This window comes from Schistocerca nitens, chromosome 4 (genome assembly GCF_023898315.1).
Source record: "Schistocerca nitens isolate TAMUIC-IGC-003100 chromosome 4, iqSchNite1.1, whole genome shotgun sequence".
NCBI lineage: Eukaryota > Metazoa > Arthropoda > Insecta > Orthoptera > Acrididae > Schistocerca > Schistocerca nitens.
Window position 1 is genome coordinate 506,828,893 of NC_064617.1, and position 576,716 is coordinate 507,405,608.

At 42.4% G+C, this 576,716-nt stretch overlaps 3 protein-coding genes across 3 annotated transcripts; all 3 read right to left on the reverse strand.

Annotated features, from left to right (window-relative positions):
- Positions 1-2,873: 2,873 nt before the first annotated feature.
- Positions 2,874-6,673, reverse strand: LOC126253439 (cuticle protein 16.5-like). The gene is made up of 2 exons (XM_049954785.1): positions 6,636-6,673; positions 2,874-3,240 (listed from the first exon to the last, which is right to left on the reverse strand). Exons 1-2 carry the CDS (start codon positions 6,645-6,647, stop codon positions 2,971-2,973), a joined length of 282 nt encoding a protein of 93 aa, XP_049810742.1. The 5' UTR covers positions 6,648-6,673; the 3' UTR covers positions 2,874-2,970.
- A 63,315-nt stretch (positions 6,674-69,988) lies between these two features.
- LOC126253443 (cuticle protein 16.5-like) lies at positions 69,989-76,392 on the reverse strand. Its single transcript, XM_049954789.1, has 2 exons — positions 76,336-76,392; positions 69,989-70,336 (listed from the first exon to the last, which is right to left on the reverse strand). Exons 1-2 carry the CDS (start codon positions 76,345-76,347, stop codon positions 70,085-70,087), a joined length of 264 nt encoding a protein of 87 aa, XP_049810746.1. The 5' UTR covers positions 76,348-76,392; the 3' UTR covers positions 69,989-70,084.
- Positions 76,393-118,570: 42,178 nt separating this feature from the next.
- Positions 118,571-129,266, reverse strand: LOC126252397 (cuticle protein 16.5-like). The gene is made up of 2 exons (XM_049953288.1): positions 129,255-129,266; positions 118,571-118,936 (listed from the first exon to the last, which is right to left on the reverse strand). Exons 1-2 carry the CDS (start codon positions 129,264-129,266, stop codon positions 118,571-118,573), a joined length of 378 nt encoding a protein of 125 aa, XP_049809245.1.
- Positions 129,267-576,716: the final 447,450 nt, after the last annotated feature.

The following is a 576,716-nucleotide window of genomic DNA, read 5'->3' on the forward strand; positions in this document are numbered from 1 at the left end:
ATCCCAGGCATGTTCGATACGGTCCATGTCTGTAGAGAACATGCTGGCCACTCCAGTTGAGATATGTCGTTATCCTGAAGGACGTCATTCAATATGTGCACGATGAGGGCGCGAATTGTCGTCCATGAAGACGAATGCCTCGCCAATATGCTGCAGTTATGGCTGCACTATCGGTCGGAGGATGGCATTCACGTATCGTACAGCCGTTACGGCGCCTTCCATGACCACCAGCGGCGTACGTCGGCCCCACATAATGCCACCCCAAAACAGCAGGGAACCTCCACCTTCTGCACTCGTTGGACAGTGTGTCTAACGCCTTCAGTCTGACCGGGTTGCCTCCAAACACGTCTCCGACGATTGTTTGGTTGAAGGCATATACGACACTCATTGGTGAAGGTAACGTGATGACAATCCTAAGTCGTCCATTCGGCATGTTGTTGGGCCCATCTGTACCGCGCTGCATGGTGTTGTGGTTGCAAAGATGTACCTCGCCATGGACGTCTGGAGTGAAGTTGCGCATCATGCAGCATACTGCGCTCGGTTTGAGTCGTAAGACGACGTCCTGTGGTTGCACGAAAAGCATTATTCAACACGGGTGTGCTGCTGCCAGGGTTCCTCCGAGAGATAATCCATAGGCAGTGGGCGTCCACTGCAGCAGTAGCCGTTGGACAGCCTGAGCGAGGCATGTCATCGACAGTTCCTGTCTCTCTGTACCTCCTCTATGTCCGAACAACATCGCTTTGATTCACTCCAAGATGCCTGGACACTTCCCGTGTTGGGAGCCCTTCCTGGCACAAAGTAACAATGCGGACGCGATCGAACCGCGGTATTGACCGTCTAGGCATAATTGAACTACAGAGAATACGAGCCGTGTACCTCCTTCCTGTTGGAATAAGTGGAACTTATCGGCTGTCGGACCCCCTACTTGTCATAGGCGCTACTCATGCATGGTTGTTTACATCTTTGGGAGGCTTTAGTGACATCTCTAAAGAGTCAGAAGGACTGTGTCTGTGATACAATATGCACAGTCAACATCTATCTTCAGGAGTTCTTGGAATCGGGGTGATGCAAAACTATTTTTATGTGCTTTTTGATGTGTCTGTTTATGGTGGTTATTGGAGAGAGTCAAATGACTATGTATAAGTCATAACAATAGGTGTAGGTAAATCTGACGTCTGTGATTGAAAATTAACAAGAATTGCTTTCGGCAGCTTGAGTGACTGTTGTTTTATTAAACGTTAAACTACCACCAACCGGAATGTTTCTTTCAAGACTAAATGCTTCACTAGGGATGATTCTACTGGAGGTTGTTTGCCAGTTCCTTTCCCCAACTTTTGAACTGAGTCACGCAGCCAGTAAGAGGGCTAATTGCAGTTTAAGGTGGACTCCAAACGACGGTGTACTCGGCATTTTCTTACAGTAAGGAACATTGTCAAAAGCGAAAGAAGTAATAACCAACAAATAAAAATCCTAGAAATAACGAGGGGCCAAACCGAAGAACATTGAATTAGTAACGTTATTGTCAAGTTTGAAGCTTGTGGATGCTTTGGTACGTTAGGTAGTAGGGAGGAGCTCGGTGCGCACTAAATGTGTTTGTAGCCGCACATATTTGCCAACTTTTGTAAACAACGTTAGGTGCATGTTAGGTCCAGCGGTGGCTTGATTGATTATCGTATTATACACGTTTATTTCACCATGAAGGAACAAAAAAGCTCTGTTAATACGAGAGCTGCCCAGAAAGTAATGCACACATTTCTTTTTTCTCAGCCGAAAACAATTCTACGAATGCGAAAGGTTACTTATGTATTATTTGAGGTCTCCTGAGTGCGCGCGCCAAGTTTCCGTCACTTTCGACAGATAGCGTAGGCCGTAGATGCAAGACAGTTTTAAAATTGATTCTGTAGGTGATGTACGTTACAAGCAATGTGACGTCATTGAATTTTTCACTGCAGAGAAAGAAACTTTGGGGAATGTTCACAAACGCTTGTGCAAAGGCTTTGCAGCATCTCCTGACGACAGAAATACAGTTAGTCGGTGGGGTCATCAGAAGGCGCTTCAGTGGAGCTCCACGAGTTGCAGCGGTCGGGGAAGCCATCCACGGCTGTCGCAGCTGACATGTTGCTGCGACCTGATGTTGTTATACGCCATTAAGGGATGCCACTCGTGGAAGACATTTTGATGACGATGAGGAGGTGATTCCCGCGGTGAAGCACTGGCTCCACCACCAGGACAAGGATTGATACCGACAGGGCATACAAGACCTTGTTTCGAGCTGGAGGAAGACCATAGAACGGGATGGAGATTACGTGGGAAAATAGGGTGTGTAAATAAAACACCATTCTTTCGTGTGCGTAATTCTCACTATGTTCAATAAAGAATTCTTGAAGGAAAAAAAATCCGGTGCGTTACTTTCCAGGCAACCCCCGAACTGTATAGTTACAGCTTCCTTTCCTGTTTACCATTCTAAATGCAGTAGTTTACACATTACAAAATTCTGAAATCACTTACCTGTCATTGGAACTGGCAAAATTTCATTTCCATCTGCCCTTAAAAAACTAATTTATTACAAATTATTATTATTATTTATTATTTATCCGATACATAAAAAACTTCTTACAGAGTTTTTTACTCTCAGAATGAAGTGCTAAACGAACAAAACATATTCCAATCATCAGATCTTACATTGCACTACATAACATATGGTCTTGAAACTGAGATTAAGGAAGTTATGGTCGGAATGGTACACTGATTTTGTTTATTGAGAAACTGCTATGACTACCTTAACTCGTTCTGGAGGTGAGTTTAGTTTAGAGTAACATAATACTGGAATAATGGGAACATTTTAGAGGGAGCGGTAAATAAAGAAGACAGTATTTTCTCATGATATATCATTTTATTTGTCTCATTTTTGTGCATATAGCACCGAGATGCCGCTTAAATAAATAGTTGGCTTTTTATGAAGTGCGTATTCTAGAAGTAGTGCGTCTTGACGACAGCGGGAGCTGCAGCGTAGGCTACTGGTGCGTGGTAGGCGGGGGCGGCGTAGGCTACGGCAGGGGCGGCGTAGGCCACAGCGGGGGCGGCGACGGCGGCCTTGACGACAGCGGGGGCGGCGTAGGCCACGGGGGCAGCGTAGGCCACGGGGGCGGCGGCCACCGCGGGGGCGGTGTAGGCGACAGCAGGCGCTCCCAGGAAGCCGGGGGCGGCGGCGGCGACGGCCAGCACGGCGGCGAGGACGATCTGCAGTGTCGAAGAGGAAGTGTTTACAGAAGTATGTCTTCACTTTCAGTCGGCTATTGGTTCTTATAGTAATATAGAAGGAACAGCGCTTACTGCAAAGTGAAAGCGGTTTTTTGACTGTAAAGGCGGTGACGGGCTATGTGAACACAATGTTTGCTTGTAGCCTTCTGATATCTACCTATCTGGATCCGAAGTGCGAATAAAGGGTGCACAAAGTAAGAAACAAAGTACTTCTTGCCTTCTTCTTGGCAAGTACTTGCTCAGTACTATGCGAAACCTGAAGGGCTTTCTAACCTTCCCTCCTACTATATTTTGCTGATACATTTTATTTGTTGCTACTGGATAAGGATAAATCATGGTTAATGGAGAGAATATCCTTCCTATGACACCTAACCATTTTGTCTAGAACGAAAACAAGCCTTTTTTACGAATATTAATGTTCTTCAAATTTAAGTTAAAATGTTTCTTTGAAAACATAATAGTTCATACCCTTTATTTCGCTTATTGGGTCTTTAATTAACAGACATCCTATAAATCGCTAGTGTCAAGCAGTTAAATTTAGCTCCAGTCCCACACTGAGTGAGTCATTACTGTTTTGGTTTCCAAATGAAACTGTCGCACCATAACAATACACAGTAACCTCCATAATTGTTAAATAATTATATGACCCATCAACGTATGCTGCTGAGTGAGAGTGACGATACTAATCCAGCTATTAATTGTGTGTAATTAAGCGTACCCACCGCGGATGAATCGATTACTCACTCACCGTTGCGCTACCATTCGAAGGCATACTTCCACATCCATGTTTTGTCACTACCTACAAAGTGTTCACTAAAGAGCATACAACTGTTCCATGTGAACCTGCACTGTTGCCCTCGCCTCACATTAAGGCGCATAAATGGGGTCGTTCTATGTCTGAATTTTTCAGAGAGTCACTAGTGTGTGACGGGTATGATTCACTACGTCATGCCACAGTCAATAACAGCGATAACAGTACCAGTTTCACTCTGTGTAATTAACGCTTGTAGCATGTTTCCTGTAAATATTACTGCAGGGCCATCTGTAGTTAAAATTCTTGTGTAGCTTCTCTCTCTGTCTCTCTCTCTCTCTCTCTCTCTTCCCCTCTCCCGTTATTTTTTTAAATTTTATTTACTTTTTTTTATATACACACTGTTATCGACTGAACTCCTCGCGGCCTAGAGCTGGATGCTGCTGTTCCCAAGTTTCAACAGAATGTCCTATCAGAACTAAGGAAACATTCTCAACACTGGTTTTCTCACCCAAAGGAGATTCGCACTCAGAATTTAAATTGAAGCTGTTGAGGAATCCTTAGAGGCCTCTTTAAATCCGACTCGGATAAAACTCATCCAGTGAAAGGCAGGTTTAAACAATCTGTTCTCCTCTTCAGAGTAAAGTATTAATTCAAGAAACAGTTTCACAGATGTGACTAAGTACTTACGATATCCTTTCTTTCGAAAGTTGTAACTCCCGAAGTTATGCTGGAGAATTAGGAAGGGAACAGACAGGTACTGGCAGAACTGAACCATTGTAGGTGGGTCCTGTGTCATACCTGATTAGCTTAGTCGGTGTGAATGTGGCTCGTAAGAGAAACAAGTTTGATTTTAATCTGTCGGAAGATTCAAAAGAGGAAACACTTGAGCTGCCCAGCGAAATATCCATTCTAGAATCAACGTTAATATAACCTTACTGCAATGATGTTTGGACTAGAGGCTTTACTAAGGTCTGTGTGCTCATTTATATCTGACACTCTTATCTGAAGGTCAAGAGCAATCATTCGAAATTGCAATTGTAAAAAATAAAATAATTTATAGCTATAAGGGGAAATGATAGCGTTTAATGACCTCAATCAGTAGCCCATGGTTTTTTGAGCTAGCTGTGACGGAATCGTGACGCGTATGGTTAGTACAGCGCTGCCTCTGCCGTTAAAATGAAATTTTACAAAGAGGAGACAACACTTCTTGTTCAAGTAGTCCTCAGTAATCCTTCAATGTTGTGAGTATATCCAATTTCAGCCGTTCCATCGAGGAATAACTCTTGCAAGCACGTGAAGTCGAACCCATTAGCTCCACTTTGCAGTCTGACAAGATGAATGCTCGGCGTAAATTTACGAGAAAACTTTTACCTCGGATAGTTATTTCTACTTAAGACGTGAATAAATTGCACCGTTTCGAGGATTCGAAAATGAGACACTGGACTTCTTTCATCACCTCAAACATACGAACATACTGTTCTTGGTTAATTCAAAAAAAGTGAAAATATCTCGACCATTTACTGGCGGAAAAATATACTGCTATCCTTTAATGTAACAAATTATCTCTGGCAGAAAAGCCAAAGGCAAATTGCTGTTCACTGAGATCGGTAAGGTACTTTTATCAACATGGAAATAGTTGAAACTTCGTGGCAGATTAAAACTGTGTGCCGGACCGAGACTCGAACTCGGAACCTTTGCCTTTCGCGGGCAAGTGCTCTACCAACTTTTTTTTTTTTTTATCGTTGTGTTTTGGTCGTTGCGGACTGATCCTTCCACTCAGTTTTTTATTACAGAGGCCAACCAGCTCTCTCACCGAACACGCTGAGCTACCGTGCCGGCTATCTGAGCTACCCAGGCACGACGCGGGCCGCGTCCTCACAGCTTTACTTCTGCCAGTATCTCGTCTCCTACCTTCCAAACTTTACAGAAGCTCTCCTGCGAACCCGAGTTCGAGTCTCGGTCCAGCACACAGTTTTAATCTGCCAGAAGTTTCATATCAGCGCACACTCCGCTGCAGAGTGAAAATCTCATTCTGGAAACGTCCCCCAGGCTGTGGCTAAGCCATGTCTACGCAGTATCCTTTCTTTCAGGAGTGCTAGTTCTGCAGGGTTCGCAGGAGAGCTTCTGTAAAGTTTGAAAGGTAGGAGACGAGATACTGGCAGAAGTAAAGCTGTGAGGACGGGGCATGAGTCGTCCTTGTAGCTAGCCGGCACAGTAGCTCAGCGTGTTCGGTCAGAGGGTTAGCTGCCCTCTATAATAAAAAAACTGAGTTAATCGATCCACAACGAACTTAAACGGATGTATTACGGCGTCCGACCCGAACACATACAACTAACGAAAGCGAACAAAATGAGATAAAAAAAAGGTAGCTCAGTTGGTAGAGCACTTGCTCGCGAAAGGCAAAGGTCCCGAGTTCGAGTCTCGGTCCGGCACACAGTTTTAATCTGCCAGGAAGCTTCATATCAGCACACACTCCGCTGCAGTGTGAAAATCTCGTTATGGAAATAGTTCTTCATCAGCTCTACAGTCAGAGTCGCAAATATGGTAAGTGCTCTACTTCAGGTCCCCTTAACATTTTTGAGTACCTGCATTTGTTAATCGCATTGGAATGTTCACTCACCAGCTTGTACATGTTTGAGGTGTGGAGTGGTCTGCGGCTGCTGGCTACTGTGCTCTGACCAGCCTGTGAGCGCCTTTTATACTTGCCAGCGCCTCCCACAGCGGCCCCGCCTCAATGCCAACAGCTGACCGCAGCGCGTAATGCATTACCTGTTACACCCATCAGGGGAGGGAGGAAGGGAGGTGACACAGCACGGCCGAATTCGGACTGCTCTGCCACTGCGCTGTTGCGTACAGGCGTACGGTTTCGGTAACTCGTTCCTTCGAGAATGTCCCTTTGTAGTATTTATCAAGTGAAACGTAACTTGACCTCTTCAGCTACCACTAGTAGCGTTTATTAGACACTCCAGAACTTATCTCTCTTTATTAAACATATTTATGCAAAATTACCCATCATCTCCATCGATGTAGCCTACAGTCGATAAAAAGGATACTAGCACGTCATGTGAGTAGATAAATTTGTGATATAGTTTTCTGGTACGAATTGGGCAAATTCATTTTCTCTAATTACTTATAAATGTGTTGTATTCATTCATGTGGCATTAATTTACCTCTTTTATACTTCTTAGATGTGGATCGTGAAAATATCACCTTTGAACCCAACGCTCAGTCATTTAGTAGACGACCTTTTCTTATATGGGGAAGATAGCAGGCATTTAATATTCAAGGAAACATTACCAGCAGTCACTGTGAAATTGACGGCAGAGAGCACTTCACATTGTATAACTATTAACCGTAGAACACTAACTGGGGTAAATTTTACATTGTTACCAAACCATCGTAAATTTTACTACATATATTATTCAAACTGAGTCTCAATTTACAGTTTATCCACTTGGTAATTATGTTTATAAACTTCGTAATGATAATTATAAAGTCTCCAACGGTATGTCACACACAAAATAATAATGTCCTGTTTTACACCCTATACTGACAATACCCGATAACAGCGAATTGTTACCAACTGCTGCCGTAAATTTTATGAGGATTTATCAATCTAGAGACGAGGTTTCTTCCAGTTCCATTCGTGTCTGGAGCGCAAGAAGAGTATTCAAATGCCCCTGATCAAGCAGGAAATAGGTACAAGCTTGTCTGCCCTTTCCTCCCTTTTCGTATATATTGATATATCAATAACGGAATCGTAAAAGTAATTTTTCACGTTTGTGAGTTGGTACTGATACGCTCCTGCACGCTCACGAATGCGCGAAATCTAACGTAAGAAACAGTGTATTCATTTAGCAGTTAAAGCGGTTTTCGTTTCTGTGTGACAGGAATCAACTAAATATGCATGGTGATTCAGCTGCCCCTACCGATGTTATTTTATACAAACCGCATACTTACGCCTGGCCTTGAAAAACCACTCTGTGATATTCATATTCTCTCGCTCGCTACACGCATACTATTATTTCCACAGAAAAATGAACGGGATCTTTTGTATGAAATTTAACTTGGTTAAATTTTGTACTGGACTATGTTTTAGCTGGAGGCCACGGTTTTCAAGTTATTCCAGAAAAACGTACAAAAAAGTGACCTTCAAACACACCTCCTCCGCCTCATTCATTTCTCACCAGCTAGGACTTCTGGTATGTTTCTCGTGACACTCCATCCTATAACTGTACAGAATTTACTAAGAACACAAACTGTTCTCGGTTTCGTCTGAACTGACTATATGCAACAATTATAGTCGGCTGTTTCGTGAACATTATTAATTTAAACTTGCCCGTCATAGTAATGAAAAAAAACGACTTTTGTACACTTTCCGCTATAATTCATTACTCTGACAACTCGATCCAAACTTAACCCTTCCAAGAGTAGTACTTCCGCAAGTCAGAAGGCCTGACGAATACAACATTTCCATTGTTTATTTCATGCCCTTAAAATCCACAAATCTGTTAGGTAAAATTTATATAATTATACAATTTGTACATGCTCGACTAAGCCGGTGACGTAATAAAGCCAGTCCATGAAGACCACAAAAGTTAGTACATGGCAAATAATTCGCAAGTTTTTGACGGTGGCAGGAGGAGAGTGTTACGCGCAACATAGAAATCGTGGCTGGTGAGGGACGAGTGCAGGGATGACGGTGCGTTTGAAGGTCATTTTTGTACGTTTTTCTTGAATAACCCAAAAACCGTAGCCCCCAGTGAAAATTTACCCCAGAACAAAATTTAATGTGGCCTAGTTTTTTACAAAAAGCTCCTGTTCATTTTTTCTGTAGGAATAATAGAGTGTAGCGAGAGAGCGAATATGGAAACGGCGTGTGTGGTTTCTGAAGGCCAGACATAACATTGCAGGTTGCACGAAACGACATCGTTAGGGCAACTGAATCACGCTGTAAATTTCTGTGTGTGTGTGTTTCTATATATATGAGAATGCACACGTGTGCGGTTAACGACGAGACAATGCAGATGTGAACTCGAGTAAACAACAGAAACACACTGATTGTCATGAGTCGGTTCCTAGAAGTAGTATCGTCGTTGCTACGTTTTCATCGCCAGTAGCACTAGTTACGCAACTCTGTCCTGCTGTGACGACTCCTGTTATTACTAGTACTACTACTACTACTACTACTACCGACAAATTGCTTATGTAATTTTGTTGTTACATGTAATTTTAGGAGAACAGGAACTGTACGAGTACTGCAATGACTGCAGAGGTTGTGAAATTCATCCAGAGCCTGACCACGCTGCAGTAAGAAAACAAATTTCAAATCGTACCATTTAGTCTAAATACGTTAAACATTTGGCCTTTCAAGTCGTTAACGAGAACATTTGCAATTTCTTTTAGATAAAATGTCTCTCGAGCTTAACATACGCTAATGACTACAGCGTCTATAGAAAACCTACGCCTACAAAGACGTACTTGTACACCACCAGCCCTCATCACAGAAGCACTCTATATTTACAATCATTGGTGCCCCATGAGCTGAACCTCCTACTCAAGATTTCAGCAACAATGGCTACAACATTCATCAAATAAATGATTTCGAACAAGAATCAAAGTAAGACCATCAAAAAGGAGCGAGAAAACAAACTCGCTTTCTCACCTTTCCGCGGATATGTGTCATTAAAGATCAGCAGTCTGCTGGAAAGACACAAGATCAAATCGATCTTCAGGTCGTCGACAAACATCTGGCAATTCCTGAGACAAGTTGAAGATGCAGTAGGCTTCAGAACACCTGGGGCCTTCAAGATACCTTGTGCGTGTGACCAGTCTTACGTTCGACAAACAGCATGTGTTGTATAAGGAAGGAGCGTCACAGGTTTTGTCTGCTATGTCACACCGAGAAATCCTCTCTAGCTGAGTATACGTTAAAAATTATCACCGGATCAAATCTGACGAAACATCTGTCTTGATTCGCCCCAACGGCTTCTGGGATTGTGATTTAAAGAACCCATAGAAACACAGGGTGGACAATTGATCGTGACCGGGCCAAATATCTCACGAAATAAGCATCAAACTAAAAAACTACAAAGAACGAAACTTGTCTAGCTTGAAGGGGGAAACCAGATGGCGTTATGGTTCGTCCTCTAGATGGCGCTGCCGTAGGTCAGACGGATATCAGCTGCGTTTTTTTAAATAGGAACCCCCATTTTTATTACATATTCGTGTAGTACGTAAATAAATATGAATGTTTTACTTGGACCACTTTTTTCGCTTTGTGATAGATGGCGCTGTAATAGTCACAAACATATGGCTCACAATTTTAGACGGATAGTTGGTAACGGGTAGGTTTTTTTAATTAAAATACAGAACGTAGGTACTTTTGAACATTGTTATCGGTTGTTCCAGTGTGATACATGTACCTATGTGAACTTGTCATTTCTGAGAACGCATGCTGTTACAGCGTGATTACCTGTGAATATCACAATAATGCAAAAACTGCTCAAAATTATGTCCGTCAACCTCAATGCATTTGGCAATACGTGTAACGACATTCCTCTCAACAGCGAGTAGTTCGCCTTCCGTAATGTTTGCACATGCACTGACAATGCGCTGACGCATGTTGTCAGGCGTTGTCGGTGGATCACGATAGCAAATATCCTTCAACTTTCCCCACAGAAAGAAATCCGGGGACGTCAGATCCGGTGAACGTGCGGGCCATGGTATGGTGCTTCGACGACCAATACACCTGTCATGAAATATGCTATTCAATACCTATTCAACCGCACGCGAGCTATGTGCCGGACATCCATCATGTTGGAAGTACATCGTCGTTCTGTCATGCAGTGAAACATCTTGTAGTATCATCGGTAGAACATTACGTAGGAAATTAGCATACATTGCACCATTTAGATTGCTATCGATAAAATGGGCGCTAATTATCCTTCCTCCCATAATGCCAATTTTCCATTGCCCAATATGGCATATTATGCCGGTTTACGTTACCGCTGTTGGTGAATGACGCTTCGTCGCTAAATAGAATTCGTGCAAAAAATCTGTCATCGTGCAGTAATTTCTCTTGTGCCCAATGGCAAAACTGTACACGACGTTCAAAGTCGTCGCCATGCAATTCATGCATAGAAATATAGTACGGGTGCAATCGATGTTGATGTAGCATTGTCAATACCGACGTTTTTGAGATTCCCGATTATCGCGCCATTTCTCTGCTACTGATGTGCGGATAAGCCGCGACAGCAGCTAAAACACCTACTTGGGAATCATCGTTTGTTGCAGGTCGTGGTTGACGTTTCACATGTGGCTGAACACTTCCTGTTTCTGTTGTGTCGATTCCCTAAGGTCTCGACACAATGAGTGGCTAGGTGCACGCGAAACTAACGCAGACGGGCGTAAATTCTGAAACAGGAGACTGGATGAAAAACTATAAAGAAAAGAAGAGAGATTGTCATCTACTTAACTTTTAATGATGTTCTTCTTGTTGAAATACATCTCTTGCATAGTAGTAAGCGATTAGCACAGATACACATGGCGCCTTGCTAGGTAGTAGCGATGGACTAGCTGAAGGCTATTTAATCTGTCTCTCGGCAAATGAGAGGAAGACGTGATACGTCTTGTCGCAAGCTATGTCGTCCGTACAACTGGGGCGAGGTCATGTCCGTGTCTTGTGACCTGCCCTGTGGTGGCGCTACGTTTGCGAATACACAGTGGCGACACGCGGGTCCGACATGTACTACAGGACCGCGGCCGATTTAAGTTACCACCTAGCAAGTGTGGTGTCTAGCGGTGACACCACATTCCTCCCCCGCAAATCGGCGAACGGTCGTGAGATAAGGCTTCCGCCCGCCGTGGGGAGGACCCCATGTTGACGTATGCGATGAGGTGGGGAGCCTAACAACAGGCGAGGCTGTGCCACCCGCACCCGGCCATTCGGTCCGAGGGGAGCTAGGAAACGCCTGCAAACCTAGTCCAGGGTGCATGTCAACATGAGGTGTTTGCGCACGTAATGATATAAGAGGAGCCGCGGGGTCGACCTCCATGTGGTCGGAGCACCCGACGGGCGAAGACGACATCTGGTCCGGAGCGGGCAAGAGGTCCATGGCGGAGGACGGCTGGTCACGGGAAGCAAGCGGCGGCGCGTGACCCAGGGAGGCGCGAGGCGGCTGCAGCGAAGCGTCCGCTGCTGGCGGCGCCGGCGGCGGCTGCGGCGGCGCGACGCCATGAGGCAAAATGGAAGGCATCGTCGGTAACACCTGGGGATGAGGCGAGCCAGTAGATGGGTCCCCAAGGCGCTGACCGGACGGCTCCGTCGCTGAAAGCAGACGGGGAGCGGCAGAACCCAGGCGACGACAGAGGCGCAGCTGATTGAGATGCCGACGCACCTCACCAGAGGCCCCCAAAACCAAATACATCGCGCGGCCGAGGCAGCGAAGAATGCGCCCTGCGAGCCAACGCTGTGAACCGCGATAGTTGCGATAATAGACAACGTCGCCAGGAGCAAAAGCAGGAGTCTGCCGCTGCACAGGAACCTGATGTGGCGGATGCAGCAAAGACATCAGAGTTCGATGAGGACGACCATGGAGCAATTCAGCCGGCGAGCGACCATCGCGGGGCTGAGAGCGATATGAGGACAAAAAGAGCAACAAAGCGTCCTCCCGAGAATGCGACTGTTTCAACTTCAACATCTGTGACTTGAAAGTCCGGACCAATCGTTCAGCGGCACCGTTTGACTGAGGCGAAAACGGCGCGGACGTCAGATGTTGAATACCATTGGCCTGGCAGAATGACTGAAATTCTGCGGACATGAATTGTGGGCCATTGTCGGAAACAATAGTCTGCGGAAGACCTTCAATGCAAAAGATAGCAGACAAGGCTTGGATTGTGGCAGAAGACGTCGTGGAAGACATCCGGACAACAAAAGGAAAATTACTGAAAGCATCGACCACAACCAACCATCGAGCATTCCAGAATGGACCAGCAAAATCGATGTGCAAGCGTTGCCAAGGGGAAGTGGCTTTCGGCCCCGCAAAGAATTTCCGCGGCGGTGCGGATTGTTGTTCGGCACACGCCACGCAAGAGGAGCACATATTCGCAATCGCAGCATCGATTCCGAACCAAGTACAGTGCTGTCGAGCAAGTTGTTTCGTTCGCACTATACCCCAATGTCCTTGGTGAAGAAGCCGTAAGACAGAGGACTGTAACGAACGTGGGACTACGACTCGGGATTGATCATTATCGGAACGCAACAACAAAACACCACGTCGTACAAAAAGTCTCTCCTTGTGGGCAAAAAAACGGCGAACCAAAGGATCCTCGATCCGTGACTTTGACAAGGGCCATTGCGTAGCAACAAAACGCAAAACGGAAGCAAGGACAGGGTCAGCAGCTGTGGCAGTAGCTACTCGACGAAAATCAATCGGAAACGACGCGACCACGTCATCGGCTTCCGAATCAAGGAACATGCAAGCAAGTTCGGAAGAATCGAATGCTTTATCCTCAGCAACAGGCAAACGGGACAACGCATCAGCGTTGCCGTGCTTAGCAGTGGACCGATACAAGATATCGTAGCGGTACTGCGAGAGAAAAAGTGACCAGCGAATGAATTTCTGCGCTGTACGTGGAGGTACAGGCTTGTTCGGATGAAAAAGCGATGTCAACGGTTTGTGGTCCGTGATGATGGTAAAGTGACGACCATACAAGAAGTCATGAAACTTTGTTACACCAAACACAAGAGCCAAAGCTTCCTTCTCTATTTGTGAATAATTTCTTTGCGCAGATGAGAGCAATTTGGACGCAAAGGCAATAGGGCGATCATGCGAGCTATCTTTGTGCGCAAGCACAGCACCGATCCCGAAATCCGATGCATCTACCATCAACAAAAGGGGTTTTCGGGGATCGAATGGCGTAAGGCAAGTATTTGATAGTAACGCCGATTTCAACTGGCGAAAGGCGCGTTCGCATTCCGTCGTCCAGACGAACGGAACACCTTTACGGCGTAATCGATGAAGCGGAGCGGAAATGGAAGAAGCATTGCGCACAAACCTCTGATAATAATTTACCTTACCCAGCACACTCTGTAGCTGTTTTAAGTTCTGCGGTGACGGCAAGTCCTGAATGGCACGAAGGTGCTCTGGACTCGGATGTATACCTTGGGCGTTAAGGACATGGCCCAGGTACGGTAAGTCACGAGCAAAAAACACACATTTGTCCTTCCTCAAGCGAAGACCATTCTGACGCAAGACCTGAAAGAAGGTCCGGAGATTCTGCAAATGTTCGGCTTCTGTCTTTCCTGAGATCACAATATCGTCCAGATAGTTCGCAGCAGTAGGGACCGACGCACAAATAGTTTGTAAATATTGCTGAAATAAAGCAGGGGCGGATGCACACCCGAATGGCAGTCTTTTGAAGCGATACAAGCCAAGATGCGTGTTAACCACTAAGACGCGCTGGGATTCTTCGTCCACAGGTAGTTGCAAGTACGCATCTGCTAGGTCCAATTTTGAAAAATATTTTCCCGGGCACAGTTTGTCAAAAAGATCTTCCGGGCGGGGCAAAGGAAAAGTAGCAGTCACAAGTTGTGGATTCACAGTGGCCTTGAAGTCCACGCAAAGTCTCAGTTTTCCGGAAGGTTTTGGCAAAATGACTAAGGGTGAGGCCCAGAGAGAAGCCTGCACACGTTCAATTACACCTTGAGATTCTAAATCGTGCAATGTTCGTGCGACCTCATCACGCAATGCGTGGGGAACATTGCGCGCTCTGAAAAATTTCGGGTGCGCGTTGTCTTTCAGTTCCAAATGCGCTTCATAGTTCTTAGCGCAACCAAGGCCCGGTGCAAAAATGTCTGCAAATTCTTCACAAAGACTAGAAACACTGGCGGAAGGCACAGTCTGATTCACTGATAGGACCTGATTTACAATAGACATATTAAACAATTGAAACAAATCTAAACCAAACAAGTTCACGGCACTAGAGGAACGAAGAACATAAAATGACACAAGTTTTGTCTGTCCCTTGTATGTTGCAATAAGGCTGCACTGTCCTAACACAGGTATATGCTGTCCTGAGTAACTAGTTAACGTAACATTTGCGGCACGCAATGGCGGGGCGCCCAGTTGTTTGTACGTGTCGTGATTAATCAATGAAACTGCAGCTCCGGTATCGAGCTGGAATGGGATCACTTTTCCTGCAAAGTCTAAGTCCACAAAAAGTTTATTGTCTTGTTGACGACAAGAGCGACTGTCTCGTGCAATTTGAACTGATACAGGTCCAGAAGCACTTGCAACTTTACGGGATTTCCGGCGACGTCGACGCACACTTTGGGTGGGACGAACACAGTCACTGTTAGCTAAAGTGTCACTGGACGGGTGGGAATGTACTACATGGATGTCCATGGGTGAAGGTCCACGAGCCTGATTGTCCTGGGTTCGATTCCGGCGCGAAGCAAAAGGCCTGGAATTTGTGTGATTGTCTGATCTAAGCTTTTTCTGGCAAACACTTTGTACATGTCCTTTCTTGTGACAGTAAAAGCAAATAGCTTGGCGTGACGGGCAATTGTCACGCGAATGTCTAGTTGCACACCGCGGGCAAGATTTCACTGCATTTGCTTGCTGACGCGGCGCACGTGGTTGCAAGCTAGGCGGCCGCTGCGAAGTCGGGCGCGAGGGCCGCTCAGCGTCCCGTGCAGCGGGCCGGGCGGGCCGATTAACGTGACACACTGCTGGCGAAGTTTCAAATGATTCCTGAGCAAAGTCAAGTGTGTCTTGCCTGTCCAATATGTCTATCACTTGTTGCAGGGAGGGATTAACTAGCTTCAAAATCTGTTCCCTTATGCGAACATCAGAAACGTTCTGTGCAATTGCATCACGCACCATAGTATCTGAATATGGGAGGCCACATTCACAGGCAAACGCACAGTCTCTAGTAAGTCCTTGCAAAGTTGCAACCCACTCCCTATTAGTCTGACCGGCCGTACGTTTTGTACGAAAAAACGTATACCGTTTTGCAACAACATTAACTGTTTCTTTGAAATAGGCATCTAAAGCCGACAAAATTTCCTCGTAGGTCAGAGTTGCTACGTCGCGTCGGGGAAACAATTTCACTATCACCCGGTAGGTAGACACACCGACACAAGAAAGCAAAAACGGCTGCCGCTCTTTACCTTGAATTCCATAAGCAGTGAGGTGGAAGTTGAACTGATCGGCCCACTCAGTCCAGCTCTCGTTATGGGCCTCAAAGGGCCTAAATGGCGGTGCGACAGCGGTGTGTGGCTGCGGTAGCGATGAAACGGCTGCCGCCGCATCGGTTTGCAGCGCACGTTGACCCTGGACGAGCTGTCCAAGGGCTTCCAATAACGCCTGCGTCTGCTGATTCTGCAAGCGAAAAAATTCGGACAGTACATCTGGAGAATGCGGCGAAGCCATGACACAAGCAAATTAGAGCAAGTATAACACAAAGACTGCAACGTGGGCGCGGCACCACACCTCGTCGCCAAAATATTGTTGTGTCGATTCCCTAAGGTCTCGACACAATGAGTGGCTAGGTGCACGCGAAACTAACGCAGACGGGCGTAAATTCTGAAACAGGAGACTGGATGAAAAACTATAAAGAAAAGAAGAGAGATTGTCATCTACTTAACTTTTAATGATGTTCTTCTTGTTGAAATACATCTCTTGCATAGTAGTAAGCGATTAGCACAGATACACATGGCGCCTTGCTAGGTAGTAGCGATGGACTAGCTGAAGGCTATTTAATCTGTCTCTCGGCAAATGAGAGGAAGACGTGATACGTCTTGTCGCAAGCTATGTCGTCCGTACAACTGGGGCGAGGTCATGTCCGTGTCTTGTGACCTGCCCTGTGGTGGCGCTACGTTTGCGAATACACAGTGGCGACACGCGGGTCCGACATGTACTACAGGACCGCGGCCGATTTAAGTTACCACCTAGCAAGTGTGGTGTCTAGCGGTGACACCACAGTTTCCTTAAAGAACGTAACTATCCGGCGAACGGCCCGGAGACTTGGATGATGTCGTCCAGGATACCGGGCGGCATACATAGCTCACGCCCGTTGTGCATTTTGAACAAAATAGCCATACATCAACACGATATCGACCTTTTCCGCAATTGGTAAATGGTCCATTTTAACACGGGTAATGTATCACGAAGCAAATAGCGTCCACACTGGCGGAATGTTACGTGTTATCACGTACTTATACGTTTGTGACTATTACAGAGCCATCTGTCACAAAGCGAAAAAAGTGATCCAACTAAAACATTCATATTTCTTTACGTACTACACGAATATTAATAAAAAAAATGGGGGTTCCTATTTAAAAAAACGCAGTTGATATCCGTTTGACGAATGGCAGCGCCATCTAGAGGGCCAACCATAGCGCCATCTCTGGTTTCCCCCTTCAAGCTAGACATGTTTCGTTCTCTGTAGTTTTTTCGTTTGACGCTTATTTCGTGAGGTATTTGGCCCGGTCACTATCAATGGACCACCCTGTATAAACCACTGATAATATTCATAGAGACGGCGGCATGCAGCTTACCGCAGCGTGGGATGCAGCGATCGCGCGGGTGAAGCGGGTGCATCGAAGGCCCGTCAACGTATGCCCTTATATGGCGATGTTGCGAGCACATCACAGCCGGCAGCTAGTTGAATAAAGGGGACGTACCAGCAGCTCATCAGCAGTCATATCACTAGACCCTGGCCAAGGAGCGCTTGGGGGAAACGTTGCGTAATTTTAATCGCTTAGCGCGGGTGGGAACTCAAGAACTTTGTGTTCAAGTGCTTATATTGCTGTTCTACTTCAGTGTACCAGTGCCATTCCTTTCATTCTACAGAAAAATAAGCAACACATTAGCTTCATAAGCAACGATCACTAAGAAAACCATACTTTAGCACTATTAAGAGCATCTGATAAACAAATCCTTATTACGTCCCGGTTTCGATCATCTGATTGCCTTAACGCATCATAAAATTATGTACAACGACCGGTATAGCTACGTTCTTACTGCGACGTCACAACCATTAAAAACCATCCTGCGTCATGCCGTTAATAGTAAAATATCTTGTGTGGTCACGAATAAAATACACTGATACAATGCATTATGGTGGTCGATTACTGGTATTTACCAATTGTAATATTTCAGTAAACTGGCGTTCTACATAGTGGAGCGTGGAATGTCAGATCCCGTAATCGAGGAGGTAGGTTAGAAAATTTAACAAAAGAAAACGTCCAGATGAAAGTTAAATACGGTGGAAATTAGTGAAGTTCGGTGGCAGGATGAACAAGACTTCTGGTCATCTGTATACAGGGTTATAAAAACGAAATCAAATAAGGGTAATGCAGGAGTTGGATTAATAATGAATTTAAAAAAAAGTAGGAACGTGGGTAAGCTAGTACGAACAGCATAGTGAATGCGCTATTGTGGCCAAGATAGACACGAAGCTCACGCCTACCACAGCAGTACAAGTTTATATGCCAACTGGCTCCGCAGATGATGAAGAGATTGAAGAAATGTATAATGCTGTAAAAGAAATTATTAAGATAGTTAAGGGAGACGAAAATTTAATAGTCGTGGGGGACTGGAATTCGATAGTAGAAAAGGGAAGAAAAGGAAAAGTAGTAGGTCAATATGGACTGGCGATTAGGAAGGAAAGAGGAAGCCGCCTGGTAGAATTTTGCACAGAGCATAACCTAATCTTAGCTAACTTTTGGTTTAAGAATTATGAAAGAAGGTTGTGTACGTAGAAGAGGCCTGGAGACACTCGAAGGTTTCAGAATGATTATATAATGGTAAAATGTAATCGTCGTGTGACTAGGACCTCGCGTCAGGTAGACCGTTCGCCGGGTGCAAGTCTTTCGATTTGACGCCACTTCGGCGGCTTGTGCGTCGATGGAGATGAAATGATAATGATTAGGACAACACAGCACCCAGCCCCTGAACGGAGAAAAACTCCGACCCAGCCGGGAATCGAACCCGGGCCCGTAGGATTGACATTCTCTCGAGCTGACTATTTTTTTGTTGTTGATCTCATTTTCTTCTATATTGTTGGTGGAATTTGTTCAGGGTGGAAGTCCGCTGGCACCCGTTTAGGTTCTTCGTTTATCCGTTCACTCAGTTTTTTATTACAGAGAGCAGCTAACCCTCTGACTGAACACGCTGAGCTACCGTGCCGGCATGACTCAGCTACCGGGGGCGGACTATATAATGGTAAGACAGAGATCTAGGACCCAGGTTTTAAACTAACACTTTTCCAGGGGCAGATGTGGCCTCTGACCACAATTTATTGGTTATGAACTCTAAAACTGAATAAATTGCAAAAAGGTAGGAATTTAAGGAGATGGGACCTGGATGAACTGAAAGGCACTATAGAGTTTCAGAGAGAGCATTACGGAACGATTGGCAAGAAACAGGGAAAAGAGATTCAGTAGTGAAGCGAGCAGAGTATTAAGAAGATAAAAAAGACGAGGGCTGGTAGAAACCCATAGGCAACAGAAGAAATATTGAATTAAACAGATGAAAGGGAAAAATATAAAAATGTAGTTAAAGAAGCGGGAGAAAAGTAATACAAACGTCTCAAAAATGAGATCGATGGGAAGTGCAAAATGGTCAACCAGGAATGGATAGAGAAGAAATGTAAGAATGTAGAGGCATAAATCACTAGGGGTAACATAGATACTGCCTACAGGAAAGTTAAAGAGACCTTTGGAGAAAAGAGAACAACCTGTATAGGGCTATATGCGGCTATATAAGCGTCGAAATATAAGCAAGAGATTAGTGGGACATTCGTGTCATTATGACATGGGTGCAGTAAATGGACGAACATTGACTATGGGGAGGCTATTACGAAAGGCATCCAACAGGACCAGAGTGGTGTTATTCTTTTGGCTGCTGAAGGACAAACAGCGGTAGTCATCCATCAATGAATGAAATATGTGTGTGAGGCAGCATGTCTGTCGAACACCACCGTTATGGAATGGTGCGCCAAGTTCTGTGCCAATCCAACCCCGCATCAAAATAGAAATTTTTGTGGAAAAAACGTCGGCCGCTGTGGACGAGTGGTTCTGAGCGCTTCTGTCCGGAATCGCGCTGCTGCTACGGTCGCATCCAGCCTTGGGCATGGATGTGTGTGATGTCCTTAGGTTTACGTAGTTCTAAGTCTAGGGGACTGATGACCTCAGATGTTAAGTCCCATAGTGCTCAGAGCCATTTGAACCATTTTGTGAAACAAACGAAGGGGCAGCAGCGGTGGGCGAGATTACGCCTACGCTTGCGCGCATGAAATTGGGTGAGTCGATGATAAAACACCGACAATTCCCAACCTTTAATGAAGACTTTCGTCGTTATAAAAAACTTCAGAAACGTAATGCCGAGCTACTGATCTGAAAAACAAACGATACAATTAGTAGTATCGTACATTACAGGAGATGCGGCTCTCTAGGCTATGGCCGGCCGCTGTGGCCGAGCGGTTCTAGGCTCTTCAGTCTGGAACCGTGCGACCGCTACGGTCGCAGGTTCGAATCCTGCCTCGGGCATGGATGTGTGTGCTATCCTTAGGTTAGTTTGGTTTAAGTAGTTCTAAGTTCTAGGGTATTTATGACCTCAGATATTAAGTACCACAGTGCTCAGAGCCATTGAACCATTTTTTTTCTCTGGGCTATGGAGGAATCCGAGAAGCAATTTATTAATAAATTCTGGTCCCTGGATACTCAACAAAGACTAAGAAAACAGGTCTATAATCGAGAGCTGTATACCGTTAACAAAAGTTCATTACGCAAATATTTCGAAAGGTGCCTGAGTATGACAAGGTACTGGACTGAACCGATCTCTACACTTGACGTCTTGCGAATCTCAAAGGCAAAGTTGTCTATTGCTATCCGGGAAAAATTAATCAATGTACCGGATTCTGACCTTGAAAAATTCATGTCAGTAATTGATTCCCTGGATTTAATTCAGGAAGACGCTAGCCAAGCAGTAGGAGAAACGAACAGTGTCACCAACAACAATGATTACAAGAGTAATAAAGGCTTTGGAAGCCGACAGAAGAATGGGCAACCGAATGATGGAAATAATTATAAAAATGGGAACTTCAACAAGGGTAGTAATTTGCATAGTCCAAAGAATAGTGGCAATCAGGCTCAAAGTGTAAAGGGTAATAAACCGTATTTAAAGGGGACAAACATAATTATACTAGGAACCACCATAATGATGGTAGCTTCGGAAATAACCACCAGGCAAAAAATATGAAAATAGCATGATCAATGGCATCACCGCACGCAAGGAAGTGTGCCGGTCAACATTTTGAATGTACCGAGTACTTCATCAGGAACAGCTCGGGCGGTGATAGGACATCTGCTAAGACATGAGGGAATGACTTCCATGGTACTAGAGGGAGCTGTAGAGGGCAAAAACTGTAGAGGAAGTAAGAGATTGGAACACGTCAAGCAAATAATTGAGGACGTAGGTTGCAAGTGCTACTCTGAGATGAAGAGGTTAGCACAGGAAAGGAAGTCGTGGCGGGCCGCATAAAACCAGTCAGTAGACTGATGACCAAAAAAAAAAAAAAATGTAATTATCTATACTGGTGCATCGATGTCGGTCATGAATGAAGAACTGTATGGGTATATTGCTGCGGTGAAAACATTGCCACGTCTTCCGGCGCAGAATTGTCGAATCCACGGGGCGATAAAAGGGAAAAATGAAAGTATAAATTTTCAGGTACAAGTGGAGGTAACTGTGGGAAATGAAGTTATAAAATTCACAATAAAGGATGACAGCCAGAAACAGTTGCAGGATAGAATTTTTTTATTAGAATTCTTGACCACGGTTTCGGTACATATAAACATACCTTCATCAGAAGTAAAACTTCCTGAACAGAAAGACACATTCATTAGAAAAGCCATATCAACGAAAGTGAGAAACAGAAGCTTAAGTAACAGTAAAATTACTAAAGTAATACAGGCACAAAATCTTTAGTACTTACTAAAATTACATCATGCCATGGAGAATAATAAAATAATTATGCCAAAGGCGTCGTCAGTAATTTAAAACATCTCCATTTATACGACATGTGTAATGGGCACAAGATCATAGCGAAGAGTTTAACATCGTTGCTTCGCCTATGAACTATTGAGGCACGAGTGTGAAAGCACTAAGGCAGACTGTTTCGCCGCGAGAGGGCACTTGCATATGCAAGACTCGCGTATATTAAAATCCATAAATACATACATAAGCGCATCAAAAAATATTAAAGGTTGTATTAATTCAAACTCTGTCTTAATAATAAAACGTATCAGGCCAATTAAAGACACTTATGTGAAATAAAAATATAGAACCAAATTTGCCTGTGTCCTAGTGTCAGACGGATAAAGCTTGAGCTTGGGAGATCTAACGAGAGAGGGCACAAGTGTAATGCGCGAGAGTCTCGCGTAACGTAGGCATGAAATACATACTAGCGAAACAACCAAAATGTTATAATAAAATGAAACCATCTGTCATTATGAATAAAACATAGTGGTCATTTAACCACACATACACATTAAAATACATAACTAACAAACATCACAATACTTAGAATCCCAACAAGACAGGAAAAGCGCATTTCACCGGCATCAACAAGCAAGAAAATAACTACTAGTCAGCCAGACTAAATTACATTAAGGCAATGAGGGGTTTGAAACTGTCTAAAAAATTTTTGTTTCGAAGCTGCACCTGTTCATTAAGAACAAAACCATCTTTTAGAGACAGATGTTTAAAAATCTCTAATTCTTCGAGCAAGTCTAGTTTGTAACCTTTATTAGCTTCATGAAGCAACTCTACGTCGTCCAGTTCACATGGCGTGTGCCGTAAGAGCCATAGATGTTCTGCAAAGGTGGAATTATATACGTTTTCCCCATTTTTACCTAACATGTGTTCTTTATACCTAACTTTAATGGGTCTACCTGTCTGCCCTATGTAATAGTTTGGGCAGTCGTTACAAGTAATTTTGTATACACCGGACTTAGTGCTGAGTTCTTCTCGTGCTCCAATATTATGAATAACTCTACATTTCAGGCTATTATTTACGGAAAAAGCAACTCTATAACCGTATTGTTTCTGTAAAAGTCGTCTTATCTTATATGAAACGTTACCTAAAAATGGAATAGACATAAAGTTACTCTCATACTTATTTGTCCTGTTATCTCCTAAAGTAGAAAATTTTACAGCTGTTTTTTTCTTAGCAATTTGGTCAATTAATTTAGGGTTGTATCCATTGTTGGTAGCTATTGATTTTAATAAAGATATTTCATTTTCAAAACAATTCTGTGCTAAAGGTGTGCTCACAGCGCGATGGACTGCAGAATGAAAAAAGGCGATCTTGTGCGTTTGAGGATGACAGGAATCTGCTGGAATAATATTATCAGAAAAAGTTTCTTTACGGAAAATGTCAAAACTAATAGTGTTACCTGATAACTTAAGTTTCAAATCAAGAAAATGGAGTTCTCTCTCGTTATTTTGTATCTCTTTAGTGAATTTCATTTTCTCGTGGAAACTGTTGAAAACATGAAACAGTTGTTGTAGATCTTGGTCACACCCTTGGAATAGTATGAGTATATCATCAACATAACGAGCGTAAAAAGAAATCTTATTGCCTAAAGTAGGATTGTTTTTGAAGAAATTTTCTTCTAGTGCATTCACAAAGATGTCAGCTAAGATGCCAGCTAGCGGGCAACCCATGGCTAAGCCGAATGGTTGTTCATACATCTTACCATTAAACTGAAAGTAATTGTAATCTAGTAGAACCTGCAGTAGTGACATAAGTTCCGACAACTGTGGCTCACTTAGAGTTCTATGTTGTCGAATGTTACCTTCAATAATCTTAAGAGTGATATCCACTGGAACATTAGTGTATAAACTTACGACGTCAAAAGAAACCAAACGAGTGGAAGAAGTGATCTCTATCGATTTTAGCTTGTTTATTACCTCAGCACTATTTTTAACAGAGTAATTGTTTCCAAAAACAAAGGCTTCTTTAATTTTAGTGTGTAAAAATCTCGCTAATTTATGATGTGGGCTCTTTATTCCGTTAACGATGGGACGAACTGGGTGTTGACTTTTGTGTACCTTAAACTGACTTCTAAGCGTAGGTGCTCTAGGGTTCATATTAATTAAGGTTTTCTTTTGAAACTCTTTCATAAGATGTTTACTTCTTCTTAACGTATCCCTAATTTGCTTTTGTAACGTAGGGGTGTGATCATGCTCAATTTCAAGTATACCATTTTCTTCGAAAAAAGCCAAAGTTTTAGCGATATATTCGCTTTTATAGGCTACAACAAGTGAATAATTTTAACAGTTGCTGCTGCAGCCATGTTTAAAATCTTGAAGTTATAAAATTCTCGTTCCTGGTTGTAAAGAACCTCTCAGTCCCATGTATCCTGGGTTTAGATATTTTACGAGAAAGGTACGCGATTATAGACTTGGCTCGAGCTTCCCTAACTTTCGTCAATAATGGAAAGCAAATAACTCTGAATCTTGCTAGGAACACGGTCTGTGATATGATGGAATATGGGAGTCTCACCATAACTTATGAGGAGCCACAAATTATGTTTTAAAGGGAGAAGAACCGTTTGTTGGTCACCCTTCATGCATTAGGGACACTCATGAAGAATTGAAAGAAATCATAGGAGAAACTGAAAGTAAAGTTGACGAGTCAGAATATTTGAACTCTAATCAATAGCAGCAGTTGAAACACACTCTAACACAATATGCACCTGTATTTTTGGCGAAGCCCGGCATCATAAAAGGTTCCGTCTACGATATGCAGGTCAAGGAGCACGAACCTTTTTGTCGCGCCACATATTCCGTTACTCACTCAAAGAAGGAAGATATCTGGAAACAATTACAAAAGATGTTAGAATGGGGGGATGATAGAAACCTCACTATCACTTTATAACAGCCCCTTGCTTCCGGTTCAGAAGACTGATGGTAGCTTAAGATTAGTACTGGACGCCAATGAGTGGACGCGGCCTTTGCCTAAAATTAATGACCAAATATCTCGGGAAGATACCACACTGCAAAGAAAGGGAGAGTTTAGAAACAATGGTTATAGGAAGAAACTTGGCGTTGTGCAAAAATACAATGTCGGTGATCTAGTACTAGTACGACATCAACCGAAGTCGTCAATTTTGAGAAAAGTGCACAAAAAGTGGCAATTTTTGTAGACAAAGCCCTTTAAGATTGTTGATATACCACACCATGAAAGTTACCTGTTGGGAACAATAGACAACAAAACAATAAAACAATAAGAAATGCAGAGAACCAACTTGATATGCTGGGGGGCTACATGGCCAGAGTAATTCAAAATTTCATTGGTGTTTATAGGATTATAATGTATTTCGTTAGTGTTTTTTACAATTACTGTGTACCTCATTTGTGTTTTTACAATTACTGTGTATATGTGAAAATGTATGCAAGCGATAGCACAAGACGTACGTAGTAGTATATGTCATTGATTACAAAGACAAAGCATTGTTTCTGGAAGAAATAATTTCATGGAGTTAGAGTTAACTGATAATGAAAGAAGAAAGTCGTCAGGATAGTTAATTTTTAAAAAATCCTAAGATCATTTGAAGGTCAAAGTTATTTCTTTAAATTTTGTAATTTCGGTTAAAGAGATTTTTTTGCAATTACTATTTTATGTTCTTTGTAAATATATCTCAAATGTAAGTGTGAATAGGTGCACCTTGAGTGAATAAATACAGCATGCACCACAGGGGGAACTTGTTACCAATCAGGATTACGTGATACTATTCCAAGGTTACATAGAATCCCATCTTGGGAACTTGTAAGAATTTGAAATAATGTTTCGCGACGGCGACCGTTCGGTTAGGGACTGGTAGCTGGTTGTACTTGGACTAATGTCCTACACACCATGAATAAATGACAAAACAAAAAATATACAAGGGCTAAATCAGTAAATAATCTAGGAAACAACATTGAAACCTGAACCGTTGGCTCGTCCAGGTGGCTATTTAGCTGCTGCTTTTCCGAGACACTACGAAGGATGTTTATTATGTGCAACAATGGGTTGTCAACAAACAAACTTCACTTGATTATTGTCATTATTAAATGATTACAGTTTCATTTTATGGAAGACTCTTGTCTGCCGACTAGTATATTTTGTAAAACGACTGTTGCTGTTACAAACGACGCAATAGCGATCTGTAAAACGAACAATGTTATATAACTGTATTAAATATTGTGCTCACCGTATACGACAATTTTCGGAAAAAGAAGTGCATCATGTGATGTGGTGGATCTGGATCAGTGATACAAATCAGTGCACGTTGTCGTAGACGACAGTGACGCTGAAGCCAACCACATCCATTGTGTTTCAACACGGACTGGTGAAAAACGTACAGGAAACAACATGGACACCCACCACAGTGCTTGTGTGAGGAATGTACCTCCTTTCTTAAATCGTGCTGTGTCCAATGTGGAGAAAGACTGCTACAGTTCTAAATAATTAAGTTACGTGTAGACGAAAAGAACTGGACGAACTAAATAAGTTCACAAACATACACGAACATTAACTACACAGAAGGGGACACAATAAAAAAAAGTGCTAATAAAACTTCTTTCCAGATGTACGGTGTAAAAGTGTGAATTGTAATGCGTTTGTATTTCATGTAGCGACTGTAGTGCTGCGGACTAGACACGCGAGCGTGCTAGCGTCTCAACGCCACAGCAGCACGCCGTCCTCATCTCGCCGCGGACCGACGCAACAAATCATCACCAACAAAAGAGACAAATTTTTCTTCATGAAAAATGACTCTATTGTTTCTATAATTTACATTTCTATGATGGCAAAATAAGAATTTTCTACCTATATTGTAAGTGTAAAACTTTTCTATAATGGGTGTTCCTCATATATGTTACTTGTTATAACAACTAAATTCATGGGAAATTACAATATTTGTCTTTGTATTAAAGCAAATTAGACGCTTGTTTTGTGCGTAGTCTGAGACCCTGGGGTGGTTTTTTCCCGGGTTTTCCCACTCCCAGCTAAACCTGAAAAGGGGGGGAGGTCTGTTTATTTTATTTTATTTTTTTTTACGTGTAGACTTTGTAGACTTTGTTATCTTCGTAACATACTACACGCAAGTCAAGTCGGGGAGTAGGAAAGATAATCGAAGTAACTAGAGGGATAATACTTGTTACTCTGTACAACTTATCCCTGTAAGATACTAATGACTAATTAAGACAGAAGTGTAATAATACAAATTTTAAAATGGACTCTAGATCTAAAAATGTGGGTAGTGTTTGTAGTTTGCTAAGGGACAACTGACTACCATATTACAGGGGGGGGGGGGGGGGGGGGCATGTGCCATCTCCGTGACGTTATTGCGAAACCTTACGAAACTAGTGCGACGATATAAAAACAATAGCAATAACGAAAACATTGATAAAAGCCATAAAGACGATGTGTTGTGATTATTGCAGTGAAATATTGTAAAATGAGATAGAAAAAGAACAATGAAAATTACTGTTAATACGAAAACTATGTATTTCAAGGATAATGTGTGAACAAAGATAAAAATGAATAGACAGTCCTCTAACGAGGAAGAAAGAGAAAAAACTAACTACTCTTCGTTTTGTTCTCGATTGTAGAAGGACGTCATTAGAGATGAGAATGGTATGTGTTTGTTACTAATACTGTAAGAAAAAGCGTTCTTATAATAATAATAATTAATTCTATAAATGTGTAAACTTATGTTTTCCTTTCAATAGTGTAGGGAAAGGCATCCCATGAATACTATGGAACAATTTGCAGTTTTCATATACTGAGCTGATTTTGTTTCAAAGACGCCATTACGAGCGAGAACATAATTTCAACTTTTTTCATTACGCCACACGGATTAAAAATAGGAACTCACTCGCTGAGAATTATCTGCTTAACTGTTTCACTTGAAAGCGAATTAATATTTCATTGCAGAAACAGTTTTTGTGTTAGCCTGGACCAGTCAGCACGGATCAGGTCTCACAAGATTCACTACATAAAAAAAATTGTAATTCAGAAGTAAATAGAAAATAGCTTTCAAAGAATTTTAATCAGTTCTGTAGCAAGATTTCAATGCGAACCTCACCGAAAGCTCTTCTCATTATCAGAACAACGAAGCTGTTCGGGTTTTAATGTGCGTGACATTTAGCTTTGCTACATTTCATGTCTAATACGTTAAACACAAATATGCTAGATTGCTTAAACTCGCAGTTGAAAAGAGATTAACATATCTCGCACTACAATCAAAGCTTTTCACGTAACAGTCAAGATTTTGGTGCACTTCAACACAGCATTTCAGCTTCGTGTCGCAGAACGGCACTTCGCGTCTGCAAACTACGAAAGATACGTGAGACATAATACTCTAATAACGACAGGCCCTCAGAAATCTAAAGTGTCTAGAGCCAAGGCGCCCAAGGAAAAATACATTTCTTTTTATTGAAAATACCAAAGCTCCATTAAGGTGGCTTTAAAGGTGTTGCACTTTCTAATTTGGAACCTTTCATATCAGAGAACATCATTACGTGTTAGTAGAATTGAGTATTCTGCATTTACAGCTGCATTTACCATTGATACTGAGAATAAGTCATCTTAATTATTTCTTGTGCTACACGAACATTGACAATAACATCATACAATTCGGATATTAGTACACGAACTAGCTTCTCTCACATCGCTAACTAGAGATTATAAAATTCCAAGAACCGGCTTTTAGGACGTTGTACATGAATTATTCTGTAGATATTGTGAACACAAAATCAATTAATAACATGTGACACAGAGAGGGCTATCTCCAGAGTCATATCTTTCCGCAGGCGGTGCCGAAGTCTAAACAAGAACTCTCATGTAAGCAACTGAGAACTGGAAGACCGACATCAAAATCGAGAGTATAGTGCAACACGTGAAAATCAGTTCTTTATCACTTTTAAATATCTTACGTGAAATTTTGACCATGACAGACTGGTCCACCACAATAGTGAAATCGCGTTAAATCCAGCATCCATAAAAAAGAGTTGTCTAACCAGACGTACGTTGCGTTATGAACTGTTACAACACAGTGATAGTTGACAATCTACACAGGTAACGAACTTCGCAGAATGAGTACAATATTCCATTCGCTTCAATGGCTACTAATTCCAATTTCGTGAGAAGCCGGTTCGGAATGAATCTATCGTACTAGTTAGCCAAATTTTTAAGAAACAATGTGTAGATGTTAATTTTGCTTCGGCCAACAGCCTACAGAACCGTTATATCCGCAACGAACAGCCATATAGAGATAAACTTGCGGGCTCAGGCTTGTATAAGATCAATTGCAGTAAATGTGATGCATCATATATACACACATCAAAAAAGTTTTCCATCATCCCGATTCCCAGAACTCCTGATGATAGACGTTGACTGTGGATATTGTATGGTAGACACAGTCCCTTTGACTGTTCCGGGATGTCACTAAACCCACCCAAAGATGTACACAAACAATGTATGAGCAGAGCCTATTACACGGAAAGCCGATCAGTTTCAGTCGTTCCACCAGAAAGGAGGTACACGGCTCGTGTTGTCTGTAGTTCAACCATGCCTAGACGGTCAATGTCGCAATTCGATCACGTCCATGTTGTTACTTTGTGCCAGGAAGTGCTCTCAAAAAGGTAAGTGTCCAGGCGTCTCCGAGTGAACCAAAGCGATGTTGTTCGGAAATGGAGGAACAGAGAGACAGGAACTGTTGATGACATGCCTCGCTCGGCGGCGCAAGGGCTTCTACTGCAGTGCATGAGCGTTACCTAAGGATTATGGCCCGCAGGAACCCTGACAGCAACGCCACCATGTTGAATAACACTTCTTTTAATAATTAGGCTTTTACCAGAAATATTGACCGTTAGACGATGTGTCTAATAGTGTATTTTAAATACGACAGTATGCCATCTTAAGTACTGTATAACATTAAAACACTTGATAATGGCACTTTAAAGCCGAAATTATTGTAGTGTAAATGTAACACTGCAAATAAAAAACAGTCCAATGATGGTACTGACTTTAAAAAAATTTTAATAATGCTTTTCGTGCAGCCACAGGACGTCGTGTTACGACAAAAACAGTGCGCAATAGGCTGCATGATGCGCAACTTCACTTCCGACGCCCATGGCGAGGTCCATCTTTGCAACCACAACACCATACATCATGGTACAGATGGGCCCAACAAGATGCCGAATTGACCGCTCAGGCTTGGCATCACGTTCTCTGCACCGATGTGTGTCGCATATGCCTTCAACCATACAATCGTCGGAGACGTGTTTCGAGGCAACCCGGTCAGGCTTATGCACACTGTCCAAAGAGAGCAGGAAGGTGGAGGTTCCCCGCTGTTTTGGGGTGGTATTATGAGGGACCGAAGTACGCCGCTGGTGGTCATGGAAGGCGCCGTAACGGCTGTACGATACGTAAATACCATCCTCCGACCGATAGTGCAATCATATCGGCAGCATATTGGCGAGGCATTCGAATTTTTGGACGACAATTCTCGCCCCCATCGTGCACAGCTTGTGAATGATTTTCTTCAGGATAATAACATCGGTCGGCTAGAGTTGCCAGCATGTTCTCCAGACATGAATCCTATCTAACATGCCTGGGATAGATTGAAAAGGGCTGTTTATGGACGACGGGACCCACAAACCACTCTGAGGGATCTACGCCGAATCGCCGTTGAGGAGTGGGACAATCTGGGCCAACAGTACTTTGATGAACTTGTGGATAGTATGCCACACCACGACGAATACAGGTATGCAGCAGTGCCTGGGTATTAGAGGTACCGGTGTGTACAGCAATCCGGACCACCACCTCTGAAGGTCTCGCCATATTGTGGTACACCATGCAATGTGTGGTTTTCATAAGCAGTAAAAAGGGCGGAAATGATGTATATGTTGATGGCTATTCCAATTTTCTGTACAGGCTCCGGAACTCTTGGAACCGAGGTGTTTGCAAAACATTTTTGATGTGTGTAGAACAAAGGGGTAGGTTGGTGAAGGCTAGACCTTGTTAGCTTTTACCGAATATAAAATGTCAGGTTAAACATAACTCAGCGTTTTGAAGAGCACCTAAAATTTTGTGACCATCAGCCGCCGACTCTAAGCAATTTAAAAGTACTAGAGTCGTCCAAAAGCTGAACTCGTAAATATTGAAATACACATATGTGAATACAGTGATACTCTTCTTAATGATTAGATGAGTAGCAGGAACCGGACATTTTGTGAATTCATTATACCTGTCATAAGGTCCCTCCATTGACATAGCACTATTATTCCAATAATATGTTTTATCGTTGTACTCTCATATTCTAACCTAAGACCTGTTCAGTGTGTACCAATTGCTTCTAGACCTTCTATTTACCGTTTTTTTGTATGATGTAAGTTGTGATTCAATCTCATGACAACAGTGTAGGCACACAATTATTAAGGTTTTTGTTGACCTGTATGGATATTCAACATAGATGTGTAGGTTTTAAGCATGCAATTTATAGTGCAGTGTCATAGAACTGTGTCCCTCACACACACACATATGTGTGACAACAGTGTAGGCACACAATTATTAAGGTTTTTATTGACCTGTATGGATATTCAATATAGATGTGTAGGTTTTAAGCATGCATTTTATAGTGCAGTGTCATAGAACTGTGTCCCTCACACACACACATATGTAATTTTTAAGGGTTCTAAGATTTGTAAAAGTTTTATTGCTATTTTATAGTTGGTTTATTTATTTAATTGTTCATGTGCGCTGCTTTCTTATGCTTTACTGCTTTTGTATGCTATATCCCTATCGTACTTACTGGTTAACTTTAATACTACCGATGTTCACCACAGTATTTTTTACCTAGTGTGTACAGTAAGCATGACAGTGGTACACGTGGTTTGGATAGTCGATATTACCTGTCCAATAACTTTAATTTTAGTATATTTTAATTTTATTGTTAATCTGATGTAACTCTTCTTATCAAGTATACGTTAATACGTTTCATACTAGCATTTTGTTAAGATATTAGCGCCATCTATTGTGCTTACGTTTCATTACCCCAGCTATAAGCGGCCATCCGCCATTTGGTAATTCTAGTGCCGCTACCGGTTAGGCAGCCAGGCTGTTTGGCATCCAGGCCAATACGACGTACGCATGGCTCTACGCTGCGCTCTAGCTGTTGCTATAACAGTTCAAAGGTATTTGTAATTCTTTGTTGGTTTCCTTTATCAGTTTGTCAGACCTCGTTTCTGACGTAGCTGTGGTTTGATTCCCGAGATTTTCCGTGTACGTTACCATAGACGACCGTATTTTCATCCAGACGGTTTTATACACATGTGGCTGGCATAGAGCTTTGGTAGTCGACGCAGTACTGTCACGATTTTATTAAATTAATGCTGCAGCTTAGAACCATTTCTCATACTGTTTGTATGATATTTAATTAACCTCCTTTTCCCTTTTAGGTAATCTGATGATGACTAAACATGGCGAAATCAAATAACTTTGTAACAATGACTATTTTGTCTTCAATATGACGACTGTGGTCACCAGCTGTGACACCAGCTGTTAACACCCATCAAAGAGACCACCGAATCGACGCAACAGGGGAAAGTGTTGCAGCTGTGTAAGTCCAATGTAGATGACTGCTTTATCCCCCTAATCATTATGGACAAGTGACAGATCTAACACCACGAGAGAAAGGAGCAAAGCAAGCTATGGAACACGGCGAAGATCCAATCACCAGGCAAGCTGGTGCTGAGAGCTTTGTGTGACTGTCTTTGCTTATAGATTATGCTCATAATGTGCATATCGTCACCAATATCTCACGGTAAAGTTTCAGGAGACTGTCAAGACGAAGCGTCGCAGGAGTTCTCAAAGGGGGAGCTTTCACTCCATGTCAACGCCCCATACCATTTTCCACATTCTGCTTCTTTGTGCTACCAAATTCGCCTCCACTCCAAGCCTCCAGCCGTATTGTCCGGACATGGACCCAGTGAATTCCTCCTCTTTCGTCGGATAATGAAGCTGCTGGATGGCAAGCATTTCCAGAATGACGTCGCGATGGTTTTTGGAGTTAAATGCTTCTTGAACAGCGAAATACTCTAACAAGGATATTTAACTTTCGTCGTTGGCTCTTTCCTTAGGCAAAATTTACCACTGCAACTCTGGGTCAGTTACGCCACCCGCTACATACGATACTTGAGCAGCGGTTGCTGATTAACTGCTAGCTGTCCTCGCACGGTTTATGCCGCCCGCTGGAGCTCCACTTTCGCTGTCAGGGCCACCTGACACCTAGCTGCCGACAGAGTACGTAATAAAAACACTGCATGGTCGTCAGCCAAAATAACGTCGAATATGACCGAATGTGGACATTAAAACATAGCCGAAATATTGGGCGACTGCTGACAAAAGCCGGCACCACCTTGTCTTCGACTACACTCCATCAGTCATGGAAAAATTGCATGAAGAAATTAAGATGTCCGAGTACCTATTTATAAAGCGTAACAGTGTAAAAGTGGAGGAAAAAGTAGGAACATTCACTGATGTTTATGTCATAAAGAGCGAAGTGGAATAAGGAGGTGGAGTACATAGGAATAATTGATTTACGTCTTCTGTCTGGTTTGCTTTGGCTTCCTCTCCAGAGCCAACGCCTTGGCTCTGAGCACGATGGGACTTAGCTTGTAAGGTCATCAGTCCCCTAGAACTTTGAACTACTTAAACCTAACTAACCTAAGGACATCACACACATCTATGCCCGAGGCAGGATTCGAAGCTGCGACCGTAGCGGTCGCGCGGTTCCAGACTGTAGCGCCTAGAACCACTCGGCCACCCCGGCCGGCCCAACGTCTTCTTTCCAGCATACTCCAATGTCCTCTAAGATTTGTTGGAAAAATTCCCATCTCTGTCTTCTCCCTCACATTTTACATCCTGTGGTTGCCTCCAATTACAAGGCAGCTAATGCCTGATATCTTAACCCATGTCCTAACATCTTCTCCCTTCCCGTTATCAGATATCCCCATATACTAAGTCCTCGACAACTCTGCGGAGAGCCTCCTCATTCCTTGTCGTAACAGGCCACCTAAATTACAAGATCCTTGTATATAACTGCAACTCAAACACATAGCTTTCCTTCTCTCCCAGTTTTTCCACAGTCCATGTTTCCTTTCACGCATGGCTGTGCTCCTAACGTTCATTCTCAGAAATTTCTTACTGAGATTAAGGCCACCGTTTGATAATAGTAGATTCCTATCCGCCAGGAATGCCGACTCTGGCTTTGCTACTCCCCTTTTTACGTCCTCCATGCGACGTCGACCATATGTTATTTTGCTTCAAAAATAAATGAATTCCTTAATTTCGTCTACTTCGTATTCACCGCTTCTGACGTTATGTCCGTCGATAATCTCATTTCTGCTACTACTCATTACTTTTTTTTTTACGTTACTCTCAGTCTGCATTCTGTCAGCATTAGACTGTTCAGTCAGTCCAATATATCCTGGAATTCCTAAACACTTTCACTGAGGACAGCAACGTTATCAGTGAAACTGATCACAGATACACTTTCACCTTGACTTTTAATCGCACTCGTGACCCTTGCTTTTATCTCCATCATTGCTTCTTTGATGTGTATAATGAATAATGGGGGAAAAGACAGAATCCCTTTCTTACACCCTAATCCGAGCACGTTATTGGTCATCCATTCTTGTTCTCTCTTTGCTCTTGTACATATTGCATATGACCCATCTCTCCCTACAGCCTCCTATTCCACTGAAAATTTCAAAAGTCTCGCACCATTTTAGAATGTCCAGCGCTTTTTCTAAGTCAAGTATCACTATGAAAGTGCCTTGCTTTTTCTGAAGCCGTGTCTTCATTATCAAATATACCGTTAAAACTGCCTATCTGGTACTTTTACCTATTGTAAAACAGAAACGATCATCTAACAGATCCTCAGTTTTCTTTTCCGTTCCGCTGTACATCATTGTTGTCAAAACCTTGCTTTCATGAGATAATAAGCTGATTTTGCGGTAGTTTTGGATTTATCTGGCTTTCTATCTTCAGGTTTACAGGAATGATATTCTTCCAAAAGTCCAACGGCATGCTTCCAGTCTAACAGATTCTACAGGTAACTTGAGTAATTGTTTGATTGCCGTTTCCCTCAGTGATTTTCGAAATTCCGAAGGAATTTCATCTGTAAGTATCGAATCATAGATATATTCATTTTGTTGTTATCGACGTGCATTCATAGACTCACTTCTTTCTTGTCAATCGCAATGGTCTTCTCCACTTAAAAAAGTCTTAATAACCTCACACTTTACATTGTTAGTCAAAGACAACACTGTGAATTCATTTGAAACTACAAGGTATCATTGGTAAACTCTGAACAGAGATACACGCTAACACACTTTTATGTAATCAGTTCTGTTTTGTACTCATAATTGTATCTATGTAAAATATTTACGTAAATTTCTTATAATTACCACGTAACATACGACGAATACAACATAATTTCGTTCGGCCCTGAAAATACATTTCTGCTAATAACTAGGAGTCAGCTGGGTTGAAATCGTTGAACACCGGCCAGAGCACACTGTTGCGACAACGGTACTAAAGGCACCTGTTGTGCCCATGGAATACAGAACAGGCAGCAACGTGGAAGGTGACCAACATGTATGCTGCCAGCTGGTTGAGGCAGCGTCCTTGAGATGCTTTACAGTCTCCACTGGATATTGCTCAGGCGTAAATAAGCCTGACTGGAGCGATCCACCAGCTCCGGTATTATACTATTAAGATCACTGACGCTGCTATGTGACTTTGAGACATGGTGCTGTTGGAGATTTCCCACAGTTAAAAAATTCATTCATATGTTAGATGGCTTGTTAAACTATACTAGTAGGGACGATATGCCAGTATGATCTCCTTTTTTGTGGGGAGGGGATTGGTCTTCTGAACTAACAAACAGGCCAGTTAAACTAGTTCCCATTACATAAAGAAACAGATGAACTGTGTGTAACTGTTATTCTGGTACCCCCGTGGTGGTTTCGAACCTCCTACTCAAGGTAGAAGATGGAGAGAGAGAGAAAGTATATGAGGATATTGAAAGGGTAATACAGTAGAAAATTAACAGTCATGGGGGATTGCAATCCAGTTTTAGGGGAAGGAGAAGAAGAAAAGGTTACAGGAGAATAAGGCTTGGAGCTGGGAATGAGAGAGCGGAATACTAATTGAGCTCTGTAATAAATTTCAATTAGTAATAGTGAATACTCTGTTAACAGGATCACAAGAGGAGGAGGTATACTTGCAAAAGGCCGGGAGATAGGGAAAGATTTCAGTTGGGTTACATTATGGTCAGACAGATTCCTAAATCAGATACTGGATTGTAATACATACCCAGGAGAAGATATAAACTCAGATCACAATCTGTAGTGATGAAGAGTAGGCTGAAGTTTAAGACCTTTCGAATACATTGTGGGAGTGAACAGTGATCGAAGTGTTACAAATATTTACTATCAAAAACAGTCTTGATCACAATTTATTTATTACGGTGACCGGTTTCGACCACTACTGTGGTCATCTTTAGACCTACAAGTCGTATACAAAGCTTTAATTAGAGGGCTACATACATTAAAGAAAGTACATAAAGTTATAAAGCTATAAAACGATGAATTACCAATGAGTAAGAACCTCCTTCTGCTGCAGAATCACTACTGGAGAAATCAGTGCATGTCTTACTATATATAATAGAATTTCCGCCCACTTCTGACGGAATGATGTCATTATTAACCAATGCGTTATAGTCGAATAACAACGTAAAATTTCTTAGTTAAAAGAACATTGTCATGAAAGGAAAATAAACACACAGTAAACTTAGCTTATTTAACAGCTATTGTTGATTAAAAGCGTTAAAAATATTTAAACATGTAGGATAAATGAACTTCGTTTTGACAGTACATGGGTTGCCCTCTCAAGGCCTGTTAGTGAACCGTTTGGAACCACTGGTTGCCATGATGAAGTTGGACGCTGTTCCAAAGATGTGGCAGCAGGCTTCTTTCCACTGAAGTTGTTGTACAGTCGATAGGCAAACTAGTGGTTGCCACGGTGAGGATAAACGCCAGTGCAAAGATGTGGCAGCAGGCTTCTTTCTAACGAAGTTGTTGCGAAAGTGGAATGGCAAAGACTGTTTTTGATAGTAAATATATGAAGTTGGAGAGATTAGCCAGGAAGAAGCAACATGTAAAAAAGGGGGATGCGAGAGTACTCAAGAATTTTAGATACAGCAATAAGAAACAGCATAGTAGGCAGTACAGTTGAAGAGGAATTGGCGTCTCTACAAAGGGCAGTCACAGAACCTGGAAAGAAAAACATACGTACAAAGAAGGTATCTGCGAAGAAACTACGGGTAGCAGAAGAAATACTTCATCTGATCGATAAAAGAAGGAAGTCAAAAACGTTCCGGGAAATTCAGGAATACGGAAATACAAGTCCCTGAGGAATGAAATAAATAAGAAGTGTTGATAAGGTAAGATGAAATGTCTACATGAAAAAATGTGAAGAAATCGAAAAAGGCACTAGGGAGAACTGACTCTGCATACAGGAAAGTCAAAACAACCTTCGGTGAAATGAAAATAAAGGGCGCTAGCCTTAAGAATTCAACGATAATTCCATTGTTAAATGCAGAGGAGAGGTAGATATGTGGAAAGAGTACTTTAAAGGCCTCTCTGAGGGGAAAGAATCGCCTTATGTTGTAGAAGATGAAACGAGAGTCGATTTAGAAGAGACAGGGGATCCAGCATTAGAAACAGAATTTAAGAGAGCTTTGGAGGACTTACAATCAAATAAGGCAAGAGGAATTGTTAACATTCCACCATAATTTCTAAAATCATTGGGGGAAGTGGCAAGAAAACGACTATTCATGTTGGTTTGTAGAATCTATGAGTATGGCGATATACCATTTGACTTTCGAGGAAACATCATCTACACAATTCCGTGGAATGCAAGAACCGGCAAATGCGAGAATCATCTTATAATGAGCTCAACATCTCGTACATTCAAGTTGCTGACAAGAATAAAATACAACATAATGAAATGGAAAAATGCGAATGAGTTGGGTGACCATCAGTTTGGATTTAGGAAAGGTAAACGCACCAGAGAGGCAATACTGACGTTACGATTGATAATGGGTGCAAACTAAACAAAAATTAAAACACCTCTTAGGACCTGCCGACCCAGAAAAAGTGTTCGACACTGGCAAATGGTACAAGCTGTTCTTAAGTCTGAGAAGATTAGGGGTAATCTATGGGGAAAAACGGGTAATAGACAATGTGTAAAAGAGCCAAGAGGAAACAATAAGAGCAGAAGACAAAAAAAAGTGCTTGGATTAAAAAGGGAGTAAGGCAATTATGTATTTTTTTCGCCCCTACTGTTCAATCTATACATCGAAGAAGCTATTACAGAAAAAAAGGTACAAGTGTGGAATTAAGATTCAAGGTGAAAGGATAAATGGTAAGATTCGCTGATGATAATTCCAGACTGAGAGAAAATGAAGAAGAATTACATGATCTGCTGAATGGAATGAACAGTGTAACGAGTACAGAATATGGACTCAGGGTAAATCGAAGAAAGGCGAAAGTAATGAGCAGTAGCAGGAATGAGAGCCCTGATGATCACGAAGTAGATGAAGTAAAGGAATTCTAGTACCTCAGCAGCAAAACAACAAGTGGCGAACGGAGCAAGAAGGACATCAAAAGCAGATTATCGTTAGCAAAAAGGGCATTCTTGGCCAAGAGAAGTCTACTAGTATCAACCATAGACCTCAATTTGAGGAAGAAATTTCTGTGGATGTACGTTTGGAGCACAGCATTTTAAGGTAGCGAAACATGCACTGTAAAAGGAGAAAATCGAGGCATTTGAGGATTGGTGCTACAGAGAATGTTGAGAATTAGGTGGACTAATAAGATAAGGAATGAGTAGGTTTTGTGCAGAATCTGAGAGGAAAAGAATATGTGAAAAACACTGACAAGGGAAGGGGCAAAAAGATAGGGCGTCTGTTAAGACATCAGTGAATGACTTCCATAGTACTAGAGGGAGCTGAAGTGGGCAAAAACTGTAGAGGAAGGCAGAGATTGGAGAATACCCAGCATATAATTGAAAGGTTGCAAGTGCTACTCCGAGATGAAAAGGTTGGCACAGGCGAGGAATACGTGGCGGACCGCGTCAAATCGCTCAGAATATTGGTATCTCAAAGTATTGAAAATTGTTTTATCATCTCCCGTAATGTTAGCTGCCTCGAAATTGAACGCTAACATCCTCACAGCCCATCTGACAATGAGTTCAGTACTAGTTCAATCCTCGTCAGTTTCTAAACGGAAATAAGTGTGCTCAAAATAAAATCTGATCTTTGCTAAGCTAAAAAGAACTCCTAACGCTTTGACTTAATATAATGAATATTTCTTTTAAAACTCATTGAGGGTTCTCGACAAGTGAGAGCTATAGGTTGCCTTCGTTCCTTTCCTTCATGTAACAGTGCTGGCCTCACCCCCAAACATCATGTGTCACCACCAAAAATTGCTCGGAGAAATCAGGCACTGCTAACGTGAAAGCCATGCTTGGCGCATGTTTTAACGTGCCTCAAAGGCTTCTTGTTGCACCCCCCCCCCCACTCAAACTTTTTGTTCTTTTCTCTCAATTCATTGGAGGAGGAAGTTCAACAATTGATTGCAGCCTTCCCAGATTACTGGTCACCCCTTCCGGTGGTGCCATATGTCCTAAAACAGTATTGTAGTTCAGGTTATGCCCATTTTATCTGGATTAACATTTAATTCTATCTTTCCAAGATGTGTGAACGCGCTGAGTAGGTGGCAACAACGTTAGCCCATATTCTTACTGTAAATTATTAGGTCATCAAGATAATTTTGATCTACGATATCACAGAAAGTCTACAAAATGGAGAAAATATGAAGGTATATTCCTTGAAACAGGGAGTGTTGGTGTTGTACTGCACAGTATGACAAGAAGCCGAAAATAGTTGTCCTACAAAAGTTAGTACCAAACATATTCGAATATTATCATAAATGACAAACTGTATGTTGGTTTCTGTTTAGGGTTCTTCGCTCGACATTTGTTTGATGATTTTTCTGACGTTTCGCTAGCACGAGTGTCTGGCATTTTGAAAGCGTCACCCTGCATTACTGGTGTTGGAAGGTGAAGCTTTGAAAATGCCAGACACTCGTGCTAGAGAAACGTCAGAAAAATCATGAAGCAAATGTCAGCCAAAGGAGCAAAGACAGAAGCCAACAGGAAGTTTGTCAACAAGTGGCCACAATATCGTTAACAATTTTGTTGAGAGGGCACTTAGGAATATTTTACACTAGAAGTAAAATATGGGAGAAAATATGGGGCAATAAGAACGCCGACTTTAAGAATTTTAGTACGTAGGATATGTGTAGAAAGCAAGCTGGCACAGAAAAGCAAAGTAGGACTGCTAGCATCTAAACCGGATGAAACCGCCGTTGAAAAGATTTAATTAGATTTTTAGGAACTTTAGCTAAATCTAACGATGGCAATTATTATAACATGATCTGCATGGACGCATATTCACGTTTAACGTGGCTCTGTCCTTCAGCTATTACCATATCAGCTCTGTTCATGCTGAAAATCCATGTATGATTCTACCAGAACGCTAGTTACGGCCAACGCCGTATGTTTCATTTCGAAAGCATTTAGGAATTTTAATGCAGACCTAGGCCTCAGGCCGAGTGCAACACTATACTACCCAGACCTGTTATATGAGGAATGGTTTAATAGAAATTTGCATTTGGAGTTAATAACCTACCACAACAAAGATGAACATAGTTGGGACCAATCTCTACAGCGGCTTATGCTAGCCTTGACCACTGTGAAACAGGAGAGTCACCAGGCTGTCCCCATGGAGTTGTTCCTCTAATTTAGGGTCACGAACCCACTGAGTAACTTGTGGTCTATCGACAGCCTGTTGTCGGAGAAGACAACAGTCTACCAATTTGATACTCAATGGAGAAAGGCAGGTAGTGATTCAAAAATTTGGGGGTGGGGGTCCTCCTCTAAGACGATGGACAAAATTACTAAGAAGCTATTACCTTGTCATCAAGGACCCTGGGAGATAGTATGGATCTTAACCCTGGTGCCTGGTGACCATATTGCTATTTGATCATGAGAAAAGTAGAACATTCAGATCTCATTCCTCCCAAGTTAAACCAGTGACTTAAGTAACAGGTAGTATCGTGTACTACTGGGTCCAGTTTTGTGAGGAGTGTGTGCCATGAGTCGGCACATCTTTGGCATGAAGTAATCTGTGCTGGACCATAACGCCACCCTGAGGCAATGGGATAAGCAAGCTCGGCTGTGGCTGGGGCACGCAGAATCGCCAAGCAGTGCTAGATGGACAGAGGGGATTTCTAGCAAAGGAGTTGTCAGCTGGTTGTCGGACGGACCTTGGTATACCAGCCGGGTGGAAATGGCGTGTGTTCTGCTGTGTAACAGTCGTTGCTGGGACTTAGAAGGGAAGCTGCCCAGCTTGTGCTCAGTGGTAACATTACCAATGGCATATGCTTCTGGGACTGCATGAAGGACTGAATCAGCTCAGCTGAATGATGCAGACGGACATTCTGTGGAAACATTACATGAACTCTGTTAAATAGACTTTATGGCAGGAGAGTATACTTTCCATTAGTTTTCTGTATAATGCAGAGCAGAATCCACCCTGTGTTCACGTATGCTATGTGCAGGGCTAATTCACTAACATATGTTCAGTTAATAATCTGTGCTGTGCTGGTTTTGCGATAAGAGAGTGTTACCAGTCGTTCGGCCACCCATTCGGCAGCAAACGCAACTTTGTACGCTGATAGGACCATGGGATCTCTAATGTTTATTTTGTTAAACAGTGATCGGGACTGAATATCACGATGGCCAGTGGAGATGGAGCTCGCTGCTGCATAGACAGGCCTTGTCTCCCATTAACGAAGTGTTCTATTGCCTTGGTGGATGGTGCTTTGGCACAATCTTCTAAAACCACAGTTTTTTCCTCTTGCATACCTAATTTTAGAAGGTTGTAGGAGAAAAATAAACTATTGGTGGAAAACCGTGTCCGAAATCGTCATCCACGGAGGCAAAAGACCGCTGTATACATTGGAGTCATGGCCTTCGTACGCAGCAGCTACCTCAATCTTCTCCACTACAGACCGTGGCAATCAGTCGCACTCAATGAATAACAAACAAAATTGAGAGACGTTCTGACCACGGTTCGTCTTCGTAAAATATCACGTTTACTGCCGAAGTTGTGACCGAGTGGCAGTCGCGAACATCTTTAGATGACATTTCCAGGATCGAGTTCCTATCCTCAAATTGTTCCTCCAGATACCCTCTAAAACCCCTTAAATTTTGTCCTTTAATAGTTTTTACGTAAAAAATTCGATACGTTGTACGTTTTTCCACTTAATTATCATTGAAGTTAGCCAATAAGGCGTTATGTAAGCAGATTCAAGCGACCTGCCAGATACAAGTAGGGTCAACTGCTCTCATAACGTGTATGATAGCACACGAGACTGCTCAGCCTTTGGCTCGGGTTCGATCCTTCCTACTGTTCTATGTCCAATTTTTGTATCTGTCTCCTGTTTGGTTTCAAGAAACTAAACGAAGAACACGTTTGGCAGCACTTTCTCTGGGGATCGGGTAAATTTGCGTGCACAACTGCCCGATTGGATAAATTCAGAGTTGATTAGCTCGGAAGTGGCACAACATATTGAACTTTTTCTTAACAATTAAATTCAGCACAACCTACCCTGCAACACCCTGTGGCGGAACCGGGTTATAGTATTTCGTGACTTTAATTTCTTATAAATGATATTTCAGGTAGATCGAAAAAATATAAAACTAGCTACCTATTGTCAGCGTAACAATTCGTTTGATCTCAAAAATGATTATCCCGGCTAATATTTGTCACGCTGCTAGAAATCTCCACTTGAAATGTGTAGAAATGTTGTCTGTAAAGTCGTGTGAGTGGTACTAAACTGCATATCATTTATCAGATTGTACACAACTGTTACTTAAGATGGAAGCACTTTCCTCTAGCAAAGGGAACATTTAGTCACAAAATACTACCCGCGCACAACACTGACGTATGTCTCCTATTAAAATATTTGGAAATAATTAGGCTTCATACATCAGCAAATAAGAAATTGATATCATGTAACGTGCCGTGAGCATTGTTTTTAAAGATACAATCTGAGTTAAATTCTGTCTTTTACAGTACATTCGGGACCACCATTCATTTATATCTAACAACATTCATGTTTGTTAAAATTCTCGATTCAAAACTGCAGCGGAGATATTTTTGCTAAGATGGCGGCAGACAGACGACGGTCAATTTGTTTATTGTTATTCTCGATTCCTTTTATAACAAGTTAATATATTTAGATAAAACTCTTTAAGCCTTTTATCTCTATTCTTTAGCATTTAAAATTATTTTCGATGAAAATTACGACATATTTTTATACCAGTTACTAGTGAACTCCGCTGCAAGTTACTAGCGCTAATGGCTGCGCTCCTAAGTGTGGAGCTGAAAATAAACACTTAAAAACATTAATTAGATTGGATTAAAATTGAAATAAATACAAATCCACGTCTAGGCAATAGTGACTCTATTTTTCAAATAATAATTAACAATATCGTTACAAGTTTTCTCTTTACAGACCTCACACGTCTCACGTCCGAACAGTTCATCGGTTAGCACAGGAAGAACAACTGAACCACATTTATCACAGATAACAAAAAAAGATTATAATTGTCGTTCTCCATGAATGCAGTTCTCTGATAATACACTCCTGGAAATTGAAATAACAACACCGTGAATTCATTGTCCCAGGAAGGGGAAACTTTATTGACACATTCCTGGAGTCAGATACATCACATGATCACACTGACAGAACCACAGGCACATAGACACAGGCAACAGAGCATGCACAATGTCGGCACTAGTACAGTGTATATCCACCTTTCGCAGCAATGCAGGCTGCTATTCTCCCATGGAGACGATCGTAGAGATGCTGGATGTAGTCCTGTGGAACGGCTTGCCATGCCATTTCCACCTGGCACCTCAGTTGGACCAGCGTTCGTGCTGGACGTGCAGACCGTGTGAGACGACGCTTCATCCAGTCCCAAACATGCTCAATGGGGGACAGATCCGGAGATCTTGCTGGCCAGGGTAGTTGACTTACACCTTCTAGAGCACGTTGGGTGGCACGGGATACATGCGGACGTGCATTGTCCTGTTGGAACAGCAAGTTCCCTTGCCGGTCTAGGAATGGTAGAACGATGGGTTCGATGACGGTTTGGATGTACCGTGCACTATTCAGTGTCCCCTCGACGATCACCAGTGGTGTACGGCCAGTGTAGGAGATCGCTCCCCACACCATGATGCCGGGTGTTGGCCCTGTGTGCCTCGGTCGTATGCAGTCCTGATTGTGGCGCTCACCTGCACGGCGCCAAACACGCATACGACCATCATTGGCACCAAGGCAGAAGCGACTCTCATCGCTGAAGACGACACGTCTCCATTCGTCCCTCCATTCACGCCTGTCGCGACACCACTGGAGGCGGGCTGCACGATGTTGGGGCGTGAGCGGAAGACGGCCTAACGGTGTGCGGGACCGTAGCCCAGCTTCATGGAGACGGTTGCGAATGGTCCTCACCGATACCCCAGGAGCAACAGTGTCCCTAATTTACTGGGAAGTGGCGCTGCGGTCCCCTACGGCACTGCGTAGGATCCTACGGTCTTGGCGTGCATCCGTGCGTCGCTGCGGTCCGGTGCCAGGTCGACGGGCACGTGCACCTTCCGCCGACCACTGGCGACAACATCGATGTACTGTGGAGACCTCACGCCCCACGTGTTGAGCAATTCGGCGGTACGTCCACCCGGCCTCCCGCATGCCCACTATACGCCCTCGCTCAAAGTCCGTCAACTGCACATACGGTTCACGTCCACGCTGTCGCGGCATGCTACCAGTGTTAAAGACTGCGATGGAGCTCCGTATGCCACGGCAAACTGGCTGACACTGACGGCGGCGGTGCACAAATGCTGCGCAGCTAGCGCCATTCGACGGCCAACACCGCGGTTCCTGGTGTGTCCGCTGTGCCGTGCGTGTGATCATTGCTTGCACAGCCCTCTCGCAGTGTCCGGAGCAAGTATGGTGGGTCTGACACACCGGTGTCAATGTGTTCTTTTTTCCATTTCCAGGAGTGTAGTTTTAATTCACCCAGAAATTAAATTGCTAAAGAAATACTTATCGTCATTTTTACACGATACAGTCCATTTTATACGTAGTACCAGTAATATTTATTGAAGTTTGTACACTTAGTTCATTTTAACATCCTGTGGCTAGAATATAGTGTCGTGGATATTACAACCCTTACAAGCTTTTTGTTAGTAATTCATGTTGGTAACTGGCTGCAGTCGTGAGATATTTACAGAAAAGCATTTTTATTTGGCAATCAGCTGTTCAAGTCATATTTATACGACAGATTTCGGCAGTTACAGTAGTCAGCTGTAAGAACTAAACAAACTGAAGAAACCACATGTAGTATACATAAAGTAGAACGCTCTTATCTGTGTGTACTACGTACGGTTACTTCTGTTTCTTTAGTCCTTCCAGCTGATAATGGTTGAAACAAGTGAAATCGGTCGAATAAATATAGTTTGCACAGCTGATTGTCAAATAAAAGTGTGTATCCGTAAACGATCTTTTTAGAGTGTTTTAGAATAGTTTAACATTAAGAGTGTGTGCTATTTGCTTGCTTACAAGGCTCTGTGGCCAGAGCTGGGACTCATGGCTATGATGGCAGTAGTTACTAACGTTTTTTGGCCATAATTTAAAGTGCTTTGAAACTGTGGCCATTTTGGTACAAGTGTATGTTATGCCAATGCTAACACAGTAGTCAATGGGTGTTGGTGGTCACTGATTGTATACCAAGACGTTGAAACGGTTTTATTTGCAGATGACCATATTGTCAGCACCTAAATTTTGATGCATTGTCTGGCTGTGGCGACACCGTGGCCTGGACCATATTGTATACTGACCAAGGAACCAAGTGGAACAGATTGTGCTACTACATAAAAGGTCAGGCCCTATTTGTTGAACATAGCATAAACCATTGGTTTTATTTAAAATGTATATTTTATTCTCCAGGAACGTTAAATTGCGTATGTGGAATTTAATCTGGTAGATGTTTTTAAATAATAAATTGTTCAAACTGTCATTCTGGACTCATTTTACTCAAAGCCTGCTCCACGATACATAATGATATACAAAGACTATTTCATTATTGATTTCTCCACCTTCATCCAGCAGCCATTTCTCCTTGACTTTCCTGCAGTACCTATTTATTTTATTCCCGCACATTTCTACCACATACTATGGACTGAACACTGATTAGCGAGAACATTATGCAATGACACCTTGGTTGTTTGCTCGATGGTGTTGGCACCACATCGGCATACATATGTCACCTAATTGCCTTAAATTCAGGGAAAAAAAAGGGGGGGGGGATGGATGAGCTCTGACGTCAATTTCAATCGTATCCCAGATGAGTTCTAACAGATTCAGTTATGGCGAGCTGGGGGACGCCACAGCAATTGAAACTCGCCAATATGTTCCTCGAACCACTCAGTCTCACTCTTGGTCTTGGAACATGGCGTATTATCTTGTTGAAAAATGGCACTGGCATAGGGAAACGTGACTTTCATGAAGGGGTGCACATGGTCTGCACGATACTCGTCGGCCGTCATGGTGCCTTGCACGAGGTCCACTGGACCCATGGCTGCCCACATGAATGTTCCCCAGAGCGTAACAGAGCCGCCTACAGCTTGTCTCAAAAAATGGCTCTGGGCACTATGGGACTTAACTTCTGAGGTCATCAGTCCCCTAGAACTTAGAACTACCTAAACGTAACTAACTTAAGGACATCACACACATCCATGCCCGACGCAGGATTCGAACCTGCGACGTTAGTGGTCGCGCGGTTCCAGACTGTAGCTCCTAGAACCGCTCGGCCACTCCGACCGGCGCCTACAGCTTGTCTCCATCCCGCAGTACAGGTGTTAACCAACTGTTTGCCCGGAAGACGACGGATTCGTGCCCTTCAATCGACACGATGAAGAAGGTATCGGCACTCATCGAACCATGGAACGCTCTGTCACAGCGCCAACGGCCAGTGCCGATGGTCATGTGCCCATTTTAGTCGTAGTTGCCTATATCGGGCGTTAACACTGGCACATGCATGGATCGTCGGCTGCGGAGGCCCATCGTTAGGAGGGTTCACAGACACTCTTGTATTCTGCTCAGCATTAAGGTCTGATGTTAGATGCGCCACAGTTCGCCACCTGTCCTGTTTTACCAGTCTGACGAGCTTACGACGTCCAGTATTTGTAATGAAGGGTGGCCGCCGAATCCCACGACGTCTGGCCGTGGTTTCACCTTGGTTTCGCCGCATGTTGAAAACATTAATCACAGCAGTCTTTGAACACCCGACAAGTCGTGCATTTGCCGGAATGCCAGCGCCGAGCCGGCCGCGGTGACCGAGCGGTTCTAGACGCTTCGGTCCGGAACAACGCGACTGCTACGGTCGCAGGTTCGAATCCTGCCTCTGGCATGGATGTGTGTGATGTCCTTAGGTTAGTTAGGTTTCAGTAGTTCCAAGTTCTAGGGGGCTGTTGACTTCAGCTGTTAAGTCCCATAGTGCTCAGAACCATTCGAACCATTTGCTAGCGCCAAGCCTCCGGTCCATCACAATTTGCCCTTGGTCAAAAGCAGATAAACAGCGCGCTTTCCCCATTCTACACACTCGACAGCATGCTCAATGATACGACATGCACCGTGCGCGTGTCTGACTAGTAGTCATTGCTCGCCAGGTGACGCTGTTGTCACCTTATATCGATAGTAGATCTATGCTCCTAATGTTTCATCTGATCAGCATTTCTCCGAAAATTTTTATAATTCTTTCCTCGATCAATTGAAGTATTGATTCTGTTACCCAAGGTTCCAATGTTCTTACAGCTTCTGTGGTTACCCATTTTAGTGATCTCTATTCCTGTTCAACTGTACCACCTACTGTGGCAGTCACCATCCTAGCAAATACATCCTTCGAGAACTTCAAACGGATCTAATCATTCAACACTACTTTAGTATTCAACTTCATTCGAAATTGATTCTCTTAACCTTCAGTCTCCACTATGTCATTACTAATTTGTGAACCGAGTATAAAACTGTTCCTGGGTATGCTTTGCAATCCAGTATCAGATTTCAGATTCTCTCTCTGAACATTATGTAATCCACCTGGAATCTTCCTTGCCGCCGAGTCTTTCCTAAGTATGTGTCCTCATCCTGTGATTTAGAATAGTGTTGAAATGCCTGGGCTAGCAGTACAGAGCGGATTAGGTTGAAGAAAGGGGCCAAAATAAGTTGCTGTCAGTTGCACTCAACATACAAACTTTATTTGTGAACACAAAATATTACAACAAGGATGCAAAACACTCAAAACTGTAATCAACCTCCTTTGATTAACTTTAGATCGGCTGAAGGCCACACAAAATCCAAGACACAACGCCTAAGCAAGAAATTGAAATACAAGGTTCTTCTGGAAGTTTCACGCAAAATATTTTCTAAATCTTCAATCTAAACAGGCTGAAGACCTTAGAAATTTAATTTTAATGGAACTTGGCTGGAGGCCTCATATTAAGCCATAAGAAGAGTTTCAATCAAAAGGCAGAAGGCCGTATCTTAAAACATTTCACGCAAAATTCGGTTTAAGACCCCATACAAAATCATAACAATCTTATGCCTTAAGGGCAAGACTAGAACGTTAACTTATATTAAAACTCGGCTGAAGGCCGCACATCAGCAAATAATTTAATGGCTTAAGCCATAAAAAGAAGAGTTTCAATTTTAAAAGGTAGAAGGCCGTATTTTAAAACATTTCATATAAAATTCGTCTGGTGGCCCCTATAAAGAATAAAAATCTCATGCCTTAAGGGCAAGACAAGAATATTAATTTAAGAGATATTAATACTCGGCTGAAGGCCAAAAATCAACCAAATAACCAAAACCCAAACAGGGAAATTGCTATGTAACACACAAGGAACGGCGCTCAGAAGTTTCCAAGGGTCGGCCTGAGATTGTAGCACTGACGCCCGTTTAGGTGAGGCAGGCAACCTGTCCAATGACTTATTAATCTGAAGGCAACCCAACCGACAGACAGCCGAACGACCAATCAACGAAATCAGTTCCGCTCCATGCAACCAGTAAAACGACCACAAGATTTCAGTTCAACGACACACAGACCAACAACACTTCAACTGTCGAACTACACGCTGCAGTGGACAGCAACAACACGACGGGGAAAATACACTGCCGAAAATTACGTCAACGACCAGGACAGGTAACCGGAACGTCAACGGCCACAAGGCAGAAGACACTGATGGTCAACTTCAATAATGGGGAATAAATTAAGTTAAACTCCACAGGAAGACGGCTGGAATCTTAGACGACTTGAATACACATACATTGTTGCTCGCAGGAATATCCCAAAAGCGACAACCAGGATCAAACCAAGAAATGTAAACAGTAGAGGCTCGATAGTAGCTTAAGTGAGGACTCAACTTTCATGTCCAAGATCGGTGGACGACGAACTTCGTAGCACCCTCAAGCAGCACCTCACACTCCAAACTGCACGTGCACACCGCCAGCGCTCCTGGTCAGAGAAAGTGCAACAGAGACTTCCTTGCTGCTCTACGCCAACCGATCGACTGGTCACACACCGCCCAGCTGGAAATTATATCCGCCACATCAAAGATAGTACAGCAGTACTAGTATCGATACACGCTGCTGCTGCTGCTCACGGAGAGGACAGCAACATTAAAGCGATAACCACAGGAGAAATAAAACCACAGGACTGCAACCAAGATTTAACCCATGACAAGCATCACTCGAGCCAGCCACGGCTCTATTCCCTTTTACTAGATGAAATTTTTTTACAGAAGCCAATTAGTCTTTCTCTGTACTCGTTCCTTCTTCCAAACACATATTCTCCCGTAATTATTTCTTCTATTCTTTCCCCAACTACGATTTCCCAACCCCTCATGATTATTATATTTTATTTCCTTTACTGTACTTTTTCGTGTGAAGAATATTTCATCTACAGTTTTTCAGCCCAATATCGGTCAACGTCCAATGCTTTTTCTTCTGAAGGTATAGGTCGTCAAGGTTACATCTCGTTGGCAGTTGGGATATTCTAGAATATGTTCCATGTCCTAGGAGTCACCACTGTCTCATTTGTTGTCTGCTTCATCTTTAAGGCCCGTTTTAATTAGACTTCTTTTTACTAGCGTTACACCAGTCCTGATGCGATTCAGTGCTCTACAAATGTTCCAGCTCGACGTATGGCCTCTGGATGACTTTTTTGAGGCAGGGTAGTCCTTCGACGGCTCATTTAGCTTGGTACTAACAAGGGAACCTCCCCATCGCACCCCCCTCAGATTTAGTTACAAGTTGGCACAGTGGATAGGCCTTGAAAAACTGAACACTGATCGATCGAGAACACAGGAAGAAGTTCTGTGGAACTATGAAAAAATAAGCAAAATATACAAACTGAGTAGTTCATGCGCAAGATAAGCAATATCGAGGACTGTGCGAGCTCAAGAGCGTCGTGGTCCCGTGGTTAGCGTGACGAGCTGCGGAATGAGAGGTCCTTGGTTCGAGTCTTCCCTCGAGTGAGAAGTTTAACTTTTTGTTTTCAGTTTATGTGACAAACTCTTATGTTTTCATCACTTTTTTTGGAGTGATTATCACTTCCACAAGAAAACCTAAATCGGGCAAGGTAGAAGAATCTTTTTACCCATTCGCCAAGTGTACTAGTTAGGTTGGTCGACAACATATTGCTGTCATGTAACGCACATGCTGTCACCAGTGTCGTATAGAATATATCAGACGTGTTTTCCTGTCGAGGAATCGGTTGACCTATGACCTTGCGATCAAATGTTTTCGGTTCCCATTGGAGAGGCACGTCCTTTCGTCAACTAATCGCACGGTTTTGCAGTGCGGTCGCAAAATACAGAGACTAAACTTATTACAGTGAACAGCGACGTCAATGAACGAACGGACAGATCATAACTTTGCGAAAATAAAGAAAGTAAAATTTTCAGTCGAGGGAAGATTTGAACCAAAGACCGCTCGTTCCGCAGCTGCTCACGCTAACCACGGGACCACGGCGCTCCTGAGTTCAAACTGTCCTTAATATTGCTTATCTTGAGCATGAATTACTCAGTTTGTATATTTTGTCTATTTTTTCGTAGTTCCACAGAACTTCTTCCTGTTTTCTCGATTGATCTGTGTTCAGTATTTCAAGGCCTATCCACTGTGCCAACTTATAACTAAATCTGAGGGGGGTGCGATGGGGATGTTCCCTTGTAAGGAACCTCAGGAGAATTATATGTGACAGGTCCACATGAAACTTCGTGTGGGTAATGGCGTTCATCGAAAGTCTGTTAAATTTTTTATATATACTCGTGAGCAATTCTTCAGGATTTAGTATGTGGGAATTTCCAAGCGATATGGATTTCATGAATTCTGTTGTTAGCTTGTATGTGTCATTTATGTTGTACAGCCTTTGTAGCATGCTCAGATTTGGACCATATAGATTATTCATATTCCATCGTGGAAAAGCAAAGTGCTTGGGCAGTCATTCTTAATACAGTTCCTCTGGCTCCCTATTTACTGTTTGCTTTTGTCCTCAAGAAGATGTTCCTGACGGAAATTTATTCTTAGTTGTTATCACAATGATATTTGTATGACAATCAACGGTCCAGCGCAACATCCAGGTATGTTGGTTTGTCTGTGTGTTCCAGGTGATGTTCAGCTTTCCCTTTATCATTTCTCTTTACTTACTCAATTAACTGAATAAAAATCTCTCGGTGTACATGCCGCGTCAATTCTGGATAAAACTCCAAGCTTTCGACCACTACCTCCATGGTCGTCGTCAGGGCTAAAACTGACTGTCGTGAGCTAGCGAGGTTCCCACTTTTATATGCCACGGACTGCTTCTGATTGGCTGGAATACGTCATAGCAACAGCGATATGGCGCGTAGTGAAGTGGTGCCCTCTACTTCCATAGATGTAGTTTCTATCCTGCGTTGCTTGCAGCGCCATCCCTGGAATCAGGAGGTAAAGTGCGGGAAGTTTTTTTTTTTTCTTTATTGTGATTTCATTCCCCTGCCCCATGCGGGCAGGGGAGGGCTGTCAGCAGCACAATCCGCCGCTCTTCAGCCGAGTGATATGACAATTAAAACAAGAATAAAATAATACATACATAAGGAGGTAAAAAGGGGGAACATAAAACAGAGTAAGGGGAGAAAATGGAGGTAAAAATGCACTGATATGTAGACGTTCATTGGGGACAGTTAAAAAAGTCACCAGAAAGTTAAAAAACACAATTGGTGATTCTTAAAACACATGGAAGTCACTAGATGCACAGGCACAGGTTAAAAGTCGGCCACAGTATTAAAAACACTCCGAAACAACACACTTAAAACCCACTCGGAGCACACACGACGAAGAATAAAACTACCAGGTGGGACCTGCCGAGGGAAAGGGCAGAGAGGATGGAAAAGGAGGGGAGAGCATGGGGCAGCTGGGGAAGCGGCGGGAGGAAGGGAGGAGGGGTAACTGTGGGTTCACGAAGAGGCAGGAGACACATGGGGCGGGAGAGGAAAGGGGAAGACAGGGCAGGAGGGAGCGCAGAGACACTGAAAGAAGGCACAAGAGATGGAGGGGGAGGGGAAATCCGCTCAGAAGGAGGGAGGGGGAGGAGAGGGAGCCCTGAGGAGGAGGCAGGAAGAGGGGGGTTAGAGTTGGTAGGAAGGGTAGATGTCAGGGCGAAGCTCATCATCCGGGAGCGGTAGACGGTGGAAGTTGTGTTGGGAAAGGAGATGGAGGGTGTGGAGATGGAGAGAGGGAGGGACACAACGGTAAAGGCGTGGCAACTGGTCGGGAGTGGAGAGGAAGGGAGACACCAGGGGGTGAGGGGGATCAAGGCGACGGACAACATAGAGTGTGCGGATGTGTTCAAGGAAAAGGAGAAGGTGGGGGAAGGGGATGAGGTCATAGAGGATGCGCGTGGGGGACGGAAGGCGGATGCGGAAGGCGAGGCGGAGCGCATGGCGTTCGAGGATTCGGAGGGCGTTATAGAACCGGGGAGGGGCGGAAATCCAAGCGATGCTGGCATAACAAAGGATGGGGCGGATCATGGATTTGTAGGTGTGGAGGATGGTAGAAGGATGCAGACCCCATGTCCGGCCGGACAGGAGTTTCAGGAGGCGGAGGCGGTTGTGAGCTTTGTTTTGGATGGTAAGGAGATGGGGAGTCCAGGTGAGGTGGCGGTCGAGGGTGAGGCCAAGGTACGGGAAGTTTTTCTCTGCGATTTTTCTTTATGCAGTGCACTCTTCCAAGTGTTGCTAAGTGCATAGCCGTTGTCTCTGTTAAAGTTATTATCGCTGAGTCTAATTTCGACTGCTTCCCGGATTACAGAGTCCCAGTAATTCGATGCGTGGGCTATTACTCTGGTTTCTTCAAATAAAATCTTATGCTTGTTAAGCAGGCTATGTTCAGCCACCGCTGATTTTTCCAAATACCTGTATTTTAGGTGGCGCTGGTGCTCGATGCAGCGGTCGGCAACGGTTCTTACAGACTGGCCCACGTAATTCTTGCCGCATTCGCAAGGAATAGTATAAATTCCCGGCACTCTTAAGCCGAGGCTATCCTTGATTGATCTCAACATTTCCTTAATTTTCCTAGGTGGTCGGAAAACTGGTTTTATTCCTTGCCTCTTCAGGACTCTGGCTATCTTGCTCATTGTAGCACCGCAAAAAGGAAGCCGCGCTATGTGTTGGTCCTCTTCTTGTATATGGCTGGCATCGTGTCTTACTTTCTTGGACAAAACTGATTTAATTTCACCGGCAGAATAACCATTCCTCTTGAAAACAGTCGTCAAATGGTTAATCTCGGGAACGAGGTGGTCCTTGTCGGAAATAGTCCTGGCTCTGTGTATTAAAGTATTCAGCATAGCTCTCTTCTGAGACGGATGATGGAAGCTATGCAGATATAAGTCTGTATGGGTTGGCTTCCTGTACACAGAATGGCCCAGTCGTCCATCCGGCTTTCGCTCTACCAACACATCTAAAAAAGGTAACTTCCCTTCCTTCTCTACCTCCAATTTAAATTTTATGTTTGGATGTACACCATTTAAATGTTCGACGAACTGCTGCAGCGTGTCGCTGCCGTGTGGCCAGATTAAAAAAGTATCGTCGACGTATCTGTAGAAGCATGATGGGCGGAGGTGAGCACTGTTCAACGCTTGTTCTTCAAAGTATACAAGAAGAGGACCAACACATAGCGCGGCTTCCTTTTTGCGGTGCTACAACGAGCAAGATAGCCAGAGTCCTGAAGAGGCAAGGAATAAAACCAGTTTTCCGACCACCTAGGAAAATTAAGGAAATGTTGAGATCAATCAAGGATAGCCTCGGCTTAAGAGTGCCGGGAATTTATACTATTCCTTGCGAATGCGGCAAGAATTACGTGGGCCAGTCTGTAAGAACCGTTGCCGACCGCTGCATCGAGCACCAGCGCCACCTAAAATACAGGTATTTGGAAAAATCAGCGGTGGCTGAACATAGCCTGCTTAACAAGCATAAGATTTTATTTGAAGAAACCAGAGTAATAGCCCACGCATCGAATTACTGGGACTCTGTAATCCGGGAAGCAGTCGAAATTAGACTCAGCGATAATAACTTTAACAGAGACAACGGCTATGCACTTAGCAACACTTGGAAGAGTGCACTGCATAAAGAAAAATCGCAGAGAAAAACTTCCCGCACTTTACCTCCTGATTACAGGGATGGCGCTGCAAGCAACGCAGGATAGAAACTACATCTATGGAAGTAGAGGGCACCACTTCACTACGCACCATATCGCTGTTGCTATGACGTATTCCAGCCAATCAGAAGCAGTCCGTGGCATATAAAAGTGGGAACCTCGCTAGCTCACGACCATTCGAGGGTTGGATTCCCTCACTTCCTCATCGAGGACTCGCACTGCCTGGGCTACTCTCAGGGTGTACCTTCGACGTGGAAGAGCCCCACTCGTGCTTGTCGCGTTGTTGCCCGTCTGCACGCCGTCACTGCTGCCCGCCGCCGCCGCCGCCCGGTGCTTGCCGCCGCCGCCGCCGCCGCCGCCGCTTGGTCGCCGTCTGTCGGTGCTCGCCGCCGCCGCCGCCGCCGCCGTCGTCTGTTCGCCGCCACCCGGTGCTTGCCGCCGCCGCCGCCGCCGCCGCCGCTTGGTCGCCGTCTGTCGGTGCTCGCCGCTTCCTCTTCTGCCGCCGCCACCTGGTCGCCGCTTCTTCAGCCGCCGCCGCCGCTGTCGCCGTCTCTTGGTGCTCGCCGCTTCTTCTGCCGCCGTCTCTTGGTGCTCGCCGCTTCTTCTGCCGCCGTCTCTCGGTGTTCGCTGCCGCCTGCGATCATGGACGCCCCAACTACCACCATCATCTACACCTCTCCTTCATCTGCCCCCACTGTAACGTCATGGAGTGCTTCCTCTGGGATTCACCCGTCTCATGCACCTCCCCTACTCACAGTCTCCTCCCCATCTATCTCCTCTCCATCGATGTATCCCCACCTGTACGTCACTCCTGCTCCTACCCCTGTTACTGCCCCTGCTACTTCTCCCGCTACTGCCTCTGCCCCTGCTCCCAACCCCCCTCCCACTCCTGTCGCCCGCCGAGACGACTTCCCCCCTCTACCCCCTGCGACTACCGCTGCTTCCCCTACCGGAGTCTCCGCCCGCCGCGCCACAGTCGCCGCCACAGAGCGCCCTACCCTCTCATCCGGTGCTCCTGCCTCACAGGAGGGCCCTGCCTCCCACCACCTTCCCAATCCATCCAGTCCCTCATCCCTCCTCCCAGGTAACACCCGCCAAAAAATCTTCCAAACGGCCCAGTGGCGACCTCTCCTCTACTCCTTCCTCCAAAAGGCCACTGCCCGCCCCGCCTCACCCACCTCCCACTGACCCCACTATGGATACCACCCCACCTCCCTCCTCTCCAGCCCCCTCCCTGTATACCTTTGTCCTAGCAAACCCTGATCCGAAATTCCTGGATGCCCGCACCCTCACCCTTGAAATCCGGAAGTACATACCCAGTGCACCCATCACCCAACTTATCCCTCGCAGAGACTGTTCTCATCAAGTCTCCCTCTCCATCCTTCCATACTGATCTCCTCCGGCGCCTTCCCCGCATCACCTTTGGGCCCCACGCATCCCTCACCCCATTCCTTACATCCTCCTCTCCTCGCCAACCCCAACCGCCTCGTCGTCCGCCGACCCTCACTGCCGTCATCACAAAACTCAGCCCTGTGGTCACGGAGGCTGAGGTGTTGGCGGAACTGAATGCCCACCCCTCCCTGGAAATCCGCTCTGCCCGCCATATTTACAACTCCTCTGGCCCTACTTTCCTCATGCGTATCTTTACAGAGTCCGCCTCCTCCATCGACCACCTCCTCACGCAGGGAGCCCTGATTTTCAACCGCCGCCACCCTGTTGACCCGTCCCGTTCCCCTCCTCAATCTTACCGCTGCCAGCGTTGTCTTCTGTACAATGACCACCTCACCCAGAACTGCAAGAACCCACCCACCTGCCCCCATTGTAAAGCCTCCCACTTCCTCAAACAGTGTCCCAACCTCGCCTCCCCCCCATCCTGCAACACCTGCAATGAACCTCACCCCACCTATTCCTCCAAATGCAAAGCCAAGCCCCCTCCCACCAACCCTGAACTCACTGTCCCCCTTCGCCCCATTGACCCACCTATCCACCCTAACAATTCCCTCCGCCCTCCCCCTACGGCAGAAGACATCATCCGGTTCCTCACCGTCGTCCTGCAGAACATCCACCCCTTCCAGCGCCCCCACACACTCCAGCAGATTTCCCTCGCTGCCCGCTCTGTTTTCCACTTAAACACCTACGCCACATACTCCCACAACCAGGCCCACTTTACCTTCACCCGTCTAGACACCCTCGTTTAAGCCCCTCTCCCCTTCCCGCACCCTTCCCGCACCCACTCTCATGGCTCGTCAACAGTATCGTCTCCTCTACCTCAACATTCGCTCCCTCCTTGCAAACAAATACCTCTTCATGCATACCCTCTCCCAGCACCAGGTTGACTCCTTCATCCTTAATGAAACCTTCCTCCGACCCCACCATGTGGTCCGCATCTCCCCTTATCTCCTTCACCGCACTGACAATCCCCTTCCCCTAGCTCGAGGCGGGGTCGCTATCGGCCACCTCCGGCATCTCCCTGCCCGGCCACAACCCCTCCTCAATGACCCAACCGAACACCTTCTCCTCAGCCTCTTTTTTCCCTCCCTCACCGTCACCTGTGCCACTATCTATATTCGCCCCGCAGCTCCTCTCCCCTTTGACTTCATTTCCCATGTTGACCGTACCTTCTCCACCTATGTGATCGCCACTGACCTCAACATCCACAGCCGTGACCTTGCCACCCTTCGGCGGTGGCATCAGTTCCTTGCCACCCTCCATGGTGACCTTGTTCCTCTCCCACAGCACACCCGTCCTGAAAGTAACTCCACCCCCGATGTTATCCTCGCTTCCCCCAACCTCCTTGGTCGCATTGCCGTTGATGTCCTCGATCCCGTCGGTAGTGACCATCTCCCTGTCCTTCTCACCATCTCCTCTACCCGTCCTGCCACTGCAGCCACCCGCCCCCCCTGCCCCTCCAAAGTCTGTCCATGACTACCACCGTGCCAATTGGGATGCCTACCGGGAATCCATTGCCTTACAGGTCGACAGCCACCCCCTCACTTTCCACCACCCTGATGACATCACCCATGCCTCTTCCTTCCTCCAGAAGACCATCACTGACGCTGTGGAGGCTCATGTCCCTACCAAACTCATCCACCCTCACCGCCCTACGCTTCCTCCACAGGCCGTCCTTCTTCTGCGTGAATCCCGCAGGCTCTACCACTCCTTCCTCCGCACTCGTGACCGGGATACTCTCACCCGCCACCGGCAATTACAGCGACATATCCGGAACCTCCTTACAGCAAAGAAACGCCGGGACTGGCGTCAGACATGCACACGCCTCAACTCCACCCTCCCTGTCAACTCCTCCAAGTACTGGTCAGCCTTCCACCGCCTTACTGGTAGCCATCCCACCCCGCATTACCCCATCCTCCATGACGATCGCCCTTTTCCTGACAACCTCAGTAAGGCTAACCATTTTGCTTCCCACCTATCCGAGGTCTTCTCCATTCCTGACGATCCCCATTTTGATTACTCCCTCTTCCCCACTGTCCTTGACCGCACTGACACCTCGGTCCCCCCGCTCGCCCCTAGCTTCCAGTACTTGGATCGGCTACCCCCCTCCGACATCAACACTCCCATCACCATGCAAGACATCACACTCGTCCTCCGCTCCAAACGCAACACCGCCCCTGGTCATGATGGCGTCACCTACCGTCACCTCAAGGAATCCCCTCCATCCTTCCTGTCTGTCCTTGCTACCCTGTACAATGCCCTCCTCTCCACTGGATTTTACCCTGACCTGTGGAAGACTTCCCGTGTCCTGCTGTTCCCTAAGCCTAACAAACCCCCCTCTGCTACCTCTTCCTATCGTCCCATCTGCCTCACCTCCGTGTTCAGTAAGGTCTTTGAGGCCATCCTCTCTCGCCGTATCCACTGCCACCTTAACCAGCACCGCCTCCTTCCTCTTACCCAATGTGGCTTCCGGCCTTCCTTCTCTGCTGACGACCAGCTCCTTAACCTTACCCATCTTCTTTCCCTCCAACTTAACTCCCGTCGCTCTGCTATCTTTGTTTCCCTTGACCTCCAGAACGCCTATGACCGTGTCTGGCATCCCGGGCTCCTTTTCAAACTCCAGACCTATGCTCTCCCCATCAACTTCGTCCGTCTCGTTGCTTCCTTCCTCTCCCATCGTCCCTCCTATGTGACTATCCACAATTCCAACTCCCGTACTTTCTACCCCTCTGCCGGCGTGCCCCAAGGTTCTGTCCTTTCCCCTCTCCTCTATCTCCTGTACACTGCTGATATGCCCAAACCTCCCCCTCCTGTTCATCTTCTCCAGTTCGCTGATGACACCGCCTTCCTAGCCCTTTATCCTACCCTTCAACGGTCCCAACGTACTCTCCAAACCCACCTTGACCAATTCACCGCTTGGTGCAACCAGTGGTTCCTCCGTGTTAATCCCTCCAAGACCCAGGTGATCATCATAGGCCGCACCACCCGTTCCTTCCGCCTCCATGATTTTTACCTCACCATTTATGGCCGTCCTATCCACCTCACTCCTACCCTCAAATACCTTGGCCTCACCCTCGACCGCCACCTCACCTGGACTCCCCATCTCCTTACCATCCAAAACAAAGCTCACAACCGCCTCCGCCTCCTGAAACTCCTGTCCGGCCGGACATGGGGTCTGCATCCTTCTACCATCCTCCACACCTACAAATCCATGATCCGCCCCATCCTTTGTTATGCCAGCATCGCTTGGATTTCCGCCCCTCCCCGGTTCTATAACGCCCTCCAAATCCTCGAACGCCATGCGCTCCGCCTCGCCTTCCGCATCCGCCTTCCGTCCCCCACGCGCATCCTCTATGACCTCATCCCCTTCCCCCACCTTCTCCTTTTCCTTGAACACATCCGCACACTCTATGTTGTCCGTCGCCTTGATCCCCCTCACCCCCTGGTGTCTCCCTTCCTCTCCACTCCCGACCAGTTGCCGCGCCTTTACCGTTGTGTCCCTCCCTCTCTCCATCTCCACACCCTCCATCTCCTTTCCCACCACAACTTCCACCGTCTACCGCTCCCGGATGATGAGCTTCGCCCTGACATCTACCCTTCCTACCAACTCTAACCCCCTCTTCCTGCCTCCTCCTCAGGGCTCCCTCTCCTCCCCCTCCCTCCTTCTGAGCGGATTTCCCCTCCCCCTCCATCTCTTGTGCCTTCTTTCAGTGTCTCTGCGCTCCCTCCTGCCCTGTCTTCCCTTTTCCTCTCCCGCCCCATGTGTCTCCTGCCTCTTCGTGAACCCACGGTTCCCCTCCTCCCTTCCTCCCGCCGCTTCCCCAGCTGCCACATGCTCTCCCCTCCTTTTCCATCCTCTCTGCCCTTTCCCTCGGCAGGTCCCACCTGGTAGTTTTATTCTTCGTCGTGTGTGCTCCGAGTGGGTTTTAAGTGTGTTGTTTCGGAGTGTTTTTAATACTGTGGCCGACTTTTAACCTGTGCCTGTGCATCTAGTGACTTCCATGTGTTTTAAGAATCACCAATTGTGTTTTTTAACTTTCTGGTGACTTTTTTAACTGTCCCCAATGAACGTCTACATATCAGTGTATTTTTACCTCCATTTTCTCCCCTTACTCTGTTTTATGTTCCCCCTTTTTACCTCCTTATGTATGTATTATTTTATTCTTGTTTTAATTGTCATATCACTCGGCTGAAGAGCGGCGGATTGTGCTGCTGACAGCCCTCCCCTGCCCGCATGGGGCAGGGGAATGAAATCACAATAAAGAAAAAAAAAAATAGCTCACGACAGTCAGTTTTAGCCCTGACGACGACCATGGAGGTAGTGGTCGAAAGCTTGGAGTTTTATCCAGAATTGACGCGGCATGTACACCGAGAGATTTTTATTCAAGAAATTCGTCGCGAAAGACTTCGTAGCCATACTCAATTAACTGTTCAACATCCTCAAATTCGTTCTCTGTCTATTCCTATTCTGCTTGTGTTATTGACATATATTCCTAAACTAACGTTGTCGGTGTCAGCTTGCTATCGAATCTGTTGAGTACAACTCTATCATTGAACCGCTCACAGTAACCCACTCTCTGCCCTAAAACTCTACTCGTAGCAAATTCTACTTCTATATTCGGCTGCTGCTCCTCTTACTCTGTATTTGTCTGACCAGTAATACGAGGGCTGTCCAGAAAGTAAGTTCCGATTGATCGCGAAACGGGAACCACAGTGGAAATCAAAACTGTTTTATTTACAACAGTTAGCTACACCTTCCAGCTACTTATTTCCATAGTCGCCGTTCTGACTTAGACATTTGTCGTAACGTTGTACCAACTTTCCAATGCCCTCATCATAGAAGACAGCCGCCAGTGCTTTCCGCCAATTCTCTACGCTGGCCTACATCTCCTTTTCTGTGCCAAAATGTCTTCATAGCCTGCGGTTCGTGTGAGCAGAGATGAAACTCAGAGGGAGTCAATTTCAGGCTGTATTGTGGGTAATCAAACATTTCCAATTGAAAACGATGCAGGAGCATCTTCATTGCCCCTGCAGAATGCGGCTGAGAATTGTCTTGAAGAAGAAACCGCACGACAGTTATGTAATGTTGGCTGCATAGCTTCAGGCGAAATTTCTCACCAGGTCCTTGTCCTTGGCGGGAGAGACTATTTTCTAGACATCTTTAAGCGCCCACAGTGAGCTCAGAAATGAGAAGAGCGACGTGATGCTATCTAGGGTCATACTAGAGACACTGCCTAACACATCTGTGCAAAGCTTTATCGGATTATCATAGTCGTTTCCATTTCGCGACCGATCGCAACTTACTTTCTGGACACCCCTCGTACTTTCCACTACATTTCATTGCCTCGCCACTGTATCTTGATTGAGCCGTTGCATTTCCCTTTTCACATTTATTTAGCTTCCCTACCTTGTACAAACTTCTGACATTCAACGTATCCATTGATTATTCAATCTTTTTATGATGGCCAGCTTGGGATTTCCCTACCAGAGTTCTAAATGGGTGACTAATCCAGGATCTTGTATTATTGGAGAAACCATCATTATACTTTTTCACTCTCTGGCCACATGTTCTATGGATACACCTCACTTGTCTTTAATGTACTGGTTTCCATTGCCTTCTACAGTCGTCTTGCTAACAATAATTCCTCATTCTTCCATCTGTTAGATGCAGCTGCTCAACCTAAAGATTAACTTTTCTTTTGTGTTACAATTTAAAAGTTTGTAAAATGCATGTCAAAAATTTAATTCGTATCTTAATAAATGGTGGAAGGCTCAGCCATCTCATGATGTTCCTCCTCACGATGTTTTAGGAGGCAACTAGACAAATGCTTGGAGTCCTTCTTCCTCTTCTGCATCTGATCAGCCATTTGTAAAAATCTCTTTCTTGCATTGCTGCGAGTTCGCGATTAATAATGATATTTGAAGACAATTATTACTGTACTTATTACGTTACCGATCCAGTCATTCTCTCCTAAATTTTGATATATTAACTTGTCAGTTTCAGAATATTTTCCTCATCAACTGTGGAGAATAGGCCAAGGACTGAAGTGGGTTCCAATCTGCCACTGGCGATATTTGTTAAATTGTTTAAAATTCTGTTTTTATTGTACAGCTGAATCTGCATCTTTAGTGACGAAGTTCGAACACGTATCACGCTTCTGACAGCAGTGAACGGCTATGAAGTCGGTATATCTTATTTTCTTTAGCCGCTTTCTAAATTACGACTGACTACATCAGGAGCCTGTGTGTTTTCGGACAGCTACCTGGAACAACCACTAGCGAAAGGGTAAAACTTTCATGTGCAGTTCGATCAGAAAAGGACAATTATTATACTTTATTTGCCGGCCGGAGTGGCCGAGCGGTTCTAGGCGCTACAGTCTGGAACCACGCGACCGCTACGGTCGCAGGTTCGAATCCTGCCTCGGGCATGGATGTGTGTGATGTCCTTAGGTTAGTTAGGCTTAAGTAGTTCTAAGTTCTAGGGGACTGATGACCAAAGCAGTTAAGTCCCATAGTGCTCAGAGCCATTTGAATCATACTTTATTTGAAAGATAACTGCCCATCAGCGGAGTTGACAGTTGATGGTTAGAGTGTTCACATCTAAGTTTTCAGATTATCTGCGTATCCAGTTATGCAGATAATCTGATGCGTCATATATAGGGATCTTGTCAACCCCTTCCGCATCAGCTACAGCATGAAGATGGCGCAGTGAAGCGCCGAAACTGGTTGCAAAAAATTAAATAAAATCATAAGGACGGCTGTAGGCGTTTTATTTTGTCACAAATAAACGTTGGCTTCCGCTGCCGTTGTCACAGTCAATAAATTTTTTCTGGGTTTGTGACCGCATTGTCAATATGTAAAAATTCCGATGTTTCGGTCACTGTTGCAAGTGACCTTCTTCAGGGTGTTTTTGTTTACTGCTGACTGAGAAAACTTTATTTCTTATATACCTTGTAAACTGTTCGCGTGCCGTCGTGGTTAAAGTATACCGTGAATGGCAAAATGACAGTATCCAAAACCAGCGCTGAGACAACTGTGGTATACCACAGGTCACACATGACAGATAGAGGTGTACAACGTCTGTGGAGATGTGAAGGGGCAAATAGACGTGCAACTGTTGAGCAGCTGACCAACCAGACGAACCAAGGAGCTACCAACCATATGTGAAGGGCTTATTTCAATAGTGTTACAAGTCCATTGCCTCCACTTTTCTGCCTATAATGCTTTTGAAATTAATGATCCAAGCAAACAGAAAGGAAGGTTCACCTCTAGCAAGAAGCCATATGCTTGAATATTTCTGGTATCTCAACTGCAGATTTTTCAGCGCTCATTTAACTTTAGGACTCTGTATCTCAAAATGAACAAAAATGGACTCGTACCACTATTGAAATAAGTCCTTAATATATTCAACGACCGTTAGGCGAATGTTGGTGCTTATGGCCTGATATGGCGCGCGCCGCTAACCTGTGATCTTGTTCAGAGCGCGCACTGTAATCGATTATAGTTCGCTGTCCTGGTGCGGGTGGCGCTCCGGTGGCGATTTGCTATGACGTGGCTGGCGTGTGTTTGCGGTGGCCGGCGGAAAGCGAGAGGGTAGTTGGTTTTCCGGAGACTGCACGGAACGTGAAGTTCGCTCTGCCTGACCTGCTAGTGACTAGCGCTAAGGTTGTTGTGCCTCGCGATATGAGCAGAGTGGTCTGGGGCGGAGGCGGCTCGCAGCTGCGCTGGCCTTGCGATGGTGATTAATTGGAGTCGGCGTACTTGTTCTTCGTCCCTGTCTGATGTGGAGGTCCGGTGGGGTCCTCTGATACTCTGGCCCGGAGACAACTAGTTGCTGAATTTTGGAGTCGTCTGCCAGGTTAGGGTGTGGACTCAGTTGGCTCTTCAGATTTTCCCATGGAAACTCCAGCAGCGGTTTCTCAACCTTTCTGATGTGGGACGGTGTTGTTGGAACTTTTGCTGTGTGTCTGGCTCGTTGCGATATTTGTTGGTACTAATTTATTTGCTCAACTGGAGTCCTGCCCGGAGTTGCGTTCATATATGGTACATTTGGCAGTCGATGTGTTAGGTAAAGTCTGCCTAAGAAGGGCGGTTTTGTACAGTATATACATAGTGAATTACTGCTGCTTGGTATATGTGGTCTTCTGGGATCTAAACAACACGATCTAGTCAATTTGGTTGTGTGACAGCATTTAGTGGTATGTCCTGTATTTTTTTTATTGTGTTATTATTAACTTGGTGGAATAGTCGCGTTTGGTGTCGTTAAGGCACTTATAAGACTGTGGTTTGACTATTCATGTGCGCTTGGCTTTTATTGTTTCGTTTTAGGAAGCGAGGAATGTTTGAGATTTGTGTGTGTTGGCTTCTGGCACTTAAGAGCGCCCGAGTTAGCGGCGCTGTGGTTATCATGTGCTGTCGAGATGTTATACTGTATTTTTGAATTTTATTTTGTGTTGATATTATCTGTCGCGTGTTACAGAACATAACCAAGGTGCGTACGTGATGGGCATGTTGTGGGAGGCATGTCGGGGAGCTCTCAGCGGTTTATTTCGGGGACCGTTTCTAGTGGGAAGGCTCCGAAGTGTTGAGAGCTCGCTCTTCTGTGATTGCGTTGGGAGTTGCCCTCCCCCTTTGGTTGCATCCAATTATTTTGTTCTTATATTTATTGGTTGTATGTTGCGCTTCTTTCATTTTATGGCGCCAGGCGCCATTATCTTAAAGTTTTTTTATATAAATCATTTTAAATGGTAATGGCAAGTTAACTTATTATTGGATCTTGTCTTTTGGATAAACTCTAAAAGCACTATTGTAAAAGGTTCCTGATTTTATGGTGGCAAGCCACCGTTATTGTTTTTTAAAGCTCACTCTTTAACCATTTGTTAACTTTTGTAAGTTATATGAATTTGTTGTTATTTAAAAGAGTTTAGTATTGGCAATTTAATAAATTGTGGTACAGAGTCTGCTGTTTGGACATTATTGGGTGGAACTCTTTGGATAGTTGTCCTATAATAATGCACATTTCATGGCCCTCTGCAGCAGGCCTCTGGTTCATGCACCGATACCAAGTGCTGTTCGTTGGGAACGAGTGCACACTATTATCGTAACCTGACATCCATTGAATGGCGACAGGTAGCCTCTTCACTTGAATTCCTTGCCTACATGCAGTTTTTTTCCTCGGTACGATGGCATCAACCAAGAAGACAAGGTAACGTGTCACACAGCTCCCATCGTACGTGCATTGTTCTAAGAGCACCAGGATGAGTTTAACGCACTTCCCTGGTCACCAAATACTGGTAAACATCGCCTGTTTAACACTTAAGCATCTTACTGCATCTCGTGTAGCCCTCTACATCACTACATCACTACCCCATCAAAATTTCTGGGACTGTGTGGAGTAGCAGGTGAAAAGTAGCAGTCGAACCCCGAAATCTGCTGGCTGTAGAGGGTCTAATCATCACTCGAATGTAATGTGAGCAAACACGGCGCGGATAATCATACTGAAAGCGAATCAGCAATTTCATCCGAACAGTGCCGGCCCACGCATCGTCTCAATCCCAGCGCTAGTCTGGCAAACTCCGACTGTACCCTGCTATACTACCACGTCTGGGGAAAGTTTTTGTGACATCCTCTGGTTGATCTCATCATTGTGGATCAACACAAGTATTCATCTGTCTTTGGAAACCATGTCCTTGCCTACATGCAGTTTTTTTCCTCGGGACGATGGCATCAACCAAGAAGACAAGGTAACGTGTCACACAGCTCCCATCGTACGTGCATTGTTCTAAGAGCACCAGGATGAGTTTAACGCACTTCCCTGGTCACCAAACTCCCCAGCCGAGAATCTGTGGGACCACCTCTATCGGGCCCTTCGCGCCATGAAACCTAGCGCAGCTGGCGAAGACCCTAGAGTCGCTACCTTCCAGAGCCTCAATGAGTCACTTCCCCCTCGTCTCGCAGTGGTCCGCGCTGAAAAAGGCGGTCATTAAGACATTTGACGGATTGTCACGTTAATGAAACTGGACAGTGTAGACAGCAAATGTAAACGTAACGGTGCTGGTTTTCCATTGACTTAGCCAACATAGCAATTAAATAACGATGATACGAGAGCAAGAAATAGAGATTACAATCGCACAAATACTGGTAAACATCGCCTGTTTAACACTTAAGCATCTTACTGCATCTCGTGTAGCCCTCTACATCACTACATCACTACCCCATCAAAATTTCTGGGACTGTGTGGAACAGCAGGTGAAAAGTAGCAGTCGAACCCCGAAATCTGCTGGCTGTAGAGGGTCTAATCATCACTCGAATGTAATGTGAGCAAACACGGCGCGGATAATCATACTGAAAGCGAATCAGCAATTTCATCCGAACAGTGCCGGCCCACGCATCGTCTCAATCCCAGCGCTAGTCTGGCAAACTCCGACTGTACCCTGCTATACTACCACGTCTGGGGAAAGTTTTTGTGGCATCCTCTGGTTGATCTCATCATTGTGGATCGACACAAGTATTCATCTGTCTTTGGAAACCATGTCCTTGCCTACATGCAGTTTTTTTCCTCGGGACGATGGCATCAACCAAGAAGACAAGGTAACGTGTCACACAGCTCCCATCGTACGTGCATTGTTCTAAGAGCACCAGGATGAGTTTAACGCACTTCCCTGGTCACCAAACTCCCCAGCCGAGAATCTGTGGGACCACCTCTATCGGGCCCTTCGCGCCATGAAACCTAGCGCAGCTGGCGAAGACCCTAGAGTCGCTACCTTCCAGAGCCTCAATGAGTCACTTCCCCCTCGTCTCGCAGTGGTCCGCGCTGAAAAAGGCGGTCATTAAGACATTTGACGGATTGTCACGTTAATGAAACTGGACAGTGTAGACAGCAAATGTAAACGTAACGGTGCTGGTTTTCCATTGACTTAGCCAACATAGCAATTAAATAACGATGATACGAGAGCAAGAAATAGAGATTACAATCGCACAAATACTGGTAAACATCGCCTGTTTAACACTTAAGCATCTTACTGCATCTCGTGTAGCCCTCTACATCACTACATCACTACCCCATCAAAATTTCTGGGACTGTGTGGAATAGCAGGTGAAAAGTAGCAGTCGAACCCCGAAATCTGCTGGCTGTAGAGGGTCTAATCATCACTGAGCGGCCTTAAAAAAATGGCTGTGAGCACTATGGGACTTAACATCTGTGGTCATCAGTCCCCTAGAACTTAGAACTACTTAAACCTAACTAACCTAAGAACATCACACACATCCATGCCCGAAGCAGGATTCGAACCTGCGACCGTAGCGGTCGCGCGGTTCCGGACTGATCGCCTAGAACCGCTAGACCACCGCGGCCGGCTGAGCGGCTTCACCTTTTAACTCGACAGCTGGTTGCGTCCCGCTTTACGACGATATTGCCGGCTCTCTCAACTCCATGACTTCCAATGATTTACAATTTACAGAAGCGGATAGTGGATGGTTGGATTAAGAACAGTGATTGTAAGCATGTCATTAGTTTACACTTTATTGATGAATGAGAAGCAGCTAAACAAGCACAGTGTGGCAACATTCCGTGTGCCACCATACAACATTTTCCTCTCCACACTCGAATGTAACGTGAGCAAACACGGCGCGGATAATCATACTGAAAGTGAATCAGCAATTTCATCCGAACAGTGCCGGCCCACGCATCGTCTCAATCCCAGCGCTAGTCTGGCAAACTCTGACTGTACCCTGCTATACTACCACGTTAAGAGCTCGCGCTCAACAACAACAATCAGACATTATTCTAAACATTATCAATGGGCAGCGATTACTTTGGAATTCTACCCAGGCAGAACCAGAGGTAGCTGCAACATAGACACTTCGATGAAACCGATCGATGAATTTACTCTGGAATATTACACAAAATGACCATATTTTGGCATGTGACGATACAGGGTCCTCACAAGCTGGATACAGTGCATCTTAAAGAACTTTTGGGCTCTCGCCCTCATCGAATTTAGGCTATTATCAGTACGTACTGAGTCGGAAGATTCGAAACAGTGCATGCATGCTGTGGTATAACTGTTCTGTGAAAAATGAGAGACTAAGAATTTTTTTGCGATATGATAAATTATAACGTATATTGTTACTAATACTGTTGTATAGGAAAAGCAAACATTTTGGTTTCAAATGGTCTCAGAATGGTTGATAAGAATAGTTAACAGGAATACGAGATAATTGTTCAATTGATGTGATTCGACGTCATTTTTTTAGGGGGGGGGGGAGAGGGGTTAAAGTGAAAGTTGCATATGAGGCATTGAAACTTTTTACAGATAATGCCATATAAGATTAATTTTATGTGCAAGATGTAGCTACATTTGAGACATTTTGTTACTGAGAAAAGCAAATTATGGAACCAATGACAATACTAAGAAATAAACAAAAGCAAATGAAGGTGAGAAATACATACTAACAAATCTCATGTGGGAAAACCTCCCAAAAAAGGACTCACATCAGACATCCGAAATTTTATGATACGGTTTATAGTCCATTGCATATGTTTATGTGAACGACACTTGACTGACAGATTTTGGATAAGGGGAAGCTTGAAATCAAAATTACTACGCTAGGAAAATGGAATAACAAAGATGCTGACAAGCAAGTTTAATGACTTTATGAGCCATAAATCCATTTCTAATAGCGTTCTTCGGCAGTCTCCTGTACTGATTCTAGAAAAGACCAAAAGGATACGTCAGTTATGTGGTACAGAGCTCGTAAATATTTGGAAAAGAGCCACTAATGTGAGCTACAGAAAGAATGCACTACCAAGATGCATCAGTAGGTGAAAAATTGTCTGGAGCAGCAGAGACTAGTATAATGTATGGTAACGCAGGGCCAAAAATTTCAACAATAAGTAATTGTTATGCTTCCATTTTCTTTATAAGTGTGATACATACACGAAAGAAGAGTAAGTAGGAAAGTGAAAGCTTATATTTGAGATTCTCTCTATCAGTTGTCTCTCTCCAGTTCGAAATTATAGAGAGGAGGGATCAGCTATCTAATTTCTTATTGTAAAATATGTGGATTGAGCTCCTCTTCATCTGTCTTGTGATGCCCATGATTTCTTTGCACTGCTGGCACATCGGTACTTACAATGATCAACGCACATTACATTTTACATTAATCTAAGTTAAGCCACTGTAGGTCGGTTATTCGATTTACTTGCTTCGCTCATCAGATTCAAGAGTGCTCAGACATACTTTGCCTTAGTGGCAACTCATTAGAGGTTAAAAGTAGCTTTATGCAAAGCAAAGTGTTGCCTGTAAAATTAATTATAGTTACAAAACCTTAAAAAAAGAGTCATTAATACTATCACAAAACCTTTGTGTGCATTTTCTGTACAGAGATTATGAGTAAGAGTAGTGTCATTTACTTAGAAGGAGGAAGTATTTTTAAGGTATTATACGGTAAGTAGTGAAATAAATGTCTATAAACTAAGATGGGTTTTAGATAGGACAATAAATAAACAATACAATAATTTATCAAGAAAAGTCACTTTATTTACACCACTGCTACGCGCACGTCAGCAAGTAGGTGGGTAAATAAACAGTCATCTTGACAGCAAATGCATTCCTTAGAAGTAGTGCGTCTTGACGACAGCAGGTGCTGCGGCGTAGGCTATGGGGGCGTGGTAGGCGGGGGCGGCGTAGGCTACAGCGGGGGCGGCGTAGGCCACAGCGGGGGCGGCGACGGCGGCCTTGACGACAGCAGGGGTGGCGTAGGCCACGGGAGCGGCGGCCACCGCGGGGGCGGTGTAGGCGACAGCAGGCGCGCCCAGGAAGCCGGGGGCGGCGGCGGCGACGGCCAACACGGCGGCGAGGACGATCTGCGATGACAAAGAGTATGTGTGTAAGAGCAACTCCTTATCGCCACTTATCAGCGATTAAGTAGGGCAGAATAACGCCATTATTCGCAGGAGAAGGCAGTGATCTTGTTGTATTATGCAATGAGCAAACGGGTTATTTCCTGAAACTGTCTGGCTGACTAATACTGTGCGTCAGACTTTGACCTGAACATGGCCTTTGCTTTTCACAGGCAAGTTCTCTCCAAACACGACTGACGACCCTCCCTTATAGTCTCACTGCCGCCACTATCTCTTCTCCTACTTTCCACACTTCAAAGAAGTTCTCCAGCTTGCCTTGTGGGCACTTCCTCTTGCAGGAAAGGACGTAGCAGAGAAGGTGGCTTAGCTACAGCCGGGAGGTTGTTTCCAGGATGAGTTTCCACTCTGCACCACACCGTTTTCATCTGCTAGCACCATTCATATAAGGGCACACTCCAGAGTAAAGAAAAGAAAAATTTCGTGTTAGGGCGTAGCTCATGCTTTACATAACTCTTACAACCACTTAACAACTTTTCTCTACATCTACATCTACATCTACATTTATACTCCGCAAGCCACCCAACGGTGTGTGGCGGAGGGCACTTTACGTGCCACTGTCATTACCTCCCTCTCCTGTTCCAGTCGCGTATGGTTCGCGGGAAGAACGACTGTCTGAAAGCCTCCGTGCGCGCTCTAATCTCTCTAATTTTACATTCGTCATCTCCTCTGGAGGTATAAGTAGGGGGAAGCAATATATTCGATACCTCATCCAGAAACGCACCCTCTCGAAACCTGGCGAGCAAGCTACACCGCGATGCAGAGCGCCTCTCTTGCAGAGTCTGCCACTTGAGTTTGTTAAACATCTCCGTAACGCTATCACTGTTACCAAATAACCCTGTGACGAAACGCGCCGCTCTTCTTTGGATCTTCTCTATCTCCTCCGTCAACCCGATCTGGTACGGATCCCACACTGATGAGCAATACTCAAGTATAGGTCGAACGAGTGTTTTGTAAGCCACCTCCTTTGTTGATGGACTACATTTTCTAAGGACTCTCCCAATGAATCTCAACCTGGTACCCGCCTAACCAACAATTAATTTTATATGATCGTTCCACTTCAAATCGTTCCGCACGCATACTCCCAGATATTTTACAGAAGTAACTGCTACCAGTGTTTGTTCCGCTATCATATAATCATACAATAAAGGATCCTTCTTTCTATGTATTCGCAATACATTACATTTGTCTATGTTAAGGGTCAGTTGCCACTCCCTGCACCAAGGGCCTATCCGCTGCAGATCTTCCTGCATTTCGCTACAATTTTCTAATGCAGCAACTTCTCTGTATACTACAGCATCATCCGCGAAAAGCCGCATGGGACTTCCGATACTATCTACTAGGTCATTTATATATATTGTGAAAAGCAATGGTCCCATAACACTCCCCTGTGGCACGCCAGAGGTTACTTTAACGTCTGTAGACGTCTCTCCATTGATAACAACATGCTGTGTTCTGTTTGCTAAAAACTCTTCAATCCAGCCACACAGCTGGTCTGATATTCCGTAGGCTCTTACTTTGTTTATCAGGCGACAGTGCGGAACTGTATCGAACGCCTTCCGGAAGTCAAGAAAAATAGCATCTACCTGGGAGCCTGTCTCTAATATTTTCTGGGTCTCATGAACAAATAAAGCGAGTTGGGTCTCACACGATCGCTGTTTCCGGAATCCATGTTGATTCCTACATAGTAGATTCTGGGTTTCCAAAAACGACATGATACTCGAGCAAAAAACATGTTCTAAAATTCTACAACAGATCGACGTCAGAGATATAGGTCTATAGTTTTGCGCATCTGCTCGACGATGGGGTCTACAGCAGGCATCAGCTCAAAATTTGACATTTTCTGTCAGTAGGTACAAGGTTAAATGCATTTTTTTTATTTCTATTGATTAAATTGATTCACAATGAGCTCGTTTCAGCGGAAATGCCGTTTTCAAGTGTTCCTATTAAGATGCTATCTTATTGTATACTTAGATTTATGTATTTCATATTTAATATTACATTGTACTTACATAGAAAATACACAGATGTAAGTATACCATATTATAATATCTCAACAGGAACAGTTGAAAACAGTAATTCCTCAGAAACGAGCTTGTTGTGAATTAATGTAACCAACATGACTCAAATAAAACCATTTGCAGCTAACCTTGTACCAGCTGGACGAAAAATGTCATATGACCAGTTCAGACTTAATAGTTCAGATTTAACACCTCAGATTTAACACTAGAATACAATACTGTTGCTGCAACCGGTATCAGCTAGTGTCTCAGGAATTGTAACAACGCACAGTAGATGAAGTCGTTGTCAGCGTCAGAACTGTATTCTTGTGTTACATCTAATACTGGCCCGTTGCTACAACAGTTACATAATGTGTGATTTAGAATAGATTAAATGCGATATGTCGGGACGAATTAACCGTTTCCAAAATTCTATAAGGAACAGCACCAAGCTTATAATAATACTAGTTTTGATCCTCATAAGGAGTTATCACAACGGAAATGTTACGTCCTTTTTTTGTCACATTAATGCGTGCCTATACTCGTCTGAACATCTTGACAGTACACAACACTTTAACGCTGAGTGCGACCCACACTGTGGAAACACTGTTGTCGATGTCATGTGGTGAAGTGGTCCAAAGTATACTATGTGGGTGCTCCACAGATGACATTAGACTCACACATAGTAGCAGCCCCTTATTAATGTAACCACATTCAGTATGGAAAGTAATCATAAAAGATTAATTACTTGACAACAGTATCCATAATATTCTTTGTGGTCACTGATTGTATAAACATTTCAAACTTTTTGACCAGTGCTGCAATGATCGCATCATATGTAACGAGATGGCGTGGTCGGGTATATACATAAATTTCACTCAAAGTGACTGTGGATGCAGAAACCCACTTACATCAAGGCTGGATATGCATGTTAGTACTCGCGTAAGTAGAATGATCCTGAGTTGCAAGGTACAGTTGATGAGCTACGGTGCATAAATACATAGACCAGTCGCTTCATGGGGTGGTAAGCCAATATACAAGTAACACCTAATGCACTCATAGACAGTATCAAACATTCGGATGAGGAAAGTAGTATTAAAGACGTAAATGATTTTTGACATTCCAACAATTCCAAATATTCTTGACATTCTATGCCCTTAAACACTTGAAGTCTATTTATAAAGTAGTTATAAATAAAAAAAATTGGTATGTGACAAAATGTTAGCTATTCAGTGTGAACAGTATTCTCAGGTCATTGGTCTGATAAGTGGTCTGATCGTACATGAAACATCTCGTAGTTTCAGTGGTATGATTCAGTGCTTAGAAAAGCCACAACAAACTTAGGTGAAATTAAAGCAAAGACGTTAAGATAAAGAGTGCTAAAGGTATCCGACATTAAATGCCCAGGGTTGAGCAAATAGGTGAAAATACTACATTGACGGCATCTACGAGAGGAAAGAACTGTCTGATACGTGCCGGGAGGAGAAATAGAAGTCGAAACGGAAGACATGTGCGGTCCAGTATTAAAATCAGAGTTCAAGAGACTTTTGGAAGATTTACGATAAAAAAGGTGAAGATATAGGTAACATTCCATCAGGATTTCTAAAAATTCTAGGGTAAGTTGCAGTCAAACGGCTATGCAAGTTGGTTTGTCTAATCTTGAGACTTACCGTCAGACTTTCAGACAGATGTCATGCATCCAACCACCAATATAGCAAGGCAGATGTGATAACTAATTAGCGTAGACTATAGAGTGAGAGTAATCCAAAGAAAGACGGCGATAATGAGGAGTAGCAGAAATGAGTTAAACGCTAAATTTAACGTAAAAAAACTGATGACCACGAAGTAGACGACGTGAAAGAACTCTATATTGAAACAAAATAACTAGCACCGAAAAAGAGAGCATTCCTGGCAAAAAGAAGTCTTCTAGAATCAAACATCGGTCTTCATTTGAGGAAGAAATTTCTGTGAATGTACGTTTGTAGCACAGCAGTGTATAGATGTAAATCATGAAGTGAAAAAAACTGAAAAAAAGAATCCGAGCTTTTGAAATTTGCTGTTATAGAAGGGTATTAAACATTATATGGACTGATAAGATAGATGGAGGTTCATTGGAGAATCAGGAAAGAGAGAAGGATGTGGAAAACACTGACAAGAAGAAAGGCAAGAAGATAGGACGTACGAGGGGGTACCTAAGAGAAACCGAACTAGTTTTCTGGTGGGCAGTGTTTTTATAATACCGCGTTTTGCCACTAGGAGCACATATGGCGAAGATTTCAGAGTCGGTAAACCGAGTGTCGTCGCTGAAGAAGGTCAGGACTAGTTTCGACAGAGTTTATAGTGATAACTGTATTGTATGATTGTCGGTTTTGGAATAGCTTATTTTCGTGAAAAGAGTGCAGAAGCAAAATTCTAACCGGCCGCTGTGGCCGAGAGGTTCTAGGCTCTTCAGTCGGGAACCGAGCGACCGCTACGGTCGCAGGTTCGAACCCTGCCTCGGGCATGGATGTGTGTGATGTCCTTAGGTTAGTTAGGATTAAGTGGTTCCAAAGTCTAGGGGACTGATGACCTCAGATGTTAAGTCCCATAGTGCTCAGAGCCATTTGAACTATTTTTTGAGAAAAATTCTACTTTTAGCTTGGGAAAAGAGGAACAGAAGTTCTTGAAATGTTAGAAACACCGTACAAGGATGATGCTGTGGGAAAACTTAAGTGCTTCAGTGGTTCTTGCGTTTCAAAAATTGCGAAATGTCAGTTGATGACTACTCGTTCTGGTCGTCCTTTCAATTTCCGAACACATGAAAATGTTGAAAACATTCGTTCAGTTGTCAACGAAGATTGACGATGGACCATTGAAGAAATTTTGGAGCTGCCGGGAATTCCGTGGAGCAAACTGCGACAGAAGAGTTTGGAATGAAAAAGGCGTTTGCCAAATTCGTCGCCACGACTGCTGACTGCTGAATAAAAGCTAGATCGCATTGAAGCATGCTGAGTTTTGAAAGAGGAGTACCGAAATGAGCCAAACTTTTTTTTCAAAAATTATAACAGGTGACGAAACTTATGCTCCTATGCTTACGATCCTGAATCAAAGCAACAATCAAGCCAGTGGAAGACTTCAAATTCACCTCGCCGCAAGAGAGCTCGTCAGGTGAAATCACACATTAAAACAATGCTGATTTGTTTTTTCAATGTGTGAGGAGTTGTCCATTCATAGTTTATTCCGCAGGATCACACATTTAACCAGGGTCTCTACTTGGAAGTTTTGAAAAGATTGCAGAACAATGTGAATCGGTAGCGGCTTGATTTTTGGCAGTGAGGTGGGTGATTTTTCCATCATGACAATGCCCCTACTCACACAGCCGCCTCTGTACGACAGTTCTCGACCAAAAATGTTATGTTCTCTGTTCCTTACCCCTCCCCCCATCCCCCACCATATTCAGCTGAACGTGCCCCGTAAGACGTTTTCTGTTTCCTAGGATGAAAAGAGACTAGACAGTAAAGCGTTTCTATGATGTTTCTGAGGCGAAGAGAAAACGAGAGACGCGCTGTCAAGCATCACAAAAGATGGATTTAAACAATGTTTTGAAAATTGGACTGAAAGATTAGACATGTGTATAAGTGCAAGTGGAGAGTACGTTGAAGAAGATTGAAGGTTTGTGCACAAATGTGAATAAGTAAATTAAAAACATAAGTTCGGTTTCTTTTGGGTACCCCTTTGTGGGTTAACACATCAAGGAGTAATATCTGTTACTTAAAGAAACTGCAGAGGATAAAAATTGCAGGGAAAGAGTTGGAAAATAACTAGCAAAGAGACCAGGGACTTTGATGGTAGTGTTACTCTTAGATGAAGAGACTTGCATAGGAGACGAATTCGTGGCTGACCATGTCATCCAGTCAGAGGACTGATGAAAAAACGTGCATAGCAGCTATCTCTGGCGGCACTCACCAGCTTGTACATGTTGTGAGGTGTGGTGATGTCAGCGGCTGGCGACTACTGTGCCGGGACCAGTCTCTCGCCGGTTTTTATACTTGCCCACGGCCCCACCACGGACCTGCCTCATTGCCAACAGCCGAGCACTCTGCGTAACACCTTGCCGGATACGCCCATCAGGTGGGCCATACACGGTCGAACCCGGACAGCCACATCACTGCTCCTTAGCATACATGTGTGTACTTTTCGGTAGTGACACAGCTTCGGATGACTTGCACGCTGTTCTATAACAGGCGGCAAACAAAGCATAAAACGATGCCTTCGGAGGTTTTTGTTTGTTCGTACATCAGTTGTACTGAGTCTGTCATTTGATAGTAGTATGCTGTTCGATACGTTTCTCGATGCGAGAGGAGTCGTCCATTCAGAGTTTATTCCGCAGACTCGGGCAGTTAACTGAGGTTTCTACTTGGAAGTTTTGATAAGACTGACAGAGTTGATAGTAATATGTTGTTTTATACGTGTGTAATACTTTATCTGTGTTTCTCAAATTCACATTAAATCCTTAGTTCATTAATTTCTCACGATTTGCTCGTAGCGTTGTAAATTACGGAACCAGTTATCAAAACATTTTTTCACAGGTGCTAAAGTGAAGTTAGTTTCAAAGTGATTCCGTGATGGTGTTACGAACTTTCGGGGATAATGCAGAAGGATACATGTATCAATTTGAGATAAGGGACCTAGGTCGGGAAACGACGGAGTCGATTGTTATAAGCGAAAATCGTTCTGACACCTCTGGTAGTGGAATACTTGTACCCGTACTGTTGTTGCTAAGACTGTAGGGTGGGCAACTTTCAGAGATAGTAGTATGGACCAAAACAAAAATATGGTCTCTGTAAGGTAAGCTTTTGGTACTTGTTGGTAATAGAGCTGTGTTTCACACTAGGGAATATGAACAAGTGCTCACCCCTCTTAAGATATGCCTCTTAAGAGCCCTTATTTATTGGACGTTTTTTTTCGTTTTGGCCTATACTATCTCCACCAGAAATATGGGAACCAAAGACCTTACAGTGAAAGAGATGTGTTTCACAGTACCGAAGATGAACAAGTCCTCGTAGTTCTTAAATTACCAACTTTAGAGCCCAAGTTTACTACACCTCTGAAAATTGCCTGCCTTACAGTCTTAGCAACAACGGTACCGGTACATGTACTCCACTGTCAGAGGTATCAGAAGGATTCTCGCTTATAACTTTCGACTCAGTCGTTTTCGGACCAGAGTCCCTTTCCTCAGATTGATACATTTGCCTTCGTCAATCATCTCTGAACGTTTGTAACATCACCGTGGAATCATTTGTACAAAACGAACGGACACCGTCTAGCTATTTATCATTATTTACGTTACCTGTTTCGAACATTGCAGACGCCATCCTAGCGTCACTGGTGTCCTATTTCTAATTCACTACATAATCATACAAACTGTCAACAGATGTCCGAACGATCATGTTCTGCACGGAAGATGGCACTTGGGTCACCGGAAAACCATGCCAACGATGACGTCAGGACAACTATCAAACGGAGTAGTGCTCGCCGGGTATTCGTACATCCACAAGCCCTGTGTACACAGTCACAGAAGGTGCAGTATGGCACAGAGAAGACGCCTACCAGGCTCTCTGCGGTGAAGGATTATAGAAAGAATGGAAGCAGGTCAGTCGCAAACTCATGTGGCCCTATGGCTTAACGTGCATCGTTCTGTTGTTTCTCGGATGTGGCGACGGTTTGTAGAGGTCGAACCTGTATCTCGAAGACCAGGGCACGACCGATGAAGTGTGACATCAGAAAGAGTGGACCGTTATTTTGCTATAAAAGCACCACGATGCAACCTGAGTACTACGCAGCAGCTGGCATCTGACCTCGCAGCGTCCACCGAACGAGTTGTGTCGAGGCAAACGGTGTAGAGAAGTCTTCGACAGAGTGGGCTTTATTGTCGGAGGTCTGCTGCATGTGTGCCTCTGACCCGTCTTCACAGAAGGGAACCTCTAGAGTGGAATCGTCAATACGCCACCTGGACAGTCGAGCAGTGGGCAAATTTTCTTTTTACATATGAGTCCCGATTTGGTCTGCAGAATGATTCTCGAGATTTCGCTGCTCAAGGGAATGTGGGATACGATTTTGAGACCTGTATATTTTGGGAAGAGACCGATATCGAGGAGGATCGCTAATAGTGTGGGCAGGGATTATGTTGACCATCTGCTTGGGAGATGTATAAATGTTCAACTTGCAGGTGAAGCATATGCAATGAGCGTCTGTGACTCTGTAACCTATCAAGCGTGCAAGTAATAGGAAAAGGATCCTGCTGACTAAGATTCTGAAAACGTTTACACAAGTTGAAATTATGCATCGTGTTGACTAACATTCCCGATGAAGGAAGAAGAAGGATGTTCGTTCATACTCTAAGTCCAGAGAGCTAAATGCGCAAAGTGCCACTTATCTTTAAACTTGAAGGCCGGCCGAAGTGGCCGTGCGGTTAAAGGCGCTGCAGTCTGGAACCGCAAGACCGCTACGGTCGCAGGTTCGAATCCTGCCTCGGGCATGGATGTTTGTGATGTCCTTAGGTTAGTTAGGTTTAACTAGTTCTAAGTTCTAGGGGACTAATGACCTCAGCAGTTGAGTCCCATAGTGCTCAGAGCCATTTTTTTTTAAACTTGAATTTGTCAGTGACTCGGTGATACAAGTAATCATTGGAGCTGCAGTTCAATTTGTAATTATTTCGACACAAACAATAAACACTGATACAAGAAAGAATAAAATTGTCCATATGTGCTCCACGTGGCATACAAGGCCGCCAAATAAGAATGAATTGAACAAAGAGGAACCCTAGACCGTTAGAAACTCCTGGAGACATTTAGTAAACGAGCGTGTGATGTACTTAAGATGTCTACTGTCCGGATGCGTTAATGAGAAACCGATTCACTAACATCGTGGGCTGACTATCTGGCTGAATAACGAACTTTAAGTTTGCACACACATTCTTTTTTCTATTTCATCTGAGTGGTCTGATGCGGCCCGCCACGAACTCTTCCCCTGCGTTAACCTCTACATTTCAGAGTAGCACTTTCACCCATACGTCCTCAATTATTTGTTGGATATATTCCAGTATCTGCCTCCTGTACAGTTTTTAGCTTCTACAGCTCACTTTAGTACCACGGATGCAGTTCCCTCATGTCTGAAGAAATGTTTTTTCATCCTGGCCCCTCTTCTTGTCCCTCTTCGCTCATTCTGCGGAGAACTTCCTCATTCGTTACCTTATCAGTCCACTTAATTTTCAACATTCTTCTTTATCACGGTCTCACAAATAATTCGGTTCTGTTCTTTCGGCTTTCTCAGTGTCGACTCAATCCTGTACTCCAAACCTATATTCTCAGAAATTTCTTCCTCACATTAATGCCTATAATTGATGTCAGTAGACTTCTCTTGGTCAGGAATGCCCTCCTTGCCTGTGACAGTATTTTTTTATGTCGTCCTTGCTTCGTCCGTCATAGGTTATTTTTCTTCGTCTAGTTCGTGATCATCATTTTTTATGTAATTTTCTCGCTATTCTCATTTCTGCTGCTTCTCATCATTACTTTCATCTTTATTCGGCTTACTCTCGGTCCATATTCTGTACTCATTACACTGTTCATTCCATTCGACATTTTCTGTAATTCTTCTTCAGTTTCACTGACGATAACAAGGTCATCAGCGAAACTTATCATTGATATCCCTTCACCGTGCGTTTTACTTCAACTCTCGAACCTTTTTGTTTTCATTTCCGTCATTACTTCTTCGCTGTACAGATTGCACAGTAGGGATGAAAGACTGCATCCCTACCTCACACCTGTTCCTATGCGAGCACTTCGTTCTAGCTCTTCCAATCTTACTGTTCCTTCTTGGCTACTGTCATTGCTCCTTCTTGTTATTGAAGGTCTGATAGTTTCTACGTCATCACTCTCATTGATTCTACTCATGAACTTTAATAGTCGTTTGGGTGCCACAAGTCGTAGCATATGAAAGACCTGAAAATGCTGCACGCAGATATAGTTCCAAGCAGCCAAAATGCTAGCCGCATTCTGGCCGTACTTTTGTCAATCTTAGTATGAGGATGACCATCAGAAAGCGAGTTCGCAGAGTGAATCAGTCGTTCACAGCGAAAACGTGGAAGCAAAAGTTTGAGCCACTCTCAGACCACCACCCAATTACACAGAAACAGACTAGAAACAAGTTTCTGGGGAGGGCAACTACCGCTCAGAGACACTGTGAAAATAGAAAACACTCAACACTAAATAACAGCTCAAATTATCATAAATATTATAACAATAAAAAAAGTTGAGAATGATGAGGCGATTCCAAAAACCCGCATAGCTGTTTGAAAGTGCTTTATTCGCAACTGCCGGTTTCACATCAGTATAGATGCACATTCAGTTTTATCTGCTAAGAATACGAATCACTCTGTGAAATACAGAACCATAGGTAGTGTTGGGATTCAGCAAAAAACAGTGACAAGTACTAACTACGGTTATATTTTCATGAAGTAGAGGGACAATTACGGAGTCCCAGCACTCGGGAAGTTACCCACGTTAAGAGACAAACCACAATGGTGGGCAGTCTTGATAAGATTGAGTACACCCGTGACGAAGCAAGCTGCGATATTTTTACTTCCGCTCTTGTTTTGCCATCTGCCTCCTTAAAATTCATTTTTTCTCTACTAATTACCATTAACATACGTGAGTATAATCTTCATTTTCATAAAAGAGAAAGGTTGGCCCTCATTTTTAGAAAATGTAGCACCAGATGTAATTTTCTGCTTAGTTTTATGTATGTAATTGATTTTCTAATTTATTTTGACTATGCCTAGTTAGCATCTTTTGTTATATGGTGAAATCAGTAATTGTGTCGTAACTTAAGTTCTGCTGTTGACTTATAAACAAATATAAATTCTGTAATAATTATAAACATGTGGAGGAACCAATAATAGTGTTCTTAAAGGATCTCTTTGGCTTTATTCGGAAACGTTAGCAAAGCGAGCCCTTGATTAGTTCCAAAGTAATTAACAGTTTTGTCAAGAGTTCTGTTTGCACAACTATATATATTAATTTCATGATTTAAACAAATAATTCGGCTTAAAACTTGTAGTAGAAGAAACTATTAAAGGAACCAATTTCTCGATGTATTCATTTAATTTAATGAGTTAAATTTTAATTGTATTTTTTTAAAATTTAACTACAAACAATGTGTATTTTCAGCACCTGTTATTGTGAGTATATATAAGGGCCTGATTTTTGGTACAGAGAGAGTCAGTCCATGGCCGAGTTTCAGACAAGAAACCTGTGTTGGTTAGAACAGCAACAATGCATCAACTCAACTGTGAAATAAGTGTAACACAATTAAGCCGTGTGTGAAAACAATGACAGTGTCTGTTCCATATGTACCTTTTTATTCTTCAAGAACTGAGAATTATGTGGTTAGGCTGCCCATGTGTTTTCAAAAGGATTTAGTTCAGGTGCAAACGGAGGCCAGTCAAGAAGAGAAACCTTATTCTGCTCGGTTAAGCATTCTTGCACCATTGCTGACATGTTTATAGGAGACTATCTCTGCTGCAAACAGATTGCTCCCTCAGGAAATAGTTGTCGCACTGATGGGACCAAAAAAATGGTTCAAATGGCTCTGAGCACTATGGGACTCAACTGCTGTGGTCATAAGTCCCCTAGACCTTAGAACTACTTAAACCTAACTAACCTAAGGACATCACACACATCCATGCCCGAGGCAGGATTCGAACCTGCGACCGTAGCAGTCGCACGGTTCCGGACTGCGCGCCTAGAACCGCGAGACCACCGCGGCCGGCTGATAGGACCACAATATTACTCATAGTATTGGTATACTGGGCAGCATCAAGTCGACCGTCCAGTCTGTGAAGCATTCCAAGTCCTAAAACGAATGATGCACTTGCAGATTTAATTTGCGATGACAGACTATCAGTCTGTTAACGGGTAACATGAATGAAACTGTATGAAGTCTTCTTGTAGAAGTAGCAAACAGCAATCAGTTGCCAATTCGAAGGTTTATTAAAACTCCTTTACCATGGTTTCAATGTTTATAAAAACGTCTTTTTCAGAAGGAAATATAGACACCAGGATTACATGTTGTGGCAGAGGTATATTAAAAATATAGACGACAGGCGTCAGTCAAATATAAAATTTCACCTTCATAATAAATTAAAACCAGCACAACACTGTTGGTTTTGTATATTTATTCCTTTTGTACTAGCTGCTCATTGATGAGGAAGTACTATATGACAACAACCAGCCGCGCGGTGTAGCCGAGCGGTCTGGGCGCCTCGCCACGGTCGGCGTGGCTCCCCAGTCGGAGGTTCGAGTCCTCCCTCGGGCATAGGTGTATGTGCTGTCCTTAGCATAAGTTAGTTTAAGTCATATTAAGTAGTGTGTAACCTTAGGGACCGATGACCTCAGCATTTTGGTCCCGTAAGACCTTACCACAAATTTCCACTTTTCAACAACCGCGCTGAGTGTTTTAATTTATTATAGACTTGAAATTTTGTATCTGACTGACGCAACATATAATCCAATTGTCTGTACTTTCTTTTGAAGAAAACGTTTCTATAAACGTTGAAACCATGGTAAACATGTTTTAACAGATATTACAATTTGCAACTGATTGGTTGTCTACTGTTTCTACAAGAAGACGCCATTCCATGGTTATTGCTCCAGGCATTGAAAAAACCTTGAAACTGTATTAGGAAATTAGCTGCGCGTCATCGAAACGTGTTTCAATTGAGGGCTTCAAAGACAACAAATTGTTGAACCAGAAAAATGGCCGGCCGGAGTGGCCGTGCGGTTCTAGGCGCTACAGTTTGGTGACGAGCGACCGCTACGGTCGCAGGTTCGAATCCTACCTCGGGCATGGATGTGTGTGATGTCCTTAGGCTAGTTATGTTTAATTAGTTCTAAGTTATAGGCGACTGATGACCTCAGAAGTTAAGTCGCATAGTGCTTAGAGCCATTTTTTAGCCAGAAAAATGTGTCCCTCATAGTGCAGCAAAAATTGAAATGGATTCGAACATTATTCACTTTTCATACCTCACCCCAGTTCCCAGAACTCCTGAAGACAGACGTTGACTGTGGATGTTGTATCACAGACACAGTCCCTTTGACTGTTCACAGATGTCACTACATCCGCCCAAAAATGTAGACAACCATGCATGAGAAGCGCCTATTACACGGAGGGGGTCCGACAGCGATCAGTTCCAGTCATTCCACCAGGATGGAGGTACATAGCTCGTGTTTCTCTAGTTCAGCCATGCCTAACAGTCAATACCGCGGTTACATTGCGTCCGCATTGTTACTTTATGCTAGGAAAGGCTCTCGAACAAGGGAAGTGTCCAGGCGTCTCGGAGTGAACCAAACCGATGTTGTTCGGACATGGAGGAGATACAGAAACACAGCAACTCCCGATCACATGCCTCGCTCAGGTCGCGCAAGGGCTACTACTGCAGTGAACGCTACCTACGGATTATGGCTCGGAGGAACCCTGATAGCAACGCCACTATGTTGAATAATGCTTTACATGCAGCCACAGGACGTCGTGTTACGATTCAAATTGTGCGCAATAGACTGTATGATGCGCAACTTCACTTCCTACGTCCATGGCGAGGTCCATCTTTGCAACCACGACTCCATGCAGCGAGGTACAGATGGGCCCAACAACATGCCGCAAAAGAGCTTGCTCCGCTTCTAGCAGTGGTTTATCAAAGGTTGTTGGAACAAGGAAGGGCACAAAGCGATGGGAAAAAAAACACAGATCATTCCAGTTTTCAAGAACATTTGCCGAACTGATATACTTAATTATATGCCTGTATCGTTGACATCAATCCGTTGTAGAATTATGTAACTTATTCTTTGTTGACGCATTGTAACAATATTGGTGAATGAACATTTCCTCTTTTAGAACCAGTATGGATCAGCAATGTTGCCAAACACGCTCGCTCCGTTCCTCCATGAAATTCAGAGCGCCGTTGACGGAGGCGACCATTTTGATGCCGTGGTCGTTGACTTTCGGATGGCCCCTCGGTACAGGTCCGCACCTGAAGTTTAGTGAACAAATTAACTTACAGGGTATGGGATCAGATTTGTGACTACGTTCAGTACTTTCTAGGAGACAGAATTTAGAAATTTCTTCTTAACGGTGAAGGTCCGACAAAAAAAAATGTGGAAAAAGACCAATAACACATGGCCTGTGTTTTCGTCTTAAAGACTTGATCAACATATCTTGCAGCATGGTTTTCCTAGGGATACTATGATGATGACACATTTGTGCTGAAACTCTTTCAATAATAATAAGCGTGACTACAGAATTAGCATGCTGACTTTGCATATCTCTTGCTTCTGTACTTTGGCAGTCCGAAACAGAACCTCTGCAAGGTGAATGAGCACCTGTCTCTACATATTCGTGTTCTTTCCTTTCACGTTCCTACTTCCTTCCGTCCGCCCTGTTCGAGTGAGACAAGAAGCCAAAGGGAGCATAATTTGCTCCAGTGCAATCAGAGTCGTAGAAGCTGGTGTGGTCTGGTGTATTATTGCCAACATCTTGGTAGGCAATGCAGGTACGTCGCTGAAACGCTGCTTTTGCGTGCATAGTAGAGTGCAGTTGGTACCTGTCCCCGTACCCTAAGCCTGGTCCGAACGTTACGACAGTGGGAGCAGCGCGGCTGTTTTTCCAGTTGGGCAGCTATGGTGTGGATGCTTCTAGTGAGCGATCGCTTCATTTTCGGACAAAGATCCGCGGCCGTCATGTAGCCAACTCGAAGTTCAAGTTCCAAATTGTATATTTGGTAGAGATCATGTTAGTTACGGCACGATCGAGTAAGTTATCATATGACTCGAATGAAAATTCGTGTGAAGTTTCATATTTTTGAATAGTTTTCTTTGTGAATTATTTCCTGCTATTGTGACTGTCAGCGAACCACGTGGGTCTTTACCGTTCTCTCACCACGTTATGGGCATAATAAGAAAGTTCAGTAATATCCAAGTATGATGTGAAATTCTATTGTTCTTAGATAGTTTTCTTTATGGGCCATACTTTAACCTCGATGCACAACTCGAACGCATTGCTGTTACTTAGCAGTCCATGGTTCTTCGAGGTTGAATAAATCATTACCAGAATTATGTGACTGAAGTACATCAGTGGAAAGTTCGTGTTAGAAGCCAGTTTGCGCACATTTTCTTCTCTTCGGTCGCCGTCGAAATCAGGTTTACAAATGTGGTATACTGGAGTATAAGCACTCTCAGATCCCGCCGTCGGGTTCCATATCGTAGTATCTGGTGCAGGCTAATGTTGAGTAATTTTGTGGACATCTACAGGTGGGTGTCCGAGGAAACGAACGTTTGATTTTGGAGTCCATGCGTAATTATCGCTCCCCCAACCGAGACCAGCACTGCGCAAGGTTATGCGAATCGAAGTTTTCCAGTTTTAATTCGCCTTAAGGGATCACTATTGTTGTTAATATTCTTTGTGAGTTACATAATTGACTGAGGGAACGTGACCCCGTAGTATAACAGGTGTTATCTGTTGGACCAATAAATCAGCTCAAGATTAAGAGCAGCAAGTTTATATGATAATTCTAATCATTTTCTATCTCCACCACATCCTCTTCGTAAACAAGCCCAAATCGCTATTTTTAGTGACAAAAGTATGAACAATCCTGTCGGAGGAACATCCCCATCTGGGTATTACAGCAGAGGTTGAGCGTACCCTTCAGTTGCTAAGTTATTTTTATTTAAAACATGACAGGTTTCGGGCTCCTATACTCCCATCAACAGGTATTACAACTTTGTGCTGTTACCCCGAGCGGCGCAGTGGGCGAATACAAGACGCGGTGTATCAGCAGCGAGCGCAGGGAACGGAGTGGCTACTGCACTTTTATGACGACACTTTCTCAAGCCTTTACAAGCCTGGCAGATGAACATCCGCGTTATCCGTTGCGTTACTAAGTTATTATTAATCATCGTTTCACATCTTTTATCGGGCCAAGCCTTTTCTTCTAGGCTAAGATCCCTGCTACGCATTTCTGGACTGTGGATGTGGCGTATGTAAATATAAAACCTCTGACGGTCTTGGCAGCAGAAATATAGTAAAGCCAAAGAAAAACAGCGGACATATCACACATCTACAGAACAACATTGTTTTTCTGACACACTCTATGTACCGAATCACTTTTCGTAATGTTGCATAGACTCCTTTTGCTGCACATGTTAGCGTAGATAGGAATATGTCTTTCTTCCCAAAATGGCAGATCGAATATCCAACAAAATATTTGAGGAATTTGAGACGCCATAGAGTGCATACACGATGCAGTTCCTGCATATACATGTACGGACTCTGCAAACCTTCGTGAAGTACATGGAAGAGGGTATGTTCCATTGTACCCGTCATTAAGCCCTTTCCGTTCAATTTACGTATAGAGTGCAGGAATAGTGACTGTTTGAATGCCTAAAGTGGAGTAATTAATCTAATCTTCTACTCACGATCACTATGGTGGCGATATGTAGGGGGTTGTACGACATTCCTAGAGTCATCATTCTAAGTGGATTCCTGAAATTTTGTCAGTAGGCTTTCTCACGATAGTTTACGTCCAGCTTCAAGAGTTTGCCTGTTCAGTTTCTTCAGTATCTCTGTGACACTCTCCCTCAGATCAAACAAACCTGTGATCATTCGTGCTGCCCTTCTGTGTATATGTTGAATACTCCTGTGAATCCTATCTGGTATGGTCCACTCACTTGTGCAATATTCTAGGATTGGTCACGCGAGTTCTTTGTAAGCAAACTCTTTTGGAGACTGATTGCATTTCCGAAGCTTTCTACTAAGAAAAGGAAGTCTGCTACCTGCCTTACCCTCGACTGAGCCTATATGATCGTATTTTTTCGTTTTGTGAAGTACACAGTTTTACGTTTCTGAACATTTAAAGCAAGTTGCCAATCCTTGCACGAGTTTGAAATCTTATGAAAGATTTCATTGAATATTTGTGCAGTTTTCCAGACTGTACTTCATTACAGGCAACTACATCATCTGTGAAAAGCCTGAGGTCACTGTTTATACCGTCCGACAGGTTATTAGTACATAACATGAGTAACAATGGATCCATCATGCTTCCCTGGGGTACAAACGAAGTTATCTCTTCATAGCTTTTTTTTCGTGTCATTTCGGCTCTCTACACAGTGTCATTGTAACGTAATTCATTAAAACGGATTAGACAATATGAATAAGTGCAATACAAAACGTAAAAAAAATTATTGCTAGCTGTCGCTTCTTTTATTGCTTCAAAATTCGAGGTTTGATATTGTATTTTTCATTTTCTTGGTGCACAGTGTATGGTTTTACGTTTCTGATGAGTTGAAGAAAATTGTTTTGGACATTTTACTTCTCTGTAAAAATCAGAAGAGTGAATAAACAAAAATTAAAATAAATGGTGTAAATAGTGATGTAAATAGTGATGTAAATCGCTTATTTACTTTAGCAATTGCGTAATTCCAAATGCGTCGTTTTTTCTTGACACTCTATACAGTGTCATTAATTAGAACATAGATATGACAGAATGAATCAGTGGACAAGAAACGTAAAAAAATATTGTTGGATGTCAAATCTTCCAGTAACCGAAAAAAGCGTAAATAAAGTGGAATCTGAACTGTGTCACAGTGGCGAAAAAGTACGATACTCTTGCTCCTTACATATTTATGCTAATTTCAGTTTCAGGTATCAGATTGTTAATATGTCTATAAATCACGTAAGCGAGGTTTCACGATACTTATGAAGGTGATCTTTCTCTACCAGCGAAGTAATATCACTCAAACTGCACTAAGCTCTGTGCAGGCTAAAATGCTTCGTTCCGAGATCATGTGACTTGAGCTGTATGAGATCCGGACTGAATTCGTGTTCTCCGCATAGGAGAAGATATCTATACTCCATGATTAGGTTGCGAGTCACCAAAGATTGACCATGCCAGTTCTGTAGTGCATATACACATTTAGTACTACAGAGGGGTCCAAAAAAATGTATTCATTGTTTAAAAGTCCATAACTTGCAAACTAATTGACGGAAATGTCTCATTTGTGGTGAAAGTGTAGCTTAAAGTCCAACTTAAAGATATCATTGTAGGTGTTCGAAATGGTCACTGTTAACATCTACACACAAACGATGCCACCGAACTGCAGCACAAACTACTGACTCCGACGTGTTCAGTTGGATATTTGCACATGAATGTACGATGGATTCTCGAAGTTCATCCAATGTGCGTGGCTTTTGTCGATAAACGACGTCCTTTAGTGTTCCCCACAGGTAAAAGTCCAGAGGAGTTAGGGCTGGGGAACGTGTTGGATATTCCACAGCTCCTCTACGGCCTATCCATCTTCCTGGTAGATTTTGTCAAGATACGCCCTAACACGATTTTGGTAGTGGGCTGGGCATCTTGTTGAAAGTAAACTCTTCCGCCTCCATACAAGTCTTGGATGGCAGGTAAAATGGATGTCTGAAGCTTCTGAAGGTACACCTCGCCGGTAACTGTGCCGTCAAAGAAGAATGGCCCAATTAAGCCCCCGTAAGACAACCCACACGACACATTTACTCCTGGGAAATTCACGGCTTTGTCTACATGGACGTTCGGATTTTCGGCGGCCCAGTAGATGCAATTGTAGCGATTTACTGTACCATTGAGTTTGCACTGTGCCTCATCAGACCACACAGTCATCTCTGCGAACTCTTCATCGTTGCGCACCATGTTAGTAAACCACTCGCAGTACTCCATTCAACGATCTGGGTCGTGTAGCAATCGTGGCATGTAGCACTTCCACTTCGCTGTCTTCAAAATTCGCCGAACACTTGGGCGACTCACTCCAATTTCACGGGCACACTGTCGCACAGACTTCTGTGGTGAGCAAGTGAATTGTTGTAACACACGATGGGAGTTAGCTGGACTTGTTACTGTTACAGGTCGTCCAGATCGTTGTTTGCGTACACCTTTAACACAGCCTTCGGCTTCGAGTTTGTCTCGAATGCGACGAATTGTTAAACGTGTCGGTGGCTCTGTTTGATATTCATTTCGCCATTACCTTTGAACCTCATTAATGTTTTCGTACTTAAAATACCACTTCAAAACTGACTTCGTTTCATCGAATGTAAGCCTTGCGCCAGCCATGTTTACTCGAGTATCTAGGTGCAACTACGAACAAAACACTGACTATCTGGCGACTGTCATCTGAAAAAACAAAATAGCGCAATACAACGCTCGTGTGGCGATTGACGGAACTACAAACTATTACACTACCAAAGCATGAGACAACTCCGTCAATTAGTTTGCCAGATATGGACTTTTAAACAATGGTTACGTTTTTTTTGGACGCCTCTGTGTTTCGTTATTTGCTATCCGTCCCGGTGTTGTAATTCTAACGTGCCAGCAGTGTAATTTCTATCGTTTACACTATTTGCGGACCCTTACCCGGAGCTAAACGCACAGATAAAGTGTCCCAGGACAGGGCACGGGTGGCCTTTGTCTCTGCCGCAGGTCCGCGCGCGTGCGCAGTCGCGTGTTCCGTGCGTGCCACGAGCGAGGTGACGGGCGGCTGCTGCTGCCGGCAGCAACAGGTGTGGCCGGCCAGGTGCGCGTGGGCGGTGGAGCAGCGGCCTGCCGGCACCGCCGCCGCGCCGCCCACACGCCGATCACGAAACACAGCGCGAGCGCACCCGTGCCCGGGTAATCCGGCAGCCAGGCGGCGCGCTTGTAATTCCCTTCCATACATTTATGTACATCCATTCCAGAGGTCCGAGCATCGATGCAACGGGCTGTCCAATGCAGACGACGTCAAAGCTCACCTATGCCATTATTACCAGATGCAGACCAGTGGAATACTTGGATCATCCCACTACCCTAAAATCCCGATATTACTCAACTGCTATTCAGCAGCTAAAAAATGTCAAGATATAACGGCATATTTCGAGCACAAATCACCAAAAGGATTACACAACGAAGTACGGCTGAATCTAGAAATTACATCAAAAGTGACGCTCTCTCGCAAAACAGAGTGCAGAGCGACATGTGCATACGAGAGGTAGTCTGAAAGACTTAATCACCTTCTTGAAATAAAAAGTTACTCCTATAACTGCCCAGGTAATGATCATATTCCTAGACTTTTCTGCAACGCTAGATTACTGCCTTCGGTTAAGATCACCCTCGTTCAACGTTGTTGACACGATCGTGGTGTATATCGACAATGTCCATTTTGTGGCTGTGTTGGTGGTGGTCAATCTGAGAACTGGTTTCGTGTAAATTGCCTGAGAAAAGAACCGGAGGACGAAACGAAATGAAATACGTCTGACCTAGAGAAGAGGTGGTGTGATTTCAGTGGTTACATTTTCGCGACCACTTTACAGAGAACTTGGAAGTTTGAGCCTACTTATCAGCATGACGTTACACCCCTCTATGCCCCATATGCACTCAGCAGTCGGCTGGAGTGCGTGTCATAAAGACGCTGTTTTCTTTCTTGAGGCAAGATGACCGACAACTGTTGTAACTTGTCCTTGTCAAGGACACTGGCACTGGGGCAGACTTGTCCTTCTGAGCTGTTTCCACACATTTTCTATCGAGGACGTATCTTACTATCTTACTGACCACGGACGTACCTCAGAATCACACAGACAGTTCGTAGAGACACATGCCATGTGTAGACGAACGTTGTCCTGTTGGAAAGTGGCACCACAATAACGTCACATGAGAGGTGGCATATGAGGAAGCAGGGTGTGTGACGTACTCTTTTCCCGTCAGAGTTTCCTCAATCACTATCAGCTATGACCTGAAGTCATACCCGGTGGCTTCCCATACTGTGCTGCTAGGGGTAGGACAGCTGTGCCTCGAAAAATTTCTATCATGAAAAAGCTACTATTAATTTATATTGTTATACATTATAACTGGGTGTACTCATCCTCAATGTCTTGTTCCGCCGCTGCAAGTCGTCCCGTGCTACAAGTTGTCTACTGTACTTGACTGTTAAGTCAAAATAAGCAATATTTACAACTTTTTGTTTCAGATAACTTTATTTTAACTCAAAAAAGACGTACATGTTACGTGCACAAACTCATCTCATACAGTGATCTCCTCTGCTAACATGGCTGCCCCTATACATATGATTCCAAACAATCCTCATCCTCGGTATTGTTAAAAAAGGGTTCTTTAACAAAATTACAATTAAAGCTCTCAATTTAAAACCAATGACGCATTTCAACAACTACAATAGCTCTTGTAGAGTAAATACAAAATTGAATTTTCAAGTTTACAATAACTTAACCGTGTATAAATGGCCGGATATGCTGTGTTAACAATCCTCGTACTATTTTTATTAATTAAAAAAGGTTCATGGTTCGGGGAATGTTCCTATCAATTACAGGACCTACACCCTTCAATAAAATTATAATAGAGTAACTGGTTTCTTTGTATCCATTCCACAAGTACATGTTTACCTACACCCATACGTAAGAAATTACTGTTTATGGTCGAAAAATACGTATTTTTTAAATCGGTTGCAATGGACTGTTACGTTTCAGCCTCTGCAGAATACTGGAAGAATGTCACTCACTGACATCTACTGTTATGTGGTAGTTACCTAAAATTGTCACGCAAGATATATCGTGATTTGAAGTACTCATCAACTTGGCCAGAGTAGTCGATCTCTTCATCATAACCACAGACACGATTCAGGTCTATCAGTGACCCACCAGCTTATTCTTTCTTCTCTTTCCTCCTTTCATTACGGTGAGACCTTTGTTATTTTCTACAGACATGAAACATATAAGCTGGAAGGGGCGACGTAGAAGTACACTTTAAAGGGCAAGGCGAGGCAGTAAAAGTATTCAGCGCTGAAGGCTGACATTCAGCGCAGATAGTCCAAAGCAGGATTCGCTTCACCCACCCCCACACTCTGGGCAGCCCAGGGGACCAGCTATCTGCAAAAACACATTAATGTACGTGACAGTGGGATAATCCTTTTAGGAATGATAAAAATCTAAGCCAGGTCCAGCCTCCCAGAGGCGTAACAGCCTGAGAACAATATTTTGCCTTGTCAGCCACACCACAGAAGAACGTTCGTTTGTAATTTTTATAACAGGCCTCCCAATTAATTCACAGTATTTGTTTCTGTAAAGCACGCACTTCTTCGCTTATGTCTACATGCAAGTCTTTCTCCTTGTCAGCTTCATAATTTTGACATAGAGTGGGAGAGGTTTTCTGGCTTCCTCCTCATGCCGTGGCACCATTGCTACTAAAAGCGAAATAAGAAGGAGCAAAATTTTGTTTAACTTATTTACAAAGTCATTACTGGACAGAACTCGCAATTTCTGCTGCTATTGCTCGGCTAATTTCCTACTCTGGCAGAAAGAGTTAAGTTTCTGAAAATTAACACCGAGTACATTTGCCGCTGGGGGATCGAAGAATAAACGTACTTGAAGGCCAATGGTCGAAGAGTAAAGACTTGTAAACATATTCGATTTTCTGTCGTAAATTCAATTTAGTACTGAACACAAAGGTTGAGCTGGGATATGCAATGTTTGTTAACTTTCGTCAGCGTCTTACTGCACTTTAATGCATGAACCATTCTGGCAGTCATTGGGCATATCCAGGAATTATTTTCATAATTATGCTTTTATCCTGTTCACCCACCTGCGCCAAGGTTGTATGCCACAGTTATGATCCCTTATCCATTATTAAATGTTCATTTGCTTATCTCAGTGGCTAATTTGTATGTCGGTGTTTTTTGGTAATAAACTTGATTGTTACAGTGACTACTTGTTTCTTTTGTATAGATGATTCTTCCTCTGTTTAAAGTATCCATGTGTGGTATGTAGCCGTATTTAAAAGCTTGTCTGGGCCACCCTAAAGAATTATCATTCAGTAAGACTTTTTCATTTGCACAGCATTGCCTCTTCAACAAAATCTGCATGATCTTATGGAGAGCTTCCCTTCTCTGTGGCTCAGAGCGAGGACTTAGTGCGTCGCAGGGGTACACTAAACAGCTCAACCATTACCCCACACTATCTCCAGGTCACCGTCACACTTGCCGACAGTGTTAACCTGGGGTAGTGCAGAACCGTGATTCATCACTGAACAAAATGCGAGGCCATTCACCATCAGTTCACACTTCCCAGACGTGGACCTTCCCGAAACACAGCCAAAAGGTCGCAGGATGACGCAGTATGTTTGTTCTCCGATGACAGACACAGTTGTGAAGGAATTACGATGTGGGTGGTATAGAATACGACGATTGCCCTTGTGGTGATCAGATGTGTATGCCTGCCTGTACGTTCCCATGTCGTTCAACGTCATGTCAGGCTACTATCACAATGAGGCCCTTTTCAAACAGTTTCGGTGCTGATAACAAGTATATGGTATGTCCGTGTCCTTTATGATGATCACTCAACTTTGACATCTGACAATGTCTTCTGGGTGCAAATTATTGAAAACAGGACATCCTTCTCTGAATTTAACTGAAATTATAATCGACTGATGTACACTTGTAACAGCCATACAGTGATTGTCAATATTTGCTATGCCTTCCATTTCGAGTCCAGTTTCTTCTTCAACCACAAGAAACAGTTCCTCCCCTTTCTAGAGGCCTCCAATCTACTTTTTCTATGTATCTTTTCTCTGTGCTGCCTTTACCAGTGGTATTTCTCTTGCACTCTCAGTGATGACGCCTTTCCTTTTAATTTCATCGAATGCTGTTTTATCCCTTTCTGTATGTTGAATCAGTTCTTCCGACGACAGTTTCTCTTCTTTTCTATTTCATGGTATTTTTCGTGGAGCCATTTAGCCTTGACTTCCTGTTTATATCATTGCTAAGTGTCTTATAGTGCTGTAATCCTGATTTTTCCTGAACATTTTTGTACATCCTTCTTTCGACGATTGATTCAGGTAAAGTGCCTCACGAAAAATGTGGAGCACTCAGAAAAGAGAGTAGAGTGCAAGGAAACAAAATGAAACTTCACTGGTGTAAGAGTACGTGATTGTGTTTTCAGTGATTATAAAACAGAATCAAATTTAGAAATAACTTGGCGGTACGAGCTCACTTATCAGTATGACGTTGTAACCCCTTTGGTCTGGATCCATGCACATAATATACAACCAAACGGCCGTTTCTGAAGCATATTAACACAATTATTTTCGCCGCTTGTGTCTCTAATACTTCAGTTGTATACTTGTGGACTCAGAATTGCTGTGTGAGTACTTATAACGGACGCTGAGACTAGTAGAACTCACCTTGAGTAATTCCACTTGGAAATCTGTCGTTTCATAAATCGGTTTCCAGTCGCAAAAGAACAACTATTTACTATATTTGATTTGGAAGTAGATTTTCTGGATCTGTGTATACAAAATGTTTCAAGGGAAATAAAAGTATTTTAAGAGATTGTAGTACGCATGTGTAGTATTCCTTGGTTACAGAGATGCAGCTGGTTGCAGAGATGTGCTTGCAATTCGCGTGTTAGTGCTCCAGTTACTGTAGGTTGGAGCATGCCCTTGTGGTTGGGTGGTTGTGGTGTAGTACACTCCATGTACGGTCTGTCACCCTGATGCACGTGTGTCTGCTTTACCTCTTGAATAATTTCCGGACCTCTTGAACAAATTCCGGACGGTGAGGTGAAGGTTATTTAAAATTGTTGAAAGATTGTTTTCATAAAAGGTAATAAAGATTGCTGTTACACGTTGCATGTTATAAACTTTGCTTGATGGCAGTGTATGCTATCTGCTTGCTTACGTAAATTTTCAGCAGAGGAATTCGTAAACTTTAAACACAAGAATTCGACTGCCAGAATGTGTTGCAAAATCCGAGCGCGAGGAAGCAGTTTGAAAGTACCTATCTGGTTCCTTGTCTGTTTGAACATCAGTAATGACAGCAATGCTGACTAAATTCAACAGTATGAATCATTAATCTTTTAAACTGATAAATTAGCCCTGGAAGAACCCGATGTTCCCCTTTTGTATTATTTAATTTTGGCTTACATGTTGCACAATGGGAACACCGTGACAGTACTCTTGGCTAATGAAAGCGTGTCGCGTTTGCTGAGATATAACTAACTACTGAGACGCCCCTCATGCAATGTGTCCTCTTTTCAAAAAAGGGAAAACATACTTGGTTCATAACAAATCTGAATAAGTAAAAAATATGAATCATATTTTGGCATAGACTTTGGATGCGGACAATGACTTGGGATAAATTATAACATCAAATTTAATTAGTTTTCTGATTATGAAAGTTCTGAATTGAAAAATTATCTCTTTATTCGTTTCACAAACATTAATACACAAAAATTTATAGTTCTTGAATGGACGAACGTAAGTAGTCTTTAACATCAAATGAGATCTTTTCAAAGATGTTGTTGTTGTTGTGGTCTTCAGTCCTGAGACTGGTTTGATGCAGCTCTCCATGCCACTCTATCCTGTGTAAGCTTCTTCATCTCCCAGTACCTACTGCAACCTACATCCTTCTGAATCTGCTTAGTGTACTCATCTCTTGGTCGCCCTCTACGATTTTTACCCTCCACGCTGCCCTCCAATGCTAAATTTGTGATCCTTGATGCCTCAGAACATGTCCTACCAACCGGTCCCTTCTTCTAGTCAAATTGTGCCAACTCCTCTTCTCCCCAATTCTATTCAATACCTCCTCATTAGTTATGTGATCTACCCATCAAATCTTCAATTCAAAGATGCAACTCGTAAAAATGACATTAAATACTCAACAGTTATTCCTACCCCCAAATTCAAATTGAAACTTATGTCTGGCTGTTAATCTTTCCCTGTACTCCAGTCTCCGGATGTATGAATCACGCAAGCGTAACTACAAACTGCTGCAATAAAGTACAAAATCTGAAATCAGTTACCTCATATTAAATCCTCTTCTATTACTCATCAAACCATAATAAAATATTGTTCTCAAACAGTTTCAATCTCTTTCCTCATCTCGAATAATTAATCGGTAAGTCTACATGTTCAACTTCCTCAGAATATAACTACAACCGCAGCACTTGGCTTATGCTGGACTACTACTCAGGACAGACCACTGTGTCTCCTCATCTCACCATTAACAGCGCCCATCATCTCCCGCGCATCTTGCAAAGCAGAAATGGTCCAAGCAAGCCTACAGGCGACGCAGCAGCCTGATGACAGTGCGCGCATATAATTTCAATCAGAACAGAGGCGCTTACACCTTCTTGACATCCAAATACTAGAGAAATGGAATCATCTACAGCCCCCTATCACAACCGGTCGGCCTCTCCGGCCAGAATTTTGCAGAGTGAGATTTGTAATTGAAAATGGTTAATCTGCAAAATTCGTTAACGAAATTAAAATTTTATAACTAAGTACTACAATCATTAACGAAATTAAAATTTTATAACTGTTGTTGTTGTTGTGGTCTTCAGTCCTGAGACTGGTTTGATGCAGCTCTCCATGCATTACAGTAAAGCTGCATGCCCTCGGGGAAAACTAACTACTAACTAAGTACTACAATCATGATGAAAATGTACATAAGTCCAAGTAATACAATAACAACAATGATTACAAAAGGAAAAAACGTTGTGCACAGACATAGTCGTAAATATCAGTGTCAATGAGGTACAAATTAACAAATGTGAAAGTCTTTATGAAAGAGGAAACACAGAGTAAGTCTTCTATCTTTGGTTATAAATTTTTGCTAGTTTGTTTTCATAATATTAGTTGCTGCAAGATAAACACACTGCACAGAGTTTGTGAAATTTCTTGCTAAAAATTAGTTTCGTCACAAACATTAGATTTACGCTGCACTAGTTTTTGCAGAGTCCGTAATAAATAGTATTCTCGTCGGTAAAATATATGCAATATAGTTCAGCAACAATATGAATGTACGCAGTACAGCACCAACATCTTGTAGAATCGTATCTGGAAGTGATCATTGTCAAAGAGATCTCAAAATCATGTCGCTGAGCGTAAAGTTATATAACTGACACAAAAGTATCTTTTCAGTGCAAGTGAAGAGAGCTATGCTGTGTCTCTTGCGAAATAGTATATTTTTTGCTTACTCCTACCACAGCGTAGGTATCCAAGTATATTAATCATATCTGCAATCAAGGAATTACATAGAGGTAAATGTTGTAACATATTCTATAAGTGGGCAAACATAAAAGTTACAGGATCACCAACAGTGCTCAGTTTGACTTTGCTTAGTGTGAGTTTTACAAATCCTGATCCTAAACAAATGACATAATCACGTATGGGATTCACAGTAAAAAATGTAAGTTTATTCCTTACCAGTAAAAACTGAATCTCTGTAAATAAGCATTGACATAAAATGACATCATCAGCCGGCCATAGTGGCCGAGCGGTTCTAGACGCTTCAGTCTGGAACCACGAGAACGCTACGGTCGTAGGTTCGAATCCTGCCTCGGGGTGGATGTGTGTGATGTCCTTAGGTTAGTTAGGTTTAAGTAGTTCTAAGTTCTAGGGGACTGATGACCTCAGATGTTAAGTCCCATAGTGCTCAGAGCCATTCCAACCATTTTTTTTTTCACATCATCAGTGAAAAAACCTTGTGACAAATCTCAGTACAAATGAACACAAGTACTACAATTGTATGTAAGAAATACTACTGTCAGCAGAATTTTACGAGCTCGTGTAACTACTGCGAGGAAAAGTGGGTGAAAAACCAGAAAAAGGGTTTATTTTGTTGCACACAGAATGTTATTCGTTCCTTTTGAAAGTAATATGTTGTTATGATGGCAGTTCTCATCTGTCAAACATCACATAAGTAACATTTGTGACAACAAGTGTATCTAATCCACATACGTAATGACTAAGAAATCTTATCTAAGAAGTATCTGCTTAATATACTCTAAATATATGACAGGTATGGAGTAAACAATAAAGAGCTGGTGTACTAAATTTGCTGCTAAATATCATGGAGGAAACAGAGATCATGTTAAACAGAGTCGTGTTGACCTGAGAAAAACAACTGTAAAATTAGGAACATGAACAAACATATGCACATCTTCCTATACATCAGAAATATGGCACTTGAAAGTATATCATATAAAGCCACTAAACTGTATCAAAGTAAAATCTCTTTAACATCATGTCATATCCACTGCTAAAATTCCTCAAATACGACATCATTCACCTCCAAATTAATGTAAATCTACCTAAAACGTTTCGCGACTATGCTCAGAAAAGTTGCCTTTGCCATAATTCCATGCAGTAGTACTTACTGCAAATAGTGAGTTCTTCCTACATTTTAACATCTCATTCAGAAAATTGTTACCTGATCTGCACAAGCGTCCAACCTCTTTTATTTCACCTGTAAATTCCACTTTACAACACTGCCCTAAAAAAAGTTAGGTTAAAATTGTTTGTTTATATATTCCTCATTTATTTCATTCCCGTTTCATTTTATTTTGTTCTTCTGGTTATATCTCCAAAAAACTCGTATGACGCCTAATGTGTGAAATATAATCTGCAACAGTGAAGTAAATTGTATCAAGCGTGCATGTGAGGCAGAAATACAAGAAATTGTTCACTTTTCATCTTCAAAAAAATCGAAATCTACTCTCTATGGCTTCCACTTACATCTAACAAGATATACGATAAGATGCATATATACAGTTTGAAAAAAATTGTCTTAATTCTAAATATGTTATTGTTCAAAAATGCCATAGCAAAATACTGTTGTGAAGCAGTATTCCCTCTCCATCAATGTGCGTGGGCAGTATAAAACCTGTAAAGGCAGGCATTATTCGTGGACCTTTTTGACACTGTAAATGTGATGTATGCCAAGGTTGCGTTTAGTCCGTAATGATTTCACCTCTAAAGCGTTCGGATCAAAAATTCGACGAGCGATAGGGACCATTGTATGTTAAAAAGAATTTTCTGAAGGTGTGTTTGCCATTGTGTGATATTCGATGTGAACACACTAAGACTTTTTTACCTACCTGGAAATTGCTGTCTCTGTGTTTCGCTTTTGAAGACGTTTCCACTTCTCTGTTGCTTGCTTGTTTTTGCTAGTGCAATATCTGCTATTTGTTGATGTTGTAAGCACTGTATCTTCGGATTTGCTGTAATTTCTCTGATTCCGTCTGGTGATAGTTTGTTTTTTAGCAATAAATAAGGAGAAAGTAACGTAGAATCGTTTGGTAGAGAATTTATGCTACCCTGAAAAATGTTGATGTATTTGTCGCATTCTCTGTGTTTCTTGTGACAACGAAATCTGCAAAACTTCCCAATTTCCTTCATGATTCTTTCAACAGGATTGGGTGGTAATCTCTGTTGGTCCATCACGGCCAGGGGGCATCGGCTCGTTAAGTAACTGTCATGTCTATAAAATTCACCAGTAGCCGTGTACATTAAGATATTATTTTATTTTATTTTATTTTATAGCATGGTATTCGGCTCTGAAAATTGGCTTAATCTTCCTACTGTTCAATGTGCGAATCCAAAAGCTTTATATAAACTGAGGTCGACTGTCAGAGATAACTTTGTCAAGATGTCCCACTTCTCCTAAGAAGTTCTTAACAAACGTCGCTGCAACAGTTTTCGCAGCTGCTGTCCTCAATGGTGTGAGCGAAACGAATTTTGAAGTAAGCTCTACAGCTACAAAAATGTACGAATAACCTTGTCTACTAGTCCTAAAAGGTCCATACAGGTCAACGGCTGCTAAAGATGTAGTTTAACAGGAATGACAGGATATAACTGAGCAAATTATGAAGTTGTTGATGTTTTAGCCTTTCGACATAGTTTATATTCCGCTAGAATTTGCCGAATCCGTTTTTCCATGCTGAAAATGTGAGAGGTGTGTCGAAGTATGTAAAAAAATTTCGTGTTCCATAGTGTGCGTAGCTTAGATGAATTTACCATATAAGTCTGTTAACTAAATCTTCAGGAATACAAACAAACCGTGTTGTACTGTCAGGCTTTAGACATTTCAAAAGAACGTTGTTTCTTACAGGGTAAAAGATTAACTGGCACGGATTTGGCACGCAACTGTTGCTTAATGATTTTACATATCGGATCTTTGTCTTATTCCTTTATAAAGTCACTTAAAACTGATTAATCGTAATTTTTGAATGCTATTAGTTGTATGTATAGTACGCTGAAGTTGGGTTGACAAAAATCTGTGGATAGCCAGTTTGTTGTTCTTCCAAGAGATCATGATAAAGCATCTGCTACAACATTTTATACATCAAGAATGTAAACAAAGGTAAAGCTAAATTCTTATAGATACATTGCCCATCTTATTAATCGATCATGAGAAAATTTGATTGTCATGAGAAATTGTTAGGCTCAAATAAGAAATGTAGAAATTTAGCGAAAGCCCAAATTAATGCCAATCCCTCGAGCTCAGTGATGAAATAATCACATTCAGAAGATGATAATACTCGACTTGCAAATGCGATACGTTTTTGAATAATAAACCCTTTTTCTTCAGTCTCTTGGAATAGATACACACCAGTTGTTGTCTTTTGGACTGTCAGTAGCCAAACAAAAACGCGAGAAAGGTCGGGATGTGAAAGTGATGGTGCATGTAGAAAAACCTGTTTTAAAGTGTCAAATTCTTTCTGAGCCTGTTAGTGCCAGCACCAGTTTGCGTTTGTATCACTAAGCTGACATATCCATGGAGTGTGAAGAGTCTTGTAATGAATGAAACGACGACAGAAATTTTCACTTGGCTTTTAGTTGTGGAGTACCAATATCTCGAAGGGCCTGAAGTTTATCTAGATCAGTCTTAATCGCAGAAGCTGAAATCATATGTCCTAAAAATTTAATTGAAGTCTTTATAAAATTGCTTTTTATTTAGATTTACAGTAAACCCACGTTTTGAAAAAAATTAAACAGTGAGTTTAAAGTGCTGTGGTGTTGGTGCCACGTTTCCTCTACAATGAGTATATCGTCGACATATGTAGTGAATTTGTTCTTTAATTCTTCGTATAGAATGGAGTTTAATCATCTGATAAATGCTGCTAAAGCAATATTCAAGTCAAAAGGAAATTTGCAAAATTGATAGCAGATTCCAAAGCGAAGGAACTCTGTGAATTTGCGACAGTTTGGAAGCAGTTGAATTTGCCAGAAACTGGACTTCAAATCCAGAGTGGAAAATACGGTAACACCATGAAATTACTATAACAACTCGTCTAAGGTTTGTGGTCTGTGAGTTCTGGAACAAGTCTGAGAGATCCTTCTTGCTTCGGTACGATGTGTAACGGACTGTTGTATGGGCCAGCTGCTGATTCAATGATTTCTTACTGAAGCATAGATTCAGTCTCCTGTTTTACTTTATCTTTATAAATGAATGGAATAGTGTAATGTCTTTCTTGAAAAGTATTGTACAGTGTCACTTGAATTTCATAAAGAAATACCCTAATGGTTCCCGGAATGACGTCAAAAATATGAGCATGCGTTTGAAGAATCTGCTGTAATTGCTGTTTGTCACGGTCAAATGTCACTTTGCTTTTACTTTTGTCTGTATTACCTCTAAAATGCTTTTGGCGATTCGTCATCTTTATTTGCTCTAGAGAAGTATATGTTATTTAACTGTACCCGTCAATCTTTTTGTTTGAAGTCTAGTATGTTGATTAATCTTTCTTGAAATGAGTAACAGTTTCAACGTATGTAGTCGGCACCACCTCCGAAGAGGTATCACGAGAAACTATAAAGTTAAAACTTTTCTTCTCGAAGATTTCCGAGAGACGTTAGGGAACCTGTGGAACATACGGGGTGGCAGTTTTTGAACTGAATGACATAAAATCGTCATACCTTCTGAAATTGCACTGTTGGGCGCGAGGCATGATGAGAGTTAGTATGGTTTGGTTTAACGACCAAGCCCACTTTCATTTTGGTGGATTCGTCAGTAAGCAAATTAGCGCGTTTTGGGGACTGACTATACGTGATCGAGAAATCTCTTCACCGTCATCGGGTGACTGTGTGGTGTGCACTGTCCAGTCACAGAATAATCTGTGAGATATTCCTTGACGGCACGATGACTACCGAACGGTATGTGAAGGTTTTGGAAGATGATTTCCTTATCATTATCCAAAGTGACCCTGATTTCGGCAAGATGTGGTGCATGCAAGACGGAGCTGGACCCCATAGAAACAGGAGAGTGTTTGATATCCAGGAGGAGCACTTTCGGGACCGCATTCTGGCTCTCGGGTACCCAGAGGCCATCGGCATGGGCCACATTCTCAGGATCTGAAGACACGCGACTTCTGGCTCTCGGGTACCCAGAGGCCATCGGCATGGGCCACATTCTCAGGATCTGAAGACACGCGACTGCTTGTTGTGGAGCTATATTAAAGACAAGGTGTACAGCAATAACTCAAAAACCATTGCTGAGCCGAAAACAGCCAATCAGGACGTCATCCGCAGCATCGATATTATGACACCAGCGGGTTATGCAGAATTTTGCTGTTCGTCTACACTACCTCATCCTCAATTATGGCAGGCATATCGAACATGTCGTAACCTGAATTTGATAATCTATAGTGAGTTTTACACTTTGAATGAAGTATGTGCACTCCCAACTTTGTAATTAATTTACTTTTTTTCGTATACCAAAATGATTGTCACAATGTATATTCCATGTAGCAGGTATTATCAAACCACCACTGAGGAAAATGAAAAGGTAGCGACAGTTTTCGAGAACCTGACCAATTTAACACTATGTTACATGATGTGAGTTAGTGTAACTGGGGGTGATCACGTGTGAGATTGGGAGAGAGTGATTGCAATTTTGTCTCAGAGAGCTTTTTACTTCTTTCATCCCATTTTCTGCACGCTCGTTACGACTAATTTTCGTATGGGTACTGATAGTAGCGTCGTTGAACACCTCTAAGCCACAAACCACCGGCCCCCACCCCCATCCCTCACCCCTCCCCTACAGATACACAAAGACCGTTTGTACCAAATGGGTTTTCAAACAAAACTATACAAGGCTGAGTACACGCTGCCTACCATAATAAAATTCACAAGTTCCATTGCACTGTAAGCATATGGGCATCTCTAGTATAACACTCACATTGAAAAACAGAAATGAATTAATCAAAGTGTATGATGTAGGCATACGCCTATCTCCATAACTCACTGTTGGAAGTTCACTAGCAACAACCAAATTTCGGAATATATCTAAATCATAGCGTTTGCCTATACAGGGTGCATACGATAACTCTCTAAAACGTACCGTGATAACGTAGACGACGTCGAGACGTAAAAACTGACACGGGTAACTTGTTATCTACTGCGCCGGGAAACAACCTCAAACTGTCGTACAAAAGCTATAGTTCAAATGGTTCTGAGCACTATGGGACTCAACTGCTGTGGTCATTAGTCCCCTAGAACTTAGAACTACTTAAACCTAACTAACCTAAGGACATCACACACATCCATGCCCGAGGCAGGATTCGAACCTGCGACCGTAGCAGTCGCACGGTTCCGGACTGCGCGCCTAGAACCGCGAGACCACCGCAGCCGGCTACAAAAGCTACCTAATCTATACCGTACTTAAGCCGTCCGAGGTGTAAGCTAAAATCGTCCTTGAGTATTTAAAGCCCTTTGTTCTCACACGTACAAAATTTAGCTTTTATGTAATGATGATGATGAGGTCCCTTACTCCGAGGAGCGTAGGGAATGATTCGGGAGACCCGCACCGCTGACTAGGCAAGGGCGTAGCGGAGGTGGTTTGCCATTGCCTTCCTCCGACCGTAATGGGGATGAATGATGATGATGAAGAGAACCCAATACGCAGTCGTCTCGAGACAGGGAAAATCCCTAACCCGCAGGAAATCGAACCCGGGACCCCGTGCGCAGGAAGCGAGAACGCTACCTCAAGACCACGAGCTCCGGACCTTTTATGTAAATTTCACCTAAAAATATTGCGAATTTTAGTAGTATGTAGTTAACAACTAAGTAACTGCGAATTTTAGTAGTATGTAGTTAACAACTAAGTCAATTTGTTTATGTGGCCTTCTTACTACGAAACTGCTGTGACTGTATGAATGGTTCACGTAGTTTGTTTCCGCATATGAACACTCTTTTTTCTTTTCTTATGCTCACGGAAAGTTTAAATTACTACTGTTAACGAAATAGCCTGCTAAGACAGTGCAGTAACAGAGAGAGAGAGGATATTGAAAATCACGCAAGACGCGCATGAGATGTAGTAAGATGGCAATTTCAGGTTGTTTTCGGGCTTGACACACCACTAGTGCCGTTTATCAAATTGTTCATCTCGACTTCCCCTCCACCTACGCCGTACGTTGCAAATACAGAAGTTATCGTTTCCATCCTGCGTTTGCCATTTACAGCTACTGGCTGTCCGCCGCCGGTAGCTGAGTGGTCAGCGTGACAGAATGTCAATCCCAAGGGCCCGGGTTCGATCCCCGGCTGGGTAAGAGATTTTCTCCGGTCAGGGACTGGGTGTCGTGTTGTCCGTGGCGGAACACGGGCAACGGTGTGAGTGGGGACGGGAGCCGGTGTGGTGTTACTTTCAGTCACTCCGGACCCCGGACCCAGTCACAGCGGCTAAGTGGCAACATACGACCCACCATAAGAAATTAGACGGTGGGTCATAAAATATAAGCAGCTAGTGAAAAAAAAAAAAGTGTCCTGATAATCATCATTTCATCCCCTTCGACGCGCAAGTCGCCGAAGTGGCGTCAAATCGAAAGATTTGCACCCGGCGAGCGGTCTAGGCGACGGGAGGCCCTCGTCACACGACATTGACATATTACCTACTGGCAAGCACGCTGGCTGCCGGTGGCTGCCGCGCCGCGCGGCCTGCAGCGCCCTGCTCTCTCTTCGCCGTCCGCCAGCCGAGTCGGATCCCCAGTGGCCAGCACAAGCGACGAAAGTTACGTCTGGGCTACCCAAAGGAACCTTTATTGGCACTCTATTGTTCTTAATTTACAGGGTGATTCAGCTCACCTGTTCAACTTTCATATCTCCTGAAACGTTTTCGATATCGTAATTCTGTTTTCTCATAAATTAGTTCTGAAAAAGTCTTCACTACATGTATACTGTCTTTCCGTACCTATATTAATTACAGAGTCATTGGTATAAATTTCGCTTTTAAAAATGCGATTAGCTGTTTTAGAGAAACTACAGTACTTAAAACTTAGGACTTATCTGGTATGAATGTAAAATCTATTGCATTCTTATGTGCAGTTTCGTAAGGTTATACGGAACAATCCGCATTAGGCACGCGGGTGGTCTAGCTTGACGCAAGTACGAAAATCCACTTAGAGAAGCAGAGCACAAGAGAAAAGTTTAATATAAAACATGTGCTAAATCACACTTGGCTACATGTGGCTGAACCGGAGCGTCAACGGGAAGGCGAATGATGTAGCATCTAAACATCATTCACCAGTTAAGTACGGTAACATTTCTACTATTGCTTCTGCCAGAAACTGAAAGATTTGTGACAAACTGAATCGATTAGTAAAACAAAAGATTCATGTACGAAGACTGGTAAAAAGTAACTTCATCCCTTTGACATCAATATATAAACTAAGGCAGTCTGTTCTTAGCCAGCAAAGTCGCCGGATGGACCATTGTGGGCAGGGCCGTCGAACCAGCTCGAGATCTTGACATTCTAATGCGCCAGTTAGAAAGAACATGGCACGATATCACTCAGAGGGCATCCAAGAGCACTGTCAATCAATGTCAAGCTGATTAAGTCTCTGCCGGCCGGAGTGGCCGTGCGGTTCTAGGCGCTACAATCTGGAACTGCGCGACTGCTACGGTCGCAGGTTCGAATCCTGCCTCGGGCATGGATGAGTGTGGTGTCCTTAGGTTAGTTAGGTTTAAGTAGTTCTAAGCTCTAGGGGACTGATGACCTCAGAAGTTAAGTCCCATAGTGCTCAGAGCCATTTTGAATAAGTGTCTGCATAAAGGCCAAAGTTGGCTCAGTTTGTATGTCTGTGTATATGTGTAAATCACGCATTTTTTCTGAAACTGTAATAACTTGTTTCTGTGTACACGTAAAATTATATCTGAAACAGCAATAAAATGGAAATCACAAAAGAGTGCGGCCACAAACACTTCTAAAAATTCCATTTATGTCATCAAGTACTGGAAATGGCCCATCATCTATTAAAATTCACGTTGGCAGTCACTGATGCAAGGACTTCACGAGAGAGCGAAAAGATTCCTTTGATCTCGTGCTGTAATGCTGCTGTGCTTCAAATCTTATTTCGTCGTCGGAAATTGTGTATAGGCTTCCTCTGTAAGTTTACCTCAGAGTTTAAAAATCCATTGGCGTCAAACCAGGCGAACATGTAGGCCAAATAATAACGCCTTCTGTCACATCCAACGACCAGGAGTGCTTTACTAGCCACAGGAGAGTAGTGATGTGCGCACAGATGGTGCTGGTACCACACACGTCTATGTGTTTCCATTGATACTTCATCCAAATGCGTCGGTAGCGCTTCGGTAAGAATCTGGGCATACCTTTTACCCGTTAAGTGTTGTACTGCGGGCATCAAAAGCTTTACAATTGCTTCATAATGAAAACGACCGCTTCAGCTGCAAGATAAATATTTATTTATAAACCACTTTACGAACCGGCCAGTTCCATGGCATTAGAGTCACATCTTCACTGATCCATCTGTATACAAAGAAGAGTAAAACGTATAAAGATAATGTTTCGGTTAAAATGAACTCTACACGGAACTATATAGGAAAATTATGCACTCATATTTATATCTGTGCTTCATAAGACCCAACATTTTCTGTCTTATTGTAATTGAAATGATTAACCGTTAAGAGATCGGTAGTCAAGTCGAAATACGGCGGAATGCAGGGAAAATCATACCGATAAAGGAAGCCTAGAATAACGAAGAAACTGTAAATCAGATGGATGTAAAAGCATAAAACAAATGATATGTAAAGGTGATGAAAACCTACGTTGCCCTGGTAGAGTGAAACGCTTCTCAAAAATAGCGCCCGCATCATTGTACAATAGGTAACGAAGGTCCAATCTAGGTAAAATGCAGTTTACAAAATAGACCATCATCGAGATAAAAGAAACTGGAGAAAGAGAGAGTTGAAAATATTATATAGATATTCCAAAGACCTAAAACCATAGTGATAACATGAAGAACACTTCTTTGATATAATTGTATAATATTTTTAATTGTTCTTTTCCCCAGTGCGTCTTTGATCTCGACGATGGTCTATTTCGAAAGTAGTATCTTATCTATTCGTATTTTGTCTAGACTTGGCCTTCGTTACCTATTCTACAACTGTGCGGGCTCACTTTTTTATATTTATTTTACGCTACCAGGTTACCGGAGGATTCCATCCACCACACATATCTTTGTTTTATACTTTTACGGCCATCTTGTTTCCCGCTTCATCCTTATTCTACGTTTCCTTTATCGGAATGGCATTCCTGCCTTCTGACGGATTTTAACTTGACCGTTGAACATTTTTATTACAGTTTGACACAAGAATGTTTAGTGGTCTAGCCGTTAGCACTTGAACTCAGTTATGAAATAAATGTGAGTACATAATTTTCGTATATACTTGTAGTCTCGTGTGTAGTTCAGCTACATTTTAACAGCAACTGTAACCTTATACATTTGCTTTTGTTTATACAGGGTGGTCCATTGATAGTGACCGGGCCAAATATCTCACGAAATAAGCGTCAAACGAAAAAACTACAATGAACGAAACTCGTCTAGCTTGAAGGGGGAAACCAGATGGCGCTATGGTTGGCCCGCTAGATGGCGCTACCATAGGTCAAACGGATATCAACTGCGTTTTTTAAATAGGAACTCAAATTTTTATAACATATTCGTGTAGTACGTAAATAAATATGACTGTTTCAGTTGGGCACTTTCTTCGCTCTGTGATAGATGCCGTTGTAATAGTCACAAACGTAGTAGTACGTGGTATCACGTAACATTCCGCCAGTGCGGGCGGTATTCGCTTCGTGATACATTACCCGTGTTAAAATGAACTGTATACCAATTGCGGAAAAGGTCGATATCGTGTGCATGTATGGCTATTGTCACCAAAATACCCAACGGGTGTGTGCTATGTATACTGACCGGTATCTTGGACGACATCATCCAAGTGTCCGGACCGTTCGCCGGATAATTACGTTATTTAAGGAAACAGGAAGTGTTCAGCCACATGTGAAACGTCAACCACGACCTGCAACAAATGATGATACCCAAGTAGGTGTTTTAGCTGCTGCCACGGCTAATCCGCACATCAGTAGCAGACAAATTGCGCGAGAATCTGGAATCTCAAAAACGTCGGTGTTGAGAATGCTACATCAACATCGATTGGACCCGTACCATGTTTCTATACACCAGGAATTGCATGGCCACGACTTTGAACGTCGTGTACAGTTCTCTCACTGGGCACAAGAGAAATTACGGGACGATGACAGATTTTTGCACGCGTTCTACTTACCGACGAAGCGCCATTCACCAATAGCGGTAACGTAAACCGGCATAATATGCACTATCGGGCAACGTAAAATCCACGATGGCTGCGACAAGTGGAACATTAGCGACCTTGGTGGGTTAAAGTATGGTGCGGCATTATGGGAGGAAGGATAATTGGCCCCCGTTTTATCGATGGCAATCTGAATGGTGCAATGTATACTGATTTCCTACGTAATGTTCTACCGATGTTACTACAAGATGTTTCACTGCATGACAGAATGGCGATGTACTTCCAACATGATGGATGTCCGGCACATACCTCGCGTGCGGTTGAAGCGGTATTGAATAGCATATTTCATGACGGGTGGATTGGTCTTCGAAGCACCATATCATGGCCCGCAAGTTCACCGGATCTGATGTCCCCGGATTTCTTTCTGTGGGGAAAGTTGAAGGATATTTGCTATCGTGATCCACCGACAACGCCTGACAACATACGTCAGCGCATTGTCAATGCATGTGCGAACATTACGGAAGGCGAACTACTCGCTGTTGAGAGGAATGTCGTTACACGTATTGCCAACATTGAGGTTGACAGACATCATTTTGAGCATTTATTGCATTTATGTGGTATTTACAGGTAATCACGCTGTAACAGCATGCGTTCTCAGAAATGACAAGTTCACATAGGTACATGTATTACACTGCAACAACCGAAAACAACGTTCAAACGTACCTACGTTTTGTATTTTAATTTAAAAAACCTACCTGTTACAAACTGTTTGTCTAAAATTGTGAGCCATATGTTTGTGACAATTACAGCGCTAAATATCACACAGAGAAAAAAGTGGTCCAACTAAAACATTCATATTTCTTTATGTACTACATGAATATGTAATAAAAAATCGGGATTCCTATTTAAAAAAAACGCAGTTGATATCCGTTTGACCTATGGCAGCGCCATGTAGCGGGCCAACCATAGCGCCATCTGGTTTTCCCCATCAAGCTAGACAAGTTTTGTTCTTTGCAGTTTTTTCGTTTGACGCTTGTTTCGTGAGATATTTGGCCCGGTCACGATCAATGGATCACCCTGTATAAGATGGATTTTTCAAGACTAGGCTCTTCCGCCGTGAAACTGGTTGGTTCAAAAATAAATACCTGTCATACTACTGAAGTCCCTTTTTTGTCATGATACGTTAAGTAAGGACCAATCAAGTAGTCCACAACAATGCCGCACCAGACGTTCATACTTCCCAGTTTCTGATGTTCATCCTGCCTCGGCCAGTGCGGATTCTCAGTGGTCTAATAACACATGTCTCTTTCGTCTAGTTTTCCATGATTTGTGAAGGAAGAACCTACTGCAGCCTGATCTCGCACCTGAACAAAGTGACAGGATCCCCTGCTTCCGCAGCCCACCTGTTGTATGAGTCATTTTCAATATATTTTCTATCATTATAAACAGGATAAATGAAAAAATATTTTCTAACGAAGTGGTGACGAGTTGAAATAGATGCGATTTACTTCGCCCACAAAGTCGAGACAAAAACGAGCACAAAAAATAGACTTCTGAAGACTTCGCATAACGGCTACATGCGCTGAAACAGAATTCAATTTCGAATGCCGCCATCAAATTCTGATTAAAATCGAATATATCGTTCTCGCGTTACCTTTTCCACTAGATTGGGAAGTACGGTTTCGAGTTAAAGTTTTGGGTTGTTAGGGTTCCCCTTTTTCACTTGAGTCAAATACTGTAGCTTTAGTTAGAGATCCCCTGAATATTCAGATAAAAAAGAACGTCCTCATCCATCTTCTCGGTGGCCTTGGTGGTCCTGTGAACCTGTTTGGCAGCTTCTGTCGTCCGCTGTCTGCTCGCTAGATACGCTTTTTGTCCCCTTTCGTGCGAAACTCGTAACAGGTTGGTCCGATCTCAAGTTCGAGGACATTCACACTAGTAATTTCAATAATCCCTGTTAGGCCGTCGTTGAAATTACATGTGAATGGTTTTCGGAAACACTTTTTCACAAATCTTGAAACTCGATAACAGAGTTTCTGGAAAACTTGAAATGACCTCTACAATACGGTAGGCACTCCAGAGAACATTGTAAGCAAAAAGAAAGAAAGAAGATTTTTTTTTTAATTTTCAGAGGGAAGTATCCCCATGAATTGGAGCCATCACATAGAAAATGTTTGGGGAGATAAATCAAAGACTGCATTTTCTGGTAGAATATTTATAAAGTGCTAAAAATCTACTAATGAGGCTACTCTACACTACAATAGTCTAGAGTTTTCGGACATCGAATATGCCGCGGAATTCGAAGTACGTTTTCCATACTGTCTGAAACGTATCGTTACTAGCGTGTTTCCTTCCCCGCGCGCAGTACACGCCTGCCTCGGATACTCACGATATTTTTCGTGTCCCTTCAATTCGTTACCCTTAGTGAACTCCTTAGAATTGATCGGCAGTGATACTGAGAGCCGAATACATTTTCTCATCCACTATATTTTCTTTCCCGCATGGAGTTCGTGTCCGCCTCGAGAGCATGGATGAAGGGCAACAGATTGATCCAACATTCCTAGATTTCCGGAAAGCGTTTGACACGCTGCCCCACTGCAGACTATTAAAGAAGATACGACCTTGCGGAGTATTTTCACATATTTGTGAGTGGCTCGAAGATTTCCTAGTACCCAGCACGTTGTCCTCGACGGCGAGTGTTCGTCAGAGACAATAATATAATCATGAGTTCGCCTAGGAAATGAGACAGGACAGCTCTTATTCTTTCTATACATAAATCATCTGACGGACAGGGTGAGCAGCAATCTGCGACTTTTCGCTGACGACACTGTGATGTACGGAAGGTGGAGTCGTTTAGTGATTTTAGGAGGCTGCAAGATGATTTAAATAAGATTTATAGTAGATGTGATTACTGGCAGCTTGCTCGAAATGTGGAAAAAGGTAAGTTAATGCAGGTAAGTAGAAAGAACTGGTAATGTCCGTGTACAATATTAGCAGAGTACTGCTTGACAGAGTCATGTAAATTAAATATCTAGTCTTAACGCTGCAAAGCGATGTGAAATGGAACGAGCACGTACGGATGGGTAGTAGAGAAGGCGAATGGACGACTTCGGCTTATTGTGAGAATTTTAAGAGAGTGTGTTTTTTCTGTAAAACAGATCGCGTATAGAACACTAGTACAATCCATTCTTCATCCACCGGGTCGAATTAAAGGAAGACATCGAAGTGGACTGCTAGATTTATTACCGGTCGGTTCGAGCAACACGCAAGTATTACCGAAATGCTTCATGAACTCAAGTGGGAGTCCCTGGAGGGAAGACGACGTTCTTGTTGTGGAACACTATTGAGAAAATTTAGAGAATCGACATTTGAAGCTGGCTGAATAACGATTCTACCGCTGCGAACGTACGTTCTGCGTAAGGACCACGAATATAAGAAAAATATTAGGGCGCGGACCGTGAGCGGACCGTGAAAAGAAATGACCAGTAGCGGGTAAAGGTATCCTCCGTCATGAACCACACAGTGGCTTCCAGCGTTTGTATATAGACGTAGACACGAATCAGCAGTATTTGTCAGCGTCAAATTCCTTACTCCGAGATACACTATACGATCAAAAGTATCTGGACCCTATTAGTGAACATTGTTTTGGTGTCTCACCATTCTTTGCTTTTGAGGTAGCTTGAACTATGCTGAAGACTCTTTCAATGCAGTGTTTGAATGTCTGTGGAGGCATGGCAGCCCATTCTTCAAGACCCGAAAGCTGAGAAAGTAGTTGTGTTGAACGCTGGGGTTTGGAACAAATTCGACATTCTAACTCATCACAAAGGTGTTCTAGTGGTTCAGGTTGGGACTCTGGACACGCCCTCTCATTTCAGGAACGCTACTGTCCAAAGACCATTGCCTCACCGATGCTGCATTGTCATGCGGACACAAACATTCGTGGTTCCCTAATTGTTCCTTTACTGAAAACAATACAAAACGTTGTAAAATGTGTAGCCGGCCGCTGTGGTCTAGCGGTTCTAGGCGCTCAGTCCGGAACCGCGCGACTGCTACGGTCGCAGGTTCGAATCCTGCCTCGGGCATGGATGTGTGTGATGTCCGTAGGTTAGTTAGGTTTAAGTAGTTCTAAGTTCTAGGGGACTGATGACCACATATGTTAAGTCCCATAGTGCTCAGAGGCATTTTTTGTAAAATGTGTCATATCCTCCCACATTTAGGGTTTTCTTAAGTGCAATGCGGAGACCACACCCTAAACACGAAATACACCCGCGTAACGTAACGCCAGCTCCTCCTTACTCCATTCTCGGCACTACACACTGTGGCAGGTAATGTTTTCGAGGCATGCTCCTGTAAGGCAGCAATTGGCCAGTCGTACAAAACGTAATAAAGTAAATACGATACATGTTAACTAAGCAACAGTCGATGTGGAACCATTACAGTGTCCATCATACTAGGTTACGTTAATTAAAGGAGTTATGAAACTCGATGTCATAATGGCAAGGAAATCGTTTCTGAAGAAGAGAAATTTGTTAACATCGAGTATAGATTTAAGTGTCAGGAAGTCGTTTCTGAAAGTATTTGTGTGGAGTGTAGCCATGTATGGAAGTGAAACATGGACGATAACTAGTTTGGACAAGAAGAGAATAGAAGCTTTCGAAATGTGGTGCTACGGAAGAATGCTGATAAGGTGGGTAGATCACGTAACTAATGAGGAGGTATTGAATAGGATTGGGGAGAAGAGAAGTTTGCGGCACAACTTGACTAGAAGAAGGGATCGGTTGGTAGGACATGTTTTGAGCCATCAAGGGATCACAAATTTAGCATTGGAGGGCAGCGTGGAGGGTAAAAATCGTAGAGGGAGACCAAGAGATCAATACACTAAGCAGATTCAGAAGGATGTAGGTTGCAGTAGGTACTGGGAGATGAAGAAGCTTGCACAGGATAGAGTAGCATGGAGAGCTGCATCAAACCAGTCTCAGGACTGAAGACGACAACAGCAACAACAACAAGAATATATGTTCGTAGATTTTGTAATGTTTTATCCACCCTTTGTATTTGGCTGGTTTAAATTTTTGGATGGTTGTATCGAACATGAAATTGTAATGCGAAGAGTAATAATTTTCGTTACAAATAAGCTTTAATAGATCATAAATGGTTATAAACTGTGAACTTATTCCTTGCTGAATGAAACCTATTGCTCGGTACAAACTCTTAGATACAGCTGTCTTCAGCTTTAAGTCTTAATAGCCTTTCTTAAAGGCATAGTAAAAGCCTATAGTCGCATTCACGTTTATCTTGTTGACATAGTTTTCTTGCCCTTAATATATGTACATCAGATCTAAGAATTAATGTTTAATCAAAAGCATATCCTGCTTACCTTAAATTTTTAATATGATCATGCAGTACTGTTTTCTTTTCATCGCGGAATGAACCCGAGGTAAAAACGTATTCATTCCTAAAACAAGTTTCACGGCCACTTCTTTGTTTCCCGAAAAAATTTAAGTCTGTTAACACTATGCCGAATTTTAAAACTTCTGGGACGATGTTTTGTAACTCTAAGGTAAAAATAAGTATTTTTCATTCTCATTTAAAATCTGATTTCGGTTTTTCTGCATCACGCCAAGCTTTTGTACAAATCACGTCTAAGGTTGTAGTTGAAATCACTCTTTTTTCGAACAGGGACTATTTTAATTACGTCAAAAATGAATTATTTATTATGTAATCTTGTATAGAATCACTACACACTGCATTAGAGTACAAAATGGTATACATACACTTAAGGCTTGGGTAGTTTCGGGGAGGAGACCAGATAGCGAGGTCATCGGTCTCATCGGATTAGGGAAGGACAGGGAGGGAAGTCGGCCGTGCCCCTTCAAAGGAACCATCGCGGCATTTGCCTGGAGCGATTTAGGGAAATCACGGAAAACCTCAATGGGGATGACCGAACGCGGGATTGAACCGTCGTCCTCCCGAATGCGAGTCCAGTGTGCTAGCCACTGCGCCACCTCGCTCGGTTCCATACACTTAAACATGATACGGTAATAACTATTATAAAAACACAACACATCTATAACAATTTAATTTCCCTTCCTCTGTCATGGGTCGAAACTTATCTTTTTTTCTTCCTTCGCCCGTGTCACCTCCCTATAATATAAGACAGTAGACAGCCATCATATTTGTATTCCACCTTCACTGGTGTGTGCTTCTCAAAAATGGCTCTGACCACTATGGGACTTAACATCTGAGGTCATCAGTCCCCTAGAACTTAGAACTACTTAAACCTAACCTAAGGACATCACACACATCCATGCCCGAGGGAGGATTCGAACCTGCGGCCGTAGCGGTCGCGCGGTTCAAGACTGAAGCGCTTAGAACCGCTCGGCCACAATGGCCGGCTGACTGTTTTTCATCTCTTTGATGTCTTAGTGGAACCGTTCTCTCTGTAATTCACTGACGTCGCCGTGGTTCACTATGAAACAATCAATATGTGATCGTAGAAAATGAAGCTCCACACTAATTTTAAATTCTAATTTAAAAAAAAATCTGCAGCATTGTTTTAAACATGGTTTTACGATTTGAATGTTTGTTGTTGCTCTAAAAGTTGGCTACTACTACTTTAAAAGAAACACAGGCCCATTTTCCCACTGGATTCATTGTACTTTCAAACAGATTGTCTTATTACGTGAATTGATGGTAAGGAGGGAGGGTGGGCAGGAGGATTGAAAGGAAATGAAAGGAAAGGTACTGATAATATCAACTGCATCGTGACTTTATACGGAATCAGATGCAACGAGTGAAAATGTGTGCCACACTGGGACCTCCTGCTTACTAGCCAGTTCCATAAGCCGCAGCGCCATCCGGACACAGTGGCAATAGCAAATGTGCCGACAATCTCGGCACGCTCCTCAGCCGATCCACATTCCCAACCAGCGTCACCAGTTACCTCAGTGTCCGTCCATGTCCTCCGTGCTCGCTAATTTATATTCCCGCATGTGGTCGAACGTAAATTTGCATCTGGACTGATGTTTGTAGATTCATAGCTCATCGAGGCGTATCATTTATACGAATGTATGGTAACTGTTCGTTCGGACATGTCCGAAAGAATAGACACCATGCAATCATTCAAACTGTTTTACATCTACAGCTCCACAAAGAGCCTTTCCGTAAGTTTCTCATAGGATACATTTGGGAATATTCTCACCAAGTGAAGTGATTTATAGAACTACTTCATTAACCCAATTTTGATGTGAAGAGGAGGTAAATCTGGATTCTTTGAATAATTAGTTAATTTGTTATAATCCGTGAACCTGGTTGGAGAGTGTTTCTCTGGAGCCATCTAGGTACCTTCCAACCCTTGTCTTTGGCTACGCTGTCACACTCACAAATGAAACTCGGCATTCTTGTGTAGGTCGGGTTGACAGAGGAGATATAGAAGATCCAAAGAAGAGCGGCGCGTTTCGTCACAGGGTTATTTGGTAAGCGTGATAGCGTTACGGAGATGTTTAGCAAACTCAAGGGGCAGACTCTGCAAGAGAGGCGCTCTGTATCGTGGTGTAGCTTGCTGTCCAGGTTTCGAGAGGGTGCGTTTCTGGATGAGGTATCAAATATATTCGTTCCCCTTACTTATACCTCCCGAGGAGATCACGAATGTAAAATTAGAGAGATTCAAGCGCGCACGGAGGCTTTCCGGCAGTCGTTCTTCCCGCGAACCATACGCGACTGGAACAGGAAAGGGAGGTAATAACAGTGGCACGTAAAGTTCCCTCCACCACACACCGTTGGGTGGTTTGCGGAGTATAAATGTAGATGTAGATGAACATCCCAGGAACTTTCAAATCCCTACATACTGTCCAAGAATGCTTCTCATAGTTCACGTATTTCAATACAGCTTTGAGTTTTCATTTGTCTCCTTTTGTGCTACGGGCAACACTTCCTGAGCCAGAAAAAAATCCTTTACTTAAAAATACACCTTTCTGTCTACACTTCGAAGAGTTTGTAAACGACCTCCACTGACTTGAATCATAAATGACGTTACAGAAACGTGATAAACTGTCACTACCACAACAAAGAAACTACATGTGGCCTTCTTCTTTTAGAGAACGGTACTCCGGGTAGCAGAATATGTTTTGCTTTCAAACCCAAGCAAATCGGAGGCATCTTTGTCAGATTCGAAGAACGAGTTAATTCATTTCGTTCGTGTTAACTAAATAATTGTGGTGCAGAATCTCCTTCTGTTTTATAATTAACATCATCGTCCCATTCATTTTATGAGCTGCTCTTCTGTTACAAAGGGAGAGATTCACTATGCTTAAACGATCATAAGGCCGAAGAAATATTAGGTTATTTTATATCCTCCTGATTTTTTGTGTTATGACTTTCAACGTAAACTTCGCAAAAATAACATTGTACCTTTCTGCCAAGGCTTTCTGCAGTATCGCAGAAGGAACGTCGAGCTTCTCGTGGGCCTATTACACGACCTCGTTCAAAATCAGTGAGGTGTTGATACTGAAGTCTTTGTCGCCTTGGAGTTATACACGTGTAACAACTTACCAAGTCCATCTCAAAGGTAACTAACGCTCACCACAGTTACAGCTTGTATTTAAAGCAAACCTGATTTGCATCCTCATAGTAGCGCTATTAGCGCCAGTCTCATGCGACTGGCTCGAAATTTGAATAGACATCATCTTTCAGTTGCAGAAACAAGGCTCCAACTTTCGTTTATGTCGCACAACCCTTTCTTGGTGTTGCTATGAATTTACATCAGCGTACGTTTAGCAGCACAAGTGTAACCTCACAACACAATAGCATGACAACAATGAAATAGCGTTTCCCACCCTACAACCAGATGGGTGTGACAAGTGTGGCCAACTATACCATCTTACTAAAATAATATTTCCCTCAGTTGACATAAAATTTCTCTCTGTAGGACTTTGGTTTAAATGAAAATAAGTTTACTTGATGTGTGGAAAAAAATGTATGTGATACGAAAAAACTAATAGGAAATCTGAAATCAGCACAAAATTGTTCTTCAGGAACAATGAAAATTACGCTGACATCAAAAACCATGTTGCATAGTGTTACATAATCTACTTATTGGAACTGAATACTTCATAATCGCTTCATCGATTTTCATTTCAAGAAGTATGACTTCCTCTATGGCTTCCTTCATGTTATTTTCATTGAATTTTTATTCTGTCTTCTCCATTTTAAAGATTTAAGTTTTTATGCTATCTATTTTGTCACGTACAGCCCGAAATTGCTTCTCCGATAAAACCCGAAAGTACCTCTGTGGCAGTTTAAGACGCCCACTGTTATTATGTGTTAGGCAATACCACAGCCTGCAATATTCAGAATAACGTCAGTTATATCTAAATGTAAAATGTAATTCACTTGATTATAAGGACACACATAGTCTGTTAACACTACGAAGTGCTCTGTTGTTTTGATTCAGAATCGTGTGAGTGGTCTTGTTCTTCCATAGTTTTCACTGGAGTGGCGCTAAAGTTTAGAAACAGCTCTTGTCCGATATCATCCGCTATAGTACATTATCCCATTGCCCGGTCTCTCCCGGGCAATCAAAAGTCAACACAAATAATATGAGGCATTTAGTTTAGGAATAATCTTCTTAGCACTCACCGATTTCAAAGATGAAGCTCGAAATTCAAAATAAAATAAATTTTATTTTTTGCAAAAAAAAGTGAAATAACATCTCACATATTACAAAAACATCAGAACGCCTGGCTGGTTTCATACATGTGCCTTAAGGAAGGCTGGCGCTGCAGCATATCCCAGGTGAGCAGGAGCGGCAGGAGCGGCGTAGGCAAAGTGCGCTGGGACGCCAGGGGCGGCGTAGGCATAGTGTGCCGCCAGCGCGGGTGCGGCGTAGGCCGCAGGGGCGGCGTAGGCCACGGGGGTGGCGACTGGACCCGCGTAGGCCAGGGGGCCGGGCGCGGCGGCGATGGGACCCGCGTAGAGGGCAGGGGCCTTCACGACGGGCGCGGCCAGGGCCACGGGGGCGGCGGGGGCGGCGTAGGCCAGTGGGGCGGCGCCCAGCAGCCCAGGGGCGGCTTTGGGGGCGGCGGAGGCGACGGCCAGGGCGGCGGCGAACAGGCACTGCAACAGAACATAGAGCAATTTATCAGTCTCTGCCACAATAATTCACCGACTGCGGCACATAACATAAGACTGACTGAAGTTCGGTGGCACCATTCCGAATTTATCATGTACCGTGCTATATAATTAAAAAGTGTTTGGGGCGTAACGGAATGCACTGGGTTATTCAAATCCTTGTAGAAACTCATTTCTAAGAAACTGCAAAACTATATTTAACAGCTCAAATATAACTTCACAACACTATAGCATGTCAACAATGAACTACAGTTTCCTGCCTGTCAGCCAGGTGAGTGTGACAAGCTTCTAATTCGTGACATCCTGAAAACCAAGCATCAAGGCAGTCTGGTAGACACTGTATTTGACTCATTACCCAGCGCTTATTAATGAAGATATGACCATGTGGGGTGTTGAACGGGATTTGTGACTAGATTCTGAATGTCCTGGTAGGAAACAAAGTATATTATCTTGAGTGGAGAGTCACTGAAAGATGTAGAACTAACGGCAGTTATGCCCCAGGGATGTGTATTGAGATTCTTGCAATTTATCCTCTGTATTAATCAGGTAACTGACATTACTTCCAGTAACCTAAGAGTAGTGAGCGAAGACGTTTTGTAGCTGATGTACCTATCTACAATGAAATACTGTCTGTAAAAATCTGCACCGATTCAGATCTTGACGACATTTTAAGTGATTCAGACACTTTTGAACTGTGTTAAACGTTCAGAAATGTAAAATTTAAAATTTTGCACTTCGCAAAACGGAAAACACAAGGTATTGTAAGACTACAATATCAATGAATCACAGTCGGCCTATTAATACAAATACTTAGGGTAAGTCGTAGGTAAAGCAAATAGCAGAGTTCAGACCATTGTTAGACATATGGGACAATGCAATGAGTGTATAATGAAGACTACTTACAAAACCTAGAATGCTGCTAAGTAATTGGGATCGATACCAAGCAGAACTGAAAGGGGAAACTGAACGAATACAAATAAAGATGTAACTTCTTTTTCTTTGTTACTAGGTGCAGGTAGGCGGACTTGGTATACGCTCTCTGACCCCCCCCCCTCCCCCCCCCCCCGTGTGCCTGCTCGGAGACTGCTGAAGGAGCGACCATGTGTCCACTCACGGGGTGAATAGGTGAGACCAGGCACCCAGTCTCCTCCGCGTCGAGTTACGCGATCGTCTTACCACCCGCCACTCACCCTGCTGTGAGGGTGGATTCAATGCGTCAGGTGCACTAGGAGGTGTGGACAAAATAAGCGTCCGGTGCGACGCGCAAGATTCTTCCCCACCGCTACACCCCGAGGCAGGAGCCAGAAGGTGACTGACCATAGCCAAAAGAGCCAAAAGCACATTCAGCTGTTCGCGAAATGCAGCCAATTCCTCCTGCGTCGGCACACAGCATGCACACACCCTAGTCATCCTACTAACTTAAGAAGTGAACTATAAAAGCAGTCAATTCCAGATATATAAATTGTTACCCTACTGATGCGTCACCAATGGATGCTGATGCGTTAACGAGCTACGTAGCTGGCTGTCCCGTGGGCAACTATTGCGTTACAGATAGAATGAATTTACACGTACAAAAACGTGAGATTAACCTTTTAAACCGAGAAACACGCACGAAATTTAATAAATATACTACAGGAAAACACAGAAAAAGATAAACACTTAACTTGCCGCTCTATTGTAGTACTCCTGTAACTAACCCTGTAAGTCCTATTTCGTATCGACGCAATTACTTGAGCAATATTCTAGGTTTTGTAAGAAGTCTCTGTATATAAAAGCCACCCCAATCCAGTAAGGATAGAAACTTGTAATCTGGAGAGTGTTAATATCATACTGTAGACATCGTTTAAAACTGGATTTGGAAGAAGGGATGAAAGGTTCTTAAAATTGTGTCGCTTACAAGGCCATTAGGAACATGAAATTTGGAGACGATGTTGATATTATACTGTAGGCATCGTTGAAGAAGGGATTTTCCGAAATTTGACCCCTAAGGGGGTGAAATAGGGGACAAAGGGGTGTTTTGAAAAATGTCCCTATGAAGTCAATTATGAAACTTGAACTACGAAAATTAGTAGCTGGTTTCTCGATCATAAATAAAAAATGCGTGTTTCAGCTTCTTGGAAACTCCATCCCTAAGGGGGTGAAATTGAAGATGAAATGCTTTAGGAAAATATTTTATTATAAAAGAATTTTCAAAGCTAAATTTAAGAAAATTTGTTTTTAGCTTCCTGGTTACAAATAAAACATATGTGTTTCAGTGTTTTTCGAAACTCAATGTCTAAGGGGGTGAAACAGGGCCTGACTGATTCACTGACTCGTCATAGCCTATGCCAAACCGCAGAGGAGAGAAAATTGAAATTTGTTGTTTATCTTATACTTCAGGCAACGTTATGAAGGAATTTTTTGTAGTTCCACGCCTAAGGGTTTGAAGTAGGGGATGAAAGTTTTCTTGAAATTATCTCATTGTTAAGGCAGTTAGAAACTTGCAGAGGGTGTTGATCTTATATTGCAGCATCGTTGCTATGAAGACAATTTTGCAGCTTGAAATACGAAAATTAATATTTTGTTTTACTCTGCTTGACAATGTGCTGCTTTACACACGATCAATGGGCGTAACAACATAAAAATTCGATTACATAAAAAGAAGAAACAAAGTTGTGCAATCAACGCGAGCGAAGCGGCAGATGCTGTGCTTTACCTGCTGCTAAGTGTTTGTATGAGTCGGCTGATTCTGATTCGTTGATATTGATATGGTCTTTGAACCACTTTTCTTCTACATCTGTTAGTGACTATCCATCAAAGATAACATACTGTGCTTCGTACAGAGTAATTCAATCACAAACTTCGTTTGATACCCCGCATGGTCGTACTTTCGTTGCACAAGAGTGGCTTTCAGAATATCACGGATGAAACTCGAGAGTTGGGTTTCGCATGACCGATGTTTCCTGAATCCGTGCTGGATGGCATTATATTTGAGATACCTCACTATGCTTGAGTTCGTAATACGCTCTTAGATTCTACAACAGATCGACGTCAGGGACAGTGTATGTCAGATGAGTTGTACAAAGCTCAAAAGGTTACCGTGCGCCAGTAAATAAACGATTCGCCTGTCAGTGAATCTCATATTCGTAGCTGCACTTGCAAACAACTAACCACGTGTAAGGACGTTGTTCTTCGCAGTACATTAACTGACGCGTGTTGCTACTGTGGCATAGGTCCCTCAGAGACAATAGGCCAATACCTCTATGTGCGGCTGAGGGCCAACAGCGGTCTCGTACTGGACGTGTACGCCAGAGATCGCCAGCAAGTTTAATTGACACTTCTAACGGAACTGGCTACGAAGGACATGGTAGGTTACGAACGACGGTGCACTGCTTTAAGACATTACCGAGCCGTACATCAGCCACCGTTGGCGCACTGGTCTCATGTTCTGGTAATACTAAGGCATGGACGCATTCAGAGTCCAACTACTCAAGGCCGAGCAGCATGGTAACCTGCTCATACAATTCATGGTGGAACGACTTTACTGTGCTTGTGGGGCGGCATTTTATAGACAACAACGCCAACGCAAACCCACGACCTGCCAAATTTGCATTCTCGCGACGTGGGCGCTTCTGCAGTGCGTTGCGCACAGTATTTCTAAACAGTGGAATTGAAAGCTTGTGCCGCCACGCTGATATCAGGCAGGCTTATAGCTTCGAAATTATTTTCGTCTGCAACACATGAAAAGGAAAAGAAATCCTGTAATCTCACACTTCATACATCGCAAAGCTATCGCTTTGTACGGCAGCAATATCGGCCAAAGAAAGCATATTCACGCACATCATCGTACACTTATTCGCATATCATATGATTCTACGAGAAAAATTGTAGTAATAGCCAACCTGAACTTTACAAAATATTAAAGTAAAGCAAGGACGGCCAACTTGCTTTTAGCGTACATAAATGTAAACTTTTGCTCTTCATGAATCTAGATAATCTAATAAACGTTGGCTACATGTTACAAACGTCTTCGAATCAGTTATTTCGTCGAAATGCAGAGCATCGAACATCTCTGACAGATGCTGATTACGAAACATGCGTCCTGTACTCAAATACTGAGTAACTGTCTGGGATTCTTCCCGATTAACCAGTAATAGTGGAGGGTAAAAGCTCACCAGTCGGCCTAAAGGCCACAGATTATGTAGTATACTGTTGGAAAAGTGTAGTTAATAGCTCCAGGATATCTACATGGAAAACACAACAAGCACTTTTTAGGCTAAGACTACAAACAATGTTCGCCACTAGTAGAATTTTCCTATCTTACTTTCTCTCACAACGTGTCTCTTGGCAGTATCATGCTTCAGTTCATCCACAAACCTGTACCTCAGTGGAGTACCTATTGGATGATATTGAATGCTGCTATCTACTTTAGGGGCGTAGGGTTACCGATTATGAAACAACTTCCTGTTAAAATAGTTTCATAGGATGACGTGTGAGTTGAGCTATTTAGCAAATCCTAAGACGCTATAAGTTCGATTCCCAGCCATCTGCAGGAAACGGAAGTTTCCCATATGAACACGAAACTGTAAGACAAAACCATGTGTCCCAACGGAAATTTTTATTGAAGGAAAACTACTGATATATTAATGAAGTGGTCATCTCTACACTAAATGAGAATTTAATGGTCACTATAATGCAAACATTTAATAAGTGGACAAACGATCGTAATTATGGAATCTAGATTTGACACAGATGGGTGGACACATGAAACATAATCATGAATCTACAGTGTGTTATGAAACGATACCGACAAACCTCGAGAGGTTGTAGGAGGTGTCTTGAGAAACAAATAGAGGATAGGAACACATGTCCGGTAACGTCAGACAATAACTCAACAAAGCGTCGACATTATAAACACCAGCGCCTCCCACTAGATAACCCCCACAGTAGAAAACGTGATTTTGTACGCTGACGGACCGTAGGCGGCACGCCTCGCAATCTTTTTTGTTGTTCAGTGATCGCGACTGACTGCCACGAGCGCCAATGGAGAAGACGGGAGTTAGATGCTGTGTAAAAGGCTGTGTCTTCTATGAATGTGATGCCCCGGAGCCTCGGTGAATGACAGTTTCGGACACAGGTCTCCATTCGCAGTTTATTTTTCTCCTGGAACCCCTACAGTCTCCAATGCTTTTCGTTATACAGGAAAAAATATAAACTACAGATGGAAACCCGAGTGCAAAACCGTCACACATCAAGACAACACAGCATCGTTTACGTAGGAGAAAAAGCCATTTTACAGAGCAATTACCTCCATCTTCAGCGCTTGCGACTGTGGCAATCAGTCACGATTACTGTATGACAAACAACAATGCGAGATGTTCCGTTTACGGTCCATCAGCGCACAAAGTTACGTTTGTTGCTGAAAGGGTAGCCTAACGGCCGGCGCCGGCGTCTATGACATCGGCGCTGTGTAGCGTCGTTGGACGATTTTTCCCAACAAGAGTTCCTGTCCTCAGTATATTACTCAAGGCACCCTCTACAACCCCTCGAAGTCCCCCGGTATCGTTTTGTAACAGTCTGTATATCACGGATACCAGCCAATGACTACGGGAATGGTTAGTGGCTTAAGAAATAACTCGGAAAAGTAACTACAAACACCAGTAGAATCGCCAAAGTGCATAATGGAAGCAACTTCTTGCTGCGAAGCGACGGAAGAGAGCGGACTTCCTGCCGGGAGACATGCTTTCTGCCCAGGCATCTTACAGGAGGACGTCTCCATATTAGAACCGAGTACAGAGGGAGAGATGGACTAACAGTAAGAATTTGCAGCCGTTACTTGGGCCGCATAGGAGTGCTAAGAATGAGCCGGCGATGCAGTCATCGAATCGAGGGGGTTGCGAGCCGAGTTAACTTTCATTAGGGTCTAACTGCAGAGTTTTAACGTTCGCAGCCAGCTAGTTGCTTCCATCATGCACTTCTAATGATCTTCACACTTATTTTTCCGGATTCTTTCTTTAAATTACTAAACATTCCCGGAATCACTACCCGTATTCGTATAGTTTCATGACTATGCTTTCATACGTCTACCGACCATCCCAAGCCTAGATTTTATAATTACAATACTAAACGTTCGCACACTTATCTAAGTGGATAATTAATTTTTTCTTTTATTTATGGTAATAAACAGATCGTTATGATGACCGCTAGTTTCTTTTGTAGTTTAGATGAGCCTCTTCATTACATACCCACGTGTGGTACCTGTACTTTCGTGCTCGATTGGGCTAGCCCTAGTAGCTTTCCTTCAATAAGACGTTTCCGTTGCGTGACAGCTTCCTTTTAAATTTTAGTGATCTCATGGGGAGTTTCCCTTCCCTGCAAGTCACGAGGAATCGGACTTAAAACGTCTTATGCGTATACTAAACAGCTCAACCGACACCTCACAATAGTATGCACTATCTTCGAATATAGTTTTCTGCAGACTGTTTGTAACCATCCGAAACACATGAGGATTTCTCCAAAAAAATAACTTTACTTTGCATTACAGCGGTTCAGCTACAACTACGAATTTTATGCATTTAAATAGCAATAGTTCTTACGCTGAATCACCTAGATCTAAAAATATTAGTTACGTGTAGCCCTACATTTTTACGTACTGTCTGTCTTCAGTACATTGCAACGTTGTTCAGTAGTGTTAACTGAAAATGTTGTATGTCTTTTCGCTGTTAGAATTGCCATTATTCTTAAAGTAGATTCTCTCCAATCGGCACAAATTTGACATCCAGTCTGCACTACTTTAGGAAAGCATGAATTACTTGAAATGTGGCTCCCGTGACTCAAAATGTGTAACTGCATGAAAAACGACATTACCCTAAGGTAAATGACTGTTTTCTTTTCTATATGTAGATACATCTCTGCTCCCTCATCCGCAACTCCACTCCCGCACGTATTTTTAGAGAGTTTAATTAGAATAAGACTAGGACACAGGCACCTATACAAAATATGAGAAGTTAAAGGAAATTATCACTTGCCGGAAGTTGACTGTTACAATATTGGAAATGTAGACTCCAGTGGAGGAAATTACACGAGGTGTACCCATATTTGTTTGATTATCATCTCGAAAAGAAAACTTACATTGTTAATATTTATTTATTTGCAAATACCTATCTGTAGTCCTGGTACACCATTAAATCCGCGCCGCAGGCCTTAACACGACGCCAGGCAAAACAAATAGTCGCAGCTTACCCATACCGTGGAGTAGCGAGCGCTAATTCGGATTCCTCGCAACGGAAGCGTTGCAGCTTCATTTGACTAATCCAGACGGCTAATCAAGTCACGTGAATTGGTCGGACACGGCTGAATAATTTTCACTGCTGTTGAAAAATAACTAGCGCACGATACTCTTCTTCATTCACCGTTTTGGCCCCACTAGCGACGTGCTACTACACTCCTGGAAATGGAAAAAAGAACACATTGACACCGGTGTGTCAGACCCACCATACTTGCTCCGGACACTGCGAGAGGGCTGTACAAGCAATGATCACACGCACGGCACAGCGGACACACCAGGAACCGCGGTGTTGGCCGTCGAATGGCGCTAGCTGCGCAGCATTTGTGCACCGCCGCCGTCAGTGTCAGCCAGTTTGCCGTGGCATACGGAGCTCCATCGCAGTCTTTAACACTGGTAGCATGCCGCGACAGCGTGGACGTGAACCGTATGTGCAGTTGACGGACTTTGAGCGAGGGCGTATAGTGGGCATGCGGGAGGCCGGGTGGACGTACCGCCGAATTGCTCAACACGTGGGGCGTGAGGTCTCCACAGTACATCGATGTTGTCGCCAGTGGTCGGCGGAAGGTGCACGTGCCCGTCGACCTGGGACCGGACCGCAGCGACGCACGGATGCACGCCAAGACCGTAGGATCCTACGCAGTGCCGTAGGGGACCGCACCGCCACTTCCCAGCAAATTAGGGACACTGTTGCTCCTGGGGTATCGGCGAGGACCATTCGCAACCGTCTCCATGAAGCTGGGCTACGGTCCCGCACACCGTTAGGCCGTCTTCCGCTCACGCCCCAACATCGTGCAGCCCGCCTCCAGTGGTGTCGCGACAGGCGTGAATGGAGGGACGAATGGAGACGTGTCGTCTTCAGCGATGAGAGTCGCTTCTGCCTTGGTGCCAATGATGGTCGTATGCGTGTTTGGCGCCGTGCAGGTGAGCGCCACAATCAGGACTGCATACGACCGAGGCACACATGGCCAACACCCGGCATCATGGTGTGGGGAGCGATCTCCTACACTGGCCGTACACCACTGGTGATCGTCGAGGGGACACTGAATAGTGCACGGTACATCCAAACCGTCATCGAACCCATCGTTCTACCATTCCTAGACCGGCAAGGGAACTTGCTGTTCCAACAGGACAATGCACGTCCGCATGTATCCCGTGCCACCCAACGTGCTCTAGAAGGTGTAAGTCAACTACCCTGGCCAGCAAGATCTCCGGATCTGTCCCCCATTGAGCATGTTTGGGACTGGATGAAGCGTCGTCTCACGCGGTCTGCACGTCCGGCACGAACGCTGGTCCAACTGAGGCGCCAGGTGGAAATGGCATGGCAAGCCGTTCCACAGGACTACATCCAGCATCTCTACGATCGTCTCCATGGGAGAATAGCAGCCTGCATTGCTGCGAAAGGTGGATATACACTGTACTAGTGCCGACATTGTGCATGCTCTGTTGCCTGTGTCTATGTGCCTGTGGTTCTGTCAGTGTGATCATGTGATGTATCTGACCCCAGGAATGTGTCAATAAAGTTTCCCCTTCCTGGGACAATGAATTCACGGTGTTCTTATTTCAATTTCCAGGAGTGTATACTATGGCGCGGGTATTTCCCTGTGTACCAGGTCCGCAGAGATTTATCTACATATAGAAAAGAAAACATTTATCTTCATTTTTTTCTAGGCAATGATTATAGCTATACGACTTGAATGGTGCATATTTAACACGCAGTTAAAAATAAGAGCGACAGTACTTCTACGTCCTTATTGCGATGCTGTAAATGTCCAATTATAACACCAGAATATTACTTGTACTTATGTAAAACTGAATTATGTGATCAGAATTATTCCTAACTGCTAAAAATACAGGGTGTACGAAAAGTCTTTCCCTGATTACATAAATTGATAACTCAGGCTAGAAGTAAGATACAAATGTGAAACTGGTGTCTAATTGTTTACAAACTATCAAAGTTTTTTTCACACATCAGTAAACATCCACATGAGCACACTTGGTAGCGCGTAGCACACCTAGGCGATATTCAATTTCCGTCCACACATTAGCCAACATCACTGGAGGGATCGATTCAACGACTGTGGTTATCCGTTGCCGCAGGGTTTCAAGATCTGGTACACGTGTTCGGTAGACCTCGTCCTTGATATAACCCCGTAAAAATAAGTCTAATGGGGTTATGTCAGGAGAGCGTCGAGGCCAAACCGTTGGCCCATCGCAACCAATCCATCGCCCAGGAAAGGACATATCGAGATAGGCACGGACGTCCAAACCCCAATGAGGCGGTGCACCGTCTTGCTGAAACAAGACATCGGAGTGATACTGAAGCAGCTGAGGAACAACATACAGTTCCAACATGTCGAGATACAATGCAGATGTGATGGTAGCCTCAGCGAAGAAGAATGGCCCGATAATTCGATCGTGCAATAGCGCGCACCAAACATTCACCTTTGGACTGCCTCTAGTGCACTCCATGACCTCGCCAGGGGGTTGTGAACCCCAAATGCGCACATTATGGCGATTCACAAGTCCACTGACGAAAAAGGTCGCTTCGTCGGAAAAATCAATTCGTCTGAGATAACCATCATCGTCCTCAATACGTGATAGCATTTCGACCGCAAAGTCATATCGATGTGTACTGTCATTGGACAACAAGACCTGAACGATTTGCACTTTGTATGCACGAAACAATAAACTTTGATAGTTTGTAAACAATTAGACACCAGTTTCATATTTGTATCTTACTTCTATCCTGAGTTATGACTTTATGTAATCAGGGAAAGAATTTTCAGACACCCTGTACTTTCTGTGATCTATGTAAACTAGGCTTGCAATTCTGTGGATAAATTTTTCTGTGGATAAATTTTAAATTTCGATGGTTAATTAAGTTTGAAGCAGTTTCGTCTGTGTCAGATTACACGCAGAAAAAAACTTTTTTTTTAGATACTCGTGTAATGAACACCGTTCCACGTGACGCTAGAGAGCCTCTCCGCGTGTTCGTTCCACGGCAGGTAGTGTGCCGATGGGAAGCGAGGTACTCACCAGCTTGAACATGTTGGATGCGTGGGAGTGTGTGTGTGGCCTGTGTTGGTCGCGCTGAGTGCTGCCCCGACGAGGCGCGGCGAGCTTTTATAGCGCTGTCGCACGCTGACAGCTCTTCCTGATCGGCCGAATCCACGGAGAAAGCCCTAAGCGGCCATCTGCATGCGCGGGGCGCCGCGAGTGCGAACGTGCAGCTATTCGCGGTGGACCGCGAGCCCATCTCGCCAGAGAGGACGCCCCTGGCACGTGTCACTGCGCTGTCGCGGCGGCGAAAGACGGCCCGCACGCCGACTAAATGCTCGCTACAGAACGGATATTAAAAGGAGCGCCTCAAGAGGAGGGCGACAGCGTTGTCACGCAAGCACCGTCCTATTGGTATGGTACACAATACGAAAGGCTGCCGCAGGTGTTCAGTGAGAAAAGAAATCCACTGACATCTAAAACGGGACACTTCTCTAGCACCAGACATTTGTAGAGAAATGGACTGCCGCGAATAGGAGGCAAGAGTATTTGCAGCAGGGTCTGGCAGCTGATCATCGTAGTGCTATTTGGGAAGCTGTGCATGCACTGGACGTGTTGGATGCTTGGCGCCCCGAACCTTTCATATTCTTCATTGTTGTTGTTACGGTCCTCAGTCCGAAGACTGATTTAATACAGCTCCCCCTGCTACTCTTTCCTGTGCAAGAACCTTCATCCCCGTGTAACTAACGCAAGCTGCATCCTTCTGAATCTGCTTACTATATTCATCTCTTGGTCTCCCTCTACTGCCCCCCCCCCCCCCCCCCAGCTTCCCTCCTGATATAATAGAGAGCGTCATGACCGATACAGGGATTAGTGAACACAAAGTCATTGTAGCGAGGCTCAAAACCATATCAACCAAAACCACTAAAAATAAACGCAAAATATATCTATTTAAATCAGCAGATAAAAATTCGCTTGATGCCTTCCTAAGAGAGAGTCTCCATTCCTTCCAAGCTAGTTATGTAAGTGTAGACCAGATATGGCTCAAAGTCAAAGATACAGCATCGACAGCAGTAGATAGATTCATACCGCATAAGTTAATAAGAGACGGGACTGATCCACCATGGTGCATAAAACACGTCAGAACACTGTTGCAGAAGCAACGAAAAAAGCATTCTAAATTCAGAAGAACGCAAAATCCCCAAGACTGGCTAAGTTCCACGGAAACTAGAAATTTAGTGCGGACGTCAATGCTTTTAATAGTTTCCACAATGGAACATTGTCTCAAAATATGTTAGAAAACCCAAAGAGATTCTGGTCGTATGTAAAGTACACCAGTGGCAACAAACAGTCAATACCGTCACTGCGCGATAGCGATGGAAATGTTACCGATGATGGTGCCATTAAAGCGGAGTTAGTAAATACAGTTTCTCGAAATTCCTTCACGAAAGAAGACGAAGTAAATATTCCAGAATTCGAAACCAGAACAGCTGTTAGCGTGAGTCACATAAAATTTGATATCTTAGGTATTGCGAAACAACTCAAATCACTTAAGAAAGGCAAGTCTTCCGGTCCAGATGGTATACCAATCAGGTTCCTTCCAGAATATGCAGACACAATAGCGCCTTTCTTAGCAATCATATACAACCACTCACTTGACGAAAGTTCTGTTCCTAAAGACTGGAAAGTAACACAGGTCACACCAATATTCAAGTAAGGAAATAGGAGTAACCCATTGAATTAAAGACCCATATCACTGACCTCAATGTGCAGTAGGGTTTTGGAGCATATACTGTACTCGAACATTATGAATCACCTTGAAGAAAATGACTTATTGATACATAACCAACACGGATTTAGTAAATATCGTTCTTGCGCCACAACACGCACTTTATTCCCATGAAGTAATGAGTGCTGTCGACAAGGGATCTCAGATCGATTCCATATTCTTAGATTTCCAGAAGGCTTTTGATACCGTTCCTCACAAGCACCTATTAATCAAATTGTGTGCATATGGAGCATCGTCTCAGTTGTGTGACTGGATTCGTGATTTCCTCTCAGAGAGGTCACAGTTCGTAGTGATAGACGGACCGCCAAATATTCTTAAATACAACCCGACGCCAACTAAGTGTCCAGGCGCCTCGTTCGCACTGGGTTAGTAATTTAGTCGAGTACTGAGTAATTTAGTAACTAAACGTGTCGGAAAAACTAAAATTTAGTCGAGTAGATAAGCAAATCATTTAGCCGAGTCGATCCATTTCGTTCGATTTTTCTCGGCGAGTAGCGCCTCCCACCACGCGTCTCTGCTCACTCGTTCATTTATTAAGGGGCTCCGGAAAGGCTCAAAATCATGAAAAGTTCAATTTTTACTTTTTTGCGTTTTCTGAATCTGCAGACTATTACCTTTTAATAGATATATAATTTACTCAATTCCGAAGACTACAACTATTTTTAAATTTTTTTTTTTTTTTTGAAATGTGTTCTACATGGGCGTGACCCACTGTGGCGCTGTTAAACTGCTGTCAAATGGTGTTATTATTAACGTCCGTGTTCATCAGGTACATTTTAGTGATGTGAGATAAAGTATAAAACCTATTTTCAGAGACTTAGCAGCACCTGAACTGTTGAAAAAGTGTATTCACGGAAAAACTCAAAACCCCAATGAAAGTGTAAATAGTGTTACATGGTCGAGAATCCGCAAGACTGTATTTGTTGGAATAGAAACACTTCACTTTGGTGTGTATGATGCTGTTGCGACTTTCAATGATGGCAACATTGTAAGGTGCAAGGTATTTAGAAATATGGGAATAAAGATAGGTTCTAATGGGTACGAGCGATGCTTGCTTTAGACAAGGAACGCCTTCGGGCTGCAGACAGGGCTGTAAAGAGTCTAGAAATACAAGCAAGAGTAAACAGGAGGAGGAACAAGAGGAAGCTGGAGGAGGAGTTTGCAGAGGATGAAGATAATCCATCCTATGGACCTGGAATGCACTAAAAAGTTAATCCAATCTTTGTCGCTCGATTCCCAAAACTTTTATTTTCTCATACTAATTACATGTTTTCTAAGGATCTTCCAAACATATTTGTTTCAAACTTTCAGTAAATGTTACACAGTACCTTCTGCATAATTTAACACAGACTTTTTCCAAAAAACTGTATATTTTTGAATATATAAATAAAAAATTGCAAAAAAATGTTGTGAATTTTCATTACAATTGAAAAAAAATCATCTTTAATAACTGAACTAAAATTTTTGTAAAATCCCTGTGTTAAGTTGTAGCCCATATTCCAGTAAATAATCTGTAAAAATTTCAACTTCCTACCTCAAATACTTTGTGAGAAAAGATGTAATTTATAAGCGTTATTTTAACATTGCAAGTATAGGGCGTTCCGGAGCCCCTTAAACAAGTCCGAACCTGTCGATTTAGTCAAAGAGAGCACAGTGGGCGGTCGGTCTTTACTTCGTTTCGTCAATCGCACGCAGGCCGCAGAGCAATTATTCATTTGTTTTACAATTTGTAGTGTGAAAAACCTTTTCGTATATACATACCTACATTAACAATGGGTACTAAGACGCGAAAAGTGGACACTGAAAATAGGAGATTTTTGACTGAATGGACTGAACAATATTGTTTTCGCTGCCTGATAGGCCTCAAGCGGTTCCAGTTTGCTTAATATGTAATAAAACTATCGGTGTTATTAAAAGTGGCAATTTAAAGTGACACTATGAAACAACTCATCAGCATTTCCACAAAAACGTTCCTCTTGGCAGTGAGGCTCGTAAAGAAAAAGCTACAGGTAATATAATTCTATTAGATAATGTATAAATGTGTTACGTATAACTGCTTTGTAAACTTATCACGACAAAATTTAAATTTAAATTACAGGAATATCTCACTTCTTACGAAAAAAGCACGAAACTGCTGGTTCGCTTCATAAGTGAGCAAGAAAAATCGGCAGAAGAAGCGTTACATGTGTTCTGGACACATAGTAAAAACCAAAAACCATTTTCAGATTCTGAAATAATGAAAGAATGTATGTTGGAAGTAGCCTCGGCACTTTTTGAAGAAAAAAAGGATGTTGTCGCTGCAATTCAAAGTATTCCAATGTCGGCAAGAAGTAATACAAGAAGAACGGAAATTTTATCGACTGATATAAAAGCACTCTCCTTGAACATTTGGAAAAGGCACCATGCTACGCCATTGCACTTGAAGAATCATGTGACATTGTTTATGATGAACAAATATCTATTTTCGTGAGATTTTTCGACATTGAAAGTAAGATATTCAGGGAAGAATGGCTCGCAATATTGCCTTTGAAAGGTAACACTCGAGGAGAAGATTTATTCAAAGCTATTGACGAATTTATTAATAAATCCAACATTCGTTATGATAAAATAGTGTCGCTTTCAATTGACGGCGCCCCAGCGATGATTGGCAAAGAAAAACGTGTAGTAAAGAAAATCAGGGATCAGAATCTATGCCTAATATCGTACCAGTGTATAATTCATCAGACTGCCCTTTGTGGAAAACTCATTGCTACACTGGAAGAAGTAATGGACAGCTTGGTGCAGTTGATTAATTTTATGATAACTCATTCTTCTCTTCAACACCGAAAGTTCAAGAAGTTTCTTTCAGAATGTGATGCAGCGCATTCTGGCTTATTGCAATACACCAATGTTCGTTGGTTAAGTAAAGGTCAAGTTGTTGAACGTTTCTGGCTAATAAAGGAAGAAGTAACCTCCTTCTTTGAAATCTTGGATACGCAGGGAGCAAAGAAGCACTTAGAGTTCATAACAAACGAGCACAATATGCTAGCTCTGGCTTTTCTGAAGGATATTCTGAAGTATTTAAATGCGGTCAACATAGAGTAACAAGGGAATGGGAAATTAATAAGTGATCTGATACAAAGCGTGTCTGCTTTTCGTCGTAAGCTGATATTTTTGAAAAAGATATTGCAAAGCACGAATTTATTCATTTCCCAACAATTCTTGAGTATGAAAAAGAGAACTCTGAGGAAGACATTACAGTGTTTGTAAGATTTCTGTCCGATCTAAGGACGAATTTGCTACAAAATTTCAAGACTCTGCAGAAATTGGAAAGCTGTCTCAATTCCTAAAATTTCCTTATGAAGTTGAAGCATCGGCAGAATGGACTGATGTGGCTGCTAAGTTGTTCAGAGTTTCGAAGTCTTAACTTCAAGTGGAGATAATCGACTTGCAAGAAGATATTTCTTTGCAAATGTATAAAACTGTATCCACTGAATAATTTTGGGGTAAACATGTTTCAGAAAAATATGAACATTGTAAGAAAGTAGCTATCAATCTGCCACTATGTTTGGTTCGAAATATATATGCGAATGGTCGTTCTCGAAAATGAATTTTTCGAAGAACACATATCGTTCAAGGTTGACGGACGCCCATCTCGAAGTCATACTTCCCATTTGCTGTACTCCTCGTACACTGACCTTTACAAAACTGGCTCAAGACAGTCGAAGTAATTTCTCACATTGAATATATTACAATATTAACTGAGAACTTCTTGTTTTACTTGGTTTACCCTTTTTTGGAAACTAACTCTACTTGAAAACAAAGAACAGTACCTTTTAATTATAAGTTTTTTTCTGGACCTCCATAAAAAAATTTTACACCGAACCCGGACCCCACTGAAAACTACTTGCCGACCCCTGATCTATGTGATAATATGAGCAGCCCCCTTAGATTGTTTTCAGATGACACTGTAATTTACCGTCTAGTAAAATCATCAGACGATCAATTCCAATTACAAAATGATCTAGAGAGAATTTCTGTATGGTGCGAAAAGTGTCAATTGGCACTAAACAAAGAAAAGTGAGAGGTCATCCACATGGGTACTAAAAGAAATCCGATAAATTTTGGGTATACGAAAAATCGCACAAATCTAAGGGCTGTCATTTCGACTAAATACCTAGGAATTACATTAGTAGCAACTTAATTTGGAAAGACAACATAGATAATGGGAAGGCGAAACAAGGACTGCGCTTTGTTGGCAGAACACTTACAAGATGCGACAAACCCACAAAAGAGACAGCCTACTTTACACTTGTGCATCCTCTGCTGGAATATTGCTGCGAGGTGTGGGATCCTTACCAGGTCGGATTGACGGAGGACATAGAAGAATTGTAAAGAATGGCAGCTCGTTCTGTGTTTTCGCACAATAGGAGCGAAAGTGTCAGTGATATGATAAGCGAGTTTGGGTGGCAAAGGCGGTTTTCTTTTTGGCGTGATCTAATTACGAAATTTCAATCATCAACTTTTTCTTCCGAATGCGAAAATATTTTGTTGACATCCAACTACGTAGAGAGAAATGATCATCATAATAAAATAAGAGAAATCAGAGTACGAACGGATAGATTTACGTGTTCCTTTTTCCCAAGCGCCATTCGAGAGTGGAATGGTAGAGAAGTAGTATGAAAATGGTTCGATGAACCCTCTGCCACGCACTTAAGTGTGAATTGCGGAGTAACTATGTACAGTCGTGGACAAAACGAGCGAGACCCCTCGCCTTTTCGATAGGCTGATCCGCACGGCTTTAAAGTCTGCTACACAGCATAACAGGCAAGGCGACGAAGTGCTACCAACATACTATGCACAGGCGTGAAATTGACAAACTATCTGCACTTTTTTAGGCTGTTTTCAATAATTTGTAAGACTATATTAATGCTGATTAGTGTGTTAAATACAACATGTAAATATAAGACAGAACTGAAAGAAGAAACGCTAATTGGTATGAACTGTACCAATAAAAATGAATTTCAACTTATCGAGATATCATAGTTGTTTTAGTAAGACAAAGAACATCGGATCGTTACGAATTAGCAAAATATTATCCGCTTTCGGCCGCGAAACGGTCTGTGTCAACGTTCAGACCAGTCATACTGGATTACCGTTGCTGACCTACCATGAAAGTGTGCAAATTTAACAATGCATGAAGATTCATAACGAAATTCAGTTAAAAATCATTCAGTGCCACACGTAAGTCAGTTCCATTATTGACAGAAGCGGAAAAAGTAGGCAGTAACATGTATGAAATTCTACAAGAGTGTCATATTGACATGCACAGAGCGACAGTACAGAATAAAGGTAGCGATAAAACGTATTGGGGGCGCGAGAATTTCTTACAATTGCTTTACTGATATTCTACCTGCCTCCATCGAGATTAGAACCGAAAACAAACCAGACCTTCCTTTCACTACGCTAGCAGAAAATCCAGGCAGCCCTCTATTATTACCCCAGACATGAATAAGCCGGCAATTTCGCAATGAAAATGGCAAAATGATCTGCAGTTTCTGTTGCATAGAGCTTTCCGGACTCAAAAACATGAATTTTCTTCCTTTATGTCACCGCTTATGTGCAACCATTCGAGATGTTTATCGAAATAGCAAAATACTGTTATTAGAGAGTAAATTTAGTAGGATATTTCTGCACCACCCCAGGAAACAAAAGGCTACACAGCTGCCAAACGTATTCTACACTGTTTCGAATTCTCCACTAGACTCGCCACAGCCGGAAAACGTTCATTAGCCTAAGTGTTTCTTAAGCTAGCTAGCAATGGGAATGTTCGCACTTCTAAAACGCGGTAGCATTAATACTGGGATGTGAATAGGCAAATGGATTCTATTTGCATTCCTGTAAACGTTATTTGGATTTTAAGCGTAGCTACGATTAATATGCTGATGTATCGACTACAACTAGCACATTTCGAATAAAGAGTAGGGGGTGTTATTTATGCGGCCCTCATCTTCAGTAGCTGTCGTAGCTGTTTTCGTTGTTAGGATTTCGTCACCTAAACCGGTAAAAACGGAACCCTACTAGTCTCACTATCTTGACCGTCTATCGGTCTACCCAACCTTTAAAACCCGTTTACCGCCAGAACGGGTAGACATAATAAGCGGAAATGTATCGCACTTCTTGCGGTAACCGGTCCCTTGGTGGTGTAAAAAAGTGAGCTTCTATGTCAACGCAATCTAAAGATACGGCCGTTTATGAAAAGAAAATTTATGTGAAAGGTCAAAAAATGGCTCCAAGAGCTATGCGACCAAACTGCTTACGTCATCAGCCCCTAGACCTAGAACTACTTAAACCAACCTAACTTAACACACATCCATGCCCGGGGAAGGATTCGAACTGACGGCGCAAGCAGCCGTGCGATCCGCGATATGACGCCGTTGAAAGCACGGCTAACCCGCGCCGGAAAACTGTTAATATCATCTCATGTTGCTAACAAGTTATTTACTTCTGGTGAATGATTTTCTGCGCAGTTCATTTAAGATAGAATAACTAAAATCTATTTGATGTTACGGAAGACGAAGGACGCCTAATTCATTTCCCTCTCTTTACTTATGATGTTACATTCGCAATCTGAGCATACGTATTATCCATGACCGCACTTTAGCGCCACACAGATATGTGAATGAAACACATTGGCGTACAGTTGTAGACATAAAAACTGACCGCCGGCCGCCTGCCACAGAGACTAAGTCCGAGTCTATTCACTTAACATAGCCAATAAAACTGACCCGCCATCTGGACAATCTGGCAACACTGTAAGATGCGGAAGCGTTAGGAGGAAGTGTTGTCTACTTCCGAGATGTTCTCGGATTGTGTGAGCCCGTGGTCTAGTGCTCGCCGGCACGGTAGCTCAGCGTGTTCGGTCAGAGAGCCGGTTGGCCTCTGTAATAAAAAAACTGAGTGGAAGGATCAACCACCGAACTTGAACAGGATGTCCTGCGACGTCCGCAACGAACAAACACAACGATCAATAATGAACAATAAGAAAAAAAAGAAAGAAAAAAATGGTAATCGTCATGCATTCTAAGCTTATGGTCGCCTGTTCGTGTCCAACTATTTTTTTTTAACCACATTTAGGTCTAAAGTAATGATTCTGATTGAGCATCGAAGATAATTCGCTTAACATTCTACCCACCAGCAACGACAAGTATTCCAGAAAGAACTCCGCAGGACAGCTCGTGGCTGGGCCGCGATCATAACAGCTTACGCTCGAGCGTTTCCTCGCGCTGCAGCGGCTACCGGCCACCGGCCAGACGCCACCCGCCGCCTGAAATCCGGCGCCGCCCATGTGAACGAGCGCGGCGTTGTCAGTGTATGTATCAACTGTCATTTTCGAATTTGAAGTTCTAGTTATCATCTTGCAGTTAAGCATTGGATTTTGCATACTTGAAAATCATGAACTACAGTTAAGCATTGTAAAATTGAGTCGCAAGTGGAAAAAGGTGTAACACCTGAAATACAACGTTTACTTTTGGTATAACAGAGGGGTGTATGCAGAGGAGGCAGCTAGAAAGATTTGAACTGTGTTTGGAGCGAGTGCTTTTGGTAAAAATACGCCAGAAAAAGATATTCGTGTTTCAACAAAGATCGTTCTGGCATGAATGATTTTCCACATTAAGGAAGTCTCGACTACTGATATATGTGATAGATTACCATTTAACCATCATGCGACATTTGCATTCAACAGGCAAAGTTCAGAAGTATAGTGTAGGAGTACTGCATGCTCTAATCCGAAACAACAAAAATCAACGGAGTGACTATTATTGAACGTCATCAGGTCACTCATCGAGCATTCTTTTCGGTCGGAGTGTAAGAAAATCGAGCAACAAAACTACATCACCTGTGCTACTGCACGATAACGCACTCTGTTGATTTGAGAAACAAAACAATCCAGGAGATTGATAGAAAAGTCGTCTGTCAGGCACTTGTATTGATAGGGAAGTCCTCTCTGAAGCACTTGTCCCTCTCGTCATATATTTGTAAAATCTTACCTTTCCCGCTCTTGATCGATCAACCGTCAAGGCAATTCATTTCTAGATGGAAATACTCTTAAAACTACTCTGGTTTAATGACATCGTTAGAACCAGTAGGTTTCTACAGGCGTAGAATTTGTAAACAACTTTAGCATTGTCAAATCGTTTTAGATATCGTGAAAGAAAATTCTGCTGCTGATTAATTTCTCTTTGATAATTACTGTTGCGTTTAGTAAACTAATGGAAAATGCAATTAAAATATTCACTGTACTAATACAAATTAAATTCAGCTTACTACAGAAACATCACGACGGCAGTCTATCTTAATAAAGCATTAAGTGTCTGTGAGACGATTGAACCTATTTTAACGCTAATTAGTAGGATATTATCAACTTTTGACTTCGAAAAGATCTGTATTTATTTCATTTCCTGTACCATTCGTAAGTATTATGAAAATGTGACATTTCATAGATAAAATTATGTATTCACAACAACAAAAAATATGTCGGCAGAAAACAAAAGTGGCATTATGAATTTGGCAGTACTGTAAGGTTTTCGCTCTGACACTAATAGTTACTGAAAGTAGCAAGACGAATTTTGCTCGAGCGTTGTCTTACGATTCCCTCATTGAGTTTTTATCAGCCTGCTTGTAGCTGTGCTACAAAAGAATTAAAAATCTGGCTTTCAGCGAGTCGCGAAAGGCGAACGAAAGCAGCTTGCACCTGTTAGCTAAGCATGTTACCTGGGAACTGGTTTTTTCCTAAAGTGGGAAGACATCCTTTTGTGGTTGAATTGTTGGCAAATGTCAGTCAGACGTGTGCCGTTGGTCTAAGCGTTTCGGTGTGTTGAATTTGTGCCAAAGATTTTTCTACAGGTTTTTTCTGTCCCAAATAGAGAGTTGAAGTCTCCCACTAGTATTTTCACATCATCCTGGTGAATTTTGCTCATAGTATTTTCGAGTGTGTTCCAGAATTTTTCGACATTTTCGGAGTTTTTCTTATTTTCGTTGTTGGTGGGGACACGTGCATTGATGAGCGTATATTTTTTACTGTGGCTCTGAATGAGCATAGTCATAAGTCGCTTGTTGATGGGCCGGCCCGTGTGGCCGAGCGGTTCTCGGCGCTTCAGTTCGGAACCGCGCGACTGCTACGATCGATGGTTCGAATCCAGCCTCGGGCATGGATGTGTGTGATGTCCTTAGGTTAGTTAGGTTTAAGTAGTTCTAAGTTCTAGGGGACTGATGACCTCCGGTGTTAAGTGCCATAGTGCTCAGAGTCATTTGAACCTTTTCATTGTTGATGGGTGTGATTTCTTTGACAGAGTTGTTGATAGATCTGTGTTCGAGAAATGCAATGCCGAAGATTGGTACGCCTTTCCCTACCTTCTGTTGTATTTTGCTTTTGAAGACGCAATGGTTTCCCTAATGCAAGGTTTCATTGTCAGTTAGTCGTGGTTCTTGAAGAGCAAGGATGAGAATTTTTTGTCGGTGGATTTCTTTTGTGAGATTATTTAGTTTTCGTGTTTGGATAAATGTATCGATGTTTACTTTTAAATGCATGTTTCTTCCTTGTAGGGAAATATACCAGAGATCTTCGATATTCTCTGCCGTGCTAACCTGGACTCCCCAGAAATCGAAAATCCAACTGCCGCCTGTCGACAGCCGGGTTGTGTACCACCTGGGGTAAAGTTGACTTTGCTTGCATAGTTCATGTTTGCTTGTGTTTCATTGGTTTGGCTTGGGTGATACCAGGACCGGACAGGACCAGAGGGTGTTGAAGCCTTTGAAAGCAAATATTTTCAGCCAAGCTCATTGACGGTGACCAGAGTAGCGGTGATTTTCACTTAGACGTGTCTGGATTTTGGGTTCAACGGATTTGGTAGCCGTTCAGGATTGTGTTAGTATTTGGTTCACCCCTAGTATTTGATTTCCTCGGTACCACCCATATGGGTGAGGGTTTCCCCTATCCGCCACACGCGATTATTATTATTATTATTATTATTATTATTGTCATTATGTCATCAGCAAATCCGATATGGTGTATCTTCCCACCACTGAAATTGATGTGTATTGTTCGATTCAGTATTTCCATCACATAAATGTGGGTTATAATTACGTTACATTGCTGCTAGAAGACATATTTCTCACTTTTTCTTAGACAGTTGCTACCTGTTACTCCATATAGGAATTTATGTGCGCAGCATTGTTGCAATACAGACGTTCAAATTATCCGATTTCTGTAATTTCGTTTCGATACCAGATAGTTCTAATCGGATTCAGCTAGGCAGTCTTAATGTGGATATCTGACTACGACTCTCATCATGTGATAGACTGGGCAAATCACATTCTTAATCGGACTGTTGAATATAGATCACTTATCTAAGACAGGGCCTGAATTCTTAAACACTGTGGAAAATAATAATCCAATGTGCTTATTACAAATACGTCATTGAAATATAAATACATGGACTAACGAGATAATAGTTTATTTACAGGAGCAGAGCCCCATCCATCATAGCAGAGCAGTGCGATATTGGTTTCAGGCCCAAGAGAGGATAAAGCTGTTGCCGTTTGTTCCACGATCACCAAACATCAACCAGATAGAGAATATGTGGGCAGATGTAACAAGGCCATTGCCACGTGGATCTACAAAAGCAATCGACCTTTGGACAAATATAGAAAACATATGTTGGGAAGTAAACCATCACGCTACACTGTCGACGACTTAATGAAATCAATTCCCTAAGCCTTCGAGAAATCTTACGTAATGATCGTGGGTGGGTTGGTTACTAAAAGTATAAAAAAATGTTAAAATGTGTGTGAAGTCTTATGGGACTCAACTGCTAAGGTCATCAGTACCTAAGCTTACACACTACTTAACCTAAATTATCCCAAGGACAATCACACACACTCATGCTCGAGGGAGGACTCGAACCTCCGCCGGGATTAGCCACGCAGCCCATGACTGCAGCGCCCCAGACCGCTTTTTTTTTTTTTTTTTTTTTTTTCAATGTAATTTTGTTCGCTTTTGTTCGTTGTGTCTGCTCGGGGCGGACGTCGTAAGTCATCCGTTTTAAGTTCGTTGATGATCAATTAACTCAGTTTTTTTATTACAGAGGGCACGTAACCCTCTGACCGAACACGCTGAGCTACCGTGCCGGCAACCGGTCGGCTAATCCCGCGCGGCTACTTAAAGTATACTCGTCTACAAAACCCATGTGGACAATTATCTGATAATCGGTCAAGATTTGCTTTGTCGCAGCTCTTTAGCATACAAGTCCATTTACTTTCAGGCTCCTCCTTACAATTCTTGCAATGCAAGGTAATTGAGAAATACCATCCACTCGACGCCAACTGAGGAACTGACTGGTGCATGTGTTGTTCAACACACAGTAGTTGTCAGCCTCACTAGAATCAATGACTGTGTGTCTGTGTGTGTGTGTTTTCGTGTTCATGCACAATCTGAAATAATACTATTGACATTAGAGAGACAACCAACAATAAATAATTCATCAAATATGACTGTAAAGTATTTTAATGCGATGGGAAGATACTAACTCAATTTTCACCCAACCCACGTCCTGCATATTACGTTAAGTAAGATGTATTAACTCCATAGTATCGTTAGCAAAGACAGTGCGCTCTTGTTGTCGAGGCTCGCGACAAGCGCAGCGATCAGCAGTGCCCAATGCCACCGCGATTTGTTTATGTTGGCTGAGCGTGGACACTGCAGCAGACGCTTCGCCATAAACAGAACGAAATCACCTTGGCTCTGACCGCAGTGAGCGGATATCACTGCCTGCGTGCTCTTATAGTAACCAACGTGAGACTCTACTCACATGTGCCATGAAGCAATTGCAACAGGTATCATGTCATTACTCATCAGAATATTAACCAGTGATGAAATGTCCACTCTATTTGAATCCCAAGAAAATAGGAACCTTCTCACAAAGGAATGTGAGGTGATATCAAAATTTATCCAACATACAAAAATTAACTGCAAAGCTTTCATGTATGCAGTAGTAGCACACAAGGAAATATTATGTCTTGGAAGCGTATATTTCATTTCCTCTTCTCATATTAACGCCTTTGTTTTAGTATGAAGTGGGAAAATAAACACGAAAAACTTAAGTTCCTGAGAAGCATATAAGTCATTTCCTCTTCTCATATCATAACATTTCTTTTGGTATGAGGTAAAAAAAATAAACAGTTTAGGGTTCTGAAACATAATATGACACCAGATTCTTATCGTAGGCGCTATCGGAAACGCAAAAAGCAGGGAGCTGTCCATTGTTTTGTCCAAAAGTCTGTTTCTTTTCATGCATTACTCACGTTAGGAGATTCTTATTTAAGGACATGTGGGCATCAAGTTCTTCAGCAGAACAAGCCTTATGTTATTGTGCTAATTACGGTATGGAAAAAATGCAACAAAGACGAGTTCCCCTGGAGCAGTGAGGATATTTGCACATGTCTGTATTCAGCAATGACCGCCAGCTGCCACAACACATCACAGAATCCTTGCGGCAGGCAACACAACTGTGCGTGCACTTCAGACTTCATTCAGTAAGACGTCAGGAGTTGGATGGAAACGTCAAAGTCGTATTCAATCCAGAATGAGGTGTTATTAAGGTAGTTGAACGTTCTAGCAATTACACTTCTATAATTCCCATATGCGTATTCCGATAGCCAAAAAACCCGTTAGTGCGAAACCATCTGGAACTACATTAACATCAAACTGCAAGATCTTGAGACAATACGTGGACTCTTCTCTTCGCTAAGTGACCTGTTACTGATATTTAGGATTCTCTCCGTCCTAGGCGTAGTGGAAATGGAACTTCAGAGGCGCTGGCCCGGGTGGCCGAGCGGTTCTAGGCGCTACAGTCTGGAACAGCGCGACCGCTACGATTGCAGGTTCGAATCCTGCCTTGGGCATGGATGTGTGTGATGTCCGTAGGTTAGTTAGGTTTAAGTAGTTCTAAGTTATAGGGGACTGATGACCTCAGCAGTTAAGTCCCATAGTGCTCAGAGCGATTTGAAGCATTTTTTTTAACTTCAGAGGAGCTTTCGCTATTCTTGACAAACATGAGAAACTTGTAATCACTGCGTGTTACAACTGCGTGATGATAATGATTTAGGTTGTCAGTAGTTTTGGTGGTGTTATGCTGTCAAACTGCTTACAGCAACGTTAATGGTGGCGCACATAATTTAGCGCTGACTACCTACTTAAGTAAAGATAGTGTTGTGGCGTCGTCGCTTGTCTTTATTTGGCCTCAGCTTGAGTAATCCGATTTAACGAACATAGTACTACATTCGCGGGCTGCTAATGATACAGTATCACTACAGAGATCATCGTGCGGGTATTACATTAATTCTGCAATGAATTGCTTAAAAAATATTACCCTCTGCTATGCAGCTGGAATGACTCATTACACAGGTACTCTATGTTGCACTTGGTTAAGTGATCAGTTCGCTGCAATCCTGCTTCTTCTGTTTGTAAATACTTGAATACTTCAAAAATGGTTCAAATTGTTCTGAGCGCTATTGGACTTAACGTCTGAGGTGGTCAGTCCGCTAGAACTTAGAACTACTTGAACCTAACTACCCTAAGGACATCAGACACATCCATGTCGGAGACTAAAGTCGAACCTGAGACCGTAGCTCTCGCGCGGTTCCAGACTGTAGCGCCTAGAACCGCTCGGCCACACTGGCCGGCGTACTTGTATACTGACCATTCTTTATTTGACTAAATATGAACTACAATCTAATTCGCATGTATATGGCATGGGTTAGCTCCGGCACGAAGATATGACTAACGATTGGATGCCGTCGGAGTCCCGTTATTTTGATGGCAAGACAAATGTTCGCAAATCACCTCTATTGCCTCAAAAAACAATTGCATCTTAAATATCGAAGGACCGACGTCCACACTGTCACAACTTTCTGCAGTCAGTCTAACGGTCGCATGTCATGGTCCTTCAACACGGTTCCGATGACACTAAGTTTCCGCTCCCAGTTGTTCGTGTCCATGCGCTTGGGGGTCGCCCTTAACCACAATCCAAGATGTAGACTCACTTCAGTTACATCTAACCAGTGCGCACTTATTTCATTATTGTAGGAACCGAGATGCAGTATTTTGGATTTAAAATTTTGTAAATTTGTGGTGAGAACGTATGGGACCAAGTAAGCTTACACACTACTTAATCTAACTTATGAGACCAAGCCCCCCGACAATTATTCCACTCGCTCGCGGCCACACTGTATTCCCGCGTGGGTTTGGACGATGTCGTGCGCCTAGCACTGAAAACTTTAGATGAGCCGCCGAGACCCAAATAATTATACAGGATGTTTCAGGAGGAATAGTAAATATTGTAGGAGGTGGTAGTATAGACAAGAAGCAGAAGGAATGCCATATCACATGTGTCCAATTTTTATTTCGTACATACAGCTGGGTTCAATGCATTTCCGTTTCATATGTTGGTCCTTACAGGACCCAGTTGTCTACATTTCCTTGAAAATGACTTCCAGCGTAATTGGAAGAGGTTTATTTGGCTACATGAATGCCTATGTTCCTCCAGCATGACGGGGCTCCTGCAAATTCTAGTCGTCAGGTGACACATTATCCAAAGCTAGCATTTTCTGGAAGATCGATCATTAGATATGGGCACTTTTCTTGGCCTTCAAGGTCCCTGGACGTTCACTCTTTGGATTTTTGCCTGTGGGGATGGTTAAAGGCGAAGTCTACAAAGAAAAAGTAAACCCAAGAGCCGATTTGATCGTTCGGATTATGAATAGTGCAGCCCTCATAAAAGAACGCAAAGACGACCTCAGAAGAGCTACACGTGGTGTTATCAAGAGAAGTCAAATGTGCATTGAAGTTGGTGGGGAAATTTTTGAAAATCAACTTTGAACGTCCTCATTTGCCTTTGATTTGAGTTTGTTAGGGTTACGTACTAACAGCTGTATCTCTGTCCTCAATAAAAAGTGGACGCATTTATATGGAATTTTTTTATGCATTTCGTCTGTACTACCACGTGCTAAAATATCTACTATTCCTCCTGAAACACCCTGTATATGGATATATGTGTGGTGTCTGTTCTTTCGGACATGTGCGAAAGAAAATGTTTCATGGCATTCTGCAACGACCTTCGATCTAGTTGTACAGGCTGATAGAGATTTCAGAGCTGCTTGGCTGCCTGAATAAAAGTAGATGCTACGATTTTTGTAGGGTCTACTCTAATTCTCCTCCGTGCACTTGCTGATAGAAGATGTCATGTAATACTGTGGCCGTCTTCCCTAAAGAGATTCTAGGCAGTACACCAGACCCGGTACATTCATCTGTTTTCGACCTGTCAGCAAACCACTATATTATGTCTCCTGCACGGTTTAGTGGTTCGTTCTTCCACTGCTCCCTGCCTCCAACTGTTACATGGCAAGGTTTATTGAAACAGATACAAGTTATTGTATAGTTAGTCGGCATTTCCCGAGCCAGCGCCATACTGATTTGGGATTCCGTATATTCTAACTATATCCAGATATTTACAATTTATAGCCTTTATGTCCCTGCCGCTGCCTCCATTTTAAGCCACAGGTATAAGGCTGGCATGTCTAGCGTAATATCAATCCCAAGAGCGGATGTCCTCCTAATTCCATCTGTTTGAGAAAGCAGATTAGTCTCTGCAGTTTGCCAGACTCCCTAGCAGCCACCTTCTGTTCGACTTTCTTCATATTATAGGCCTATAAATTACCAATGGTCTTTTTACAGAGGTGTATATCCAGTAAGTACTGGGTTTAGACCACATTTTACCCTACAGCAGCTTCTAGTGCTAATTGTCTTTCGCAGTGGAACACATTATTTATGTGAGGTGTTCATAATATTTTTCCATCCAGGGCTACCTCTAGATTCATTACAACCCAGCTATATGTATGTTCAATAAAAATTGGACACATGTTATATGTCATTGTTTCTGCAATTTGTCTATACTACCATCTCCTACAATATTTACTATTTCTCCTGAAACATCCTGTAAAATTATTTGGCTTTCGACGGGTCATCTAAAGTTTTCAGTGCTAGGCGCACGACATCGTCCGAACCCTGACGCACGACATCGTCCGAACCCTCGCGGGAATACAGTGTGGCCGCGAGCGAGTGGAATAATGACCGGAGAGGAGAGGGGGGGGGAGGGGGTTACCGCGCATGTGGTATACGGCAAAGATGGGAATTCGCGTCTGATGAGGAGCGTGTGTAGATATGTGCGCTGCAGACAGGTTGGTTGCTGTGTCCCGACAGTGCCCACCGTCGGAGCTTCGAGTCCTCCCTCCGGCATTGTCCATATTTTAAGTTAGATTAAGTAGTGTGTAAGCTTACTTCGTCCCATACGTTCTCACCACAAATTTACAAAATTTTAAATCAAAATACTGCATCTCGGTTCCTACAATAGTGCAATAAGTGCGCACTGGTTGGATGTAACTGAAGTGAGTCTCCTTCTCGGATTGTGGTTAAGGGCGAACCCCAAGCGCATGGCCACGAACAACTGGGAGCGGAAGCTTAATGTCATCGGAACCGTGTTGAAGGACAATGACATGCGATCGTTAGACTGCAGAAAGTTCAGTTTATAAATACATACATACTTAGCAAAATTTATCATGTCACAGCAGTCTTACCGATATTGCAGGTCACTGCACATAAAATATTAGCTGTAGCCTCTTGGTATGTGTGGAAACAAAATATCTTCAAAGTACCCTTCCACACGGCGACTTTGCAGAGGCAAAACAGAGGACTTGGAATTAAAGACGTGCCTTTAAACTAATACATGCCACTAAGATAAGCATCACGAAACTTTTGTTCCTCTCGTTAGATCCTGGAGATAGGAACGCTCCTGTTAATGTAGCACGCCAGCCTAGATTACGTCCGAAAGTACTATGGCGATTGGAGCTGTATAAGACTTCTACCAGCACAAACCAACACTAGAACCGTCTATGATTATATTACCAGACATCGTCTACACAAACTAATTCCGGTGAATTAACCTACAAAAAACTGGAGGAACGTCTGGAAAAATATCAACAATAAAATTATACCAACTAGAGTCAGTGCCGTATGGTGCGACGTTGTAAACGAAACCATACCCACAGCGGAACGATTATGAAAAATCAAATTGAGACCATCTTCATACTGCGACAAATGTGGGCTTATAGAAACTGTAGCGCACACCTTCTTATGTGAAAATAGAATCAGAATTTGGAACTGGACTAGGAAGAAATTAGCACTATCCACAGAACCGCAGAAAGTCATATACCGATAACTCAAGCTTTAAACCTGACTGGAAATGTTACCCATCCGCAAAGAATAACAGTTATTCGTGGCTTCTGGGACAGTTTTTGTTTTAGGTCGTAATAAACAAAACTTAGAACTTAGAAGAGTGCATGTTTTACATTGCAGAAGAACATTTTAAGCTGAAGAAGAATAGCAAATATAAGGAATGGTTTAAAATTTTTTTATCTATTGCTTTATGTGGGCTACAAAGAGGTGGACAGTTTTATTGATTAGAAGCAGAATACTATTCTTTAACTTTTTTTTATTCCTGGCATATTCCTTTACGTCGGTTCTTAAATCAGAACTGTTCTAATTTGGCAAATCCCCTCCGGCTCTGAAACTTCTTCCATTTATTGAAAAATATATGGCTTCCTTACAGACTTCATATGCATCCAGTGCATAATAACATAATTGTGAATATATTTCTGAATGAATGTTTGTTATTTATTTTTCCGTCACCCTGTTCACTGTTATAAGTTATGTTCCACAACGAACGCACGCCATTGGAGGCGACAATCTGTAATTTATTTTACCTTAAGTACTACTTCAATTTTGTTCAACAATTTAAAGGAATGTATGGGTGCAAACATGGAATACATGTGAATAATGCAGCTGCTCAGTGACAGGTATGGGGGAGGCATTGTGGCTAGGCCTCGGATTTTCGACCCCTGCCCTCTTTGCCTCCGCCTACCTGGTGCTGAAAGACTTCTCAAACTTTAAAAAAAAAAATAATAGTGCAGTGGTCAGCACGTCTGTCTAGTAAGCAGCAGGTCTAGGTTCGAAGCTCAGTCGGTCACAAATTTTCATCTGCTGTCGTTGCTGTATTTCAACGCGCTGTGACAGTGTGGACGTCGGTCCTTCGATATTTAAGATGCAATTGTTTTTTGAGGCAATAGAGGTGATTTGCGAACATTAGTCTTGCCATCAAAATAACGGGACTCCAACGGAATCCAATCCTTAGTCATACCTTCGTGCCGGAGCTAACCAATGCCATATACGTGCGAATTAGATAGTAGTTCATATTTAGTCAAATAACGAATGGTCAGTATACAAGTATGCCGGCCAATGAGGCCCAGCGGTTCTAGGCGCTACAGTCTGGAACCGCTCGAGAGCTACGGTCTCAGGTTCGACTCCAGTCTCCGACATGGATGTGTCTGATGCCCTTAGGTTAGTTAGGTTTAAGTAGTTCTAAGTTATAGCGGACTGACCACCTCAGACGTTAAGTCCAATAGCGCTCAGAAACATTTGAACCATTTTCGACGTATACAAGCATTTACAAACAGAAGAAGCAGGATTGCAGCGAACTGATCACTTAACCAAGTGCAACATAGAGTACCTGTGTAATGAGTCATTCCAGCTGCATAGCTGAGGGTAATATTTTTTAAGCAATTAATTGCAGAATTGATGTAATACCCACACGATCATCTCTGTAGTCATACTGTATCATAGCAGCCCGCGAATGTAGTACTATGTTTGTTAAATCGGATTACTCAAGCTGAGGCCAAATAAAGACAAGCGACGACGCCACAACACTATCTTTACTTAAGTAGGTAGTCAGCGCTAAATTATGTGCGCCACCATTAACGTTGCTGTAAGCAGTTTGACAGCATAACACCACCAAAACTACTGACAACCCAAACCATTATCATCACGCAGTTGTAACTCGCAGTGATTACAATTTTCTCATGTTTGTCAAGAATAGCGAAAGCTCCTCTGAAGTTCAAAAAAAATGCTTCAAATGGCTCTGAGCACTATAGGACTTAACTGCTGAGGTCATCAGTCCCCTATAACTTAGAACTACTTAAACCTAACTAAACTACGGACATCAAAAAATGGTTCAAATGGCTCTGAGCGCTATGGGACTTAACATCTCAGGTCATCAGTCCCCTATAACTTAGAACTACTTAAACCTAACTAACCTAAGGACATCACATACATCCATGCCCGAGGCACGATTCGAACCTGCGACCATAGCGGTCCCGCGGTTCCGGACTGAAGCGCCTAGAACCGCACGGCCACCGCGGCCGGCCCTACGGACATCACACACATCCATGCCCAACGCAGGATTCGAACCTGCAATCGTAGCGGTCGCGCTGTTCCAGACTGTAGCGCCTAAAACCGCTCGGCCACCCGTGCCGCCGCCTCTGAAGTTCCATTTCCACTACGCCTAAGACGGAGAGAATCCTAAATATCAGTAACAGGTCACTTAGCGAAGAGAAGAGTTCACGTATTGTCTCAAGTTCTTGCAGTTTGATGTTAATGTAGTTCCAGACGGTTTCGCACTAACGGGTTCTTTTGGCTATCGGAATACGCATATGGGAATTATAGAAGTGTAATTGCTAGAACGTTCAACTACCTTAATAACGCCTCATTCTGGACTGAATACGACTTTGACGTTTCCATCCAACTCCTGACGTCTTACTGAATGAAGTCTGAAGTGCACGGACAGTTGTGTTGCCTGCCGCAAGGATTCTGTGATGTGTTGTGGCAGCTGGCGGTCATTGCTGAATACAGACATGTGCAAATATCCTCACTGCTCCAGGGGAACTCGTCTTTGTTGCATTTTTTCTATACCGTAATTAGCACAATAACTTAAGGCTTGTTCTGCTGAAGAACTTAATGCCCACAAGTCCTTAAATAAAAATCTCCTAACGTGGTTCAAATGGTTCAAATGGCTCTGAGCACTATGCGACTTAACTTCTAAGGTCATCAGTCGCCTAGAACTTAGAACTAATTAAACCTAACTAACCTAAGGACATCACACACATCCATGCCCGAGGCAGGATTCGAACCTGCGACCGCAGCGGTCGCGCGGTTCCAGACTGTAGCGCCTTTAACCGCTTGGCCACCACAGCCGGTTCTCCTAACGTGAGTAATACATGAAAAGAAACAGACTTTTGGACAAAACAATGGACAGCTCCCTGCTTTTTGCGTTTCCGATAGCGCCTACGATAAGAATCTGGTGTCATATTATGTTTCAGACCCCTAAACTGTTTATTTTTTTTTATCTCATACTAAAAGAAATGTTATGATATGAGAAGAGGAAATGACTTATATGCTTCTCAGGAACTTAAGTTTTTCGTGTTTATTTTCCCACTTCATACTAAAACAAAGGCGTTAATATGAGAAGAGGAAATGAAATATACGCTTCCAAGACATATTTCCTTGTGTGCTGCTACTGCATACATGAAAGCCCTGCAGTTAATTTTTGTATGTTGGATAAATTTTGATATCACCTCACATTCCTTTGTGAGAAGGTTCCTATTTTCTTGGGATTCAAATAGAGTGGACATTTCATCACTGGTTAATATTCCGATGAGTCATGACATGATACCTGTTGCAATTGCTTCATGGCACATGTGAGTAGAGTCTCACGTTGGTAACTATAAGAGCACGCAGGCAGTGATATCCGCTCACTGCGGTCAGAGCCAAGGTGATTTCGTTCTGTTTATGGCGAAGCGTCTGCTACAGTGTCCACGCTCAGCCAACATAAACAAATCGCGGCGGCATTGGGCACTGCTGATCGCTGCGCTTGTCGCGAGCCTCGACAACAAGAGCGCACTGTCTCTGCTAACGATACTATGGAGTTAATACATCTTACTTAACGTAATATGCAGGACGTGGGTTGGGTGAAAATTCAGTTAGTAACTTCCCATCGAATTAAAATACTTTATAGTCATATTTGATGAATTATTTATTGTTGGTTGTCTCTCTAATGTCAATAGTATTATTTCAGATATTGGATGAACACGAAAACACACACACACACACACACACACACACACAGTCATTGATTCTAGTGAGGCTGACAACTACTGTGTGTTGAACAACACATGCACCAGTCAGTTCCTCAGTTGGCGTCGAGTGGATGGGATTTTTCAATTACCTTGCATTGCAAGAACTGTAAGGAGGAGCTTGAAAGTAAATGGACTTGTATGCTAAAGAGCTGCGACAAAGCAAATCTTGACCGATTATCAGATAATTGTCCACATGGGTTTTGTGGACGAGTATACTTTAAATAGCCGCGCGGGATTAGCCGAGCGGCCTAGGGCGCTGCAGTCATGGGCTGTGTGGCTGATCCCGGCGGAGGTTCGAGTCCTCCCTCGGGCATGAGTTTGTGTGTTTTTCCTTAGGATAATTTAGGTTAAGTAGTGTGTAAGCTTAGGTACTATGCTCATTCAGAGCCCCAGTAAAAAATATACACTCATCAATGCACGTGTCCCCACCAACATCGAAAATAAGAAAAACACCGAAAATGTCGAAAATTTCTGGTTCAAAATGGTTCAAATGGCTCTGAGCACTATGCGACTTAACTTCTGAGGTAATCAGTCGCCTAGAACATAGAACTAATTAAACCTAACTAACCTAAGGACATCACACACATCCATGCCCGAGGCAGGATTCGAACCTGCGAACGTAGCGGTCGCTCGGTACCAGACTGTAGCGCTTAGAACCGCATGGGAAAAATTCTGGAACACACTCGAAAATACTATGAGCAAAATTCACCAGGATGACGTGAAAATACTAATGGGAAACTTCAACTCTCTATTTGGGCAGAAAAAACCTGTAGAAAAATCTTTGGTACAAATTCAACACACCGAAACGCTTAGACCAACGGCTCACGTCTGACTGACATTTGCCAACAATTCAACCACAAAAGGATGTCTTCCCACTTTAGGAAAAAACCAGTTCATGCTTAGGTAACAGGTGCAAGCTGCTTTCGTTCGCCTTTCGAGACTCGCAGAAAGCCAGTTTTTTAATTCTTTTGTAGCACAGCTACAAGCAGGCTGATAAAAACTCAATAAGGGAATCGTAAGACAACGCTCGAGCAAAATTCGTCTTGCTACTTTCAGTAACTATTAGTGTCAGAGCGAAAACCTTACGGTACTGCCAAATTCATAATGCCACTTTTGTTTTCTGCCGACATATTTTTTGTTGTTGTGAATACATAATTTTATCTATGAAATGTCACATTTTCATAATACTTACGAATGGTACAGGAAATGAAATAAATACAGATCTTTTCGAAGTCAAAAGTTGGTAATATCCTACTAATTCGTGTTAAAATAGGTTCAATCGTCTCACAGACACTTAATGCTTTATTAAGATAGACTGCCGTCGTGATGTTTCTGTAGTAAGCTGAATTTAATTTGTATTAGTACAGTGAATATTTTAATTGCATTTTCCATTAGTTTACTAAACGCAACAGTAATTATCAAAGAGAAATTAATCAGCAGCAGAATTTTCTTTCACGATATCTAAAACGATTTGACAATGCTAAAGTTGTTTACAAATTCTACGCCTGTAGAAACCTACTGGTTCTAACGATGTCATTAAACCAGAGTAGTTTTAAGAGTATTTCCATCTAGAAATGAATTGCCTTGACGGTTGATCGATCAAGAGCGGGAAAGGTAAGATTTTACAAATATATGACGAGAGGGACAAGTGCTTCAGAGAGGACTTCCCTATCAATACAAGTGCCTGACAGACGACTTTTCTATCAATCTCCTGGATTGTTTTGTTTCTCAAATCAACAGAGTGCGTTATCGTGCAGTAGCACAGGTGATGTAGTTTTGTTGCTCGATTTTCTTACACTCCGACCGAAAAGAATGCTCGATGAGTGACCTGATGACGTTCAATAATAGTCACTCCGTTGATTTTTGTTGTTTCGGATTAGAGCATGCAGTACTCCTACACTATACTTCTGAACTTTGCCTGTTGAATGCAAATGTCGCATGATGGTTAAATGGTAATCTATCACATATATCAGTAGTCGAGACTTCCTTAATGTGGAAAATCATTCATGCCAGAACGATCTTTGTTGAAACACGAATATCTTTTTCTGGCGTATTTTTACCAAAAGCACTCGCTCCAAACACAGTTCAAATCTTTCTAGCTGCCTCCTCTGCATACACCCCTCTGTTATACCAAAAGTAAACGTTGTATTTTAGGTGTTACACCTTTTTCCACTTGCGACTCAATTTTACAATGCTTAACTGTAGTTCATGATTTTCAAGTATGCAAAATCCAATGCTTAACTGCAAGATGATAACTAGAACTTCAAATTCGAAAATGACAGTTGATACATACACTGACAACGCCGCGCTCGTTCACATGGGCGGCGCCGGATTTCAGGCGGCGGGTGGCGTCTGGCCGGTGGCCGGTAGCCGCTGCAGCGCGAGGAAACGCTCGAGCGTAAGCTGTTATGATCGCGGCCCAGCCACGAGCTGTCCTGCGGAGTTCTTTCTGGAATACTTGTCGTTGCTGGTGGGTAGAATGTTAAGCGAATTATCTTCGATGCTCAATCAGAATCATTACTTTAGACCTAAATGTGGTTAAAAAAAAATAGTTGGACACGAACAGGCGACCATAAGCTTAGAATGCATGACGATTACCATTTTTTTCTTTCTTTTTTTTCTTATTGTTCATTATTGATCGTTGTGTTTGTTCGTTGCGGACGTCGCAGGACATCCTGTTCAAGTTCGGTGGTTGATCCTTCCACTCAGTTTTTTTATTACAGAGGCCAACCGGCTCTCTGACCGAACACGCTGAGCTACCGTGCCGGCGAGCACTAGACCACGGGCTCACACAATCCGAGAACATCTCGGAAGTAGACAACACTTCCTCCTAACGCTTCCGCATCTTACAGTGTTGCCAGATTGTGCAGATGGCCAATCAGTTTTATTGGCTACGTTAAGTGAATAGACTTGGACTTAGTCTCTGTGGCAGGCGGCCGGCGGTCAGTTTTTATGTCTACAACTGTACGCCAATGTGTTTCATTCACATATCTGTGTGGCGCTAAAGTGTGGTTATGGATAATACGTATGCTCAGATTGCGAATGTAACATCATAAGTAAAGAGAGGGAAATGAATTAGGCGTCCTTCTTCTTCCGTAACATTAAATATATTTTAGTTATTCTATTTTAAATGAACTGCGCAGAAAATCATTCACCAGAAGTAAATAACTTGTTAGCAACATGAGATGATATTAACAGCTTGCCGGCGCGGGTTAGCCGTGCTTTCAACGGCGTCATATCGCGGATCGCACGGTGCTTGCGCCGGCGGTGTTTTTACGTCTAAGGCTGTACACTTGAGATATTTCGTTTCCCATGAAATGGTGGCAGACGATGCTGTGGCGTCTTCGAAGCGCGAGCTTCGTCAGTGCAAGATATCTCAGCACAGCTGAGCGAACGTTTTCTTCCTGCTGCTAGTCTAATGGACAATGGCAATACTGTAGAATACTTTTTGACAACTATGTGATCATCTATTTATGTTCGTGGGTGGTTCATAATTATATTAGTAAAATCACTCGATATTTTTATGTCCTTTAAATTACATTTGCTTCATGATTCGTATTGAAGTCGTAGGAAACGTATGTAATTTGGTCCAGGAAGCACGTTCCAACATAAATTGATGCTTACATTGACATTTATGTTGCGAATTAGTCGTCTTATTCATCACATGGATAACGAGGATGCTCCGTTTTGCTGCAGTTGTTTCATAGCTAACAAGGGAACCTCCCCATCGCACCCTCCTCAGATTTAGTTATAAGTTGGCGCAGTGGATAGGCCTTGAGAAACTGAACACAGATCAATCGAGAAAACAGAAAGAAGTTGTGTGGAACTATGAAAAATAATAAGCAAAATATACAAACTGAGTAGTCCATGCGCAGGGATAGTGTGAGTTCGGGAGCGCCGTGGTCGCGTGGTTAGCGTGAGCAGCTACGGGGTGAAAGGTCCTTGGTTCAAGTCTTCCCTCGAGTGAGTCGTTTCATTTTTAATTTTCAGACAATCATCACCACACGTACTGTTTATCAACAAATGTAGGAAATAATCATACAAATGGTCGACAATCGTTCGATCCCTTAAGGAACTTTCCGATGCCTTACAGTTCCGAAAATATTCATTGACATTGTTACTGAAGTCGCGAGCTCTATTTGCTGGATTCATATTACCCACGGAATGCATCTCACGTATTTAATGCACTCTCTTCCAAAGTAGCGAACAGTCAACTGCCAGCCAGGGAGCCTCTTTAGCAGGAATACTCTCTCTTCCGTGCGCTGTAGTCGACTGACGTCATGTGTTTCGATGTTTGTTTCGGTGTAGCGTCATCATACTACGGCGCAGTTACCTCGCATCGGACGGACAGATAATAATAGTCTGAAAAGAAAAAATTCAAATTTTCACTCGAGGGAAGACTTGAATGAAGGACCTCTCGTTGCGCAGCTGCTCACGCTAACCACGGGATCACGGCGCTCCTGAGCTTCCTCTGTCCTTGTTGTTGCGTATCTTGCGCATGGACTACTCAGTTTGTATATTTTGCTTATTTTTTTCATACAACTTCTTCCAGTTTTCTCGATTGATCTGTGTTCAGTTTTTCAAGGCCTATCCACTGTGCCAGCTTATATCTAAATCTGAGGGGGGTGCGATGGGGATGTTCCCTTGTTAGTGGTATTGTGTGTTGGTGGCGTTGCCAGTTTACATACTGTGCATGTAACACCCAATAAATGTGTTGGATGCCTCCTGTGATCAGTTTATTTGAAAAACGTTTGTTGTTATCGTAATTTATGTAACTGGCTCTCCGACTTCCAATTTGACAATTTGTGGAAAAATTGTTTACCTTGCTTGTTCTAGTTTCAAATATTGTCTGACAGAAGACGTAGGCATGAAGGAGACAGTAAAAGCAATTATTCGCTATTATAGCAAACTTTTGAATCCACTGGACACTTGAATTCTCTATATTGATTCTCAGAGTTTTGTTATTTCTCTTGTTATTTACTGTCTCAATGTCATCCGTGAGAATAAAATTAAAGGCAGTTGGATTAGGTTCCTGATCTATAAACTATGATTTAATATTCTGCGCTGGTAAATAAATTTTGAAGGTTATATTCTTTACGTAAAACAGAGTATCGGTTTCAGTCCTAGAATTGACGATAAACTTCAGAAAAACAATTACAGAATAGTGGCATATCGATTATAGCTCCTCACCATCAACAATAGTTGTTACCCATAGTTTCGTATTTGCTATTGTACCGTCGTTACCCTTTAGAAACCAACCTGATCTTTCCACAATGCCATTTTTGACTTGCTTCTTAATATGTCCTATAACTACAGGTTTGTTGAAAATATTAACTGTTAAATACGCTATTCCACAAATTAAAAACTTCCAGTTATTCTTCATATCTTGAAACTTACTACCGTTGACTTTCACTGAAGAAACGATACATGATAATAAAATGAAATCAAAGATTAGAATGTCAAAGCATAGTGTGAATGGTTAAAATGAAATGAACTAAAAATCATCTTCTTGTCTAAAACACGTTACTCTTCCAGAGAACTTCGGCATCTCTCAAAATTTTTTACACCTCTGATGTTTAGAAACACGTGGACAAATAGTGGCTCTCATGATGCAGCACTGTTTAACCGTCACAAAATAAAGCCTCAAAAATCAGTAAATAAAACTATTCTTCTACTGTTGCTCCGAATCGCATATACCTACCGCCCTCTGCTCCCACAACGACTCAAAGTCTACTGGGTATTTGATTTTTCTCTGCTTTCTCGGGCCTCCTTACCTCTCCTTCTAGCCCAACCTTTGTTCTCCAATTACGCCTTCATCGGCGAGCTTCTCCTCAATATTTTTCATTTGTGCTGAATTGTTTTGTACCCTTCTTGCATATACACGTGTGTCATGTATTTTTTACAGACTGCATGAATATATAAGGTGTGTATTTCTTCTCTTGTCAAATTAAATATTACATATCTTGCTGTGAATTAATTTGTTTGTCCACATTCCACTTACTGCGTTTCCTTGAAATTACATAAAATATACGTCTGTAAATAAAGAAAAAACTTGAAACAGCTGTTGCAGCTGATTGGTGAAGGGCTGAAAAAAAAAAAAAAAAACACCTCCGCTGATGCTTCTTAGTAAAGCGTATAGCCTCCTTCGGCTTCCACAACAGCTCGAAGTCTGTTGGGCATTGAGCCCACAACTCGAGCCACATAACTAGGAGATTCAAGTAACTCATTCCAAGCGTCATGAATCACATCAGAAAGTTGTAGGCGAGTCGACGGTGACTGCCCCTTTTCTCGTATTACTCTGACCATTTCTGCCCAAATATTCTCAATGGGATTCATGTCAGCTCCTTTACGTGGCCATTCCATTACAGTAATATTACTATGGTCGCGAACCACCTCTTAACCACACGTGACATATGAATAGGCGAGCGATCTTGTTGGAACATGATCTGATCATCGCCAAATCTTGCTGTCACAGAAGGCTACATCACGTTCTCCATAATTGATATGTAATTGCGCGCATCGAATCTTCCTTCCACTTCCCACAGGAGCCCACACCCTTCGGCCAATATCCATGCCCATGCCGTTACCGACTCCCTGCCATTCCTTCGGCAACTGTAATATATTTTCGGTTATACCTAGCACCTTCAGGCCGGTAAACAAGTACTTTTCCGGTTGATGCCGTAGAGAAAACTTTTTCGTCCGTGAAAATCGCTCGCCTCCAAAACTGGAGAGGTTTGTCGACATTTTAAGCAGCAAAAGCAAGGCGAGCTTCTCTGTGGGAAACAGTCAATGTCACTTTCACAGCAGCGCTTCTTGCTCTCAGTCCACCTTCCCTTAGACGACGAGTGACGGTCTTACTACCAACATTGAGACCCAAAGTCTGCTGAATTTGTCGTGCGTTTACAAATGGGTGGTTATCACTGAAACGGCGTATCTGCTGATCCTGAGCTGCTGTTGTTTTGCGGCGACGGCCATGGGGCCTCCCATTCAGGTTACCACTCTCTTCCTTTCGTCTGATCCACCTGGCTACCGTCGACTTGGGAAGACCCATAGTTCTTGCTACATAGCCATTTGAAGATCCCTCTGCATGGAGTGCTATTATAGCGCCCTTGTCTTCCTCAGCCAGATGGGCCATTTAGCGTTGACTGAATGATTCGTCGCGGTTAATATCTGCTGCGGAAACAGCGCTTGTAGGAAACAGACTGCCTCCTCCACGACGGCAGCCACAATGCAGTGGCCAAGTATGTGTAACACGGAAATCGATGGCATAAACGAGAGGTCGCAAGCCCGTACCCGTGTCATTACATAGTGGAGCAACTTAGAATCTTTAATTTTTCTCAGAAGGGACTGGTCCACTCTTGTCATGTCTTATCCTGATAAATATTACATGAAATGAAATGTTTACGTTTTGCATATGCGGCAGGCCTAAAGCAAGAAACATTTCTGAAATATATGAGGCAACCTGAAGAACACTTCGTGAATTTTAGCTGTAGAAGGTTGCCTTATAAGAAGGAAAACGTGTTTATCCTCGCTCGCGGTTTTTTCCAAGTGGCGCAGTTTACTCTGAGGCATACATAATTCTCGCCGGGCGTAAGAAGCGACTCGACTAACGAGGAGAACTCGCCAGGTGTCATAGGCTGATTGTCCGGAAACTTTGCTCAGTGAAGGAGAGGACAAAATAAGCGGACATGGGTTTCGACTTATCTGCAGACACTCGACCGTTTCCGAGAAAACGACGGTCAAAGTTATCAACGCGCTATAGTGTAGATACCTTCTGCAGCCGAGAACGCAATTGAAGCGGTGGCTCAGTGGCTACCGTCGTTCCTTCTTAACATTGATTCCCGTGTTCGAGACCATATTGGGTTTTTTATTACTATTTTTTCCTGCCTCTCTATCAGAATTATCTACGAATGTTTTTTTCTAATTTATGTTGAAATAATGTTGTCATTATTCGCCAATTAACTTTATGTGTAATAAATTAATTAAAAAAATAATAAACGAATGAGACAAGCTGATCTAAAATCATCTGGTCTGCCCCATGTATCGTTATATCCAAATGGTTTATAAATGTTAATCTACATTCAGATCCGATTAAGGCACCTTTAGTGTGTTGAAACCGGTTATCCAGCAAACAGTATTTAAGCGATCTTGGCTTCTGAATTATTGCTACAACAGAGTGATCACCCCACTACGCACTATGTGTTCCCTTTTTAACTTATTTCTTTAAACAGTAAATTAACTGACGAATAACGACAACAGTGTTTCAACATAAATTGGAATAAACATTCGTAGATAATTCAGAGAGTGAGGGGGGGGGGGAAGGAAAAACCGGGTTTCGAACTCGCAGCGCAAAGTTCCGAAGTCGCTATGGTAGCCGCAGAGCCACCGCTTCAGTTGAATCCTTACCCGCTAAGAGGTATCTACACTATAAAAACAGCGCATTCATAACTTTGACCGTCGTTTTCTCAGAAGCGATAGAGTGTAAGCAGATAAGCCAAGACACGTGTTCGCTTATTTTGTCCCCTCTTTCACTGAGCGAAGTTTCAGCAAGATCGGGGTATGACGCTTGGCGTGTCCCCTCGTAAGTGGCGTGCGTTGGGATTCAGTAGACAGAATGCGTCCACTTTCCTCGACTACTCATTGACATGTTTGGAAAATTTATTTCTTGTAGTGACACTTTGCATTATGAGGGCTGATTTTCCTGATAACGATCTACTAATGGACTTTGCTCCTAATTTACGTTACTGTATAGTAGACCTACTGCAACTTCTTAAACCGAAAATATTTATTTGGATACTCCGCTTCTTAGTTGCTACATTTCGCTATAATATTTTCCTTTGTTTCAAAACAGCAAGTTAAGATGACAACTGCAACTTGGTAACATCAGTAACAATTTAATACTTTGAAACAGTTATAAGTGGTGTAGGAGGAGTGTACTCTGTTGAATGAGGAATACATTAAACACGAAAGCTGCGTCCAATAACAATAATTAACTTTCGGTTATATGACAAAACACAAGTCGAAGCACTGTCAGTTCATCGCAGTACCCAGTAAAACTCAAACTGTAACGATCGAAAACATACTTTTGTGGGGAAGGCAAACAAATAACTGCGTTTTATTGGCCGCACACTAAGAATACGCAACAGGCCAACTGAAAACACTGCCTACACTACGTTTGTCCGTCAACTGCTATAATATCCTTGACAGACGTGATTGACTGCGCACGCAAAAAACGTCCAAGGAACGGTAACACGATTTGTAATGTCACGAAATAGGGGAGAGAGGGTCCCAGATTTGATAATCGATTTGAGGTAACATTCATGAAAACAAAAGCGTTTTTCGTTGCTGTGAGATCTTTTCACGAAATTTCAATCACCACCATCTGTTCTGAATGCCAATCCTCGAGAACTTACACAGGAAGAAACCATAGTAGTAATGTAATTCAAGGCTCGCAAGAAAAGATTTAAGTGGTCCTTTTTCCCGCACACTGTTAATGACTGGGACGGTAGATAAATAGTCCGAACCTTCTGCCAGTCACGTAAGTCTGGATTGCAAAGAAATCTTGTTGATGTAGTCATGTAGATGTAACAACGAAATTATGTTGTAATTGCGACATGTGACTTTCATTTGATTTGAATATCGAAGTTGTTTGCTATTTATTTGCTTTTTGTTCATTAGTTTCAGCCATATACGAACACCTAGGCGCGTTAAATTGATATTGAAATAAAGTGTGATGCATGGACCAATAACAATAAATTCTTACCTACTTGTTATGGTACTGCAGTATTTGCCAGCGTCTTCAGAAGTGGATATCGCATACGACGTTCCTAGGGTGTTTATAAATGGATATTGCAGACGACTTCGAACAAAGTTTGAATGTAGCTTCGTAAAAGTTCCGTGACCAAACGATCTGAGTTGCTGGCGAATACAGTTTATCATTATACATGAGGTGAATAGGGTTCCGCCGGGTGCTGTGGTCGAGCGGTTCCAGGTGCTTCAGTCACGAACCGCACGGCTACTTCAGTCGCAGGCTGGAATCCTACCTCGGGCATAGATGTCTGTGATGTCCTTAGGCTAGCTAGGTTTAAGTAGTTCTAGGTCTAGGGGCTGATGACATAAGCAGTTTGGTTGCATAGTTCTTGAAGCCATTTTTTGACATTTCGCGTAAATTTTCTTTTCATAAACGACCGTATTTTTAGATTGCGTTGACATAGAAGCTCACTTTTTTACACCACCAAGGGACCGGTTACCGCAAGAAGTGCGATACATTTCCGCTTATTATGTCTACCCGTTCTGGCGGTAAACGGGTTTTAAAGGTTGGGTAGACCGATAGACGGTCAAGATAGTGAGACTAGTAGGGTTCCGTTTTTACCGGTTTAGGTGACGAAATCCTAACAACGAAAACAGCTACGACAGCTACTGAAGATGAGGGCCGCATAAATAACACCCCTTACTCTTTATTCGAAATGTGCTAGTTGCAGTCGATACATCAGCATATTAATCGTAGCTACGCTTTCGATCCAAATAACGTTTACTGGAATGCAAATAGAATCCATTTGCCTATTCACATACCAGTATTAATTCTACCGCGTTTTAGAAGTGCGAACATTCGCATTGCTAGCTAGCTTAAGAAATACTTAGGCTAATGAACGTTTTCCGGCTGTGGCGAGTCTACTGGAGAATTCGAAACAGTGTAGAATACGTTTGGCAGCTGTGTAGCCTTTTGTTTCCTGGGGTGGTGCAGAAATATGCTACTAAATTTACTCTCTAACAACAGTATTTTGCTATTTCGATAAACATCTCGAATGGTTGCACATAAGCGGTGACATAAAGGAAGAAAATTCATGTTTTTGAGTCCGGAAAGCTCTATGCAACAGAAACTGCAGATCATTTTGCCATTTTCATTGCGAAATTGCCGGCTTATTCATGTCTGGGGTAGTAATAGAGGGCTGCCTGGGTTGTCTGCTAGCGTAGTGAAAGGAAGGTCTGGTTTGTTTTCGGTTCTAATCTCGATGGAGGCAGGTAGAATATCAGTAAAGCAATTTTAAGAAATTCTCGCGCCCCCAATACTTTTTATCGCTACCTATATTCTGTACTGGCGCCCTGTGCATGTCAATATGACACTCTTGTAGAATTTCATACATGTTACTGCCTATTTTTTCCGCTTCTGTCAATAATGGAATTGACTTAAGTGTGGCACTGAATGATTTTTAACTGAATTTCGTTATGAATCTTCACGCATTGCTAAATTTGCACACTTTCATGGTAGGTCAGCAACGGTAATGCAGTATGACTGGTCTGAACGTTGACACAGAACGTTTCGCGGCCGAAAGCGGATAATATTTTGCTAATTCGTAACGATCCGGGGTTCTTTGTCTTACTAAAACAGTTATGGTATCTCGATAAGTTGAAATTCATCTTTATTGGTACAGTTCATACCAATTAGTGTTTCTTCTTTCATTCTGTCTTATATTTACGTGTTGTATTTAACACACTAATCAGCATTAATATAGTATTACAAATTATTGAAAACAGCCTAAAAAAGTTCAGATAGTTTGTCAATTTCACGCCTGTGCATAGTATGTTGGTAGCACTTCGTCGCCTTGCCGGTTATGCTGTGTAGCAGACTTTAAAGCCGTGCGGATCAGCATAACGAACAGGCGAGGGGTCTCGCTCGTTTTGTCCACGACTGTACATGTACACTACTGGCTATTAAAATTGCTACACCACGAAGATGACGTGCTACAGACCTGAATTTTAACCGACGAGAAGAAGATGCTGTGATATGCAAATGATTAGCTTTTCAGAGAATTCACACAAGGTTGGCACCGGTGGCGACACCTACAACGTGCTCAGACGAAGAAACTTTCCAACCGATTTCTCATACACAAACAGCAGTTGACCGGCGTTGCCTGCTGAAACGTTGTTGTGATGCCTCGTGTAATGAGGAGAAATGCGTACCGTCACGCTTCCGACTTTGATAAAGGTCGGATTTTAGCCTATCGCGATTGCGGTTTATCGTATCGCGACATTGCTGATAGCGTTGGCCGAGATCCGATGACTGGTACCAGAATATGGAGTCGGTGGCATCAGGAGGGTAATACGGAAAGCCATGCTGGATCACAACGGCCTCGTATCACTAGCAGTCGAGATGACAGGCATCTTATCTGCATGGCTGTAACGGATCGTGCAGCCACGTCTCGATCCCTGAGTCAGCAGATGGGGACGTTTGGAAGACAACAACCATCTGCACGAACAGTTCTACGACGTTTGTAGCAGCATGGACTAACAGCTCGGAGACCATGGCGGCGGTTACACTTGACGCTGCATCATAGACAGGGGCGCCTGCAATGGTGTACTCAGCGACGAACCTGGGTGCACGAATGACAAAACGTCACATTTTCTGATGAATTCAGGTTCTGTTTACATCATGATGGTGGCATCCGTGTTTGGTGACATCGCGGTGAACGCACATTGGAAGCGTGTATTCGTCATCGCCATACTGACATATCACCCGGCGCGATGGTATGGGGTGCCATTGGTTACACGTCTTGGTCACCTCTTGTTCGCATTGACGGCACTTTGAACAGTGGACGTTACATTTCAGATGTGTTACGACCCATGGCTCTACCTTTCATTCGATCCCTGCGAAACCCTGTATTTCAGCAGGATAATGCATGACCACATGTTGCAGGTCCTGTACGGGCCTTTCTGGATACAGAAAATATTCAACTGCTTCCCTGGCCAGCACATTCTCCAGATCTCTCACCAATTGAAATCGTCTGGTCAATGGTGGCCGAGCAACTGGCTCGTCACAATATGCCAGTCACTTCTCTTGATGATCTGTGGTATTGTGTTGTATCTGCATGGTCACCTGTACATGTACACGCCATCCAAGCTCTGTTTGACTCAATGCCCAGGCGTATCAATGCTGCTATTACGGCCAGAGGTGGTTGTTCTGGGTACTGATTTCTCAGGATCTATGCACCCAAATTGCGTGTAAATGTAATCACATGACAGTTCTAGTATAATATATTCGTCCAATTAATACCCGTTTATCATCTGCATTTCTTCTTGGTGTAGCAATTTTAATTGCCAGTAATGTAGGTATAGATGTACTAAATTGGTGATCCCTTGGTGAGTCAGAATGTGTCCTACCAACCGATCCCTTCTTTTAGTCACGTTGTGCCACAAATTTCTTTTCACCACAACTCTATTCAGTACCTCCTCATTAGGTATGCAATCTACCCATATAATCTTCAGCATTTCTCTGTAGCACCAGATTACCAAAGCTTCTATTATCTTCTTGTCTAAACAATTTATTTCCATGTTTCACTTCCATACATGGCTACACTCCATACAAATACTTTCCGAAAAGACTTCCTGACAATTTAATGTATATGTTAACAAACTACTCTTCTTCAGTAACGCTTTCCGGCCATAGCCAGTCTAGATTTAATATCCTCTCTACTTCGACCATCATACGTTATTTTGCTCCCAGTAATCTCTACACTCGCATTTAGAGTGCGCACGTTATAGCACATCGTATTGCGAACCCTCCCACAAGGCCGCACAAGGCCGGATGCAAAGAGTGGGTCGAGAAGACATTGTTGTTGTTGTTGTGGTCTTCAGTCCAGAGACTGGTTTGATGCAGCTCTCCATGCTACTCTATCCTGTGCAAGCTTCTTCATCTCCCAGTACCTATTGCAGCCTACATCCTTCTGAATCTGTTTAGTGTATTCGTCTCTTGGTCTCCCTCTACCATTTTTACCCTCCACGCTGCCCACCAATACCAAATTGGTGATCCCTTCATGCCTCAGAATATGCCCTACCAACCGATCCCTTCTTCTAGTCAAGTTGTGCCACAATTTTTTTTTCTCTTCAATTCTATCCAATACCTCATCATTAGTTATGTGATCTACCCATCTAATCTTCAGCATTATTCTGTAGCACCACATTTCGAAAGCTTCTATTCTCTTCTTGTCTAAACTATTTATTGTCAAATGGCCCTGAGCACTATGCGACTTAACTTCTGAGGTCATCAGTCGCCTAGAACATAGAACTAATTAAACCTAACTAACCAAAGGACATCACACACATCCATGCCCGAGGCAGGATTCGAACCTGCGATCGTAGCGGTCGCTTCGCTCCAGACTGTAGCGGCTAGAACCGCACGGCCACTCCGGCCGTCTATTTATTGTCCACGTTTCACTTCCATACATGGCTACACTCCATACAAATACTTTCAGAAACGACTTCCTGACACTTAAATCGATACTCGATGTTAACAAATTTCTCTTCTTCAGAAACTCTTTCCTTGCCATTGCCAGTCTACATTTTATATCCTCGCTACTTCGACCATCATCAGTTATTTTGCCCCCGAAATAGCAAAACTCGTTTACTACTTTAAGCGTCTCATTTCCTAATCTAATTCCCTCAGCATCTCCAGATTTGATTCGACTACATCCTCCATGATCCTCGTTTTACTTTTGTTGACGTTTATCTTATATCCTCCTTTCAAGAGACTCTCCACTCCATTCCATTCATTTCCTCCAACCCATTTACCCTCTCCCACAGAATTACAATGTCAACGGAAAAACGTTAACGTTTTTATTTCTTGTACCTGCACTTTAATTTCTACTCCACAATTTTCTTTTGTTTCAAAAAATGGCTCTGAGCACTATGGGACTCAACATCTTAGGTCATAAGTCCCCTAGAACTTAGAACTACTTAAACCTAACTAACCTAAGGACATCACACACACCCATGCCCGAGGCAGGATTCGAACCTGCGACCGTAGCAGTCCCGCGGTTCCGGACAGCAGCGCCAGAACCGCTAGACCACCGCAGCCGGCCTTCTTTTGTTTCCTTTATTGCTTGCTCAATATACATATTGAATGACATCGGGGATAGATTACAACCCTGTCTCACTCCGTTCTATACCATTGCTTCGCTTTCATGCCCTTCGACTCTTATAACTGCCATCTCTTTCTGTACAAACTATAAATAGCCTTTCGCTCTGTGTATTTGACCCCTGCCACCTTTAGAATTTGAAAGTGAGTATTGTAGTCAACATTGTCAAAGCTTTCTCTAAGTCTACAAATGCTGTAAACGTATGTTTGTCTTTCCTTATCTTCTATGAGAAGTCATAGGGTCAGTATTGCCTCGTTTATTCCTAAATTTCTCCAGAATCCAAGCTGCTCTTCACCGATGTTGGCTTCCACCAGTTTCTCCCTTCGTCTGTAAGGAATTCGCATTAGTGTTTTGCAACATTGACTTATTAAATTGATAGTTCGGTTATTTTCACACCTGTCAGCAACTGCTTTCTTTGAAATTGTAATTATTCTATTTTTCTTGAAGTCTGATGGTATTTCGCCTGTCTCATACATCTTACGCAACAGATGGAAGAATTTTTCATGGCTGGTTCTTCCAAGGCTATCAGTAGTTCTAACGGAGTGTTGTCTACTCCCGAGGCCTTCTTCCGACATAGGTCTTTCAGTGCTTTGTCAAATTCTTAACGCAGTATCACATCTCCCATCTCATCGTCTTTCATATATCCATCTTGGGAATCGAGAATCTCATTTTTTTTTTACTTTTTTCGACATAAATATTGACAAGGTATCGATCCAGTCGATCCAGTGGATTCTGAGACGGCATCAAAATCTCTACAGTAGTTCCTCAGACAAGCCTGCACGTACAAAAAGAAGCCTGCAGGCGACTTCCATTTGTATATGTAGATACAGAAGAAGTAATAAATTTTAAATTTTTGTAATGTAAGACCGTGATGCTTGCCATATTTCATGATTCTAGTTCAAAGAGAGGAACCCTATACGTTTTCATGAGCGAGCTTTTCAGTATAGAAATATGTGGCATGAATGACAGTATGTTCTGAATGCATTGACTAAGATGCTTAAAATATTTACATCGCAAGGGATCTTAGTGTGTGACACTTATTTGAATTTGATATGCTAACCTCTTCAAGAGAAAAAAAAAGGGTTTTGACAGATGGCGAAACAAACAGACAGACGAATGAAAAATGACAAAAAATGTTTTTTTTTCGTGTTACGCAGTTCAGATTAACAGTTTTCAAATTTTTCACCCTATTTGTACAGTTAAGACTTGCTATTGACTAAATTTCATGATTCTAGATTCAAAGGAAGTACTCGAAGGGTTTTGTTGAGTGAGTTTTCGAGTATCAAAATATGCGACATAAATGGCAGTATCTTTTGATTTCAATGACTTAGAAGTTCAACGTTTTTACATTGCCACAGGACCGTAGATCTTAATATGTGACATGGATTTCAACTTGATCTAATTTTGCTTAACTGACAAATCGCTGTCTCCCAGTAATGTTGTCACAAATTATTTCAAATTAATACGTCTACCCCTTCCTGAGAAAAAGGATTTTGAACAGTCGGAAAGACACACAGACAGGCACACAGACGCACAGAAAAGTGATCTTATAAGGTATTAAAAAACAAGAAACCCGCCAAGATTGCGAAAAAAGCACCTAGTGTTAACCTAGGTTTCGGCGTAGATAACTACACCTTCTTTAGAATAACAAAACACGCAAGTGCCTAAGAAGACCTTTGTCAATGATTAAAAGAACACCATAGCTATATATTTATAAACCAAATAAAGGAAAACACAAACAGTACATATGTACAAAGTCAGAGCCACTACTTATCTCAATGGTGTATGCTCCACCTCACACCGGCCTATGTTCGATGGGCCATGACCCACCATTAAGTTAAGTAGTGGCTTTGACTTTGTACATATGTGATTTCCTTTTTTTTTCCTTTATAAATTTATAGCTATTGTGTTCTTTTAATCATTGACAAAGGTCTTCTTAGGCACTTGTGGGTATTATTGTTCTGAAGAAGGTGTAGTTAACTACGCCGCAGCCTAGGTTAACACTAGGTGCTTTTTTCGCAATCCAGGCGGGTTTCTTGTTTTTTAATATATTAACCAACGATTGCTGACGCACTGCGATGTTGAAGGTCCTTAGATCTTATAACGGTTCCATTTTTACAAAGTGACGTACGGAATTCTAATAACGGCAAAAAAAATATACTGGCCATTAAAATTGCTTCACCAAGAAGAAATGCATATGATAAACGGGTATTCATTGCACAAATATATTATACTAAACCTGCCATGTGATTACATTTACACGCAATTTGGGTGCATAGATCCTGAGAAATCAGTACCCAGAACAACCACCTCTGGCCGTAATAACAGCATTGATACGCCTGGGCATTGAGTCAAACAGAGCTTGGATGGCGTGTACAGGTACAGCTGCCCATGCAGCTTCAACACGATAATACAGTTCATCATGAGTAGTGACTGGTATATTGTGACGAGCCAGTTGCTCGACCACCATTGACCAGACGTTTTCAATTAGTGAGAGATCTGGAGAATGTGCTGGCCAGGGCAACGACGAACATTTTCTGTATCCAGAAAGGCCTCTACAGGACCTGCAACATGCGATCGTGCATTATCCTGCTGAAATGTAGGGTGTCGCAGGGATCGAATCAAAGGTAGAGCCACGGGTCGTAACACATCTTAAATGTAACGTCCACTGTTCAAAGTGCCGTCAATGCGAACAAGAGGTGACCGAGACGTTTAACCAATGGCACCCCATACCATCACCCCAGCTGATACGCCAGTATGGCGATGACGAATACACGCTTCCAATGTGCGTTCACCGCGATGTCGTCAAACACGGATGCCACCATCACGATGCTGTAAACAGAACCTGAATTCATCCGAAAAAATGATGTTTTGCCATTTGTGCACCTAGGTTCGTCGTTGAGTATACCATCGCTGGCTCTCCTGTCTGTGATGCAGCGTCAAGGGTAACCCCATCCATGGTCTCCGAGCTGATAGTCCATGCTGCTGCAAACGTCGTAGAACTGTACGTGCAGATGGTTGTTGTCTTGCAACGTCCCCATTTGTTGACTCAGGGATCGAGACGTGGCTGCACGATCCGTTACAGCCATGCGGATAAGATGCCTGTCATCTCGACTGCTAGTTATACGAGGCCATTGGGATCCATCACGCCGTTCCCGTTTACCCTCCTGAACCCACCGATTCCATTTTCTGCTAACAGTCATTGGATTTCGACCAACGCGAGCAGCAATGCCGCGATACGATAAACCGCAATCGCGATAGGCTACAATCCGACCTTTATCAAAGTCGGAATCGTGATGGTTCACATTTCTCCTCCGTACACGAGGCATCACAACAACGTTTCACCAGGCAACGCCGGTCAACTGCTGTTTGTGTATAAGAAATTGGTTGTAGGTGTCGCCACCGGCGCCAACTTTGTGTGAATGCTCTGAAAAGCTAATCATTTGCATATCACAGAATCTTCTTCCTGTCGGTTAATTTTCGCGTCTGTAGCACGTCATCTTCGTGGTGTAGCAATTTTAATGGCCAGTAGTGTATTTTTGTGTTATACAACTACAAATTAGCAACTATCGGATTTTTTTTTTTTTTTCGTTTACTTGTGAAACCTTGCTGCTTGCCAAATCTCATTACTCTAGAACAACGGAAGTACCTTGCAGGTTTTGGTGAGTGATATGTGACATAAATTTGAACTTGATAAGTCCACCTGTTCCTGAGAAAATGAGTTCTTAACTGTCGGACAGACAGGCAGACAGAAATATGGACAATATAGCGATCGTAGAACAATTTCCTCTTTGATGATTGAGACACGGAACACTAAAAAAGGACCTTCAAGCAGCGTTGTGTTCGGGAATAGCTCATGAATTGAAATTTTCGCTTATATTTAATTTGGTTCCATTTCTCCTATCTGCATTTTATCGTCATATTGACAATACTTTTGTGGCCTAGCCACATCTCGCCGAAACTGCGAAGCTGTTCATTGATCACATCCTGCCCGCTTTCGAGACATAGAGAGAAAGGGAAATTGCTGTTCAAGATGTTTTCGATGAAAGAAAACCAAATTAGCAACTAGGCCACTCTGTACACTGAAAGACGACGCGAACTGATTCTTTTGCCACCGTGTAAAGTTTTCATCAGCCTATACGGGGAAGAGCTGTTTTAAATATATTAATATGTAGAGCTACAACTGTTTGTGAGAAGGATCACCTGGATTCAGAACAATAATTTCAAGCACGCAATCCGAAAGTATGGCTATGAGGTTTGAGATATGGTGCATCTATTGCTCTTTCTATTTAATTAGTTCCATGTAATCGGAAAAAAATTTTCGAGCAGCACCCACATTCGAGCTCCGGGAATGCACTTCCAGGTCGAATAAGACGTATGCGGCTTTGGAGCCGCGCAACAGTGGGCTACAAGTCACGGAATCCATAATGCACCGTTGGCGCGGATAAACAAAGAAATTTTATAGTTGTGCCATTGACTCATTACTTTGTTTCGACACCACACTGAAGCGGCAAATAAACTGGAATAGGAATGCGTATTCAAATAGAAATATGGAAACAGGATGCATACGGCGCTGTGTTCAGCATTAATTATAAAAGACAAGTGTCTGGCACATTTGTTAGATCGGTTACCACTGCTACAATGGCAAGTTACGAAGATTTAACTGAGTTTGAACGTGGTGTTATAGTCGGCGCACGAGCGACGGGACACAGCATCTCCGAGGTAGTGATGAAGTGGGGATTTTCCCGTACGACCATTTCACGAGTTTACCGTGAATATCAGGAATCTGGTAAAACATCAACTCCGACATCGCTGTGGCCGGAAAAAGATCCTGTAAGAACGGGACCAACAACGACTGAGGGTAATCGTTCAGCGTGACAGCAGTGCGACCCTTCCGAAAATTGCTGCAGATTTCAATGCTGGACCTTCAACAAGTGTCGGCGTGTGAACCATTGAAGCAAACATAATCGATATGGGTTTTCGGCGCCGAAGACCCACTCGTGTAACCTTGATCACTGCCCGACGCAAAGCTTTACGCCTCACCAGGGCCCCTCAACACCGTCATTGGACTGTTGATGACTGGAAACATGTTGCCTGGTCGGACGGGTCTCGTTCCAAATTGTATCGAGGGGATGAACGTTTACGGGTATGGGGGAAACCTCATGAATCCATGGACCCTGCATGTCAGTAGCGGACTGTTCAGGCTGGTAGAGGGTCTGTAATGCTGTGAGTGTGCAGTTGGAGCGATATGGGACCCCTGATACGTCTAGATGCGACTCTGATAGATGACACTACGTAAGCATCCTGTCTGATTACCTGCATCCATTCATGTCCATATTGCATTCCAACAGACTTGGGCAATTCCAGCAGGACAATGGGACACTCCACATGCCCAGAATAGCTACATAGTGGCTCCAGGAACACTCTTCTGAGTTTAAACACTGTCGCTGGCCACCAGCCTCCCCAGACATGAACATTATGGTGCATATCTAAGATGCCTTGCATCGTGCTGTTCAGAGGAGACCGCACCCCCTCGTACTGTTACGGATTTATCTACGGCCCTGCAGGATTCATGAGGTCATTTCCCTCCAGCACTACTTCAGACATTAGTAGAATCCGTGGCACGTCGTGTTGCGGCACTTCTGGGTGCTCGCCGGGTCCCTACACTATATTAGGCACGTGTACCAGTTTCTTTGGCTCTTCAGTGCAGGTTGGTGTGTTTATATTTGCACTTGTATAACGTTATTGTTGTTACTGTCAACATTTATTAAATACTATTAGGAAATTATTATGACGAAGGTCAGTCTATCTATTATTGTTCGCAGAACACACTGCCTGACACGAGAAAGTGAAGCACTGAGTAGACATGACTTCGTACCAACGATGGCTATTAAGAGTTACATTTCTCTTTGACAGGTAGTTAAGTATTTAGTTTATCTTGTTTATATGCGGGTTCACAGCGTCCAAATACTTCCGTAAAAGAAAGAATAGCCAGTTGTAGGTTGTATATTTACACACACATCAAAAAAAGTTTTGCATCTCCCCAGGTCCCAGAATTCCTGAAGATAGACGTTGACTGTGGATACTGTATCACAAACACAGTCCCTTTGACTGTTCAGAGATGTCACTAAACCCGCCCAAAGATGTAAACAACCATGCATGAGCAGCACCTATTAGACGGAGGGGGTCCGACAGCCGACAAGTTCCAGTCATTCCACCAGGAAGGAGTACACGGGTAGTGTTATCTGTAGTTCACCGACGCCTAGACGGTCAATACCGCGGTTCTATCGCGTGCACATTGTTACTTTGTGCCAGGAAGGGCTGTCAACAAGAGAAGTGTGCAGGCATCTCGGAGGAAACAAAACAGATGTCGTTCGGACATGGAGGAGATACAGAGAGACAGGAACTGTCGATGGCATGCCTCTCTCAGGCCGCCCAAGGGCTACTACTGCAGTGGATGGCCACTACCTACGCATTATGGCTCGGAGGAACCCTGACAGCAACGCCACGATGATGAATAATGATTTTCGTACAGCCACAGGACATCGTGTTATGCGGTGCGGATGGGCCCAACAACATGCCAAATGGACCGATCAGGATTGGCATCACGTTGTCTTCACCGATGAGTTTCGCATATACCTTCAATCAGACAATCGTCGGAGATGTGTTTAGAGGCAACCCGGTCAGGCTCAGTGCCTTAGATACACTGTCCAGCGAGTGCAGCAATGTGGAGGTTCCTTGCTGTTTTGGGGTGGCACTATGTGCCGCCGACGTACACCGCTGTTGATAATGCAAGGCGCAGTAACGGCTGTACGATACGTGAATACCATCCTGTGACCGATAGTGCAACCATATCGTCCGTATATTGACGAGGCATTCGTTTTCATGGACGACAATTCGCGCCCCCTTCGTTCACATCCTGTGAATGACTTCCTTCAGGGTTCTCCAGACACGAACCCTATCGAACATGTCTGGGATGGACTCAAAAGGGCTTTTTATGGGCGACGTGACCCACCAACCAATCTGAGGGATCTATGCCGAATCGCCATTGAGGAGTGGGACACTCTGGACCAACAATGCCTTGACGAACTTGTGGTTAGTATGCCACGACGAATACAGGAATGCATTAATGCAAGAGTACGTGCTGCTGGGTGTTAGAGGTACCGGTGCGTACAGCAATCTGGACGATCACATCTGAAGGTCTCACTCTATGGTGGTACATCATCCAATGTGTGGTTTTTATGAGCAATAAAAAGGGTGGAAATGATTTTTATGTTGAACTCTATTCTCTGTACAGATTCCGGAAATCTCGGAACCTAGGTGATGCAAATCTGTTTTTGATGTGTGTATTTATTTACTGCGCTACAGTCCAATTTCGACTAACATGTCATTATCAAGCACTTGCAAATATAAGACATCAACATAGAGGAGTAAAACGTAGCTTATATACAGTTTAAAGTATTCAAGAACATAACAACGACACTCTTAAATTCGGCATACTTTATCGTACATTACTACTTATACAGGGTGGTCCATTGATAGTGACCGGGCCAAATATCTCGCGAAATAAGCATCAAACGAAAAAGCTACAAAGAAATGGTCTAGCTTGAAGGGAGAACCCAGATGGCGATATGGTTGGCCCGCTAGATGGCGCTGCTATAGGTCAAACGGATATTAACTGCGTTTTTTAAAATAGGAACCCCCATTTTTATTACATATTCGTGTAGTTCGTAAAGAAATATGAATGTTTTAATTGGACCACTTTTTTCGCTTTGTGATAGATGGCGCTGTAATAGTCACAAACGTATAAGTACGTGGTATCACGTAACATTCCGCCAGTGCGGACGGTATTTGCTTCGTGATACATTACCAGTGTTAAAATGGATCGTTTACCAATTGCGGAAAAGGTCGATATCGTGTTGATGTATGGCTATTGTGATCAAAATGCCCAACGGGCGTGTGCTATGTATGCTGCTCGGTACCTTGGACGACATCATCCAAGTGTCCGGACCGTTCGTCGGATAGTTACGTTATTTAAGAAAACAAGAATTGTTGAGCCACAAGTGAAACGTCAACCTCGACCTGCAACAGATGATGATGCCAAAGGAGGTGTTTTAGCTGCTGTCGCGGCTAATCCGCACATCAGTACCAGACAAATTGCGCGAGAATCGGGAATCTCAAAAATGTCGGTGTGGACAATGCTACATCAACATGGATTGCAACTGTACCATATTTCTATGCACCAGGAATTGTATGGCGATGACTTTGAACGTCGTGTACAGTTCTGACACTGGGCACAAGAGAAATTACGGGACGATGACAGATTTTTTCCACGCGTTCTATTTAGCGACGAAGCGTGAGTCACCAACAGCGGTAAAGTAAACCGGCATAATATGCACTATTGGGCAACGGAAAATCCTCGATGGCTGCGACAAGTGGAACATCAGCGACCTTGGCGGGTTAAAGTATGGTGCGGTATTATGGGAGGAAGGATAATTGGCCCCCATTTTATCGATGGCAATCTAAATTGTGCAATGTATGCTGATTTCCTACGTAATGTTTTACCGATGTTACTACAAGATGTTTCACTGCATGACAGAATGGCGTTGCACTTCGAACATTATGTATGTCCGACACATAGCTCGCGTGTGGTTGAAGCGGTATTGAATAGCATATTTGATGACGCTTTTTCTCGTAATGCTAACGATGGAACAAAAATACGATTAGTTATAGTTTAAAAAGGCAGTCCCAAATATACCATATGTAACATTTGTTATAGCATCATAGTGGTACAAACGGGATTACGTAAGCGTGAATGACATAAGTAGTTATAATTAAACTTTGGCTACTTGAGAGGGCCCCCACGAAAAATCAGTGATCGTAAGAAAATGAAACTTTGTTGAAATATTTGCAATCAGTGCAGAAATAAAGAAACGAATAAACCGTTGAAAGAAACACACTTTAATTTCCACAGGAGATGTATAACATTTGTTGACTGCGTGCCCTGTTCATACAACTGTTCCTCAGAGTGAAGACCACCTGCATCCATGACAACCTGGAACAGCACTAGAGACACCATTTCACAATTGTTCGCAGCACTTTTCGAACGGTGAACCATGGACTGTTCAGCTGTCGTGACACAGCTCGTCCACCGCTTAAACATCGCACAGTTAGTCCAGCTTCTCACCCATGGCAACAATAGCTTCTTCATCAGTGGCGCAATTGGCCGTCTATCTCCCCGGGAGCAATTCCCAAACCGCCAGTTAATAATGTTCTCCAAGCCCGATGCGGAAAGAGGACCTCTGTATTCCTTCAATGCGTCAATACTCGCGAAGACCAGCAGCACCACTGCTGTTGGTTTGACGAAACAGCCTTACGAGTAAAGTCCAGCTTACCTTGTCCAGATACATGGCGACTGTGACGCAGTGTTTCAACCCTACGTCGCCGTACCAGTACCGGCGCCTAACGGCGAGTCATAATACCAATACTGCTAACAACGCAAATACTGAAGCGCAAAGACTGAACATCATTCCTATAAAGCAGGATACTTAACGGTAAACAGTTTTGCGCCTACACAGCTCAAGTAGCTGAAGTTTAATTAAAACATCCCTGTATAGTGCAAAAATTGTCACCTACGTATATTTCTGTCAAGTAGTGTTAATTCTGAGTACTTCCAAGAACGACACAGCACATCAGTGTTGCAGAATGTGTATAATATTAGTCTAAGCAAGGACGAGCTGGAAATCAGGACGGATTAGAGATTATCTACATGCATCTCTAAGCTGTAATGCAGTAACATTGACAAAGAGCCATATCATCATATTCCTGTTATTAGACTGTGCTGATACGTCGTGTGCCGATGTTATGTGTGTTGATTGGTCGAATCATGCAGTATCGAGATTTATGGTGCATTCAGATGTGACAGTGGCCCAATACTGATCAGCATGGGAAACTGAGGACAGGCACAGTCGTCGTCGGGAGTCCGGTCAACCACGTGCGACCACCTCAAAGGAGGATCGCTGTATTGTGCACATCGTAACCACTTCATATCTGTACCTGCCCTCCGGGAGCCAGTAACCAATTCCCTGCAACAGTCTCTGTCGATCTGCACCATTGGTCGGAGACGAGCAGCAGCCGCAGTAGATAATATTACCGTCCCATGCATAATCTGTGAGCCGTGCGTGGCTCATGTTCTCGCCATCATGTATTTTACACCAAGTTTTTAACGTACTTCCACCTTACTACGTTAATTTAAATTACTGGTGTCACTGAGTTGCTGCTTTGCCTGACCGTGAGCGGCGCTAGCAGCGCGTATCAGTATATCCCCTCTCGTAGTATCTTTGCTCGACTGCTATTACTTCCCAGTCGTTGTCTGTCTGTCGTAAGCGAGTTCGGGTTGCCAGTCAGTTGGAAGGCGTCTGGAGCGCAGTCCGGACCTGCCAGTCGGAGAGTTGCATGCAGCACTAGTGCAGTTGGGTTGGAACACTGAGGTCTGCGTCGACATGGCTCGCCATACCATTGCCACCACGCATCACTTGAGCCGGGCCACGGTCTTCGTGGGTCGTTGGCCGGTCGTCCTACTGGACGACGCGTTTTGGCTCGCTGATCATTCATGAGTCGGCTGTGTGTGTGTGTGTGTGTGTGTGTGTGTGTGTGTGTGTGTGTGCATCGGCTCCCGATTTGTCTTTGTGCGTGCTTTGTTACTGTTTGGTATTGTTCAGGTCTACATGCAATTGTTTGTCAGGTTGTGTGTGTAGTTGCCGTTATTTCCACTTACGACTATTTTAGATGTTGTCGGCATTCTGGAGGCAGTTGGTCGGTTGGTGCGGATTGGGGAGGATATCTCCACGTGGAGCAGTCGGCTGGGTCCGCTGGCGGTCCCTCCACAGTGTCGGAGTGTGTGTGGAGCTGTCCGATCGATACGAACTTCGTGGCTCACCGACGCAGGGCGTCAAAGTTGAGTGGTGTGTTAAGTACCCAATCCATGTCAGTTCATGTTATGTCGTTCGTTTCGATGGTTCGCTGTTGGGGAGCTTTTCCTGTGAGCAACGTCGAGTGTTTGTAATGGTGAAATCGAGCCACTGTGCGGTGCAATTGACTAGATTGTTTCACTACAATTCAAGTGCACCAGCGGAATTTTCTGCCTTGTGGCCATTAGTGTTCTGGTTACCTGCCCTGGTCACTAACGTAATTTCAGGCAATGTCCTTTCCTCACCTGTTGTCGCTGCCCAACATGGTGTGTAGTTTTGACAGCTTAATACATGTTTCATTGTAGATAATCACGTCAATAACAGTTTGGTCTTCGAGTTTTCATGTGAAGATTGGTGGCTAGCAAATCGTTTGGTCAGTCGGTCCGTTTGGTTAGGTTACCGACAGATCAAGTGTAGTTGGGCCCACCACCTGTCTCAACTAAGTGAACGTTAATGTTTCCAAACCCCCCCCCCCCCCCCCCCGCCTGGATATGTCTGAGTGCCATTGTCTGTACTGTCCTTTTCATGGGTGTTTAATTGTCTGTTGGTAATCTATTATAGCTAGTGCTTTAAAGAAAACAATTCATTGTTTTTTATGTAAATCAAGAGCCTTCAGCCCAAATAAGTAAGTTTGAATTCTGGCAAGTGGATATTTTACTGAAAGTTACTGTTGTTGTGCTATCTTTTCATTTAGTGAGCTGTCAGCCACTTAAAACTTAAAGGTTTAAGGTATTTTGAATTTTTGGAAAATCAATTGTGGGCCTTCAGTCGCTTAAAACCTTATTCTTAAATTTAATTATTGTCGTTGCGTTGCCTTTTTATTTAGTGTGCTTTCGACCACTTAAAACTTAAAGGTTTAAGCTATTTTTTGAATTTTTGGAAAATCAACTGTGGGCCTTGAGCCGCTTAAAGCATTAAAACTTCCCCTTAAATGTAAACATTGCGGCCTTCTGCCTTAAAAAATTATGGTAATGTTTTTTTTAAAATTTTGAAATTTAATTGTGGCCTTTAGCCGCCTGTATTGCACCTTGTTTGTTCTATCCACTTCTACCTTGAGGCTTTCAGCCAGCTGTGATATATATATATATATATATATATATATATATATATATATATATATATATATATATATATAATTTCATTTGCTGTTTTAACTGCGTGTCTTCAGGCACTTGAAATTTATCTTGTTGATTTTTAAGATTTCTTGCCTTTGGAGGCCTTCAGCCTTGAAAGAATTGTATTTTGAAACTGTTAAAGGTTCGGCTATGTGCTGTTTTGGTTTAAATGTCTTCCAATAAATTACACTTTTGAAGTGAAACTGATCGCCACTTTATTTGGCCCTTTCCACAATCCTAATCACCTGTTCTGCCCTGCGGTTTTAGCGGACGTCTCAATCTGCATTTAGTACTACAACACAAACGGCTGCGTTTGGACAAGTGCTGTGACCGGGAAACACTGACTGCTGATTAATGACGTTGCGTTGTGTCCAGCGACGAATCATCGTTCAGCACTAACCTGGATAACCATCGTCGGCGAGTGTGGCGGCAACGTGGTGGGATGTCTCACTATCCCAATGTTTTGGAGAGACACACCGGTGCTAAATTGACGGAAGCACAGAAAATCAGATCTGTCGTGGGATATTCGCAACGTGACGTTCTTTTATGGGCAACTGAAATGGCCGAACGTTGCAGCACTTATATCGAATTTGAACGAAGTTTCCTCGACAAAACTGGTCTGAGGCAGTGCAAGGAAGACTCAGACGTGATGTTTTCAACCCGCACCAATCAATGATAAATACGGTAGCCTACGAGAAATGGATGAAATGTATGATGAGATAAAAGAAATTATTCAGATAGTGAAGGGAGACGGAAAATTTAATAGTCATGGGAGACTGGAATTCGATAGCAGGAAAAGGGAGCGGAGGAAACGTAGTAGGTGAATATGGATTGGGGATAAGAAATGAAAGAGGAAGCCGCCTGGTAGAATTTTGCACGGAGCATAACTTAATCGTAGCTAACACTCGGTTCAAGAATCATGAAAGAAGGTTGTACACATGGAAGAATCCTGGAGCTACTAGAAGGTATTAGATACATTATATAATGATAAGACAGAGATTTAGGAACCAGGTTTTAAATTGTAAGACATTTCCAGGGGCAGTTGTGGACTCTGACAAATATGAACCGTAGATTACAACTGAAGAAACTGCAAAAAGGTGGGAATTTAAGGAGAAGGGACCTGGACAGACTGACTAAACCAGAGATTGTAAAGAGTTTCAAGGCAGAGCATAAGGGAACAATTGGCAGGAATGGGGGAAAGAAATAAAGTAGAAGAAGAATGGATAGCTTTGAGGGATGAAGTGGTGAAGGCAGCAGAGGATCAAGTAGGTAAAAAGACGAGGGCTAGTAGAAATCCTTGGGTAACAGATGAAATATTGAATTTATTTCATGAAAGGATAAAATACAAAAATGCAGTAAATGAAGCAGGCAAAAAAGAATACAAACGTCTCAAAAATGAGATCGACGAGAAGTGCAAAATGGCTAAGCAGGGATGGATAGAGGATAAATGTAAGGATTTAGAAGTGCATATCACTAGGGGTAAGATAGATACTGCCTACAGGATAATTAATGAGACCTTTGGAGAAAAGAGAACCACTTCCATGAATATCAGGAGCCCTGATGGAAACCCAGTTCTAAGCAAAGAAGGGAAAGCAGAAAGGTGGAAGGAGTGTATAGAGGGTCTATAAAAGAGCGACGTACTTGAGGACAAAATTATAAAAATAGAAGAGGATGTAGATGAAGATAAAATGGGAGATATGATACTGCGTCAAGAGTTTTACGGACCACTGAAAGACCTAAGTCGAAACAAGGCCCTGGGAGTAGACAACATTCCATTAGAACTACTGACAGCCTTGGGAAAGCCAGTCCTGATAAAATTCTACCATCTGGTCAGCAAGATGTATGAGACAGGCGAAATACCCTCAGACTTCAAGAAGAGTATAATAATTCCAATCCCAAAGAAACAGGTGCTGAGAGATGTGAAAATTACTGAACTATCAGTTTCATAAGTCTCAGCTGCAAAATACTAACGCGAATTCTATACAGACGAATGGAAAAACTGGTAGAAGTCAACCTCGGTGAAGATCAGGTCGGATTCCGTAGAAACATTGGAACACGTGAGGCAATACTAAACCTACGACTTATCTTAGAAGAAAAATTAAGGAAAGGCAAACCTACGTTTCTAGCATTTGTAGACTTAGAAAAAGCTTTTGATAGTGTTGACTGGAATACTCTCTTTCAAATTCTGAAGGTGGCAGGGGTAAAATACAGGGAGCGAAAGGCTATTTACAATTTGTGCAGAAAGCAGATGGCAGTTATGAGTCGAGGGACATGAAAGGGAAGCAGTGGTTGGGAAGGGAGTGATACAGGGTTGTATCCTCTCCCAGATGTTATTCAATCTGTATATTGAGTAAGCTGTAAGAAAAACAAAAGAAAAATTCGGAGTATGTATTAAAATCCATGGAGAAGAAATTAAAACGTTGAGGTTCACCAATGGCATTGTAATTCTGTCGGTGACAGCAAAGGACTTGCAACAGTCGAATTAAATCGGTTGATGCTGAGGGAATTAGATTAGGAAATGAGACACTTAAAGTAGTAAAGGAGTTTTGCTATTTGGGGAGCAAAATAACTGATGGTCAAAGTAGAGAGGATATAAAATGTAGACTGGCAATGGCAAGGAAAGCGTTTCTGAAGGAGAGAAATTTGTTAACCTCGAGTATAGATTTAAATGTCAGGAAGACATTTCTGAAAGTATTTGTATGGAGTGTAGCCATGTATGGAAGTGAAACGTGGACGATTAATAGTTTGGACAAGAAGAGAATAGAAGCTTTAGAAATGTGGTGCTGCAGAAGAATGCTGAAGATTAGATGTGTAGATCACATAACTAATGACGAGGTATTGAATAGAATTGGAGAGAAGAGGAGTTTGTGGCACAACTTGAGTAGAGGAAGGGATCGGTTGGTACGACGTGTTCTGAGGCATCAAGGGATCACCAATTTAGTATTGGAGGGCAGTGTGGAGGGTAAGAATCGTAGAGGGAGACCAAGAGATGAATATGCTAAGCAGATTCAGAAGGATGTAGGCTGCAGTAGGTATTGGGAGATGAAGAAGCTTGCACAGGGTAGAGTAGCATGGAGAGCTGCATCAAACCAGTTTCAGGACTGAAGACCACAACAACAACAACGTGGATACTTTGAAAAATACCTGAACTAGATACGCTACTGGACGAACCCAATATCACAGGTAGATGTGGTAAAATTTTTTAAAAGTCGTTTACCATCGCACATTAGAGAAAAATTTGTCACAACGCCAGAGCACGACCCTGAATATTTTCTGTCAGAGCTTGATTCTATCGAATTAATCTATGAGGAGAGACCTGTACCCAATAGAGCAACAGAAAATCAGGCACAACAACAACATAGTTATGTAAATCAGTCAATAAAACGTGACCCACTCATCAAAGATGGCATACTCAGCAACAAAGTTACATATCCAGAGGTAGTGATTACGGCAACGGGAACGAAAAGAAAAAACAAACCATTTAAAAGAAATTTTCAAAACAACAGTAGTCATTTCAATGCAAGAGCGAGTTGCAGTCCACCATCACAAGGTCCTACGCCGAACATGAACAGAAACAGTGAGCCGCAGCAGTGGCCGACGCGCGGCAGCGTTATGCCCAACGTTGTACCGCAGCCGACCTTTGGGCAGTAAAATAACTGCACAGCAGTTAACGACACAAATTGGCGAAGTACCCACACAGTGCAACTAACTGAAATTACTCCAGGTAATGAATTAAGTCACTCTAGGCCGTCGGAAAACACCAGCCGGTCGTAGTTAAGCCTACGGCTATTTACCTCTCTGAGAGTGGCGCAAAGCAAAGCTACAAACAGGTTTTATATGGTTTGACAAGTAAAGTGACATCAAGGATGATTTGTAGCAGCATGAGTTAGAATACAATAGGTAAAATCCGGGAGAACAAATGCAAGCAATAATTAAAATTAAAATATTTATTATTGTCACACAGTTAATTTTAGATACAGATTCAACTACCAACCTAATGTCAAATGCATTTTTCTGTGAATAGAAAAAGAGAGGCAAATTCCCAAAATTTCCTGTTCAAAATTGCAAGGTGCAAACTGCTACAGGCAGTAAGACTAAATTAGTTAAACATCAGGCATTTATTCCATTACAAATTGAACATATTGCAGTGAAATACAATTTTCTTATAATTGTCAATCTTATAGTTAATTGTCTTATTGGCATGGACACGTTAGAACATACAAAACACAGATTAACATACGTAATGGTAAATGCCACTTTTATGTAAAGGATCAGATTTTTTTCTATTGATTTAACCAAAACACCTGATGAAAGTAACAACCACAAACCAGAGTCGAATGTTATAGTACAATATCCATTTCCAGCTGTATATTTCACAAATAAATTTGATACCGAACAAGATACAAACACTGAGGTTAACTACGAAATGGTAGAGCAGAAACTAAGTGAATCATAGATACTAAATGCTATGCAACGACAAGTACTTTCTAACTTGTTATTAAGTATGCAAATGATTTCAGTAGGGAGCCAGGAGCAATCAAAGACTATGAATATAAATATGAAGTCTATTCACATGAAACATTTTGTGTAATGTCATATCCTATTCCATGGGCAAAACGAGAGGTAGTAAGCGAAGAGATCAAGCACATGAAATGGAGAATTATACAACCTTCACTTTAACGCTACTGTAGTCCTATATTACCAGTAAGCAAACCGGACAGTTCTGTAAGATTAGTTCTCGATGCTAGAGGTATCAATAAGATTATAGTGCCAGCATGCATAAGACCAGACAACTTGGGCGAACATCTTCTAAAGATTCACAGTACAAAATATTTCAGTGTAGTCGATCTCAATATGTCCTACTGGCAAATAAAGCTCCATGAAGAAAGTCGAAAATATACAATATTTGTCTGCGGTGTCAGAAGTTACGAATTCGGTGTTCTACCTTTTGGACTGAACATTAGCACAGGCGTGTTTCTAGCTGCATTGGACAGACAAAGCCATGACGACCTGCTAACAGCCACACCCACTTGGTTATAACATATCAGGCTCATAGAACAAGTGCCTCAAAGATTTGCAGATTATGGAGTAACAGCCAATTTAAAAAAGTCTGGTTTTGATAGGGAGCAAGTCAAATTTTTAGGACATGTTGTGTCGGAACAAGGTATATTCGTTGATCCGAAAAAACTTGATGCCATACGCAATTGTCCAGCTCCAAGGAATAAAAAACAACGAAAAGCTTTTTTAGGACTAGCATCTTTTTTTCGTAAATTCATACCACAGCAGCTGATGAACAGTGATGCATTACTCAATTTGTTATGAAAAAATAGGCCTTGGTTATGGGATGATAAGTGTCAAGAGAACTTTAATAACATTAAGCAGACATTAGTCAATGCAAACATTCTTAGCCACCCTGAACTGTTCAAGGATTTTTGTCTATGCACAGATGCCTCATCTCAGGGGCTGGGGGTAGCCTTGTTCCAGATGCGGGAAGAAGATAACGAAGTAGCCAATTTCATCAGTTCTGCTAGTCGAACATTATTAGAAGCAGAAAGATCTTACTCTGCGTCACAATTGGAAAGTTTAGCTATAATATGGGAATTTAAAAAGTTTGAATATTTTTTGTGGGGCCCGAATATCAAAGTTTACTGTGACTGTCAGTCACTGTCATTTCTTTTAACATGTAAACTATTGCACCTTAGTTTAGTTAGGTGGTGTCCATATTTATAAGAATTCAGTTCCGAGATCATTTACATTAAAGGAAGTCAGAATGTTATTGCAAATGCGTTGTTCAGGTTACCGCAAGGTTTAGAGGAATTTGGTGAATTAACACAGCAAGATGGAGAACTCAAAACGTTATTAATCCAAGGTACAACACAACAGTCTGATTACCATAAGCTTTGTAAGCAAATGAAAATTATACAACAGCAAGAGCGCAGATGGAGTAAAGTCACGAAAAACCTTAAGCAGAATGAAGGTGAAAAGGTAAGTAAATGGTATCAGGAGTACAAAGTTGTTTTGTTTCATAGGAAACATGAAAAATCTGATCAATGGTCTGTGTGTATTCCTGAAGATTGAGAATTTATAAGACACACACATGAAGTATGTGGATATTATGGAGTAGGCAAATGTACTGAAAAAATTGCAACACTTTGTTATTTTCAAAATTTGAGAAGGCGAGTCCTACAAGTATTAAGAAAATGCGCAATACGAGTATGTCAAAATATACTGAACTACACCCAATATTCACAAAAGACCCTCTAGACACAGTATCCCTGGACATAGCTGGTCCATATCCAAGCAGGAGTAAGATACGTAGTAGCACTATATGATATTTTCTCGAAACATATCAAAATGTATGCCATTACAAATGCAACATCCACAAATATTACAAAACGAATTGAGGGAGACTATTTGAGAAGAGTAGGTAAACCAAAGGTACTACTAATTGATAATGCTTCATATTTCGCTTCATATTTCATTGGGCAAAAGTGGAAACAATTGATGACCTCACAGGGCATAAAGTACATATTAGTAAGCTTTTTTCACCCAGAAGCAAGCGCACTAGAACGAGTGTTTAAAGAATTTAGCCGGTTTATTAGGACACGCACCCCCTCACAAACACACTCGATGGGTAGAATACGTAACTCATTTCATCTAAGGCGTCAATAACTTTACACATTCTTCAACAGGTTTCACAACTAACGAATTGATGTTCCCCACAAAACAAACAAATGAGTGGAAGTCGCCCATACCAAAGATACCCACTACAGAAATGACACTACATGGCAAAAGCAAGAAAGCCATGGTTTCACTAGAAAACAGAAACTGAAAGGCATTACACAATTTGCTGAAGGGCAACGAGTCCTCATACATACGCACACTAAATCGACAAAATTAGGCATACTGAATAAGAAGTGGCGATCGATTACTCTATTCAGGACAGTATGTAATTTCCAAAATACCATACCCTGGGACGTACAGATTAGTTTATGAGAATACAAGGAGAGACAAGTGTCTCCACCCTCACAAAGATATGAAAGCTTTTATAGAATGATGAAACTAGGTAGCATTTTTTTCCTTCTATCACAAGATAATTGTACATAGTGTACATAACTATAAGTGTAATTTTTCTTCTGAAGTGTATTTTAAGAAAAAGTAATGTATACAGGCATAAGTATTTCTTTTGATTCGTACATGTACGCATGGGAAATAATACTGCGCTTCATACGAAGCGAAGCTATAAATAAAATTAGCTTATGGCTCAGCTGTCCGTGCTCAGCAATACACGCTGACGTCAGTAGTAGGAGAGGAGGCATTGACCTGTGCTCAAACGCGATAGACTGGCAGAAGGCGCATCCAAATAGGAATGCTATATGTACAAGTACTTTAAAACAAAGTAAACAGAAATACTACGCAATTACATCTACTGCCTAAGAACTAAGGAACCTATTGATATACGTACACAGAGATTTAATTAAATACTAAGCTATAGACAACATATTTACAAGCAAAAAGAAGCATTATGAAAAATTATACGAGACTTGTAAGCTAAGGACTAACGACGAAATACCGTAATAAATGTCAAATAATTTTCTTTGTAGAGTAAATGATCATAAAGGGTAACAGAATAAACGAATGTCTAAGAATTTAAACAAAGTATTGAAATATCTGCAGACGGATTAGTTTTAAATTGGTTTTAAGTCTTTTCTCTTTCAGCGACCAGTGCATCGTCGAGAGTAGCAGGTACCAAATGATGAAACGGGACGCACCTCGAGTAACCAGTTTAGTTATAAGGATATTTATACAAAGGTCATAAGGCAAATGAAAAATGAAATATGCAATTTTTTATCGTGTCACACGATATCTTGAATAATGATATTTCCAGGTATTTGAGAAAGATAAGTCTAAGATGGTCAAAACGTCATATTTTACACTAAGCTACACGTGAATTGAAGTAAATAGAACTAGCACATGAAGAAACAACATGATACTACGTAAATGATTAGTCAGTACACATTATTTCCATGAAACAAAAGTTCTCTGAGAACTAGTCCATGACTGTAAGAGTAGCATTTCCTCATAAATTCTTTTACCAATAGATGAGAATTTCCTTTCTTCACTCCCAAACAAAGGAGGCGGCACCAAGCGTAATTAGGCCAGCAAATCTTAATGTTTTAGTCCTCTTTCTAATGTTTCTCTTCCTCCTCTGCCTAACGAGGAAATGAGCTCCCATAAGTGATAAAAACGTATCTATAAAATGAAGCATAAATGTATCATATTCTTGTATTGTATCATGATAATGTGCACGTAAGTAATTTGTATATGTGATGTGAACGAAGAGAAGCTGAAGCTAACGAACAAACTGTAGTAACAGAACCCAGTTAATGAAAATTTTATGACGTTTTAAAACTTAAGAAATTCATTTTCGTAGTATAAGTGATGGATGGAATGTCAGCCATAGGTATAAGCTATCCTGTTATAATATTGTTGTAACTCAATACTTGTATGACTTTTTTATTGGAAACCAAATTCCATATGAAGACAAGATGAAAAGAAATGAAGACAAGCCATTTATACTATGTTTTGGACGGCTATATGTGTCTTTGAACAAGTGGATGGTGAAGTGGGGGTGACATGAACATGGGTGTGCAACGAAATAATTCCTGAGTATCGTGGCTCACACCGCTTGACACATTAACAAGTGAATTATAGTTGTTCGATCCGGCACTTACCTCATCGGCGGGTGCTTTTGGTCGGTGTTTTCTCTGGTGAAAATGCGAATACGACGGGTAATAATGACGCCCGGGCCGTAAAAATGGAGATCTGCCACAGCGTCGGATTTTGAACAATAAGCACACACACACTAAACCCAGAATGAAGACAAACGCCACGGCAATTCATCAGTATGTGACACTCAGGTGAAAGTGTGACGCTCAGTGTGAAATTATTACTAAGAAAACGAGTGCACGCACATGCGACGGTAACAGCTGACATGTTGACCACTGGCGACTTGTTCTTTGCCGCCAAATGTGCCAGTGCGCAAGCGCGAAACCCGGCAGCGAGAATGAAGCAAACTGAACATTATTGTTAACACGCTAAGTTCGAATATGTAACAAACTATCATATTATGTATGTAATCTTTGAATTTCTTGTAGAACTCTAATATACATTGGATAAGCTGATGTATCTATTCCATTAAATGAAATGGAAGCCGACAAATAAAGGGCACCGGCTCCTATGGTAAATGTAAACACGTACAAGCAAAAAATACTGCACGTCTCCATACCATGTCAACGTACAGTATGGGGGCAATTGTGTAGGTACATGATGAAAGACCCTCAGGATATCGTATGGTTAAAATTTATTAAAAACAAAAAATGAAACACCGATCGACCATAAGAGTTGGCAAAGCCGTTAATTATGAATGCGTGGTGAGGTGCAGACAAACGAAAAAAACCATCACTAATTTTTTTGTACATGATTTTGTTACTCACTTTCTCTTGTATGTAGAAGTGCTGTGAAGAAGTGCCGTTCGGAAATATGACGGGCTACGAGTGTTTTGTATCATACATGTTTCAAAATAGGAAAAACTTTGATACCAGTATTAAGTATTTTTTATTCAAGTGAAACCAAGTATGGGGGATTTTCTTAATTACGACATGCACTGGTGTAGAGTCCGCTAGTTGCATCTACAACTGAAATGTAAGGGAAGAAGTCCGATAGCCTAAAAATTCGTACAAGCACAGAACATTCCAATAATGCAATTTTAAACGTTTTTCATATACATATCTATATGTGTTTAATTAATTATCCCCTTTTTTTATTTTTTGTTTACAATACACAATGCACTGCTCTTTTACACCTTGTGAACGCGATGTAGGCGCCATCTGTACCAGGTGACCCACGCAAGCCGTCCTCTGTTTTATGTTTCTCGCATACATTAGTGCAAGAAGGGCTGCCTCTGTACTGCTGCCTAAAGGGGAAATGAGCGTACTAAAGAGCCTCTACCGAGCTGAGCCGTCATTTGCGTGCGTTTCCCTATTGATTCTGATCTCATAAAGTCGCGTATTCGTCTGTTTATACTCGCAGTTCAAGTCAGGTCTTAAAGTCAACAGGTATCAACTGCAACGTTCTTCAGAGAAGACGACACCCATATGATACTGATCTATGGGGAATCGCACCGCAATGCAGCTGAGGCCCGAAGGGTGTAATCATAACGTTCTTCAACGCCCAGTCTACCTTCTCCGCATGTCTTTAGACCTACAGAGATGCTTAGCTTTACAGGTACAACACGTCGTGGAAAGACCAATCCCAGAACGTTAATGAGTATTTTGGAGCACATCCCACACACTGCGAGCGTACCTTAAATGAAAGTAAAGCTTACGTACAATGTAGTATAAATAGTGTATCGTGCTATTGCATTTAGGTTGCTGTAGAATTTGTACCTACAATAATAATAATAATAATAATAATAATATGGTCATTGTTATTAAAATTATGAAAGACATTAGATCTCGTCCAGTAATACCTATTTCTCATAGTAATTAGAATAAAGAAGAGTTTCTGCGGACCTGCGGATATCGTGATCTTTGGTACAAAGGATTCTGGAAGAACGAAAATGGCAACCATTTCAGCTGCACCTGTACCATGGGAACGGTTTCCAAAATCGGGTATCGTTTTGCAGAAGTCTCACACATAAACTAGCCGTAAATGCTGTTTCATCAGGCAGATTTTATGAGGAGATGAATGGTATTCGCCAATGACGCCACTGTCAGTATACACAATTTACAGTAATGGGCTACTGAAAACCCTCACTCGTTACGACCACATCACGTGCAAGTGCACTGGGATGTTAACATATGGTGCGGCATTCTAAGAGACCACATCACTGGACCAGTTAACAAATTGGTCTGCTGCATTCGCAGTTCCTACAGAATGAGCTGTATCTTGGACGTCTCCTAGAAGACATCCTACTTCATTTAGCTGTAGGACATTGATTTTAGCACGATAGTTCACCACCCCTTTATCGTAGAGGGGTATATAATGATATTCATTATATACATTGTTATTTATTGCAATCAAAGATATGATATCATTTATGTAATACTGCCAATTGTGAAGCACGTATTGGTTCATCATATACTGTTAATAAATTAGCTGTCATATGTTGACATGCCCTGAAATAGATAATTAATATGTGTACCTCGAACGGTGGATAGGTCTGGTAGTTGCATTCGATGACCAGCAAGAGCGCCTGATTTAACGCCCTCGATTTTTTTCTTGTGGGGTTGTATCAAAGATCGCGTTTACGAAGCGGAACCAGAAAATCCAGATGTGTTAAAAGTTCGAATACGTTATTCTTGCGCTTCAGTATCTGCAGAAATGTTAAGAGACGTCCATGATAACACCGAGAGGCGCTTACATCAATGCATTCAACAAGGCTGACATGCATTTGAACACTTGTAATATGAATAATGCACTTACAAATGTGTGTCAGTCTATAACATAAGTTTAAAGGAACATCATTTGTCATATTCATTATATACATGCTTCTTCATTGCAGTGAAAGAATTGAAATTTATGTAATACTGCCAACTGTGAAGTACGAATTGGTTCGTTATGTGTTGTTAATAAATTAGCTGCCGAATGTCGACGTGCCTTGAAATAGTTATTTAATATGCTTTGGCCCTTGTGCGTATTGTTTGGGGCGGTGAAAATCATTCTTCTACGTAGACAACTTTCTCGAGCCTCTGAATGTAAGTTTTCCGATAACAACGGTGAAGTCACTGATGACAGTGCCACTAAAGCAGGGTTATTAAACACGGTTTTCCGAAACGCCTTCGTCAAAGAAGACGAAGTAAATATTCCTGAATTCCAATCAAGAATAACAGCCAAGATGAGAAACATAGAAGTAGATATCCTCGGAGTAACGAAACAGCTTAAATCACTTAATAAAGGCAAGGCCTCCGGCCCAGATTGTATACCAGTCAGGTTCCTCTCAGAGTATGCTGAAAAATTAGCTCCATATTTAGCAATTATATACACCCAAGTGATCACAAAAAGATCCGTACCTAAAGACTGGAAAATTGCTCAAGTCACAGCAATACCTAAAAAGGCAAGTAGGAGTAATCCGCTGGATTACAGGTCTATATTACTAACGTCGATTTGCAGTAGGGTTTTGGAACATATACTGTATTCGAACATAATGATGTACCTCGAAGAAAACGATTTATTGACACACACTCAACATGGATTCAGAAAATATCGTTCTTGTCAACCACAACTAGCTCTTTATACTCATGAAGTAATAAGTGCTATCGACAGGGGATGTCAAATTGATTCCATATTTTTAGATTTCCAGAAGGCTTTCGACACAGTTCCTCACAAGCGTCTTCTTACCAAACTGCGCGCCTACGGAGTATCGCCTCAGTTGTGAAACTGGATTCGTGATTTCCTGTCAGAAAGGTCACAGTTCGTAGTAATAGACGAAAAGTCATCGAGTAAAACGGAAGTAATATCCGACGTTCCCTAAGGAAGTGTTATAGATCCTCTATTGTTCCTGATCTATATTAACAACATAGGAGACAATCTGAATAGCCGTCTTCGATTTTTTGCAGATGACGCTGTCGTTTACCGTCTTCTAAAGTCATCAGATGATCAAAACGACACGCAAAATGATTTAGATAAGATATCTGCATGGTGCGAAAGTTGGCAATTGACCCTGAATAAAGAAAAGTTTGAAATTATTTACACGAGTACTAAAAGAAATCAGCTTAATTTCGATTACACAATAAGTCTCACAAATCTGAAGGCTGTAAATTCAGCTAAATACTTAGGGATTACTATTACAAATAACCTAAATTGGAACGATCACATAGATAATATTGTGTGTATAGCAAACCAAAGATTGCTGTTCATTGGCAGAACACTTAGAAGGTGCAACAGGTCTACTAAAGAGACTGCTTACACCACGCTTGTCCGCCATATGATGGAGTATTGCTGTGCGATGTGGGATCCGCATCAGGTGGGACTGACGGATGACACTGAAAAATTACAAAGAAGGGCGGCTCGTTTTGTATTATCGCGAAATAGGGGAGATAGTGTCACAGACGTTATACGTGAATTGGAGTGGCAATCGTTAAAACAAAGGCGTTTTTCGTTCCGACGGGATCTTCTCATGAAATTTAAATCACCAGTTTTCTCCTCCGATTGCGAAAAGATTCTGTTGGCACCCACCTACATAGGGAGAAATGATCATCACGATAAAATAAGAGAAATCAGGGTTCGCACAGAAAAATTTAAGTGCTCGTTTTTCCCTCGTGCCATTCGAGAGTGGAAAGGCAGAGAGACAGCTTGAAGGTGGTTCATTGAACCCTCTGCCAGGCACTTTGTTGTGAATAGCAGAGTAATGACGTAAATGTAGACGTAGATGTAGATGTAGCAACGAGCAATATGACCAGTTATAGCTGCAAAGTGGTTCTTTTCAAGCGCTAGTCATACGTTTAGCAGGGTCTCCCCTGTGTTGGCGTCGAGTCCTCTTTACTGTTCTGTTTAGGCAAATCTTTCGACGCCTGCGGTATCCAGGATTAACTAACGACAACGGAGGATGGCGTCCATAAGCCACCTGGTATATGTACATCGTAGTGTATTTAATGCTCTAATGATGAAACAGCTTCTAAATGTATTGGCGGAGTAAATAAGCTGATGAAAAGACAATATATGGAGTTTATTACTGAGGAACTACTCTTTGATGAAGAGGTCACTGGCGACCGATGGTTCCAGCTTACTACAGGGATACTGATATTTCAGCTTAGTTGGATGACCTGCTCTGCCCAGAAGTGCCTCAACAATTACACTACTGGCCATTAAAATTGCTACACCACGAAGATGACGTGCTACGGACGCGAAATTTAACGGACAGGAAGAAGATATTGTGATATGCAAATTATTAGCTTTTCAGAGCATTCACACAAGGTTGGCGTCGGTGGCGACACCTACAACGTGCTCACATGAGGAAAGTTTCCAACCGATTTCTTATACACAAACATCAAATGACCGGCGTTGCCTGGTGAAACGTTGTTGTGATGCCCCGTGTAAGGAGGAGAAATGCGTAACATCACATTTCCGACATTGATGAAGGTCGGATTGTAGCCTATCGCGATTGTGGTTTATCGTATCGCGACATTGCTGCTCGCGTAGGTCGAGATCTAATGACTGTTAGCAGAATACGGAATCGGTGGGTTCAGGAGGGTAATACGGAACGCCGTACAGGATCCCAGCGTCCTCGTATCATTAGCTGTAGAGATGACAGGTATCTTATCCGCATGGCTGTAACGGATCGTGCAGCCACGTCTCGATCCCTGAGTCAACGGATGGGGACGTTTGCAAGACAACAACCATCTGCACGAACAGTTAGACGACGTTTGCAGCAGCATGGACTATCAGCTCAGAGACCATGGCTGCGGTTGCCCTTGACGCCGCATCACAGACGGAAGCGCCTGCGATGGTGTACTCAACGACGAACCTGGATGCACGAATGGCAAAACATCATTTTTTCGGATGAATTCAGGTTCTGTTTACAGCATCATGATGGTCGCATCCGTGTTTGGCGACATCGCGGTGAACGCACATTGGAAGCTTGTATTCGTCATCGCCATACTGGCGTATCACCCGGCGTGATGGTATGGGCTGCCATTGGTTACGCGTCTCGGTCACCTCTTGTTCGCATTGACGGCGCTTTGAACAGTGGACGTTACATTTCAAATGTGTTACTACCAGTGGCTCTACCCTTCATTCCATCCCAGGGAAACCCTACATTTCAGCAGGATAATGCACGACCGCATGTTGCAGGTCCTGTACGGGCCTTTCTGGATACAGAAAATGTACGACTGCTGCCCTGGCGAGCACATTCTCCAGATCTCTCACCAATTGAAAACGTTTGGTCAATGGTGGCCGAGCAACTGGCTCGTTAGAATACGCCAGTGACTACTCTGTATGGACTGTGGTATCGTGTTGAAGCTGCATGGGCAGCTGTACCTGTACACGTCATCCAAGCTCTGTTTGATTCAATGCCCAGGCGTGTCAAGGCCGTTATTACGGCCAGAGGGGGTTGTTCTGGGTACTGATTTCTCAGGATCTATGCACCCAAATTACGTGAAAATGTAATCACATGTCGCTTCTAGTATAATATATTTGTCCAATGAGTACCCGTTTGTCATCTGCAATTTCTTGGTGTAGCGATTTTAATGGCCAGTAGTGTAAGTCAGAGTATGTAGGTGTAACGTGACGCAGGCGGAAGCTGGCCCTCGCGACACCCCGTAGAGCGGGCTGCGGGTGCCGGTTCGGGAGGTGGTACAGTACGTGGCGGGCCTTGGCGGTGCCAGCAGGATCGAGTGACGGCGTCCTTGGGGGTCCGGCTCCAGGGCCGCGGTGCCGCTGTGAGTCACGGTCAGGGGGCCACGCCGCGCCACGCCGCTACCAGCTCCGCCACCAACCGCAGCCACCCGCCGGACACGCCCATTGCGTAGGAGGCAAGAGGCCGGTCTTGCGACCGTCTCTTCTCCCAGACTCACAGCAAGGCGTGCACCTCGTTTTAACGGGGTATCACGGAATGGCCATACAAGGTAAAACCACCATTATTAACTAAATCTGTAGCTGTGGGGTGAAATACGCAGTGATCCAATAGAAAATTTTCAGCCGTCGGTAGCGCCTTGGCTGTAGCGCAATCCCGGTCGTGCAAAGTACGTTATCGGTCTGCTATTAATTTATCCTTTAGCTGGCAACGAGGTGAGATATCACTAGGAGCAAGTAGGTCGGATTCCACGTTAAACTGTAGGTCCCTTTTCACCAGTCTGATGACTGGGATAGATTAGGAACATAAATGTCAGCGATGCGTCGTCCAGGCGAAAGACTTACAGCCCGCCGTTGAACCACACGCCTTTATTATACAATCCCTGACAAAAACAGTGAAGTTGCCCAGAACCGGAGTGAGACCCAAAACGAAATTTTATCAACTGAGACGATATGTGATCTATGACGTCTGTTAAAAGGACATACCTTCATCTATTATGAGCAGGTGATTTAATCCAAGCACGGTTCGACAGACACCAATAGATGTACTGTGAATGGTACAATCTATCTGTATTTAAGAAAACTTCTGGTGTGGCTCGATTTATAAATAACCTTTGTAGGCTACTAACGTGAAGAAAACATTGAATCACAGATACAGTCACTGATACACAGACTGACAACGCCACACCACCTGAAAAGTATAAGATAACAACTCGGTATGCGCGGCTTCATCGTTCGGCAGCGTGACTTACCTTACTTTTATCAAATTGAACATAACGTCTAGGCGCTACAGTCTGGAACCGCGTGACCGCTACGGTCGCAGGTTCGAATCCTTCCTCGGGCAGGGATGTGTGTGATGTCCTTAGGTTAGTTAGGTTTAAGTAGTTCTAAGCTCTAGGGGACTGACGACCTTAGAAGTTAAGTCCCATAGTGTTCAGAGCCATTTGAACCATTTTGAACCTAGCATGTAACTATGACCCCACATGGGCATCGTACTGAGGTAAAAAAAGTTAATAATCCACAGTAACAATAATCACAACATATTTATTGATTATTACTTTAGAAAAAGTCTGAAATGGAAGCATTAGTCTGGGCAAAGCAAAGAAACCGAAAAATTCGTATAAAGTTCCGGTTTGTTAGAATAACTACTACAACAAACTCTCGCTTAAATCAATGTAACACTTTGCATCTGATACACTTAAACAGTTACATTTGGCTCCATTCCTCAGTCGGCACCAGTAAGAAAAACACATAATTTTTTCCCGTATGTAAGTCGATGAAAAAAGTGATTCACTAAGTTTCCGTCGTTGAACCATGCTGAATACTAAGCTCAGCCTAATCATCACTCTGCTACGTGGTTCATCACTAAACCTAATCAGTCACACTGCCACTAGATAAACGCCAGGTCGTAAGAAAAGGAAAGCTGTAACACTTGACTTCGAATCTCTTACGAGTATGCAAAGAGAGAAGCAACATGTGCTTGTCAAAATCAGTTCAAAGAAATATAGTTTGCTCTCTCAAATTTGCAGCCAGTCTTAATACCATTATCATGCACTCCATCTTCTCTTCAAGTGAGTGGCTACAGAACTGTCAGACCGCACTTTATCTAATACAAACAAATTCCAAGCGGCGTCTTCTGGCTCAGCATTGTCTGTTCGCACCGACTCACAGTAACATGCACTTCACGCGCAAACCTGCTCAGCACCGCACGACATGGCAAGCCCTCTGAAGACTACGGACATCTGATAACAAAGGCGACTGGCTCACTAAAAGTAATTCCGTACAACAGACTCTTTACAACTGCCGCAATGCAGCTGCATCCCTTCCTTCCTCCCTACGGAACGCTCACGTGACATCACGATGCCCTAGGTATTCATTGGCTGAGAAACTCACTCCATAGATTGCCAGACAAACCAAAATACTTCTAAATTAACAGAAGGATATCGTAATCGACCAGGGAGCGGTTGGAAAATGTACCCAAGAACGCTCTCGTAACCGATAAGCAAAAATGCTTCATCGAAATGAGAAGTGGATGAATCAACAGACGCCTTACAGTGTTATTTCAATGATGACAAAATCGAACTAAAGTTGGAAAGAGTTTGCAGTATGTTCCCAATTATCAGTATGACGTGGCACCCCTCCTGGCTTGGATGCAACCACTAAATCGCTAAGGAAGGGTGTCGTAAAGTCGGTGTATCCTCTCCCAATGCAATCTACCTCACGACTGTTGTAATTAGTCCCTGATGTCATGATTACAGGCACAGGAATGGAATTGACGTATTTATTGAGGACAAATAGGGAGATCTTGCGGCCAATTGGGGTGCCTTAACAACAAGCAGGTAGTTCATACAGGCACGTACCATGTGTGGACGAGCAGAGTCCTGCTGAAAAGTGGCGCCACGATGCTGTCTCATGATGGGTAACATACGAGGACACAGGACGTCCGTGACGTGCCATCGTGCCGTCACAATCCCCTCAATCACTACCAGCTGTCAGCCGAATTCAGGCCCAATCGTTCCCCACACTATGACACCAAGAATGATGCCGTTGTGCCTGACCAAAACATTAGATGATGCGAGGTCTAACAAGTAGCCATCTCTCTCGCCAACGACGAACATCCGGAGTAGCGCAGAACAGCAATTCATCGCTGAACACAATACGAAGCCGTTCAACAGCAGGCCATACTTCCCGGGCACGGCAGCACTCAATCTCAGCCGTTTGTTCTCCAGTTTGGTTTCTGGTGCTGGATGATACAGAACGTTGTAGGGAGTCCATTACTTGTTCTTGGGATACTAAAGGGAATATGAAGAGGTTAGATGTTCTTGATGCTCAGTGCGGCGATCCTCCCTTATGATGCCTGTTCTCACGTTCCTATTCAAAACAACATCGGGCCACAGCCATATACAAATCTCTATACATTTGTGTGTATCACGATTTGACCATCCACTCAGATGTAGACCCTCAATGAGGCTTATTTTAAACCCTGACACGTACTGATAACACTGTCTCACGTGATTATGTGGCATCTTAGTGTTCTTCGCAGTGATCACTTAACATCTGACTTTGTTCGTGCCCCTTAAATACCCAACGATGCCTGCTAACAAAACTAAATGTGAAGGACGCTAACGCACTCTGGCGATCATTCTACCTGTTGCTGAGAATTGCAACTATAATTGTTTATGTAACCACCGATGATGTCTGCATATACGAAGTTACACTGACATCCAACTATGACTGCAGGATGCTTCACTTCTTCTACCAGTTAGTGCAATATAGTAGACGGCAGGGATTTGTGTGCTACATTCTCGAGGTGACTCTACCGCATAACATAACGTGCCCATATCGAGTTTGCATTCTATGAACGTGTCTTTGGACACTGAAGTTTCCATATGGCTGCTGCTTGATTGCACCAGCTAGCACGAGAGTATGACCATTAATGTTTCACATAATAATAAAGCTTTTTGGCCAACGGCCTGACGAAAGTCTTTCAGTTGTACGCCATTGAAGCAACTGGCGTGTTCGTGATCCTGAGGCAGCCGGCGTACCGAGACGTCACTCATGCAATGATTAACCAGGCCCACCGTTTATTAACGTGGTAATCGGGCGAGAACTGGTGTTTCCAACGTGGTATGGCATGAACTTCTGTAGATGAGAAGACTTGTTTTCGAAATGGGGATCTATACTAAAAGGTGAATCTCAACGCCTCTCGTGTTTTCGAGTAACTCATTATAGTAAAATTTTCCTTTACTTCACGTCTATGGTCACAAATTTTTATGTTATTAGACTGCCGGTTTCGGTCTGTAATGACCATCTGATTTATAAAAACATGTCATTATAGTAAGTCTGACTCTTGAAACATCTGAAATTGGTCCTGTGTGTGATTTAAGTCTATCAGGAACTTTAACAAAAAAAAGGCCACTTCGCTGCGGAATGGAAGATTCATTCCAAAAATACTGCATACCATAGGTGAAAAAGTGTTCAAATGAGTGTGAAATTTTATGGGACTTAACTGCTAAGGTTATCAGTCCCTAAGCTTACACAGTACTTAACCTAAATCATCCTAAGGACAAACACACACACACACACGTCCCAGGAAGGACTCGGACCTCCGCCGGGACCAGCCGCACAGTCTATGACTGCAGCGCCTTAGACCGCACGGCTAATCCCGCGCGGCACCAGAGGTGAAACTCGCTTTTTCGTAGTAGGACTTTTATGAATATGATGCCCGACAATGACTGAAGACAAAGAAACATAAAGAAAATTTTGACAGCTGAGGTGGTAGTTTACGAGGAATTTCTTATTCTGTTATATGAAATTATTTTGATGGTTCACAGAGCTGATCCTGCTGTCCTTCCGGTGCAGATCACAATAACTGTTGAATCACGCTATGACATAGTATCGAATCACTCTATCATAAGCGAAAATTTCAATTATTTCAAAACTGTTGCTTCATTTAATATACTACCTCCTTTCTGGCTATTTTTGATATGAAGATTATAAGCGTGCGATAAATGTAGAAAGAACTGTGTAATATAGATCTTCCTGGTATGCCCCTCTTATTGAAACCGGTACATCATAACCAGTCCTCAAGTTTTCTGCAAGTGTACCATGATTTTGTAGATCAAGTGAGGCAAAGCTTTGTTAGAAGTCCTACAGGATCGACCTGGAGTGATTCTCTCGTCCGGGGCGTACCTTAACGAATCGGCGTATCTCCTGAGCGAGCGATTCCCAGATAAGTGGATTGGTCGAGCTGAGCATCTTTATAGCTATGTCTGGAACAATTTCAGCGCGCGTATTTCCTTCACCAGCTTTCGTATACTTTGTGCTTTCCCAATTCACTTCGTTACGAAAATTTCGCGCATCTTCGATAATTTTCTGCGCGCCGATAAACATTTCAAAAGTCCCAATTACACTACATGGCTCTGTTGCGACCATCAATAAAAGTACTGTTACAAGTAGACTTCTCCTAATGATTCTGGTTTTTAGAACAATCAGTGTTGTATTATGAATCAAAGTCTGAAAGGTACAGAACTGCACGTTCTCATTATTTATCGAGGCACTCGAGGCCACAATGGCTACTTTGTGTTGGGCTTAAACTATACACTATCACTAGTGGCGTAAATTGAAAGGCAAAGGTATTTAATCGCGGCCATTAGGAAACAATGTCAGTAACATCGGGAACATACCTTATTTCAGATCGATCAGGATGCTTGACATCTACACTAAGAGAAATAAATAACCAGTATCAGAAATTTCCCTAAACTCTTGAAGACCAAGTGAGTGCTGCTAAATTCCGATCTGTAACACATACAACATCCATACTTAAGACTCTGCGGAGACTGCAGTACGTAACATCCTACGACTGGCATGATCGATAACCCTGTGATTTGTATAACTTTCTTCATCAAGTGAGGCGTTAAATTTATGTATCTAATCAAGAGAGGGCTATGAAACGCAATTACGAAAATATCGATTTTCAGCATGATATTATAATGCTGCAACTTGTCTTCCATGAGAGAGAGAGAGAGAGAGATATTGCATAGGAAACTTTTTGTGACAGTGTATTATTATTACTGTTTATTAATATGATTTGTTTTGGTAATTATCATAATGGCCGACTGCCTTGCCACAGTGGTAACACCGGTTCCCGCTGTGGGGTTGGGCTAGCACATGGATGGGTGACCAAGCGGTCTGCCAAGCGCTGTTGGCAAGCGGGGTGTACTCAGCCCTTGTGAGGCACACTTATCACTTCTTTCTCCTGTGCCATGAATTACCAGTTTACAGCGCAGTAGATGGTGTCAGTGCTGGTCATGCTTTCCTGCCAGCTTATCTGCTAGTACGCTGAAAGCAGTGGCACGACGAAGCTAGATCATCAACAGGAAGGTTACACAGCTGCAACTGCCTAAGTGAGCGGACGGCTGGACGAGGCAAAGCCTGAAGTTGTGCTCCAAAGCTACGAGTTAGCCTATGAATTGGCTTATGATGGCTTGCGGACAGTTCTTGTCTTGGTGGATTCAGGAAACATGAACCTGCCCGGGAAAAAAAAATTTATTAGCTGCAGTGGGTTTTCATCGACAATGGTTAAAGGAGAATGTGCCAGTTGCGTTCAGTCTAAGCCTTTGTCGTGTAGAAGACTGTGCCTGGCTTGGTCGATGAACCCTCTGCCAGGCACTTAAATGTGATTTTCAGAGTATCCATGTAGACGTAGATGTAGATGTCAGTTTGAATTGTGCAAGAGGTCACATTGCAACTGTCGTGAGGCTGCTGTACATTAAACCCTGAGAAACTGTTTTTTATTAATTAATGTGTTCAGTGAGTTAATATCTCTCACTTTCACTGATTTTCTGCTCTCATTTATTGCGGCTGTAGTCAGCACTGGGTAAACTGGTTTGTTGTATATTCTGTTATCGCGTTCATTGAATGTGTAGTCGTAGTGTAGGCTGTCGGCTTTTGGTGCGGTATATTTTAGGATATTGTACTCTAGGGTATTATCTGATCGTTGTCTCTCTTTCTTATCATTCATATCAGTAAGGCTGTTGCATTATTACTTTTGGTATGCAGGGTGATTAAAAAAGAACAGATTTCAGTTGTTTGTTACAGGGAAACTATGAAAGATGGAAACACATTGAGCATGTCACTGTATAGAGGTAGTGTGGGGCGGCGGATAATTTATATGATTACTATATATATGTTTGAATGTAAAATCCAGTTCCTATTATTTAGAATGTTATTTATGCTGTCTTTCGCCGTTCTCAACACTGGCTCTCTAATTACACTTTAGCAACCAGAAAGTGATTTAACAAAACGTGAAGCCTGTAATTAGAATTCCTAGTGCCCACTTCATCTGAGAATACAAATTATAGCTGCAGCTATTAGCTCTGAGGAAATAGGGAGATTGTCCGGGATTTATAATCAAAAGCGATTTTCCAAAATAGTTGGGTATATTCTCAAAGTCATTGATGAAAAACAAAGTATCCATACAACCTAACTAACAGAGCAGTTCAGAGTCTAATGCGCTGATGCAACTATAAATGTCAAAATTAAATGTTAAAATGAATGCTCGCCATAATTTGATGATTAGTTTCATCAAACGCCATACTAATTAATTGGTAGAATGTCTGTCCCGCGACGGCACGTGAAAATACGACAATACGCAAACTGAAGCTAGATAATGAAAATCATCCCAGAATTAACACTTCACTTGAAATGATTTCATGGTTACGCGTATCTCTAGTAACTTAATACGGCACCCGAGGCTGCTTGTAGCCGTGATACCGACGCGACGCGACTCCCGACACAGATGGCGTGTTATTCAGCGTCTGGAGAGAACTGGGGCCTTGCTTCCTCGCGCAGCGCTCTTATATACACTCCTGGAAATGGAAAAAAGAACACATTGACACCGGTGTGTCAGACCCACCATACTTGCTCCGGACACTGCGAGAGGGCTGTACAAGCAATGATCACACGCACGGCACAGCGGACACACCAGGAACCGCGGGGTTGGCCGTCGAATGGCGCTAGCTGCGCAGCATTTGTGCACCGCCGCCGTCAGTGTCAGCCAGTTTGCCGTGGCATACGGAGCTCCATCGCAGTCTTTAACACTGGTAGCATGCCGCGACAGCGTGGACGTGAACCGTATGTGCAGTTGACGGACTTTGAGCGAGGGCGTATAGTGGGCATGCGGGAGGCCGGGTGGACGTACCGCCGAATTGCTCAACACGTGGGGCGTGAGGTCTCCACAGTACATCGATGTTGTCGCCAGTGGTCGGCGGAAGGTGCACGTGCCCGTCGACCTGGGACCGGACCGCAGCGACGCACGGATGCACGCCAAGACCGTAGGATCCTACCCAGTGCCGTAGGGGACCGCACCGCCACTTCCCAGCAAATTAGGGACACTGTTGCTCCTGGGGTATCGGCGAGGACCATTCGCAACCGTCTCCATGAAGCTGGGCTACGGTCCCGCACACCGTTAGGCCGTCTTCCGCTCACGCCCCAACATCGTGTAGCCCGCCTCCAGTGGTGTCGCGACAGGCGTGAATGGAGGGACGAATGGAGACGTGTCGTCTTCAGCGATGAGAGTCGCTTCTGCCTTGGTGCCAATGATGGTCGTATGCATGTTTGGCACCGTGCAGGTGAGCGCCACAATCAGGACTGCATACGACCGAGGCACACAGGGCCAACACCCGGCATCATGGTGTGGGGAGTGATCTCCTACACCGGCCGTACACCACTGTTGATCGTCGAGGGGACACTGAATAGTGCACGGTACATCCAAACCGTCATCGAACCCATCGTTCTACCATTCCTAGACCGGCAAGGGAACTTGCTGTTCCAACAGGACAATGCACGACCGCATGTATCCCGTGCCACCCAACGTGCTCTAGAAGGTGTAAGTCAACTACCCTGGCCAGCAAGATCTCCGGATCTGTCCCCCATTGAGCATGTTTGGGACTGGATGAAGCGTCGTCTCACGCGGTCTGCACGTCCAGCACGAACGCTGGTCCAACTGAGGCGCCAGGTGGAAATGGCATGGCAAGCCGTTCCACAGGACTACATCCAGCATCTCTACGATCGTCTCCATGGGAGAATGGCAGCCTGCATTGCTGCGAAAGGTGGATATACACTGTACTAGTGCCGACATTGTGCATGCTCTGTTGCCTGTGTCTATGTGCCTGTGGTTCTGTCAGTGTGATCATGTGATGTATCTGACCCCAGGAATGTGTGAATAAAGTTTCCCCTTCCTGGGACAATGAATTCACGGTGTTCTTATTTCAATTTCCAGGAGTGTATAAAGCCGCGGTGCGGACGGCTAAGGGAACGCCTGATCAAATCGGCTCTCCCGAGTAGCCGCTGGGCTAGTAATGTACCACATTAAGATATTGAATAAATCATAGCTTCTCTTGCTGATGGCTGATGAAGCTCTTAATTTAAATGTGCATTCAGCACGCAGTTAAGTATTGATAATAAAATTTTGACGCGGCTAAGTTAAATATTTTGGGCGAGAGAATTAATTTAATTACACGGCACGCAGTAGATGAGCTCTGAACTGACCCTTTGGAGATACGCTATCGCTATAATTTTATAGGTATTCAAATGAAACTTTTCACATCTTCATAGTTATAGCGGATCTCCAACCTATTTAAATCTAAACATCCTAGCCTTATTTATTAGCCTACTTAATCTATCTTGCTTCCTTAAGTTTTGAGACGAAAACCAGAAAATCATGAATTTCCACTAAAATCTTAATTTGTGAAATCCAAAGTACTGTTTTTATTAAATTATTATGAAAGATGAATCTAAATATAAATTTTGAAGTTTCTAGCTCTTTTCTGTTGCGCCAATGATTTTTACAGAAAAATGTCCAAATTTCGAAAATGGCTAAAGTTATCGAACTGATATTTAACACACATTAATTGAGTATTACTTCTGACATGCTAGAAAAGTTTTAGGTTATTTGCTTGATTTTTAAAGTATTGCGCAACATTTATGACGTCAGAGCTAGTTACAACGGACTGGCTGGCACACAATGGAAAGACTGATGTGAGTGTATTACGGCGTGAGTAGGCTGCTTCCCTACAGTAGGATCAAAGTTCTATGTTTCCACAGACGCGATATCATCATATACTCAACATGAGCACCATGCGTTTCTCGAGAAACATCGAAACTGTAGTCAATTTCATTCCACACCGAAACGGCAGGACGCTGTTTATTGAAGTGTCAGTTTCAACAATTCGATTTGTCACCTCGTCAAGAGTAGCTGCCGTATTTGGAACAAAGACTCAGTCTTTTATGTACGCCCACAGAAAAAAATCGCAAGACGTGAAGCCTGGAGACGAGGGAGGGCAAAAGCAGTGAATAAGTCCTTTTTGTCCTCCTCTTCCAATCCAACTTTGTAGGATGGTGTTGTTAAAATAACGCAGCATTGTCCGCAGCTCGTGGTCGTGCGGTAGCGTTCTCGCTTCCCACGCCCGGGTTCCCGGGTTCGATTCCCGGCGGGGTCAGGGATTTTTTCTGTCTCGTGATCACTGGGTGTTGTGTGCTTGTCTTAGGTTAGTTAGGTTTAAGTAGTTCTAAGTTCTAGGGGACTGATGACCATAGCTGTTAAGTCCCATAGTGCTCAGAACCATTTTTTGAACGCAGCATCGCAAGGCGGAAGTGAGACAAATGCCGTCATGCATAAAAATAACATCATTGGAACCTTCGTGAAGTGGAAGAAACATTCGGTTTGTGCAGCATGTTTAGGCATGACATTCATATCAGTTTCCTCCTCAAAAAACGATCCATGAACTTCCTGAACAGAAACGGCATAAAACAATTTCAGCTTCGGCGAGTGTCTTTCGACTACGAGGGAAGGACTTTGTGACCCAAAATTCTTACGTTATGGCCGTTTACTTTACCCGACAGATGAAACTCGATTCGTCCAAGAAGATGAGTCATTCACAAAAAAAAAGTCCTCTGCTATATCCTGGAGAAATGAAATGCAAAATTCGTACCTTCTATTACGATCGCTGGGACGCAATTGCTGTGGTAACTGCAACTTGTAAGGCTTCATATGCAGACGTCGTTCAGAACACGCCACACCGTAATTTGAAGAAGTTGAAGTTCCTGACCTGCCCGTCTTGTAGAAGGTTCCATGTGAACGCATCTCGGATATGCGTGTACGACCAATGTCCTACTCTTTCCATACGCAACCAGCTTCCAAGAATTTTGTATACCAGTTATAAATTTGCTTGTGAGGAAGCGGCCTCTTGTTGAATATACGGCGAAACGCACGTTGCACTTGAACAACGGATTGAGTTCGCGAGAATTCCTACACACAAAATGACGTCTCCTGCGATGTAGTCGCCATGTTGCTAAAACCGGACAACAGAGCAGCTGTGTTAAAAATTTGAACCTTCGTTTATCCAGTGACATGCACAACGTTAATCAATTTTTTACAATTTTTCTGTAATAAATAACTGGTCTTTATTTTTGAATCACGTGGCTTTTCTGTAACTCAAATTTCGAAGAAATTCTGAGGGGTAGAAGATTTTATCTCGTGGACTGTTGAGTTAGACATTAAGTTTTGCATTTCGGTAACTTGAACACTTAATATTGTACTGTTCACCTTGTGCATGTGCATGTGTTCCTGAATTTGATTAATAAATGTATTTAAAGGCACTTTAAAGCAACTCTCATCCACTTGCCACTCCCATCGTTCCTTGCACCATACAGCTACGTCGTTTTTTTGTAACACGAAAATTGTCGAGTTACACTGTGATCTGACAAGCGCTTTATACTTTAATTCCCCCTATAACGGGTTGGACAAGTCATTCCATACATCAGAGGAAGGGAAGGGAAACCATCTCCAATAGAACCATGTCTAGGGAAGCATGCCTTTTCAAACCGACCTTCCAGTTGCTGACAGTCTTATTGAATTTTCGCCATTCACCACATAGGACAACAGCCTTACCGCAGTGGTAACACCAGTTCCCGCAAGATCACGGAAGTTAAGCACTGTCGGGCTTTGCAAGAACTGGGATGGGCGCTGTCTGTAAGTGGGCTGCATTCAGGCCTCGTCAGGCCAATTGAGGTGCTACTTCACGAAGAAATAGAGCCTCCCTTAAAAAAAAAAAAAAAAAAAAAACGCGTCTTCTGGAAGAGCGCTGTGCTGTCCACTTGCCGCTTCACATCCGCATCCAGTGACGCAAATCGTCTGAAGGTGACAGGGTGGTCGGTCGATACCGTCGGTTTTCCGAGACCTATTCAGACACAGCTAAGTTGGTTTAGTTATATTCACCAAATAACCTATGGCAGTTTGCAATGTACAAATGTAGCATTTCATGGATTTTTTCCAATGAGAATCATAAAGTGCTGTTTAATTATTTACGGCTAGAGAAGTCGTTAACCTCGCCTTGTTTTCTGTTACGCAGCAATGCTCGACCGTATGACGCAGGCCGTTGTAGCGTCATTTAGATGCCGATGCTGATAGCGATAACTAATTCGCCGCGGCTGGGTTAGGCCTTTCTTCAAGGTCTGCGACTGTTCTCGGTGGGCGTTTGAAGGCCGAGAAATGTGGCAATATCTCTGGTAACAAGAATCGGCAGCTCGGACTGAGGAGCCCAACAAGGCAGCGAAGAATAAAAATAGCGGCGCTCTCGTTAGCTGTGGGCACGGACGGGGCAGCTGGCAAGGCCGGCAGAGCTTTTGGGCTTCCGGCAGATCAGCGGGCCACGGCCGACCCGAGCACGAACCGAGGAGCGCGGGAGGGGACGGCACGAAAGCTGCGCTCCCTGGCCCCCTTCCATCGACGTCATTGCCACTGATACCTATCGAAAGGTTGCTCTTTTCCCTTTCCTAAATAATAAAATGACATTGAAATTCTGTCAGGGACAGCAAAGGACTTGGAAGACCAGTTGAACGGAATGGACAGTGTCTTGAAAGAAAACGAACATCAACAAAAGCAAAACGAGGATAATGCAATGTAGTCGACTTAACTCGGGTGATGCTGAGGGAATTAGATGATGAAATGAGACACTTAAAGTAGTAGAGGAGTTTTGCTATTTGGGTAACAAAATAACTGATGATGGTCGAAGTAGAGAGGATATAAAATGTAGACTGACAATGGCAAAGAAAGCGTTTATGAAGAAGAGAAATTTGTTGGCTGGCTCTGAGCACTATGGGACTTAACATCTGAGGTCATCAGTCCACTATAACTTTGAACTACTTAAACCTAATTAACCTAAGGACATTACACACATCCATGCCCGAGGCAGGATTGGAACCTGCGACCGTAACGGTCGCGTGGTTCCAGACTAAAGCGCCTAGAAATTTTTTGACATCGAGTATAGATGTGTCAGGAAGTCGTTTCTCAAAGCTTTAGTATGGAGTGCAGCCATGTATGGAAGTGAAACATGGACGATAAATACTTTTGACACAAAGAGAATAGAAGCTTTAGAAATGTGGTGCTACAGAAGAATGCTAAAGATTAGATGGGTAGATCACATAACTAATGAGGAGGCATTGAACAGAATTGGGGAGAAGAGAAATTTGTGGCACAGCTTGACTAGAAGAAGGGATTGGTTGGTAGGACATATTCTGAGGCATAAAGGGATCACCAAATTAGTATTGGAGGGCAGCGTGGAGGGTACAAATCGTAGAGGGAGACCAAGAGATGAATACACTAAGCAGATTCAGAAGGATGAAGGCTGCAGTACGTTCTGGGAGATGAAGCAGCTTGCACAGGATAGAGTAGCATGGAGAGCTGCATCGAACCATTCTCAGGACTGAAGACCACAACAACAACAACAAACAATAAAAGTATTTCATAATTTATTATGTTCTTTCGTTCCGTGTGGCATGCAGCTTGAAACATATTGTGTTTCCAAAATAATATGATACATTGACTCTAAAAATTCAACGACGTTTCTTACAGATTTAAAATAGACCTTAAACATTTTTCTGCGGTTCTAGGTTTCTGTTGGTGTTTTCCGTGTTTGTAAGTTAAATGTTCTTTTCTAAAGTCCTCCTTATGGAAAATTTCAACATTTAGCGATTTTTTAAAATCTTTGTACAAACATGTTTCGATCCTGATGCGGCATCCTCACTGGGCGTAGCTTTTTCTGAAACTGCATCACTTTTAAAGATGGGATTGTACAAGTAGGGCCCCTTTTACGTGTTTACTAGCTTGATAGCATGTCATATTACCCGTCATATTATAAATTATTGGAGTGCTAGTTTCTGGATTGTAATTATATTCGCTGCCTTTTCAAACTTTATGCCCTGCACATCTATTTTCGCAAGTTTCCTCAGTGCGACCCCTTCCTTCGCAAAAATAAAAATTCCTAAGGTGAATTCGTGTCCCGTTTCTCTCTTGTGCAGGGACTGAGCGAGGTGGCGCAGTCGTTAGCGCGCTGAACTCGAATTTGGGAGGATGACGGTTCAGATCCGGTCCGGCCATCTGAATTTAGGTTTTTGTGATTTTCCTAAATCGCTCCAGGCAAACGACGGGATGGTTTCTTTGAAACAGCACGGTCGATCTCCTCCCCGATTCACGAACCAATCCGAGCTCGTGCTCCATCTCTAATGACCTCAATGTTGACGGGATGTTAAATCCTAATTTTTCTTCCTTCTTTTTCTTCTGGGGGTTCGACCCTTCGACTCATTAGAGAATTATCAGCTGGACGTTCAATACTACCGTTCTGTGAACATCGCCATAGAATGTTAGGCAGTTAGAATGTTGTCGTTGGAAAAAATGGAAGCATAGCTATAGATGGAAAACCTCTTTAAACTCTAGAGAAAAGGGCAGACAGTTGGCGGAGTACGTGCCACTTGAGAATAACTGTTCCGATATACACTCCTGGAAATGGAAAAAAGAACACATTGACACCGGTGTGTCAGACCCACCATACTTGCTCCGGACACTGCGAGAGGGCTGTACAAGCAATGATCACACGCACGGCACAGCGGACACACCAGGAACCGCGGGGTTGGCCGTCGAATGGCGCTAGCTGCGCAGCATTTGTGCACCGCCGCCGTCAGTGTCAGCCAGTTTGCCGTGGCATACGGAGCTCCATCGCAGTCTTTAACACTGGTAGCATGCCGCGACAGCGTGGACGTGAACCGTATGTGCAGTTGACGGACTTTGAGCGAGGGCGTATAGTGGGCATGCGGGAGGCCGGGTGGACGTACCGCCGAATTGCTCAACACGTGGGGCGTGAGGTCTCCACAGTACATCGATGTTGTCGCCAGTGGTCGGCGGAAGGTGCACGTGCCCGTCGACCTGGGACCGGACCGCAGCGACGCACGGATGCACGCCAAGACCGTAGGATCCTACGCAGTGCCGTAGGGGACCGCACCGCCACTTCCCAGCAAATTAGGGACACTGTTGCTCCTGGGGTATCGGCGAGGACCATTCGCAACCGTCTCCATGAAGCTGGGCTACGGTCCCGCACACCGTTAGGCCGTCTTCCGCTCACGCCCCAACATCGTGCAGCCCGCCTCCAGTGGTGTCGCGACAGGCGTGAATGGAGGGACGAATGGAGACGTGTCGTCTTCAGCGATGAGAGTCGCTTCTGCCTTGGTGCCAATGATGGTCGTATGCGTGTTTGGCGCCGTGCAGGTGAGCGCCACAATCAGGACTGCATACGACCGAGGCACACAGGGCCAACACCCGGCATCATGGTGTGGGGAGCGATCTCCTACACTGGCCGTACACCACTGGTGATCGTCGAGGGGACACTGAATAGTGCACGGTACATCCAAACCGTCATCGAACCCATCGTTCTACCATTCCTAGACCGGCAAGGGAACTTGCTGTTCCAACAGGACAATGCACGTCCGCATGTATCCCGTGCCACCCAACGTGCTCTAGAAGGTGTAAGTCAACTACCCTGGCCAGCAAGATCTCCGGATCTGTCCCCCATTGAGCATGTTTGGGACTGGATGAAGCGTCGTCTCACGCGGTCTGCACGTCCAGCACGAACGCTGGTCCAACTGAGGCGCCAGGTGGAAATGGCATGGCAAGCCGTTCCACAGGACTACATCCAGCATCTCTACGATCGTCTCCATGGGAGAATAGCAGCCTGCATTGCTGCGAAAGGTGGATATACACTGTACTAGTGCCGACATTGTGCATGCTCTGTTGCCTGTGTCTATGTGCCTGTGGTTCTGTCAGTGTGATCATGTGATGTATCTGACCCCAGGAATGTGTCAATAAAGTTTCCCCTTCCTGGGACAATGAATTCACGGTGTTCTTATTTCAATTTCCAGGAGTGTAGATGTACCTGGTGATTCAGTAATGCGTTAACAACGCAGTCAGTTCATAAAATAATCAACGATTGTCACTAATACGTAACGGAGCTACTAAAATCTTCGGACAGTATTGGAACGGTAACGTTATCGAAGTCTGTAAAAAGACATATAAGTCGGGTAACCCAGCATGAAATTTCCACAAAATTATCGAAAAAGACACTAGCACATAAATGTGAAAACTATTGCATTATCATCATGATACGTCACTCTATTAAACTGATAACACACAGAAGAACAGAAAGAATTATTGATAATTCATCAGGGAAATACGTTTCGTTACAGCAGCGGAAAGTATACCAGGTAGTAAATGTTTTTCCGTTTATTATTGGTTAAAGAATACATAAAACGAGGATACTCTTTTTAGAAAAAGCTTACGACAATTTAAAAAAAGATGCTTGCGGTTCCGTGACAAGTAAGTAATAGAGGAATTTTCTAAATCTATAAAAATAAAGTTGCGTGATGAATCAGGTACATTAAGAAAGATACCTTATCATGGCTGTAAAGTAAGTTTGCAGCATATTGCCGCTTGTTTCACTTTGACATCGATGTGAAAGAAAGAGCACATGTTAAAGGAGAAGAAATACCAATGATAAGGCTTGCATATGACGTTGAGGGTGTACCAGAAAGTAAGGAAGAAACCAAAACGCTATAAAAGAAATAGTATAGTTTGGATAGAGTGTGGCTGCAGAATAAACAAGGCAAAGGCGAAAGCGATGATGAGCAGGAAAGAAAAGACCACCCACTAACTTAACTTCAAAATTGGGTACGACAGACTCCTATCAGAGGTCGATTATTTCTTCTGTCCAATAAGTAAGATTACACACGATGGTTGAAGCGAGAATGACGTCGAAAGCAGATCTGAACATACGAAGAAGCCGTTTCCAATAAGAAATAATCTTCTGATGGCATATATTTGATTCTAATAGAGGAAAAAGTTCCTGAATGTGTACATCTTCAGCATACTATAGTATGACAGAGACACTTGGAACCTATAATATAATGGAATAAGAAATCGAAACCACTTTAAATGTGGCATTGACGAATAACGCTCAAAATTAAGTGGATACACAGGGTACCAAACGAAGAAGCACCGGAAACAGTAGGGAAGGGAAGAAATCAACGGAAAACTGTTATAATAGAGGGGGGGAGGGGGGGAATTCGCTATGTCAGCCATGAATAGCTAACTTAGCGAAAGAATAAGTGTTACAGGCAAAAATTATTGGGACAGGAAAATATTAGACTACGTCTAACGTATTATACATTATGTTAATGCAGTAGATTCGACATGGAAATATTAGATCAATTAGGAAGTTACGGAGAGCGGCATCGAGAATGACTGTTGGATTAAACATAAATGAAGTTCGTAAGCGTCAAGAACCACAGTACCACAGATTTTCTCAGCTACTGCTCCACGTGAGTGACATCCAGGTCTGAACGTCCTCCTGAGAGGAGGCATCGGTTTCATTAGTCTCTAATGGACAGTAATGGGTTCCAGTTTCCTCAAAGAAAATATCTTTTGTTGTTACGCAAGTCAAAACAGCTTTTCTTTACATACATTCAGATATCACGAAACCTGCACAACATCAACATCAGGAAGTTGATATGTCAAGATCCAGAGCTCTAATTTTTCAAGTGCGTAACTAAAGGTTCCTGTCATCGGAATGCGTCAAAAACTTTCTGTATTTAAAACGTAGTTAAGATTGTCACCACAGTCTGCAGACACAGCAGTTAATCAGTTACGGTTCTCCGTCTTAATTATCTACCCTCCGTCACGATCAAACTGGTTCATCTTGCCTTGACGCTTCGCTAACCTTAGTGTGTGCTCTTTCTCAAGACACGTGGCGGCGTGTCACTGCCACACACTGTTATCGACTATGTACTGGTGAAATATACTAATAGCAGCGCTGCTGGTCCGCCTGTTGATCATTTGTAGCAACAACGTATTTCACTCTAGTGTCAGTTTTTTCTTTTTTTTTCAGTTTAATGCTTTCTTTGTCTTACTTCTGTTGTTTTGTACAAACGTGTATATTTTCTTAAATTCTTATAATTTGTGTTATTTACTTCTGTATCATTTCAGAGACCGAAAGCAGTTTATTTGCCAAAATGGGAGTAAGTTTTTCGTAAAACGTAAACCCTTTTGCAAGATTTGCACTTTCACCACTAGGAGTACCTTTGAGATTCCCTTGTGTTCTTCCTCATGCGGGTAGTTTAAATAGCTTATCTAATATTCCAGACAATTTCATATGACTGTTTCACGAATTTGAAATAGTAAACGATGTCTCATCTCATCTTAACAAACTTCTTAAACTCCCATTTGCATTGATAAACAGAGCATGGGCACCGCCAGAAATCTCAATCAAATCATCTTTAAAGTTTGCTGAAAACACAGTATGTTAATGATGAAAGAGGTGACAAGAACTCAATTAAGCGTATAATTGTCAGACGGAGTGGCCGAGCGGTTCTAGGCGCTACAGTCTGGAACCGCGCGACCGCTACGGTCGCAGTTTCGAATCCTGCATCGGTCATGGGTGTGTGTGATGTCCTTAAGTTAATTAGGTTTAAGTAGTTCTAGGTTCTAGGGGACTGATGACCTCAGAAGATAAGTCCCATAGTGCTCAGAGCCATTTGAACCATAAGCGTATAATTAATGCATCGACTGCAAAAGGTAGAGGCTAGTAAAGGAAATTTTACCGCTAATTATTAAATGAAACTAATCCTTCAAGGTCAGGTACATCACAGATGCAAGAAATAAAAAGTTTGTTTTGAACTGCCGATAATTCTTTATGAACATACGAAATGTACGAAGTTATTTTCAGTTACACTTAAGAGGGGTCTTATACACACACATGACAAAAATATCAGAATGGTGCGAGTGTTTAATGTGGCAGGTTTACTGTTAGATATACGTAATCTGTGTTCGTTCAAAAATAGTTCAAATGGCTCTGAGCACTATGCTACTTAACTTCTGAGGTCATCAGTCGCCTAGAACTTAGAACTAATTAAACCTAACTAACCTAAGTACATCACACACATCCATGCCCGAGGCAGGATTCTAACCTGCGACCGTAGCGGTCGCTCGGTTCCAGTCTGTAGCGCCTAGAACCGCACGGCCACTCCGGCCGGCAACCTGTGTTCGTGATAGTCAAACATACCACTGATGATAGGTTTCGTTACTTCCTTCCCTGGTTGCTTTGTTGTCGTTATTTGTCCAAATCAGATTACTTGCCTTAAAATTTTATGTTTCAGATACATTTCCACCATGTTGAGTGTACTTTTTCGTGTAGCATATTCACTGTATGAATATCGAAAACGTTTTAGATATTGTCTATAGTATTTACAGGTGAATGGCTACCACTAGTGTTCTCATTAAGTTAGCAAACTTTTTGCTCATTTGAAGCTGTCCTCCATGTTTTCCTGTTGCTGTGGTCTTCAGTCCCAAGACCTGGTTGATGCAGCTGACCACTCCACTATGTCCTGTGCGAGTCTCTTCATTTATCCATAGCTGCGGCAACCTAAATCAATTTGAACTTGCCTATTGTGTTAGACTCTTCATCTCCATCCATAATTTTTACACACCACACTTACCTCCACTACGATTCCATCATATTTCAGAATGTGCCCTATCAACGGATCCTCTATTGTAGTCGATTTTAGTCGAATTCTGCGACAAACTCTTTTCTCCCCTAATTCGAAGCAGTACTTCCTCATTAGTTAGCAGATCTACCGATCGAATTTTTATATTGTTTTCTTCTTGTGATTATCAAAATGTTCAAATGTGTGTGTAATCTTATGGGACTTAACTGCTAAGGTCATCAGTCCCTAAGCTTACACACTACTTAAACTAAATTATCCTAAGGACAAACACACACATCCATGCCCGAGGGAGGACTCGAACCTCCGCCGGGACCAGCCGCACAGTCCATGGCTGTAGCGCCTTAGACCGCTCGGCTAATCCCACGCGGCTGTGATTATCAATACAAGTAATTATTAAACTCATCACACTCTGTAATCTGTTGCTCATATTCTAGTCATGGTCTACTTGTGCTTCTCTTTCCAACGCCATGCTTTTTTTTCTTTATTGTATTTCAATTCTCCCCAGAGGGAGGGGGGGCAGGCTGGCAGCAGCGTAATATATTGCTCTACAGCCTACAGAAAAGTTAAAAAACACAATGAGAGTAGAAATCAACAAGAAAAACATTCGATAAAACAGCGACATTGTAAAAAACTATAAAATGGCGGAAAGTTGTGAAATTTAAAATATAAAAACACTGTGGTGATGATGCGGATGAAGACACACAAGAAGTAGACATTCACAATTAAAACAACACGGCGACTGTCTGGTTTCTCTTTGCACGAGTTAAAAAACCACTACTATCGTCAGTATGGCGGCTGTTCGCAACACTGACAAGGGACACACAATGCTGAACACTCACTTAAAACAGCACTATACGGGTGACGAGGCGGCGAATGGGGAGGGGGGAGGGGGGAGGGGGAGGACCTGGTCCTATGAGGGGGAAAACGGGGGGAGGAAACGAAAAAGGGGAGAGCCGATGGAGGGAGGGGACATAGAAAAGGGGGGCTGGGCAGACGCGAGAAGTAGTGCGAAAGGCATTGGAGGGGAAAGCAAAAAGGACTTGGGGGAGAGAAGGGAGGCAGAGAGAGGTTAGGCGGGGAAAAAACAGATAGAAGGGGGGGGGGGAAAGGGAGCCCAGGGAAATGAGAGGGAGGTGAGGATCAGAGCTGATAGGAGAGATAAATGGAGGGAGACAGGGCATCATCTGGGAGGCAGAGTCGACGGAAGCCACCTTGGGAAAGGAGATGAAGGGTGTAGAGGTGAAGGGTATGGGGACACAACAGTGAAGACGTGGCAGGGGGCGGGGGTTGGAGAGGAGAGAATCAACTAGGGGATGGGGATCAAGGCAGTGGGAGGTGTAGAGGATGCGGATATGTTTGAGGAAAAGGAGCAGATGGGGGAAAGGAATCAGGCTGTAGAGGATCTGTGAGGGGGACGGGAGGCATATATGGAAGGCAAGGTAGACTGCACGGCGCTCGAGGATCTGGAGGGACTTATAGAATTTGGGGGGGTGGGGGGAGGCGGATATCCAGGCAGGACTGGCATAACAGAGGATGGGACAGATTAAGGATTTGTAGGTGTGGAGGATTGTAGAGGGGTTCAACCCCCATGTCCGGCCAGAGAGGAGTTTGAGGAGTCAGAGGCGGTTTTGGACTTTGTACTGGATAGAGCAGAGATGAGGGATCCAAGTGAGGTGGTGGTCAATGATAGCTCCATGCTAAGTCTCGATGGACGTCTTACTATCTTTTCAACCAACTGGAAGGGACTGCCATAAACGATCTTTCCTCTCTTTTCTACTTCTTCATTACGTACTTTCTCTGCCCACTTAACGCCGGCCGCGGTGGTCTAGCGCTTCTGGCGCTGCAGTCCGGAACCGCGGGACTGCTGCGGTCGCAGGTTCGAATCCTGCCTCGGGCATGGGTGTGTGTGATGTCCTTAGGTTAGTTAGGTTTAAGTAGTTCTAAGTTCTAGGGGACTTATGACCTAAGATGTTGAGTCCCATAGTGCTCAGAGTCATTTGAACCATTTGAACCCACCTAACGGATTTCGAAACATCTCAAATGCTTACAATTTCCAGTTCTCTGGGTTTCCGATGATACTCGTTTCATTCTACGAAAATGCTGTGTTCGAGACGTACACTATCTCATCAAAATGATCTGGACACGCTTAAGAGTAATGCATAATTGACCACCATATGTCACTGGAGACACTCCCGCCAGTATAAAAGGACGGGTGTATAGCATTGCCACTAGAGAAGCAACAACAGCAAAGTGGGTCAGTCAGGAGTGCTCACTGACGTAAAGCGTCGATTACTCATTGGATATCACCTGAGTAAGAAATCTATATGCGACATTTCACCCCTTGTGCAAATGCCCAAGTCGGCAGCCAGTGGTATGATTGTTGTTGTGGTCTTCAGTCCTGAGACTGGTTTGATGCAGCTCTCCATGCTACTCTATCCTGTGCAAGCTTCTTCATCTCCCAGTACCTACTGCAACCTACATCCTTCTGAATCTCCTTAGTGTATTCATCTCTTGGTCTCCCTCTACGATTTTTACCCTCCACGCTGCCCTCCAATGCTAAATTTGTGATCCCTTGATGCCTCAAAACATGTCCTACAAACCGATCCCTTCTTCTAGTCAAGTTGTGCCACAAACTTCTCTTCTCCCCACTCCTATTCAATACCTCCTCATTAGTTACGTGATCTACCCACCTTATCTTCAGCATTCTTCTGTAGCACCACATTTCGAAAGCTTCTATTCTCTTCTTGTCCAAACTAGTTATCGTCCATGTTTCACTTCCATACATGGCTACACTCCATACAAATACTTTCAGAAACGACTTCCTAACACTGAAATCTATACTCGACGTTAACAAATTTCTCTTCTTCAGAAACGATTTCCTTGCCATTGCCAGTCTACATTTTATATCCTCTCTACTTCGACCATCATCAGTTATTTTACTCCCTAAATAGCAAAACTCCTTTACTACTTTAAGTGTCTCATTTCCTAATTTAGTTCCTTCAGCATCACCCGATTTAATTTGACTACATTCCATTATCCTCGTTTTGCTTTTGTTGATGTTCATCTTATATCCTCCTTTCAAGACACAGTCCATTCCGTTCAACTGCTCTTCCAAGTCCTTTGCTGTCTCTGACAGAATTACAATGTCATCGGCGAACCTCAAAGTTTTTACTTCTTCTCCATGAATTTTAATACCTACTCCAAATTTTTCTTTTATTTCCTTTACTGCTTGCTCAATATACAGATTGAATAACATCGGGGAGAGGCTACAACCCTGTCTCACTCCTTTCCCAACCACTGCTTCCCTTTCATGCCCCTCGACTCTTATAACTGCCACCTGGTTTCTGTACAAATTGTAAATAGCCTTTCGCTCCCTGTATTTTACCCCTACCACCTTCAGAATTTGAAAGAGAGTATTCCAGTTAACATTGTCAAAAGCTTTCTCTAAGTCTACAAATGCTAGAAACGTAGGTTTGCCTTTTCTTAATCTTTCTTCTAAGATAAGTCGTAAGGTTAGTATTGCCTCACGTGTTCCAACATTTCTACGGAATCCAAACTGATCTTCCCCGAGGTCCGCTTCTACCAGTTTTTCCATTCGTCTGTAAAGAATTCGCGTTAGTATTTTGCAGCCATGACTTATTAAACTGATAGTTCGGTAATTTTCACATCTGTCAACACCTGCTTTCTTTGGGATTGGAATTATTATATTCTTCTTGAAGTCTGAGGGTATTTCGCCTGTCTCATACATCTTGCTCACCAGATGGTAGTGTTTTGTCATGACTGGCTCTCCCAAGGCCATCAGTAGTTCTAATGGAATGTTGTCTACTCCCGGGGCCTTGTTTCGACTCAGGTCTTTCAGTGCTCTGTCAAACTCTTCACGCAGTATCTTATCTCCCATTTCGTCTTCATCTACATCCTCTTCCATTTCCATAATATTGTCCTCAATTACATCGCCCTTGTATAAACCCTCTATATACTCCTTCCACCTTTCTGCCTTCCCTTCTTTGCTTAGAACTGTGTTGCCATCTGAGCTCTTGGTATTCATACAAGTGGTTCTCTTCTCTCCAAAGCTCTCTTTAATTTTCCTGTAGGCAGTATCTATCTTACCCCTAGTGAGACAAGCCTCTACATCCTTACATTTGTCCTCTAGCCATCCCTGCTTAGCCATTTTGCACTTCCTGTCAATCTCATTTTTGAGACGTTTGTATTCCTTTTTGCCTGCTTCATTTACTGCATTTTTATATTTTCTCCTTGTGGTATGATTATGAAGTGGAAACGCGAAGGAATAACCACAACTAAACCAAGACCAGGCAGTCCTTATGTACGGAAGGACAGGGCCGGTAGAGCACTGCCGAGGTTGGTTGTTAAAAGTCGAAAGAAATCAGCAAAAGGAATCACTCGTGAGTGCCACCAGTAGTCTACCTGGCACAATAACTGTTTGTAAGGAGTTGAAAAGATTGGAGTATACTGGTCGAGCGGCTCCTCACAAGCCACACATTTCTGTTGTAGACGTCGGAACGAGACCTCTACAGGGGCAGATGAACTGACTGCTGGTACGTCAGGTTGGAGTACCGTTCCGCCGCCTGGATGTGAGTGCTGTGGAGGTGGTGAGCTGGAGTTCAGTGATGAACTCTCAGTAAAACATCCCTCATCAAACAGGCCTTTATTCATGACAATTTCAGAGACGGAAACGTAGCAGGAGTGGAGGTCGGTGCTCTCTGTGCTGTTGGCGCCCACGGTCAATGGTGCTTGCCGGCGTCAGCTGTTGTCTGCCGGAAAAGCCTCACGTGCTGGGGTCAGTGCCTCCGTAGAAACTGGTGCAGCCGACTGAAAATTCCTGTAATGGCAGCGTATAACACACCGGAACAGGAAGTGCTAACAGGCAACTTCCGGCATGGCTGAAGACGACGGCGTGCCCCCGTTGGGCCGTTATATAACACACGGTCCGGTTACCAGCGATGGAGCAATTTGGCAGCTAGGAGGACCAGACTCAAACCACGGCTCACCAGAGAGGTGGGTGTCTCAAGAAGGTAATCACCCAGCAGGTGACTCGACGGTCTGGGAGCACCAAGTTGATCGTATACAAACTTCAGCTCAGGCAGAGACCTGAAGCTATTGACATTAAAGTCTGCAGATGGCGTCTGGCTACTTCATCTTGACCTGATGGCACTGATTGTGTCGCTTCGTCTACTGTGGACACCTGAATTCTACTGAACACAATCTGAGAATCTGAGAGATATGATCTACTTTGAGAGGTAGATATGTTAGCTGGCTTGTTTCTCCAGCAGCAACAATACCATTCCGATAACCATAGCAGTCTGGAGCGGCCGGGTGTTGCCGTTGATCAACAATGGATTCTTCTGTAGTAGTCCTTTCGTCCTCAGTTGTGCATAATATTCCGGTATGTTGATAGTTGATGATTTGGGAGCTTCTAATCACAATGTGTATTCAACTACTAATACTGTGAAGTGTAAAAAAAGAAACGAAATTTCAAATGGCAGTTATCAGAAAAGCATGAAATCTGTCGTTGAAGATGCCGTGCAAAGAATAAAGGTGAAACGTGCATGGCACAGAAATTGTCTTCTATTCAGCTTCGATTACACGATCGCAAAGTAAAATTGTCAGTATAACGTAACAATGACCTCATTTTCACTGGTTTTCCTTCAGACGCTCTGCAGGAACTGTGACATATTGCAACTTCGGATTTCAGAGGCATGGTTGATGTATTCTGCTTCGTCAGCTTCCTGAGTGTTTTGCGTTCTGAATACCCGCTGTTGCTCCAAAGTGCCTCGTCATTAGGCTGGCAGGCGCTTCACCCTCTATGACGTAGTTCTACTGATCGATGCAGGAACAGTTCAGTGCCCCCAGTGAAGCAGTGGTACAACACTGTAGTCAGTGGTAGGCGACGTTTGATACAGCAGCGTACAAGGCGACGCCACTGGACAGTGGATAACTGGAAACGAATGATTTGCGGTGATTAATCATGCTACATCTTGTGGCAGTCCAATGGAAAAGTTTCGGTTTGGCGAATGCCTCGAGAGCCTTACCTGCCATAATATGTATTGTCACAATGAAGTATGGAGGATGTGACGTTCCTCTTGGTTAGGTATTGCTCTTAAGAAAACTCTAAATGCGTTGTACACCATTGTTTAGTGCGTACAGTAGGGAAATAGTTCTGAAACGATGGTATTCATATCAGCATGACAGACCACGATGTCATAAAGTGGCATCTGTTCCAGCAGTTGGCGCACCTGATTCATTCTGTTATGTCATTGCATTTACCACGATCGAGAGAACAACAGAACGACGGAACTGGTCACTGTATGATTGGATCCCTGCCAGGGGGATGAACTTAAGCATTGCAAACTAGTTCTAACATCCAACGACGTAGCACATGAAGAAGCTTTGTGTAAAACACAGCAGTGCACCTCGCTTCTTTTCGTAGTCCGCTAAACTACAGGTAAGGTGGTAGTCATGGAAACATGACAGGACGTTGCGTAGAAAACAGCGGTTCTACATCTGCGTCTAAATCTCGCAAACGCCTAAAGGTATAACGAGGAGGGCACTTGGTGTACCAGTGTCGTTTGATTTCTTTCCTATTCCAATCATCAGAGGTTTATGGGATGAACAACTGATGGTAAACTCCGCGTGAGCTTGAATTTCTCTAATTTTACTTTCACGGATTTTGGAGAGGCATGTAGGAGGTAGCGATTTATTTGTTGACTAGGAATGCACGCTAACGGAGGTTGAAGGGTAAGGCATCTGAAACTATACCTACATCTATGTAAACCTCTGTGGAGTACGTATCAAAGAATATTACCGAGCGAGGTGGCGCAATAGTTAGCACACTGGACTCGCATTCGGGAGGACGACGGTTCAATCCCGCGTCCGGACATCCTGGTTTAGGTTTTCCGTGATTTCCCTAAATCGCTCGAGGCAAATGCCCGGATGGTTCCTTTGAAAGGGCACGGCCGACTTCATTTCCTGTCCTTCCCTAATCCAAGGGCACCGATGACCTCGCTGTTTGGTCTCTTCTCCCCCCCCCCCCCGCCCCCCCGCGCCCCCTACAAAAGAAAGTTAGGGAATTTTTCCTGTTCCATTCACGTATGGAGCGCAGGAGTAATGGCTGTTTGTCTCTATTCTGGACCTAGTCTAATTCCTTTGGGTACGATATTTATGGGCTTCTGGTATCTTTCTGGCTGATTCGCTTAATATTGGTTCTTGAAATTCTGCAAATATGCCTTCGCGGGCTAGTTGGCGTCTGTCTTGAATTATTCAGTTCGGTTCAGTTTTTTCTGCATGTGTGTGTACAAACAAACCTGCGACTATTACTGCTGCCCAGTTAGTACACTTTCAACACCCCATGTAAGACCTGTATGCTTATGGGTCCGACATTCTTGAGCAATATTCGATAATGAGATGTACAAGTGATTTGGAAGCGGTCACCTTGGTATACTGTGTGCTAGCATAAGCTGTCGCCGGCACAACAGTCGGCAAAGATGAAGCGTGAAAATCGATTAGTAGGCACTGGATCAAGCGCATCTATCACGAGAAAGGACAGAGACACACCCACAAGAAACAGGCCGCCAACGCCCTCTCGACAGCACGTATTTAGGCCACCGCCTCTGACCGGAGGGCCTCACTCACTCACTCACTCAATCATCCAATTTGGCGTCTGTCTGTCTACTCGCAGAGCGGGTTTAGTACGTCATAGGCTACGACAGTACATAGCGACCAGATTACTGACTATAGCGGGACTAGTTTTATTGGCATTACATCGCTCTGCAAGAGAACTATCACTGATGAAAAACTTTGAACATAGCTCCTAAGGTTCAGTGACGGTGTCAGAATTATATTAGAACAAATAAGCCCTCGGTCACACATATTAAGTCAAAATTGACCAGGTTTAGACGCTACTATGAGCGTCGTCTTCAGAATGAAACTGTTGTTGTTGTGGTCTTCAGTCCTGAGACCGCAGCTCTCCATGCTAATGTTCTAAACTGTTCTAAAACATAATAGGTATATAAGACATTAACAAATTAAATTGTGTACTGACTGAAAAGAGATGCAGTACTTACAAGACACATTTTAAAAAAATCTAGGCCGGAAAGGCGACGTCATGAATAGTTGTAAGGTTGCAACCCTTGTTCACTCAGGAACTAGCAGCCCTTAGCGGCTCGCCATCTTATTTACAACTATTCATGACGTGCCTTTCCGGCTTACATTTTTTAAAATGTGACTTGTAAGTACTGCATCTCTTTCCAGTCAGTACACACTTTAATTTATTAATGTCTTGCATATCTATTATGTTTTAGAACAGTTAGTTTAATTCTGAAGACGACGCTCATAGTAGCGTCGAAACCTGGTCAATTTTGACTTAATATTTGTGACCGAGGGCTTATTTGTTACAATATAATATTACTGATGAATTTGTACTACAGGACTCTATTCAAGTTAACTAACAGCTTCCTTCTCATGTAAATAAACAACCACATTAATCCACGTGTGCATTTTCGTTGTAGAAAGAGGATACCGGTCACCCATAACATCTTCTCCCTTGCAATACAAGACGCTACATAATGTCTCTGTTTTTCAGGTAACCTACCTACGAACTGAAATTTGCCTTCCTCTTCATCGACAACTGAGCGTGTGTGATCATTCCAATTAATATATCTACAGATTGATACAACCATGTATTTCTGTGAGTTGATTGTTCCCAATTGAGAGACAATTGAGATAGCTATAGTATGATACTGTAATTGTTCGTTTTGCGCACTTCACAGTTTTACATTGCTCAAGTAACTAAGTAGCCGAACTTTGTACAAATTCGATACGTTATCATGATCTACTTGTATATTGGTGCTAGATTTTTTTTCCAAATAGTACTTCGTTGGAGACAAATGAATTACCTAGAAAAATATGGGATTATTATTCGTCACTTCCTCATCTCACACCTGCAGTTACTTCTACATCTGTCGCTGACTACATCTAAGACAACATCCTGGGACCAAGATATCCTGAAACTAGTCACAAACCTCTTTTTATGCACCTATGACCAGAATTTTGTTAATAAACCTTTTTGTGGTGCTGAGTCGAAAGCTTTTTGTAAGTCAAGACATACTGCAGCTACCTGGTTGTCCCATTCCTTGGCTTTCAGAATGTCATGTGAGAAAAGCGCGAGTCGTGTTCCGCATGAACGATGTTTCCGGAACATGCATTCAATTCGAGATGCCTACTTATGTTTGAGTTCAGATCCTACAACGTATGGAGGTCAGTAGCATTGGACTATGATTTTGTGGGTCACGTTTACATTCCATCTTGTAGATGGCTGTAACCTGTGCTATATAACATATATAGGATCAGATAGTACCTCCACCGGGCCAAAAACATTGTTCAGTTAGCGATTTCAGGTGTTTCTCATCACCATTGGCAGCAGGTATATCAGTAGTCCTTACAGCGATTTCAGAACTAAGTCGGGGCGGTACTCCTCGATTCTTCTTCATGAAGGAATATTTCGTAACGAAGTATTTATGCGTTTCCTCTGCTACCTTCGATGTCAGTTACTGTTCATCTGTGAGTGTCTGGCAACTAACTAATACATTCACAGCCTTTACATATGACCAGAATATCTATCGTTTTGTGGAAGGTACTTCTGTCTACACTCCTATGCATTGTTCTACACCTACCGCACCGTAGCTGCTGTTTCTTGTGAAGTTTCTTTACATAGATTGATTACGATGCAGGCTCCCACCCATTACGAACTTTTCTTTTGGGTGCACCCTAATAGTTATTCAGCGCTTGGTCAACTATTCTTGCAAACTTGACCCTTAGTTCCTCTACAAGCACCAACTGAATGTAAAACATTTCATGTTCCTTCTTGAGATATTCCACTACAGCATCGTTATCTAACTTAATGAGCATACAATTTCCTTTAAATGTATTTTGGTTTTAGTAATCAGTGTTGCTACAACTGCCTGATGGTCACTGACATCAGTTTCGATGTGGGCACCTTCAAAGACGTCAGTTCTGTTTGTCTCCATTAGATTTATTACAGTTCCATTATGAGTGAAGTTCTGAACTGTCTGTTCTAAGCAGTTTTCAGAGGAGACATTTAGTGTTAATGTGATGTCACAGTCACCGCTAATGAGACTAAGTTTTCTAGTGTACTGTTGAATGATTTAAGTCCCTCCAGTCCTCCGACTGCGAAAACTGTTGATACCAACCTACATAGGGAGAAATGATCACGATAAAAATAAGAGAAATCATAGCTCACACAGAAAAAATTAAGTGTTCGTTTTTCCCGAGCGCCGCTCGAGAGTGGAACGATAGAGACAGCTTGAAGGTGATTTATTGAACCCTCTGCCAGGCACTTTGTTGTGAGTAGCAGGGCTGTCACGTATATGTAGATGTAGATGTAGATTGAGGAACATACCTAATGTCTGGTTGCGATTTTCCTAAATTTTTCCGTAGCAGCGGCGGCTGATAGAAGGACCAATCCTAAGTGTATACGCAAACTGCATAGTGAGTCTTGTCCAAGCAATCTCTTATGTAGCTTCAGTTTCCATGTTGGTAAATCTGAGTGTCCTGTCTACTGCAGTGTATACACAATCCCCATTTCGCATCATTCTACCCATTCTATGTGCAGTTACATTCGCTCCAAGAATCTCCATGCTACCAATTTCAGGTTTTAGCTACGGTTCTGTATCTAAAATTAGGTAATCTCATGTGGCGATAACTATACGGAATCTGAAACCTATAGCAATACGATGTAAAGCTTATTTTACCAAAATATTTTGTTTTGAAACGATTATAACGATGAGCATATTTTTTTAGAAGACATCATTTTCTTCGCTATTGATGAAAAAATGTTACACTATAAATAATGGTAACACATGCAGTTCTGAGAGGTCATAATTTGCAAAATCTTACTAAAAAGGTCGATTATCCTATTTACGTTGTACTGCCATTCTGTTTAAGGCCTTAGCCTACTACGGCTGCGTTCACGTTTTACGCATTGGGAGTGAAAAGGAGAGAAACAAAAAAAAGAAAGAAAAAAAACAGATCGTATCTGGATGGAAATTACCAATAAGAGTCAGATACTGCGACCAACCTGTTGCTCACATGGCACAGTTCTCGCACAGGACATAAATATGGAAATATGGTTATGTAGATAGTTAAAGGAGAAGGTAAAAGCTTTCTTATCTAATCACTTCATCATCTACTTTTGCATAGGAATGATATAGTAGTAATATCGCATAACAATATTCCCTGTTTTCGTCAACTGTCAACTTTATTACACAAAAGCAGAAGTGTGTATTAAACATGACAGTAAGTACATTACTAAGTTCTACCGTTAATTTGATGGAAAAAAGTAGCTAAACTGTTAACTGTGTATAAAGTACCCACCATAAATGTTCATATATTAATCCTAGTGTGAGACAAGATGGCCAGTACCTTCATGTAAAATGTGTACAGTTGCCTGCTGGACCATGATCGTTCCCAGGCGTGCACCTCTTCCTCCGAAGACGACCACGAATGTCTTTCTACAGGGCTCCAAAAAGAGGAAATTACGTGGCGAAAGATCGGGACTGTATGGAGGGTGTGACCTGCCCACATGTCGCCAAGTTGTTTTTTGTATGCTGCAGAAGTTTCACTGGGAAGTCCTTACACATACTCGATACAGTCCCAATCTCCCCCTAAGCGGTTTTCATATTTTTGGAGCCCAGTAGAAAGATATTCGTGGCTGTCAATATGCTTCTGACGAAGACGTACAAACCTAGATAGAATCGTGTTTCCATAGACAAAGCAAACATTTTTCCAAGAAGGCACTGACTGTCTTGTCTTGCAGTGAGATAAAAGTATTAACATTTATGGCGGTTGCTTTAGAAGTAATAAGCAGTTTACTTACTTTTCTTCCATCTGTTTAATTTTCATTTGACTGCACCCATACAGGTTGATTGAGCTGCACCTACTGCTGGGTTTTAGGCAATCCTTAACACCTTCAAATACCATATAGAAGTTATTCATATTCTCTCAATCGCTGTACACGAACTATCAACCCAATAGAAAAATGAAGCTGGACCTTTTCGAAGGAAATGTAATGTAGTTAAACTTTCAACTGAGACAAATTTTTGCTGAAGGCCACCGTTTTTGAGTTGTTCAAGAAAAAGTGGTTTGGAAATCACCTTTATACGTTTTTCTTCTATAATTAGAAAACTATGGCCTCTAGCGAAGTATCAAATTTAACTACATTAAATTTCCTAAAAAAAGTTCATCTTAATTTTTTTCTGTAGGGCTAATAGTTTACACGAGCAAACGAGAGAACATGAGAATCTTCCACGTCTTATTTGAAGGCATTGTGGGTTACATAAAACCCATCGGTAGGAGATCTGAATCACTCTACATAATAAACATCAACACATAGTATTCATTCAGGAAATTAATTGTAAGGCCCAAACAGAGTATGTGAGAAGGACAGTTTCAAATCCTTTTGACAGTCTTAGTGTTTGCATGCAGCATGGACCTAGAGTAGTATGTGAGGAACATAATGAAGCCACAATCCGCTGATGGGAATATTCCTGTGCCTATGAATTATTATAGTCACAGTAATTTATAGATTTATGAATTTATTTATTACAATTACGTAGTTTGCGTAACACATTGATACCGCACCAAATTACGATTAAGGTCTTACAGCAAAACATGACATATCTACTTTGGCTGTTAAACCATCTCCGATTGTCCAGAACCCTTTTCTTTTCAGGAAGCAATTCACATATATCTCCATTAAGATTCTATCTCCCTTAACCTCGGCATCTTAGGTGGTTTTGGTGCTTAATGCTTACTAATCAGTTTAAACGTACATAGGCGAACCAATAAAAAAAGAAATAGTCTATTGATACTACTATTACGAAAGTACAAAGCGTCTTTCCATATTTAATTATCGAAAAATGTAAGGTCTGTCTCAGTTTTTTCATTCACCCTCGCACATATTCCTGCAAAATATGTTCGTATCTGGCAAACGCAGAGAGTAATCCAGCATCTACAGATGGGCTAGTGTCCATCTTAAGCGGATTTAAGTAAAGCATGTACGTCGGCTGGGGGTATCGTCTTTAACTACTAATTCAAACGTTCTGGTTTAGAACCCAGCCACTGGTTGAATTTTGAATGAAAATCATCATCAATGGCGATCTAAGACTTTCAGCGTAAGATGTTACCCTCTTTCTGTCAACGACTTTATCAGGGAGGACAGAGTAGCGGACAGTTTTTCAGGGCACCCTACTAAACTTTGAGTGGGAACTGCCCCTTAAGGCGGAAGTATCAGCGATGATCAACAGTATTGCATGAAAGTCACATAATGTGTTTCAACAGGACATGTGGTATGTAACTGAAAAATTGGCAAAATTGGCAAAAAAAAAAAAAAAAAAAAAAAAAGTTCAAATGGCTCTGAGCACTATGGGACTCAACTTCTGAGGTCATCAGTGCCCTAGAACTTAGAACTACTTAAACCTAACTAACCTAAAGACATCACACATGTCCATGCCTGAGGCAGGATTCGAACATGCGACCGTAGCGGTCGCGTGGTTCCAGACTGTAGCGCCTAGAACCGCTCGGCCACCCCGGCCGGATATTGGCAAAAAGTTCTAAACTAGACCCCATTCGGATCTCCAAGACGGGACCGCTAAGGAGGAGGCGATCTTTAGGAAAAGACTGACTAGCTAACGAAACGACAACATTCTGTGGGTAGAGGCATGGAATATCAGGAGTCTGAACATGGTAGGGAAATGCAAGGGTTCAATCTAGATACAGTGGGTGTCAGTAAAATGAAATGGAAATAAGACAAGGATTTCTGGTCAGATGAGTAGAGGGTAACATCAACAACAGCATAAAATTGTATAATAGGAGTAGGATACGGTATGAGTAGAAAGGTAGGCCAGAGAGTAAATTACTGCCATCAGTTCAGTGATAGGGTTATTCTCATCAGAAACGACAGCAAACCAACACCGACAACGATTGTTCAGGTACACATGCCGACGTCGCAAGCTGAAGATGAAGAGATGGAAAAAATATATGAGAGTACTGAACGTGTAATTCACTACGTAAAAGTATAAGAAAAAATGGGGGAAGGAGTAGAAAAAAGAGTTGTGGAAGAATATGGGCTTGGTATTAGGAATGAGAGACGAGAAAGGGAAATCAAGTTATGCAACCAATTTTAGCGAGTAACAGCGAGTATTCTGTTCAAGAATCACAAGAGGAAATTATATACTTGGAGAAGGTCGGGAGATACGGGAAGATTCCAGTTGAATTACATCACGGCCATGCAGAGATTCCGAAATCAGATATTAGATTGTAAGGAGAAACCCAGGAGTAGATATAGGCTCAGATCACAATTTACAGACTAGTCAGGTAAAATCAATGATCAAAGAAAAGGGATACAGAAGTACAAAAGGATGAAGAGATACACTTGTAGTAGTCTAAAGCTATAGATACTGCGCTTACGAATAGCGCAGTTAAGTCAAAGAGAAGTGGACATCTCTAAAAAGGGCAGTCTCAGAAGCTGGCAATAAAAGCATAGATACTAAGAAGGTAACTGTGAAGAAATCATAGCTAACGGGAGAAATACTTCAGTTGATAGATGAAAGAAGAAAGTATAATAATGTTCAAGGAAATTCAAGATCACATAAATACAAGTCACTTAGGAATGAAATATGCTGAAGAGCCAAAGAAAGTGGCACACCTGCCTAATATCGTGTAGGGCCCCGCGAGCACGGAGAAAGACTCGACTAATGTATAAAGTAGTGCTGGATGGAACTAACACCAGGAATCCTGCAAGGCCGTCCATAAATCCGTAAGAGTGCGAGGGGGTGGAGAGCTCTTCTGAACAACACGTTGCAAGTCATCCCAGATATGCTCAATAATGTTCATGTCTGGGGAGTTTGTTGCCCAGAGGGAGTGTTTAAAATCAGAAGAGTGTTCCTGGAGCCATTCTGTAACAATTCTGGACGTGTGGGACGTCACATTGTCCTGCTGGAGTTGGCCAAGTCCGTCGGAATGCTCAATGGACATGAGTGGACGCAGGTGGTCAGAGATGCAGGTGATCAGACAGGGTGCTTACGTGGGTGTCACCCCTCTGAGTCGTATCTAGACATATCAGGGGTCCCATATCACTCCAACAGCACACGACCCACACCATTAGAGAGCTTCCACCAGCTTGAACAGTCCCCTGCTGACATGTAGGGTCCATGGATTTATGAGGTTGTCTCGATACCCGTACGCGTCCATCCGCTCGATACAATTTGAAACGAAACTCGTCCCACCAGGCAACATGTTTCCAGTCATTGACAGTCCAGTGTCGGTGTTCACGGGCCCAGGCCAGGCGCAAAACTTACAGTCATCAAGGGTACGTGAGTGGTCCTTCAGCTCCGAAAGCCCATATCGATGATGTTTCGTTAAATGGTTCGCACGCTAACACTTGTTGATGGCCCACCATTGAAATCCACAGCAATTTTCGGAAATGTTGCATTTCTGTCACGTTAAACGAGTCTCTTCAGTCGTTTATTTAGCGCTTCATTGTATATAGGAAGTGCAGGGAAGCTAAGGCGAAATGGTTGCATGAATAATGTGAAGAAATCGAAACAGAAATGATTTTCGGAAGGACTGATTCAACATACAGAAAAATCAAAACAATATTCTGTGAAATTAAGAGCAAGGGTGGTTACATTAAGGGTTAAATGGGAATTCCATTGTTTAACGCAAAGTGGACAGCGAATAGGTTGAATGCGCACACTGAAGACTTCTATGAGGGGCAAGACTTGTCTGATGAGAAAATAGAAGAATAAACACGAGTCAACAGGGCGGAGACAAAGGTTGCAGTATTTGAATCAGAATTTAAAAGAACATTGGACGACTTTATATCAAATATGGGTTCAAATGGTTCAAATGGCTCTGAGCACTATGAGACTTAACTTTTGAGGTCATCAGTCCCCTAGAACTTAGAACTACATAAACCTAACTAACCTAAGGACATCACACACATCCATGCCCGAGGCAGGATTCGAACCTGCGACCGTAGCAGTCGCGCGGTTCCAGACTGTAGCGCCTAGAACCGCTCGGCCACCCCGGCCTGCCAAATAAGGGAGAAGGGTAGATAACATATCATCGGAATTCCTAAAATATTTTGGAGACGTGGCAGACGAACTACTACTCAAAGTGATGTGTAGAAGACACTCATCTGCCAGAACATTATGACTACCTACCTAATAGCCGATATGTCCACCCTAGACACGTATAACAGCGGCGACGCATCGTGGCATGGGAGCGATGTGGCCTTGGTAAGTCGCTGGAGGGAGCCGGGTCACATCTGCTTATTCAATTCATCTAATTCCTGTAAATTCCGAGAAGGGGGCGATGAGTTCTGACGCCAGGTTCAATCACATCCCAGATGCGTTCGATCGAGTTCAGATGTGGCAAGTTGTGTGTCGGGGGCAGCACACCAATTAGAATGCGACGCTGTGTTCCTTGAACCACTCCATCACACTCTTCGTCTTGTGACGTTTTGCAATATTTTGTTGAAAAATGTCACTGCCGTCAGGAAACATTATCGTCATAAAGAGTTGTATGATACTGCTTCGTCGTTATGGTGCCTTGCACGAGCGCTACTGGCTCCATGAAGGCTCATGTGAAGGTTCCCCAAATCATAATGGATCCGCCGCCAGCTTGTCTCCGTCCAGCGGGACAGGTGTCAAGGAGCTGTTCCTCTGGAAGGTAACGGATTCACGCCCTCCCACCGGCATGATGACCATCAGACCATGCAACACTGCCGCTGAGCCTATGTCCAGTGCCGATGGTCACGTGCCCGTTTCAGTCGTACTTGCCGATGTCACGGTGTTAACATTGTCACATGCAAGGGTCGTCGGCTAAGGTGACCCAAGGTTAGGGGTGTCCGATGATCAGTATGCTCAGACACACTTGTACTCTGACCAGCAGCTAAGTCTCATGTTAGCTTCGCGCATTTCGCCGCCTGTCCTGTTTTACAAGTCTGCCCAGTTTACGACATCCGACATCTATAACGAGGAGTGGCCCCCCTACCCCAACGACGTCTAGACGTAGTTTCGTCTTACAAGGCAACCTCCCCATCGCATCCCCCTCAGATTTAGTTATAAGTTGGCACAGTGGATAGGCCTTGATAAACTGAACACAGATCAACTGAGAAAACAGGAAGAAGTTGTGTGGAACTGTGAAAAAATAAGCAAAATATACAAACTGAGTAGTCCATGGGCCACATAGGCAACATCATGGACAATTTGAGTTCAGGAGCGCCGTGGTCCCGTGGTAGCGTGAGCAGCTGCAGAACGAGAGGTCCTTGGTTCAAGTCTTCCCTCGAGTGAAAATTTTACTTTCTTTATTTTTGCATAGTTATTATCTGTCCGTTCGTTCATTGACGTCTCTGTTCACTGTAATAAGTTTAGTGTCTGTGTTTTGCGACCGCATCGCAAAACCGTGCGATTAGTAGACGAAAGGACGTGCCTCTCCAATGGGAACCGAAAAAATTTGATCGCAAGGTCATAGGTCAACCGATTCCTCCACAGGAAAACACATCCGTCCTTGACGTTACCTATCTTCCCATGAACTACTCAGTTTGTATATTTTGCTTATTTTTTCACAGTTCCACACAACTTCTTCCTGTTTTCTCAATTGATCTGTGTTCAGTTTTTCAAGGCCTATCCACTGTGCCAACTTATAACTAAATCTGACGGGGGTGCGATGGGGAGGTTCCCTTGTTAGTTTCGCCACGTTTGAAGACACTCACCACAGCACTACTCGAACACTCGACAAGTCACGCAGTTTCCGAAATGTTCGTACCGCGCCTCCGTGTCACTTCGATCCGCCCCCGGTCACACTGTACTGAGTGTGTCAGAACTCTCCGTTACACTGAAAACAATATAGCCAATTTAACGTAATTATTTGCATTGTGTAAGCGCTCAGATATCGATAATAACAATCTGAGGTCGAAACATGGGAGGGCGATTCTAAGCATTGTTGTGAGACGAGATCTGTCTGCGAGAGTGGAAGTAGTAGTGTCGGTCAAGAGCTCGGAGAAAACGTGCCACGCTGCCCCCACGTCGGTGGTGGCAGATCTTACCACACTCAGGGCCTGATTTCATTTATATAGCCAGGAGAGATTTAAATGGCTTGACTACGCTTGAAGAAGGAATTCAAGGTGAAATTCGCAAGCATAGCGCAAAAGCAATTGCAGGGTTATGCTCGTGATTTTTAGTCCGAGTTTGCAATAATCCCATGTTTTGCTTGTCAATTAAGGAAGCCTCCTTATCCTACAAATGATAATAATTATTCTCCATATCTAATTAATAAATAAATACTGTGGTTATTAAATGTTAATGCAACTTTGCAATTGAAATAATTTGTTAATCAGGCACCCAGCCATTATTGGTACCTATGACGTTGCTATTGTCATTGTCTATTATTGTTTTCTGAAGTTTTAAATAGACTTAATTTATGAAATCCCTTCCTACAAGTTATTATAGTAGTTAATAGGCTCCAAGCCAACTCCTTTTTATTCAATTCATTCTTAGTAACAATAAGCTTTAGCAGCTGAGGGCCAAAATAGAGACATTGACTCACCACAACAGGTCATGTACTCTAACCAAGTAAATTCCGTTGCAGAAGTCAGATTCTGTATTACTTGTAAATTCTTATTCAAAAACGTTGTAAGATAGCTTAGGTATTCATTGTTACAGGTTCATTTCTTCCTGTAGCTTCTCATATTCAAATACGAAGTCAGATAGCTTATCCAAATTGTTGCAAGCTGGCCCACAACTGTGGCAACTGCTCATTGATATCCTGGGTTGTGGCACTGGGACGGAGTTGGTGTCTGCGACAATCCAACACGTGTTCTATGTGGAACAGATCGGACGATCTTTCTGGCCATGAGGGTACCTGCATGTCACGCAGACACTTCTTACAGAACGTTCCATGTTTGCACGAGCATCATCCAGTTGAAAGAAGTCTTCACGAAATTGTCGCATGAGAGGATATACATGAGGATGCAGGATGTCCCTATGCACCGAGATTTCACTCAATCACTACCTCCCGTGATCTGAAATCATAACTCCCATACCTTGAGGCGTGGATTAACACCGATGCGCCTCTCCATAATTTTGGAAGAATAGCACCTCACCCCTGGTCGCTGCCATAATCGCCTACAACAATACAGGCATTCTTAAAAGGGCCTTACTCCAAATTTTGCCAAAATGAGTTAAGAACGGTACCATATTCTATACAATCAGATACATCTTTCTGGATGAAAAGGCTTAATTCCAAACATCGTAAATACGTTTATGCATCTTCGTTACAGTGACATCTTTCTCGGAAGCGCTTTCAGCCTGGAATGATTCCCTTTCAATTTGATCATCTTTGTATGCCATCCAGCGTATACCAAATGCAATATGCGTCACGTTTCGCTGTTGTTATTACTGAACGTGCGTCCGCCCTCTTATCTGCATGGTCAGCGCGTCTGACTGTCACGGGACGAGCCCGAGTTCGATTAACAGCCGGGTCGGAGATATTCTCCTCTCGGGGATTGGGTGTTGTGCCGTCCCTACCATTAATTTCGTCATCTATATGCAAGTCAACTGTAAAGCCTTGAAACTCGGCGACTGAACTTCCCCACGCGGTAATCCTGGGTATCAATCCCCAACGATCATTTCATTTCCTTTTTTTTCCGAGCTTCTGCAGTGAGATGTAAAATGGCATCAGGTTTTGAGTTGGAACGTACTGAAAGTACAACCCCCCCCCCCCCCCCAAAAAAAAAATAAAAAAGAAAGAGAAAAAGGGGAACATAATATTGGAAATGACAAACAGAATTTCCAGTAACAGAACGTGTGAAAGGCCATGAGTGTACTGCAGGAAAACGAAAACATATTGTAGAAAGAAAAACATATGAACAATGCAGGTCAGTACAACACTTTATTATTTTATTGGTGCATATCGCCTCTGAAAACAAGACGATCAAGTTATCTTTTATTCGTTTTGCTTACTTTTGCCGTGATAAGTGTTTCGAAAAGCTCTGCTTCCAAGATTAAAACATAAAAAAGAGTGCATACATAGTGACTCACTTGTTCGTATTTGTTTCGGCTTCAAGCAAAATTTATCACTTCCAAACTGCCTATATAGGATGTATTTTACCTTTTGTAGCGAAGGGTAAATGTATTTTGTAACGATAACATCAACAATAATGAGCCTGTAATACATACATACAATGAAGGCATTGTTAAGAAAGGAGCAAGTGACTTGTGCGCCTTCCTTTTGTATTATATAGGATAATATATACCAGAAAATATCAAAGGCCTACGTTTCTTTTCCGATGGCTGCGATGGAAAAAATAAGAATCAACGTATGATCTGAATATGTTCATCTTTGGTGGACGTTAAACGTTTTGATAAAGTGGATTAGTTTTCTCCTATTCGTGCACATTCGTATAATTATGTGAGAGGAAATTTAGCTCGTTCAAACGGGTAACCAGAAAAGGTGTTAGAGTGTATATAGTGAAAGAATGATGCTTCCAAAAATCGTAAGTTCGCCATAAAACTAATAGGATCTGAAGATATCTACAACTTCTACAAATGGTGGCGAATATAATGCGGGAAAGTAGGGTTTTCGAATGAATCCACGAGGTTGACATGTTTCAAACAGTTGGAAAGGAAGATTCAGTCACTCCCCTTTATGCATTTTGAACAACGTAAGTGTCAGCTGTTGTGGCTTCTGAATACATAGGGGGATTACAGAAGTGTACATTCGATCTTTAATTTCCGGAAGTGTCTGTTGGTTTTAATTTTGAAAAGACTTACACTGGAACAGTGGTTACCAGTAGGAAAAAACACGAGAAATTAAAAAGATTTGCTTCATTATGTTACGCACGACTACAGGTATTTCTATGATGATTGGGTTAAATGTCCTGTGCGCGACACTTCTGTTGATGCTGCTGATAATGGTGATGATGAACAACAATGAAACCATCTTGTATGTAGATTTAAAATACTGTGAAAACGTACGAGTAAAAAAAGAAACAACTTAAAACACTGCTAAAAACATAACTTGATCACGCATATGAATTACATCCTCAAGAAAGGGACCGCATTCCAAGACTGATGGTCACGAAGTAGATGAATTCTACTACCTATACAGCAAAAAAATCGATGACGGACGGAGCAAGGAGGACATCATCAGCAGACTAGCACTGACAAAAAGGGCTTTTATGACCAAGGGAAGTATTCTAGTATCAAACATATCCCTTAATTTGAGGGAGAATTTCTAAGAATGTTCGTTTGAGCACAGCATTACATTGTAGTGAAACATGGACTGTGGGAAAACCAGAAGAGAAGAGAATCGAGGCATTTGAGATGTGGTGCTAAAGACGAACGTTGAATATTAGGTGGACTAATAAGGTAAGGAATGAGGAGGTTCTGCGCAGAATCAGAGCTGAAAGGAATGTGTTTAAAACACTGACAAGGAGACGGGATGATAGGACGTCTGTTAAGACATCAGAAACTGACTTCCATGGTACTACAGGGAGCTGTAGAGGGCAAAAACAGGAATACGTCCAGCAAATAATTGAGGACCTACGTTGCAAGTGGTACTGTGAGATGAACAGGTTGGCACAGGAGAGGAATTCTTGGCGAGCAGCGTCAAACCAGTCAGAAGACTGATGACTCAAAAAAAAATTATTAAGGAGAATGACAATAGATACGTTGTGTGAGTGGTAGATTACCACTCTGGGTGAGGCAGTGAGGATATTCAGGAGGATATTACTCATTTAGTGGCTTGACGAGGGGTAGTAGAAATCTAACGGAAAATGTGATTCACATCCTACAGTGCAGGGTGGTAATAAAGTCACAAGGGTTTTTGGGTGTGGCTCCTTTGTGGCCACGTGGCAGGTCAGTGGATGTGTGGGGGATGGTAGGTGACTGTGGGGACAGGAGAGGCAAGGGGCGGGACATCTGTTTCCGGGAATGGTGAGGAGGGTAATTTCGGTCTTCGAAAGCATATCTGGAGAGGTACCGGTCATCATTACAGACGCTCCCATCCAGTAATTCTGCGTGGAAGGGACTTCTTGGTTTGAAATGGATGGTCAGTTTGATGTGGAACGAGTTACTTTATTAGCCATCCATAAGGTAGATGTGGATATCGAGAGAGGTGGGTTGTTGGTCTAAGGACGACGAGATGAAGCAATAGGGGGAGAAGTTATTGGGTACTGAAGAATGTGAGTAAGATGTCTGGCTCCCGATCTACATCAGGGATGCAGAGGCCGCGAGTGCGGCACGAAATTGACGTGATGGCGGCTCGTCCCGCACCGTTCGTTCTTGTAAATTTACTCCTGTTTCATTCTCTCACCGCCGAACTTTGTTCTTTTGAGCCACACGAGCCTTCCTGGAATTGGGATTGCGGGATCGCAATAGCAGTATTTTTTTAACTTACTTACCTGTGCAATATTGCAGTCGCAGAAACATGATCTGAACGTGGGCCTCAGGGCGTTGTCTAGTCTTCAGTGACCCGAGTGTTCCACAGTACATACCTTACGTCAGTCAGCTTCATCAGCCCAATAATTAGTGAACTGAACATCATATATTTCGGTGGACCTTGAAATGGAACTGGTCAGAGTGACACTTTCTTTTTCAGTTATTGGATAATCTGATATATATTTGGTCACAACGTGACTGAGTAGGATCATAATACTAATTCTGCATCTACCGTAAGTTTGACAATGTAAGTTAGTAATCTTGCATTTTCCTTTTGTAAGCAAAAATGACACACGAAATTAACATAAGAATTATTTTTAGAAAATACAGTTATTTTTCGTGTTAATGATGCTTATAATTTACGCTAAATAATAATTTGATAATATATGTAAAAGAACTAATTATTTGCGTGTTAATGTCTTTGTATGTAGCAGCTTGATACTTCGTAAAATAGCTGTACTGCGACTTCTTGTATCTTTATACTTACGTGGATATGGTGTCTGTTATTTCCAGCATGTCCGAAAGAACAGACACCACTGATGACCTGCATCCGTCTAGATCGAAATTAGAATTATATTAATACCTTCAGCTGCTGCCAGGTGTTGATTTATATCAACCAGGACAGGTGAAAATGTGTGCCCTGACCGGGCAAGATCTCCTGCTTACATGGCAGACGCTCCATCCTTCTGAGCCACCGAGGGGACGAAGGATAGCGCGACTGCAGGAACTATCTCGCGCACGCCTCCCGCGAGACCTTCATTCTCACCTTGTATGTCCACACATTACATTCGTAGTGTCCCACCCCAACACACTCTGTAAGTAGGCTGTTTAGGTTTGTATGTTGGTAACGTCACTTTAGCGCTCTGTATGAAAATCACTGGCTGTGCTGTGTGCAGTCTGTGGCTGGTTGGCATTGTTGGAATATTCACCGTTGTAATGTTGGGCAGTTGGATGTGAATAGCGCGTAGCGTTGCGTAGTTGGAGGTGAGCCGCCGGCAGTGGTGGATGTGGGGAGAGAAATGGCAGAATTTTGAGAGCAGACGATCTGGACGTGTGTCCATCAGAAAGAGTAAATTTGTAATATTGGATATCATGAACTGATGTATATATATGATGACTTTGAAACATTATTAAGGTAAATACATTGTTTGTTCTCTTTCAAAATCTTTCATTTGCTATGCCTATCAGTAGTTAGTGCCTTCAGTAGTTAGAATCTTTTATTTAGCTGGCAGCAGTGGAGCTCGCTGTATTGCAGTAGTTAGAGTAACGAAGATTTTTGTGAGGTAAATGATTCATGAAAGGTATAGGTTATTGTTAGTGAGGGCCATTCTTTTGTAGGGATTTTTGAAACTCAGACTCCGTTGCGTTAAAAATATTGTGTGTCAGTTTACTGTTGATCAGAATAGGTAAAGAGCGAAATGTCTGAGTACGTTCAGTTCTGCTCAGCTGTTTGAAAATAAAATAATGTAAGAGGTTTATCAGCACAGTCATTAATAAATTTTTCTAAGGGGACGTTTCAACTCATTACTCGTGGAAGACACTCTTACCAAGTCCAGTGAGAGTTCGGGGAACATGTGTGCATCCGCACAGAAGAAGAAGGTCATGGCCGGTGTTGCCAGAACTATATACAGGGTTATTACAAATGATTGAAGCGATTTCACAGCTCTACAATAACTTTATTATTTGAGATATTTTCACAATGCTTTGCACACACATACAAAAACTCAAAAAGTTTTTTTAGGTATTCACAAATGTACGATATGTGCCCCTTTAGTGATTCGGCAGACATCAAGCCGATAATCAAGTTCCTCCCACACTCGGCGCAGCATGTCCCCATCAATGAGTTCGAAAGCATCGTTGATGCGAGCTCGCAGTTCTGGCACGTTTCTTGGTAGAGGAGGTTTAAACACTGAATCTTTCACAAAACCCCACAGAAAGAAATCGCATGGGGTTAAGTCGGGAGAGCGTGGAGGACATGACTCGAATTGCTGATCATGATCTCCACCGCGCCGAAAATTCAAAGCGTTTGACTTTGTCATCGGGTGTCAGGGCTTGTAGCAATTGTAAACGGTAAGGCTTCTGCTTTAGCCTTTTCCGTAAGATTTTCCAAACCGTCGGCTGTGGTACGTTTAGCTCCCTGCTTGCTTTATTCGTCGACTTCCGCGGGCTACGCGTGAAACTTGCCCGTACGCGTTCAACCGTTTCTTCGCTCACTGCAGGCCGACCCGTTGATTTCCCCTTACAGAGGCATCCAGAAGCTTTAAACTGCGCATACCATCGCCGAATGGAGTTAGCAGTTGGTGGATCTTTGTTGAACTTCGTCCTGAAGTGTCGTTGCACTGTTATGACTGACTGATGTGAGTTCATTTCAAGCACGACATACGCTTTCTCGGCTCCTGTCGCCATTTTGTCTCGCTGCGCTTTCGAGCGCTCTGGCGGCAGGAACCTGAAGTGCGGCTTCAGCCGAACAAAACTTTATGAGTTTTTCTACGTATCTGTAGTGTATCGTGACCATATGTCAATGAATGGAGCTACAGTGAATTTATGAAATCGCTTCAATCATTTGTAATAGCCCTGTACTTATATGGATATGGTGTCTGTTCTTTCGGACATGTCCCCCACCCCCGGACCCCCTCCCAACAATTTAGTGCACGTGACTTCCGTGCTTCACAATCATTTCTTTCTGGGGTCCTCGAGTGCTCACAGTGAGGAGTTTACAGCCCGCAGTAGTAGCAAGTCTGTACACCCCCGATATAGATCATAAGGAGGTCATCATTGACATGATGCAAAACTACTGCTTCGTCGGATTACAGTGACACTCGCAAACCACCAAATTCTTATTTCTTTTCCCTGGGCAGAAATTCCCTTTCCTTTTCAGCTTGCTCAGTGTACAGACAAAGGGTTTGTGTTTCTAGGTGGCTAGGAAGGATTCCTATAAATATCGCTTGAATAGGTTAGCGTAGAATATTGTTATGTGGGTGCCTGTAACTGTACCGTGGACTTTTTTAAGGCAGAAGTGATTATGTGTGAGGATAAAGTCAGTCATGGTCACCAGGAAAGTGGTTGTGGGCTTTGAGTCAGTTGAGCGCTTTGATAGGTTGTGTTCAACGGTGCCAAGACCATGGCAAATTTTTATAAAGAGTTTATAACCTACAAAATGATACAAGAAAGGAAAATATGATTATTTCGATGTATAAACATTAAAAACGTTACTCTTTCTATGGAGTTATGAACATAGTTTCTTTAGTTATTTTCCAGAGAGTTACAGCAACGATGTAAATGTTTTAAAAACAGAACACTATTTACATTTTTAACTTCTGTCGGTCTGTCGTCCTCAGTGTGTCTAATATTTTTAAAATCGAAAACATACGAGGGTGAGTCAAGTGAAAACCTTAAATATTTTTTAAATATTATTTATTGTGCAGAACTGGTACAAAGCTGTATCACTTTTCAACATAATCTCACCCACTCTCAATGCAAGTCCTTCAGCGCTTACAAAGTGTATATATTCCTTTAGAAAAAATTCTTTTGGTAGTCCGCGAAACCACTCACGCACAGCGTGGCGCATCTCTTCATCAGAACGGAATTTCTTTCCTCCCATAGCGTCATCACTTGTTGATGAGGAATGGCGCCATTCCTTGCTCGCTCTCTCCATTTCCGGTTGGTGGAAGTGAACCCAGGTTTCGTCCCCAGTAACGATTCTTACAAGAAAAAGCGCCGAAGGAGTTCTTCACAAACATCAAAACGTCGTCTCTCATTTCAGGAGTCAGCTGCCGTGGCACCCATCTTTCAGGCACTTTGTGAAACTGGAGCACATCATGCACAATGTGGTGTGCTGGCCCTTGACTAATCTGTAAACATGCTGAATGTCATTCAGCGTCACTCAGCGGTTTTCCTTCACTATGGCTTCAACTGCTGCAATGTTCTGTGGAGTCACAACTCGTTGTGCCTGACCTGGACGAGGATCATCTTCCACTGAAGTCACACCATTTGCGAACTTCCTACTCCATTAGTAGACTTGCTGCTGTGACAAATATGCATCACCATACTGAGCCTTCATTCGCCGATGAATTTCAATAGGTTTCACACCTTCACTTCGCAAAACCCGAATAACAGAACGCTGTTCTTCCCTCGTGCAAGTCGTAAGGGGGGCGGCCATCTTTATACTGATACTGCGACGGTATGTGTGCATCTGCACTATGCTTCCACCTACAGGCCATTCTCCACGCTGTTTGTAGCACGCTTACCAACTTACAGGATAACGGCGCGAAATTTCGATTTGTTAATACAAATTTAAGATTTTCATTTGACTCGTAATATGAAGTAGTGTATTCATTTCTTAGTCCTGCGTTAATGAAAATTCGAATGACCTAAAGCAGACCAACAACTTTACGACAACAAGAACACATGCACAGCAACGTCTAAAAACATTGGCACTGATGATGCTTTTCAAAAAATAGAGATGAACCTAACATGAAAATCATCAACATAACATACCATTATTGTTTTCTATCCTATACCTGATGTATTGAAGTCGACTGCGTAGGAATCAAATTTCCAATAATTTTTGTTAGGGAGTTACAAACGTCGAAATTTTACTCGTCGACGCATCATGCACGAAACTACAAAGTACTTATTTCTTCTGCCTGGACAGAAATTCCCTTTTCTTTACAGCTTGCTGAGTGCACAGGTCGAGTATCATCGGTAAGAGGATAGAACTCTGTGTCAGTCTCTTCTCATCTGTTATTACCTTCATGCCCTTCGACTAGTTACTGAAGTCTGGTTTCTGTACAAGTTGTGGATAACTTTCTGCACCATGTTTTTTACTCCTCCTTCTTTCAAAATATCAAATATTGTATTCCCGTCAATAAAGTGAAAAACTTTCTCGAAATCTGCAAATGATATATATATATTTTGTCTTTTTCCGCCCGCATCTCGTGGTCGTGCGGTAGCGTTCTCGCTTCCCACGCCCGGGTTCCCGGGTTCGGTTCCCGGCGGGGTCAGGGATTTTCTCTGCCTCGTGATGGCTGGGTGTTGTGTGCTGTCCTTAGGTTAGTTAGGTTTAAGTAGTTCTAAGTTCTAGGTGACTTATGACCACAGCAGTTGAGTCCCATAGTACTCAGAGCCATTTGAAGCATTTGTCTTTTTCCACTCCATCTTATATGATACGTCGTAGTGCAAATATGGTCCCGCACATCTTTTGGAACTCAAATCGATTTTCCCCATGGTCAGTTTCCGCCAGTTTCTGTAATTTCTGTAAATAATTTTCATCAGTATTTTAACCATGGCTTATTGAACTAATGATTCGGCAGTTAGCACCTACCTTCTTTGGAATATGAATTATCATGAGTGGTGTTCAAAAGAAAAGATACGAAACGATACTGTGAGTATAACTGAAGCTTCCATTTAAAAGTAATCACCAGAGGCCCGAGCACAACTGCCCGAGTGTATCACGAGCCGATTGATTCCTTGTTCCCCAAATGTGCCTGTGACAGCAGGCAGGCCTTCATTATGCTCTTAGGTTCGTCATCCGAGTTGAAGCGCATCTATTTGGGATGTTTTTTAGAGGACCAAACACATGAAAGTCGCATGGAAGGAAAGGAAGGAAGGAAGTTTGGGTTTGATGTCTCGTCGACATTGAGGTCATTAGAGACGGAGATTGTGTCAAGGATGGGGAAGGAAATCGACCGTGCCGCTTCAAACTTGACCATCCCTGGAACGATTTAGGGAAATCACGGGAAAACTAAGTCTGGGTGGCCGGACGTGGGTCTGAACCGTCGTCCTCTCGAATGCGAGTCCAGTGTGTTAACCACTGTCACAAGCCGCAGGGTGACATGTCTGGGCTGTAGTACAGATGTTGAAGCTACTCCCACTTGAACTTGGCCGTTACAGGTTGTGTGGTCTTAAAGACATGTGGATTCGCATTACCGTCGAAAACAACTATCTCTCCGTGAGCTTCCCAGGCCGTTCCCTCTTGATGGAGCTGCGTGGGGTACAGTGTGCCTCACATTACATGTTGCTGTTAATGGTTCTTCCTAGCTCGAGGAACTCGATGAGTAACGGACCTCGGACGTCAAAAAAGACGGTTAATAACACCTTGCCTGCCGAGGACACACCACTGAATTTTTTTGGGAGGAAGTGGCGACACTACATATGCGTCCCTAGATGTCTCACTGCGTTATTCCAAAGCGGCATATGCAAACGTCAACAAATTTGGTTGTTACGGCGGTTTGTACCTTTTCATTTGAACACCCCTTTCTGTTCACAGAAACTCCAGATTGAACCATCAGCGATTCGCGACAGTGACGTCACGATAGCGAGTCCTTGTCACAGTACGAGTATATTTCGTCTGTCTGATATATCTTACGTACAAGGTTTATGTGTAAATTAAAATTCTCTAACATGTGTGTGTGTGTGTGTGTGTGTTCCTCCCTCTCTTCTCCCCATTCCTCCATCTCCCCAACCCCAGTCCCCCCCCCCCCCCACCTCCTCCTCATCCTTTCTGTATTACACAGAAATATACTGTATGAGCACACATTGAATCACAGTGCCGACCCACATTATTTCTCGCAACTATTGCACCAATTTTGTTTGCGAAAGTCCCTTAATTGGCTGTCAGCGACGGCGAGTGTGAGTCACATAAATTATGGGTTGCGAGTCCGAGCGACGTCCGGCTATCTGTCGGATCGGCACTGGCGAATTGCGAGCAGCAAATCCGCTCTGGCCAGAAGTGTGCCGCGCGCCAGGATGGTGACGAAACTGCAATTAGTCTGCTGTGCCGTCCGCAGGCCTATCCCAAGGACTCGCCGCCATGACGTCACTGTCGCGAAACATCGATGGCTCCCTCTGGAGTTTCAGTGGACAGAAATCCCTCCCTAGCAACTAACTGCTAGTACAAAATCCAGTGTTGTATTAGAAGGCTATCCCAGGGAAGGATGATACAACTGATATTATACACTATAATATTAGTGACAGTTAAGCCTGTAATGGCCTAGGGTTTCAGCCTAAGTTTGTATTTCAAAGCTGACTTAATGTAATCACAAAAGTTACGAAACGTTTTTGTCAGAAAATAGATCGAATGACGTCACCGTTCAACAGAACGACCACTTACACTACGAAGTTAGTACAAAAAAGTATAAGTGCACAACCTACATTTGTTACTTTCCACACCTTTCCAATTCCGAACAACTTAATACACTTAAACCTAGTTATTTCACTGCTTCCCTGTATAACGCTCCGGTTAGATATTTTCTTCTCAGAAGTGTAACGCCAGTCAGGGAAAAGTACGACGCACCTTTAGAAATTTTACCTGCAAATCTGTTATATTTTAAATCTATTTCCAGACTCAACAGGACACTAATTTATGCATTTTATATTTTAGTGCCCATTGACGACGGTGCTGTGTACCATCATTCTGAAGAGTATCCGAATGACCTGAACTTCGTTCCGCCTGATTGTTTTGCAACCCACATAACGCAAGTTTCTCGCAGGCCTTCAAATCTCTTTTCAGATCAGTGGCTTTTCTATACAAAACGGTTACTACAATACACCACAACAGGGTATTGTTCTGTATGGCTATCCATCCCGAAGAAAATTAATACGACGATAATGCAAATTTCAGGAAACACTTTATTAATGGTGACACAGTATTTAACACTTGTAAACTCAAACTGTGCAGAAAATGACATTTCAAAAAGCAAGTTTCAATTTTAAATTGCATGACGAATACTTTTGCTCCACACAGAGACCCGCTACAGCTACCCAGGAGCTATTTTCCCTGTTAGCTAACAACGAAAACCGTAAATATGATTTCAGCAAAAAGTAATAAAGTAAGAACTTGTTTAAACTTGAAATGAAATGACGTAAAGTTTATGTTGTATAGCGATTCAAACCCAGTTTCTAATTCGACTGTTTATAAGGCACTAGGAAATGTTACATACGGAATTTTCTAACCGTTAGCGAGTTGACTGGAACTGAAATTATGAAACGAAAAAGTATTCCCTTTCCATGATTTGAACCCTGCACCAATAGCCATGGTTTTCTAGCCACAAACACGCGTTAAATATTGGTTTACTACATGAGAAGCGGGATTTGTGCATCTCTGAACTTGTAATAACACTTGAAGATTCGTTAACGATTGAATTCTTTTTCACCAGTAGTTAGAAGTGGCATGTTAAAATCTAAAATGATGTAATTGATATTTGTGTCTGACTGGCAGTAGAAACATGCACCTACAGTTATTGTTCATAACACGCGAAGAGAAGTTAAAAATAATTACTTTGCTTCCGTACTTTGGTGTACATATGCTACACCTTGAAATGACACAATTGAAATTTTTTTCCATACCAGGATCCAGACCCAGACATGCGCCTTCAGGTTATGGAATTTTAGGGAAATAATGAAATGATTGAACTGTATCGTCCAGTAGGGATCAGATCTGTTGAAGAGGTATATCTGAGTTCGAATTTCAGTCTAGCAACAATATTTTCAACATCTGAAGTTCAAATACGATAAGCAACAAGTGCCTTGTGACCTTATATAAGGATTAGTTCATTGATAGAATAAAATATTTGACCACAGGGATTATACTTTCTCACACACACCCTCCTCCAGTCGACTGAATTTGGAACCACGGTGCAACCCTACATTGTCCACTTGGCTTTATCAGAGGTAAGGACGGTCTGTTCAGCTGCAATTTGCATGAAAATGTTATACGACGATGCAGCCATCTGGATGCACCTTTAATAACTTTACTTATGTCTTGACTACGCTTTTCTTTTTCATCAACCTTACGCTTTTCGACTTTCCGTCATTTTCAAAGGTTACAAAAGTACAACCTAAAACTGGTATAAGACGGTGAAACGAAAATATGATACATTTCACCACTGATAAGAGATATGTTACAACGACTAGAATATGGCTTCCTAGCTTACCATTCCTATGTCAGTCATATAAAAACAGCATGCAGCACGTACCCTGCGCCGCCTGGGTGTGTACTCCAAAATTTTCACTTGATAGCAGGACGCACTTGTCTTGTGCTCGAGAAAGTTGATGTGGTAAGCTAGGAGGCCACACTCTAATCGTTGTCGCATGTCTCTTATCAGTGGTGAAATGTAGCATATTCTCATATCATCGTCTGATACCAGTTTTAGGTTGTATTTTTGTAGCCTCTGAAAATAATGGAAAGTCGAAACGCGTAAGGTTGATGAAAAGTAAAAGTGTGGTCAAGACATAAGTAGAGTTATTGAAAGATGGTTTGTTCTTTCTTTAAATGGCTGCCTCAAGTGTGAATCGAACACAGATCTTAAGCGTTTAAACCTTGAATTATTCCAACAGACAAGCAAACGTACACATATGCGTAGTTTCACTTGATTTTGTAATTACTGAAACGTAAGCACACAACGGGCCATCTGCACGAATTTGCTGCTGTGGCGGTGTATGTATTAGTCGTCTACCGGCAAACGTAGCAGAATGCAGACGCAAAGCCGTAATTTGTAGCACAATCATTTCTTCAGTTTGTAATCCGCATTTCGTTTGATAAAGCTACGTAGTCAACAGCATTATTGCCATTCCTAATGCAGCATATAATATGAGGAATACTGAAGTCTGTAATCTATCGGAAATTTGTGGTAAGTCTTAAGGGACCAAACTGCTGAGGTCATCGGTCCCTAAGCTTACACACTACTTAATCTGTCTTAAACTAACTTACGCTAAGGACCTAAGGACAACACATATACCCATGTCCGGGGAAGTACTCGAACCTCTGACGGGAGGTGCCGCTCGAACCGTGACGAGACGCCTAAGACCGCGCTGCTAGCCTGCGCGGATAAAATTTTCATGAAAATTGTAGAGTGGAATATACCAGTAAACCGCTAAAACTTTCTTATCAAAGCACTTTGGTCGACTTGAATGTGGCGAATAATTCACGTCGAACGGATCCTACCTGAAATGAGAAAATTATTATTTTTTTCTGCGATGTACTTACCCCAAAAACAGCACAAATGCTCCCAGTTGCTCCCCCTGGCTGCAACCATGTAATAAATCCAAATTGAACAAAATGACACAGACCTTACGCTTTTTTGTGTTTCATACTCCGTTATCTAGCACTTAAACAACAATTTTCATAACCTTTAAATACGCAACATTCACTGAGTCGCCACGAGATCAATTCTAGATCCTCAGATAAATAATTTGGTCAAGTGCGGGTGTAACTCGTGCTCAGAGGGGTCCTTGCAAAATTAATTCTATAGATAGACAGTTCATCTGTGCCGAGAACCAAGCATCTCGATGATTTTTGCTTGTTCTTGATATCGAAACTGGCAAGGTATCGACCTCCGGAATTCCAAGACATTCGTGCGATAAAAATCAGAAATTAACAGTTTACGGGTTTTTTACCGTACTTATACTGAGAAAAATTGCTTCGTGCTAAGTATCATGCCACGCGGGATTAGCCGAGCGGTCTGAGGCGCTGCAGTCATGGACTGTGCGGCTGCTCCCGGCGGAGGTTCGAGTCCTCCCTCGGGCATGGCTGTGTGTGTTTGTCCTTAGGATAATTTAGGTTAAGTAGTGTGTAAGCTTAGGGACTGATGACCTTAGCAGTTAAGTCCCATAAGATTTCGCACACACACACACAAGTATCATGACTCTAGGTCAACAGGAAGTACCCAACAGATTTCGATGAATGAGTCTGCGATTATCAAAATATGCGTCATAAATGGCCGTATCTTTCGTCAGGTTTGGCTTAGAATGTTAAATGTTGTACACCGCCAAGAGGACGTAGACTTCAGTATGTGACACAAATTTGAACTTGATGCGTCTACCCGTTCCTAAGAAAAAGGAGTCTTAATAGATGGACAGACATAGAGAGGAATAACAAATGACAAATAAGATTATTTTTCGCTTTAAATAATTACAAATTAACAATTTTCGGACTTTTTCCTTTACGTATACTGTGAATTCTTGCTTCTTGCTGAATTTTACGATTCTAGGGCATCTGGAAGTAGCCTATAGGTTTTTATGGATGAGTTTCCAAGTATCACAATATGTGTCATAAATGGCTGTATCTTTTGATTGCATTAACTTAGAAACATTAATTTTTCACACCGCTAAACGTGTAGAAATTTCAGCGTTCTACTGCGTCGCCGGTTCGTACAAACGGCCGTTAGGTGATTTGATCTCAGTAGTTAAGAAAGTCAAGTCGAAGTACGCATCAGATATATAAGGCAACTGCTGCATGGCGATGTAGAAGAACAAAGAAATAAATACAATCCACCGGCAGGGACCCAGAATTTTCATGCAGTGTGGAACATCATTTCATTGCAACAAAATCATGACCCAATCGTAAGTGTAGTTCAGTGGTCTCTTGAAACGATCCTAGCTTCGTATGTTTAACGACAGCGTTCGATTCACACTTCAGGTAACCATCAGGCACGAACACACCCGCTTCACCTCTGGTAACACAGCTGAAAAACGAAGGACTGAACCGAGGTTCAAAATACTCATTAAAAACGATATCCTCTTTTGTGAATGAAAGGATGGTCCAGGTAGGCTGTATTATTATTACTTTTTTATTATTTATGCAATTGGCCAATTTCAACCTTTGGTTACTTTCAAGCACGTACCTTAAACCTTCCAGCTTTATTTTACATTACAATACATCGCTGGTACATACTATACTACTGTATACAATAGTGCATTGTTTTTGTTACCCAAGTAGAAGATCGATGTCTAAAAAGATGGTGTACAATGCTGTTCAGAACATTGTCGCTCGGGTACAGGTACTGTTTGTGAATGACGGTCGACATGTTCAACATCGTATGTTTTATAGAACATCACATGAAGGGCAGTCTCTTGGTCATTTTGAGCACTCTTTTCGTTTCAGTATACCCCATTTCAAGCACGTGTGTCAGTTTTTACCTTTCTACGTACATTATTCCGTGAAGTTTTGAATTTTCAAATGTTAACAGACTTTTGTGTAATCTTGTACTTCCCCATCTGTAGGCATTTCAAGGTCATTGCTGTGCAAGGAACCCTTAATAACCTGCAGAGTAGTCGAGAACTTTTTGTTTTTATAGATGTAATTTTTACTTTTTCTGTACTGCGGACCTCTGATTTTGGTGGGAGCACGTGACTTACCTTGGCTGGAATTACTGCTACACAAACTGAACATGAAACATTTGCAGCTACTCATCAAGAAACACTTGTTTTGAGATAACTGTTGCAGACATAGCAGATCCCGATTCTTCCTTCGCGGATGGACTGCTTGCAATTTCTCAATCACTAGTTAACTCGCCTACCATGTTCTCTAAATGAGAAATATCTGTTTCCTTACAGTTCTTGTAATTGTCTTTCAGAGCTCGAGCCCTCATTGCTGGTTGAAAGTCTTATACCCAGTCTGCGACGATAGTCAAATAGCGACATCACTGACCATATACATTTAGATTGTTAAGAACCTCTTTACTGCCGTGAACAACTACTTTGACCGAAACATATAAATAATAAATATACAAAAAATATCTGACCATTGTCATCAAGAGCATTACATAACAAAATAGTAATTCGATTTCCTACCTATGGGTGGGAACCACCCTCGAAGTCTGCTAATAATCTATCAAAGGATTCGTCACAAGAACTGCGTTACGAAAAGCTACACCTCGTTGGCATGCCGGGGATTTTGGGGCCATGGTCCACTGTCAAAATATCTTTTTTCTGTGAGGTTGCTTTTAAGCGAACTGCCTCTCGAAATTCAACACGCTGAAAAAGTGGCAGTTGGGTGTGTACCGCAACCATGAGCACGGCACGCCGGGCCACGTCCCACGGCTGCTTTTGGTGCGGCAGTCCGCCCACACGCCCGCGGCCTGTACCGGCGCTGCCCCGCCACGCTGCGGTGACTCAGAGGCATACGTTCTCAAAAATGCATCGCCGTCGCCGCGCCAGGCTGTTGCAAAACGAGCTTTTCTGCTGGGTTAGCTCTTTGTAATGGTACTGCTAACGCGAACGTAATAAACCCTATTGCACACACTCTGAATTGCATTTTTATACGACTGTTCGATACTGATCGGTATCTCGTTAAACACAGGCAAGCCCCAGCAGGTTTCATGGTTACTGGAACGTGAAATGGATCTCTGATTGATAAAACACAGGTGGAGAACGATTACCTACAACTTTTGTGAGGCCTACTCACACGTATTACTCACATACTACTCACACATATTTCGCGAGTAAGATGTGGTATTTGGTGAGTCTTGTGGGTTTTGCCAGTTTTGTGTGTCGTGATACTGCCAGTTATCCCTCTATTCGTTCGTCACTTTTTTCACTAAAGAAGGGGACGTGGGATGTAAGTACTGTGACTTCCCATTTTAGTTTCGAAAACGAGTAGTCTTATAAATGAGTATTTCTCAAGTTCCTACTCCGTCGTACTCTTGCTATCGTATCTATTCAAGATGGGAAACACTGTGGTAAGAAATACTCTGACCTCCCTGGCGAGGCTCATGATAGTGCCATAGTGGGAGGTGGGCTGGCTACTTTTGAGGTATTACGAGATGCGAGGTGTGAAGGCAGCGAGATAGCCCTCGATATGAGATGAAGCACTTTTAACAAGCTTTCGGAGAGTATACTTACTTAGGATAATGTATTTCTCCCATGGGGTGAGGACCCAAAAGTGTGTGTTGCTGGTGGTGTACAAATTCCGGTATGACTTGTTTCAAATGATTGTGGTTTACATCACAAAACGAGAGCTTCATCCGGATTACCAATCGATTTGTCCTCTATTTTAGCGTACGATTAGACGAATATAAACAACGTTTTAAAATGTTTTCGTAGTTTACTGCATAGGACGTTCTGGCTAAACGTTTTGTTTGTTTTGAAGGTAATCAGAGAGGTAAATTTCCCGAAATACTTTTTTAGTCTTTATTAAGCCGCTGGGAGAAAGCAAGAGGTCTTATAAGAAAAGTTTAATGCTACACTGTGTGATCAAAAGTATCCGGACACCTGGCTGAAGATGACTTACAAGTTCGTGGTGCCCTCCATCGGTAATACTGGAATTCAATATGGTGTTGGCCCACACTTGGCCTTGATGACAGCTCCCACTCTCGCGGGCATACGTTCAATCAAGTGCTGGGAGGTTTTTGGGGATTGGTAGCCCCTTCACGGAGTGCTGCACTGAGGAGAGGTATCGATGTCGGTCGGTGTTCAATCGTCCAATGTTTACACTCTTTACACGAAGTGAGGTGTCGTTTGGCATTTACCGGCGTGATGCGTGGTTTATGAGCAGCCGCTCTACCATGAAATCCAAGTTTTCTCACCTCCCGCCTAACTGACGTAGTACTTGCAGTGGATCCTGATGCAGTTTGGAATTCCTGTGTGATGGTGTGGGTAGATGTCTACCTATTACACATTAAGACCCTCTTCAACTGTCGGCTGTCTCTATCAGCCAACAGACAAGGTCGACTTGTACGCTTTTGTGCTTTACGTGTCCCTTCATGTTTCCACTTCAATATCACACCGGAAACAGTGGACCTAGGTATGTTTAGGACTGTGGAAATCTCGAGTACAGACGTATGACACAAGTGACACCCTATCACCTGACTACCTTCGAAGTCCGTGAGTTCCACAGAGCTCCCCATTCTGCTCCGTCCAGATGTCTTATGACTACTGAAGTCACTGATATGGAGTACCTGCCAGTAGGTGGCAGCACAATGCACCTAATATGAAAAACGTATGTTTTTGAGAGTTTCCGGATACTTTTGATCATATAGTGCCTCAGTCACCCTCATGTGACTTGCGGAGTATGGATGTAGATGTATATGTAGATGTAGAAGTAGCTGCAGTTTAGATATTTCAACCACATCCATCTGTGACTGTCTTAATAATATTGTAAATATGAACTTTCTTAAGTATCCTAATATATAACCAGTTGGTCATTTCTAGACATGTAGCTCGCTTGAGTTTTTCCACTTTACACCAATGGCAATCAACGTTAACAGTGACACAATAAGAGAAAAAGAAGACGAATACAAAAATTTTGCCAGCCGGGGTGGCCGAGCGGTTCTATGCGCTACAGTTTGGAACCGCGCGAGCGCTATGGTCGCAGGTTCGAATCCTACCTCGGGCATGAATGTGTGTGACGTCCTTAGGTTAGTTAGGTTTAAGTAGTTCTAAGTTCTAGGGGACTGATAACCATAGAAGTTAAGTCCCATAGTGCTCAGAGCCATTTTACAAAAATTTTCAGTGACTGATCACACAACAAACATATATAGGATGGTCAGGAACAGGCTAGAAAGTCTGTGATGGTTCTTCAGGGTAGGTTGTGCAGAGAAATAACGGTTAAGAATAAATTCGATACGTTGCATCATTTCTGACATATTTAGCAGTGAAGTTAGCTAATCAGGCTGTTGCGCATGCAAATTCAAGCGGACCGCCAAAGATGGTGTCGCCAAAAGTCTTCTTCGTTTGGTTTCCTAAAACCGAACAAGACAGTGATACAAAAATTGGACATGAGGCGGCAGTTAAAGACTGAACTGGAGCCAAAAGCTGAGCAGTCTCGTGCGCTATCATCTAAGCTATGGGAACAACTGACGTGAATCGTATCTGCTGCGTCGCCTGAATTTGCGCGTACAACGGCCTGATTGGCTAACTTCAATCGTAATAAACTCGAAATAAACGGGTATGAGTGCACATACTTTTATACGTGATACCTCAATATGTACACACATCAGTTTGTTGTTTTTTTTTTTCTACGTGGAACATTCTTCCCTCCAACACATCGCAAACCTTACCAGCGGATGCTTTCTGCATGGTCGCAACTGCACCACTATGTGGACTACAACTGTCAGTATAGTCTAACCGTTTTGCATCCATGCTTTCGTACTTCAACACTTGACCTGCTGCCCAGTGAAAAATACACATTAATGGCTTACTCTTGCGACACATACTTGGAGGTGCTAAGCAATATAGAAATTCACGACTTCTAATAGCTGTAATTATTAGTCTGCAAATGACGTAAATGTTGATGTTATTCAGGCACCATCCTCAGTAACCATTAGAAATATCTGCCACTGTACATATTACACATATATAGAGTGAGTCATATAAGATGTAACACCTCTTTTAATTCGTGAACGGTTACACGTATCGGAACGCGGCTTTCGGTAAATTTCATAGCGTCGAGGGACACCTTTCTTATTTCTTTACTTTCCTTTTTAACGCTGGTATCAACGGATGTATTGAAGGTAGTATGCTTTTCTTAAATGGAGCCATATACTTTTTTATATTCGATAGCTCTTGAGAAGAAAATTGTAGTGATACAGCGTTTGTTATTGTTTACGTTGAAACCTTTCGTTACAAAAATCGGGATATGTCCTATAATTCGAGAGCACGGTGGCCAGAATCGGCATTATCAGTACAAACACCGCGAAGCAGAACACTCGTGCTTCGCTGTGTCAGAATGTCAAAACATTTGCCTGTTTGCTTGTCTGCACTGCACGCCGCTCATTTCTGCATCAACATTCGTTGCATGCAGGCATGTACACTAATGAGGAGAAGTTGGATATACTACTTTCGTATGAAAATCGAAGAGGATGTAGATGAAGATGAAATGGGAGATACGACAGAGAACTGAAAGACCTGAGTCGAAACAAGGCCCCGGGAGTAGACAACATTCCATTAGAACTACTGACGGCCTTGGGAGAGCCAGTCCTGACAAAACTCTACCACCTGGTGAGCAAGATGTATGAGACAGGCGAAATACCCTCAGACTTCAAGAAGAATATAATAATTCCAATCCCAAAGAAAGCAGGTATTGACAGATGTGAAAATTACCGAACTATCAGTTTAATAATCCACGGCTGCAAAATACTAACAAATTCTTTACAGATTAATGGAAAAACTGGTAGAAGTCGACTTCGGGGAAGATCAGTTTGGATTCCGTAGAAATATTGGAACACGTGAGGCAATACTGACCTTACACCTTATCTTAGAATAAAGATTAAGGAAAGGCAAATCTACGTTTCTAGCATTTGTAGACTTAGAGAAAGCTTTTGACAATGTTGACTGGAATACTCTCTTTCAAATTCGAAAGGTGGCAGGAGTAAAATACATGAAGCGATAGGCTATTTACAATTTGTACAGAAACCCGGTGGCAGTTATAAGAGTCGAGAGGCATGAAAGGGAAGCAGTGATTGGGAAGGGATTGAGACAGGGTTGTAGCCTCTCCCCGATGTTATTCAATCTGTATATTGAGCAAGCAGTAAAGGAAACAAAAGAAAAAATCGAAGTAGGTATTAAAATCCATGGAGAAGAAATAAAAACTTTGAGTTCGCCGATGACATTGTAATTCTGTCAGAGACAGCAAAGGACTTGGAAGAGCAGTTGAACGGAATGGACAGTGTATTGAAAGGAGGGTATAAGATGAACATCAACAAAAGCAAAACGAGGATAATGGAATGTAGTCGAATTAAGTCGGGTGACGCTGAGGGAATTAGATTAGGAAATGAGACACTTAAAGTAGTAAAGGAGTTTTGCTATTTGGGGAGCAAAATAACTGATGATGGTTGAAGTAGATAGGATATAAAATGTAGACTGCCAATGGCAAGGAAAGCGTTTTTGAAGAAGAGAAATTTGTTAACATCGAGTATAGATTTAAGTGTCAGGAAGTCGTTTTTGAAAGTATTTGTATGGAGTGTAGCCATGTATGGAAGTGAAACATGGACGATAAATAGTTTGGACAGAAGAATGCTGAAGATTAGATGTGTAGATCACATAACTAATGACGAGGTATTGAATAGAATTGGAGAGAAGAGGAGTTTGTGGCACAACTTGACTAGAGGAAGGGATCGGTTGGTAGGACGTGTTCTGAGGCATCAAGGGATCACCAATTTAGTATTGGAGGGCAGTGTGGAGGGTAAAAATCTTATAGGGAGACCAAGAGATGAATACATTAAGCAGATTCAGAAGGAAGTAGGTGTCAGTAAGTACTGGGAGATGAAGAAGCTTGCAAAGGATAGAGTAGCATGGAGAGCTGCATCAAACCAGTCGCAGGACTGAAGACCACAACAACAACAACATGGTGAATGTAAAACAAATGCAACAAAAACAGTACAGTGGTATAGGGCTGTCTATCCGGATCGCCAATGTCCAACGCGCCAGGCAATTGCACGAATTATTAAGATGCTAGTGTGGACAGACTGCTTGAACGTCAAAAAGAAGGCAAGAAAAAAGACTGCAGCTGACAGAAAACCCGAAGAAGCTGTTCTGTCTACGACGCTAATGAATCGGAACATTAGTACGGCACATATTGCCAAGGAATGTGGAATCAGCCAGACGATTATCAATCGCAGAATTTCCATCCTCACCATCTATCATTGCATCAGGCACTCGACGGCAGTGATTTCGAACGTCGTACAGAATTCTGTCGGTTTGCCCTTCAGCAATTGAGAGACGATCCAATGTGTGCTTTTTACCAATGAAGCGTTTACTAACCACGCTAAAGTAAATTTGCTTAACGTGCACTCTTGGGCAGTCGAAAATCCATGCTCACTTCGTCATGTGCAATATCAGCGGCCGTTGAGAGTATACGCATGGTGCCGCAGCATAGGAAATGACGTTGTGGGACCTTAGTTCATCTCAGGCGTTCTAAATGAACATTCGTACGCACACATTCTGACGAACAATGTGCCGCTTCTTCTGGAAGATGTACACCTGTGTATTCCACAGTGTGTGTGGTTGCAATGCGACGGTTCTTCAGCTCACTCGTCCAGTGATGCAATACAAATACTGAATGAGAACTTTCCTGGACGTTGGATAGGACCAAATTCTGTTGTCAAATGGCCTGCGAGGTTCCTCAATTTGACTATATTTCTTTCTTTGGAGAGCACTCGAAGATGCAATCTATGACGAAGTCTCTGCTACGCCAGAGGGTGTGTATTGTCGAATCGTCAGTGCTTGCTCTGCCACACAATCCACTGTAATTAGATCTGTTCAACGTCCTTCCGAACGGCGACTGAAAATGTGCCTTTCAGTCCATGGTCAACAGTTTGAACACATGCTTAAATAAAAGATACAGTTATTTTTTGGAAGGCAAAATTTATGTTATGGAATTTGGGCGGTTACCAAATCAGTGTTAGTGAATTGTTTATTTAATTTACATATGTACTAAATTGCATTGCGATGTCAAATAAGTCGACAGCGTGTCTTACACGTAACATTGTCATTACGCGCTTACGTTCAGCATGAAATGACATTTCGTTAAGAAGAATATTTATTTTGCACTGTCAGGTGGTCAGAAAAGTGTTTTAAGAAAATGTTTGGTTCAACGAATGTATCCCATATAATATAATTTAGAGCAGTGTAGGTAGAGATAGTTTCCGTCAGCATTTATTTCACCTCTGAGAAGCAAACAGCCACGTACAGGAAAAGTAGGTCAAATCTTCCTTCTAACATTTAGATATTTAATACGGTAATTGCTTTATGCGGCGTGTAAGGCCTTTATTTTTGAAGAATGAACAGTTGATTTCCCTGATCATTTCACGCAAATCTGACAGAATACACACACGTGAAATAGTTATCCTAAGCCCTTTGTGATACGCTAGAGTCTAGCCTATGTCGTATTTCCATTTACAACATCGGTAGATGAACCTGCATCTAGGTTGTAAGTTGGTTCAGAGGGAAATAAAGCTTTATTCTCGTATCACAGGCCTACATGACGGTATGTAGCTACGCAGCCTGCTCCGAGACGCCTGATTAGCAGTGTAAGCACCGCAAATGCCATTTCCGGCCACCGTGCTCTCGCATTTTAGGATATTTCTCGATTTTTTAAAGACAGGTTTCAACGTCAACATTAACAAACGCTATATCACTGTGTCTTCTCTAGAGCTATCAAATGCAATTATAAAAAGTATTCGGTTCCATGTAGGAAACTTACTTACTTCAATATCTCAGTTGATAGCAGCGCTAAAAACATTAACCAAACAAAAAAATACGTACCCCTCGATGCTGTAACATATGTCGAAAACCGCCTTTCGGTGTGTGTGTAACGGTTCACGAAATAAATGGGGTGTCACATCTTGCGTGACGCACCACATACACACACACACACACACACACACACACACACACACACACACACATACACTGAGGCGCCAGGTGGAAATGGTGGAAATGGCATGGCAAGCCGTTCCACAGGACTACATCCAGCATCTCTACGATCGTCTCCATGGGAGAATAGCAGCCTGCATTGCTGCGAAAGGTGGATATACACTGTACTAGTGCCGACATTGTGCATGCTCTGTTGCCTGTGTCTATGTGCCTGTGGTTCTGTCAGTGTGATCATGTGATGTATCTGACCCCAGGAATGTGTCAATAAAGTTTCCCCTTCCTGGGACAATGCATTCACGGTGTTCTTATTTCAATTTCCAGGAGTATATATATATATATATATATATATATATATATTCTCGTTTAAGTCATCTGCCGATGCACCTGAACTATAATAACAACTGGCATTAAAATGAAATGTGTAGACTACCTTCGCAACCAGCGCTGGAAAAGCTGGAAGCGACTGTAAGGAGTTTTGCCTATTTCATCGATCCCAGCGTCCCCAGGGAGGACTCTCAGGTTAGGCGGGGCGTATATTTATACTATATGTCGCTGTAAAAACAAAATCTCGGTATTCTCTGTCTTTTTAGTAAATTTGACGTGTAATGTGACAAAATTACAATCAGGGATGATTCTGTGATGTTACAAACCGACGTCTTAAGAGATGTCCTATTATCCTATTTCTTCTTCTTTTCAGTGTTTTCCAAATATTCGTTTCCTAACCGATTCTCCGGACAACGTCCTCATTCCTAATCAGTCCACCTAATTTAATACACTCCTGGAAATGGAAAAAAGAACACATTGACACCGGTGTGTCAGACCCACCATACTTGCTCCGGACACTGCGAGAGGGCTGTACAAGCAATGATCACACGCACGGCACAGCGGACACACCAGGAACCGCGGTGTTGGCCGTCGAATGGCGCTAGCTGCGCAGCATTTGTGCACCGCCGCCGTCAGTGTCAGCCAGTTTGCCGTGGCATACGGAGCTCCATCGCAGTCTTTAACACTGGTTGCATGCCGCGACAGCGTCGACGTGAACCGTATGTGCAGTTGACGGACTTTGAGCGAGGGCGTATAGTGGGCATGCGGGAGGCCGGGTGGACGTACCGCCGAATTGCTCAACACGTGGGGCGTGAGGTCTCCACAGTACATCGATGTTGTCGCCAGTGGTCGGCGGAAGGTGCACGTGCCCGTCGACCTGGGACCGGACCGCAGCGACGCACGGATGCACGCCAAGACCGTAGGATCCTACGCAGTGCCGTAGGGGACCGCACCGCCACTTCCCAGCAAATTAGGGACACTGTTGCTCCTGGGGTATCGGCGAGGACCATTCGCAACCGTCTCCATGAAGCTGGGCTACGGTCCCGCACACCGTTAGGCCGTCTTCCGCTCACGCCCCAACATCGTGCAGCCCGCCTCCAGTGGTGTCGCGACAGGCGTGAATGGAGGGACGAATGGAGACGTGTCGTCTTCAGCGATGAGAGTCGCTTCTGCCTTGGTGCCAATGATGGTCGTATGCGTGTTTGGCGCCGTGCAGGTGAGCGCCACAATCAGGACTGCATACGACCAAGGCACACAGGGCCAACACCCGGCATCATGGTGTGGGGAGCGATCTCCTACACTGGCCGTACACCACTGGTGATCGTCGAGGGGACACTGAATAGTGCACGGTACATCCAAACCGGTATCGAACCCATCGTTCTACCATTCCTAGACCGGCAAGGGAACTTGCTGTTCCAACAGGACAATGCACGTCCGCATGTATCCCGTGCCACCCAACGTGCTCTAGAAGGTGTAAGTCAACTACCCTGGCCAGCAAGATCTCCGGATCTGTCCCCCATTGAGCATGTTTGCGACTGGATGAAGCGTCGTCTCACGCGGTCTGCACGTCCAGCACGATCGCTGGTCCAACTGAGGCGCCAGGTGGAAATGGCATGGCAAGCCGTTCCACAGGACTACATCCAGCATCTCTACGATCGTCTCCATGGGAGAATAGCAGCCTGCATTGCTGCGAAAGGTGGATATACACTGTACTAGTGCCGACATTGTGCATGCTCTGTTGCCTGTGTCTATGTGCCTGTGGTTCTGTCAGTGTGATCATGTGATGTATCTGACCCCAGGAATGTGTCAATAAAGTTTCCCCTTCCTGGGACAATGAATTCACGGCGTTCTTATTTCAGTTTCCAGGAGTGTACATTCTTCTGTAGCACCACATTTCAAATACTTCTATTCTCTTTGTTCCTGTTTTCCCACAGTCCATGTTTCACTACCATACAATGCTGTGCTCCAAACGCACATTCTCAGAAATTTCTTCCTTAAATTAAGGCCTATGCCTGATGCTGGTATGCTTCTCTTGGCCAGGAATGCCCTTTTTGCCAGTGATAATCTGCTTTTTATGTCTTATTTATTACGTCCATATGAGTTATTTTGCTGACTAGGTAGCAGAATTCCTTAATTTCATCTACTTCGTGCCCATCAATTCTTATGTTGTTTCTCGCTGTCCTCATTTCTGCTACTTCTCGATACTTTTGTCTTTCTTTGACTTACTCTCAGTCCATATTCTGTACCCATTAGACTGTTCATTCCATTCAGCAGATCTTGTAATTTTGCACTTTCACTGAGGATAGCAATATCATCAACGTATCTTATCACTGACTTCCTTTCACCTTGAATTTTAATTCCACTCTTGAACTTTTCCGTCACTGCTTCATCGATGTATAGATTCAAGAGCAGGGGCGAAATGCCACATCCTTGTTTTACGCTCTTTTTAATCCGAGCGCTTCGTTCTTGGTCTCTCACTCTTATTGTTCCCTCTTGCCTTTTGTATATATTGTATATTACTCGTCTTTCCCTATAGCTTACCCCAATTTTTCTCAGAATTTCGAACATCTTGAAGATTAGATGGATAGATCACGTAACTAATGAGGAGATATTGAATAGTATAGGGGAGAAGAGGAGTTGTGGCACAACTTGACAAGAAGAAGGGACCGGTTGGTAGGGCATGTTCTGAGGCATCAAGGGATCACAAATTTAGCATTGGAGGGCATCGTGGAGGGTAAATATCGTAGAGGGAGACCAAGAGATGAATACACTAAGCAGATTCAGATGGATGTAGGTTGCAGTAAGTACTGGGAGATGAATAAGCTTGCACAGGATAGGGTAGCATGGAGAGCTGCATCAAACCAGTCTCTGGACTGAAGACCATAACAACAACAACATTGCAGCTTTTTCCAGGTCAACAGATCCTACGAACGTGTCCTGATTTTTCTGTGGTCTTGCTTTCATTATCAACTGCAACGTCAGAATTGTCTCTCTGGTGCCTCTTCCTTCCCCAAATCCATACAGATTGTCCTCTAATATCAGCTTATCTGGAGGTATGTTGAAGAACTGCCATAGGGTGTTTTCTTTTAACGTCCTTAACTGGGTCGGACGGTCGCGGTAGACATGCGACCGGTAACATCAGAATCAATAACCGCATGGACTGAGGTCTGGTGACCTGTGACATCAAGAGTAATGGACGTGGCGGCTAAGCAAGCGACTCTCACTATACGATGTATGCAAGAGATCTTGCACATGTGTGGCAGTACTGCGTGGACCGCCATCTTACATAAAAGTTGTACCTTCCAACATGTGTTTATCTTACAAGCTAGAGATGATCTGACTCCATTTCTCATTACAGTTCATTTTATACATGATTATGATGCGGTGTCAGTAACGTGTCGCTGTTCAAGGCCATTTGTTGGCCATATTTTGCACTAGTTTTCGTAATAAAACGTCATGTTATTTCAGGCATGTATGACAATTTTTATCCCTCTAGCTACATTACGCCGTGAATTAATGCAACTTCAATATTAACGGAGTTTTCGGTTATCCTGCACATGTGTTGACTGCCTTGGTTATAAGGGGTAATCACTGAGTCACTTAATCAAAATATCCACGGGTGTGCTGCCAGTCTATAGTGTCCAACGGGCACAATATTTCGGCGATCATACATGTCGCCATCATCAGGTGAACCGACCGACTGAGCTCCTGTGAACGTGCCGGCACGGAGATCCGTACGCTATGGCTGCTCAGAGGGAACTGGGTTCGGTCGCGGCGGCGGCCGATTTAAATACCCTCCGCCCGCGGCGCGCTCCCTCCTGTGAACGTGCCGCCACGGAGATCCGTACGCTATGGCTGCTCAGAGGGAACTGGGTTCGGTCGCGCCGGCGGCCGATTTAAATACCTTCCGCCCGCGGCGCGCTCCTCCGGCGCGCTCAGTCCGTCAGTTCACCTGATGATGGCGACATGTATGATCGCCGAAATATTGTGCCCGTTGGACACTACAGACCGGCAGCACACCCGTGGATATTTTGATTATCAAATACGCCGGGAGAAACTCAAGAATCACACTGAGTCACTTGTTTGTTAATGACTAACTAATCAGGCAGAAGCCGGCTGCTGTGGCCGAGCGGTTCAGTCCCGAACCGCGCTGATGCTACGGTCGGAGGTTCGAATCCTGCCTCGGGCAGGGGTGTGTGTGATGACCTTAGGTTAGTTAGGTTTAAGTAATTCTAAGTCTAGGGGACTGATGACCTCAGATGTTAAGTCCCATAGTGCTCAGAGCCATTTGCACCATTTTTAGAATCAGGCTGATACTACTTAAGCCAAAGAGTTCGGTGGTGTCCCAACCGGAATAATGTGCCAAAATAAGGGTCCAACAAAGATTGGACACTCATACAAGAAGGTTGACGTTTCCGTGGCATCACATTAGGTGTCGAGAGCGGCAGTAAACGGTCAAACATGGCAAGAAAAATACCCCAATTCGTGGAGACAGACGCTTCCATGTGCTAGCTGGACAAGATGACGTATAGTAGGAGAGTAGTTATCGCCAGTTTCGAGAAAATCAATGTGGAGGTGTTCGGATCGAACATTCTGCAAAGCGCGAGGAGTTTATGGGGACGGGAAGGGGCATGATATAAGCAGAGGTATTTTGCGAGAGCAGTTAGAAAATATGTCAGCGAGCAATATGAACTGGTCGGAAAGGAGAGAAGTTGATACGAGATGTTTGGTAGCAGAGGTCACTACTGCACGTCTGTAGGCGGATACTGACTCGGAGTAAGCAGATGCGAATCGTGGTGGCGTAAGGCTCTTGGTCACCAGAGAATGGTTCAGTGTCCTGGGATAGATTCGAGGTTGTCAGCAGAGACGACCCTCAGGCCGACGAGTTTAAGTACTCTTATTTTCCACATATTAACCATTTTTATTATTTTCGATAATGTAGTGTATTTTTTTGTATTATTAAACATTTTCCATAGTGTACGTGTAAAACTACTATAATAAATATTCCCTTATTACAATGAATTACGTAACATCAAATAAACTGTTGCAGAGAATTTAAATGCTAAACAAATATCACAGAGCGATTTATTAACAAACTATGATACAAACAAATTATCACAACTCATTTTATAAGGACAAATACGCTGTTGGAGAAACTTTAAATGTTAAACAAATACCACAGCGTTACAGATAAACCCTTGCTACGTCGTAGGTACACCACTGATGTATGTGTGTGTGTGTGTGTGTGTGTGTGTGTGTGTGTGTGTGTGCGCGTGCGTGCGTGTGTTAAAAAGTACGTGCCGTTAGAAATAATGACAACACAGTAAGTTTATGATGCCGTAGTAGGTTTATAACCAAACAGGCCCTGCCACGTCGTCGTTGGAAATACGTAGACGGTTACACAGATGAGGGTCATCCCTCTGCCTTCTCTCTGGACCATTACGAATCTATTTCCTCAACCTTCCTGCTTCAGTTCTTTCTGTCTGCTAGCGCTACCAGGCGAACTGAAGACACTTAATCACAGTTACAATACTTAAACAAATAAACCTTGTAATATTATTAGTTTGTGACATTACTATAAGGCCCGTAAATAACTGCGGAAAAGTTCGAAGTATGTATACGTCGCAAACACCCAAATGAGACAGTGGTGAGCATAGTGCAGCAAATATAAACTACTTCTATAAGACAACTCATTGACCTTCTGAGGTCAACAAAATTCTAAAGACGCACGCGTAAGAAAGACGGAGATAGAGCTCGCTCTGCAGACGTCGCGCGCACCCGCGTCCGACGCCGCTCGCGACGCTGCCGCCGCCGCCGCCACCTCTACAGAAAGACTCCAGCCCAGGGAGTACCACCGAAGCGGCAGTGGGTGCATACATCTCTTTAGGAATACACTAGCCCGATGAAGTATCGACACACCTCTCTATACAACCGACGGTATTCAACTCAGTGGATGTTAGTAAGGGCTGACAATCAGCGAATGGTTTACTCACTGAAGTCGCCCTGGAACACATTGACTTTTCGTGTACAGATCCAGCACGTCGTCTAGCACACAGAAAACGCCTTCTCCTGGACGAGAAACATCCACATCCACACAATTACATGATTACCCTGAAATTCACAATTAAATTCCTGTCAGATGATTCAATGAGCATCTTAAAGCCATTTCTCTACCGTTGCACTGTCGAAAATCGCGCTGAAGAAACCAGCTTCTTGCGAGTTATGATTTCTCTTATTATGATGAGCATTTCTCTCTGTGAAGGTGCTCGCCACGAAACATATCCACAGTGTGAAGAGAAAGTTTCATGAGAACAACCTGCCGCAAGGCAAAATGCCTTTCTTCTAACGATTGCCATCTCAATTCGCCTATCACATTCGTGGAACACTCTCCCCTATTTCGCGATCGAACAAAATGAGCAGCCCTTCTTTGAACTTTTTCTGTCTCCTCTGTCAATCCTGTCTGATGCGTATCCACATCGCCAGCAATACAACAGTTAGTTTGTTTTCCCTGCAACATTAACTATGTGATCGTTCCAACTTAAGGTATGCGTAGTAGTAATCCCGGTTGAATGTACAGACTTTAGATTTGTGTGATTTATCGTGTATCCGAAATTTAGCAGATTCCTTTTAGTACTCATATGCATGAGTTCACACATTTCGTTATTTAGGGTCAATTTCCACTTTTCGTGCCATACAGATGTCTTTTCTAAATCATTTTGCAATTGGTCTTTATCATCTGGTGACTTTATACGACGGTAAATGACAGCACCATCTACAAACATTCTAAGATAACTTTTCAGACTGTCTCCTTAACCGTTTCTGTGGGTCAGGAAAAACAGAAGAGCCTATAAAACTTCCTTTGGGAACGACAGATATTACTTCTGTTTCACTCGATGACATTCCGACAAGAAATCACGATTCAAGACACACAACTGAGACGATACTCCAAAGACACGCAATTCGATTTGAAGTCGCTTTTGAGGAACGGTGACAAAAGCCTTCTGGAAATCAAAAATATGGAATCAATTCGGCATCCCCTGTCGATAGCACTCGTTACTTCGTTAGAATGAAGAGCTATTTTTGTTACACAGGAACTACATTTTCTAAAACCGTACTGGCTGTTTGACAATAATTCGTTTTCTTCGAGGTAGTTCATAATGTTCAAACACAGTATAGGTTCCAAAATCCTACTACAGATCGACGTTAGCTATATGGGTCTGTAATTCAGTGGATTACTTCTATTTACTTTCTTGCGCATTGGTGTGACTTCTGCAACTTTCCAGTCTTCATGTACAGATATTTTACGAGCCATCGTTTGTATATGATTACTAAGTGTAGAGCTATTGTATCAGTATACTCTGAAAGGAACCTGACTGATATAAAGTCCTTACCGGAGGCCTTGCTTTCATGAAGTCTTTTAAGTTGCTTCGCTAAACCGGTTATATATGCTTTTATGTTACTCATGTTGGCAGTTGTTCTTGATTCGAATTCTGGAATACCTACTTAGCTTTTTTTACTAAAGAAATTTCGGAAAACTGTATTTAGCAACTCTGCTTTAGTGGCCACGTCATCAGTAACATCACCATTGTTACCGATCAGTGAAGGTATTGATTGCGTCTTGTCACTCGTGTACGATACGTACGACCAGAATCTCTTTGGGTTGGGTTTTCTGCCATATTTCGAGACAGAGTTTCTTTGTGGGAACTATTAAAAGCATCTCGAATTGTGGAAATTTAAATCATCTCGCATTGAAATTCGCGCTAAATTTCCATCTTATGTAAAACGTCGCAAATGTTGGGGGTTTTCTTTTAAATTTTGTATGGTTTTCTCGTTGCTTCTGCAACAGTATTCTGATCTATTTTGTGTAACTTTGGGAGGGGGGAGAGGGGTCAGTAACATCTCCTTTTAATTTATTAGGTATACATCTCTCAATTGCCATTAATACTACTTCTTTGAATTCAAACCACATTTGGTATTTGCTTACGAAGTAAAACTGGAAGGAGCTGAGACCGTCTCTTAGGAAAGCCTCAAGTTAATTTTTATACGCTCTTTTTTTAAATAGATGTGTTTTGCGTTTGTTTTTTGTGGGGCTGGATGTTATGGTATTTAGTCTCGCTACAACAACCTTGTTATCACTAACGCTGTATCCATCATGATCCTCCCTATTTTATCAGGATTATTTGTTGCTAATAGGTCAAATATTGTCGCAATCATTTACACTTTGAGTGGGGACCTGAACTAGTTGTTCAAAATAATTTGTTAAGACGCATTCTTCGAAAATTATTTTCAACAACAAGTACGATTTCGGACGGCGTTTTATGCCTATCATCGACTTTTAAAATGTATTTTCTCCACCATATCGATGTTAGACTGAACTCACCACCGACCATAATTGTGTGATTGTGGTATATCTTTGAAATGATACTCAAGTTTTCTTTGCACTCTTTAGCAACTGTATCATCTGAGTCGGGGGTAGGGGCGGGGGGGGGGGGGGCAAGGAGGGTTGTTACTGAAAGAAAACATTTAATTTTTCCGGTTATCAAGTATAACCTTTACCGATACTAGCTCACAGGAACAATCTACTTCATTACCTAGAAGGTAAACTACTGCTAACACAAATAAACACTCCGTCACCAGCGGTACTTAATCTCTCTTTCAGATCACGGTCAGATTCTTTGTAAACATTTCAGCTGAACTTATTTCTGGCTTTAAGCAGCTTTCTGTACTTATAACGATTTGTGAAAACAAAGAGAGACAGAGACAGTGAGAGATAATTAGTTTGGATAATCTGATCAGTGATTCACACTGCTGGCGAAATAACGATTAGTGCCGATCATGGACCCGTTAGACAACGAATTCGAAATTTCATGGATGGAGACTAATTTTCTACGACCATTAAACCACACGGAAATCTTACCTTCAAGGCGGGCTATCGAGTGAAGAGGGCTAAATAATTTTCCCGTCATCCGGTAATTAATATTATAATTCGTCAATATGGCGGGTTGCCTTGAGTTTTCTACCCATTAGGCTCGGACATGTCTAGCAGGGACGCGGTCGCGCAGGAAAACTAATATGGTGTGTCTTGGGACGAGCTGGCACCCATGTGGAACCGGTAACCTGAAATTCAGGGAGCAGAGTCACCCCTCCTGCCTGGGCAACAGGGACTGATAACTTTTCCCCCTCCGTTTAAGTTGGCACGGGGAACCTTTCAGCGTATCGCGGAAGAGCAGTGTGTGGGGGATACTCGTGTTAAAAAAAAAAAAAAAAAAACTTCGAGGAGACCAGTTCTCACCCCAGTCGACTCAGTTCTTCGGAGATGCAAGACGGGCCGCTTCGTAAGTAGCTGTAACACGGAAATTGCCGACAGTTTGGCGCAGACTGCTCCTTCAACACGTGGAAGCAGTCTCGCGTACAGTTCGGGATACTGCAGCGACTACGGGGGTCACTTACGTACCGTTGTGCGAATTTCTGTGCTCGTGTCCGGATTCGCTGGTACGACGGCAATGTGTAGGCAGTTACATCTTGCCGCCTCTGCTCCTGTTTCACCTTAGCTTTCGTGGTAGGCCGTTAATAAGGTCGAGGTCAAATTCTCGCTAGCATTCTCTCTCTCTCTCTCTCTAGTGTCCAATTCTCAATAGTATTGCTTCTTAGAATTCCATGTATTTGTCGTTTGTATCTCCTGGCCTACAGCATTATAGAAGCTTTCCATTTGCGTTAAGATTCTGGTTGATACTGTCTATTTGTTTGTAACAGTGCTGCCTCTTTTGGGTTAATGTGGATATAATATATTTGCAATTTAATTTCTAAAAACTCTCTCACTTTCTTTAGCTTTTCCCTGTTCGCTTTCAACAAAAACCTATCAGTAACTACGGAACCACACCCTCTGCAGGTAGGTCAACAGTCAGTGCACCAGCAAGTGAGTGAAAAACCTCTCCGCCTGTTAGGGAAAGAATATTTTTGCAAAGCTGTGTGACCGCGCCGGCCGCTGTGGACGAGCCGTTCTAGGCGCTTAGTCCGGAACCGCGCTGCTGCTACGTTAGCAGGTTCGAATCCTGCCTCGGGCATGGATGTGTGTGATGTCCTTAGGTTAGTTAGGTTTAAGTAGTTCTAAGTTGTAGGGGACTGATGACCTCAGATGGTAAGTCCCATAGTGCTCAGAGCCATTTGAACTATTTGAACAATATTTAACAACATTTCGTAGTCATTTATTGTGAGCACACTTGCGCAAGAATGCTGGCTTACTTATTTATAAACCAACAATTACTTATATTTATTGTGAATGGTCTGAGTGTGACGGAATGTTTATAACATTTCATTATTTAAATATTGTTGTAATACATCAGTTTGGTTCGGAAAGTGGTCATGTTCAATCAGATCATGTCTGTAGAGCGTAAGAACGACAGCCTTCAGCCAATGGAAAAGAAGACAGTTGTGGAACACTATGGGAGTCAAGTTGTGATTGGAAATATTGCAGCAAAGAGCTCATGGGAGCGACTCTGGACTTTATATCGAGTTCTTGAAGGACGCTGACTTGTCTGATGGAGCGTGCATGATACGGTAGTATAGGTGTTTGATTCTGGGCTGTGAACAGCCACTACCATACTTTAACTTCTGAAGGGACTTTTTTTTCCTGGAGGACTGAATGTGCTCCAGAATAGTAGTCCAACTTAATCCATTTGTATCACGGCACTGAGGACCGACAGAGCATCAGTTACTATTTTTTCTGTCGTGTGTGTTAATTTATGAATCACCATGTTGAGCTCTGAACTGTTTTGAGCTGATGAATATTTCGTGTGTTGCGGTTACGAAATGTACTAAGTTTTCGTTTATCCTTTATTACGATTTAGTTTGGAATTTTTCCACCATTCTCTTAACGCTATCAACGTAACTTTTTTACATCCGATAAAGGTGTTTTATATCTGTATTTTAACCATCGTAGGACCACTTCCGATTTATTTGAGATGTCCTTTCCTCAATAAACATTTTCAACACTACTGTCTGTCATCTACATCAATTATAGTCGTTAGAACAGAACTATTGATATCAAATTTTTCATTTAACTTTTATTTTGAATTTCTGTATATTTTATTAACTCTCAGCTCTAGCCACTGCTTTGTCTGCAGGATTACAGCTACACGTTATTATTTCCAGTGAATCAGCTGAGGGACGTGAAAGCATACACGTGTGGCTCGACCCTATGACCACATCGAGTTATTCTTTTTAAACAGAGCTGTGCATAGCCCCAGTACCTAAAGTATGAGGAACCACAGGTAAAGACGCAACCAGTATGCTCGTATGGGATGCTGTTTGGAAGAACAACTACGCAGCAGTAACCGGTAGGAGCTGTCGCAAAATTAGGACTCACACAGAGGAAAATGGACAATGGTTTTTATCTATCGTTCTATTTTCGTGAGTGGTACAAGGTACCATACAGTAGTTTGCAGAGGTGTGTATTCTAATAAACTTGGGGGATGTCTTCACATTCACGCGAGCAATTTACATGCTCTACATACCTTGACACACACATTAAACAAACATGGTGAACCTGTGACATGTGTGTATATGTCTGTTGCACAGTGTAGTCTGAGAGTTGTCGTGTATGTGCTTCCGTAAACCACGATCTTGCTCCCCATTCCCGCAGTAAAAAAAGTCTAGATTTATTTTTCCGAGAGGTCCAAGGCGCCACACGCTGGCTGGCAGAATATGTGTGTTCTAAAAGAACTCGGGAGAGGCGAATGATTACATGACTAACTTACAAACACACAGCGACCTAGAATTCGGATCAACATCAAATAACAAATTGGCTAATGCAAAGAGTCAAATTTGGTGCCTGATAATGCCGAGTGGAGGAGTCTGTAGATATAATATTACTAATTTTTTAAATTTAATAATTTTTCTTTCCTTCGTTCTTTGTTAAGGTGGTAGTTCAGACACTTTGTTTGGAAGGTATTCGTAATCCTTACACGTGAAGATTTCCTCTTCATGGCTCGCACTCTGTTGGGTAATTTATTTTAAGGAACACGTTTAAGAGAGGTTGGGCCATAATTACTTACCATACCTATTAATCGAACGTGATAAGTGTCTCAGGCTGACAAGCAAATCACGTAAACTCACGTAAAGGGTGATTATAATTAAACTTTCGGTACTTGAGACAGCGTAGACGGAAAATTATATACCGTATAGGCATCCAAATTTACAGGAATGGTGTTCAGGCTTTGCGCCCCAGGATCATGCGGTGGCATGATTTGCCACTAGGCGCCAGTACTGTTGCGGCGACGTAGGGTGGAAACATAAGCATCATTGTGCATCACGCTTGAAGACAGGTAGGGTGAGCAGTTCTTTACCTGTAAAGCTGTTTTATCAAAACAACATTGACAGCGCTCTTGCTCTTCGCGAGTATTAACGCATTAAAAAACACGGAGAAGTTCTCTTTCCTCATTGGGGTTGAAGAACATTATTTGGAACTTCGAATTAACTTGAGATTTTCCCCCTCCCGGATGTTGAACTTCCCCATGACATCTACCCTTCCTTCCAACTGTAACCTGGCCTTGTTCCCTCCCCTCCCCAGCCCCCCCCTTTTCCTCTCCCCTCCTTCTCCAAGAGCGGATTTTCCTCCTTTCCCCCACCCCCTTAGCCCCTGCACCCCTCCCCAGCTGTGTCCCTCCCACGTCCCCCGCCCGTCTCCCCGCCCGTCCCCCGCTCTAGCCCCCCCTCCCTCCCTCCCTCCCGCCCATCATCTCCATGCCAGTCTCCCCCCCTCCCACCCTTCTTCCTTTCTCCCTCATCTCCATGCCCCTGGCAGATCCTGCGTTTTGCTCATCGTCATCAGTGTGCTACGTCAGTGTTTTGTTTGGTGCTATTCTCCTGTGCACCAAGAGCGAGTGATCGTTATGTGATATTCCGTCCATCGATACTTTTATGCTGCAGCCATGTTTCGCTTTGTGTTCTTTTAATTCTCCCAGTGAGAGGTTTTTTGTGCACAATACTTTTTTAAGGTTTTTATCTCCATTTTACAGTCGCCCCCTTTTTGTCTGTTCTCTTCCACTATGTTCCCCCTTTTTTTTAATTTTTGTCCGCCATTTTTTTTCTCCTTTGTAATTGTAAATGTCTTCTATTGTATCATTATTGTCTTTTGGCTGAAGAGCAGCGCATATGCTCCCCGGATGGGGAATTGAAGTACAATAAAGAAAAAAAACTGGAGATTTGGCAACTGCTCCTGGAGAATCCGATGGCTGATCGTGCCCCAAATTGTTGAAGAAGTTACCGTTGTCATGGCTGAGAATCCAGACGCAATATGTAATCTTCAAGCCGTGCACGATCTGTTCCACGATACCTGAATGTTCCATGGTCTACCGTAAGGAAAGTACTGCGAATAATTGTGAAACTGCATCTCTAGTGCTGTTCTAGGCTGTCGCGGACGCCGATGGTCATCACACTGACCATTGTTGTAAGCTGGAACGGAGTTAACAAATGGTACCCTCTCATGTTGAAATTAAAATGGGTTTCTTTCAATGATTTATTCGTTGTTTATCTTTTGCACGTCTTTGCAAACGCTTCCACGAAGTTTCATTGTCTTACAGTCGCACGTTTTTCATAGAGGCCCAGTAGTAGCGAAAGTTTAATTATAACCACCTTGTATCTTTACGTAACAAGAACTGAAAATTCGAATCATTCCCCGAAATGTGGTATGTAAGTAATAAATAACTGTAAACTGGATTGATCGTAACGGGTAATCGTCGATATTTTACGACAGAAAGTCAACTTTTAGCGAAGTATGGCGGAGCTGTGACATATTTCCAGGTAGACGAGGAACAGTCATAAAGTTCCCGGAATTTTTGTGTAACTGATTTGCGACCCCACGTACTAGTCTCGATTGGTTACTCTGATTTAACTAATTATTCTTGATTACTCTGTAATAATTTACATTTTGTTGCTTGTTTACTTTCTTTATTTACAGGCAACAGTGCTTGTTGATGTGTTGGCACGATTTCATGATCGAGCAAATGGCAAAGAAAATAGGCGTTGACGAGAGGCTTTCAAGATTTCGGGGATGGACGGGAATCGCTGGAAGACGTGCACCAAAGTGGAAGAACATCAACCTCCAGAAACGAAGAAATGGTCGAGGAAGTAAAATGTCAGATCAGGCCTGCGATTGACCTTATATGAGTTAACACAAGAATGGTAATAACGCTCCGGCTGATCAAAAAGTTAAAGTGTCGAGCGGACTTAAACCACTAATGTTTTCGATTTTGTGTGTGTTAGGTGATACTCTAACGCTACGTTAAAAGTCAATATGCTGTAGTAAGAATCCCTTGATTACCCGTTATGATCAATCTAACCTATAATTATTTGTCACTTGCATATCATGTTTCGCGAATTGATTCGAATTTTAATTTATGTTACGCTAAAATGCATCAGGTTACATGATTTGCTTGTCAGCCCGAGGTTCTTGCCACGTTCAGTTAATAGATATGGCACATAATTATCCCTGAACACATCTTAATCGTATGTTCGCTAAAAATTGAAGTGCTAGAGAGAGGAAATCGTCACATTCAAGGATTACGGACACCTGTCAAAAGAAGTGTCACATTTACTGCCTTAGATGAAAGATTTAGTAATTCCGTACATATATGCTCTGCCTACCGGCAGCATCAGACACCAACAACCGTCAGTTGCATAGACAGAGCCGGGCGGTGTGGCCGTGCGGTTCTAGGCGCTTCAGTCTGGAACCGCGTGACCGCTACGGTCGCAGGTTCGAATCCTGCCTCGGGCATGGATGTGTGCGATGTCCTTAGGTTAGTTAGGTTTAAGTAGTTCTAAGTTTTAAGGGACTGATGACCTCAGAAGTTAAGTCACATAGTGCTCAGAGCCATTTGAACCAATAAATCGGCGATAGCGGAACACCACCGTGACTGTGGACAACCTATCAGGTTCCAGGAAGCCCGAGTACTGGCGGGAGAATCGTGGATGCGAGAACGCAAAATACGGGAGGCGATCGAAATTATTAAGCAGCCTGACAACATCAGCAGAGAAGATGGCTACAAACTCCCGGCGTCCTGGCTGCCGGCCATCCCAGTGCAACCGGCCGCGAGCGGTCGCGGGCAGAAGCTACACGGGACACGGACGTATCTGCACAAACGGCTGTAGAGCAACTGTCAGTCAACTTCCGCGCACACCAGGAGGAAAACTTGCCGACCAGAAGCCGAACGCTGATTAGCGGACAGCTACCAATCGTTGACGACATGGACATCCTCGAATAGCCTCTTTCTTTCCATCTTCCCTTACGTCATGACTAGCCAATCATATTAGAAGGCCAATTAAAAGTTTTACAACAATGACGTCAGACATCGATAGTCTGTAATAAATAGAAGCACCTATCCCCATGCAAAACCAGTCATGCCCTGAGGAAGGCGGTTGCAATTCGGCCGAAACGTCGGTTTTAGTTTATTATTGTTGTTAGTTTTTAGAATGACGCGGCATAATACCCTGAAGAATTTTAGTCATAATAATGTATTGCTATTTTCTCGATAGTCTTGTATGTTTATTAAATTTATTGCCACCAACTTAACAGAACGTAACACCTCTACAACATTATTTTAAACTGTGTCATTTCATGTGGAATCCGATGGTAATAAAATAAATATGTAGTAGTGGATTTCTATCTCAGAAATTAAGTCGCATAGTGCTCAGAGCCATTTGAACCATTTTGCATAGACCGATACTTCGGTACTTCCTTGGGCTAGTATTCAGCCCGATGCGGCTTCGGTGGTATTCCCTGGGCTTGTTGGAGACTCACCGTGGAAGTGGTGGTAGCGACGGCGGCAGCGGCAGCGGCAGCGGCATGGGCTGGTACCATCTCGTGGCAGCGTCCGGGCGGGGTGGAGCGTCGTCGGGCGCGCCGTTTGTGGTTCCTGCGCTGACGCTCTGCTCCCGTTACGTACATTATACGGTTCCGTACTTTTTACGCGTGCGTCTTTGGGAATTGTTGAGTGATAATCAACAGACAGACTGCACGAACGCTGCTGTTATTTACGGCGTCATTTATCGCATAGCGACAAAAGTTTCGTGACCTGAGAAAGTCTATGACGTGGCGTGTAGAAATTGTTTATTTTTGCTGCGCTATGGCCATTGCTCAGTCTAATTTTGGTGGTTGGGGCCTGTATACTCTCCGTATTTTTCCATAGTATTCCATAGTATTTACTAACAATATTGCTGGATTTATTTGTTTGCATATTGTAATTGTAATTACGTATCTCAGTCGACCTAAGAGTTCTGTCTGACCAAGAGTGATGTCGCCCACACAGATTCCCTACTATTAAAAACAGTATGGTTGAAGAGCTCGGTTGCTATTGGTCCAGAGAGGAGGTGGAGGGGTAACGTTTATCTGCGTAATCGTCCACATATTTTCACTGACCACGTGTCAGGACCTGTTTGTTGTAGGATTGATGGTTCTGCCTTGGTGCCTGTGTTGCTACCACTGTCTACATTGGCAACAACCAGTACAGCCACGCCTGGCACGGAGAGGATTAGACATACACTACTGGCCATTAAAATTGCTACACCAAGAAGAAATGCAGAAGATAAACAGGTATTCATTGGACACATATATTATACTAGAACTGACATGTGATTACATTTTTACGCAATTTGGGTGCATAGATCCTGAGAAATCAGTACCCAGAACAATCAACTCTGGCCGTAATAACGGCCTTGATACGCCTAGGCATTGAGTCAAACAGAGCTTGGATGGCGTGTACAGGTACAGCTGCCCATGCAACTTCAACACGATACCACAGTTCATCAAGAGTAGTGACTGGCGAATTGTGACGAGCCAGTTGCTCGGTCACCATTGACCAGACGTTTTCAATTGGTGAGAGATCTGGAGAATGTGCTGGCCAGGGCAGCAGGCGAACATATTCTATATCCAGAAAGGCCTGTACAGGACCTGCAACATGTGGTCGTGCATTATCCTGCTGAAATGTAGGGTTTTGCAGGTATCGAATGAAGGGTATAGCTATGGGTCGTAACACACCTGGAATGCAACGTCCACTGTTCAAAGTGCCGTCAATGCGAACAAGACGTGACCGAGCCGTGTAACCAATGGCACCCCATACCATCACGCCGGGTGATACGCCATTATGGCGATGACGAATACACGCTTCCAATGTTCGTTCACCGACATGTCGCCAAACACGTTTTGCCAATCGTGCACCGAGCGAGGTGGCGCAGTGGTTAGACACTGGACTCGCATTCGGGAGGACGACGGTTCAATCCCGCGTCCGGCCATCCTGATTTAGGTTTTCCGTGATTTCCCTAAATCACTCCAGGCGAATGCCGGGACGGTTCCTCTGAAAGGGCACGGCCGACTTCCTTCCCTAATCCGATGAGACCGATGACCACGCTGTCTGGTCTCCTTCCCCAAACCAACCAACCAACCAACCAATCGTGCACCCAGGTTCGTCGTTGAGTACACCATCACAGGCGCTCCTGTCTGTGATGCAGCGTCAAGGGTAACCACAGCCATGGCTCCGGGCTGATGTCCATGCTGCTGAAACGTTGTCGAACTTTTCGTGCAGATGGTTGTTGTCTTGCAAACGTCCCCATCTGTTGACTTAGGGATCGAGACGATCCGTTACAGCCGTTGCAGCCATGCGGATAAGATGCCTGTCAAAAAATGGTTCAAATGGCTCTGAGCACTATGGGACTCAACTGCTGTGGTCATAAGTCCCCTAGAACTTAGAACTAAAACCTAACTAACCTAAGGACATCACACACATCCATGCCCGAGGCAGGATTCGAACCTACGACCGCAGCGGTCGTGCGGTTCCAGACTGTAGCGCCTTTAACCGCTCAGCCACTCCGGCCGGCAAGATGCCTGTCATCTCGACTGCTAGTAATACGAGGCCGTTCGGATCCAGCATGGCGTTCCGTATTACACTCCTGAACCCACCGATTCCATATTCTGCTAACAGTCATTGGATCTCGACCAACGCGAGCAGCAATGTCGCGATACCATAAACCGCAATCGCGATAGGCTACAATCCGACCTTCATCAATGTCGGAAATGTGATGTTACGCATTTCTCCTCCTTACACCAGTCATCACAACAACGTTTCACCAAGCAACGCCGGTCAACTACTGTTTGTGTATGAGAAATCGGTTGGAAACTTTCCTCATGTCAGCATGTTGTAGGTGTCGCCACCGGCGCCAACCTTGTGTGAATGCTCTGGAAAGCTAATCATTTGCATATCACAGCTTCTTCTTCCTGTCGGTTATATTTCGCGTTTGTAGCACGTCATCTTCGTGGTGTAGCAATTTTAATGGCCAGTCGTGTACATTGTTTGTTTAAATAAAATATATTTCTTTAGCAATGCCTACACGATTCGTTTGGTCGCGTCAGCGATGGCGACAGCTGCAAAATGGGTTGCCTGCTCTACAGGCGTTGTGTTCGACTCGCATTTTTCCGACGATTCCCCTGTAATCTAGGTGTGTATTTCTAGCAGTGTAATATTTCTTAAGAGTATCACATATAAGCGCCTCTTGGAAATCGGTAAACCTTAGAATTTTTACTATGACATTACAAACTTAACTTGGCGTCATTATTTCTAACAGCGCACTCGTTTTAACCGACACTCACATACATTAGTAGTCTAAGGATGGTGTAGCATGAATTCATCTATCGCGCTTTGGTATTTGTTTAACATTTAATGTCTCTGAAAAAGCGTATTTATGTTACACATTCTTGTACATTTGCTTATAGATTATGGAAAATGTGTAATAGTATGTAAGGAATGTGTGAAATTGTTGAAAAATAAGAAAATGGGGAAAATTTGGAAAATGAGAGTACTTACATGTCTGCGTGTGGGTGGTCTCGCTGACGCCTTGAAAGATGACATTTGCATAGCTTTAAATTTAATTTGTTATTAACAGATGTCAACAACTAGACGACAGACAAACCTCATGGTCATCCTATGGTACACAGAACTCAAATGTAGTATCCCATGCAACTGCTCTAGTAGTAACAGAGGTAGTAGGGTGGGGAGTGAGATTCCCATAATTCGAATATGGAGGGGGGGGGTTGGGGGGGGGGGTGACACTACCTGGGATCTGTGCACTTACCGGCAGTACCCAAAATACATGGGCTGGCCTGGGAAGTGGGGGGGGGGGGGGCGGGAAGAGTGGGGCGGGATGATTGGGGGTGACCTTGAAGTTCGCCCAGAATACTAGGCCAATTCAAAAACACTTAAAGTGATATTATCAGTGGGTTTGGAAGTGGCATCCTACCAGCCCGAACTCCCACTAGTATCCTAAATGGGTGTACAATAATTAGTATTTGATAATAATTAGTATTTCGCTAATTATATAAACACCGATAAAATTATTAAATCAATGTAAATATGTTGGAATTCTTTTTAAATATTGAAAACTGTAACACAATCGAGGATAATTTGTCGAAAGAAGAGATCAGGTTACAAAGTAAAGTTGGAACCTTTCTGACACTGACTTGTACCTATATCCTTGCCTTTTCATGGCCTTACTGATTGCCGTATCCAGGCACTGCTAACGACGCGACATACCTTCACAGTTTCCCTGCCCCAGCACCTGTCTCCTACTTGCCAAGGTTCACAGAAGCTTGGATACGTGGCAGGACCAGCCCTCGTGGAAGAAAGGATATTATGAAGAAATGGATAAAGTATATCCACCGCCTACAGGTTTGTTTCGAGAATGAGTCTTTGAATCCTTCATTCTGCAGCATAGTGTCAACATTGCTGCAATTCTGAGTTAAGTCACCTTTTCTATTTCTTTTTGGGCATTTTATTTTGCCTGACCCACACGAGAAACTGTGCTCGAAGTTCCTCCAAGCGTTCTCCAATTAGAATGAGACTAGAGTGTTAAATTCGTAATAAAATGTTTATCTAGTATTGAAGTCGTGCGATCGTGGTCAACTTAAGCTTAAAGAAACCATACTCGCATTGAGGAGGATGGCGGTATCCTCCACCACGCACCATACGCTGGCCTGCAAATTATTTACGTAGATTTAGATGTAAATATAGTTGTATCAAGCGAGATGGTGCAGTTTATAACCATCCAGATGGTGATGTGGGGGTTCCAAATCCTGAGCAACCATCCAGATGATGCTTTCGTTTAGTGCTTCTAAATCGACTAAGGTACGTGCAACGATGGTTTCTTTGGAAGGAACGTAGTCGAATTCTTTCTCCGTCCTTCGTTCCAGATGATCTAGTTAGCTAAGCGTTTCTTCCATAAAAGTATCCCTCTTTACTGTATCGCAGTTACGCAAACTGAATACTCACATATCAGACACGCTAGCAGCCGAAATGGCCTCCAGTAGAAACGACTGCACTAGGCAACGAGCCAAAAAGAAAGTAAAAGTGTGTATGGACACCTCTGAGGCGTTCCTTCACAGCAGGTGAAGTTGCCAAAGGTCTACGTATGGCTTCACTTTATTGCGGTAAACCACCATCCACTGAGATGAACTCGACAGTGGAAGGTCTAAAGAAGTACTAGCCAGTCTATCAAAACACACATTCTTATGTAACAATTTTACTAATGACGCAGTATTTTCACCTACCAGTTCTGAAGGGGCCGTAAATTTAGTGACAGCCGTGCTTGCGGTGGCATCTTCCACTCGATAACAGTAAAATTAGCACTTGCCCTCATTTTCATACTGCTGACTTCTAGAATATAAACTTACAGTTTGTATGTTAGCAGCGTAATGCGTAAATACGTAGTTACATTGGCATGTACCTCCACTTCTGTAGTCCAAAAGTCACCAAGCACGAAGGACAATTTATGAACGAATCATTTTTGTCCATTCCTGTTCCCTTAGTAGATAATAAATAGAATCTGATTATTTCCGCCTCGATCATTACGTGAAATGAGGAAGTACACTGCGCAGTAGAGTTAAAGGATCACTCTTTCGGAACCCCGTCTTTCTCAGTCATTGCGGTGCTGACGTTTGAAACTTGGCTGAAAGGTACGTACAAACTTCCTCTGTAATATGCAAAAGTGTGGCGCCCTGCAACGCTACCCTAGGGGTCGACAACAAAAGGCAAGATGTCGAGATTTGTGAAAAAAGAAGCTAAAACATTTACTCTCATATGAGAAGCCACTGGATACCTCTGTTTGACCGACGTAGTGCACCAACGAAAACTAGTTTGGATTTCATAACTGCTTGGAAGCCCTCAGCAGAAACATCCAGCCATAATGCCTCTATAGCCATCCACAACTGCGAAAGCGTTGGCGGCGCAGAAGTTTGTGCACAAACTGATATCTAGATTATGTCCTATAATTGTTGGATGGGATTTATGTCCGGCGATCTGGGTGGCCAAATCATTCGCTCTAACCGTCCAGAACGTTCTTCAAACCAATCACGAACATCTGTGACCAATTGACCTGACGTATTTTCATACATAAAAGGCCCATCGCTGTTTCGGAACATGAAGTACATAAATGACTGAAAATTGTCTCCAAGTAGCCGAACACAGCCAGAGGACCCAGTCCACTCCATGTAAACACAGCCCACGCCATTGTGGAGCCACAAGCTTGCACAGTGCTTTGTTTGCAACCTGGATCCATGGCTTCGTGGGTTCTGCGGCACACGCTAAATCTGTCACAGGCTCTTACCAAATGAAATCGGGATGCATCTGGCCAGGTCACGGTTTTCCAGTTGTCTACGGTCGAACCGCCAGGAGAGGCGCTGTAGGCGATGTCATGCTGTCGGCGAAAGCACCCGCGTCGGTCATCTGCTGCCATAGCCCGTTAACGCAGGATTTCGCCCTGCTGTCCTAACGGATACGTTTTTCGTACGTCTGGCATTGCTTTCAGCGGTTATTTCACGCAGTGTTGTTTGTCTATTAGCATTGACAAGTCTAAGTAAAGTCTGCTGCTCTCGGTCTTCAAGTGAAGACCGTCGGCCACAGCGTTGTCCGTGGTAGGAGGTAATGTCTCAACTTTGGTATTCTCGGTACCCTTTTCACATTGTGAATTCTCGGAATATTTAATTCCCTAACGATTTCCGAAATGGAATGTCCCATGCATTTAGCTCCAGCTACCATTCCGCATTCAAAGTTTGTTAATTTCCACCGTGCGGCCATAATTAAGCCCGAGAACTCCTCAGATAGACACCTGGATACAAATCACAGCTCTGCTAATCCACTGCCCTTTTACTCATTGTGTACGCTGTACTACCGCCATTTGTATATGTGCATACCCTGTCCCATGACTTTCGTCACCTCAGTGTTTACCGCGTAATACGGGCTACACTCATTCTACAGGCTCCACTTATTACTTGGCTTCGTGGGCAGATGCGCTTCCTGGCGCTATAGGCGACAAGGTAACGCAAAGCAGGTGAGTTGCGCGTACCGTATATCTTTTATTCGCCTAAACTTTGTTCTCTGTAGTACCATGTCAATTATATTATTAATACGTAAACATCGCAAATTGGAGTACCCATTTTTAATATCAGTTGTACATGGACGCCAACGTAACATAAATTTCGAGAGGTACTTTGGCATAGGTGTCCACAAAACAAAACAAAAATCATATGTATACGTAGCCGTGAAGACACGCAAAAGGCGGCCGCGGTGGTCTAGCGGTTCTGGCGCTGCAGTCCGGAACCGCGGGACTGCTACGGTCGCAGGTTCGAATCCTGCCTCGGGCATGGGTGTGTGATGTCCTTAGGTTAGTTAGGTTTAAGTAGTTCTAAGTTCTAGGGGACTTATGACCTAAGATGTTGAGTCCCATAGTGCTCAGAGCCATTTGAACAGGCAAAAGGAAGTAGACAGACACAAATACTGCTACCAACTTCTAGCCCGTATGCCTGTCAGATGCTATGGTAGAGATGCACGCGGAAGTAAAAACGTTTCGTGAAATCACATTGTAGGGACGTTCAGGTCTAAATGTTGCAGATGGTTCATCTTCACTAATTCAAGCAAACCGGACACCTCCAATGCCACAACTGCTAGGTCATTGATGTTATCAGCAGTGGAAAACCAAACACTTACTTTTGGTAGGAGTGCCGACGGTAACACCGGTTCCCTTCAGATCACAGTAGATAAATGTCGTCGGGCTTGGCTAGCACTTGTACGAGTCTCCGTCCGGCTCTCCGAGCGCTATTGGCAAGCGCTGTGCACTCAACCCTTGTGAGACAGATACAGTTATTTGATTCAGAAAAATCGGCTGTGATCGCGAAAACAGACGACGGTCGGGAAGACGAGCACTAACCAATGTCCCCTCAAATCCGCTGCTAGTGACACCTCTCGTCTATAGATGACATGACAGTTAGCCGGTACTACTGAGCCTTAAGGCTGATTCAGACAAAGTTTAGAGCTCTTGTTAAAGAATAAACTCATTTTATGTTCATTTGCGGCCGTAATCACAAAATTTGAAATAAGATCCTAATTTTCAATTTCTTCATTTTCAGTAGCTACGACTCCCCTTACTATACGGAAACTTCGAGGGGTGTTCAATAAGTAATGCAGCACTTCTTTTTTCTGAAAGCAGGTTCGTTTGATTCATGATTCCAGTTTATTGTGTTATTCCCTACTCTTTACGTTACAAAACCCAATTTTTCAACATTATCTCCGTTCAATGCGACGGCCTTACTTTGAGGACCTGTATGCCCGCATGGAACACCTCTACTGTTCGAAATCTGAGCTAACGCCTTGAGGCGGCAATAACCTCCACATCTTTCACGTAGCGAGATCAGAGCTGTACGGTGGATGAGGAAGAACAGTCCGATGAAGTTTAGGAGCTTCTCTCACGTGCGTAGACCTGTGTGAGGCATTGCATTGGCAAGGAGTATCAGAATTTCGTTTGTATTTCTGTCTTACGACGACTAGGTGGAAATTGTTTCTTCAGTTTCCTGCCAGCCGCTGTGGCCGAGCCGTTCTAGGCGCTTCAGTCTACAACCGCGAGGCCGCTACGGTCGCTGGTTCGAATCCTGCCTCGGGCATGGATGTGTGTGATGTCCTTAGGTTAGTTATGTTTGAGTAGTTCTAAGTTCTAGGGGACTGATGACCTCAGATGTTAATTCCCGTAGTGCTCAGAGCCATTTGAACCATTTCACTTTCTTAAGGGAAGCACAGGAGACTTCAGAGTTGATCATTTCACTATGAGGGAGGAAATTAAAGAGGATAGCTCCTTCATAGTCCAAAAAGTCCAAGATTTTACCTGCTGAGGGTGCAGCTTTGATCTTTTTCTTCGCAGGAGAGGTGGTGTAGCGCCACACTAGTAACCGACTTTTTGTTTATTATGATGTCCGACAAAAAACTATCATGGTCAATTCCGCACAGATGACCCTTCGTTGCTCTTTATGGTCTTCTGTTAGGCGGCGAGGAATCCAGTGGGCCTACACTTTCATACCCCAACTGGTGGATGGGAGTTTCAGCACTTCCAACAGAGACGACCAGTTGAGCAGCGAAGTACTTGACTGCGATCCTTCGATCACTTCGAATGACCGTGCCTGCGCGTTCCAGCATCCAACACTGCAGGAGTCACAGCTGTGTGCGGCAGGTGGCACGCGGAAGATCAGGCAGGTTTGTGCGACCTCGTTACGATGATGAAAGATGCCTCGCCCAACGACTCACAGTGCTTTTGTTCACTACCAGGGCTCCGTAGACATTCTGCAAGCGCCTATGAATATCTGCGATGCTTTCGTTTTCTCACAAATGAAACTCCGTTGGAGACGCCGTTTGGGAGGCTACGTATAGCGCCGTCACTTATCGGAACTTCATGAAACTACAACCAAAGCTGAACGAGGGAAAAATGTTGCAGTACTTATTGAATGCCTCTTGTAGGTTCCACCTACGCTGTGTCTCGATGAAGAACGCTACGGGTCGGACTCAGGGACAGGGAGCTGGAGAGTCACAGTTTTTGCGTAAACAAAGTAGTAGGAATAATGTGGACATTAATAATGGTGAATCTATTATTGTTCTGAAACACACATTTAAATGAGCACTTAATGTAATACCAAAAAAATTTTGAGAGTAAGAATTGCGGGTTTTAATGAATTTACAGTGCATATTTTGTAATGCAAAACATTTCACATCTAAAATTCCTTTACGTGATACAAAGACGTTCACATCGTGCTACCATAAAGAGGAAGTCAATTTGCCGCCTTTAGCTCATAATTTGTCATCTCGCAGAATAGTCTGTGCTGCCGGTGGTTCAAGTTTTCTCATCACGATGTTTCGACTCCGTAACTGGGCGTCTTCATCAGGTGTTTTGTGATCAACCGGGAAGCGGCACCGTGGAATCCGGCTTTGGAACTACTACAGAAACACTAGCAGAAGCCCCTTTCTCCGGTAATGAACCACAGACGAACTGGGGCGTAATTAACAGGATCAGAACTCATACGGAGCACCATGCGGCAACTACCTCCTCGTTAGACATCTTTAGCGGTCGCGGACAAGATAGGGAACAACATCGACCATCTGAAACTTCAGGCACCGAACAACCTGGGAACAGACCTAATACGGAACACAAGACAGGTGCTACCTACATAATAGACTGCTGCAGCATGCGCGGACATATAATATGCTACTCAGACAGCTGCATGATGCCACAGGTAGTGCACCTCGCAGAAGCCTACCGAATTCAGAACACCAGGAGGCATACGTGACTACGAGAGAAAGCCGTAGCGTGAGGAACGTCTACAGCGTCACGATAGTGCTAGGAACGCGCCTGGCGAGCGCGGAACTCTAGTATGAGAAGCCGTGGGAATGCCGCCACCGCGGAGGACAGCTGCGGTGGGCGCGGACAGAAGAGAGAACGCCTGGATGAAGGCACCACCGCAAGGAAGTGTCACAGCGGGAGCGGACGCTGTAGTGAACACCGAGCAACTTCCAGGCATAAATATGGGACCCGGTCAGCAAAGTGTCCGCCTCACCCCCACCCTCACCTACCTTGGCCTCACCATTGACCGTCACCTCACCTGGATCCATCTCCGCTCCATCCAATCCAAAGCCCACAACCGCCTCCGACTTCTCAAACTCCTCTCCGGACGGACTTAGGGATTGCACCCCTCTACCATCCTCTACACCTACAAATCCCTAATCCATCCCATCCTCTGTTATGCCAGTCCTGCCTGGATATCTGCCCCCCCCCAAATTCTATAAGTCCCTCCAGATCCTTGAGCGTCATGCACTCCGCCTCGCCTTCCGTATACGCCTCCCGTCCCCCACGCGGATCCTCTATGATCTCATTCCTTTCCCCCATCTGCTCCTATTCCTCGAACATATCCGCATCCTCTACACCTCCCGCCGTCTTGAACCCCCTCACACCCTGGTTGCTCCTCTCCTCTCCGATCCCCACCCCCTGCCACGTCTTCACCGTTGTGTCCCCCCTACCCTCCATCTCTACACCCTACATCTCCTTTCCCAAGGTGGCTTCCATCAACTCCCCCTCCCGGATGATGCCCTCTCTCCCTCCATTTATCCCTCCTATCAACTCTGATCCTCACTCCCCCTCCTTTCCTCTGTCCTTTCCCTCGGCTCCCTCTTCCCCCCTTCCGTCCTGTTTTCTCCCCACTAAACCGCTCCCTACCTACCTTGACCCCCCCCCCCAAGTCCTTTTGTATTCCCCTCCTCTGCCGACCCCACTCCCTGTCGCGTCTGGCCAGCGCCCCCCACCCCTCTTATGGGTCCTCATCCTCCATCAGCTCCTTTCCCGGCTCACCCCCTTTTTTATTTTCCCATCATCTGTCCAGTTTCCCCCCACCTGCTCTCGGCTGTGGTCTGTCACATTTGACAACTTTTTAGTGCAGTGTTCCAGTGACTGTTCAGTGTTGTTCATCTTTCTCGTGTTGCGAACAGAAACCATGCTGTCGCTGGGCGTGAATTTTATGTCTTTTGCGAACAGAAACCAGACTGTCGCCGTGTTTTTTTTAATTGTCTGTCTATTGTTTTACCTGTCTGCTTTGTATGTATTTTCTTAGCGTCATCATCCCTCTGTTCTTTGTTTTAAGTTCCACAATTTCTTTCCGCCATGTTACTCTTCAAGTCTCCTATTTTATCGCCTGCTTTTATTATTTATTCTCTTCATCTTGCTAACAAAGTCTGTAGGCTGAAGAGCGGCATACTAAGCTGCTGCCAGCCCGGCCCCTTCGGGGGGAATTGAAATTCAATAAAGGAAAAAAAAGGGCAAAGTGACCAGTCCCAGGAAACACCTGATGAAGACATCGAGCTACGAGGCGAAATATTGTGTTGAGGAGATCGGGACCCTCGGCAGACCACCCGATCCTATGAGATGACAGCGAATCACAGGGAAAGTTGTAACACCGAAAATGCAGGTAAAATACCTGCTGCGACATTCAAAATTTTTCACCGTTTAATATTCACTGGTAACTTGTACTGTACTTCTGATTGGGAATCTGTAAGCTTTATTGCAGAAACTATATTTAATACATAATCGATCTAATAGCGTATTTATTTCTGATTGTATGTAATTGATTGTAAATATAATGAATATGTTGCAAATTGCTGGGTAATAGCCAAGGGAACTTTATTTAAATGTACGGATAGCAACGACGGAAAGGCAGTAGTTGTGCCGTTGTTTATGTTTACGTATGGAGTCTCTCTGTCGCGTTGCGAGCAGGGAAGAAGCAGAGCAGCTTGAGTGATTAAAGAGCGCCGAAGTGTTTGTTGGGCGCTCCTGCAGACGCGGGGTGGAGTTATGATGGCGCCAGTGTAAGCGCGGCTAATTCGTTGGCCCGCGGGTATGGAGCGCGCGGTAGGAGTGGACAGACGGAGGAAGCTGCAATTCCAACTATTGCCTGTCCAATAAGTATCCGTGGCTCTGGAGACGACTCCGGGTTCTCATTCAGCACCAGTAGCAGGAGCAAGGGCACCTGTGGTCTAGGGGTAGCGTTTTTGATTCATAATCAGAACGTTTTCGGTCCCGGGTTCGATCCCCGCCACTGCCTAAATTTTGATAAATAATCAGCATTGGCGGAAGAAGACTTCCAGCATAAGAAGTCAGCCTCATTCTGCCAATGGCCTTGTCAAAGAGGGCGCAAGATCGGATGGAGGTTCAGGGCACTCTCTTGTCCTAGGGCTGGGAAATTGCCCCTAAAGGCGGAAGAATCAGCAATGATCAACGACATGAGGATGCAGAAGGCAATGGAAACCACTGCATTAAAGACACGTAACGTGTATCCACAGGACATGTGACCTGTAATTGAAGAAGTTTCATGATGATCTCTCCATTGGCAAAAGATTCCGGAATAGTCCCCCATTCGGATCTCCGGGAGGGGACTGCCAACGGGGAGGTTACCATGAGAAAAAGATTCAATAATCAACGAAAGGATAACGTTCTACGAGTCGGGGCGTGGAATGTCAGAAGCTTGAACGTGGTAGGGAAACTAGAAAATCTGAAAAGGGAAATGCAAAGGCTCATTCTAGATATAGCAGGGGTCAGTGAAGTGAAGTGGAAGGAAGACAAGGATTTCTGGTCAGATGAGTATCGGGTAATTCAACAGCAGCAGTAAATGGTATAACAGGTGTAGGATTCGTTATGAATAGGAAGGTAGGGCAGAGGGTGTGTTACTGTGAACAGTTCAGTGACCGGGTTGTTCTGATCAGAATCGACAGGAGACCAACACCGACAGCGATAGTTCAGGTATACAAGCCGACGTCGCAAGCTGAAGATGAACAGATAGAGGAAGTGTATGAGGATATTGAAAGGGTGATGCAGTATGTAAAGGGGGACGAAAATCTAATAGTCATGGGCGACTGGAATGCAGTTGTAGGGGAAGGAGTTGAAGAAAAAGTTAGAGGAGAATATGGGCTTGGGATAAGGAATGAAAGAGGAGAAAGACTAATTGAGTTCTGTAACAAGTTTCAGCTAGTAATAGCGAATACCCTGTTCAAGAATCACAAGAAGAGGAGGTATACTTGGAAAAGGCCGGGAGATACGGGAAGATTTCAATTAGATTACATCATGGCCAGACAGAGATTCCGAAATCAGATACTGGATTGTAAGGCGTACCCAGCAGCAGATATAGACTCAGATCACAATATAGTAGTGATGAAGAGTAGGCTGAAGTTCAAGACATTAGTCAGGAAGAATCAATACGCAATGAAGTGGGATACGGAAGTACTAAGGAATGACGAGATACGTTTCAAGTTCTCTAACGCTATAGATACAGCAATAAGGAATAGCACAGTAGGCAGTACAGTTGAAGAGGAATGGACAGCTCTAAAAAGGACCATCATAGAAGTTGGGAAGGAAAACATAGGTACAAAGAAGGTAGCTGCAAAGAAACCATGGGTAACAGAAGAAATACTTCAGTTGATTGATGAAAGGAGGAAGTACAAACATGTTCCGGGAAAATCAAGATTACAGAATAGCAAGTCGCTGAGGAAGGAAATAAATAGGAAGTGCAGGGAAGCTAAGACGAAACGGCTGCAGGAAAAATGTGAAGACATCGAAAAAGATATGATTGTCGGAAGGACAGACTCAGCATACAGGAAAGTCAAAACAACATTTGGTGACATTAAAAGCAACGGTGGTAATATTAAGAGTGCAACGGGAATTCCACTGTTAAATGCAGAGGAGAGAGCAGATGGTGGAAAGAATACATTGAAAGCCTCTGTGAGGGTGAAGATTTGTCTGATGTGATAGAAGAAGAAACAAGAGTCGATTTAGAAGAGATAGGGGATCCAGTATTAGAATCGGAATTTAAAAGAGCTTTGGACGACTTACGGTCAAATAAGGCAGAAGGGATAGATAACATTCCATCAGAATTTCTAAAATCATTGGGGGAAGTGGCAACAAAACGACTATTCACGTTGGTGTGTAGAATATATGAGTCTGGCGACATACCATCTGACTTTCGGAAAAGCATCATCCACACAATTCCGAAGACGGCAAGAGCTGACAAGTGCGAGAATTATCGCACAATCAGCTTAACAGCTCATGCATCGAAGCTGCTTACAAGAATAATATACAGAAGAATGGAAAAGAAAATTGAGAATGCGCTAGGTGACGATCAGTTTGGCTTTAGGAAAAGTAAAGGGACGAGAGAGGCAATTCTGACGTTACGGCTAATAATGGAAGCAAGGCTAAAGAAAAATCAAGACACTTTCATATGATTTGTCGACCTGGAAAAAGCGTTCGACAATATGAAATGGTGCAAGCTGTTCGAGATTCTGAAAAAGGTAGGGGTAAGCTATAGGGAGAGACGGGTCATATACAATATGTACAACAACCAAGAGGGAATAATAAGAGTGGACGATCAAGAACGAAGTGCTCGTATTAAGAAGGGTGTAAGAGAAGGCTGTAGCCTTTCGCCCCTACTCTTCAATCTGTACAACGAGGAAGCAATGATGGAAATAAAAGAAAGGTTCAGGAGTGGAATTAAAATAAAAGGTGAAAGGATATCAATGATACGATTCGCTGATGACATTGCTATCCTGAGTGAAAGTGAAGAAGAATTAAATGATCTGCTGAACGGAATGAACAGACTAATGAGTACACAGTATGGCTTGAGAGTAAATCGGAGAAAGACGAAGGTAATGAGAAGTAGTAGAAATGAGAACAGCGAGAAACTTAACATTAGGATTGATGGTCACGAAGTCAATGAAGTTAAGGAATTCTGCTACCTAGGCAGTAAAATAACCAATGACGGACGGAGCAAGGAGGACATCAAAAGCAGACTCGATATGGTAAAAAAGGCATTTCTGGCCAAGAGAAGTCTACTAATATCAAATACCGGCCTTAATTTGAGGAAGAAATTTCTGAGGATGTACGTCTGGAGTACAGCAGTGTATGGTAGTGAAACATGGACTGTGGGAAAACCGGAACAGAAGAGAATCGAAGCATTTGAGATGTGGTGCTATAGACGAATGTTGAAAATTAGGTGGACTGATAAGGTAAGGAATGAGGAGGTTCTACGCAGAATCGGAGAGGAAAGGAATATGTGGAAAATATAAGGAGAAGGGACAGGATGATAGGACATCTGCTAAGACATGAGGGAATGACTTCCATGGTACTAGAGGGAGCTGTAGAGGGCAAAAACTGTAGAGGAAGACAGAGATTGGAATACGTCAAGCAAATAATTGAGGATGTAGGTTGCAAGTGCTACTCTGAGATGAAGAGGTTAGCACAGGAAAGGAATTCGTGGCGGGCCGCATCAAACCAGTCAGTAGACTGATGACCAAAAAAAAAAGCAGCACCAGCGGCAGTTCAGCTTTGTCGTCGGTTACATTCTTCGTCGTCCGGACAGCTACAATATTGTGAGACTGTTAAGTGAAAAATTATAAACTTACGTAGACATTACCCAGAGACATTTGTTTCACGAATTATGACTAACTTGAATTATAACCTGCAATAATTACAAATTGTAGGGCACCTGTGTTGCCATTGTCCTCAGACATTATTACCAGGCAGGGTCCTTTCCCTTTCCATGCAATCACTGAGTGTCGTAAGAATATGAAAATTGATTAACTATTTACTGCCAGTTTGGTGTGTTTACTAATGAACAGTTTCAATCAAAATTTTCTGCCTCGGTAACTGTTCATTCTTGTATTGCATAACAGAGGCTTAAATAATTTGCAAATTTGAATATTAACTTCACTCACTGAAAGTAACGTAAAATTTCACTGGCAAAACTAACAACTAAAGATACAGCACAAATTAAGGGTGCCCATTTAATTTATTCTGTATTTAGCTTAATGAATGATTTCTAATGGCTTGATATGTATCTCATTGTTGTTATTTTAAATGTGAAATCAGTTGCTCATTTGCTTAAAGTAAATTCAATTCAATCTATCAATAATCAGAAGTAAAATGCTTGCCCTTTTCTAAATTTTGCATTACATTACACTGAGGTTACTGAAAGCTATTTTTTTTCCATAGCAAAGTTTTAGTTACATTTATTTAACCGGTAAATCAATTTAATTTTACTGTTGTGCGGTGGAAAAGCGTGGCAACCTTCTGTTCCCACGCCAGTGACTATTGCTTAAATTTCTTTGCCTTTACGTTTCTTAACATTCTGGAGATCCATTGCCCGAGCGTGCTGGCGACCGTTTAATTATCCCCTGTTTAGCTAATCAGTGTTTTCTTTGTATTATCGGTAATTTTTGTAGAAAATGTTACGTGGTACTCTTCCCCCCCCCCCCACCCCCACCCCCACCCACCCGTGTGGCTCGTGAGTGATTGCACTATACTCCATCCATTTCAAAATTATCATCAGCATTTAGCTTAAGTTTAGAATAGATTCTTCCTTCAGAAGAGTCTGTTGTACACTTTCCTCCAACTAACCGGTGTTATTTTCCTTCGGTAACGATAGCCTTACTCTCCGTAAAATGTCATTAGGCGTATGCGATCACGGCCAGTCACATCGCAATCCAGTAGGCCGATTAGAAAACAGGAGGTTACAAAGTCTTAGGAATTATAACCCAAAATTTATTTTTCAACAGAGTGTATCAAGAACTCACTTCAAATGATCGATTAGTTAAAGAGCAGTCAAACAATTATTTCAATAATATTTGTAGCTATAATACAGCATTTGCAATGGTCAGTTCTGAGGCTGAAGTTTTAGCCGCAATTTTACGTGGAGTGTATCCCTTCAAGTTACGCGATATTTTTTATTCTACATGAAGTCCAATGACGTCTACGTATGGTCATTGACCATGTAAACCGACACAGACATCTACACAACTGGTCGATTTTCGACCAGAAGCGCCACTAGTATTATTAAATGACTAAAAGGGCCACCTTGTCTGCCGGTCCCAGTTGCAGGTTGTCTATCGAACGAAATCCAGAGACAACAAAGATTTGGTTCTCAGTATTTCTAATAATTATTGATCGAATTTAAAAATTTTAAATCCTGTATAATCTACTCATGAAGAAGTATAATCTTATGTTAAATGTTTAACACGATATGTGAAGTACTGAAGCTAGAAACTGTGTTTATATGTTTGAGGTAGCATAACTCACAGTGTGTAAACTGATCTAGTATTTGAGAAAGAGAGCACTTAGCAGCTTCAATAGACATTACACATAATTTAAAACACTGAACACTGAAACCTTTTTTTTTCTCACTGGTCTCTCCCCGTAGCTCCCCCCCCCCCCTCTCACCTTAAAACAAAATAATGGAAGAAAAATAGTTAATCACGTACTACGTTTCCGCTGTTCGTACACTAATATTTTAACACCATGCAAAATTGGAAATTTGTGGTGAGGTCTTATGGGACCAAACTTCTTAGGTCATCGGTCCCTAAGCCTACACACTACTTAATCTAACTTAAACTAACTTACGCTATGAACAACACACACACCCATGCCCGAGGGAGGACTCGGACCTCCGACGGGGGAGCCGCACAGACAGTAACAAGGCGCCTGAGACCGCGTGGCTACGCCGCGCGGTAAACATCATGCATGACGTTTTAATTTATCACTTTTTTCTTGCTGACTCTATTCGTCACACATTTTGCAGACAACATCCACATGTTCCAACTGAATGTACTGCACAATAAAATCGTTGTATGACAAACTGTTCGCCGGCAGGGGTGGCCCCACGGTTCTAGGCACTACAGTCTGGAACCACGCGACCGCTACGGTCGCAGGTTCGAATCCTGCCTCGGGCATGGATGTGTGTGATGTCCTTAGGTTAGTTAGGTTTAAGTAGTTCCAAGTTCTAGGGAACTGATGACCTTAGAAGTTAAGTCCATATTGCTCAGAGTCATTTGAACCATTTGACAAACTGTTCAGGAGATTAGACGTCATAAACACTGAGACGTGTGAAAAACTAGATTTTATGTGCTTAACGCCGAACACTTAATATCTGAATTCATTTGCAAATTTATTAGATATTTGAAGCTTCTTTATACATAGGAGTAAAATTAATTAAATAAGTGGGTTACAGATTCTAACTGTTTGTGTATCGTATTCTCTGAGGCGGAGGTTTGGAACGGGTCCATAGTTCGTCGAAACAATCATGGGAAACAGCCTAAACTCAAACTCAGGCTGGTCGGTGTACCGGCACACAGTCGTTAATCCTCCGGGCGGATTATATTCAGGTGCGACTCTCCCCCTCGTCCCGCGTGGTAGCGCGCTGCGCGTTACGATATACGAACACGGTCAGGCGTGTATACTGTAGTGCACCGACTGTATTCGGCCAGAAACGCACAAAGTGGGAAGTAGCTTACAGCCGCTCGGTGCGGGTTGACACAGAATGTGGCAGGGAGACCATTACCGGTTGTCGAACGGCAGGCGTGGATGTGCAGTGCTTATGAAGTGCTTCGTGCGCTTCACGGTGATCCTCCCTTTTGCTGGTCAGATGTGGTCGACGTGAAATTTGACGACGATTATGCCTGGTCTCACTAAAGCTTGCAGTCTAGCATCGGACTGCAGTAATAATCGAATACCGTATAAACCTGGATACTGCACTATTCGACCAGCCACCCAAATACAGAACCACAATGAGGCTCCTTACAAATTCTGTCCGCGCTGTAACCCTGTCTCACATAAGTACACGGTATCTTCTTCTCCTTTAAAATGTTCTTTCAAGATCTGACACACCCCTTACATACCTTACGACGCTGATAACAACACTAAATACGAACAACAGTAAAGCTCTCTAGTGGCTGTTCCACCTGTCCCAGATTATCGCAGATATAGTCATTTCATATCCGCCGGTGGTCCGCATGTGCACGAAGTTACGCCGACATTCAAAACTGTCTTCTGGGTATTTTACTTCTTTTGTCTGGTAATGTAACAATACACTTGACTTTGTCCATTGGATCACCTAGTTTGTTGAGTAAACTGTCAACTAGTTCATTGCCGATAACAGCTGCTCGATCCCAAATCGTGTATTGAGCTGTCCACAATCTTAAGTCTTCATATCTTTCCCAGAATCACTGAAAAGGTCTAACCGCTTTCAATTTTGTCCCATTCAACAAATGCTTCGTTTCCAGTTTCTCTGTATGCACCAGATTTAAGCATGCTTCTTTCAAAGGCATTAGCTGGCTATCATAATTTTTCCGGTGATCGCACAGTACTTTTTCTGTTCGTAACAACGTTCTAGTAAAAAAAAAAGTACTGTACCCTGAAACAGGCTTATTTCCACCTCTACGTTTTCCACTAAAATTTTGTGGAAATATTTAAGTAGTTCTAAGTTCTAGGGGACTGATGTCCTCAGAAGTTAAGTCCCATAGTGCTCAGAGCCATTTCAACCATTTCTCACTCGCTTCCGTGGTTGTCATTTCAAGAAGTCTGACTTTTTACACGGCTTTCCTTATGTTATTTTCATCCCACTTATGTCCTGACTGCTCCATCTTTGCCTCTTAAACAATAAAACCGCAACAGTTTAATTTTTTTGTTATCTGTTTTGTCCGGTACAGCTATAACATAACCTTTTGGTAGTCTGACATTGCCATTGTTATTATATGGGCTAGAAATTATCACAGCCCACCACGTAATGAACAAATCAGTTGTTTCCAAAGAAACAATAGTAATATAATACTGCTCACATACAAACAAAACACAGCAGTCCAGAGCTACGTTCTCGCAACTGTAAACTCAACGAGAGCAAATAAGCGCCAATCTAAAACGCACTCTTGCTTTGATTCAAAACCGTTCACACTGCAGAGTCGTGGCAGTTAGTGTCACTATCACTTGAGTTTAGATACGTCTCTTGTCCGAAATAAGGCACTGTCTTATACTATCTGATCTTCCCCTATTTCGAATTATTTCATTTATCTTGTTGGAGAAAGCAAAAATATTTTAGCCATCGATTTGATACAGCTCAGGCGACCAAGCATACAACCGTCATAACATTACCATCCAGGAGGCTCAAGTTCAAAACTGTCACTTCCAGTGCTTTACTACCGTGATGAACGTGCGACATAAAATTCGCAAGTGAGAGAAAGGCCTTATAACATAATTTACATTCAAAGACGTAATTATTCTGGAAAGAGTACAGCACTAGCACATGTAATAAAATCTTTTTTAAAATTCGTGTATCATCCGTTTCTAGAATATTATGTACGATTTACTCCTGTTACAACTATTGTTTTTTACCGCCTGTTAGCTGTTGTGCAGACAGAAGGTCCCTTATTTATTTTTGTTTACATACCGGATAATTATAAATATACACTGAAGCGCCAAAGAAACTGGTGTAGGCATGCGTTTCAAATACTGAGATATGTAAACACGCAGAATACGGCAAGTTATCAAGACCTAAGTGAGATTGAACGTAGTGTTATAGTCGGCCTACGAGGGATGGGACACAGCATCTCCGAGGTAGCGATGATGTGGTGATTTTCCCGTACAACCATTTCACGAGTGTTCCGTGAATATCAGGAATCCGGTAAAACATCAAATCCCAGACATCACTGCGGCCGGAAAAAGATCCTCCAAGAACGGGACCAACGACGACTGAAGCGAATCGTTCAATGTGACAGAAGTGCAACCCTTCTGCAAGTTGATGCAGATTTCAATGCCGGGCCATCAACGAGTGTCAGCGTGCGAACCGTTCAACGAAACATCATCGATGTGGGCTTTCGGAGCCGAAGGCCAACTCGTGTACCCCTGATGACTGCACGACAAAAGCTTTACGTCTCGCCTGGACCCGTCAACACCGACATTGGACTGTTGATGACTGGAAACATATTGCTGGCTGGACGAGACTCGTTTAAAATTGTATCGAGCGGATAGACGTGTACGAGTATGGAGAGAACCACATGAATCCATGGACCCTCCTTGTCAGTAGGGGACGGTTCAAGTTGTTGGTGGCTCTGTAATGGTGTGCGGCGTGTGCAGTTGGAGTGATATGGGACCTCTGATTCGTGTAAATATGACTCTGGTGGGTGACACGTACGTAAGCATCCTGACTGATCATCTGGATCCATTCATGTTCATTGTGCATTCAGACGGACTTAGGCAGCTCCAGCAGGACACTGCAACACCCCATACGTCCAGAATTGCTAGCGAGTGGCTCCAGGAACACTTCTAAGTTTAAAAACTGCCGGTGACCATCAAATTCCCCAGACACCAAGTTTATTGAGCATATCTGGGATGCCTCGCAACGTGCTGTTCAGAAGAGATCTCCACTCCCTCCCACTCTTACGGATTTATGGTCAGCCCCGCAGAATTAATGATGTCAGTTCCCTTCGGCACTACTTCAGACATTAGCCGAGTTCATGCCACGTCGTGTTGTGGGATTTCTGCGTGCTCGCGGGAGCGCTGCACGATATTAGGCAGATGTATCAGTTTGTTTGGCTCTTCAGTGTACCTTGCGTTACTAATTGGCACGTTCATTACGACCGCGTCCATGAGCCTGTTATCGAATGTGCATTTACATTTTCTCAAGTCGACCTGCAGTCTAATGTTCTTCACGAAGTATGATTATCGTGCTATTATCTTGCTAATCATTTATTGTAATGAACTTGACAGTATCACGGTCCTACAAGCTTTTCAGTTCCCCAACGATGATGTCTGCGCCTGCTTATTTTAGTAATTTGCGCAGTTCGGTACTTTAATATGTTGTAACGGCGGTGGGAACGGTCGCGGGGTTGAAGTGACGGAAGGCGCAGCGGGACCCACGGAGCGGCCCGCGAACAACACAACGGGAGAGGACGGACACGACCAACGAAGGACAGAACGAACAACAACAAGTTCGAAACAAGCGGAGTCATAAGAAAAACTAACAACCACGTCCACTCGTACACAGAGCAAGAAGGTAAATAAACTGTCTAAGGCGAGGCGATGTGTCCTGAGACGTACGCAAGATTAGACTCGCTGGCTGAGTGAGAGGCAGGCGATTAAATTATCGGGGGCGCCGCTACTGGCCGCTGGTTCAAATGGCTCTGAGCACTATTGGACTTAACATCTATGGTCATCAGTCCCCTAGAACTTAGAACTACTTAAACCTAACTAACCTAAGGATATCACACAACACCCAGTCATCACGAGACAGAGAAAATCCCCGACCCCGCCGGGAATCGAACCCGGGAACCCGGACGCGTGAAGCGAGAACGCTACCACGCGACCACGAGCTTTGGCTGCTGGAACCACGTGTTCCACTGTGGCGCCCTCACACTAACAGCGGGCCAGGAGGCGAGCGCCGCAACAGCTTACGGCGCGATGGTGCAGAGACCTCTATGGGTCTTCGACGTCCATGACGTCTGGCGGGGATTCAAATTCCGCGGCGCGCGGTACCAGAAATATCGATCGACGCAGTTCGAGTTTCGATTTTATCTTTCATACAAAAGTTTACAACTCCATGTTGTGGTCACGCTCCTGCTGTCACCCGTGTGGCGTGTCCTACCACTCGAGCAATTAACATTCAAAGTCAAATCACTTCTCTTTTTACAGTTATTTATTTTTGTCAGATACATTCCTACAGTATACGGTATTGCTCGCTCATATACTCAAATTATGTATTACGTTTTCCTTGAATTGTATAGACAATGCTTGCAAATTCATGTTTTGATTACTTCATCTCTTCCAAGTTACCGTATAGTACACGTCGTAATAAACAAATTCCACATTGATCTTAGACTGGATCATCTTAGTGACGTAGTAACGACGGGCTAAATTGCGTCAGCGAATCCTCCTGCGAAGCTGGTTCGCTAACTGGAACATTCCTGACGTCAGAACTACGGTGCTACAATAGAACGGTGGCTTACGCAAGGAGGATGACCGATGACCTTTCTAGAAGTAAGGAGCTGTCAGATCTTCCAAGGCCTATAGCCTAACAATCGATTTAGCTCACTTTATCGCAGTTTCTGCGTTTGATGCTATTGTCTCGTGGATTTCTGTAAGGTCAAGGGACGATCTCGCATCAGGTAAATTTTGATTTTACATGTGAGGCATTTCTCATTCCCATATTCATATGAGGAGCGTTTTCAGTTAAACCACCAGGTCACCACGACCTAGATCCAGTTATACGGTTTTTAAAAGGAGAGTCCTCTGATTTTTTAAAAGCGAAAATGAACTTCACATTGAATGAAATAACTTTTGTTTAGTGTAGTTCATCCCTTTTGCCACGCATTACTTAAACGACAGAGCGGGGGACAAAGAAAGCCGAATTCGTTTTCCACTACTGTCATGCTCGAATTTAGCTACGTGATGTGCCGTTGGATGATTGGGGCGAAAAATTATGTGTTCATTAATCATGCATAAATATCCTGCAAAACTGACTCGTTTCGCATCGTTTCGATAAAAGAATCATTCAGATGGTCTATGAAACGTGTAACTAACTAACTCACTAGCGGCTCCTAATGGTGCTACTCAGATGATCACAGCACGGCATCATTACGTCTGTAACATGTTCACTAATATAGTCTTATGTTTTTGCGTCTTGTACTGACGTCGGACATATATTGTAATTGTGAGACTGATGCGGTGAGTGTGTGTGTTCAGCATATACATTTAACTATCAGGCTTTCTCGCAATCCAGATTTACCTACCACGTTACCTTCCTCTCCTTCCAAAAAGAAAGCAGAATTATAATGTCACTACACAGTAATGTTTGTGTGCGTATTTCCTCAACAACCCATTGCGATAAAAATGTAGTACCATAATATGATTTTCGGCCGGAGTGGCCGAGCGATTTTAGGCCCTAACATCGTTTTCCTCTTATTTTATTTAATCGTATGGTGATTTTATACAATATACAGTTGATATAAGGCAAATGATTTTATACAATATGCATATGATATGAGACATGATTAAACCTTAAAGTCCGTGTTTTTGAACGAGTTAATTAAGCTGGGTGTGAGAGTGAATAAGTCATCGGGAATTCCAGGGTATGAATGAAGTGGACAGCGTTTGACTAAAGGTTAAATTGTCTGCTCTTCTTGATTACATTCACACGTTGGTGAACTGATCCAGCCCCATTTATACTTGAAGTGCCTACAACAACCATGTTCAGTCTTTAACCTGTTGAGGCGGCACCAAAGGTTCCTCGGTAGGTCAAAACCTTTTGGCTTCTTTGTGGGATCAAGGTGATGGGCTCTTGTTCCCAATGTTTTTGTTGACCATTCATGCTTACAGCTTTCATTTAGATCAAAACCATCCGCGATGAGTTGTCCTGCAGTAACACTTGCTGGTCTTCTTGATCGCAATCGTTGTTGTGGCGGATGACAGAATTCCTGGTGCAGTGGTAGAGAGGGTGATGCAGAGATTTTCTTGGTCTCCCTCAGTACGTTTCCGCCTAAGTGAGGTGGAGGGATGTGACTCAGCACAGGTAACCAGTGGCATGGGGTTGATTTGATGGAACCAGTAATGCAGCGGATTGTGTCGTTAAGTTTTGTGTCTACCTTCTTCACATGAACATTTTCCAACCAGACAGATGCACAGTACTCGGCAGCAGACATGAGTGCTTTGTACTTCCCAAATATAGAATTTCCAAGTTAGTTAATAAAGCACCGTATTTCGTTACACAGCTATGGCATTTTTCAGTTTCGGGTACTCTAACAGGGAAAATAATAACTGTAGAAAATGAAATGGATTTCCACACAGACTAAGGTCATTAGAAACACGACCTATACATGATGTCTCTTCACTATTTCCATCCGTATTAGAGCTCGCCTCCGAAATGAATGTAGCGAAATAATGGACCGTTGTTTCCCTCAGTCTCATTGAAACCTCGTCCACAACATCAAGTTTCATCGCGCTATTCGAACAAACGATTTTTTAATGAAAAACATGTTGTCTACAGACAGTAAGAATTGTCTTTACGCGAACTACACTGCCTCACTAGCAAAGCACGTTTGATCATTATACCTGCAGCGTATTAATGTTCTATCATTAGAGTTTCCATATTTTAGCATTGTTCGCATACATTTAAAAATTTTGGTTTGCGTTGTTCTATAACCAAATTAATTAAAAAATTTCAATGTCAGTATAAATTTTACCACCACTGTGAAACAAAAAACTGGTAACATTAATATACAGTGGGGTTGAACATAATAAACTGAGTTCAGAAAATTAAATTATGTTTCGGTATTTCTTTAATTTTAAAACGGGCTATGAATTGTGATTTTTAATGTTTCATGCTAAATAACTACACAATTCCGTTACTAAGCTTTTGCAATTAAATTCAGTTGCAAGTAAAGTTGTACTATTCTGAAATACAAACTTGATTCTCATCGACAGGGAAACAAAAGAACTATCAGTTCACTTAAGATAGATGTATACACAATACTAACTTTTCGCAGCAGTAGTACAGTGACATGTTTACTTTATAAGTGATTAAAACTAATTCTCATGCCTATATTAGATTGAAGGAAATTGTTATCCACAGTTTTTATTGAAAATTATTATTTTTTCTATTTATCTTCAAACAATAGTGTAACATTATTTAATATTTCAGAACTTAAGTAGTCAGAAACTCGATCACATATGATTTAGCTATATTTCATATCCTGTTCCATAAAGAAATATTAATTTGATAACTGGAAAAATATAAAAATTGTTTTCCTTCTGGTTCCTAGTAAGTTTCAGGTGGAAGAAATATTCGTCACCAATAGCTAACCCGAAAGGAGAAACAGTGGTGTTATTTTCATAATCAGCTGATTTGCCCCAATCTCTTGGGCTATATTTCATATCCCTGTTAATTGCCTCGAGGTATAAAAGTATGCGACATTGTCGATCCTCTGTCTGTCGGATGAGAACGTTAAACTCATTGGTCCCCTTGTTGTAGTTTGCGATGTCAAGCCCAGGGTATCAGCCCCTTTCCTTTTCCCCATCGTCAACGTCAACAACACAAACATTACACTACCCAACCGGTATTCGTACTTACCAGCACAAACTGTCGAAAACGGATCCAGTTGAAGAACTTGGAGCAAGCAACGAGTGACATGGGAAGTACATATAAGGGAGAGGTATGTAATAAGGCTTAGCGAATAGGTCGGACCACAGAACATTTTAGGATCGTCCATAAATAGTAGAACTTTACGCTGCTCTGCCAATAAGCGATTGGGGTGGTCTGTACATCCAAACAGTTGGCTACAGCAGTGTCATGAGAAGAAATATTATGGCACAGATTCTTACCGAACAATCAGTTTAATAAGCCTTGGTTGGCAAATGCTGTTACGCGACCATTTTTTTTTTCGGAAACAATCACGTCACGCATTCACATTAATTATTAAAGACTCATATCATCGGAATATTTAACTGACACTGAGAAATACACTAAACAGATGTACTAGCGATTGTCGGTGACTGAGTAATGTAACCCTACTCTTCATTTACCCTTGATTTGGGTTTGCATGCCACGTAGAACTGAGAGAACGTTGAAAGCATTCTGGATGGTTCAGGAACAATAAGAGTCGACAGCCACCTTTAGAGTCATTTTGCAGAAGGCCTCTTAAAGAAAAGGTGAGGGTCAAAAACCCACAGCCGGGCAGTTCTTTGTGACGCTGCCCTGGAGTGCCTAAGATTTCATGGACACACAGATAGGACCTCCTGTTGTGTGAGCTCCCACCACCAATATTTTCAGCCCAGAAAGAGAGAAACGGTTTAACAGAAAGCACTACTGTGCAGGGAAGTATAAAACAGAGTTGTTCTCTGGGTAGCACGGGGTGCCACGGATAAACATCTTGAACATGGAAAGGGAACCCATAGTTTTGGGCCTTTGAAGACGTAAGACACTGCTGGACGTGTTGATCCTTCTAAAGATAAATGTTTGTGCAACATAAGAATTTCAGGGACTGGCTCACTTAAATGAATTACAGGTTAGATAGAAAAGTTCAGCTGTGCTGACGAATACCACCTCATTGGTCACAAAAAGAGATGGAGAGAGAGTGAAGTGACTTTTTTTCTGTTTAGGATGCTAGGAGGACCTTTATTGGTTGACTAAATAGAGGAGAGCCCAAGGAAGGGGACTAGCGCGTTATAAGGAGCATTTTTATTGGTTTGCACGCAAAACGCGGCAGTGCGAGATTTCCTTGTAGCAAACATTCGATCAGAAATCACTTCATCTTCATCGTCAACTTCATCTGAGTCTCCGTCTTCGACTTGGTCAACGGCGATTTCCAGCACCAGAGCTGATGTCTCGAAGGACTTACAGAAATTTCGGCAGACTTGCATTTTGCCACTGCCAAAGTTGTTGGTGCCACCAAAGATTGATTTTGCAGCCACTTCAGCTTACATCTACAGTAATGTTGTGAGGTCGAACCGCAACCGTGAAACGATACATAGGGAGAATAGTGACACTTCGACAAATTCAAGATTCACTTTGAGGACATGCATTTTGAATCGATAAACAGTCTGCTTTCAACTCCATCCACATGTGTGTTGTATTCCCTTGGATAATTTAAGACTGCAAGTAATTCACTAGCGCGATTATAAGTACTTCTACTCATGACCTCCATATCAGATATGCCAAAGTCTTTTACATCAATTTTGCCATTGTTTGCATTTTTTCAATAATTTTATCTGAATGAATTAAAGTAATTGTGAAATGTCTCATTTAGTAGCCATAAATTTTCTCATTTATTATTCTGAATGGCACATTAATTTTTGCCTTACAATTCTTTTAAACCCAGGTCGTCTTACAGCACTAATATGAATTACCTACAGAAGGATGGAAGGCATCAGTAACACGAGACCTACCTTGGAAGGTTGGTCGAAGAAAAGCAGAGCTACATTTAGATTATTTATAATTTTAGAAAACAGCTTTTGGCAACATAGAATAGAATATACTCATTGATGTTCTTAAGTTATTAGGGATAAAATACGGAAACTGAAAGTTCCTCTAAAAGCTGAAGAACATGAAAGGGAAACAGTAATTTAGAATGACGTGAGACATGGCTATAGCCAGTCTCGCAGTTACTTCAGTATATACATAAAGCAAGCGTTAACTGAAAGTAAGGAAAAAGTTGGAAAGGGAATTAAAGTTCACGCAGAAGAAGTTAAAAAATTAAGGTTTGCCGATAACGGAGTAATTCTGTCAAAGTACTCGGAATATCACATGAAAAGTATTGATAATGTCTTAGAAAGAGTTTGCAAGATGAAATCGATTAAAGTAAAATATGGATAACAGAAACGAAATCGATTTCAGACAGCTGATGTAGCAGTAATGTTATTAGAAAATTAGAAATTAAAAGTAATGAAAACGTTTTGCTATTTGGGCAGCAAAATAACTGACGATGACAGGATTACTGAAGATATAAATACAAACTGGCAACTGCAAAATATCCTTTCCTGAAAATAAAAATTTATTTTAAATGAATATAAATCTGAGTGAACAGCGCACAGAGTATTTTGGGGTCTGGCCAAAAGTAGTAGCACTTTATGCAGCTTTGCCTATAAGCGACTGTGGTGGTCTGTACATCCAGATAATTGGCTGCAGTCAGAGTTATAAGCCAGGTTACATTTTTACTGTCGAACAATCAGTTTAATAAGTTTTGGTTGCAAGATAATGAGTTATGTACGGAAGGATTCTGGTAGAGTAATGTCCTCTCTTTTCCGTGTCAGATTTCAGCATTTTCTTGTACCTGACTCTTGGTCTTTCTCTTTATCTAATGTCATTTTTGTTTGTCTTGTAAACCTGTATGAAAATGAAACGTAGACGCTAAAAAGTGAAAATAAGAACACAATATAAACTTCTCACATATGGCGTATCAGAAATATGCTGATAGATCAAGTAGCTCGGGTAAAAGATTAAGGTTTGGAACTGAATAGGAGATAATAGAGATTTTCGGAGCAACTTGTATAAAAGCATGGATGATTGCCAGGAAACGGTGAGGCATCAAGGAATAATCATTTGGTAATGGAGAGGAGTGTATCAGTTTTAACAACAAATATCTTAGGAGACCTGTGACCTTCTTTAGCACTGAATGGAAATACACTAGTTGCGATCAGCAACATAATTTTTATCAACATCTCATCATTACGCCTTTCGGTATAACCCAATCATCAGACCTGTCAAAAATCATATACCGTTCTATGTTACCCCCTACTGCATTTCGACGGACAATCAGTGTCCAAATGATGAGAACTGTGTCTGTGTATGGTACGGGAGTGGGGGGGGGGGGGGGGGTGTAAGGTAACTGTAGTGGGATACAAAATATTGATTACAGAAAGCTGGTTCAAACAGGTTTAGGTTCTATTAGTTACGCAGATTGGAAGAGACATTAGCTGCACCAGAACAGTGTTCAAATTGAAGAAAACAAACTGAGGAATGCATTAGCTATGGCTGTGACGACTTTTCACAATCTTGTTTTATAATTCAGCTGTGATTTGCTTCTCTCAGATGATGGACTGTGATGGGCTCCCCCCACGCCAGAAACTTAACCTTCCAGTTACTCTCCTGTCCACTGGGGCCGCCATTGTACCCTGCTCCACATGCTCTGTAGTCTAAGGTTAAAGAGCCCTCTAGAGTCGCAGATGCCTCAACCGTGCCTACCAGAGAATTCTCCTAACAAAGTATCTAGACAGCATTGCTCTAGGTTGTCTTGTGTTAAGTACAACACATTGATCATCTAGCTTGTTGAACATCTTATACAATGTACAACGGCTGGTAATAGTGCCGAAACTGCAACACCTTTCCAATCATCATCATCTTCATCATCATCAAATCCCATGTCGTTCCATTTTATTCGGAAGGTTGGCGATCAAGACTTCTGCAATAATTATCCTCTCTGCTCCATGTCAGATTTCACCATTTTCCAGTACCTGCGTCTTGGTCTTCCCATTGGTCTATTTTCTCTTGAGTTTCATATCGTACATTAGCGTGTTAATGTCGATGTCTCGTGCAAGTCATTACTGTCTCAGCAGCTACTGCATGTTTTGCCTTGCAGTCTTACAACTTGAGCCTGTTTGCGGATTTCCCCTGTCCGGATCCTATGCATCCGTGTCTTTGTGACCATGCTACAAACGAATCTTTACCCAGCTCTCTGAATTCTTCTGATGTTTATTCTATCTATAAGGTCTTTTTTAGAGTCACCCCACTTCGATTATTACGGTAAAGAAAAGAAGAGGAGAGAGAATTCCTACTTGTCTTAACCCAAATTTCATGCCAAAGGTGTTTTACTGTAGGCATCTTCATACAAATTGTTGATCCTGCGTGCCATGTTGTCCCGTATTCCATTTTTCTGCAGTGTTCCTCTCACCTTTTCCATTTTCACAAAAGCAAATGCTTTCCTTACATCCATAAAGCATAACAACTGGTCTCGGTTCGTTTCATCGTATCTTTCCATTGATTTCCAAAGAACAAAGACTAAAGTAGCTGGTCATCTTAGGTTCCTCAAATGATATTGTTCTTCCAATAAATTTTCTTCAATTAGGGGTTTGGTTTTAAGGTATATTTTTATTTCATAAAGTTGATACACTTCAGATGTTAAAATGATGGCCCTGTAGTTATAACATTTCTTTCTATCATTTTTTTTGTTGAAAATTGGGATTATGGTGGCCATTTTCCAATCATCAGGTGCCTTCCCTTCTCTTACAAAAGAGTCCGTTCATCCACTGTTTTCCAGCATCTTCCAAGTCTCTGATCGTTCCTCCAGTTATTTTTTCAACAGTAGCCGATTTTTTAATTAAGATGAATTTTCAAGCATATTTTATATCATTCCAAGTTATGTCTGGCCATTGTCTGAGCCAAATGGATGTGATACAGCACTGTGACGTCCACCCCCGGTAGCTGAGTGGTCAACGTGACAGAATCTCAATCCTAAGTCCCGGGTTCGATTCACGGCTGCGTCGGAGATTTTCTCCGCTCAAGGACTGGGTGTTGTCCTAATCATCGTCATTTCATCCCCATCGATGCGCAAGTCACCGAAGTGGCGTCAAATCGAAAGACTGGCACCCGGCGAATGGTCTTCCCGACGGGAGGCCCTAGTGACACGACATTTACATTTAGCACTATGACTTTATGTGTGGTGTATATAAACAAGTAACATCTCATCAGAGTGATGACTTCCAAGTTTCTTTAATTTATTGTCAGCAGTGATGAGATTTGCACTGTTACATGTTTGGTAGTCCTACTTGTCATTATAGTAGTCTTGAATTTGTCCACGTTGTGTGGAATCAACTGACTTGTGCAATTGTATTACGAAAATTGTAGAATAACTTTTTCAGGTGCAGTCATATTAGTATCCATTATGTACCAGTGAGACTAGTTGCGGCATCATGTTATTATCTTTCAGTGCCTAACTGTTACTATTATCTCAGTTGTTGATTACAGATCCCTGTCAAGTATGAAAAGCTGTTTTCTTGGGTGAGCCAATGTGTTCACGTTTAGAGATTCGTTGTATCTGTAAAGAAATATTACTTTATGTTAGTGTGCATCGTGCTGTGGGTTGCATATTTAAATATTTGCCATGACAAAACGTCAATCACCTGTGGCAGTTTGAAAATCCGGGCGCACATAGTTGGAGCTGCGGCAGCATGATTCCAGGAGAGCGCATGTCACTGAGGGCACCGTGACACCTGCGCTGGCGCTGAACACATTGGGCAGAAATGGCAGAACGATCGAGCAACATCGGAGGGAACCCTGGACCACAACCAAGCGGGCGAATAGGATGGATCTGACCGCACGTCTGGATAGCTGCGATCTAGTCCGTGCCATCCGAACAGTGGAAGCACAGCTTCCCCAGTGCTGCTTGCTACGGAGCAGTCTGTTCCCGGCGGTTGCTGGAAAGCACGAATTGTGGCAGAGTCTTGAGCGCTGTGGGTGTGTTGTCATACAGCGCTTCCCTCATTTATAGTGCAAACTGTTGTTAACTCTGTCCCTTATAAGACTGATATCGTGCTTATAGGAAAGGTTAGACAGAGTTATTGGTGTGTAGACAGGTTCTTAGTCTGTGCAAGGGAGACTATTACTGCGCGGCAGTCGAGAATTTTTGTAACAGATTATCCCCAATTCTGAGTACTTGTATTGTAATCATTTCGGCCGGTTGTGCAGTAGTACTCAGTGAACCATCGGATTCCGTTATTGCACCTTTCCCTAAGTGGTATAAAGTTTATCTAACTAAAGCAAACACTTCGCATATCTCGGTGTCTTTGATCTACAGTTGTTGATCTACCACTTTGATTTATTTTGCAATGAGTGATTTATGAACCTTGCATATTCTTGTCAATGTTGTTGGCCATAACGCAGGTTTTCAATAAAATAGCTAAAACTACATTGAAGGGAAAAAATGCTCTACGAAGGAGTTGAGCGACATAAAAGAAAGTTGGTGGGCTTGTTTCTTCATCTGAAAGATGTTGTCTGCTCGGATTTCAAGTCAGTCGCATAAGAGTGGTGGTAGCAGCGCCACTATTAGGATGCAAATCAGGGTTGTTTAAATATGCGCTGTAACGATCTTGAGCGTTAGTTATCTTTGAGATTGGACGTGGTGAGTTGAATGTCTTTAACGCAACAACGACGCCATTATCAACACCTCAATGAGTTTGAACGAGGTCGTGTAATAGGACTAGGAGAAGACGAATGTTCCATCTGCGATATTGCAGAAAGACTAGGCAGGAATGTAGTCACTGTACATGACTGTTAACAGCGGTGGCCACGAGAATGTACGGTCGCAAAATAACTCGACTCCGGGTGGCCACGTGGCACTACCGAGAGGGAAGACCATCGTACTCGGCGTATGGCTCTATCGCATCGTAACTGCATTTGCAGCAGCAATTTGACCGGCAGTTGGTACCAGAGTTTCACAACAAAATCGGTTACTTCAAAGACATCTCCGAGCCAGACGCCCTGTTGCATGCATTCCACTGACCCGAAACCAACGCCATTTACGACTTCAATGACGTCAAGCAAGAACTCTCTGGATGTCAGAGTCGTTGTCTTTGTGTTCTTTGTTTTTTCTGATGAAAGCTGGTTCTGCCTATGTGCCAGTGACGACATTGTGTTGGTCAGACTGATGCCTGCAACCAACCTGTCTGCGTGCCAGACACGCTGGACCTAAATCTGGAGCTATGGTCTGGTGTGGGAGTTCGTATGACAGCAGGACTACCTCGTGATTACCCCACGCACCCCGAATGCAAATTTATATGTCAATGTGATGGTTCGTCCTGTTATGCTGTCTTTCATGAGCAGCATTCCAGGGGCTGCTTGCCAACGATAACGATCGCCCACATACCGTTGTTGTAACCCAGCTTGCTCTACTGGGTGTTGACATGTTGCCGTGGCCTGCTCCATCACCAGATCTGTCCCCAATCAAGCACACATGTGGCATAATCGGACGACATCTTCGGCGTTAAACGTCCCTATATTGACCCACCAAGAGAAACAGGCATGGAACTCCATAGCAGAAACTGACATCCGGCACCTGTCCAACACAATGCAAGCACGTTTGCGTGCTTGCATTCAGCATTCTGGCACTTACACCGGTATTAATATACCAGCATTTAACATTTGCTGTGGCTTATCTCGCACTTTCTTTGCCGTTGATCTCGCTATGTTGATCACTGAAATATGTCACCTAGACAGATGTATTGACGAAATATCATTAATTATTTTCTGGTGTTGCGTTTTTTTCCGTCAGTGTACTTTGGGAAGTTATTTGTGAAAGTTCTCTCGTGCTGTTGTAATTTTGAATAGTAACGAAATTCCTTAAGCCTTATTTCTGTTTCCTTGCCACTGTGTTATTTCACAGGGACTATGGCACTATTATTCAGAGCAAACTTTCACAAACATGTACTCACTATTATAATAGGAATATATTTGGTGCTCTGGCCTGCGTTCATCAATTCATATTTCAGTAGGTATGTGTTTTAAAATTGTCCTCATCCTGTGGTTGTCCCAGAGTAATTTTATTATGTTATCTGTTTGCGATTTTATGACTAGTATCATTGGGTCCTGCTACATTATTTTAGGTGTTAATTGATTTTAATACTTCTTAAATTTGCCTTGATTGAGAGGGCATTAGTAGACTGTTCAATATTTGTCCTTATTCAACCCCTTGTTGTTGGATTGTAATTCATAGACTGCTTCACATGAAAAATGTCTGCCTTGTTGTCAAGTAAAAGTTTTAAGATCAGCATCAGCCACTGCTCAACCCAGCCCGTTCATAACAAAATACACTAAAGGATATCTTTACTTACATATTTTAGGAATATATCCTTGTTTGTATGCTTAGTGTAAGTAGTACCTCAGCGTTTCAAATGTGTAGTACCTTTAAGCTGTTGGAGATTCTATGGTAAGCTCTTACCACTACAATGCAAACGCTTTACAGTAGCCCTAGTGCGTAGCGCGGTACGAGCCAGCATGGTGCGAATAAGGGGTGGACACAAATCGAGATTGTAGGAGGTTCCGGATAAAGGCAGCTGCAAAGGTATCAAATTCTTTATTGAAGCATCTGCGCTGCTTGATACACCAGGTCAGTAGCCCACTGGTCACTGACTTCTGCTGGGCTCACTGCTTGCGCGCCCCGTGAAGCCGGCGCGGAGTCTCCATAGAGTGATGATGCCCTCGTTACGTAAGCCGGCCGAGATGTTCCATCGCCACCAGTGTGTTTACTCGACGATGCTGTATCTGCTACGGCCCAGGCAGCCCCTGATTGCATCACGGGGCTGGATTCCCACCACACTGAGATACCCGTCCTGTAATGGTAGTAGGAAGTTGGTGTGCATGAAGAACGATGTCCTGTCCCCTGGACAAGTCAGCTGTGGCCCCGGTGTTGACCTCGGCTGGCCAGATGCTCCTTGCCAGTAAGTCGAGAAGGGCATTCGTGTGTAGAGCTATTGCCCATCCGTGGCCTTAGACAGATAAACTCTACTGGCAGGTCCATGTAGTGACTTCGTTAACCTGGCAGGACTGTGAGACTTAGAATAATTTCATTACAAAAATGTCCCGTACTTAACTCTGATCAGCCAGAAGATTACGACCACCTAGATAATAGTCGTTATGTCCACCTGGATAACAGAGGCGACGCGTAGTGGCATGAAAACAATGAGGCCCTGGTGAAAGGTATGTGCTGAGATTCGATCAGGATAGAGTCAGTGAAAAATGTCGATAGTTCCCAACCGCAAGGTTGTACGAGTAGTACATCTTCGTGTAGTAAGATCTTTGACAGCTAACAGAGCTAGGTGCACGCGGTAAAAGTTTGAGGAGTGGTGAGGAGATGCGCAGACACAGCAGACGTGTTTCGAGTCGGAGCTAGATGCCTGCAGGAGGCAGCCGGGTCGTGACAGCATCAAAGTAAGAATTGGCGCTACGCACATAATAAGCTATATATTGAGCGAAACTCGGCACATACCTGGGGAAACTAGAAAGAATACTTAATAAAATAGGTTTTCTTTGATTAAATAATGTCTAAAAGCTAGATAGAAATCCCATTGTTGATGCAATAAGCGTTTTGTGGAACTTTCTCGTAAATCCATGCTATAGATGTTTTTTTTAGTTTTTCACATGTGGCTTAAAAGTTTGAAAAATAAATATTTTTTAGATAGAATTAGAGTTTCATCTCACACCTATGTCGTTCTCCGTATCCTGTGCTTGCATTGAACCAAAAGGTACATTGAAGTAAAGTTCCCATGAGTAAAGCTAATAATTTCATTTATCAGAGTAAAATAATCTACGTATATGCCACTGCACAGTTGGCAAATTATTCAGATCAGGACAGAATTTTTATTAAGTAACAAACAGGGCCAAAATGAGTAAAGTTATCTAGAATGACAATTTTATGCCATTGCACTACGGCTGAGTTGAATATATGTTTTATTATCGGCTAAACGGTAACGAGTGCACGAGCTAAGTCCACAGACGCAATCAAATGCAGGTTGGTGACTTTCATTTATTTTTACAACTAAACTTTCATGCAGTCAGATGTGTATTTTGAGTATTAATTTCCCAACAATATTTTCATGCAGTCAGATAAAGTTCAGTTCAGTTAAATACGCAGTCAGATGCAAGTTTTATTAAAGACTAAAGCAGTCACATGCCGTTCAGTCTAGTTTAAATAGAGAATTTTAATTAACAACACTTTCACTGGTAAGTCACTGGAGGTAGTTGGCTCACACAAGTTACCTAATTCCTGTAAGTTGCGGGATAGGGGTCGACGACATCTGCCGCCACTGGTAAGTGTGTTCGACCAGGGCCAGATCTGGCGAGCTGTGGGGGGACGGGGGGGGGGGGGGGGGGTAGCATATCAATTGGAACTCGCTGATGTGTTCCTTGAAATACAGCATCACACCCCTGCTCTTGTGACCTGGCACATTATCTTGTTGCGAAATGTCACTGCCATAGGAAAACATGATAGTCATGAACGGGTCTAGGTGGTCTGCAACCAGTGTACGATATTCCTTGGTCATCATGGTGCCTCGCACAAGCTCTACTGGACCCATGGATGCCTACGTGGATGTTCCCCAGAGAATAATGGACCCGCCGACATCTCGTCTCTGCCCCACAGTACAGGTGTCAAGGACCAGTTCCCCCAGAAGACGACGGAATCGGACCCTCCAATTGGCATCATGAAGAAGGTATTGGATCTCATCAGACCATACAACGCTCTGGCACTGCACCAATGTCCAGTGCCAATTGTCACATGCCCATTTCAGTCGTAGTTGCTGATGTTGTGGTGTTAACATTGGCATATGCATGGGTTGTTGGCTGCGGAGATCCATCTCACCATAGTTCGTTGCCTGTCCCGTTTTACCAGTCTGCCCAGCCTACAACAACCGACATCTCTAAAAAGGGGATAGTCGCACAACCATAGGACGTCTGGACAGGTTTCACCTTGGTTTCGACACGTCTTGAAGACATTCACCACAGCACTCCTCGAAAACTCAACAAGTCGTGCTGTTTCCGAAATGCTTGTGCCGAGCCTCCTAACCATCACGACCTGCTCTCAGTCAAACTCAGATATATCGCACTTCTTACCCATTCTAAACACGGACTTCATGCTTACTGATACTACATGCACTGTGCGTGTGTCCGACTAGCAGTGAATCCTCTTCCTGTGACGTTGCTAGCGCCTGGACGGGCTTGTGTAGATAGTGGGTCGGTGGTCATAATGTTCTGGCTGATCAGTGTGTATTCGGCGGTGGGGCACTCGTTGTGCATGTCAACGTATAAATCTGCCTCAAAAAATGGCTCTAAGCACTATGAGACTTAACATCTGAGGTCATCAGTCTCCTAGACTTAGAACTACTTAAGCCTAACTAAGGACATCACACACACCCATGCCCGAGGCAGGATTCGAACCTGCGACCGTAGCAGCCGCGTGGTTCCTGACTGAAGCGCCTAGAACCGCTCGGCCACAGCAGCCGGCAGAAATCTGGCTGTTATCCTGCTCTTGCGACATTGCTTCACTCTTTTTGAATTATTACAATTGCAACATCCCATGCTCATCTCCCATTAGCGCTGCTGCAATACACCGCCTAGGCCCACACTACTGTACATGGTCGGTATGCTAGGTAACCCCACTAAATCGCAGTTCCTCGGGTTGACCTTAAAAACTGTTTCATTTAATGCTAAAATGTTCATACAAAGTACAGAGAAATATGTAACCAAACTAACTGGCACCTTTCCAGTTGAGTTAGATACTGCATCCATACGTATTTACTATGCTGTTAATTTCTACTTGCTTATGAGTCTTTTTATCACGCTCGTTTTGTACTTGTGTTCACAGCTTGTGTCGATGCTTCCTTTTCTCTTAACCCGAAAGTTACATCTTATCTGCGTTCACACTACAAGGTTCGAATGGCTCTGAGCACTATGGGACTTAACATCTGAGGTCATCAGTCACCTAGAACTTAGAACTACTTAAACCGAAGGGCATCACACACATCCATGCCCGAGGCAGGACTCGAACCTGTGACCGTAGCCGTCGCGCGGTTCCAGGCTGAAGCGCCTAGAACCGGTCGGCCACCACGGCCGGCTCACACTACAAGGCTACACTCTCATCCTCTCCTATCCTCTAGAGACCAGATCTATTGGGATCTGGCCTTCTGGCAGTGTAATGCTCCTGCCTCAAAAGAATAAAAACGGAGAACAGCAGAATTAGAGCCCATGGTGGCACTTGGTGCTGCGGTATTCAAAATCACCGTCATGGGTCATTGTCCTCTGAACTGCTCTACGTGTTGCATTCAATGCTCAGCTGAAATGCGCCCTTTCTATGTGGCAATGAATAGACCCAGGAAATTGATTAGGTCAAGTTCTAGGGTTTGATTTGAGAATTTTCTATCCGCTGCTGGCAACAATTCCAAAGGTATATCAGGCCAATACAGTTGTGGTTATGAAATGTTCATTTGCGTTATTCCCGTAATTGTGACTGGTGGATGGGAGGGTTTCCCTGTTAACACACATGTATTCCCATTGATTAATAGCGTACTTCGCTTCAGTCCAACTGACCTCATTGAGCTTCCCCTGTTCTTAACAAGTCGCCATTACTACTAAGTCACCGTAAGTGAAGTAAATCCAATGAAAACCTGCTTGCAGGACATGCGTTCTGGATTCCACAATATTCCTCAGAGACTCTAGTCGTTCCTATGTGGTTAAGAACAAATGCACATGAGCTCTGGATTGCTTGTATTGCCCTGGTCGGTCACAGTGTGACCGTCCCCCTGCGACAATATTGTAACTCCTCGTCTGTCATTATTGCAAGCCTGCTACCATCTTCCAAAGTTAATAATATCCTATGAATGCTCACCTGCATGAATTTTCCAAGAACTCCCCAATTCACTGGGTGTGTGGGAATGGCGTGCCGGCCTGGGTGGTCGTGCGGTTCTAGGCGCTACAGTCTGGAACCGTGTGACCGCTACGGTCGCAGGTTCGAATCCTGCCTCGGGCATGGATGTGTGTGATGTCCTTAGGTTAGTTAGGTTTAAGTAGTTCTAAGTTCTAGGGGACTGATGACCTTAGAAGTTAAGTCCCATAGTGCTCAGAGCCATTTGAACCATTTTATGAATGGCGTAACACTTAAACTACGCACGTCTTCCTGTTATTATGACTCTGATTAGAATATACAGTCGTACTCTTTCAGTCTTCACTTCTACTGATGTTAAGTGCTAGTAGCAGGGTAGGTTTTTTTCTACTGGGTTCCATAAGTAGACTTAAATCAGGTGGTAGCTTGCTCCACGTTTTCTGAAAACCCAAGCACTCTTCAAGCGACTAATGATTAGCACTCAGTTGTCCATGTAACCCGTGATGGATGCCATCTCGCAAGTCTGACACACACCCCTTGTCTTCCTGTTCTTCCCGCATATTACACTTCATGCACAGGCTCAACCACATCTTCTTGCCTCTTCTAACGATTCCTTCTCCTCGCATTCTTCTCTCACTCCGCCACTGAAACTCCTGGAATCGACTCTAGAAACCTCGAAAAGATCATAGCATGTACTCTTGTCGTTCTTATTGGCAACTGAAACTTCACGTTGATTGGCAAAGTAGTCTCTGTCACCTGATAGATTATTTGATATCTTGTGAAACTATTTCGACTTCCCTTTTGGAGTGTAAGGACTGGATAAACTCACCCAATGATCTGATTCACTCTATGGTAAACGTGCCTACATTTCATTTCCTATTCAGCTTTTGTACTTGTTTCAATATTCATCACACAGATTAGTCAACAAACAGCAAATAGGAGAAATAGTTTATAAAGTTCTGAAACTTCCGAAACATTCTCATATTGGGTGCAGTAGTAACAAACAGGAAAGTTCCTACACCCCCCCCCCCCCATAGGGAGGGTGCATCCCCCCTTTTCCTCCACCAAAAGTCAGTTTCTTCCATTCTCCAAATTTTTGCAAAAAAAATATGTATTTTCAAAGAGAACTGTAACCACAAAAATATACTCCTTGTAAAGCTCTACATAAAAAATTCTTGTGCATAAATTAAGTCAAGCAGATAAAGAGAGGTAAGAGATAGAATAGCATTGCGTTAATGCACAGTTTCTGCACTTTTTGTTGGTTAGTTATGTAACTGAAATTTCGTAAATTTTCTGTTTGATGAAATCTGCGCCTCTTGAGAACATTTATCTTGGAGAACAGCGGCTTTTTTTATCATTTTAAAATGAACATCACCAGTCTCGCTAAGAAAGAACTTTTTGTTTGAGGTTACCGGTCTCGGTATGTTTTAGGCCATGCTTAGACCCCTACCTTGATGGTACTCGGTGAACTGAAACGGAGCAGGCGTTACGACTCCATGAACGCTAACTGATGAATTTTCTGATGTGGTCAGTATTGCTGAAGTCAGGACTAGGCACCCAAAAATGAAAAGATGTACGTAGTTCATCCATGACTGCAAGGGATCAATCCTATTTTGTCATGCACTGAGTGGCTGCAACAGCACTTCAGCCGTTTTTGGTAAAGGGGAGTTGCTGTCTTTCCAAATATTTAACCGATCCCTGCATCTAAATGATATTCCAAAAATATTCAATGGTCGAACTTCGGCTCCTGCAGTCACTTCAAAAGCTGGAGAAAAATTTATCACCTCTCTCTACACAAAAGCATGAAAAAAAGTCTTGGTGAAGATACTTCATACGGTGTCAGATGTCAATATTACAATGCATTTGTGAACCAGGCAAGCAATGCTGTCATACTCCCTAATTTGCCATCCACTATTGTTGCAGCATTCCTCAGCTTCTACTGATCATATCTGCAAGTCCAGCTGCGGTTGGGGAAAAGCGTGGAGCCCAGAAACTGACGTTGGAGGGAATCAAACTCATCCCTCTTCCCAGTTCACATGAAAGATCACCAGCTCGAGGCTGTTGATTTCATGTGGTTACACTCATGATTGCGGAAGAAAATGCAAGTGTATGAAGGCTGACTTACGCTGCACGGCAATGTGTAAACGCTGTTGAGGACAGAGCTGTACTAAAGATTATCGCAGTGATTTCACAGAAGATTTGGAGGATGGTATTCTGCGAATAATTATACGTATACAACAGCTTATTTGTTGAACAGATATTGTGGTATTTTAGTTACATAGGTGTTGTGATGATTGTAAATGTATGTTGTGATGATTGTAAATGTATTATAATATTCTCTCGAGAGTAATTATTGACCAATTCTACAACAATTCTTTGTTCTCATGACAAATGATATTGATTTTAGTTAAATATTAAAGTGTATATTATAAAAGAAAAAAAATTTCTAGCAGACTTGTTCAGAATCAATAAGTGTCAATGGTAAAAGGAATTTCTCTCTCTCTATTTTTCTTTTTTTTTATCTTCACATTTTTAGTACACCACACTGTCTCTCTCGCCGGCCGCTGGTGGCCGAGCGGTTCTGGCGCTACAGTCTGGAACCGCGCGACCGCTACGGTCGCAGGTTCGAATCCTGCCTCGGGCATGGATGTGTGTGTTGTCCTTAGGTTAGTTAGGTTTAAGTAGTTCTAAGTTCTAGGGGACTTATGACCTCAGCAATTGAGTCCCATAGTGCTAAGAGCCATTAGACTGTCTCGGAATTGGTTATCTTCTTTAAAACATGCATATATGCATATGACCTTCTTCGAGCAGAATTTCACTGCAAATACTTTCGATCATGATAGATGTCTTCGTAAAATGAACTTTTTTAAAAAAATTAGAAAAATCAGAAAAAATGAATTAAGGGGTGGGGAGGGGTTATGTCCACCCACTAGGGGAGGGAGATTTTCTGTTTCTTACTACTACATGACCTATGAGTGTTTTCCAAAGTTTCAATACTTCATAAATAATTTACTCCAGTTTCCTAATTTTCCTGGGCTAATTCTTCTCGTACTGTTTACACATATTCACCTACCTACTCTCCAGCTTTACCTTTCTTTGATTTTATGAAATCGAGTGGTAATGGCATTTTCTGGCCATACACCACCCCATAAAAGACAACCCAGTATTCGTGTGTACTGCTGAATTATACGCTGACACGACATGCCCTAGATACATATCCCCATTGCTACGATGTACATTCACACACATTTCCCATTTGATACACAGGGTGTCCCATTTATCTTGACCACCCTAAATAACTGTTTGCCAGATGGAAATTAAAAAATGTTTCAAGCAAATGTTCTTTAGCCGTCAGGGGGACATTAATCAGCATGATTGCCTTCGTTGTAGCCTAGTTTTTTGCAAAGATATGAACAGTGGTATGACTTTTTAAATGACAACCTGCATTTTTTATTCGGTTACTCATTTCCTCTCCTAAAAACCTATTCAAAAATGTATCACAGTGTACCATTCATTGAAACACAACGTTATTAAGTACATAACACAACACTGACGTTGACGCTCCCAGCGCTTAGTGCAGGTACTGGGGGTAATGGAACACATCCACGTGCTGACGTTGACAGAGGACAAATGTAAACATAAGCAGAATGCACACATTTCATTCCGTCAGCCATCGTCAGTTGAAGAGTTGTGTGAGCAGAATGTACACCAACGAAGCGAAGGTAGAAATGCTACTCATCTATGGGGAATGTAAATTAGCAGAACAGTAATTGCAATAATGTTTTATTATGCACGGGTACATTTAGTACAGTAGTTTAGTCCTTTTAAATACTGTTGTGTAGAGTAGGCATATAGTAAAGGCTCTCCTTCCTACAACTGCATCGACATAGCGTTTCTTTTATTGTTGTTGTTGAAAGTAGGCGTGCCGACCGGGGTGGCCGAGCGGTTCTAGGCGCTACAGTCTGGAACCGCGCCGGCCGCGGTGGTCTAGCGGTTCTGGCGCTGCAGTCCGGAACCGCGGGACTGCTACGGTCGCAGGTTCGAATCCTGCCTCGGGCATGGATGTGTGTGATGTCCTTAGGTTAGTTAGGTTTAAGTAGTTCTAAGTTCTAGGGGACTTATGACCTAAGATGTTGAGTCCCATAGTGCTCAGAGCCATTTGAACCATCTGGAACCGCGCGACCACCACGGTCGCAGGTTCGAATCCTGGCCTCGGGCATGGATGTGTGTGATGTCCTTAGGTTAGTTAGGTTTCAGTAGTTCTAAGTTCTAGGGGACTGATGACCTCAGAAGTTAAGTCCCATAGTGCTCAGAGCCATTTGAACCATTTTTTTTTTTTAAAGTAGGCGAAATGCTACGCTGGCAGCGGAACTGTACAGAGAGCGATATCCTTACAAGAACCCACCTTCCCGACGGATGTTTCCTCGTCTTGTTGCGCAATCGTCGTAGCACTCGCACAGACCAAGCTGACGAAGTTACTGTTCACGCGTCGTTGCTATGAATCCATATGTGAGCACACGACAGCTTGAACACGAGATTGGCATTCCTAAAACCAGTGTACATCGTATTCTTACAGGTCACCAGTTCCATCCTTACGATGTACACCTACATCAAGAACTGCATGAGAATGATTTCCAAAATCGTGTACAGTTCTGTCAGTGGGCACAGCAGCAAATCCTCGCCAACCCGAACTCCTCCAATGTTCTATGTACCGATGAATGTACCTTCTCAAACAAAAGACACGTAAATACAAGGAACATGCATTATTGGTCCATTGACACCCACGATGGTTTAGACAGGTGGAACTTCAGCGTCAATGGAGAGTTAACGTCTGGTGTGAGATGCTTGGTACTAAAATTATTGGCCCTTATTTCATCAATGGTAGTCTAAACTGCACAGGGTATGAAAACTTCCTCAGACGATTTCTTCCGCCTCTTCTGGATGAAGTGCCGCTAAGAACCAGAAAGCTTATGTGGTATCAACACGATGTCGAGCACATAATGCCTTGCGCGCAAGTCGTTTTCTGAACCAATGGTATCCTGACTGATGGACTGGTCGATGCGACACAGTTACTTGGCATGCTAGGTCTCCTGTTTTAAATCTTCTGGACTTCTTTCCTTGGTGATGCATTAAAGACGTTGTCTATCGCGATATTCCTACAACTCCAGAGGACATGCAGGAATGTATCGTGCTTTCTTGTAATTCTCTTCAGCGGGCAACACTGGAAGTAGTAAATAATTACTTCATTCAACGAGTGCTCCAGTGTATCGGTGTCCAGGGTCACCACTCTGGGCACCTTTGAATGTTCTGCTCCTGGGCATTGGTACAGGAGAGTCAAAGTCAATTTTGTGTTGTGTTTTTACTTGGTTTTCATTTGTTTTCTGACAACTCCAGCAAGTGGACGAGTTTGTGATCCCAGGCTGAAAGACAATATTGTTTTAAGTAATTCATAACATTGTGTTTCAGTGAATGGCACACTGTGATACATTTCTGAATGGGTCTTTAGGAGAGGAAATGAATTACTGAATAAAAAATTCAGGATGCCATTAAAAAAAGTCATACCGCTGTTCATACCTTTGTAAAAAAATCTAAGCTACAACGAAGGCAATCTACATCGACATCTACACGATTACTCTGAAATTCACATTTATGTGCTTGGCAGAGGGTTCATCGAACCACAATCATATTATCTCTACCATTCCACTCACGAACAGCGCGCGGGAAAAACGAACACCTAAACCTTTGTGTTCGAGCTCTGATTTCTCTTATTTTATTTTGATGATCATTCCTACCTATGTAGGTTGGGCTCAACCAAATATTTTCGCATTCGGAAGAGAAAGTTGGTGACTCACATTTCGTAAATAGATCTCGCCGCAACGAAAAACGTCTTTGCTATAATGACTTCCATCCCAACTCGCGTATCACATCTGCCACACTCTGTCCCCTATTACGTGATAATACAAAACGAGCTGCCCTTTTTTGCACTCTTTCGATGTCCTCCATCAATCCTACCTGGTAAGGATCCCACACCGCGCAGCAATATTCCAACAGAGGACGAACGAGAATAGTGTAAGCTGTCTCTTTAGTGGACTTGTTGCATCTTCTAAGTGTCCTGCCAATGGAATGCAACCTTTGGCTCGCCTTCCCCACAATATTAACTATGTGGTCCTTCCAACTGAAGTTGTTCGTGCCCGCATCTCGTGGTCGTGCGGTAGCGTTCTCGCTTCCCACGCCCGAGTTCCCGGATTCGATTCCCGGCGGGGTCAGGGATTTTCTCTGCCTCGTGATGGCTGGGTGTTGTGTGCTGTCCTTAGGTTAGTTAGGTTTAAGTAGTTCTAAGTTCTAGGGGACTTATGACCACAGCAGTTGAGTCCCATGGTGCTCAGAGCCATTTGAACCATTTTTTGAAGTTGTTCGTAATTTTAACACCCAGGTACTTAGTTGAATTGACAGCTTTGACAATTGTACTATTTATCGAGTAATCGAATTCCAACGGATTTCTTTTGGAACTCATGTGGATCACCTCACACTTTTCGTTACTTAGCGTCAACTGCCACCTGCCACACCATACAGCAATCTTTTCTAAATTGCTTTTCAACTGATACTGGTCTTCGGATGACCTTACTAGACGGTAAATTACAGCATCATCTGCGAACAACCTAAGAGAACTGCTCAGATTGTCACCCAGGTCATTTATATACATCAGGAATAGCAGAGGTCCCAGGACGCTTCCCTGGGGAACACCTGATATCACTTCAGTTTTACTGGATGATTTGCCGTCTGTTACTACAAACTGCGACCTTCTTGACAGGAAATCACGAATCCAGTCGCACAACTGAGATAGGTGAATCATGCTGATTGATGTCCCCCTGACGGATAAAGAACATTTGCTGGAAACATTTTGTAATTTGCATCTGTACGAACAGTTACTTAGGGTGGTCGCACCTGTTCTGTTCTACCATTGGCCTGTGGATGAAGAGGGCTAGTTCTTAACTTCGTCACATGCGGCAGCAGACACAGTACCTTCAGTAAGTCCGACATGAAATTTGTACCCTGGTCTGTAACTATTGTACATGGCACAGCAGACATCAACATTCAATTGTTAACCATTGCTTGTGAAGTTGTCATTGCCTGCTGTTATTCAGGGTATTCATTTTAATTGAAGGCACTAAAATATCTCGAAAACTAAACATCAGATCGAAAAAAGTTATAATTCCAATTTGTCTTTAGAGGAACATACAATGATAACAAACTCGACCCTCCCCCCACGCTGTGCATGGGTGGCGGGAGGAATTTCGAAATCTTCAATGGGAAACACCGTTTTTATTGCAGATTACGACTCTAGGGCAGAATCTACATATGTTTTGTCTGAATCATTTTATTCGTTTCGCTACAGATAGTTCTGTAATCGGAAGAATAGAAATGGGTACACAACCGTAATTTATAACATGCTATTGAATGGCCAGGGGCACGCGGGACCCTACAACCGTGCTGTGGGGATAGAACAGGCCACTATTTCGTAACTTCTAATTGGAAACCCCATTCGCAACGTTGTATTCGACCGACATATCGAACAGTGTACTACTCGTAGCACCACTGTGGCCATGACTCAAGGCTACTCAGCTTTTCCATTTAGAGTAAGTGCTCAAATGTAGCACTGCCAACTCAGCACACTTAGTGATCCGCTTTTCAAATGACCATACAAGAGACAGAAGCATATCTGCGGGCATGTTAGCACAGGCGTTTCTGAAGTGGTCAACGATGTCTTCGCTGCCTGCTGGCACTTGCTGGTACACCTTATTTTTTAAATATCATTTCTCCGATTACAGCACCACTGTGGCGAAACGAAGAAAATACTTCAGACAAAACGTACTTAGATTGTGCTGTAGAATGAAGATTTCAAAGTGCCCCCCACCCCACACACACACACCACCTACGCACGGTGTGGTATCATTGGATGTCTCCTATGAGACAAACAAATTGGAACTATAACTTTTTTTTGCCTGATATATAGTTTTTGAGATATTACAGTGTCTTCAGTTAAAATGAACAACTTGCATATTCTTGGCTACTACCAATCAGATCACTTTAGTTAATTCATGTCCAATTGAAAGGTTTAGGAAGGTAGTTATTTTCCCTTTTTGTCATTAGCAATTGACACGTTAAAGTTCATAACCGAAATAGTAATTATTTTTTCCAGCTAGCAAGCAGTTACGTGAAACTAGTGCTTTAACTACATGTTAGTTCTCTCAAACAATTGACTACCAGATAGCATAGCGCTCATTGTTTGAAAATTCCGATAAGAAAGCCTGGAAATAGTCACTTTAACTTCACGATATGTTATTTTCTTTCAACTGTCACTGATTCTATGTTTCTCTGCCCGCTCTAGAAAATATATTGATATTCTCTAATTAATTTCAGTTTTTAGGGAAAGACTTACTCTTTTCGAAAATAGAATTTCCGTCTTATTGGCGGATTTCACTTTTCATAAATTATTGGCTACACAGTTTAAATGAATATGGTATATATTGTTGTACACTTACATACGAATCACAGAACCAATCATCTACAGAATAGAATGTGTCTAACACTAAGTAGAACAGAACGAAAATGAGAGCACACAATGATTGTCCCTGGCTTATACACTATTAAAGAATCTAAGGTATGAAGCTGTACCTTCCAAAACTTTTGCCTTGTATGTCTCTTTCCTTCACCTTTTAATTATTTGCTATTGAAAATTTGCAAATATTTTCTCGAAACTGAAGGAAAGAAACAACTAACACAAACTTTATTTCACTTACCAAAAATGAGCGAGTGGTTAAGTGAGTGGTTGCCAAAAGATGAATTCAAAAAAATGTTCAAATGTGTGTGAAACCCTATGGGACTTTACTGCTAAGGTCATCAGTCCCTAAGCTTACACACTACTTAACCTAAATTATCCTAAAGACAAACACACACACCCATGCCCGAGGGAGGATTCGAACCTCCGCCGGGACCAGCGGCACAGTCCATGACTGCAGCGCCTCAGACAGATTGGCTAATCCCGCGCGGCGAAAGATGGATTTCTTCCAAAACTTGATACTGACGCGGAGTCTCCGTCAAGTACTAGCAGCCTCGTTACGTGAACCGGCCGCAGGATTCCCGCACAAGACGACCCAATGTTTGCTACAGTCACGGGTGGCAACTGGCTCCATCACAGTGATGGTCGCCCACCACTATGAGACACGCATCCTGTGATGGCATCAGATGGCTGGTGTGCACGGGAAGTGACCTGCTGACCCCTGGCAAGGAGTAGCTGTGCTGCTGTTGTTGACATGAATGGCCAGCTGTGCTGTGGGACTAAGTTCAGAGAGGGACTGCCCTACTGTGGTGACTTCTGCTGGCAGGTGCATGTGGCGACCTCGTCTGGGGCAGCTCCGTCGTCCTGGTAACGTGGTGAAACTAAGAATAATTACGTTATTAAATGTCCAGTACTTATGGTCACTAGCGGTCTGCTTGTTATGGATATGCCACACTACCACTCACGCATCCTAAAACACCACTGCCACTGTCGCTGTGGGAGTCTGTCTTGCCCTCTGCTGCGCTAGTCTATATGGTACTTCTGTGTTCACTATTTCAGCGAGCTAACCTGTTTCGTAACATTACTTCCGTCTTGTTGAGTTATTACAGTGACACCATCGTGCGCAGGCCTGACTTCAGTGCTGCTGCCGTACACCACTCAGGCTAACAATAATATGCCCATATGTGGCCAATACGCTACAGCGTGTTTGCGAAAGTCTGAAACAACGATGATATGTCTGATATTTTGCTCGGTATGCCAGATAAGGATATGTTCACAATAATGTAAGTACATACAGGGTGACAATTACCGAATTATTTGAAACCAAATCATCATAACTTTAAAAGGTTTGCGTTAGGGTGTTCAAACTGCACGGTTGGCCGTAGGGCGTGATGGGAATTGGTATGCGTTGTATGGTTTGGTTTAGCGACGAAGCCCACTTTCATTTGGGTGCGTTCGTCAGTAAGCAAAATTGGCGCATTTGGGGGGACGGAGAATCCGCATTTCGCGATCGGGAAGTATCTTCACACTCAAAGAATGACTGTGTGGTGTGCAATGTCCAGTTGCGGAACAATCGGTGCGATATTCCTTGATGGGACGGTGACTACCGACCGATACGGGAAGGTTCTGGGAGATGATTTCATCCCCGTTATCCAAAGTGACCCTAATTTGGACAATATGTGGTTCATACAAGACGGAGATCGACCCCATCGAAGCAGGAAAGTGTTTGAGGTCATGGAGGAGCACTTTGGGGACCGCATTCTGGCTCTGGAGTACCCAGAGGCCACTGGCATGGACTTCAGTTGGCCGCCATGTTCTCTGGATCTGAACACGTGCGACTACTTTTTGTGGGGCTACATTAAAGACAAGACGTGCAGCAATAACCCCAAAATCATTGTTGACCTAAGAACAGCGATTCAGGAGATAGTGACGTTTATATGTGGAATAAAATGTGTGCACGCCGTAGTTTGTAACTAATTTACGTCTTTTTTCATATAGTTCAATAACTGTCACCCTGTATATATTCCGTTTCTTGAAATCCACAACATACATGATAGTGCACACTAACATAAATTATTCTTTCTGGACACGGTCTACAATGGTCCTGAAGACAACCACACTGGCACAAAGCAGGGAAAATATTTTTCACATTTTAAGGAAAACTGTAATCAACAATTGATATAAAAGAATTAACACCTGATGGCGGCATGCTACTGAACATCTCCGTTCCAGTAAATAAGGGAAAATAAGCCCGCTGAACCGAAAAAGGAATTGTTTTATAAATTCATTACAATATATGCGTACGTGATGAAATTTGTTTCTGCCTTCTGGACGACGATGTAAGGTATCTCGACCTCAGTGCCCTCCAGACAGCTTCATTGAGGGAAATAAATGAGAAGCCCTCAAATCACTGACGGAGCAGAACAGATCTCCCAGCTTTCAGTACATCAGTTGAAAAATATGTGCTATCCTCCCATGCTCCACTACATAGTAACACTGTGTCATCGGCTATTGGTGATTGTAGTGGGAATGTAAGGTCTCCCCGCTAATCACGAGTAGTGTTGCAAAACATTTTGAATCTCTCTTCAGCAACTGTTTTGGAGACTACTTTCCGTTCTCTCTACTTCAACAAGCGCTGAAATATACCTGGATTCCTAGGAACTACTATCATTGCAGAGATGTCCCTAGCGGAGCTTTTGTTGCCTTAAATGTTTACAATACAGAGAAACCGCAACATCTGGGCGGTGGAGACGGTGCGCTGGCTCCCTGAGGTATTAACGTCGTGGTGATGGCGGCTCTCTGCTTTGAAGGTTGTATTTGTCGACATTGTGTGGGAATGTCTCTCAGCTGGATGGAGATGGGAGACTGATGAGAGTTGATTCAGGGAAAAGTAGACCACCCGTTTCTGTATTGTTCTACATGTTGGAGGAACACCTCCCACATAAGACCTGTTTCCCTAAGTATTGTACGTACCAAGTTGTCGTTTGCAAAAATTTTGATATGTCTTATACCTTTAAAATAACGACGCCGCTCTCCCTTAAATTGCAGCCTCGAAGGGGGCCTGAGCATCCGATGAGAACTTCTTTAATCTAGGAGTTAAAAGTGAACTTATATTACGTGGACTGGATGCACATTGGCACCTACAGGTCGGTCAGTGAGGCCGTCACCCAACCGTAGAGACAATAAGAAGGTAAGGGGTCCCAATATAATTGTCTGATAAGTCTGGTAAACAGCTCACCATACTTCTCGACATAGTCTTCTTATAGGAATATACTTGTGGTCCAACGATCTTCCGGATTTTGCATCCCATCGGAAATAATAGGTTCTGTCTAACTCAGCAAAATACTCGTTGACTGCAACTATTACCCCCGTATGTGTTGCAAAATTCTTCCCAGCAAGTCAGCGTTTCAAGTTAGGGAACAGGATGAAGTTGCTTGGGACGAAGCCTGTTGAAAAGAGTGGATAAGGAACTAATTCAGAGCGCAGTTCACGCAATTTCACCATTTTTATCGCTGATGTTTCGGATGTTGCTTTATGCTGGTGAAAGAACACGTTTTTGCGTGCCAGTCTTGGTCTTCTTTCAGCCAACGCAAGTCACAAATGATCCATAAATGAAGCTTAATACAGCCGAGTTACGGTTCTGCCTTTTTACAAGAGTTCCTAGATAACAAAACGCAGCATGTCATTCTCAATGGAGAGAAGTCATCCGAAGTAAGAGTGATTTTAGGTGTGCCGCAGGGGAGAGTCGTAGGACCGTTGCTATTCACAATATACATAAATGACCTTGTGGATGACATCGGAAGTTCACTGAGGCTTTTTGCGGATGATGCTGTGGTATATCGAGAGGTTGTAACAATGGAAAATTGTACTGAAATGCAGGAGGATCTGCAGCGAATTGACGCATGGTGCAGGGAATGGCAATTGAATCTCAATGCAGACAAGTGTAATGTGCTGCGAATACACAGAAAGATAGATCCCTTATCATTTAGCTACAGTATAGCAGGTCAGCAACTGGAAGCAGTTAATTCGATAAATTATCTGGGAGTAGGCATCAGGAGTGATTTAAAATGGAATGACCATATAAAGTTGATCGTCGGTAAAGCAGATGCCAGACTGAGATTTATTAGAAGAATCCTAAGGAAATGCAATCCGAAAACAAAGGAAGTAGGATACAGTACGCTTGTTCGCCCACTGCTTGAATATTGCTCAGCAGTGTCGGATCCGTACTAGGTAGGGTTGATAGAAGAGATAGAGAAGATCCAACGGAGAGCAGCGCGCTTCGTTACAGGATCATTTAGTAATCGCGAAAGCGTTACGGAGATGATAGATAAACTACAGTGGAAGACTCTGCAGGAGAGACGCTCAGTAGCTCGGTACGGGCTTTTGTTGAAGTTTCGAGAACATACCTTCACCGAGGAGTCAAGCAGTATACTGCTCCTTCCTACTTATATCTCGCGAAGAGACCATGAGGATAAAATCAGAGAGATTAGAGCCCACGCAGAGGCATACCGACAATCCTTCTTTCCACGAACAATACGAGACTGGAATAGAAGGGAGAACCGATAGAGGTACTCAATGTACCCTCCGCCACACACCGGCAGGTGGCTTGCGGAGTATGGATGTAGATGTAGATGTAGTTGTAATCTGTAGAGAGTATTTCTTAAAAATCCCCCCCCCCACCCCCAAAAAAAAAAAAAAAACAGTGGCCATCACCTTACCATCTGACAAAATGGTTTTTGTCTTATTCGATGCACTTTCAGCAGACTTTGTACATTATTTGACTGCCGTTTTGATTCTGGTGTGTAACGATCCAGGTCTCTTCAAAAGTCACAAATCGGCGCAGAAAGTCTTGCGGATTTCGATTAAACTTCGCCAGACTTTGTGTTGAAATTTTGTGCTGGATGTGCTTTTGGTCTACTATGATCAACCGTGGAAGCCACATCACATAATCTTATGCCCTCTGTCAGTTAAGATGGCTACTGTCACTGCAATCTCATTAATTTCTATTCGGCGGTCTTGTATTACCATATCATGAATTTTGTCAATGGCTCCCCTTGTGGTGTCCGCAGATGGGTCACCAGAGAGCTCTTCGTTTTCGGTGCTAGTCGTACCACGTGTAAATTCATTAATCCAAAAGTAAGTGGTCTTCAATGATGATTCAGAACCTGCGTAAACTTCATTCAACTCTTCTGATTTGTGTGGCAGTCCAACACTTCACATATAAATGTTTTTAACAGTACGAAACACGATTTTCTCCATTTATAATCGCAGTCGACACACTGACCAATTCAGACGCCTGTCAATAATGAACTATACCCTGCACATTGTTGGAACTCTTTATACGATCTGTGGAATAATCAAGCTCACCAGCCATTCTTTCATGATAATTTACCAGATTTATCAAATAACCATAAGGCGTTAACGGACAAAGCGCCGTAGACATACTGCACCTTTGGTCGAATGTTACTGTTTGACAACGCCCTCTCTCTAGGTCAGTGGCCTTGGCTTTTCTTTCAGCTACAAGACGAATACTCCACGGTCTTCATGGGCCCTAAAATTTAGTGTCGCCCGAGACCTTACATTCACTCGTCTTACCAGCTGTTAGGTGCAACGAAGTTAGTAAATGCTCAGTTCTGTTTTTCTACATCATGTAAATCTACATGATTACTCTCCAACTCACAATTAAGTGCCTGGTAGAGGATTGATGCACTCACCTTCAAGCTATATCCCTCCTGTTCCACTCTCTTACTGCGCATGGGACTAATGAACATTTAAATCTTTCCGTGTGAGGTCCGATTTCTCTTATTTTATTACGATGATCATTTCTCCCTTTGTAAGCGGTCGCCAACAAAATATTTATGCATTCGGAGAAGAAAGCTGATGATGATGATTTTTTTGGTGAGTGCCATTCCAATTGGCGTATCATATCCGTGACACTCTCTCCCCAGTTTCGAAATAATACAAAACGAGTTGTCCTTTTTTGAACATTTTTCGTCAGCTGATGCGTAACTCACACGGCGCATTGATACTACAGAAGAAGGACAATCGTAGTGTAGGTAGTCTCTTTATCAAACTTATTACATTTTCTATGTGATCTTGCAGTAAATCGTAGTCTTTGATTCGCTTTCCCATAACATTATCTATGTGACCGTTCCAGTTTAAGTTATTCGTAAGTGTAGTTCATGGATATTTAGTTGAATGTAGAACTTATAAAAACAGACGGAATAAAACATTTGTGTAAAAATTTTACGATATCTTCTTGTGCGTTAAGCAACGATGTAAAAATACTTGAGGAACTTAAAATCCAGCAAAATTCGTCTTATGATAAAAGCACGCATGGGTCTCAGAAACAATCTCTGATCATTAACGACGGGTTACAGATATAACAGTAAATCTCGAGTACGAATCGTGACAACTGTACACATCCATACCAGTTTCACGGTCAGTTTTGTGTGTTATTATCTTCGCACTGCTTTCGTGGGTCCTATTCTTCTTACCGTTGGCCATTCTATTCAGGTTCTTTGGAAAGAGCCGTAATTGTGCAGAAAGTTGCCAACTGTTACTTTTCTAAAAAGAGTTCGCACTACGTGTTTGTTAGAGGGTCGTGCGTCAGTCGGTCGTTATGGGTGCAAAGCTCCCTAGCAGCCGGCGCGCCTTGACGCAGAAAGGATAAGCGCTACAAAAGAGCCGGCTCACACACCCTGCGTCACTCACTGGCGGACCGCAAAGCACTCAGCGCCGCCTACAAAGACGTCCCGCCTTTTTGATTTCCGTAGGAAAATCTGACACGGCAAATGACGTTGTAGGTACCCAATAGACATCATCTGACTAACGGCGGTGTAAAGAAAGAGATTAATTGAAAGCGAAGAGAATAATAAGCTAAATTAAGTAATTATCTTCGATCACATCTATATCTCGCCTTCTAACACATTTGTTTCTCAATGTTGTCTACACCACTGGCCATTAAAAATGGAACGATATGTTGGCGGCATGCAGCAAAAGACAAACTGGCATGAAGTGTTCTACATGCATCGGCAAATGATTAGCATTTCTGCGCAACACCACACAGTAAGAGCAACGCCATCTGCATTCTGTGGACGAGGAAGATTATTCACTACTTTTACAATCCGAAATCGTATTTGAATGTTGTTTGTAAGAAGATCGTGTTGTGCCTCGTGTAAGAAGGAGAAACGCCTATCAGCACAAGCCGGGATTCACTGGCAAAATCCTGCCCCATCTCATTTATCGTTCAACGTTTCCGTGATATTGCTACACACATCGGCCGGGATTCCACTACTGTCGTACGAATGAATACGAAAACGTGGGTTCAGACGGTCATACTCAGCGCCACGCGACTAGCTCCCGAAAAGGTTCGCTCGTCTGTGCAGGATTGAAAAATCACATGATGTAACTACAAACGTACATGAGATCCCAAGATCTCGTCACAGTACTTGACAGCAGTTAAAGCTTGCCGATTCACCAGTACAACTGGTATCCGAGAAACAACAGAACGATTCACATTAAGCCATCGGCTCACATCAGTTTGCCACTGTCCTTCTTGCGTTCATCTTATGGTCCTCCACGGCAGAGAGTCTGGTAAGCGTCTTCTCTGTGCCATACTGCACCATTTGTGACTGTGGATACTGAGACTGTGGATGCGGTATTAGCCGGGAAACACTACCCCGTTTGTTAAGTGCCTTGATGTCATCGTTGGCATGGTTGTCCGTTGACCGGAATGCTATCTTCCTTGTAGAACACGATCGTACGGACATCTGTTGACAGCTTGTATGATCAAATCGAGAATTAGACTCAGGTCGGCGGAACAGAGGTTTGTTGCTTTTAATTTTGGACACCAGTGTACTTAATTAATGTGGTGTCACAGCCAGACACCACACGTGCTAGGTGGTAGCTTAAATCGGCCGCGGTCCTGTAGTACATGTCGGACCCGCGTGTCGCCACTGTGTGATCGCAAACCTAGCGCCACCACAAGGCAGGTCTCGAGAGACTGACTCGAACTCAGCCCAGTTGTACGGACGACAGAGCTAGCGACTAGACGTACGAAGCCTTTCTCTCTCATTAGCCGAGAGACAGAATAGCCTTCAGCTAAGTTAATGGCTACGAACTAGCAAGGCGCCATTAGCCTTACAGTGATTGTAATTAAAGTCTCCTTTGTGCGATGTACCACAATGATTGATTAAAGATAAGTATTATACCAGCTACGTACTTTTCTTCGTAGCATTAATTACATATCCTGTTCCAGTACTTCACGCCCGTCTGCGTTAGTCTAGCGTGCCTTTTAAGCCACCTCTATCTACAAGGTGTTGGCCCAGCTGCCGACACATCAATTAAACTCGCGGGTCGAATCGTCACGTGACGCAACAGCACCGTTTCTAGCTCACGAAGTCAAAACTGTAGCGCCTGTACCTAGCGAGGTGTTGGTTAGCACACTGGACTCGCATTCGGGAGGACGACAGTTCAGACCTGCGCTCGGCCATCCTACTTAGAATTTCCGTGATTTCCCCAAATCGCTTCAGGCAAACGCCGGGATGGTTCCTTTAAAATGGCACGGCCAACTTCCTTCTCCATCCTTCCCTAATCCAATGGAACCAATGACCTCGCTGCTGCCCCCCCCCCCCCCAAAAACACACACAAATCAACCAATCAGCTATAGCGCCCGTGACATTAATTTTTATGGAGGAACACCGATACGAAACTCACGTTTTTGAGTGCACTTTCAGTTTATATTCAGCCTATCTTCAGATGTTTACATTCGTTTACGACGTTTTGCAGTGGCTGTCTTAAAAACTCTGGTTGCGAAATTCTGCAACGCCATTAGTAAAGAGACAATGTCCACAACATGTAAATAAATATAAACATCTCAAGATGGAGTGCCAAGCATGATGAAACGTCATCATCGAAAAATAAACGTCTACAAAAGCAACTGGTTGCAAGTAATTTGTTATAAATTACCTTCAGTGCTCTAATACGTTCACAATGGACAAGAATTACACTGCTAGAGGAATAAATTACTACATCTAGAAAGACTACGCCGATTTTGGTCCGATGAGGGCATATGACACCTGGGGGACAGTAGATGTACTGGTAATGGTTTTAACGTCGTCCGCCAACAGAGCGTCATCAGTGCCCAGTCTTCAATGGGGAATGCCCAAAGCCAGAACACTCAGAGTGGCGCAAGCAGGGAAGCATGCCTTAGAGACGCACTCGTGCTTCCTGCAGCCAACTGATGGAGTCTGAATGCAGTCAAATTGTAGCCTTCCGAGTGGCGGGATGGTCCTTTCGGAGAATTGCCACACACGTTGGATGTGCTGCATCAGTTGCGCAGCGACGCTGGTATCAGTGGTCATATGAACATTCTCATACTTACAGACAAGACGTCCACCAGGACTGTACAGATGCGAGGGTTTGTGAGCCCAGATGTGTCAGCATGAACTGTCCCAAACTAGTTGTTAGCAGTGAGACTACGGGCACGCATACCTCTAGCCCGACGTGCACGGCTCGACTGGTGCCGTCAGAGGATCACCTGGAAGATGGAACAGAGGAACGAGGTCTTCACCGATGAAAGCAGATTCTGCCTACACGCAAGCGATGGTCATTTGCGCGTCAGACATAGACCTGGTGAGCGCTGTCTCGTAGAGTGCATTCGTCCAATACATGCTGGCACCACTCCATCCTTTACAGTCTGGCGCGCGATACGCTACAACCCTTGTACACCTTTGCTGTTTCTGGACGGGACAATAACCAGCACTCGGTACGTGCAGAATATTATTAGAACTGTTCTTTTGACGTTCTTGCAACAGGAAGGTGATGTGTTGCCCGTGAAACTCAAAGTGCTCTGCAAGACGTACAGCAGCTTCCATGAGTAGCACGATCTTTGGACTTGTCTCCAATCAAGCACGTATGGGATATGATGAGACAAGAAGTGACTGGTATCACTCGAAAACCACAAACTCTTACAGAACTGCGTGAACATTTCGAGCAGCCGTAGAATAACGTATCACAGGACTGTATTCGCCATCTGTACGATCGACTGGATGTCAGAGTCGGCGCCTCCATTGCTGCCCGTGGAGGTGACACCACGTACTAATGTGGATGTCTTAGCAACGGTCAGTACCTCGCACCTCTGAACCGCTTGCACTGTTGATCTGTAACTATAATGATCTCATGTACTCCATATGCACTGTTGCAACAATAAATCTCGAGTGAATTGGAAACCTCTACAATTGTGTACTAATTTTTTACCGGCAAATATTTACAAAGGTTAATACGAGAAAGAAGGGGAAAACAAAATACAACAATGAGATAGGCAGATCTTGTCAAGCAATTAGGAGTAAATTTGACATATTTGACCATAGACAGATCTTTAGAGTGTGTAAGTAAGCTGTTTAGGTTTTTATATTGGTAACGCCACGTAGCGCTCTGTATGAAAATCACTGGCTGTGCTGTGTGCAGTCTGTGGCTGGTTTGCATTGTTGTTGGCCATTGTAGTGTTGGGCAGTTGGCTGTTAACAGCGCGTAGCGTTGCGCAGTTGGATGTGAGCCGCCAGCAGTGGTGGATGTGGGGAGAGAAATGGCGGAGTTTTGAAATTTGTAAGACTGGATGTCATGAACTGATATATATATAATGACTTTTGAACAATATTAAGGTTAATACATTGTTTGTTCTTTATCAAAATCTTTCATTTGCTATGCCTATCAGTAGTTAGTGCCTTCAGTAGTTTGAATCTCTTATTTAGCTGGCAGTAATGGCGCTTGCTGTATTGCAGTAGTTCGAGTAACAAAGATTTTTGGTGAGGTAAGTGATATGTGGAAGGTATAGGTTAATGTTAGTCAGGGCTATTATTTTGTAGGTATTATTGAAAGTCAGATTGCGTTGCGCTAAAAATATTGTGTGTCAGTTTAGTGCTGATCAGAATAAGTAAAGAGAGTAATGTCTGAGTACGTTCAGTTTTGCTCAACTGTTTGAAAATCAAATAATGTAAGAGGTTTATCAGCACAGTAATTAATTAATTTTTCTAAGGGGACGTTTCATATGGCGACCCTGCCAGGATACCTCACTGGAATCTTCTGATTTTTTTCTTGTAGTTTGTGCAATTAGTGCAGCCTTTGTTTATTGCTAGCACGTAATTGTAGAGAGAATTTCCTTTGTAGTTGTAGTTTTTCATTGTTGTACAGTAAAACAGTTGTGGCATGCATGTAGATTTGCACCGAGTATTTCGCAGCTGCACTTGCAATTAACGAGATATTATTTTCAATGCTATGTTAATGTGTTTTCTTATGTTGCTCTTCAAATTATGCTTTTCTGTGTTGTCGTGTGAAATATTGTGACAATAATGGCGTGTGAAAAACGTAATACTAGGCTCCAAAGTAAACTGAGAAATGACAGTAAAAACGAAAGCAGTGTGTTAGCGCCACCGTGTAATGAATTAACTACTGTTCAAAGTAGTAATTTGGTAATTGTGCATAGGGAAATGGAGCGGGCGGCAAATAATGGTGTAGGCAGTGAAACAATTAGTAAACAGGATAGCATTATCGATCGATCGGTCGGCAACAGCTCGCCTCAGGAATCCGAAATGACAGGACACAATCTTGCAAATACTGTAGATTCAGGTTTTGCGTCCTTACCGTTTTCTCAAATAAGTCAAGACACATTTTCTGCTTGTCAAAATGTGAATGTTGCTGGTGCAAATGCACTGCCGAAAATCATAGAGGAACAGATTCCAGACACTAATACATTATTATTGCAATTAATGCAACAAATGAAACAAAATCAGAGACAAACACAGCAAAAGCTTCAAAAGGTAGACACCACACTTGAACAAACACGTGAAGATTTAACTACTGAGTTACATCACATTGAATCGAAATGTCAAAAAGTCTGTAATGACGTAAAAACACAAATTTGTGAGCATTTTCAACCTATTTTTTCGTGGCATGAAAATGCATTACAGAATCACGAAGCAGCCATAAAAGAACTGCAAACCATTGTTCATGAAAATCATGAGACCTTGTGTGCTAAAATTGACTCAGTTGCATCTACCGATTCAGTTATGCTACTTGCAAAAACTCAGGAAAACTTAAAGAACACAGTAGATACGATTTCAACACAAATGGGCACTCTGAAACTTGGTTCAGAAAAACACACTGAGGAAATAAGTACACTATCGGAGAAAGTAGCCAAACTTTCGGATCAGTTCACTAACTTATCTACAAAGGTAGATGATGATCTGAATGACACAAGACCTGTAGCCATCACTGACACAGAAGAGTATGAACAAATTAGGAAATTCAAACAAAATCAGAATCAAATTAATACGCACCACCAAAGAGAAATACGGGAAGTACAAGATCAGTTGGCACAAGTAATACAAGAATTACATATTTCAGACGACACTAGCGCTCCAACACAGGAAGAGGGTCTTAGAAATACGGAAAAGCCACAAAATAATAACACAGGGCATGAATTTTGAGATGGAACCGCCAACACGACGTAACAATGACCGATATGCGACTCACTGACACGATGATTTTGACTATAAGTTGTTCATTACTACACGTAAATTAAAAACATTCACGAATTCTGGCAACGACATTCATCCACACGTGTGGCTTCATTAATTCCCTCATTGTTTTCCTCCCAACTGGTCATTAGGGCATAGATTAGAATTTATGTGTGGCTACTTAGAGAATGAACCAGCTGTGAGAATGCGATCGGTCATTCACAATTGCCACAGTGAAGGAGAATTTTATCATGCCTTCCTCTCAACATATTGGTCTCAAGCCACACAAGACCGAGTAAAACATAGCATCATAATGATGAAACATTTCGAACAATCTGAATTTTCCAGTCTTGTCAAATATTTTGAACACATGTTGCACAAGAATCAGTACCTGTCAAACCCATACAGTCCCTCAGAACTCATCCGCATTTGCTTAATCAAACTACCTGAACATTTACGACATATTATTTTGGCAGGACTTGCAAAGATGACATTGAAGCTTTTCAGGGACTTTTACAAGAATTGGAAATTGACACTGACAATCGCGGAACGCGAAAACAGGAACACAACAATTACAGGTCATATCTGTCACAATTCCGCATTGACAGAAATAATAACTGGACACGACAAGACTATTCTTACAACGTAAATCGTGACCAAAACAGACACCACCCATATGACAACCGTTGGCAGAGTAGTAATAATTACAGGGAAAGATCACCTCTCTGCGGTAATGATTATCACAGAGACAATCAGAGAAACAGACAATATGGAAACCAAAATAATTGTTATCAAGGGAGACAGAATAATTTCAGACACAACGGTCCTCCGCGCAGTTACGACTCAGGGAGAAGTTCTCCACCACGTGACCGACAAGAAATTAATTACAGAAATTACCGACATGACGACAGACGATATAATTGTAACGACAGACCTGAATTGTATCAGAACTGGCGGGATTGAAACGGGGTTGGGGCCTCTCGGCAAGGTGAATTTGTTGAAGTTAGGTCTCCTAATCCCCATAACAACGCGCGCCAACAAAGAGACAGACAATGACTCGCACCGCTGGCAGCCACATGCGCCGGCTGGCTCAGAGAAAAATAACATAGAAGCTAACCTTGAGAAAAATTTTAGCATTCCTTACTGACGTATTCCGCATGATAATTTCATTCAAGTTCAAACCCTGAGTACTATGAAGAGTAAAGGATTGCACCACACTTCACATGTAAAACCGCTTATTGAGAGATAATCTGCTTTTTAACTTAGTCTTTGCTATAAAATTTTTCACTTCACGTTACTAATACTCTTTGTCACACTTAGAAACTGTTAACATGCAACTATGTTTTAAAATAAAGTATCCAGTCTAGAATCTAGGGAACATATTTAGACAGTAATTACAAATGCACTGTCATAGTGAACAGACGACACAGTGTTATTGTGTGTGTACATTCTTGCTTGTTAGTTGCACGATTACGTAACGACTATAAGGTTCACATACTTAGAACATTTACCAGTACTGCTAATGAGATTTTAATGCAACATTTTGGTTTACTTGAAAATACGTTCTGGATTTAAAGTACTTTCTGTGTCATACCAGATGAGACAGTGGTTAGTTTCTTTGACAGCTACACGATTATATCAAGATGCTACTAATTTGTGACACAATTTACATTGTTGCTTTTGCAGTGTTTCTGTTTTATATCTGCAAAGTTTTTCTATATTATTCTGGAAAGTAAAACATGTTTTTTGTAGTAATTTTTGTGGTATAGCTACAATGAGACAGCTTTTTCCGTAGCACAACAAGACGTTATATTATAGTACTTTCTTGATCACAGTAAGGTATGTAATAACTACGATATCTATACGCAAAGCATTTCACTTTCGTTTATGATGAGGTAAGTGCATTGACTTCAGCAGAACTTTGCTTACAGAGGACGATAACTATGATACTTCCACAGAATTATCTTACAGCAAGACGCACATTTAGCGCTACAGGACATGCATTTGAGTGATTAATTTTGTACTTAAAACATTTATTTTTAAAGATAGTTGAAGTACAATGATACAAAGGTTTCCGTGATACATTTCATTCCATTGCTGTAATCTGTAACACCTGAGGGTATAATTACATTAATCCTCAGGCGGGTACACGCTTACTTTGTGTACCATGTGTGTGGCAAACACAAGGAGCCCTAGCTAATATGGTATCTGCTTATACAACTTTACACATCAGTACCATATTCCTCTAAAACAGAATTACACAGCTATCTGATTATTTGACAGAGAAACAAACATCTTTTTACTACATCAGTGACACATATTTACACAATTACACATTTGGATAACTTCACACTTATGAAACTGTATTTTGTTTGTACTTTGTGAACTGTTCATATTTTTTCGGAACCATTGTGATACTATGAGAGCTTTGAATGATGTATTTGGTATGGGATCATGATTTTAAAGTACGTTTGAGGTAAATGACACTTTTGACATGTGCAGAGAATTTTTTTTAGGTTTTGAAATTATTGGAGGAAGCTACGACGATTTTGAGATTTGGCTGAGGTTTTATGATGTTATGATGACAATGTGTATTACGCTGTTGCGGTATGTTTATGATCAATAAGCTGATGCTATATGAGGAATTTGATTATGCTATGTATTTATTATGATGAAATATTGAAGAAGTGTCTATGAATATGTAGTTGTGTAATAAAGCAAGGAATCATGAGTAGTGGTTAGGGACTCTGGTTTGTGAAAAAGGATGTTGGAAACCAAGAATCGTACTTTAAGAGTTATGAAATGTGTGTAAATGCATGAATGTATACAACGCAGGCGAAAATTTTTTGCACACTGTTATATTCATAGTATTTTGTTTCTACACATTTGCTACGCAAATTCTCGACCTGTGAAATTTTTTATATGAGACTGTCACTGTAGTGCAAACTGGTGTCGTAAATATTTCAGTAAGAAAGTTAAGTGACTTTCACGTAATGCGTTGTGGGCACCCAGCTGCGTGACAGTCGCCTGGAAAAAAAAGCCATTAGTGTGTGCCTTTCAGACGCACAGGTGGAGAAAAAGAAAAGAGGCCATTATCCTCGCTATTGACATTCCATTGCAGAAATCATCGCAAATACAACACGCTCATTACTTGGAAACATATTGTACTTTGTGCTACTTACTGAAATGCTTATGAACTGATGGGAAATATTCTTACATCTGCACACCTGATTATGACAAGTGTCTTTGTACGAGAGTTGAGAGAATTTCTACTAACTTATGAGATGCCACATGACTACTGAATGATATTTTTATGCTTCGATTTAGATAGTTGCTCATTTCATTTGGTATCTGGTTTCCGGCTGTGTTACAGCATTGGTTCTATAAAATAAAATTAAATGCATTTGCTAATGTGAAAACTTTCTGTCAACAGATCTATTAAATAATAATTTAATGATCCACATTCTTCGAAAAAGGAAAGAACAATAACAAGGGACTAATAACAGTAACTGCATACACAATTTTCTCTTCATGTACTTGGTAATTTCTTTTGTAGAATAAGTTTTTGTCATGCACCACTTTAGTTACATCGACATTAAGATGTGAATATACATTTCCCTTATCGGCATTGTTGTCTTTAGTGTACTATTTTTTCTGCGTGAGCTTTGTCATGTTTAGATATAAGTTATAGCATTTGCTGCTGCTGATTGCCAGGCATAGTGTTACTGGATTTGACTTTGTATTACTCTGTTAAGCCAGTTTTACTACTGATTTATTTTTCTTGTTTGCTGCACATTGCCTTATATTAGTTATAATATTGCAATTGCTTTGCTAATTTGTATATACTGCTGCTTGCTTTGCCAATTTCCATTTTTTTTGTCATTGCTGTTTGTGTTAATTTGTTATGTGCTGCTGCATTGCCTTGTCTCTTGGTATATATATCTGAGCTCAGTAGATTTAAGTTAGCTAAAGAGGGGGTAGACTATGTAAGAAACTAACTATGATGAATTGGAAGAAATGCATTGAGAAGGTATAAGAAAATGGTTTGGCCAAAAAAGTAGTGTACAGTGGAGAAAAACTATTTTTGAAAGAGGATGTGAACAGAATACAGAAAGCATGCTTGGATAGGATTTTTTTTGGTGGAAACAAATGTTGAAATAAGAGGAAAGATCTACAGAATGAAGTTTTGGATTGGACTGCAGTACCAAATGTCACACTGAAAACAAACACTGTCCTGTACTTTTCTGTTATTACACTATGTGAATTTGTGTTTTTCCTGTCTTTATGTGTTTAGCTAATAAGATTTACGGTGTAGAATTTTTCTGATAATATGTTATTTACTTTGTAAAGATGTTTAGGCATTATGTATCTGTTCTGTTTTGTTGCTCATATGTGAAGTTGATGTTGAAAAAGTTATTCTGATCTTTTATGTATGTACTTATGCCATAATTCTTGTGACACTGATGTCCATGTTTATTTCTATTCATTTGTAAAGCCTGTTTTACTACAAATGTTATGTGTATTGCTATGTTCCATAATGATGTATTTTGTACCTTTGCAATTGTATTCTTATGTTGTAAATTTATAATTGTATGGACACCAGTTCTTCAAATTAAGTATCATTACACTGCACACGTTTCTGTTGGCCATAATATATGCACAGTATGTGAGAAGTTGGGACTGTTAGTGCTTGCAAATGTGTCAATAATTCAGCAAGGGACTGGATAACAGCATTGCTGGTTCTAAGGACATTTTAAAAAAAAAATTTGCGAGTGCACAGGTGGTGGTTTAACGGACATGCTATATTGTTCCCAAGACTCTTCGATGGTGATTGTGCACCTGCACAGTTGCAACAGATGACTGCTGGCCGTCTCTACAAGGACTACAGTGGGTCTGCATCTTTGATGGCCCACCAATACCATTATTTGTACAATGACTGCACTGGGTCTGCACCTCTGGTGGCCCACCAATACCGTAATCTCTAACAAGACTACAGTGGTCTGCTCTGGATTGACCTACCTACCAATATTCTTCAACTTCGACTGACCCCGCTGTGGGTTTGCTCTGTTGTGGCCCATTACCTCTCTGCATGTCAAGAGTCAGCACTGTCTTTCCGTTGGAAGGACAACACTGCTTCTTCAAGACTCCATGGAAATCCACTACTTCCGTGTGCATTTCTTTTTTACTGCTCAGACTTTGTGCATAAAATTGTAATTAATACTGTGATGAATGATCAGGACTGCCTTTATTGACTGTGGGAAAATTGTAGCTTTTGACCAATGTTGTATCAAGAAGTGTGTGCATTTGATTTCTTTGTTATTGTAATTATGATAAATTTTTTCAAATCTGTATGGGCCACTGCACAAAACAACTTTTAACATTTTTTGTGGGGAGCATGGAGGCTATGTAAGTAGGCTGTTTAGGTTTTTATATTGGTAACGCCACGTAGCGCTCTGTATAAAAATCACTGGCTGTGCTGTGTGCAGTCTGTGGCTGGTTTGCATTGTTGTTGGCCATTGTAGTGTTGGGCAGTTGGCTGTTAACAGCGTGTAGCGTTGCGCAGTTGGAGGTGAGCCGCCAGCAGTGGTGGATGTGGGGAGAGAAATGGCGGAGTTTTGAAATTTGTAAGACTGGATCTCATGAACTGATATATATATATTCATTCATTCATTCATTTCATTGTTGCCCTTATGGACAGTGTTTGAACTCGAAAATCACATGATGACACAATTTTCACTTCTTTCCTCTCTTCCTCTTCTCTTCCCAAAATCTCTTCATCCTTTGGCTGTGCTCCTGTTTCCTTTGCTCTGTCCATAATGTTCCTGTCTTCTTTCTCTCCTTTACAATAAATTTTGCACTCCTAACTTTGTTTCTGAAGTATTTCCTGTCTCCCATCATTTGCCTGTTGATCCCTATCTGCCTTAAGTCTTCGTCTATTTCATGATACCAATTTTTTTTCTTGCTTGAGCTGTTTACTACATCAAAAATTTTCTTTGTAAGTCGGTTGTTGTCCATTCTCTGTATGTGCCCATAGAAAGTTAATCTGCGTTTTCTGATCGCGTCTGTTAGTCTGTCAGTGTGCTGGTACAGCTCTTTGGTAGGTAGCTTCATCCATATGCCATCTCTGTGAATTGGTCCAAATATTTTTCTGAGAATTTTGCGTTCTATTTTTTCTGTGTCTATGATGCCTGATGCTCCAATTGTGGTTGTTTCTGACGCGTACAATGCTTCTGGTAATACAACTGTTTTGTAGTGCCTAAGTTTGGCCTGCCTCGATATGCTTTTGTTATTACAATGTGACCATGTGAGTTTGTATGCCTTCTGGAGTTTCTTCGTTCGTTCCATGTTAGCCGCCTTGTTTGATCCTTCCATTTGTATGTACTCCCCTAAATACTTAAATTTTTCGACTCTTTCTACGGATCCATATACAGTATGCATGGTGTGTACATTGTTGGTCTGTCGTTCCATATATTGTGTCTTCTCGTAAGATACCTGCAGACCTGTTTTGGCAGCTATTTCATGCAAGCATTCCAGTGCTTCCTTTGCCTCCTGTGTATTATTGCTGAGTATGGCTATATCATCTGCAAATGCCAGACATTTTATGATTGTTTTGGTTTCACGTGTTCTTCCCAGCTGTATTCCTTTAACTTGTTCCTCCCACTGCTTGATAATTTTGTCTAACACCATGTTGAACAGGATTGGTGAGAGCCCGTCTCCTTGTCGGACACCTGTGCGTATGTGGAAGGGTTCCGAAATTTCTCCCATGAACTTAATCTTGGAGGTAGTGTCTGTAAGCGTCTGTTGTATAAGTGTCCTGGTTTTTCTGTCGATACCATATTCTTCCAGTACGTCAAAGAGTGTCTGTCTGTCTATGGAATCATATGCTTTTTTAAAGTCCACAAAGGTAACTACAGTGTTTCTTGCCTGTCTGACTTTCAAAAGTGTTCTCAAGTTCCAGATCTGTTCGATGCATGATCTCCCTTTTCTGAAGCCCACCTGGTATTCCCCAATTTGCAGATCTGCTTGTGGTTCTAGTCTGTTTAATAGCACCTTAGAGAAAATTTTGTATGTAACTGGTACTAGCGAAATGCCTCTGTAATTGTTTGGATCTGACTTATCACCCTTTTTATGTAACGGATGGATCAATGCACATTTCCATTCCTCTGGCACTTTCTCTGTGATCCAAATTTCGGAGATAATCTTATGGATTTTTTTGGTGATATATATATATATATATATATATATATATATATATATATATATATATATATATATATATATATATATAATGACTTTTGAACAATATTAAGGTAAATACATTGTTTGTTCTTTATCAAAATCTTTCATTTGCTAACTATGCCTATCAGTAGTTAGTGCCTTCAGTAGTTTGAATCTTTTATTTAGCTGGCAGTAGTGGCGCTCGCTGTATTGCAGTAGTTCGAGTAACGAAGATTTTTGGTGAGGTAAGTGATTTGTGAAAGGTATAGGTTAATGTTAGTCAGGGCCATTATTTTGTAGGGATTATTGAAAGTCGTATTGCGTTGCGCTAAAAATATTGTGCATCAGTTTAGTGTTGATCAGAATAAGTAAAGATAGTAATGTCTGAGTACGTTCAGTTTTGCTCAGCTGTTTGAAAATCAAATAATGTAAGAGGTTTATCAGCACAGTAATTAATTAATTTTTCTAAGGGGACGTTTCAAGTGTTTGAAAGTTAGTGTGTTAATATCCACAAATATTACTAATAACCATTTGTTAAACATTTCTTCAAAAATATTTTTGATAACTAAACATTGTCATGAGTTTGGTTCTCTAACACCAAATAAAGTAAGCCATCATAGATTTGTTCAATTCAAAAATTGTAAATGACTTAATGAACATAAATTGCCCTATTACACAGAAGTCAAAATGGAAAAATGCCAAAAACAGAACGGCGAATATCCGAAAATGCGTCACAGCAGAGTACAATTCGAGAGCCTCGCTCTGTCTCCCACGAATTTCATTCGCGTGCCGGACTGAAACCAATAATGGGCCAGATCTGGTCCACGCGCCGCCGGCTGCCCACGTGTGAAGAACGGCGAAGCCATTTGCTACAATCCTGGTAGTTAGAAATTGCAGTTTCTGACCTGAATCTGCAGCTGTTCGACATACATTTTAAGACGTTTCCCTACCGAGATAATCTTATTAGGAGTGCAAGGAATTGTTTCGTCGTTTTTTCTCTTTTTACTACCGCTCAGTTTCGTACATTTCCTGTCCAGTTCATTCTTTAAATTGCTCTATAGTCTCACGTTCATTTACGTTACGTTTTAACACTTGCGTATGTCTATTTGGAGTAAGGACATATTCCATCTGAAACTCTACACAAATGGGCCTCGAAAGGCCCAACGTTGCCGACCGACCGCCATGCCATCCTCAGACGATATGCGTCGCTGGATGCAGATATGGAGGGGCATGATGTCAGTATATCGCTCTCTCAGACCTGAAAACTGGTACAGACAACAACCACTACATAGTTGATACATGCAGAAAGTCTACCGCCACAGATAATACAATAAATGCCAACTCTTGCCATCCTAAAACACAAAAACGTGCCTTCTTCCACTCAGTCATTATTAGAACAATTAATTTACAGCTAGAGGAGCCAGTTATACAAAACAAATCGAAAACACCCTTTTACACAGTCTACAAAAATAATTTTGATCCAGATATAGTGGCTAAATTTTATAAAAAATACACAAAACCGAAACCCGACACAGCACATAAAGACATACACCTTAAAACTTCCCGAAACATAGAACAACCTACATACCTACAATTTACCTAGGACGAGTGTCAAACAAAATAACTGCACTATTCAAATCCACAAACATACAACTAGCTTTTCTTACAAATAAGTCTTACAACGGAATTACATTCATGTACAACAAAAATCTCGGAACATACCCCTTCTGGAATCCACAAAATCACCTGTAGCGATTGCAACAGTTTCTGTACTGGCCAAACAGAACAAAATTTTAAGACCAGATTTAAAGAAGACACTATCAACAGTGACAGTAATACGTCAAGCTTATATTTACATCTGAAAACGTAACAGTACAAAGCCTAAAATATTGAAACTACGTCAGTTATATTAAACATATGGTCAACTGAAGAATGGGATACAACTCTGTGGCTTTGACATATGACATGATATTTTACTCATAGATATTAATATGTTTATTTTCGAGTCATAGATATAAATCGCTTATCTTCTGTGGCGAAGCGTCATAATCGTAAATAGAAATAAATGAATATATTACTAAGAAACACATATTGTGTACACTTTCAGACGCTTGTGTACATGTTGTACTATGTAGGTCAGCTGAGGAATAGGAGGCTAATACTAGCGAAAGCAAAAAATGTGACGTACATAACACTTGCGTTCTGTACTTCAGATGAACTGCGAATGTTGTGTCCCATTCTCCAGTTGACCTATACAGGTGAACTGAAGTACAGGATAGAAAATTTACATTTGTCGCTTTTCCCGCGTTCCCTGTTACTAGTATCCTATTCTTTACTTGACCTATATAGGTCAACTGAAGGACAGGCTAAAAATTTTACGTTTGTCGCTTTTTTCGCCACCGCTAGTACTAGTATTGTTCAGTTGATACTAGTGCTAGCAAAGGAGAAAAGAGCGACGTACGTAAAATTTTGTATATGTATTAACAGAGGTACTCCATACCAATGTTAAGTTTGTCTCTTTTTTCCTTTTTTTTTTTTTTTTTTTTTTTTTTTGCTTTCATTAGCACTAGCATCCTATACTTCGGTTGTCCTATATAGGCTTATCTACTGTGAAAAAAGTGATATACCTGACATTACGTTCGAAATGTGGATGTATGTGATATATTTCTACGATCTGTCATCTCTGCACTACAGTTGTGTGTTTCTCAACATTCATCTATGGTAACTTGTGACATCATTAGTCAAAGCCGACGAGTTGTAACCCATTCTTCGGTTTTCCATAAACGTATTACTGAGAGAACTTACTATGAACATTGTCTAAGAACTAGAAACATATTCATACCAGAAAATATCCACGATATTCGTAATGCGCACACGCATTTTAAACATAAATACTATCTCGCAAACATTATTGACGTAACAGAATAATAAAATGGATAATCAAATGGAAAATATAACACCCACATGTCATAGAGAAAACTCAAAGGAAACTAAAAACAACGCAATGTAAAAGCATTTCTGGTTCAAATGGTTCAAATGGCTCTAAGCACTATGGGACATCTGAGGTCATCAGTCCACTAGACGTAGAACTACTTAAACCTAACTAACCTAAGGACATCACATACATCCATGCCCGAGGCAGGATTCGAACCTGCGACCGTAGCAGCAGTGCAGTTCCGGACTGAAGCTCCTAGAACCGCTCAGCAACATCGGCCGGTGCATCTCTGCTAAGCTGTATATATTTTGTAAACATACAGCATCGTAGTAAAGAAGTGTCAATACTGAACTATCAAACATGTATTTTTATGTTTTGTAGATGCAAACAGTATTATACTTGCTAAGACTTTACTGAAATAAGTTACTATAGATGCAACTACACTAAGTACCATTGGAAAAATGAACATAAAACAGCCATGATTTATTATGGAGACTCATTAGCACTATTTTCGCAATGGAAGTTTATTCAGATGTAGGAAAAGCAAACCTGTAATGTTCGGTTACAGTATTACTAGTGCCCTGCTCGACACAGTCAAGCCGTTTAAATATCTGGTGTAACGCTGGAAAGTGATACTAAATGGAACGAGCATGTGGGAACCGTGGTAGGGAGGGCGAATGGTCGACTTCGCTTTATTGGGAGTATTTTAGGAAAGAGCGGTCCACCTATAAAGTAAACCGCATATAGGACACTGACGCAACCTATTCTTGAATACTGATCGAGTGTTTTGGATCCGCACCATGTCGGATTAAAGGAGGACGTCGAAGCAATTTTTAGGCAGGCTGCTAGATTTGTTACCGGTAGGTTCGAACAACAAGCGAGTGTTACGGAGAGGCTTCGGGAACTCAAATGGGAATCCTGAAGGGAATGCAATGTCTTTTTCGAGAAACACTTTTGAGAAAATTTAGAGAAACGGCATCTGAAGCTGATTGCAGCATAATTCTACTGCAACCAAAATACATTGCGCGTAAGGACCAGGAAGATAAGATGCGAGAAATTAGAGCTCATACGGAGGCATATAGATAGTCTTTTTTTCCCTCACTCTATTTGCGAGTGGAACAGGAAAGAAAATGATTAGTAGTGGTACGGGGTACTCTCCGCCACGAACCACACTTTGGCTTGCGGGGTATCTATGTAGATGTAGATAGTAGCAATTAACCCGAAACAGGCCTGACATGTAAAATATTAGATACATAACCTTATTGCAGCTAGTTTTGGAGCTTTCATTTTCATTATGGTTCATACTTTACGGAACACTGGTACACTTTCGCACGAGCGGAGACTGATAGGGCACCGAAAAGGCGTGGGGGTGTCGTGGGGTGGTGACAGGGAGGGCATCCAGGCACTCTGTTCCACTAACGTTAACACATCCAAAATTAACAAACCGATCCCGTGAATATACGGGGTAAAGGCCACGAGAAAGAATAGTGTACGGTTACTCAGAGCCTGGTGGTCTAGTGGTAAAGTGCGAGCCTGGAAACTTAAAGGTCGTGGGATCGAATTCCAGTCGAAATTTTCAGTCAGCGATATGAGGAGTCGCCAGGAACGACACATGGTTCAGACTGCATTATAAACTCTAAGCCACGTCTCCCCTGTAGATTAGAGACACCGTTGTCCAACTGAAAGATTCCATTCGGCCATTAAGACACACGAAATTATCATTACCGTCTGTGTTCGGGTGATCTATCTTAGTAATAAGTAGTTCTAATATATCAGCTAGTATATGTAATCACTTTACATCTACTTTGTAGTATGAATAGTTGGAGCATTCAGCCTATTCACCGTCTGATTTTACTTGAGGTAACTGAAGGTACTAACGCCATGAAGGTGTTACCGCCATGTGCAGTTGAATGGCTAGCTTGGAAATATTCAGATGGTGGCAACACTGAGTAAGGAACGAATAACAAAGAGGTGAGCTTCCAGTGCATGCTTATAGCGTCCTTGTAGCAATAGCAACATCATTGTAAGTTGGAAAGCCGACAGAGTGTTGTCGTGTCCTAAAGGTTTGCTTTGTTTTGACGCTGATATTTTCCGTGTCTTAATGGACGCACGCATGGATTTCTAACGTCGTTCTCATTTAATGTTTCGGTTACTATGTGATTAAAATACATTCTTCCTAGTATTAGAGCATGTAGGTGAATTTTTAAATATTTATCAGTATATTTGATAAAACTTTAGAAAGGCACTTTCAGGTAATAACGCCATTTCTGCATTTTTCTCGTCTATGTGACAATATGGGTAAGCCCTGCAAAAAGCTTCGTGCAAAGTGGACTACTGAGGATCTATGGAAGGCCACTGTAGCAATTACATCTCGCATTACAATTTCGGAGGCTTCAAAGACATTTAACATCCCACGAAGAGCTGTTCGAGATTAGCTGAACAAGGATGAAGGGAAGACGCCAACTAGGAGACCTAGCCGTAATTCTGTGATGAATTCCAACATTGAAAAAGAATTTAAAGAAAGACTTGTTACGAATCAGCAGAGACGATTTTGATGACATTTCTAAAGCGAAATCCGGACATTACCCTTAGGAAGGTGAAAATTTAAGTTATGGTAGGCTTATGCGATTCAATACGCGGACAGTGAAGCGCTTTTTTGACCTTTCGGTTTAAGTGTATGACCAAACTGAAATGTTGCCGCATTAAATTTATAATGTGGATGAAACTTGTCTTCTTAATTTTCAATGCTGCTGACAAATTTCTCGCTCGAAAGGGCAGTAGAAGAGTGCATGTGGCAACACATGAAAAACAAGAAGAAACAATTACAGTTGTTGCATGTTGTAACGTTGCTGTATGTGGATTCCGCCCATGGTCCTTTACAAAGGCGCCTACGGAAAAAGTAAAATTGGAGATGACTTGTCAATTGGCAGCACATTTGTTATGACTCCAAAGGGCTACGTCACTACAGCGGTTTTCTGTTTATGGGAAATTTCAACCACTACTGGTCTTCTGGAAACTGCCTCTCATTTTGGACTGCCATGGAAGTCACATGGATGTCAGTGTACTGGATGTAGTAGAAGAATTTCAGTCACGAGCTACAGCCCCTGAGCAAGAGGTTTTTTGCTCCCATATCTCTTAAAGTCAAACGGAATGAGGCTGTTAACAGTTTCCGTCGTTAGAATCGAGGACGATAACTTGAGAAACTATAATCTCCAAAGCTATTTTCTGAAGCGTGGTACCGAGCTGTAACACGTATTAATACTAGTTCTGGGTTCATGCCAACTGGAATTCTTCTATACAATCCAAATGTTTTACAGAAGCGTCACACACTGAGTTCTGTGTCTGAAAGATCCATTACAGAAGCCAGCTTGCCAGCTCAAAGGGACGACATTCCTGAGAAATCACCTTTTCAGTAAGTAATGGCAACTATAAAGATAGGAAAGCTACCAAAGGCCACTTAACGCCAAGGCATCAGTTCTCAAAAGAGAGTTGGTTATTACTAGATCATCAGCAGCTTCAACATCGGCTCTTGCAAATGTTGTTGTTTTTGTTGTTGTTGTGGTCTTCAGTCCAGAGACTGGTCTGATGCAACTCTACATGCTACTCTATCCTGTGCAAGCTTCTTCATTTCCAAGTAACTACTGCAACCTACATCCCACTGAATCTGATTAGTGTATTCATATCTTGGTCTCCCTGTGCAATTTTTACCAACCACGCTGCCCTCCAATACTAAATTGGCGATCCCTTGATACCTCAAAACATGTCCTACCAACCAATCCCTTCTTCTAATCAAGTTGTGCCACCAATTCCTCTCTCCCCAATTCTGTTCAGTACCTCCTCGTTAGTTACGTGATCTACCCATCTAATCTTCAGCATTCTTCTGTAGCACCACATTTCGAAATCTGCTGTTCTCTTCTTGTCTAAACTATTTATCGTCCATGTTTCACTTCCATACATGGATACACTACATACAAATACTTCCAGAAAAGACTTCCTGATAGTTAAATCTATACTCAATGTTAACACATTTCTCTTCGTCTGAAACGCTTTCCTTGACATTGCCAGTTTACATTTTGTATCTTCTCTGCTTCGACCATTATCAGTTATATTGCTTCCCAAATAGCAAAACTCATTTACCACTTTAAGTGTCTCATTTCCTAACGTAATTCCCTCAGCATCACCTGATTTAATTTGACTACCTTCTACTATCCTCGTTTTCGTTTTGTTTATGTTCATACTATATCCTCCTTTCAAGACACTGTCCATTCCGTTCAGCCGCTCTTCCAGGTCTTTTGCAGTCCCCGACAGAATTACAATGTCATCATCAAACCTCAAAGTTTTTATTTCTTCTCCATGGATTTCAATTTCTACTCCAAATTTTTCTTTTGTTTCCTTTATTGCTTGCTCAGTGTACAGATTGAATAACATCGGGGATAGACTACAACCCTGTCTCACTCCCTTCCCAACCACTGCTCCCCTTTCATGCTCCTCGACTCTTATAACTGCCATCTGGTTTCTGTATAAACTGTAAATAGCCTTTCGTTCCCTGTATTTCACCCCTGCCACTTTCAGAATTTGAGAGTATTGCAGTCAATATTGTCAAAAGCTTTCTCTAAGTATACAAATGCTGGCAAGAAAATCTCAATCAAAGCACACTCCAAGTCCTGTAATAAGGGTCTGTACTGCAGTGACTCTGGTGGCTACTTCTAAAAGGAGCAAAAAGTACTGCATTTGGTGCACACAACGAAAACATGGTACCCTGAAACGTATGATCACTGAACAACAAATATGAATTGAAAGTGTGTAAATTGCATAATTTTGCGTTAGTAATGTTCATTTCAGTATAAAATGACACAAAATCATCATCTTCATAAATATTTAGCTCTACTTTTTTTAAAAGTAATCTATATTTTTGTATAAATAACTCACTAACTAAATATTCATTTATGTTCCAAGATTCAGCATAACAAATTTTATGTGAATAATTACTTGATTATGTTATATGTTATACATTGATACATTTCAGTGCCATTCGAGAAGTATAAAAACAAAATATTAAGAAAAAATGAAGATAACATTACATGAATGAAAATACTTTTTAAGTCTACTTTGTACCAGAACTACGTAAAGCACAAAAGAAATATAGAAATTAACTGATCACAAGTATATATAAAGGATTAATGTTAAATGTCCATATGTACAGTATATACAATTACAAATTTTGTTCAAATTCGGAACATGACTGTTTTCGCTTTGCTTGAAGTGTATACACATGCCCGGGAACATCCCTTACGACAGTGCACCAGTAATCTGCTAAAATAGTAGGGCTCCACTTTCCAGCGTACCTCTTCTCAAATGTGGCAATATCTTGATGAAATCGCTCCCCATGTTCATCACTTAGTGCACCAAAATCTTTGGGGAAGACGTCAAGACGACTATGTAAGAAATGCATTTTCAATGACACGTTGCAACCAAGTTTTTCATAAGATGACAACATGTTATCTACAATCCACTTGTACTTTACTGCTCGTTTCTTCCCTAAGAAATGTAAATAGACTGTCTTAAAACATTCCCATGTATGCTTCTCATCACCTTGTATGATTCCATCAAAAGTATGGTCTTCAAAAAGCACTCAAAACTGTCGGCCTACAAAGATGCCCTCCTTTACTTTGGCATCACTTAAGTAAGGGAATTTCTACCTTAATTACTTTAACGCGTCATCACCTTTGTTCATTCCTGTAACAAAGTTTTCCATGAGACCCAACTTGATGTGCAAGAGCGGGCGCGGAATCTTTTTAGAGTCTACTAGAAGTTCACTCTTAACGTTCTTTATACCTGGTTGAAGAGATTTTCTGGTGGGCTATTCATGTTTACAGTAATGAGATGCACGAGCTCGGCTATCCCATTCACAGAGAAAGCAGCAATATTTAGCATACCCAACTGCGTACCTAATAGCAGTGCAACCAGTTTCAAGTCACCACAAATCTGACATCGAGACTCATTATGCTTGATGGCTTCTAGTAAAATTTTCATGTTTTGGTATGACTCTTTCATATGCACACTATGCCCAACAGGCTTTTAAGCTCGACTGTGACCAATCAATAGAGTCCCTCCTCATCAGGGTTGTAATTAATTCTGAGAGCCTTCATTAGACCATTTATGTCTACACATGCCACAAGACTATCTTGCATGTTTAAAAAAAAGAGTGAATTGTTGCTCTTTTCTGCGGTAGGATGAAACATTTACATTGCTTTCCAGAAAATTGCGCTGCTGCAGTCTTGATGCTAAAATCGCAGCCTTAGCTTTAGTAAGATCCAAATTTCTAATGATGTCACTTAACTCATTTTGAGCGAATTTTTGTGCATCATCAGTTGATGATATATTTCGAAGAAACTCTGGATCTTGTGATGTACATGGTTCAGGACATTCAGAATCCCCATCAGATGTGATCTCGTACTCTGTCGGTGGTTCAGATATTGGTAATCCTTCCCCATGTAGAACTGGACGTATGGCAGATGCAATGTTAGATCACTGTTCGCTTCTTCTTCTTAGATGTTCCTTCCTTGATAGGAGGAAGCATACAGAAGTAGCAGTCACTGACATGGTTAGTTGGCTCACGCCAGATCATGGGCACTGCAAAGGTCACTGAACGTCCTTTCCCATGCCTGAGGTTGCTGGTACAAGTGTTGCAGATCACATGTAGAGCCCAGGGTTTATCCTGATCACCTATTTTGCACCCAAAATAACAACTGTAATATTTTTAATCAATGGAGTTATTTGCTGTTTTTGTGAAGCAAATGTCACTTCTCCACACACATAGCAAAATGTGTCAGCACTGTTAACACAAACTCGTGGCATATTTGTTCACTTCAATAGCAGTCAACTTGAACAACTGGTAGTTAATCTGGAAACAAATGTGCAAAAATTATTACATGCATTAATAAAGTCACTGAAGTTGAAAAGGAGGGAGACAAAAAGATCACTAAAATTGGTGTCAAAATGTTTATATCCAAAATGTTGCATACAAATAAGACCAGGGACAATCATTGTTACTAGTTACTATGACTTGGCAAACCATTATAATATATGAGTTTAAACTTAACATAAAAATCCGGATATAATTATGTCACCATAATAAAACAGTGTAAAATGAAAACTAGAGCTAATTTAGAATTTTCTTTTTGTTATTCGCGATAATCACATCAGAATTGATAGGAATTGGCTATTTTCATTCGATTTACATTTTTAGTGCTGCACAGTGTAATGGATCAGTAAAAAAAAAAAAATGGGTTTCGTACATTGTGTGAGGATGGCGGTGCCGAACCTGAAAATGAATGAATGAGAAATTCATTGTATGCATAAATATTGAATTGTTTCCATAACTGTTGAATGTATCACTCCCATTATTGGTTACAATTATGCAGTTTTTCACTTTTGTCTAAGTGTGGTACGTTGGGTGCCAAAAATGTGAGAGAATTTCAAGGCGGCGTTATCGGCGTTATTACCTTCACTACTCCTTACAAACACTTGCTTTTCGTTTCCTACATAAAAAATTATATCTAAAAAATACCTAAATATAGGCTAACTATTACTGAAAGAATCCATAAGGGAGGTATTAGGGCATAACTAATTTTAAAAATTACACATTTTGGATATCTCTACACCAAATTAGAGACAGTTAACTGAATGCATGGCCTTATTACCTTCAGATTCCAGACAAAAAGTTGGATAAGGAGCACTGACCTGAAAGAGGATTACATCGAAGCACATGTGGACTTTTGACGTAAAAAAATTCCGTCACTGTCGAACAGAGAAATTTTCACCATACTTTGTAGACGTAGTAGTAGCGGACGTGTATGTCTCCGTCGGATGTATCAGCGTGTGAGAGGCGGTGTCGCGACGTCTGTGTGGCGAGGTCCACGTGCAGCTAACAATAGCGGCGGCTGGAGGCTGGCGGCTGGCGGGGTCGCCGGCAGCACGTGTCTGAACCACAATGGAGGCGAGACACGTCGGGGACACTGGCCGGGCGAGACCTGTTGTGCCGCCGCCGCCGCCGCCGCAAGTCTATCCTTAGGACGCCGGCCGACATCGGCTGTCTTTTGAGGGCGGCAGAAGTTACAAGATCCAAAGGAGACCTACACAATGCCGTAGCTTATGCAAACCCGCGCCCGTGTGCCTGTTATTTTGACAAGCGCCGCACGGCAAAGCCTGCAACTGGCACGTCATTTCAGACAAAATCTCTGCTGTAACGGTATTAACAGTTAAATTAAATACTCTGTTGTAAGCAGATGTCCAGATAAGTATACAGGAAACAGAAAATAATTTACAAAGAGCAGTATACAGATTGAGCAGCATCGCAACATGTTACAACTTAGCTATATCTGCAAATAAGAGAAAGATAATAGCTTTCAACGGAAAGAATCCAAACAGATTGAAAATAACAATAAATCAGAAAATGTTAGAACAATTATCCCACTTAAGTTATCTAGGATGTGATATCAGTTTAACTATGACAAATATATCGAGAAGAAAGTTTAGTAAATGTCAAAGTATTTGCGGAACGATTGGAAGATCTTGGGAAGAAATGTAAGAAACACAAATGAAATTGTATGAAGTTTTCGCTGTAACTGCTCTTGTACATGGTTGCGAATCATGGACAGTAAAAAAAAAAAAAAGAAAAGTAATGTACACAAGCAGCAGAAATGAAGTTAATGACATATGGAAGTGGCTGCAATAAAATGGATAAAATAAGGAATAAAATAATACGATCAGATTTAAAAATCTTTTCAGTTAATGGCAAGATAGTATAGAATTAAATGGAAGGGTCATGTTGATCGACAAAAAATAGATTGCAGAAACAGATAATGAGTTATCGATGGTCTGGAAAGAGAGAACTAGGCAGAGTTCGTAAGAGGTGGATGAGTGGTCGACAGAGACAGGAACAGTTGATTACAACATCTAATCCTTGGAAGCAGATGATGATGATGGTGGTAAAAAGTAAGAAGTGAAGAGAAATATCTGACGTACCTTTGAATGACACTTAAAATCGTATGTAGCAAATGAGGCGCAGCATAGGATTCTGTAATCTATTTTTGTTTTATACTTTTAGACAAATCAATTCACAAAAAATTTCTCCATTTTCTTTTTAGTTTGTTTTTATTTTAAAGTATTTTTCAGAAAGCATCACACAGATTTATGTTGTGTAGTCCGAGGAATGGGGTGCCAAAACAATGTTTGCAAAAAAATGGTTCAAATGGCTCTGAGCACTATGGGACTCAACTGCTGAGGTCATTAGTCCCCTAGAACTTAGAACTAGTTAAACCTAACTAACCTAAGGACATCACAAACATCCATGCCCGAGGCAGGATTCGAACCTGCGACCGTAGCGGTCTTGCGGTTCCAGACTGCAGCGTCTTTAACCGCACGGCCACTTCGGCCGGCCAATGTTTGCACCTCGCAACGAAACCACAGAAAACGATAGTCATGGCACCCCGCATCGACGAATGAGAAACTTCGGCAAAGCCACTCCTGCTAGGGGTTCGTTACACCGCAATGAATATTCTGTTTACTGCTGAGGAGGCGACTCTCAGCCCAGTAAGTAGTCATCTATCACGACGGCAGCATTGTCTTAGACAGGTCACAACTGTATTATATGTCTTAGGCAGATATTAGGGTGAACATTACGTCAGATATACTTCACATGAGGAGTCTTGTAAATCTGTCTGTAACAAGTGGTATATTCGCAATGTTCCTATGGAAATAAACAGTACACGTTAAGTAAATCTTAATGTCTATACTGTAATAAAGTGAACTAATATTTTATATTTTACAGTTCCACTCAATCTCCTCGTGGAGAAAACCGAAGAACCAACCATTCTGCCGCGCGGGGTAGCCGTGCGCTCTCATGCCGTGGGGTTCGGTCCCCCCCCCCCCCCCGCCCCCCCTCCTCGTTCCGTCGGAGGGTCGAGTCGAGTCCTCCCTCGGGCATGGGTGTATGTGTTGTCCTTAGCGTAAGTTCTTTTTGTTAGATTAAGTAGTGTGTAAGCCTAGGAGTCGATGACCTAAGCAGTTTGGTCCCATAGGAACTTACCATAAATTTCCAGTTTTCCCAATATTGTATCAGCGAGTGTATTTTCGTTCGCCACAACGGTATTCCATTATTATTAAGAGTGTGTTGGTCATGAGAAAGCTGAAAAGTTTCAGTTTATGCAGTAATTTGATACTTATTTTCTTTATTCAGCATGATACAAAAAATCGAGAATTTCGTCACCAATGTAACATTTTATGCGCAAAATAGCTAGGCGCTGAAGAGATGAGCTTTTCGACACTTCATTTGCACAGATAGCAGTAGTTGTTAGTGAAATGTTTCAAATTTCTCTCAAATTACTATTTAATTTTTTTAAACTACCCTGATTACCTTCAAGAAATTAAATATTTTTTGCAGAACCAGACCTCACGCTGATCAGCTTGATACTCTACTTCTCCATTTCCAACTCTTCATTTGGTTATCAAAATTAGACCAACAATGCCCCTCAAATCATTAATCAAGTTTTTCTTCATTAACCCCATTATTTTCTAGCAATTTTTTTCTAGCAATTTTATTTATTCTTTTGTAAAACTAGACCTCACGCTTCTCTATTTTATACCATATTTATCCATTTCCTACTCCTCATTCGACCACAAAAATTCGAACAAAAATGCGTTGTACAATTTCTTGAGAGCCCTTTTCGCTCTGCTCAAACATTTCACCGAAAAGACGTTATGCACGCGCGTTTTTTATTTCTTTCAACCTTATTTTCTTCCTTGGCCCTATAACGAAATGTGTAATGGTTCATTATTAAAAAGGAAAACACCATTCTATCTTCAAGAGTAAAGAAGTTTCATTGTTTGTCGACAGAGGTCATTGCATCAATAAATTATTAATCTTACTCGGTAAGTAGGAAAATTTAATTAGAATTCTTATATATCAACTTTGAAGTTACTAGTGTATGGTAATAGTTATACGTCTATGTGACGATAATATTACTAACGACAATGAACGCTCATTCCTTGGTTATTAAAATGTTCAAATGTGTGTGAAATGTTATGCGACGTAACTGCTAAGGTCATCAGACCCTAAGCTTACACACTACTTAACCTAAATTATCCTAAGGACATCACACACACCCATGCCCGAGGGAGGACTCGAACCTCCGCCGGGACCAGCCGCACACCTTGGTTATTAGTTAAATTAGACTACTTATGAGCCTGCACTGTGGTAAGAGCTTTTCTAAAGGCTATCTTTATCTTAATTTTCAATTTGATCGTGTGTATTTCATTTTTGTCAGTCGTCCTGTATGTGACCACTTGTCAAAAGCCTGATTAACCACCTTACACAGCGCGAAACGTTGCGAGACGCGCAGAAAGAGAGTCGCTGCATTTCTGGTAGGTACTGAAAGGGATTTGGAGCCACGTCGACTCCAATGCCGTGGCCAGCCGCCCTTAGTTTCTACTTGAGGATCCACAGGTGAACAGTCAGATCGACGAAGCCCCTCAGATTCTCGATTGGATTTAATTCCAGGAAGTTTGTTGCCAGGGAAGTACGGTAATCTCATCCTGGTGCTCTTCGAACCACGCACGTACACTGCGAGCTGTGTGACACGTTGCGTTGTCCTGTTGCTAGATGTCACCGTGCTGAGGAAAAACAAACTGCATGTATGGGTTGACATCGTCCCCAAGGATAGATTCAGACTTCTGTTGATCCATTGTGTCTTCTGGAATGAAGAGACGACCCAGTGAATGCTGCGACAATATCTCCCAGACCATAACTCTTCCTCCATCGGCCTGGACCCTTCCAACGATTGATGCACAGTGTTTTCTTTCAGACGTTTCACACCGTGCACGCAAACGGTTGTCTGTCCGATGGAGCATAAAACGTGATTCATCTGATAGTGCCACCTGTCTCCACTCAATGGACATCCACAGCCTTCGTTGCCGATGAAGAGCAGTCAGCATGGTTGCATGAACCATGTGCCTGTTAGGGTGGCCCATACCCAACAACGTTCGCTGAACGGTTGTTGAGGAGACACTGTTAGTACCCCTCGGTTCATCTGGGCAGTCAGATGCTCCACAGTTGCACCTCTCTTCACCAGTACACATCTCTGTAACAGTCGTTCATCTCCGTCACCTAGGACACCTGGTGCACCACAGTTGCTCGGCGCCAGTTTTGAGTAGCACCATTTTGCTACGCGGCACCGGCTTGCCACAGTGGATACACCGGTTCCCGTCAGATCACTGACGTTATGTGCTGTCGGGCGTGACCGGCACTTGGATGGGTGACATCCAGGGCGCCATGCGCTGTTGCCATTTTTCGGAGTGCACTCAGCCTCGTGATGCCAACTGCGGAGCTACTCGACTGAATAGTAGCGGCTTCGGTCAAAGAAAACCATCATAACTACCGGGAGAGCGGTGTGCTGACCACACGCCCCTCCTATCCGCATCCTCAACTGAGGATGACACGGCGGTCGGATGGTCCCGATAGACCACTTGTGGCCTGAAGACGGAGTGCATTTTACCACGCACGGTGTAGTTCAACCTCGACGGCACGTGAACAGTTTACGAACTCTGTGTGTCACTGTGTGTGTGTGTGTGTGTGTGTGTGTGTGTGTGTGAGAGAGAGAGAGAGAGAGAGAGAGAGAGAGAGAGAGAGAAATCTTATGGGACTTAACTGCTAAGGTCATCAGTCCCTAAGCTTACACACTAATTAACCTAAATTATCCTAAGGACAAACACATACAGGGAGGACTCGAATCTCCGCCGAGTTTATGAACTTGGTCGTTTCGAAAATGCTTCCACCCTGGCCCGAAAGACATTGAACATTCCTTTTTGGACGTAACATGAATCGCTCCGTTTCCGCGTCCACCCAACTTCGTACACCTTCCAGTGCTAGGACTGCCACCTGCCGTCTGTGAGTGGTTATTGCACGCTGTCGTTGAACATATGTGGTGGTCACCCTGGGGCCTACATCTATACAATACAGGCCTGCAAGTTTTGACATTCGAATGCCACTACGATAGTGTCTTACAAGAAAGGGGTAAAATCAAAGCCGGTTTGATTATCAGCACACGAGACGGAAGATTAGCCGCCTCCAGGAGGTATGACTCTACAGTAATAGAAATCAACATAAAAGTAGGGTTCCTACGAAAGTAATAGTAGATTGCCTGAAGGACACACGTATCGAATTTATTATGAACACATGAAATACATAAACAGTCATGACGGAATTATAGTACTTTGACCAACCTCCGTTCTTCCTAATTACCTCAAAAATTTTCTTCAGGATTGATTTATTAGGATTTGTAGTTCTTGGAGTAAAATGTCGCCTTTCTCAGCTCACATACGGCCTCAAATTTCTTTCCATTGTAATAAATACGCTGTGTAAGTATTCCGCAAAAGGTTTTTCCACAGGGTTCAAATCCGGGCTACTTGGAGGTCAGGGCAAGACATAGATATCTTTATCTTTAAACCACTTTCTGGTTGTAGCAAAAACATGCACAGATGCATTGTCTTGTTGAAACATCGGACTTCCGTCCCCTAGGTCCTCACATATTCTAGACGAGTGTGTCTCTTGCATCTAAGTGTATATGTTATGAGCTCATTCTAGTCTTCAGCCAAACTATGCATGGTTTACCTAAGCGCAAAAGGCCGTCCAAACCATAACACTTCCAAAACCAAGATTTCTGCTCATTCATACCTGCTGCTCTGCTCTCAGATCATGCGAGTAATATTGAAATCCATCAGGTTACTCTAAATTAAACTTCTTCTCGTCAGTGAAGGCCATTTTATCCCATTCTGAAGTCCACGACATATGTTTTTCAGCAAACTCCAGTCAATCCAGTTTACGTCATGTTCATGGTTACACCATGTTCCTGTTTCTTGCATGCAAGATGTTTGTCATTTGACAAAATTTGTCCTGCACATCTGGCAGTTACCGGCAATAGTAAACCAGCAACAAATTGAGAAGGACAACGGTTTTGGCCTTTGCTGAAACGCGTACGTTTCATATGTATTCATTGCCAGCGATGGCGAGACATGACAGAATCTCTGACCAGAGAGTTTTTTATCGTTGCTAGTCTGCGCTTGACCGCGCGAGAGTTCAGTTGCGAGTGGCACTCTGTCGGCAGTAGTAGTCTGGTGCAGTTGCGAGTTGCACTCTGTCGGTAGTAGTCGTAGCGAGTGGACGGTTGTACTGAGCGGGCGTCGGCGGGCGTCGGCGGCGTGCTCTCCTTGCACCTCTGGTCACGATTCGGGACGAGGTATATTGTTATCGAAGGTAATGAAGCAGCATTGCGCTCAGCTAATAACATATGTTAATTGTAATTAATTTGTTCAAGAATTGCCACAATAATAATTTTCTTATAAAGTAACTGTTTTAAAAAAAAGATTCATTTCAAGTTAAATAATACTTCTATGCATTCCCTCCAAGAATCAAAATTAAATATGGGCCAGCATTGCACGGTGCTGTGCCGAAAAATAAGAGCAGATATTGATGCAGTTTTACTGAGGTAAGAATTTTGGTTTCTCTATTCAGGTTTAATTATTTCACAGGGCCGAAGGTCAGCGCAGCTGCCCTTATAAAATTTATCAGGTTTAATTATTTGTGTTGGGATGTTACATCCAGTTCATGGTTTATTAATTAATTAATATTATTGTGGGTTTAATGATCAATCATCATTCCTTAACGTTAATTTTGTGGGGAGTTTACATTTGGGCCATTACTATTCAGTAATTTTGCAAGGAGTTACAATTTCACTATTATTGACTTTTAAAATTTCTGTGGGGAGGTTACACTTGGCGACATCCGTACCAGGATCGTATTTCTTTGAGAATCTTCTGATAAGTAGTCAGATATCTGCTCTTATTTACTTAAATGTAATTAGCACTTGGCGCAACGCATTTACTAACTTTGTCACTTTCTTCCACAGATCATCGGCAATTTGTTGCTCTTTGTTGTATAGTGTTTGTTGCATTTTGTATTGTCTTTGTTTCATTATTGTATAATTGTGATTTGTGTAAAAATGCCGCGAAAAACTGTTAATAGTACATCGCGAGGTATAGTGAGTGAAATTACCGAGTTAAACAACTTGACCGATAGTACTTGCGACATGCAGTATAATGATGACAATTCCCCATTTACAGACAATCTGTGTGTACCGACCACTAATAATGATTTTGATCCTAACGTTGAACAAACGAATTCAATTGTGTCCTCTGTTAATTTGACGACAGTTGATAACGCGGGGCGTTCTGTTGCAATGAGCGCAGCCCAGCTCGAAACACCCGGTTTGCAAAATTTAGGTAATGAACAGACAACTTTTTCTAACGAAAATGAACAGTGTAATCAGAATACGACAGATTTAGTTAATTCCGAGGTAGTGACTAACAGTGCACATCCGATTGGCAAACATTTTCAAGAATCACAGAATAACCAAATGGTTACACAAAACGTGACAATTGCAGGTACGTCATCAAATAGCACAGAGAATAAAGCCGGTAATATTGACTTGGAACAAATTATGGCAAGATTGCTACAACAACAATTTCGTGAAAATTTCAAAAAATTTAGTGAACAGAACAAACAACAACTTAATGAAAATAACGACAACCTCAAACAACAGCTTAATGAAAAATTAGACAACAATTCCAGACAGCTTAGTGAACAGATCAAACAGCTTAATGAAAAACATGACAGCCTTAATGAAAAATTAGACAACAATTCTAGACAGCTTAGTGAGCAGATTACAGCCGTTGCCGCGCAGTGTCATGATACTAAAGAACAATTACGTGAGGAAATTGAGGCTTGTTCTAGGAAAAGTAGTGAAGAAATTAGATCTGTTGCTCAAGAATTAAGGGATATGCAAACAGCTGCAACAGAATCACTTAAAGACGAAATTAATGCAGTCACTAAACAATGCTCTGAAAAAGCAACACAATTACGCGAAGAGTTTAATTTAATGACAGCAGAAATTTCGAGCACAATGGATGCAAAGATAGACGCGAAATTTGAACAACAGAACACCCAAATTGACGAACGTTTTAATCTTCACCTACAAAACAGTGATACGCGTTTCCGTAAATTTATACAGTATCAGAATAAAGTAAAACGACAAGTCATGGAAACAATCACCGCACAGAGGCAGGAAGATAAACGTAAGTTGTTTGCGAAGGCAAAAACATACGTAGACAACAATATTGCTACAGTGTCCGACGAAATTAATGCCATCAAACAGTTGAACACAGAATTACGTGATGAAATTTCCGATCTTAAATCGAAAACAGACACACACATAGCGGACTTTCAGACAGTGACAGACAGATTCGAACAATTATAACTAACACAGGATTCCGATGTCATTAAAGCTGACGTTAAAAAATTGAATGAAATCACACGTAAATTACAAAAACAAATTAATACTTCAGATAATAAAAACGATGATCAGGTAAAAATACTGACTGAAAAATATGATGATTTGGCCAGTCGTATTGATGTTATAGAAAGTAATAATGACAGCAAATCAGACGATACTGCACCGATTTTGTTTAACCAAACACCTGAATTCCAAAATTTACAGCAGACAATCAATGAGATCGATTCGTCCAATAACACATTGCGTAGAAAATTGTCATGTTTACAGCAAGAGGTAACAGAGATAAAAAAATATTTCAGTTAATAACAGGTCACAGCATTTGGCGAATTCCGAACATTTCTCACACTCACACAGCCAGTATAATTTAGGTAATCTACAAAGAGTACGTGAGTTAGATTCCGAACAATCCCAGTCAAATAGATTTTCATTCAATCCTGATCCGGTTCCGACATACAGAGACGATAATTTTGATTACAAACATTTTCTATCCGTGAGAAAATTTAAAGTATTTAAAAACGATAGAACACAGATTCACCCCCTGGATTGGATACAACAATTTAGCTTTGCTTTTCCACCGACTTGGCCCGTAACACACAAACTTGAATTTATTTGCAGTTTTCTGGAAGGCGAACCGGCAACTCGTATGAGACCGATAGCGAGACAATGCTACTCAGTAGAAGAATTTCAAAATGCTTTCCTGTCAGCGTATTGGTCGAAGACGATACAGCGGGGAATGAAAGATCAACTAATTAGCTTACCAAATTATGAGAACTCAAATTTTCCGAGTGTCACGCAATTTTTTGAGCATATGGTCCAACAAAACAAGTACTTGAGTGAACCATATAGTGAATCTGCACTCATTCAATTATGTATTTCTAAATTGCCACGATCAGTAAGAGTGTCACTTTTAACGGGTCAGCAAAAAGAAAATATCTCGGCATTCAGGGATCTGTTACAGCTTTTGGAAGTGCAGCAATCGGATTATTCCTTTATAAACAAAAATTTTTCATATAATAACCAAGGACAACAAAGTTACAGCAATTACGATCAGCCACGTAATTTCAATAGCAAAGGTAACAGACGCTTTAGGAACGACAACCACCAAAACTTTAATAACAGACAAAATTCTAATTATCAGTATCGTCAAAATTATCAGCAACAGGAACCACATTTTGGTAACAATAGAGGTTTTTATCGGCAACAGCAACAAAACCAACCGGTTAGCATACCTAACCAACAATGTAATGCACAAGGTCAACCAAGCTTTAATGTTTCGCCGCTTGCACGTATAGTCCCAGCTACAGCAAATAGTAACGCACGCCTGCAAGGAAATAACTACGTACAGAAAACACAATATTTCAATTCCTATCGCAATGTACCGTATAGTAATGACTATCACGACAGACGTAAAAATAATCAGCGAAATTTTCAGCGTACATCTAATAACAGTCGGTCTTACCAGCAACAAAACGATCAGCAACAACATATTCTCATGAATGAACCAGACAGTAGGTATCATCCAGAGCGTAATACGTCTGGAAGAAATAACAGAACAGTTCAAATAGTGGAAATGCCACAGCATCGTGCAGAAAATAATAACACGTCAGATAGAATTTGACTAGATACTGTACAGGTCGCATCTTCCAGTAACACAGGCACTACTTTAGACACACAGAATGTTGTTCACGAAAATGTTATTACTTTTGACGACATCAGAGACACTCTCTTGCAGGAAAGACCAATTGTTCAGAAAACCATTTCACATTCTGTCATCGAAATTAAAATTGGTTCATCGAAATTTTCAGCAGTAATCGATTCTGGATCACCTATGTCAGTCATAAATGAGGAAACTTTCAACGAGTGTAACAAAGAGAATGCCTATCCTATGTTACCATTAGGTAAAACGAAAGTGAATGGAGCAGTATCGAGTAAAGGAGTAGACGTTAAATTACAGACACATTTATCATTTTGCATTGCAGGTCACACATTTCACTAAAATTTTTGGATTGTTCCTTTATTGACAACAGACGTTATTTTAGGTACGAATTTTCTGGTACAACACGACGCAATTATTGACTTTCAAAATTCCTATTTAATGTTGAAGGATGAAAATGTACAACTGGCTTTAGAATTTCAGCACTCATTATCTGCAGAAGAACAAACAATTAATCGCACAGAGGTCATTTCCGTATCACGTAGCATGGGCTGTAATTCCACATTGTTCACAGATACGTACGTACATAACTATAATACTCCAGACGAAGCTGACTATGACGTAATACAGATGATTTCTGATAAAGTTAAACAAAGCAGTGCAAATACAGACGACGAACGCACGCAACTAGACAAAATTCTTTTACAGCAAGCTTCAGTTTTCGACAACATACCTGGTACTATGTCCGGTTTCATGTATGAATTTCAAGTCAAACAGCACGACACATTTAAAGCCAAGCATTATCCCATTCCATATATCCATAGAGAACAAGTTAAGAAAGAATTGCAAGATATGCTCGAGCAAGGAATTATTGAACCGGCAGTTAGTCCGTACATAAACCCGCTCCATATTGTTAAGAAAAAAGATGGCTCACTTCGCCTCGTACTTGATTCGCGTCACATCAATGACATTATTATTAATGAAACAGATCGCCCACAGACACTAGAAGAACTTGTGCAGAAATTTCATGGTACTGCTATATATTCCACATTAGATTTGAAATCTGGATTTTGGCAAATTCAGCTCCATCCGAACTGCAGAAAGTACACAGCATTTCTCTGTTTTGGTGACTGTTATCAATTTTGTAAATTACCATTCGGTTTAACTATTTCTTCAGCAGCTTTTATTCACGGTTTGAACACAATACTTCCGACTGAACTTAAAGACAGAATCACAACGTACGTAGACGACATTCTCATTGCAGAAGCCAATTGGTCTGAACACAATCTGATTCTAGAACAACTGTTGCAAACTTTTCATGCACAAGGACTCACAGTTAATCTCAGTAAATCGCACTTTGGCAAAACTTCTATAAAATTTCTTGGACACGTAATTTCAGCCGAAGGCATTGCGCCTGACCCGGAAAAACTACAAGCTTTACGTGACATTACTGTTCCTACGACGAAAAAAAACTACGCAGCTTTTTGGGTTTAATTAACTTTTTTCGTAAATTTATTCATTACTCTGCTTTAGACACCCCTAGATTATGCCAATTGACAGGGAAAAACATTATTTGGTCTTGGGATAAGCAAGCACATTCTGAATTTGTGAACCTGAAACAAGCTCTGTTGAATGCACCACTTTTATCGCACCCAGATCTTACCAGAAATTTTTCTATTGCCACCGACAGTTCCAACACCGCTTTAGGCGTACATATTTTCCACGAAATTGAAGAAGATGGTTCCACAATAATTGAAAACATCGCTTTTGCAAGTCGCATTCTGTCACCAGCTGAACGAAATTATTCTGTTACTGAACTTGAAACATTATGTGTTGTATGGGCTTTTACCAGATTTCGTCATTTTCTTTATGGAAGACATACGACCGTTTACACAGACCACAGAGCGATACAATTTTTACTTTCGGCTAAATTTACACACGACAGATTAAGTAGATGGAAACTTTATTTGCAAGAATTGAACTTCACAATTGTTCACATTCCCGGCACATAAAATGTTGTAGCAGACGCACTATCTCGTACTCTCAGCAACAATCAGCAAGACATCGCAACCAACTTCTGCAAAGCAAATTTCAGCGTCATGTACATTCAACAAGTTGCATTTGAAAATTTTATTTCGTCGTCATTACAGGACATAGCACAAGAGCAGAATAAAGACAGCGTATGGAAAGAGATTAAACACCTCTGGCAAGATAGGAATAATGTTACGATTAGAAACCATTACACTGTACGCAATGACATTCTGTTTCGCCGCTCTCATCCTGACAGCAACAATTGGTTATTATGCATTCCTGACGAGCTTGTTAACAAATTAATCTGGTTTTCTTATACTGAGACAGAACTGTTATTTTACCAACATGGAGAAACGTATACGACGAGTTTTAGCGTCATGTAAAATCTGCCAGAAAGCTAAGTCAGACACAACTTCTCATATTCCTCCATTATATCCCATTGTTCCTGTTAAATTAAGACACATGGCCGTTGTAGACATTTTTGGTCCGATTCCCAGAACTAATAGAGGTTTTTGCTACATCTTTGTCGCTGTTGAACTCACTTCAAAATTTGTTACCTTCACTCCGTTACGCAAAGCTACTGCTAAAACTGTTTCGAAAGCATTTGTAAAACATTTTCTATTTCATGTAGGGCATGTGATGAAAGTTATTTCCGACAATGGATCACAGTTTCGATCTGCTATATGGACAGGTATGTTACGAGCTAGAAACATTTCTCCGATCTATATATCCAGGTACCATGCTTCTTCGAACCCTTGTGAACGATTAATGAAAGAAATTGGTAAACTGTGTAGAATATATTACCATAAAAGATATATTGATTGGGACACACACATACACTCATTCCAGGATGTAATTAATTCCATACCAAATGAATCTACTATGCTATCTCCGTCTGTTATACTGAAAAATGCTGAACCACCTAACAAAAATGAAAGAATTAGTAACATTTCCTACATCTCGTCGACTACGACACCATGAAATAATTGACATTGCGCTGAACAACATCAGACGTGCCGCAGAGCGCTGGAGAAGACAGCAAAAACAGGTTTGTACACGCCGTGACTTCCACATTGGACAGAAGATATTAGTACGCACACACTATTTATCCAGCAGAATAAAAGGTAGGTGCAGTAAATTTGAACTTCTATACGCAGGTCCATATCGGATTCGCAGCATTCCTCACCCCAATGTAGTACACGTCGAAACTTTGAGAACCAGAAAATCTAAAGGAAACCACCACGTGTCGAACGTCAAACCTTTTATTGAATGAAAATACTTTATGATTTATCACACTGTAATGCCATTTCCTAATTTTTTTATGACCACTTATGCAATTATATTCACATGAACACTTACTGATGATTATCGCATTTTTTTCTTGGCAAGTGCCCGGCAAGGTAAGGTTAGCATGTCGCTTTTCTTGTCGTTACACATCAGACCGTGCATATTTTCCAGATGAATTTACACATTTTATGACCACTTATGCAATTATATTTATATAACTACTTACTGATGATTGTCGCATTTTTTCTTGGCAAGTGCCCGGCAAGGTAAGGTTAGCAGGTCGCTCTTCTTGTCGTTACACATCAGACCGTGCATATTTTTCTAGATAAACTTACGTATCTTATGAATAATTATGCAATTTTATCTAGTGACATATTAATTTTATTAAATTCTCTCCCCATTAAAGTCTTTAATTCTCGCCTCTATTAACTACACAACATACAAACTGTACACAAACACGATTACATTTCTTGTCGTTATACACCATAGACCGTGCATATTTTCCATTTTTATGTATGTATGATTGTTTTCCTGTTTTGTTTGTATGTACTAAGAAATATTTAAGATATAACAAACACCAGTTGACTTTGACATTTTTGCCCTATGATATCTCAACATCGTGACTGTTTTACATTTTTTGCTGCTGCTTTGTGATATTCTGTGTACTTTTTGCATCTGAACACTGTCCATTTTTTTTTTGACATATTACGTTTTCTGTCATGCTATGCTGTATGCTCAATTATGCTACTATAAACCAGTTTTTATTTAATGGGTATATGAATTAAATGCAAGACATTAATCTTTGTTCATCATTTTCAGAAAGAAATAACGTGTAAACGAAATGAATTAAACAGAAATGGGAATTTCACCTTCGGAATGAACGAAAGAGAATGCAATACTTCGTGATGAAGAGTAAATGGATCAGAATTAACAAGCATTAACAAGAATATACTATACACATCGTAGAATAGCAGTCTTAACTAATTTTTTCTTTCAGAATACGAGGCGATTGATGCAGGCTCTCAGACAGAACTACACCTCTTAGTTTTAGTGAGGAAATATGCTAGGAATAAGGAATAATTGTATAATGAATAATGAAGTGACTTTTTTGCAGATGATAATGAATGGTGATGAATAATGATGAAGAATATGCTACTATGAATAATGAAGTTTTTTCTTTACAGGTGATGATAATAATGGAGTTATGATAATATGGATAATGAAGTGATGGATAATGAAGTTTTTTCTTTACAGATGAGGATGATGTTGAAGTTTATGTATTTATGCTATGTAGTTATTTAAGTATTTGTTGCAGTTCGTTTTGACAGTATGTGTTATATTGCATAGTAGGATGACTGAAGGTTTTGGAAAGGACAGCTAGGGAACACACACATTTTTATACACATTTCACTACCTGTTAATTCGAAGTTCACTACTTTTCAGCATAAAATGCGTTTCTTCTTTCAGCTTAATAATCCATTTTTGTATATTTTTGCAGGAGAAATTATTTATGAAATTAATGTGCTATAAGCAGTTGTTCATTAAATCTATGTCATTTATGAATGTGATTACATATACTCTACTTGTTTCATAATCTTGCTACAGCTGACTCATGACGAATGACGTTACCCATTTTTATTTACAGCAACAACCCAAAAGCAATTTTTTCCTTTCCCCTGTAATTACCCAACGCAATGCATTGCTAACAAAAAAAATGTCTTTCCAGTCCCAAATAATGATACCAGTTTAAGAAAGTTCTGAGTAATACTGATCAGCTCTGAATAGTATGTCACCTGAATAATGAATTTTCAGTAATACTGAATGATGTTTTCCAATCACAGACTTTGAGTAGTAGTTACAGTATAATAATAATGCTTTGTAACTGGGAAATGAATGCTACTGATTACTGTATTGAGATGACCAATGATTAATTATGAATATTATTCTGTAATATTATGTTATTGACTACCTCCTGTTTTAAGTAATGACTTCTGATGATTTGTAATTAGGAAATGAGTGCCAATGTTCTCTGTAAAACACCACATGAATATAATTATGTAATGACTTCTGATGATTTGTAATTAGGGAATGAGTGCCAATGTTCTCTGTAAAGCAACTTATGAACATTATTCTGTAATACTACATACATGGTACAGAAATGTTCAATAACTGGGCAATGAATGCCGCAAACTACTAATGTAATTCTCAGTGAAGACTAGTATGTGACTTAATGTCCTTCACTTTCTGGCCTAACTACCCTGAATTACTGCAATATCCGTTTGTCCTGTATATCCTCTTAATCATGGAGCACTATATTTGGTTTTTGCACTAATTCTACGTTGGTGTGCCTTACAAGAACGTGGTGTTGACACGACATGCTGTCCACTACCGTAAGCGATGGAGACGTTATTATGGTCCCGCTGTTTGGTGTACCTAATGTACTAGCAAAATGATAACATGGAATATTATTACGACGTTTCAGTGTCTTGGCTACACTGATTAAGACTTCAAGGAAAAGAGCTTCAGATTGTCTCACTTGGTGTTGCGCTTCAGTAGAAAGATATGGACTTTCAGTGCAGCTGCGTGCAACCTAAAGTGCTACAACCATGATGCAATCCTTCCCTTTCCTATCCTAATTCTTGTGACATAGTAAAAAAAATCATTTTTGTTATCATGATTTGTATTTATGGCCTATACATTTTTGTGATTTGCAAATATGTTCTGAACTACAGTGCATGTGCACTTTTGTTATTTGTAAACATGATTTCTACTCGTTGCATATGCGTGTTTGTGATTTGGTCTCAACTACAGTGCATGTGCACTTTTGCCATTTGTGAATATGTTCTGTACTCATTGTATATACATTTTGTCTTTACTTAATATGCTCTGAACTACAGTGTGTGCGCACTTTTGCCATTTGTTAATATGTTTTGTCCTGAACTTCAGTGCCTGTGCACCTTTGTCATTTCTCAATATGATTTGTACTCGTTGCCTATACATTTGTGATTTCCTGATATGTTCACTACTTCAGTGAGTGTGCACTTTTGTCATTTATCAATATGATTTGTATATACATTTTGTGATTTGCTGATATGTTCTGCACTCAGTGCGTGTGCACTATATTTACTTCATGTTCTACACCTATATACTTATATTTTGTGATTGTAAAGTTAGTCAGTTAAGAAAAAATTTGTTGCTCATGGCAAGTCCAAATGACTCACCATCGCTGCCAAATTTTTGCCCCCCCCCCCCCCCCCCCCCCAGTGGAGGGTTATGAAACGCGTACGTTTCATATGTATTCATTGCCAGCGATGGCGAGACATGACAGAATCTCTGACCAGAGAGTTTTTTATCGTTGCTAGTCTGCGCTTGACCGCGCGAGAGTTCAGTTGCGAGTGGCACTCTGTCGGCAGTAGTAGTCTGGTGCAGTTGCGAGTTGCACTCTGTCGGTAGTAGTCGTAGCGAGTGGACGGTTGTACTGAGCGAGCGTCGGCATGCGTCGGCGGCGTGCTCTCCTTGCACCTCTGGTCACGATTCGGGACGAGGTATATTGTTATCGAAGGTAATGAAGCAGCATTGCGCTCAGCTAATAACATATGTTAATTGTAATTAATTTGTTCAAGAATTGCCACAATAATAATTTTCTTATAAAGTAACTGTTTTAAAAAAAAGATTCATTTCAAGTTAAATAATACTTCCTATGCATTCCCTCCAAGAATCAAAATTAAATATGGGCCAGCTTTGCACGGTGCTGTGCCGAAAAATAAGAGCAGATACTGATGCAGTTTTACTGAGGTAAGAATTTTGGTTCTCTATTCAGGTTTAATTATTTCACAGGGCCGAAGGTCAGCGCAGCTGCCCTTATAAAATTTATCAGGTTTAATTATTTGTGTTGAGATGTTACATCCAGTTCATGGTTTATTAATTAATTAAAATTATTGTGGGTTTAATGATCAATCATCATTCCTTAACGTTAATTTTGTGGGGAGTTTAGATTTGGGCCATTACTATTCAGTAATTTTGCAAGGAGGTTACAATTTCACTATTATTGACTTTTAAAATTTCTGTGGGGAGGTTACATTGCCTTGATCAAAAATAACCGTTTGATGCCGCAGATAACATTCTACTTTGCCCATATTTTTCGTTCTGTCCATATCGTGCCCCCAATCTAACGAAATTATCAATCACTGTACTTGAACGCTTTAACGTCTTGGCGATTTGACGATTATATGCACAGAATTCTGCCTTTTATCACATGGTAACGGTTTTTCTCTTGGCATTGTCATAAACGTGGTTTATGTACCCAACACCCACTGCCACTTAAGATGTCTCTTTCCTATCCACAGTAAAGGCCCATATGCACGCACTACCACCGCAATGAACAGACCGCGATTATACCGAATTCAAGCCTCTACCACATGAATCATTGGTATCTTGTTATATATTGTACTACTGATATCAAATGCGATACCATTCGACTGCATTTGTCGGTATACTGTATCTCCTACTGTTGTACAACTATTCCAATCAACAATGTTAATTATCCTGCAAATACAGTATTGCCTTTATACTGATTTCCACTACTGTAATACCGTGTAGCACCGCCTCTGGCCTTAATAACCGCCTGAATCCCGTGAGGGAGAGGGTCGACTATTTTCTTCATATATTCCACGTCCAGCTGCGACAAAACACTCATGATTAGATCCCAAAGAGCTACCAGACTGATTGCTATGTTTCATCAGCTGTTCCAAATAGCTCCGGACATTTTTTACGTCATTTAGATCAGGCCAGTCAGCATGCGACAGGGAGCACGAATATTCAACCACGACGTATATCTGGAGTCCAGTAAACGCGGCTATTGTGAAACTTCCTGGCAGATTAAAACTGTGTGCCCGACCGAGACTCGAACTCTGGACCTTTGCCTTTCGCGGGGAAGTGCTCTACCATCTGAGCTACCGAAGCACGACTCACGCCCGGTCCTCACAGCTTTACTTCTGCCAGTATCTCGTCTCCTACCTTCCAAACTTTACAGAAGCTCTCCTGGCAGAAGTAAAGCTGTGAAGACCGGGCGTGAGTCGTGCTTCGGTAGCTCAGATGGTAGAGCACTTGCCCGCGAAAGGCAAAGGTCCCGAGTTCGAGTCTCGGTCGGGCGCACAGTTTTAATCTGCCAGGAAGTTTCATATCAGCGCACACTCCGCTGCAGAGTGAAAATCTCATTCTGGCGGCTATTGTTATTCTGGAATAGAGGAGTGTGGGTGTGCCCACAGCACATTCATTAGCAACGTTTAGAAGAAAGGGCATCACCTGGTCACCGAGATTGTTGAAATGATCATTTTGATTCATTTTCAAGATAAATCAAATGACTAGACTCAAGCCATGGCAATAAAACGCCCTTAAACCTACGGACTGAACTATACCTTCTACACATTATAGAATAAGCGCCTCACTGTACCGTCGGTGCAATCGCCCTCTTGCATCATTCGAAAATAGGGAAAAGACTGCGATTCGTTGGGCCATACTCAAGTCAGATATTGTCCAGTTGCCGTCGTCGTACCTGAGGGAAGGACCACGCTACAACTTATGTGCCCAAGTATTTAGGAACAATTATACTTTTATTAAGTCTATGGAACAGAAAATAGTAACAAAATTTCTTGAGACGTGAGCCCACACGACACTTCACACCACATTGTTCAGGCGGAAAGTTAATCAGTGACGTTGCACTGTGACGTTCATGGCTGAAACTCAATCTCTGATGTTGCACTGTGATGTGCTTACGTGGATGAAGTCTTAAAACCTGGTTGGCGGTGAGTGGTAGCCTGTTCGACGATGGATGGAAGATAATCCAACGAGAAGGTGAACCCAAGGACAGGTTGAAGACGCAGGCGTGGTTATGGGTGCAGGACGTGAGTTAACAGACTTTGAAGGCGGAATGCTAGTTGGAGCTAGACGCATGCGACATTCCATTTCGGAAATCGTTAGGGAGTTCAGCACTCCCAAAGCCAGTGTGTCAAGAGTGTGCCGCGAATACCAAATTTCAGGCATTACCTCTCAGCACGGACAACTCAGTGGCCGAAAGCCTTCACTTAACAACCAAGAGCAGTGGCGTTTGTGTAGAATTCTAAAGGCCAACAGACAAGCAACACCGCTGGAAATAACCACAGAAATGAACGTGGGACAGACGACGAACGTAAACGTTAGGACAGTGCTGCGAAATTTGGAGTTGATGGGCAATGACAGCAGACGACCGACGCGAAGGTCTTTTCTGACAGCACGACATCGACTGCAGCAGCCCTTCTGCTGCAACCTGACTATCGGTTGAACCCTAGTCGATTGGAAAACCGTGGCCTGGTCAGATGAATCCCGACTTCTTCTGGTAAGAGCTGATGATATGGTTCGAGTGTGGCGCAGGAATGGATCCAAGTTGTCGATGAGGCACTGTACAAGCCGACGGTATCTCCATAATGGTGTGGGCTCTGTGTACATGGAATGGATTTGGTCCTCTGCTCCACTTGAACCGATCATTGACTGGAAATTGTTATTTTGAGCTCCTTGGAGACCGTTTGCAGACACTAATGTACTTCATGTTCCCAAATATGTTATTGGGCCACAACTGATCGCGACTGAAGAACATACTGGACTGTTCGAGCGAATGATTTGGTCTCTCAGATAGTCCCACATTAACTCCATCGTACATTTATGGGACATAACTGAGAGGTCAGGTCATGCACACAATCCTGCACTGGCAACATCTTCGGAGTTATGAGCGACTATAGATGCAGTGTGGCTCAATATTTCTGCAAGGGACTTCCAACAAACTGTTGATTTTATGGCACGGCGAGATGCTGCACTATGCCTGCAAAGGAAGTCCCTCACAATATTAGGAGGTGTCCCATGGCTTTTGTCACCTCAGTGTATATTTTGCTGTGAGAAGAGGCCTGTTTTTTTTTTCAGTATCCTCACTGCTTTGATGCAGCCTGTCAAATCTCTCTCCAACCTTTTCATTTGAGAGCCACATTTGGTCCCAGTTCCTGAACTACTTTTCATGTATACTTCAGTCCTTCCCTACAGCTCCCTCAATTACCATGATACCTTAACATATATTCTATCAACATATATCTTCCCCTTGTTCCTGTTTTCCGTATGTTCATCTCTTCACTCATTTCTTATCTTATCGGTCGATCTAATTTTCAATATCCTTCTGCAGCACCAGATTCCAAACGTTACGATTTTCCTTTTTTCCCGTTTCTCTCACATATTTTCAGATATCCCTTCCTTAAATTAAGGCTGATGTTTGTAACATTCTTTTGGTCAAGATTGCTATCTTTACCTGTGCTATTTGGTTTCTTATTCCCTTCTTGCTTAGTCCGTCTTTCGATATTTTGCTTTCAAGCAGCAGAATTTCTTCACTTCATCTATTTCGTGGTCTGCAATTTTCATGTTACGTTTATCTCTGCCCTGATACTCATAGGAAGACTCCTGTGGCTGATGAAATTCTCAATATAATCGTTGTGGGCGTACTATAGCGTTACCTTGATGATGATGAGGTCCCATACTCCGAGGAGCTTAGGGGACGATGCGGGAGACCTGCACCGCCGTATTAGGCAAGGTCCTAGTGGAGGTGGTTTGCCATTGCCTTCCTCCAACCGTAATAGGGATGAATGATGATGATGCGGACGACACAACACCCAGTCATTTTGAGGCAGGAAAAATCCCTGACCCCGTGCGTGAGAAGCGAGAACGCTACCACAAGACCATGAGCTGCGGACAAGCGCTACCTTATGAAATACTTAAGTTGCTAAACTAAATCGACGTTTCGACCGAGTTGCAGCGACTTTCCTCAGAATAAAGTATATTAGCTGGAGAATTGGTGATTCAATACATCGCTTTTCTAACAGTGTCACTAAGCTATTGATGTCAAATTCATTAGATTTTATTAGGCCTAAAATAACATTTATTTGTATGAGAAGAGAGGGAAAGGGTATGTGTCACACTATTTGTGGGTCGCACAGCTTGCTGGCAATTGGTAGCCCGCTACGAATCAAAGGCTAGCTTCTGAGGCGCCCTGTTTTCCTGCTGTTAGTAACGGAATGACGACACCAGCTGTACGAACGCTGCTTGTTTAGTCGAAAGTGCCAGTGTACGGTGAGGCTTCTGCCCCGAAATCTCACACAGCGCTTCTTTACGAGATCGCTGGCAGCTAGGATACCAGGGGCCTGTAGCTGTCTTCCCTGTTGGTATTGTCAGGTTGCTTCAGGATTTAGAATGTGAGCCGTGCACGGCTCGAGTTTACCCCACATATTGTTTGTCATCTCCTATTACGGTACTGCTGCCTCGTTTTCTTATTCCATTTACTGGCGTCACTAACTTCCTGCCTTACTTGCCCATGAGCGGCAGCAGCAGCGCGTATCGATAAGTGCACTGTCGTACCATCTCTGGAGCGACCGGTAGTACTTCCGGGTCGTCGTGTGTCTGAGTCAGTTCGGGACGGACCAGCAGTGCAGTCGGGACGCAGCAGCAGTGAAGTCGGGGATGGAGCGCCGGTGAGGCGCCGACAGCCAGTGCTCGCCGACCGCTGGCGACACACACGAACTTTGCGACGGAGGGAGATTGGAGCGCGACGACCGTTGATTGGTCGTTCGGTTGGTTGTCTCATCGACCGACGTATATTTGGTCCTTTCACAGTTTCCGGGCCTGGCCAGTTGGTCAGTTGGCGTGGAGCAGCGAGGAAAGCTCCGCGCGGCGTGTGGTTTGGCCGAACCCGCTGGCGGCCTCTATGCAGTGTCACAGTATGTGGTGCTGTTCCCATTGCTACGAGGTTCGTGGCTCACCGATCCTGGACATGAAAGTTGAGTCTTGACTTAATCTACCAGCAAGTCACGACTGCTCACATTGTGTCATTTGGAGTTCGTTGTCGGCTGCTGGGATATTCCTGTGAGCAACAACATGTGTTTTCAAGTTGGCAAATTTTAGCCACCCACCAGTGGAGTTTAACTGTACTTGGTTATTTGAACTGAAGCGTACCAGCGGAATCTTCTGCCTCGTGGCTGTTAACGTTCCGGTTACCTGCCCTGGCCATTAACATAAATTCAGGCAGTGTCTTTTCCTCATCGTGTTGTCACTGTCCAGCACGGTGTGTAGTTTGACAGCTTAATATATAATTGGCTGTGGGCGCCAGTACCTTCTATGTCGTTCCATTGAACTCTCTGTTGTGTACTGGTCGGGTGAAACGGAGGTTACCTTGTCGGTGGGTCCACTGACTCTCTGTTGGTTGGGTTGTCGTCGGATCGACAATGATTGGGCCGACTGCCTGTCTCACCAAAATGAGCATTAGTGTTTGATTTCCAGGCCGACCCTCGGAACTTCTGAGCACCCTTGGGTGTGCTGCCTTTTTTTATTTGTTCTTGTTGTTTTTACTTGTATGGCTTCTAGCCCTTAAGGTGTAAGATTCTTTAGGTCTTCAGTCTAATTTAAAGAACTGTTTTACATAAGACCTTTGGCATTTTAAAGGTTTTAATGTTGTTGAATTTTAAGTGTTGCGCCTTTAGCCGATTTTGAGTTTGAGTTTTATCCACCAGAATATATAAGGAGTGCATCACCCAGAAGTGGAAAATGCTATTGATGTGCTGTTTTCACAGAATGGATTGGTAGTCAGGGACTCGCATTGTTAGTCGATCAACAGACTGTAGTGTATTTTTTGTGTAAATACACTATGGGATCAAAAACATCCAGACACCCCCAAAACATATGTTTTTCATATTACGTGCATTGTGCTGCCACCTACTGCCAGGTACTCCATATCACCGACCTCTATAGTCATTAGACATCGTGAGAGAGCGGAATAGGACGCTCCGCGGAACTCACGGACTTCGAATGTTGTCATGTGATTGGGTGTCACTTGTGTCATACGTCTGTGCGCGAGATTTCCACTCCTAAACATCCCTAGGTCCACTGTTTTCGATGTGAAGTTGCAACGTGAAAGGACACGTACAGCACAAAGGCGTACAAGCCGATCTCGTCTGTTGACTGGCAGAGACCGCTGACACTTCAAGAGGGTCGTAATGTGTAATAGGCAGATATCTAACCAGACCATCACACAGGAATTCCAAACTGCATCAGGGTCCTCTGCAAGTAACACGACAGTTAGGTGGGAGATGAGAAAACTTGGATTTCATGGTCGAGCGGCTGCTCATAAGCCACACATCACGCCGGTAAATCCTGGTGTAAGGAGCGTAAACGGACGATTGAACGGTGGAGAAACGTTGTGTGGAGTGAAGAATCACGGTACACAATGTAGCGATCCGATGGCAGGGTGTGGGTATGGCGAATGGCCGGTGAATGTCATCTGCCAGCGTGTGTAGTGCCAACAGTAAAATTCGGAGGCGGTGGTGTAATGGTGTGGTCATGTTTTTCATGGAGGGGGCTTCCACCCCTTGTTTTGGTGACACTGTCACAGCACAGGCCTAGATGTTTTAAGTACACTGTTGAAGAGCAATCCGCGACTGGCGATTGCATCTTTCAACGCGATCGAGCACCTGTTCATAATGCACGGCCTGTGGCGGAGTGGTTACACGACAATAACATCTCTGTAATGTACTGTCCTGCACAGAGTCCTGACCTGAATCCTACAAAACACCTTTGGGATGTTTTGGAAGGTCAATTCGTGCCAAGCCTCACCGACCGACATCGATATCTCTCCTCAATGTAGCACTCCGTGAAGAATGGGCTGCCATTCCCCAAGAAACGTTCCAGCACTTGATTGAACGTATGCCTGCGAGAGTGGAAGCTGTCATCAAGTCTAAAGGTGGGACAACACCACATTGAATTCCAGCATTACCGATGGAGGGCGTCACTAACTTATAAGTCATTTTCAGTCAGGTGTCCGGATACTTTTGATCACATAGTGTATACACTTTTTAAATAGAACAATGCCTATTGACATTAACAAACTAAAAGTAGGGTATATTAAAATGTCAGTGATATTTGTTGCAGAACTCTAGTGCGTCATTTAGGAGGTATCATGTTTTGAAAAGTTCCCACACCAACACTTGTACAGCATCTTTCATCTTTCCCCACAGAAAAAGGTCTACAGGTGTCAAAACAAGGGAACTAGCCGGTTAAGGCGTAGGTCCTCTGTTTCCAATCCAACAATTTGGAAACAATTCGTGCAGACATGCTGTAGTACTTCGTGCACTATGGTCTGAACAGCCATCATGTCGGTATCATAGGTTCCTCCTAGTTTGTAGAGGAATGTTTTCTAGCATCCGTTTTAGATAGTCTGTTAGGAGGCTTCGATACTTTTGAGCGATTCAGTGTTCTGTCTATGAAACATGGGCCTTCGAGCTGATGTCTCACGATCCCAGACCACACGTTTACACTCCACGGACGCAGATGTTCCACCTGATGAAGCCAATGGGGATTATTAACAGAAGAGTAGATCAAGTTTCGGCGGTTTACATGGTCATGATTGGTAAATGTGGCTTCATCACTAAACAGGATATATGTTTCATCTGGAGTATGCTGTCTTAATGCCCACAAACGGAAGCTAACATGAATCTCATACTCGTTGACTGAGAGAGATGTGACAGAGATGGAACCTAAGTCGATGGAGAATCCGTAGGACACTTGCCTGACTCATGCCACTTCCTCGTGCGATTGTGCGGGAGCTAACGTGCGGATCAACTGCAACAGTAGCAGGAATATTAATTTCCCCCTCTTCTGTCGCCACTTCTTTCCTTCTGTTACGTTCTCTACGTGTTACAATACCACTTCCACGTAACTGGTTGAGGAGATTGATAAATAAGGATCGATATGGTTGCCGTCTATAGGGATATCTTGTCGCATACACCGTACAAGTACGAACTGCATATTTCGTACACTCTCCATACACCATGAGCTTGTGAGCTTTTCTGCATTGGTCCACTACGACTTATTGCTTCAACTGTCACACACTACCCGACCAGCGAGTCGCAGTGCACTCAAGGAACACACAAGCACACTGTAAGCAAACGTAGCAACATCGTACATAGCAACTACGCAGGTTGAATGGCACAAAAAAGTGTCCATGTGGAAACTTCTCAAAAAACTATATAAACGACTAGCGCTAGAATCCTGGAACATCATCATCATCATCATCATCAGTGTTCTGCCTAAAGGCAGGTTTTCACATGGTAGTTCTCCAGACTGTCCGGTCTTCTGCCATCCTCTTCAGATCTGCATAATTTCCTCTTCCCTTTACGTCGTCTATCACCTTGTATCTCCTTCTTCCTCTCAGTCTTCTCCCACAAACCAATCCTTTCAAAGCATCTACTAGCAAGCACTCCCTTCTCAATGAATGTCCCAACCAGTTCTTTTTCCTTTCTCTTACAACCTTCATCTGACATCTTCTCTCACCAATCCTTTCCAATACTCTTTCATTACTCACTCTTTCCATCCAGCTTATTCTCTCCATTCTCCTCCACATCCACATCTCAAATGCTTATAACCTTTTTTCACCCTCTCGTCTCAGTGTCCATGTTTCTGCCCCATATAGTGCCACACTCCAGACAAAACATTTGCCGAGCCTTTTCCTTAGTCCTATATCTAATTTGCCACATAAGAGTCTCCTCTTTCTGTTGAATGCCTCCTTCGCTATGGCAATTCGAGTTTTCACCTCCTGGTGACATCTCAGGTCATCAGTTATTGTGCTTCCGAGATATTTAAATTCACTTACTTGGCGAATGGTAGATTGTCCTATTTTAATATTGGACAGTCTGCGTCTTGTACTGATGACCATACTCTTTGTTTTTGCTGTGTTTATTTGCATACCATATTCCACACAAGTTTCATTCAGATCTTTGAGCATGTTATTCACTGTCCGCTCACTTTCTGCCACTAATACCATGTCATCAGCAAATCTTATACATTCTATTCTCTTTCCACCAATACATATTTCTCTTTTCCCATCTAAACTTTTCCTGGAACATAAATCACTGATATTCTAATTTATCCTACTTTTAGTTTGTTAATGTCAACAGGCATTGTTTCATTTTAAAAAATTGTATATTTGCAAAAAAATGTACTTTTTAAGTATTATCACAATTTGCTTATTGGTTAACGATACGAACCCTTGACTACCATTCCATTCTGTGAAAACCGCACATCAATAGCACATTCCATTTCCGCAATATTTGCGGTGCAATTTTAGGTAATTCGCCACGTATACAGGATGTTTATTATAACTTGAGACAACTAAATATCCCGAAAACGACGAATCGTAAGAAAAAAAGAGAAAAGTTATTATTAGTAAAGCGTACATCTTTTGCGCTACAACTGGCCACCTCTTAACTATTCCTCCTGTGTGGCCGGGGTGAACTTTGTGTTTTCAGCTTGTGAACTCCCCATTTTCATTGCATATTCAATCCTGCTCCCAAAAATACGCCATAGATGGCGCTGTAATAGACAGATGTCAAGTCTGCATGTTTTTGCAATTAAGATCAAAAAATGGTTCAAATGGCTCTGAGCACTATGGGACTCAACTGCTGAGGTCATAAGTCCCCTAGAACTTAGAACTACTTAAACCTAACTAACCTAAGGACAACACACACATCCATGCCCGAGGCAGGATTCGAACCTGCGACCGTAGCGGTCGCGCGGTTCCAGACTGTAGCGCCAGAACCGCTCGGCCACCAGCGGCCGGCTGCAATTAAGAACTGACGCATCTGATTCCATACTTCATTTACGATGACAATGTAAATCTTTGTGTTCTAAAGGGTTATATTTACGTTCGACATTTACTTCAGCTCTGCAAAAGTGGCTGTAGAGTACAACATTGTTAGCTGTTTCAGTGTGTGGTTAGAAATTACGTTTAGTGTGATCCAGGAACAACGACGTGTATGTAATAATTTTCTGTTTCCATCGTGGTGCTTGATATCTGAGAGTCCCCTTTCCCTCATTAATGGGGTGCTTGATTTCGGTGCGTCTCCTTGGCTCTCAACACTGGGGTGCATGATTTCGGTGAGTATCCGTAGCAGGTGCGCCTGTCACTACCGCTCCATGGGCCTTTCACGTTATTACAACGGCTGTGGTTTGTATTCCCCAGGTAGTCGCCTAGCGGCCATCGCCAGAATTACGGCGGGTGGATGACGGGCGACGAAATCTAGCATTCCGATTGTTGCGGACTCACTAAAATGAACCTCCGTATGGAATAGAGAACTGCAATACCGTACAAGTGGTTTATATGCCAGAAACATCTATGTATAGCCATATTATTTGTATTGTACAATCACATTTGCAACACGCAAGTAACGTCTGACTATCAGTATCAACCGTTGGAACGCAAAGGTTTATCATCACATCGTAAATGGAATGTATTATGATTATCTGTGCTTCAACACAGAACCAAGCACTACCGTAGGAGAGGAGAGGAAACACAGTTCTGATTTATTTACTTTAACAGAGTCAGTCTGTAACCTCCCCCTCACTTATCGACCTTAATGACAGTGAAAAATTAAACCGCGTGTACCTAATGGGAAATTTGGGAAAGCAATCGTCACCGAAGTTAATCTGTCGGTAAAGAGGGAGGAAAGGGTTACATCTAAATGAAAGGAAAAATGCAAATGAAACTGGTGGAAATTAATTTTGAAAAGGGGTAAAGTTAATAAAGAAAGTAAATGTGCGGCCGTTACGTCAACAATTAACTAGCGGTAATTAGATATTTGAGATTTGGGGGAAATCACGGTCGCCAGTCCTAAGGACAATTACTATAGTAACTGAAAAAGAAAGGTTATTACACATATAATTAGCGCTAGAAGCGTGGCAACTGAAGGTTGACACGTGTAGTGTGAAAACTGAAAGTTTGTCAGAAGTAATAAATTTCGCTTCACTCTGACTTAATTTAGCAAAAGAATTAATAAAACCGGAAAATCGAAAGTAAATTTAGCGACTGAAGTTAATAGTGAGCTTTCTTTCTGAAGCACATCGAAATCCAGCAGAATACGGTTAGTCTTGGACTACCTCAACAATCATTTCAAAAGCAACTTGACTCTACGCAATTTAGAAACAAGAGATTTAACTTTGAACTTGAATTAAATGATTCTGAATAATTAACAATAATAAAATTTAGTACGTACCAAGCTGAGCTGCAGTCACAGGTAAGCTAAAATATGCTAACAAAACTCGCACTCTTAATTTGTGCTTGTGTAATCTAACTATTGTAGCCAGCTATGCTTTAACTGCACTTGGAAACTAAAGTAATGAAATGCAATGATAGTACTTTAATGCTGCCGTCTGAATTTCAACGACACTCGGTTTCATTTCGGAAAAGGAAGGGACCCTGCTTGGTAATGCAATTGGGACAATGAGCAACAAAGGTTCATGCTGAGTTACTGTAATTTTGCGAGGCAAATGGAACAATTTGAAAAGCTGAGGTCTGCCATACAGTTCTGAAACTTTACGTGCTTTTAGTCTTCCTTGTTGGTTGATTGAAGGTTTGAAGCCGTCGATCGAGGAGGTGGAGACAGTCACTCATTGTCGGCCGTCGCTGTTGCAGAAGCTGGATGTTGGCGGGCCTTCTTCTCGACACGGTCACCAGGCGAAACGGGCTCTTGATGTGCGCCAGCTAATGCTTCCCGTCCGCGACACCATGTCAGAAACTATCATCGCGAGTCGAGCGCAATTACATGCTGCTAAACCCCGAAAGCGCGGCAACTCGCGGGAGCGTCACACCACACACCTGCTCCACTCGCTACTCCAGCCAGACTCCAACTGCTCTGCCCGCGCTCCACGCGGGAGAGTTAACCCTACCAAAGATCCTACACACTTTGATTCTTCACACGACCTATCGATGTAATCGTTCGATAGCAGTTTTCCCTAGGCAAGACCCAGCGTAAAAATACAAATAATATTTACGAAACAAACCAATTATACATCGACATAAATGCATACACATATATATATATATATATATATATATATATATATATATATATATATAGTAAAACAATTACAATATATAAAGGCACAGAAATGTCATATATTCAGGTAACAAATTAAGGAAAAAACTTACAGTACAACAGATGGAAATAGGAGGATATGCATTTCCGGCGTTACAAGTCCTCCTGACGAACATTTTATTTTTATTTTTTCGATTCCTTCACATCTTTTCTGCAGCAATTTCGCCTAGGCTGCCCTGCATTTCCTATTTATTTCAGTCCTAAGGGATTTATACTATAACATTCCCAGTGGCGGTCTAACTCTGAGGATGGCCGGACGATACGCGCCCGAAATATTTTCTTACTTACTTCCTTACTCACTGGTCGTACCGGACTCGAGAATCCATTACCGCAGCAACGTATTTTCGCCATCTGTCCCTGTCTAGGGGCTATTTCCTTCCATTCACCTTCAATACCTAGGCTCCTCAAATCAGCCTTCACAATGTCCTCCCATCTACGCCTCGGTCTCCCCACAGGACGTTTTCCTTCTAGGTGCCCTACCAGTACTCTGCGCGCTGCCCTGCCCTCATCCACTCGAGCTACGTGACCCGCCCATCGCAGCCTACGTGATTTAATAATACTGATTATGTCAGGGCTTGAATAGAGTTCGCGAACCTCTTCGTTATGCAGTTTTCGCCACTCTCCGCTAATGTCATCCATTTTTGCTCCAAAAATTTTCCTCAAAATTTTGTTTTCAAATACTCGAAACGGCTTTTCATTTTGCACAGTGAGAGACCAAGTCTCACACCCATACAGCATAACTGGCAGAATAATAGTTTTGTATATTCTAATCTTTAAATTCCTAGACAATATCTGTGATGAAAGTAATCTATTCAGTGAGAAGTAGCACGCATTTCCCGCCCGTAATCTCTTCTTCAGTTCGGATTCAATCTCATTTCTCGAAGTGATGTCCACGCCTAGATACTTAAATGTGTTCACTTTTTCAAACTGCATGTCTCCAACTCTTAACATTTCCTGATCTACTGCTGTTGGCATTCTAGAAGTAACCAGGTATTTAGTTTTGTCTTCACTTGTCCTTAGACCTACATCTTCACTAGCCTTGATTAACGCATTCGCATTTGCTGTTACAGATTCTTTCCTATCGCTAATGATGTTTAGATCATCTGCATTCCCTAATATCTTAATATTTCCATTTAACTCCACATCCTCTGAATAATCTGCAGCCATTCGTACAATATATTCTAGGACTAAATTAAAAAGTAGCGGAGACAGGGCATCTCCCTGCTTAAGTCCGTTCTTTATTACAAATTCTTCTGACTCCAATTTCCCCACGCCTTTTGTGTTTTTCAAGCTCGCTTCTATAAGTCTAACATACTTCTTTGGTATTCCAAGTTCCAAAAGAATTTGGTACAATTTTGACTACAATATTGAATCATATGCTTTTGTAAAATCTATGAAAAGATTATGAACTGGTTTACTGTATTCCCATTTCTTTTCCAAAATTTGACGCAGGGTGAATATTTGGTCTATAGTTGATCTGTTCCTCCGAAAGCCGGCTTGGTAATCCCCCACAATTTCATCTGCATATGGTGTAAGCCTGATTAGCAGAATATTCGAGAAAATTTTGGAACATACTGGTAATAACGATATCCCTCTATAATTACTACAATCCATTTTGTCACCTTTCATAAAAATTGGGATCAGAATCGGCTCCTGCCACTCTTCAGGTATCATCTCTGAGTTCCATACTTTAGTTATCACTTTGTGAACTACTTCCACCAATTTCTGTCCCCCATTTTTAACTAATTCTGCAGTTATGCAATCTGATCCTGGTGCTTTATGGTTTTTCAATTTGTTGATTGCATCTCTTACTTCCTTTAACGTTGGCTCAGGTATCTGGGGTTCTGCTGTATGTACTTCGTATGCCTGCTCATTTCCTGCTTCCTGGTATACATTTAATAGATGCTCAAAATACGCCCTCCATTTACTTAATATAGCACTGGGGTCTGTCAGTATTCCCCCAGCATCCCCTCGAAGTGCATTTGTCCTAGCCTTGAACCCCTTCCTATACCCGTTTATGTCTAGGTAAAGTTCCCTAATGTTTTTTGTTTTACTGTTTGTTTCCATTTTTGTAACTTGATCGTTCAAATAATCCTTCTTTGCCAGTAGCCTACGACCAACTTCCCTTCTCAAGTTCAAGAACTCCTCTCGTTTTCTGTCTCCCATTCGATCCCAATCTAATCGCCCTTTTCTCCTTTCCTCTACCAATTTCTTGCATTCCTCATCAAACGACGGTTTCCTCCTGTTCTTCTCAATTGTACCTATTGTGACCTTCGCTGCCTCTTTGATATTATTCCTCACAGTGATCCACTGTTTATTTACATCCTGGTCTTGATCTTCGTGTGTCCTGAGAGCATAAAACCTATTTGTAATTTCTATCATGTACCTTCTTCTAAAGTTTTCAGGCCGAAATATCAGTGGAGGAAATTTTATTTGCGCGGCTCCATGGCCGAAATTTAATGGACTACTAATTACGCCGCGAGAAGTTGAAAATGCACATTAATTAGTAGTCGCTGTTAAAAAATAATTTATATTGTACTTGTGTTACAGGCTTCTTCATATGCTGCATACATATAATTACAAACAGATATCTAGAGAGGCATCACTTATAGCTATACTTGACTAAGCGCCTTGTAAGAGGTTGCCTCCTATCAGCTGAAGGCTGTGCTACGTTCCTAGTTGACGTCCCGAGCAAGGGTGGACGAGAGCTCGCTAGACACTTGTCACAAGCCGCGGAGCGGCGCTAGTCGCGACTCGCGGGTCCAGCGATATCTGCAACCCCTAACAAGTGTGGTATCGAACGTTGATACTACAGAACGTAGAATCACATGTATCGGTTCTTAATTAAAAAAAACAGGCGTAGTTGTTATTTGTCGATTACAGCGCCATCTACCACGAATGGAAAACAACGCTCTGAGCAAACTATACATATTTTCGGCGTAGAATTCGAATAATCTATAAAAATAGGAAGTTCCGATTTGAAAATACAATGTTGACCCCACTCCTGCAATTGAGGTGGTAGGAGGTGGCCAATTGTAGCACAAAGGATGTATCTTTACTAACAATAACTTTTCACCTAGAACTTTTCTTTTCCGAGCGATGCATCGTTTTCGAGATGTTTGGCTGTCGCAAGTTTCTTATATGCATACAGGATAATTCAAAAAGATATGCAAAAAATTTAATGTTATTCTATAAGTAAAACTGAAGAAAAAAGTTCATGTAAACATAGGTCCACAAATGTTTAGTTACGGAGTTATGGCTGATAAAAAATTTTGCGTGAAATTTAGCAACTTCGCTAATATCAAGTCATTGCAAAACTGTACGAGATTAAAGTAAAACACGATTTCCATTTATTCTTTTGTTATTGGTCTGTTGAATCTAATGAAACCTGTCCAAGACGTGTATCTGTAGTAGTTCCCCAGAACATCTAGATAAGCAAAGATTATTATACAAATAAATTTGTGTACTTTCCATTAAGAATGTAGAAACGTTTATGTTATTGTTGACAACCGTTAGTGAGTTGTTTCAGTCGTTTCCTAACCTTGAAACGAGTTAGTTTTCTGTATTGTTCAGTGAAAGAACATAACAACAACAGTGTATTTAAGTGAAACCACATAATAACTATTGCAGTTTGCAGATTATTTATGAAACAGGGATGCCTTTCAAATTTACGACTGCGGACTACGCCGATATGGTGTTTATTTATGGTAAACGTGACGGTAATGCTAAGGCTGCAGTTAACGAATATCACGTACGTTATCCAACTCGGAGGATTCCTAATGCACGAACCATTAGCGGAGTATTTGGAATGTTACGGGAGACAGGTTCTCCATCTAGCGTTCGTAATCAGTACGAGCGCTCGATACGTGAAGACGGTGGTGAGGATATTGTGGATGCTGTTCAATGTAGCCGGGTATCTGCCGGCCGTTGTGGCCGAGCGGTTCTAGGCGCTTCAGTCTGGAACCGCGCGACCGCTACGGTCGCAGGTTCGAATCCTGCCTCGGGCATGGATGTGTGTGATGACCTTAGGTTAGTTAGGTTTAAGTAGTTCTAAGTTCTAGGGAACTGATGACCTCAGATGTTAAGTCCCATAGTGCTCAGAGCCAATTCAACCATTTTTTTTTTTTACGTATCTCTCAACGATTGGGAATTTCACAACCTAAGGTATGGCGTACACGGAAGTACAATAATCTGCACCCTTATCATAAACAAACAGTGCATCATTTACGTCCCGGAGATGCTGCCCTTCGTTTGGAGTTGTACAACTGATTAAATACTACACAAATACACTTTATTTACTGATGAGCCACAGTTTACTCGATATGATATAAAAGAAAATGGTTCAAATGGCTCTGAGCACTATGGGACTTAACATCTATGGTCATCAGTCCCCTAGAACTTAGAACTACTTAAACCTAACTAACCTAAGGACATCACACAACACCCAGTCATCACGAGGCAGAGAAAAATCCCTGACGATATGATATAAACAATTTACATAACGAGCATAAATGGTATGAATCAAACCCACATGCAACAGTGCAACGCAATTTCCAGCAGCGATTCGGCATAAATGTGTGGTGTTGCATAATCAGCACACACTTTACTGGACCATTCATTTTCCCAGGACGTCTGACTGTCGAGACGTACTTACAATTCCTTCAAGATGAAATTCCCCGCTTGCTCGAAGATGTTCCACTTGGTACTCGATTGCAAACGTATTTTCAACATGACGGGGTGTCTCCACATTTCAACAACGCCGTTACTACACATTTAAATTAACATTTTCCCCAGAAATGGATTGGTCGTGGTGCTGCACGTCTGTGGCCACCCAGATTTCCCGATTTAACACCAATGGATTTTTGTGTATGGGGATGGATGAAAGACATAGTTTATGAGGACAAATTCAGTACACTTGAGGCATTACTTGCTCGCATTATGAATGCAATAGACGAAATTAAGAACAACCCTGTGAAACTGAAACGAGCAACAAAATGCGTTCATACACGTGCAGCTAAATACATTGAACTCAGTGGAGACATTTTTGAACATTTACTGTGAAACTGTATGCACACTGTACAACGCTGAGCTTTGTTTTTTACGGTTTAACATGAATTCACGTGTGCCATGGTATTAATAAAAGCAGATTATCTGATACATTCATACAGTTGCAGTTAACGTTATTACCATCATTTTTTCAAATTGAAATTATCTACAACGTCTGTTGATAACTTCGTGCAATTCTCTGGAATTTAAAAAACAAATTGGGCCGCGTACTTAAGGACTTCATAAATTAAAATTTTTTATGATATTACATCTTGGTTTCTCTGGATATTCTGGAAAACTACTGCAGATAGACATCCGGGACATGTTTTATTACAATCACGAGGCAAATAACAACAAAATAAATGGAAATCGTATTTTACTTTAAACTAGTGCAGTTTCGCGATACCTTCATATTAGCGAAGTTATTAAATTTTATCAGCCGTAACTCCGTAACTAAACATTTGCGGACCTATGTTTATATGAACTTTTTTCTTTAGCTTTGCTTGTAGAATAACATATTAAAATATTTGCATATGTTCGTGAATCACCCTGCGTATACAGACACACACGAAGCGCCAAAGAAACTAGTGTAGGCGTGCGTATTCAAATCAAGAGATACGTAAACGCAGAATACGTCGCTGCTGCAGGCAACGCCCATGTGAGACAAAAATTGTCTGGTGCAGTTGTTAGATCGGTTACCACAGCAACAACGGTAGGCTATCAAGATTTAAGTGCATATGAACGTGGTGTTGTAGTCGGCGCACGAGCGATGGGACGCAGCGTCTCCGAGGTAGTGATGAAGTGGGGATCTTCCCGTACGACCATTTCATGAGTGTACTGTGAGTATCAGGAATCCGGAAAAGAATCAAATCTCCAACATCGCCGCGGCCGGAAAAAGATCCTGCAAGAACGGGACTAACGACGACTGAAGAGAATAATTCAACGTGACAGAAGTGCAACCCTTCTACAAATTACTGCAGATCTCAATGCTGGTCCATCAGCAAGTGTCAGTGTGCGAACCATTCAACAAAACGTCAGAGACAGGGGCTTTCGAATCCGAAGGCCCACTCGCGTACTCTTGATGACTGCAGGAGACAACGCTTTACGCTGCACCTGGGCTCGACACCGACATTGGACTGTGGATGACTGAAAACATGTTGACTGTTGCTCGGATGAGTGTGTTTCAGAATGTAACGAACGGATGGGCGTGTACGGGTATGGAACAACGTCATGAATCCATGGACCTTGCACGTCACAAGCTGTTGGAGACGTGTGCAGTTGTGTAACATGAGACCTCTGATCTCTGATACGTCTAAATACGACTCTGAAGGGTGACACATATGTAAGCATATTGTATGATCAGATGCATCCATTCATGTCGATTGTGCATTCCGACGGACTTGGGCAATTTCAGCAGGACAATGCGACACCCCACACGTCTAGAATTGCTACAGGAACACTCTTCTGAGTTTAAACACTTCCGCTGGCCACCGAATTCCCCAGACATGAAGATTATTGAGCATATCTGCGATGCCTTTCAACGTGATATTCAGAAGAGTTTTCCAGCCCATCGTACTCTTACGGGTTTACGGACAGCCCTGCAGGATTCATGGTGTCAATTCCGTCCAGCACTACTTCAGACATTAGTTGAGTTCGTGGCATGTAGTGCTGAAGCACTTCAGCGTGCTTGCAGCGGGGGCCTACACGATATTAGCCAGCTGTATCAGTTTCTTTGGCTCTTCAGTATACAGGGTGTACATTTTAACTTGACAAACCAGAATAACTCGAAAAATAAGCTTCACGCGAAAAAATGTGAAGAATGCAAAGTTGACTGTTTTCGAAGGGGACATCTGCTGGTACTAAAATTAGCCCGCCATCCCAGGCCCCTGGGGGGTGTGGCGGGAGGCAACTTTAAAATTTCGAATGGGAACCCCATTTTTTATTGCAGAATGAAATTCTACATAAAAACTAAGTACATTTTGTCTTAAACATTTGTTTTGATTCTTGGTAGTTGGCACTGTAATTGAAAAAAAAATCCATGTTCTCATTTTTGCGTGGGAAGTGGTTAAGGATAAATAAAAAAATACTTATTTACTTCGTAAAATTTGATTCGCTAAAACTAAAACTCCCACTCTCTCCCCATGGGGTGGGGTTTGAGAGAGAGGAATTAGAGTTTTACAACTGTTGATCACGAAACAAACAAAACTTATCCGAATTCAAGGAAAAAATTAATATTTGGGTCAACATTTGTAAAACTGTAATTGCTGTCTCTCAAACCCCACGCTATGGGCAGAGAGGGAGAGTTTTAGTTTTAGCGACTCAAAATTTACGAAGTATTTTTTATTGATCCGTAACCATTTTCCATGCAAAGATGAAAACGTGAATTTTCTTGAATTATAGCGCCAACTATGAAGGATCAAAACAAATGTTTAAGATAAAATGTACTCAGTTTTTTATGTAGAATCTCATTCTGCAATAAAAAATGGGGGTTTCCATTTGAAATTTTAAATCTGCCTCCCGCCCCACCCCCACGGGGCTAATTTTGCACCAGCAGATGTCCCCCTCGAAAATAATCAACTTTGGATTGCACACATTTTTTCGTATGAGGCTTATTTTTCGAGTTATTCTGGTTTGTCAACTTAAAATTTACACCCTGTATATACCCATTCGACAGAGCCATCTCAGTTAGTCTAGTGCGCTATTTGCTTTACCGATATGTATTTGTAAGTAGGCTGTTTAGGTTTTTTATGTTGGTAACGGCACGTAGCGCTCTATATGAAAATCACTGACTGTGCTGTGTGAAGTCTGTGGTTGGTTTCCATTGTTGGAATATTTGATATTGTAGTGTTGGGCAGTTGGATATGAACAGCGCGTAGCGTTGCGCAGTTGGAGGTGAGGCGCCTGCAGTGGAGGATGTGGGGGGGAGAGATGGCGGTGTTTTGAGAGCGGATGATCTGGACGTGTGTCCATCAGAGACAGTAAATTTGTAAGACTGGATGTAATGACTTTTGAACACTATTATGGTAAATACATTGTTTGAGAATGTTTCATTTCCTTACTATGTCTATCAGTAGTTAGTGCGTTCAGTAGTTTGAATCTTTTATTTAGCTGGCAGTATTGGCGCTCGCTGTATTGCAGTAGTTCGAGTAACGAAGATTTTTGTGAGGTAAGTTATTCATGAAAGGTATAGGTTATTGTTAGTCAGGGCCAGTCTTTTGTAGGGATTATTGAAAGTCAGATTGCGTTTCGCTAAAAATATTGTGTGTCAGTTTATTGATGAACTGAATGAGTAAAGATAGAAATGTCTGTGCACGTTCAGTTTTGGTCAGCTGTTTGAAAATCAAATAACGTAAGGGGTTTATCAGCACAGTAATTCATTAATTTTTCTAAGGGGCGTTTCATATTAATAGGGACTCTTAAGAACAGTCAGTCTCCAGCAGCGACACCTACTACACAGTTAGCAGAAAGGTGTTCTATTGGAGCACGTGTGCCGTGGAACTGATGCATCTCGTCCTACATGTTATCAACGATGCCGAACAGTCCCTCGTGTGCAACATATATGCACGTGCTGCAGTGAAGCCAAGCGAGGACTATTTTCAGCGAAATGGGTGAAAGAAAAAGGAGTCGGATGTCGACGTCCGATACCGGCAGCCGCTCATCGTGAAATGAACGTTCGAAATACACCGAGAGAAGGGAGGTGTCGGGGCGCTGAAAGGCCGTGCTGATTGGAGAGGCAGCCCCGCCACAAACAGGGCACGGGTCACTGAACGACCCCGTGTGTGGCGCGAGGCGGAGCGCCGAGCTCACAGCTCACACCTACGGCTTCGCCGCTCTCTCGTCGGATGCTTCCTACCCATTGTACTCCCGTCCCGCCCATACAGGGGCAGCTGGAGTCTACTCGATTCTTCGAAAAAGACAAATTGGAATTACCTTCTTCTCGGGCACATCACATTTGCTCTACTTAGTTGGGGTCATGTGACGCACGTACTTTTAAACAATGGACTCTGCGTGAAAATATTGTTTCGCAAGAAGACGAATCGCATTAGAGTAGTAAAGCCTCTCTGTCGTTACAAATGTTTGTACCCTGATTGAAAGTAGATGCACCGAAGATTGCAGTGAATGTCTCGAAACAACAAGATTTTTAATGTCGAATGGATGATTTAAGTGTATGTGAAATAGGACGAAAATATAACGAATTTCAAAGAACTGATGACACAGTAACTGAAATATTGAACGGCCAGTTATGCTTATCCACACTTCTTAGAGAAATAGTGCCTGCTGACTCTTACTTTGTCTGAAATTAGTTCTCGCAACTTATCAATCTACACACTCAGTTATTTGAAGACTTGACAAATGCACATTACGGAATACTTACCTTCTTTGGTACATTATACACTACAAATGAAATGCTATTATCTGATAAAGGAAGAAGTTTAATGAAACAAATCTCCAATTTTTTAAGAAACTGAAGTACTTCGTCTTCTGAACTACCGTTTAAAATAAATTTTTGTTGTGCATTACTATGCACGATATACCAGCTGCAATTGAATAAGCAGTATGGCAGATGTTGAAGAAAGACAAGTGATATGAAGTGTTTTCCGATATTCATGAACTGAAGTATTTTAAGTCCCAATAATGCCACGAATTTTGTTGTTGTTGTTATTATTGTTGTTGTTGTTATGGTCTTCAGTAAGAATAGTTTATTTCTGCATCAGATAGTGTAGTTAATTTTAAGTGTCTAATATACGGGAGAGAGTACATGCTCTGAAATATATATGATTCGTTCAGTCTTGCTAAACTCAGTGTATAGATTGATATGTAGACAGACTAATTTCGGACAACATACAGTAAGACTCAGTATTTCTCTAAGAAATGGGGATTGCCGTAACATCCCGTTCAGTCTTTAATTAAAGTGTCATCGTTGTAGCCCCCTACGCTAGTCTCTCCTGTGCAAATCTCTTCATATCCGTTTAAATACCGCAACCCACTTGAACCTGATTACTATAGTCATGCCTTGGTCAGACTACAATTTCTCCCTCTCTTCCCTCCATTACCAAATTAAGTAGCCCTTCGTGCTTGAGGACGTGTCTGCTACTACTCTGTAGTTTGCTCACGGACTACTGTAATTTCTTTTCTCTCCGATCCGATGCAATCCATCTTCATTATCTGTCGAATACACCCATCTAATATTCATAAGTGTTCTCTAGCACCATATTTCTCAACCTTTTCTTCTCATCTCGCCGCCACAGCATACTGTCGATGCCCCTCTTGTGTATAACAGTGAACTCCAGACAAACACGTTCAGAAAAAACTTAAATTTATGTTACAAGACTGGCTTCCAAGGTGGTTTGATCTGACGTCATGCTCCGGTCAGGAGGCCTCCCATTCTAACAACTTTGGGTGAACGACGACGCTGCACAGCAATGACAGTGATTGCAGTAATCCTAGACGTGTTAACAGGAGTACGTGACGGATCTGACTGTCGTATGAATGTTTGTCACACGTGCAGTGGTGAGTATACTGAACATTCGTACAAAGTAAATGAAAATTTTCTTCCTAAATTAATTGTAAAATGTACGTCAAGGTTGTATGCGCATTCATGTAAATGTTATACTCTGGAAAAATTAGATGTTTTTCTTAAATGTAAACTTTGTCCTATGCGGAAGCAAAAATTTACCTCAAATTTTTATCTTAGTTCATGTAGATCAGTGGAAGCCGGCCGGAGTGGACGTGCAGTTCTAGGCGCTACAGTCTGGAACCGCGCGACCGCTACGGTCGAAGTTTCGAGTCCTGCCTCGGGCATGGATGTGTGTGATGTCCTTAGGTTAGTTAGGTTTAATTATTTCTAAGTTCTAGGCGACTGATGACCTCAGAAGTTAAGTCGCATAGTGCTCAGAGCCATTTTTGAGATCAGTGGACCAGTGATTCCCAATCTTCGGGTGATAATCACTCACTCCTCCCCCATCTCGGAGGAATAAAATAAAATTTTGTGAGGTGTAAAGACCAAAGGAGCACGACTGTCTGTCACTAAACTAAATTACCTTTAATAGATCATCATCATCGTTATTATTATCGTAATTTTGAAAGACTAACATTGATTACATAATTTACCATTAATTACTTTTTTGAATATTATCATTTAATTACGACACAATGTGGTGCAAGTCAAATTTGTAAAAAGTATGAAGTATGTGTAAACGACATCTCTTTAACATAGCCCACCCACTACATATGTATGACGTTTTGTGCCACATACCTATGACAGAAAAGTGAGCCATACATGTAAGAAACGCTAAACATCCCATGAAAAGTTCTGTAGTTGTATGCAATTCCTTCAATGGATCAGAAATTGCTTCATCACTCACTTTCAAACAGATAAACGAACTAATTGACCGTACATCAGAGCAGTAACTAACTAACTACTGCTGGAGTACTGTACATATTATTACTATTGGTATTTTTAATAATATTATTACTGGTAGTAGCAAGACACAAAACATTTACACCTTGAAGTCTTCTAATTTCAGCCAATTCTGAGGTAGGGAGACCACCAATCAAATGATTTATAAACAGTGTGTACAGCGTTCACATTTCAGCTTGGTTGATTTTAAGTTGGGGTACAGGGTGTGGGTGAAGCAAGTGTCACTATGGAGGCGAATGGCGAAGTTGTAGGTAGCGCTCGTGATGCACCAGGAGTTGCTCCATCATTCATTCCAGCACACAAACTACGTGACAGCACATGCAAAAGAAACATTGCAGTAATTATTTAAACACTTTGAAGTATAATTTTGACTATGATAGCAATGAAATATAAAAGGATGGCAACGTACTCAGAGCAAACCAAATATTAAAAAAGATTGTTAGAAATAATCAATTAGAAATAATCATTGACTTATTAGTTATTGGTTTAATAAAATAAACACAAAATCTAAATAATATTTATCTTTCACCATTTAAAAAATGAAAGTATTCGAAGAAAATTCTCTTTCAGTCTAAAGTTTAGTTCTGCGTTAATGTTGGGCGGATGGGGTGGTGTGGGACAGACTGGGGGGGATTAGCTGGTACCTGATTCCATCGGTGGCGGTAATACTCTCAGAAAGGTTGGGAACCACTGCTGTAGACGATATAGTCTTTTGAAATTGGATACTCCCTCTTGAACCGCCCTTTCCTTTTTGTGTCTCATTTCTTAATCCACTTTTCTTAGCATCAATTGATTTAATTCGACGACATTCTGTTACCGTAGTTTATTTTGGTGATGTTCATCTTATAACCTCTTTTTAAGGCATTATCTACTACGATCAACTGATCTTTCCTTTGCCATCTCCGCCAGATTTATGAAGTATCAGTGTATCATAGCATTTCTGTTTCCTAGTATTTCTGTAACTCGTTTTTCATTTTTCCTTGCAGATGGAAGGTAAGCTACATCCAAGCTTCTCTCTCTTCTCAACCACAGCCTCTCTTTAATGCGCTTCGACTCTTAAGTACAGTTTGGTTTTTATACAACTTTTACATAACGTCTCGTTTCCAATAATTCGCACCTGACAACTTCAGATTTTCAAAGAGTGTATTCCAGTCAACAGTATCAACACAGGTTTTGAAATTCATAATGTTACACATGTGAATTTGCCTTTTTTCAACCTAATTTCTAACATACGCCACACCTTCAGCATTGCCTTATGTGTTCTGTCATTTCTCCTGATTCCAAAGTGATCTTCTCCAATTTACTTGTACCAGTTGTTCTTCCCTTCCATAGATAATGCGTGTTAAAATTTTACAGCCGTCACTTATTACACTGATGGTTCAGTGCTACTTATATTTTTACTGAAGGCAGGAAAGAAGAAAGATCAGAATTCACCGTTTTGTCTATGTCTAGGTCATTAGAAGACGGAGAAACTCGGCTCTGCCTTCAAAGAAATCGTCCTGGCCTTTTCCTTGAACGATTTAAGGAAATTAGGGGAAACCTATATTACGGGGGAGAGGGGGATTAGCCCTGCCGACCTTCAGATATTCCTATTGCACCTCAGTGGTGTTGATATTGAAGTCTGAGATTATCTCATGTATCCTACATGCGACTTCCAACAGTTTTTCGTGGTTAGCTCTCGTAAAGTTATAAACCATTCTGGAGGGAGTCGTCTACTACTGTTGTCTTGCTTCGATTTAAGCCTTTAAGTGCTCTGTCAAATTCTTCTCACACTATCTCATGACTTGTCTCAACTTCATCCTCTTCCTTTTGGCCTACCACAGTACTTTCATCGTCTTGGCCCACGGCTGCCACTCCTTTATATATCGCTTCCTCTTTCCAGACTTCTTTTGTTTTATTAGTACTGAAATGCAGTGTTCCTCCAGCTGCTTTTGATTTCTCTTAAGGTTTCTTTCAGTTTCCTATATGAGGAAACTAGCGGCCTCATAGTTCTGTAAGCTTCTGCTGTTTTGTATTTATCGACTATTCATTCCTGCTTCGCAACTTTTCATATCCTTTTGGTATATTTTTAGACGTCTATATTCCCTCCTGCCTATCTCATATGCTGAATTTTTTCACTTTCCCCTTTCATTAAATTCAGTGATATATTACTCAGAACTTCAATGGCCGTGCCGAGGTCGATTCACTGATTCCCGCCAGATAACCCAAATTAAGCACTGTAGGGTGTGGTGAGTATTTGGATAGGTGACATTTCGGGTCTCCTGCATGTTATTGACAATTTTCTCTTGGCCTTTACCGCAGAGGGGACAGGCGAGATGGTGGCGTGAAGTACCTAACCATCAGTCTTTGAACCAGTGTTCTGGATTAAATTCCAAACCTCTCCGCAATGTTTCATGAAATGAGGGTATGCGACACTTGAAGGCTTTCCCTCCGTCGGATGGGCACGTTACGCTCGGCGGCTCCCTTAATGCTGTTCGAGAAGAGTGGACTGGGTGCCAACAGTGGTTTTCACCCTCTCGCATCTCTCATCACTCTAACACGAACATGACTCTCCACTCCACAAACATACACCACAGTCACCTACACTTAACAGATACTCTTCCCCACCATAACAACATATTAGCATTTTTATTGTTTTTCCTGTTTTAGCAGAATTACTTGTTTTCTAAGAATAAATATAAGGAGCTAATTGTGAACTGTGCCATTCGTGACAAAGAAAAGAGACTTATATGTAAAACATGTACCCATAGTGATTTAAATTTGGAGGAATATGTCGTGATACGTTTGTAAAGCAATCTTTGTCTTTCCTCTTATGTTATTCTTTTGTTACTTCGTTCTTTACCTTTCCTTCTTCTGCCCATGAGTTGTTGAGGTTTTTCAATGTTATATCAATTTAAATTCCTATAAGTGAGGATAATTATTTATTTCCGTTCAAGCATTGACATATTTTATTGGTTGTTACCACTAATCTCATTGTTATTCTATTACCAGATTTCCAAGTGGAAGTGTGGGTGGATCTTGATGAATGAATGGAAATAATCGTCTTGGGCGATGCCATTGCGGCCATCTCACCGAGATAACTACGAATTGTACTAACTAGTTAGAGCCTGCTGGTCATTAAATTCTCGAAGTCCGATTTCTCAGTGCGAGTGAAACTGACGCTCGATATTCCAAACTTCTACTGTGGCGAAAATACGAAGCCAAGCCAGTTTCTCCGAGAGAGTAAGTTTTTGTGTCTCGTGAACCTTCAGGCCGTAGACTTTCCGTCGTTTTAACTCACACGCTGTAAAAGGGGAGAATTAAAACACACAGTGTCATACTTCTAGACTGAAAGGTGCCTACAGCCGCGCCGAAGGTAAAAACCTTTCCTGAACCTGCCCTTGGCATGTCCCAGCCATTCATGCCACACGGCTTTACTTTCACCAAGAATTCCTCGTTGACGTTGTCTTCTTACCTTGAATTTCCTTCACAAACCTACTCAGTTCTTTTCTACTGCATTACTTTCTTCTACTTCAATTAGTTGTTGCGTAATGCTCCTTCTCAAACTTTCCACAATGTCAGTTGTTTCGACTTGTCAAGGTCCCGTCTCCTTAATTTCTTACATTCTTACAATTTCTTCACTTTTGGTATGTATTTTACAAGTGATAGATTACGGTCAGAATCCACAGACAGGCAGTATCAAATCTCTTTAAACAGTACAATTCATTCACGTCACCCAAAAGACGGGTAGGTTCGTGCAAACTAGTCATTTTCTTTCATAGTGATAAAATGTTTTAAACGTTTTAATTTTGTCCGCTTCTTCGAGACCAACTCGAGAAGGGTCATTATAGACGCTTGTAATCGTCCTCTAAGACGTTATAATGACGCTCTAGCGACGCAGAATTAAAGGAATGACGAAAATATCTATTTTGTCTCACATGCATCGCCGCCTCATTGGTGTGTCCTAATCGATCTCACGAACGTACTCATCACCTCCATTACTGAAATTATATGACGCTAACAGCACAATGCAAAGCTCAGTTAGAAAGCTGACTGTGGTTACTACTGTAAATTCAGTTCACTCAAAGGTATAGATATTCCTTTACATTCTATTGTCTATAACATACACTCCTGGAAATTGAAATAAGAACACCGTGAATTCATTGTCCCAGGAAGGGGAAACTTTATTTACACATTCCTGGGGTCAGATACATCACATGATCACACTGACAGAACCATAGGCACATAGACACAGGCAACAGAGCATGCACAATGTCGCCACTAGTACAGTGTATATCCACCTTTCGCAGCAATGCAGGCTGCTATTCTCCCATGGAGACGATCGTAGAGATGCTGGATGTAGTCCTGTGGAACGGCTTGCCATGCCATTTCCACCTGGCGCCTCAGTTGGACCAGCGTTCGTGCTGGACGTGCAGACCGCGTGAGACGACGCTTCATCCAGTCCCAAACATGCTCAATGGGGGACAGATCCGGAGATCTTGCTGGCCATGGTAGTTGACGTACACCTTCTAGAGCACGTTGGGTGGCACGGGATACATGCGGACGTGCATTGTCCTGTTGGAACAGCAAGTTCCCTTGCCGGTCTAGGAATGGTAGAACGATGGGTTCGATGACGGTTTGGATGTACCGTGCACTATTCAGTGTCCCCTCGACGATCACCAGTGGTGTACGGCCAGTGTAGGAGATCGCTCCCCACACCATGATGCCGGGTGTTGGCCCTGTGTGCCTCGGTCGTATGCAGTCCTGATTGTGGCGCTCACCTGCACGGCGCCAAACACGCATACGACCATCATTGGCACCAAGGCAGAAGCGACTCTCATCGCTGAAGACGACACGTCTCCATTCGTCCCTCCATTCACGCCTGTCGCGACACCACTGGAGGCGGGCTGCACGATGTTCGGGCGTGAGCGGAAGACGGCCTAACGGTGTGTGGGACCGTAGCCCAGCTTCATGGAGACGGTTGCGAATGGTCCTCGCCGATACCCCAGGAGCAACAGTGTCCCTAATTTGCTGGGAAGTGGCGGTGCGGTCCCCTACGGCACTGCGTAGGATCCTACGGTCTTGGCGTGCATCCGTGCGTCGCTGCGGTCCGGTCCCAGGTCGACGGGCACGTGCACCTTCCGCCGACCACTGGCGACAACATCGATGTACTGTGGAGACCTCACGCCCCACGTGTTGAGCAATTCGGCGGTACGTCCACCCGGCCTCCCGCATGCCCACTATACGCCCTCGCTCAAAGTCCGTCAACTGCACATACGGTTCACGTCCACGCTGTCGCGGCATGCTACCAGTGTTAAAGACTGCGATGGAGCTCCGTATGCCACGGCAAACTGGCTGACACTGACGGCGGCGGTGCACAAATGCTGCTCAGCTAGCGCCATTCGACGGCCAACACCGCGGTTCCTGGTGTGTCCGCTGTGCCGTGCGTGTGATCATTGCTTGTACAGCCCTCTCGCAGTGTCCGGAGCAGGTATGGTGGGTCTGACACACCGGTGTCAATGTGTTCTTTTTTCCATTTCCAGGAGTGTATACACTGAAAAGCCAAAAAAAACTAGAACACTTGCTTAATATCGTGTAGGGCCCCGTGAGAACGCAGAAGTGCCTCAACACGACGTGGCATTGTTCCACTAATGCCTGAAGTAGTGCTGGAGGGAACTGACACCATGAATCCTACGGGGCTGTCCATAAATCCGTAAGAGTACGAGGGGGTAGAGAGAGGGTGAAGATACATCCAACATATGCTCATTAAAGTTCGTGTCTGGGGAGTTTGGTGGCCAGCGAGTGTTAAAACTCAGAAGAGTGTTGCTGGAGTTATTCTCTAGCAATTCTGGACGTCTGGAGTGACGCATTGTCCTTCTGGAATTGCCCAAGTCCGTCGGAATGCACAATGAACATGAATGGATGCATGTGATCAGACAGGACGCTTAAGTACGTGTCACCTGTCAGAATCGTATCTAGGCGTGTCAGGGGTCCCATATCATTCCAACCGCACACTTCCCACTCCAATACAAACCCTCCACCAGTCCCCTCGTGACATGCAGGGTCTATTGATTCATGAGGCTGTCTCCATACTCGGTCACGTCCATCCGCTCCATACAATTTGAAACGAGACTCGTCCGACCAAGCAACATGTTTCCAGTCATCAATAGTCCAATGTCGGTGTTGATGACCCAAGCGAGGCATAAAGCTATGTGTCGTGCAGTCAACAAGGGTACACGAATGGGCCTTCGGTTCCGGAAGTTATGGATGATGTTCCATTGAATGGTTCGCACGCTGACACTTGTTGATGACCCAGCATTGAAACCTCCAGAAGTTTGCGGAAAGGTTGCACTTCTGTCACGTTGAACGATTGTCTTCAGTCGTCGTTGGTCCCGTTCTTGCTGGATCTTTTTCCGGCCGCAGCGATGTCGGAAATTTGATGTTTTACTGAATTGCTGATATTCACGGTACTCTCGTGAAATGGTCGTTCGGGAAAATCTCCACTTCATGGATACCTTGGAGATACGCCAACTGTAACACCACGTTCGAACTCACTTAAATCTCGATAGCCTGCCGTTGTTGCAGCAGTAACCGACATAACAACTGCGCCAGACACTTGGTCTAATATAAGAGTTGCCGACCGCAGCGCCGAATTCTGCCCGTTTACATATCTCCGTATTTGATTACGCATGCCTATACCACTATCTTTGTCGCTTCAGTATATATCAGCTTCACACATAACTTGTAATTTATATGACTGTCGTGAGAATAGCTTGTATATTCATAAACGGTTCATTGGCATACTCTGGGCCAGAATGTAAAGTCCATTTTAATGTCTGACTCCAGTAATTGTTGTAACTTCGAATCACATGAAATGAGAGATCACCCTTTACATTCTATTGTCTACAACGTACTTCACAGCTTTACACCTACGTTGCATTTTTTGTAGTAAGTGATGTGAGAATATTCTGTACGTTTACGCGCTATCAATTATCACATCGTATGCCGTTGTTTTAGTACGAAACAGATCGTTGAAAACTAGTGGTTAGACAATACTGTCGAAAATAATGTTCATACAACCACGAAAACATTCTACATTTTTAGCGAGGTTGTTCTCGACATTCGATACGAGGAAACATTTCAAATTAGAATACATTCATATAATCTTTACTTGCCACTCATTTCTCTAGAATTCATTTTGAAATCAAACACAACTTGACTTTTGTGTTCAACGTCCCTCTTGCGATGTGTCAGGCTATCTAACTGTTGCCACCGTACATAAAACCACAAGATTCGCAAACGCCTATCAAAAGTTAAAATAGAACTTGACGCTCTACGCCAAAAAGGCTAGTTAGTGCAAACGTTATGGCTAAAGTCTACCAGAATGTAGTATGTTCTTATTTATTACGGTTCGAAAAACAATGTTATGTAAGGCTTCTGAGTCATGTTGGTAAAGAAAAAGTACGTGCCAAGTTAGGAGGTTTTAAAACGAAACGTAAAAGTCGTTTTTACTGTTCCGTACCTCAGTCGGTAAAAACAAAAAAATTGTTCAAATGGCTCTGAGCACTATGGGACTCAACTGCTGTGGTCATAAGTCCCCTAGAACTTAGAACTACTTAAACCTAACTAACCTAAGGACATCACACACATCCATGCCCGAGGCAGGATTCGAACCTGCGACCGTAGCGGTCGTGCGGTTCCAGACTGTAGCGCCTTTATCGGTAAAAACAGAACCGTTGTAGGATCACTTCTTTGTCCGCCTGTCTGTCGGTCCTTTCTTTTTTCAGAAACGCGTGGACTTGTCAAGTAGAAATTCATGTCACATACTTAGGTCTATAGTCCCTTAGTGGAGTAAAAAATTTAAAATTCTTAACCACTCCAATCAAAAAATACGGAAATTTATGTTACATATACTGATGACAAACTTTCTCATATTTTTGGGCCACAGTCATGTAACAATATTTGAATAATGCTGTACAATTTCTTTATTTTGTATCACTATAATGACTTCGTCTTTTAGGCATTATCAAGTATAATGATGTTGGATATAATTAGACTTTGTTAAGTGAAGTTATGATAAAGATCTATTGAATTGGGTGCCCCAACGTGTAGATCAGAACAAAATCAACGAAATGTATAGGAGATAGGTATAAATCATTTTTCCCAGCCCTAAAACAGTTGAGAAACAGAACGAACAATACAAAAGTTACATGTACGGACAACATGGTCTAAAAATATATAATTATCTATACGCGTAATTGAGTTTGTACGTTAGCCTCAGAGCGTGAATCCTACTCGCACTTGTCCGGTTTTTCTGTAGACGAAAATGCGCGACCGCATCGAAAAGCGGAGACGAAGCAGTTCTTGGAATGAGAGAATATTCGAGAATTGGACGTGCCATCCCTTTCCCTCCACTTAAATACCATCGAGCACATTTGCTGTGCGTTGGGGAGACGTATATCATCACGTCCGCACCAACCAGCGACCATTCAGCAGTTGTCAAGCACACTGTTGGAAGAATGGAACGCCCTACCACAAGAATTTCTCACGAACCTTACAGGTAGGATACAGCGCATGCATTGCCGTTTATGGTGATCGCACACCATATTCAGGGCCCTGTCCCGCATTTGTAACGTTCAGGGGACCATCATGAACCTCTATGAGTTTAGTGTAGTTATTGTCTCTCTGAATAGAAGTGTCGTTCTTTCGTCGCAGTGCGTATTTCTTTCAATTACCTTCTGTACTATACTCCCATAGTTCTTTCTATGTATAGTCCAAGTTGCATGGAATTGTGTTCCTTGAGAGCGGCACATCACGTGAAAGTTACTGTCGTCCTTAGGTTTTACTCACCAGATTATCATACGGACACCAATGGTCGTATTAAAGTCTCCTGGGGCACACTTTATGTTGCTTCAGTGACTACAGATGACCATCTAGGATAACGTTCTGTGTCCTGTCTGCCAAGAAGTATTCGATGCGGACGGATACCTGTTTAACACACAAATGCATTATATTTAGAAATCGTCGGTGTGGAACTGAATCAAAATCTTTATAAATAGGGACAGAACATTCCTCTGTCGATGGCACAGAGGGTGTCGAGCGTGAAGAGTGCGATTCGAGTTACGCACGAGCTTTGTTTTCGGAACACGTGTTAATTTCATTGGCGAAGGTTCTTTTGTTTCAGTTAGGCCATAATGTTTTAACTAAGAAGATATCAAAGAAACCTCCTACAGATATTAAAGGAACCTCCTACAGATAAATATGACTGATGTAAGGCAGTAGCCGGCCGGTGTGACCGTGCGGTTCTAGGCGCTCCAGTCTGGAACCGCGCGACCACTACGATCGCAGGTTCGAATCCTACCTCGGGCATGGATGTGTGTGATGTCTTTAGGTTAGTTAGGTTTAAGTAGTTCTGAGTTCTAGGGGACTGATGACCACAGATGTTAAGTCTCATAGTGCTCAGAGCCATTTTTTTGTAAGACAGTACTTCTGTGAAGCAATTCTGTTTCATTTTCCGTGGATGGGTCTGGTAATACATCTTTTGATAAAACCTACAAAGGCGAAGTCCTTAGGATACATGGTAATAATACTAATACCAGGAAACATTCCTGCTTGTAGACCGTAATGTAACAATTCTGATATTATTGCAGTTAATACATGCTCAAAATTATGATAACTGCATTGAGAGAACAACAAATACTATGTCTCGTAAGTGTATTGTAAAAAGGTAAGGTCCTTTCGAAAATTAACATCTGTAAACTCTTGATGTTGTATTAAACTTTGTTTCATGAATGTGCAATCATGTTGTCTATGAAACAAGTGACGTTAGATTGTTTCGTTCTTCCCTTTCTGGCAGCGGCAAAATGCTCGCGTATGTGCGTCCACTGCAATATTTTACCAGTAATAACAGGACCAGTATATTTGAAGAATGTGTTTTATTTTGTAAAATGATCAATTATTCAATTCTCCTGTTTTAATTATATAATACAAGTTCAAAAATGGCTCTGAGCACTATGCGACTTAACTTCTGACGTCATCAGTCGCCTAGAACTTAGAACTAATTAAACCTAACTAACCTAAGGATATCACACACATCCATGCCCGAGGCAGGATTCGAACCTGCGACCGTAGCGGTCGCTTGGCTCCAGACTGTAGCGCCTATAACCGCACGGCCACTCCGGCCGGCTATAATACAAGTAATTTCTGTCCACTTAAATTGGAAGCGTTCTTTCTGTCTAAATTAGGTTGGAAGCATTCTATGGTTAGTTATTTTATTTCCTGAAAATCTAAACCGCATCTTATTTCGAAAACAGCTTCACTTCTTACAAAATAATTTCCTTTGTTTGAACATTAGCTTGGTACACCGTCGTTCTTCATCAAGCACGCCGTTAATCAACAATGACCCGCCTTACTTTAACTTCCATTCAAGGTGGTACAGCCAATGCATTCACAACAGTTTCAAACAAAAATGAAAACAATTGTATCTCTTCCAATTTTACCGTCTTTGATGATTTTTTTAGATGATTTTATAATACTCATGAATAGGAAATTTAATCAGCATATTCGAAGGAAACCACGTCAGTGTTTCTATGCTGTTATTGAATCAGGTGCATCGATCCACACTCAAGGGGTTTGCGGTAAATTGCGTCAAGGGTCCAACTAGTTTACTCTCGAGTTCTATACAGAAAGTTATAGTGATTACAATGACCCATGGGATGTTTCTTAATTTTAGTGAGCTGAACTGTTCTTCAACATCGCTATTACTGCTTAGAATGTCATCTCTGCAGTGGTGCGGATATTGCATCATCACTACATTTCTTGTCTTTCCTTTTCGAATGAACATTCAAGACAGTATTCAGCATTCCGGCTTTTGTTTTCCAGTCTTCTACTACGGTTCTTGTCTTCTTCAGAAGTGTTAGTACACCAAGTTATGAGCCATAGCTTCCACTACAAGTGCTAACAAATGTGAAATCAAGCGTAAATCAATGTGTTATTTACAGAGACCCAGACGGGTACACCAGATGCAGTATGTATGACAGTTATTGTCAGTCAACAGCCACGCAATCCAGGAATTGTTGCATAATTGCTGTAGGTAGAGGAATTAATCGATCGCCTAAACACCTCGGTCACATTATTTAGGTGATACATCCTAGAGCTATATGAGTATAATCATAAACGCCTTCACATGCATTTAACTGTGACGAATTTGAAACAGAAAGAAATTAATCCCTGAGAGAGAATTGTAATATGAAATTTTCAGTTTCATTTTAAGTTTCGAGAAAAATGCAAAATATACACTCCTGGAAATTGAAATAAGAACACCGTGAATTCATTGTCCCAGGAAGGGGAAACTTTATTGACACATTCCTGGGGTCAGATACATCACATGATCACACTGACAGAACCACAGGCACATAGACACAGGCAACAGAGCATGCACAATGTCGGCACTAGTACAGTGTATATCCACCTTTCGCAGCAATGCAAGCTGCTATTCTCCCATGGAGACGATCGTAGAGATGCTGGATGTAGTCCTGTGGAAAGGCTTGCCATGCCATTTCCACCTGGCGCCTCAGTTGGACCAGCGTTCGTGCTGGACGTGCAGACCGCGTGAGACGACGCTTCATCCAGTCCCAAACATGCTCAATGGGGGACAGATCCGGAGATCTTGCTGGCCAGGGTAGTTGACTTACACCTTCTAGAGCACGTTGGGTGGCACGGGATACATGCGGACGTGCATTGTCCTGTTGGAACAGCAAGTTCCCTTGCCGGTCTAGGAATGGTAGAACGATGGGTTCGATGACGGTTTGGATGTACCGTGCACTATTCAGTGTCCCCTCGACGATCACCAGTGGTGTACGGCCAGTGTAGGAGATTGCTCCCCACACCATGATGCCGGGTGTTGGCCCTGTGTGCCTCGGTCGTATGCAGTCCTGATTGTGGCGCTCACCTGCACGGCGCCAAACACGCATACGACCATCATTGGCACCAAGGCAGAAGCGACTCTCATTGCTGAAGACGACACGTCTCCATTCGTCCCTCCATTCACGCCTGTCGCGACACCACTGGAGGCGGGCTGCACGATGCTGGGGCGTAAGCGGAAGACGGCCTAACGGTGTGCGGGACCGTAGCCCAGCTCCATGGAGACGGTTGCGAATGGTCCTCGCCGATACCCCAGGAGCAACAGTGTGCCTAATTTGCTGGGAAGTGGCGGTGCGGTCCCCTACGGCACTGCGTAGGATCCTACGGTCTTGGCGTGCATCCGTGCGTCGCTGCGGTCCGGTCCCAGGTCGACGGGCACGTGCACCTTCCGCCGACCACTGGCGACAACATCGATGTACTGTGGAGACCTCACGCCCCACGTGTTGAGCAATTCGGCGGTACGTCCTCCCGGCCTCCCGCATGCCCACTATACGCCCTCGCTCAAAGTCCGTCAACTGCACATACGGTTCACGTCCACGCTGTCGCGGCATGCTACCAGTGTTAAAGACTGCGATGGAGCTCCGTATGCCACGGCAAACTGGCTGACACTGACGGCGGCGGAGCACAAATGCTGCGCAGCTAGCGCCATTCGACGGCCAACACCGCGGGTCCTGGTGTGTCCGCTGTGCCGTGCGTGTGATCATTGCTTGTACAGCCCTCTCGCAGTGTCCGGAGCAAGTATGGTGGGTCTGACACACCGGTGTCAATGTGTTCTTTTTTCCATTTCCAGGAGTGTAAAATAGGTGAACTGTTTCATCTTTCACTCACTGACATGCACTGGCAGTATAATGAACTCTTGTAATTATCTGTGAGTTAGTTTCTATTCCTGTCACGTGGAAGAGCACTCCATTGAGGCACAATTACCTTGCTTCATCATGTTCAATACCCTGTTTACGAGACAAAAGCATCAAGTCCTTTTGTTCGAAGAGTACATTGGTCTGGTTCTCCTATGCATACAAAGAGCATAGCACAAAAAGCACATTGTAGTCAGCCGGCGTCTCGTTTTTGTCTCTTGGTGTATGCAGAAAGCCGGACAGTAATTCAATTTAATTATATAAAAAGAAATTGTTACATACTATTACACTAAAACACATTATGTGCTACCCCAAAAAAGATTTTCTTATTTTGTGTATATTAAGCATTAAGTTTACTGTACCTTTCGCACAGTATTCCTGTACTACCAATGAATAGTTGAATTATCTGCATCTGTTATACTCTGTAGACCAATGTTAAATGGTAGCTAGACGGTACTTCCTTTGTACCACGCGAAGAAATACTGCTCGAATGCCTCTATACTCCCTTCAATCTTGTGGTCGTAGTTATTACAGGAATGATGCGTAGAAAGCGGTGGTATATTCCTAGATTCATCTGTTCATATTCGTTCTTGAAACTTTATAGCTAATCTTTAGCGGGATAGTTAGGTCTTTCTTCAAACGTTGACATCTCAGCATTTCCGTGACGTTCCCTCGTGCGAAAAAGAGACGTATAGCCCTTCGTGTTGCCCCTCTCTATATACGTTCAATATACCATGTTGAGCCGTATTTGGTAAGGGTCCGGTACACTTGAGCAATGTTCTAGAATCCTTCACAACAGTATTTGGTAAGCAGTGTCCTTTGCAGACTCATTGTGTGTCCCCAATACCCTATTAATGAACCGAAGTTTAACATCGGCTTCACCTACGACTACACCAACATGACCATTCCAGTTCATAACCTCACAAATTGTTACATTTGTGAACATTTGAAGCAAGGTGCCAATCTCTGCATCACTTTGAAATCTTTTCATGATCTGACAAAATAAATGTGCTGCTTTTTTTCAGCGCTGCCGCAGTGGCAGCACCGGTTCCTGTCAGATCACTGAAGTTAAGCACTATCGGTCTTGGCTCGCACTTAAAATGGTGACCGTACTGGTCTGCCGGGAGCTGTTCACAAACGGGATGCCCTCAGCCCTTGTCAGGTCCATTGAGGCGCTACTTGACTGAGAAGTAGCGGCTCTGGTCACGAAAACTGACAACGGCCCGCAGAGCGGCGTGCTCAACACACACCCCTCCATATCCGCATTCAGTGTCCCCTATAGACTGAGGATGACACGGTGGTCGGTGGGTACCGCTGGGCCTTCAAAGGTCTATTCGGACAGAGTTACTTCATTATACAGTACGGTGCCAAATTATTATACCTAATGATTGGACACAGCGGCTTTAATATGCAACTTCATTCTGTCATTTTTACGAACTTAAATTTTATGTATCATTAATATCACATTTATGAGAATTTACTGAACTCTCTTCAAGTGAAAAAAATATTTAAAACGCACAATTTTATTGAAAATCACGAATGTGTACAAGGTGTTCAGAATTTTGTATGTCCTCCCTTACCAGCGATCACATCTTTAATTCTCTTTATTTCTTCGATAAATTATTCATTTCACGTGTCCTGTGCCATGCTGTGACAAGTTTTTCCATCAGCCTGATCTTGTTTGTGGGTAGATCAAGCTATAACCCTTAGTTGGTTCCTTCATTCGGAATATGGTTTCATTGTCACTTCGCAGATATGGATAAAGGTCTTTCCAAACTGCACTTAAAAAGGCCAGAATATCGACACATTTGTCACATTGTCAGTATAGTCAGCGAGATGTTGTCCATATGGGAGGAATTTCAAACTCCACAGTTCGAAATCCAAGCAACGAACTGAAAAGTAATCAAAGTGTCGAAACTCAACGGAAAGGTAACTGTGTTTGCAAACGCATTACATCCCATAGAGCAGACGGAGAAATAAGGAGAATGGTAGTGGAAAATTGAAGAAATCCGATACGGTAGTTTAAGAATATGTTGGAGGATGGTAGAGTGCCTGTGTCTATCAATACTCTGCATTAAGATAGGTACAGACTAGTCTCAGACCTTCACCTTTTTTATAAAACAGAATACAGTCTAAAAGAAGTATTAATTATGACATAAACGTATACTTTGCAGTTAAAAAAACGACTGCGCAGCTAACTTTAGCGAGATGTAGCGGTCCGCTACATCATCCACAATATATCTTGCAAAGTAGGTGTGGTTAACAGTAATTTGCTGTGATGCATTGTTTGACTAGTGTTGAGATATCTTAAGTTTCATAATATCTAGGTGATGTTCTTCTGTTGCACAGGAAGCTGATTTAAGACTAAGCCTCTTCAGAAGTTGGTAAGTATTTCAGCCAGTGACTGTGGACACAATGAATTCGAAGTTGTCGAATACATACTGACGGTCGGTTAGTGACAGCAGGTTACTTTTGGCGCAGGCAGACAGTTGACAACTCCAGCTCTTGAGATTTTTTTATGTAAAAACTCAATTAACAACTTCATATAAATACTCAAAAAACTGAAAATAAGTCCACTATATAAACAAGAGCACAGCGAAATTATTTGTGGGCTCAACAAAAAAGCACTGGATAGGAAGTGTTGTCTCTATGTAAACTGGCAGGGGAGGCACGTTTCACGGAGGAACAGTACAGCTGCCACACAGCAGCTATCAGCGTGCCTATATTTACGAAGATTCTGTCCATATGTATTTCTTGCTTTCTTAGCATTATTGCCTCACGTATGTATTCCATGAAATGTTAACGCACTCTGTGGAAAATAAGCAACCGCCTGGGCATGTCTAAGGCAGTGTTGCCACTGATTCATGAGGCGCACTCTAGAAAGATCGGTAAAACTTTGTAAAACACACTATAGCCGCTTGTAGTGGCATACTGGGCTAAGGAGAATGGGAAATCGTCTGCTCTCTCTTCTGTTTGCGGAACTGTCACGGACGGAAATGCATGACCACGATCTAGCGAGCTACCTTCCCTTACACTAAAGCTCTTCACCGCCCTTCACCCCTCTTTCCACTCTATGCACTCCGTGAGCACAATTTATTCCTTAACATCTTCCACTGCACTGAGGTGTGGTACGTACATTTTTACTAGAAGCTGGGATTTTCGCGCTATTCAAGAAAAACACCCTCACACTTGTAATGTAATAAAGCTAATGATACATTAGGAATCCTACGATACCAGCGACTATCAGTATCTTGGTTTACATAAAAATAAATACACATAAATCCTTTTTCACAAATTTAATTATTTCGTTTTTAAATATTTTTATTTCACAAATTTAAAACAATGTTGATGTATTTTCATAAAATTTTGAAAATTCTTTTCTCCTTTATTCCTTTTTATTGTTGCGTTTTTTTTTTGTCATATTATGCTGTCATAATGTGTGGTATTTGGCGGAATATAGTGATTTAAAAGTTCAAATACTTTGCTTCATTCAGGATATCGAGAATTACCCGATTTGAAGAATCCTTTCATGAGATAATTTCCTCCATGCCAGGAGAGAACCCAAGAAGGTTATGACGGCAACGAAACCATCATGAAGATAACCAGCTAAGTAAAGTTTCATCTTTTCATGTTTGTATGTGTCCTTCGATGCAATACACTTCAAAATGACGACTAAAGTCAAGTATGAAGTGACTAACGTCTCGTTTGAAGAAAAGTCATTGAAGATGCGCAGAATTACATATTCCATCGGTGTCGATGGAAAACAACACGAATTTTTATTCCTAATTTTTCTTCGTGGACTGGACTAGTTTCATAACTGAAATTAAATACCGCTGCAATCACAACTGATACTTTAATTTATGAAAAACTGAAAAAATTATTATCTAATGAATATGTCAGTTACATACAAGAACAATTACATCAGAATCTAGTGTAAACGTTGTTTTTCGTCAAAGCAAAGCAATGACATTTTTCTACGTATGTTCTACTCAAATATACTTCGTATAATTACAGTGAGGTGACGCAAGTTATGGGATATAAAAGGTGTAAAAGGGCAGGGCATTGGCTGAGCTGTCATTTGTATTGAGATGATTCATGTGAAGAGGTTTCAGACACGATTATGCCCTCACGACAGGAATTAATAGACTTTGCTAGGAGGAGCTAGACACATGGGACATTCCATTTCGGTAATGGTTAGGAAATTCGATATTCCGAGATTCACACTGACAAGAGTGTGCCGAGAACACCAAGTTTCAGGCATCAGCTCTCAACACGGACACCCAGCTGCCGACGGCTTGCACTTAACGGCTGACAGAAGCATAATTTGCCTAGAGATGTCAGTGCTAACAGACGAGCAACAATGTGTGAAATAACCGTAGAAATCAATGTGGAACGTACGATGAACGAATCCGTTAGGAGAGTGCAGCAAAATTTGGTGTTAACGGGCCGTGGGAGCAGACGACGACGCGAGTGCCTTCCATAACAGCACGACATCGCCTGCAGCGCCTCCCCTTGACTTGTGACCTTATCGGTTGGACCCCAGACGACTGGAAAACCGTGTCTTGGTGATGAGTCCTGATTTCAGTTAGTAATAGCTAATCCACGGGCTCGAGTGTGGTGAAAACTCCCTCAAAGCCGTGGGCACGAGTTGTCAACAAGGCATAGTGCAAGCTGTTGGTGGTTCCATGATGGTGCGTGCTGTGTTGACATGGAATGGACTGGGCCTTCTGGTTCAGCTGAAAATCGTTATGTTCGGTCACTTAGAAACCACTTGAAGCCATTCATGGACGTCATGTTCCCAAACAACTGTTAGCCACTGGTTTGAAGAATTTTCTGGACTTTTCAGGCGAATCATTTGGACACCCAAATAGCCCGACTTGAGTCCCATCTAACATTTACGGGACGTGATAGAGATGTCAATTCGTGCACAAAATCCTGCACCGGTGACACTTCCGCAATTATGGGCGGCGATGGAGGCAGCATGGCTCAATGTTTCTACAGGGGACTTCCAAAGACTTGTTGAGTCCATGCCACTTCCAATTGCTGCACTACGCCGTGCAAAAGGTGGTCCGACATGATATTAGGAGGTATCTCATGTGTTTAGTTACCTCAGTGTATATGATCTAATTCATATTTAACTTCCCATCCTTCGAAAAATTACCCATTTCTACACTCCTGGAAATTGAAATAAGAACACCGTGAATTCATTGTCCAAGGAGGGGGAAACTTTATTGACACATTCCTGGGGTCAGATACATCACATGATCACACTGACAGAACCACAGGCACATAGACAAAGGCAACAGAGCATGCACAATGTCGGCACTAGTACAGTGTATATCCACCTTTCGCAGCAATGCAGGCTGCTATTCTCCCATGGAGACGATCGTAGAGATGCTGGATGTAGTCCTGTGGAACGGCTTGCCATGCCATTCCCACCTGGCGCCTCAGTTGGACCAGCGTTCGTGCTGGACGTGCAGACCGCGTGAGACGACGCTTCATCCAGTCCCAAACATGCTCAATGGGGGACAGCTCCGGAGATCTTGCTGGCCAGGGTAGTAGACTTACACTTTCTAGAGCACGTTGGGTGGCACGGGATACATGCGGACGTGCATTGTCCTGTTGGAACAGCAAGTTCCCTTGCCGGTCTAGGAATGGTAGAACGATGGGTTCGATGACGGTTTGGATGTACCGTGCACTATTCAGTGTCCCCTCGACGATCACCAGTGGTGTACGGCCAGTGTAGGAGATCGCTCCCCACACCATGATGCCGGGTGTTGGCCCTGTGTGCCTTGGTCGTATGCAGTCCTGATTGTGGCGTTCACCTGCACGGCGCCAAACACGCATACGACCATCATTGGCACCAAGGCAGAAGCGACTCTCATCGCTGAAGACGACACGTCTCCATTCGTCCCTCCATTCACGCCTGTCGCGACACCACTGGAGGCGGGCTGCACGATGTTGGGGCGTGAGCGGAAGACGGCCTAACGGTGTGCGGGACCGTGGCCCAGCTTCATGGAGACGGTTGCGAATGGTCCTCGCCGATACCCCAGGAGCAACAGTGTCCCTAATTTGCTGGGAAGTGGCGGTGCGGTCCCATACGGCACTGCGTAGGATCCTACGGTCTTGGCGTGCATCCGTGCGTCGCTGCGGTCCGGTCCCAGGTCGACGGGCACGTGCACCTTCCGCCGACCACTGGCGACAACATCGATGTACTGTGGAGACCTCACGCCCCACGTGTTGAGCAATTCGGCGGTACGTCCACCCGGCCTCCCGCATGCCCACTATACGCCCTCGCTCAAAGTCCGTCAACTGCACATACGGTTCACGTCCACGCTGTCGCGGCATGCTACCAGTGTTAAAGACTGCGATGGAGCTCCGTATGCCACGGCAAACTGGCTGACACTGACGGCGGCGGTGCACAAATGCTGCGCAGCTAGCGCCATTCGACGGCCAACACCGCGGTTCCTGGTGTGTCCGCTGTGCCGTGCGTGTGATCATTGCTTGTACAGCCCTCTCGCAGTGTCCGGAGCAAGTATGGTGGGTCTGACACACCGGCGTCAATGTGTTCTTTTTTCCATTTCCAGGAGTGTATGTCACATGTTGGTAACACTGTCCACACGAGTATGCGACATCTTCGTATCCATCACAGTTACCACTCAATAGCTGACGTCGTTCGTGCCCCTTTCATACCCTACCAGGCCTGGTATCATCACTAAACGTGGACACACTCTTGCACTCTGGTGGCCGTTGTACCTGCCACAGAGAATTACAACGCTAACCATTTACATATCCGCCGATTGTGTGTATTTATGAAGTTAGATTGACATTCGAAAACGTCTTCTTTGTGCATTTCAAATTGTCTTAGTCACACTGATCTTATCAATAAACAGTATGGCTAAGACAATTTGAAATTTCGAGTGCGACATGGCCGCTACGTCTCATACTGCTTTTTTGCAGATCATTGAGGACTTTATCGCAGTTATATTCTTCTAGAAAACGTATTTATTCCTACTAATGAGTTTTATATTTTTATTATTTTACTATGAAACCTCAGATATGAGATAATTAAACAATTTATTAAACTAGATCACAAACTTATGCTGCTCACTCTGTGATTTTTCCCAAAAGCAAGCATGAATTGCAAATATACTCCATTCTCCCCTAGTTGATGTTGAGTTCCTATGCTGACAATTCATTTATCTCACATTGATAAGAATTAAGGTAAGGGAATTAGAATTAATGGAAGAAGGCTTACCAACTTGAGATTTGCTGATGATATTGCCTTACTGGCCAAAGACTTCGCAGAGCTCCAAAACTTAGTTACAGATCTTGCATCGGAATGTCAGCTGGTTGGCTTGAACATGAACGTTTCCAAAACAAAAGTAATATCCAACAAATGGGTCCCAGCTGGAGATGTGAAAGTCAAGAACAGTCTACTAGAAGAGGTCAGTGAATATGTCTACATTGGCCAGATTATAAATATGAAGAGAGACATAAGGCCAGAAATCTATCGACGCATCAAGCTTGGCTGGCAAGCATTTGGGAAGAATTCAAAAGTATTCAGATCAAAAATGCCAGTAAATCTGAAGAAAGCAGTATTTGATCAATGCATTCTTCCTGTGATGACGTATGGCTGCGAGACATGGACACTGAACTCATTCACAAAAGGGAAACTTAGGACAGCACAGAGAGCCATGGAGAGATCAATGCTGGGCTATACAAGAAAGGACAGGAAAAGGGCAGATGACATCCGGTCTGTGACGAAGGTTAATGACATATTAGAGAGAGTAGGTTCCTTGAAATGGCAGTGGGCTGGCCACGGTGCAAGAAGAAAAGACAACAGATGGACGAAGCTAGTACTGGAGTGGAGTCCGAGAGAGCGCCGGAGGCCTAGAGGAAGACCACCAGACAGATGGGACAAAGACATCAAGAAGATCGCTGGTAACACCTGGCAGAGAACTGCCCAAGACCGTCCCACTTGGAGAAGACTTCTGAAAGCCTACCTGAATCCACAACTCGAAGAGGCCACATCATCTAATGATTGAATTGGATGATGATGATGATGATGATGATGATAAGAATTACCTTAATCATCAGTTATTTTCCTGCGTAAACAGCAAAACTCATATACTATTCTTAGCATTTCATTTCCTAATCTAATTGTTTCAACATAACCCAATTTAATTCAATTACATTTAAAAAAATGGCTCTGAGAACTATGGGACTTAACATCTGAGGTCATCAGTCCCCTAGAACTTAGAACTACTTAAACCTAACTAACCTAAGGACATCGCACACATCCATGCCCGAGGCAGGATTCGAACCTGCGACCGTCGTCGTCGCGCGGTTCCAGACTGAAGCGCCTAGAACCGCGCGGCCACATCAGCCGGCAATTACATTCCAGTACCATTGTTTTACTTTCGTTGATGTTCATATTATAACCTCTTTTTGGAGACTTTATCCATTCCGTTCAACTGCTCTTTTGAGGCCTTTGATTTTCTGACAGAACTACATCCGTAAACCTCAAACTTCGTTTTCTTCTTTTATTTCCAATTAAAATATCTTCTTTTTCTCCTTTACAGAGGGAATGTCATATATTCCAGAGGAATGTTTCTACTTAGAACTTTCAGTGCTCTGTTAGATTCTTCTTTCTATATCCTACCACCCATCCCATCTTCTACCTCCTCTTCCCTTTCCATAACTATACTTTAAAGTTTATTTCCTCTGTGTGGCCTTTCTGTATGCCCTTTCAAATTTGCACCTCTCCCTTCTTTGCTTCGTATAGACTTTGCATCTGACCTCTTGATATTGGTAAGCTGCTTCTCTTTTCTCCACAAGTCTCTTTAATCTTCTTACAGCCCGCATCTCGTGGTCGGGCGGTAGCGTTCTCGCTTCCCACGCCTGGGTTCCCGGGTTCGGTTCCCGGCGGGGTCAGGGATTTTCTCTGCCTCGTGATGGCTGGGTGTTGTGTGCTGTCCTTAGGTTAGTTAGGTTTAAGTAGTTCTAAGTTCTAGGGGACTTATGACCACAGCAGTTGAGTCCCATAGTGCTCAGAGCCATTTGAACCATTTTTTTTCTTCTTACAGTCGGCATCTATTTTTCCCCTAGTATCTTAAGTTTATTCATCTTTGGGTTTCTCGTCTAGCCGTTCCTGCTTTGACGTTTTGCAGTACTCTAAAACCTCAGTTTTACACGTCTCTATTCCCTTTCTCCTGCTTCATTTTCTGCCATACGAATTAATATATCAATACAAGACACGTTCGCAAGGCCCGCAGAATGAATTTTCACTCTGCAGTGGAGTGTCCTCTGATACGAATATTTCTGAGTGATTAAAACTGTGTGCCGGACCGGAACACGAACCCACGACGCTTGCTTTCCGTGAGCATGTGCACTGCAAAGTTTTATTTATCTACTTATTGGCTTCCCATTTTCATCCAGTCACGCTCTCTCTTATTATGCCTTCATCGGCAAGTTCTTAGCCATTTTTATATACATTTCATTGTTACAATTTTTCTTTTCTAGTTTTTATGTTATAATTACTGAACTTACAGAAAATTTATCCATATGGTTAAACTGAAATCCCTTTCAATATTTTTAAAGAATACAGGTCAAATAAATTTTCTTGTCCTCCATTTGTTAATTAAAAGAAGATAAAGTTCGGAAATAAATGCAATGCTTCCACAGTGCTCTTAATCCTCGCATGTTTTAATACGAGGTGCATTAAAGTTCTAAGGCCTCCGATTTTTTTTCTAATTAACTACTTCTTTGCTTCGTATAGACTTTGCATCTGACCTCTTGATATTGGTAAGCTGCTCCTCTTTTCTCCACAAGTCTCTTTAATCTTCTTACAGCCCGCATCTCGTGGTCGGGCGGTAGCGTTCTCGCTTCCCACGCCTGGGTTCCCGGGTTCGGTTCCCGGCGGGGTCAGGGATTTTCTCTGCCTCGTGATGGCTGGGTGTTGTGTGCTGTCCTTAGGTTAGTTAGGTTTAAGTAGTTCTAAGTTCTAGGGGACTTATGACCACAGCAGTTGAGTCCCATAGTGCTCAGAGCCATTTGAACCATTTTTTTTCTTCTTACAGTCGGCATCTATTTTTCCCCTAGTATCTTAAGTTTATTCATCTTTGGGTTTCTCGTCTAGCCGTTCCTGCTTTGACGTTTTGCAGTACTCTAAAACCTCAGTTTTACACGTCTCTATTCCCTTTCTCCTGCTTCATTTTCTGCCATGCGAATTAATATATCAATACAAGACACGTTCGCAAGGCCTGCAGAATGAATTTTCACTCTGCAGTGGAGTGTCCTCTGATACGAATATTTCTGAGTGATTAAAACTGTGTGCCGGACCGGAACACGAACCCACGACGCTTGCTTTCCGTGAGCATGTGCACTGCAAAGTTTTATTCATCTACTTATTGGCTTCCCATCTTCATCCAGTCACGCTCTCTCTTATTATGCCTTCATCGGCAAGTTCTTAGCCATTTTTATATACATTTCATTGTTACAATTTTTCTTTTCTAGTTTTTATGTTATAATTACTGAACTTACAGAAAATTTATCCATATGGTTAAACTGAAATCCCTTTCAATATTTTTAAAGAATACAGGTCAAATAAATTTTCTTGTCCTCCATTTGTTAATTAAAAGAAGATAAAGTTCGAAAATAAATGCAATGCTTCCACAGTGCTCTTAATCCTCGCATGTTTTAATACGAGGTGCATTAAAGTTCTAAGGCCTCCGATTTTTTTTCTAATTAACTACTCACCCGAAATCGATGAAACTGGCGTTACTTCTCGACGTAATCGCTCTGCAGACGTACACATTTTTCACAACGCTGACGCCATGATTCCATGGCAGCGGCGAAGGCTTCTTTAGGAGTCTGTTTTGACCACTGAAAAATCGCTGAGGCAATAGCAGCACGGCTGGTGAATGTGCGGCCACGGAGAGTGTCTTTCATTGTTGGAAAAAGCCAAAAGTCACTACGAGCCAGGTCATGTGAGTAGGGAGCATGAGGAATCACTTCAAAGTTGTTATCACGAAGAAACTGTTGCATAACGTTAGCTCGATGTGCGGGTGCATTGTCTCGGTGAAACAGCATACGCGCAGCCGTTTCCGGACGTTTTTGTTGCAGTGCAGGAAGGAATTTGTTCTTCAAAACATTTTCGTAGGATGCACCTGTTACCGTAGTGCCCTTTTGAACGCAATGGGTAAAAATTACGCCCTCGCTGTCCCAGCACATGGACACCATCATTTTTTCAGCACTGGCGGTTACCCGAAATTTTTTTGGTGGCGGTGAATCTGTGTGCTTCCATTGAGCTGACTGGCGCTTTGTTTCTGGATTGAAAAATGGCATCCACGTCTCATCCATTGTCACAACCGACGAAAAGAAAGTCCCATTCATGCTGTCGTTGCGCGTCAACATTGCTTGGCAACATGCCACACGGGCAGCCATGTGGTCGTCCATCAGCATTCGTGGCACCCACCTGGATGACACTTTTCGCATTTTCAGGTCGTCATGCGGGACTGTGTGCACAGAACCCACAGAAATGCCAACTCTGGAGGCGATCTGTTCAACAGTCATTCGGCGATCCCCCAAAACAATTCTCTCCACTTTCTCGATTATGTCGTCAGACCAGCTTGTGCGAGCCCGAGGTTGTTTCGGTTTGTTGTCTCACGATGTTCTGCCTTCATTAAACTGTCGCACCCACGAATGCACTTTCGACACATCCATAACTCCATCACCACATGTCTCCTACAACTGTCGATGAATTTCAATTGGTTTCACACCACGCAAATTCAGAAAACGAATGATTGCACGCTGTTCAAGTAAGGAAAACGTCGCCATTTTAAGTATTTAAAACAGTTCTCATTCTCGCCGCTGGCGGTAAAATTCCATCTGCCGTAGGGTGCTGCCATTTCTGGGACGTATTGACAATGAACGCGGCCTCATTTTAAAACAATGCGTATGTTTCTATCTCATTCCAGTCCGGATAAAAAAAAATCGGAGGCCTTAGAACTTGAATGCACCTCGTAAAATTATTAATCACTTCTGTTAACTTTAGATAATTCTCTTAAAGAGAAATGTAAAACTTCACTGAAAATTCAAATTCCCATTGCTATGCACTGCCTTCCTGTATCTTCTTTGTTGACACTGCTACTTCAGGTTTCTGTTGAGGCCTTCTCAGCTTGCCGTGGCGGTCTCGGAGCTGACGAAGTTCCTCTGTACTTCACTCTCAACAGTACTCTCCTGATTCAGCATCTACTACCGCACGTGTCGTTTTATTTTAAGTAATTATTCCACTCCCTCTTTCTCGAAAAGAATACTCAACGTATTCCCAGAGTTCCTTTCTTCTAATTTCTAGTGCATTTTTTTTAATATTCTTATCGTATACACTGATAAAACAGAACATTATGACCGTCCACCTACTATCGATATTAGCCTGTCCAGGCGATGGCAGCGTCGCCTACCGAGGAATGACTGCTAGTCAGACACACTCACAGTGCATGTAGTATCAATGAGCGTGCTGTTCGTGTGTAGAATGGGGAAGGCGTTTAATCTATCTGCGTTTGACCGAGGTCAGATTGTGATGGCCTGGAGGCTTGGCACCAGCATTTCTGAAACTGCACGACTTGTCGGGTGTTCGAGGAGTGCTGTGGTGAATGTCTTCAACATGTGGCGAAACCGAGGTGAAACCACGTCCAGACGTCATGGGGTTGGGCGGCCACCCCTTATTACAGGTGTCGGATGTCGTAGACTGGGCAGGCAGGCAAACTGGACAGGCAGCTAACTGTGGCAGAAGTGACATCAGACTTTAATGGTGGGCAGAGCACAAGTGTACACTCCTGGAAATTGAAATAAGAACACCATGAATTCATTGTCCCAGGAAGGGGAAACTTTATTGACATATTCCTGGGGTCAGATACATCACATGATCACACTGACAGAACCACAGGCACATAGACACAGGCAACAGAGCATGCACAATGTCGGCACTAGTACAGTGTATATCCACCTTTCGCAGCAATGCAGACTGCTATTCTCCCATGGAGACGATCGTAGAGATGCTGGATGTAGTCCTGTGGAACGGCTTGCCATGCCATTTCCACCTGGCACCTCAGTTGGACCAGCGTTCGTGCTGGACGTGCAGACCGCGTGAGACGACGCTTCATCCAGTCCCAAACATGCTCAATGGGGGGGCAGATCCGGAGATCTTGCTGGCCAGGGTAGTTGACTTACACTTTCTAGAGCACGTTGGGTGGCACGGGATACATGCGGACGTGCATTGTCCTGTTGGAACAGCAAGTTCCCTTGCCGGTCTAGGAATGGTAGAACGATGGGTTCGATGACGGTTTGGATGTACCGTGCACTATTCAGTGTCCCCTAGACGATCACCAGTGGTGTACGGCCAGTGTAGGAGATCGCTCCCCACACCATGATGCCGGGTGTTGGCCCTGTGTGCCTCGGTCGTATGCAGTCCTGATTGTGGCGCTCACCTGCACGGCGCCAAACACGCATACGACCATCATTGGCACCAAGGCAGAAGCGACTCTCATCGCTGAAGACGACACGTCTCCATTCGTCCCTCCATTCACGCCTGTCGCGACACCACTGGAGGCGGGCTGCACGATGTTGGGGCGTGAGCGGAAGACGGCCTAACGGTGTGCGGGACCGTAGCCCAGCTTCATGGAGACGGTTGCGAATGGTCCTCGCCGATACTCCAGGAGCAACAGTGTCCCTAATTTGCTGGGAAGTGGCGGTGCGGTCCCCTACGGCACTGCGTAGGATCCTACGGTCTTGGCGTGCATCCGTGCGTCGCTGCGGTCCGGTCCCAGGTCGACGGGCACGTGCACCTTTCGCCGACCACTGGCGACAACATCGATGTACTGTGGAGACCTCACGCCCCACGTGTTGAGCAATTCGGCGGTACGTCCATCCGGCCTCCCGCATGCCCACTATACGCCCTCGCTCAAAGTCCGTCAACTGCACATACGGTTCACGTCCACGCTGTCGCAGCATGCTACCAGTGTTAAAGACTGCGATGGAGCTCCGTATGCCACGGCAAACTGGCTGACACTGACGGCGGCGGTGCACAAATGCTGCGCAGCTAGCGCCATTCGACGGCCAACACCGCGGTTCCTGGTGTGTCCGCTGTGCCGTGCGTGTGGTCATTGCTTGTACAGCCCTCTCGCAGTGTCCGGAGCAAGTATGGTGGGTCTGACACACCGGTGTCAATGTGTTCTTTTTTCCATTTCCAGGAGTGTATGTGAACACACAGTGCACCAGACACTCCTAACGAAGGGCCTCCGCATTTGACGACCCATGCATGTGCCAATGTTAACACCGCGACATCGGCAAGTACGGCTGAAATGGGCACGTGATCATCGGCACTGGACTTAAGCGAAGTGACAAGGGTTGCATCGTCTAATGAACACCAAGATATTCTTTACCATGCCGATGGGAGGGCGCGAATTCGTCGCCTTACAGCTCCTTGACACTTCTACTGAGGGACGGAGACAAGCTGTTGGCGGCTCCATTATACTCTGTGGAACATTCACATGGGTCGAGTGGAGCTCGTACTACGCATCATGACAGCCAAAGAGTATCGCACACTGGTTGCGAACCACGTGCAACCCTTCGTGACGATCATGGTTACCGACGACAGTGGTATTTTTCAACAAGCAACAAGGTAATGCGCCAATTCACAAAGTGAGGAGTGGTTCGAGGGACACAGTGGCGAGTTCCAGTTGGTGTGCTGGACCTCCAAATCACCAGATGCGAACCCGATCGAACCCGTCTGATTGGACGTGGTGTCAGAGCTCTTCCCCCCCCCCCCCGCCCCCCCTGCCCACCTCCCCCTCCGCCATCTCTCCCCGGAATTTCTGCGAACTAGGTGACTTGTTTGTGCAGATGTCGTGTCAACTCTCTCCAGCGACCCAACAAGGCCTCTTTGCTTCCATACCACGACTCGTCGCCGCTGTTACCCGTGCCCGGGGTGGACATACCGGCTTTTAGCTAGGCAGTCATAATGTTCTGACTGGTCAGTGTAAATTCTGTATATTCCTGGTAATTGCCATATGCTTTTTTATTTTTCATTTTAAAATTTTTTACATGGCTGGTGCAGCAACTGTATGATGAAGTCTTCCCGAAGAAAGATTAAGCAGCCAATCAGTTGCAAAATGGAAGGTTTATTTAAACCCGAATGGGTTTAAATAAATCTTCCATTGGCTGATTAATTTTTCTTTGCGAAGATTTGTTTGTTGATAAAATTGCCAAGTACCAGTAGTTTTTCGTTGTATTTTGTGCAGGAAAAGGAACATTGAAATTGAATTCTCTATCACTTCGATATAAATTTTCTGCTATATATTTCTATATCCTTTACAAATTGTGGCAAAATAAATGAATTAATTAAATTTATTGCTTCTTTGAAAAGAGAAAAAATTATGGGTATGGAACTGTAACTTCCGAATTTTTGAAAGGCTTTTTTATGGACTGTATTGACAAGCTTGAATGCGGACAAATTCAGTGCTAAGTGCTAAGTGAAATTTTCCTGTGATATAATTTACCATTCCAGTTAATTACATTTTTGAATTCTACGTCATTGCTGATTAAATCAGAGTTCTCACCTTAGACGTAGAATTAGTCCTTCTACCACAATATTAATTCATTAGTCGCCATCGATGTTCTTCTCTTTGCTGACCGTGTTTATCTTCCTGAGTCAGCATCAGTTCACTTCATGAAGACGGTGGAAACCAAGGAATACAATGCTACGTCGCTTTAAATAACTCTCGTAAAACTTAGATACTTCTCACTATCTTTTATTCACAACACAATAAGACTTGCTCTGCTCGTCATACAAATCATAAATACTTACAATATGGCTGCCTTTCCGCACACACCAAAAATTACGTCCATCGGCTGCAAGGTAACAATCGAAAGTGTCTCTTAACTCCTTCTTGGAGTATGAAACAAAAGAGAATCCAATATGAACGTCACAGAGATTATATTCTACATCCCTCTCAATTTAATCTTTGGCACAGCCTTTAAGGTATTGTATGTCTCTGCGTCGGAACCATGAACCATGGACCTTGCCGTTGGTGGCGAGGCTTGCGTGCCTCAACGATACAGATAGCCGTACCGTGGGTGCAACCACAATGGAGGGGTATCTGTTGAGAGGCCAGACAAACGTGTGGTTCCTGAAGAGGGGCAGCAGCCTTTTCAGTAGTTGCAGGGGCAACAGTCTGAATGATTGACTGATCTGGCCTTGTAACACTAACCAAAACGGCCTTGCTGTGCTGGTACTGCGAACGGCTGAAAGCAAGGGGAAACTACGGCCGTAATTTGTCCCGAAGGCATGCAGCTTTACTGTATGGTTAAATGATGATGGCGTCCTCTTGGGTAAAATATTCCGGAGGTAAAATAGTCCCCCATTCGGATCTCCGGGCGAGGACTACTCACGAGGATGTCGTTATCAGGAGAAAGAAAACTGGCGTTCTACGGATCGGAGCGTGGAATGTCAGATCCCTTAATCGGGCAGGTACGTTAGAAAATTTAAAAAGGGAAATGGATAGGTTAAAGTTAGATATAGTGGGAATTAGTGAAGTTCGGTGGTAGGAGGAACAAGACTTCTGGTCAGGTGACTACAGGGTGATAAACACAAAATGAAATAGGGGTAATGCAGGAGTACTTTTAATAATGAATAGGAAAATAGGAATGCGGGTTAGCTACTACAAACATCATAGTGAACGCATTATTGTGGCCAAGATAGACACAAAGCCCATGCCTACTACAGTAGTACAAGTTTATATGCCAACTAGCTCTGCAGATGATGAAGAAATTGATGAAATGTATGACGAGATAAAAGAAATTATTCAGGTAGTGAAGGGAGACGAAAATTTAATAGTCATGGGTGACTGGAATTCGTCAATGCACGTCCGCATGTATCCCGTGCTACCCAACGTGCTCTAGAAGGTGTAAGTCAACTACCCTGGCCAGCAAGATCTCCGGATCTGCCCCCCATTGAGCATGTTTGGGACTGGATGAAGCGTCGTCTCACGCGGTCTGCACGTCCAGCACGAACGCTGGTCCAACTGAGGCGCCAGGTGGAAATGGCATGGCAAGCCGTTCCACAGGACTACATCCAGCATCTCTACGATCGTCTCCATGGGAGAATAGCAGTCTGCATTGCTGCGAAAGGTGGATATACACTGTACTAGTGCCGACATTGTGCATGCTCTGTTGCCTTTGTCTATGTGCCTGTGGTTCTGTCAGTGTGATCATGTGATGTATCTGACCGCCATATCTTATCCAATTTTAATCCTTCTTCTTTACGATTAAAATTGTATTGATGTTTGTGGATTTCAATTGCCTCTCTATACATACGTGTATAATAGTGCGACGTCCTCGCTAGCACGCTTGTTTCACCAAATTTTATTTCGTGGTTTGGTGAATCACGTGACAATCGATTGCCTGCAATCGAGAGAACAGACGAAAGCCAGAGATAGCTGCACATCGACGCCACGTGACGTGTGGTGGCGCCCCCTACGATCTCTATATAAGCGGCGGCCCCAGCTCCTAGCAGCCAGTCGTCGACTCACCTCGGAAGATGTCCTCCGTAGTTGAGAACGAAACGTCAGGGAGAAGAATTTCTACATATCGACCACGGCAACTTAGCCCGGAAGAGTTTACTGATAAAGACGCCGGCCGTGAAAGCCTACATGGAATGATTCGACGCCTCTACGGGGAGGAAATGTCAACTAGGGTACGACGACTGGAGAACCTACGCAAGAAGAAAGGTCAACAACTTTGCTCACTCACTTTTCTGCTACGCTGTCGTGATACCGGTATAGTTCCCAAGTTTTTAAAAGTGAGAAGAATGTTTCATTCGGCACAAGCTAACCGTATTTACCCTCGTATGGAACTGGCATTACTACGTGAGCGGATACATCAGACACGACGAGGACTGGCGGTATGTGATGGCCAACTGCTAAATCTTCATTTACTTATTAGCAATACTATGCAGTCTTGTCATTGGAACAAAGTGGACAGTTTAACATTTAGATCTATGGAGATTAGTGCAGAAGTGTCTTCCAATAGGCAGAAGGAGAAGTCTGATCGTCTACAAGAGGGTCGACAGGAAACACCGATTCCAAACAATTCCCAAACGGTTATTAACTTATCGGAAAAAGAATTGTCTAAGGAAGAACTTTCTGTTCTGTCTAAAGGAGGGAATTTTGCAATAACTCCATCCAAGATTCCTGTGGAGGACATTATTGCTAATATAGAGGCAGGAATTCGTCAGTTACCATCATATTCTGCTGACGAAATTAGAATGGAAACCTCCAGGATATTACGCAAAGCTAAGCCACCCAGCAGCAATCTGTCTCAAGGGGAAAGGAAGGCATTGCGGGAGATCAATGCAGATAAGAATGTTATTATAGTTGCCGATGACAAGGGAAATGTTACAGTTTTAATGAATACTGAGGATTATTACAATAAGATCAGTGATCTCCTGGAACCCAGCACATACAAGAAGTTGAAAAAGGATCCCACAACGAATGTGCTGAATGCCACCAATCGTCTGATAAAACAGTCTTCCATTCCTACAGAAGTTAAAAAGTATCTTTGTAAAACGGAGGCTTATCCTCCGAGATTATATGGATTACCAAAGATACATAAACCTGATGTTCCTTTGAGACCAATAGTCAGCGCAATTGGAGCTCCTACCCAAGAACTAGCCAGACACCTTGCCTCTTTGTTACAACCTTACATAGGCAAAACTGAGAGTCATATTAAAAACTCTCTACAATTCATTGAGAAATTGAGGGAAATTACTGTCGGTCCTAATGACATACTTGTCAGTTTTGATATAGTGTCTTTGTTCACGATGGTTCCAGTTGATGAAGCTCTCTCCCATATAGCCGATATGTTCCCTACTGATATAGTAGCCTTGTTCCAACACTGTCTATCCTCAACCTACTTTCAGTACAATGGTGAATTTTATGAACAGGTCGATGGGGTAGCCATGGGAAGCCCCCTAAGTCCCGCAATTGCGAATTTATTCATGGAATATTTTGAACATCAAGCACTGCAGTCGGCCAAAAAAAGCCCCTCGAAGTGGTATCGGTATGTGGATGATACCTTTGTAATATGGAATCATGAGGAAGAAGACTTGAATGATTTTCTGGTACACTTAAATAGCATCAACCCAAAGATTAAATTTACTATGGAGAAGGAGAAGAATGGACAACTTAACTTCTTGGATGTATCAGTTATCAAACGGGCGGATGGGACCTTAGGCCATAAGGTCTACAGGAAAGGTACACATACTGATCGCTACCTCCATAAGAACTCAAACCACCACCCTAGGCAAAAGAGGGGGGTCATAAAAACACTAGTGGATAGGGCCAATAAGATTTGTGAACCAGGCTACTTACAAGAAGAACTAAATCATTTACGAATGGCCTTTGCGAAAAATGGTTATACGAAAAACGAGATTAACCGAGCACTTCACCCAAATAGAAAAATGCCTAAAAATAGGAGACAGCAACAACCATCAGCTGGAAAAGTATTTCTTCCGTTCATCCATAATATCACGGATCGCATTGGAAAAGTACTAGCCAAGTTTCAGGTAGAGACCATTTTTAGACCTACTAAGAAAATTAGTGAATGCCTAAGATCAACAAAAGATGTTCGTCACCCCCTAGCCACCCCCGGGGTATATAAAATTCCGTGTAGTTGTGGCAGGGTTTACATAGGAACCACAAAAAGAAGCATCAATACACGGTTGACGGAGCACAAAAGAAACTGTCGCTTGGGACATATCGACAAATCGGCAGTAGCGGAACATGTTTTTAAGGATGGAGATCACGAAATAAAATGTGGTGAAACAAGCGTGCTAGCGAGGACGTCGCACTATTATACACGTATGTATAGAGAGGCAATCGAAATCCACAAACATCAATACAATTTTAATCGTAAAGAAGAAGGATTAAAATTGGATAAGATATGGCGGTCGACGTTGCATCAATCACGTGACAATCGATTGCCTGCAATCGAGAGAACAGACGAAAGCCAGAGATAGCTGCACATCGACGCCACGTGACGTGTGGTGGCGCCCCCTACGATCTCTATATAAGCGGCGGCCCCAGCTCCTAGCAGCCAGTCGTCGACTCACCTCGGAAGATGTTCTCCGTAGTTGAGAACGAAACGTCAGTGAGAAGAATTTCTACATATCGACCACGGCAACTTAGCCCGGAAGAGTTTACTGATAAAGACGCCGGCCGTGAAAGCCTACATGGAATGATATCAGTTTAATAAGTCACAGCTGCAAATTACTAACGCGAATTCTTTACAGACGAATGGAAAAACTGGTAGAAGCCGACCTCGGGGAAGATCAGTTTGGATTCCGTAGATATGTTGGAACACGTGAGGCAATACTGACCCTACGACTTATCTTAGAAGAAAGATTAAGGAAAGGCAAACCTACGTTTCTAGCATTTGTAGACTTAGAAAAAGCTTTTGACAATGTTGACTGGAATACTCTCTTTCAAATTCTGAATGTGGCAGCGGTAAAATACAGGGAGCGAAAGGCTATTTACATTTTGTATAGGGACATGAAAGGGAAGCAGTGGTTGGGAAGGGAGTGAGACAGGGTTGTAGCCTCTCCTCGATGTTATTCAATCTGTATATTGAGCAAGCAGTGAAGGAAACAACAGAAAAATTCGGAATAGGTGTTAAAATCCATGGAGAAGAAATAAAAACTTTGAGGTTCGCCGATTACATTGTAATTCTGTCAGAGACAGCAAAGGACTTGGAAGAGCAGTTGAACGGAATGGACAGTGTCTTGAAAGGAGGATATAAGATGAACATCAACAAAAGCAAAACGAGGATAATGGAATGTAGTCGAATTAAGTCGGGTGATGCTGAGGGTATTAGATTAGGAAATGAGACACTTAAAGTAGTAAAGGAATTTTGCTATTTGGGGAGTAAAATAACTGATGACGGTCGAAGTAGATAGGATATAAAATGTAGACTAGTAATGGCAAGGAAATCGTTTCTGAAGAAGAGAAATTTGTTAACATCGAGTAATGATTTGTCAGGAAGTCGTTTCTGAAAGTATTTGTATGGAGTGTAGCCATGTATGGAAGTGAAACATGGACGATAAATAGTTTAGACAAGAAGAGAATAGAAGCTTTCGAAATGTGGTGCTACAGAAGAATGCTGAAGATTAGATGGGTAGATCACATAACTAATGAGGAGGTATTGAATAGAATTGGGGAGAAGAAGAGTTTGTGGCACAACTTGACTAGAAGAAAGGATAGGTTGGTAGGACATGTTCTGAGGCATCAAGGGATCACCAATTTAGTACTGGAGGGCAGCGTGGAGGGTAAACATCGTAGAGGGAGACCAAGAGATGAATACACTAAGCAGATTCAGAAGGATGTAGGCTGCAGTAGGTACTGGGAGATGAAGAGGCTTGCACAGGATAGAGTAGCATGGAGAGCTGCATCAAACCAGTTTCAGGACTGAAGACCACAACAGCAACAATAACATTTTGATACCCCTTAGTGTCCCCATACTCTAAGTGTCTGTGTTATCAAATTGTCTATGTATTCTTCCGGGATGCATACACACTAGGTGTTCGATTGCGGATTGCGCCTGTAGAAAAGAACATCGTTTGACAGTGTGTAATATTGTTTCAATGTATTATTGTCATCTGCCTGCAGTTTTTGTATAACTTGTCTCTATCTATTGTCTTCCTTTTGTAGTTTGCTCATGTCTTTACACATCTTTCTGTAATATGGTTGAAATGTGCCATCATGCATCAGAAAATCTCTAAAATCGGAAGTCTGTTCGATCAATTCATTGAACTCGCTCAAGCCTTGTGGCAAGCGCTATAATGCGTCGGCAGTTACATTCTTTTCACCCTTGATATAAACTATCTGGAAATCGTATTCCTGTAGGAATAAACAACAACGTGCAATCCGTTTGTGCAACAATTTACATGTAGGTAAAAACGATAATGCTTGATGGTCACAAAACACTCGTGTATGTCTTCCCCAGAGTTAGTATTGGAACTTGCGGAAAGCCCACACTGCAGCTAACTCTTCAAGTTCATTTGCCGAATAGGTTCTTTCACACTCCGTTAACGTTCTACTGGCAAAACAAAAGTTGTAGTTCATATTAGAATGCTTCAAAATGGGTGCATTTATGAGAGCCTGTTTGATTTTTATGAAATCTTCCTCACATTTTTCTGTCCACAACCATGTGTGGTTTTTCCTTAAAAGGTTGAGTGGGGAATCACTATTCAGTAACTGTTTGGGCATGAATTTTTGAAAAAATGACATGACCCCCAGAAAAGCTTTCAATTGTTAACCTGTTTGTGGTGAGGGGAAATATTTTATGGCATCAAGCTTTTTTGGATCTGGTAAAATTCAGCCTGGTGAAATAATGTGACCTAAAAATTTTATTCGATCCCTTCCGAATTCGGACTTCTTAAAATTTGCTGTGATGTCATATTCTCGGAATTTTTGGAACACCTTGTGTACCAATTCTGCATGCTCTTGCCAGGTCTCCGTGGCTATCAAGAGATCGTCTACATACAACGTCACTTTGCTAAACAGTTCTGGAACCAATACTCTGTCTAAAGCCTCTATAAACACACCAGCACTCACGTTGAGTCCAAATGGCAGTACTGGGAACTGATAGCTTCTGCCAGCATAAATGAACGCAGTATATTTTCTGCTATCACTATGTAGGGCTATTTGCCAATACGAAGCCTTCATGTCAACGGATGTTAAATACTTCACTCCATGAAATTTAAGCAATTGCTCATCTAAGTTTTCCGGCCTAGTGCGTATTGGTACGATGATCTTATTAATTTCCCGCGCATCAAGTACCAATCTGACTGACCCGTCATGTTTGCTGACAGCTAGGATGGGACTGCAGTACGGTGAATGCGAAGGTTCTATCACCTTCCGCAGAACCATTCTATTTCTTTGCGAACCGCTTCCTTCTTTGCCCATGGTATCGCATATGATTTCTGGCAGTACGTTTTATGTGGGTAGAGCCGGCCGGAGTGGCCCTGCGGGTCTATGCGCTACAGTCTGGAGCCGAGCGACCGCTACGGTCGCAGGTTCGAATCCTGCCTCGGGCATGGATGTGTGTGATGTCCTTAGGTTAGTTAGGTTTAATTAGTTCTAAGTTGTAGGCGACTGATGACCTCAGAAGTTAAGTCGCATAGTGCTCAGAGCCATTTGAACCATTTATGTGGGTAGACTTCCATTTTGTATTCATAATTTTTTATTATTGTCGGTTGTTTTCTAAAAATGTCTCGGTATTCATAAATAAGATCTGCTAGTTCATTTTGTTGAGTTTCTGAAAGACAAGTGGATTTTCCTACCTTCTCGTGGGCGGCCTGTTCGTTAATTATTTCCGTGTCTAATTGTTCGGGGTAAGGAATATCTATCAATAACACTTTTGGGTAAACTAATTTTACTTCAGCTTGTTTCTGTAATTGGCCATTACGCTCTATTGTTGACTTTACAAGACTGACCTCCACACAACGACTGCCCAAATAGCAAAGTCAACGGCCTATGTCGATGTTTACTTTATACTGCCGGAAAACTTCCATACCTAAAATACAATTGACGATTAATTTGTCAACGATTAAGAATGTACAGTTTATCGTGACATCGCTAACGGTCATTCCTATTACTGTAACTACTGTAATTTTCATTTGTGTGCCGCCTTTCATAACACGGACCTGACCAATCATTCACGTGATTTCTATCATTTCCATACCGGCGTGGACCGTACTCTGTATTATATCTTCGGTCTTCACGTCTCTGTGGCGCCGAATTCCTCCGATTTCCGTAATTCCAGTTTCCATTATTTGGCCTTGTCGCATACGGATGCCAACTGTGTTGGTTTTGTCCATTGCCATTAAAATGATTCCCGTTACCGTTGTTTTGATTGGTTACGGAGTGTTCATTCCGATTACTTGTGGTCGGCTCTTCTTCATATATTAGATCAATTGAGTCAAGCACGGAAAGAAAGTATTCAAGGTCGTTCTTCGGTATGGTTACCAATTTTTCGCGTAAGTTCGCGGGTAGTCTGTTTTTCAGAATTTTGAGAACATCTACGTGCGGTACTGGATTGTTCCAATAGCGCGTCTTATTCAAATACTTTTCGAAATACTTTCTCAACCCGCCGTTTTTAGGTTGAACGGTTGTGGTTTGAATACCTCACGTCGCAGTCTTTCTTGGACCCCAGTAGACCAATATTTCTCCAAGAAAGCCCGTTCAAATTGTTCGTAGGTGACGCACTATTCAGCCATGTCTGTGGCCCACAAAAGTGCGTCGCCTTGTGTGAAGCCTACTACATATCCAATCTTTTGTGCCTCAGTCCAGTTTCTTGGTAAGACATTTTTAAATGCTCTTGCAAATACGACTGGATGAGTTTTTCTGGATTCTGTGGAGAAAACTGGAAACTGTCTATGTTTCAACAGGCCCTCATCGACTAGAATCGTCGAGATAAAAGGCGACACGCCTACTGCCTGTTGCAGCACCCCGTTTGGCGAATAGCCATTGTTTGCCTGCGCCGGTGCGTGCACATACGTCGGACTGTGCGCGTGATATTCTGCGTTATTAACATCGTAATCTGGCGCTGGTGAATAAGTGTCACGCTGCCTGTTGCCTCACGTAGGCAAATCATTTGAAACATTCAGTCTACCCGCAATTTCCTTACGTATTCTGTCCTCGGCTACTTTGATTTCATTACCTAATTTTTCAAAAAGTTTTGTTTCCCGGTCAGTTATTGATTCATTTACATTACCGGTTTCTAAAGTTTCATTTATTTTGATAATGTCCGCGTTGATACCTCGAGTCTCCTGTTTCAGAAGACCGACTTCTTCGTTAACTTTATTAACTTGGTCAGGTATTTCTTCACATGCGGACTTTACTCTGGTTAAATTTAATTGAATAGCTTGTACGTTCTCATGTATTTCTTTTTGTACCGTTTGTGTTTGATTGTGTGTTTCTACGATTTCTGACAGTTCCTGTTCCTGTTTGTTTGTAAGATCTGACAATTACTTTTCTAAATCATTTGCCAATACATTGTGTACACTATTGACTGTTTTGATTACTTTGTCTTCGATCTTTTGATCGATTTCATTGGTGAGTTTATTTAAGCGTTGATCGAAATGTTTGTGCATATTTTCAAATTGGGTGCCTACACTTGAAAACTGCTGTTAGAACCCAATTTCCATGGTTGACAATTTTGTGATTGTCACGTTGTGGCTGATTTCTAAATTCGACAGTTCTGTGTTCGTTGTGTTGTGGCTGATTTCTAGATTCGACAGTTTTGTGTTCGTTGTGTTGTGGCTGATTTCTACATTAGCCAGTTTTGTGTTCGTTTTGTTGTGGCTGATCTCTAGATTCGACAGTTTTGTGTTCGTTGTGTTGTGACTGATCTTTAAACCAGGTAATTGCTCGCTCACGTTCGGCATCAGACTATATAATGCCTCATGCGTAACTGACGAACCTTGTGTGTTTGTATTTATGCCATTATTTGTAACCATTGTTTCTCTACCACGGTCTGATTGAATCAAAACCGGGCTAGGTTCACTGATTTCACGCGAAATATTTTCATCTGATCTGGTAATCAATGCTTCATCGACTGTGTACAAGGTTTCATCTGCAAGTGGTTCGTTATTGTTAATCCCTGTGGAGTGCAATTGAATGGTATTTACTTCTACATTATGTTGTGCTGAAAAACTAATTGCGTCATCATTTACGTCACTAATGTCAGAATTGGTGACGTGTCCATGAACATTTGTCAAATTAAAATTCTCCGATTCCATTATCAAGATATTATTTTTATCTGGACTTTACTGTTAATCTAAATCTTTAAATTCTCTCGCAATTGAATTTATAAAAATATCTCCCGATAGTTATTTGGTGCGCGTCGGAAATTTACAAGATGGCGCACTACGTCTTCTAATTCTGCGATTGTTGAACATAAAAAAGTAATTATCAAAGTGTAATTGTATGTTGCCACAAACACTACCAGGATTTTAATATGGAAAGGAAAAGGTTCTGCTTTAAGTGGGGCTAAGCTAAGATGCAGCCGCTGCATGCGTTTGCGCTTTCCTACCTTAATTCCGGCTGAGCTGCGTCACTCACGATTACGTTAGTTTTGTAAATCCTTGTTCTTGTTCCTTCTGGTTATTGTGCCATCCGTTTATACAGTTAATATTGTTTCACCTTATTCGTCATTTTCCATGTGTGTCATGTAACAGAGAAACAGTAATTAGTACATGTACATTTGCAGTACAACAATCAAGTACTTACTCTTTGTTCCACCAGCACTGTCCCTGTCAGCGGTCGCCAGGGTGGCGAAATAAATAATAAAAACTGAATTTATTGTTTTTTTGAAAAGAGAAAAAATATGGATGTGGAACTGTAACTTTCGAATTTTTGAAAGGCTTTTTTACGGACTGTATTGACCAGCTTGAATGCGGACAAATTCAGTGCTAAGTGAAATTTGCCTGTAATATAATTTACCATTCCAATTAATTACATTTTTGAATTCTACGCCATTGTTGATTAAATCAGAGTTCTCACCTTAGACGTAGAATTAGTCCTTCTGCCACAATATTCATTCATTAGTCGCCATCGATGTTCTTCTCTTTGTTGACCGTGTGTATCTTCCTGAGTCGGCATCGGTTCACTTCACGAAGACGGTGGAAACCAAGGAATACAATGCTACGTCCCTTAAATAACTCTCGTAAAACTTAGATACTTCTCACTATCTTTTATTCACAACACAATAAGATTTGCTGTGCTCGTCGCACAAACCATAAATACTAACAACATGGCTGCCTTTCTGCACACACCAAAAATTACGTTCATCCGCTGCAAGGTAACAATCGAAAGTGTCTCTTAACTCCTTCTTGGAGTATGAAACAAAAGAGAATCCAATATGAACATTACAGAGATTATATTCTACATCCCTCTCGATTTAATCTTTGGCACAGCCTTTAAGGTATTGTATGTCTCTTTTCGGAATGTGTCATTTCAAAATGGAGCGATGGTCTAGAGAGTCAATTTCAATGCGTTTTTGACGTTTATTTGTCTCTCTCAGTCCAACTGAATATAGTTTCTCGTCAGTATTCACAATATTATTGACAACTCTATACCACACCACCTGTATTTCTATTGGAAGTACTTTATTATTTAAGTTTTTTCCAAACAATTTGCAAATTTCTGTTTGGAAACTTTATCTTATTTTGGTTTCCCTTTGAACGTAGTCTCTCGACTATACAGCGGCAGTTCCTCTTGCTTTTGTCCTGTACATTACATTTTATGTTACTTAGTTCTAAGCAATAAAACCTAATATGTTTCGATTTGACATTTGTTTTACTAATATGTATTGGTGGCTGGAAGGTTTCAAGTTAATAAATTGGAATAGTTTTGCCATTATACTGTTTGGATGGCTTTCTGTGAATTGCAAGGCGTTTCATTCTAAATAAAGCAGTAGACAGTGACATCTTTTTCAGTCAGAGTGCTCTTAGTATATTGTCCATTGATCATCGTTTTTACACCTTTTAAAATGTGAATTCAAACATTCAGATTATTATCGATTAATCATATGTACGTCAAGGTTTTAAAAACATGTTTGTGATATCCTTTGTCAAAACCCTTCGCGAAGTCTATAACTGCAAGACTGTCATTTGCTTCTGTGCTTGAAAAAGTGCAATAATATCTCTGTATTCACTAAAATTCTTGCGCCCTGACAGACATGTCTGATGGTATCCAATATCTTTTCTGGGTCTGGTCTTAATCTCTCTTTGATTACTCTCGCTATTATTTTATAATATGATTCATTGAGTTTATAGATCTCATTTTGTTTCAGTGTTTTGTCCTTTAGGATGTAACATAATAATACACTGTTTAATATCTCTTGGGTCAGCATCCCCATTCAGGGTTTTATTTATAATTGTTTGTAATTTCCTATTATGTGCCAGCAAATTCTACAAAACCGAAGAGTCCAAGAGACTTTTTAGCAAATGAAGGCTTAAGCACATCTAAAACGTCGTATTCTGTATTTAAGTTATGACATGTCGTTTGTACTCATCCGTTATTGTGTCCTCTAGCTCCGTTGTGGATAAAAAATCTCTTACTACATTTTTCTTCTGTTTACTTGTCGCTGTATAAGAGTGAACCAGAACTCCACTGACAAACTTTCATCAGATATTCAAGGATGTCTTGTGAGTATTTTCATACAAGGGACTCGTTACAGAGTCCTTACATTTCGTTTATTTTCTTAGCCCGTTGTATTGTTAGTACACTGAAAACATATGCTCCTCAAGTTTACAATCAGTACTGCTCAGTTCGACTCCTGTGCCAACCTCTTCATCTCAGAGTAAAACTTGCAACCTACTTCCTCAGTTATTTGCTGGGTGTATTCCAATCTCAGTCTTCCTCGACAGTTTCTACCTTCTGCAGCCCCCTCCAGTACCATGGAAGCTATTCCCTGATGTCTTAACAGATATCCTACCATCCTGACCCTTCTTCTTGTTAGTCTTTCCGATGTATTCCTTTCCTCGCCGATTTTCCAGAAAACCTCCTCATTTCTTACCTCATGACTCCACCTAATTTTCAACATTCTTCTGTAGCATCAAATCTCAATTGCTTCGATTCTCTTCTGTTCTGGTTGTCACACAGTTCATGTTTCACTACCATACAATGCTGCACTCCAGACTTACGTTCTCAGAAATTTCTTCCTCAAATTACAACCTATGTATGATACTTGTAGACTTCTCTTGGCCAGAAATGCCACATTTGTCAGCGCTAGTCTGCTTTTGACGTCCTGCTTGCTCCGACCGTCGTTGACCTTTTTCTGTCTAGGTAGCAGAATTCCTTAACTTCATCTACTTCGTGATCACCAAACCTGATGTTTTCTCCCTGTTCACGTATTTGCTACTTCTCATTACTTTCGATTTAGTCTCACACTATATTCCGTACTGGCTAGATTGTTCATTCCATTTAGCACATGCTGTAATTCCTCTTCACTTCCACTGAGCATAGCAATGTCTTCCGCGAACCTTATCATTGATATTCTTTCACCTTGAATTTAATTCCGCTCTTGAATTGCTTCTTCGATCTATATATTGAACAGCAAGGTATAAAGACTACACTCATGTCTCACATCCTTTTTGATCCGAACACTTCGTTCTTCGTCTGCTACTGTTATGACTTCCTCTAAGTTGTTGTACATATTGTATATTACCCGTCTTCCCTTATAGCTTACCGCTATTTTTCTGAGAATTTTGAACATCTTGCACCATTTTACACTGTCGAGAGCTTTTTTTCAGATCGCCAAATTCTACGAACGTGTCTTGATTTTTCTTTAGTCTTTCTTCCATTATCAACCACAGCGTCAGAATTGCTTCTCTAGTGCCTTTATCTTTCCTAAAGTCCAACTGATCGTCGTCTAACAGTTCCCCAGTTTTATTTCCCGTTCTTCTATATATTGTTCTGGTCAACAACTTGGATGCATGAGGTGATAAGCTGATTGTGCGATAGTTCTTGCATTTGTCGGGGTCTTTTATGAGTTAACTGAGCGAAGCTAAAGAGCGGCACGGTGACGCTAACCTACGCTGTTTCCGCAGGAACGGCAGTAGTTTTGCATCCATACATAAAGGCGCTCACGAATAATAATTACAATCAGATCCTTTCGTCTTTTCACTGTTTTGAAAATATTTTCACAGAAACAAGGATAACTGTGGTAACAAAGGCGAATAAATCACAATTACATTGTTATTCTGTAACGAGTTACCGGGGATCACTGGTCCCTCATACCAAAATACCCAGGTAATGTTTCCAAAAAATCTCCTAAATTGTGTCACTAGAGTTCTGGTTCACCCTGTATAATACATTATAAAATCAATAAGCCTCATTTATGTCTTTTTTATTCTTCAGGACTCTCTTATCCTCTGGTCTGAGAGACTCAACAAAATTTCTTCGCTTCTGTTGTTCATGTTGTAGATACATCGAGGTTTTCCCTTTCCACAGTAGTTCATGTGTGTGATTTCATTTTTAATTGTTCTAGCTGTAGTCTCCTCATATTCCAAAGTTTGGCTTTGGTTATGTTGATATGCATTGACATCTTGCGACGTTGGTAGTTCCCAGAGATCGTGTAGACAAGAGCAGTGAAGTTCTATTGTATTTCTCGACCATCGAACATTCTCAGTTTTTCCTTCGCAACAGCGATCCACCATCCTATATTGGATATATATTTATTGCGCTTTCTTAAACCGATCTGCCAAGGGTCTCCTGTTTGTTCATCTAGGGCATTCTCTAGCAACATGTTTATGGCTAATTTTCATACATGCCTAACGCAGTATGTCTTCTGTTTCAGTAACTGAACACAGCATCTTACTCAGAGGTGGTGACTTACGACTACGTTTTCTAAGTTGGAAGAGATAGGTTCTGTAAATTCTTCCTTGCGATCTTCTACTAAAAGAAGTAAATCTGACTGTGGTGTGATATTTTTTTCCCACGCGTTTTGCCATTTTATATTATTTTTAGTCCCTCAAAGTATCCGGAATTATTAAAATTTGGGCGTTGGTCTTTTAATATAAAACACAATTCCATTTACCTTGTCGAAAAGGTCGATGGGGATGTCTTTGAATAAAATGAAAGTGCCATTTTTATAAAACTTTGTTCTGTCGTCTCATGCATTGTTACCAGATGGTGCACAGACGAATATAACAGTTTTATTAAAAATGGCCATCACAGATTCTAAAAGACAGAAATTTTTCGTTACAATTCCTTTCCTGGTAATGATTTCGGCTCCGCCATTATTTTCATGAGCTGTGTTGAAAATTCCCCTGCTGGCAGCTACATGCAGGTTCCTAATAATAATGCTATATCAGTTTCTGATACAATAAATCCATAAGCATAGCCACTTTAATGTCACTTTGAATTTTGTCTATGTATAGATTTGTTCCATTACTGTTTATCATCCTAAGTCCATCCTTTACTAAATGACAGTACATTTTTTTTTCTTTTCCTGTTTCTTCTTTCGTATTTCTGCTTGCTGTTAGTCTTAACGTTTCATTTACACTCGTTTAATAAGAAAATTCATTTTCTTATTAAGATTCGTGTTCCATATCTTCATCTGTTCGTCCTTTTTATCTTCTGCCCAGTCTAATATTGGCTCTGGAGCGCTTTGACTAAATGGTGGTTCATCTCCTGTTTCTGCAATTTCGTTTTCGGTTAAATTTTGTGACTGTTGTTGTGCACTGTCGGAATTTACTTTGCTTCTATTTTCCGCAAGGCGCTCGCTGACACTTTATGTTGTAGAATCCCCTTTATTGTTGTCTTTTTCCTGTATGGTTCTTAGTTTTCTCCTTAAAGCTGAGGCCAAACGCTTTGCGTTTTTTTTTTTTGTATCTCTCCGTATGGTGGTCTGTTTTTTATTTTATGTTTTTCTCTTTGCCTGTTGACGACATTTCTTAACGCGTTGGCTCTTCGTATTGCAAAACCGAAAAGTGCGGTGCAATTTCTGTATCTGTGGTGGTCTCTATTGTCTTCTGTACATTTGATGGACTTTCAGTCCACAGGATATTGCATCTGTTTTCACACTTGGAGAACTAATGTCAGTTGTCATGACGCCCTCACTGTGACTCAGCCTTCTGTTGTTTCCGTGTACCGCAAGTGTCGCAATGGACTCCCCCCTGCCCAAACGTCGTCTGCGGGATGGCGAGCGTATCTAGCGGGAGCGTAAGACAACTTCAGGCTCACTGCTGGGCCTGGGATAGAAACCTCTTCATTCAGTACCTGCGAGACGTGCCTTTTACAATACTCACTACGAATGTGCTCGGTTGAATTACATGAAGCACAGTCCGTCATGGATGACCGCTGTACGATATTCACAGGTATTTATATACGAGGGTATATTTCTTTGACGTTCGATCTTCAACTGTGGAACGTCATTCAGTAAAGGGGTCATTTATTTGTTTATTTATTTATAGCTTTGATTGACAAGGGCCATACGTCCAACGGTAGTTACAAATGAGCCATATTAACATAACTGCAATTTCCACAGTAGAACAGTAAAAAGAGTATGATGCAAAAATAAGTTTTGAATGTAAAACAAAAAGACTAAAAGACGATCACCAGACAGCCAGCGTAGAGGGAACATGAAGGCCTCTGACGATTTCCCTGGAACATTCGAAAGAATTCTATCATGTGGCCAAGGAACTTTGTGAATTTCTTCTGAGGGAATTTCGAAAGGCTGCTCAAAAACTATTTCGTATACTTAGCGCAGCATGAGAGGCTATAACGCCGCTCACTGTACCATCTGAATGGTTAAATTCTATACCTCTACCACACTTTTCTCAATGGAACAATATAAGTGTGGGTTTTAAATTTCACAAAAGCAGCTTTGGAAACAGAGGGTGAATGCACTCCAATAGCTAAGAGTATTGCACTTTTCCCATGAACCATAACGTAACATCAAAAGACACGGGCCTCACAAAATTTCTGTCAAAAGAAGATTTAATCATATCTTTTCTGTAAGTTCATATTCATCCTGCCTTTTGAATAGCTGTGAGTCCAGCCACAATCACATAAGAAGTGGTGTAAACTTACCATAGAGACAGCGAAAAAGCCGTCGTTTTCGCCTTGCGTCAACACTGCTGCCACACGTCATTCCCATTCCGAGGGTGCGACGCGAATGATCCAAGTGAGCCACCCGAGCATGACACACGACCCGTCCCCGGAGCTTTACTCCCGCCAGCACCGCATCTTCTGCCTTATAAACTCCACAGAAGCTTTTGCATATCCATCCTTCTGACTGGAAGTCTAAGGGACTTCACTTATGTATAAAATGAAGTACCTACAGCCGCCATTACGATGTTAATTATTATATGACTACCAGTTTTGGTGCTTCAGTACACCATTTTCAGGCCTGAACTGACGCTGAGGGAGGGGGGGGGGGGGCGATAAATCCAATCGTACGTACGATTCATCATTTCATCAGTGGCCAACTTCTATGTGTCTCCAGGTTGGAGACACAACAAACCAGGTATTGCACTGAACCAGCATCGCTTTAAATGTTATGTTAATATTTACTGCAGCTGACGAGGGAGGAAGAGACTTAGATCAAATGTGAAAGTAATCTCTTTAAGATGCAGCAAATAGGCGAAATTAAAAAGTTTTTCATCCATACATATTATAAAAATGACTATATATATATATATATATATATATATATATATATATATATATATATATATATATATATATATATATGTCTCTTCCACATCTCTTCCTAAACCACTGCACCGATTTCATTTAAACTTGGTACACGTACCACTTACTGTTTGGAAATAATTGCTGTGAGGATAAGAAAAACCTACCAATCAAAGAGGTGGAGGTGGAGGTGGAGGTGAAGAAACAGTGTAGCCCAAGACGCGCGAATAAACATACATTAGTCATCCAGCATCTGAGAACGAGAGTACTTAGTAACTTTTAACCAACTTTACACATAATTTCACACCTTTACGAATTTTTTATCTCTGGAAGCACCCACCAAATGACTAAACGAAAAAAGTGTATCGCTTACTATATTTTCGCTGTTTATGAAGTAAAACTACGACATGAAAGACGATGTTTTAATTTATTACCGCTTTACTTCTGACACTGTTCGCAACATATTTCTCAGACAGTATACAGATAATGAGAGAGGAGAGGTCACTCTCTCACTTATTTTCATATTGAAGACAATTCGCTAGTGTTGTTATTGCACCCAAGACATCATTTTCTGTGAGACGACAGGAAGTCATTAACAAGTTCAAGTGGTTCAAATGGCTCTGAGCACTATGGGACTTAACATCTGAGGTCATCAGTCCCCTAGACTTAGAACAACGTAAACCTAACTAACCTAACGACAGCACACACATCCATGCCCGAGGCAGGATTCGAACCTGCGACCGTAGCACCAGCGCGGTTCCCGACTGAAGCGCCTAGAACCGCTCGGCCACCTCAGCGGGCAGTTATTAATATGAACAGATTTTGATGGGAGCATATTCATTGTTAATGCATGTGTGACCTTTAGGGTCGCTCTTTTTCGAATAATATTTTTTGGAGTTGAGAACAAGCAGTCGGTTTGGTTATTTAACAGCAAATCTTGCAGTGAACATCCGGGGCTTGAGACCCACGTGCAACTGTTAGGGAGAGGAACATCTCAAAGCACCTACCAAGGAGAGAATGCTGGTCCCAAAAATTTCTCTCACCGATGTGCAGACAATGCTTTCGACCGAAGAAGTGAAAAAAACAGCGTACCTGGATCTATATGTCAGGCGTTTCTGGTCACAGCAGGGACAGTGGCGCAGAACAGAGAGCAGGCCGCCCTGCCGAGGTGTTTAGACATTGTCAAAGAAGCCCACTGTGGAAGAGCTGGTGCCAATAAAAAGTTTGCGAGTTTTTTTTTTTTTTGGGAAGCGTCAGGCCCTCGGAAGAATTTTAGAACAGAACCAACATTTTTGGCGGCTCTGAAATGGTCTATGTTGGGACAGGAAAGCACTAAAGCACTTCTCTTACTTTAGCAGAGGTCTCTGGTCATACGTATTCTGTCGTTCAGCCTATCAGGATAATCTTATAGAGAAATGTGTTGTTCACTTTAGGCCTCAACGAAAACTCTCAAAACACACTGCCTAAAGTGTCCTTGGGAAACACAGTTCGGGAGTGTACCAATTTCTCCTCTCTGTGCGGGAATTTACGATTCAGGTATTGGCTGTTTCTCCAGCAGGGAAAAGAATATTATTCACTTTGGTTGCTATTGGTTGGGAGGTTGAATAGATGCGCTGGGGGAGGGGGGAGGGGGGGGTAAGGGGGGGTGGACGTGGTACTCGTGGTGTCTTCTGACTGGCACGAAAACAGTGAGAGGGCAGTTGCGTTGGTGCAATTTTCAAGAGTTTATCGAGTTTTGATGGAAAGGGATGAAGGGAGATATGCTTCTTCTGAAGCAAACTCCAGTCCAGAGCAGAGATTCTTGACTCTTTTTACGAGTGGGTTGTGCTTGGGACACTTGCCCTGAGCATGACTTAGCACTGGCACTAGTCTTGACTGGGGAGCATTTTATGAAGCATTATCTGTACCAACAGTGTGGACCTCAATCATTTCGGACAACTCGCTGTGCTGAGGACAATCTTACTCGTATCAGATGTGCCACATTGATGCTTGATTTCCTTGCGCGCTATTTCATACAAGTGAATCATATTGGTCCATTGCATGACTGGTGAACAGGAGTTCACATGCTCGTATCTGCAGAGATTTCAGGGCTCTGTTAGAGAGTAATTACGATCCATCAGGCAGACCGCCTGCCCGCAACTTTGCATACTTCGTGGTTGCAATAACGAATTACCGTCGCCGCAAATCCTTACTCCACTGACGCAAACGCCAGTACTGTAACCTGAAAAAGTGATACATACCGAGAAAGGATATAGTATTTCTGCTTCGGATTGTTAGCACAAACAGAATCACAGTCTCGACCCTTGTTCAGAGTTGCACCAATGTAGTGTAACTTTGTGCAGAATATATCTATCATGTTCTGTTCAATGTTAGATCATTTCAGATTGCATTATCCAGGTTTTCAGCAAGGGTAAATAGATTATTCAGATAAACCTTAGTCTTTGCCAACCAAACGCAACTCACTGCAGTGCCAATGATCTGTTGCTTCTATTTGTGTGCCAACAGTTCATGATTTATGTCCCATCTCGTTTAACTTGTGTTGTTTATCCTATTTAATGGGTAAGATTAGAAATGAGTAGTAGATGAGTAGTAAAAGAGTTTTGCTATTTGGCCAACAAAATAACTAAGGAAGGTGGAAGTAGAGAGGATATAACATGTAGACTGGCATTGGCTAGGAAAGCGTTTCCGATGAAGAGAAATTTGTTAACATCGAGTATGATTCAAGAGTCAGTAAGTCTTTTTTGAAAGTATTAGTATGGAGTGTAGCCAAGTATGAATGCGAAACGTAGACGATAAACAGTTTAGACAAGTAGAGAATAGAAGCTTTCGAAATGTGATGCTACAGAAGAATGCTGAAGATTAGATGGGCAGATCATGTAACTAATGAGAAGATACTGAATAGAATTGGGGAGAAGAGGAATTTGTTGTACAACTTGACTAGAAAAAAAGATCGTTGGTAGCGCACGTTCTGAGGCATCAAGGGATCACCAATTTAGTACTGGAGGGAAGCGTGGGGGGTGGGGGGGGAGGTAAAAATCGTAGAGGGAGACCAAGAGATGATTATACTAAGCAGATACAGAAGGATGAGCGTTGCAGTAGTTACTCAGAGATGAAGAGGCTTGCACAGGATAGAGTAGCATGGAGAGCTCCATCGAACCAGTGTAATTCTCTGTTTGTATATTAATCACCCATCACTAAATGAGTACAGTAACGACAGGGCCACCATTTTATTAACTTTTCTCAGCGTTCTATTTTTATTTACGATTCTAATAAAAGTGGTAACCTCCGATGCAGCTACCTGTCGGAGGGCAGGTAGACAAGTGGAAGGCTTAGTTAAGTGACTGGTGCCGCGGTGTAAACTTGCAGTCGTTTGTAGTCTTTGAATCAAATCGAAGACTAGTGTAGTCTTGCAGTTTGGCGAACCTGCCAGGCTCCTGAACTGACGGCACTTCTGTGACTGTCGGATGCGATTTCCGCTACAATGTTTCTGTTTTCCCAGATTGAAATTCATCTGAAGCGCTGGAGTAAATCAGATCCGCATAAATATGAGAACTGCTGGCGCTAAATACATTGATGATTTGTAAATTTTTGTGTGTTGATTCCTTGTATTTTCATTCATTGTGGCTTCTGTGTCATTTGTCGATTTTTCCTGACGGAGAATGGTGTTGTGTTATCTTGTGGGATGGTAGATTATTTGAGGCTCATACAAGTTATCGTAAATTAAGGTTGTTTTTGTTTGATATGAGTTGTCATTAATTTAGAATTAGTGGGCCTCTAGAGCAAATTTCAGGGGAGGGTTGTATGGCATCGTGATGAGTAGCAATTGAAACCTCTCGGAAGTAGAAATCTGAACGCCTGCTTACTACAGGCAAGGCACCGTTGCTCCAAAGTAACGAAAGTTTTTTAATCTCTTCACAAATTCATCAATGCCAGACTGGTAGCACTGATCAAGCGAAAGCTGCGGACAATTCTCAGTCGAACGCAGTAGCTAACCTTGCAGATATGTCGAACGCAGAGTTTTCTGTTTATGACGAGGTAGTTCAGTCAGGCAACGAGAGCAAAGGTGAAACCGCAGAAGAGCACCATGTAGACTAGACTCTCCAGGCACGGCAAAACGTACCATTGGTGAGAGTGGCAGATCAGACTCACGAACAAAACGTCACAAAGCGATGGAATCGCGCTCGTCTAGTCCCGCAGATATTAGTACAGAATCTCAATTTGAGGCCCTCATGCGATTCATTCACGAAGCGAAGAGGAAGTCATAGGAGTCAGAGAAGATGATGCAAGAAGCAGAGAGGAAGAGGCAGGAGAGGGAGATGATAGCCGCACGGATATGGAGGAATTAATCAGTAAGGAGACGAAGGAGGCAACATGTAGGTAAAAAAAACAAAGAGGAAGAAACATTATTGAAGTTACAATATTTACCTTGTTAAAAGCACAGTGTCTGAAGAAATAACTACATCGAGAGACAAAAGAATAACACTATACCACAATAAGAAGGAGAAACATATATATATGAGAGAGAGAGAGAGGGGGGGGTGAGTTTTAGAATGTTGAATATGAACGCAATAGCTGTTAGCGAGTGGTTGAAAGCTTTGGTGACAGCTCATCTGACTTCTTATTTCAATGTTCTGTGGAGGGGTTCATGAATAAGTGTGTGTAATGATGTTGGAAGGTATTATTATTATATTGGGTGGTATTATTATAGTAATCCTCTTTGGGAGCTTTATTCTATTATTTTATGTACTAGTGTAAACAACGAGTTGTTTGCCATGTGTACCTGATCATTCAACAAGGTTTACCTTTCTGCTTTGGTTTTCTGTATGTGGTAGTACTCTTGCAGGGTTAGGAGGTGTTTCTTATCGTTGATTCTAATTATTTTAATGTATTCTTCTTTAGTGGTTGATTTGTGGTTATGTTCTCTTAGGTGTTCAGCAAATGTGGAGTGGTTTGTCCTATATCTCCAGGCTTTCATGTGTATCAAATGTTCTACCTGTTTGTCCTATGTATTTGCCTTGGTAAATGTTACACTGTGGCTGATATATACACCTGCATTCTGGTATACGTCTCTGTTTTCTGTCAGTTTAGGGTTGTATTTTTGTATAGAATTGTCTGTTGTGGATGCTGTATTTATTCTTTCTCTTTTGAAAACGTTGGTGATTTTATGCGTTGATTTTGTGTGTTTGTATATCATTGTGTACAATCTTGTGCTTTCTTTCATCTTTTTCTGATTATTCTGTGTAGTTGTTATGGGACGGCGTGTTTGTGTTTGGTTCTGTTGTGAGGTTGTCTGTGGTTTGGTGCTTTCTGCTTTTATTTTACCTTTGATTTTGTTTTTTAGCTTTGTGACTATGTTACTATTGTAGCTGTTGTTTTGTGCTATCTGCATTATTATCATCAGTTCTTTTTGGTAGTTTTCTTTGGTTAGTGGCATTGTGTTGAGTCTGTGGAACATGTGTTGAAGTGCTGCTTGCTTTTGTGAGTTTGGGTAGTTTGTGGATTGTTGTAAATTTGGTTATTCTGCTCTCTTTCAATTGTGAATTTTATATTTTTATGTACCTTGATGATGTCAGTACACAGCTTTTCAATTTTGTTTGTGGTTCATCTATTAAGCAAAGCATGTTATCCATATACCTGAACCAATACAATATGTGTTATTCTTTTGCTACTATTTTTGTGAAAATGATCTCTTCAATGTGGTTTACAAAAATAATTGCCAACGTTGCTGAAACTGGGGTCCACATTGGTAATACATCTTATTGTAAATAAAATTCATTATTGAATTGGAAGTAATTTTGTTCTGTTATGAGCTTCATTAGTGTGCATATTCCCTTAATCTGTTCATCTGGGAGTTGACTATAAGTTTTCAGGTCCTTATCTATGATTTCTATTGTTTCTGGTACTGGTATGTTGGAATACATGCTTTCTATATAAAATGAGAGGAGTCTTGCTGTGTCTCGGATTTTTATATCTTTTATTTGTTGTATTAGCTGTGTTGTGTTTTTAACGTTTCTGTCTTCTTGTACGTTGTATTTTTCAGAGAGTAATTTTAACATGTACCCTGCAAGCTTGTAAGTGGGGGATTTTCTGAAATCCAGTATAGGTGTCACAGGAAGATTCTTGCTTGTGGATCTTCGTTTGGCTTTGGAGGACAGGTACAGTTGGATTAATATGTGTCAACTTTCTTTTCTCTATGTTATCCAGTATGATGTCTATTTTTTCAAAGTGTTTTTTTTTTTTATTTTTGTCTGGAATTTGTTTATTGGGTCTGATTTTAATTTTGTAGTGTTATTTTGTGAGATGAATTCTTGTGTTTTTTCAGTGTATTGTTCCTTGTCTATCAGTACTACAGTGTTCCCCTTGCCTGCTTTTCAAAAGGCAACATTTTCATTTTGAAGTTTTTTCCTAAGTTTTCTGAATGTTGCATATTCTGTGATTTTGTTGTTTTTTTGTTGTTGTATTTTATACTGGTTATTATATATTGGATTCCTTTTTTTTGCTAGTTCTCTAGTTAGTTCAATGTTGACACTGCTGTTTTTATTTCTATCTTCCATTCTCAAAACACTTTCTGCTTCTATAATTAGATTTTCTACCTGATCTTCATCTATTTCTGAATTTCCACTGTATTTTAATCCTTTCTTCAACACCTTCCTTTGTTTGTTAATTCTGTGTTTGTAAGGTTCACTGATCTTGGGTAGAATTTGTGTGTGTGTTTTTCTTGGCTGCGTGTAAAGGTATTGTGTTGTGACTGGAGTTTTTTGAGTTAGTTGATCTGTCTTCTGTGATCTGTTTCCATTCGTTGTACAGCAGTTTTTGTGAGCTTTTCAACTTTGTTGACCAGACGGGAGAAAACTGTCATATTATTAATGGTGTGCGCAGGTTGTAAATGTGTATCATGTAACTCATAATTTAGCTCTTGTTTTGTAGAGTATACGGATTTCAGGTCGTATTTTAACCACATTTTCTGAGCAGCATGCATTGCTTTTTGGGTGCTGGGTGAACAGTTTTTAATCTTTACTTCGATATATTTAGGAAAAAAGGTTATTACATTTGCAAATGTTGTTGAATTTTATGTATTGGGTGGTTTTTTTAACGTTCAGTTGAAGTCTTCCTAATTCCTGGTATAGACCACATGGAAATGCCTGGAATCAAGTGAATAACAATAAATGACATCGAAGAAGTAGAGTAGCTCCCTACGATAAAGTGCTACCTGAATCGTGGCCACTGAAATAAAAGAAGGAATCAAGCAAGAGATTATGCTGGGCAAAGACCTAGAAGCGCAAGGATCCCGTAGTCCAGTGGAGTTCTTTGAGTCGCTACTTATGAAGACTCGATTTTCGACAGCTGTACACTCCCAAGCAAATTATGAGGCATTGTTTTGTCAAATTACCTCTGCCCTACCAACAACTCCTTATCGGATGGGGCAACGATTCCGCTGAATCATTCAAGAGAGCGTTACGTGTGTTAGACTACATCAACGACATACAAAACGCAAGAGACAGCAACAGGAACAATGACCACAATTAGCAAGAGGTCGTCAGATAGGAACGACAACAGATGGAAAGGAGGGAAATATTGATTACAGGGAACACAACAGCTCGAACGATATAGGGAGTAACCATCCATCGTGGGAGAACAGAGGTCGATGAGGGAATTCAAGCAAAAATTACAATGAACGGGAGAATAGAAACCGGGGAGAACCACAAGATCCAAACCAGTCCCAGCGGAATACTGCAAAGAAACAACTGGGAGAACAATAGTCAATATGTCATAAGAAACCATTTGTAGAGTAGTTGTATATACTAGTTCATTTAGGTCAGAGTGAAGATTAAGAGAGAGAGGAGTGACTTGTCCTTTATCACTGCCCCCCCCCCCCCCCCGCAACTGTTGATTTCCTCATGTTAGTGTGACAAGGAACAGAGTAAATCATGGAATAGTATTGAGATCTCGCTATGATAACTTAAGTGGTAGGGGAGACGTTGCCAACCAAGACTGCACTTCAAAAAGCCTTCCTTATTTGAACTAATTCAGCACAGGGGTCAACCACACAAAGCTGCATGCCAGCAAGAAGAACACATGAACACTGCTGTGTATAGTATCATTCATGTGGACCCTAAGGTCGTTGCTACATCACAACCTCCAGATGAACAGTTACTAAGCGGTTAAAAATGTATTGCAACAGTATTTTTCTCACTCATACAATTTCTGAGGTCAGAGATGACTGATGGCCCAATCAGATTATAATTCCACGGAGTTTGAACCGTTCACTGCCCCAGTGATTTACCCCTGCTCAGTCATCCACAAGGTTTCAGACATAGTACATAAAGGGACAATAGTTACAATCATTTTCTGTGAGATGACAGAAAGTTATTAACATCATAAGACGTTGATAGGAGCATGTAAGTTTTTAATGCATGCTGTACATTTATGATCGTCTACTTCACATAGTGTTTTATGGAGTTGAGAACAAGCAGGCGGTTTGGTTATTTAACAGTAAATCTGGCAGTGGACATTTCGGAATTGGAAGCCACATACAGCTGTTAGGGAGACGAACATCTGAAAGCACTTACCAGGAACAGAAAGCTGGTCCAAAGAATTTCTTAAAACGGACTGCAGATAATGCTTTCGGCCAAAGAGAGAAGAAAACAGCCTTCCTGGATTTACCTGCTATGTACAATACTGACCATTAAAATTGCTACACCATGAAGATGACCTACTACAGACGCGAAATTTAACCGACAGGAAGAAGATGCTGTGATATGCAAATGATTAGCTTTTCAGAACATTGACACAAGGTTGGCGACGGTGGTGACACCTACAACGTGCTGACATGAGGAAAGTTTCCAAACGATTTCTCATACACGAATAGCAGTTGACCGGCGTTCTCTGGTGAAACGTTGTTGTGATGCCCCGTGTAAGGAGGAGAAATGCGTACCATCACGTTTCAGACTTTGATAAAGGTCGGATTGTAGCCTATCGCGATTGCTGCTCGCGTTGGTCGAGATCCAATTACCGTTAGCAGAGTATGGAATCGGTGGGTTCAGGAGGGTAATACGGAACGACGTGCTGTATTCCAACGGCCTCGTATCGCTAGCAGTCGAGATGACAGGTATCTTATCCGTATTGCTGTAACTGATCGTGCAGCCACATCTCGATCTCTGAGTCAATAGATGGGGACGTTTGCAAGACAACAACCATCTCCACGAACAGTTCGACCACGTTTGCAGCAGCATAGACTATCAGCTCGGAGACCATGGCTACGGTTACCCTTGACGCTGCATCACAGGCAGGAGCACCTGCGATGGTGTACTCAACGACGAACCTGGGTGCACGAATGGCAAAACGTCATTTTTTCGTATGAATCCAGGTTCTGTTTACAGCATCATGATGGACGGATCCGTGTTTGGCGACATCGTGGTGAACGCACATTGAAAGCGTGTATTCGTCGTCGCCATACTGGCGTATCACCCGTCGTGATGGTATGGGGTGCCATTAGTTACACGTCTCGGTCACCTTTTGTTCGCATTGACGGCACTTTGAAAAGTGGACGTTACATTTCAGGTGTGTTACGACCCGTGGCTCTACCCTTCATTCGATCGGTGCGAAACCCCATATTTCAGCAGGATAACGCACGACCGCATGTTTCAGGTCCTGTACGGGCCTTTCTGGATACATAAAATTTTCGACTGCTGCCCTGGCCAGCACATCTTTCAGATCTCTCACCAACTGAAAACGTCTGGTCAATTATGGCCGAGCAAATGGCTCGTCACGACACGCCAATCACTACACTGGATGAACTGTTGTATCGTGTTGAAACTGCATGGACAGCTGTACCTGTAGACGCCATCCAAGCTCTGTCTGACTCAATGCCCAGGCGTATCAAGGCCGTAATTACGGCCAGTGGTGGTTGTTTTGGTTACTGATTTCTCCGGATATATGCACCCAAATTGCGTGAAAATGTAATCACGTGTCAGTTCCAGTATAATACTATATTAGTCCAATGAACACCCGTTTATCATCTGCATTTCTTCTTGGTGTAGCAATTTTAGTGGCCAATAGTGTATTTCTGCCCACAGCAGGGACGGAGACGCAGGAGAGAAAGAAGAACGCCAGGCCGACGTGGTTCAACAGTGTTGTAAACGCCCATTGTGTACAGAGCTGGCATCAAATAAAAATTCCCCAAGTTTCCATGTTCGCCATGGACCGGACGCTATAGATGGAGCCATCAGGATGTGTCATCCCTCTGCCTGCCGAGTTTTTTGGGAAGCCACGAGCCTTCAGAAGAATTTTAGGACAGAAAGCAACATTCATGACGGCTCTGAAATGGTCTATGTTGAGACACAAAAGACCTTCTCTTAGTTTATCTGCGGGAAGGGGGGGGGGGTGTCTGTGCAGACATGCTGTAACACCCAGTTCGTCAAGATAATGATCTCTGTGATAAATGTGTTGTTCACCTCAGTGCTACATGAAAACTCTCAAAAAATACTGACAACAGTGGCCGCGAGCGCGTAACGTCTTCTCCTTCGTGTGCGGAAATTTGCGAGTCAGGGATTGGCTGCATCAGCAGAAGGAAAAGAATATTTTTCACTTTGGTTACTATTGGCCGGGAGGTTGAGTGGATGAGCTAGAGGGGAGACATGGCACTCGTGGAGTCTTCTGATTGGTGTGAAAACTGTGAGTGGGCAGTTGCGTTGGTGGACTTTTCGAGCTTATCGAATTTTCATTGGAAGGGACGAGGGGAGAAATGCTTCTTCTGAAGCAGACGCCAGTCTGGAGGAGAGATTCTTGTATTGACTCTTGTTACGAGTGGGTTGCACTTGGGACACTTGTTCTGAGCATGACTTCGCACTGCACGGCAAGTGTTTAATGAAGTCTTAACTATACCGACAGTATGGACCTCAATAATCTTGGACAACTCTCCGTGTTGAGGACAGTCTTATTCGTATCAGGTCTGCTACATTGATGCTTGATTTCCTTGTGCTCACTTTCATGTAAGTGAATCAGATTGGTCCATTATATGACTGGTGAACGGGAGTGTCACATGCTGGCATCTGCAGAGATTTCAGGGCTCTGTCAGAGAGTAATTGCGATCCATCTGACAGATCGGCTGCCCACAACTTTGCATATTTCGTGCCCGCAATAACGAATTACAGGCACCACACATCAGTACTCCACCGCCACTAAGGCCCGATCGTCACCTTAGAAACTGCTACATATCAAGACAGGGGTATAGCATTGCTGCTCCAGATTGTTAGCGCAAACAGAATCAGGTCTCGCTACGTGTTGTCATCTTTACCAACGTAGTGTAACTTACGTGTAGAGTAAATCCATCAAAGTCTATTTAGCGTTAGAAGATTTCAGATTGTGTTATCCATGATTCGAGCCAGGGTAAATGGATTCTACAATAAACCTTAGCCTTTGTCATCCAGTGGAGTGCTAATTACTTGTTGCTTCTATTTGGGTTGCCAGTGGCTCATGATCTATGTTTAGCTTGTGTTGTTTGTACAATTTAATGACTAATAATCTCTTGCCATTTTTATACAAGATTAATCCCATGTTGGTAAATTAATCTACCATCACTAATTGAGTACTAAAATGACAAGGCCACCATTTTATTATTTTCTCAGTATTCAATTTTTATTTAAGATTCTGATAAAGGTGAAAACCTCCACTGCAGTCTAGCAATAACAGCCGCTGTCAGATGGCAGATTTAATCTAGTAGGTTCAAACTTTCTTTCAAATTCTGAAAGTGGCAGGGGTGAAATACAGGGAGCGAAAGGCTATTTACAATTTGTACAGGAACCAGATGGCAGTTATAAGAGTTGAGGGATATGAAAGGGAAGCAGTGGTTGGAAAGGGAGTGAGACAAGGTTGTAGCCTATCCCCATTGTTATTCAATCTGTATATTGAGCAAGCAGTAAAGGAAACAAAAGAAAAAAATTTGGAGTGGGAATTAAAATCCACAGAGAAGAAAAAAAAATTTTGAGGTTTGCCGATGACATTATAATTTTGTCAGAGACAGCAAAGGACCTGGAAGAGCAGTTTAACGGAGTGGACAGTGTCTTGAAAGGAGGATATAAGATGAACATCACCAAAAGCAAAACGAGGATAATGGAATTTAGTTTAATTCATCAGGTGATTCTGGGGGAATGAGATTAGGAAACGAGACACGTAAATTAGTAGATGAGTATTGCTACCTGGGGAGCAAAATAACTGATGATAGTCGAAGTAGAGAGAATATAAAATGTAGACTGGCTATGGTAAGAAAAGCGTTTCAGAAGAAGGAAAATTTGCTAGCATCGAGTATAGATTTAAGTGTAAGGAAGTCTTTTCTAAAAGTATTTACATGGATTGCAGCCATGGCTGGATGTGAAACATGGACGATAAATAATTTAGACAAGAAGAGAATAGAACCTTTCGAAATGTGGTGCTACAGAAGAATGCTGAAGATTAGATGGGTGATCACGTAACTAATGAAGAGGTACTGAACAGAATTGGGGAGAAGAGGACTTTGTGGCACAACTTGACTAGAAGAACAGATCAGTTGATAGTACATTTTCTGAGGTATCAAGGGATCACCAATTTAGTATTGGAGGGCAGCGTGGAGGGTAAAATCGTAGAGGGAGAGCAAGAAATGAATACACTAAGCAGATTCAAAAGGATGTAGAGGGCAATAGTTACTTGATGATGAAGACGCTTGCACAGGATAGAGTAGCATGGAGAGCTCCACCAAATCAGTCCCTGGACTAAAGTGCACAAAACAGCAACATCATGGCCAGGTAGATAAGTGAAAGGCGTACAAGTTAAAGCGATTGTTGCCAGGATGTAAACTTGCAGTCACCTGTAGTCTCTCATATCAAACCAATGTATTCCTGCAACATACCACTGACTATACCAGCAAAATTGTGTCGTTGTATGGCACATCGTTCAGGAGATATGAAGTCACAAACACTGATACGCATGAAAGATTGCGTGACGTTCTAATTTGCTACTTTTTTACTGCCAACACCATACATAAAACGTTTCGCAAACAGTATTACAAACGTCACTAAATGTGCCTATAAAATGCATCATTGTACAGCAAATAATTCAGAAGATACAATGTCATTAACATTGGGCTGCGTAAAAATGAAACACCAGGGAGAAATTAGAAATAGATAAAGGCGAAATAAGTGTAAAATACATGTGAAATATGCTAAATATATGCAAAATATATTTGATGTGTGTGTACGTGAGCAAAGACACGGGTAGAACGCTTATCTTAAGCCTCTGAAATGATTTCAACCAAATTTGGTACGCATGTTAGTTCCTATCTGGAAAGAAGTACTCTTGGTTTAAAAATCACCAGCTTCCTTTTAGGGGAAGGGGGTGATAACTTGGAGAAATAATGGGGGGGGGGGGGAGGAAAGAGATGGACAAACGAAGAAAGGAACGAGGAGGGGATAGGGTGAGGAGGAGATGGACAAACGGGAGGGGAGAGGAGTAGATGGACAGAAAAAGAAAAGCTTAGAAGATGGACAGAGACAGGGATGAGGACAAGATGGACAGAGACAGATGGAGGAAGAGTTGGACTGAAAGAGGGGGAGAGGGAATGGACTGAGAGAGGGAAGAGGAGGAGATGGACAGAAAGAACAGTAAGGAGGAGATGGTTGTAGAAAGGAAAGCGGAGAAGATGGAAAGAGAGAGGAATGAGGAGGAGATGAAGAGCGAGAGGGGTGAGGAGGCGATGGACAGAGGGAGCAGCAGAAGATGGATTTAAGGAAGGGGTGGAGAAGATACGCTATTAGTAGACCGTAACAAATGTGTACCTGGAAAATTCCGGGATCTCAGCTAACAGGATATACAAGTATGCGTAGTTGCCTTTTATCAGTTGTGGATAAATGAAACGTTAACAAAGACTTTTCTCTCTTTTTCTCATTTTCATTTACTTTATGCACTGCTTTTTTTCCACCTCCACATTACAGGATGTTCTGAGTAAATCACCTGATGCTTTTGTCACATTCATGAACCAACATTTCGAAGAAGAAACGAGATATCTAACCAAAATTCACAGTTCTCTGCTAAACGCAATCCGTAACGAACGTTACTGCGCAAATACAGCAACAGTAGAACAAGAGAAGAAATAAATTGCTATAGTTTTAACATTGATTAAATGGTAGCTTTCAACGTAGTCTTGTTGCAGAGGTATTTTGCACACTATATATATTTCAACAGCGGTGATATAACCCCAGATGAGGTATGGTTCAAATGGTTCAAATGGCTCAGAGCACTGTGGGACTTAACATCAGAGGTCATCAGTCCCCTAGAACTTAGAAATACTTGAACCTAACTAATCTAAGGACACCACACACATCCACGCCCGAGGCAGGATTCGAACCTGCGACCGTAGCGGTCGCGCGGTTCCAGACTGAAGCGCCCAGAACCGCTCGGCCTTGCCGTCCGGCACATGAGGTATGAGTGGTTATTGCCCTGGGAACAGAAAGACATCACGTCGAATAATTGTGGTCCATACTATCGTCCATACTGTGGCTTTCCTTCATATTTAAAACTTTAAAGGTTCTGCCCTGTACTCTGAAATTACGAAGCCTCTTAACGATACAAATTGATGAAAAGTTTTCATATAATTGTAAAAAAAACTTCATTTCCGCTGCTCTAGACACTATTAACAGTGCTTCATGTGGTAATGGTTAGATATTTTATTTTCAATAGGAGTAATTAAATTTTGAGAAAACACACTCTGCTCAGTTTGGTATATCAAATAGTCATTCCAGCAACTGAAGTAGCACATGAACATGAGTTAGGAAATGGGGAATAATGCTCCAAATTTATATTTAATTGGTTATATTGGTGAAAATGTCAACTGGCAGAAGCAAATTACTAAGATGCTGAAACTATTAAGTTTAAATACTTTTTTTTTCTCCTCGGCTCTACAGCCCTTGGAGGGCCTTGGCCTGCATCACCATCTCCTGCCATTCTATCCGGTCCATGGATTTCCGTCTCCATCCTCTGACACCCAGCTTTTTCAAGTCTTCTTCAATCCCGTCCACCCACCTCTTTCTGGGGCGAGACTTCTGTCGTTTGCCCCCAGCCTTGCCATCAGAAATCCTCTTGCATGTTCCGTCTTCCTCCATTTTGACCGTGTCTCCCCCCTATCGCAGTCATCATATTTTAATGGTGGAGAGAATGTCAGGTACTTCAAAAAGTTGTTCTAGTTCTGCATTATTACGAATGCACAAATCTTTTTGATCGTATAGTGGCCCATATATATCACGCAGAAACTTTCTCTCGCAAATGATACGGGTCCTTTCCTCATTTGCAGTCATGGTCCACGTCTCGGCACCGTACATGACAATCGGTTGTATAACTCTTTTGTAAATGAGGATTTTACATTTTCGTGATAGACGCGAGCTCCTAAGCATGGGTAGTGCGGAAAAGTAGCGTCTGTTGCCTGATGCCGTTCTCCCACTGCCGATGTCACTTGTCTCTGTGAAAGAAGATCCAAAGTATTTGAAGTCTCTCACGCTTTCAAACTCCTTGTCGACTGTCCTGAGATTTCGTAGGTTTGGTTGTCTGGTCATTGTCATGTATTTGGTCTTTTCGACATTGACTACCAGGCCCAGTTGCCTTGTACCTCTCTAGTTGTCGATAGGCATCAGCCAACACAGCAATGTTTGTACGAGTAATGCCACATCGTCTGCGCAGCCTAGGTACTGAACGATTAAAAATGGTTCCTCTTCTCTTTAACTATATCTGACTAATACTTTTTCTAGGCAGATGATCAATAGCAGCCGGCCGTTGTGGCCGAGCGGTTCGAGGTGCTTCAGTCTGGAACCGCGCGACCTCTACGGTCACAGGTTCGAATCCTTCCTTGGGCATAGATGTATGTGATGTCCTTAGGTTAGTTAGGTTTAAGTAGTTCTAAGTTCTAGGGACTGATGTCCTCAGATGTTAAGTCTCATTGTGCTCAGGCCATTTGAATTTTTGATGAATAGCAGTGAGGAGATACTTTCATACTGTCTCAGTCCCTTCTTCACTTCCACTTCACTGGAGATTTCTCCTTTATTTTTACATTACGGTTGGTTTCACTGAGGATCATCATAGTAAATTTAACGAGCTTCTTAGGTATTACCGCCTTTTCCATTATATTCCAAAATGCCACTCTTGAGATGGTATCAATATGCTTGTTTGAAATCGATATAAATCTGATGTATTTTTATTTGATGTTTATAACGTTTTTCAATTGCTATGCTCAGTGTGAACATCTTGTCATTTGTTGACCTAGTTCTTATAAAGCCACTCTGATAGTCTTCTGTTCTCTTTTCCACATAGGGAGTAAGCTTCCTAGTTATGATCTTGGAGAACACTTTATACATAGTATTTAGCAGGGAGATTCCTGAATAGTTCCGGCAGCCTAATTTATCTCATCTTTTATGTATTCGGCACGTTATAGCCGTTTTCCCCTCCACTGGCATGCTCTGCTCCCGCCAGATGCTCATTATTACTTTATGTATTGCTTTCCACAATGTTTCCCCACCATATTTGAGAAGTTTCGCCTGTATCTGATTTTCTCCAAATGGTTCAGATGGATCTGAGAACTATGGAACTTAACATCTGAGGTCATCAGTCCATAGACTTAGAACTACTTAAACCTAACTAACCTAAAGACATCACACACATCCATGCCCGAGGCAGGAATCGAACCTGCGACCGTCGCAGCAGCGCGGTTCCGGACTGAAGCGCGTAGAGCCGCTCGGCCACAATGACCAGCTGATCTTCTCCAGATGCTTTATTGCTTTTTAGGGTCTTAATAGCTTGTATCACTTCGTCCAGTGCAGATTCTGGTGTTAAGACCTCTGGTTTATAATAAGTTACTTTCATGAGTTTCTTCTCGTTCTAATCCGTTTACTTCGATGTTCAGTAATTCCTGCAAGTATTCCGCCCATCTGTCAAGTATTTTATGACTCTCCCCTATCAAATTCCCTTCTTAACTCCTACACATATTTGGTCTGCCTTGAAACCCAGCCTTACCTTTTTTAATATATTTTGGTACTGTTCACTCATTTGCTTGGCCGAGCGGTTCTAGGCACTACAGTCTGGAACCGCGCGACCATTACGATCGCAGGTTCGAATCCTGCCTCGGGCATGGATGTGTGTGATGTCCCTAGGTTAGTTAGATTTAAGTAGTTCTAAGTTCTAGGGGACTGATGACCTCAGAAGTTAAGTCCCATAGTGCTCAGAGCCATTTGAACCATTTTGAACTCGTTTGCGTCTCTTCTCCTAGGTGTTCAGTTTCTTACATTTTTTTTTTCTTTTATAGCGCTTCTTTCTTCTGCGCAAACCCTCTTAGCTACACGGCGCTTCTCATTATAATTATTCAGATTTGCTCTAGTTCTTCTCTGAAATAATGTAATTCGAGCTATGTTACACTCACCAACTCTTCTCATACATTCTTGCGCAAAACATTCCATCATCTTTTGAGCCCGTACGTGTCCCAGAACCTTTCCAGCTTCCTCGAGGATTGTAGTCTTACATCGTTTCCACATTGTTTCTCTATGTTCACTTGTCGTGTCGTTATCGTTCTTAATCCCCTCTTCTGTTTTCGTCTGATATGCTTTCCGTATTTCTTCTAACTTCAGTTTCTTAAGGTGAAAACTCTTAAGTTTGTGGCGTTTTTGTTTACTGAATAGTGAGATCCTCTGTCCATACTTAATTCTCATTGGATGACGATCTGAACTGCAGCCAGTTCCACGTTGGCTCCTAAAATCCATTACGACGGATCCGTGTCTCCGATTAACCAATAAATGGTCTACATGGTTTCTGTTTTCTCCATTTGACGACGTTCGTGTTTCTTTGTGTATCTTTTTGTGTGGAAAACATGTACAGCTGACAGTTACGTTTTTCTCTTATAGCAAAAGCTACAGCGCTAAATCCATTATCATTTGATACTTCATGGAGGCAATGTCTTCCTGTAGCCGGCTGATAGGCCTCTTCTTTTCCTACTTCCCCGGTCCATTATGTCACTTTCCTTACACCTAATTTCATGGTATTTTTATTGCGTAGTCGTTTACTTATGTTAGCATCTAACGTAGGGCTCTAGCTTGGCGTAGGCACCGCACATCCCATGTTCCTATGTACATATCTCTTTTTTGTGAAGCCGTCATTAAACTATCTGTCTGGCTTATTCCTTTGTTAGCATTCTTAACAGCTGATTTTTACAGGGTAAGATCGTTAATATTCCGCCCAACCATTTGGATGGTTGCCCCTTACAGCTCGCCAACTAGCTGGCTCTATTTTCAGGGGAGTATCCTTTATAGATCCCTCTACTAACTGCAAGGGAGTAGATGGGGCTGCTTTGTATCCTTTATAGATCCCTCTACTGACTGCAAGGCAGTAGAGGGGGCTGCTTTGCTCTTCTTCAAAGCCACTGGCCCTCATATCTGCTCGTTTTGGTCCACTCCAGGATTTTTTTTTCCCTTATGTCCTCTATACGTGGGGAACGTTCCACTAATCGTCACCTGGGGAGGCGCCCGATGGGAAGCAGCAACCCTACACGGGTTACATACTTTTGCTCATCTAAAAATCTTGGAAACAAAAGAATCAACGTTCTAACATGTTTTGCTTGGTGTAGGCTCCGCACATTCCAAGTTCCTATGTACATATCTCTTTTCCTTTGAGGTCGTCATCATACTATCTGTCTGGCATATCCCTTTGTTACCATTGGCAACAATTGATTTTTACTGGGGAAGATTGTTAATACTCCTCCCAACCATGGTTGTGGAATAGTTTCTCGGAGTAACCCACCGCTTAGAGAGAAAATATTGATTGCACAAAAGCGAACACTAAGAATAACATGCGGTGTTCATCTGTGGTTGGCTAGTAGATACCTCTTCAACGAGGTAGGCATTTTAAGTGCACTATCACAGTACGTACATTGCACTATCACAGTACGTACATTGCAAATGAAATTCGTTATAAATAATCCAAAACAATTTCAGAAGTCTAGTGATGTCCAAACCCACAATACTAGAGGAAAAAATAACCGTTATTACCCTCTATTAAAACTGCTGTGGCTCAGAAAACAATTCAATATGTAGCAACAAAAAGTTTTCATCTTGCGCCCAATAATATAAAATATCTGTTAGATAGCAATGCAAGTTTTAAATAAAACCTAAATTAATTTCTTGTGGATAACTCTTTCTGTTCCAAGGACAATTTTTTATTTAAAACCTGGTATAGAGCGTGTAAAAAACTAGTTTTTAAATGTAGTTGCGTGAATAGGACTAAAAATATGTTCATTAATGTTAAAATTAATCATGTGTACGTATCATGTAAATTGACCTGTTCCACACTGTTTGTATAAAATTGTCGTTAAAGAAGATTTATAGAACATTTAACCAACTAACTACCATTCCATCTCATATTCTGTTGTTTACGCCCGTGCCATCATTTTCAAAATATGTTTTCTACATTAGAGCTCGGGCCAATAGAGTACACTAGATAGAAATATCACGTAGTTATGAAAATTTCTATAATGCTTTTAGGGATTGTATGGTAAGTTCCTTCTCCATTTACAGTTTGAGAGATAGAGCATATTACTGTTCTCTACAACTGAATTATGCAAAAAGGTTAGTGTCGTAAAAAAACAGGGCTTAAGAATATGCTGCCAGCTAATTAGCGGATATGGAGGTCTCGGCCAACTTATTTAGTATTCTTAGGCCTCTGCAGATTTCACCTTTGGATGAACACTTTTCCAGACGCGAGAGCTACTTATACTGCAGTGTTTGCTTCTGGATGCCATTGGTAATAGAACTTGCTAGTTAATACGTAGTGACACGATTGCGTAACGGTCATGTAACTAGCATTAATTGCAGATGCCGCAGCACTGCTCTGTGCCGTAACTGCCTCTGTTTGGTTCAGAATCTGTCCTGAAATACACGTATTAGGGACGACACCCCGGGTGTGCTGTCTTACACAATCAACCGACGGCGGACATAATTGCTGCCTTCTCCTTGCGTCTCAAAGCCTGTCCGTAACTCATGAGATTTATATGGCAATATGCTTCAAATAACTAAGCTATTTTCGCAACTAATATTACACCATGCTCTGATTAAATTATATTACGTTAGAGACATGCTTTGTTCTATATCGACAGCAATCTTCAAACACGCATGAAATGCCATAACAGCAAGAATGCACAAGAAGTATTTCCACGACAAAAGATATATGCGAATGTTCCTTACACAGATCCTGAGTGAAATGCTTCTCAAGAGTGTGCAATAAGTGAAAAAAAACATATTTCCATTTAGGATGTACCACAAAAACTTGTTACAAACATCTACATCTACGTCTATACTCTGCAAATCAGATTTAAGTGCCTGGCAAATGGTTCATCAGACCACTTTCACAATTCTCTATTATTCCAATCTCGTATAGCGTGCGGAAAGCACGAACACCTATATCTTCCCGTACGAGCTCTGATTTCGTTATTTTATCGTGGTGATCGTTCCTCCCTATGTAGGTCGGTGTCAACAAAATACTTTCGCATTCGGAGGAGAAAGTGGGTGATTGGAATTTCGTGAGAAGATTCCGTCGCAACGAAACACGCCTTTCTTTTATTGATGTCCAGCCCAAATCCTGTATCATCTCAGTGACACTCTCTCGCTTATTTCGCGATAATACAAAACGTGCTGCCCTTCTTTGAACTTTTTCGATGTACTCCGCCAGTCCTATCTGATGAGGATCCCAAACCGCGCAGCAGTATTCTAAAAGAGGACGGACCAGCGTAGTGTAGGCAGTCTCCTTAGTAGACTTGTTACATTTTCTAAGTGTCCTGCCAATACAACGCAGCCTTTGGTTAGCCTTTCCCACAACATTTTCTATGTGTTCTTTCCAGTTTAAGTTGTTCTTAATTGTAATACCTAGGTATTTAGTTGAATTTACGGCGACCTCACACTTTTCATTATTTAGGGTCAACTACCACTTTTCGCATCGTTCAGATATTTTTTCTAAATCGTTTTTCAGTTTGTTTTGATCTTCTGATGACTTTATTAGTCGATAAATGACAGCGTCATCTGAAAACAAGCGAAGACGGCTGCTCAGATTGTCTTCCAAATCTTTTATATAGCTAAGTAACAGCAAAGGGCCTATAACACTACCTTGGGGAATGCCTAAAATCACTTCTGTTTTACTCGATGACTTTCCGTCAGTTACTATAAACTGTGACCTCTCTGACAGGAAATCGCAAATCCAGTCACATAACTGAGACGATATTCCATAAGCACGTAATTTTACTACGAGCCGTTTGTGCGATACAGTGTCAAAAGCCTTCCGGAAATCTAGGAATACGGTATCGATCTGAAATCCCTTGTCAATAGCACTCAGCACTTCATGTGAATAAAGAGCTAGTTGTGTTGCACAGGAACGACGTTTTCTAAACCCATGTTGACTCTGTGTCAATAGACCGTTTCCTTCGAGGTAATTCATAATGTTCGAACACAATATAAGTTCCACAAATCTGGTGCATATGGGCCTATAATTAAATGGATTATTCCTAGTACCTTTCTTGATTATTATTGTGACCTGTACAACTTTCCAGTCTTTGGGTACGGATTTTTCGTCGATCGAACGCATATATATGATTGTTAAGTATGGAGCTAATGCATCAGCATACTCTGAAGGGAACCCAATTGGTATACAGCCTGAACCAGAAGACTTGCTGTTAGCCGTCCGTGGTGGCCGAGCGGTTCTAGGCGCTACAGTCTGAAACTGCACGACCGCTACGGTCGCAGGTTCGAATCCTGTCTCGGGCATGGATGTGTGTAATGTCCTTAGGTTTAAGTAGTTCTAAGTTCTAGGGGACTGATGACCTCAGATGTTAAGTCCCATAGTTCTCAGAGCCATTTGAACTTGCTTTTATTAAGTGATTTAAGTTGCTTCACTACTCCGAGGATATTTACTTCTACGTTATTGATGTCGGCAGCTGTTCTTGATTTGAATACTGGGATATTTACTTCGTCTTCTTTTGTGAAGGTATTTCGGAAGGCTGTGTTTAATAACTCTGCTTTGGCAGGACTGTCTTCGATAGTATCTCCATTGCTATCGCGCAGAGAAGGCATTGATTCTTTCTTACCGCTAACATACTTCACATACGACCAGAATCTCTTTGGATTTTCTGCCAGGTATCGAGACACAGTTTAGTTGCGGAAACTGTTATAAGCATCTCGCGTTGAAGTCCGCGCTAAACTTCGAGTTTCTGCAAAAGATCACCAATCTCGTGGATTTTACGTCTGTTTACATTTGGTATGTTTGTTTCGTTGTTTCTGCAACAGTGTTCTGACCCGTTTTATGTACCAAGGAGGATCAGCTCCGTCGTTTGTTAATTTATTTGGTATAAATCTCTTAATTACTGGCGATACTATGTCTTTGAATTCAAGCCACATCTGGTCTACACTTAACATGTAAATCTCTATTAACTGAAGTTCATACAAATTCATGTGAGTGGTTATTGCAGCAATATTAGCTTAACTTCATTACCGAGGATGATTTTAATAGATTCCTCCCTTTTATGAGATTATGCTAATTGCTGTTAGTTAGAGGATTAATTTTCCTAAAGCTTACACATTCGACATACTATGAAGACCAGCCCGAAGCTGAAAATTATAGCCGCTAAGCTTTCTTGCACTTCACAGGTATAATTTGAATTTAAAGTATTTTTCACGTATTTTACGAAAATTAATGTACTAACAAGAATCTATAAAATCATGTAACACGTTCCACTAATGGTAGGAAGAACGCAGGTAGACCACATACATTAATAGCAAGTGTTTAGCAATAATTTACGAGTAGTGATCACACTAGTGTAAATAAACAATGTTTATTACTGGTAGCTCTTTCAAAGTATCTTACGTAAGTATGTAATCAGACACCTGGCTCTAATTTACATGAAGTTTCCATTATATAACACTGTATGTGTGATTCAGTGGAAGGAAATGACACACTCCATTCATAAATTTTAGCGTGGATATGAACTATTGACAGTGCAGCTGACGCTGGCAGGACGTTTCATTACCAACACTGTCTGCATATCATGACACCGAAACTCGAGAAGAATGTGGAGGGAAAAAGTAGTCATCATTCATTTACCATGAATTTTGCTGATAATTTTGGTACTGAAACTTGTATTCCTAACTTTTCCAGCGCTCTACACACGATAAAAGATGGAGTGACTCGTTCTGTGGCTTGGAGCAATTTTGCTTACTTCAGTACTCCACGCCAAAGACATTTTTGGTTACCTGTAATAGCAATAACCATGACTCCTTGTGGCAATAATGTTAGGATACAGCTTTTCCACGACATGATACCACGTTAGACATGCGTATTGCCTTACCTAAGAGATAAGAGAACGCTACTCAAGAGTAAATCAGTCTTTATGCGGTCATGTTTGCAGAAGTATTACTTTTCCCAATAAATCGAAAATATCTACATAGTCTCACTGCTTATTTTACATATTCATTCCAGGCTTCGTAACGTCGTCTTTAAATATACACTCTGCCCCAATTAACTCTTTTAATTTTATTTTTATCTGAAATGTCTACGCACATGAAACATATATTTATATTAATTGTGATAAAAATAAAGTGATGTTGTGGAAGTAAAACTAATGCAAATGTTAATTACCTACTGTTACAGTTAATTAATAGATGATTATAACAGTATACTGTGAAGAATATTTAGAGTATGTTATGTACTCAGCAGTCGCCACGTTTCCGTAGTAATATGAAATGTGTCCTCTGCCATAATCAACTCTACAAGAAGGCTTTTTTGTGAATTTATTTAAATATTGATTTGGATGCACTCAGAGGAAAATGTAACGGACGTGCTGTGCTTTTCAACCTCTTGCCAAGACTGCCGAGAACATTGCTCCCGTAAAACACGAACTGAGAGCCGGCAGACTGCTAGCGGAATAACGGCGCTTTCAAAATTGCTGGCCTACATGAAAAAAAAAACATTGAAATCCATTAAGAGATTAAATGAGTATGCACTACTTCCCGTATTTTGTTCGGAGGAATAAACAGTCGCCAAAAGATAACATTTCAGTACTGTTCCAGTTATTGATTATAACGAATGTTCATTCCCCGAAGAGCAGTAACCTTTGAAGTTCATGACCCTTATACGTTTGTTGACTCTTTAAACTGCTTGCTTGATTGAATTTAGTTAAATACTTCCCGGTTGAGAGACCTCGTTCGATGCATTACTCGTTTCCCTGGCGTTTCGTTCTCGGCGGTGCGAGAAGTCTTCAGAGATGAAACACTTGCATCTGGAAAGTTTCATCTCTGAAAATGTTTCCCGTAGCTGGGGACGAAATGTCAGTGAACAGATATGTGCACAGACCTAAGCCACTCAGCCTGGATAAAGAAGTAAACACCGGCAGTGACAGCCCTTACCCTATAACTAATTAGATATTCCACCTTTGGTAGTGATGTCTCGTGATTTCTACGTGTCATATAGTTTTCTATGCGTTAATGGCTGTTAATTTCTCTGTATTTAATAACTCCTATCTCCACCTGATCCCTGACAACGTTATACCGCAACGTTAAGACCTAAATGCAGCCTAGCTCTTCTTGTCGTCATCTCATCCGAAGGCTACTTTTATGCATCACTTTTATGCATCACTCCACGCTGCGTATTTAGCGTCACCTATAGGCCTTAGAACTTGTTTACTGTATTTAAGCCTTGGTATCCCACTGTAATTTTTACTGCCTCGAACTTCCCTAAAGAAATTGGCCATAGCTTGGTCCCTCAGGATGTGTCTTACCTGCTGAGCCCTTCTTTTAGTAAAGATGTGCCATAAATTTTCCGTTCCTCTACTTGATTCAGCACGCGCTCATTGGTTATTCGATGAACCTTCATAATTTTCAGCATTATTCTGTAGCACCACATTTGAGGAAATTCGATTCTCTTCTTCTGTGGACTGTTTATGGTACGTCTCACTTCCTTATGAGGCTACACGCCAAACAAATATCCACCGGAAACGCTTCCTAACATTTAAATTGATTGCTTCTCCGAAGATGTTCTTGCCATTTCCAGCCGACATTTTACATCCTGCTACTTCCGCCATCGTCAGTTATTTTGCTGGCAAAATGGCAAAACCCATCTACTACTTTAAAGGTCTCACTTCCTAATCTAATTCTCTCAGCATACCTGATTTAATACGACTACATTCCATTTCTATTGTTTTATATTTTTTGGTGGTCATCGTACAAACTCTTTTAAAGATATTTCCTATCAGCCCAACATTTCTTCGAACTACTTTGCTACCTCTGACAGAGTCACAAACTCATCGTAAAATCTCGAAGTATTTTTTGTGATTATTCTTCCAGCTAAACATTAATTCCCCGTCCAAATTTGGACGGAAGGAAGATTAGGTTTAACGTCCCGTTGATATCGAGGTCATTTGAGATGCAGCATAAGCTCGGATGGGGAAGAAAATCGGTCTTGCCCTTTCAAAGGAACCATCCCGGTATCTGCCTGTTGAAATTTAGGGAAATCACAGAAAACCTAAATCCGGATGGCTGGGCGCTGGCCTGACCGCCAACCTCCCGAATGCGAGTCCAGTTGTCTAACCACTTCGTCTCCTAACTTCTCCATGCTTTCCTTAACAGCCTGCTAAAGTTACAGATCGAATTACATCGAGGATACGCTACAACGCTGTTTCACTCGCTGCTTAACTACAGCTTCCCTTTCATGTCCTTCCACTCTGCAATATGGTTTCTGTACAAAATTTAAATAACTTTCGCTACCTCTACTGTATCCCTGCCACCTTCAAAATTTCAAAGTGTGTAGTCCAGTCAACATTTTCATAAGTTTTCCTTGCATCTACAAATTCTACATTACTGGCCATTAAAATTGTTACACCACGAAGATGACGTGCTACAGACGCGAAATTTAACCGACAGGAAGAAGATGCTGTGATATGCAAATGATTAGCTTTTCAGAGCATTTACACAAGGTTGGCGCCGGTGGCGACACCTACAACGTGCTGACTTGAGGAAAGTTTCCAACCGATTTCTCAAAAACAAACAGCAGTTGACCATCGTTGACTGGTGAAACGCTGTTGTGATGCCTCGTGTAAGGAGGAGAAATGCGTACCATCACGTTTCCGACTTTGATATAGGTCGGATTGTAGCCTATCACGATTGCGGTTTATCGTATCGCGACATTGCTGCTCGCTTTGGTCGAGATAGAATGACTGTTAGCAGAATATGGAATCGATTGGTTCAGGAGGGTAACACGGAACGCCGTGCTGGATACCAACGGCCTAGTATCACTAGCAGTCGAGATGACAGGTATCTTATCCGCATAACTGTAACGGATCGTGCAGCCACGTCTCGATCCATGAGTCAACAGATGGGGACATTTGCAAGACAACAACCATCTGCACGAACAGTTCGACGACGTTTGCAGCAGCATGGACTATCAGCTAGGAGACCATGGCTGCGGTTACCCTTGACGCTGCATCACAGACAGGAGCACCTGCGATGGTATACTCAACGACGAACCTGGGTGCAGGAATGGCAAAACGTCATTTTTTCGTATGAATCCAGGTTCTGTTTACAGCATCATGATGGTCGCATCCGTGTTTGGCGACATCGTGGTGAATGCACATTGGAAGCGTGTATTCGTCATCGCCATACTGGCGTATCACCCGGCGTGATGGTATGGGGTGCCATTGGTTACACGTCTCGGTCATCTCTTGTTCTCATTGACGGCACTTTGAACAGTGGACGTTACATTTCAGATGTGTTACGACCCGTGGCTCTACCCTTCATTCCATCCAGCAGGATAATGCACGACCGCATGTGGCAGGTCCTGTACGGGCCTTTCTGGATACAGAAAATTTTCGATTGCTGCCCTGGCCAGCACATTCTCCAGAACTCTCACCAATTGAAAACGTCTGGTCAATGGTGGCCGAGCAAGTGGCTCGTCACAATACGCCCGTCACTACACTTGATGAACTGTGGTATTGTGTTGAAGTTGCTTGGGCAGCTGTACCTGTACACGCTATCCAAGCTCTGTTTGGCTCCATGCCCAGGCGTATCAAGGCCGTTATTACGGCCAGAGGTGGTTGTTCTGGGTACTGATTGCACAGCATCTATGCACCCAAATTGCGTGAAAAAGTGATCACATGTCAGTTCTAGTATAATATATTTGTCCAATGAATACCCGTTTATCGTCTGCATTTCTTCATGGTGTAGCAATTTTAATGACCAGTAGTGTATAAACGCAGTTTTGCTTTTGCTTAATCCACACTAGACAACTCAATTAATCACTCTTTTTGGAACCTGTCTCACCCCAACGCGACGCGGAAGTTTAAAATACGTCTCAAAAGTACGGAAAAACCAACCTCTGTAACGATGCAATAGTGTGGCGCGCTGTGACGCCAAACTCTGGCTGGGCGACGTTTCAAACAGCAAGGGTCGACACAAACATAAAAGGGCAGGAACTCATAAGTTCAAGTGAGTTGTCAGGTGGGTTAATGATGTCACACTGGCACTAAATGTTATCAATATTCTGCGAAACGCCGTCGTGGACACGTCAGAGGATAGCAAGATCGTCACATCCCTCTTACGTACTCTTCACCCCTTCGTTTGACTCCTCTACGATGGAGGTTAGAACCGCGGCGTCCAGCTCGAAAATCACACTTTTTTATGGATGGCTGGCGAAAACACTTCACACACACCACACCTCAGAATCGACACGAAAGGCCTCAGGAGGTGACACAAAGCGTGCCAGTGAAACCACTCCTTTCTTTGTGGTGTTGGTTTCCACATATTTCGCGATCGATAACGACAGTTTGTAGTGTGATGAGCAACACGACAACGTTCTTGACAACATTCGACACTGCTCACACATCCCCTCCACCCCTGTCCCACCCCGGACAATTCAATCTTTCTGTAACGAAATCGTGGGGCTGCAACCACATTGAACATGATTTGACCCCTTTGGAGTGTAGTCCGGCCGCAGTTTTTGCTCTGGTGTACAGAGTGAAATCACTAGGGAGCGTTCAAAACCATATGACGCAACTTGAACGTTATCCGAAGCAGCAAACGGTGTTTATGGTTTCTCAGCCCTCTTGTTTCATTCCTGCCTGTGGTGTTATTAGAGGCTGCGGGGGTGCAACAACTTCGCACGTGTGTGAATAAAATGACAAAGTGTCCCTGTAATGAAATATTCAGTGCTGAGCACGAAGAAGTGGAGCACAACTGGTCAAAATTAGAAAGCATCATTCAGTAAGCCTTAGACAAGTATGTTCCGAGCAAGGTCTCAAAGGATGGGAAAGACCCACTCTTGATCAATAGCTATGTTAGGAAATCTCTACATGAACAAAGAGAGCTTCATTACAGATTCGTGAGGTCGAAAACTGACTAACAAAAGCTGACTGAAGTGAAAATGAGCGTAAGGAAGGACTGAGAGAAGCGTTCGATAACTCTGAAAGTAAAATATTGTCAACCAGTCTAAAATCCTAAGAGGCTTGCTTTTATGTAGAATGAGTAAACGCTTCCAAAACATCTATTCAGTCAATAAGTAACCATACTGGCACCGAAACGGAAGGTAACAGAGGGAACGCCGAGATAATGAATTCACCCTTTCGAAATTGCTTCACTGAGGAAGATTGTAATACGGTCCCTTCTTTCAGTCGTGATACGAACATCGAAATGGGAGATACTGAGATAACCGACCATGGAACAGAAAAGCAACTGCAAACGCTTAGTAACGGAAAGACATCAGCACCGGGTAAGATACCTGTAAGATTTTACAAAGACTGTGCTAAAGAACTTTCGTTCCTTCTAGCACCAGTTCATCGTAGTTAGCTACCGCAAAGAAGGGTACGTAGCGACTTGAAGAAAGCTCAGGTCATCCAAGTTTTCAACAAGGATCATACGACAGAGACATATAATTATAGGCCTATATCGTTGACGTTTATGTAGAATTATGCAACACATTGTGTGCTCAAGAATTATGACGTTTTAGGAGGGGCGGGGGTCGGGTGAAGAAGCAGAGTAGCCCACAGTGCAACAAATTTTACGCATAATTTCAACCTTTTACAAACCTGGCAACCCCTACAAAATAAGGAGAGGAAAAAAATTTATCACTTACTGAAATTGCCGCATGAAGCATAACATTTTCATTTAACACTTTTTTAATACTAACTGCATTTTTAATTTATTAATTCATTACTACCAGCTGCATTCACGACACATATTGCAAACAGTATTCACATATGTCGCTGAATGTCCCAGTAAAATTAAATCATTGTACGACATACAGTTCAGGAGATATGACGTCGTAAACACTGAGATGCGCGATAACTGTTGCATTATGCATGACGTTTAAATTTATTACTTCCTTGCTACTAAATCTGTTCGCAACACCTTTTGCACACAGTACCCACATGTGCCACTAAATGTACCGACAAACGTACATCATTGTACAACACATAGCTCAAGAGATACGACGTCATAAACTTTGAGCTGCGTGAAAATGAAACAGCAGGGAGATATTCACTAGTGATACGTGTGAAATACGTGGGAGATACGATAAAAAATATGTGAAATATATTGGACACGTGCTTGCGTCGGCAAAACCAAGGGTAGCTCCTAATCCCCTGGAACAATTTCAACCAAATTTGGTACTTGTATTAGTTACGATATAGAACGAAATACTGTGAGGATAGGAACTACCAGCCTCTTATTGGGGAAGGAGTGATGACGAGGAGAGGGAAGAGGGGAGCGGAGGAGGAGGACAGACAGAGAGCGGGAAGGGGAGGATAGATAGGGGGAGGAGGTGTTGGACAGAGATAGGGGGGTGGGAAATGTACAGAAAGAGGAAATGGACAGAGATAGTGGAAAGGAGGAGATGGACAGAGAAAAAGAAAGAGGAGGCGACAGACAGAGATAGGAAGGAGAAGGAGATGAACAGTGAGAGGGAGGAGAAGGAGATGGTCAGAACGGGCAGGAAAAGTTGCACAGAGAGAACGGAGGGAGAAGATGTACAGAGAGAGGGTTATTTGGAGATGGGCAGAGAGAAGGGGAAGGAGTAGATGGACTGATAGCAGATGGGATAACTACATACTCAGGCAACGTCGGACACCTAGCTAATGCTTCAATAAAATCTTCTCAGTTTACACACCGCATCACTTAAGATACAATGGAGCTTTCGGTAGCTGCCTTCATCATCATCATCATCATCAGGAGGTAAAATCATTGACTGTTTATGTAGTAGATGCAATGGCAGCGTCTTGACCCTTACAGATGAGGCCAGAGTCACGCATGTGCAGAAGGCAAGTTTGGCAGCTACTAAGAGCTTCTTTCAACATCGACTCTAAAATAAGGCCTGGGCCCTTGTTTGTGATGTCACCTCGGGTAGGCCGAGGCTCATTGTAGGCCGGGCCCTTTGCAGGCAGAAACGCCTGGGCCTGCATGTCACTATCTCACGTAAGTATCTTTTATTCCTGTACAAAATATTTGATAATTTTTTGGAGTCTGTAGTTCTCATATACGAAAACGATTTCATTATTATGATTACCCTATAAATTGAGGGCCATTGCAATGTACACACATCAAAAAAAGTTTTGCATCACCTCGGTTCCAAGAGTTCCGGAACCTGTACAGAAAATTGGAATAGGGCTCAACATAAACATCAGTTCCGCCCTTTTTATTGCTCATGAAAACCACACAGGTGGTACAACATGCAATGTGTCAAGATCTTCAAAGGTGTTGGTCCAGATAGCTGTACACACCGGTACCTCTAATACCCAATAGCACATCGTCTTGCATTGTGTAAGTAGGCTGTTTAGGTTTTTATGTTGGTAACGCCATGTAGTGCTCTGTATGAAAATCACTGACTGTTCTGTGTGCAGTCTGTGGCTGGTTTGCATTGTTGGAATTTTTGCTATTGTAGTGTTAGGCAGTTGGATGTGAACAGAGCGTAGCGTTGCGCAGTTGGAGGTGAGCCGCCAGCAGTGGTGGATGTGGGGAGAGAGATGGCAGAATTTTGAGAGCGGACGATCTGGCCGGGTGTCCATCATCATCATCATCACCATCATTTAAGACTGATTATGCCTTTCAGCGTTCAGTCTGGAGCATAGTCCCCCTTATAAAATTCCTCCATGATCCCCTATTCAGTGCTAACATTGGTGCCTCTTTTGATGTTAAGCCTATTACTTCAAAATCATTCTCAACCGAATCCAGGTACCTTCTCCTTGGTCTACCCCGACTCCTCCTACCCTCTACTGCTGAACTAATGAGTCTCTTGGGTAACCTTGCTTCTCCCATGCGTCTAACATGACCCCACCATCTAAGCCTGTTCGCCCTGACTGCTACATCTATAGAGTTTATTCCCAGTTTTTCTTTGATTTGTCCGCAGCTCGTGGTCGTGCGGTAGCGTTCTCGCTTCCCACGCCCGGGTTCCCGGGTTCGATTCCCGGCGGGGTCAGGGATTTTCTCTGCCTCGTGATGACTGGGTGTTGTGTGATGTCCTTAGGTTAGTTAGGTTTAAGTAGTTCTAGGGGACTGATGACCATAGATGTTAAGTCCCATAGTGCTCAGAGCCATTTGAACCATTTTGTTTTTATTTTGATTTCCTCATTGTGGACACCTTACTGCCATTGTTCCCATCTACTATCACCTAGTGTGTCCATCAGAAAGAGTAAATTTGTAATACTGGGTCACGTCGTCCATAAACAGCCCTTTTCGATATATCCTAGGCGTGTCGATAGGGTTCATGTCTGGAGAACATGCTGGCCACTCTAGTCAAGCGATATCGTTATCGAGCGATATTGTTATGCTATATATATATATATATGATGACTTTGAATGTTATTAAGGTAAATACATTGTTTGTCCTCTATCAAAATCTTTCATTTGCTAACTGTGCCTATCAGTTGTTAGTGCCTTCAGTAGTTAGAATCCTTTATTTAGCTGGCAGTACTGGCGCTCGCTGTACTGCAGTAGTTTGAGTAACGAAGGTTTTTGTGAGGTAAGTGATTCATGAAAGGTATAGGTTATTGTTAGTCAGGGCCATTCTTTTGTAGGAATTATTGAAAGTCAGATTGCGTTGCGCTAAAAATATTGTGTGTCATTTTAGTGTTGATCAGAATAAGTAAAGAGAGAAATGTCTGAGTACGTTCAGTACTGCTCAGCTGTTTGAAAATCAAATAACGTAAGAGGTTTATCAGCACAGTTATTCACTAATTTTTCTAGGGGGATGTTTCAATTGATGTGTGCCTATATTCGTCGTGGCATACTATCCACAAGTTCATCAAGGCACTGTTGATCCAGATTGTCCCACTCCTCAACGGTGATTAGTAGTAGATCCCTCAGAGTGGTTGGTGGGTCACGTCGTCCATAAACAGCCCTTTTCGATGTATCCTAGGCGTGTCGATAGGGTTCATGTCTGGAGAACATGCTGGCCACTCTAGTCAAGCGATATCGTTATCGAGCGATATTGTTATGCTGAAGGAAGTCATTCACAAGATGTGCACGATGGGGGTGCGAATTGTCGTCCATGAAGACGAATTCCCCGCCAATATGTTGCCGATATGGTAGCACTATCGGTCGGAACATGGTATTCACTTATCGTACAGCCGTTACGGCACCTTCCATAACCACCAGTGGCGCACATCGGCCCCACATAATGCCACCCCAAAACAGCAGGGAACCTCCACCTTGCTGCGCACGCTGGGCAGTGTGTCTAACGCCTTCAGTCTGACCGGGCTGCCTCCAAACACCTCTCCGACGATCGTCTGGTTGAAGGCATATGCGACACTCATCGGTGAAGAGAACGTGATGCCAATCCTGAGCGGTCCATTCGGCATGTTGTTGGACCCATCTGTACCGCGCTGCATGGTGTCGTGGTTGCAAAGATGGACTTTGTCATGGACGTCGGAAGTGAAGTTGCGCATCATGCAGGTTACTGCGTATAGTTTGAGTCGTAACACGACGCCCTGTGGCTGCACGGAAAGCATTATTCAATAGGGCGGCGTTGCTGTCAGGGTTTCTCCGAGCCATAATCCGTAGTTAGAGGTCATCCACTGCAGTAGCATCCCTTGGGCGGCCTGAGCGAGACATGTCATCGACAGTTCCTGTCTGTCTGTATCTCCTCCATGTCCGAACAACATCGCTTTGGTTCACTCCGAGACGCCTGGACACTTCTCTTGTCGAGAGGCCTTCCTGGCACAAAGTAACAATGCGGACGCTATCGAACCGCGGTACTGACCGTCTAGGCATGGTTGAACTACAGACAACATGAACCGTGTACCTCCTTCCAGGTGGAATGACTGGAACAGATCGGCTGTCGGACCCACTCCGTTTAATAGGCTATGCTCATGCATGGTTGTTTACATCTTTGGGTGGGTTTAGTGACATCTCTGAACAGTCAAAGGGACTGTGTCTGTGATACAATATCCACAGTCAACATCTGTCTTCAGGAGTTCTGGGAACCGGGGTGATGCAAAAGTCCTTTTGATGTGTGTATTACTACAACCTGCAGACTGTAACGTAGATCAATATGAGAAGATGCATTCCACGGATCAGTCAACCGATAGTACACACCACTTCCAATCCGATATGGAAACCTATTTCCACGTATAAAGCAGGTTTTTTTTTCGTTTGACGTCTTCACTGAAAAGGCGAATAATGTATTTAATATACATGCATGAATGTCCCAGTGTTACCAGACTTCGACTTCTTTTCGTCGAAAAGGCTTGTAAGCAGGCAACAAAAGAGCTTATTACGTCGAAAATACTTCTGTGGTGAAACGCCTTAAACCTCAGTGAAATGAATCAGTGCGTAAGCTTTCGTCGGGGCTGTCACTTGCAAAATTGCTTACGATTCTCTTACATCCTACAGAAAATAAAAACGAACGTTAACTCAAACTTCGATAACAGCAAAATCAAAACTGAAATTATTACGTAGCAAGAGCGCTAATAGTTAAAATTGATCTGTGAAATGGTGAATGCAGGGAATCGATCATAATTGAAAATATGGTGAATAAATACTAATACAGAGAACTGAAATAACGTCAACAATCAAGCAGTAATTACCTGTTTAAATTCCATAAAGACAGCAGCACAGAATTCTATACAGAAAAAGCCCACAATAAAAGAAAACATTCACATCTACCAGCTTAAAAGAGAAACTTTGAGCAACACAATTTTATTAAATAAAATAAATATTTTCCTTCCCTCTCTTTTTCCGTCGCCTCATTACAGCTTCCTCACCAACCATGTACAGGCGCGAGAAATCTCATTCCGTTAATATCAAAATCTCCTCCCTCCATAGACCAAACAAGATACAAGAAGAAGAGCATAAATAAGCCTATAGTTTGCTGAAGAAGCAACCCTGTCAGGACCAACTTCCTCATAAAACGTACTAATGATGTGTAAGCAGTACCAAGACTGTTAATGTTGGACTGTGAAAGTTAAGTTTAGCAATGTATGCATTACTAAGAACTTCAATTAATTACGTACTTAATTGGATGGTACACATTACTCTGAACAACATGTGTTGAGCACCTACTATCACAAGTTCCAATTTTGTTGTGTATTTTGGGGAAGACATCACTATTATGACAGAAAGAAAATCCTATGTGCATACTATAAAATATAAATATTCGCATCTCACAGCATAGCACAAAAACTTTCAGTGAACAAAATTTTATGAAATAAAATGTATTTTTTCTTCTCCTGAAGCAGAGCTCCTACATCATATTCATCAAAACACACACACACACACAAATACACACTTGGTTTCAGTCAAATATTTCTGTCATCATAGTACTTAAGAAGAAATGTGTCCTCACATTTAAATAAATGATCTATATTACTATATTAGAATATTTTTAACTTAAAACATTAAATTTTCATTTGTATTGATGATAATGTCATTACAATTACATTCACAGTATTTCTCACTTCAAACTCTCTAGTTTCCTCTTTTTTAAACATTAACACGATTATGTTTCGTTTTCTCCACATAATCATTAAGAAGTATATTTGTAGAAACAAGTAACAGCTTACTCAGTATTCTGTCTTTAGAATGTCCATTTTCACAAGTGAAGCATGGTACAGAGAAACTTAATCTGTTCATCTAAATCTACATGGATACTCTGCAAATCACATTTAAATGCCTGGCAGAGGGTTCACTCTGTCTGTCGTCATATTAATTACAATTTTTCTCTGATTGCTATCTCTCAATAATTCAGCCTCCCTCCTCCTTTCAGTTAGCTTCTACACTGTTATGTAGTTGCACATGACAGCATTCACCATATTCAAGTGATGGTGCAGCAGGCGTTCCCTAACCGTGTCTGCTTTTAAAGAGCTGTTACCAGGAATATCTTCAGCCAATGCTTCCTTGCCCAAAATCATTACTATAGCACAAAATTCACACTTCAGTCTCTTCGGAGTAATTTGAGTACAGTAATAACATAAATATGTAGGAAGCAGAAGAAGTTTGTTCACCTCCTCCACACATTTGGAAAAATATGAATTGGTCACTAACACCATATGTAAATGATATAGTAGTGACTCCCTTATGAACTGGGCATGAAGGCACACTGCTTTCGTCAGTACTTGTCAAAGAAACAGTCACATTCCCAGAGAGACTGGACTGCAATGGACGAAGGTTCTGAAGTCTGATCTTACACTGAGGTTCAAATATTTGTCTTAAGGATACTAAGTACTGTGAACCTGTGTATGTCCTGTAACTGCCAAACCTTGCCTCAAGTGCATGTGTCTGTATTTTACCTGGCAAAATGTACTTGAAGCCAAGTTTATTAATACAGTACTTGGCCATTTCAGTTAACCCATGGGTGGTATATGATAGTGCCCAATGGGTGTCTTATGTAAGGCAATTTGTAGTGGTACTTGAATTACGTAACAATTATGGTACCTCACCTGAGCCTCTCGATACCAGCAATATTTTACTGTGTTTCTGTAAAGTAGTTGACATATTTCTGAGACAGCATTCAGATTTGATTTCATTAATGTAGAGGTACTTTAATACATCGATATGTTTATGTTGCAATGATATTATTCTTATGTGTATTCTTTCTTTTGTCACTATGATCTTTGTCGTAGTTGTAACTCTGATTTTTGGGCGCATAAGCGATTATTAGTAGTTACAGTCGGACCTTGAGAAAGTCAAGTCTTGGACGTCATGTTGAAAAGACGGGTATTGTGTTCAGCTTATAAAATGTGAACTTTAACAGTGAGGAAGATGTTTTCAAGTATGTTTTGTATTGTGAAGTGATGTTTTGTGTGTTACGTGATATTGCAACAAAAGCAATAAAAAGAAAGTATAACTTAAATTCGGAGTGCTGATTATTTTTTTACATCACCGTTGTGCTAACTTTCAAAGGTTTAATCTTCAAGGATGGTTTGTGAAACACATCTATAAAACTTTTGAATATCGCATAATAAAACCTAGGCCTCTTTGCATCCGAGTTTGGAATCATCACCACCTAGATTTTCGACGATTGAGCCATTATTTTACAACGAGACCAGCGTGGGAAACACGAAAAGATGAGTGCCTAGTTTATTCATTATTACATGAAATGACTTTATTAACTATGCTCTAATGACACCTGCCACATAATAACTTTGCTGTTGCCCGAAAATGCAGTATTTAGCAGCGTGAGCAACACCACAATCATTATTAAATTGTGACCTTTGTTGTGGTAGGGTTGTTAGAAGTTGTATTTTAACCCCATATGATCCCAAACATCTAAAACTAACCAATTAAAAAACTTATTCAGAAACAATAAATCATCCTCATTTCCTTTCACTGCCAGTGGATGCTTCAGTGAATCTTTCAAACGTTCACCTTTGTATTTCATTTGAACATTCACAATTGACTACTATTTTTCAATTAAAGTAATAAAATATGCAATACTCTTGATACTTATAAAGATTACGTTCCCCACCTAAATTGAGAATTCCCTGCACAACAAATGTTTAGAGCGTATTTTACATTCTGCTTTTCAAAATTTGAAGGACAGAGATATTTCATACACAAGCCATAAAACTACTTTATGACTGGTTTACTTTCCAAGGCATGGAGTTTCTTAAGGGCAGAAAATAAGGCAGCTTTCAATATAAATTTTTGTCCAAGTTTTCAAAACTAGGATATGTGACGACCTGGTGAGAATTTTTCGGGTTGATCCAGTTGTTCCTAATGGTTTTCGACAGATGCACACTATCAATGATCAAGAATAAGGGGTGAACAAGAGTCTGAAGGGTGGGGATAAACAACACTCTCTTTTGGTGGTTCTATGTTTATGGAATGTTGTCATTCACAACACAAATAACTTTAAAAGCTATACTATGCAAGCCCATTATAATATTTTTAACATAACTGAGAAGGTCACATGTGTGAGGAGTATTTACAGGCAGAATATGCAGTACTTCTTTAAATGAAGACAAAAGGCTCTGGATCATTAAAACATATCCAGAATTAGCTCATGTGATACCATTAAATGTTATCCCTAGAATATTGCTCTCTTGATATTCCAAATACGGTTTAATGTGCATCTCGTCAACCTTTAATGAGACAACATGATGCTCTGGCTGTAAGTAACTAATCTTTTGATTAACATAAACAAGAACGTTATCCTCCATAGGGCTTGCACCAGACCTTAAATATATTTTTGAAGTGTATGATGATGTGGCAAAAAACATGTAATGAGACTTTCTCATAAGCCTGTAAGCACGTTGGGATACTGAAAATAATATGGTACAGATTAGTATAAATTCAGTAGAATACCTCAACTGTTCTTGAGCTACAGTCAACAGCCTAACTTTTACTGTGAGAAATTCTATATTTCTTTCTCTGTCTTTTGAAATTTTCCCAATATTTTGCAAGGTTTTACAAATTATATTCATGTTGTCCTGTGTCCATTAAAATTTGACATTTATGAAAAGAAGCAATTCTAAAATGTCACTCAGTTGACCAGTTTCCTGAAGTTTTTTTGAGAAACTCTGACTACCCACAGTATTTAGAGCTGTTGTTCTTTAAAAACATTTGACACAAGTTACACTAACACACAATGGCAAAAGTGGGGCAAAATTTGAAGTGTCAATAAAAAACAATGCCCATTTTTTCCTTGACTATGGCCCAAATTTCACTAAATTTTTCCCTAACTTTCACTACTTTTTCCCTTTCCAATTTCGTGGATCTCCTTCTTCCCTCAAACAGTTTATTTGTACACAGGCATTCAGATACTGCAGCAGACAAAGGCTGTTATCAAGCCGTGTCCTTCTTGCCTCAGACCTCTCTCGTTTACTCTGTGAGATATTGAGGGCAGTTGGGGAAAACTGATGGCAAAAATTCAGCTCTAAGTAGTGGTGTTTACAAAGGAGCCAGTTTCTTCTGTCCAGGTTTTTCGTCAAAGCACTCAGTATTTTTCAAAACATCCTCTTTTGGGAAATGTTGTTCACATACCTGAAAATTATTTCGAAAACAATGATAGAAGTTATAGATTCCATCGAATGTATTACGGTTCACAGGTTAGAAACTGCATACTATTGTTTTTAAGGAAAATTTCTTGCTAAAGGCTGACTTATTTTATCACAACAGGACGCTACGACGTTTCTTTTGGAAAGCATTTGTTGCCAGTATGCAAATTAAACAAATAGTGCCTTGAAAAGCACCGCAACACAGAAAACGGTGTAGCATGTATACAACTGTGAAATACAACATGCTGAACTGAGCGCTCAAAATTCGGGTACCAAGTAAGGCTAATGACATAATATCAATATTGGTACCTTGTACATTATCATACGGGACTCTTAAAGGTATAAATAAATCACGAAGATTTATTAGAACCTGTTACACAATCTCTATCTCATTTACTTACTTTAGAACATCTGTTTGATCAAAACGCATCCCTCTGAATGGCAGCAATTCGCTTACAACGAAGATTTTCGTCTTTCGGATAGGAAAACACATGGACCTTAGGTCCATTTGGATAATTTCCTTTATAGTGAGGAACACGACAGTTGTATACCATCGTGAAAGCGCTCATTAAAATTGACGTAGTCGCAAATCCACAATAAATAACACACAAGAAGCTCTGTAGTGCGTAGTCGTTGCGACGTCACTAATGACTGACGAAGTGACGACGGGGCCTTCTGTAGAGGCGGTGTTACTCCGTACCGCCGCTGGGCCGGGTGGTTTCAGATGGTGCGAGGCGGGACTCATGAGAAAGACAGGCCATGGCCCGTACCCCACAGCACATGACATTGGTGGTCTTGCGAGTGCCAGCAGCCGCCTCCGGTGGGGAGTGAGTAACTGAAACTTCCTGGCAGATTAAAACTGTGTGCTGGACCAAGACTCGAATTCGCGACCTTCGCCTTTCGCGGGCAAGTGCTCTACCATCTGAGCTACCCAAGCACGACTCACTACAATTCCACACAGCTTTAATTCTGCCAGTACCGCGTCTCCTACTTTCGAAACTTCACAGAACCTCTTCTGCGAACCTGGCAGAACTAGCACTCCTGGAAGAAAGGATATTGAGATGAAAGTTTGGAAAGTAGGAGACGAGGTACTGGCAGAATTAAAGCTGTGAGAACGGGTCGTGAGTCGTGCTTGGGTAGCTCAGATGGTAGAGCACTTGTCCGCGAAAGGCAAAGCTCCCGAGTTCGAGTCTCAGTCCAGCACACAGTTTTAATCTGCCAGCAAGTTTCATATCAGCGCACACTCCGCTGCAGAGTGCAAATCTCATTTTGGACTGTGCGTTTACATGAATGCAAGCTCCTGATACCACAAGACAAACTTAATATCTTTAGTAAGTACCTTTCCAATTAAATATTGATTTCCCGTGAGCCGAGCTTTCCCCACGAGTGGCGGCCAAACATAGTTTTGTAACTTCACAATTTCGTTGCAGGTCCCGTATATCTCGTTGGCCCCGTTTCGGGGGGCCGGCGACACGTTTGAAACTGCTGCTCCCACGTCCCTACAAGTGTCAAGAGAGCGGCAGTTTCAAACGTGGCTACGGCCCCTTGCGCCGGGTCCCGCAAATAATATGGTTCCTGCAATGAACTTGTGGCGTCACATTAGTCTCCTTGCTCGACATATATCACGAACGCTCGACTCCACGCAGGGCCCTCAGGAAGTCAGTATTGCCGCTGAAGGTTTCAACTTTGTCGTGTACTATCGAGAGGCCGGTCGGAGTGGCCGAGCGGTTCTAGGCGCTACAGTTTGCAACCGCGCGACCGCTAGCAGCTGTCACGGGCGGGGAGAGAGTGTTTCAGATGAGTTTAATATTTCTTGACTGCGCGTGTACATGCATGCAAGTTCATGGTAGCGCACGACAACACTAACGCCTTTGGTCGGTACCCTTTCAATTAAATATTGATTTCCCGTGTGCCCTCCACGGAGCCGAGCATTCCGAAACCGTGGCGGACAGGCCTACTAGCGTGGCGTCACAAGTACGTTGCAGAGCCCGTACATCCTTTTGGCCTTGGACTCGAGCCATCTGACGTCACTCGGTCCCTCCACGGGATGGAGCTCCTGGGAGCTGCCCAGCTTGCCTTCCACTCATGCGGCATATATTCCGGCCCTCCTCTGGAAAACTGCACGCGCTGTCATTTCATCTACATAAGCAGAACACCATGCCAGCCCCGGCTATCAGCTATTTTAACTCCTGATGGTGGTGGCATAGACAGCTATTGAAAGCTCAACTGTGTTATTCGAATTGACACGGCTCGTAAACCGAGAAGATTTTATTGAAGACAATCTCTTCTATAAAATCAACATAGATTTGCGAAACTCAATTAGTCGTGTTCCTCCATGAGACTCTACAGCTCTGTCTGACGCCGTGTTCCTTGACTTCTGGAAAGAGTTCGACACCATCCCGCAGTTCTGTTTAGTGAAAGAAAAATACGAGCTTATCGTGTATCGGGGCAGATTTGCGACTGGGTTCTAAACTCCGCTGCAGATAGGGCTCAACCTATAGTTCATAACGGAATAAAATCGACAGATGTAAAGGTAATTTCCGGAAAACCTCAAGGGAGTGTCGTGGGATCGTCACTATTTACATAGTATATAAATGATCCAGCAGAAAACGTCGAAAGCTCTTTAAGACTGTTAGCAAATGACTCAGTTGTCTGTAAGAAACATCAATGCCAGAAGACAGTCTCGATTTGCAGAAGGAGACTTAGATTTGTAGGGACAATCTTAACGAACTGTCACTCACCGACGAAAGAAGTGGCTTAAAAGGCGCTTATTGGACCTATTCTTGAGTAATGTTCATCAATCTGGCACGCTTGTCAAGTGGGACCGATAGAAGAGACAGAACAGATCCAACGAAGAGCGGAGCATTTCGTCACAGAATCGTTAGTCGGCGCGCGAGCGTAACAGAGGCGCTCAGCAGGCTACAGCGGCAGACGCTACAGGAGAGGCACCGTACATCACGGAGATATTTACTGTCGAAATTTCAAGAGAGCCGGACAATATAATTATTTCTTCCTATTTACATCTCGAGAAATGACCACGACGAGTAAATTCGAGAAATTAGAGCTAATACATAGGTCTACCCACAATCATTCTTCCCACACGCCATTCGCAAGTGTGCTGGTTCGGGTGGATCAGTTAGTGGTACCTGAAGTACCCTCCTCCACACATCGCCAGGTGGCTTGCGGAGTACTGATACAGATGGAGATGCAGATAAAACTCCTAAGACCTGATTACAAACTCATAGATCTGCAAAAGAATAGTGAAACAAGAGAGGTACTTGACGTCAAAAGCAGACTTCGCATAACAGAGGAGCTAAGGAAAAAATTTCATGAACACATTCAAAGAATTTCAGATGAACGAGTACCTAAACTAATACACAAATATGCACCTCGACAGAAAAGTGTTCTGAAAAGAGTGGAAGGATCAGTTGAATTGCCACATGCTAAAAGAGTCTTAGTCATCCCAGTCTAGCTTCGAGAAAACTAATGAAAACGTATTTATATTTAAACCACTTTTACTTTTCTGCTGAGAAAAATATCAGCACTGCACAATTTTAGAGTGAATAACAAGACTCGTTTCACATAGTGAAGGAATAAAAATTGTGGACAAGAAAAAGTTTAATATTCGACGACTGAGGTCATTTTAGTGCTTTCCGGGATGACCTGTAGTAGTTGCGGTTTTCTTCTCCTACTAAATGCGTTCTGCAGTGGCTTTAGTAATAAACAATACTGATAAATGTATTACAGACGTACATTGACGCAGTATGTAAATTTCGCAATGTTACTGATAAAAAGTGGATTTCCTTATCTTCTGGAACACTTTTACGGCAGGTTTCAACTGAGACATAAGACTTGTAAAACCACTGCCACCAAATCTTGAAATTCAGAAAATGTATGGCATCAATTTCTGAAATCCCTGTCACAAGGAAGAAAGGAATGTTCCATGACAGGAAAATTGCGTTAAATTTTCTCAATCCGATTGCGGTCAGTCAGCGACAATAATATTCTCGGTACAATCTGATTTTTGTTCTGTCATCCACAGTTGTCGGAATACAAGTGTAATTCAGTGCCTGATGGAGGAACGCTGTGCAGAAACTTATAGAGGAAAGTGCATACTTCTTTGGGCCGTCGTTTTCGACTGCCGATGTATATATATACAGGGTGAGTCACTAACTATTGCCACCTAGAATAACTCCGAAAGCATGATAGGAGGTGAAAGCCGGCCACGGTGGCCGAGCGGTTCTAGGCGCTTCAGTCCGGAACCGCGCGACTGCTACGGTCGCAGGTTCTAATCCTGCCTCGGGCATGGATGTGTGTGATGTCCTTAGGTTAGTTAGGTTTGAGTAGCTGTAAGTTCCAAGTGCTCAGAGCCATTTTTTGAGCTGAAAACGTTTGTGGGACAAAAGATGCATGGGAAAACGCGGGCCATAATATGAAGTTGGTTTCTTGTTGCTAGGTGATGTAGCATCACAGATATGAAGGTCAACCATGTCTTTTTTTTCCTTTTTTTTTTTTTTTTTTTAATGGGATGCTACAGTTTGGTACTTATTTTCTGATAGCGGCTATTGAGACGAATCTAATGATGTGTAATACTAACAAGGGAACCTCCCCATCGCACCCCCCCCCCCCCAGATTTAGTTATAAGTTGGTACAGTGGATAGGCCTTGAAAAACTGAACACAGATCAATCGAGAAAACAGGAAGAAGTTTTGTGGAACTATGAAAAAATTAAGCAAAATATACAAACTGAGTAGTCCATGCGCAAGATAAGAAACATCAAAGAAAGTGTGAGCTCAGGAGCGCTATGGTCCGGTAGTTAGCGAGAGCAGCGGCGCAACGAGAGGTCCTTGGTTCAAGTCTTCTCTCAAGAGAAAAGTTTAATTTTTTATTTTCAGACAATTATTATCTGTCCGTCCGTCCCTCCGATGCGAGGTTTTCGGCAAGTGAAATACTTTGTGAAAAGATTTTATGATTTAGCGAAGCTGCACAGGTACACAGAGCAGTATTGTTTACGTGATCGTGTGTCAATTATCAAAGTTCAGGCATTCACACATAATCAACTTCGCTCTTCAAAATTCCTGGACATGTTCAGATTTGCTTGGACATATGCAGGATTTGACGGTCTACACACGGAAAAATTTGAAAACGTTAAAAACATATCTTTTGAGTGAGCACAGGGAAAACTGTACGACTGTGAAACTGTTGCATTCATTTGTTGCAGTTTATGTGACAAACTTTTATGTTTTCATCAGTTTTTTGGGAGTGATTATCACATCCACAAGAAAAGCTAAATCGGGCAAGGTAGAAGTATCGTTTTACCCATTCGCCAAGTGTACAAGTTAGGTGGGTCGACAACATATTCCTGTCATGTGACGCACATGCCGTCATCAGTGTCGCATAGAATATATCAGACGTGTTTCCTGTGGAGGAATCGGTTGACCTATGACCTTGCGATCAAATGCTTTCGGTTCCCATTGGAGAGGCGCGTCCTTTCATCTACTAATCGCACGGTTTTGCGGTGCGGTCGCAAAACACAGACACTAAACTTATTACAATGAACAGAGACGTCAATGAACGAACGGACAGATCATAACTTTGCGAAAATAAAGAAAGTAAACTTTCCACTCGAAGGAAGACTTGAACCAAGGATCTCTCGTTCCGCAGTTGCTCACGCTAACCACGGGACCACGGCGCTCCTGAGCTCACACTTTCCTTGATGTTGCATATCTTGCGCATGGACTACTCAGTTTGTATATTTTGCTTATTTTTTTCATTGTTCCACACAACTTCTTCCTATTTTATCGATTGATCTGTCTTCAGTTTTTCGAGGCCTATCCACTGTGCCAACTTATAACTAAATCTGAGGGGGGTGCGATGGGGAGGTTTCCTTGTAAGGTCTTTGAAGTTCAACGAAGGTCACAAAGGTGGCATGAACGTCCATTTACAGAAGGTGTTCGAAGTGATGAAGTTGGTATCAACGCAGTGCTGCAATCTTCCTATCACGGATTAAGTGGTATTCCTTAGCACATCGACACTTATCGAAACATATGCTCTGACGATTCTCTTTCGCATACATTCAGGTGTAGTTGGAGCGTCTTTATAAACAATGTCTTTTACGAATCCCCGCAAAAAAAAATCCAGATGCGTCAAGTCTGACGAACGAGCCGGCAACGACACATCTCCTCCGCGCCCAATCCAATGATTTGGGAATCGTCTCTGCAACTCATTTCTAGCCATCAGCGAAAAATGGCCGGACACCCATCGTGCTGGTACCATATTCTGTTCGTTGTTCCTAAAGGTATTTCTTCCAATAACAGACCTAATGTTTCTTGCAGGATTGTGGTGTACTTCCTATCATTAAGATTTCCTTCGATGAAGTAGGGGCCTATAATTCTGTGACCTTCCTTGACTTTCAAAGACCTTACTATTACACATCATTGGATTCGTCTCGATAGTCGCCATCAGAAAATAAGTACCAAACTATAGCATCCCATTTAAAGAAACAAAGTTGACCTTTATATTTCTGACGCGACCCCATCTAGAAAAAAAAAAAAAAATATTATGGCCCTGTCGTTCCATACAACTTTTGTCCCACACACTTTTCAGCTACTATCATATTTTCGGAGTTATCCTAGGTGACAATAGTTAGTGACTCACCCTATATATATACACGGTGAGTCACCTAACATTACCGCTGGATATATTTCGTAAACCACATCAAATACTGACGAACCGATTCCACAGACCGAACGTGAGGAGAGGGGCTAGTGTAATTGTTTAATACAAACCATACAAAAATGCACGGAAGTATTTTTTTAACACAAACCTGCGTTTTTTAAATGTAACCCCGTTAGTTTTGTTAGCACATCTGAACATATAAACAAATACGTAATCAGTGCCGTTTGTTGCATTGTAAAATGTTAATTACATCCGGAGATATTGTAACCTAAAGTTGACGCTTGAAACCTCCGATGTTCAGTTGCGTGTTGTAACAAAACAGGGGCCACGGTCGGCGAGCAGCATCTGCAGGGACATGTTTACGATGACGACCGTGTTTACGAGTGTGGCTGTAGTGCACTGTTGTGGTTTGGTCTAGCTGTCGCAGTGTCCGCATGTAGCGCTTGCTGCTATTGTTATTCTGCATTCGTCTCCGCACGCAGACCAACTGTAGTACACCGTGTTACCAGACGTCTGTGATAGTGTAGTGTTGTAGGAACTGTGACCATGGTGTATTCGAACTCTGAAAAGGCGGAGATGATACTGATCTATGGCGAGTGTCGACGAAATACAGCTGAAGCCTGCAGGGTGTAAGCAGAACGGTACCCGGACAGAGAGCATCCAGCGTGCCGCACATTGCAAAACATCTACCGCCAGCTGTATGCAACAGGTATGGTCTTAGCACGCAAACGGGTCCGTAACAGGCCCGTCACAGGAGAAGCGGGTGCAGTTGGTGTGTTAGCTGCTGTTGCCATGAACCCACACATGAGTACACGGGACATTGCGAGAGCCGGTGGACTGAGTCAAAGTAGTGTCATGCGCATACTGCATCGTCACCGCTTTCACCCGTTTCATGTGTTGCTACATCAGCAATTACATGGTGATGACTTTAATCATCGAGTACAATTCTGTCAATTGGCATTAACAGAGAATGCGTAGCAGTTCTTCCTGTTTACCGATGAAGCGGGTTTCACAAACCACGGGGCAGTGAATCTACGGAACATGCATTACTGGTCCGTGGACAATCCTCGCTGGCTCAGACAGGTAAAGCGACAGCGACCGTGGACTGTAAATGTATGGTGCGGAATCATTGGCGACCACCTCATTGGTTCTCACTTCATTGCAGGGGTCCAGACAGCTGCAACATACATCGCGTTTCTACAGAATGATCTGTCAACGTTGCTCGAAAACGTCCCACTGGAAACGCGTCGAGGTATGTGGTATCAGCATGATGGTGCACCTGCACATTCCGCAATTAACACTAGGCTGACCCTTGACAGGATGTTCGACGGGCGTTTGATAGGACGTGGAGGACGCATAAATTGGCCAGCCCGTTCTCCTGATCTTACACCTCTGGACTTCTTTCTGTGGGGTACGTTAAAGGAGAATGTGTACCGTGATGTGCCTATAACCCCAGAGGATATGAAACAACGTATCTTGGCAGCCTGCGGCGACATTACACCAGATGTATTGCGGCGTGTACGACATTCATTACGCCAGAGATTGCAATTGTGTGCAGCAAATGATGGCCACCACATTGAACATCTATTGGCCTGACATGTCGGGACACACTCTATTCCACTCCGTAATTGAAAACGGAAACCACGTGTGTACGTGTACCTCACCCCTCATGGTAATGTACATGTGCGTCAGTGAAAAAGACCAATAAAAAGGTGTTAGCATGTGGACGTAATGTGCTGTTCCAGTCTCTTCTGTACCTAAGGTCCATCACCGTTCCCTTTGGATCCCTACGTAATTCGGTGCTCTCCGATACACACGATCGAACAGTGGAGGAGTGGTACTCAAGCGTCAACTTTAGATTACAATATCTCCGGATGTAATTAACATTTTACAATGCAACAAACGGCACTGATTACGTATTTATTCATATGTTCAGATGTGCTAACAAAACTAACGGGGTTACATTTTAAAAAACGTAGGTTTGTGTTAAAAAACATATTTCCGTGCATTTTTTTATGGTTTGTATTAACCAATTACACTAGCCCCTCTCCTCACTTTCGGTCTGTGGAATCGATTCGTCAGTATTTGATGTGGTTTACGAAATATATCCAGCGGTAATGTTAGGTGACTCACCCTATATATATATATATATATATATATATATATATATATATATATATATATATATATATATATATATATATATATACGAGGTGTGGCTAGAAAAAAACCCGACTAGTACTGGTGAAACAATAAAACGAATGCAATAAGGCTGAAAGTCGCGTGGCCTGTCACGTGACTCTCGCTCCGCCTACTGCTCGAGTTTCATCTGCCTCCTGCACTCAGTCTGCCCGTGGCGTCTGTTTTAAGTAGTTGACGTTTTGTCTGTGCCTCGGAAAATGTTGAGTGTACAGAAAGAACAGCGTGTTAACATCAAATTTTGTTTCAAACTAGGAAAATCTGCAAGTGAAACGTTTGTAATGTTACAACAAGTGTACGGCGATGATTGTTTATCGCGAACACAAGTGTTTGAGTGGTTTAAACGATTTAAAGATGGCCGCGAAGACACCAGTGATGACACTCGCACTGGCAGACCATTGTCAGCAAAAACTGATGCAAACATTGAAAAAATCGGTAAACTTGTTCGACAAGATCGCCGTTTAACAATCAGAGCAGTGTCTGAGTTAACAGGAGTTGACAAGGAAAGTGTCGAACAAGTTTACCGATTTTTTCAATGTTTGCATCAGTTTTTGCTGACAATGGTCTGCCAGTGCGAGTGTCATCACTGGTGTCTTCGCGGCCTTCTTTAAATCGTTTAAACCACTCAAACACTTGTGTTCGCGATAAACAATCATCGCCGTACACTTGTTGTAACATTACAAACGTTTCACTTGCAGATTTTCCTAGTTTGAAACAAAATTTGATGTTAACACGCTGTTCTTTCTGTACACTCAACATTTTCCGACGCACAGACAAAACGTTAACTACTTAAAACAGACGCCACGAGCAGACTGAGTGCAGGAGGCAGATGAAACTCGAGCAGTAGGCGGAGCGAGAGTCACGTGACAGGCCACGCGACTTTCAGCCTTATTGCATTCGTTTTATTGTTTCACCAGTACTAGTCCGGTTTTTTTCTAGCCACACCTCGTATATATGTGTGTGTGTGTGTGTGTGTGTGTGTGTGTGTGCTACTTGTTAATGTCATCCATACAAAATATATGGGGTGTCAACTGTCCCAGATGAAATTTATCCAGGACGGTAATCTGAGGAATTTGGACATAGTGGATATAGTCAAAGCTATTAGCAAGTGCATGGGACTCATCTGTCCTTTTAGCTTCTGCTGTGCCCTTCTCTTGTGGACCGTTAGCTCTCCAGTAGCACACCACTTCACACTCAGCTGTTCACCTGTGCAGTAGCAGTCTGTTCGAGAGCATCCGAATTGCAAACTGAATTTTTCCTTGAAAATTAGCGTACGGTGACCATCATCTGGGAATGTTTCTCCTTAAACAACTTACATGTCACTAGATTATATCTACATATTTTGTCTCCTTACCAGTATAATGAGTTTCCTTTCATAGAAAACTTTCGTTTTATTGAAGCTTAACTTCTCTTGTTTCTGCTGTAATGGCTCCCTTGATATGCTAGAAGAGCTTCATTCACTGACTGAAGTTCTTATAGCACATAACATGAATTCCATAGCATTTTTCCTACCATAATCAAGCATCTGGCGGAATGCCTTCTAGTATTAAAAGAGGCGGCTACGCTTCAGCAACACGTCAATGATATTTTCTGACTGAGGCCCTTTTAGCATGTGGCGATTCAAATGCAGTCTGCTTGGAAATGGAACACGCGAAGATGGCTAATCCAAAATTAGACAGGATAATCAAGTTCTCTTTTTGCGGTTTACAGACACATAAGTTACCTTAGTATAAAATGCAGTATCTTGTTGTAAATGAGAATGCATGCATCAACAAACTAATATAAGAGTGTATAGCTTCAAGAATAAATTCCTGAAAAAGCCATGCAAGGTACAATATATCAACAGTTAAAGAGTGACTATTAAGGGAAATATTTCTATAAAATAAAATAACCAGGTACTCTGTTGTAGGGACGGTACATACGATAGATGATTGTAAATTTTTAATTATCATCTCAAAAATTAAGTTAAGCAATTAATTTTTGTTTATTTGCAGGCAAATTTCTGCAGACCTCGTTCACATTCAAACCTCTGCACTACAACTCCGTAGCAGGCCGCTGGAGGAGGCAAAACAAAATAGTGCAGCTCACTGACAAAATGGGGTATCTTGCGTTCGTTGCATTCAGAGGGGTACGAAGCTGCAAAAGATCAAGCTGAGTTGGCAAAAGTGATTGACAACAGCACATCATCACATGACACTATGGTTAGATGGTGTAGACACTTCCATTACGGTTAAAGGAGACAATGACAGAGAACAAAATGAGAGGCTGCCCCTATAAGAAGAACCGGGAGTAGCAAGAGAAGTGGAGGTCCTGGCACTCCAAGTGAAAATCGCTTTCGTTTTTAAACATTGTGCACGACAATTTGAACATGCTCCTGGGTTCCACAACTGCCCACACATATTCAGGGACGCCACCGAACAGAGACAACAACAGAAGTGCTACAGTTGCATCAGACCAAGTCAGACGATGTCTTTAGACACCTAATCACCATGGACGAGCGCTGGGTGTATCGATATGGCCTTTACACAAAGAAGGAAAGCAATCAGGGGAACACATGGATTCACCACCACCAAAAAAAAGGCGAAGCCCCAACATATCCAGGTGGGATGTGGCTGATAATATTTTGGGTCAGACATGGTGCAGTGCAAACAAATTGCGCTCATATGGGACAAAATGCCAGAGACTGAAGTGGTAAAGCAAAGCTGATACAAGCACAGTTGCGAAATTTCCTGGCCCATCCTGGTACAGAGTTTTAGGGGTAACTGTGGTAGTTCGCAGCTCGTGGTCGTGCGGTAGCGTTCTCGCTTCCCGCGCCCGTGTTCCCGGGTTCAATTCTCGACGGGGTCAGGGATTTTCTCTGCCTCGTGATGACTGGGTGTTGTGTGCTGTCCTTAGGTTAGTTAGGTTTAAGTAGTTCTAAGTTCTATAGGACTGATGACCATAGATGTTAAGTCCCATAGTGCTCAGAGCCATTTGAACCATTTTTTGAACTGTGGTAACATCACAATTTCATTATGGAAATTAATCAGTTTAATTATGCAAATCAGCCATCCACCACCCCCTCCGCCCACCTTACCCCCCTCCCCTATCTGCCCTATTGCTGGAATTTCGAATTTCTTGGGAATTCTGAATTTTCGTGACAAAATCTAATTTTATTGGAATTTCTAATTTTCGTAGTAAAATTCAACTGTCAACTCAGAGGACGTAACATTATGAGTAATTGTTGATGGATATTATTTTTAATATGAAAATTGTTTATAAAATGAAAATTTTTGATGGAAATTGTTTATAAAATGGGAGTATACATTATAACGTCAGAGGACAGAAATCGGGGAATTATACACTGCAGAGGATATAATTTTCATTTTATAGGAGAGAGATAGTCTTGTTTAATTTCCGATCGCATTGTACACTGTAGTTTCCCCGCCTTTAAGATGCTCAGTGGTGCGCTGCTGGGTGCTATCACAGCGGAGATTAAAGCTGCTATGCACACCACTCATAACCACATATTTAAAGGACAGCATGACAGGGTGTGGGATCATGGGTCATCATATGCATAGTGCATCACAAGCTCCATGGCTACCCAGGCAGTGGTGTTGCTTGTGCAGTAGTCTGTGGCTGGCTGAATAGCCACCTGCACCATGTCATGTGCACCACTTCGTGCGATATCTGAAAGGCATGAGCGGAACCATGAGACCCATCTGCTCCCACTCCACACGACAGCTGCCTCGCTTGACCTTGGGGGCTCAGTCTGCCTACCCATCCAGCACCGAGTCATAGCAGTCCCACACGACCTTGGCCAGTCTGGTCTGATTGTAAGACAATGAAACAGCCCACGACCAACAAATTACTCTCACTGAACCAGCCAGTGATCAAATGGAAGTGGCAGACGATTAAAATGCGAGCTGAGCCACTGTTCCTGAAGTGTGTGACGGTGGACGCCTGCTGTACCCTCTAGAATGAATAAAATACTTGTTTTCAAAAGATAGTGCCTTCCTTCCACAGCTGTTCCCTGCCAAACAAAGACACGTATTTCAAGAGATGAAGCTGATTAAAGTCAACTGCAAAAGCCTGATTTCAAACAAAACAAACTTCCTATGAAGAAAAGATGATGCTTCCATCCACCTGCAGCAGCAGCAAAGGAAGTGCCATGCTATCTGTTTGTCCCAGAACAAACAAAAGATATTTTCGGAAGATAGCAGCTGTGTCCTATTTTCCAGTCACATTCTGGCAAAGAAAGGATTTTTTTCGAAAGTTCCCTCTGTCTGTTTGTCCCAGAATGAACAAAGAGTGGTTTTCTTCTGAAAGGTAGCGCTCCCTTCACAGCAAAATTTTGTTTTCTCAGCCACCTGCACCAAGCATGTTCCAGACTGCATGAACAAAACGAAGATGTTTTCCAGTTTGTCAGAGAGCCATTCTGAATTCCTATTGGTCCTATGCAAAACAGAGGGTGGAGCCTGAAGGTAACAAAGATCAACCCCTCCACAACCATCTGTCTTCGGCACAGTCTAGGTAAGATTTTGTGCTCGTTGTGAGATGAAACATTCAGCCATGGCAGCTCCAGCGGCAGAGGTGGTGGGAAATGGCTGAACTTGGAGAAAATGCTGTGTAAGTGTTAATAAAAAAAATTATGGGTTCAAATCGCGACAGCTATAAAATTTCATAGCAAAGTATTCAAATTTTTCGAGATCGTGCTACATTTTCTTAAGAAGTGTCTATATAAAACAAGTAGTTATAAAAGTTCTTTCTCTTCCTGTTGCAGCATTCATTTCCAAAATTCTGGCTGATCTAGAGCATTAGCTGGAAGCTGAGAAGCAGTCTGATAAGTACATCTCCAAATTTTATGTGTGTGATAATTTATGTGTTCAGAAAACAGCTCTTGATGCATTCAAATCGTAACAACGTTTATAAAAGTTTTGATATCGGTGTTGCAGCATCAGCGCTGCAGCTGACCGGACTTGAGCAGCTGCTGGAGGCTGAGAGGCAGTGGCAGCAAGCTGCACATGAAGAATGTAAGAATATTTGAAAAATATCGTTGTTTGATAGGCTTTTTTTATTGTATACAGTTGTATCAGACATATATTCTTCGTTGTTGTAGATGTTACTTTGGAGCAAGAGAAGAGTCTCACAGGGGTATGTATATAGGATGATGACCAGGAGTCATCCCTTCCGCCTGGTCAGAACATTTTTTTGTAGTTATGTATAATCAATACTTCGCTGTAGACAATTTCAGAACCTCTGAGGAAGACGGACAAAGGCGCTGTGACTTGGCCCTTTTAGAAGAGGACTTACCTGGGTGGGGAAAATTCCTCATGATCTGACAAAAAACTAATGCCTCTGACCCAGAATGTAAAAGGTAACTGCTTTTTGTTTATACTCACTGTGATTATAATGCTGCAATCATCGATCTGTATCTGGAACATTGTACATAATTGTTGTTATTCTTTCACAGACGTTATGTCTCATGTTGCTGTGGTGTGAGTGCCAAGGGCTGCAGTGGGCATGAAGCACACACCACAGTGGCACGCACCACCGTGTATGGCACCACTGGTGGCTGCACAGAAAGCAACGACCACAGCCACTACCACACAACCCACACCTGCACAACCACTCTGGCATCCAGGGGTCCCTGCAGGAGAATGAACTCCTGCCCCTCAGGCTAGTGGTTCAGTCCTGGAGCATAAAAATCCAGGCTGCTCACACTGGCCTTCTCATCCTCACCTCAGACAGATCACCCTCACCAATGCATGGTACATATGCCTTGGCACTTACCCTGGTCCCTATCATTCCAGACACCATCATCCTCCCTCATCATATTAGTGATGTACATTATGTCTTGCCACAACTAAATTATACAGTGATTGAGGATGCTTCTGAGGAGCATCTCTCATTTTCTCGTGTAGAAAACCTGGCAGGACGGTACTGGGACCCAGTCAGGTTTCTGAAAGTGTACCTTCCTGTCATAGAGACAGAGCTCCTCAAAATCAGAGCAATCTGTGGTATCCCACAATTAAGTGTAGTGCTGTACTTTGCTGTGTGCTCACTCATCCTCCCCCCAAAACAGGACAGTGGCGTCGAGGAGACAAAAGTTGTCTATATGTGGGGGGAAATAGCGTGATATCACGGAGCATCTCAATCACTGAGTGATTCAATGAATCCACCATCAGTACTGCAGGGTTTGTATAAAAAGTAATGAGACTGAGCTTGTGAATCAAAATTTGTTGCAGATATTGCCAGAACTACTTAGTACTCTTCAATGTATGACCCTTGAGAGTCAACAACCCGCTGCATGCGAGATTTCCATGCTTCAATTGCTGCCGCGAACGTTCAGTCCGGGATGGCCTTCAAAGCCATCGTCATGTCGGCTTGGACCTCCTCCAGTGTCCCATGATGGTGTCCTTTCAGGGAAGTTTTTAGTTTGGAGGGCAAAAAAAAAAAAAAAAAGCCTGGTGGGGCCACATCGGAACTATAGGAGGACTGGGGAATCATTGGAATCCCTTTCTGGGCCAGGTAGCTGGCCACCATTAAGCAGGTGTGACTCGGCGCATTGTCATGATGCGGCTTCCAATCATCGGCAATGGGTGGCCTCACACGATGGGCCCTGGTTTTCAGTCTCTTGAGCACTTCGCAATAAAAAGCACCGTTAACAGTTTGGCTTTGGGGCACAAACTCATGATGAACCACGCCCCTGATGTCGAAAAACACAATCAACATGGCTTTCAACTTCGATTTTCTCTTGTGAGCCGAGCCTTTTTTGGACGTGGGAGGCTGCGGTGTGCCGTTCGGCACTCATGTGCTTTGTCTCTGGGATGCACTTCAACACCCAGGTTTCGTCTCCAGTGATAACGTCATCTAAAAATTCCAGATCAGCATCAAGGCTCTGGAGACTGTCTTGGCAAGCGTCCACGCGTGGTGTGAAGCCTATCCCACTGTCTCACAACAACATTTTCAGGGGAACATGTACCGTAGGTGATTGCTTACCAAGTAGTGTGCTCATTTGATTCAAGTCTTAACCGCCACAGAACATTTGATAGAGATAATCCTGCTATTTGACTGCTCACTCAACTCGAAAAGCTTTCATGGGAGGTTGATGGGTTTTACAGTTCAAACGTCACTATGAGGAAGTCAAAGGAGAATGATGATTTGTACAATAATGCGGTTGACTGCTGTTTTTGTGGGCTGCCATCAGATAGAAAAGAGGAAACTCCTCATTTGGATCACTGTTATCTTATGGGGAAGTTCCATGGTACAGCTAACAATACATGCAATTTGAAGTGTCAGTTACCAAGGCACATACCCGTTTTCTTCCATAATTTAAACGGATATGATGCTCACTTTCTTGTTGAGCACTTGGGTGATTTCGGCTGCGACAATAATCAGGTCAGTGTCCTGCCTGAGAGCGACAAGAAATACATCTCCTTCTCGAAACGAATTACGCCTAGAACTATGCTCCGCTTTCTGGACTCGCCACGTTTTATGCATGAGTCACTCCTGAAACTCGTTCAAACTCTGCCTCAGGAGAACATGCGCATCACTCGAAGAGCATACGTTGATGACCCAAACTTTCAGCCTGTAACTAGGAAGGGTATTCTCCCATACGAGTATATAAACACTATGGTAAAACTCGACAAAACCAGGCTACCTGAAGTAACTGCATTCTCCAGTAATCTCACAGACGATGCTATTAGGAGTGCAGAGTATGAGTATGCTGTGAATGTCTGGGTGAGTAGGCATGACTTTACATCTACACTGACGTGCGCTTGCTTGCTGACGTATTCGAGAAGTTCCGGAGTTTATGCATGACCACCTATGCTCTGGATCTCACCTTTTGTTACGCAGCATCTGGGTTGTCTCGGGACACTATTTTTTAGAAAACGAAGCGCAGCATCTAACTGTTGACCGATACTGATATGCTTCTTTTCTTTGAGCGCGTGTTCCATGAATATGTCCAGAGGCACACCAAGGCGAATAATCCTTGGATGGATGCGAGGTTCGATGCAGCCCTTGATTCTAGTTATATCACGTACTTAGACCTGAATGCAACAATCACTGCTGATTGGTGAGTTTCGATGGCTGTCTGAGCCTGAATGCGACAGATTAGGGGGAGAAATCCGAAGTGTTGCGGCTGATACTGATGTAGGGCATGTTGTTGAGGCAGACCTCACATACCCTATTAGTCTGCATGATGCACACAGCGACTTGCGGCTGTTGACAACGCTGGCTAATAAGCAGAGATACATCATTCACTACAGTAATCTCCAGCAGTGTCTCAGTCTGGAGGTGAAACCGGATAGAATCACCCACGTCATCTCCTTTAAGCAGTCACCCTGGTTAAAGAAATGCATTGATCTGAATACCACAAAGAGGGCTTCTGCGAAGTGTTACTCCTATAAAGATATTTTTAAATTAATGAGTAATGCAATTTTTGCCAAAAAAATGGGAAAGTTCAGAAAATACATTGAAATTCTTATTATTACCGAATCAGATAGGCGTTGTGACGTAAAGAAATGCATAGCCAGACCAAATTTTAAGCAAGTTACTATTTTGAATAAGAACTTTGTGGCTGTGGAGATGGCGAAGGTTGCAGCAGAGTTCACAAAAGCTATATATGTGAAAACATGTATACTACACCTTTCCAAACTCCACATGTACAGATCCCGCTGTCAGCTGAGGAATCTCATTTTGTGGCTCCGAATTAATTTATATGGATATAGAGAGCTTAATCTGTTGAGTGAAGAACTGCGATCCATATGAAGTAATGAGGTACTAAGATGATGAATTTGACACATCCTCATACACGACCAATAATACTTACTTAATTGTTCCGTAGAACAAGAAGGTTATCGGTCTAATGAAGGACGAGGCGAATGAGTCTAAGAGTGTGGAATTTGTAGGTCTGCATTCCAAGATGTATGCTTAAAGCACATTGAAATGTGACACCCAGAGCCGACCAAAGGGGTTCGTCATGCATCAAGTGTCCTCGAAACTGAAGATTATTTGCACTGACTCTTTGGCGTTGTTCAAGGTGCTCCACTGCATGCACTGGTAGTCGGTCTCTAGAACATGAGGTGTATGCTGTGCTGCAGTTTAAAGTTGGCCTGTCACCTCACGATGATAAGCAGGTTATTTGCGAGGATGAGACTGAAAGTCGCCTATACTTGCATTATTCACTTGATGAGAATGGGGACATAGGTGACTGTGATTGAGAGAGATAGAGGGAGAGACACTGTAAATTCTGTATGCATCTAGAATAGTATGACCTATTTATCACAGTGTAAGTATTGTGTGTGTGTATGTGTGTGTGTGTATGCCTGTGCATGCACGTGCATGTTTGTTAATATGTGTGTAGCTTTACCATGTGTACACCTGCCAATATTGTACACATCATGTGTATTAATGTGTTTGAAAATATCGTCGTCCTTGTGCTGACAACGAAAAAATAACAACCTTGCACATTTATGGTTTCTGGTTTTTAAGTTTCACCCACTGCTAGTCACCTACTCAGATTAGTTTTTAGTGTAGATACAATTCCCAGTTCATCGAAAACTGTGAAGCTCTACTGTGCCAAATGTAAACTCTAAATGCATTCAACCAGTACTACAGTGTCAAATGTATACTGTGAAAGAGCTACTGTGTAAATTATGAGTCATAAAGGCACTTAGCCAGTGCTACTGTATCAATTGTAAATTGTGAAAGTTCTTAGTAGACTGTGAATGTGATGTATCTCTCCTGAAATTCTAGTAATAGTGTTAGAAAGTATCTCTGCATTAGTTCTAGCCTGTTGTAAAAACATCATAACTGCAGATTTAAAGTATCTCTGCTGAAATTGTGGATCAAACTGTATAACTGAAACTGCAACCAAAAATCGCATAATGAAACTTGACTCAGATGTAACGTTTAGATTTATGAAAAATGAACAAATTATATTTGTTACCATATGTCTTTGTCAGTTTATTTCAGAAAAAAACGTTTATCATCAGTTTTTTTAAATAAACAACTATATGTTTTTCTTACAATGTGCATTGCACAAGACCTTTCTATGAGGTTGGTGTTAGAGCTGCACCTTTTTTAGACTGAAGTCAACTGATAGGTATACCTGCTTAAAGGAAGTGCCTCAAACTAATGGCTCACCTCCAGAGGATGTAATGTTTCCAAGTAGAGAAGGAATTAGCATATTTCATCAAAATATAAGAGGTATTAGAGATAAAGTTAGTGAAATGCTAGTAGATGTTAACTCTGAAATTATTGGTATATCAGAGCACCACTTAATTTGATAATTCAGATGCTTCCCTTACCAGGCTACAGATTAGCTGGCTGTTTCTCAAGGAGTTCCTTGCGGGGTGGGGGAGTGGCTCTGTACGTAAAAAAAAAGTATTTCATTTGAATCCATAGACGTATCACGACACTGCACTGAACAGATATTTGAATGTTGTGCAGGGGTAGCTGAATTTAGTGAAACTAAACTTCTAATCGTTGTTGTTTACAGGTCCCCTAACTCTGACTTCAGAGCATTTTAGCTTAAGCTAGAGAGGGTTCTTGATTCACTTTGTAGGAAGTACCAGAAAGTAGTTATATGTGGTGACTTCAATATTAATTTTGTTATATGATTGTGCAAGAAAAAGGATGTTGGTAGATCTCCTAAATTCATATGATCTGATGCAAACTGTGTTTTTTCCAACTAGGGTGCAGGGGAACAGTATCACAGTCATAGACAATATTTTTATTCATTCTTCATTACTAGATGGGCATTCTGTTAGTAAAAGGGTGAATGGCCTTTCAGACCATGATGCACAAATTTTAACACTAAAACGTTTTTGTACTCAAACCAATGTCATATTTAGCTACAAACTACGTATAAAAGTTAATCCAACAGCAATAGAGAGTTTTTTAAAACTTGTCAAGGAACAAGAGCGGCCAGATGTTTATAGTGCTGATAATATAGATGATAAATACAAGGCTTCCCATAACACATTTCTCATGTTCTTTGAGAGTTGCTTTCCATTAGAACATTCTAAACGGGGTACTAGTACTAACGGACAGCCCGGTTGGCTGACTAGTGGAATAAGGATATCATGTAGAACAAAGTGGGAATTATATCAAAATGTTAGAAGTCGTCACAATCAAGCTACAGTAGCCCATCACAAACAGTATTGTAAGGTGCTTAAAATGTTATTAGCAAGGCAAAAAGTATGTGGTATGCAAATAGAATAGCTAATTCACAGGATAAAATTAAAGCCATATGGTCAGTTGTGAAGGAAGTGTCTGGTCAGCAGCACTAGTCGATGATATAAAGTCAGTTCGCAGTAATAATATTTCTGTTACTGATAAATCAGATATATGTACAGTATTTAACAATCATTTTCTGAGCATTGCTGGAGAATTAAATAAAAATTTAGTTTCTACAGGAAATCATATAAATTTCTTAGCAAATGCCTTTCCGAGATTGACATCTGAAATACTCCTCTGTGATACAGACAAGAGGAAGATTGAGTCAATAACTAAATCACTGAAGACTAAGGACTCTCATGGTTATGGTGGAGTGTCTAGCAGAATATTAAAGTACTGTGCTGCACATCTTAGCCCTGTATTTGTCCATATCTGTAATTTTTCCTTTAGGAAAGATCAGTTTCCTGAGCGATTAAAGTACTCAGTAGTAAAGCTGCTTTATAAAAAGGGAGAAAGGGATAATGTAGATAATTTTAGACCTATTTCTATGCCGTCAGTGTTTGCAAAAGTTATCGAAAAGGCTGTGTATGTAAGGTTAATTGATCATTTTATATCACGATTTGCTATCAAATGTACAGTTCGGCTTTAGAAGTCGTTTGACAACTGAAAATGCTATATTCTCTTTTCTCTGTGAGGTACTGGATGGGCTAAACAAAAAGTTTCGAACGCTTGGCGTATTTTTTGATTTAACAAAGGTATTTGACTGTGTTGATCTCACAATATTGCTCCAGAAATTGGACCATTACAGAATAAGGGGAGTAGCTCACAATTGGTTCACCTCTTACTTTAGCAACAGGCAGCAAAAGGTCATTATTCACAATGTTGATAACGGCTGTGATGTGGGATCTGAGTGGGATACTGTCAAGTGTGTGGGGGGGGGGGGGGTGCCCCAGGGATCAGTGTTGGGGACACTCCTGTTACTTATTTATATAAATGATATGCCCTCTAGTATTATGGGTAACTCTAAAATATTTATGTTTGCTGATGACACTAGCTTGGTAGTAAAGGATGTTGTGTGCAACATTGACTCGGTTTCAAGTAGTGCAATACATGACCTCAGTTCATGGCTTGTATAAAATAAACTAATGTTAAATCATAGTAAGACTCAGTTTTTACAGTTTCTAACACACAATTCAACAAAACCTGACGTTTTAATCTCACAGAACGGATATATGATTAGTGAAACAGAACAGTTCAAATTTCTAGGTGTTTAGATAGATAGTAAGCTGTCGTGGAAAGCCCACGTTCAGGATCTTGTTCAAAGACTTAATACTGCCATTTTCACTATTCGAACGATATCAAAAGTGAGTGATACTTCGACACATAAATTAGTCTACTTTGCTTATTTCAATTCACTTATGTCGTATGGTATTATGTTTTGGGGTAGCTCTTCCCATTCTAGAAGGATATTTTTGGCTCTGTTGGCCTCTGTTCACGAGTCTGGGTATTTTGACATTGGCCCCTCAATATGTATACTCCTTATTGTCGTTTATTGTTATCAATATTAGTTTATTTCCAAGAATAAGCAGCTTTCACTAGGTTAATACTCGGCAGAAATCAAACCTCCATTTGGATCGGACTTCCTTAACTCTTGTGCAGAAAGGTGTGCAGTATACTGCTGCATCCATTTTCAATAAGCTGCCACTCCAATTCAAAAATCTTAGCAGTAATCCACGCGCTTTCAAATCGAAACTGAAGAGTTTCCTCATGGGTACTCCTTCTATTCTGTCGAGGAGTTACTTGAAAAATTAAGCTGATTCTTATTGTATTGCTGATAGCGTTTATTTAAACTAATGGACTGACTTTTTTTCAGGTTCATGAACATTTATTTTTATCTGTTATTACTTTTATGTTGCAAGTTCATGTACTGACACGTTCCATGACCTTGGAGATTTGCTCCTCAATTTGGTCCTACGGAACTTGACGTGTAAATAAGTAAATAAATAAATATAAGAATGGGCACATTTACTCTTAACTGAAGTTTATACAGACTACACTTTGAATTTAGCGTCAGTAGCAGTGCACACATAAAGAAGGACAGTTGAATGTGAGTGTAGAGGAGGAGAAAATGAGTAAGGAGGAGGTGCTGTTTAAGATGGAGGAAAACATGCATAGATTTTTCGGAACATACGGCGCCTGATCATGTCTGCTTCCAAAGACATATAGCAAACATGTCTGAAATTGTATCACCTGTGCTTGAACAAAGCTACAGACGTAGGACCTGGGCAAACGTACATACTATCGAAGTGGGAGCTAGGTAGAAAGAAAGGAAAACACAGAATGTGAGGTAAAAAATTCATTCATTTTTATTAATCCAACTTAAAAGTAATTTTACACTTTCAAAAGCTGACGCAACACTTTCACAACTCTTCCTCTTCTTGAGCTGATGGAGAGCAGGGTACCCATAGAATTCCAGGTCTTGAATAGCTGCAAAAATTCGATGCATTATTGTGATATTCTCTTCGTCTTTGACGTAGCAACGTCATCATATTTTTATAAGGCATACCAGGATCATCCCAGTGGAGTCCATGGAAGAAACGTGTTAACCACTTTGCACTCCTCCATGTTTTAGCACAATTCACATCCTTGAAAGGCCTCGATGATGCAGTGCTTGCTGAGAACACATCTATTATACCAGCATGCAACGTCTTTAAATATGAATTGTCTGCACTCATCATCATAGAAACCTTGAATGTCAGCAACGCTGTTCACACTCTGAGCGGCCATTATGAAATGCTATAGGTATGACACAGCACTTGGTCATATATACAGTACGCTGCACAACACCAATACGAGGGCAATACTTAATCACACGGTCATGTAGAACTAGAGCATACACTGCAGTGTGTTCTGGAAAATTTGATGAGGATTAAAATTCGATTTGCTCATCTACTGGTCCTGATTTTACTATCTCATTCTGCTTAGAAAAGTCTGTTACGATTATTGGTGCCAGCTCCTTGAACTTTCGTGGACACAGTAGGCATCCTTCCTCTTCAGTGCCTTGATAGTAAGAAGCACGGAACCTTACATACATGCCAAATGACAGACTGTATACATTCTGGTCTCACTGTAGCAGTAAACTGTCATACGGATAGAATTCTGAATTCAAGTAGACTCTGGCATTAGTTAAATTGCATTTGTCAAATGCAGTGGAATCATTTGCTAAATTCCCCCCTCCGTTGGTCTGAAATGCGTGATGAATCTTAGTGTCCCCAGCTGCACAAAGGTTTTAATAGCCCATGTTTGGTTGCTCACTGTAGGTAGCACTGGATATCAAAAATCTCCCAGAAAGGAAAGTTAATGGCAGATATGAACCTGTATTCAGAACTTTTAAATGTTTCAAACGCTCCTTGTCTGCCACATTTTCCATATAATTTTGTTGATGATGATCTGAGTCTCCTCTTGAGCTCTTCGAATGTGTGAGTCGCTATCTGTTGCACTTTACACCAGAATAACCTTCAATTTAGTATTTGTAAAAATTCCCTGCATGTACTCAAAGTACCCCATAAGCATTGCATGTAAGCCTTAAGCCCACTGTAGGACTACCATCCTTTTTCTTAAATGAACCATCCAAATATGTGAAACTCTCGCATGGAAAAGTTAAAGCTTCTTGGTGCTCGATGACAATCCTAATTTCATTGTTCTTGTTAAATGTCATTGAAACATAAGGTTTATACGAGACGTCTCCCTGGCGTATGATTCGGTCATCATACTCCGCTGGGAAAGATATACGGAGCGACGACGTCATTACGAGGTTTCAGGCCTACTCATTTAAAAAACTCGTAGTTTACCTTGCAGATCTGACGCCAAGTGCTGCGCTGTGTGCTCTGGTTTTACATCTTACACCTATCCCGTCTTAGGTGTAGTCGTATAATGATTTCCTTACCATGAAAGTCAACAAATTGGTTATTCTGGTTCACAAAACACAACTCCAGGTAGTCCAAGGTGTGAACTGTCACTGGAAGGTATATAGCGTTAATAGAAGTCTCAAAAATCTTATACCGTGTTACAGCTGATGGGAAGAATCCGTAAATTGAATGAATCTGTCTATCGCTGAGATATGAGTTCGTTGCAGTGTTACACTCAACACGGCTTGTACTGATAGGGGAAATATCCACTGCCTGTTCTTATTTGTAAAATGTACTGGGATCCGTTTTTAAACCCTGCCCTTTCTGAACCCCGGCAGTGGGCCTACTGAACGTTTCTGCTTGAAGTCAATCGATGCATTCACCGTACTTATTTCAGATTTAAGGTTAGTGATGTGTGCATGGAGCTCAGTCCATTTTCCAGACTATTTTAAAACTTCGTTTGCATCGTGAATATCGTAGAGTACGATAGTGCATCTAAGCATCAACTTGTGAATGGATGCTTAAACCCCGTCCTTATACTCGTATATCGTTCGAAAATGTCAGGAGAAACATGATGCGTAGATGCCCACACAGGAATGTGTTAAAGTCTTGGAAGCGTTGAAAATTGTAGGACACATGTCTTCTGCCGGTGAAGTATAGATGTAAATCTTCTCATGGTTACTAGTCGCCGAAAAACTCGAAATAGTAGACGTTATTTTTTTTTAACGAGTGCTACCCAGATCTTTCCACTACATCTAGATTCACAATTCCGCATTTCCTCACTCTCCTGATTTCCACATAGTCTTCGGTAACGTATTCTGCATAAACGCACCTCGGAATCTTGGAATGTTTAATTTTTTCTTAACAAACTTCAGCATATCTGTTTTTGCAAGCACCCTATGTGGTAGGACTGCTACGGGGCTTTGTTTTAGTTATGAAGAGACCTAGTCCTTTCTTGTATGGTTTCAAGTACAGTCCTTTTCCGATGGCTGCTGCCTCCATCATGCAGTTATGTCTTCGTGCCTCCTGCAGTTGCTCCTGGAATTTTTGTGCATTATTGACTCTCCTGGCAATAGCCGCAGCACCCCCAGCCAGTGAAACCACCGCCAAGAAACAGGCTATGGCAGGAATAGGGAAGGGAATATTTCCGCCCGACAACTTGGGCGTTGGTAGAGCCCTGGGAGGTTTAATCGATCTTCTTTTTCTCACTCCTTTGTGCTTCAGGGCTCTTTTAGCTGCATACATCGCTGTCAGATCGAGTGTTTCAATCACTCTTTGGTTGCCATATTGTTCCTTAACTCCCGACATGTAGCGCCCATAACTCAGCTGAACTTCTTCACACCAAGCCCCATCTTAACTTTAACAGGCATATTTTTTCAACTGCAAATGCTGCAGTGTGTTGACCTCCTCCCACGTATTGCAGTAGCTTTATAAGCTAAAATTAGATCTGCTATATTTCTCATGTACACAATGTCGTGTTTCCATGCTTCTTTTCCCCTTATCAATTGTCAATCGTTTCTGAAGTTTTGTTCCAGATCCACAGTAGTTATATCCAGGACTGTGCAATTTGAGTGGTATTTTGTCTAGAACATCACCTTCTCCCACAGTGGTGGTTGTGGTCTGCACACCCTGTTATACAGCAATTTGCCAGCGTCAATCCAGCTGTTTTGTGATGCAGGAAAACCAAGAAATTTAACTAATTCCCTGTTCCCTTGACGCCTTATGATCCTCTTTACGAGATAAACATCTGATTCTGAGCTCTTCTGTAAATCTCTTCCTTTAAGAGGTAAGTTCTAGGATTCGTTCTCTGCACTTTGGAAACTGTGAATATAGTTTGGCATATATGACTTCACAAGTGCTGTCTTGTGTTTTGAAATATATAATACATCACCTACATTAAATTGCTGTTTGCATGGATCTAGCATTTTAATGCGACTGTCTACTATGTCGATTGATTTTATTTTTAATGTGCAATGTTTTGTTTGATTATACGCTGCAGTTATTTGCGGGAGGATATTGGTTCATTTTTGTGAAGCACAAAGATTGAAATACAACCACATTTGGGCTTTCACTGCTCTGTTCAGACATTTCAGGATACTGGCCTTCAGATGGGGGAATGTCCAGTAGTGATGTATTCCGTGACAGACCATCACAGTCTGGAAACATCTATTGGAAACATCTATAATGATCTATGATAAGGGAAACATCTATTGGAAACATCTATTGTAAAACTCGCCGATTTGGTGTGTTTGAAGGTTGTCTGGGCTTCGATTCATCCCAGTCTGTAGCAACTACACTAACATCTGTGCAACATTCTTCCCCATTTTCGCTTTCACAGGTAATGCCCAGGCAAAGAATAAGTATCAATTATCACTAAAATATATTTGAAACCATTATTCGCACATAATATTGTCTCATGTCGAAAATCTGCCTGCCACAGGTCTTCCTAGCCCTCAATCGTGATATATCTAAGAGCGTATTTTTTGCTTGCTGGTTTATGCAGTTCTGAACTACAGTCTCCGTACTTATTCGATAATACCTCTCTCTCTCTATGTTAAGAAATTAATGAAACAACTTCATTCGATTGAGCTGTATTGTCCCAGTTGCAGCTGATGCAATGAGCAATGATAGCCAGTCTATTAGCTCATTGGGGGGTGGGGGGGGCTTTTGTAATACTTGTACTGCAAGAGTTAACTGCTCACTCTTTTATGCTAATTGTCAATACCATCACCAATGCTAGTTTTTTCACCATCCAATATAGATTTTGTAATTTATTTGTATTCGGGAGGACGACGGTTCAATCCCGTCTCCGGCCATCCTGATTTAGGTTTTCCGTGATTTCCCTAAATCGCTTCAGGCAAATGCCGGGATGGTTCCTTTGAAAGGGCACGGCCGATTTCCTTCCCCATCCTTCCCTCACCCGAGCTTGCGCTCCGTCTCTAATGACCTCGTTGTCGACGGGACGTTAAACACTAATCTCCTCCTCCTCCTCCTCCTAATTTATTTGTATTTCATATTGCTTTGACTTTTCGTATTCTTACGTAGATCAGAGTAACATCCGCGAGATAAATTTTAGCTACAGTGCGACGAGAGGAAGTTATGCCTCTAACACTATCTATCCGACATATGAAAAAACAGTGAAATAAATATTAATTATTTCTATAATATTTTATGATGTAATTGGACATACCGATGTTTATCATACAAAGACAATGATAATTGTAAATTCCTTTTATGATCTGCGTTTGTCTTCCTTTGTTTTTACCTTTTGTTGGTTGGATTTTGTAGGTTGCGGACGCAGACCCATATCAAACTGAGGTGTGTTAAGAAATTGTAATTATTTGTTAATTATTACTTGCGAATGGAGTTCATTATTATTATAAATATGAGTGAATAATTATTTGTAACTTTAATTCCTCTCTCAATAAGCTTTATCTGTGTGAATTATTTCTTTCCGATGCAAGGAGCGCAGCCATTGATGATAGCGATTTGCATCGCGTTTTTATCTGTTTTCCTTACGAAAAAATCAAAGATTTGCTTGATGAGTATCAATCTAAATAGTGCACAATACGCAACTAAGGTTTAATAAGCATTTCAAATACTTATCCTATTTGCTCTAACAATAGAAAAAGTAATAAAGTAAGATTATCATTCTCATTTACAAATTAGTTAAATACCAAACGACTGAATAACAATCGTGATATATCTAAGAGCATATGTTTTGATTGCTGGTTTATGCAGTTCTGAACTACAATCTCCGTACTTATTCGAAATACCTCTCTCTCTCTAAGTTCAGAAATTACTGAAACAACTTCATTCGATTGAGCTGTATTACCCCAGTTGCAGCTGATGCAATGAGCAATGATAGCCAGTCTATTAGCTCATTTGGTGGGGGGGGGGCTTTTGTAATACTTATACTGCAAGAGTTAACTGCTCACTCTTTTATGCTGGTTGTCAATACAATCGCCACTGCTAGTTTTTTCACCATCCAGTATAGATTTTGTAACTGATTTGTATTTCACATTGCTTTGGCTTTTCGTATTCTTATGTAGATCATTCAAAGGCAAGATTTCACGATACAATTGCAAATCTTTAGGTGAATAATCTACAGTTTTTGTGTGTATTAGGAAAATAGGGTTCACTAGGCCAGGTGTTCTCTGAAACTGTCTATCACCAATCTGTATTGATCACTTATATGGATATGGTGTCTGTTCTTTCGAACATGTCCGAAAGAACAGAAACCATTGATGACCTACAGCCATCTAGAACGAAATTAGAATTATATATTATTACCTTCAGCTGCTGACGGGCGTTGATATATGTCAATGGAGAGAGCAGAAAATGTGTGCCCCAACCAGGACTTGAGCCCGAGATCTCCTACTTACATGGCAAACGCTCTATCCAACTGAGCCATAGAGGGCACAGAGGATAGTGCGAGTGCAGGGACTATCTCGCGCACACCTCCCGCGGTACCCATATTCTCACCTTATATGTCCACACACTACATTCGTAATGTCCCTACCCAAAACACTCATTACTTGTGGAAGACATTCTTACCAAGTCCCGTAAGAGTTCGGGTAATATGTGTGCATCTGCACAGAAGAAGAAGGTCATGGCCGGTATTGCCAGAACTATGTACTTACATGAATATGGTGTCTGTTCTTTCGCACATGTCCTTTTCCCAGTTTAAATTCTGATCAGAGTTTTGAAGTTTCTTCCTTGCTTATTATTTCCTCAGTATGTGTTACACTTATCATTGGTGTAGTACCCTAGATGTGCAGAACTGAATATGACGAGTCTTTTTAAAATTGTAGGTGAGACCATTCACACAAAACCAGATACCTTTAGGAACACTCTTTACCTTTTCTTCTGTTTCTGTATGAATGCTTGTACTTGATTAAAGCACAATTATCAACTGCAAAAACAACTAATACCTTTTGTTGTACGAGGGCTATTGGAAACTAAGGAAAGACCGGTCGTGAAGTGGAAACCACAGTGAAAATCCGATGAAGTTTTGCACAGATGTCTCTAGTAATCCATTAGATAACGTCACGTCGCCCTTCTCAGTTCTGGGGGCACAGTGAGCGCGTAAAGGTGCCTAGAAAATAGTTTCTCTCGTCAAGGATGGATGCCTGCCGAGAGATTTCGCCTGATTTCAACTCAACATAACGTAATTGTCATGCAGTTCCTTCTTTACGAGAGTTCTCGGCCGCACACTGCACGATAAATGAAGGCTACCCTGCAGCATTTTGGATGGGAAGTGTCTGATCACACACCTTACAGCCCAGGGGAAAATAAACAAACATTTTCTTGAAATGGCACACAATGTCTTCTTCCTTTTTCCCTAAACGAAGAAACCATTACGTAGCAGGCATCTCCAGGATGCCGATGAGGTGGAACGTTTCCTCAGCAGTCAAAATAGAGACTTCTTTATCTAACGTCTCCTGCAAGTCATTCATCGCTGAAAAAATTAAGTCATACTGCAGGGCGAATGCACCGCCCGTCCAAAAAGTCCGAGACCGATTTCATTCCTGCTGTGAAAGCGACGTCAGCGCAGTAACTACGAGGGCAGCTTGAACTAACAACTGTAAACAACAGTCAGTTCTGAGCAGGAAGTGTTAGGTAGTAGACGTGACCGTAGTGTGTTAACGTTCTACCGGCCGGTGTGGCCGAGCGGCTCTAGGCGCTATAGTCTGGAACCACACGACCGCTGCGGTCGCAGGTTCGAATCCTGCTTCGGGCGTGGATGTGTGAGATGTCCTTAGGTTAGTTAGGTTTAAGTAGTTCTAAGTTATAGGGGACTGATGACCTCAGAAGTTAAGTCCCGTAGTGTTCAGAGCCATTTGTTAACGTTCTCGAGTGGCAAATCGCAATGGCGTAATATGTCTAAAAGAAGGGTTCAAGACATTTTGCACAATATTTTGAAGAAGAAATGATTATGATCAAAGTTCCTCTCTCAGATCTTGACTCTCGAGCGAAAACGACCACACATAGGCTCATACTGAGACATGATTTAAATGCAAAATGTGGACATTCTTTTGTGAGAAAAAGCATAATGGGTGACGAGACTTAGTGTTTATTTATTTATTTGCTATTTTCTTTTAGTTTGTTATGTAGATGCAAGAGCAGACCAGATATTGCACATGCACTGGTATGAATATAGCACATAATATGTTAACATAATTTCAAATGTGTTAGTATAACTACGCGTTATGATATTTAAGCGAAAAATCTGCATCAAATATCTACATAAAAATAAAAATGTAATAATTGTTAAAAAAAGTTTACATAGGCAATTTGGCCACCTGTTGCACCAATATATGTTCATCTGTAATCCAGAAGGCACATGATATTGGTCTGCTATACTATGTTGTATTCCTGGATCACAAATTATGTAGTTTGTAATTGTGAACTACACTGCTATACAAACCACACTACACTGCACAGCATTACACTACACCACACTTCACTTCTGAACTTGGTATCCAAACCAAGCCAGATTCCTCTTTGTCTGGATAGTTAACCCCAGATGCGCCGAGGTACAACTCAGAATTCACAGGGGCTGTGAGGCTGCGCCACTCCAGGTGTAGAAACAAGGAGACTGCTGTCATGGTCTCAGGACATCCATCCTGCTCCTCTGAGGCTCATCCCTTCACTGCTTCTGAAAGGCTGTTGTAGGTGAAAGTTCTGCCATGGTGCCTATCGTTCTCATGATGTGTGTCTCAGCCATGTAAGCCTGAGAGGTGGCATGCCTTTACGATGCATCCTCTCATATTTATATCTCACTCTGAGTAATTCAATTTGGGGAAGTATAGCCGAGTATGGTCATTACAAGGCTGGTATTGAGAACTCAGAAGATATGAATATTTTCCTCTCTAATTGCATGCGGTGAAAAGTTGCTATTCCTTCACACACGTACTTCCCACTCAGCGTCTCTCGTCACCTGGGTGGTCCGGTGACAGGCGGGTACTGCTGATCTTGAAATGGTTATGCCGACGGATGTGAGGGAGTCGAGTAGATGCTGTCCAGACGCTGACATTGTCATCAGAGCGGGGGCGACACGCCCATAGGGGCGTGAAGGAGCTGCTGGGGTTAGAGATTCCGTTACTTCGCAGAAACTTAGTGAAAACAATTTCTGAGGGCTACCAGCGAGGCGTGGGAATGACTTGTGTTCCCAGGCAGTCTTGGCGGGCAAATTCCCGCGTTTTCTGCGAAATCATAACTGTGATTGGCTTGCCCAAGGGGTAGCTCCGTGACGTAGCAAAACCGGCATATAAATTGGCGCCAAGTATCTCCATTGGTGGAATAGTAGTGCTTCGGCAATAGAGTGAAATTTTTCACCAGTTTTCGAGATGCTGATTGGAACGTTTAACCACGGCCACTGTGGCGGGGGCGGTAATGTTCTGTGTTCGGCTTGTATGTGGGCTCTTGAAGGATTCGGCTCTCGCCTTTCAGTCGGTGTAGGTTACAAGACGGAGCTCTCGCTGCCCTGGACAGCCTGCCTTCCGTTGGCTGTCTAATATAATTTCATTAAATTGCAACTGTTTGACGAAGTTGCTGAAGTTTCGACTTCACCGTAACTTTCCGAGTACTGTTGGCAATTGAGCGTTCTGCATACAAGCGGCCTATGTTGTCCGTCTTGAGCAGTTTTGGCTAAAGTTGACTGTATCGGAGGTACTGTGTGACTTCGCTTGTTAAAATCAATCACTGTACCGTCAGTGATTGTGTGGCGAGCATTCTACGTCTCCCTCAGAGGCGCATTTGTATTACTAGGAAGTCTTTAGTCTGGAACAACCAGACCAGGATAATTTGTTTCGGGCTATACTCGTGACATTATCATCACCACGACGGGACATCGAAGCAACCAGCCATCGCCTCCGGTGCGCCGTCTTTTCGAATTTGGTTCTGTCTTGGGTGTTCATTGCCTGAGTTCTCACTACCGTAGCAGCAATTATTGTTGGGTTGGCTGGGTGTTTCTCTTAAGATTTGAGTTGCAAGGAATTGGCTCCACATACCACTTGGACATGAATGTCACAAGCTAGTTTATGGACAACTTCGCCTTCACAGGATTTATTTGAGTATCCAATTTAACGTATTGTAAATGTTTCATGTGTTTTGTTAATTATTTTGAGTTTAGCCATAATGAATGAAAATGTTATTTTGGACAGAAATTTCATTCTGTAGATCGGTAAAGCAACCCTTTCATTTCTCACCATGTTAATTAAATTTTTTTATCAAATTAATTTCTATCAAATTAAATTATTGCAGGTGCTAAAGTTTTTTCTACTTCACTTGCAGGGTCGATAAGAGTCGGTTTGCGTTTCTTCTTAATCCATGTGCAACAGCAAAAGTCGGGAGTTAGAAAAGGGGGAGGGGGGGCTTAGAGCATCATTTGCATACCAAGATTCTAGACGAATTTAGTTTTAAATACACTGATAGCCCCGGCACCTCGCAAGCTTACAGTTCGTAAGCTGATATTCCTGCTGTCAGCTTATGTCACAGTTTCTCATTCCCTATTATGTTATTGACTGTTGTATTACCTTGTTTGTAGCATCTTATCTAATGGCACATTCCCAGACGATGTGGTCTGCCGTGCCAACTGCTCGGTATTCACAAGTGTCTGTGGTGTGTTGTCGTATTTTCAGTAAGCAGCTGGGATATAGACCATGTCCCCACATGGAGACTTGCTGTTATTTACACGATGCTACTAAAAACGACAGTGTGCAGGAATTGACATCGCCGCGCGGAATTAGCCGAATGGTCTATGGCGCTGCAGTCATGGACTGTGCGGCTGGTCCCGGCGGAGGTTCGAGTCCTCCCTCGGGCATGGGTGTGTGTGTGTTTGTCCTTAGGATAATTTAGGTTAAGCAGTGAAGCAGTGTGTAAGCTTAGGGACTGATGGCCTTAGCAGATAAGTCCCATAAGATTTCACACGCATTTGAACATTTTGAACAGGAATTGACATCAAGTGTGAACGGTTTCACAAAATAGGCGACATTCAAGCCAGTGTGACGCGCGAGTTAAACAATATCCCAAAGAAATAATTTTCTAACAGTGATTTTCTCCCCGAGGTGATAATTAAAACTTTATGACTACCGCTCTTATTAGGTAATACGGCCCTGCTGGTCGACAATAACAGCTGCTAAGCCATATGGAAGCGAAAAACACTGCCAAAGACAGCGGCCACAAACGCTTTAATTAAGCTGAGGGTGTGCGCGGAGTGGTGCCTTGTGTGTAGTAATTTTAGCGCCGCCTTGCAGACAGAGGGCGAGGCATCTGCCGGGCCGCCCCACTCCCCCGCCTGTCGCCCGCCGCATGCGGTGCAGTGCGCCCGCCGCCCACCCGCGCGACGCGATGACGCCGACGTTGTGCAACGCAGCCGCCGAGCACTGTGCGCGCGCGCCCTGCTGCCCGTTGCGTCACGCGTCGCCACCGCCGACCACCGTCACGCCGGACTTCCTGGTAGCTGGACTTCGCGTCGTGTCGCCCCTGCATAAGAGCTCTGCCCGTACCGCTTTCAAGTCCGCCTCCTCTGCTGTACGTCATGTGCTGAATGGAAAGTGTTCAGGCACCCGTCACACCAAGCCTCCTCATTCTCACGGCCGTTTTTTGTGCACAGATAGAGTAGGGGACTCTTCTTTAACAGAAAAGACGAAGCCTTGAAACTCAATGAACTATGGTCAATGGCTCTGCAGAATCGATAGATATGTTTTTATCCTTGACAGGCGACAATCGATAGTTAAGTTTTATCTTTGACAAAGGTTATCTCTGACGATAAAGCGTAAACTCGACAACGCCCACTTCACCCAGTATTTAATTCGTTCTCCGATGTCCGACTCGTCAGTCGGAAAGACTCTGCCTCGCCAGGAGCACGTCGGAAAGATGAGATGAGATTAGATTAGATTAGATTAGTACTTGTTCCATAGATCATGAATATGACACTTCGTAATGATGTGGAACGCATCAGGTTAATAAAAGGTGTCTATACAAGATATTGCATTACACAAAATATTACATGTCGCTTAATATTTTTAAATTTTTATTTTATTTTATTTTATTTTATTTTTATTTTTAATTTTTTGTGGGGGTTGGGGAAATTACCCACTTACTACATCCAAAAAATTCATCTAATGAGTAGAAGGAGTCGCCATTCCGAAATTCTTTTAATTTCCTTTTAAATGCTATATGGCTATCTGTCAGACTTTTGATGCTATTAGGTAAGTGACCAAAGACTTTTGTGGCAGCATAATTTACCCCCTTCTGAGCCAAAGTTAGATTTAACCTTGAGCAGTGAAGATCATCCTTTCTCCTAGTGTTGTAGCCATGTACACTGCTATTACTTTTGAATTCGTTAGGGGTGTTAATAACAAATTTCATAAGTGAATATATATATTGTGAGGCTACAGTGAAGATCTCTAGCTCTTTAAATAAGTGTCTGCAGGATGATCTTGGATGAGCTTCAGCAATTATTCTGATTACACACTTTTGTGCAATGAACACTCTTTTACTCAATGATGAGTTACCCCAGCATATGATGCCATACAAAAGCAGAGACTAAAAATAGGCGTGGTAAGCTAATTTACTTAGATGTATATCGCCAAAACTTGTAATGATCCTAATAGCATAAGTAGCTGAACTCAAACGTTTCAGCAGATCTTCAGTGTGTTTTTTCCAGTTCAACCCCTCATCAATGCATACACCTAGAAATTTGGAATATTCTACCTTAGCTAGCGATTTCTGATTGAAGTGTATTGAAAAACATCGTTTACAATTTCACCAGTTAATTCTTGTCTTTGATAGCTGTACTTGTATCATCGGCAAAAAGTACCAGCATTGCATCTTCGTGAATATAGAATGCCAAGTCATTAATATATATTAAGAACAGCAGAGTACCCATGACCAAACCTTGCGGCACCCCATTACTGATTGTTCCCCAGTTTGAGAAATCACCAGTTTTTTTTTTTGCATATTATGTGAACTGCTTATTTCAACTTTCTGCACTCTTCCAGTTAGGTATGATTTAAACCATTTGAGTGCTGTCCCATTCATAGCACAGTACTCGGGCTCATCCAGAAGTATTCCATGATTTACACAATCAAAAGCATTTGAGAGATCACAAAAAATTCCAACGGGTGACTTCCGGTTACTCAGAGCATTTAATATTTCATTAGTGAAAATGCGCAGTACAGTTCTGGACGAAACCACAGGAACCGAAAAGTTTGTTCGACCAAGGCCATACAGTCTGGAGGCTTCATCAGCAATTATGACATCCGGCCGCGGAAGCCGTCACCGTGCGTAACCATAAAGTAAGAACACGTATGGAGGAAGTAACGCAAGTTACGCATGTCATCAACATCAAACTCAAATACAGTATTTCAGTTCCTGTCTTGTTAAAAAGTGACTCAGTGTTTCTTCAGACATGCAAGCATCTCCGTAGGAACACTGCATCGTTCTTCTCAACAACACAGGCACTGCAGTATCGTATTTACCTGCCAACACCTGGAGAGCGACTTTCAATTGAAGTGTCTCCCCTGTACCTAACAGGTGAACGAGTGCAGGTTGTAGACACACGGTTGACGAGAAATGGAAGTTTGGGTCTGGCTCTGAGTAGTGCTCAGACAGCCTAATAATAATATGGCGACTGCTTACGATAAGCGGGAAACCCGGGTTCCAGCCCCCCTCCGGCACAAATTTTCACTGTCGTCATTCCGTTATGCAGCTCATGGTTGTCCCTACTCGCAAATGCGAATGCATTTCATGTGTTTCAAACCGAAACGATCTCACGCAATTCGTATGACGCTATTCTTTACATTTGACGATAAGGCCGAAACTTATGGAGTGCATTGCCTGAAACACAAAACTGTGAGGGACGCGGAAAATATTGTCGGGTGTTAGTGTAATTTCAACGAAATATCTAGGAATTACCATTACGATCAATTTAAATTGGAATGATCGCATAGTTAATGCTGCGGGGAAGGCAAACTAAAGACTATGTTTCTTAGCAGAATATTAGAAGATGCAACAGGTCTACTAAGGAGACTGCCTACACCACACACGTCCTTCCTGTGCTACTAGAGTATTGCTGGGCTGTATAGGATGCTTACTGCCTTGGATTGACGGAGGAATCGAAAGCGTTCAAAGAAGGGCAGCCTGTTTTATAATATCGCGAAACATGCGAGAGAGTCTCACTGATACTTGAGTTGTGGTGGAAATCATAAAACCAAAGATATTTTTCGTTGCGGCAAGGCGTTGTCATGAAATTTGTATCAGCAACGTTCTTCTCCGAATACGAAAATATTATTTTTGCACCAACCTGTATAGAGAGAAATGATCGTTCTAATAAAATAAGAGAAATCAGAGCTCGAACGGAAAGATTTGAGTGTCCGTTTTCCCTGCACGCTGTTAGGGAATGGAACGGTAGATAAATCGTGTGAAAGTGGTTCGGTGAACCATCTGCCACGCACTTCGCACTTAAGTATGAATTGCAAAGAACTTGTATAGATGTAGATGTAGATGTATAGGGTGTTTCAAAAATGACCGGTATATTTGAAACGGCAATAAAAACTAAACGAGCAGCGATAGAAATACACCGTTTGTTGCAATATGCTTGGGACAACAGTACATTTTCAGGCGGACAAACTTTCGAAATTACAGTAGTTACAATTTTCAAGAACAGATGGCGCTGCAAGTGATGTGAACGATATAGAAGTCAACGCAGTCTGTGGGTGCGCCATTCTGTACGTCGTCTTTCTGCTGTAAGCGTGTGCTGTTCACAACGTGAAAGTGTGCTGTAGACAACATGGTTTATTCCTTAGAACAGAGGATTTTTCTGGTGTTGGAATTCCACCGCCTAGAACACAGTGTTGTTGCAACAAGACGAAGTTTTCAACGGAGGTTTAATGTAACCAAAGGACCGAAAAGCGATACAATAAAGGATCTGTTTGAAAAATGTCAACGGACTGGGAACGTGACGGATGAACGTGCTGGAATGGTAGGGCGACCGCGTACGGCAACCACAGAGGGCAACGCGCAGCTAGTGGAGCAGGTGATCCAACAGCGGCCTCGGGTTTCCGTTCGCCGTGTTGCAGCTGCGGTCCAAATGACGCCAACGTCCACGTATCGTCTCATGCGCCAGAGTTTACACCTCTATCCATACAAAATTCAAACGCGGCAACCCCTCAGCGCCGCTACCATTGCTGCACGAGAGACATTCGCTAACGATATAGTGCACAGGATTGATGACGGCGATATGCATGTGGGCAGCATTTGGTTTACTGACGAAGCCTATTTTTACCTGGACGGCTTCGTCAATAAACAGAACTGGCGCATATGCGGAACCGAAAAGCCCCATGTTGCAGTACCATCGTCCCTGCATCCTCAAAAAGTACTGGTCTGGGCCGCCATGTCTTCCAAAGGAATCATTGGCCCATTTTTCAGATCCGAAACGATTACTGCATCACGCTATCTGGACATTCTTCGTGAATTTGTGGCGGTACAAACTGCCTTAGACGACACTGCGAACACCTCGTGGTTTATGCAAGATGGTGCCCGGCCACATCGCACGGCCGACGTCTTTAATTTCCTGAATGAATATTTCGATGATCGTGTGATTGCTTTGGGCTATCCGAAACATACAGGAGGCGGCGTGGATTGGCCTCCCTATTCGCCAGACATGAAGCCCTGTGACTTCTTTCTGTGGGGACACTTGAAAGACCAGGTGTACCGCCAGAATCCAGAAACAATTGAACAGCTGAAGCAGTACATCTCATCTGCATGTGAAGCCATTCCGCCAGACACGTTGTCAAAGGTTTCGGGTAATTTCATTCAGAGACTACGCCATATTATTGCTACACATGGTGGATATGTGGAAAATATCGTACTATAGAGTTTCCCAGACCGCAGCGCCATCTGTTGTTGAAAATTGTAACTACTGTAATTTCGAAAGTTTGTCTGCCTGAAAATGTACTGTTGTCCCAAGCATATTGCAACAAACGGTGTATTTCAATCGCTGCTCGTTTAGTTTTTATTGCCGTTTCAAATATACCGGTCATTTTTGAAACACCCTGTAGATGCATACAGACACGCCATGGGGGGGGGGGGGGGGGATGTGTAAATGATTGGAGCTACTATAATGCCCTGAGGCAGGTAGAACGGCCACCAGAATACATTGGCGCCGTTCGAGTTTATTGTTGGTACCGGGCCTGGTAGGGCATATAAGGGATGCGAGAACAGCGTAAGATGATGAGAGATCGCTGGAAGCACACAGAAATGCCGCGTAGTCGTCTGAGGCAGTGTTGTTAGCAGAAATGGGCTTCATTGTAGGTCGCCATATGCACAGCTGGTTTAATCGTGCAATATACAGATTTGTAGGGCATTCGGCTGTGACAGTGGCGCGATTTTGAGCTGCATGAGAACATGAATGCAGGCATTCTCGTCAAGTTTCCGGTCGACCACGTATGTGCACCAGTAGAGAGGTCGCTGAATTTTGCACAAAGCACACTAAATTCCCATCACATCTGTGGTTATCATCCAAGAACAAGTAATGGCCTCCCTGAAATATCATCTTATCCCACACCATCGGTCAGAGACTAACAGCAGCCGGACTACGAAACGACGGGTAATGCCACAACACAAATGGCTGCGTTTGGGACGCTGCTGTAACTAAGAAGCATAGATCGCTCACAAATGGCATCTAATCACGTTCAGCGACGAATCGCCGTTCTGCACGACCCTGGGTGACCGTCATCGGCGAGTACGGCGGCGAACTGGGAACAGGTCGCATTTTTTCCAATGTTTTGGAGACACAACGGCTACACTTCTGGCGTCACGGTGTTTGAATTCGTCATGTATGACTTGGAGGTTACTGTTGATAGCGTTTAAGGGAACTCTGACGACACAACGGTACGTCACAGACATCCTGCGTCGTCATGGTTCAAATGGTTCAAATGGCTCTGAGCACTATGGGACTCAACATCTTAGGTCATAAGTCCCCTAGAACTTAGAACTACTTAAACCTAACTAACCTAAGGACATCACACACACCCATGCCCGAGGCAGGATTCGAACCTGCGACCGTAGCAGTCCCGTGGTTCCGGACTGCAGCGCCAGAACCGCTAGACCACCGCGGCCGGCGCGTCGTCATGTGTTACCTGTCATGTGACAGTATCGTGGTGCCATTTTTCAACACGACAGTGCTCGTCCACGCTTGGTGTGTCACTCTATGCACCGCCTGCGTCGTGCTGAGACTCTGCTGTGGCCAGCAAGATCCCCAAAGCTGTCCCCAATAGAACATGCGTTGGACGTCAGCTCCGTGCCCGTGCCAGTGTTGAGAATATTAAGGACCAGCTTGCGACAGTTGTCTCCCAGTTTAACTCAGCAGATGATAGGCTGCCTTATGACGCTCTTCCCAACCGAATTAGTGTACGCGTCCAGGCCAGAAGCGGTGCAGCGTCATACTGATAAGTGGACTCATACCGACAGCCTCTTTGAAAACTTCGCTCAACTTTCTAGTCACTGAGATAACATCACATATCCTCTGAACCCATAAAGTTTCATTTACTTTCTTCATCCTATTCTTGGTGCTTCATTTCTTTTGTACGGCAGCGCAAATTACGGTTATTTCCGCTGTTCTCACTCCTTTATTCGTTAGTAACAGCAGCCTGCTTTGTTTCCGCTACGTATGTAAATCTAAAGTCGTCGATGAGGAAAAAGTAATTTTACAGTTGAGTGCCATCCTAACATTCTGCATCAGTAATCTCGCTGAAAGGAGTTGACAGTCGGTAACTGCGGCTGTTTCGTATCAAGTGGTTCGAATGCAAGAAGCATGGTTGTGTCCGGAACGTTGGCAGAGCTCAGTAATCTCAGCTGTATTTAAAACTCCAGATATTATACTGGAACAAGTATTCACCTAACTGGACTCTGAGATCTCTTTTGCTTATGACAATGACCCTTGAAAGATGCTACAAAGTTCTTAAACATGTTAGTTACGATTAAGACAGCACTCCAGAACAAAACAAGGGAAGAGAGGGTCCTTCAGTTCTGTAATACTATACTATTACAGTACGGATGTACGGACTTGAACGGCCAAACAGTTACACAGAACTGGATTTAAATGAAACTTCCAAGACCTTTGTAGGATACAAATTAGAAGGTCTTAAGAATAAGAGTGAAATAATAGAGGAGCTCCATGTCCTGGGAACAGCAGAAAAGACCCAACAGCATACAAAGGAATGGCACGAAAATCTGCTGCGTAAGAATTAATATCAGATACGAAGGAAAACCTGTGATTACAGACTCAAGAATAAAGGAAGAATAGGACGACCATGGAGAAGATGGTGCTATCAATTTTAAATTTCTTTGTTTCGAAACGGGGAAAGACGTATATTATAAAACTGTGCGTGATTATGATGATGATGATGGTGATGGTGATGTCAAACAAGAATTAGTGTAACTTTTTTGTTGGCGTATGCGGTGTGCCGCGTAACTAGCGTGGAGCGGTGAAATTTACGACCGAAAGGAAGACTACGTGCCCAGCGACTAGTAATTATCAGCAGCACCGTAAATATGGACTGCAATAACAGCATTATTACTGGAATAGACTGTAAATTTACTGTAAAGTGACTTTAATAGTGTTCGCCAACTGTTTAGTTATTTTTAGGAAATATTTGGTGCTGCGCGTCATTTTCCCAAACTACGGAAAGTGTTGATGATGCACCAAAGTGTTTTGCGCAGACTGGCTGTTATTAACAATAATCAATAAGAGCAGTCGGCTATTAATGTGTGAACAGTGTAGTATGATATAAAATCGAGTACTTGCCTCATAGGAATACTTGATATCGATGCTTTCCAAGAAGCAACGCGCGAGTTTTGAAATCACTATCCGCCAACTGCTTTCTCGCGGCTTTAGCGTAAGTTATAGAAATAATGGAGTCGTTATTCATTCTCACTGTTGTCTTCTACTTAGATTATTACTGATGCTGATCGATGTATGTGTAGTAGCAGCATAATACCGCTATACCGTCTTGTGTCTTGAGAAAACGCAATAAATTGTCTTGTGAGGTTAATTATCGTCCGACTTCAGAGTCGTTACTGAAATCAACCCCGTCACTAATATACCCATTGAATTTTTCACGTAAAATACCGTTACATTTTACTGGAGTGTGAAGTATATGAGCTTAGTTACCGAGTGGAAATATGAAAAGAGTTCACAGTAACACAATGTTATTTACATTAGTTTGCCTACCAAATTCTAATTTACATGGTTTATTTACCTGCAGGATGGATTGAGTTCCGTTTCATGGATTGAAATTAGATATTTACCGTTATTTCAGTCAATATTTACGCGGACAGTATTTTTTCCATTTTGACATATTTAATATTCAATACAATTATATAAGTGTGTATAAGTTTGACAGTTGCATATCATTGTTTTTATACGTGACAAGTTTCAAACGTTTGCTTTTATTTGCGAACGATTACCTCCTTCTCTGTTGTTTGGCTGAACATAATTTCAGTGGAACATTCAAGACAATTTTTCATTCATTTTGATTGTCTAAACAACTACAGACGTATGTCGAGTTTTGTCCATTAGAATTATGTTACAATCAAATCACATTTGTTACATTGATCTAATGTTTGAACAAATCTTCTGAATGTTCCATTGGCATTATATACAGCCAAATATTAGAGAAACACATAATGGTCTGAACTGTGATGGAAAACGCAATACATTATAAATAAACTGAGTTACTGATACTTATACCAACACTATGTTCATATTGCATAAATTGTAGAAATCGTATGATAACGAACAGCAAGGTTAACTGTGTTTATCCGAACAATACGTTAGTTTGCCTTTAATTTTTAGCTGGTAATTTTGCTTTATGTTCATGCCCAGTGCTTGTTTGCATGTGCGTTTTATTGCGGTTGACGACCATAGTGACTGGGAAGAACAACATGAATGATGTTTGTGGACAAATCGAAGTCACCCCATGGAGTTAAGTGTAATTAGGCACCAGTTGTAACATCTTCATCATGATACTATCCTCCGGGGCTAGACAATACTGTTTAATGAACTGCCATTAGACAAAAGGAAACCCGCCAAGTGATAGGCAGTCCGGTTACAACCATGAATATGTAATTACAATTATCGAGACATAGTGTAATGAAAGCATAAAATCGAGGAACTGCTTTATGTGGCTGTATGATGATATATTTCTGAGACACGTGTGAGATAAATTCGTTGAGTGAAAATATACTGCCAAACTACCGTTACATGTAAGACATCTCGAGCAACTTTCGTCTACATGTACAATATACATATGGCACTGAGTCTTATCTTCGGTTTATACAGATCTCCAAACCACTCTTCGTATTTTAATCATAATAGGAAACTATAATACTAATTCCTTTGACATAGAGAATGGAGATCTGAAAATAATTTAATTTTCATAAGGATTAACGTAGATTAAATATTTGGCAGCAGAAAATGAAACAGAATCCCTAAATATATTTCATTATCAGACAAATCGCTAATTTGCAACACGTCTTTAATCCAAATTGGATGTTTTTTGGGACAACTTCATTTTAGTGTACTAGGAAACCATTTCATAACACCACCTTACCACAGTTTATTAAAACAAATACTCGACAGTACTATGAAATGCAATAATAAACCTAGAAACCTTTTCCTATAGTCAAACGAAAAGTCCTTGCATTTATCTTTGCAAAGCTTTAAGTCAACTTCGTTCTAGATATCGAATACAAATTATCAAGACTTCTATGAAAAGCTTGCACGAAATCCACGGTACTTTAACGGGCTGTGACTGTTCTATCATTGTCGCGACATTTAAATCCTACAGCGTGTTTATGAACAAACCTTTCGACACACCGTAGTCAAGCGACTGCTGGAGACAATGTACGTCGACGAAAAAAATTCAGTTCTGCGTATATGAATGTTCCCTCTACAGATACGACTTTAGCGAACGAAAATAATAATTGCTTACATTTGTGATAATGAAAGCTTGATCACGGCCTGGAGGCGTACTCAAAAAGAATTCTGAAGGCGGAATACAGGAATTCTAGTCACAGTCTGGCACAAATTTTCAGTTCTCGAGTCATATTCACAGCATTTCAGGTTCAGCATGTCTTAACGCTTTGCACTTTGAAGGGGTCGCCTGAAGTAAGTGCTAATCTTCATTAAGTACGGATTAGGGTAATAATGATATTTGTTGTGGTAGAAAGTCCTCCCATATATACCACTAGAAAGATCTGTCCACAATCTAAATTGTTTTACCTAATTGTTGTATTTAATCTGTTTTATCTAATTGTACTCATTCTATTGTATTTGAATTTAACCGAACATATGCAATAACTTTCAAAAAATAAAAAAACATAAAAAATTCTCACTCGTGGGTTAGCTCCTTCTTACGCGAAACTCTCCATTTCATTTCGTTGCCGTTTCACTGATTTCGTATTCATAATCCGTTCGTTTCATTTCAGTGCATTTAATTCGTCTCAAATAAATACCTTGTGGCAGCGTAAACCACGAACCTTCGCCATTACCCGAGTGGTTCTATTCTCACATGCCCCGCAGCAGAGCCTCTGGTAACAGTGTTGAATCATTGAATCAGGCCTGCTTCAACGCATTACTTCTTATTACAATGAAGATAGAAGGTAAAATATTAGCCCTCGTTTGTTAATTTATTTGTAATGAGATAATGCAAAAGTTAAATTGAAGACAGAAATTACAGGAAGACTTAAACGTAGATTAGTGATCCAATCACAGTGTACAGTAGTCTTCAGTAAGAGCATTTCTAGAATACTGCGAGATCCCATGACAAACATTATAAACATTTTATTTACTATTTTACATCCCACGGACAGGAACCCAAAACCAAATTTTGGATATCAAATACAGAATTTGGATCCCGTTCGCAAAAACTTCACGAGAATCAGTTACTTGCGAGACAATCCACAAAAGCATAATACAGGTAAAATTGACGGTATAATCTTAAACTGGCAGAAGGTAACTCCAGTGAAAGGAAGTACCCAAACAAGATCTGGAAACGCATAGGGTGATTCCTTTACGATGTTGCGAACATTTAGGGATGATGGTGAAGGTTAAATGTATCTCTTTGATGTAAGTAACTTGTGATCCTGAAACGACCGAGTCGGAAGTTATTAGCGAAAATCGTTCTGGTAGAGTATTACCGTACATTTGAGGTAGGTAACTTTCAGAGATGGACCAAAACAAGAAAAACAGTCCAGTAGTTATGGGCTCTACATGCATACCTTAAGAGCTATGCGCACTTGTTCAGTAAAAGAGATGTGTTTCGCAACAGTGAAGATTAACAAGTATTCACAGCCCTTAAGATACACCTTTTATAGCCCACTTTTACTAGACTTTTCCTCTGGCATTGGTCCATACTACTAGCTCTGAAAGTTGCCTACCCCATAAACGAAGCAACAACAGTAGCGGCATATATATTCCACTGTCAGACGTTGTGGTTGTTGTTGTTGTGGTCTTCAGTTCGAGTACTGGTCTGACGCAGCTCCCCATGCCACTATTGTGTGGACGCCTCTTCATCTCCGAATAACTACTGCAACCTGCATGCTTCTGAATCTGCTTACTGTATTCGTCTCCTGCTCTCTCTTTCTATGATTTTTCTCCGCCACACTTCCCTCCAGTGCCAAATTGAGGATCCCTTGATGACTCAGAATGTGTCGTATCAACCGATCCATTCCTCTAACCAGGTTGTGTCACAAATTTCTTTTCCGTCCTGTTCTATTCAGTACCTCCTCATTACTTACGTGATGTACTCATCTAATGTTCAGTATTCCTCTGTAGCACCACATTTCAAAAGTTTCTATTCCCTTCATGTCTAATCTGTTTATCGTCCATGTTTCACTTCCACACATGACTACACTCAATTCAGATACTTTCACAAAAGACTTCTTGATACTTTAATCTATACTCGATGTTAACAATTTTCTCTTCTTCAAAAACGCTTTCCTTGTCATTGCCAATCTCCATTTTATGTTCTCTCTACTTCAGTGATCATCAATTATTTTGCTGCCCAAATAGCAAAACTCATCTACTATTTTAAGTGCCTCGTTTCCTAATCTAATTCCCTCAACATCACCTAATTTAATTCAACTGTATTCAATTAGTTTTGTTTTGCAGTTTTTGACGTTCATCTTCTATCTTCCTTTTAAGACGATGTCCGTTCCGTTCAACTAGTCTTCCAAGTCCTTCGCTGTCTCTGACAAATTACAATGTCATCGGCAAACCTCAAAGTTCTTATTTCTTCTCTCCGAACTTTAATTTCTACTCCTATTTTTTTATTTGATTTCCTTTACTGTTTGTTCAGTGTAGAGATTAAATAACATCCAGAACAGGCTACAACACTCTCTCATTATCTTCTCAACTACTGCTTCCGTTTCATGCCCCTCGACCCTTGCAATTGCCGTCTGATTCCATCACAAGTTGTAAAATAGCCTTTCGCTCCCTATATTTTACCCCAAACGCTTCCTCTAGGTCCACAAATGCTATGAACAAAGGTTTGCCTTCCCTTAACTTACCTTATAAGAGAAGTTGTAGGGTCAGTATTGCCTCACGTGTCCCCACATTTCTCCGGAATCCAAACTGATCTTTCCCGAGGTCGGCTTCTACCAATTTTTCCATTCTTGTATAAGGAATTCGCGTTATTATTTAGCAACCATGACTTATTAAGCTTATAGTTCGGTAATACATCTACCTGCTTTCTTCGGAATTTCAAAAAAGTATCAGCACAATTTTCGCTCTTAACTTTCGACTCTGTCGATCCGAACTAGGGTCCCTTACCTCAAATTGATACATTTACCCTTCTCCAACATCCCGAAAGTTTATAATATCATCAAGGAATTATCATGTACCTGCGAAAGTATTAACTCTGCGATGTACCTTAAAGTGTTTCTGAGGAGCAGTAGGACATATTTTGTTAAGGACATAGTTCCTATTGGAGAAAAATTGCATATAATAAAAGATCGAATCCATGTTGTGAAAACTGCGAATTTGTGGTTACTACAGCACACACCTAACCAGCAGTGACCGAAACCGCACATATAAGTCGATAAGGAAAGAACTAGCAGTCATTAATTTCACGGAGACATCAATACTGATCGAAGACATTATACAATCCGACTGGACGTTATACGCTACTAAGAACAACTGACTATACAATATCTGGTTGTTTTGAACAGTCGGAAATGCTCTCTTGTAAGCCCTGATTTCTGCACTGAAGGTAGTTCAGAGAGTGCTAGAATTATCTGTAACTTATTATGTCCATAACAGCTTTAGAAGTATTCATTATAAATATACATGGATAAATGCCATAATGTTCTTAGTGCCCTTATTTAAAGCAAATGGCTCTCAACTTCATATCGTTACAACGCATACCTGCAAGGAATGTAAACTTAGAATTCACTGATTCACTCCAGCGTACAATAACAAGACTACAAACAACGTCACCCCATCCTAAAAACAAAAAATAAAATTTTAAAAATCGTTAGACTAGAATACATGTTTAGCTCTGATCAAAGTGCCGTAATTTACCAGACATAGGTCACAACAGTGTTCACAGCAGTACTTTGAATTTAGATTGTTTGTCATCGTGTACAAGATTGGAAATACATTTAGATGCAAAGTGGAGGTAATTATAAAAATTTGTAGACGGTTCTCGTTCATGGCACATATAAATTAACCGCTGCTTTACGCTTTTAGAATTTTCTGTCATAATCTGACCATCTACAATGTTAAATGCCGGTGTGAAATAAATAAACGTATATCTGTCAGCGGGAAATAGGAAAAGATTTTGTGAAACAAGCTATCAGAAGATCAGAGTTTAGTGGATAAAGGTGTACTTCGGCTCTAGGGGAAAAATCTTAGACTTTTTCAATTACAGATGCTATGTACTACGGAGGACTCTTTCACTGTGCAATCCCAGCTACGGGTTTCCTACCATGATTCAAAAGCATAGCCAGGAAAGTATGGAACGAGAATTGCGAGACTCCTGTGGGAGCACACGAAGATCACATCCACATATACACTCCTGGAAATGGAAAAAAGAACACATTGACACCGGTGTGTCAGACCCACCATACTTGCTCCGGACACTGCGAGAGGGCTGTACAAGCAATGATCACACGCACGGCACAGCGGACACACCAGGAACCGCGGTGTTGGCCGTCGAATGGCGCTAGCTGCGCAGCATTTGTGCACCGCCGCCGTCAGTGTCAGCCAGTTTGCCGTGGCATACGGAGCTCCATCGCAGTCTTTAACACTGGTAGCATGCCGCGACAGCGTGGACGTGAACCGTATGTGCAGTTGACGGACTTTGAGCGAGGGCGTATAGTGGGCATGCGGGAGGCCGGGTGGACGTACCGCCGAATTGCTCAACACGTGGGGCGTGAGGTCTCCACAGTACATCGATGTTGTCGCCAGTGGTCGGCGGAAGGTGCACGTGCCCGTCGACCTGGGACCGGACCGCAGCGACGCACGGATGCACGCCAAGACCGTAGGATCCTACGCAGTGCCGTAGGGGACCGCACCGCCACTTCCCAGCAAATTAGGGACACTGTTGCTCCTGGGGTATCGGCGAGGACCATTCGCAACCGTCTCCATGAAGCTGGGCTACGGTCCCGCACACCGTTAGGCCGTCTTCCGCTCACGCCCCAACATCGTGCAGCCCGCCTCCAGTGGTGTCGCGACAGGCATGAATGGAGGGACGAATGGAGACGTGTCGTCTTCAGCGATGAGAGTCGCTTCTGCCTTGGTGCCAATGATGGTCGTATGCGTGTTTGGCGCCGTGCAGGTGAGCGCCACAATCAGGACTGCATACGACCGAGGCACACAGGGCCAACACCCGGCCTCATGGTGTGGGGAGCGATCTCCTACACTGGCCGTACACCACTGGTGATCGTCGAGGGGACACTCAATAGTGCACGGTACATCCAAACCGTCATAGAACCCATCGTTCTACCATTCCTAGACCGGCAAGGGAACTTGCTGTTCCAACAGGACAATGCACGTCCGCATGTATCCCGTGACACCCAACGTGCTCTAGAAGGTGTAAGTCAACTACCCTGGCCAGCAAGATCTCCGGATCTGTCCCCCATTGAGCATGTTTGGGACTGGATGAAGCGTCGTCTCACGCGGTCTGCACGTCCAGCACGAACGCTGGTCCAACTGAGGCGCCAGGTGGAAATGGCATGGCAAGCCGTTCCACAGGACTACATCCAGCATCTCTACGATCGTCTCCATGGGAGAATAGCAGCCTGCATTGCTGCGAAAGGTGGATATACACTGTACTAGTGCCGACATTGTGCATGCTCTGTTGCCCGTGTCTATGTGCCTGTGGTTCTGTCAGTGTGATCATGTGATGTATCTGACCCCAGGAATGTGTCAATAAAGTTTCCCCTTCCTGGGACAATGAATTCACGGTGTTCTTATTTCAATTTCCAGGAGTGTACATCATTCGCTGGCAGAGTGGCAATAAAGAGTCTCTTCAAACCTTAAAAGATCAGGGCTGTTATCGCCCATGAATCCACTGTGTTTTCTAGAAATACCTGTAATGTGTGAGACTTGAACCATCCTACGTGAATGACCTTGAGGTAGAAAAGAACAGCAACAATCTCATCTTTTGTTTTTTAAACCAGTGTAATTCCAGATTACATGGAGTTCTGCTCGCAATGAGCTGCCCCAACCGATTTCAGTAATGTCGCTATTATCGGAGAATAACTACAAACTGTAAAAACCCATATACATATATTTTCAATCGATTCCCCCTTTGACTGTATTGTAAGACCGCTTACAGAAAGTCTTTTAAACTGCTTTCTTATTCAAGTGCTTTGTCGAAGGAATTTTCAAATAATTCATAGTGTCATAGAGGAGTCAGTACAAACCCCATGACTGTAAGTTTCCGTGTGATTCCGTCCGTAATATGTTATTTAGTATTGTACAACAGAAATACTCAGTTGGTTTAAGACAGCTTTCTCAGACATTACTGATAAATATTTAAAAAGAAACGACGCTTATCCCGCCCAACGTACTGGAGCACGTGCTTACCATGAAGATGATATTCAGGACAGCTTCGAAAAGCATCGACAGGGAAAAAAAGATTACTCTCATGGTACGACACATAGAAAGCCTACGCACTTCGTCTGCTCGACGAAGTGCAAATATTTAAGTCCTCCTCAAAGAGAGAGAATTTCTGGCGTAAATGTAGCTATTTCGTCAAAGCCTCTTGTATGACTGTGTGCCAAGTAAATTTATCACCACGGTAAATCTACATGACTGTCCCACATTTACGTCACGGAAATTCTGGGAAAAATCCAAGTGACCAGAATACTTCGCCAACCCAGCTAAACACCCACGCCCTTGCACTGACCAATCCTGACAGGCTGTGCCAGCGAAAGGACAAGACGATCGATACAATGAGATAAATTGCTAACAGGATAGGAAATGTTCTTGCAGAAATATCTGCGACCGTTTGCAGTTATTTATTTACTGCGCACTGCTACCTTTCATTATTTTTTGTTTGCTAGCTTCTGAAATATTTTATAGTGAGTATTCGTAACATTTACATATATAATGTGTACTGCAAGTACTCTTCCGAGAGCTAAAATATAAAGAATCAATCTGGTTGAAGATATGGGTGAAGAGAACAACAAAAAACTGAGATTCACTTTTATTACACACATCAGCTAACGTGTTGCATCACCCTGATATGTTGTTCAGGTGTGTTGCTATTCTGACTGTTCCTGTACCAGTCAGAACGTCACTCCTAACGTTGTTTGTAAACATACATACAGTTACGATAAGCGATACCTATGGGTCGAACACTGCACTCGAATGGATTGCATCATCTGAGGTGAAAGTAAAACACAAATAGGGTCACATCAGTCGTAGGGTCGTATCAGAGTCAGAGCAGTAGAGTGGACATCCATCATGCCATGTAGGAGAGATGGGGTCCACATCAACATGTTACTCGTAGAAGACATCTCAACTAGGGAAGTTGCCGACCTGTACACCTGAGTCAAAGTGATGTGGTGCGAACATGGAATCGGTTCCAATTGACAGGTAGTGCTTAGTACTGCGACAGGTGCACACGATGATCGATATCTACGACTTCTAAGTCAAAGGAACCGTGGGCTGCATGATCCAGAACTGAAATCGACCTTCGAAGAGGCTACAGGGTGCCATGTACCGCATAAAACTCTTGGGAAACAATTGCGTGATGCGAATATCCATTCCCGACGACCATGGCAGGCACCACGTCGCACACCAGAACATCATGGATTCCGTTACAGGTGGATAAGAAATCATGCAGAACGGATGTCCCAGGATTGATGTCAGGTTTTGGTTACAGGCAAAACTCGGATTTTTTCGTAAGCTGATAACCGCACGCGAAGTGTTTGGAGACGAAACGGTAATATCGACCGCCTCCAACACTGTGTCGCACATGTACCACAAGGCAACGGTGGAGAGATGTTCTGGGGTGGCATTCAGGGGGGCAATGTACTCTTCACCTTGTTGTTGAAGGCAATATCACTGCTCTGCGTTACAGAGACGAGACTCTACAACTAACAATGGCACGTTTCGCCAACATTTTGGTGACAATTTCAACTTTATGGACGGTAACTCGCGTGCTCATCGTGCTGTTCCCGTCAACACATTCATTCAGAATGCAACAATCACCAGAATGGAGTGGCCTGCTTATTCCTCGGACATGACCCCAATGGAACATGTACGAGTTCGACTGAAATCAGCTGTTTTTGGACGTCGGCAACGACGGTGTACTCTGAGGGACTTACACAGAATCGCCGTTGAAGAGTGGGACAATTTGGACCAGAGCTGGGTTGATGATCTCATCGACAATATGCCACGACGGATTCAAGAGTGCATCCGAGCAAGGGGACGTTTCTCTACTTATTGACGTTGCTCAGGAGTGCTGTGAAAACCCCCCATGGGAAACAGTCGATTCTGTCGTTATACTATCTCTCTCTCTCTCTCTCTCTCTCTCTCTTTTTTTTTTTTTTTTTTTTTTGAGGTGAGCACATTGCATGCCTGAGTGCCAGTTTTTCTGTGGTATGAATTTCGAAATAAATGGGAAATGCAAAACTTTTGTTGGTGTTTCTGTTTCATTCTGCAGATACTACGTAATAAATATTTATCTTTCGCAGCATGAGTAATATGTTGATTGACCCTATGTGTGAATAGCACCCAAGGAGCTGTTAAAAAGCCATGCAGTTCTGCTTTTCATCATTTCACAATTTTTTTCTCCTGTGTATCCGAATTAATATCATGGAAAATTACATATACAGTAATAAACTGAGAATTTATTATAAGATACACACTAAAAAGTTATATTCTCTGCATACAGTAAAAAATTGTGTATTTTTTTACGGATGAATGATTTTAACTCTTACTTTCAGAACGAAGGCCAAAATTCAGTGTGAGATTAAACTTTCGACTATGGTTCCAAAATTTTATAAAAATTGTTTAGAATATCAAACCAGAAGACAATGACACGTACCACTATTGGTGTCCGCATAGTATTTCGTTGGCGTGTCTTTACTGAGCCATTTTTGTCGACCACTTAACACATCGATTACCCACGCTGACATTAACCTGTGATCTGAAACATCTTTTGAGGGATGAAGATTCCCCATATATAAAACAGTAGATTTTGAACCAAGATCACATTCACTACCTTAAGCATTAGATCATTCTTGCGTCACTCGATTTACTGCCGATCTTTAACAGTCATCGAAACAGCAAAGCCTTAAATAACTATTATTTATTTATGTGTTTTGCATAAACTTCTACTAGATCGTCCTTAAGTTTCCTTCAGAAGGGTAAAAAGAAACGGAAAAGGGGGCAACTTGTCATCATATGCTACCAACATGGTGAATGTTCCGGGAACTGCCACCTTGGATGCAACTCCTAGTTTTCAAATGGAAATGAGGTAATTGCTACATATAACTTTAAAAAAATACGCAAAAAGATATCAATGGTGTGTTTCATTTGAGTAAAAGTTTATTCATTCTCGGGCCCTGATTAAAGTTTCTTTCTTAGAAGGAGGTAACGTGAAAGCTGATGGCGTTGAAATACGCTGAACGCATTCAGACCGTCCTGGTATCAGAAGGGAGGAACATCCGTGTTGTCGCAGAGGGTCCTGGAAAGTGTAATGGATGTCCTCATCCTTGTAGGTCTCCTCCAGTCGCAAGTACGAAGCTTCGGCGTAGCATTCTCCATAGGGAGATGATGATTTGTTTCAAATATGTCCTGTTAGGGCATCTTCGATCTGGATATATGTCTCGATACATTTATTGAGCGACATGGACCTGAGTCAATCCGTACATTAATTGGGCATTGTACCCTAAACCAGTTCCACGGTGAAGGCTAGTAAACAGCTTCGGTCTTGTAAAGTTGGTAATGGGCGATTATGTAGTATACCCTTTGTGTTACTAAGTGAGTCGCGATACAACACAAAAAATGACATGACTGTCATGCCAACATTCACTTTCGGTGAAATGGATCACAAAACCGTGTCAGGAAACCTAAGAATTTTTCAACCAGATGTTACGAAGTAGCCATCTTAAACAAATCATTTAGGGAGTGATACTCTTGTACATATTGTCCATGTGTGTTTCCCATGATTTATATAATATCACCAGACAAAATATTAGCCACTCCAGTTTGAAAGAGCGCACTGGTCGCTTTGGAACGCTTTAGGTTGTGCGGAGCTAGCACCAGGCAGTCGTTCGAGCACCCAAAAGTGATGTAAGTCATGAGAGGAAAGTGGTGTTTAGATGGCAGTTGGTAGCATGGTATCAGTGCAATGAGATGGGCCGACGTGGAGACGTGACAGAATTACAGAAAAAGGCTACAGAGTTTCGACGTGCCCGTGACAAGTGCGTGATTCAAGGGTGGTGCACCAGTGCAAACTGTGCAACATATCTAGTTGTAATGATGTACAACGGCGTAAGAACAGTGCTCGTAAAAAAAAGTCCTGACCGACAGAGACGGGAGACGAGTATCATGGTTTGATAACCCTTCGACTCCTGTCAATTACTTAACTCGTCATCCTTCGCCAATCTCCACGTACTGAGGACGTGTTTGGACATAGTCTTTGGGTTTGCCTTAAGTGCTATTGGTGTGTTTACATGTACCGTTCTATCGACCCTCTCACGTTCCGGACGACTACTTCCATATGTCAGTGAATAAAAAAGTTACAAATTTTTGTCACACAACACAAGAACCTCTTTGCCTGTTATCATTTGCAAAACACCTCCACATGATTCCCAATGCACATGGATGGAATTGCGCACATCGCATTCGAACATCTGCCGGATTTAGAAAGCAATAACTCTGGAACGAAATCAGATATCATTCTTCTCTCAGTATTAAATAAAGTTTCGACATCTTATTTACATTTCACACAGTAATGTATTAGCTAAAATCAAAATCTGGGATAGTGTAGAACAGTGATTCATTGCTGAACAGAATGTTATGCTATTTAAGAGCAGCCCATGGTTCCTAGTTACGGTTTCACTCCAAACGCAGCCGCATGTGTCACGTTAACGGCAGCATAAGCATCAGATAGTTAATCCCTAGTCAGACTATCACTAGTCTCCGACCACTTGTGTCCATTACTTCTTCTCGGAGAGCAGGGGATGATATGAAGCGGTTACGATGTATATGGAGCATCATACGGCAATCCATCCTTGTGGTGGTCAATTGTAGTCAACCGGAACTTTGACAACGTATATACACTATGTGATCAAAGGTATATGGACACCTGGCGGAAAATTACTTACAAGTCGTGGCGCTCTCGATCGGTAATGATGGAATTCAGTGTGGTGTTGGCCCACCCTTAGCCTTGATGACAGCTTCTACTCTCGCAGTCATACGTTCAATCAGGTGCCGGAAAGTTTCTTGAGGAATGACAGCCCATTCTTCAAGGAGGGCTGCACTGAGGAGAGTTATCGATGTCGGTCAGTGAGGCCTTGCACGAAGTCGGCGTTCCAAAACGTCCCAAAGGTGTTCTGTAGGATTCAGGTCAGGACTCTGTGCAGGACAGTCTACTACAGGGATGTTATTGTCGTGTAACCACTCCGCCATAGGCCGTGCATTATGGACAGGTGCTCGATAGTGTTGAAAGGTGCAATCTCCATCCCCGAATTGCTCTTCAACAGTGGGAAGCAGGAAGGTGCTTAAAACATCAATGTAGGCCTGTGCTGTGATAGTGCCACCCAAAACAACAAGGGGTGCAAGCCCCCTCCGTGAAAAACACGACCACACCATAACACCACCGCCTCCGAATTTTACTGTTGGCACTACACACGCTGGCAGATGACGTTCACCGGGCATTCGCCAAACGCACACCCTACCGTCGGATCGCCACACTGTGTACCGTGATTCGTCACTCCACACAACGTTTTTTTGGCATTTAACGGCGTGATGTGTAGCTTATGAGCAGCCGCTCGACCATTAAATCCAAGGTTTCTCACCTCCCGCCTAACTGTCACAGTACTTGCAGCGGATCCTGATGCAGTTTGGAATTCCTGTGTGATGGTCTGGATAGATCTCTGCCTATTACGCTGTCGGCGGTCTCTGTCGGCGGTCTCTGTCAGTCAACAGACGAGGTCGGCATGTACGCTTTTGTGTTGCACGTGTCCCTTCACGTTTCCACTTAACCATCACATCGGAAACGGTGGACCTAGGGCTGTTTAGGAGTGTCGAAATTTCGCGTGCAGGCGTATGGCACAAGTGACACCCAATCACCTGACCACGTTCGAAGTCCGTGAGTTCCACGGAACTTCCCATTCTGCCTCTCACGATGTCTAATGACTACAGAGGGCTCTGATGAGCACCTAATATGAAAAACGTATGTTTTGGGGGGGGGGGGGGGGTCCGGATACTTTTGATCACATAGTGTGTCTGCCCTCGGGTTCTGATGCACTCCAACATAGAGGTGCTGTCACGTCCGAAAGCCGTACAACTTTGGATATTGGTCGACTCGTCCAGCCGGCCAAACGGAGGCCCACAATGAGGTCCTCTTCAAATTGTGTCAGGTGCTGATAGCGTTGTCTCACATGTGTACGCGGCGTCTCCGTGTCCTTCACAGTCATCACTCAACGCCAGACGCTGTTCACGCCCCGTATATACCTCACTAGGCCTGGTGACAGCACTACATACCAACAGTAGCACTGCACTCTGGTAGCCGTTCTACCTATCACAGGTAACTGCAACTTTAATTATTTACATATCTGTAACCAGGTGTTGGAAATTACACTGTCATCCGACCATATCTTCTGGGTATTTTGTGAGAGGGTGTATGAGCTTCTTAACTTTCATTAGCCCTGAACTTCAGAGATAATACACTCCTGGAAATTGAAATAAGAACACCGTGAATTCATTGTCCCAGGAAGGGGAAACTTTATTGACACATTCCTGGGGTCAGATACATCACATGATCACACTGACAGAACCACAAGCACATAGACACAGGCAACAGAGCATGCACAATGTCGGCACTAGTACAGTGTATATCCACCTTTCGCAGCAATGCAGGCTGCTATTCTCCCATGGAGACGATCGTAGAGATGCTGGATGTAGTCCTGTGGAACGGCTTGCCATGCCATTTCCACCTGGCGCCTCAGTTGGACCAGCGTTCGTGCTGGACGTGCAGACCGCGTGAGACGACGCTTCATCCAGTCCCAAACATGCTCAATGGGGGACAGATCCGGAGATCTTGCTGGTCAGGGTAGTTGACTTACACCTTCTAGAGCACGTTGGGTGGCACGGGATACATGCGGACGTGCATTGTCCTGTTGGAACAGCAAGTTCCATTGCCGGTCTAGGAATGGTAGAACGATGGGTTCGATGACGGTTTGGATGTACCGTGCACTATTCAGTGTCCCCTCGACGATCACCAGTGGTGTACGGCCAGTGTAGGAGATCGCTCCCCACACCATGATGCCGGGTGTTGGCCCTGTGTGCCTCGGTCGTATGCAGTCCTGATTGTGGCGCTCACCTGCACGGCGCCAAACACGCATACGACCATCACTGGCACCAAGGCAGAAGCGACTCTCATCGCTGAAGACGACACGTCTCCATTCGTCCCTCCATTCACGCCTGTCGCGGCACCACTGGAGGCGGGCTGCACGATGTAGGGGCGTGAGCGGATGACGGCCTAACGGTGTGCGGGACCGTAGCCCAGCTTCATGGAGACGGTTGCGAATGGTCCTCGCCGATACCCCAGGAGCAACAGTGTCCCTAATTTGCTGGGAAGTGGCGGTGCGGTCCCCTACGGCACTGCGTAGGATCCTACGGTCTTGGCGTGCATCCGTGCGTCGCTGCGGTCCGGTCCCAGGTCGACGGGCACGTGCACCTTCCGCCGACCACTGGCGACAACATCGATGTACTGTGGAGACCTCACGCCCCACGTGTTGAGCAATTCGGCGGTACGTCCACCCGGCCTCCCGCATGCCCACTATACGCACTCGCTCAAAGTCCGTCAACTGCACATACGGTTCACGTCCACGCTGTCGCGGCATGCTACCAGTGTTAAAGACTGCGATGGAGCTCCGTATGCCACGGCAAACTGGCTGACACTGACGGCGGCGGTGCACAAATGCTGCGCAGCTAGCGCCATTCGACGGCCAACACCGCGGTTCCTGGTGTGTCCGCTGTGCCGTGCGTGTGATCATTGCTTGTACAGCCCTCTCGCAGTGTTCGGAGCAAGTATGGTGGGTCTGACACACCGGTGTCAATGTGTTCCTTTTTCCATTTCCAGGAGTGTAGTAGTTATTAGGTAGTCGTGTCTACAGAAATAAACAAACATTTGAGCTACGAAACAGAAGAGCAATTATTTTGCCCAGTACCTTACAAGTGAGTACTTCAGAAGAAGCGTCTGTAACAGAGACGGACACGACGTGTTTTCCCGCAGAACGCCCCGGCTAATCAGCAGTCAGCCGGCGGCTGCGGCCGCGCCGCACGCTGCTAGACTCTTTGGGCGGCCCGCTGCGTGGGACGTGACGCCCCGGCGTGCCGCAAGCCACTGCGCGGGCGAGAAAGTGGTGGACGGACGGATCGCTTTCACACTGCGCGTGCCCGGCTGTTCAGCCGCGGAGGCAAACTCTCGTGTCCGAGACGCGCAATACGCATGTTTCTGTTGCTAATTTATGCTATTTATCCCACATCCATTTCGTTCTTTTTCATCAAATGGTTGAACGTAGCGAAAACAAGATACCCTAGAACTCACACAATTTATTTTTACCCCGAATTTTCATATCCAAACTAAGAGTAGGAAATGGACAAATGTGGTAGCAAATTGACCATCGGGAAGTCTGGTTTGGCAAAGAAATATTTGATTGCTTGAAAGTAATCAGAATAATTGAGAAGAACTCAATTAGTGGTTTGAGGGAAGACTCTTTTAAGACTATTCAAAGCCATCATCCAGTATTGTTTAAAATTCTAAGTTAAACGCTGAACTTCAAATTCTCAGTCGACTCCTCATTTGCTGTACACGTTTTCGAGCACAATTCAAAGTTGCATCGAATATCTCTCTTTTAGGTCAAATCACTTCACAGATCATTGATCGTCTTTTTTCGATTTCGTTTCTCATCTTCTCTCTCTCTCTCTCTCTCTCTCTCTCTCTCTCTCTGTAAGAAATTAAAAAGATTCTTCAATTTCTTCCTTTTCTCTGTCAATAAGTACTACATCACTTTATAGGGTGAGCAGGCCGGAGTGGCCGTGCGGTTCTAGGCGCTACAGTCTGGAACCGAGCGACCGCTACGGTCGCAGGTTCGAATCCTGCCTCGGGCATGGATGTGTGTGATGTCCTTAGGTTAGTTATGTTTAATTAGTTCTAATTTCTAGGCGACTGATGACCTCACAAGGGAAGTCTCATAGTGCTCAGAGCCATTTGAACCATTTTGTAGGGTGACACCAAACGTCCCGACTAATTACAGGGTGAACAGCGAAAGAGCCTCTGATTTCCAAATTAAATATCTCGAAAACTGAAATCGGCACATGAGTGCAACAAACGGTATGTTCATTGTGAAAGCTGGAATAATTTTATAAAGAAATTATACAAATGTTTCGAAATATTTCGAAAATCTGCTGACAGATGGCGCTCTAATCGCAATACGCAGTTCCTCTAAATAGCGCGCCGCAGCTCAGAGCGGTCAGTTCCACCGTCGACACGTTAAAGGAGGCTAAAGTATAGAAGGAAGAGATTGAAGTCATGTGTTCCATTGAACAACGTCGTTTTCTGCTACTGGAATATCGCAGCTTAGAACAGTCCTACAGAAACAAGGTGCAGTTTTCAAACACGATTTAATGTTCTAGTCTTTGAAAAGGCAAACTCTTACTGCAGAACTACTTCAAGGGGTGGATGATCATGCATTTATATCAGAAAAGGAACACAGTTCAAATCAAGACATGGCCTCAGTACAGTATGTGAAGACAAACACTTTGAAATATCATCTATTGAATTAACAGTGGTTGATATCACCAAGAAATTAAGCATTTTGTGTGTGTATAGATGTCCCAGTGGTAGTGTGGACACTTTTTTCAATAAATTAACAGAATTTCTAGATAAAGTCTCAAGTACAAAGGTCAACATAATTCTGTGTTGGGACATTAACCTCAACACTAATATCATAAATGAACCCAGCAGCATCTTCATAAACATCCTTCAAAGTTTTGGCATGTCCGTATTGGTCAATTGTGCAACAAGAGTTACTACAACGATTGCATCAGTAATTGACCATGTGTCCACGAATATGGACAAGGAAAAATGTGATGTAGCTGTAAAAGATCTCGGACTATCGGATGATCTCTGTCAAATAACAACAGTAAAACTAGGCATCGAATCATTCCCTCACTACAAGCCTACAAACGACAGCTATCAGAAATCAAAATAAAAGATTTTTTAAAAGAACTAGGAAAATAAAGCTGGGATGAAGTGTATAAGGAAACCAATGTGAATATGAAATTCTCTAAATTCTCCACATTGTTTAAATTGAACTTTGTAAAGGCTTTTCAAAAGTATGCATGTCTGTATCAACATCTCACAAAAACAGATGGATAACAGATATTAAGAAGTCCTCCCAAACACTTAAACACCTCAGTTCCATCAAAAAGATTCGCAATGATCTAGAATTAATAAATGTCTACCATAGATACAAAAAGATCTATAGGAAGGTGCTGATTGTTGCAAAAAAGTCATTTAACTACAAAATAATATATCATACAGAGGATAAAAGCAAAGTAGTCTGGGATGTTATAAAAAAGGAAACGGGGAGAGGCAAACAAACGCAAAATAACATACTGCTAAGGGAGGGGGATAAGGTAATAAATGATCCGCGACACTTAACAAACTATGTAAACGAGCATTTTTCAAGTATTGCAGAGAAGTTACAGCAAAAATTCCCCAAAACAAATATAACACCTGTAAAAAATTTTGCACTAAATATAATGATGCTACTTCCAACCACAGAGAATGAAGTCAATAAAAGTGTTCAAAAAATAAAAAGTAAGTAGGCTTAGATGAAGTACCAATGTGTGTACTGAAACAATGCATAGGGATTATACAAAGCCCCTTAACAAATATAATAAATGAATCCCTCACATCAGGGACAGTTCCTTAGCAGCTAAAACAGGCAAGAGTTGTACCTTTGTTTAAGAAAGGTAATGCAGAAGACATAGAAAATTACCAGCCCATTTCCCTGCTGTCAGCATTCTCAAAAATAATAGAAGCAATTATGAAAGACAGATTAATGAATTACCTGAATAAATACAATCTTTTAAGCGAATCACAGTTTGGCTTTCGGAGTGGCAAAAATATGGAGTCAGCCATAGTAGAATTCACAAAAGTTGTACTTGATGCTCTTGATAAAAATGAGTGTGTCACAAGCATATTTTTGGATCTTTCTAAGGCGTTTGATACAGACGACCACAGGATTCTATTAAATAAATTAGAAGCATTAGGAATAAGAGGGGTAGCTAATGACTGGTTTCGATCATACCTAACAGATAGGGCACAAAGAGTAGAGATAACACATACTTCAAATAGATTTAAACATTTAGTAAACCACTTACCAGATTCAAAATACATTAACATAGAGGTTCCGCAAGGTAGCATATTAGAACCAATACTGTTCCTGATGTACATCAATGACTTTCCCAGTAGTGTTACTCATGGCGAAAAAATTCTCTTCGCTGATGACAGCAATATTATAGTCACTGAGAAAACAAGAGAACTCCTTGCTGAGAAAGCAAATGAAACTCTCAACGAAGTTTATGATTTGTCAATAAGCTATAAAGTGACACTGACCATAAAGAAAACTACTGCATGAATTTCAATTTGAAGAGGAAAAATGACCATGTTAAATGTAGATGACACATGTATAGACTGTGTAACAAATGCAAAATTTCTAGGAATGAATATTGTTCCTCAGTTGAAGTAGTGTGAAAACACAAAGGTACTTGCAAACAGAATGTCATCAGCATGTTATGCCCTTAGAATCCTATCATCAATGTCTAACATGCAGTGTCTTTTAGTTACATATTATTAATATGTACACTCAATTCTTAGCTATGACATTCTTTTTTGGGGAACTAATGCACAAAATATGAACACAATTTTCAAACTCCATAAAAGAGCCATAAGAATAATAACCCAAAATACTAGTCGAGCTCATTGTAAAGATCTGTTCAAAACACTGGGGATTTTAAATGCTCTATATGAATACATTTACCAGTCAATTGTACACATCAAAAATAACGTTGGTAATTACTGCACAAACAGCTCTGTCCACGACCATGCAACAAGAGATAGACTCAACTTACATTTACCAAAAAGAAAAAAAACAACATAAAACTAAAAACAGCATTTTCTACCAAGGAATAAAACTGTACAATAAATTACTAAAAGAGATTAAAGAAATTGCAAAAATACACTTATTTAAAAAGGCAGCTAAAAAGTACCTGTTATGCACACATTTTATACATTGAAGAATTACTTAGACAAAACAAAGTAGGGGTTTGATAAAAAAATGCTATACAAATAAATAATAATAATAATGATTATAAAACATCCAACATCCCACATAACAGCTTCACTTTAAGTTTTTTTCCTTCTTTTTTCCTTTCAAGACCTGCCTACCCCCAAATTATGCATAGCACAATACTAATACCTCTTTCTGAGCTCAACATCTCACTCATTATGGATGGATGCTGACTCAGTTTTTCAGGATAGCAAATGGGAAGTTGCGGTACAGAAAATGGCCCAGAGATCACCAGTGTGTGTGTGTGTGTGTGTGTGTGTGTGTGTGTGTGTGTGTGTGTGCGCGCGTGTGTGTATGTGTGTGTATGTGTGCGTGTGCGTGTGTAGTGAGTGAAGTGTTATGAAGCAATGTGTGTCAGTGTGTGCAGTGACTGTGAGATATGAGTGAACAGCGTGGCATTACATTATTTAATAAGTTATTTGTAAAAAGAGTATTGTATACCAGGAGTAAATCTAATGATTGTCTCTAACTAGAAGTCTGTAAATATATGTGTATACGAATTAGCTTATTTTAAATTGATCTAAACTTGTAAATATTTTGGCATGTCCTATATCCCTGCAAAAAGAGATCTACGGATAAATAAAGCTACTACTACTACTACTACTACTACTACTACTACTACTATTACAGTGGACCCGCTGGGAGAACCATTAGCTAGCGTTTTGCCTGATTCCAACGGACCGGAGGTGGATAATGATTTAGCGGCGAATTTTAGCCCCAGGGAAACTGTAGTTGCTCCTGAAAATATCTCAAAGATTTTTGGAATTATTCAGCAAAGGCCAAGAAAATAGAGGCCTGGAATGAAGCGGATCAGCACGCAGAAAATGCTGAGGCAGAGCCTACACCTCTTCCCATTCAAAATCCACATGCATCAGGCTGTATCTGTACGAGCCGTGTGACCAAGGGATGGTTTTGGGAAACAGATTCTCGTAATGACTGGTAATGAAGGATTTGATGCTGGTTGCACCTTGTTTACAAATGAAGCACACTCCATCTGAGTGGTGTGAACCAACAAAATTTGCGATTTTGTGGTTCCGAAAATCCTCATTTATGTGAAGCGAAACCACTGTATTCTCTCAATGTATTGTCTAGGCACAGCAGCATAGTAATTACTGGTCCTTCTTTCATGTTAGAAACGATCATTAGTGAACACTACGTTGCAATTTTGCAACAGTTTGCCGCCACACAGTTAGCGTTGGAGCATCGACCAGGCACCGAGTGGTTCACGCAAGTTGGGGCCACACCACATCGGTTTCTTGACGAATACTTCGGCAACAGACTCATTGCCTTGGGTTACTGCCAATTTACTGGCCTGGGGATTGAATCTGACTCCAAGTGACTACATCTCGCAGGGTACAGTTAAAGAAACTGTCCGTAACCATCTCAATACGCTGGACGAGCTTGAGTCGGCGATGTGTGTGGCATCTGAATCCATTTCCGTTGAGACACTACAGGGTGTGAGTGCAATGTTCATTGATCGTTTGCACCACCTCCGTACTACGAGTGGAGGCCATTTGGAAAAATTCGTGGTATTACTGCAATGACTGCTTCCAGAGTCTGCACAATGTACAGCTCCTTGTGTTAGCAACATTTCGAACTATTTCGAAACTTCTGTATAGCTTCTGTATAAAATTTCTACAGCCTTGACAATGTACATGATTTTTATTGCACTCGTCTACCGATCTTAGTTTTGGAGACATTTCATTTTGAAATCAGAGTCTCCTTGGCTGGGAATCCTGTAGCTATATCTTGCGGTTCCACACCGCCATTTCATTTCATTTCCGCAACCTTTCACCGGTAGAATGGATACGATGGCTATGTGTGATTGTCTTGCAGCAGACGATTATCACTGCGCGTAGAGGCAAAACTTTGCTCTGCAGCAAACGACTCAATGCCCAGTACCCCGCTAGTAACTAAAACTGCAAAACCAGTAACGATTACACATAATGAAATTGTACCTGTTGTGTGTATACAGTATAGGAGGAACAAAGTATTTTTCGACCTAGAAAAGGTGTTGGATTGCGTAAAATGATGCAATATGTTCGAAATTCTGAGAAAAATTGGAGTAAACTATTGGAAAGACTGAATGATACACCGATAAGCCAAAATATTATGACCACTGCCCACCACGAGTTTGGATGCCGCAAGTGGCACAGCGGGCACGTGACGCGGTAAAAATAGTATGTAAGTGGAGCAGACACGAATGGAGGATGAGGATCACCCGAACGAAGATATTGGCTGCAAATGGGGAAATTCATTGAGATATGTGGCTTTGACAAAGGGCAAATTATTGTTACACAGAGCTTGTAAATGAGTATTTCGAAAAATGCGAAGCTGGTCGAACGTTCATGTGCTACTATCGCGAGCATCTACGGAAAAAGGTAGAAGGATAGTGAAACTACCACTAGATGCTAAATAGTCGAACGTCCACGACTCTTCACAGAAAGTGGGGTTCGAAGGCTTGTCTTCTCCGTAAAGTAGGATAGATGGTGATCTATGGCATCTCTGCCGAAAGAGCACAATGCTGGTCCACGCACAAGAGTTTCGGAGCACACGGTTTATCGTACGTTGTTCAACATGGAGCTCCGCAACAGACTAGACCTTCGTGTTCACATGTTGACGCAACGACGTCGTCAATTACGATTGCGGTGGCCACGGGGGTTTGACCGTCGGTCAATGGAAACATGTCGGCTGCTCGGGTGATTCACATTTTTGCTTCACTAGGTCTCTAGCCGTCCGCTCAAATTCCGTCATCGGAGTGAACCGGCGGCTCGAAACATGCAGCGCGCCACGGGAGCAGGCTGGTGGGACAGGTGTTATACTACGGGAGACATTCTACTGCGCTTGCACGGGACATGTGGTAGTAATCGAAGGTACGCTGTCACTTGCGAGCCACCTGCATCCCTTCACGCTTGATGTATTCCCCGAGCGCGATGTCAGCTTTCAGCAGTACAATTATCCGTGTCTCGGAGACAGAGCCGTGCTACAATGGTTTCACAAGAATTATAGCGAACTCACGTCGATGGCTCGGCGACCAAATTCGCCTGATGTAAACCCCACGGAACCCATCTTGCTCGCCATCGACCGCCATCACTGTGTACGAAAAGCAGAGGCCCGTTAGTTACGTGAATTACATGTCCTGTGCGTAGACATCTAATGTCACATACCTCCAAAAACGTACTGACAAACTGTCGGATCCATGATTCCCAGAATCAATTATGTATTTCGTTCCAAAAAATGACGAACAAGCTATTAAGCAGGTTGTCGTAATGTTATGGCTCATCAATGAAAAACGGGATTAGCATAGGCAAAGAGAGTATTCCTGGCGAAAAAGAGTCAGCTAGTATAAAAAATCGGCCTTAATTTGAGGAAGAAATTTCAAAGAACGTACCTTCGGTGCACAGCATTGTATTGCAGTGAATCATGGCTTGTGGGAAAACTGGAACAGAAGAGGATCGAAACCCTTGAGATGTGATTCTAGAGGAGGGTGTTAATACTAAGTGAACTGATAAGGAATGTGTAAGTTTCCGAACACTCAGCGAAGAGAGAGATATGTGGAAAATTGTGAAAAAAGGACTGGACAGGGAAATAGGAAATACACTACTGGCCATTAAAATTGCTACACCACGAAGATGACGTGCTACAGACGCGAAATTTAACCAACAGGAAGAAGATGCTGTGATATGCAAATGATTAGTTTTTCAGAGTATTCACACACGGTTGGCGCCGGTGGCGACACTTACAACATGCTGACATGAGGAAAGTTTCCAACCGATCTCTCATACACAAACAGCAGTTGACCGGAGTTTCCTGGTGAAAGGTTGTTGTGATGCCTCGTGTAAGGAGGAGAAATGCGTACCATCGCGTTTCCGACTTTGATAAAGGTCGGATTGTAGCCTATCGCGATTGCAGTTTATCGTATCGCGACATTGCTGCTCGCGTTGGTCGAGAGCCAATGACTGTTAGCAGAGTATGGAATCGGTGGGTTCAGGAGGGTAATACGGAACGCCGTGCTGGATCCCAACGGCCTCGTATCACTAGCAGTCGAGATGACAGGCATCTTATCCACATGGCTGTAAAGGATCGTGCAGCCACGTCTCGATCCCTGAGTCAACAGATGGGGACGTTTGCAAGACAACAACCATCTGCACGAACAGTTCGACGACGTTTGCAGCAGCATGGACTATCAACCCGGAGACCATGGCTGCGGTTACCCCTGACGCTGCGTCACAGACAGGAGCGCCTGCGATGGTGTACTCAACGACGAACCTGGGTGCACGAATGGTAAAACGTCATTTTTTAGGATGAATCCAGGTTCTGTTTACAGCATCATGATGGTCGCATCCGTGTTTGGCGACATCGCGGTGAACGCACATTGGAAGCGTGTATTCGTCATCGCCATACTGGCTTATCACCCGGCGTGATGGTAAGGGGTACCATTTGTTACACGTCTTGGTCACCTCTTGTTCGCATTGACGGCACTTTGAACAGTGGACGTTACATTTCAGACGTGTTACGACCCGTGGCTCCACCCTTCATTCGATCCCTGCGAATCCCTACATTTCAGCAGGATAATGCACGACCGCATGTTGCAGATCCTATACGGGCCTTTCTGGATACATAAAATGTTCGACTGCTGCCCTGGCCAGCACATTCTCCAGATCTCTCACCAATTGAAAACGTCTGGTCAGTGGTGGGCGAGTAATTGGCTCGTCACAATACGCCAGTCACTACTCTTGAGGAACTGTGGTATCGTGTTGAAGCTGCTTGAGCAGCTGTACCTGTACACGCCATCCAATCTCTGTTTGACTCAATGCCCAGGCGTATCAAGGCCGTTATTACGGCCAGAGATGGTTGTTCTGGGTACTGATTTCGCAGGATCTTTGCACCCAAACTGCGTGAAAATGTAATTACATGTCAGTTGTGGTATAATATATTTGTCCAATGAATACTCCTTTATCATCTGCATTTCTTGTTGGAGTAGCAATTTTAATGGCCAGTAGTTAACACGTCAAGGAATAACTTCCATGGTACTACAGGGAACTGTAGAGGATGCAAACTATAGTGGAAGACTGAGGCAGGAATACAGTCAAAAATAATTACTAACGTAGGGAGTAAGTGAAACTGAGGCAAAATGGTTGGGACCAGGGAGAAAGTCGTGGTGGACGACATTAAACTAGTCGGAAGTCTGATGGGCAAACAGAAAGGTACAATATATCTTAGACTGATATATAATTGACTGGTGGCGAGAATAATTTTGCAAGCTGCGACACAGTCGCGGATTAAAGCAGTAATCCAGGACGTGTAGAATGAATTCCCTTTTTTACCATTAATGATAACTATGACCATCTTCAGATCTGCAGGAAAATATGAAAAAGTCAGATACAACTGGTGCATATTTTACATCTTAAAACAATAAAATATGCCATAAAGAAAAGTATTACTTTCATCTATATGTGGAAATATGAGCTTAAAATGTGACGAAGTATACATGTTAAACAACATATTCTAATATAATGAAGACACAGTGGCATCGTTAAAGAATATACACAAAATCAGCTTAGCTTCGTCGCACACATTTACAATACGGCGTAACCTAGACCGGAGTGCCGACAGAGAAGTTCTGTTAACAGCGCTACTGTTAAAGACAAATTGAGATACAGAAGACACAAGTTATGTTTGTGTCATGGGCAGATTATATGTCGCTACTGTGAGCTTATTCTTATTCGTTTATTTTATAACTGTGCAAACTGCAATAAACTTAAAAAACAATTTTAAAATTGTTAAAAAGGGAAAGTGACAATATGTGATTCTGAGACACCTTTGGTATGGATTTTGGATAAAAAAATATAATAACGTAGAAAAGAAAAACCCTTTAAAGATTACATATTAATGACTAAGAAAACAAAGGAGCTAAAAGGATCAAACAAAATGCTGAAATAAGTAATAAACACCCTCTGAACGCACAGCCGCTAGGATGCAGCATAGGCGGGAAATAGTCGGCGGAACTAAACCGGCAGAGGGCCTCTCCTATCCTCTGACATTACGTACCAAGAAAATTAACGAATATTAATGAGCTTACAGTAGCGACATCTAACGTGCCATGACACAAACATAATTTGTGACTACTGTACTTCACCTCCGGAACATTCGTAATTTCGCGCCAGTGGTTTGTTGCAACGAAATGCCGTTGGCATCGCTGCACACTCGTGTGTTTAATGTGTAAGTGCCGGAAGTTTCGCTGTTGAATGTCTGTTAGTTATCCTTCAGTGCTGGCTTGAGTATAACGTTGTGTTACACAGTTTGCGAATTTCGAGATCGAAGAGTAGAGGAGCAATGCCTCTGCATTAAATTTTGCATGAAACTCGAAAAACCTTTACACAAACACACCAAATCATGTAGGAACCTACGGTGATTTGTGCTTAAGCCGTACTCGGTATTACGAAGGGTTCAAACGGTTTAAAAATGGCCGGATTGTAGTTAAAGATGATCGTCGTTCACGACGACCTTCGACATCTACCGACGACGCTCATGTGAGGAACGTCAACGAAACTGTGAGTGCCAATCGAAGATTTACTGTCCGAGAGACTGAAGAAGAATGTAACATTTCAGTTGGATGATGTCCTAAAATTCTGTCACAGCATCTTGGAATGCATCATGTTGCCGCCAAGTTCGTCCCACGGCTTGTGAGTCAATCTGTGAAGAGCTTTTGGATCGCGCAAACGACAACGGGATGTTCTTTAAGAGGCCCATAACTGGTTATGAAACGTGGGTCTACGGTTGTGATGTTGAGACCAAGGTCCAGTCTTCACAATGGGTCGGAAAAGGTGCTCCAAGACTAAAAAGTTCGTCAGGTCAAATGTTAAAGCCATGTTGATATTTTTCTTTGACTTTGAAGGATTAGTTCATCATGAATTCGTGCCACAGGAAAACCTGTTAATCTATGGTACTATCAGGACACGTTGCGACGTATGCGATAAAATGTGAGAAGTAAACGGCAAATGTGGCGGATAATTCGTGGCTCTTTTATCACGATTAAGCATCCCCACATTCATCCCTGTTGGTGCGAGACTATTGCACAAAAAAAAAAAAAAAAAAAAAACGAAATCGCAGTGCTGCTTCATCCACCGTACCCTCCATACCTGGCCCCTACGGACCTTCTTCTGTTTCCAAAGTTGAAAACACCATTAAAAGGGCGAAGATCTGCAACGAAAGACGAGATAAAGGTATTCGCAGACGGCGCTTCGCGCGATCAAGTATGAGGCGTACCAAGACATCTTCCGAAAGTGGAAACGGCGTTAGGAGTGGTGTATCAATTGTGGAGGAGACTATTTCGAAGTAGACCAAGCACAGTGAATAAAAAGTAAGCACAGGAAAATTTTGTGGACAGATTCCGGAATTTTTTGAACAGACCTCGTATTTTACGACATGTTGTAAAACAGGCACGCATCGTCATATTTTAAGCGGATGTTTACATATCTGCGAAAATAATACTCTTAATTATCGTAAATTTTATTGCTTTAAAATGCAATCTGTCCACTACTGGTATTTGATTTTCCCGTGTTTTGCTGCATGTCTGAAGATGGTCATTGCTGACCAAAATCGATGTTCTAAGGACCAAAAGTTTTGCGATCAATAACGGAAAGAAAGAAGTTTATTCTACAATAGCTCTAATCTGGCTGAGTATCGAGTCGAACTGAGCTTGCAAGAAAGATACTGATACGCCATGCCACGCTGCTTCATGATGATGCCAGAGTTCGTGAATCACAGTAGCTCCGGAGTGATAGCATGTGGCGCTCAGCAACCTGCGACCAGAGGTTTGCAGCAAGTGAAACATCTGGAGTATGTTTTGGTTAGAACAACAGTTTAACACCCTCTATACCGAGGTAGATTAGTGTGCTAAGGTCATGATGCGCTCTTGCGTTAACGTGTTGTCAAATAACGTCACGTAGACATGCAAGGTAGCGCACAGCCATCAGCGTTAAAACGACAGAAATGCAAAAGTTGCTGTCAAAATACCGGCTGTCCAAAACTAGAAGTTCTCGTGATGTGTACCCAAGCCCATCACATCATCAAGGCAAGTGCTAGGTTCGTATGACGATGATGACTGCAACACAAGTTCTGGTTCCTTGGGTCGTCTACACACAGATACGTCCATAGTGATGCTGAGCGCAGAATATGGACTCGTCTGAGAAAGTAACGTTTGTCCGGTGTTGTCGTTGGTCCCACAACTGCAGATGCGACTCTGTGTTGTCGCGTCAAGGAAAGCGAGTAGTCTCCCAGCTGACATTCCGTGGTGCTCCAGCTGTTGTCGTCCTGTCCGCGTGGTAAAGTGCCTTGTTGCAAAGAACCCCATTCGCTGACTCGAGGTACGTCGCTCAAGATCCTGCACGGCCGAGCGAAAATACTGGGTAGTTATATTTAAAGAGCAGCTAGTGACGGAGGTCCAGTGTCTGATGTTAATTGTTGTATGGCAGCAAAACTTGGTAGATGCTAATGCAGTAATGCGGAGTCGATATACGATGCACAAAAATTAGTTCCAATTTTGGTCGCTAGGGGCAAATCTGGAACTTTGCAGCATCTGGCCGATGTCTCCGGTGCTCATACTGAACAAACTGTGCAAGTAGCAGTTAATAATAGATTCAACGTTGTGCCTTTTTCATTTGTTGACCTTTTGTGCCCACGTCCCATTCCTAATCGGTTATATATGGAAACATTTCCTTACGTCTTTCTTGCATTCACAGCGCCAGATTTGCACCTGGTGCCCAAACTAGAAGTAATTTTTTCCGGGATAAATTGCTCCACATTAACGCATTAGAATATCTACCAAATGTTGATGCCTTACGATGATTACAGCCCATAATGGACCTCTGTGAGTAGCTACACTTTAACTATAATCACCCGGTGTGACTGTCCTCTGAGACACCATTATCGTAAGGCTGTTCAGATCGTGCAGGTCATTCAATATGTATCCATCAATTCCTTAGTCGCATGGCAGTTGTGGGATCCTGACCAGTATGGGCACCAGTATCGTGAAAAAATGAAATGCAGCCTCGACGATCTGCGTTTTCGGACGTTTTTGTGAACAGAATGAGATATTCACTCTGCAGCGGAGAGTGCGCTGATACGAATCCTCCTGGCAGATTAAAACTGTGCAGAAGAGCTGCTGTAAAGTTTGTAAGGTAGGAGACGAGGTACTGCCAGAAGTATAGCTGTGAGTAGGGGGCGTGACTCGTGCTTTGGTAGCTCAGATGGTAGAGCACTTGCCCGCGAAGGGCAAAGGTCCCAAGTTCGAGTCTCGGTCCGGCACACAGTTTTAATCTGCCAGGAGGTTTTTGTTAACCTCTCGCCTCCTTATACTATAGTCTCACAAACAGAGTTCAAATGCGATTGATGAGTCATGCTGCGTATTCCGTCCTTATGTACATACTGTAGACGAAGTTACTCCTGTATAATTTGTGTGATTACGATGAAATGCTGTTCACCTGCGTATCCAAGCATATGGTATTCTTAACGACAATTTCACATTTGTTGCAAATTTAATGGTCAGCGATTAGCGACAGGCAATTTAGTCAGCATAGTGATAGTCAATAATCAGAAGAACATAAAGAAATTTAACATTTAAATGTAAGAAGACGATTGTTCCACGAGATTTCGAGCGAACTGTTGCATGTAGCTAACTTCCTACCATGATATTTCGGATAGGATCTCCTGGCCAGCTTCAGGTGTTTCCTCTTTTATCGTGGGAGGAAGTTACTGACATCCGGCAGTTCACCCGAAATTTCACGGAACAAACTATACGCCGGGCAAGCTCTAAATCTTATATACATATCCACGGTCCAGTCACATTAATGTGATGACCGCCTATGTCTGATGTCAGCGTGCATCAACACCTACAGACGGCAGGTGGGAGCACTAGCAGTGCAAGGCATATAAAACGTGTCGTGGAGGATGTGGAAAAACAGTGCACATATTGTGGAATAGGAGAAATTTATCTCATGTCCAAAAGAGCACGATCATTGGTTCAAATGGTTCAAATGGCTCTGAGCACTATGGGACTCAACTGCAGAGGTCGTAAGTCCCCTAGAACTTAGAATTACTTAAACCTAACTAACCTAAGGACAACACACACATCCATGCCCGAGGCAGGATTCGAAAACGCGACCGTAGCGGTCGCGCGGTTCCAGACTGTAGCGCCAGAACCGCTCGGCCACCAGCGGCCGGCGCACGATCATTGGTCTTCCGGCCAAGAATGCAGACATTTACGAAATGGCTAAGTTTGTAAACTGTTGGTGTTCCGCCGTGGTTAAAATATACAGTGCAGGCTACAATGGCACTATCCAAAACCAGCGCCAAGACAATTGTGTTGCACCACAGCCGATAGATCGCAGGCGTGCACGACGGCTGCGAAGATGTGTACGGGCGAGTAGACGTGCAACTGTTCAATAACTGACCACCCAGGTGAACCATGGGGCTACCAACAGTGTTTCCTCAACAACCATCCAATGAACGTTGCTAGATACGGGCTCCCGTAGCTGGCGCCTGGTTCATGCACCCTTGCTGACTGCTGTCCGTCGGTGAAGACGGCTGGAATTCGCACGCCAGTACTACAGCTGGACGTCCACTGAGTGCCGACAGGTGGCCTTTTCAGGTGAACCACGTTATTCTCCACCAGACAGATGGCCTTTGACATATACGGCGTGAAAAGTCTTGGGAATATTTTCTTGGCATTCCCTGGGTCATTTCGTCATTCTGGAAGGCACAAAGGGTCAACACAAGTATGCGACTATCCTTGGAGTCAATGTCCAACCATTCATGCAGTTTGTTTTTCCTCGCCACGACGGCATCTACCAGCAGGAAAACGCAACGTGCCACATAGCTTGCAGCGTACGTATGTGTTTCGGAGACCACCAGGATGAATTCACGTTAGCCGGCGGGGGTGGCCGAGCGGTTCTAGGCGCTACAGTCTGGAACCGCGCGACCACTACGGTCGCAGGTTCGAATCCTGCCTCGGGCATGGATGTGCATGATGTCCTTAGGTTAGTTAGGTTTAAGTAGTTAAGTTCTAGGGGACTGATGACCTCAGAAGTTAAGTCCCATAGTACTCAGAGCCATTTTTTGAATTCACCTTACTCTCCTGGCCACCAAACCACCCCGTATTTAAACCCAATCGAAAATCTCTGGGACCACTTCTAGCGAGATTTTCGCACTTTGGATCCTCAAACGACAAACCTAGCGCAGCTGTCCACGGCTATGGAGTCGGCATAGCTCCACAACCCTGTCGGTATGTTCCATAATCTCATCGACTCTTTTCCTACACGTCTCGTGCTGCAAAAAGTGATTATTCGACCATTTGGCAGACAGTCTCACTATTTGTAAAATGTTGTTTTGTCCCAGCGTATGTTCCACATTGAACCAAATGTGTCTCATAGATTCTGAAGCCAGTCTGAGGGTTTTCTATGTTTAACTTCGTTCAGATATTCTCTGTAGGATTCAAAGTTTCAGGTTTCATTCTTTGAACAGCTGTATGAATACCTCTTATTTCTTAAAACAATGTAATGTTGTTCAGTTTTATGACTAGCACTAAATCCTTAAAATAGACGTAATACTAGTTCTAAATTATTGCTGTCAATGTAATCTTTAATGTCGGTTATAACATACGGACTTCTAACAACTTTGTGCTTATCCTGAAGTCGCTATACTTGATGACGATATTCATTTGTTACTTGAGAGTGTCTTTCTAAGAAAATATCTACTCGTGACGTCAAAAATTATCCTACAAAGGGAACTATCGCTGATTCGTTGTTAACAGGGTTTTTCTCCCTGAGAAGTTATTCGGTATCTTCTCCATTACCACCGCATAACTATCTGCCGCAATCAGTCTCGCATAAAATCCACCTATCAAATTAACCATGTAGATACTCCTTAAGGAGGTGTTTAAAACTGAGATATAACTAAGGTACCGGTACAAGGCGAAATCACTTCGGTTGACACGAAATGTGTCAGGAATCCACCATTGTGTGAGAAAGGGCCACATCTGATACTAACTGGGTATGTTACATTCATTAATAAAATGTGAACTGTTTAACACCGCCTGGTAAACAGAAAAACTCATGATTTTCGTATCGGAATATTTGGTAAAATACCAAAACCTATACTTCTTTAAGTAGCGACACTCGGTAGGTCAATCGCTGAGTGTACAGTTATATCACGTCTCTTTGCTGTATTTCCAGAGAAATAGCAATTTGCTCATGACATCCTCGTAACACAAAACATCAAAGAAAGTGTACCACATACGTGGAATGAAGAAGCGAACTCGTTATGATAAAGGACTTCAAGCTATTATTTTGAAAGCGAAAGGTTGCCGAATGATTATTGTAACCTGAGAGAGGCATGCCCTTAGTGCGACCCTTAGTCTGTAGAGCGGAAAGCCCTTGCCCGTGACCTTATCGTGTGGCCCCTCCATACCCGCCGAGGCTGCAGCCAATTTGCCCCACCCTTTGCCTCGACGTTGCCTTAACGAGTGAGAGGCGGCGCAGCAATAATGAACTGGAATCAAATTCTTACAGCGACAGGTCGGTTCTCAAATTTTTTATATCTAACAGCCGCGCCCAGATCTACAGTTTCCACAATATCACATTCTTTAAAAACACGATTAGTGCCTTTTCTACAATGCTTTCAATATGGAAGGAATAATAAATTCTAGCATTCTTTTGTATACGAGTGGTCAGCTTCTCTGGTTTACATATCGAGAAACTGTACAATTTCAAGTTCTTTCAAAGACTTTTCCTCGGTAATTACGGGGAGTAATTACCATCGTGATGACAACTGACAAGTTACATGAACGACGCGTGATTGAATTGTATAAGCTGACATTGACAAATGGGAGAGCAGTATGTCGCTTCAGATCAGAACAAGGCCATGATAAAAATCCGTTATACGTAGAAGATGACATAGCTACATGGTGTTCATTTTGGTTTTTAATACTCTTTTGATTACTTTTATTGTCAATGTTAATACAACTCTGAAACTGACAGTGTAATTTAGAGCAGATTTCGAGATAACCTCTTATCATATCAACGAATAAACTGTCATAGTTCTCAAAAATGACTATTGATATGAAAAATTTGATAGTGAAATAAAAAGCAAGAGCAACAAAATGATAAGTGACAGGTTAAGAACTAACTAAAGACCACTAATTATGCACTGAAAATTTTTAATTGAATATAGTCTCTAGTAAGAAAATATTTCATCGTATTATAGCACGCAGAAACTACTTGCGTTGTGAATAGTTTCAACAGATGTGGCATAAATGTGCCGTCTCACAAAATCCTGTTTAAAAGCTTTATACTTTGTTGCTATGAAATTCGTATAACAATATTGACTTTTTTTCGATCATAACTATTCGATAGCATGAACAAATAATTTAGAAAGTAACAATAATCGGTCACAGTTTGTTGGTATCTTTCAGTGGGTGCAGATACTGCTGTCCCAAATACTGAGTTTGTATTTTGTAAGGCTTACTATATGTAAATTTCAAAAATTCTGCAAACAATGAGTTATTCATAACGAGTTTGCAGAAGTGGTAACAAAACCCTGTTATACTGTTATCGGAACATATAACTCGATTTATTGACTGGACACCAACGATAACTTCACATTTTTACCCCGATCTGCTGTTACTTAACTAAGACAAGGACGTGCACAATGTGGTAACCAGGATATTTATGGGGATCAGATTAGTGTAAAACTCTATATTAATAACTTTAAATGTAAATATTATAGAGCTTATTTAGACACTTACAAAATATTCGAAGTGTTAAACATTGGAACATTACCACACAGTATATCATTCCATCGTGAGATAATCTCTGACAGAATCTTACTTACCTGTTACTTTTGCTTTAGTCAACAACTTATTGTCATTCTTAACAATTAAAGAAATCCTGATAACTTTAAGTTACAGCTTATCCATTTCGCCTCAACCGAATTTTTAGTAGCACATTCTAGCCAAAGATATTTCTTTTCCCATTTTCATGACTAAACACATAATCATTTAATTAGCTTAGGAGGTGAATTAGACATTGCTACTTTGATATTAATCGTATTCACATGACAGACAACTATTGCCGAGTGTCTACCGTTCACAACTGGCGTATATTGTCTAAGTGTAAATGCAGAGCGCGTACTGGCGTGTTGACAGACATGCATTACTATACTGGCAATGCTGTATACAGTATCACTGGTGTCACTGAAGCCAGCACTTTAGAATCGCAATATGGCGGCGAGTGCAAAGTACGTGCAAATATTTACTGATAAAACAGTCGTATGAAACGGGGATGGACTGATATAACTACTTTACCTTTAGAATTTTGACATAAACGTCAATACTTGCGTCGTATCTGGCTGTAATTATTCGCACATCAGACGCAAGATATAAGAAAAGGAGCATGTTTCAGTACAAGTATAACTAGAAAAATTTCACGTATTTCTGCTTTTGTACTATATGTAAGTCTAAATGATTACATTACAGTTTGTCTTATCTAAAAAGCGGCGGCCTTTATATAGTTAACGTACGGTATATTTTAATGGGTGTAATAAATGTAGTATTAACGTATGAAGATTAATGATGTGTTTTCCGCCAGTTGTGATCAACTTCTGCTTGTCTTCGAATTGTATGCTCATTATGAAAGTCCAGTTGTGAGTATAACGTGATATTTGTTGGTTGGTTTAGAGATTAAAGGGACTAAACAACAAGGTTATCAGTCCGTGCTATTTGTCTTTGGTAACAAGTGTCTTTATTCATTTGTGTGTCCTTACGGAAACTACCTCCACACCTCGTAAAGCTTACTACAACATATTCATCAGCAACATGTGAGCCTGACATTGATGTGATTTCGACTAATGCATTACACGAATAAGACAAAATATTTTAGTACCCCATCGACTGTCCACTGTCCACAAGGGAAATTTATTTTATCCCTATAATATGGGAAATCCCTTATGTTACGAGACGATTGGCAACCATACTAGTACAAGCTTATAGAACAGAGATACTTAAAAGTGTGCTACGTGAAGCCCTGGGGCTTCACGTAGCAGCGATATCTCCACCAATATAATATGAACCTAAACACAACAAAGCACACCAAGTCTTGAGACACAATGAGAAAAACATGTCGTATAAATACGTATAACAGTTTTGGTTTTATAAAATCTATTTTTCCTTTCAGTTTGTAATAGCCGAAAAAGAGACCACAAGCAACATAATAAATCCAAAATAATGCTACTATAAAAAACTACAAACAAAAAAATTCAGTTTGTACAAGTAGATACGTGGCGAGTTAACATCCGTCAATTCACACGTACGCAGCAGCCATAGCGACGTAGGATTTCTCTATCCATGCTTTACGTCCGAGTCTAAATAAATCTACAACACGCAGCACAGAGTACAGTTCCTATTCTAGTTTGTGACTGCTTTTGACACTGTACCACACAAGCGGCTCGTAGTGACATTGCGTGCTTATGGAATATCGTCTCAGTTATGTGACTGGGTTTGTGATTTCCTGTCAGAGAGGTCACAGTTCGTAGTAATCGATGGAAAGTCAACGAATAAAACAGACGTGATTTATGGCGTTCCCCAAGGTAGTGTTATAGGACCTTCGCTGTTCCTTATCCATATAAACGATTTGGGAGACAATTTGAGCAGTCGTCTTCGGTTGTTTGCAGATGACGCTGCCGTTTATCGACTAATAAAGTCATCAGAAGATCAAAACAAACTGCAAAACGATTTAGAAGGGAAATCAGAGCTCGTACAGAAAGATGTAGGTGTTCATTCCTTCCGCGCGCTATATGAGATTGGAGTTACAGAGAATTGTGAAGGTGGTTCGATGAACCCTCTGCCAGGCACTTAAACGAGATTTGCAGAGTATCCATGTAGATGTAGATGTAGAACTGCAACAGGCTGTCCAGTTCGGCACGGTAAATCAATGCACCGCTCCCTGATTACAGCACAATCAATTCGTGTTGGCTCTTGACTACAGCTGTAAAATTGAATATTTTGTGGTGATATTGTGCTGTTTGTCATATTTCAAAAGTAAGTCGTTAATTTTAAAAGATAAAATGGAGCGTCTGAGTAAGGATGTTGTAACAAAATTTTACATTGAAAGTTCAAAGGTGGTTCGCCCGGAAGATGGTAGATTTCCGATCAAGACTATGAGGTTAAAGAAGGTGATTTCAAGTTTTGTACTCGTAGTTTTGAAGCAGTACGAGATCTTACAGCTCACTAAAGGTCAAAAAAGGAAAGTACTACGAATCTGACAATAATCTCGAATCTGTTGATTGTAACGGCTCACCTCTCTGCTTCTTATGAACAACGCTACTTCTGAATAGTTCCATGGGACCTGCCAAGATGTGCAAGCATTCAGAAACTATACACCGTAGTTACAAAGATAAGACAGAAGAATTTTTTATGTATGAGAAAGAACAATTATTAAGAGGTCAAAAAGCTATGAGTGAAAAAGTTACGAAGGCATCACATTTGGTCAGCTATCACATCGTACAAGCAGATGAAGCGCGCATTACCGCTGACGATTCAATAAAACCATGTGTCGCAGCGATGATACAATAAATTCTCAATTAAAACTGTGCAAAGCATCTTTCTATCGTGCCGCTTTCGAACGAAACCGTTTCGCGCGTCAAATTAACTCGTTGATCGCCTTCAATACAACAAAACAACAAATTCGTCTTGCAAATGGATGAGTGGACTGGTGTTCTGGACTAGCCATATTGCTGATGATTGTACGATATCCATATAAAAGTTCACTCGAAGATTTGCTTGTATACTATCGCTGCAAACTAACATTATCGGAAAAGAAACTTCCTAACACAATTAAATTTCTTTTATATAAACCGCCTTGATTGGAAAGATGGTAGTGATATTTGTACCGCGGCGGCCAAGGTAAAGGCTAGTAAAAAAGCACTCGTGATAAACAAGATGCCGCCAAATCTAAAACTGGTTCTTGGTGAAGCAGTAAAAAATTACGTTAAATCACGCCCACTTCAGTGCCGATTGCAGACATTGTGTGAAGATTATGGGAGCAGCGCTAAACCACTACTGCTCCACAAAGAGGTGGGTAAGACGTTAACAAGATTATTCGAACTAAGGGCTGCATTAAAGGATTTTATGACTTACATTACTTTTAAATTAAAAGATCGTTTGAGTGATAGGGTTTGGTTGTTCAGACCAGCTTTTTTGACATATCTCTTTGGAAAAGTAAGTGAATTAAATCCATCTTTTCAAGGAAAACAAACAACAGTTTTTAGTACTAACAACAAAGTACCCATCTTAAAAAAGCTCTATTTTTGGATTGTTTGTGTTGACAAGAGAGATCTTTATAACACTGAATGTGTTTCCTAGTGAGACAGCAGAATGAAATATCTGGAAGACTGGTCCAATGTCTCCACGTTATCCGTGCATCTTTTGAGACGTAATTCCCCGAAGAGCAGAATACAAAACTGAAAATGAATTCATGGGTTCGGAATCCTTCTGCACAAAATTTTCAGGAGCCACAAATTATGTCAAACAAAACATTAAATTTAGAAACAACATCAGATTCGAGCATGGATTTATCGTTAAAAACAACATTACTTTATGAGTTTTGTCGCAGGGTTCGCGATGAATATCCGCAACTTACCACACAGGCTCTGACTGTTCTCCCGTTCCCAACATACTTGTGTGAAATGGGATTCTCAGTACATGAGCAATAGACTGGGTTCTTAACCTGGCATATCGGGCGGTTATATTTAAACATTCCCTATTTTACACCTTATAGCACGGAAACTAATTACCATAGGAGTACCATACTTGGTAGCATTAATGCCCAGAGTGTGGGGTGCACGACTTCCGCGCGTCACAGCGCCGCCGTCCAGTTCCAACTATGGCCAGCGGGTGCCGTTGTCTGTCATCGTGATTCATAGTCTCACACACGTGACCAGTCGCAGTGGACTTGTTGACGTGTCAATAAAAGCTTGGACAAGAGAAGCAGGCCACTATTGGTGTAACACTATTATCAAAACAACAGTAATGCTGCAGCTGCACTTTGAGAATATCGCCGGCTGAAAGGATTACGGAAGGATCCTCTTTCTCCACCTGCTGTGCGCAGCATGATGAACAAATTCGAATCAACAGGAGAACTGGGCATCGCTCCGGGAAGAGACCGGTTGCACCACAAGTGGTTGATGAAACCGTTGTTGCTATGGCAGACAAGGCTGTGTGCAGTTCCCTATCGCCCGGCAGTCGGCATGCTGTGTCACGACGGTTGAATATCCCATGGTCCACTGCACAGAAGGTGCTCAGAACCATTCTCAAATGGCATCGATATCGTACAGCGGTATGCACCACAGGGCGCTCAATGACGTGTTGAGCCCGTTTGGTAGCAGTAATGGTACTGGTGTGCAATAATATGATGTACCGTAGAATCACATTAAAAGTGTTTCCGTTGAATTGATTCTGCGTTATTTCTCTTCCCCGTGTCCTTGACATTAACGCGACACAGTTAGTTACTGTACGCTAACTAGTTTTGTTATAACGTGTTAAATAGGGAGAGTTTAATTATAACCACCCGGTACATCTTCAACTCTCTTCTATCAATTCTGACGTTAAACAGTTCATCAAAAATAAGAAAAAAAAGCTTCATACCTCACTCTAAATGGAAACAACATTATCAGTTTACAGTACAATCAATACAGTGTTGTTTTGTGTACTGTATTATCGAGTGTTCCTTTGCACATCGTTGTAGATTTCGGTGGTATAAAATACCTATGTTGTATGATTTTCATTAAATGATTATAATTAAAGAATGAACATAAAACCAGGGTATGCATATTTTAGGGCTCCATAAAGCATTTACTATTTCAGAATGGTTCCGTTGCCAAAAGAGTTTGAGAACTGCTGTTCTAGGCTTTAGGTTCTGCATATACCATTGCATCAGTTGATACTTTTTCGTATCACTGAAAAATTTGCAGATATCACAGTTTTCCTATGAATGTGGAGAAATTAACGTAAATAATTCCTAGTTCTTTGATGATGCATCTAGTCTCTTGCCAAAGATGAACTCAGATCATGTCACCGTACTACTCACTGCGAAAACGCGCCAAATGAAGGTGTGCGGGTAAGCTATTCTCATGTTAAGAAGTATTCGTACGAAAACTATTGGTCTGAAAACCGCCGTGGGACATCCTGGGCAAACAGAGAAAATATTCTCCGATTTCGGTCACCTTCTGAGCTATAACATCTGTGTTATAAGTCTTAAGCCTAATGTTAAAAATATTAGCACATTTTCGTTCGCAACCTTTATCTCTCCGTAGGAGCACTTCTGCAGTCGCTTTCAGCAATCTAATTCTTACCGTCAAGAACATCATTTGGAGTGCTTAAGTACTGATTGTAGTGACAGATCTGTTTGGATATCCAGTATTCTAGTATTTTGTTGACTAAACGACAGTTTGTAACTGTATCGAATACCTTCCACAAGTCATAGAAAATGCCATCAACGTAGGCGCCGTTGTGTACAGAGCTTTGGATTTCTGGACGAACCGAGCGAGCTGAGTTTCACAAGATGTCTGTTTTTGCCTCAGCCATGCTGTGTTTTACAAAAATGGCGTTTATAATCAAAAAAGGTTATAATGCGCGTGTGTGAAATGGTTCAAATTTATTCAACATATAATCGAATAATAAATGTTTCTTTGTTACATCCATGTGACAATGAAATAATGTTTGCACAGACATTAGTAGAGACTTGAGTCCAATGTCGCAATATTCGTACTAAATGGACTACTCTCGCGTAACGACTTCCATTTCAAAGTCAGATTTACAACCAGCATCTGTTCGCAATGGGTAGACCATTTGTGCTCAAAGAGCTGAAATATTTATCAACCACACAGAGAACAAAATATAATCCTATGATATCACAAATAAAGTTAAATTCCACAAGAGATATGTCGACGACACACTCCTTCTCTTTGATGGCACAGATTATGAAAAAACAAAAGTTTTAATAAATTCAATAACTTCCATATAAATATCCAATTTACCATTGAATATGAATAGAACAACACCATGCCTTCAGCTAACTTTCAATGTTAACACAGTGTAATGTCAACGCCAATATTTTTTGTCTCCAGTGTACGCGACAGTGCTAGAGATTTATGAAATGATGAATATTTTTCCAGGAATTACTTTTAAGCCTTTACGTGAAAACTGACAAAGAAAAGACTTATTATTATATTGTGAAATGTAAATAATTTTCAACAACAATATGTTTTATTATGCAGTTTTGTCATATGATGACATGATGGAGACCGTGGCTGTTGTTTGAAGACAAATGTTGATGGTGTTAGGACAGAAACCAGCCACAAATTCACTTTCAGTTCCTTTATTCAAAGGAAACCGTTACCGGTATCGAATCGTTGTGATTCATCCTCAGACGGTTTACACGCTTTCTTTATGACATTTGGTGTGTTTTTACAGATTAATTGTCCTAAAATATAAATAAAACATAATTATAAACACACAGATGGTTGCGTTACAGATTTTCGTTGTATGTGACTTACGTGAAACGTCGGTTTCGAGTGTTTGTTTTCATAACATTCGTCCAAAAGATGTAAATGCATTCCCACTGCATCCTCGTTGTTGCACACGTAAATAGTTATCACTGTAAACTTTAGATTTGTCGCTGAGATCATTTCAACCACGCACCACATGTTTTGATACATACAAAGAGCTTACAAACATATGAGTATCACAGATGCTACGATATATCGTAACATTTGACGATGATGTCCTATATTTGGAAAGGATCATATATATGTGTGGCTTGTTTATAATTATGTTTTATTTATATTTTAGGACAATTAATCTGTAAAAACACACCAAATGTCATAAAAAAAGCGTGTAAACCGTCTGAGGATGAATCACAACGATTCGAAACCGGTAACGGTTTCCTTTGAATAAAGGAACTGAAAGTGAATTTGTGGCTGGTTGCTGTCCTATCACCATCAACATGTTTTATTATTTTAATAAACTGTTTTCTAAAAAGTATAATCATATAACAAAAGATAATACCACTAAAAGGATGTATTGGCATTGTAATGTCTGTGAAAATATTGTCCTTGTATTGTTCTCTATGATGTATGAAGCGACTGACATCAAAGATATGTCTTTTCTTTTAAATATTGTAAAAACTAATCGTGTTGTGTGAGGTACAAGTAATCTAAAATATAACGTATAATTTACTAAGTGGAATTCTAGTCTAAGGACTTTTATTTGTAACTAGATAACCTACTATGAATGTTTTAAGTTTTGTGTCGGAAGCAAGCATGAAAGCGGCCATTAGCGCCTGGTACGGCGATACTGCATTATTCGTAACTGGTGAATAATATTGATATTGTGAAGAGTCAGAACGGTGTAGGATTCTGACATTCAACCCAGAATAAAGGGAAAGGTTGGAGTTATTGATTTTCTACGAAAAATTACGTTGGCAAGAATTCCCAGACCGGACTGTGTTTTCTGTGTTTTGTCTGATGCCATTACGTGAGCGTATGGAGCGGCAATTTTAAACTACAGAAATAATTAGACATTAATTATTTCGATCGATATTACAATATTTGAACTTCGAGGACAAGAAGCCACGTGAATTTATTATTGTTCTATTCTAAGAGTGAAAATAACAATCAGTAGAACAATCTTAAAGTTTACGTAAATGAAATAATTTTTGTGGCTGGTGCGTAAGATTAATTTTTCTCAGAGTAATTTACCAGTGACTTTAAAAAAATATTTACGACACCAATGTTTTTCTGGGAAGAGGTTGAGGTGTGATATATTAACTATTTGGTGCATACATTTTAATGTCACTTACTGAATTAATGAAAGAGCATTTCAATATTTATTTTTAATGATAACGTATGACAAAATAATTCATTATAGTCGGGTTTAGCAGCACATAAATTAGATTTATCAGAGATTATTTATTTCCTTTTAATAATACTGTTATTCTTGCTGCTACATTTTCATTCGTTTTACAATAACACGTACACACCACCACAACAACTTTAAACAAACAGAACAACGGCAAGCTTAGTGTTACAGACACCACTGAAGCAAACTCTGCCTATGTTTCATCAGTCTGGAGTAAACAGCATATACACTACATGAGTGTTATAAAGAAACCACAAATTTCCAATTGAACGTGAAGATCTCCAACAAACAGAAACCATAAAATGTACTGCCATAAAAAGAGTATTTAAACCTTCGTTTTTGATGCAATGTGACAACAGGTAAGAAAGAAAGAGAAGAAAATAAATGCAAACGAGACTCATAACTGACTGTACTCACGTGCAGGTGTCGCCGAACATCTAATAGTTCCGCGAGGTGTCATCTCTTCGAAGAGAAACGGACCTAGAATGAAGGAGCTTGTGAAACCACACCACACATTCGTGTAAGCTGAGTGTAATGGATATTCCTGCAGAACTTGTGGCTGAGTAGAACCGCATATGCGGTAGTTCTGTGATTTCACGGCACCATGCAGAGTAAAATGTGCCTCGTCCACCCAGAGAATATTCCCCGTCTACATGCCATCGATTTCCAAGTGTGCCGATAAACGAAAGTGAAAGTCAAGCGTAGCACCCTACGTTGGGACTTCATTTGGTGAACATTCTGAGTCATGTAGGGATACCAATGTAAAATACGCCGCAAAATCTTTTGACTGTTGATCAGGGGACAGACAATTCCCAAGAGGCAGTTCGAGTACTGGATACAGAACTTGAGGCACATGAACTTCATCAACAACTGCCATAGAAATGAGCCACATCCCTTTCCCTGTTACACCAAACAATTCACTTGTTTCTTCAAATTCCTTGATAGTATTTCTTTCTTATTAACAGCTGTTTTTGTCGGCAATATTCACGCAGTGCAGCGCTGTAGTTGCTGCGCTATCTTCCTTCTCAATAGCTACTGCGTTTCGTAGCGAAAAATTCAACTTTTTTAACCCTTTACACCAACATTCACTTCACAAAAGAAATCAACACATATCGCCAAGTGACAAATGGCATACACGGCTCACTGATGTCAAAACAGGAAACATTCCACATTTTGACTGCTTACAGCGCCATATTTTCACCTGGTGGCGGAAACTGGAACTGCTATTTTCTTCAGCATACTCCGAGAGAGCACGGATTAATAAACATATCGACGATGTTTCAGCGTCCTGTGATGTATACAGCCCGCACTGCAGCTTTCAAAAAACCGTCAGTTTAATTGTAACCACGCAAGATCGGCATTTATCCCCACATACACTGTGTTGGCCACCTCAGCAGATAACGAGAGACATCTTGCTGAACTCCAGAACAAAATAATAACAGCAGTAAATACCACTAAAGCCAAGTTAGGGCCACCACCCATCACCTTCTCTAAAATTCCCAAACAGGCACTCCATCAGTAGAACAAAGCACAAAAGTGTAGCTTTAGCATTTCTGGGTTACTTTACATTAGCTGAAAAATTTTATCATTTAATAATGAATATGTCTGTGCATACACATGTCTGAAGATGGACAGAAAGTGGTTGAAATGCACGGAGGTATATTAAGTTGAATATAAAATAAATATTAATTTGACTGGTATTAGTTTAAAATAAATAATTTCCTAAATCGCTGAAACTTCTAATGGTCCATCTTACATACGTTTTTTTATTCCCTGGTAATATATTACTTTCATAATTAAAGTTAGGTAACGAGTACCTAACAACTGCTGAGTTCTGGGAGAAGGGCGAAAATTTGAAAAAAATAATCGATTAATAATTTTGCTGTATAGGAACATCCGAGCCACTACCTTGCTGCTTGTTCGGGGAAACACAGTAATTGGGAAAATGAAGTTAATGTGATATAGATGCTGAACAGTGGCCTAAGGAGGAGGAGGAGATTAGTGTTTAACGTCCCGTCGACAACGAGGTCATTAGAGACGGAGCGCAAGCTCGGGTGAGGGAAGGATGGGGAAGGAAATCGGCCGTGCCCTTTCAAAGGAACCATCCCGGCATTTGCCTGAAGCGATTTAGGGAAATCACGGAAAACCTAAATCAGGATGGCCGGAGACGGGATTGAACCGTCGTCCTCCCGAATGCGAGTCCAGTGTGCTAACCACTGCGCCACCTCGCTCGGTAACAGTGACCTAAGAGGCACAGCATCGACCACTAGCGATTATTTCTTAAGTGAAGCTAAAGGAACATGAGAGTGTATGAGGCGGTCGTTGTATTATGTTCATTCAGTCTGGACTGTCTGCTCTGTAACTGCGCTATGGTTATTGCAGTTATCTGACTTTTATGAGGGTCTGTTAGGATGTTTTTTTCTACGGGGTCCAGTGTTATTTCAAGAATATATCATGTTTTTAATACAGTGGACAGTGGTTTAATTTACAGTGTGAATTTATACAAGTGTGCCCTTGGTAGTTCTGCGCAGCGTGCAGTTTTTAAACGTCAGCTTGAAGTTAAGAGAAATATTTATTTCCTTTTTTTCATTTGGTGTTCTTTGGTTTGTTAACGGTGCCCGTATTTGGGAACATTTTTTTAATGCAGTCAGATTCTAAATCTAAGGCGCCAGTCAAGTTTTTTAGCGTGACAAATTAAATATTCCAGATGATTTGTATCTTAGGGCCATTATTCCTATCCGATGCTCCAGACAAACTTTAAGAACTAAATTGTTAGGTAACTTCAGTGCTCGGCCTCTAAGCACGTTAATTAATGGTTCAAATGGCTCTGAGCACTATGGGACTTAATATTTGAGGTCATCAGTCCCCTATAACTTAGAACTAATTAAACCTAACTAACCTAAGGACATCACACACATCCATGCCCGAGGCAGGATTCAAACCTGCGACCGTAGCAGTCACGCGGACATTAATTACTTTTAAACAAACCAGAGCCTCATTTTTTTAAGAAAGAGAGCTTCCAAAAACCCGAGCGATGGCAACGGCATTCAATGACATTATTATTGTTATACAACCGAAGTGAACTGGAGCAGATTAACGTGAGATCTAACGTAGAATAATCTTTTAAGTTGTCAGTTCTGAGTTGTTCGAATAATATTCCCATTTTCAAGGAGGTCGTCGGCCGATGCACGTAAGCATAGGCCTATATCTCTGACATCAATGTATATAAACAAAAACGTAAATGTTCATTTATTCAAAATCCAAAAATTCTTCACCGATTCCTCTGAAATTTTGAAACAACGCCGCATTCAAATACGATCATGCTTTTATATATCTACCATAGCCCGATATATATGTGTTAGTCTGCGAATATTTGTTTTACATATTACTTGTAAGACCATATCTACGTGCAGTAATCGCTTCTGGATATCTGATGATGGATTAACCCCAAAACGTGACATATGAGTTACTAAGTCATTCCTTGCCCCATATTCCACTTTTACCATTGCGACCCAGTCAGCCTGAATGGTGAACTACTGATTATGGTCGCCTGCCTCCTGCATGACTTTTTGTCACATTTGTATTGTTGAAGTTAATACATTCTTGAATATCTTTGAACATCTTGAACTGATATCTTGTCAGTATCATGTCGAAAACAGACAAAGATGGTCGGGATTCTCGATACCCGGAAAGGATGAACTGCCTGTACACATTATCAAGTGTCGAGCGGGGTAGCCGCGCGGTCTCCGCCTCCTTGCCACGGTTCACGCGGCTTCCCCCATCGGAGATTCGAGTCCTCCCTCGGGCATGGATGTATATGTTGTCCTTAGCGTAAGTTAGCTTAAGTCATATTAAGTAGTGTGCAAGCCTAGGGACCGATGACATCAGCAGTTTGGTCCCACAGGAACTTATCAACACCATTTTTAAGTGTGCGAGTCCTACTAGCACCTCACAAGTTTATTTACATTACCTTGTCAGTGTCTCGCGCATTCATTACAGCGTTGCTAAGTAACGGCCCGGGTCGGTACCTGCACCTGAACGTGCGTTTTAGAGTAGCATATGACACCCAAATTTTAGTGGCTATATATTATAGTCCTACTGAACCTTTTGCATCTACTTCTACATACACACTCCGGACCAATCTAATGGTGCGTGGTGGAGGGTAACCTGTACCAATATCAGTCATTTCCTTTCCTGTTACACCCGCAAATAGAGAGAGAGGAAAACGAGATCAATGCCTCTTGGTAAGACCTAATTTTTCACATATTATGTTCATGGCCCTTGCGCGAAATATACATTGGCGGTAGTAAAATAGTTCAGCAGTCAGCTACAAATGTCGGTTCTATAATTTTCCTCAATAGTGTTCTTCGAAACGAACGTCGCTTTCCAGGGATTCCCATTTGAGTTCCGGAAGCCTCTCCATAACAATTGCGTGTTGTTCCTCATTTACATCAAGCCACCATTTATCACACCAACTAGAAATTCTATCCTCCTAAAGTCACTCAAGGACGACACCTTCTCGTGCACCACAGCGTCATTAGCAGACAGCCATGAATTGCTGCTTACACTATTCGCAGATCATTTACGTAGGAATAAGAACAGTCCTATCGTACATCGCTGGGCTACCCCTGCCGACACTCTTTGTCTTCTGAACGCTCGCCATCGAGGACAAAATGTTAGGTTCTATCACTCAAAAAGTCTTCGAGCTACTCACATATCTGGGAAGCTATTCCATATGATTGTACCTACATTAACAGTCTGCTGTGGGGCAATGCGTAAAATGATTTTCAGAGACCAAGAAATATAGAATCTGCCTTTGCCCTTCATCCATAGGTTCCAGTATGTCACGTAACAAAAGCGCAAGCTGAGTTTCGCACGAACGACGCTTTCTAAAACCATGCTGGTTCGTGAATGAAAGCTTCTCAGTCTCGAGGAAATTTATTACTTTCGCATTCAGAAAATGTTCCAGAATTCTGGAGAAACCGATGTTAGAGATATTGGTCTGTAATTTTACAGATCCGTTCGTTCACCCTTCATATATGCGGGAGTCATATGCGCTTATTTTCGAGTCCCTTGGGATTTTTTGTTGGGAGACAGATTCGCGATAAATGCAAACCAAGTAAGGGGCCAGTGCGGTAGGGTACTCTGCGTGTTCTCGTCTGTCTGGAACGTATATTGGGAAGTTACTTAACAGTTTAACTTTATGGTGCAGAAGTGGTACTGATTAGGCGCTAATCATAAACGTACGTATGATTCACTTGTTTAAGTTTCTTTCAGTTATCAGTAAACAAATGTAATGTGATCAAAACGTATCCCGTGAAGTATGAGTTTCACGTTTCGTGTGAGATCGTAGTGCTTACCTTTTCAACAAAAATCATCAGTAATGACCGCCGAAGGATTCTGGAGAAAGGAGTCACTCCAACAGCAATCTCAATGAGAGCACGGGGTAGCGGACGGCTGATGGGTGCACCCTATTACCCACGGTGCGGGAAACTGTCACTGAAAGGCGAAGGGATCATCACTGATGAATGGCATGAGGATGAAGATGGCTATGGAAAGTACTACATTAATGCATACCCATAGGACGTGGATCTTGTAATTAAGAATTTATGATGGTAACCTCTCCAGTCGCAAAAGATTCCAGATTATTCCCTCATTCGGATCTTCGTGAGAGAACTGTCAAGGGGTAGGTGGCCATGAGGAAGGGTGACACTCTACGAGTCAGAGCGATGAATGTCCGAAGCACTTACGAAACTAGAAAATTTGAAAATGGAAATGCAAAGGCTCAGTCTAGAAATGGTGAAGGTCATTAGAAAAATTGAGAGACGATAAGGATTTCTGATTAGACAAATATAGCATACTATCAAGGGCAGCAGAAATGGTGTAACGTGAATAACATTCGTCGTGATTAGAAATATGGGGCACAGAGTCAGTTACTGTGAAATGTTCAATGATAGGATTATTCTAATCAGAATCAACAGCAAACCAGCACCAGTAACAATAATTGAGGTATACATGCGGACGTCAAAAGCAGAAGATGAAGAGATAGAGAATGTTCTGAATATGAGGATACTCAACGCTTAATTCAGTAAGCAAAGGGAGAAGAAAGTTTACTATTTGTGGATGTTGAGCACGCAAAACAATGGGGTAAAAACTGAAGACATTTCTACGGAATGATATCGAATTAATCATAGTAATGGAAGAGGGACAGACTACTTGAGCTCTGCAATAATTTTCAGCTAGTAATTGCGGATACTCTGTTCAAATACCGGGGAGAGAAGATATACTTGGAAGAGGCCCGGAGACACTCGAAGATTCCAGCTAGATTATATCATGATCAGACAGATTCTGAAATCAGATACTGGATTTTAAGGCATACCCAGGAACGGCTACTGACTTAAATAATAATTTATTGATGATGCTAAACTGAAGTGCTGTAGAATAGCGTTGTGCATTTGAAGTTCTCAAAGGCTAGAGCTACTGCGATAGTAGATCCACAACAGGCTGTTCAGTTAAAGAAGAATGGACATCTTTAGAAAAGGCATTCACAGTTGTTGGATAGGCTAATGTAGGTAAAAGCAAGGTAGCTGCGAAGAAACCTTGGTGGATCGACAAAAGAAGAAAGTAAAAAATTAGTCGGAAAAAATACAGGAATACGGCAATAAGTCATTTAGGAACGAAATACATAAAAAATGTAATGTGCAATGGAAAAATACGAAGAATTCGAAAACTAAATTGTCGTCGGAAAGACTGATTCAGCATACAGACAAATCCAAAAAAAAAAGTTTCAGTAAATTGAAAAGCAATTGCATCAACGTTAGGATTGAAAGAGGCATTCCACTGCTAAACTCAAAGAAGACAGTGAATCGGTAAAAAAGTACGTTTCAGGCCTCTATGAGGTTGTGGTACTGTCTAATGACGTAATAAAAGAAAAGAGGGTTATCGATGTAAAAGAAATAGGCGATCCAGTTTTAAAGCGAGGGATTAGTAGAGCTTCAGTTGATTTGCGGTCAATTAAGGCGGAAGGGATGGATGACAGTTTTTCGGTATTTATAAAATCATTCGAGGAAGACGGAACAAAACGTCTATTCAAGTTGAGTTTCAGAATACATGAGTCTGGAGACACACTTTCGGAAAAATATTGCATGAGGCCCATGATCCAAGAAAAAAAAAATGTCGGTGAGTTGCATCGTAAGTAATTTTTCTGAATTCTAAAAAGGATAGTTTGAAATTACAGACTAGGGATAGTATAATAAAATTCACTTCTTCTGCCAGTGCATTGTAGTACTAATTTCCAACTATTATCATCCGAGGGCCGCACAGTAACAAGAAGTAAATTTGCATTACGTCTCTCCTAGTCTATGAAAGAAATTAACGAATTTATAAGTTCTGCAGAAATTTGTACGAAGTCTCAGACGGTGTTCAGGAAAGATAGATTAGGCAGAATTGGTGGTGGAGTATTTGTGTCTGTCAGTAGTGGTTTATCTTGTAGTGAAGTCGAAGTAGATACTCCGTGCGAATTGGTATGGGTGGAGGTTATACTTAACAGCCGAACTAAGTTAATAATTGGCTCCTTCTACCGACCCCCAGACTCCGATGATATAGTTGCTGAACAGTTCAGAGAAAATTTGAGTCTCGTAACAAGTAAATACCCCACTCATACGGTTATAGTTGGTGGGGACTTCAACCTTCCCCCGATATGTTGGCAAAAATACTTGTTCAAAACCGGTGGTAGGCAGAAAACATCTTCCGAGATTGTCCTAAATGCTTTCTCCGAAAATTATTTCGAGCAGTTAGTCCACGAACCCACGCGAATTGTAAATGGTTCCGAAAACACACTTGACCTCTTAGCCACAAACAATCCAGAGCTGATAAGAGAGCATCATGACTGATACAGGGATTAGTGATCACAAGGTCGTTGTAGCTTGGCTCAATACCGTTTCTTCCAAATCCACCAGAAACAAACGCAAAATAACTTTATTTAAAAGCCTTCCTAAGAGACAATCTCCATTCCTTCCGGACTGACTATGCAAATGTAGACGAGATGTGGCTCAAATTCAAAGATATAGTAGCAACAGCAATTGAGAGATTCATACCTCATAAATTGGTAAGAGATGGAACTGATCCCCCGTGGTACACAAAACAGGTCCGAACGCTGTTGCAGAGGCAACGGAAAAAGCATGCAAAGTTCAGAAGAACGCGAAATCCCGAAGATTGGCTAAAATTTACAGACGCGCGAAATTTGGCACGGACTTCAATGCGAGATGCCTTTAATAGGTACCACAACGAAAAATCGTCTCGAAATTTGGTAGAAAATCCGAAAAAAATTCTGGTCATATGTTAAGTACACAAGCGGCAAGACGCAGTCAATAACTTCGCTGCGCAGTGCCGATGGTACTGTTACCGACGACTCTGCCGCTAAAGCGGAGTTATTGAACGCAGTTTTCCGAAATAGAAGACGAATGGAATATTCCAGAATTTGAAACACGAACAGCTGCTAGCATGAATTTCTTAGAAGTAGATACCTTAGGGGTTGCGAAGCAACTCAAATCGCTTGATACGGGCAAGTCTTCAGGTCCAGATTGTACACCAATTAGGTTCCTTTCAGATTACGCTGATACAATAGCTCCCTACTTAGCAATCATATACAACCGCGCGCTAACCGATAGATCTGTACCTACAGATTGGAAAATTGCGCAGGTCGCACCAGTGTTTAAGAAGGGTAGTAAGAGTAATCCATCGAACTACAGACCTATATCATTGACGTCGGTTTGCAGTAGGATTTTGGAGCATATACTGTATCCAAACATTATGAATCACTTCGAAGAGAACGATCTATTGATACGCAATCAGCATGGTTTCAGAAAACATCGTTCTTGTGCAACGCAGCTGGCTCTTTATTCGCACGAGGTAATGGTCGCTATCGACAGGGGATCTCAGGTTGATTCCGTATTTCTGGATTTCAGGAAGGCTTTTGACACCGTTCCTCACAAGCGACTTCTAATCAAGCTGCGAGCCTATGGGGTATCATCTCAGTTGTGCGACAGGATTCGTGATTTCCTGTCAGGAAGGTCGCAGTTCGTAGTAATAGACGGAAAATCATCAAGTAAAACTGAAGTGATATCAGGTGTTCCCCAGGGAAGCGTCCTGGGACCTCTGCTGTTCCTGATCTATATAAATGACCTGGGTGACAATCTGAGCAGTTCTCTTAGGTTGTTCGCAGATGATGCTGTAATTTACCGTCTAGTAAGGTCATCCGAAGACCAGTATCAGTTGCAAAGCGATTTAGAAAAGATTGCTGTATGGTGTGGCAGGTGGCAGTTGACGCTAAATAACGAAAAGTGTGAGGTGATCCACATGAGTTCCAAAAGAAATCCGTTGGAATTCGATTACTCGATAAATAGTACAATTCTCAAGGCTGTCAATTCAACTAAGTACCTGGGTGTTAAAATTACGAACAACTTCAGTTGGAAAGACCACACAGATAATGGTGTGGGGAAGGCGAGCCAAAGGTTGCGTTTCATTGGCAGGACACTTAGAAGATGCAACAAGTCCACTAAAGAGACAGCTTACACTACACTCGTTCGTCCTCTGTTAGAATACTGCTGCGCGGTGTGGGATCCTTACCAGGTGGGATTGACGGAGGACATCGAAAGGGTGCAAAAAAGGGCAGCTCGTTTTGTATTATCACGTAATAGGGGAGAGAGTGTGGCAGATATGATACGCGAGTTGGGACGGAAGTCATTAAAGCAAAGACGTTTTTCGTCACGGCGAGATCTATTTACGAAATTTCAGTCACCAACTTTCTCTTCCGAATGTGAAAATATTTTGTTGAGCCCAACCTACATAGGTAGGAATGATCATCAAAATAAAATAAGTGAAATCAGAGCTCGAACAGAAAGGTTTAGGTGTTCGTTTTTCTCGCGCGCTGTTCGGGAGTGGAATGGTAGAGAGATAGTATGGCTGTGGTTCGACGAACCCTCTGCCAAGCACTTAAATGTGAATTACAGAGTAATCATGTAGATTTAGATCTCGAAAATGACAGAATTATTCTTGAAAGGTGACTAGGGATGCTGAACATAATCTTCATACGGACTCTTCGATGAAAATTACGAAGTTGTGAGATGGAAAGCGACGTTAAACTTATTTAGAAAACTGTGGTTTGAAGAATAGCATAGATGTTTAGTTGAAAGAAAAGAGTGTGAATTAATACTATTATGTTCGGGTTTTTTTGTTTTGTGAGATGTTAACATCTATGAAAATGGAATTTCTGTGACCTTTGTCGTTATGTGATTAATCTCTGAGCTTTTTGACAGATATGACACTCTGTTGCTTTTTCGTTCCTGACAATGATCAACTGTAAGTTCATTTCGATCGTTTCGATTTTATTTGTGATAGTATCGAAATAATAATAATGACTTTAATTGGATCTAGGCAATAATTTCTCAGTGAAATCTGAATCTTCATCATCATTTCATTTATTGAGAACTGAAAAGTAATTCAGATAGCAATGCGTCAATGTGGTCTGGCACTGTGATGAAGCACTAGTCTACGATGTAACATGGCAACGTGTTTGCCATTTATCCTTAACAAAAAGTACCTGCACCTTACTGCATACGAAATACGCTACTTGAAAAGTGAAACCAATCTTTCATTGACAAAATCAGTTAAGTTTCAGATCGTATAAGTTTCAGATCGCTATGATTGTGCCACGTAACTTTCAAAACGGTGGTCAATAATTTACTGCCCTGCTTGGAAAGAAAAAACTTGATTTTCAGTTTGGCGACACAGTGACACTGTTGGACTGGCGACAACAAATCTAACACACTTTTAGCAAATCTTATAAAACTTGCTGCTGTACCACTTTCGTGCTGCTCGCGTACCTTATCCGTCTTTGCCTGAAGGGAAGGCGAGATTTCAGGTTACAGACTAGGTCACCGGTACTCTTTTTAAGAGTGCATTTGATGCATCAGTTGATATCACACGAGGTTAAAAGCCGAATCCTCTTCGGATACTTCTCTTAGTCATCTAGTCGTCATGAAACTTGTTATTCATGGTAGTGAGAAAAAGACCGAAATATTTGGTGTTATGCGTGTGGATACAGTGCAGGCCAGTGGAAGTGAAATGGAGAGAAGATAAGGATTTCTTGTCAGAAGAATGTAGCGTAATGTCAACGGCAGCAGAAAATGGTATAGACAGAGTGAGGTTCATTACGAATAGGAAGGTAGGACACATAGTGAGCTACCGTCACCAGCTCAGTAATAGGGTTTTTCTAAACAGATTCGACAGCAAACTTGATTCCACAACGACAGTTATGGATGCATGACGCCGCAAGCAGAAGATGAACATGTGATGATAATGAACAGGCAATTCAGTATGTAAAGGGCAATGATAATCTAATAGTTACGCGAGACTGAAACGCGAAACTACAGAAAGAGATAGAAAAAAGAGTTACGGGAGTATATGAGCTTGGTAGTAGTAACGAGAGAGAAGAAGGACTAATTGAGTTCTGTAATAAATTTCAGATAGTGGATTGTAAGGCATACGTAGGAGTTGGTATATACTACGTTCACAACTTGGTAATGATGAAGAGCAGACTGAAGTTTAAGAAAATTGTCTAGGACAATCAGTGTTTAACTAAGTAGAATACAGATGTACTAAGGTATAATGAGATGCGTGTTAGGTTCTCTAATGCTGTAGACGCTGCGATAGTGAATACCACAGTTGGCAGTTCAATTGAAGAAGAATGGATGTCGCTAAAAAGAGCAGCCATATAACTTGGAAAGACAAACATAGGAAAGTATCTGCAAAAACCGTGTGTAACAGAAGAAATGCTTCAACTGATCGGCGAAAGAAGAAAATGCAAAACTATTTCAGGAAAAGATAGGACTAAATCAATGCAAGTCGCTAAGGAAAGAAATAACCAACGAGTTTAGGGAAGCGAAGGCGAAACGGGTGTAGCAAAAACGTGAAAAGATTTAAAGAGTATGATCATCAGATGGACAGAATCAATTCACACAAAAGTCAAAACAGTCCTCGGGGCAATTAATAGAGGGGGCGGTAACATTAAAAGTGCAATGGTAATTCCGCTGTTAAACTCAGAAGAGGGAGAAAATAGATATAAAAAGCACACTGAAGACCTGACCTTGTCTGATAACGTGGGAGAAGAAAAAATCAGAGTCTATAAGAAGGGACATCCAGTACTAGAGGCAGAATTTAAGAAAGGCTTGGAGCACTTTCAAAGAAGTAAGGCAGAAGGGATAGACAACATTTGAAATGTTTGCGTTATTACACACTGAATCAGGGTCGATATTTTTTTCTGTCTGGATAATGTGGTATGCAATCCGACTTTACTTACGATTTTATCAAAAGCATACTAGATGAACGAGTGCAATGCTCGTTCTATATCAGTTAAACAACTTATCACCGTATCCACAAATAATGTGAATCATCAGTAAATTTCGTCACTGTATTGCAATGGAACATCCTCACAATGAAATACGCTCAAAAACAATCAGCGTTTATGTGACTTCTTGTCACATCACCCTATCCCTCATTTTGAACAGAATAAAGCTCCCACTTTTGCAGTACTCGATTGTAACTTGACTTCTGCATTTCAAAACAATTAATAACTTACACAAGGCTCAGGAAACAAAAATACAATACATATAATAGTCTCCCACAAAGTAAAAATGAATATTTCAAGCATCATTGCCTGTCCGGTAAAAAGGAGGAACTAATGCAAAGGTAACTAGGCTCAAATGGCTCTGAGTACTATGGGACTCAACTGCTGTGGTCATTAGTCCCCTAGAACTTAGAACTAGTTAAACCTAACTAACCTAAGGACATCACAAACATCCATGCCCGAGGCAGGATTCGAACCTGCGACCGTAGCGGTCTTGCGGTTCCAGACTTCAGCGCCTTTAACCGCACGGCCACTTCGGCCAGGTAACTAGGGTACCTCCAAATTAGTACATATAAAATGTGTTAGCGAACTTTGAATATAGAACACGGAATTTCTATACCACTTGACGCAAATAAAATGACTAAAAAATTGTTTCATAACATGGGTTAACAATGCAGACTTGCTTCTAGGAGCACGTTTTTAGCTTGATCACATCAATAAAACTGTGTAACCTTTTAACAAATAATAAACTATTACACGTACGTACTTGTGTAAAAACGAAATTTTAACTTAAAAACCATGTTGTTTTCAAAAATGATAAATATATGATGTCATTCAATAAAACGGTAATCTGCAATACATTTGTGTCAGATGCTCGCAAGGACAATGGTTCATGAGTATCTATTAATCAGTATTACTAATACTTAAGAATGACACTTTGATCTTATACTGTGCAAAATAGTCCAATAATTAAAAGAACAATCACAAAAAATTTGAATTCCTAGCTTCCTTATTTCGCCATACTCATTTCTTAATTAATGCTTACTATCTAATTTGTAATGGCAATAATTACTTAAGCATTTGTCTTGTATTTACATAAAAAGCAATTCAGTACGTAGCTTTATTGAGTTCCTTTTTTGTGGTGGTCAAGAGGTTTGAAAATTAGACAGGTATGTTGTGCATGTAAATGATTGTTTGTGACACAACAAAGTAGAATGATTCTGAGATGTAGCTCGTCTAAATTATTTCGTCGCTTAGAGGTTCCCTTTGCAGAAGGAGCGAGCTCTGCTTTGGCTCCCAATTCGCCAGATGAGACTGACAACAGTAGTGGTTCGGCTGGCCGACATGGCGAGCCACAAAAGGCACGTGCCGGCACTGCCCCCTTAACTGGATTAGCGCGTGTAGCACTCGGGTAGCTGGTTTGTCTCACCAGAAGGGGAGTCCCTATCATGCTACCTGCCGCTGAAACAACTTTTCACGCTTGCCTAAAGGCGCACTTTCTACTGTAACACACACACGCTTCAATTTGCAAATGCAGTATTTGTACATATAATCAAGCCCCCCCCCCCCAATGTTGCTCCTACTAACATACTAATTGTTCTTTCAGTACTAAATACGTTGCAAGTGAATGTAGAACCAAGACAAATATAATCAAACAGTGATTTTGTATTTCATGTAGCATTCATTTTAATTTAACTCAAAGCATAGATAAACACTGTTTCCTCTGCAAAACTTTAGTGTTACAAACGTCAAGATTCATCGAAAATAAAAATCGTTCCCTAAAAATTTTATATTTAGCGAACGTCCGGTACTATCATAAATAGGTCTGGCTATGACAACTACACTCATTCTCATAAAGTAAGGATAATTGCAGAATGTTGTGCCACAGAGCGTGGCACTACACAAAACTGGCGTTAACACCATAGGCACATAGGGAACACACACGACACAGATTGGGAAGTCCACAGTATTGGTGATACGTTGAGAAAACCGTCCCGAAACACATGTGGTACAAAACGCCACTGTTTCCTGCGCATGTACCCCGACATCAATATGGGATATGATCACCATGCACACGTACACAGGCCGCACAACGGGTCAGCATACTCTAGATCAGGTGGTCGAGCAGCTGCTGGGGTATAGCCTCCCATTCTTGTACCAGTGTCTGTCGGACCTCCTGAAGTGTCCTAGGGGTTTGAAGACGTGCAGCGGTACGTCGACCGAGACCATCCCAAATGTGCTCGATGGGGTATAGGTCTGGAGAACAGGCAGGCCACTCTATTCGCCAGATATCTTCCGTTTCAAGGTACTCCTCCACGATGGCAGCTCTGTGCGGCCGTGCGTTATCATCCATCAGGAGGAAGGTGGGACCCATTGCACCCCTGAAAAGGCGGACACACTGGCGCAAAATGACGTCCCGATACACCTGACCTGTTACAGTTCCTCTGCCAAAGACATGCAGGGGTGTACGTGCACCAATTATAATCCCACCCCACACCATCAAACCACGATCTCCATACAGGCCCCTTTCAAGGATATTAAGGGGTTGGTATCTGGTTCCTGGTTCACGCCAGATGAAAACCCGGCGAGAATCACTGTCGAGACTATAACTGGACTCGTCCGTGAACATAACCTGGGACCACTGTTCCAATGATCATGTACTGTGTTCTTCACACCAGGCTTTACGGGCTCTCCTGTGACCAAAGGTCAGTTGTATGCACCTTGCAGGTCTCTGGGTGAATAAACCATGTCTGTTCAGTCGTCTGTAGACTGTGTATCTGGAGACAACTGTTCCAGTGGCTGAGGTAACGTCCCGAGCAAGGCTACCTGCAGTACTCCGTGGCCGTCTGCGGGCACTGATGGTGAGATATCGGTCTTCTTGTGATGCTGTACACTGTGGACGTCCCTCACTGTAGCGCCTGGACACGTTTCCTGTCGGCTGGGATCGTTGCCATAATCTTGAGATCACACTTTGTGGCACACGGACGGCCCGTGCTACGACCTGCTGTGTTTGACCAGCCTCCAGTCGCCCTAATATTCTACCCCTCATAACGTCATCAGTACGTGTTCTTTGAGCCATTTTCAACACACAGTCTACATTAGCACGCCTGAAAACGTCTGCACACTTACTCGCTGCACCGTACTCTGACATGCACCAACACACTTCTGCATATGTGGACTGCTGCCAGCGCCACCGTGCGACGACCGCAAGTCAAATGCACCGCATGGCCATATCCCGAGGTGATTTAAACCCGCAAAACGCCCACCAGAGATCTGTTTCACCATGTATCAGCATTATCCTTGAGCAAACTTACAAATACAAACTTTGCAAGAGAAGGCTGAGAAATTAGAGGACGAAAATAGGGAATTGAGTGTAGCGAACCAAGACTTGCAGCAACAAATAAGAGAACTAACTAATAAAGTCACACAACAAGCACAGACACAAGCACAGACACTGACATATGCTGCCGCCTTAACTATAGAGCCCGAAACGAAAAAGGCTCGAAGAATAGAATAGGCTAAAACAAAACAGGCCACAACCCTATATATAAAATCGACAGAAAATCAAGACGCCCAAGCTGTTCGACCGACCATCACCAAGAATATAAATCCCAGGAAAGAGAATATACATACAAAATAAATCAGAACCACACAGACTGCAGTTATAGTAGAAACGGAAACACAGGAGGATTGTCGAAAAACAATAGAAAAGACTAAAGACCTGCAAACCATTGTTTATGAAGGACCGCAAAAACGCAAGCCACTCGTGGCAGTATATCGCGTGCCACATACACTTACCGACGAAGAGTTTCTAGAAAGCCTTTACGAGCAGAATCTAAGCGGTGACACCACGAAAGAAGACTTCGACAGAGAGGTCAAAAGAAGATTCAAAGCAGGGCTTAAGGGAAGGGATTTCAGTCACCAGATACTGGAGGTCAGCCCACACCTGTACAGAGTCCTTACAAGAAGACAGAGAGTCTACATAGACTTCGAATCACTTTCTGTGAAAGACCATACAGTAGTAAACCAGTGTTTTAAATGTTGCGTCCTAGGACATACGACTAAAACCTGCAGAAAAGCCGACGTCACGTGTGCCAAGTGCGGCAACCAAGGACACAAGCGCAGTGAGTGCAGGTCCGCGGTTTGCGTCTGTATCCCCTGCAAATACAGAGGCCGCGTCTGCAATAAAACAAAAGGAGATGATTGTCAGACCTATAAACAGTTGCATGACCGGCTCCTGGACAGTATAGACTATGGCAGCTAAAATCAGCACACACACAAGAAACGCGAACGCCCAAAGCCAATCACCCAAAACACATAAATACAAATCACCGTCAACATTACAGAGAAGCTATCAAAGAGCAATTTCCTGGAGAAGACATATGAATCTTCTGCCGGAGAATTACGTCGATAATGAACCCATCTCGCCCCTAACACATTCAACGACGTTACAGGATAGCTGCATTAATACGATAGAATATATAGATTGTAACCTCCCCCTCACTTATCGACCTTAATGACACTGAAAAATTAAACCGCGTGTATCTAATGGAAATTTGGGAAAAGTAATCGTCACCAAAGTTAATCTGCCGGTAAAGAGGGAGGAAAGGGTTACATCTAAATGAAAGGAAAAATTCAAATGAAATTGGTGGAAATTAATTTTGATAAAAGGGTAAAATTAATAAAGAAAGTAAATGTGTGGTCGTTACGTTAACAATTAATTGGCGTTAATTAGATATTTGAGATTTGGGGAAAATTACGGTCGCCAGTCCTATGGACAACTACTATAATAACTGAAAATGAAAGATTAATGCACATATAATTAGCACTGAAAGCGTGGCAACTGAAGGTTGACACGTGTTGTTTGAAAACTGAAAGTTTGTCAGAAGTAATAAATTTCGCTACACTCTGACTTAATTTAGCAAAAGAATTAATAAAACCGGAAAATTGAAAGTAATTTAGTGACTGAAATTAATAGTGAGATTTGTTTCTGAAGCACTACGAAATTCAGTAAAATAAGGTCAGTCTTGGGCTACCTCAACAATCATTTCAAAAGCTACTTGTATCTACGCAATTTAGAAAT